The 574,751-nt window shown below is 32.3% G+C and overlaps 25 protein-coding genes, 2 long non-coding RNA genes and 1 other non-coding gene across 46 annotated transcripts in view; 12 read left to right on the top strand and 16 right to left on the bottom strand.

The window, feature by feature from the left end:
- Window positions 1–20,914: 20,914 nt before the first annotated feature.
- Window positions 20,915–66,397, bottom strand: LOC115890200 (ADP-ribosylation factor-like protein 4A). The gene is made up of 5 exons (XM_030910360.1): window positions 66,220–66,397; window positions 30,164–30,370; window positions 29,770–29,916; window positions 25,011–25,271; window positions 20,915–21,397 (listed from the first exon to the last, which is right to left on the bottom strand). Exons 2-5 carry the CDS (start codon window positions 30,219–30,221, stop codon window positions 21,240–21,242), a joined length of 624 nt encoding a protein of 207 aa, XP_030766220.1. The 5' UTR covers window positions 30,222–30,370; window positions 66,220–66,397; the 3' UTR covers window positions 20,915–21,239.
- Window positions 66,398–67,189: 792 nt separating this feature from the next.
- Window positions 67,190–79,131, bottom strand: LOC115890082 (methanethiol oxidase). Of its 2 annotated transcripts, XM_030910214.1 has the most exons (10): window positions 79,017–79,131; window positions 77,415–77,755; window positions 77,057–77,216; window positions 75,697–75,900; window positions 72,642–72,744; window positions 71,598–71,692; window positions 69,738–70,008; window positions 67,564–67,749; window positions 67,421–67,478; window positions 67,190–67,347 (listed from the first exon to the last, which is right to left on the bottom strand). In XM_030910214.1, exons 1-9 carry the CDS (start codon window positions 79,030–79,032, stop codon window positions 67,430–67,432), a joined length of 1,425 nt encoding a protein of 474 aa, XP_030766074.1. In that variant the 5' UTR covers window positions 79,033–79,131; the 3' UTR covers window positions 67,190–67,347; window positions 67,421–67,429. The 2 variants fall into 2 exon arrangements, with proteins under 2 accessions (XP_030766074.1, XP_030766073.1); XM_030910213.1 differs by having other exon boundaries at window positions 67,190–67,478.
- Window positions 79,132–85,416: 6,285 nt separating this feature from the next.
- LOC115890083 (protein yellow-like) lies at window positions 85,417–94,645 on the top strand. Its single transcript, XM_030910215.1, has 4 exons — window positions 85,417–85,777; window positions 91,436–92,094; window positions 93,196–93,375; window positions 94,340–94,645. Exons 1-4 carry the CDS (start codon window positions 85,695–85,697, stop codon window positions 94,627–94,629), a joined length of 1,212 nt encoding a protein of 403 aa, XP_030766075.1. The 5' UTR covers window positions 85,417–85,694; the 3' UTR covers window positions 94,630–94,645.
- A 330-nt stretch (window positions 94,646–94,975) lies between these two features.
- On the top strand, window positions 94,976–105,025 carry LOC115890043 (myosin-11). Its single transcript, XM_030910152.1, has 12 exons — window positions 94,976–95,122; window positions 95,188–95,871; window positions 96,091–96,195; window positions 96,575–96,926; window positions 97,030–97,297; window positions 97,455–97,740; window positions 98,035–98,262; window positions 98,868–99,080; window positions 99,155–99,478; window positions 99,669–99,903; window positions 102,708–103,027; window positions 104,786–105,025. The coding sequence occupies exons 1-12, from the start codon at window positions 95,117–95,119 to the stop codon at window positions 104,894–104,896; spliced, it is 3,132 nt and encodes a 1,043-aa protein (XP_030766012.1). The 5' UTR covers window positions 94,976–95,116; the 3' UTR covers window positions 104,897–105,025.
- On the bottom strand, window positions 105,012–145,459 carry LOC115890044 (calpain-C). The gene is made up of 15 exons (XM_030910154.1): window positions 145,165–145,459; window positions 132,045–132,185; window positions 123,148–123,217; window positions 118,429–118,549; window positions 118,231–118,365; window positions 118,059–118,175; window positions 116,736–116,873; window positions 115,469–115,720; window positions 115,000–115,190; window positions 114,665–114,782; window positions 112,980–113,113; window positions 110,691–110,896; window positions 106,586–106,850; window positions 105,235–105,293; window positions 105,012–105,171 (listed from the first exon to the last, which is right to left on the bottom strand). The coding sequence occupies exons 2-15, from the start codon at window positions 132,180–132,182 to the stop codon at window positions 105,145–105,147; spliced, it is 1,971 nt and encodes a 656-aa protein (XP_030766014.1). The 5' UTR covers window positions 132,183–132,185; window positions 145,165–145,459; the 3' UTR covers window positions 105,012–105,144.
- Window positions 145,460–152,072: 6,613 nt separating this feature from the next.
- Window positions 152,073–154,165, top strand: LOC115890198 (ubiquitin-conjugating enzyme E2 G2). Its single transcript, XM_030910359.1, has 6 exons — window positions 152,073–152,240; window positions 152,296–152,377; window positions 152,437–152,555; window positions 152,609–152,749; window positions 153,170–153,281; window positions 153,337–154,165. The coding sequence occupies exons 1-6, from the start codon at window positions 152,198–152,200 to the stop codon at window positions 153,380–153,382; spliced, it is 543 nt and encodes a 180-aa protein (XP_030766219.1). The 5' UTR covers window positions 152,073–152,197; the 3' UTR covers window positions 153,383–154,165.
- A 3,001-nt stretch (window positions 154,166–157,166) lies between these two features.
- On the bottom strand, window positions 157,167–167,546 carry LOC115890151 (probable serine/threonine-protein kinase DDB_G0278845). The gene is made up of 10 exons (XM_030910311.1): window positions 167,310–167,546; window positions 167,016–167,213; window positions 166,533–166,795; window positions 165,549–166,227; window positions 162,993–163,265; window positions 162,071–162,268; window positions 161,501–161,674; window positions 160,710–160,878; window positions 159,080–159,278; window positions 157,167–157,615 (listed from the first exon to the last, which is right to left on the bottom strand). Exons 3-10 carry the CDS (start codon window positions 166,742–166,744, stop codon window positions 157,336–157,338), a joined length of 2,184 nt encoding a protein of 727 aa, XP_030766171.1. The 5' UTR covers window positions 166,745–166,795; window positions 167,016–167,213; window positions 167,310–167,546; the 3' UTR covers window positions 157,167–157,335.
- A 1,016-nt stretch (window positions 167,547–168,562) lies between these two features.
- Window positions 168,563–339,703, top strand: LOC115890191 (titin-like). The gene is given in 73 exon segments (XM_030910351.1): window positions 168,563–168,838; window positions 170,577–170,709; window positions 183,448–183,561; window positions 184,332–184,515; window positions 188,969–189,149; window positions 191,025–191,142; window positions 191,207–191,395; window positions 193,025–193,116; window positions 193,441–193,519; window positions 193,610–193,752; window positions 193,832–194,014; window positions 195,955–196,152; window positions 196,210–196,481; window positions 199,354–199,489; window positions 199,544–199,870; window positions 200,027–200,472; window positions 201,301–201,455; window positions 201,657–201,763; window positions 201,864–202,129; window positions 202,324–202,554; window positions 202,705–202,915; window positions 202,991–203,130; window positions 203,991–204,199; window positions 204,258–204,498; window positions 205,152–205,505; window positions 205,568–205,768; window positions 208,329–208,491; window positions 208,562–208,660; window positions 208,754–208,875; window positions 209,156–224,257; window positions 224,299–224,844; window positions 224,892–225,035; window positions 225,106–225,849; window positions 225,920–226,351; window positions 226,410–226,823; window positions 226,880–227,059; window positions 227,412–227,630; window positions 227,707–228,293; window positions 228,340–234,165; window positions 234,167–236,562; window positions 236,620–236,775; window positions 236,834–237,059; window positions 237,123–237,395; window positions 237,487–237,774; window positions 238,001–238,179; window positions 240,116–240,385; window positions 241,249–241,498; window positions 241,664–241,796; window positions 243,192–243,442; window positions 243,761–243,930; window positions 246,544–246,827; window positions 249,204–249,403; window positions 249,462–249,594; window positions 278,416–278,584; window positions 278,693–278,732; window positions 278,852–278,987; window positions 279,126–279,282; window positions 280,301–280,506; window positions 280,612–280,797; window positions 280,934–281,154; window positions 281,284–281,774; window positions 285,005–285,180; window positions 300,174–300,635; window positions 323,645–323,807; window positions 326,516–326,812; window positions 332,186–332,376; window positions 333,335–333,438; window positions 333,690–333,890; window positions 334,092–334,232; window positions 334,308–334,460; window positions 334,758–334,878; window positions 335,114–335,945; window positions 338,806–339,703. Coding segments are annotated over 73 exon segments (39,768 nt in total). The 5' UTR covers window positions 168,563–168,819; the 3' UTR covers window positions 339,411–339,703.
- Window positions 339,704–340,677: 974 nt separating this feature from the next.
- LOC115890150 (probable cytochrome P450 4aa1) lies at window positions 340,678–348,875 on the bottom strand. 2 transcript variants are annotated; one of them, XM_030910309.1, is made up of 9 exons: window positions 348,441–348,875; window positions 347,483–347,680; window positions 346,083–346,259; window positions 345,967–346,012; window positions 344,717–344,843; window positions 344,511–344,654; window positions 343,742–343,976; window positions 343,501–343,680; window positions 340,678–341,699 (listed from the first exon to the last, which is right to left on the bottom strand). In XM_030910309.1, the coding sequence occupies exons 1-9, from the start codon at window positions 348,604–348,606 to the stop codon at window positions 341,524–341,526; spliced, it is 1,449 nt and encodes a 482-aa protein (XP_030766169.1). In that variant the 5' UTR covers window positions 348,607–348,875; the 3' UTR covers window positions 340,678–341,523. The 2 variants fall into 2 exon arrangements, 1 of the variants encoding a protein (XP_030766169.1); XR_004051577.1 differs by lacking the exon at window positions 340,678–341,699 and adding an exon at window positions 343,056–343,248 and having other exon boundaries at window positions 343,410–343,680.
- Window positions 348,876–350,178: 1,303 nt separating this feature from the next.
- LOC115890075 (nuclear pore complex protein Nup88) lies at window positions 350,179–357,906 on the bottom strand. The gene is made up of 13 exons (XM_030910201.1): window positions 357,557–357,906; window positions 357,259–357,428; window positions 357,062–357,187; window positions 356,797–357,005; window positions 356,565–356,745; window positions 356,336–356,507; window positions 356,015–356,267; window positions 355,495–355,754; window positions 354,889–355,002; window positions 352,846–353,072; window positions 352,622–352,781; window positions 352,407–352,495; window positions 350,179–351,822 (listed from the first exon to the last, which is right to left on the bottom strand). Exons 1-13 carry the CDS (start codon window positions 357,764–357,766, stop codon window positions 351,759–351,761), a joined length of 2,235 nt encoding a protein of 744 aa, XP_030766061.1. The 5' UTR covers window positions 357,767–357,906; the 3' UTR covers window positions 350,179–351,758.
- A 3,269-nt stretch (window positions 357,907–361,175) lies between these two features.
- Window positions 361,176–419,704, bottom strand: LOC115890221 (protein BTG3-like). Its single transcript, XM_030910395.1, has 5 exons — window positions 419,550–419,704; window positions 418,650–418,872; window positions 378,589–378,777; window positions 363,358–363,745; window positions 361,176–362,583 (listed from the first exon to the last, which is right to left on the bottom strand). Exons 2-5 carry the CDS (start codon window positions 418,769–418,771, stop codon window positions 362,449–362,451), a joined length of 834 nt encoding a protein of 277 aa, XP_030766255.1. The 5' UTR covers window positions 418,772–418,872; window positions 419,550–419,704; the 3' UTR covers window positions 361,176–362,448.
- Window positions 419,705–442,554, top strand: LOC115890220 (serine/threonine-protein kinase SBK1-like). Of its 4 annotated transcripts, XM_030910393.1 has the most exons (7): window positions 419,705–419,826; window positions 419,932–420,016; window positions 433,155–433,243; window positions 433,988–434,249; window positions 436,337–436,619; window positions 440,737–440,991; window positions 441,591–442,554. In XM_030910393.1, the coding sequence occupies exons 3-7, from the start codon at window positions 433,175–433,177 to the stop codon at window positions 442,417–442,419; spliced, it is 1,698 nt and encodes a 565-aa protein (XP_030766253.1). In that variant the 5' UTR covers window positions 419,705–419,826; window positions 419,932–420,016; window positions 433,155–433,174; the 3' UTR covers window positions 442,420–442,554. The 4 variants fall into 4 exon arrangements, with proteins under 4 accessions (XP_030766253.1, XP_030766252.1, XP_030766251.1 ...); XM_030910392.1 differs by having other exon boundaries at window positions 419,820–420,020; XM_030910391.1 differs by lacking the exons at window positions 419,705–419,826; window positions 419,932–420,016 and adding an exon at window positions 423,315–423,493.
- Window positions 420,703–420,820, top strand: LOC115890234. Its single transcript, XR_004051606.1, has one exon. It is a non-coding gene; the product is annotated as a 5S ribosomal RNA (ribosomal RNA).
- LOC115890222 lies at window positions 430,046–430,714 on the bottom strand. The gene has a single exon (XM_030910397.1). The coding sequence runs from the start codon at window positions 430,677–430,679 to the stop codon at window positions 430,125–430,127; it is 555 nt and encodes a 184-aa protein (XP_030766257.1). The 5' UTR covers window positions 430,680–430,714; the 3' UTR covers window positions 430,046–430,124.
- A 2,903-nt stretch (window positions 442,555–445,457) lies between the features above and the next one.
- On the top strand, window positions 445,458–449,396 carry LOC115890205. Its single transcript, XR_004051597.1, has 4 exons — window positions 445,458–445,680; window positions 446,205–446,338; window positions 446,516–448,873; window positions 449,314–449,396. It is a non-coding gene; the product is annotated as an uncharacterized LOC115890205 (long non-coding RNA).
- A 1,359-nt stretch (window positions 449,397–450,755) lies between these two features.
- On the bottom strand, window positions 450,756–462,942 carry LOC115890033 (ectonucleotide pyrophosphatase/phosphodiesterase family member 5-like). 2 transcript variants are annotated; one of them, XM_030910142.1, is made up of 7 exons: window positions 462,423–462,942; window positions 462,224–462,364; window positions 462,010–462,162; window positions 461,782–461,953; window positions 459,676–459,885; window positions 459,043–459,303; window positions 450,756–450,890 (listed from the first exon to the last, which is right to left on the bottom strand). In XM_030910142.1, the coding sequence occupies exons 1-7, from the start codon at window positions 462,780–462,782 to the stop codon at window positions 450,862–450,864; spliced, it is 1,326 nt and encodes a 441-aa protein (XP_030766002.1). In that variant the 5' UTR covers window positions 462,783–462,942; the 3' UTR covers window positions 450,756–450,861. The 2 variants fall into 2 exon arrangements, with proteins under 2 accessions (XP_030766002.1, XP_030766001.1); XM_030910141.1 differs by lacking the exon at window positions 450,756–450,890 and adding an exon at window positions 453,521–456,565 and having other exon boundaries at window positions 462,423–462,941.
- Window positions 462,943–463,919: 977 nt separating this feature from the next.
- LOC115890106 (uridine-cytidine kinase-like 1) lies at window positions 463,920–477,960 on the bottom strand. The gene is made up of 11 exons (XM_030910249.1): window positions 477,767–477,960; window positions 477,430–477,566; window positions 477,281–477,371; window positions 477,130–477,212; window positions 474,360–474,637; window positions 472,204–472,404; window positions 471,519–471,641; window positions 469,917–470,172; window positions 468,508–468,653; window positions 468,308–468,448; window positions 463,920–464,742 (listed from the first exon to the last, which is right to left on the bottom strand). The coding sequence occupies exons 1-11, from the start codon at window positions 477,817–477,819 to the stop codon at window positions 464,572–464,574; spliced, it is 1,680 nt and encodes a 559-aa protein (XP_030766109.1). The 5' UTR covers window positions 477,820–477,960; the 3' UTR covers window positions 463,920–464,571.
- A 71-nt stretch (window positions 477,961–478,031) lies between these two features.
- On the top strand, window positions 478,032–479,658 carry LOC115890107 (gastrula zinc finger protein xFG20-1). The gene has a single exon (XM_030910250.1). The coding sequence runs from the start codon at window positions 478,355–478,357 to the stop codon at window positions 479,600–479,602; it is 1,248 nt and encodes a 415-aa protein (XP_030766110.1). The 5' UTR covers window positions 478,032–478,354; the 3' UTR covers window positions 479,603–479,658.
- Window positions 479,659–479,968: 310 nt separating this feature from the next.
- Window positions 479,969–497,334, top strand: LOC115890108 (ribose-phosphate pyrophosphokinase 1). 3 transcript variants are annotated; one of them, XM_030910252.1, is made up of 8 exons: window positions 479,969–480,405; window positions 486,219–486,435; window positions 486,704–486,887; window positions 487,227–487,289; window positions 493,116–493,243; window positions 493,458–493,610; window positions 494,838–495,114; window positions 496,875–497,334. In XM_030910252.1, the coding sequence occupies exons 1-8, from the start codon at window positions 480,354–480,356 to the stop codon at window positions 496,965–496,967; spliced, it is 1,167 nt and encodes a 388-aa protein (XP_030766112.1). In that variant the 5' UTR covers window positions 479,969–480,353; the 3' UTR covers window positions 496,968–497,334. The 3 variants fall into 3 exon arrangements, with proteins under 3 accessions (XP_030766112.1, XP_030766111.1, XP_030766113.1); XM_030910251.1 differs by lacking the exon at window positions 479,969–480,405 and adding an exon at window positions 485,226–485,378; XM_030910253.1 differs by lacking the exons at window positions 479,969–480,405; window positions 487,227–487,289 and adding an exon at window positions 485,226–485,378.
- LOC115890110 (ubiquitin-conjugating enzyme E2-22 kDa) lies at window positions 482,025–485,998 on the bottom strand. Its single transcript, XM_030910254.1, has 5 exons — window positions 485,463–485,998; window positions 484,819–484,971; window positions 484,680–484,762; window positions 484,456–484,619; window positions 482,025–482,333 (listed from the first exon to the last, which is right to left on the bottom strand). The coding sequence occupies exons 1-5, from the start codon at window positions 485,523–485,525 to the stop codon at window positions 482,197–482,199; spliced, it is 600 nt and encodes a 199-aa protein (XP_030766114.1). The 5' UTR covers window positions 485,526–485,998; the 3' UTR covers window positions 482,025–482,196.
- Window positions 497,074–498,150, bottom strand: LOC115890111 (peptidyl-prolyl cis-trans isomerase-like 1). The gene is made up of 4 exons (XM_030910256.1): window positions 497,971–498,150; window positions 497,761–497,909; window positions 497,505–497,702; window positions 497,074–497,448 (listed from the first exon to the last, which is right to left on the bottom strand). The coding sequence occupies exons 1-4, from the start codon at window positions 498,042–498,044 to the stop codon at window positions 497,348–497,350; spliced, it is 522 nt and encodes a 173-aa protein (XP_030766116.1). The 5' UTR covers window positions 498,045–498,150; the 3' UTR covers window positions 497,074–497,347.
- An 88-nt stretch (window positions 498,151–498,238) lies between these two features.
- On the top strand, window positions 498,239–507,431 carry LOC115890163 (endoplasmic reticulum mannosyl-oligosaccharide 1,2-alpha-mannosidase). Its single transcript, XM_030910325.1, has 10 exons — window positions 498,239–498,472; window positions 498,530–498,839; window positions 498,891–499,076; window positions 499,148–499,296; window positions 499,526–499,714; window positions 503,295–503,482; window positions 503,539–503,705; window positions 504,974–505,098; window positions 505,150–505,290; window positions 506,713–507,431. Exons 1-10 carry the CDS (start codon window positions 498,389–498,391, stop codon window positions 506,935–506,937), a joined length of 1,764 nt encoding a protein of 587 aa, XP_030766185.1. The 5' UTR covers window positions 498,239–498,388; the 3' UTR covers window positions 506,938–507,431.
- A 6,173-nt stretch (window positions 507,432–513,604) lies between these two features.
- On the bottom strand, window positions 513,605–536,060 carry LOC115890145 (probable pre-mRNA-splicing factor ATP-dependent RNA helicase DEAH5). 4 transcript variants are annotated; one of them, XM_030910302.1, is made up of 3 exons: window positions 535,481–536,060; window positions 521,751–522,139; window positions 513,605–515,003 (listed from the first exon to the last, which is right to left on the bottom strand). In XM_030910302.1, exons 1-3 carry the CDS (start codon window positions 535,621–535,623, stop codon window positions 514,834–514,836), a joined length of 702 nt encoding a protein of 233 aa, XP_030766162.1. In that variant the 5' UTR covers window positions 535,624–536,060; the 3' UTR covers window positions 513,605–514,833. The 4 variants fall into 4 exon arrangements, with proteins under 4 accessions (XP_030766162.1, XP_030766164.1, XP_030766163.1 ...); XM_030910304.1 differs by lacking the exon at window positions 535,481–536,060 and adding an exon at window positions 529,789–529,869; XM_030910303.1 differs by lacking the exon at window positions 535,481–536,060 and adding an exon at window positions 524,896–525,064.
- Window positions 536,061–536,613: 553 nt separating this feature from the next.
- On the bottom strand, window positions 536,614–546,388 carry LOC115890164 (locomotion-related protein Hikaru genki). The gene is made up of 10 exons (XM_030910326.1): window positions 545,806–546,388; window positions 545,344–545,550; window positions 544,218–544,309; window positions 543,952–544,114; window positions 543,677–543,850; window positions 543,015–543,149; window positions 542,196–542,339; window positions 541,915–542,136; window positions 540,832–541,023; window positions 536,614–537,309 (listed from the first exon to the last, which is right to left on the bottom strand). Exons 1-10 carry the CDS (start codon window positions 545,888–545,890, stop codon window positions 537,107–537,109), a joined length of 1,617 nt encoding a protein of 538 aa, XP_030766186.1. The 5' UTR covers window positions 545,891–546,388; the 3' UTR covers window positions 536,614–537,106.
- Window positions 546,389–547,344: 956 nt separating this feature from the next.
- On the top strand, window positions 547,345–548,634 carry LOC115890052 (rhythmically expressed gene 2 protein). Its single transcript, XM_030910164.1, has 3 exons — window positions 547,345–547,735; window positions 547,832–548,099; window positions 548,152–548,634. The coding sequence occupies exons 1-3, from the start codon at window positions 547,518–547,520 to the stop codon at window positions 548,452–548,454; spliced, it is 789 nt and encodes a 262-aa protein (XP_030766024.1). The 5' UTR covers window positions 547,345–547,517; the 3' UTR covers window positions 548,455–548,634.
- Window positions 548,635–548,711: 77 nt separating this feature from the next.
- On the top strand, window positions 548,712–558,565 carry LOC115890051 (tetratricopeptide repeat protein 27). Of its 2 annotated transcripts, none has more exons than XM_030910163.1 (9): window positions 548,712–549,108; window positions 549,168–549,341; window positions 549,397–549,568; window positions 549,802–549,999; window positions 550,087–550,435; window positions 553,020–553,167; window positions 553,284–553,476; window positions 556,819–557,005; window positions 557,349–558,565. In XM_030910163.1, the coding sequence occupies exons 1-9, from the start codon at window positions 548,878–548,880 to the stop codon at window positions 558,109–558,111; spliced, it is 2,415 nt and encodes an 804-aa protein (XP_030766023.1). In that variant the 5' UTR covers window positions 548,712–548,877; the 3' UTR covers window positions 558,112–558,565. The 2 variants fall into 2 exon arrangements, with proteins under 2 accessions (XP_030766023.1, XP_030766022.1); XM_030910162.1 differs by having other exon boundaries at window positions 549,397–549,574.
- A 363-nt stretch (window positions 558,566–558,928) lies between these two features.
- LOC115890175 lies at window positions 558,929–561,510 on the bottom strand. 2 transcript variants are annotated; one of them, XR_004051587.1, is made up of 7 exons: window positions 561,455–561,510; window positions 561,129–561,186; window positions 560,874–560,932; window positions 559,701–560,532; window positions 559,361–559,406; window positions 559,147–559,175; window positions 558,929–558,982 (listed from the first exon to the last, which is right to left on the bottom strand). It is a non-coding gene; the product is annotated as an uncharacterized LOC115890175 (long non-coding RNA). The 2 variants fall into 2 exon arrangements; XR_004051586.1 differs by lacking the exon at window positions 558,929–558,982 and having other exon boundaries at window positions 559,004–559,175.
- Window positions 561,511–565,844: 4,334 nt separating this feature from the next.
- The window catches only part of LOC115890121 (cyclic nucleotide-gated cation channel subunit A), a 64,795-nt gene continuing 55,888 nt past the window's right edge, over window positions 565,845–574,751 (bottom strand). For 5 of the 6 annotated variants that reach the window (XM_030910270.1, XM_030910268.1, XM_030910269.1 and 2 more), the window contains 2 exons: window positions 567,077–567,303; window positions 565,845–566,726 (listed from right to left, as the gene is read on the bottom strand). In XM_030910270.1, coding sequence (XP_030766130.1) covers window positions 566,600–566,726; window positions 567,077–567,303 — 354 coding nt within the window. In that variant the 3' untranslated portion in view covers window positions 565,845–566,599. Of the gene's footprint in view, window positions 566,727–567,076; window positions 567,304–574,557; window positions 574,686–574,751 lie in introns of those variants that run through there. The other variant, XM_030910272.1, reaches the window with a different exon arrangement.

Here is a 574,751-nt window from a genome sequence, read left to right as displayed (position 1 = left end):
CATCATCAGCAGATGATTATAAACTAAAGTACAATCTACAAGTTGAGCGTTTATATACTCGCTCAGTGGGTCCCTGTGGGCGTGGCAAAATCTATTATCTATTAGAAATACTAATAATTGCCTGGAATTTGATATCTATAGGAAAAATACCACTACACGCAGATATATTCCTAATGAATCATATCATAGTATTGAACATAAAATGGCTAGTTTAAATTTCTTAGTTCATAGATTACTTAGTGTTCCACTTTCCAACTAAAGATATGAAATAGAAAGAGATTACATTAGGAATGTAGCTGAGTGTAATGGATATTCTCCTTCACTAGTTGATAAAATAATTAGAAGACGTAGGTATAGGTTAATGATTTCTGAAAATTCGACTTTTCAAGTGGAGAAAGATACGTCAAAATATTTTTCAATACCGTTTGATAGACAGTTATCCCGTGGTCTAAAAGGATTTTTTAAGAATGTCAATTATAAACTTGTGTATAGTGCTAATAATAAATTACAACAATTATTAGGTAATCCAAAAGATAAAACACCTCCACTGGAAAGGTCGGGTATTTATGAAATTTCTTGTAAAGATTGTAATCAGAAATATGTTGGGCAAACTAGAAGATCAATATTAACTAGATTTAAAGAACATTTAGCTCAGATAAGATATGGTAGACCGGATAAATCTTGCGTTCAAACACAAGAAACGTTTTTGTTGAATTAAAAAATGTAATCGTTTTTCAATACAATTAACTCGAAGAATAGGTATGTAAGTATGTAAGTATGTATTCTGTGGTCTTGTACTCTTGTACGTCAATCGATATGGGTTCAAAGCTTGAATTAATAGAATCAACTGAAAAAATATTTTACTATTTCATGAAGTACATGATTGTTCTTAAAATAATGGCATTTTTTAGGTCTTTTAGTATTATTTATAGAATTAGTAGAATTGCAACGTGCCGATAACAGTTCACTTGAACTGGACATCTAGTTTTTTTAACTTTGCGAGTATCAGTAAGTATACATACAGGGTGTTTCAAGATTCGAATGTGCCTCCCTCTCGATTCCGATTTGTTTTTTGAGCTACAGGAGTTGAAATCTTCCAAGTACTTTTAGCGATTCGAATGAAATTTTGAGGGTAAAATATATTTTTCTAAATAAAACATGTACGGCACTGACTTTTTTCTCTTGTTAGCAAAATTGTTTATTGTCCTCCTGATGAGATAAACACAATTTTATTATAATTACAATTAAAAAATTAAAATAACAAAAAAGAAAAATCATGAAAAGTAATACAATACTAATGTGATCTCTAAAACTCTTACAAATTCTGACAAATTGAGTATAAAATTAAAACATTTTATTTCTTAATTCTGTTTTAGTTTTTGTTGTATATGCTTCTAGCAATAATATGCTTAAAGAAGTTTCAAGAGTATTTTTTATCTGATGGACAAATTATTTCCAATGCCACACAATGAACCCACAAAAAATGGATACATCCACAGGGTATATTTAAGAATCTATCAAGCCATTAGGGTGTTTTGGATAGTCAACGTTGTGATAGTTCTTATCTATAATTCTGGAGGTATAATATTTATTTATTTCTTGAATTAATAGAAGCTTGTATTGAAACATATAAAACATTATTTCATGACAAAATAAAAACACTAAATCACCACAATACACCAAAACACTTTTACTTTTACACTGGACGCGCTTTTCGCTAACCATGTTAGCATCATCAGCAGATAATTATAACCTAAAGTACAATCTACAAGTTGAGCGTTTATATACTCGCCCAGTGGGCACCGAGTGGGCGTGGCAAAATCTAGCTAACCGAGTCAGAGCCCACTGAGCGTAAAAGTTTGATTTCCGCCACTAGAGTAGTAGGAACAAAGAACTGGAAGGAATTGACAGTTGTCTCTGTTCATACTATCTTTACATTTATTAATTCTGATGCTTTCATATGCATCTAATTGCCTGTAATTTGAGACTTGTTTAATTAATTTTAAATTATTAAGATTTATACAATGTTCTTCATCAACAATATGTTCGGCAACGCAAGATTTATCCGGTCTACCATATCTTATCTAAGCTAAATGTTCTTTAAATCTAGTTAATATTGATCTTCTAGTTTGCCCAACATATTTCTGATTACAATCTTTACAAGAAATTTCATAAATACCTGACCTTTCCAATGGAGGTGTTTTATCCTTTGGATTACCTAATAATTGTTGTAATTTATTATTAGCACTATAAGGATGTTAAGCACAAGGATGTTGTTCGTAGGCTTTCAAGAACTTTATTATTAATTCAGTAGACCACTTTTTTGAAACAAACGACATTTTTACGACTGAGGATGCTCGCTGTATTGTTTACACACAAAACTGGCGCCAAAAAGTACAGGAGCGTTGAACTTTACTGGCACATGAATTAGTAGCGCCACTAAACTTGCGCCAGTCGATTTTACAGGTTTCCACATACAATAAAAGTGGCGCCAGTTGAATGGCGCCAGTAATCCTTGCATGTGGAAACCCCGCTTAAGATAACCATAAATAACTATTAGACTTCAATGCTTCAAAAATGTATCAATGTCAAGGTCAAATTTTCCTTTTTTTTTAATTTTTGCTTTATTTAAAAATCTTAGGTGACTATAGGCTAATACTGGACACTGCTAAGAGAATTCACTACCTGGCTTATTATTTTGTGACACTCTTCGACATCTGTTGGTTTCAGCTCAACGTATTGTTGATCCAGATAATGTGCCAAGTCATTCTGGGTTTGGAAGTCAATCTGGTATTACAAGTATGACATAAATAAAAACTTCAAGCTCAAGGTCTTATGTGCTTTGAGCTTAAGACAATTTAGAACTGAAAATGTTATTTTATTTGCAGCTAAGATGGTTTATCGATAATTTGACTAACAATAAAATTTTGACAGTTGAGGATAATAGAAGAAATATTAATTTAGTTCAAAATGAACTGTATCAAAAAGCTGTCTCGAGAGAATTGAGGAATATCTATATGAACCATTTAAAATTTTTGAAGTAATTATACCAAAGAAGTACAATTATACAGGGTGTCATTGAAATGGTGTAAAAAAAATCAGGGTGTGATAGTACTCCTAAAAATAGTAAAAAAGTTCCTATAAGTATAGGGCGGAAAATAAACCCACGTTGCAAAAAAAAATAACCACAAAAAAGTTATTCGCAAAACAACCCCCTACCCTTTCAAAAACTACCCTTTCCGCTTTTCCAAATAATTTTTCAGTATCACCATTTGATTTAGGGTCAAAATTTATGGCAGAGCATTTTTTTTCGAAATTTTATCTCGTTTTTTAGAGCCTACAATTTCAAAACAACCGTTTTTTAAATTCACCCTTTCAGTGCCCCTAACTCCCTTAATATGTATTTTCCGCCCTATACTTATAGGAACTTTTTTTACTATTTTTAGGACTACTATCACCCACCGAGTTTTTTTTACACCATTTCAATGACACCCTGTATGAGATGGATTATTTTTTCCAAGTAGATTACCGAGATATGAATTTTTCTTTCTAATAATAAAGAAAAAAATAGAAATCTGAAAGGCGGAGGATCTTCCTATTAAAATTAAAAGAGCTCATACTTTACGGTTTAACCTTTTTTTTCAGAGCATAAAGTGAAAAAAAAATCATACATCACTCTCATAATCATCTATATGAAATTACAGTTGAGGGTTGGAACCTTTGGTGTTACACAGCAAAATAAAAACACTAAATCACCACAATACACCAAAACACTTTTACTTTTACACTGGACGCGCGTTTCGCTAACCATGTTAGCATCATCAGCAGATGATTATAAACTAAAGTACAATCTACAAGTTGAGCGTTTATATACTCGCTCAGTGGGTCCCGAGTGGGCGTGGCAAAATCTATTATCTATTAGAAATACTAATAATTGCCTGGAATTTGATATCTATAGGAAAAATACGACCACACGCAGATATATTCCTAATGAATCACATCATAGTGTTGAACATAAAATGGCTAGTTTAAATTTCTTAGTTCATAGATTACTTAGTTTCCCACTTTCCAATGAAAGATATGAAATAGAAAGAGATTACATTAGGAATGTAGCTGAGTATAATGGATATTCTCCTTCACGAGTTGATCAATTAATTAGAAAACGTAGGTATAGGTTAATGATTTCTGAAAATTCGACTTTTCAAGTGGAGAAAGATACGTCTGAATATTTTTCGATACCGTTTGATAGAGAGTTATCCCGTGGTCTAAAAGGAATTTTTAAGAATGTCAATTATAAACTTGTGTATAGTGCTAATAATAAATTACAACAATTATTAGGTAATCCAAAGAATAAAACACCTCCACTGGAAAGGTCGGGTATTTATGAAATTTCTTGTAAAGATTGTAATCAGAAATATGTTGAGGAAACTAGAAGATCAATATTAACTAGATTTAAAGAACATTTAGCTCAGATAAGATATGGTAGACCGGATAAATCTTCCGTTGTCGAACATATTGTTGATAAAGAACATTGTATAGATCTTAATAATTTAAAATTAATTAAACAAGTCTCAAATTACAGACAATTAGATGCATATGAAAGCATCAGAATTAATAAATGTAAAGATAGTATGAACAGAGTTAACGGTCCAATTCCTTCAAGTTCTTTGTTCCTACTACTCTAGTGGCGGAAATCTAACTGTTACGCTCAGTTGGCTCTGACTCGGTTGGCTAGATTTTGCCACGCCCACTCGGGACCCACTGAGCGAGTATATAAACGCTCAACTTGTAGATTGTACTTTAGTTTATAATCATCTGCTGATGATGCTAACATGGTTAGCGAAACGCGCGTCCAGTGTAAAAGTAAAAGTGTTTTGGTGTATTGTGGTGATTTAGTGTTTTTATTTTGCTATATGAAATTGTTTAAACTGTGCGCTACCAAAATTGTTCGCAAATTTTGAAAAAACGGTTGGAGTGAAGTATCAAATAGAAAAATCCTTTTCCGGAACACAGGCCTATCCTTTTAATTTTGTTTAACATTAAATGTTTTAGATATAAGTTAACCTACAGCGAATGCCCATATATTAGAGTCATGGGAACAATTTGTATGTTTAACGGATTGGCCCTACAACCTATAGCAATATCAGCAGTGTATTTATACCCTAGTGTAAGCCAGATATGTACTAGTATGTACAGGGTGGACCGTTTCGGTTGTTTCTATAGGGTATCTAGGAAACCGTGAGAAATATTCAAATTTTGATACTGCAGTCTCGGGTTCTTTTTTTGAAAAAATCACAATGGCGCAAACGGATCGTGGCTATCTTGATCGGTTTTGAACATAAATTTTGTACTTTTTGAAGATGTTCGTTAGTTTGTTTATTTCAGCAACTACGCAAAAATGAATTATACATTCTAAAGGCACTTATCTGTGTAGAATACAGTGGCGTAGTCAGACTTTTTTCGAAAAAAAATATTTTTTTAGATATTAACTATACTTCTGTTTTTTTAAATAAAACCCCCTGTATATTTTTTAATTTCCTGATTCAGCTTGACATGGGCTTCTCGAAAATATATAACACTCTATATTTATTTTTCACTATTAACCTCAACATTTCTCTGGTTTGGTTTGGTTTGTTTTGGTTTAAAGTTAATAGTGGAAATAAATATATAGTGTTATATATTTTCGAGAAGCACATGGCAAACTGAATCAGGAAATTTAAAAATATACAGGGAGTTATATTTAAAAAACATAAGTATAGTTAATATCTAAAAAAATATTTTTTTCGAAAAAAGTCTGACTACACCACTGCATTCTACACAGAAAAGTGCCTTTAGAATGTTTAATTCATTTTTGTGTAGTTGTTGAAATAAACAAACTATCGAACATCTTCAAAAAGTACAACATTTGAGAATCCCCCTGTAGCTTCGAAACTGATCAAGATAGCCACGATCCGTTTGCGCTATTGTGATTTTTTCAAAAAAAGAACCCGAGACTGCAGTATCAAAATTTGAATATTTCTCTCGGTTTCCTAGATACCCTATAGTATAAAAGGGGGAGCCTTAATTTTTATTATATTTTTAATAAAAATGACTTCAAGAAAATGTTTGTATTTTTCTCTAATCTTGTTTATTTTTCTATACATCAACTACTAACAACTAACAACACCATAGCAACAAAACTATCCAATTCTATGCTTCCAGGAAGGAGTTGTCATCCTAGTTTTTGGCGCTATATTTAAATAATTCTTACAATAGAAACAACCAAAATGGTCCACCCTGTACAGTGTGTTCCATTTTCTTGTGTTTCATGAGGTTAATCGTTTATGAGTTGAGATATAAAGATGCGGTTTTCACATGACGATGCTACTTCTCAGATAATTTTGCTTTCAATAAACTGCACTGAAAATGAACATGTGTTGCTTTTAGATAACCTGTCAATCAGAAAAAGAATTTGCAAACAGAAACTAGTGTGGAAGTGAAGTGATGTGAAAACCACATAAATGGGACATTCTGTACATTATTGTACTATAAAAAAAACCATTAACCATATCTATTATATTTTTGTACTACTACAATATACAATATTTTTATTTCTTTATAGATTCAGGGATATCTGGTCTCTATAATACAAATATTTCAAATTTGGGTATACACAGCTGCTTTGTTTAACTCAGGAGAGCTTGTGAAGGGCCAAGTACGTCTGCATTGTAAATAATTATGACGTCTACGCTTGACCGAGCCAAAATTACCATCAATTGTGATTCCCCAGCCGTCTTTGACGTCGTTTTTTTTTCAATCGTATCGTACTTATAAGAAATAATTTTTTAGTTTGATGAAATCGATCATGCTTTAATTAATATGTCTTGGCTTCAATGGAACAAGAAGAACGTAAAAAGCTATCTTTTGATATTGACAAGAACAGGCAAATCGGTACAATCTACCCGCCTGCTGTTGAACAACGTCATAGAACGGCAATCTTTAGTACAAGTAAGTATAAAGATACGCGAATTTCTAATCCAACTTACCTGACAGGGAAAATGCTATGTGTAGACGAGGCTTTAGAGCATAGATAAAAGAAACAAGTTTAGATTGGAATTCTCGGCTTGCCGCCGAGACTTATAATTGTTTTGGAGCGCATACGTTGTAGGGCGCTGCTATAGCGGTTGCTAAGAACAACCGCAAACAAGAACAGAAATAATTTTCTCTTGTCAGAATCTTGGAAAATTATAAAATCTTTCAAAATTTAAACCGCCCTCATTGAAAAAATACCGAAAAGTGTTTAAAGCGTCCATTTTCAAAGTAATTATTGCCATCTTGTGAGTTTAATTTAAATTTTATTTACTGAAACCCGTGATAATTGTGAAAAAGTGGCATTAAAAACTTTGTAAAAGCTGTGTGAACTGCAAAAACCATCGTGGATCGTGACATAACGTCGGTTTCTTAGGTATTTCATACATGTTCATATATAAAATAAAGTTTCTTACATGCAGAGCACTGTATTTTATTTAAAAAATTAAAAGGAAATAATAATAAATTTGAATAAACAATATTTGGCGACATAATTCCGGAAAAAGCCGAACCGCTCCGAAATTATCAAAAGCTTTGGGTCGCGACCGTTGCAAGAATAGCGCAAAATAGTATTTACATCGTCCTTATGGGCACTTTCCAATCTAAACTTGTTTCTTTTATCTATGACTAAGAGAGACGACCGTTTTGAGAAATGCCGTCAATTTTTTAGACGGTCTCCCGTTTTGCCTGGCAAGCAGAACTGACAGGTAAAACGTTGCGTGTAGATGGGGCTTAATAGATATGTTTGTTACAGTTTGGAAAATTTTACTATGCTTTGTTTATGTTTATCTACCACACGAAGTTGCTACAAAAATTTGGGGGAGTCAAACTCGAAAACACTTAAAAAAAGAAGAAGAAATTTAGAATATATACATATATATAGAATATATATATATATATATATATATATATATATATATATATATATATATATATATATATATATATATATATATATATATATATATATATATATATATATATATATATATATATATATATATATATATATATATATATATATATATATATATATATTTATATTCTTTAAACTGTGGTTTTACATTCCCTTCCTTAATTTTTTCATTCAATGGTAGTATTATAAATATTTATTATTGTATGTATAATAATATACCTATGCTTATCGCGTAGTATAACGATTAGAGGTTAAGGTAAATAAAACACACTACTAAAAAACAAACAGGGGTTTAATAATAATAATAGTTATATTACAATATGTACACTGGAGTAAATACAACATGGCGGATGCTATCAGCGTGTATAACAATAAAAATATATAGAAAACTCTAACAATGCGTCATATAATTCACAGGTATATCAAATATGAACTGTTTGCTACAAATATGTGTCAGTAAATAGGAAAAAATATTTGTTCTGAACTGTTTCTTTAAAAAAATCTATTTTTCACGACTTTTTTTCGTAAGAAGAATAATTAAAAATATCGGTTAATCTGATAATGAGCAAACAGTTCAGAAACATAATCCCCCCCAAAGCTGAGAAAATCGTCCCTAGCAATTCTTTCCACTTGAGTCAAAACATTCATGATATACAGTGTGTTAAAAAACATTGGCTACATATAGAAAGTTATTTTTTATAAAGTTTCTGTATTCCAATAAACTGAAAATAAACTAGACAAATTTGTGTATCTTGTTGTTTGTCTACGAGACAGCTTAAAAATATGAAATTCGCTCAGAAACGCATATAATTTTTAATTCGTTCTAACGCATTTAAAAAAATATATAAATTTCATATTTTTAAGCTCCTCGGTATAGATATAGCATAGATATATTTTGGTTGCAATACAGAGACCGTTTAACAGAATAAAAATTCTCAGAAATTCAAATTAACCTTCCGTTCCAATATCCGATCACTTTTTGAACACCCTGTATAATTATAACAAATAAAGTGACTATTAGTCGATAAACAAAATTATTTTGTTTGTTTAGACTACACCCTGTATAATAAATAGTTGCAATATAAGTTTTATCGATAAATATAAATATGTATTGTTCAAAAGGAGTAATAGTAAATATCAGAAGATCTATTTTAGTATACCGGGTGTTTTTCAAAAGTGACTCTCCTCTATAACTTTTTTGTTTTTTCAGATAAAAAAAAAACAAAATTTGGTAAGTTAGTATATGACGTAAATCGAGATTGATTGACGTATTCAATTGTTTTCGGTCAATTCCTGTTTCACCGGAAATGATTACAACTTTTGATGTATAAATGATTCTGAATAAAATGACATATATGTCAACTTTTGACCATTTTCAATTAAAAAAAACATATTAATTTTAATCAAGGAGCTTTGGAAAAATAAATTTGATCGTCTAATGTTTTTCGTGTCTTTTCCATGGTTGGTTAAAAGATGCCCAAAACGTATTTTTAATCATATTTCATTTTTTTGAAATGGAACAAGAGTGGCTCATTAGCATATTTAGAAAAAGCATTTTTTTACGAATAATTTGATGCCACAAACTTGGTATTTTGAGTCAAATTATCGTTATGGACCGCTTGTTACAATTTCAAATAAACCATATGCGAAAATATCAAAAGTTGACATACGATATGGCATTCTATTCAAAGGGTCATTTTCTATCAAATAAAGTAAAAAAATACCGAAAGTTTCAATTAAAAATCAAAAGTTGTAGTCATTTCCGGTGAAACAGGAATAGTTGAATACGTCAATCAATCCTCATTAATGTCATATACTAACATACCAAATCTCGTTTCTTTATCTGAAGAAATAAAAAAGTTATAGCAGTGAGCCCTTTTTAAAAAACACCCGTCATATAGCTTGGTATTTTTGATAACATCTTAGTAAATTTAAAAATCACTAAAATTCAAATTTGGCGCCGTAATGTTCTTTGTGATGTTTCTCGCCAATATAATAGATGGCAGTATAAAATATTGTAAATTTTTTAACCCGCAAGTGCATATACTTACTTCTTCTGATATTTACTATACTATTATAGCAAAAATGACATTTTATTGTTAAATTTACTAAAACTACGTGAATTTCCTAAGTTAATTTTTAAGTGCAGACGACAAGAAAAACAAGAAACAATTTTATTTATTCTTTTACGTCATCTTAGAGTCTTTTACGTCTTCTAGAAAAAAATAAAATAAAACTGACGGAAATTTTTCAAATATTCGATTCATTTCGTTTTGTATGGTTTCGTTTTCCTTGACAGGGACGGATTTCTTTTTTATTGATCGAAAATATGCAAAAAATATAAAATTCGTGTCAAAAGTTAGGAAAAATACATTATTTTTTACTAGAGAACGTAAAAAAGATAAAATTTTAGCTAAATTATGTGCTAAAGTATCTAAAAAGCACCTTTGGTATGGTAAAAGTCTGATATGTCCAAGAAAAAATTGTCGTAAAGTGAAATTTTGAAAATTTATAATAAAAAAATTCGGTCCAATTACTAAATACTTTATTTGATGTTCGTTGCGATGTACAAGGTGAGCAAATCTTGAGATTTTTTAAAGAAATTTGAAGTAATTCCCTCAAAAGATATTATACACACACTCTGTGTATATCTTTTAGGTAAGAACGTAAGGTGACGTAAGCTTGTATTAATTCAAAATAAAGTTGAACGTTGATTGAACGTTGAATTCAAAATAAAGTAGAACGAGGTTGAACGTGTATGAACGTAAGCTTGTATTAATTCAAAATAAAGTTATTATATTCCACTAGATAAAAATATTTTTTTTTACTTTCTCAAATAATTTTGACCACCTAGTACCATGAAATAACGCAATTGGAAAAATATACTATGAAAACTGCTTTTCTTATAGCAACATCAAATCAATATACACTATACAAAAAAACCTCCAACCCTTTCGGTAACTGAAAATATATTTTACATGTTTTTTTTTTAAATTCATATAGTATGTATATAAAAATTTCATTAAAAATAAACTCTTAATAAAAAATTGCACACGATTATCTACCTATTCAAAGACAAAACAGAGTAAATATATTCATTTTATAACATTCCGATATAACATAACCTAAAAATAAAACATTCGATATAATATGGCCATGCAAGACTCATTCTTTCATTTTTCCCTAAAACAATAGTTAAAACCAAGACTTACAAACTAACGTACAGTCAATGAGCTTTAATTTCTTTATACAATATGTCCTAAAAATATGATAAAATCATAAAATTAATTTCAAGAATGTGACAATTCCTAAATTATTATACTCAAGGAAAAAAAGAAAAAATATTAAACCTTACTATACAGGGTGTCTCAAATTCGAGCTAGATTCGTAACTAGAAAATACGAGGCCGGTTATATGAAGGCAAAGTTGAAGAACATTGGATGCCTGATCACAATACCAGCTTATACAGTTTAAAAATTCTGAATACTTTCGAAGATTTTTTGTAGTTTCTTGTAGCACTTGTACTGTTTGACCAGCGGATCTGAAGCTACGGAAGGAATGCGAGAGAAAAAAATCGATATTGCCACGTTTATCTATAAAATTGCAAAATTGCCAGACATGAACTATAAATTTCATATATTTTTATTATACAGGGTTGTTCACCACATACGACACGGAGTATTGTAGCTAAACGATGAGATTTTTACAAATTTTAAGTCTTGGGTTCGATGAAGGACTATTAGAGGTACAATTTAAAAATAATTTTACAAGATACAGAGTGTCCCAAATAAGTAAAAAATATCACAGTTGTATTTTTTTAAATGGAACACCCTGTATATTATTGCATTTTTAGTTTCTACGATTAAAATAAAGGTAAATTTGATTAAGGTTTATTATACTTAAACCTTACCGTTTTTGAAATATTTTCAATTTTGTGAAATTGCAGTAAAAATTTTAAGGCTTCATTCCTCCAAGGGTACCAAAGTTTTTAATACTAAATATTTACTGAAGTTTATTTATTGATTAGTTATTGTGTTGCAATAATAAAAATAATACTACCTTATACAGAGTGTCTAAACATTTATTTTAAATAATTATTAGTTTTAAACGGCAATAACTTGTTTAATTTAAATGTATATTTTATGTATGTATATTTTATGAGAATCAGATGCACAATTTAATTGTCTATCAAATTATATTATACCATTTTTTACCTATCTCTTTAAGTTTGGTAGAAAATGCATTTTCTTGTAATTTAGAATTTATTTATCAATATACCCATGGAATATTGACATTTTAGATTATTTTTAAAGATGTACCAAATTTTTAAAGAGTACAGATACTAATATTGTGGATATAATTCGTTTATTTCATTAAAAAATAAAAAAAAACTGTTTAAATATTTGTTATAGAGGGCCAATTAATATGATTCCAGTATTCAACCTACTTTAACTGACTGCATTGATTAATAATAATTGTTCCAAATACTAAAAAAAACTGAATTTTGTATGGGTATTAGACAGTGTGATAAAAAGTAACACCTTAAAAATGATATTTCATTTTTTAATAAATGCTTATTTATAACAACAGAGACTTTAATTTTGATAACTTATTATTATATTGATTTCTGACTCAATTCCACATTTATTTAGAATAATTTATTAACGAATACAATTAAGTATGTAATTAATTAGTATATGGGCGGAAATAATGGTGCTATATTTAATTAATGGTATACTCTTTTATAAAGATTTAAATAGTTTTCTTTTTGCATACAACATTATTGTTTTTAGTAAAACGATAATGTTACTAGAATGCCAATATATGATGTCAATATTCCATGGGTGTCAATAATAAAATGTCAATATTCCATGGGTATATTGATGAATGAGGTCTAAATTATAAGAAAATGCATTTTCTACGAAAACTTGAAGGGATAGGTAAAAATGGTGTAATACAATTTGATAGACAATTAAATTGTGCATCTGATTCTCCTAAAATATACAGGGCGTTCCATTTAAATTAAACAAGTTATTGGCGTTTAAAGCTATAAATTATTTAAAATAAATTTTTAGACACTCTGTATAAGGTAGTATTATTTTTATTATTGCAACACAATAACTAATCAATAAATAAACTTCAGTAAATATTTAGTATTAAAAACTTTGGTACCCTTGGAGGAATGAAGCTTTAAAATTTTTACTGCAATTTCACAAAATTGAAAATATTTCAAAAACGGTAAGGTTTAAGTATAATAAACCTTAATCAAATATACCTTTATTTTAATCGTAGAAACTAAAAATGTAATAATATACAGGGTGTTTCATTTAAAAAAATGCAACTTTGTTATTTTTTATTTATTTGGGACACTCTGTATATTGTAAAAATATTTTTAAATTGTAGCTCTAAAAGTCCTTCAACGAACCCCAAACTTAAAACTTGTAAAAATCTCATCGTTTAGCTACAATACTCCGTGTCGTATGTGGTGAACAACCCTGTATATTATATTCCGACCGAACAGTACAGCGTAATAGACTTCTAGGCAAGTTTGTACGTGTGGACACCCCATTATTTAGGACATATTGCATATATCGTTTTTATACTTGTATAGAATAATTAATTCTAAAAATTCTATAAAAAAAGAATCAAAGAAGATATTGTACTTTTTACTAGCAGAAAATTTTACGAACTTTTTTAGACACATATCACAGTAAAAACGTACAATATAAAAACACTTTTTTTAAATTGGGTTTCATTCGTTTTTAATATTAATTCTCTTATAAAATAGTTTTTGGTGTATCATTTAACACTAAAAACACTGCCCTTTATTGAAAAATAGCACTTATTGTTTTGTGAAAAATTCCTAGTTTTTTTTGGTGGCAGTTTATACAGAGTTTCTTTATATCGCAGAATACAAACACTGTTTTGAAGTCAACGAAGAAGTTTATACAGGGTGGGTCTTAAATAAATGCAAATATTTTCAGGGGTGGTATATTTCCACTCCAAGAAAAATGCACAGCCTGTATGTTCAGATTTTATGAACACGCTGTATGTATATTCTCTGTAGGTTAGCCTTCTTGATATAAAGAAACTCTAGGGGTTTTATTTAAAAATTACCTGCAGACTCGTATCCTGGTCTGTGTCAATATAATAATATACAGGGTGGTCACTTTTTACTAGCAGGACTTAATAACAGTCAATACAGAAACTTATTTTAATAAGAAAATCTCTTTTGTTGAAGTCCTGATACTATAAAGTGACTCCTGTATTATTAAGATTCTACAGTGTGAAGCAACATTTAAAGCAATACTATACAGGGTGTGTCTTAAATAAATGCAAGTTTTTTAACGAGTGAAGAAAGAAAAACTTTCGAAGAAGATTTAACTTTGAAAATTTAAAAAATAATTTCAGGTTTTCAGGCTTATTTGACGCCCAATGTTGCCACATGGACAAAAAAGTTAAGTAATATAGCGATAAGAAAATCTGAAATAATAATTATTGATAAATGAAATTTATTCTTTCGGTTAAGTTGAAAAAATAACTATAAAAATATGTAGTGTGTGTTAAAAAATACATGCAGTGATATAACTCATATAACTAAAGTTAATTTTCATAACTTATAACTTATCGCATAAGAAATATACAAATACAGGGTTGTTCGCCACATACGACACGGAGTATTGTAGCTAAACGACTAGATTTTTACAAATTGTAAGTTTTGGGTTCGTTGAAGGACTATTAGAGCTACAATTTAAAAATATTTTTACAAGATACAGAGTGTCCCAAATAAATAAAAAATATCAAAGTTGTATTTTTTTAAATGGAACACCCTATATATTATTACATTTTTAGTTTGTACGATTAAAATAAAGGTAAATTTGGTTAAGGTTTATTACACTTAAACCTTACCGTTTTTGAAATATTTTCAATTTTGTGAAATTGCAGTATAAATTTTAAGGCTTCATTTCTCCGAGGGTATCAAATTTTGAATACTAAATATTTACTGAAGTTTATTTATTGATCAGTTATTGTGTTGCAATAATAAAAACTTTACTACCTTATACAGAGTGTCTAAAAATTTATTTTAAATAATTACTAGCTTTAAACGGCAATAACTTGTTTAATTTAAATGGAACACCCTGTATATTTTATAAGAATCAGATGCACAATTTAATTGTCTATCAAACTGTATTATACCATTTTTTACCTATCTCTTCAAGTTTCCGTAGAAAATGCATTTTCTTGTAATTTAGAACTCATTTATCAATATACCCATGGAATACTGACATTTTAGATTATTTTTAAAGATGTATCAAATTTTTAAAGAGTACAGATACTAATATCGTCGATATAGTTCGTTTATTTCATAAAAGAAAATAAAAAAAACTGTTTAAATATTTGTTAAAGAGGACCAATTAATATGATTCCAGTATTCAAACTACATTAATTGACTGTTTGCGTTGATTAATAATAATTGCTCCAAATACTAAAAAACTGAATTATGTATGTGTATTAGACAGTGTGGTAAAAAGTAACACCTTAAAAATGATATTTAATTTTTTGACAAAGGCTTATTTATAACAACAGAGACGTTCATTTTCATAACTTATTATTATATTGATTTCTGATTCAAATCCACATTTATTTAGAATAATTTATTAACGAACACAATTAAGTATGTAGTTAATTAGTATTTGGGCGGAAATACTGGTGGTATATTTAATTAATGGTATACTCTTTTATAAAGATTTAAATAGTTTTCTTTTTGCCCATTTGGGCTACTAACTATTAATATTATCGTTTTACTAAAAACGATAATATTACTAGCCTGTACATTTTGTACATTTGTTGTTTTAAAAACAATCTAAAATGTCAATATTCCATGGATATATTGATAAATGATGTCTAAATTATAAGAAAATGCATTTTCTACGAAAACTTGAAGGAATAGGTAAGAAGTGGTATAATACAACTTGATAGACAATTAAATTGTGCATCTGATTCTCATAAAATATACAGGGTGTTCTATTTAAAAATTAAATATAGTTATTGCTGTTTAAAGCTAGTAATTATTTAAAATAAATTTTTAGACACTCTGTATAAGGTAGTATAATTTTTATTATTGCAACACAATAACTGATCAATAAATAAACTTCAGTAAATATTTAGTATTAAAATCTTTGATATCCTCGGAGAAATGAAGCCTTAAAATTTATACTGCAATTTCGCAAAATTGAAAATATTTCAAAAACGGTAAGGTTTAAGTGTAATAAACCTTAATCAAATTTACCTTTATTTTAATCGTAGAAACTAAAAATGCAATAATATACAGGGTGTTCCATTTAAAAAAATAGAACTTTGATATTTTTTATTTATTTGGGACACTCTGTATCTTGTAAAAATATTTTTAAATTGTAGCTTTAATAGTCCTTCAACGAACCCCAAACTTACAATTTGTAAAAATCTCATCGTTTAGCTACAATACTCCGTGTCGTATGTGGTGAACGACCCTGTATAAAGAAATATACAGAATGTGAGTAACGTAGGTGGTGGCGCCATTGCAAAGCTTCGATACAACGCTGTCAAGAATTGTCAGAAGCTGAAACTGCGGCATTAATATTTTTTTTTACAAAATTTACAGTTAAAATACTTGTAATTATTTAAGGGAACCCTATACAGATTTTGGATTCTTTTTAGTTTTTAGTTAAAAAACATAAGTTTTTGATAATATGTATGGTTTCTCAAAATTTAGGCATTTTTTTTAAATTTTCAAACTAAAATAACTCGGTTATTTTGGACTTATTTGAAATATTGAGAAGAGAAAATATGTTTAATTGTTATGAAAATATTTGTACTTATTTAAGACACATCCTGTATAACAAAAACGTAGTTTTTTCTCTTTAAAGTGAGGTGGTTCAACTAGAACGTCTACATGTTCTCTATGATACAAAAAACAGTCTAAAAAATGGTGAAAAATTGACCATATAACACTATATATTTTGTACCATCATTTTTTACATTCGTGTTTTCCGTTTTGTTATTATATTCTTCAAAATAAACCGTCAACAAAGTCAGACAAAAATTATACACATTTTTTTAATAATCGTTTCTTTAGATGACAGACAATCGGAACAAGATAACCACTTTTCAAGAAACTACTTTAACCTCATTCAGAACCTGGTAATTAGTGGCTTCAATTATACTTTATAGTTAAAAATCACAAACCATCCTCCTCTAGAACTTCATCTGTCATGTTAAGAAAATGAAAGTAAATAAAGCGCCTCTCGTGTTTGTTAGTGTTTGGTGGCGCACTTCATTCGCCTCGGTTGATTATACAAAAACGGAAAGATGTAAAAACAAAATTTTTTGTGGGTATATGTAGAGAGGCAATGTGCATAATTGAAAATTATTTTCAAATATACAGGGTGTGTCAGAACTAAGATCCATACCAAAGTTTATATTTTTTCTTACGGAACACCCGGTATTTTATTTCATTTTTGGATTCTTAGGACATTTATTAAAAGGGTTTAATATGTTTAAATGCTTTGGTTTTTGAGATATTTAAATATGCATGCTATAATAAAAAAGTTTGTCAACACCCTGTACAGGGTGGGTCAAATTCGACGCTTTTATATGGAAATACCCTTTTCTATAGGAGATAGACGAAAACTAATATCCGTGTCTGGAGCTCAATTTTCATCAAAAACATGATGGTGAAAACCGCACATCAATATCTGTTACCGTTTCGGAGTTACGGGGTGTTTTTCAAAAATGTGCATTTTTAACAAATCGCTGTAACTTTTTTGCTATGGAAAATTTTGGATTTCTATAAAAACATTTTCAAAGCACCTTTTTATGTAGAATTTAATGGTTTAAGTATATATTTTTTTAAATTAATAATTCAAGAGTTATCAACAGAAAAATTGATTTTTATTTGGGACACCTTATATATTTTTAATTAACTGAAAAGAATTTAAAATTACCTTTTCAAAAATATAGCACACTTGATAGTTGGTTATAATCCCCTTCGAAATACAGAATTTTTAAAAGTTCGCCACTTTTAACTAGTAGGCTTTGGACCCCTTATTGGTGATATGCCCTTAATGGAACTCGAAAACATATTTTTCCAGCAAGACGATGCACCGCCTTTGAACGCTGAAGTTATTAGCAAATTTTTGCAGCCAATTTCAAGAATAATTGAATAGCTAACCAAGATCCCAGCCGTTGGCCGTCGAGGCCTCCTGACTTAGTGCCCATGGATCTAATCCTATGGATATATTTGCGGAAGAATAAAGTAATAAGTTCCTTATTCTTCCGTATAATCTAGACAAGAATTAGAAATACTTCTACTGAGATGAATTCCGCGAGAAATGTTCAAAAACTGGCCCGTCTGTCCATAACAGAAGATGGTCGATATGTCGAACATCTGTATGTAGCAAAATCTCATGTCTTGGTTTACTATTTATTTTTATTGTTATTACATATAGTTTAAATGTGTTGATGTTGGTTAAATATATTTTAAATTGTTATAAAATTCTGCATCTCTCATAGCAAATATTATTTTCGTTTTAATTGATGATAACAGCTAGAATTTTTTTGCATTACAGCCTGTGCCGTTCAAAGCCTACTTATTTAAAGCGGGCGAATTTTTATATACTCTATATCTCGAAGAGGAATCGAGCAAAATATCAAGCGTGTTATATTTTTGGAAAGGTAATTTTAAATTCTTTCCAGTTAATTAAAAATATAGAGGGTGTCCCAAATAAAAAATCAAATTTTCTGTTGATAACTCTTAAATTATTCATTTTAAAAAAATTATACTTAAACCATTAAATTCTACGTAAAAAGGTCCTTTGGAAATGTTTTCATAGAAATACAAAATTTTCCATAGCAAAAAAGTTACAGCGATTTGTTAAAAATGCACTTTTTTTAAAAACACCCCGTAACTCCGAAACGGTAACAGATATTGATGTGCGGTTTTCACGATCATGTTTTTGATGAAAATTGAGCTCCAGACACCGATATTAGTTTTCGTCTATCTCCTATAGAAAAGGGTGTTTCCATTTAAAAGCGTCGAATTTGACCCACCCTGTACATTACTTTCAGAGTTAATTCTTGTGCTGACTTTGAAGCCAGAGAAACAAACATTGCTAAAAAATTGTATTGCTTCTTTAAATGTATACAGGGGTATCAAAAATTTTATTGAAAAATCGCTTTTTATTCTGAGCCAGATAGGCATAGGAAACCCTAATATAGTTTGAAAGGGAATTTAAATCTGCTTCGACTTATTTAAAAAAATACATAGTGTTGCATTTGAAATAACAAAGTTTTTATGTAAAATAAATATTTAAAATAGACCAACAATTTTTAATACCCGGTGATCGAAATTGGTCTGTTTTAACAGAGAAAACCTATTTCCTGACTAGATTGACCAAAACCGACATAGATGTCATGGGCTCGATTTCTGAGATACGTTTAATGACGTAAACCGCCTGTCGATATTTTCACTGCCAACAGAGATACGGGGTATTTTTGAACTTTTTACCATTTTGAAAATTGTTCAAAACTTTTCTATTTCGCGGAATAATAAAAACGTTCTTAAGGCACTTTTTTAAACACAATCCAGTGGCTTAGTCAGTTTTTTTCTATGCTTGTTCTTTTTGTCACAAATAATGAAAAATATAATTTTTTAAATGGAAATCATAGTTGGCTATGAACTTAAAAAATGCTAGCGTTTAACCCTTTTCAACGATATAAAGTTAGGGGTATCTATTTCTAAGAATGAGAGAAATATTAGGTTTTTTATCTTTATATCGAAGAGGGCCTTGATTTTGTGTTGACCTATGTGCCTAATTATTTTTTATCACAATTTAATATTCAATATTATTATTTATCTGCATAATTAAAGACTTTTGGAAAGGTAAATTAACATTCTATATTAGTATTAGTAATTACAATTGAAATCGATACAATAATCAAAGAATAAGACTAAAAAAGAAGTATTTTTTGTGTGGCGAATATAGTTTCCCAAAAAAAATGAACATCTTTTGCGCACAGAGTTACAACGATTTATTAGGCGAACTCGTGTAATAAGTCCAAAAGCTTGCCTAGTAATCTTCTGCAATTCTTCTCTCGTCCCAATTGTTCCCTTATAGATAAGGTCTTTTAATTTCTCCCATAAAAAAGTTGAAAGGAGTTAAATTACAGGACATAGCAGGCCTAGATATGAGGGCCAAGATATGAGGCTCTTTGTTCCAATCCAATTCTCTCTAAATCCTCCATTTAATAGTGCAGTTGTAATCCTGGCGTTTTAACTATAAATGGTAATACTAATATAGAATGATGATTTACCTTTTCAAAAGTCTTTAATTATGCAGATAAATAATAATATACAATATTAAATTGTGATAAAAAATAATAATTAGGCAACTATAATAGGTCAACACAAAATCAAGGCCCGCTTCGACACAAAGATTAAAAACATAATATTTGTCTCATTTTTAGAAATAAATACACATAACTTTATATCGTTGGAAAGGGTTAAACGCCAGCATTTTTTAAGTTTATAGCCAACTATGATTTACATTTAAAAAATTATATTTTTTATTATTTCTGACAAAAAAAGCAAGTATGGAAAAAAAACTGACCATGCCACTGGATTGTGATTAAAAAAGTGCCTTAAGAACGTTTTTACAGAATTTTATTATTCCGCGAAATACAAAAGTTATGGGCAATTTTCCAAATAGTAAAAAAATAAAAAAGACCCTGTATCTCAGTCAGCAGTGAAAATATCAACAGGCGGTTTACGCCATTAGACGTGCCTCAGAAATCGAGCCCATGACATCTATGTCGGTTTTGCTCTATCTAGTCAGGAAATAGGTTTTCTCTGTTAAAACAGACCAATTTCGACCACACTGTACAAGGTGCTGACAAACTTTTTTTTATTATACCATGCATATTTAAATATGTTAATATCTCAAAAATGTAATATCTCAAAAACCAAAGCTTTAAGGTATATTAAACCGAATATATATGTATCAGAAGAAGCTTTGAGGTTCTGAAAGAAGCTTAAGACAATTTTGATTAATTTTCAATCATTTTCTTTGATTCAAAACGACATCCGATTATCCGCCAATCCAACAATTCGGCTACTACTTAAAACTAAAAAATCACAATTCGAACCCTCGGTAGTTCCGTCCTTCTTCCCCGCTCAGCAGAACATCGCCTTGGTGCAGCCGGCACCGCCCTGGCTGCCCTATCTGCCCTTTTTCTTGCGCTCTTTCGCCAGCTTCCGCCTTTTCAGGATCATCTCGTAGAGGACTTCGAGGCCTTCGTGCAGGCCGTCGCCAGTGATGGCGCAGGCCGGCTGGACGTGCCACAGGTGGCCGCCGGGGGCGCCGCCGTTGCCCAGTTCTGCAACAGAAGAGTTTGGTTAGAAGAGAAATAGCTAATTGTATCGGGCTGCTGCGATTAGCGAATATACAGGGTGGTCCAAATTGTATTCCGGAAACTTCGGCAGGATATTCTGCAAATAAAAATTAGTAAAAACGTTCTGAATAATGTATGTCATAAAATACTTAATTTCGGGGATACAGGGTGTGGAAATTTCATTTTTATTTCGATTTTTTCCAGATAATTTCTGAAACAACGTCAATATTTGACTGAAAATTGGTGTATAAAAGTTGTTTGACATGAGAAATTTGATTTTGATGACTCCTAGTGGTAGAGGGCGCCACCTACATATTTTTAACAGGTTTCAAAAGTAATAATTTTTCGTCCGTACCTGTATAAAACTACCGAATAAAAAAATATACATTTTCGTGATTTTTTACGTAAAAAAAGTCTCTTAGTAAAAATCGCTACATGTTCTCGAGATTTTTGGAATCGGATTTATCAATACCTGTCATCATTGACATACTTTAAACATGTTCACATTATTGACTAAGTAGTTATTAGACAAAAATCATAAATTTGAAATGTTTTTATCAAAAATTCAACAGAAACTGTTTTATCATCATTTTTCCGAAGAAAAATTTATGATTAATTGAAAAAATAAAAAGTTCCCAAAATTTATCATTTCAGTCAAAACTATCTACTCAAGATGTTCATTTTTTTGTCAATAATGACATGTATTGACCATTTCCATTCTAAAAATCTTGAGAACGGTTGTTCGTAGCGATTTTTACCAAGATACATTTTTTACGTAAAAAATACGAAATTGTATATTTTTTCATTCGGTAGTGATATACAAGTACGGACGAAAAGTTATTACTCTTCAAAACAGTTAAAACACATGTAGGTGGCGCCCTCTATAAATAAGAGTCATATTGACAGCAAAATAAAAATTCTCATGTCAAAAAACTCCCAGGCACCAATTTTCATCCAAATATTGACGTTACTTCATAAATTATTTGGAAAAAATCGAAATAAAAATAAAATTTCTACACCCTGTATCTAGGAAAGTAAGCATTTTGGGACACACATTTATACGAACTTTTCTACTTATTTTAATCTGCAGAATATGCTGCCGAAATTTCCGGAATACAGTTCTGTACTATACCACCCTGTATAGGGTGATTCGCGGAAATGGCACGTAGACGTTGTGACAGATTTTTTTTTAAATTTGGATTTTCACATAAGGCTACTGCGCCATCTATCTAAAATATTTTCAGCGTTACAATGTTGCCGCATCATTTGAAAAGTGGCATCTTCCTTATTTTAAATGGAACATCCAGTATATTATTATTTTTTTGGAAACTACTTCCATATCCCATAATTGTTCTATTATACTAACCTATACCTATCTCTAACATTTTTTAAGATAATAAATAAAACATTATGAAAAGTTGACAAAAACATGATCTGGAATAAGCATTGGTAAAATCATGAATTAAACATTTTAAAAGGTTAAATTTGGGTTATAAGTTAACGAAAGTTTCTAGGTATATATTCGATTTATCTAAATCAACTCATTAGATTTTATACAGGGAGAGCCAAAATATTTATTTCCGTTTGTTATAAGATTACTCAAATCTTTGTTATTTTAAATTCAACCCTATTAATATTATTTAAAAAATCAAAAGACTATAACAAAATAGCTTTTCAACGATATATCATGTTTCTATACCTAAGGGTACAAACATAGTGAGGCATCTCGATGCGATGCTCGCCGCGATGCATCTTACGCGCACTTACTCGCCGTTTTAAAACAGTGCTTATAACGTGCGCGTAGGATGCATCGCGGCGAGCATCGCATCGAGATGCCCCACTATGTTTGTACCCTAAATCTTCCGATTTTTAAGCAGGGCTATTTAAATATTAAAAATTTTATTGTTATAGTTACTATTATTAGAGATTGGTACAGGTTAGTATAATAGAAAAATGATTACATATAAAAGTAGTTTCGAAAAATGTAATAATATACCGGGTGTTTCATTTAAAATAACAAAGATGCTACTACTTTTAGTATGAAGCGGCAACACTGTCATGCTGAAAATAATTTAGACAGATGGAGCAGGCAAAAAAACAAATTTAAAAAAATCGTATTACCGTTTCTCCATAAACGTCTAACGCACCATGGTCGTGAATCACTCTGTATATTTACTTTAAATAAATCAAAGTAAATATATCTTTTCAATCCTTCCAGTTCAAAGCTGTATTTAATAAACCGTGACAGTTTTTTCCTTGTCACCAAATTCCTATTTCCGTTTATAACGCATCATCAATTTCAACAGCTGTCCTTTCCACTTGCACAGACACACAAGGTGATTTATAGTTGTCGTTTGTATTTTTATAAAATATACAGAGTGTCAAAATACTTGAACTTAAAACAACAACAGAAATTGGGCAATGGCAACAAAAATCTCTTTTTTCTTGATAATTCAATATACAGGGTGGTCCGAACTGTATTCCTGAAACTTCGTCAGCATATTCTGCAGGTAAAAATAAGTAAAAACGTTCTTATAAATGGATGTCCTAAAATGCTTAGTTTCGGAGATACAGGGTGTAGAAGTTTCATTTTTATTTCGATTTTTTCCAAATAATTTCTGAAGTAACGTCAATATTTGGATGAAAATTGGTATCTGGGAGTTTTTTTTGACACGAGAAATTTGATTTTGATGTCAATATGACTCCTATTTGTAGGGGGCGCCACCTACATATTTTTAACTGGTTTGAAGAGTAATAACTTTTTGTCCGTACTGGTATAAAACTAGCGAGTAAAAAAATATAAATTTACGACGTTTTTTACGCTAAAAAGGTCTCTTGGTAAAAATCGCTACAAGTAATGGTTCTCGAGATATTAGGAATCGAAATTATCAATACCTATCATCATTGACATAAATTAAAAACAAGTTGATTAAATAGTTATTACACTGAAATCATAAATTTGAAATGTTTTTGTGCCAAAAGTTTAACAGAAACTGTTTTATCATAATTTTTACGGAAATGTATATTTTTTTAACTCTGTAGTTTTATACAGGTACGGACGAGAAAAGTTATTACTCTTCAAAACAGTTAAAACACCTGTAGGTGCCGTCCCCTACAAACAGGAGTCATATTGACATCAATCAATCGAAATAAATATGAAATTTCTACACCCTGTATCTCCGCAACGAAGCATTTTAGGACATACCTTTTTACGAACTATTTTACTTATTTTTATGTGCAGAATATGCTGCCGAAGTTTCCGAAATACAGTTCGGACCACCCTGTATAAATACCGTATAATTGAGAAAAAAAAAACGGCGTCAAAAACGGCTGAGAATGGCAATTGATGATATTTTTTATCGAGGTCAATCTCTAAACGTCCTTTACAGCGTGTTTAGATTGTTAGAGCTTTAAGCGCGTTTTCATGTATAACTGATTTCAGTTATTCTAAATAAAAATCGGAAAAAAGAAAATGATGCATTTTCGCAGAATTTTTTTTGTAATTTTGTGCTTGGGGAAGCTTCGAAATACTGGATTTTTTGTCTCTTTTTTTTATAAGAGATTTGAGCTAAAAAAATCACCTATTGATTGTACTCACCAGTCAATCCAAGCAGCTTCTCCAGGTCTTTGGGTTCTTTGGCTCCGGGCAAGTCTTGCTTGTTAGCCAGTACCAAAATGGGAACTTGGGAGTTTTCTGGCGATTTTACCGTCCTGATCAGCTCCATTTTGGCTTCCTCCATTCGTTCCACGTCAACGGAGTCCAGGACGAAGACAATACCATCCGTGCACCTGGTGTAGGACTTCCACAGGGGCCGCAGTTTTTCCTGGCCACCAACGTCCCAAACCAGGAAGTTTACACCTGAAATAGATAGAAATATTCGGTTGAAAATCTATAGTTCAGTCATTGAGGATCAAAAAAGGGGCCTGCTTGGAAAAAAGTCCGGGAGTTTTGAAACTTTGCAGGTTTATAGATTTTGGGGTCCCTAACTAAAATCCATAAAATGCACATTTCCAGACTTGCCGCCGGCGCCGCCATTTTGCCAAGATGGCGCCCAAAATCGGTATTTTGTGAATATCTCGAAAACTATGCGTTTTTCGCGAAAATTTGAGGAGAGCAAAATTAAAGAGAATAAAATTTCATATCACTTCCGTTCGGTCAGTCGTCGTGGCAACATTGAATACTGTCTGATGGTTGGTTGTTCGGGAGTCAATTTTTGTTTCTTGTTTTCTGTTAATATTCTTGTAATCGTTTTGTAAAAGCTTAATATTTTTTGGTATAAAAGTTTTAAAGTGGATTCGTGTCCCATTCAGATACATATTTTTGTGTTTAGTTTCTTCAATTTTGTCATGAAACAGTGGCGTATCATTAATTCGCTCATTAATTTATGAATAATTAATTGTCGTGCTGGACAGCATTCATTGCGAACTTACCACCAGGTTCAGCATTGGTCTGGTTGTACCAAAGATGCCGAAGAATGGGGTTGGAAGAAAACAAAAACAGGCATTACAACGTTGAAAGTCACAACGTTGAAAGATCCAGATCCAAAATCCCTGTTGGCATTTTTATCCTGTAAATGCAAAACCAACAACTATGGTAAAGCCTGCGGATGCAGAAAAGCAGGATTAAAATGATTTGTGCATACTGCAATGGGAAATCCTGTAACAACGTCACTGAAGTGTCACTCGACGAATCCGATGAAGAGGAGTTGGACTTGCCTGTAGATATCCCTCTGGAATGAAGAGTTGAATGAAGAGTTGGACGTATTGAGAGACCACCCTGTTGAGCACAGCACAGCAGACAAGATCGACTTTGACATCAATGAGCCACATCCGTCGGGCTTGTGCAGATAAGTTAAAATTTTTAATTTATCTAGTGGAGTAAGCCTCCGGGGAGACCACGTTAAAATAAACGCGCCATATACTTTACCTCTTGGGTGGTGTGGAAACAAGTACACATTTTCAATAATTAAAATTAATTATTCATAAATTAATGGGCGAATTAATGATACGCCACTGTTTTATGACAAAATTGAAGAAACTAAACTAAAACTAGTTGTAGTGAACCCTAATCGATATTTGATTTCGGGAAATCGACTATAAATAATATATCATATTTTAGCAAAATTATAAAATCTTCAGGAATTTTGTGCCTAAACGGTTGACTTCAGCGAAAATTTTCATAAAACCTTTTTTATAGGAAATTTTATTCTCTTTAATTTTGCTCTCCTCAAATTTTCGTGAAAAACGCATAGTTTTCGAGATATTCACAAAATACCGATTTTGGGTGCCATCTTGGCAAGATGGCGGCGCCGGCGGCAAGTCTGGAAATGTGCATTTTATGGACTTCAGTTAGGGACCCCAAAACCTATAAACCCGCAAAGTTGCAAAACTTCCGGACTTTTTTCCAAGCAAAAATCCCCAATGACTGAACTACTATGTCTTTGAAAATTTCATGACAATATTTATTTAAACAACAATCAAAAAAAGTTTGTATTTTGTTGTATTACTTCCTCCATATTTAACAAAAAGATTAGAAGAAACATCTCAAATAGAAAACCTAATATGGTAATTGCAAAGCAAGCGACGGGGACAGCGCTGCCAGATTGTGATAGATATATGCGATGAATCTTAATTTAAAATTGACAAACAACATACCGTATGATCGAATAAAAACGGCGTCAACGATGGCTATGAAATGAAGATCGCTGTCATTTTATATGTAAAATTATATGGGAAATGTCATCGATCGTCATTTCCAAGCCAACTGGACGCCGTTTTTTTTCGATCATACGGTACTTATTATATCATTTTTTAAAGAATTTTACGTTTTATTTTTAATTTAATAACTGATATTTTAGTGATTAATTGATTTATTTATTTTATAGCTTATTTTGCTTATTACATATTGGCAAAAACTAGTCCATTATGAAGATTATTATAAGCGTTATTATGGGTTATTTGTATATTATTGATGTACATCTTACAACGCCATAAGTGGTATTATACTAACAAGTAAGAGGGTGCTATATTAATGTACAAACTAATAATCACAGAATTTAATAAAAACTAACTTTGAAAGTGGTATAATATGCTTATCAATCAAACTTACTTCTCTGCCTGCAGTCAAGGGTAACAATGGACCTTTATTGTCACGAACTCGTTCAAAATAGTTTTAATAAAAAATAAAGTCAGGGAAACTATAAGCTCTTTGCTTCGACTGTTTAAATGCTTCGGCATATTTTCAACACACAATTTCAAGAAATGCAATACAAAAATTGTTAAAATTTCAAAAACTCTAATAATACCACTTTTTTACCTGCCTAAGAATTTGGAAAGTAAAAAGTGATTTAAGGATTTAAGGTAGACACATTAATGAGCCTAGACCACCAAATATAGTACCAGATAAATCATTATATTTTTCTGTTATTTTGTTGAGTACCGCCAAGTCAAAAAACTGTTTCTTTTCGAATTTAATGGGGATTTGGGTTAGCTTTCTAGCGTGGGTTAATTCCAATTAGTACCATCATTATTATAGAAATGAAAAAAAAAACGTAGGCCTATATAATTATATGGTAAATTAAAGAGTTAATTCTTACTGTCTTGTAAATTGTAAAAAAAGAATTTATGTAATGGGTCTAAATCAGTAGTTCCCAAACTTATTTTTCTCGTGGACCACTTTCAAAATTTTACTGGTTTCGGTGGACCCCCTGCTGCTACATTTCTACCACATTCTTAAAGTCGCCAAAAAATAAAAATTGTGTCACTTCTGAGTTCTGTCCCTATATTCCGATATGTAAAATAAAAACGAAAAATGGTACATTCCCGTTACCCTACGCCACACATCTCGATTTAGAGCGTCATCAGCTTCTAGGTTACGAGCTTCCATTGCTTCCGTAACCGTTCCGTTCCAGGATTTTCTAGGTCTACCTCTCTTTCTTCTACCCTGGGGAGCCCATTGAAAAACTCTTTTTGGCCACCATCTAGCATTTATTGATTTGGAGAAAGCGTACGACTCTATTCCCCGCAGCAAGACATGGGAAGTATTGAATATCTTAGAAGTAGATAGACCTTTGCTTAAGATAATAAAAGAGCTATATAAAGAAAATGAATCGTACGTTAAGATAGGACACAGGCTATCTTAATCAATTAGCACCACAAAAGGGCTTGCGACAAGGATGCAGCTTATTCCATCTTCAACGCTTACGTCGAAGTAGCCCTTAGGGAATGGAAGACGAAATGTCAAGGTAATGGGAATACCCATTGGGGATAACACACTATTTACCCTGAGCTTTGCAGACGATCAGGTCGTGATTGGTAGCAGGACTCATACGATCTAGAGTTCATGACTAAGAGGCTTTATCAAGAATACAACAAATGGGGACTTTAAGGTTAGTCTAAGAAGACCAGAATACTTAGCTGTCAATTCCAACGCTTGTTTTGAAGTCTTCATTAATGATAACGTCCAGATTCAACAAGTAGACAAATTTAAATACCTGGGTGATACTATCAACAACGAGGGTTTGGGCAAAGAAGAAATACAAACCCGAATTCAGAAGAGCAAACAAAGTTATTGGATGTCTTAACAGCCTCTGGTGGGACCGAAACTTATCTGCAACAACTAAAAAGAGACTTGGAAGAACATTGGTGGAGTCAGTTCTTTGCTATGGTTCAGAGCTGTGGACTCTGAGTGCAGACGCGAAGCGCAAAATCCAAGTTGTTGAAATGGACTACCTTAGAAGAAGTGCAGGTATATCTAGGATGGAAAAAGAGACAAACATCGAGGTCAGGCGTATCATGAATGCATCGGAGGAGACAGTACTGGATCGAATCGAAAAATCCAGCTTAAAATGGTTTGGACATGTTCTGCGTATGCCGGAGAACAGGTGGCCAAAAAGAATTTATGTAATGGGTCTAAATCATCTCAATGGAAATAATAACTTAAAATAAACCCAAGATTTGGGTATTTTAAAATAGTTTTTGTATAAATAAATTTGTGGAAGAAGTCTTAAAAGAAATAAAACGTTTTCGATCATATGGTATAATACATACCGAGTAAGGAAGTATCTCAATTATTGTCATGAGATTAACTAAATACAGATGCAGTAATGAAAAGTTTCCTCCAAAGGTTTATGTACTGTTTTACTTACAACCACAACGTTAATAAGAAAAAGTAAGTACTTATTTTATTTTAAAAATGAAAAAAATGTAGTAAAGAAACTAGTAAAACATCTTTTAGTAAAAAATACTAGAAAGAAGTCTAATACTACAATTTTTATATTCTATGATTAATGATTTCTCAAGATAACATTTCTATCGGTGTACAAAGGTATTAGGTATAAATGGAATATCTCTTTTACCTTTAGCTTTGCCTAGGGTTCCTTTGACTTTTTCACAGTTGAACCCAATAGTTGGTACCGTATTGAGGTACTGGTCAAACTTGAGCCTGTATAAAGCTGTGGTTTTGCCGGCGGAGTCCAAACCCAACATGACCACGTGCAAAGTGCCTGAAAAAAAAACAGCAATTATTTAAAAGAACTAAAATTAGAAGAAAATAATTAAGCATGGACGCACAACAGTTTTAGTAAAAACAACAGTTTTTTAGTTTACAACAAATAACTTTTTATGTTTTAGATTCCTTTTCCAAAAAGGCAAAAAAAGGCTTTTTATCCAGTTTTTTCAAGGAACCCTGATTAAGCGTTACAAGTTCACTTTTTTTTCATAACGTTAAAATTAAAAGAGATCAGCAATTACCTTGTCCAGATGGTAGAGCATCTAGAAGTGAGGCGTTCTTGCCCATGTTTGCCCCCATTTCATGGGGTACGTCCTAGAGGTGAACCCAATCGCGATGTTGATTACATTTTGAGTCGGAAATCTCGATACATATCCGCATAAGTCGTCAACATCATCTCGGAGAAGGTAGAGTTTCAATTCTGTCGTATTATACACATGTTCTTGGACCTGTAACAATGAAGTAATTATTGTAAAAAAAAAATAAATTAAGTACAATTACAATCATATTTTAATTACTACAGAATTAAAACTAGATATAAACCTATAATTATGCGACAAAAATAAGCTAGATGAAATCAAATGCTCAATATGCTTCCTTTCCTTTTAACTGGATAAAATGATTGTCTTTTTTCAAAAGGATCTTTTCATTTTAAAAGGCATATGTGAGTTCTACCTCGGAAAGCAGCTACAATAATTTCTCTCATGTTGTTGACAATAGTTGTTCGAGTTTTGTAAACACTGTCTTTAACATATCCCCATAACAAAACCCAGACTAGATAAAATCAGGAGCATTTAAGTATTCTATTAATTGGTGAATACACACTGCATTACCAACTAATAGAATCATATCAATTCTCTCTAATGTAGGATAAGTTTGCATTTTCGGCAAATTTCTGAGAATTTTTTTTTGTTTTAACTGACACAAAATGATAACTAGTTCTTAAAGTTGGACTAATTAGACAGCTATGTTGAAGTAACGTCAGACGTATCACAGCCACCTAGATTTGATCAAATAATAAAGATCTACTCAGATCAAATCATGTAAATGAATCTTCGGAAATCGGAAAATCTTTGTTCGAGGGGTAGGCAACCTTAATAGTATTTTGAAGAGACATGAATTCTCCATTGAATATCGGAATAATATACTGGGTGTTCCATTTAAAATAAATGAGTAACATGCTTTTAAGGGTGAACGATGTTCAATATTAATTTTGTCTCACCCTGTATAATTTTTTGGATCAAGTTTTAATTTGATTTAAAGTACAATAGTTAATTTAACTACATATTAGGCTATGCCGGGTAAATTCCAATTTAGGTAGGTTTTATTTGTAATTTAAAAACTGTTCTTTATTTCTAGAAAATGTTAAATATGTCTCTTATAAAAATCACCTTTATTTTTCTCCCAGAATCCGAAACGCAATTAATATCTAGGGTGTTCAAATTTAGTTATTACCACAGTCACTCTGATATAAAGAGAGGACATGTGGCTATATATATTTCAAAAATTAAATTGTTTGGTTTGGTTTGGTTTGGTTGTGACCACTAGCTGTCATGTAATTGGGCGATTAAAAAATTATGATAATTATTTTTTTTTCAAATAGAAAAACATTTGAAATGGAAGGTTTCAAGTGATGTAAAACAATATATCTAGCCATATTATATCGTGACACTTAGTAGTTCTCTATCTAAACAAAAACAGAAATATCTATAGCTTTATACAGTTCCTTTCATGTATAATAAAATTAGCGGTGTATATGGTTGGGCAAATCTCCTTGTAGTGTGACGTCAGCTGCGAGCAGCGTGATTTGTCTGTTATCTAATTAAATAATCTCGTGACGAAGCCTTCAATTGAGCAACAAAAGAGCTACATTGAAATCGCTGCTTGCTGAAGAAAAGAATCGCGATATAGCATTACCTAACGTTATGTATTATTTTTTTACCTGTTCTGACATATTCATTTTTATAATGGTACATACCGCTAGATGCAACAGCTACAAGGTATAGCTTTAACTACAAATTTAATTTAATTAGACCAAGCAGGGAAGACTTGATAAATGGGGTATAGTGTGGACCAAATTGGACGCTTTTAACGGGAAAACCCTTTTCTATAGGAAATAGACGAAAAGGTGCTTTGGAAATGTTTTCATAAAAATACAAAATTTTCCATAGCAAAAAAGCTACAGTAATTTGTTAAAAATGCACATTTTTGAGTATAACGGAATTAGGGAGTATTTTCAACATACCCAAAATTTGTTTATTTCGAAATATCTATAGAGTAAGTTGGCTTGGAAAAGAACATCGATGACATTCCCTATATAATTTTACATATAAAATGACAGCGATTTTCATTATATTATTTTGTATATTATCCATTTTATTGATTTTATGGAAAGCACTGTTCATTAAAATGTTGTATCCTATGCTATAGGGCTTGTGTCTCTCTACAATTTCCTGTCTCGCAATGTACCGTTTGTGTCCGGGAAAGGTTCATAGTTTCATAGTTGTTGATTTTCGAAAGAAATCAGTACATGTATATTATTTCGTATATTTTTGATTTTATTAATTTTATGGAAAGCACTGTTCGTTAAAATGTTGTATCCTATGTTATAGGGCTTGTTTCTCTCTACAATTTCCTGTCTCACAATGTACCGTTTTTTTGTAGAGAAGCTGAATAAATTAGGCAAAGAAAACAAAGTCCTCCTACTCTGGGTGCCTGCTCACCAAAGGATAGAAGGCAATGAAAAAGCAAATAATCTAGCTAGGAAAGGACCAGAACCGTTCTGCTTTCCAAGTGGTAACCAACTCAAGGCGGAACTCAAGAACTTGGAAGATTCCATCCGCAACCTGGAATGGAAATCTTGCAACGGTCTAAGACACTCGAAGAAGTTTCTGAGGGCTTATGATCAAGAAAAATCACAGATCTTCCTGGGTTCAAGTAAGAACAATCTTCGGATTGTCACGGGGTTTAACAGGACACTGTCTCCTCAATGAACACCTCAGTAGATTGAAACTAAGAAGAAACGGCGAATGCAGATTCTGTGGGGAAGATGGGGAAACACCAGTACACCTCATCACTGAGTGCGCCGAGACGACAACCATTCGTGCCATGAATTTTGGTACGACTGATATTGGAGATGGAGAACTACCCTCTATAAAACCGTCCCAGATACTGGCTTTTGTCAAAGCCCTGGGACTGTATGATGAGTTATGATTCAAGAAAGGGGGACACAATGGATCTGTAAGGTCGAAGTGATTAACCCCCCTCCCACTCATTCAAAATTCTAATTCTAATGTACCGTTTGTGTCCGGGAAAGGTTCATAGTTTCATAGTTGTAGATTTTCGAAAGAAATCAGTACATGTATATTATTTCGTATATTTTTCATTTTATTGATTTTATGGAAAGCACTGTTCATTAAAATGTTGTATCCTATGTTATAGGGCTTGTTTCTCTCTACAATTTCCTATCTTACAATGTACCGTTTGTGTCCGGGAAGGATTCATAGTTTCATAGTTGTCAATTTTCGAAAGAAATCAATCCTAACCATCGCTGACGCCGTTTTTTTATCATATTGAGCAGAGGCCAACAATATTTATTTGGAGTTGCATAGAAACACGATTTCCTCTTTTAGTCCGACATTTAATGGTTTATAGTCAGTAATATTATTTTAACAAAAATACCTTACAGATACTCCCGTTAATAAGTACAGTATAAATAAGTCTTTTCTTGTAAATAACTTTCTTATCGTTTGCATTTTACGCCCATGATGTTTATTTAGGGCTTTCGTTCAAATCTGAATATTGGTGCCCGACTCTCACTATCTCACGATTCTTTTTTACGGCTCATCGTTCAAATCTTATGGATCCGTGCTGCCCACGATTCAACTGAACGAACCATATTGGAAGCAACGAATCAATTATCACGACTCTTTTTTACGGCTCATCGTTTAAATGTTATAGATCCATGCTGGATACGATTAAATTAAACGAACCGTATTCTAAGCAGTGAATCGAATCTTACGATTCATTTTTACGGCTCATCGTTCATATCTGATGGATCCGTGCTGCCCAAGATTCAATTGAACGAACCATATTGGAAGCAATGAATCAATTATCACGACTTTTTTTACGGGCCATCGTTTAAATGTTCTAGATCCATGCTGGATACGATTAAATTAAACGAACCGTATTCTAAGCAGTGAATCGAATCTCACGATTCATTTTTAGGGCTCATCGTTCAAATCTGATGGATCCGTGCTGCCCACGATTCAATTGAACGAACCATATTGGAAGCAATGAATCAATTCTCACGACTCTTCGAACGAACGATCGCATTGTGATCCGATTCAATCCTCACGACTCTTTTTTACGGCTCATCGTTTAAATGTTATAGATCCATGCTGGATACGATTCAATTGAATGAATCGTATTCTAAGCAGTGAATCGAATCTCACGATTCATTTTTAATACTCGTTCAAATGAACGACTTGTTCAATCTATGCCCATCTCTAGCCTTAAGTGCGATCAACTCAGTAGTGACAATCCGAAGATTGTTCTTACTTAAACCAAAGAAAACCTTTGATTTTTCTCGGTCGTAAGTTCTAAAAATGGAGTAACTAGTAACTAGATGTCGGAATTGGTACTTTTAGAACAGTTGTTCCGCTCGGGCGCCATAAAACTATTTTAATCGCCAGGTTCGAGATGAGAAAACGGTTTATTATGACGGACTACTTACCAGCAGATATGTAGATCGTGAAAAGGAATAGTTTATTTTATTTGATCGTTTTATCACCGCATTATAAGAACGCCAAGCGCGTGTCTCATATCCGTTTCACATTTATTACTTATTTTTCATTCAAACAGTCTACTTTTATGAGCTTTTTCATATTAAACCGTTTTAGTCAGGATGATCGTTTAATCCTCTCGCATTACTAGTAGTATGTGTCATTTTTTTTCGAACAAAAATACTAAATCAATCAAAATTACACCTTAAAATATTTTCAAAATTCAATATACAGGGTGGTCCGAACTGTATTCCGGAAACTTCGGCAGCATATTCTGCACATAAAAATAAGTAAAAAAGTTCGTATAAATGTACGTCCGAAAATGCTTAGTTTCGGGGATACAGGGTGTAGGAGTTTCATTTTTATCTCGATTTTTTCCAAATAATTTATGAAGTAACGTCAATATTTGGATGAAAATTGGCGTCTGGAAGTTTTTTGACATAAGAAATTTGATTTTGATGTCAATATGACTCCTACTTGCTGCGGGCGCCATCTATATATTTTTTACCTGGTTTTAAGAGTAATAACTTTTCGTCCGTACCTGTATAAAACTAGTGAGTAAAAAAATATACATTTACGACGTTTTTACGTAAAAAAGGTCTCTTTTCTCTCAAAAAGAAATACAACTATCGATATAGTTGTTGAACTAAAGAAATATACCGTATGATCGAAAAAAGCGGCGTCCAGTTGGCTAAAAAACATCTAAGTATAAATAGCTGATCAAGTAAACAGAAGTCCGCCCCTAGGCTGATAGAGGGCATTGGTTTAATAAGTTGATAAGTTCAGACTCGGACTCATTTCAGTTCATTAATCAAGTACATTAATTTCATCAAGCTCATCAAGTTCATTAATCAAAGTTAATTATCAAGAAACACATGTAGTTTTTTTGCTAAAAGGGTTTTTTATTGAGTTCTATTACTTCTTTTATTTGTTTACTTTATATTTACTCATATATATTAGTGCTCCTCTATGTTTACCCATTTCTCTAAGATACAAAGCAAGGCTAAAAATACAGTACAGTCAGAAAAATTAAACGCAATCTACAGTAATTACATTTCATTTAATTCGGTCACGCTTATCACTAGCAATTTTATCGATTACGATAAAAATTATTAGAACCTCCCATAACAGAGAAAAACAAAAACAAATTACTCATATCTAAATAACGTTTGATAAAATGTTACCAACACACTTTCACAACGAGACATTCGCTCTCACGATCAAATTATATAGTAGAGGTACAATGGTTCCATTATTGCATAGTTTTTACAAAGAACGTTGAAAAAATATGATCGGCTAATATAAGAGATAATTTTCTAGTTAGCAATGAAGAGAGATCGGTTTTGAAATTGGGATAGGTTTCAAAATGTGGAGCGAATGGATTATTTTTTGTTATATTTGTTCTTGTTGATTTCTTGCACCACTAAGCAAATGTATAGGTGGATGTAGATGTAGATTGGGATGCTTTTTATTGTGTTCCCCTATCTTGAGTTATAATTCATCATACAGTCTCAGGATTTTGATAAAAGCCAGTATCAACGATAATTAAACATTACGTTTATGTTCTATTTTCTTTCTCCAAGGTTAAAGTTTTATCGTTTATTTGAACCAGTGTTAGATAAAAGTGGTATATTTTTTTGATAACCTTGTAACCCGACGATGTAGCATGAAATAAGGACTGAAAACAGCACAATCTCTGCGTAACAGTAACGTACAACTGACGTGATTTAAATTGAATTTTGCTTAAGAAACTGTATACAAAAAAATAATGAAAATTCTGAGGTAATCCTACAAAAATACAGGGTCCGGCAATAGTGCGTCGGGCATCTGTAGCTCCTAGAATAACAAACCTAAAGTATGTTCTAGGATGTATTTCAGGAAAATATTTTAACTTCTATAGGGTGGCCCAAAGAAGTGTTAGTGGATCGGAATAATTTTTTTTAATGGAACACCCTGTATTGCATTTTTGGCTTCATTTCAGATCACTGTACATAATCCTAACATATGAGTAAATATATTTCGATAATTTCAGAAATATTAATAAATAAACAAAAATTATATCTTTTTCCCCCAGCCTTTCTTAAAAAAAATATTAATAATACAAGAACTGTCCTGAAATCAAAACTATATTAGGTCTTTACTTACTTTACTATCAATATGAGAATCGTAAATCATACAGGATGTTCAAAATTCTACGCCAAACTTTCTTAAATATAAAATAATTTTTCTTCGTTTTTTTAAATGGAACACCCTGCATATCATTTTTTATTTTTTGTATTTAGAGTATTTAAACATGTTTAACGGTTTCGCAGATATTCGCGGTTTTATATTTCATATGGCATTTTCCACAGTAAATTTTTATCAAAGCCACCGAATGATTTTTCTCTTACCATTGAAAGCGCCATATGAAATAATACTACTTGTATCTGCAAAACTATTTTCACTTTGTCACAACAAGATAAGGAGGCGCATAAAATCTACTTTATGCTCTTAAAAATCTAGTTGGCGAAAATATAGAATTTTATGTTAGTATCATAAATGATCTTTAAAAGCTTCACAAATTTTAAATTACTTAATGTTGAGGTTTATTTTTGATTGATGCCCTCTTTGTCCTATAACATATTTAGCTCACCTTGTGTATAGATGGGTTAAGGTTTGTCTTCAACTTTCATACAAATATTGATAGTGCTATTTCTATGAATTTACTACTCTGAGCAATCACCTGTCTATTAAAAAATAGTCTTCTTAGAAAAAGAATACGTTACGTTTAACGGTTTTAATTGTTTAAACAATGAACGTGCTACGACCAAATCAATTTGTATTCGTCGAACGACAGTTGTAGAACACGAATTTCGTTATGGCAATTGACAACGTTCATTCAGTACGCTCTGGGAATGAAATATTTATTAGGCACCGACTATTGTTATTCTAATTTGTTGATTCCATCTTTAGTAATAACGGTATTTAAATGTACCTGTATGTAAAATAAAATATCTCTTTGGACTAATATTGCTAAACACCGGTTCTCAATAGATCACCTAGATTAGTCTTAGCATTGGAAGATTCCATCCGCAACCTGGAATGGAAATCTTGCAATGGTCTAAGACACTCGAAGAAGTTTCTGAGGGCTTATGATCAAGAAAAATCACAGATCTTCCTGGGTCTGAGTAAGAACAATCTTCGGATTGTCACGGGGTTTTTAACAGGACACTGTCTCCTCAATGAACACCTCGGTAGATTGAAACTAAGAAGAAACGGCGAATGCAGATTCTGTGGGGAAGATGGGGAAACACCAGTACACCTCATCACTGAGTGCGCCGAGACGACAACCATTCGTGCCATGAATTTTGGTACGACTGATATTGGAGATGGAGAACTACCCTCTATAAAACCGTCCCAGATACTGGCTTTTGTCAAAGCCCTAGGACTGTATGATGAGTTATGATTCAAGAAAGGGGGACACAATGGATCTGTAAGGTCGAAGTGATTAACCCCCCTCCCAATCATTCTAAATTCTAAATTCTAAAAATTCTAGTCTTAGCAGTCAAAAAGAGACTTAAACTACTTTTTTATCATTTGCAGTGACAAAGCATCATTTAAAACTGAACTAAATAATATTGAAACGGATTTGCTTCAGATTAATTGTTCTGAAAATTCCCTCGAGAAAATTATGTCAAAATGTAAAACAGATTTTTAACAGAAACGTCATAAAATAAAGTTAAAAGAAAGATAGATCCTAGTAGGTTAACTATTGGTGTCGAATGAAAGTTAATAATACAGAAACTGTAAATACTGAAAGTAAACGATGGAAGTAAATAATTTCTTAAATTAATTAACGAAAAAAAAAGAAGAAAATAAACGATCTAGCTCAAGCCTACACATTGCCGTCGAACGCTTGCACGAAATAAAAATGGCAATTTTTGTAATTAATGTTTTTTAGAAAGCAATAGAAATCTATTTTTCTGAAATGATTCGAAAAATATGAGTTTTTTTCGTTTTTTTTCCTTGAAATTATACCACTTGATGGAGATTTTTAAAACCAGCATTCAAATTTATTGACATCTAATAAAAATTATTTATTTTTTTAATTATTACTAAAATGTTCCAAAAACTTACGGAAGTAAGACATTTTTACCAGAACTAAATTATATTTTGTTTTTCCTATACAAAATTTTACCGTGAATTCTTTCTTCTTAAAAAATACGAAGAGAACAATGTATATTGAAAATGTTTTTACCGATGGATTTTAAATAATATTATTTCTGGTAGATAGCTGTTTAATTTTAAAACGCAATTGCATACATCCTGGTTACACTTGCAATTACTTCCTCAATTATACATGCCTATGTGTATTAAAGTATTAAACGATTATTAAAAATGCATCAATCTTTTTTATTAATCTTTACATGACTGAATCTGGAGGGCAACTTTATTATGATAGTAAGTTGAGGTAGTATATTATTATCATCATCATTTTCAGCTTATTAAACAATTTTCAATTATGGTGTAGCGTCCCTTACATATTTAGATACTCTCTTTGTAGTTTTCGCTATGTCGGAGATAAGTTTCCAGTGCTCTTCGCTTGTCAACATGAGCCTGAGGAGACTATCAGGGGTAATCTTTTCTCCTATTTCCACTTCCGTGGTAGTGCGCAGTTCCTGCCATCGGAAGCATTGAAAAAATGTGTGCTCTGCGTCATCAAAATCCCCACGGTAGAGGCATTCCGGTGTATCTTCCAGCTTAAATCTACAGAAGTAGGCCTGAAAGCAACCATGTCCAGTCAGAAACTGACCGAGGTGGTAGTTAACCTCACCCTGTTTTCTGTTCATCCACAGTATTAGGTTTGATATTAGGCGTTTAGTCCACTGAGCCACTTCACGCATGGCCTCCCACCTATTTTGCCAACTGTTCAGCATCTTTTGTCTGGCCTCAGTTTTTGCGCATTTATCTGCTCCTATTGCCATGATCCTTTCCTCCACCTGAAGTTCAATTAGAGCTATACCTGCAATAACCAGTACAGCCTCAGTAGACACAGTACGGAAAGCACAGCACACCCTGATAGCCATTCTACTCAATACATGTTGACACATGTCTCTATATTTGCGATAGCGCATAGCTCCACCCCACACCGGTGCAGCGTAGAGCAACGTGGAAATAGCAACATTTGCAAGTAGTCTGCGTTTGCCCGATGAAGGTCCTCCTTTGTTCGGCATTAACCAGAACAGTGATGTGACGGTCTTCTCCGCCTTTCTAGTAACATATTCGACATGTTTGGTCATTCTAGCCCCTCGGTCGAAAACAACATCAAGATATTTGATGGTCTCCCTGGTAGTGATTTCCATGTTTAGAATATCAACCCCAACATGTCTAACCGCCCTCCTGCCTGTGCGCAGTATTGCCTCTGTTTTCTCTGGTGCCAGTTCTAACCGTTTCTGCCTGGTCCACTCCGCTATCCTATTGATGGCAATATTAGCCTTGGTTGTCACTATAGTCTCCGTTGCACCTGTAACCACAACCGCAAGGTCATCCGCGAAGGCTAGGAGTCCCACACCCTCTGGCATCTCCAACCTCAGGACATGCACCGTCGAAGTAGATGTTCCACAGTAGCGGCCCGATCACCGATCCTCGCGGAACCCCGCAGGTAACCTCCATGCATTTTCCCTCTCCAATGATCCTATCGGACAAGTAGCTTCGTACTAGTCGTATGATAAAAGGTGCAACCTTTGTTTGGGTGAGCACCTTGTCGATCTGTCTCCAGGCGGCGGAATTGAAGGCATTTTTTTTATATCTAGGGTTACTAGAAGGCAGAATTTCCTGTTGGCATGTGCAAAGGCCTGAGCTGCCCTCGCATTGTCTAGTATTCTAAGCATTGCTGCCACTATAGATCTGCCCTTGCAAAATCCAAACTGGGTGTCGGCGATCCCTCCCCTTGCTTCTATCTCTTGGTTGAGTCTGCTCTTCAATAGATGTTCGAAGACTTTCCCGAAGCAGTTCAGCAGACACAATGGCCGGCATGTAGTGGTCGATTGGTCAGCTTTGCGGGGTTTCTCAAGTAGTACTAGCCGAGCTACTTTACTCTCTTTGTAGTTGGGCCATTGTTTATGCGGGCCCAAGTTATCCCTGCTGATTTCCTAATATCATGGTCCCATCTCAGGTTTGATCTTCTTCTAGGTCTCTTAATTCCTCGTGGGTACCAGCTGTTCTGTGGTGCGTCCTTCTTGCCAGGGTTCCGGACCATTGCCACTTGAGAGATTTGATTCTGCGGATAACATCTATTTCCTCGGTCTTTTGTCGTATATACTCTATTCTTTTACGGTCTTTCTTGGCTATTCCCTGTATATTTCGTTCTGTTGAGCACTGTGCGACCTGCATAGGTCATGACTGGTAGTACACATTGCTCGAATGTTCTCTTCTTTAGATAAAGTGGCATTCTGAATTTGAATATGATTGATGTTTTCCGTAAGTAGTATATACCTCAGTGATTTAGATATTACTTCACACTTGACACCGGTCAGTGATACATGTGACCAAAACGTTGTAAGTCAGTCTAAGAAGATTTATTACTTCAAAATTGTCGAACGCTTTCAAACAAGTAAGATCAGTGAAAAGTAGACTGGCCACAGGAGCAACAGGAAAGAGGCAGAAGCATAGCAAGGCCTTCATCCAAGGAAGAATTCTAAAGCTACAAAGGAACTTCTAATGCTCAACTGGGATAAACTGTGGATTACAACTGCTCTCTTGTCACAACATATGGTTGTCAAGTTATATTCTACCTGAAAAGTACCCAAACCTGTATCGAAGTCTTGGAAGTCCTGCGAGATAAAGATCCTGAAACAGCAGAACACATAATTTGTCACTGCGATGCTCTGGATCGCAGATCCCACTTTCTATTTGGTAAAGCAAGACTAGAACGGGGGAAAACATGCTCCCATCAAGGACCCGCGCAAGTTGGTGTAAGACACAAACATCTCTGCTCACCAAGAGATAAAAGGCATTGAAAAAGCAGATGATCTAGCTAGGAAAGGAACGAACACTCCACTAACTGGACCAGAACCGTTCTGTTTTCCCAACGAGAACCAACTGAAAGCGGAACTGAAGAATCTGGAAGACTCCATCCGTAACTTGGAATGGGTATCCTCCAACGGTCTAAGACACTCGAAAAAGTTCCTCAGAACTTACGACCGAGAAAAATCAAAGGTTTTCCTTGATTTAAGTAAAAACAATCTTCGGATTGTCACGGGGTTTCTAACAGGCCACTGTCTCCGCAACGAACACCTCAGTAGGCTGAAGGCAGATTCTGTGGGGAAAATGGGGAAACACCAGAACACCTTATCACTGGGTGCGACGAGACGACGACCATTCGTGCCATGAACTTTGGTACGGCTGATGTCGAGGATGGAGAGCTGGCCTCTGTGGAGCCGTCTCAGATACTGGCTTTTGTTAAAGCCTTGAGACCGTATGATGAGTTATAACTCGTTATAACTCAAGAAAGGGGAACACACAATAGATATGTAAGGTTGCGGTGATTAACTGCCCTCCTAAACATTCTACATTCTACAAGGCACAAACATAGAAGACTAGCTGCAGACATTGAAAAAGAACAAACACAATATGCCTTATAAGTTGCAGTGTTTCCAACATAGGACGGCTCTTCAATATTGTGAGAAAAAAACAAAGACGATATTTATAATAAATCATTAATTTTTGGATCTATCTGGACTAACTTAAAATGAAAAGAAAATATTCTACTGACGGAGCAAAGAGCAAAGTAATAAATTTAAAAATTCTAAATATATGCGTGCACTTTACTGGACTGGACCCGTGTGTTGGAAATAACTTTCAGTCACAACCAGCTAATAGTTGTAATTTATGCTGTTCTAATGGACGTTTCGTTTGAGAAATCAGGTTCCTAGTCGCCAGTAGTTCTGCAACCTGTTTTATTTTGGTTCGGCGAAAATGGGTCATTGTGTTAGCAGGATTTAAGATTATTTCGACAACTTTCGAAATAATAGTAATTTATTACTAGGGAGGTGTGTAGATATTAAAAAAATATAGCTATATTATACCGTATGATCGAAAAAAAAACGACGTAAAAGATTGGTGTGGAGGAAAAATCGATGATAATTTTTAATTTTTCCTTCCATACTATTGCAGTAATTGGTATTTAGGACCTCTTAAAACATGTGCAAAATATTCTAATTTTTTCCTCTTAAAGGTTTTATGTATTTCTTCTTAATTGTTCTTACGGCGTAACAGCTCGATATGTGTAACTCTGTTAATTTCGGCTGTTTTAAGGGTCCACGTTTCGGCACCGTCAAGTTTATATCTCTATTGCAAAGAAATTTCTTTAGTTTTAAAAAAGAATTTCTGGTTATCTAAATCATGGACACTTTATTTCATGCAATTGTTCGGCAGTTTCATTTATCATTGTGCCCAAGTATTTGTAGTGTTGGACTTTTTCTATTGTCGTGCTGTCTATTGATAATGAAGTATTTACATTTTGGTCTTTTGTAATAATCATGAATTTTGTTTTCTTCAAATTCATATTCAGCCCATATTGTTTGCAGGATACACGTATTCTTTGAAGTAGGTTCTGCAGATCTTCACTATTGTCTGTCATTACTACACTGTTTCGCTACATTACTACTGCAACACTAATTACAGAAATATTAAAAAAGTACAGAACGTTTGCAGACATACAAATCTATTTCCAAAAAAAAAATTCCCAATTTTAAACTATAAAATAAATTACAAAACCTTCATAAGACCAATCGACAGTAAGCAATATTAAAGAATAAAGATGGGTACGAGCCAAGTAAATGACATCTGACTGTCATTCCCCAGCTGTCACTGACACTCTTTTTTCCTCCGTATATTCAATGTGAATTTTACAGATTTTTAATGAAAAATGTATATGGCGAATCGAAGATGGTACGGTTGCCATCGTTTCAAAGCAAAAAAACGGCAATTTGGGTTTGTGTGTCAACCGGAGACGACATATGGTGATGATGAACATCGAAGAATAAAACCATAAAAAGGAGAAAAGAAATAAGGCACTTGTAATGTAAAATGTACCGCTCGTGCCATTAAGCGAAACTGGTTTGGTACTCGCTCGCGTCTCGCCGATAATCCAGCTACTTAAACGGATTTTGTCGGTACCACTGATGCCGACCAAGAGCAAAGTACTTACGCGTGACGTCGGCATACAGTGCGCAAAGTTGCGTCTTGGGATGTTCACCATGATGTGATACCTCATCCATTAGTTTCGTGAGGCAATCGACTTAAATTAATAATATACTTTAAGGCTCATTTATCACATTGTCACAACTAGTAAATGACACGCTTCAAATTTTAACACTCTGTTTAAAAGACATTAAAAAGGAACATTCGGAACAAGCAGTAAATAATATCGTAACATCCATCTATAATTTCCAGTTGAATAAACCTTGTTCAAGACATAAACACACATGCACACCCGTTCAGCACCTGTAAAACATTCTATTTTATTAATAGACTGCAGGATATCATATCCATTCATCCTCAGAGTGGTAAAATAAGTGGTAGACTCAATCATTTGTCGGATTTGTTTTACGTTGTCAATAACTGATTTTAGTGATTACAATTAATTGTTGAAAAATATATTTCTAATAAAAATAGATAAGTTATAGTAATTACTAGCGTGTACCAGCGACTTCGTTCGCGTCGAATTAATCATTTGTAATGTTGATGATAAAGCAAAGCAAGAATTTCCATTAACATACAAACTGGATAAAATTTTCTCACATTTATGTCAGCATGAGAAAAAACAATATGGCGATATTATTATATAACTTGGTAATATTTGAGGGGTAGTTTCATCTCGTTGGAATTTGATTTTCGAAAAATCCGTTTGCCAAAAATAAGCTTTTTACGTCAAGCGGTTTAAGCAGAATCGTGGTTAAGAAATTACCCAACTTTTTCAAAACACCCTGTATGATTTTTTAAAAAATTTCAAAATATGTAAAAAAACCAAATAAATTATGCTTGTCCAAGCGTTTTCCGAAAAGACTAACCGTTTTTAAATAACAAATATATTGGCAATATTTGAGGGGCATTTTCACCCTCTTGGAATTTGAGATTCGAGAAACTCCTCCTTATCGAACCTCTACACCCCACAGTCAATCCGTTTACCAAAAATCAGCTTTAAATGTCAAGCAGTTTAAGCAGAATCGTGATTACTCAATGGTCATATTTTATAGCAAACACCCTGTATAAATTTATAAAAAATCTTAAAATATGTAAAACAACAAAATAAAATATACGTGTTTAAGAGTTTTTCCGAAAAACTCACCGGTTTTAAATAAAAAATATTTTAATATTTGAGGGATAGTTTCACCCCTTAGAATTCGAGTTTCGAAAAATCCCTTCTTATCGAACCGCTACCCTAAAGTCAATCTGTTTTCCAAAATCAGCTTTTTACGTCAAGCGCTTTAAGCAGGATCGTGATTAATCAATGACCAGATTTTTCGAAACACCCTGTATACATTTTTAAAAATCTTAAAATATGTAAAACAACAAAATAAAATATACGTGTTTAAGCGTTTTTTCGGAAACTTGACCGTTTTTTAAATAAAAAATATTGTAATATTTGAGGGGTGGTTTCACCCTCTTGGAACTGGAATTTCGAAAAATCCTTTAAAAATTTATTTAAAAAAAAACGCAACCGTCTCCCAAAAGGTACACACACGATACATTGAGCTGTGGGTGGTGTACTGTTGAAAGTTGCCCCTCCAAGGCTGCGGCTACCAAAATATGTTGCAAAAGTAGCGCTTAGGTGTGAACATGCAGTGGTGGCCAAAAGTATGGAAACTTTTTACTTTTTAAAATATCACAGAAAATATTGCTGTGCTTAAACTCTCAGGAATATAAATGAACAGCTTATCAGCAAATAAAAGTATTCCAAAAATTACACAGCGAAAAAAATCTGTTTAGCAGTTTTTGTAGGAGAACAATAGATTTCTTGTGGCCAAAAGTATGGAAACCATAAATAAGTACATTAAAATTATTTAGGTTAAGCTGATAAACGGTACGACTTGCTTCAGATAAATATAAACATTATGCCCAAATCTAAATATTTCTCTACGGATTTAAAAAATAAAATAGTTGAATTATACAAGAGCGGTTATAAACAAATTCAAGTAAGTAAAAATTTAAACATTTTAAAAGGCACCGTTTCGAAAATAATTCGTAAATTTAATAAAACAGGGAACGTTTCGGCAGCTTTTAAATCAGGAAGGCCAAGAAAGTTGTGCAACAGGACAATGAAAGTAATGAAGAGAATACCAATGGGAGATCCAAGAAAAACATCCACAGACATTTCTCGAGAAATAGGTGAAAGGGGAATATCGGTCCCTGCACGCACGGTGAGAAGAAGGTTGGATGACATGGGACTTTTTGGAAGAGTTGCGGTGAAGAAACCACTAATATCAAAGAAAAATAGGATGGCCCGCTTTAAATTTGCTCAAGATCATCTCACCTGGTCTTATCAGAAATGGAATACTGTACTGTTTAGCGACGAAAGCAAGTTTCAACTGTTTGGTAGTGACAGGAGACGTTATGTCCGAAGACCAAAAGGTACACGGTACAGCCATAAATACCAGATGCCCACAGTAAAACATGGGGGTGGGAGTATAATGGTATGGGAGTGTTTTTCTCGCTCAGGTGTTGGTCCTCTTGTTAAAATTGATGGGATAATGGACCGTTTTTTGTACAAAGACGTATTGGAGAATAATATGCCGCCTCATGCTGATGAAGAAATGCCACTCAGATGGTTGTTCCAGCAAGACAATGATCCCAAGCACAAATCTCGGTTTGTTCAAAATTGGTTAAATGATCATAATGTTCCACTAATGGATTGGCCCTCACAGTCTCCGGATCTTAACCCCATAGAAAATTTATGGGACCATTTGGATAGCAAAATTCAAAGCCATTCTATTTCAAATAAAAATGAATTATGGGAAGTGCTAAAAACTGAATGGGCGGCCATTTCCAGTAAAAGATTGTACGAGATTGATCGATTCGATGCCACGAAGATGTAGAGAAGTAATTAATTTCAAAGGGATATTCCACTAAATATTAGTAATTTTATATTATCTTGAATTTTAATAAACATTCTTCTTAAGTTTCCATACTTTTGACCAAGAAAATATTCATAATTTTTTTATATATTTTTGATAGCTGTAATTTTTTATTTAAATGTATTAGGTTTTGTAGGAAATTATTTGTAGGTCACGATTATATAAGTCGTTTTATTTTATATTTTAATTTCTCAGCATAAATGACAAATTAAACAAATTTCCATACTTTTGGCCACCACTGTATATGAAAAGCATGTAGTGTCGACCTGCAACTTTTTTAGGCAGCTGCTGCATAAAAACTGCGCGTTTTGGGCTACTTTCTGGTGGTGTATGAACACTGTATGCAACTTTTGCAGCGGCTGCAAAAAAATTATGCAACAAAAGTAGCTGTATCTGATACTACCTTTAGTATTTTCTATCGCTCTGATTATATCCATTTGTGGTTACAGTGTGCTGTGTATAATTGACTGGATAATACGCTAAGATAAATACTTTAACAGATCGCTGGTTAGATTAAAAAACAACGAACAAATCGTAAATTCTATTGGAATTTCATAATAGAAGAAAAAATTGAGTCAACGGTTTCTTCAGCCGTGTGTCTCGAGTCGATGGAATGAATGGTCGCTGATCTGCGAGATGAACAACGCAGCTACCTGCACTTGCATTTACATAAGCGTAACCGATAATACAATATTTAAACTGTTACATGAATAAAATATAGACTAACCATATTATACCGGGTGTTGCATCGTCGAGCGGGACATAGGAAATCCCATGTAAATTTTAATGGGGTCAATTATTGGCTTCCCTAATTATTTTAGAGAATAATTCTATTTAGGTTTATTGAAGAGCATTAAAACCCACATTTCAAAAGAATAACTTTAGATATTTTTGATTAGCCCGTTTACGAGTTATCGCCGATTTCTTTTTAAATATTTCTCCTTTCTTATGGCCCTGTATTTACTTATGAGCACCAGTCAAGGTAAAAGATGACTGTCAAATGAAGCTGTCATTTCAGAAATTTATCTATTCAGTGCTTTATTATTATTATTATTATTAAAACTCATACCTACATCGAAAATATTAGCCATGAATTATACTACCGAAGAAAAAAAGTATTGATGATTAAATGGTATTATCAAGGAAATAGTTATCAAAAGGTGTCGGACATGTTTGCTGCTCTGTATCCGAATGGACCGATACCTGGAAAATCTACAATCGCAAGGAAATAGTCCGAGAATTTCCAGAGATTTGAGACCAAAGGTACCCTAATAAATAACTGCAGATGTGAAGCAAGGCAGAAACAAAGAGAAGATGCAAGAAATGATACCGACTTGGAAGTTTTATTGTGCGTGGAAGAGAACGATGGAAAGATCAGCACAAGGAAACTTGAGGATGAAATAGGAATACATCACACTACAGCGTTTCGAATTTTGAAACGACATAAATACTATTCCTTCAAATATGAAAAGCACCAAGGCCTACGAAATGGGGACGATATTATCGGGCCATTATTTCTTACGCGAAATGTAAATGCAGAATATTATTTAGAATTACTCGAAAATCATATTTTACCTGCTTTACATGATGCCGCTAGGGAAAATCAAGAAGTTTGGTACCAAATGAATGGCTGCCCGGCACAAAGTACCCTGGCTGTTCGGGAATATTTAGACAATAGTTTTAACGGAAACGTTATTGGCCTAAATTATACAGTAAATTGGCCAGCAAGGTCTCCTGATATTTTGCCAAATGATTTCTTTCTCTGGGGCCATTTAAAAAACAGGATATACAAGGATAAAAATACCCAAATCTAGACGAGTTAAAAAATGCTATTTCTGCCGAATGCAATAGAATTTCAGTTTACCAACTAGCGAATGTAAGAAGAGAATTTTATGATCGCCTGGGTTATTGTCTAGCAGTCGATGGAGGAATATTTGAACATCTTAAATCCTTAAGTTCTAACAATTTAATAGTACCTAAATTAATAGGTTATTGAATATTGTAATAATACTATAATTAACCTTGTAATTGATTACGTTATTTTACTTTAATTCATATTAATTTGTATTTAAAAATATATCTTTAAGATTTCCGATGTAGGAATGAATTTTCAATAATAATAAAGCACTAAATAGGTAAATTTCTGAAATGACAACTTTATTTGACAGATATTTTTTGCCTTGACTGGTGCTCATAAGTAAATACAGGGCCAGAAGAAAGGAGAAATATTTAAAAAGAAATCGGCGATAACTCCTAAACGGGCTAATCAAAAATATCTAAAGTTATTCTTTTGAATGTGGGTTTTAGCGCTCTTCAATAAACCTAAATAGATTTAATCTCTAAAATAATTAGGGAAGCCAATAATTGACCCCATTAAAATTTACATGGGATTTCCTATGTCCCGTCCGACGATGCAACACCCGGTATAGTTCATACCAAATAAATTTTTAGTCACTTTTACATATTTTCTTTCAATCAAAATATTTTAAGAAACAAAAATAAGTTAATTATAAATATATAAACAGTTATTACTTATACTCTGTTTTTTTCTCAGGTAAGATTTCGACAGACGATGACAGAAGAACAGCAGATGACGTCCCATACCAATCTATTTATTTTACTAAAAAAAGTTTCTAATAATTTTTAAGTTATCTATGGATGGGTTTAAATATAAATCCGTCATGCGTCGTGTCTTGTTGTTTTTAACCAGTTTTATTGGTTTATTTAAAAAATGACAGATCGTATTTCAATTTTATTGGTTTGACGGAACGATGAACGACAAACGGACGCCGATGCGTATGAACTCGCCTTTAGATTTTTGTCATTTTTGACGCTTGTCAAAGTCTTGCCAAATTCTAGGTTATAATTTTGTGTCAACTTTTGTTAAATACCCTGCGTTTTGGAATATGATGCATTTTGATTCGTATTATTACGTGTGTTTTGTGTCTTTTGAAGTCAAGTGGAGGAAAAATCGAGTGAAAATTAACTGTAGACCCAGAGCACAGTTTATGGTTAATACTCGCTGCCAGGGCAGAAAGTCTTATACACCAATGAAGTTGCTATCGATAAAGTTTGTATACCATTTCGTCGTAGATAAGTGCATCTTGTATATGGTAGAAGGATCAAACTAAACACATACTAAAAACTGGAGTAGCTGTAAAATATCGATATCACACGATAGGTAAATAATGGATTTTAGTACTGCAGAAAAATAATGTCAAAAGGTACTGGTTTAAAAAAATTAAGATTAAAGTTAATTAATCAACCTTTAAGGTATAAAATTTGGTAGGTGTTATTATTAATAAAATAGTTTGTTTTATTTACCTATGTTGTTTTATTTATTCCTGTGGAATATTACAAATTTGTATTTGTACATAAGTTATATTGATAAATATAATCATAAATGCGGGTAGTTTCATAAAGCTTGAAAGTAAATAATAGTTCTTTTTTATATTTTTTTTTGGTATGTAGTGTCTTGTTCTTGTTTGTTATGTATTAACACATACCGTTTTTATTAAATAAAATAACTCAATTACATTTTTTCAGTTCTATACAGTTTTTTTCACAATATTTTGAAGTAATCACTTGTCATCTTGTCAATCAAATTTTAAATATATCCTGCTATGCGTTCCAGTTGACCAACTTATTTCTTTGTAAAATAAAATAAACTACTTTGAAATTAAAATGACAGACACATCTATCACTGTCGAGGATCTTCTCGTTGGACAGACTATACATCAACAAAACTCACCTTCTTAATATCACTTGAGGGGACATAAAGGACCATTACTACCGCTTTCTCGTTCAAAATATTTTAATAAAGTTGCGATGAGTTTTTTACGGCTATTAAGCTATCTTTTACACTTCGCAACTAAAAGGGGTTCTAAAAAGAGTATCACAATACTATTTATTTAAACCAAAAACTCTATAGTAATACAAAACTATAAAGTGTTAAAACGAATGGCAATGCCAGGAAATAAATAAATGCGGCACCTTGACATTTTTTACAGCAGAGCTACCACCTGAATCCCCAGCGCGAAATCTAAATTCCAGTTGGTCAGCATGGCGCCGAATATAATATCCATGATTTTAAAAATCGTGCCCTCGATTACGTACCTAACTAAAAGTTTGATTGATGTGAAATATACAAACTGTTCAGTGTAATTAATGAATATTTAAAGAAAGGCAGTAATATATCGACTTGTAGAACCTCACACATAGTAACAGGTGTTTAAACAGGCGAGAATCGGCTGGATCAACAGAATCATCTGCAGAACACGGCGTGCTGACCTGAATGTTTTATGTAATTCCGATTAATAAGCGGTAAAAACTGTTTAAAGGATTTTTTCAAAGTAGCGGAACGCATACTTCTAACAGAATCCTAAATGACATACGGTATAATATCGCAGGTAACTGGACATTGGCAGATCTGTAATCGATTAGAGTTAAAATTAAAAAAAAAAAGATATGTAGGCACACGCTCTTCATTAATATTCATTAAGATGGGTGTAATTTACATTAATAGTACGTAAAGATTGAGAAAGAAATTAATTATATCAATGAGAAAATATTGTAAAAATGAACCCATTAAAAACATAAAATGAAAAAAAATACGTTCTAGGCTAGGAGAAGAAACATTGGGCGCATTATAGTTATTAATAGCTTTTTTCGGGTTCTTGTTATTACCGATTCTGAACCGTCCTAGAACTGTGATGCGTATACGCAGAAGGAAATATGAAGACATTATTTCATTTGCGCATGCGCTGCCGAGTTCTAGGACGGTTCAGAATTGGTAATAACAAGAACCCGAACAAAGCAAACAAGTTCGATACGAACATCATAATGAAACGCGTGTAACGTTAAGCCACGAGGCGTTAGCCGAGATTCGTCGTAGATTAAATTTTAAGCGACACGAGGGACGATCCAAAGAGATTTGATTTAATTTAAAATATCAGAGATATCATCATAAAAATTTAAATTCAAAATTATCAGGTGCCCCTGCCCATATTAGTCAACGCCGTGGTAACCGTGCTTGTTGATTGTTTCCATTTTGACTTTGACAACTCAATTATTGATGTTCAATTTGTGTCATGGCTGGGAAACTTAAATGGAAATGACGGTTCATTAAAAATAGTTTTTCCTCCAAGATGCAGAGGCGCAAAATATTAAAACTGTCAATATTAACAATGTGTTCTTTTTTTATAAATTGGATTAACAATTATAAAAATTAACAATTATCAAAATATTAACAATGCAAATGTCAATATCTGACAATAATAAAATTTGATTTTTAACTGTCACTCAGAGACGCTTTTGTTGTGATTTTACGGTTTGATTTCGTTTTGATTTGTCGAATTATTGTAAAATTAAATTCCTTCGGAGTTTTTGCCAGTATTCTGCTTTAGACAATGTTTTTTAAAAATGGTGGGACAATTTGTGTTTTGTATAGACTCTTAATTATTTTTTATCATGGAATTTAATTGTTATACACCTGGTTTCCGAAAGATACAATGGTAAGTAAATTAAACATATCTACTTACAGTTATAGATTTTTTAAATTAGTACTGCTTATAAATGCTACTTGCTGAGCAGTTATTTAATTTTTTTTACGGTGCATGTAAGGAATTAAGGACGCGCGTTGTGTTATATTAGCATGATCAGCAGATGATTACATCTAATTTAATTTTATTTAATTATTTCAGGTCTCAATACGGAAACAAACAAGAATCAAGACACTACACCAAAATTATATAGCCGAACTATTATTTACTTTCAAGCTTTATGAAAATTATGTTATGCCTGCTATTTGCAATGAAACCGTACAAAGATTAAATTTATAACTATTCAACAGGAATATATAGGTACCATTTCTAAATTTTAATATACTTTTTAATTAATATCCGACATATAAGAACACTTTGTATACCTTGTATGCTTTTAATTAAGTTGATTTATCGTTTATAATATGTTCGACCTAATTAAAAGCACACAAAGTGTTCTTATATGTATGTCTAAATTTATTTTAAATTAACTAAAACAACCCCCCTTCCCCGCACCCCTCTCTTCCATTAGTATTTCTTCCTCCGACTACCAGAGGCGCCCTTGTAAAATAAAATTGAAATGTATTATAAGTTGCCTATCTATTTAATAGTATACTTAAGTCTTTTATCTATGATTTGTGTTAAACGTTCAGTTTTAGCAAAAAGCAAAAAATAATATTAATATGGATGATTCTGATTCTTAAAACTGTTCGGATATTGAAGGCATTGCGCAAAACGTTGTCGATTCCCTACTTCCCTAAAAATCAAGACAAACGTACGAGCAAGCTTATGTAAAACTTGAAGATTGGTGTAAAGGGAAAGGAATCAAGAATAGTAGTAACGAGAAGGTTCTCCTGGCATATTTTGAACATCTTTCAAAACATAGGAAGGCTTCATCACTTTGGGTATATTATTCCATGCTACGTTCAGTTATATCAGGGAAGAAAAATACAGATTGCTTGTTTCTTATTTTAAAATTTGCGTGTTATTATGAATTCATAATAGCACTAGTGCTATTATGAAAGCCATAATGACATCCAAATGACAATGTTAAATGTGTCATAATGACATTGTCGTAGATTAACATTTTTATGTTATTTTTTTAAAAACTTATAGACATAAAACCGAGCCTAAACTTATTTTTTGCTACCTACAAGACTTTTTTAAATTCGCTTAAGAGATTTTTTGTTAATTTTCCTGATTTAAGATAATATTCGGTGGCTAGCTTTTTGGCACACACTGTAAATGAGCGCCACGCGCTGTTATTTATGCTAAACGCATTCGGTGTTGAGTAACAAGCCTACTTTGTTTGTTTAAAGAACGCTTCTAATTAGCAATTCCTTGTTTTTATCGCTGATCAGTGATACCGTTTAAACTGAATCCCAATGAGAAAATTAAATGTACAGGGTGAGTCAACGATAGAGTCCATTATCTCATTTGTTTCGAGGTTTACAAGAAAATGTTAAATATAAAAGTTATAGGGAAGGTTAAGATACACATTTTAAAATTATTTCAGAGTAGACAGGGTGCTTCAAAAAAGTGTGGCGAAAATGCAACATACAACACCCTATTTTTATTTTTTTAGATTCTGCGTTAAATTCCATAACTTTTTTATATATAATGTTATATACCTAAAATTAATAGTTTTTGTAATATTTGAATTTGTTTAAACAAATGTTAAATTGCAGTGTGGTAAAAAATTGTCAGTGGTGTCAGTTGTTTACGATATTCTCCGATGGTGGCAGCACCGGTGCAGAATGCTACTAAGCCAATAGCATCCATAATAATTCACAGTAATAAAAATCTTAAAAAGAACTCTTCAAAAAATAACATTTTGCCCATAGTTTGTTGAGAATTTCACCTGTTGGTCAATTACTCTACGACCTTGTAAGCTTCAGGCTATTTCTGACGGTACAAATAATGAAACGACATTGGCACCAAAAATACCGCTCTTTGTCCGTAACGATGGCCGTTTAATTTTATCTCGAAATGTCCGTAATTCCAGAAATTTCGAAAATACCTGGGCACTGATTCCGAATTTCAAAAATACTGAAGGAATTACTCGTGAGACAACAATAAATACAAGGTTTTCGACTATGTGGAAACTTCTGAGACATTTCTTATTTAAGTAATTTTCATTAAAATCTGTTAGTTCGTAGATTTTATTAAACTTGTTATTAACACTGCGCGCAGTCTCTCTAAGTTGAATTTTTTTTAAAGAGGTAAATGGATTCTTGGGTAGTAATAATACAATGATCAATGATACAGACTCGGTGTGCCCAAACGATGTCTATTCTTCATATTGAGCCACTCCAATTCTTGAAGTTTATGTGAGACATGGTCAATTTTTTTAAATTAAAAAAAAAGATGTTTCTAGTCCAGTAAATAAAGGTTGAAACCACGGCCTAATTCGTCGAAAGGGACTTTTTTAACCTTTTAGGGAGTAGTTTTAGGGGGGGGAATGGTAACACCGTGCTCGGCCAGCTTTGGCCGAAAAAAATGACCTCAAATGGCCGGAAAATCAGTTTTAATACTAAGTTAACAGATGTTTTTAACCGTTTTCCTGGGACTTTACAATGTGGACAATGACCTATGCTTGCACATTTTGGCAGATATCTGCGAAAAACTGAATTTTGGGCCATTTGGGGCAATTTTTTCGGCCAAAGCACGATGTTACAATTTTTCCCCTAAACTAAAAAATCAAGGTCGAAGAATTATGCCAAGACTGTCTTTTCGTATTCTTATTTACTGGACTATTCGATGAAATTCAAACCATTTCAGCTTGAATTCGAGAAAGTATAATTTTGTTTAAAAAATGTATCTAAAAAATATTAAATTAAATTTATAACATGCGTAGATTTATTCAAAAAAGCCTCTGATTGACTTCTTAACTTTACCAAGCCATCCTACTACAACAAAACAAGACTCGTGCTCTCAACATCAATATTTGTCTTGGAAACGCGGGGCCAAATATTTACCTAAACCCGTTGTCTTGGCGCAGATATGGCCCCTTTTAATGCCAGAAAGGTGCTAACAGTTTAGAGAACGTATCTTTGTTAGCCGAAGAAAATGTCAGTGAACCTTCTTTATGAGATTGTTCGAAATAAAACGAGACTCAGGAGGTTCGAATCGCACCAAGATTTAATGGTGATTAAGTCATTTGATATAATCCTATGAAGTGCCGTGATGTCCTTGTTGCTCCAAGTGAAGCTAGTGTCGTCCGCAAAAAGACATATTTTGCCACTGATGTTTATGTTAGCAATGTCGTTAATAAAAAGAAGAAACAATGTATGGCACGAATGTTCTAGTGGTTCCACATTTTTCCCACAGAATCTGCGTTCACCGTTGTTTCTTCAATTTACTGTGGTGTTCATTGATTATCCTATCAAAAATCCCGTTACAATCCGAAGAAATCTTTGATTTTTCTCGGTCGTAAGTCCTGAAAAATGTCTTCGAGCGTCTTAAGGTGCATCCAAACCTGACGATACGAGAGCGAGAGGAGAGACGAGCGCGAGACATTCTAAATTTGCTAAGTGTCACGGAGCCTCGTTGCTATCCGTCCTCTGTCGGTTTTTCCACGACCGATCAAAGAAAGTTCGCGGCACAGTCTGGACGTGTTTTTGGTAGGCTCGCTCGACTGCGAGATATTAGCCCTGATTTAGGAATTTCGACTATTTAAAATGAAATAATCTCAAATTCTTTAAATGGTACACCGTATGTATTATCAGTTTTTCTGATAGAATTTACAATTTTTGCGTTATTCTTTAAACAAATTGAATTATAACAAAATCTATTAATTTTCGATATAATATAATATCATATGCAAAAAAAGTTACCGACTGTACGTAGAATCAGAGGTCATTAGTAGAATCTAATAATAAAATAAAAAATACGGTATATTCCCATTAAAAAATATATCTTATATCCGCAACACTTTTTTGGAGCAATTTGTATACTCTACAGTAATTTTAAAATGTGCATCTTAACCTTCCCTATAACTTTTCTATTTAACATTTTGTTCTAAAAAACGTTAAAAACGTATTTTGTAAGACGTCGTCTCTCGAAACAAATGAAGGGGTAAAGAGGAAAACCCAAAGGAAAAAAAACCGACGATGAATAAAATACGACGAACCAAATACAATGTTAAAGATACAAAAATTTATTACTGTATGCGTTATTATTGATCATCGTTTGTTATATAATATACAATTACAATTTAATATGTCTTTGGGTTCCTTTCGCTATGATCCAATTCGCTTGTCTCGTGGCAGGCTTACCTCAAAAAATGGATAGAAGATGTCCCGCTCCCGTCTCGTCAGGTCTGGACGCACCTTTAGGCCGTTGAAGCATTCCAGGTTACAGATGGAGTCCAAGTTCTTCAGTTCTGTTTCTACTTAGAGGAGTTTTCGCTCCTTTTCTAAATAGATCGTTTGCATTTTTCGTTGCAAAAATTATTAGATATACCTAGTCGTAAAAAAACTAATTTTAAACAACTCTGTATCAATAGATTTCTTTTATCCCTCCGAGCCAGCGACGAAGTCGAAATAAATTAAAACAGGAAGCGGATTAAAAATCCCTATCGATCCGGTGGTTAACCAGCGACATTCAACCCCATCCCCTGCAAGGGCAAGGGATTAAACCCCTAAACCCCACCCCGAAGTCATTTATTAGCGTTCCATGCTGGGGCTTATTTATTTTTCCAGATCGCTTATCAAGTAACTTGTCTATAAAAAGTTAATTAATACTTAGCAAAATATACGGATACAGTATACAGTCAAAGCATATTAATGCAAATGCTGAAACTTATGCTTTTCAAAAAATATTAGATTCTGAAAAATAATATTGGATAATGGATGAGAACCTTCAGAACTAAATGTTTTAGAACTGTGGGGCCCAGCGATCTCGAAACAACGGTTCTCTATCCGATATAAGATCACCGAAGTTAAGCGACGAGATGATGCGAGAGATTGGACCGGGTGTGAAACTCTGACGTGCTGTTGTTCCATAGCAAGTGTAAAATCTAATGACATTCCCGCCAGTTCAAAAACAACTAACAGAATATTGTTTTATTAGGAGTAAAAATTACATTCTATGTACGTTTAACATACAGGCGAGGCACAAAAAGTCATTTTTACTCCGCATAGCTATTTTTTTAAACGCCACAAATATTTTTTAAACAATTTCAAAAGTTCCAAATAATATAAAAATATTTAAAAGGATTACCTTGTAAGTAATTGTAATTATCCTAGGTAATTATATATCGAGAAACTATGGTTACGCTCGTTGAATTTGACACTTTATGACAGTTTCATAATATAGGCGTTAAAATGACTTTTTTATATTGTCAATCACGTCGCAAAAATTAGTACTTTTATGACGTTTGAAAAAAAATATTAAATTAAATTGCACCTTCCCTCCAGCAAAATCGTTCACAGCTCTATGGCGTCAACTGTCATTGCTTGTGGCTCCACCAATCAACAATTCTGAGAACCAAATTTCGTAGAGCTATGAATAATTTACTGCTGGATGTCGCACAAACTTTATGAAATATAAAATGTTTTCTACTAAAATTCACATTTATTTAAAAAAAATGTTATATGTGTGTTAGTTTTGATATTTTTGTATTATTATAGTTGTTCATTTTTGTTAATCACTTAAGATTCTTCAAAATAATTTAGAGAACCTGCAAATTAAGCTCGTATAATTAACGTTTAGTAATTATTTTTTAATTTTGCACCTTCCCACCAGCAAAACTTTGTTCACAGCTCTACAGCCTCATCTGTCACTGTTGTGGCTCCACCAAGGTTCGGAAGTAGTTAATTAAGACGTAATTTACCTGATTAACTACGTGTAGTTTTTCTTCTAAAACTACGTCTTATTCCGTTCATTAACTACATGAAAACTACGTTAATAAACTATATATTGATATTATGAATAATTTTGCTTTGTATGAGAAGTTTAAACAATATGATGTGAATGGCTATATTTAAAGCCATATTTCTTCTGTTTTCTTAAATGCATTATGTGTTTTCTAAAGCTTCAACTTATTATAACCTCACCTCAAACCTTTGATATTTGAAAGTTACATACATATGTTACATAAACTACATTAACTACATGTAATGTAGTTTATGTAGTTTTTAAAAGTAACATGTAGTTTTCCAAACCCTGGGCTCCACCCAATCAACAATCCTGAGAACTAAATTTCGTAGAGTTATGAATAATTTACCAAATGATGTCGCACAAACTTTATGAAATATAAAATATGTTCTACTAAAATTCACTTTTATTTTAAAAAATGTTATATGTGTGTTAGTTTTGATTATTTTGTATTATTATAGACCTTGATAAAAGGTACTATTTTGTTCATTTTCGTTAATCAACTAAGATTCTTCAAAACTATTTAGAAAACCTGCAAATAAAGCTCGTATAATTAACGTTTAGTAATTATTTTTTAATTATAAATCATTAAAATTCTTTGCAATCACTATACTTTCGTTATCGGTTACGCATAACTTAATAATTAATATATTTTTTTATCTGTAATATATTAAAATGTATTATCATGTGTAATAATGTTTGCGCTGCACAGGAAAGCAAGCTTTCTATTGGCTAAACATGGTTAATTTTTGTTGTTTCTATCTTTTCACAACCCTGAAAGATTCTAACCAAACTATTTTCATAAATATTTAATAAAAAAAAACACTTTAAACGTGTTAAAGAAATTATTTGACATTTGAATATATTTTTGTAGTAAGTGAATTCAATAAATATTCATCTATATTTGATATCAATTAAACGCTTACCCCTGCTTTTCCCCTATAAAAAATAATCGAGTTATGCATGCATAATCACGAAACTGTAACGATTACAGCCACTTATAATTACTAAATTACAAAACCAACCATTGCATATTAGTTGTTATTTATAAATTATTTGAATTTAGACATAACAGACCTAGTATTTGCAATAACAAGTGCAAGGATTATCAAGTACAGTTTGATAACTAAAGGAGCAGATGTTTCAAGTGTTGATAAAACACTAATTAGTATATGATTATTTTGAATAATTTAAATTTAAATAACTTAGATAACCAGAAACAGTGTAAAACGGTTCAGTAAAGCTTGTCAAAAATATCTGAGGTTACTTCGGGCAAAAAATAGTGTAAAAATGTGAAAAAATCAGTAATTCAATATTTGAAATTAAACAATCTCAAATAATAGTCTTTACTGGTTTTAATAAAAATAATAAAGCAAATATACTACAGGAAACAGGAAGTGTCGCCACTTTAATATAATCATACGATATATAAGTACATAGGTACATATACATGTATAATAGTTAAATAGCTAGGTCTTATCTAGAGATATCTTCTTAGAGATGCTGTACAATAATTCATTTAGACGTACGTCCTAACTGACAATGATTTAATGCCAACGATCTGAGTGGTTGCATAAACAAAAACGCTATTAACTTAACATTGAACGGGTAATTATGCTTGAGCAACAAGGAATAGAATGCGGAGTAGGGATGTACACATTATATCGATAGAACGAAATATCGACCGCTTATCAAATATCAGCAACGTATACAGGGTGGCGCCTCTCATATGCCGCGGAAGCTCCAAGGAGAACGGTAGTTTATATCGAAATCAAATTTTGGCAGCATATGTAAATTAACTGAAAGCATTTTATAAAAATATATAGAATTTTATAGGGTGTCCCCAAAAAAAGTTACACATCAAAGTTGTGTTTTTTTTAATGTAACACCCTATATATTAATTGATTTTCGGAAACTTTGTGAAAAAATTTGTGAATTTTGTGAAAATGAAGAGTAAATTTTAAATTTCGATAACAGCTACCTAAATTCTCACCTTGTATAGCCTGATATATAATTACAATAACCATTGTATGTTAAACCAAATTGAAATTTGACGTGAAAAGTTATACGGAGTGAGACAAAATTAATATGGAACATTAGTCACTTTTAAAGGCAAGTTACTCCTTTATTTTAAATGGAACACCCAGTATATTTTTCCGGTATTCAATGGGGAATTTATATATCTTCAAAATATCATTAAGGTTGCCTACCCCTCAGACAAATATTTTCCGAGATATTTTAATTTTTATGATTTTGCGTCAGCAAATCTTTTTTATTTGAAGAAATCTAGGGAGTGGCTGTGTGATATACTTGTTAATTTAACAAAAATTAAAGATTGTAGAGTAAAATACTCAACGGTAATAAAAAGATACACGTTTAAAACATATTTTAATTATTACAGAATTAAAACTAGATATATAAACCTATAATTATGTGACAAAAATTAGCTAGATGAAATCAAATGCTCAAAATGCTTCCTTTCCTATCCGTCTTTTAATAAATCTCTTAAAAAATTACAGCATGGTACACACAAGAAATTAAGAGACCTAGGAGAAGACCAAACCTGGGATGGGACTATGATAAGATATTAGCAGGGATAACTTGGGTGCGCATAGTCAACAATAGACAACAATGGGCCCAGCTACAAAAAGAGTATCTAAATATTTGAGAGAGGCTACACCATAATTGGAAATGGTTGAATTACCATCACAATTGTTCGCTATTTTCGTATAAAATCAAGCATATTAAACTATTTTGGAGATCTCCAAATTGATAGAAATAAAAGCTACTACGTGATGCCTATAGTACCATTTTGGACGCAAAATGTAGCAATGGTTTCTACAATTATTGTGTGTGTGGGGTTTGTTACGATAATTTATTACCAAACCAAACCAAATCGATACGAACATCATAATGAAACGCGTGTAACGTTACACAAGATTCATTAAAAAGTTCGTATCGAACGTGTATCATTCAAAATTTAATCTACGACGCGACACAAGGGACGATCCAAAGAGATTTGATTTAATTTAAAATATCAGAGATACCCTCATAAAAATTAAAATTCAAAATTATCAGGTGCCCATATTAGTCGACGCCGCGCCGTGGTAACCGTGCTTGTTAATTGTTTCCATTTTGACTTTGAGAACTCAATTATTGATGTTCAAGTTTGTGTTAAACGTTCAGTTTTAGCAAGAAATAATATTAATATGGGTGATTCTGATTCTGAAAGTGTCCCTTCGGATATTGAGGGCATTGCCCAAAACGTTGTCGATTCCCTACTTCCCGAAAAATCAAGACAAACGTACGAGCAAGCCTATGTAAAACTTGAATTTAGTGTAAAGGGAAAGGAATTAAGAATAGTAGTAACGAAAAGGTTCTCCTGGCATATTTTGAACATCTTTCAAAAAACAGGAAGGTTTCATCACTTTGGGTATATTATTCCATGCTACGTTCGGTTATCAGTGAAGAAAAATACAGATATTAGTAAGTACGTCCATTTAATTGCATTTCTAAAAAGAAAATCGGAAGGATTTCGACCAAAAAAATCGAGAATTTTAAGAAAAGAAGACATAGCTCGTTTTTTGTTGGAAGCTGATGATAAAACTTATTTCCTGACAAAAGTTTCATTGATAGTGAGACTTGCGGGAGCCTGCCGGCGTATCGAGTTGACAAATCTGCAGCTGCAAAATGTTAAAGATGAATGACAATGCATTCATGTCATTATTCCATTTACGAAAACAAAAATATCAGGAGATTTTTTATGATATTTTATTTATTTTAGATTTTAATGAATATGGTGGATACGGTTGGCAGATATATAACTATGCGGTTTGGTTTGGTTATGTATATATTTAATATGCGGGCAAGCAACACAGAGCATACTCGATTTTTTGTGGGGTACAGAAATGGAAAATGTATTAAGCAACCCGTTGGCATTAATACTTTAGGGAAAATGCCGTATAAAATAGCATTGTTCCTAAGTCTTCCAAATCCACAACAATACACTGGACATTGTTTCCGTAGATCGTCTGCGTCATTGCTTGTAGATTCAGGAGTGGATTTATTAACTGTTAAAAGACATGTTGGTTGGCGCTCTAACACAGTGGCAGAGAGCTATATAGAAAATTCCAAAGAAAATAGGAAAAAAGTGTCATGTAATATTTTGGGTAACATTTCTGGCAATGATGGGTCTTCAACAAGTTCATGCACTCATGAAATAAATTTACTTTCTAAAAATTCAACTCACCTGTCATCGTCTGGAATTAATTTAACCAATTGTACTGATATTATAATTAATGTTTACAATAAATAAACGTATTTAGGTACCTTTTTTTGCTTGTTTCTTATTTTAAAACTTGCGTGTTATTATGAATTCATAATAGCACTAGTGTTATTATGAAAGCCATAATGGCATCCAAATGACAATGTTAAATGTGTCATAATGACATTGTCGTAGATTAAAAAAGTATTTGAAGCATTATTCTCTCAAATATCGACCTTTTTTTTTAAATCGACGTCCCTAATGCGTAGTCGATTTGAAAGTTCGATATCTATTTAGAGATGCATTTCGGCTTGCTTTACGTGAACATATTGAAGGGAAAAACTTAATCCCACATGTGCTAGACAGACAGACTGTTCCTTGTTCGAATTGAGAATAATTTAAGGTAGATGCTGCGCCCACATGTTTAATTTTTTTCTCTAATGAAAAATGGTTCCTAGTAGGGACGTCCGCCAGTATCGATAAATCAAAATATCGATATTTAAAGATATGTATCCATTATAAAATATGTATAAAAATATTGTACCAATTTTGTGAAACTTGTAAACGTTTATTCGAATTCCAGCAATTTTTAGCAGTACCTTACACACACGGTGTCATCATCCAAAAAGACCGACAGAAAATACGCTTTCCTGTGATTAAAATGGCAGACAATAACTGTCACTGTCATGTATCCTCTCCTTGAATAGATTTTTTTATAAATTTCGAGATAAATTACATATGTAGCTTGTCTTATAGAAAAGAATTTACTGTAAAAAGTTTAATAAACTCAATATTATACAGGGTGGTCATAAAAATATGATAAAAATTACATCCAGAAAATTATAAAAAATGGACTATTTTAAATGAAAACCACCATTGTTGCTGTTTGTTTTATTTAGCGTAAAATATAAGAGCAATTTTGTAATTTCCAGACTTGACATTAGTGATGTTAATATTTCAGAAATTTTTGATTGTTGCAGGAAATTTCTGAAACTTTCGGAGACTTTCGGAAATTTATGAAATATTAGGAAATTTTACAATTTTACATATTTTTTGTCGATACAATAAAGGAATAAATTAGATAGACATTTGATACCAACATGTAAGTGGAAAAAAAAACAATAAACATAATATTAGTTGTTATATTTTTAATAAACAATACATAACCTATAAAAGTCATTAACATAACCCATAACAAAAATCATTTGGTAACATTTGTATTTTGTGCATAAACCACGAACTATGACTATGAATTTAAAAAAAAACAAAAAAGCACGAAATATAAATTTAAAAAACGTAAAACACAAATAACTGAATTATTCTATTCGGGAATATCAGGGCGCCGAGCTGGTCCCATCTTCATAGGGTATTATAGTAGTAGTAGTACTGTCTTCGTCAGTTTCTATTTCCAAATCAGATATATTTGATGTACCATCTGGTTCTGATTCTGAAGGATAGACCACTACCTCCACGAGTTCTAGTGGTTCTGGAGGAATTTCATGTTGTTGAATATCATGCTCCATATCCATTTTGTTTTTGTAGTAATAATTTATTGTTATAAGCTATATACGAACATTATTTTACCGGCTCTTCGTGCAGTTAAGCGATTCCTTTTTTTAGTATGGATAAAACTGTAAGTACTGAAACTTCTCTCTGTGGCTGCAGATGACGTTGGTAAAGACAGCAGAGCAACAGCTAAATATTTCAACTGAGTATTTTTACACATTGCTTGCCACCAACTTAGACAGTCTACATTTTTCACTGACATCCAAACGTAGTCGAGAGCCCATAAACCCGATTTGGCGCAATAATTTGTTACATCTGTAAAAATGGCTTATTATTGACAAACTGAGGATGATTGTTGGTGATATTGTTGATAAATTCCATAGCGGCTATGCATTCTTCATTGTTAAGGTGCACTCTAAGGAAACAGGGGTCCAAGAAATTCGCGGCAAAATGCATTGGTTCAAGAGCCATAGGTTTTTTTTATTTTGTGAGGCGGAGAAGCATTCTTTTTCTTCTGACTTAAGAATCGGCATACTTGATACACTTTCGTTAATTTTTTTCTCGATATCTTGAATTTTGAAAAGAAATTTCTTGCAAAATTCGGATTTTTCCGAATATTCGCGATTTCGCGAAGTCAATTTTCGCGAAGTCAATAACTCGGAAACGGTTGGTTTGAGGTAAATTATGTGTATTTCGATTTTTTCTTAGAATTGAAGGTAGAATTGAAATATGCAGTAATATACAGGGGGTTCTATTTAAAAAAATGAAACTTTGATGTGCCACGACTTTATGACCAACCCTGTATACTTAAATTTATTACTCGCCAATAGATTTTTAAAAACCCTATAACTTTTGTATTTAACTTTTTGCGGTACCTCCTATATTTTGCCTACTAATCGACCGTTTCCATACATAACAGCAACCCTGTATAGTTGCTAGTCTATGTAGTAGATGTATAATATATACAAAAGAACGAAAAGATTAATTGGCCTAGCCCTCAACAACTCGTCAATTTTTGTTCATTCACTCAAAAGAGTATCTAAATGTGAGGAAGGCTACACCATAAACTGGAAATGGTTAAATAAGCTCAAAATGATGATGATCATGACTCAAAAGAGTTGATTTTTACATGCTCGCTATGTTCTTTAAGTAATTCAAATATTTAGAGATACCTATCTTGCGAAATTTTATCAGACCGACAAATTTTATTTGATGTTTATCTGAGGCAATATTGATCTAATATTTTTCATTCTAAATTATGATGATGTAAATAATTATTATCGTTTTTTCATATTCACCTGTGTTTCCAATATATGTTTATGTGTGAGTACCAAAGTAGCTATGCTTAAAATGTGATAATACTGCATTAGTGCAGTTCTAGATATCATTTATTTTTGTTGTGATTGCCTACACAAAATAGTAAAAGAATAATTTTTATTGTTAAAAATTTATTTTTTGACAGATTAACAACATTTTCTCCTTTTTTATAACAAACTGTCAAAATAATTTAACAAATATCAAGTTAGGAGGTAGTTAGGAGTAAAATGGAGATTAATTTTTCAAATTTATCGAAATGTTGTTTGTGTTGCCATAGAAACACAACAAAATAGAGCCCTATGATTGGGCTATTAAGTATTGATATAAATAAAGATATAAATAGATGTAAATAGATGCTGCTTGTTCAATAAAATTCAGCTATTTTTCTTATTTCTGTCAGAAATCATTACCATCCCAAACAATCCATTACCATAGCAACAACCTTCCTTCATACGAAAATACAAAATAGAAAGTAGCAAAATAAGTACCGAGGTATACATGATAATTAATAAAGATACTCTCAGAGATGAATGATAGTACTTGGAACGCGAGATTTTCTTTTCTGTTGCAGGCTTTCTGGGTTAAGAACCTATTTTCCAGCCATTTTACCTCCGTTTTACACCTGAATCTACCTGAAAAAGCCCTTCAGGTGACCCTGTTGCTCCCAGAAACCCTTTGTAGTCACCCTTATTCCTAGAAGAAGCTTGTTTTTTAAACGTCTACCCTTTATCGATTGCTCTATTCTATTTATATATCGAATTTTTTAATCCCTACTGTTTTATCGATAAAAAACTAATGTTTTTGGGGCAAATTTAAGAGTTTTGTGTCTCGTTATCAGAAACCTCGGAGTGTGCTATATGAAAATATCGATTTTTGAAGACAAAAACAAACCTTGTCTAGGCAAGAGCGGTGTGAATATCGGTTTCCTCCTGATATTGCACTGGTAACATTCACTATAAAATCGAGAATGTTCACAATAATTCACCAAGAACACGCACAAATCTCGAAAAAAGGTAAAGTTTCGATTTCGATCGAGATAAACTCACGAAACCGACAACATCCACCACTAGCAAATGGTCCGGATTTACTGAATTGAAAATTTAATGAAAAATTGAAATCTGGCCGTTTAGTTCACGTACTGTCCGCCCAGATGGCGCAGCTAATGGTGTTGATTCGAGAAGCGCTACATAGATGGCGCAAAAGTACCGAAATATATTTAAATATTGCTAAATAAAAATATATTGGTTTATTTTTCGTATATTTTGCGTTATTACTGGTTTTATTAATATTTATAATTAAATAAGTCATTTATCCAACAAACAAGAAGCATAATCCTTATTTACAAGGTAAAAAACATAATAAATATTTTCTCTGCATATAGACACATTAATATTAATTAATAATTTATTTACCTTATTTTGTTGAGGATTCTTATTGTTATGTTTAGATTTTTAGATTAAAATAAAGGTAATATCATAAATAAAATTTATATTGCAGTGACAAACCTGGAGAAAAATTTTAGATTGCAAAGATATTTTATAATGCACACATTCTTCACGATTCCTCGTATTTATAGTTTTTTATACAAATTAGAAAATTAGGTAATTAAATAAAAATAATTAAATTAGTAATTCAGTATACAGGGTGTGTGTACTCCATATCAGGCTTTCTAGTTGAGATTTCACTGCTATTTATTCAGTAAGGTATACGAACAATTAATTATAGCACACAAAGAATATATATAATTTTAAAAATATTGCTGTAGATATACAGGGTGATTCAAAGAAACTACATTTTACTCAATGGAATGAAGTGAATAATGTTGTTTTCTTTGTTAAATCTGACAAATGAGACAAATAAATAAGGTTATAAGAACTTTATTTTTGTAAACATTTCTTGTAGGTAGGTACCATTCTATTGATTACAGTAGCATATTTTATATAATATAGATATAAAATTATAAATGTCTTATGTAATTATATGCACTATGTTTTTGTTGGTCCTTCTTAATGGTAGGTACTAGAATTAGAGGTAAAAAAATAGAACATACAGGTATTTTTTATTATAATTAAATTCCTTGATTTATTCTTACAAAAAAGTCTTATTCGTTAACCATCCAGATGTCTGATGTACAGTCTCCTCCAGGGTATCTACAAATAAAAAAAAAATAATTTAATTAAAACTAAAAATAATCCTGAAAATATTTTCTGTCATTTTTTGACAGATTTTTTTTACCTCATTTCGTGTGGCAGAATTGGACCATCTTCGCCTCCGGAAAAATCAACCAGAAACGTCTCATCCAACTTCATGCCTCCATTTTCCGTATCAATATCAAATTTAACTATCCTCCCGCCTTCTTTCACTGTTTCTGGATAGAATTCTTTGTCCCAAGGCGAAAAAAAACTTGTACTTACATATAACCTGAAATTACCAAAAAATATTTATTAGAAAAATAAGTTATAGACTGTGTAGAATATCTCATATAAGCATTTCCCATCCAACGCTTTTTAGAAAAAAGCTAAACAAGCCTTTATTTAAAGAAGACTTAGAAATTATTCACACGGATGCACTATGGTTTCTATAAGCTAATTTTTTGGCCAAAATACATATTTTAGACTCACTGTATATGGACTTTTTTTGTAAGTGGAATGCAAGCAGATATACAAATTAAGAAGACCACATGCATATACAGGGTGTTTCAAAACAAATGCGAAAAACTTCAGGGGGTGATTCCTTGTTCAAAATAAAGGGTAGTTTGCTTCATAAACGTTGGGTCAAAAGTCAACCATTAGGGAGATATTGCCGTACAAAGATGGCGGAAAAATAAGGTTTTTATTTTTTATCTTGAAAACGAAAAGAGATAGACTAATAAAATTTTATGGAAGCATTACTGTTATGAAAACACACTTTCTGGTAATTTTTTCACTCTTTTAAAATGAGTGGAAGGGGTTGAAGTAAACTACCCCTATCATTCTTGTTAACGAAATTTAAAGAAAAATCTTATCAAACACATGCAAAAAAATTAATTTGGATAGTTTAGTTTGTTTAGAAACTTTTTTATCTCTTGTATTTTTTTGATAAAACTCACCGATTTGAAATTAAAAAATAAAATGTGAAGCATTACATGTCAGGACAAAAAACATTTTCTGATAAAGAATCTAGTGGGCTGCTGTAATTTTTTCAGGAAAAAATCTAGTCGGCCGCTGTTACTTTTTAGGATGTTCCTAATATTATTTTATTTGACATTACTCTACTGCAATACGTTATTATCTAGATGATTATTATTATCGTTATTATCGCTAGATTATTAATCTAAAAATGTTTTTTGTCCTGACATGTAATGCTTTACATTTTATTTTTAATTTCAATCGGTGAGTTTTATCAAAAAAACACAAGAGGTAAAAAGTTTCTAAACAAACTAAACTATCAAATTAAAGCATTTGCATGTGTTTGATAAGATTTTTCTTTAAATTTCGTTAACAAGAATCATAGAGGTAGTTTATTTCAACCGATTCCACTCATTTTAAAAAGTAAAAAATTACCTGAAAGTGTGTTTTCATAACAGTAATGCTTCCATAAAATTTCATTAGTCTATCTCTTTTCGTTTTCAAGATAAAAAATAAAAACATTATTTTTCCGCCATCTTTGTACCGCGATATCTCCCTAATGGTTGACTTTTGACCCAACGTTTATAAAGCAAACTACCCTTTATTTTGAACAAGGAATCACCCCCTAAAGTTTTTCGCATTTGTTTTGAAACACCCTGTATATTTGTTTAGTTTTCATTTTTATTCCTTATCAGCATTTATATTTAGACGTTCTAGTGAAGTATTTGTGTCTATTCAGTTGTTTGGTTTGGTGCCTTCAATTAATAGACATTTAAGAACAATATCCAGTGCTTTGGAATCCAAGGGATGGATTATACTATAATAAAGTTAAGAAGTTTGATGCTTGGAGGCAGATAGATGAGATCATGGGATGTGCTTCTGGTGAAGCAAAGAAAAAAATTGAAAGTCTTCTGGTAAGTTTCAGAAGGGAGAAGGCGCAAATTATAACGAATATAACAATAAAGCTTGTTTTTTTAATGGAAAGATTTGGCAAATGTCACATGATTTCTAACCTAGCTGTAAAGAAGCAATCACGTGAAAAATGTCAAATTTTTATTAAAAAAAACAGGCTTTACAGCTTGTTTTTTATTTACTGAACCATACAACTGAACGTGGGAATACAGCGAACGCAACAAGCACTCTGAACATCGCGGTCTTTTCCTTATTGAGTTCGTTCGTGCGCGCTCGGCTCGCTTGGTTCGTTCGGACCAAAATGCTCTTAGTGAGTACGCACCTTAATAGACTCTTAAGGTCGCTGTGATTAACAACCGATGAACTCATTCTATATTCTACGTCATTTACCTTTTTCCATCCAATGACAACTGCAACATTTGAGGCGCTCCATAGAATCGTTTTCCTTTAATGATTACAGGATCGGGCTGAGTCGGCATCTCTGGATCATCCAGAACTTTTATCTTGGAATCGGATAACAGCTTGCCACCTAGGTATAACCGACCGATCAGTTTTGGATGCTCTCTGTCAGTTATGTCGTACTGCCTGACGTCACCGTGGAACCAGTTGCTTAAGTACAGAAATCGGTCATCCAGGGAGATGATAATATCGCTGATCAAACCTGAATTAAAGAAAAAAACGTTATGTACAGGGTGGGTCAAATTGGACGCTTTTAAAGGGAAAAAACTAATATCGGTGTCTGGAGCTCAATTTTTATCAAAAACATGATGTTGAAAACAGCACATCGATATCTGTTACCGTTTCGGGGTGTTCTTCAAAAATGTGCATTTTTAACAAATCGCTGTAAGTTTTTTGCTATGGAAAATTTCCTATTTTTATAAACACATTTCCAAAGCACCTTTTTACGTACGTAGAATTTAACGGTTTAAGTATACTTTTTTAAAAATAATAATTAAGAGTTAATAAAGAGTTATCAACAGAAAATTTGATTTTTTTTGGGACGCCCTGTATATTTTTAATTAAATGAAAAGAACTTAAAATTACCTTTCCAAAAATATAGCACACTCGATATTTTGTTATAATCCCTTTCGAAATACAGAATTTTTAAAAGTTCGCCACTTTTAACTAGTAGGCTTTGGACCCCTTATTGATGATCAGCCCCTAATATGGAACTCGAAGACATATTTTTCCAGCAAGACGAGGCACCACCTCAAAACACTGAAGTTACCAGCTAACTTTTACAGTCAATTTCGATAATAATTGATTAGCTAACCAAGATACCAGCCGGTGGCCGTGGAGGCCGCCGGACTTAGTGCCTGGATTCTATCTTTGCGAAAAAATAATGGTTGTTATTTTCAAATTGCCTGTATAATCTAAACAAGAATTAAAAGTACTTAGCTGTTATGCGAGGTTATCTTTCACCCCTATTGAGTTAATAAATTCCGCGAGAAATGTTCAAAAACGGTTTGTTATAATCCCTTTCGAAATACAAAATTTTTAAAAGTTCGCCACTTTTAACTAGTAGGCTTTGGACCCCTTATTGATGATCAGCCCCTAATGGAACTCGAAACCATATTTTTCCAGCAAGACGAGGCACCACCTCAAAACACTGAACTTATCAGCTAACTTTTGCAGCCAATTTCGATAATAATTGATTAGCTAACCAAGATACCAGCCGGTGGCCGTGGAGGCCGCCGGACTTAGTGCCTGGATTCTTATCTTTGCGAAAAAATAATGGTTGTTATTTTCAAATTGCCTGTATAATCTAAACAAGAATTAAAAGTACTTAGCGGTTATGCGAGGTTATCTTTCACCCCTATTGAGTTAATAAATTCCGCGAGAAATGTTCAAAAACGGTCCCGTCTGTCCATAACAGAAGACGGTCGACATATCGAACACCTGTAGCAAAATCTAATGTCTTGGTTTACTATTAATTTTTATTGTTATTAGACATAGTTTAAATGTGTTGATATTGTAGATATCTCTAAAATCATAGTTTTGACAACTTAGTTATTGTAATGTCCTGGACATATCCTGGAAATTTATTTGGGAAATATGTACGTTTCACACTTCAAATATAAAGTGGATGGCATGGCGTCACTTTTAAGTTATCTAGTTGTTGCAATAGAAAAATAATCCAAAATAACAAAGGTTGGTAAGGGTTAACTAAAAACAGCCAATTTTCGAGTTATCTAGTTGTAGTTTTGAGGTGGCGAATATTCATTTCATAAAAGTAAACATTATTCTTACTTGAAATGTATTTTTCTATCCACCCAGTGACTTTTTTCTTTCCAATTTTTATGACATTGTCTGCTGCCCATGTACCATCGGGTTTCTTATAGAATCTGTAATACCAACAGAAAAAGATGTATGTATAAAAATACTTTTTTAACTCATTGAAAGGTAAAAAAGTAAACAAACTAAATAAACCAACTTTCCCAAGTCGTCACCAAGTTTTTCAATTTAGTTAAAAAGAATATTAGAGGTTTAGGGGTAGTCTTTTTCTACACTTCCCATTCTAAAACACACTTATATAGTGTTTTTATACTAGTAATAATCCCATAAAACTGCTATACCCTATATAACTTTTAGATTTTAAAAGAAAAAATTAAATTATAATTTTTCCGCCATCTTTATACCGCATAATGATTAACTTTTGACCGAACGTCTACATTACAAACCACCTTATATTAGTACCAAGGAATCACCCCTTAAAGTTTTTCGTACTTGTATTGACACGCCCTGTATAAAACAGATATTCGTATTTTTCTCTGTAAATGTTAATGGATTTATTCTAAAATTGGGTTTTATTAAAATTCATTCACCATTTTGTCAAAAAAAGCAGTTCCAGATTTAAAGGGCCCTCTATACACTTAACGATTTACCTGTCAGGTATGACGGATTAAAAACTAGACTATACACTGGAATTTTTGCTTCTCGCTTTAACATATCAATAATATACAGCATCATCAAAAAAACGGTATCGAGTTGGCTTAGAAATAACGAACGTTTGCCATTTAATAACAGCCATCTTCATTTCGAAGGCAACTCTGACGCAGTTTTTTTCTGATCGTATTTTATTGTAAATATACTGTATTGTAATCGTATTGCATATCACTCATCATAATATATTATAGAGAGATGAAAATTAGACAAAAAAGTCTACTTATACAGGGTGAGTCTTAAATAAGTGCAAATATTTTTATAGGTAGTATATTTCGACCCTAGAAACACATCTATGAGGTTTTTTTCGCGAAAAATATTTTTGAATATTTTTTAACTTAGTGAACTTACCTAAAGACCGATGATCCTGCAGCACAACCGACATACCCTTGACTTTCTTTGGGATTGTGCAAGAATCTGACTTCTAAAGGAGTTATACCATCTACACCCAAATCTAAAATACTTTTATTATCAGTATCTCAAATACCAATATGAATTTTTCGAATAAATGCATACATCATTGGTTTTGGGATCTTGGAAGATCTTAAAATATTTAATAAAAATCCAGTGCCATATTTAAAAAAAGAAAGTTGATGATAGCAGCTTAAAAGCGAAATGTCGGTCAATCACCATTTTGCAGCATCAAAGTAGTTTAATTTAAAATATCAGAAATATCCTAATAAAAATTAAAATTCAAAATTATCAGGTGCCCATATTAGTCGACGCCGTGGTAACCGTGCTTGTTGATTGTTTCCATTTTGACTTTGACAACTCAATTATTGATGTTCAATTTTGTGTTAAACGTTCAGTTTTAACAAAAAGCAAAAAATAATATTAATATGGGTGATTCTGATTCTGAAAGTGTCCCTTCGGATATTGAAGGCATTGCGCAAAACGTTGTCGATTCCCAATTCCCGAAAAATCAAGACAAACATACGAGCAAGCCTATGTAAAACTTGAAGATTGGTGTAAAGGGAAAGGAATCCAGAATGGTAGTAACGAAAAGATTCTCCTGGCATATTTTGAACATCTTTCAGAACATAGGAAGGCTTCATCACTTTGGGTATATTATTCCATGCTACATTCAGTTATATCAGTGAAGAAAAATACAGATATTAGTAAGTATGTCCATTTAATTGCATTTCTAAAAAGAAAATCGGAAGGATTTCGGTCAAAAAAATCGAGAATTTTAAGAAAAGAAGACATAACTCGTTTTTTGTTGGAAGCCGATGATAAAACTTATTTCCTGACAAGTTTCATTGATAGTGGGACTTGCGGGAGCCTGCCGGCGCACATAGGTCATTTTATGTATTTTAGGAATTAATAAATAAAAAAATTGAATGTCGAAAAAAATATTTTGTTATATTTCATCTTGGAGCTAGGGCCCTATAGATATTATTTCTGCAATATTATATTTTAATATTAACAAAGGTGGCCATGGCGAGAATGACAATATCAAAGTTTGTTTGAATTATTTTGTATTGTAAAATTACTGTCATTAGTTCATAAAGTTTAGAATTTTATTGTTACGAATAGAAAGTGAGTTTAAAAAGAAGTGTTGTGTTATTGTGTACCATAAGGTAAGATTTATTATTAAAAAAAATAATATCCGTGTAAAAAGCTTGTGACTTGGCGAAAAGATACAATGTTTTAATAATAAGAAAAACATAGGTTTTTTATCATAACCTTGTATTTAAAAAGGTTCATAATTCAGGATTTATACAGATTTATTTCAAGAACATTTTTTTCGTATTCACAATCTTTTTATCGATTAATCTATCCTAAATTTAGCTGCCAAGATGTGCCAAGAGAATAAATATATATTGTTTTAGGTACCATGTCAATAGAAAAATCTCTCTTGTTTTCTGCTTGGTGTGAAGGCAATTCTTTGAAGGAAAAAAATGCATCTGTTTTGCGATTTGTTCTGAATACGCTAAATTTAGGGCAACATGATGGCGAGGAACATTATAATGAAATAGTGAAAATTATTAAAAAATTATATTATTATTATTATTACTCTTTGTTTAAATGTGTGGGAGCACGGTCATATAAGGAACCACTCATCAAAGAGGTTCTTAATTTACTTCGAGGGCGTACTTTACAGGCATCAGAGTTAGGACAAAATGATGAAAATATTCAGGATGATGATGATCATTATTGATGATTGAATATTATTGTTACATACATTTCTCTAGTAAAATTGTTTTATTATCATATTTATTTATATTTGTTAAATTTTTTAGGTTCTTTTTTCATTGTTCAAGCTAATTTTTACTTTCAATTACTAATACAGTACATCTTCTGTAAACCTTCTAGATACTAATAAATTCACTTACAAAAAAGTAAGGAACTACAGTTTTTGTTTGAGTTCGATATAACAAAATGAAAAAAAATAATATATTTCGTAAGACACCCTGTACAAGCATAAAATGAAAGAAAATATCATTATTCAACGCATTTATTTATTTTCTTACCAAACAAATTATTTTTGTTTTAAAAAATAATTTAAATTTTATAAGCATTATTTATTACCGCTTAAATTGGCGAAAATGACCTATGTGCGGCGTATCGAGTTGACAAATCTGCAGCTGCAAAATGTTTAAGATGAAGGACAATGCATTCATGTCATTATCCCATTTACAAAAACAAAGATATCACGAGATTTTTTTTATAACGAAAGGGAACGTTGAAGGAATAAATATGGTGGAAATGGTTCGAAGATATATAACTATGAGGCCAAGCACCACAGAGCATACTCGATTTTTTGTGGGGTACAGAAATGGAAAATGTATTAAGCAACCCGTTGGCATTAATACTTTAGGGAAAATGCCGTATAAAATAGCATTGTTCCTAAGTCTTCCAAATCCACAACAATACACTGGACATTGTTTCCGTAGATCGTCTGCGTCGTTGCTTGCAGACTCTGGAGTGGATTTATTAACTGTTAAAAGACATGGTGGTTGGCGTTCTAACACAGTGGCAGAGAGCTATATAGAAAATTCCAAAGAAAATAAGAAAAAAGTATCATGTAATATTTTGGGTAACATTTCTGGCAATGATGGGTCTTCAACAGGTTCAAGCACTCAGGAAATAAATTTACTTTCTAAAAATTCAACTCACCGGTCATCGTCTGGAATTAATTTAACCAATTGTACTGATATTATAATTAATGTTTACAATAAATAAACGTATTAAGGTATCTTTTTTTGCTTGTTTCTTATTTTAAAATTTGCGTGTTATTATGAATTCATAATAGCACTCCATAATGACATCCAAATGACAATGTTAAATGTGTCATAATGACATTGTCGTAGATTAAAAAAATAAATGCAATTGTGAATATTTGGTTCATTTTTAAACTTTTAAGGTAGCATTTTGATCACCCTGTACATTTATATAAGCTTACCAATGGTTTGAATTAATTCTTTTTTGCTCCAAGAATAGAAGTTCAAACTTCTACCATATGCCTCAGGATCGCTGGGGTTATCTGCATTATATCCTTTCTTCCATACCCTTGGCGCACCCCATTCGGAAGATACCATGATATCGTGGTAAGGCTGGTACCAGAAATCATAGTTAAACTTGGCAGCCTTGCCTTTAACCCACGTACCTTTAAAATGTGTAATTGTGAACCCTTAATATTCACATTAAACCTTGCCCCAAAGACGATTCATTTCCCATTTAATTTACATGGGAATTAGCCACTTTTTGCAAATATTTTTTTTTCTCCCGATCTTGTTCTCTCGCAGCCATGACAATTACATATTCTTATACAGAATTGAACGCTCTACAAAAAAGGTTTCTTACAATTTTCCGATAAACCTACTCCTTCAAAAGTTATTCGCGGCTAAAGTTAACCACTCGGTAAATTCCTAAATTTTTTAACTTTTTTGAAAAAATTATAATTATTTTTGAAAAATTTAATCTATTATTTGAAAAAAAGCAATTTTCATGATACCATGATAAACAATTTTGAATTATGGAAAACAACTGAATGCATGCCAGGTTGTTAATTCTAATATTTATTATTTTTGAGCTTGTATTCTTTTGCAGTGCTTAATTAACTAATTTTAAGTAAGTTCGGTAAATTTCTGTTATTTTTCTAACATTTTTTTTTCTGCTGAGTTGAAGATTTGAATTTATTTTTACAACAATTCTTGCCAACATACAAAAAAAAATCAAAATCCAACTAATCCAACTTTTAAAAACCTAACTAAGAATGTTTATTAAAATAAATCAGCTATTATACTAGTTGCTATGTTATGATTTAAAGTTCATTAGACTTGAAGATTTCTTAATTCCCAACCTTAACACCATCAGAATTTTATAGTTTTACAGTAATAGATTAAATTTTTCAAAAAAAATCATAATTTTGTCAAAAAAGTTGAACACTTTAGGAATTTACCGAGTGGTTACGTTTAACCGTGAATAACTTTTGAAGGAGTAGGTTTATCGAAAAATTGTGAAAGACCTTTTTTGTAGGGCGTTCAATTCTGTACAAGAATATGTGATTGTCATGGCTGCGACAGAACAAGATCGAGAGAAAAAAATTATTTGCAAAACGTGGCAAATTCCCATGTAATTTTAATGGAAAATGAATGAATCGTCTTTGGTTTAATGTGAATATTAAGGGTTTAAAATGGTCTGTTATTGTTTTTAGACAATAAACTAAAAATTTAGAGGGCGTCCTGAGAGAAAAATGACCAACTTGGTAAATAACGGACACCCCCCCCCCCTAATCGTGATATTAAGTATCTTTTCCTTACCTTTCACAGTAAATGTTTTACTATCTAGCAAAACAAAGTCACTTTTGGCGTTTCCCTCATTGTCTCCCATACAGGAGATCATTATATCTCCAGATGCCAAACAATGTGTGGTATGGAGAGCAGTACAATCAACCTTGTTGACTTCCTCGGCCTCTATAATCTATAATAATAAATAACAAAATTATAAAAATAATGTATTTAGTAATAGAAGAGTAATTAAAAGTTTGTTTCCGATTTGTTTCTGATATGTCGACAATATTAGGTCGAGAATGTCGACAATGCCATGTCAAGAATGTAAAATAGGTCGACAATATTGGCGAATTAGTGTTTTATTTTGCTGTGTAACTCTATACTCAACCTTATAAAAAGATGGTGCCCTAGGATTGGTTCCAGTATCCACCACGAATATCCGATTGGACAACAAGCTAGGCAGTATCAACTTGTCCCTTTTACAACATGTGCTATTTCCATGGCAACTGGAACAGATGTTCCACCCGCTGTGATGCAGTTCATCGTTGGAAGCGCCTGTTCTCAATCTGTGAATGATCTGGCAGTAGGTGGGTGATTCTGGATCGACGTCCACTGTTGCCAGAACATCCCCTGCCGGTTTCGTTAAGTCCGGTTGGACACAACAGACGTAGAGGATCTGTTCTCTGGGTCCATTGAGAATTGCGTCTTGTGGTGAAGCGTATCCAGGACCTTAAAATGCAAAATGGACAGATATGAGGTTGTTGATTTAAACGAAAATATATACCGGGTGCGTCTCAAAAGTGACTCACCCCCTATAACTTTTTTATTTCTTCAGATAAAAAAACGAGATTTGGCATGTTAATATATGACATAAATTAGAACTGATGGACGTATTCAATTGTTTTTGGTCACTTCCTGGTTCACCGGAAATGATTACAACTTTTGATTTTCAAATGGCACCCTCGGTTTTTTTGCTTTATTCGAAAGAAAATAACATTCGGAATTGAATGACATATCATATGTCAACTTTTGACATTTTCGCATATGGTTTATTTGAAATTATAACTTCCGGTTCGTAACGAAAATTTGACTCGAAATACCAAGTGTGTGGTATCAAATTATTCGTAAAAAAATGCTTTTTCCAAAGATGCTAATGAGCCACCCTTGTTCCATTTGAAAAAAATGAGATACATATAATTAAAAATACGATTTGAGCATTTTCTAACTGGCCACGACAAAAGACAGTAAAAACATTAGACGATCAAATCTATTTTTCCAAGGCTTCTTGAATAAGAATTAGTGTTTTTAACATAACCATGGCACTCTAGATTGAATTTTAAAATACGATTTTTTATTAAGCGAGAATGTCAAAAGTTGACATACGATATGTCATTCTATTCAGAATGTCGTTTTCTATCGAATAAAGTAAAAAAATACCGAGGGTGCCATTTAAAAATCAAAAGTTGTAGTAATTTCCAGTGAAACAGGAAATGACCAAAAACAATTGAATACGTCAATCAATCCTAATTTATGTCATATACTAAAATACAAAATCTCGTTTCTGTATCTCAAAAAATAAAAAAGTTATAGGGGTGAGCCACTTTTGAGACGCACCCGGTATAGCTGACCCCGAATGCAAATTTTAAATAACAAATAATGATTTCTAAATGTTCTTTAAAGATAATATATTTTTCAGGATAAATCTAAACAAGATATTAGCATGCTATTAAAGAAATATTCATTTATTATTTATTTTCTATTTGTATTTTTATCTATTTGATTAGAAAAGTTAAAAACTTTTAAAACACTACAGAAATTTGGAATGGAAGAAGTCATGAAATTGCAGCAAAATAACGTGGAACACCATATACAACATAGTATTTTTATTATTATTTATCACAGATAAGCGAGAATGTGTGTTAGTTATTAATATGATTTTAAAGTTATTTTATATTTAAGTAAATATTATAAAAATAAATATTAAATTTACCGCTATTTGGTGCCATTTATTATCTTGTTTTTATCACTTAATAACAAAATTGACGCGCACTTGGCAACACGACTTGGTTCAGACTAAAAATGTTTAACTGTATGTAAATGAAGTATTCCAGTGATCCGCATAGAGATGTGCTCGAAAGAGAACGTTTTACGATGCGCTGTCGGAGATGAGAAATCAGTACGGATCTCAGAGAAATAAGTATACGAAGAGGAGCTGTAGAATAATTTTTTAATGTATTTTTACTGTATATCGCAGAAATGACATTGTCTAATGAAACGATAATTGATTTAATATAGTTTCAAATTTAATTTCAACATAATGATGTTGCAAATGGCATAAAGCAATGCTATTCATAAAATATCGTTCCTCCATATTTACGTATGTCTCTTACGCAGCTTAGCGTGATTACAAATGATATATAAACCATTAATACAATCTTGTAGTAATATTTTGTAACGTTTTTAGTTCGTTACATGTCTTTTTTATATATATTATATGATGTCTGGGGCCTATCATCACCGGATTCCCTCTCGTTCAAGCCGGATAGTTATTTGGCACGCTTGGCGTAATTTTTACGTTCCCTAGTCGCCAACCCTGCTATCGTTTCACTGTTCTGTGGAGGCGCGCGCTGTCAAGATCCTTGTCATATGTCAAGGCGCCTCTCTGCGTTTTAACCTCACTTTGTTTTTGGCCACGGTTATACATCCTGCTTTAAAAAATGGCAATTTAAATAAAAGAAACAAAATCTGAATACAGCTGCCATTTAAGCGTGCTACAGGAAAGATGAGTTATTATCTTTAAGATTCGATATTATTTCTGAATATTTTTAGGGGTGAGTTTTGATGTCCCCAACTTGGAACTGGAATTTCCCCTGTATTTCCCTGCTTATCGCACGTCTAACGTCCCTTTCTTCAACTTGTCATGCCAGAATTGTTGGCGTTGAGTGGGAAGTTAACAGGATCTTTGTTTATTCATTGAGCCACTTAAGGAAGTTATATATAATAGTATAGATTATTTATTTTGTTTATTAGTACCTTTTATCTATTTCTTATTGTAAACAAGAGTTTCATATTTTAGGTCTCAAGGTACGGACTATTTACAAGGTACGGGCATTATCCATAAGGTCCTAGTAGTTCCAAGGTACGGGTAGTGTCCCCTTATTATTGCCACAGTATGGATGTAGCGTAAGCTCCATGCTGCTCCATCAGTATGGATGTAGCGTAAGCTCCATGCTGCTCCATGCTGTAGTGATTCATGGTGTCCTCTCATATTCTGGCCCCTTTGTTGTTTTGGCCAACCAGGATCGCTTCTCGACAGACAGTACAGAGATGCAAGCCCACCTCACTCTGTTACTGTTTGAAGTAAGATTACATAAAGAATAGCTAAGGTGTAGATTTAGGGTTCTAGTTTTACATTTAACATCTAAATGATTTTCAGTCTTAAACAGTACCGTACATTTTAACATCGTACAGACTATATTTAGTGGTTAGTATTATTAAGAACATTCATGTCGATTTAATATTTAAAATATTATATTATATCTGTAGGTTTCATTACATATGTATTGTAATGGTATTTTATATTCATAGTATATTTAGTACAAATAAATATTAACATTACCACTATTTGTTGACATATAACTTGTTTTAATAATTATTAACAAAATTGTACAATGCTATCTTCGGCATCACAGCCTGGTCTTGAATAAATATAGTCATTAGTTTTAGTATGTATATGAAGCAAAATGAACTATTCCAGTGATCCGCATAGAGATATGCTCGAAAGAGAATGTTGTACGATGCGCTGTTGGAGATGAGAAATCAGTACGGATCTCAGAGAAATAAGTATACGAAGAGGAGCTGTAGAATAATTTTTTAATGTATTTTTACTGTATATCCCAGAAATGACATTGTCTAATGAAAAGATAATTGATTTAATATGGTTTCAAATTTAATTTCAACATAATGATGATGTCTTTCTCTGTACATGCCTGGCGCCCAATATTTGTATTTTTTTGTTTATTGTTATTGATTAGTTTTCTCTCTAGTGAAATACCTTACCCACGACTGCTCTCCGATGAAAAGCTGCCGTTCGCAGTGGTAGTTGTTTAAAAAACGCTACAATTTTATGTTTTTTCTTCTTCAACTTCACTAAACTCAAATTTATTTCATCAGTATCTACCATGGGTGTACAAAATACGAAAATATACAGCTAGGGCCATAAGTATGTTGATATATTTTATAGCAAAACAGTTGAGAGATAACCATCACTATATGGTATGATTTCCTACCATCACCATATATACACACCCCGGAAAAGTCTAGGGATATTACAATTTTATCCAGCCATCGTCAGTAATTTTATTATTTGCATTTCTGATATAATAAAATTAAAATAAACAAATAGTTTACAGGACATATTGGAAATAAAAATGCGAAATTTACCGAATTTTTCAAATTTACCTTGATTTTTATTGAACTCAAAAAAATACACACATTTTTTTTTTATTCTGGGAATTAAAAAAAAAAGATAAAACCATTTTTACTTAATAAAGGGTATGGCCTCCTCTACTGTGCATTACAGCCCTACATCGTTTCTCCATGATCCTGATCAGGTTGTCGATCTCTTCTTGAGGTACAGCCTGCCACGCTGCATTCACGGCCCGAACCAGATCCCTACGAGTTTCACGAGGCATACCCATTCTCAAAATTCTTCTTTGGACCGCGTCCCATACGTGCTCGATGGGGTTGAGGTCAGGAGATTGTGCCGGCCAGGGTAATATGTTTAATTGATGAGCATTGATAAACTCACTTACCACTTTGGCTGTATGAGGCCGTGCATTGTCATGCATGAGAATGAAGTTTCTCCCAAAATCATTGGTATATGGTAACACGACAGGCTCAAGAATTAAATCACGATATGTGATTGCTGTTGGAAACCTTTCAAGAAAAACGAGATCGGTTTTTCGGCCTAACTGGACTCCTCCCCAGACCATAACTGTTCCACCTTGATAAGGGTGCACTTCCTGAACAAGATCCAACCGAATAAGATTTCCCGGTTCTCTCCATACCCTAAGCCTTCTCGAATCCGGATGAATTCAAAGCGTGACTCATCCGTGAAGAGAAACATTGGCCCATTGTTCATTCGACCACTGAACATGATCTTGAGCCCACAAATATCGTACCTCTCGATTTCCTCTCATTAAGGGTTGAGCTCTCCAGGGGCATCTGCTTCTTAAGTTGACCTCTCTTAATCTATTGCGAACAGTGTCAGGACTAACGGTTACATTATGTGTTTCCTGGAAAATTAAACTAAGATTCTGGTGCTGTAAGAGTCGGTCGGCGTCGAGCATTTAATTGTAAAAATGATCTTGCTGAGGGGTAGTAATGCGATGTCGCTTTGTGTGCCTTTAAGCAACATCGCCACTTTCACGGTAGCGTGCACTTAATCGCGATATAACACTTTGCGTTGTATTTAATGCTTTAGCTACGTCGATTTGGCGCATTCCAGCTTCAAGCATACCCATGGCCCTTAGCATTTCGTCTCTGTTAAGATGTCTACGCTCCATAATGTCGTTTAATACTAAACAGAGTTATTTGAATGAATTCTGGCCAGTTATCATAAAAACATAGCCAGTACAGGTTAAATTCGAACAGTTGATGGTAGGTGCTTTTATACATTTGACAAAAAATGCACCAAACACTTCTGCAAATATCCCAAATTTGGAAATAACTAGTGCGACTACTTCGTTTCAATCGAAGTAGAAAGAATCGGCCTACAAATATGGGGTTGTTTATTCAAAACATTTATTTTTAACTTTAATAAAATGATATCCCTAGATTTTTCTGGTTTGTGTATTTTAATAATAATAATAACATAACCTCTTTTGCAAGTTCAACCAGAAGCCAGAAACACCCTGTATATGTGAATTTAAAAGATAAATAGTGCTGGAATAAACATCTTTCCGGTGGGACTTTCACTTTAATCTCATTTTTAGTTTATTGACAGCAATAATATAGGTAGTTTCCTTATAGGTACCTACATGCCATTGACTTCAAAAATAACAGATCACATTCATTTTATTTTATGTTTTCTAAGATATCAGTTACTTTCACTGTGTCGAATCTATTCCATTGAACCTTTTTACTTACAAATGAGTAGTGATGTTGGTAGCGAATATTTCCATTCAAATTTTGCAGGAAGTTTCAGAAATTTCCGAAATATTCGGTCCCAAAATCGCGAATATTCGCAAAAATCCGAATTTTGCAAGAAATTTATTTTCAAAATTCAAGACATTGAGCAAAAATTTAACGAAAGTATGTCTATTCTTAAATCAGAAGAAAAAGAATGCTTCTCCGCCTTACAAAATAGAAAACGTATGGCTCTTCAACCAATGCATGTTGCCGCGAATCTCTTGGACCCCTCTGTTTCCTGGGAGAGTACCTTAACAATGAAGAACGCATAGCCACTATGGAATCTATCAAGAATATCAACAACAAACATCCTCAGTTTGTCAATAATAAAGAAGCCATTTTTACAGATGTAACAAATTATTGCGCCAAATCGGGTTTATAGGCTCTCGACTACGTTTGGATGTCAGTTAAAAATGTAGACTGTCTAAGTTGGTGACAAGCATGTGTAAAAATACTCAGTTGAAATACATATTTAGCTATTGCTCTGCTGTCTTTACCAACGTCATCTGCAGCCACTGAGAGAAGTTTCAGTACTTACAGTTTTATCCATACTAAAAAAAGGAATCGCTTAACATCACAAAGAGCCGGCAAAATAATGTTCGTAGCCCATAACAATAAATTATTACTACAAAAACAAAAAGTGGATATGGAGCATGATATTCAACAACATGAAACTCCTCCAGAACCACTAGAACCCGTAGAGGTAGAGGTCCATCCTTCAGAATCAGAACCAGATGATACATCAAATATATCTGATTTGGAAATAGAAACTGACGAAGACAGTACTACTACTACTATAATACCCTCATGAAGATGGGGACTGAGCCTGGATATGAAGATAGGCCTGGAAAGTATTCTGGAATAGAATAATTCAGTTATTTGTATTTTACGTTTTTTAAATTTATATTTCGTGCTTTTTTGTCTTTTTTTTTAAGTTCATAGTCATAGTTCATGGTTTATGTACAAAGGACAAATGTTACCAAATGATTTTTGTTATGTGTTTTGTTTATGAATTTTATGAGTTATGTATTGTTTATTAAAAATATAACAACTAATATTATGTTTATTGTATCAACAAAAAATATATAAAATTGTAAAATTACCTAAAATTTCATAAATTTCCGAAAGTTTCTGAAAGTTTCGAAAATTTCCTGCAACAATCAAAAATTTCTGAAATATTAACATCACTACAAATGAGTATCTTAGGTACTTATTGCTTTTAAAATATGGAATATGTCATAAGAGCAATGTACAAAATAAAAAGTTAATTTCCTCCCGTTGTGAGACGCAAAAATCACAAAAATAGAAAAGAAAAAACTACATATTTAAAATTTTTAAATTCAGCTATTCAAGAACACTTTATTTTTTAGCAGATATACGTCTATTATAAAACTTTGACGTTCCGTTGATAAACGATATTCATCACATAATTATCAAAATTATTAAGATATATTTTATTAAGTACTAATAACTTGTTCAGTTTTTTTCCATAACTATTACTCTCATTTTACTGGGTGCGTCTCAAAAATGGTTCACCCCTATAACTTTCTAATTTTTTCAGATAAAAAAACGAGATTTGGTATGTTAATATATGACATAAATTAGGATTGATTGACATACTAAATTGTTTTTGGTCACTTCCTGTTTACCGGAAATGACTACAACTTTTGATTTTTAAATGGCACCCTCGGTATTTTTTTACTTTATTCGATAAAAAATAACACACTGAATAGAATGACATATCATATGTCAACTTTTGACATTTCGCATATTATGGTTTATTTGAAATTGTAACATGCGGTTCATAATCAGCCATTTCTTATTCCACACTAGATTGAAATTGCTACGATTTGTTTTTAAGCAAAAATGTCAAAAGTTGACATATGCTATGTAATTCTATTCAGAGTGTCCTTTTCTATCGAATAAAGTAGAAATATACCGAGGGTGCCATTTAAAAATCAAAAGGAAAAAAAAGGTGTTAAGATGTTGACATACATTCACATGAAGTTTATTCTTAGAATGGGCTCAAGGGGAATCGCCTCCTTAAATATTAGCATATCATTAAGGAACACCCTGTATACTCATATACACATAATATATGAATATATTAACAATTTAAAGGCTTGGCAATGATTATGTATATATTTTAGAAACACCTTTAAAATAATTAATTAAATTCTAATTATTGTTTGCGAAAAGTCAAATATGAACTTAAATTGGTTATCAGTAGTAGCAAATAGATATTCTATATTTTACTGTGTACCATATTTACTAAAGTATATGTATGTACTACTAGTAGTTTTATATATCTTAAGAAAAATAAATGTGTTTGCCTTTTGTGAATGGTGGTTTTGATCTAGTCTAAATTAAATTAAGGTTTGAGAGCCAGTAGAGGCTGTAAAGTTACTTTATGTAGCTCTGGTTAAGAGAAAAAAGAACTACACACTTTCATTTTCCTTTAGCTGTTTGTAAGAAGATGCTGTGTGTGCTGCGCGTTGTGTTTTATTTTAATGTGCTGTTTTGTTATTGTTGTCATGGATATTTTAACGAAAACTACGGGTAAGGATTATCTCAATTATCTACAGGGTGGGTCTTAAATAATTGCACATATTTTCCGGGCTGATAGATATGGATAAAAGGAACATTTTTATTATACATTTATTTTCGTTCCCCTAAGTTATATACTACCTATATTGCCATATTATCAAGATATTATGCTTTTTAAATGAAAATTTTAAAAAATTCCAAAAAGTTAAAAAAAAAACATGTTTTCAAGATTTGTTTTTGTGAGTAAAAAAAAATCGACATATTTCTGAAAAAATTGTTTAATAAAATTATTGTTTTCTTTAGAAAAATGTATAATTATTGATATTTTATGAATGAATGATTTCAACTATCGAATGGTTTTATTCGAATAAAATCATTCATTCATTTGTATACTAAAGCATATGTGACAACCTCGCCGTGCGACTAAATGGTTATCGTTAAGCCAATGACTTCAGAATGCTTTTATTAAATGAAATTTATTCGTTTGATTTTTTGTGTGCGTCAGTGCATTATTAGTTCTTCCCAATTTTTATAACTACGACGTATAAATAGTGTGCTATTTTGCGTTTATTAAAATATTTAAAATACTAAATAGTTTTTTTTAATTGACGATTGTGTGTGTGTGGAGGTGGTCAAAATTTCTTTCCGAAAATTTGTGTGATTTTCTGTAGCCCGATCTTTCAATTATTAATTTATATGGTATATGGTCTATTTTTTATTGGGTAATTTTGGAGAAGTAGCAATTTTAAAGAGAGATGAGATAAACTTATTAATTAATTTTAAAAATATATATTTGTATTTTAGATGTTAAATTTAATAATATGAATTAGTTAAACTTAATAATCATATTTATAATGTGGTTAAGTAAATGATTATCGAACTCAAACTATGGGGTGAGAAAATTAAATTGAAAGTTTTACACGTGCCAATTAAAAAGTTAACGATGTTTGTATTTTGTTTTATGCTAATTTTACATGTAGTTTTTTATGAAGAAATATTTCATTTATTTTTTAAAGTAAATGCCAGTAAAAGTAAATATATTATTTTTAAACAGCAATATAAAGCACCTAATATAAATAATTTTGATTTTCTAATTTTTTATTTATATTTTCCTTCCATTACACTGCATGCTTAGAAAAATTACTAAATGTTGATATTTCATGATTTTAAAATTTGTTGTTAATATAACAAATTAGTTCTGTAATTATTATTATTTATAAACCAACGTTACACACAAAAAATTTAGAGATTATATTATTTTTTAAATAGGATCTAATATAAATAATTTTGACATCTAATTTGTTGTTTATATTTTGCTAATACTTAAAAAATGTTTATATTAAATGATTTTAATTATTGTTAATAGGTATAACACAAATTATTACTGTTATTATTATTGATTAAACCAGTCTTTGCTTAAAAAACATTAAAAATCATTTTCCTACATCCAAAATAACAAGTATTATTGCAGTGTAACAACAGAATATTAATAAAAAAGAATGCAAAAATATATAGACACATACTATCCCTAACTAACTAAAGCCAAACAATAATATTCTTTGCTGACATCAACTAATACCAATATATGGCAACAGTGCCCTTCATAATATATTTTCTGTGTAAATACTAGCACCTCAATAAAAAAATAATGTGTCCTTTATTCTTTATCTGACCTACAAAAAATCAAAGATGCCGCCTTCTTTCATAGCATTGCCACTGACTGCTGTCGGGTTTCTCGGAAAGAAACCTACGTCGCTGTAAGGCGACAACTAAAATCCAGTTAATATTTATTATAATCGATCCTGACCAATAAATGAATTTCATAAATGAATGAATTTTATAAATGAATGAATTTTATAAAATGAATGAATTTTATAAATGAATGAATTTTATAAATGAATGGATTTTATAAATGAATGTACTTATAAATGAATGGTTTTGCTGCCGAATTACTACAGAATAAAATATTTCTAGTAAGAAAGATGACGCATCTATTCGATAATTTTATTCGAATAGTTTTCAACGAATGTTTTACTAGTTATCGAATTATTCGAATGAATTGCAACTATCGAACAAGCCTCTGATAGTATTCATTCGATAGTTCCCACTACTATTCTGAAGTCGAAATATACTACCCTTAAAAATATGTGCAATTAGTTATGACTCCTAATGAGTACAGGGTGTAAATTTTTCAGTCCAAATTCCTGATGATACTTTAAAAAAATTGTTTAATAAAAATTATTGTTTTCTTTAGAAAAAAATGTATAATTATTGATATTTTATTTTTATTGTTTTGTGTCTCTATTCCAGTAGATATAACAAAATTAACTTCTTTTTAAATACGGTTCTGTATTTTTTGCGTATTTTAAAAACTTCAGAAATTCCAAATCTAATGATGTATACCGTACTTATTCCAAATATTCATATTAACTGCATTTTCCGTGAGTATTAATTTGTTACATAGAGACAGAGAATATATATGTATTTTTGGTAAAATCTTAGCAGAAAATCAATAATTTGAATTTTTCAAATCAGTGCGCTACATCACTGGTTCAAAAATTACATTTTTTGATATCATTGTATTTAATTTCTAAAATTTTTGTACAGTTATGCATCCGTATTTATTACACTCTCTATTTTAAATCAAACGTTTTGTAAATACAAACCTAGTGTTTTTGTTTCGAATTGTACAGAAATGCAAAATATTGACCAATGAAACTATTTGCTTTGCCTTGAAATGACCTTAATTACATATTTTGCACATTTTAATGTTCCATTCTCCCAAATACTTGAAACAGTCCTGAAGAAAATGTACCACAAAATTTTCCTTCTTCAAAAATATTCAATATCAGATAATTTATATTTTTAAAAGGCTAATATAAGTTCTCAATTTGTATTTTAACTGATATTTAAGTAACTTGCACTAAATTTAACAATATCAATGGCCAGCTATAGTCTGAAATTACATAATGTGAATAGATATAGTATCTATATCTTTGTTTTAAATAACCTTCTTATAACAAGTCTGGCATAAATTGATATATCAAATATTAGCTATTTTTCTACCGAAAAAACTACTTTTTATATGTACCTAATGGTATACTAAACTTGTATTGTGACCTTTAAATCTAAAAGCTATAAGTATTTCATTGACAAAATATATACAGGGTGTCCCAAATACGAGTCTCATCAGTGGTATCTGGGAAACTAGGAAAACTTTTTGAAAAAAAAAACGAATATTTTCACATTAAAAGTACCGTCCCATACAGCACGTCCAAATGAAATTACGTTTCTACAAGGGAGACACATGAGAAACAAAATATGTTAAAGTGAACCTAAGTGTTCATCTAGTTCTAACATATACATATGAGATACACGCAGGTTTATATTGATAGAATTATGTGATACAGTGTTTACTAGTTGTATACCGTATGCACTCAAGATTCTAAAGAGTTTTTTGTAACGTAACAAATAATTATTAAAATGATGAAATCTGACGTCGGTATATGAGACATACAATGTAAAAGTCATATGTATGTGTGATACTTCGTATCATAGTTGTGCCTATAGTACGCACCTTGTAAATATGTGACATATACACATAGTATAAATATCTATAGGTATAGACACTTTGTAATAGTGTACTGTTGTGTCTACATTCTAGCATGAAATGAAGGTGTGCGCACGCGCGGATAGCCTCAGCGTAGACACACTGACCAAGTGTATCTTATGTGTCCTCTCTCCTTTCTCCTTTCTAGGAGTGGTATGTGTTAGCGGCCATTATTGTTTTATCATTCGGAAGCTCTATATAAATGTTCTGTTCGTGTGTAGTTTAAAAGAGATTTTAAGGTAAGCACAAGTTTTTAATTACCTTGTTACACCTTCCTAAGAGTATTATTAATTATAGCAGCGTGACTCTTTCACTTACTCTCGCTGATACCCAATTTACCAAATTTTGACTCAATGAATGAAAACTCCAAATATTCTCGTATAATGATAAAGAGGTTAGCTCTGCAATATAATTTTTAATTTGGAAATAATAAAAATCTAAATGGACCAGAGAAAGAAAAATTTAAACACTTCAAAGAACTTCTTACACTGATATTCGGTAAGTTATTGAGGGATCAATATACACAGATATGTTTAATATTCAATAATCAGTTTCATATAGTATCTATAGTGAGATTGTTAATCTGGAAATAAAATACAACAAAGTCCAACAGAGTGCTCGATGAATGAGTATGCTAACAAACCAACTGCTTGGAGGGAAACAAGGTCCACCAAATCGTGGCGATATACCGGTGTTTACCATTTTAGTATGTTGTTATACTAGGTACTTATATTTTTAATACATTTTTGATACAAATTTGCCTACAGTGTTTTCTTTTTACTTCTGGTTTCTGCAGTGTAAATATAATTATTATTATTGTGTTATTTGCGCTATTGGTGTTCCATGATATAAAGAAATATAAGAATTTTATTTTAACCACTTACTCTGGCGGAAGAAAATGGTACATTTAATACAAAAACAAAAATGGAACAATTTTAAGGCTACTTCTCTCTTGAACTTACGATCGAGATACTTTTGAATATACAGTTTTGCCTTCCTTTCGTTCTAAAAAGATATAATTGTATCAATATCAAATATTTCTTAAAAAACGAAAAGTTAGGGCGTCTAAACTTGCTTGTATTATTTCCTAAATTCGTTCATAAGAAGTAGTTTTATCTAGCACAAGATGTATATACGAAGCAAAATACATACGTATACACGCGGTAGTCACAACTGCAATGTGTAACAGAGTTTAAACGTAATACACAGCACTGTGTATCCTACGGCACACTGTGTTTCCCTTTTACTGTGTGTGGCATGCAAATGCTATACCGTGGCTACATTGTGAGGCGGACGTTTAACCTTTGTACATACGTGTTGAACTACAATGTTTAAACGTAGCAGATTTACATCGGGGGAATTGTGTCACCCTGTGTCTACATCTAATAATGTAAACACATCGTAAATGTGATTTGATGTGCTGTATGGGGTATGATCGAAAAAAAACGGCGTCCAGTTGGCTGGGAAATGACGATCGAAGACATTTCCCATATAAATTTACATATAAAATGACAGCGATCTTCATTTCATAGCCATCGCTGACGCCGTTTTTTCTCGATCATACGGTATTAACATTTTTTGTTCTACAAGATGTTGTTATCAGATTTTGAAACCGATGTTTCACCTCTCAGCTGCCAACAAGCCCAATAAAATAAAAATATAATATACTGGGTGTCCAATTAAAAAAAAACTTAATAAGTATACTTTATAAGTTTGAGTCATATTTCAAAAATGACAACTACTAGAAAAAAATCTAGGTACGCCACTGAATTATACGTGAAAAACTCTACGGGACACAGTTTTTGCCTTTTCCACAATTTATAAGACCAACAAGATACAATATATTATACAAAGGGGGTCGAAAAATACAACACTTTAAAATTCACCCTGTATTTCAAGAACTAAGAAGTAACTAGAACAAATCTGTGTATCGCATCTTTAGTTTCATAAAAAAGTAGCTTAGTAATGTGAAAACCGCATCTTTGTATCTCTACTCATGTAAAACACACGAAAATGCGACATCCTGTACATTACTATAGACATTTTCTTCTTTTTTATAGATTCGGGATAGAATACCAATGGGTCTATTTAAACTACACCTGGCCTTCACCAGCACACTACCAATGGGCAATCTCCACAAAAACCTACATACCGCAAAACAACGCTCCAGTGGGAATCAAAATTTACAGAAACCTTCTTTTTGTTTCAATCCCAAGATTCAGAGAGGGCATACCAGCAACACTCACAGTCCTGGACAGACTTACTGCATCCAGAACCAATCCTTTACTAACACCATACCCCAGCTGGTCAGCAAACGGCATTTCTAACTGTCACGGTCTTCAAAGTATCCAAAGCATGGAGGTGGATACCCGTGGTATCATGTGGATTATCGATGGTGTCCGTATCAACAATTTAACCACTTGTCCTCCAAAATTAGTGCTTTTGGACCTGAATAATGATGGTAGATTGGTTCATAGTTATGTTTTTAAACCGGAAATTAGTTTAGGTCAAGGAGGATTTCTAAATGATTTGGTTGTGGAAGATGTGGATGGGGGTTATGCTTATATCACGGATAATTCTGGCATAGATCCAGGAATAATTGTGTATAGTAGAAGAAAGAATAGGGCTTGGAAATTAAGGGATGGTTCTATGTTTGCTGAAAGAAGGGCAAGTAACTTTGCTGTAGCTGATGTAGCTTTTAATAATTCAGTTCCTGTTGGTAAGTATACTAGTAATATAAACAGATTTGTAATTGAATTAATAATAATTGAAAAGTCATATTTTTAACTACAAATATTCGTAATTTTATTATGTGATTTGCAAAATATAACACTAATTCACCACAATGCACCAAAAACTATTTACTTTTGCACTGGACGCGCGTTTTGCTAACACTATTAGCATCATCAGCAGATAATTCAAACTAAACTAATACCTACAAATCTCTGTTCATACTATCTTTACATTTATTAATTTTGACTCTCTCATATGCATCTAATTGCCTGTAATTTGAGACTTGTTTAATTAATTTTAAATTATTAATATCTATACAATGTTCTTTATCAACAATATGTTGAGCAATTCAAGATATATCCGGTATACCAAATCTTATCTGAGCTGTATAATCTTTATATCTAGTTAATATTGATCTTCTTAGTTTGCCCAACATATTTCTGATTACAATCTTTACATGAAATTTCATAAATACCCGAAATTTCCAATGGAGATGTTTTATCTTGAGGGATTATTTAATAATTGTTATTGTAATTTATTATTAGCACTATACACAAGTTTATAAATGACATTCTTAATTTTTTTAAACCGCGGGATAATTTTCTATCAAACGGTATTGAAAAATATTTTGACGTTCCTTTCTCAACTTGAAAAGTCGAATTTTCAAAAATCGCAAACTTATATCTGCGTTTTCTAATTATTTTATCAACTAATGAAGGAGAAAATCCATTACACTCAGCTACATTCCTAATGTAATTTCTTTTTATTTATCTTTCGTTGATAAGTAGAAAACTAAGTAATCTATGAACTAAGAAATTTAAACTAGCCATCTTATATTCAATACTATGATATGTCTTATTCGGAATATATCTGCATGTAGTGGTATTTTTTCTATAGATATCAAATTCCAAGCAATTATTAGTATTTCTAATAACTAATACATCTAGAAATCTATTATTGTTCTCTTTAGGGTTCTTCATAGGCAAATTTAATGGAAGAAAAACGATTATTTAATTTAGAAATACATTTTTAATTAGGAGTTTTTGTCTGTTGGCAATGCAACACACTGTATATTATACTTTTTCAGATGGAATTGCATTATCACCGAAAACCATAAACGGAGAAAGAATATTATATTACTGTGCTTTGACTTCCTTTACTCTATACTCTATTCTGACAAATGTAATTCGAGATGAAGATAACTTGAATAGTGGAAGCTGGAGAAACTTTGTAACGCCAGTTGGAACACTTACATCTCAAGTGGACGGTAAGAAAATTACTTTTTAGTTTTTCTTTTCGATTTATGAAATTAAAATAATTTATGTTATTAAGAGCCACTTTTGTAGATTCGGGTTAATCTTCAGATAGTAGTTAATCTTGAGATTTTCTATCGAAGTAAGTTTTATGGGTTGCTATAAACTGCAATCTAAAGTATAAACACTATAAACTCCAATTGGTGGATAGGATCAGGTTAAACCACAATCTGAAAATTCGAGCATGTGCAGAAATATTTGTTTATTCTGAAATGGTCATTTTTGGAGTCTTTTTCGATTTTCATGTACCTTTATATCGATTGATTTATTGGTTTGTTGATCTCATTTATTTAATTCTGACTTATTGACATGGAGGGAAGTATTTGAATTATTTTAGCTTTTCACACATTTCATATAGAAGAAACATAAAAACAACACCGTCACGAATTATTTCTGCGCAAATAATAATGTTGCTAAATAAGAAAAAAGGAACATCACAAGAAAATATTGATATATAAGCCTGTTAGCTACCATTATTTAACTGACATTTATAATTTGAATTAAACCAAACAGCATCTAGTAAAGTTTAAACTTTAGATTGATTTTTAATTTCAAGTTTGAATGGAAGGTATATTACTGGACATAAATGATTATTATAACTTATCTATTTTTATTAGAAATATATTTTTAAATAGCCAATACCAATTATAGACAACTTAAAACAAAACCAACAAATAATTGAGTCAATCCTAAATTATATTTTACATGTTTTAAATAAAATTAGAACGGTACTGATGAACTGGAATTTAAGACATCCATAATTCTTCCCCATCGCATTCCACGTAAGTCCGTTGATATGCTCCTTCCTTAATTTTTTTTCCAAAGTAAAAACCTTATATGTTTTTTTCAAATTCAAAACCTGTTGAGGCCTGCATGTAAAAAAAATCTACAGCATGCTAATATTGTACTTATCTTCAGGTATCGCCATCGATAGCCAAGCAAACATGTACTTTACCTTATTGCCTCTGTATGGAGTAGGTCGATGGAACCTTAACGATCCGTTAGAATCGACCCAGATGATCCACCAAGATCCAAGAACCACCATTTGGCCTGATGGATTTGCTTTCGACCAGGAGGGAGTTCTGTACGTGATCAGCAATCAAGTATTTCGATACATTGATCCTAGAAGCACACCACCAATCAACTCCAATGTCAAATTTCGTATTTTGGGAACATTTATTGGCACCAGAAGTTATTTGTATGGATGAAATAGAATAAGTTGAATCAAAATTGTTGCAGTTTTATTTATTTTCTCCAAAATAATATAAAAAAATGGTCAAGTGCGAGTCGGACACGTGCATTGTTTCGCTAGGGCGATTACCATAATCTACCAATTAAAAACACCACATTTTATAGAGAATATTTCAATAACCTCGCTAATTTTTGAGGCCCTAGCGAAGTTATTGAAATATTCCCTATAAAATGTGGTGTGTTTTTAATCGGTATTATTTGCAATCGGATTTAATATGATTTTTTTCCAAAAAAAATACAATGTTTTGTTACCTTTGACATTATGAATTAACCACCATAATCACAGAACAAAACTCGATTGTTCAACATTGACATTTCACTATTTTTCACATCCATTTCCTCAGTGCCTGCAGTCAATCCGTGCTTATTTGTCCAAAAAAGAATAATTTTTTCAACCAAAAAACTCATTGTTCCAGTAGATATCCCTTAAGGTGATTAAATCTAATGAAGGTAAAACTCCGTTTTGACATACGAACTATCCGTCATTGTATTTGACCGTTTCATCGTTTTTTTAGAGCCGACAAAAATTCACAGTATCGAACAGAAACATCCAGGAAGCGGGCAAGGACCCGGACAGGCGCTCTCTGGAGCTCAGAGCTCGAAACAGAGTTTCCAGTAATCCTTTGATCCAGAAAAATATAGGCTTTCTCCAGACCTACAATAATCTTTTCAAGAAACCGGTGAATTTGCTTGGTGACGCTGACAGTTTCTTCAGGAAATCTTTGAGGAACTATTCAGATTCTTTGGATATTATCAGGGAACTGAGACTAGAAAAGAAAATATCAAATCATAAAAAGAACAGTAGCTCCTCGGCAAAGCAGAGGTCTATCTATACAAAACACCACCACCCTTGCGGCGATCATTCAAAATTATATCCCGCTTCGAAGCAGCTTACTGCTCAGGAATCCTTTGAGGCTGGTTTCAGGTCTATAGAACCTTGTGAAGGGTCTGTACAAGAACTGTTCAGTAAGTCTCCGGCAGAAGAGCAGTTTCAGAGTGCTTCAGAAGACGAGGATCGCGATTTCTTCTCTCCGTTAGGAGCGACAAATACTCAGATCAGTCTAACAGACAAATCTGGGTTTGATTTAAAAGAGCAAAAGTTTGAGGATCCGGTGGGCGTTGAGGATATCAAGATGGCGGAAGATATGGATGGAGAGGACCTCAATGAGGATATCAATGAAACTGAAGATGAGGAAGAGGTAGTTTTTATGTTTTAGTATATTTTTACACAAATTTAAGAACAAAAAAATGTCAATTTGGCATCTCACTTACTAGCAATGAATAGCTCGTTGCCTGTAGATCAACGAGTTGAGACACTACCTCGATTTTTCTAAAAACATATTAAGTCATTTAAAATGTAATTTTTTACACACACAGATGCAAAACATTTTGTTCTAAAGGTGTTTTTGTTGCTCTAGGTTGATGATGCAACGTTGAAAGACATAGAGCAGATGATACAGCAAGCGTCCGACGAACTACAGAGCGTTGCAGAAGAAAATAAGCAGATGATGGACACATTAGAAGTAATTTTTAGCAATCTTTTATGATTAGCAAATGCAAAATCAAGACCAAGACCCCGTTAGTGTTGCTTTTGCATTTAATAAGTAGTCTTGGTCGACTTTTCACTTTATCTGCAGGAATATAACTAAAATATTCTTATTATTTAATTTTATTATTATGAATTAGTGTATGAAATATGTTATGATTGTTTACGATCTTAATTGATTAATATGTATAACTGTAGTATTATTGCTTGAACACTATATTGAGCTGATTGGAAAAATGATTGATCTACGGACATTTTTTAAAAGCAATTTTCTGTCGTAAACAATACTTTTGTTAGTACCCAGCATGGTTTGATATAAATCGATACTATTCATTCCAAAAATAAATGTATTTCAGGAAAACGATGAAGAGGAACTTGGCGTTACAGATCCCACCGCGAAACCCGACGATAAAAAGGACGAAGACCAACAGAAAAAGGAGCAAGGAAAGGATCCTGGCGGTGACGGTTCCTATTTTAAGTTCGATCCAGCCATAGACGCTGCAGTTCTAAAAGAACTCGAGGAAGCCGAGAAACAAGCCAAAGCCACCGCCAACGTTATTGCTGACTTGAAGGACCGCGTTGCTGAGCTGTTGAAGAAGGAGAAAATGTCCGAAGCCGAGGGAAAGGAACTGGAACAGAAGAATATGGAGCTCAGGAAGCAGATGATCTTGTTTGAGGAGAAGACCAAGAGAATTCAGGCTTTGTTGGGTAAGTAATGCTATAATTAAAGCAGAATTTTATATGAAAAAAACACCTCAGTAGATTAAAGCTAAGAAACAAGGGCGACTTCTAAATAATTTCTTTTTTATAGGACAAGCTAACTTATTTGAAAAGATGCAAGCTATACAGCCTCCTTTGCAAACTAAACACGCCGAGGATATTCTGCCCAAGATGCTGGTTTGTGGTAGGGACGATTTTATACCGAAAATCGTACTCTGTCACGAGCGTAAAGACAGGCATTGTCGATCAAGGAGTTCGTCTCAACAAAGAACGCCCAGTCCCACGACGTGTAAGCTGAGGGAGAGCTACAATATGCAGGAGAAGCTCGTTGCTGACAATGTCGATCTAGAAGGCACAAGGTATAAACTTACAGCTAGGTATTTAGGTTTACGACAAAATTAACCAAAAACTACTCAAAATTTCAGGTATTTGACACACACATCATTTCCGTCAAACTCACATCGCACAAAAATCAAAATTCACAGTATTTTTCCAATTTTTTTCATTTCTTCTCAGGTACAAGCTCCAAACAGACCTCATCGACAAAGACAGAACGGTCGAATGTCTGCAGAAGCAACTGTGCAGTTTACAGAATGAGCTGCGCATGGCCTATCAAGAACACGGTCCCGTAAACGATCCACAACAACAAGGGATGGCTTGTCCTATCCCGGGTTGTCCCAAAAACAGGTCCAGGTCCAATTCTCCTACCAGATCCGGGGGGCCTTGTGGACCGGGAAAAGGTCCATGTCCTGGCGCGGTTGAATCTAGATTGCAGGAGTATTCCCAAACTACCAGTCAGCTGGTGAGTGGTATTATATTTCAGCTTACCTTATAATTACAATAAACTTATTTTGAAAGCACTGTTCATTAAAATGTTGTATCCTATGTTATAGGGCTTGTTTCTCTTAAAATGTCCTGTCTCACAATGTACCGTTTGTGTCGGGGAAGGGATCATAGTTTCATAGTTGTCAATTTTCGAAAGAAATCAGTACATTTATATTATTTCGTATATTTTTCATTTTATTGATTTTATGCAAAGCACTGTTCATTAAAATGTTGTAGGGCTTGTTTGAATGTTATATTAAACTGATTTCAGGAAAAGCAATTAATCGATGTCGAAGAAGAGGTGAGGGCAATCCAGCAAGAATTGATAGAAGTGCAAAAAGAACGAGAACACCTGGAGCACCACAGAAGAATGCTTGCCGTTTGTCCACCTCCCTGTCCACCTTACCCCTGTAATCCGCCGCCATGTGGACCGCCGCCTCCTTGTGGCTATCCCCCCTGTCCCCGGCCTCCACCGCCATGTTTTCCTGCAGACGGAGCTGTAAGTTAAACTATTATAATTGGGGTAAATTATTTCTAAGTTCTAATTTAGAGCCACTGTAGAATTTTTTTAATTCCATTTTATGCCAAATAAATTGGCACTTAAAGTGTGTAAATTTGCGCTTAGGTCCATTTAAAAAATCATTTGGATCCCTTTTATCCTACAGTTCATATACCAAATAAACTTCTAGTCACGTGATTATGCTGGACAGGATTAAAAATACGATTTGTCTACAAATCTATTTTTCCAACGCTCCTTGATTAAGAATTAGTGTTTTTAACATAGCCATGGCACTCTAGATTGAAATTTAAAATACGATTTTTTATTAAGAGAGAATGTCAAAAATTGACATATGATATGTCATTCTATTCAGAATTTCATATTCTATCGAATAAAGTAAAAAAAATAGCGATGGCGATGAAAAATCAAAAGTTGTAGTCATTTCCGGTAAAACAGGAAGTGACCAAAAATAATTGAATACGTCAATCAATCTTAATTTATGTGATACACTAACATACTTAAAATTATATATATAACATACTTAAATCTCGGGTGAGCCACTTTTGAGACGCACCCGGTATACTTATACTATATTGATTTGATAGGGTGATGATCAGCAATACAAGGAAATGAAGGAGAAATACCAGCGATTGCAAGAAGACTTCAAAGCCAAATTGACCGAAGTGGCTGGTCTGAGAGCGGATAACGAAAAATTAAAAGAAATGGCCGAGAAGGCTGAAGAAACCCGAGCAAAATTGGAGCTAAAAGTCAAAGACCTGGAGAAAAGACTGAAAGAACTGAGAGGAGATGGAGACAAAGTAAGCAACCTTTTTCCCCTTAACCTTAACCGAACATATACTTCGTATTGTGTTAAAATTCTGTTCAACTTTAGGGCAGCTCCAAAGAACAGCTGGTAGACCTCCAACAACAGATCAAAGTTCACAAAGAGCTGTACAGACAAGCACAAGACGAGCTGGAAGAACTGAGAGCTTTAGTTGAAGACCTTCAAGGACAACTGAGCGATTATAGGAACAAGTATTTGCAAGCCATCCAAACCGTCGAAGAGCAGAACCGTCAAATCGATATAATGCGCTTGGAGAGCAACAGAGTCAGTGAGCAAGTCAATCTGGAGATAATCCGAGTCAAAAATCAGTTCCAGGAAAAATTGCAGGAGCTGGCGCCGTTGCCTGACGTTCTCAAAGCCACACAATTGAAGGTAAAATGTTTTTAAGACTCATATAAGTTATACTCCTAAAAGACTATTAAAGACAACATGCAGAATTCTACGAACAGGGGTGGATAAATTAACCTACCAACTATTATAAGTATGTTAAATCTCTACACAAGTCAAAAGTCAAGATAAATTATGAGGGATACAGTTAAACATTTCTTATGTTTTTTGTCAGTTGCAAGAGGCCCAGCAGATGCATCTGTTGGCGGAAAGAAACAATGAGGCTCAGTCCAGGGAGTTGCAGACATACAAGGACAAACTGCAAGCGATCATGGACGATATGGCGCTGGCAAATAGCGATAAACAAAATGGTGCCGGTGAAAAGGAGTCGCTCATGGCTCAAGTGAAGAGGCTGGAGGAAGAATTGCAACAGAGCAAAGACGAAAATGACGAGCTTAAAATCGATTTAGGTTAGTACTTTATTATTACCGAAGTACAGGGTGTCCCATTTAAGTTGAAATCATACGGTATCTCCGTTATTCGTGAAGATAGAAGGGTGCGGTTTGAACAAACCTGTCCCACTTTTTTGTCAAACGGAAGATGCCAGATTCCGTAAACATAAATAAATAAATGCCTTTATTGTGAAAAAAATTTACAATTTGTAGACAAAAGTAAAGTAAACAAAGTAAACAAACAAAGTAAACAAACAAACAAACAAAAGAGACTACAAAACATTATACAAATAACATTGTCAGTCTTATTGTTTAAAATAAACATTTATAAATTTTTACAATGTCAAAGAAGAAACAAAATTTTCATAGCCCTCTTCGTTTCTGAGCTACAGGGTCTTTTTAAAAATTTTGCAATTTGGGACACCCCTTGTATCTCTGTTATTGTTAAAGGTATCGAGACGGTGAAAACTGTTTATTGTAGAACTTTTTACGTAGAATACAGTGGCGTAGTCTGTTATTCTACGAAAATAATATCTTTTAAGATATGAACTAAAGATATGTTTTCTTAAATGGAACACCCTGTATATCTATAAATTATTTGATCTGGCTTGCCATAAGCCTTTATTTTCACTATTTACTGCAATATTTAAAAAAAAATATTAAAAGATCATATTTATTTGTAGGCCATGATTGATAATAAAAGAAACTAAAGAATTATTAAAAGTATACTGCTATCTGTCTCTTCTTTCATTTTGTCTCAGATTTTAATCGGGAAAATTTAATAGACGATAGAATTTGTAAAAATAAAACAAAAAGTTCATATCAACTTGTAAGATTTAAAGCTTCCTTTTCGAGATACAGGGTACCATTAGAATCCCAATTATAATATTAATTACCAATTAGAATTTAATTTTTTTCGCAAGAAGTAAGCAAGATAGACAAAAAAGTCAGGAGACAAAAAAATTATATTTTTAATTACTAAATCCAAAAATAATATTAAACTTCTAAAAAAGCAGTGGCGTGCCTATTTTTCCTTTAAAATAATTTAACAGTGATGCCCCACCGCCGCCCCTGGCCATTAAACTTAAATCTAATTACATCAAATTAAGTCCCATAGTAAGTATTATAAACGGGGCAAGTTATATCAAAATCGATTAAATAGTTTTTCAAATATCTTAATTTTTTTTTTCTTTTTTAAGTAACTTTAACACCCTGTATCTCGACAAGGAAGCTTTAAAACTTTTTGTTTTATTTTTGCAAGTTCTATCGTCTATTAAATTTTCCCGATTAAATCTGAGACACCCTGTATAAATTTAAAATAAAATTTTAATATGTGTATGACTATTTTAGTATAGTATTTTTAATACCTATTTAGAGGTACCAGTCGTTTTAGTAACTTAACGTATGCGGCTTCTTGCACCATCTAAACCCGCATGAAAAAAAAAGTTAGGTTATGACCTTTGTCATGTCAAATGCTTGACATATTTTATTGCATTGGCGGAGTGACTTGAAATTTCATATTATCAGTGGCGGTTTATAATAATAAAAATTAATTTTATAAAATTTAAAGATGTTGACGTAATAAAAAAATATAAAAGAAGCGCACTAATTTTAAAAAATATTGTTTTATTAACTAGATACCGAGTTTTCTTAAAAAATACCTATATTATTTAAGATCTCGATTTAAGGCTTATACCAAAGAATATCTTAACTTATACTTATTAATGTAGTAAACTATATTCAAAACGATTTAGGATCTCGATTTAAGGCAATTCAAAAGCGTCTGATGCACTAAAAGTATAATAAATAATATAACAAGAAGTCGAGCAAGCAGTAATAATATTTATTTAAGGGCTCGTTTAAGTACAAATTCTACAGAAAAACAGGTTTTAAAGAGCTTTTCGCTTTTAACAGCATGGTATTTGTTCAAAAATAATATTCTTTTTATCTGATTCCAGGCATTTCCAATAACTGTTTTCTTCCATCCGGTTTTTTGAAATGAAAACCCATTTTTTTAATTCCCAAATATAACGAACTTTTGGAAATCTTAGTTTCTGGAGACTCTTCGATAAATTGCAGGAAAATAGTTTCTACTGTGATTTTCCTTTCGCGCATACATTTTGTAAATTACTTCCCTCAAACAATGTAGGGTATTCTTAGTAATTCGGATTTTGCTCCGGGAAACGCTTGCAGACATATTTCTTCTAAATTCGAAATCTGTAGCTCTGTTTGGTTTTTCTAGATTATATAATGTGCATTCTGGGACTTTTAGTGCTTCGGATGCTTTTTGAATTGCCTTAAATCGAGATCCTAAATCGTTTTGAAAATAGTTTACTACATTAAGCATAAGTTTTTTGGATTCATCAGAATATCGCATTTTTATATCTTATTTTGCGTTATGACATTAACATGAAATGTAACTTCAAAAACGTGACATCTAACAAATTATTAATAATCGACGTTCATTTTTGTTGGTAATTTTTTGTTTCAACTGATTTATTAATAATAAATAAGGATGGTGTTATTCTAAATGGGTATTAAAAATAGTATAAATACCATTTTGATATTTTGTTATTTATCACGGCCTACAAATAGGAAAATGATATATTTTAAATATTGCAGTAAATAGTGAAAATAAATACGGAGTGATATATATATATATATATTTTTGTGAAGCTCATAGCAAAGCTTATCATATGATTTATAAATATACAGGGTGTTCCATTTGAAAAAACATAGAGTACTTGTAACCAAATGAAACGGATCATCAAACGATAGTTATTATAGTAAAATCTAGCTCTTTTTCCCCTTCGTCTCTCCAGATCGCCAAAAGGAAGTGGCCGACGAGAACGAGCGCCTGGCCAGTTCGCGCCAGCACGAGATCGTCCAGCTGGAGACGCAGCTGGAGACGGTGCGCGAGGAGTCTGCGCGGCAGGTGGCGCGCATCAAGGACCGCTGCGAGATCGTGCGCAAGTCGATGCAGAACCAGATCAGCGACATGGAGCGGCAGCTGGCCAGGGCGGCCGCCATGGCCAAGGCCGCGGAAAGGGATAGGGACGATGTGAGGCAGAAGATGCAGGCTCAGATCAGGAACCTGAACGAGAACTTCGAGGACGCGCAGATGCGTATCAGGAACCTGCAGGTGGGCTATATTATTTGTATATTATTTTAAGTGAGGATGCAGTCAATAATCACCACATAGGCTAATAAAACTACTTTTTCAAATGTGTCAAGTTTTCGAGAATTGTATTCCCATCATCAGGACAGTTTCTAAAATGTATAAATAAAAAATACATTAACATTTTGAAATTGTATAACAGAAGAGTCAATTAGCAAAAACAACATCCTCCGCACAAAAAGGCCTTAAAACTAGCATCATATGACATTGGAATACAAGAAAATTTCCTTGACAAAAAAAAAGTTGGCAAGTTTGAAAAAGTAGTTTTCTTAGCCTGTTTGGTGATTATTGACTGTATCCTCACTTAAATTTTGAGTTTTTTTATTATTTTAAATAGTAGTAACATAAAAATAATAATCTTTATTTGTTGAACGATATACAGGGTGTTTCAAAAAACATGTGCCATCTCTCGTGGGGAGATTTGGGTATTTTTTATCCTTGTATATCCTGTTTTTTAAATGGCCCCAGAGAAAGAAATCATTTGGCGAAATATCAGGAGACCTTGCTGGCCAATTTACTGTATGATTTAAGCCAATACCGTTTCTATTAAAACTATTGTCTAAATATTCCCGAACAGCCAGGGTACTATGTGCCGGGCAGCCATCCATTTGGTACCAAACTTCCTGATTTTCCCTAGTGGCATCATGTAAAGCAGGTAAAATATGATTTTCGAGTAGTTCCAAATAATATTCTGCATTTAAATTTCGCGTAAGAAATAATGGCCCGATAATATTGTGTCCGAATATCCCTGCCCAAACATTTACTTTCTGTGGATATTGCGTCCTTCTTTCGACAAACCGGTGTTGGTTTTCTTTGTTCCAATATCAATAATATTGAAAATTGGGCTCATTATTTAAGGTAAACGTGCATTCGTCAGTGAAACATATGTTTTTTAAAAATTCCCTATCCGTGTTTGCGTTTTCCATCATATCAAAATAAAACGCCGGCCGCCGTATTTCGTCCCCATCTCGTAGCTCTTGGTGCTTTTCATATTTGAAGGAATAGTATTTATGTCGTTTCAAAATTCGAAACGCTGTAGTGTGATCTATTCCTATTTCATCCTCAAGTTTCCTTGTGCTGATCTTTTCATCATTCTCTTCCACGCACAATAAAACTTCCAAGTCGGTATCATTTCTTGCATCTTCTCTTTGTTCCTGCCTTGCCTCACATCTGCAGTTATTTATTAGGGTACCTTTGGTCTCAAATCTCTGGATATTCCTTGCGATTGTAGATTTTCCAGGTATCGGTCTATTCGGATACAAAGCAGCAAACATGTCCGACACATTTTGATAACTATTTCCTTGATAATACCATTTAATCATCAATACTTTTTCTTCGGTAGTGTAATTCATGGCTAGTATTTTCGATGTGGGTATGAGTTTTTAATAATAATAATAAAGCACTAAATAGATAAATTTCTGAAATGGCAACTTCATTTGACAGTTATCTTTTACCTTGACTGGTGCTCATAAGTAAATACAGGGCCATAAGAAAGGAGAAATATTTAAAAAGGAATCGGCGATAACTCGTAAACGGGCTAATCAAAAATATCTAAAGTTATTCTTTTGAATGTGGGTTTTAGTGGTCTTCAATAAACCTGAATAGAATTATTCTCTAAAATAATTAGGGAAGCCAATAATTGACCGCATTAAAATTTACATGGGATTTCCTATGTCCCGCTCGACGATGCAACACCCGGTATATTTTTCTTTAACTTTGTAGGGTCACGTCAACTTTTTGAAGAATTCTTATTGCCCTCCCTGCGAGTCTGCAGTTCTAACTGATAAATCTGCACCCAAAGTAGACCCATGTTGCTGTGCCGGAAACTACTAATCCCGATAAAAAAGTATGAGAAGTTATAACAAAAATACGATGTAGGTATCCTGTAACGATTTCGACCCAATCTAAACTTTTGTTTCTGTAAATTGGAATGAATAAAACACAGTCGTAATGAAACATTAACGTTTATTTTATACAGAATGAGAGAATATTCTTATAAAAATCTTATAAAAATAAAAAAATATATTCAGTATTCACAAGGAAATATGTACAGTATGAGTGTGATGATTTTTCATTTTTCTCTAACAACTTAATGATGATTTCAGCCACTGAAAAAAAGAAAAAGTATATAATTTTTTAAGTCACATTAAAATCTGGTTCTTTTAACTTACCTCCGATAAATTTAGTTTAATACTTCCATTTTGTAATGGATCTTTTGCTTCAAAAATATCTGTAAAAAAGAATAAAGTGTTTGTAAATTATTGAAATAATAAATCGAAATTTTTCAGGTATTTTAAAGATTTATAAATTGTGTTCTAGTGGACCGATTTTGATGATTTTTTAAGCAATTTGTAGCTAAATTATTTGACTTTCTAGTGTCTGTTTCTAAATTAAAAATGAAAGTTTCTATCTGTCAATTATACGAGGTAAAACAAAATGTTGACATTTTGGTGAAAGTTTGAAACACCCTGTGGAGTACGTTAGCAAAGCAAGGAATTTAAAAATCATTTTATCATCCAGTTCTATTTTTTCTTGATAGTTTGTTTTTTTTATTCATCTTAATAGCTTCATTTTTGTTTGAGATATTCGCTTTGAAGAAAACACTAACATTTTTTCGTATTTTTTACAATAAAACCATATGACTTTGCTTTTGGTCCTAGTCAACAGACCTATAAACAGTGTTTATGATATATGTAATGTCACTGTCTTTAAAAAATCATATTATTATTGTCCGTTGGGCAGTTACTCTAGGTTTTAAGTTCAAAAGTTGATCTCTACCATGATCAATTAAAGCAACAATAGCCGATACTTCAGAACTTAAAACCATCTCTACTAGAATAAACGTTTTCAAAGACAGTGACATTAGAAAAAAATAAACACTACTTGATAAGTGTGTTGACGAAGACCCAAAATCAATGCTAAAATTAACTATAAATCGTTACTGTCTTATTCAAAAGTTAATATCTTAAATAAAAATAAAGCTATTGAGATGAACCAAAAAACAAACTATCGAGAAAAGACATACCTAGATGATAAAATTATTTTAAAATTTCCTTGCTTTGTTAACATATTCCACAGGGTGTTTCAAACTTTTACCAAAATATCAACATTTTGTTTTACCTAGTATAATTGACAGATGGAAATTTTCATTTTTAATTTAGATATTATTATATCGCAAAATAAAAACACTAAATCACCACAATACACCAAAACACTTTTACTTTTACACTGGACGCGCGTTTCGCTAACCATGTTAGCATCATCAGCAGATGATTATAAACTACCGATAGTTTATAATCATCTGCTGATGTCGTCTGCTGATGTCTGCTGACATCGCGCGTCCAGTGTAAAAGTAAAAGTGTTTTGGTGTATTGTGGTGATTTAGTGTTTTTATTTTGCTGTGTAACACCAAAGGTTTCAAGCCTCAACTGTAATATTATTATATCATTATATCATTTTAGAATTTTAAGGTACCACGTGTTTAAAATACTAAAAATTATCTTGAATTCCAAAAAAACTTACTAAATGCAACTGTCAGATGCAAAATAGCTGATACGAAGTCTCCAAATCGCAGGGTGCCGTCTTTTCTCATATACCTCAGCACTAGTGTTGTTAGCACGTCACTGCTGAGCTGAAATCCCACTTCTAGCAACGCGTCTCTGAATCGTTCTGCCTTCAGAATCCCCGTTTTTTCTTTGGTGTGATTCTTGAAAGCCGTCTGCCAAAATTTCAGGCTGCACATCAGGTCTTTGAAGTCGTTAAATTTCAGTCTGCCTGTGCCTGAATTCTGAACAAAAAAATATTAAAAAATTCAATATTAAATTAATTTAAAAAAAATTATGTACGGGGTGATTCAAACTTCCCGCCCTTGACTTATAACAGGAAAAGAAAAACTGCGAATACAAATTTCGAAGACAGGATTTGAATGGCAGTGTGTAAGGTATATATTTTCGTATTGTTGCGGACCCGTGTTAACTTGGCCTTAGGCCTGGCCACTCTGCGAAGAACGCGGCTAAAAATTCTCGAGACAAATCTGGATTGTCTGTTTCTCTCCTATATAAGCCGGCGCTTGAAGCCTGAAGAGGACAGAGAAAAACAAACAGACGTTCGACGTGTACAGTTGTCGCGCGCTGAATTCAAAATAAATTTCTTTTAGATAAATAGTTAGATAAATTGTAAATAAGTTGTAAATAGTTTTATCGTTATTGTTTTTGTTAATTAGTGTTAAATAAATTGTGTTTAAATAAATTGTGACTTTCTATCCACAAATATATAACACATAACAGTATTTAAACATTTTTCAAAATGATGGAAATGACGTCAAAAATGTTTTTTCTCGCAAAGTTATAGGTAATTTTTTTTCATATTCTGAAAGAACATATTTTTAACCTAACCTAACACCTTTCATTAAAAAAGTTTTTGAAAAAAAAATGACCGCGAAAAAAATATTTTTTTGACGTCATTTCCACCATTATGAAAAAAGTTGAAAAATGTTTAAATACGAAAAAATATACCTTAGACACTGCCATTCAAATCCTGGCTTTGAAATTTGTATTTGCAGTTTTCCTTTTCCTGTTATAAGCCAAGGGCGGGAAGTTTGAATCACCCTGTACCTACGGTAATCGCAAAACATTTTCCAATGCACGTCATTAATCGTATCGAAATTGATACTAAAGCCTATAAACCTAACTAAATAAAATTTTGCCAAACATGTTTAAATTTGTTGTATAATTTAAGATACTGAGCAGCTCTTCATTTTACTTTATAGAGCAAACGATTGTAACAGATATTTTTTTAGATTAAAGCTACAAAAATCAGTTTAAACCGAATTTTATTATCGCTATGTTGGTCACATTGCGCCATGTTCAGCAATGTGGCCGTTTATTATTTGACGATTTTTTTTATTATTATAATTTTAATTTATTATCATAATATCAGTCATTATTTTGTATAATACCGTGTTGTTGTTGAATCTTTGTGAGTAATTCTCGTTTTTTTGCCTATTTTCATCCTTATTCCTTTTTAAAAATGTCACTTTTAAGCACAAACAGTTCTTTTAAGAACTAAATTTTCGAGTTTTTCTATTGCATTTCGGGAAATTGTGTGTTGAAAATATGTCGAAGAATTTAAACAGTCGAAGCAAAGAGCCTGTAACTTCCCTGATAAACTATTTTGAACGAGAACGTAACAATAAAGGTCCTTTATTACCCTTAACTGCGGTCAGAGAAGTAAGTTTGATTGGTATAAGCACATTATATCACTTTCGAAGTTATTTCTACGTTAGTTTTTAGTAAATTCTAGATGTTTACTAGTTTGTGCATTAATGGTACCCTCTTACTTTTTATTACCACTTGTGGTGTTGTTTATTCATCGCGTAAATCCATCACAATCTGGCAGCGCTGTCGCCATCGCTTGTCACTCGAAGTTGATGACGTGCATCGGAAATTGTTTTGCCATTACCGTATAATAAATTTACAAGAGAACAGTTATTATCATAGACTTAAAATAAAATATAGACTGAGCATCTCATTCATAAATAGCTGGAACATGCGGTCAGACACTGTCTTGTTATTGTTGTGTTATTGTTTTAGGTTATAACGAGTGCGACACGAGCGATAGATAGGTTGTCTCTGTCGTAGCGGTCGTTCCCTGACGACTCTGCCGAGAAACACAACACTGTCTTTCGTTTCTCAAGTACACCTGAACTCTCCGTATCATAGCCGGGTAATTTTTTTATTTTAATGAAGCTATAATTAAATTAAAAATATATCGTATTTAAACTTTTTTATATTTTATTAAGTTTTAGGACAGGTTTTTTAGAGATGCATTACATTTTTAAGATTGTGATATTATTACTTAAAATAAATTAAAAGTTAAATGTTTAAAAGTTAAATTAAAAAACTTACCCAACATTAAAAAAAAAGATACTTATGACAGATCGATGTAACTGCGACAGTTCTCTTTTCGATACACACTTAACTAAATACACTTCATTGTGCTGCTTTACTTGTACGTGCTATTATAAAAACTGCTAAAATAACAGTCCCCATTTTTAACTTAACACATTATTTTCGTATAGGCTTCATCACAATTTGAACCACTGATTTACAAAACACCTTGAAAAGCACACATTACACATTACTTTGAATATCTTTCTGAATGAATAAATGTTGAGAATTATTGTCTCTTACCGCCACTTTACGAACCACTTTCAATCTAAGAAAATACATGTTTCACTCAACAATTTTAAATACGTATTTTGCTTTTTCGCTATTTTTTGTATTTCGACAATTCCGTCAACAGCCCAACCATCCGTCGGCCAAGACAGCCACGCATCACTGGTTGGTAACTGCTCACTGCTTCTTTGTCGCGCCGGCGTGTCGAGCTTGCGTCATGCGAGGTTGCCGTAGTTTCAACAATTTCAAATTCAAGACACTCGAAGCAATCAAATTCTTATTAAATTTTAAAAAATAAAACAGAAAAAAACATGAAAGGGAAACAAACAAAACACAAACGAATTGATAATTGATAAGGTCACAAAAGAGAAATTTCTAAATTGTTTATCGTAATTCAGAATTCAATATATCGAAAACAGCCCGACGAATAATCAATTCATTTTCGTTTTGTCTGTTTCCTTTCATGTTTCTCTGTTTTATTTTTTAAAATTTAATACAAATTTGATTGCTTCGAATCTCTTGAATTTGAAATTGTTGTAACTACGGCAACGTTGCTTAACATCGTCGTCTGACGCAAGCCTGCCACGACGGCGCGGCTCAAAGGACCAGTTCACACGTGGCACTCTTGGCCGACGCGCGACGGTCGGGCTGTCAAAATACATCGAAAAATAGCGAAAAACAAAATACGTATTTAAAATTGTTGAGTGAAACATGTCTTAAATTGAAAGTAGTTCGTAAAGTAGCGATAAGAGACGGTATTCAAAGTAATGTGCGCTTTTCAAGGTGTTTTGTAAATCAGTGGTTCAAATAAACAGAGAAACATGAAAGAAAACAAATATTGAATTCTAAATTACGATAAACATTTTAGGAATTTCTTTTTTGTGACCTGGTTGTGAATAATATGATGAATCATTTTCGTAAACGTCATAAACGTAATGTTTTAGTTAATTTTCGGTGGTTTTTGTTAAGTTTTCATTGAAAGGGTAAGTACTAAAAATAATTAATGTGTTTTTTTTCTATAATAATTATTAATAATGAGCACTGATGAAAATTTAACATTCTTAATTTTTGAGTAGAATTTTTTCTATGAATTTATAAATGTAGAACTATGTAGAATGTGGATAACAAAGGAGGTTACAACACTGCATGGTTTAGATACACCGTAGAGAAATCTCAGGTGAATAAACAAGTGGCACTAAAAAGTTTTTTCAAATTTCCCGGAAAATGTCAAGAAAAATTTTAAATTTTCAACATTTTTTTTTCGCAAAAAAAACCTCATAGGCGTATTTCTGGGGTTGAACTATACTACCAGTTAAAATATCTGCACTTATTTCTGGGACACCCTGTATAACATCTACTGAAGGTATTTTTTATATTCTTTTTGTTAAGCGGATTCAATTTCAGATGGAAGTAACTTGTTTACCCTGTATAATTTCAATTATTACAATTACCTCAAAAGTAAAGACAATTTGCCTACAAACTTCGATCGATGCGCAGCTTTTGATGTAGTCATTTGGTAAGCACGCGTCCAGAAGTTCTTGGAGCTCGAAGGCGTTGACAGTTCTATGTTCGTCGGCCAGTTGCAAAAACACAGCTTCGTACTGACTGAAACTTTTTCCATCTAAAAGTGGAGGGGCTTTGACTATTGCTGATTTAACTAAAAATAATAAAAAATACATGAGATTATTACTATACAAAACGAAGGTATCCAAGATATATGTATAAACAAAAAAATGCATATTGATTTCTCTATCTTTTACACTTTCAATAAAAAGATTAAAAAATACGAGAATCAATCTATCAAAACTAAGTTTGCGAACTCTATCCTTACAGCGTCTCTATAGACTAGATATGCTCCTTCCATAATGTTCTTATTTAAAGTTTATACCTGTCTATAATTATAAATACTGTTGCGGACCCGTGTGAACTTGGCCTAAGCCTGGCCACTCGGCTATGACTCATACGCCCGGCAAAGTTCGAGAACGCAGCTAAGAATTTTCGAGTCAAATCTGAATTGTCTGTTTCTCTCATATATAAGCCGACGCCTGAGGTCTGAAGAGGATAGAGTAAAAAACAACCGGTCGACGCGTACATTTACAATCGCCGCGCTAAATTCAAAATAAATTCCTTTTAGATAAATAGTTAGATAAATTGTAGATAAGTTGTAAATACACACACCGGAAAAATCTAGGGATATCATTTTATTAAAGTTAAAAATAAATGTTTTGAATAAACAACCACATATTTGTAGGCCGATTCTTTCTACTTCGATTGAAACGAAGTAGTCACACTAGTTATTTCTAAATATGGGATATTTGCAGAAGTGTTTGTGCATTTTTTGTCAAATGTATAAAAAGCACCTAGCATCAATTGTTCGAATTTAACATGTACTCGCTATGTTTTTATGATAACTGGCCAGAATTTATTCAAGTAATTTTGTTTAGTATTGAACAACGTTATGGAGCGTAGACATCTTAACAGAGACGAAATGCTAAGGGCCATGGGTATGCTCGAAGCTGGAATGCGCCAAATCGATGTACCTAGAGCATTAAATACAACGCAAAGTGTAATATCGTGATTAAGTGCACGCTACCGTGAAAGTGATGATGTTTCTGAAAGGCACACAGGGCGACATCCATTACTACCCCTCAGCAAGATCATTTTTTACAATTAAATGCTCGACGCCGACCGACTCTTACAGCACCAGAGCTTAGTATAATTCTCCAGGAAACACATAATGTAACCGTTAGTCCTGACACTGTCCGCAATAGATTAAGAGAGGTCAATTTAAGAAGCAGACGTCCCTGGAGAGCTCAACCCTTAACGAGAGGTACGATATTTGTGAGCTCAAGATCATATTCAGTGGTCGAATGAACAATGGGCCAAAGTTCTCTTCACGGATAAGTCAACATTTGGAATTCATCCGGATTCGAGAAGGCTTAGGGTATGGAGAGAACCAGAAAATCTTATTCGGTTGGATCATGTTCAGGAACACCCTTATCAAGGTGGAACAGTTATGGTCTGGGGAGGAGTCCAGTTAGGCCGAAAAACCGATCTCGTTTTCCTTGAAAGGTTTCTAACAGGAATCACATAGCGTGATTTAATTCTTGAGCCTGTCGTGTTACCATATGCCAATGATTTTGGGAGAAACTTCATTCTCATGCATGACAATGCACGGCCTCATACAGTCAGAGTGGTAATAAGTGAGTTTATCAATGCTCATCAATTAAACATCTTACCGTGGCCGGCACAATCCCCTGACCTCAACCCCATCGAGCACGTATGGGACGCGGTACAAAGAAGAATTTTGAGAATGGGTATGCCTCGTGAAACTAGTAGGGATCTGGTTCGGTTATTAAGTAAAAATGGTTTTATCTTTTTTTTTTAATTCACAGTTTAGAATAAAAAAAAATTGTGTATTTTTCTGAGTTCAATAAAAATCAAGGTAAATTTGAAAAATTCGGTAAATTTCGCATTTTTATTTCCAATACGTCCTCTAAACTATTTGTTTATTTTAATTTTATTATATCAGAAATGCAAAAAATAAAATTACTGACGATGGCTGGATAAAATTCTAATATCCCTAGACTTTTCCGGTGTGTGTAGTTCTTTAAGTCTTTTAATCGTTATTGTTTGTTACTTAGTGTAAATAAATTGTGTTTAAATAAATTATGACTTTCTATACACAGGGAACCGACGAAAAACGTAGCAATACTGAAGGAGAATTGATGTAAACATACCTAAACAAGGTACGGTATCGACTAGTTTAAGCTTGAGCGGTTTGCTGGAATAGACTCTGAGAGTGAATCCAGACTCTTGTCCAGGTTCGAATGTGGTGGGAATGATCAGGTATCCACCTTGTTCCAACTGGCATCTGAAAAAACATAAAAAATAAGTGTTTTACTCATATTTGCGGGTATTACAAATCTACTGAAGAATTACATAAAGGAAATGTGTATCAGGCACCAAAAATTATGAAAAAATAAGCACAGTAGAGACTCGATAATCCGGATATCGTGCTAATCCGGATTGACGCCAACTTTAATTCGTTAAAAAAAATAACTCTCTACAAAGGTATTGATGTTATTTATATTCATTGGAATTACGAAAATAAGACAAGAGAAGATGTTTTGTTTTTGATTTAGTTGGCAAATTATTTTATTTTTTATTACACACCTGAATCTCAATCGTAGTCACGTTAAGTAAACGTGAATCGTAGATCAAAAAATTATGAAAAATATAGGTGTATGACGTTAAATTGGAATTATATAAAAGTATACTCTATTTCTAACTTGTTATTATACAGGGTGTTTCAAAACAAATGCGAAAAACTTTAGGGGGTGATTCCTTGTTCAAAATAAAGGGTAGTTTGCTTTATAAACGTTGGGTCAAAAGTCAACCATTAGGGAGATATCGCGGTACAAAGATGGCGGAAAAATATTTTTTTTATTTTTATCTTGAAAACGAAAAGAGATAGACTAATGAAATTTTATGGAGGCATTACTGTTATGAAAACACACTTTCAGGTAATTTTTTACTTTTTAAAATGAGTGGAAGGGGTTGAAATAAACTACCCTATCATTCTTGTTAACGAATTTAAGAAAATCTTATCAAACACATGCAAATGCTTTAATTTGGATAGTTTAGTTTGTTTAGAAACTTTTTACCTTTTGTGTTTTTTTGATAAAACTCACCGATTGGAAATTAAAAAATAAAATGTAAAGCATTACATGTCAGAACAAAAAACATTTTTAGATTAAGAATCTAGTGATACTAACGATAATAATAATCATCTAGATAATAACGTATTGCAGTAGAGTAATGTCAAATAAAATAATATTAGGAACATCCTAAAAGTAACAGCGGCCGACTAGATTTTTTCCTAAAAAATTACAGCAGCCCACTAGATTCTTTATCAGAAAATGTTTTTGTCCTGACATGTGATGCTTTACATTTTATTTTTAATTTCAAATCGGTGAGTTTCATCAAAAAATACAAGAGATAAAAAAAGTTTCTAAACAAACTAAACTATCCAAATTAATTTTTTTGCATGTGTTTGATAAGATTTTTCTTTAAATTTCGTTAACAAGAATGATAGGGGGTAGTTTATTTCAACCCCCTTCCACTCATTTAAAAAAAGAAAAAATTACCAGAAAGTGTGTTTATAACAATAATGCTTCCATAAAATTTTATTAGTCTATCTCTTTTCGTTTTCAAGATAAAAAATAAAAACATTATTTTTCCGCCATCTTTGTACCGCAATATCTCCCTAATGGTTGACTTTTGACGCAACGTTTATGAAGCAAACTACCCTTTATTTTGAACAAGGAATCACCCCCTGAAGTTTTTCGCATTTTTTTTGAAACACCCTGTATATTTGATTGTTTTGTCAAAAAATACACAAAGATAATAAATATATTTTTACCTATGACTGATTTGCCTGCTGTTGGTGTACTGAGAGTTGAACAAAGACTTATTCTTTTTAAAAAATGCTTTGCCTATGGTTTCCGAATTGCTTTTGGGCAGGGAATATGCAGTAAATCCTGGAAAAAATATAACTATATTAAATATCCTACCAAAATATAGTATTCAGGTGGCAGTAAACAGTATTGCAATAGAGAAATTTTGCTTTTAAAATCTCTGCTCACTAGTGCCAACTAGACAGTTCATTACATTTTGTTTTTGTTTTGATTGGTTATTCCTGACCAGATTGTAATACACAGTAACAACAAACATAATAAAACATGAATACTGATATACCTATAACTTTGGGCTCCATTATACTATGCTGATTCAAAGAGACTACCACTTCTTCCATTTCGCTTAGCAATAAGTGTAGTTGGGGGTTAATGTGAAACGTATCTGGGTTATTCCTACAACCACCGGCTGTCACACCTTTCTGCCAATTGCCTTGGTACAGTCTCATCTGCCACGTATTCTTGTTATGAAGACTGTAACAGTAATATTACTGATTTAACAATATGAATTTTAGACACTATAACTGAGCGGTTTTTTGTACTTAGCAATGATATAAGCCACTGACAAAGAGCTATACGGAGTTATTAGTCTACAACGAGGTTTCCAACTTACTAGACTTTTTGAACAGTAGTATAAGACTGGAGAAAGTAACCTAAGGATCAGAAGAGGACCACGATACATCTGAAAACGTCGCAGTGCAACAGGCCGATAGCCACATCACAGAGTGTAATCTAGCGGTGGACCTACTTACCTAGGTTCATCTCTGCTGGTATCGCTATCCAAATGTACCACCTCCAAGTGGGTGAAGGTTCTCAAAAACTCCGAATAGGGCATGAAGAACTCGTCCTCGGTGAACTTCGTTTGAACCCTCTCGAACTCCTGAGGAGGCAGTTGAGACCATTCGGGTGAATCTAGGCCCATGGGACCCAGGTATTCCGTAGCCGAACCCAGCGGGTTCCTGATTTTTATCAGTTGCAGCGTTTCGTTGTCGAAAGTTTCTACCCTATAAAATAATTAAAAGAAAAATATTTATACAGTGTGTCTCTAGATTGTTTTTACAAGAGGAAAAACTTAAAAAAAAATTTCCTCGTTCCAAGATGGATAATCCCGTTTATATTTTTCCAAATATCCATACTAGGTCAGTAAGCGAGAATAACAGTAGGGTATTACCTCCGAATCCTTGACACCCGCACCGACTGACGTGAAATTTTAACAGTGAATAGATATATACAGGGTATCCCAGAAATAAGTGCAAGTATTTTAAGGGGTGGTAGATCTCGATAAAAGAAACATATTTTCTCTTTATCGTTTTTCAAATAAGTCCAAAATAACGGAGTTATTTTACTTTGAAAATTTCCAAAAAAAAAATATTTTTTGCTTAAATTTTGAGAACCACTGGATCCTTTTCTGGATTTTCTTTCTTGTAAATTTAATCTAATACTTATGTTGCAATATTATCAAGAAATTATGTTTTTTAATTAAAAACAAAAAAAAATCCAAAAAAAAATTTCAAAAAATTTCGAACTTTTTTTTTCGCGAAAAAAATCTCATAGGCGTGTTTCTGGGGTTGAACTATACTACCAGTTAAAATACTTGCACTTATTTCTGGTACACCCTGTATATATAAGAAATAAAAGTTACATAGTAGCGATGTGTGCTTTCACCCTGGGGGTGAGTGCTACCCCTTTTCGGGGGTGAAAAATCACTCATTTAAATTACAAAAATCAATAAAGGGATCAATTCTAAGAAAAAATGTTCTTTAACATTTTTTCAGAAAAATGTTGCAGTTTAGTTTTCGAAAAATAAAAACTCACCTTTACAGAGTGATAACTTGGCTATTATTACACCTACGACGGTAATCAACAAAACATGAATCGTTTAGTTATTCCAAAAGCTTCATTTTTGCTTTGTATGAGTTTTGCGATAAAACGCAAGGTTTTCGAGTTATAGTCTTTTCGAGCACTTTAAAACGTCGTATACCTATACTTTAAAAAATTCTAACAGTGCTGTAGGTATACCTGTCCACCGCGTATATCCTATAGTTGACCCCCGTTTGGATCCCATTGTCTAGTTTTTCCGTGAGCGATCTGACTTGGTTGGGGGGCTGCACTGCGCACGTGATTATCGAGGTCATGTCCAACAATTTGTGGAGCAGCCTAAAAGAAAACTTAAAGTTAAAAATGAAATTCAAGGTGAATAAGAAAGGTTAGACAAAGTAATTATTTAAATGCCTTAAATGTTAATTACAAAGCACACGTAACGAATGATAGCAAAAAAGGTTAAAAATCTAGATTAACTACAACTTTCTAATAAAAGAATTTTTTCGTAGAAATGCAGTTTATGGGAGAATTTAAACTATTCAGTGTCATTCAAATTAAAAAAAAAAATGCTGATTCAGAAAAGTCGTTGCGAGAAGGATTTAATGATCAAATTCGATTTTCAAAATATAATTCATTTACGGCGTAGAAAGCCTTGTCTAATAAATAAGAGTTCAATGCTTTGCGAAATGAAAAAAATGATGTTATGGATTTGATTTCAAATGGCAGGTGATTGTGCATTTTTTTCGAGTTGTATAATATTGAACTTTTTACTAACTCTGAGCGTGGGGTAGGTAGATAAAGATCTTGCTCCGCGTTCCTGAGTGGATAAGTGTGAGATGGCCTTTTTTGTGTGTGAGAAGCTCATACATGTTTACGTATTAGGGAAACGCATTCAAATATAAATAAGGAAGGAAGAGTCAATATTTTTAATTCTTTAAAAAAGTCCCGGCAATGAGTTCTGCTGTTTAGTCCCAGTGAACATCGAACAGCTCTCTTCTGGAGCTTGAAAATGCGGTCAAATTGAGTCGCACAACACGGACCCCAGAATGGAAGGGCATACCTGAGGTGCGACTCAAAAAGTGCATAATAAACAGTTCTAACCACTGACAAGTTAAGCTCCTTAGAAACAGACCTTAATGCAAAACAGGCAGAGCTCAATTTTTTCGACAAAGCTTCGATATGTGTCCCATTTCAGAGAATTGTCCACAACAAGCCCTAAGAATTTTACAGATTTTACGACGTCAATGGTGGTGTTGTTAAGTACAAAAGGCTGCAGCGAGTTTTTATACGACAAAGCTTTAGTTTTAGAAATGTTGAGACTCAGGAGGTTCGAATCGCACCAAGATTTAATGGTGATTAAGTCATTTGATATAATCCTATGAAGTGCCGATAATGATTTGTATCAGGAAGATGAAAATGACCTACTTGAGCCATATATTGTTGAACTTACTGAAGAAGAACTCAAAGATTCAGAGTATGAGAATGAAACTGAAGAAAGAAATGAAGATAGTAAATACTCACCTAGCACAGGAAGTGGCATCCTGTCTTATAGCTATACTTTCCGTAATTCCTCCGGTGAGATCAGCCAATCCGTCCAATAAGGAGCCATATTTTAACGCTTCGTACGATCCGTGCAATCTAAAACATTTTGTTAAAAACTGCAGTTTATTAGTAGGAGTTAAATAACACTTACTTTGCGTAGGCCTTCTCCAAGAGACCGGGCCAAAAATAGTCGGAATTTTGCGACTGTAAAAACGCCAAACGACCGTGAACAGTGGGCAGGCGGTCATCAACCAAGACTTCCGTCCATTCGCCGCACCACCATAATCTAAAAACAGAGAAATATCAAAATATACAGGGTGAGTCTTAAATAAGTGCACATATTTTTTACCTAAATCGAAATAGTCCACAGTATTGGTCACCACCAAATGACTGATCAGCCGGTACCACTCGGTAGAACAAGCCTTTGTTTAAATATAAAACGCCTAAACATGACACCAGCCACCTATCACCTAGAACAAAAAGAAATACTTGTGTTACAGGGTGGTCCGAACTGTATTCATGAAACTTCGGCAGCATATTCTGCAGATAAAAATAAGTAAAAAAGTTCGTATAAATTTATGTCCTAAAATGCTTAGTTTTGGAGATACAGGGTGTAGAAGTTTCATTTTTATTTTGATTTTTCCAAATAATTTTTGAAGTAACGTCAATATTTTGATAAAAATTGGTGTCTGGGAGTTTTTTGACATGAGAAATTTGTGTGGGTGCCACCTACAAATGCGAGTCATATTGACATCAAAATCAAATTTCTCATGTCAAAAAACACCGATCCACCAATTTTCATCCAAATATTGACGTTACTTCAGAAATTATTTGGGAAAAATCGAAATAAAAATGAAACTTCTACACCCTGTATCTCCGAAACTAAGCCTTTTTGGACATACATTTATACGAACTTTTTTACTTATTTTTATCAGCAGAATATGCTGTCGAAGTTTCCGGAATACAGTTCAGACCACCCTGTATAGTTTGCACAAATAAAGCAATTTTAAAAAATTGTTTAGATATATATGTTATTATCAAACAATACTATTTTCATAATGAGTATCAATTTGTGAAGATAAAATCCCATATCGAATCAGTTTTATAAAAAAAAATCCAGACATTGTCTAGGCCTACATGTTCCATACACATGCTTAGGCCATTTAGGCCTACTTATTAAACAATCTGCCGTTTTACCTGACACGTAAAACTGACAGGTAAAACGTTACGTGTAGAGGGGGCTTGCTTAGCTATGTGCGAGCCAGAAAACCAGAAAAAATCATATTAAATATTAATTATGATCTAGCGCAGGCAGAAATAACGCACGTCAAGGTTATGTTAATCCTTGGAACGAAAGTTTTCGTTCACTTTCTCCTGGGTCGTTACTGGTTGTTCCCCGACCATTTTGAATTTGAAATAATGCGATTAATAACGTAAATACCTACATATACTTATATACTCGCACGTATCTGGTACGCGCATTAATCAATCAAAGCGGTTCTATAGGCAGTGGCGGCTCGTGAGGAATATTTTAGAGATTTATTTATGGTATTACTCTCTTAAAATCGACGTTTTAGTTTATAAAAAAAGAGTAAATTTGTTTGCGCGCGTCATGAAAGACCCTCTGTAATGATTAGACATTTTTGATGCTTGGTTTGACAGTTATTTTTTTCGTCCATATTGAAGAAAATGAAGTGTGGAGTATTGATTAAATTAAGGTAACTAAGAGCATTACCAGCAAAGCTACAAAGGCTCTCGTAATATGCAGGAGACTGGCGGGAAATAGAGGGGCAGATAGTAAGACCCATGATTACCCATGGAGCAGTTGCTTGGTACACAAAACTAGAGCAACGTACAGCAAGGCAAAACCTGTGCAAAATGCAGAGAATGCATAGATAAATGAAACAAGTTTAGATTGGAAAGTGCCCATAAGGACAATGCAAACACTATTTGGCGCTATTCTTGCAACGGTCGCGACCCAAAGCTTTTGATAATTTCGAATCGGTTCAGCTATTTCCGAAATTATGTCGCCAAATATTGTTTATTCAAATTTATTATTATTTTCTTTTAATTTTATAAATAAAATACAGTGTGTTGCACACAAGAAACTTTATTTTGTATAAGGATATGTATGTGAAATAACTATGAAACATTGGAAACCGACGTTATGCCACGATCCGGGATAGTTTTTGCAGTTCCCAGTTCACAACACAGTTTTTTAGTTTTTAATGCCACTTTTTCACAATTATTACGGGTTTGCGTAAGTAAAATTTAAATTAAACTCACAAGATAGCAATAATTACTTTGAGAATGGGCGCTTTAAACACTTTTCGGTATTTTTTCAAAGATGGCGGTTTAAATTTTGAAAGATTTTATAATTTTTGAAGATTCTAACTTTGACAAGAGAAAATTGTTTCTGTTTTTGTTTGCGGTTGTTCTTAGCAACAGCTATAGCAGCGCCAGATCGCATACAACGGTGGCGACCCAAAACAATTACATACAGGGTGAGTTTCCTACGATGTTCTCTATGGGTATCTCGGAAACTACTGGAGATAGAGACTCGGTTAAATGGGGAAAGAATTGCAGTTTTGTGGGATCATAAATATGCGCCTTTCAGATTTTTGAAAAAGTTCATGGCTTACTAGATATTTCGAAAAAAACAAATTTTGGCTATTTTAAAAATTGTCCCTAATTCCATTATAAGCTATTTTAGACAAAAAGTTCTCAGATAAAATTTGTAGATAATCACATCCTTAATGAGACTGTGTTCTCCGTTTTTTTCTAAAGCCTGTCATTTTTGACATATAACACAAACTTATGTTTTTTTAAATGGAAACCATAGTTGGCCATGACTTCATAAAAAGCGCCGTTTTTCAAGCTTTACAGCAATATAAGCTATAATATGTTTTTTTTTCAAAAAATTACTGAGTTATAGCCAATTCTTATAATTTTTAAACAATTTCACTTAGTTAGCCATGGAAACAAGTTCAATCGCCGTTGCTTTCAGAAATGTGAAGCTGTCACATCCAAACTTTGTAAATTAAAATAAACAAAAATTGTAAATATGAAATTTTCAAGTTAAGAAGAGCATGTAGATACTCGTGCATCAATAGAGTGGTTCCAACATGACTTTCATTATACCTCCCCCCATAATAAAAGAAATGTTAAAAATTATTTATATCATAATAATGCAGGGATAGGAAGAGGTGGACCAATTGCATGGGCCTCCTCGATCACCTGACCTATTGTCAATAATAATCAATATTTTACTAAGTAAAAATATTGATTTTAATAAATAATAATGTCTGAGTTACTTTGTAGAAAAATATGCCTGAGTCACCAGCGCAATTATAATTGAATAAAACAACCCAATTAACATTCTGTTAGTAACTTGCAGCAGGAAATATAGTACTCGCCGACAGGATGCGCTATCCCTGCAGGCGTGAACAAACTGTAAACAAATATTAGCGCATTATATTGTCACATTTTTCTCTAATACAAAAATACATGTGGATAGCAGCACTATACTCCTTATTCCTTAATATTTTTTATTCAGTGTCAAAACATAAAAACTACTAATTTTATTACATTTTTTTATTTTTTCTCACAACAAAAACAAACAGACATAAATTCTCCGAACTCGTGTCTTTTTTCTGTAAAAAATAAATAATTGGTACGCGTGTATGAAAGGGAAAGTACCTATCTAGTTACAGAACAACGCACAACGATTATTTTGCAATTATAATCATAATAATAATAATCGTAAATCACGTGCTCCCAGAGCGTGTCATTTTCTTTTGGAGCATTCAGAAGTGAAAGATAGCGGAAACGTGAGTGAACACTTTTTTCTTCATTATCGTAGCGCGATATACACAAGTTTCATTGTTCTTATCTATTTAAATGGATCATTTATTGTCTATTTACACCAAAAACGCGTTATAATGTCATTTTTACAGCTCGTAAAATCAGAAGACTCAATAAAACGCTGGTAAAAGGAATTTAGAAATCGAGGGAAAGTAGAACTCAAGAACCTGGAAGAAGAATCCATCCCTAACTGGAATGGGAATCCCCCAACGGTCCAAAACACTCGAAGAACTTTCTAAGGACTTACGACCGAAAAAAATCAAATATTTTCCTTGATTTAAGTAGGAACAGTCTTCGGATTATCACGGGGTTTTAACAAGGGGTAAGAAACAACGACAAATGCAGATTCTGTGGGGAAAATGGGGAAACACCGGAACACCTCATCACTAAATGCGCCGAAACAACAACCATTCATGCCATAAACTTTGGTACGACTAATATCGGAGATGGAGAACTAACCTCTGTAAAACCGTCTTAGATACTGGCTTTTGTGAAAACCCTGAGACTGTATGATAAATTATAACTCAGGAAAGAGGGCCTACTCCTATTCAATCTACAATGTGTATACAGAAAAATATATAATTTAGAAATAATCAATGTTAAGAATTTCCGGTCTGTATAACTTAATTGATTCCCACTATAGCGGTCACTTTTACTAGATCCAAGGTCATCCAACTGAACGTTATGATTATTAAATAGCTTCGAAATTATTCTTGCATAGTATTAAAAATTACTGTATAATTTTTAATCCTATATAATTCCCATCTGACATCATCGTCATCATTGCTTTATGGTGATATAATGGATTATACATTGTTCTCAACACTGAATACAGAACACAAGAATATTTTAACGTTATGATGTAACTAAAAAACTTAAATTTTTGATGTAAGCTTTGAAAGATCTAAAAACAAATTGTGAAAGATTTTTAAATTTATCCCCGAGAAGGGATGAAATAAATAAATAAAATAATTTATTTATTTATTTATTTATCGTACGGCTCATATACATGCAAGAAAACCAGACACTTAAACATAGACATAAAATAAACTACAATGTAAATGAAAAAAAAAACAAGTATATTATAAAAAGACAACATAAAAAACGTATTTACGAACACTAAAATCAATACTCATAAATTAATTATTGTTTTGAATGTTGTTAAGTTTTATAATAATCAAATTATGGTTCTATTGAAACTTACCCATTTTTCCAGGACTGATATCGAATGGAGTTGGTCCATCCTGTATAAATCCAGGCCTGGGACATAAATCCTGAAACAAGAATATAGAAAATAATGTCTATAAAATCCCTGATGCTTATACTAATCTACATTAATATGATATAAACACTAAATAGTACTATATTTTTAAAAAAATAAATATACAGGGTGAGTCTTAAATAAGTGCAAATATTTTCAGGGCTGGTAGATCTCGACAAAAGAAACATATTTTCTCTATACATTAAATCAAAATATTACTACATCTATATATCTGACTACTACTACCCAACAATTTATTTTGTGTGGTCTGTGGTCTGTTTTTATTTAAATGTTTTGTTCATTATTCATTATTTATAGTGACTTACAGTAATTTTATATATTGAATATAATTAATAAATAATAATAATAAAATAAATAATTTTATATATTGAATCGGACCATAATCCATTACGTGCCAACATCCTATTGCGTTTTACCAAACCTAAACGAAAAAGCTTGAGAAAGAACTTGGATCCAAAACTTCTCAGAGACCAGCAGACAAGATCAATGTATGAGAACCATATAAATAGAGAATTGGAAAGTATTGTCAGTACAAATGACATTGAGAAACATTGGCTGGGCATTAAGCAAGCTTTCAAGAACACAAATGAAAACCTCCTCACGGCTAATCGAACAACAGCGAAAAACGAGTGGATGACTGAAGATATTTTAAAAATGATGGAACAACGAAGACAATTTAAAATCCAGAATAATCACAACGAATATAAATCTATGCAAAGAAAAATTCGTAATAAAATAAGAACGGCAAAAGAGACATGGTTGAAGGAGAGATGTAGAGAGGCCGAAAATCTCAGTCACCTTGGAGACAGTTTCCATCTTCACAAGAAAGTGAAAGAGATAGCTGGGTTACACTATAATAAATCAATAACCCTAATTAAAACTGATGAAAATAAAATTATAACGGAAACAGAAGAACTATTGCAAACTTGGAAAAATTGAACCATTAATCTTTTCAACGACGAAAGATCAGAAAACCCTGAAACTGAGATTCCCATGCCATCAGGACCAAGCATATTGGAAAGTAAAATTATTCATGCGATTAGATTAATGAAAAACGATAAAACTCCAGGGCCTGATGATATATATTCGGAAACGTTCCACTTAATTAATGAACAAAACTTAAAAACTATAGTACAGCTTTTCAATAACATCTATGACACCGGTCACATCCCTGAAGACTGGCTTCGTTCTACGTTTATCACGCTGCCCAAGTCAAGTAACGCAACTTCGTGTAAGAGTATCGTCTTATTAGTCTAATGAGCCACTTTCTTAAGCTCTTTTTTTACGGGTACTGCATACAAGACTCTACAAAAATGAGAGAAGTAAGTTGAGAAAAGTCAATTTGGATTTAAGAACTGCTTTGGTAATTAGAGAAGCCATATTCAGTCTTCAAACTTTAGTACAGAATTGCCAAGATCAGAGAAAAGATGTCTTCATGTGCTTTATAGACTATGAAAAAGGCGTTCGATAACGTTAAACATAACCTCCTTATATCATACCTCAGAGACTTGGGACTTGATGGAAAAGATATAAGGCTCATCAGTAATTTGTATTGGAACCAAAAAGCTGAAATTCGTATACATAGCGTGGGAGTAACAGAAGATTTTGAAATAAAAAAGGGGGTAAGGCAAGGGTGTATTCTGTCTCCAAAGTTGTTCAATTTAAATGTGGAAAGAGCATTCACTGAGTCAATCTCCGATAGTCCCATTGGTTTGAAAATAAATGGTATTCCAATTAATAATATCCGATATGCGGATGACAAGGATCTTCAAATCAAAGGATCTTCAATGCAAAGGATCTTCAAATCCTTCTAAATAAGGTTAACAGTGAAAGTCAAAGACTGATCGAACAAGCAAGATCTACTTTTCTGAGACTGCGAAGATTTCTCACGGATAGGAATTTGAACTTCGGCCTTAGATACAGAATGGTGAAGTGTCATGGTCCGTTTTGTTATATGGTGTGGAAGCATGGACACTCAAGGTAGCAACAATAAACCGAATTGAAGCCTTCGAAATGTGGACCCTATGACGAATGCTAAGAGTGCCCTGGGTCGACCGTGTGAGGAATGAAGGCATTCTCAGAAGAGCTGGTCTGGAACAACGTGAACTCTTCTGAAATCATCAAGAAGAGAAAATAGCCTATTTGGGACACATACTACGTGGAGAACGCTATCACTTTCAGCGTCTGATTCTCCAGGGTAAAATAGAGGGGCAAAAGGGGATAGGACGAAGGAAGCTATCCTGGCTGAGAAATATTCGTCATTGGACAGGCATACAGGACTTCCAAGCACTCCAAGTCGCGGCAGTTAACAGAACCATCTGATGAGGAAGAAAAAGATGAACGCCTACGCAGGAATCTGCACGGCACCTTAAGAAGAAGAAGACAGTAATTTTATTAAATTGTACGAATATTCTCGTTGTTTATTGGTTTGAAATAAATATAACAGTGTCTTCCAATGAAAAATACTAACTCTAAATTCTAGTTCTGAGCTGGCAATTGAGCTGGCTGCTTTACCTAGACCGTTATTCAGAAGCCACATAAATATGAATGAAAATATGCATGAAAATTTACTTCCTAGCACACAGTCAGAGGATATTAGTACACATCAAGGTTGGTACAGTGTACAGTATCAAGTTTATTATAGTGGTTTTCTTTGGTTTACCCCGTATGGCACAGATCGTTACCCAGTCTTGCCACAATCTTATTTTTCATCGGGGTAGATATAATAATAATAGCTCCCGTATATAAGCGTTTAACGCCTTGGGAGTAGCAAGGTACAGCTTGCCATACTAGAGCCCTTCGGTATAGAAGGAAGGTAATGTGGCTAGCACTACGCTTCAACCGCCTATTATTACCTCAGGATTGTGAGTCCCAAGTACTCATTTAAGGCCGAGTCGACCTAGGTACCCAAACTATTTTTATTTTAATAAAAATAGTCGGCTGATGAAATGCCGGGTGTGGGATTCGAACCCACTACCTTGAGATTGGTAGACGAGAGCCTGTACCTCTACGCCACCGGGCACCTTCATCGGGGTAGAAAACTGTCATATTATGAATTAAAAATTTTAAAAAAAAAATAAAAAAATTCTCAAAAGTTGTCATTTTTTTTTGGCGAAAAAACTTCATACTTAACCGTTTTTTTGGGGTCAAAATATACTACCCTTAAAAATATTTGCTCTTATTTAAGGCTTACCCTGTATAAGTCTGCTCAGGTATCGCACTAAATGTCCCTAAAAATCTTGTACAAGTATACTATTTATTTAGTTAAAAAACAATCCAATTTCTGCTTAAAAATTCGCAATTTCGAAATGTCGAAATATGACTGGTTGCTCCACCTCAAGTCTGACCATTTCTGGTCATCGTCTTCACCTCTAGTGTCAACCAGTGCCTAGTGACGTAGGTGTGTTGCATCTGTGGGATTATAAATTATACGCGATTTCGGATTTTTGCTTAGCTGCTCTGTGGGCGACAGTATTGTACGATTCCGATGGAGCTCAGGGTCTCTGACTTAATCGAAATTTACGTCACCTGCTTGTGTTTTTTTCAGCTCATTTCCATTGAGATTGCGAGACACGAATGCGTTCCTCGAACTGTTCGAGTGGTCAATATCGATTATCGATTAATAACTGATATACCGGGTGTCTATACAGGGTGCTACAAATTCGGGATACGAGCATTGGTATCTCGGAAACCGTATTAGATACGAAGATGGTTAAATTGGGGCAAAGTTGCGCTTTGGGTTGTTCAACAAGATGCCATCAAAAAAGTTTTAAAAATTTCAAGGATTGCTGAGTTTTTTGGAAAAAAACGATTTTTTTGAAAATCAATTTTATTTTTTCCTGTCGTTACCTTTTAGAAAATCAAAAAACCAATTGCACATTCTCATAGCCACTTTATTAGGGCTATCTGACAGTATTTTTAGATTTTCAAATTAGCTGATAATTTGTGAGATACAGAGGCCAACTTATTTTTTTTTAAATACGGACCTCCAGTTTTTATTTCAGTTTTTGAAAGAACTCGGTGTCCCGAGTATAATAATATGTCACACTTTATACTTTTTTTTGTTTTGGATATCTTAACAACTACAAAACTCTTTAATTATTATTTAAAATAATTCTATAGGCTATCCAATCCAATAAATACCACAAAAGGGTTGCGACAAGGATGCAGCTTATCACCTCTAATCTTCAATGCTTACGTTGAAGTAGCCCTTAGGGAATGGAAGAGGAGATGCCAAGGCATGGGAATACCCATTGGGGAAGATACACTGTTTACTCTGAGCTTTGCAGACGATCAGGTCGTGATTGCGCAGGACTCTTTCGATCTGGAGTTCATGACTAGAGGCTTTACCAAGAATATAACAAATGGGGACTTCAGGTTAGTCTAAAAAAAGACAGAATACTTAGCTGTCAATTCCAACGCTTGTTTGAAGTCTTCATAGATGATAACGTCCAGATTCAACAAGTAGACAAATTTAAATACCTGGGTGCTACTATCAACAACGAGGGTTTGGGCAAAGAAAGAGAAATACAAACCCGAATTCAGAAGAAACAGAACAAGTTATTGGTTGTCTTAATAGCCTCTGGTGGGACCGAAACTTGTCTGCAACAACTAAAAAGAGACTTGGACGAACATTGGTGAAGTCAGTTCTTTGCTATGGTTCAGAGCTATGGACTTTGAGTGCAGATACGAAGCGCAAAAAATCAAGTTGTTGAAATGGACTATCTTTAGAAGGAGCGCAGGTATATCTAGGATGGAAAAAAAAAAGACAAACATCGAGGTCAGGCGTATCATGAATGCATCGGAGGAGACAGTGCTAGATCGAATTGGAAAAATCCAGCTTAAAGTGGTTTGGACATGCTCTACGTATGCCGGAGAACAGGTGGCCAAGAAAAGTTTTTCAATGGACTCCCCAGGGTAGAAGAAAGAGAGGCAGACCTAGAAAATCCTGGAACGGAACGGTTAAGGAAGCAATGGATACATAAGGAAGCATAACCTAGAAGCTGATGACGCACTAAATCGAGACGTGTGGCGTAGGGTAACGGGAAAGCAGCAATAGGCTGCAGTTGGAAAAAAGTATCAAATACTTATACCAAATCCCGTTTATATATATTTAAAATAATTGCAAGTCCGACTCTGGTTTTTAAATTATTTAATCTGGTTATATTCATCGCAATAATATTGATCAGCGCTGATTAACATTAAATAAGGAAAATCGAGCCAATTGAAAAATTCAAATAAATAATATCCCACTCAGCAATTTAAGGATATTATTTTAAAATGTTTATTGTGAATTTTAAAGCTCAGTATACGATATAATAATATGCATCATATTAATCGCAGTTATTATAAATAAATCAACTTCTATACAATAGTTTCTAATTAATGCTCTACATGTTCGAAAGGGTTACCACCCTCTCTATTGCACAAATTTATTTTTTGTTCAATTTTTATAGCTCTTTGAACAGATCTTCTTCGTATACTTCCGAATGCATTTTGTACTCTTTATTGTAAATGCTGAAATGTATTGATTTCACTTTTACAACCAGGACCCTCGCTGGCCATTATACTGCTCTACAATTTCCAATTCATCTTCAGAGGAAATGATTTGATTGTTTATATTATATTATGTTTATATTATATTATATTTATATTATTTATTACATATTATTTTTAATTATTTTATTGCATTTGATTTTCCGTATTCAAAGTTTTACTCCACGTCATTGTTAAGTTTGAAAGCCAATCGATATTATCTATACTAATGTGACTGATTCACTGATTAATCACGATCCTGCTAAAACCACTGAACGTAAGAAGCTCAATTTTGGCATACAGGTTGATTCTAGAGGTTCGATAAGAAGGGATTTTTCGAAATTCCAGTTCCAAGGGGGTGAAACCACCCCTCAAATATTACAAAATTTTTTATTTAAAAAACGGTCAAGTTTCCGAAAAAACGCTTAAACACGTATATTTTATTTTGTTATTTTATACATATTTTAAGATTTTTTAAAAATGTATACAGGGTGCTTCGAAAAATCTGGTCATTGATTAATCACGATCCTGCTTAAAGCGCTTGACGTAAAAAGCTGATTTTTGGAAAACGGATTGACTTTAGGGTGTAGAGGTTCGATAAGAAGGGATTTTTCGAAACTCGAATTCTAAGGGGGTGAAACCACCCCCTTAGTATATTTTTAATTTAAAAACCGGCGAGTTTTTCGGAATAACTCTTAAACACGTATATTTTATTTTGTTCTTATACGTATTTTAAGATTTTTTAAAAATTTATATAGGGTATTTCATAAAATATGATCATTGAGTAATCACGATTCTGCTTAAACTGCTTGACGTTTAAAGCTGATTTCTGGCAAACGAATTGACTGTGGGGTGTACAGGTTCGATAAGGAGGGTTTCTCGATTGTTTTTTTCTCATGCTGACATAAATGTGAGAACATTTTATCCAGTTTGTATGTTGATGGAAATTCTTGCTTTGCTTTATCATCACCATTACAAATGATTAATTCGACACGAACGAAGTCGCGGGTACACGCTAGTAAGTAATAATTGTACACAGATATTGTAACTACGAATAGATTAAATATAAAAAAACAGAGCCGGACTTGAAATTATATTAAATAAATTGTGTTCAAATGTCCGAAACAAAAAAAAAATAAGTATGGCCTATCATTGTACTCAGGAGAACGAGTTCTTTCAAAACCTGAAATAAAAAATGCAGGTTTGTATTTAAAAAAATAAGTTGGCCTCTATATCTATGTAATTTAATAGAGGTGTCCAACATACCCCTCTGTAGCGATTAAAGGAAAATTATTCAGTGTAGCCGTTAAGGGCTAACTTAGACCGTTTGATTTTTAAAAACTTGTTTTATTTGAAATAAAAACAGCGCAAGTATCGATAGTATTCGAAAAATTTCATAGACTAGACATAATCGCCGCTTTCAGTTCGCTTCCATAAATTTTATCGTCGAGATAGCCGGTGCATTTTCTACAGAATGTTGCTCCGAACCAGATTTTGCTCGACATTAGTGGTAAAAATCACTCTAAGGCCTAGCGTTCGTCCCTCCGGTTAACTTCAGGTTAAGTCTTTTCGAACTAGGGACGGTCAAAAAGTATCGATATGTAAAAAATATCGATAGTTGTTTTTTTAATAATCGGTATACAGTATGTCCCCGGATTGTCTTTACAAGAGGAAAAACTTTTTTCTTACTGACATTTTGAGAAAAAGGCATTCTTCATAAAGAAATTTTGCTTGTCCTAAAATGATTAATCCCGATATCGAGATAATATCGAGAGGCTTTTCAGACTAGGGACGGTCAAAAAGTATCGACTTAAAAAATATCGATAGTTTTAAAATTACAAAGGTACCGAAATACACGGTGGAAATTAGTATTTACGAAAAAATCGGAAATTTTAATTAATTAATTACGTTTTCATATATAAAACCTGTTGGTTAAGATTATACTACCCAAGTAAGTAAAATGATTTACCTCCTCTGTATGTTTTTTTTTCCAACGATAAAGGGAGCAACATTTTTGGTAGAAACTCTCATCAGTTTAGTTTTTCTTTAATATTGATCTTAAGACCTAGGTAATATAACTTAGACTTAAATATAATTAAATATCAATATTTTTTGTGAAAAATTATCGATATATGTATTGTGGCAACGACGTCTATCGATAATTTTCCTAAATGAACATCCCTAGCTCACACTAGTTGCTCCAGTTAAGTTCATCTTAAGACTTTTCAAAACCAGATGGTATATGCCAAGTTTTTACGTATATTCGAGTGAAATCTAGGGAACGTGAGTTTTTTTTATTGCGTTTTAGAAGCGTTTATGTCTTTTAAAAGAGAAATTTAGTGATATATAGTGACAGAAAGTCATTTAAAAAACAAGCAACAGATTCTGTTGTGAATTTTTATATTCATACATTTGATGAAGAATATCTATTCATGATTTTAAAGTAAACTTTAAAACTTTAGTTCCCAAAGTGATTCAGGTGTTCCATGATTCCACGGCACGACGCGACGGAGTCTTCGCATTTTTTAACGAGTTTTATATTTACAGTATGTGTGTTTGTAGGTACCCTAGATCATAATATGCTTACGTGGATAAGTAAATAATTATGGAAACTGTCGCAAACATGTCAATGCCTTCTATCTATCTTCTTTTTTGTTGGTTTCCATAACAATGTATAATTTGTACTTTCTAAACCGTATGAAATTGTGATTATTTTGGAAATACATGCAACTTTGAATACGCATGCGCAAAGTAAGGTCTTCGGAAAAGACAAACCTATTGAACGTTTTATTAAGTGCAATAAAAAGAAGGTTTGAAAATGGCATGTTGTGATGTCGGAGACATATTTTTTAATGCTAAACTTATAGCGTTGATTTATCCACGTAAGTATATATGATCTAGGGTAGGTATCACTGTGCAGGCAAGAGAGTACACCCATAAACCGTTTTTATATTCTTTCTAAATCACCATCTCAATGGAAAATTATTTCTTTGTCTATGCGACCATTGAAGCGAATCACAGTTAGAGAAGCGTTCAGCTACGCGGCCACTTTAGTTTTGCTGCACTCCATTTGCTTCGTTTTTCATGATACACATTTTTTATTTTTTTCCGGTGCGCATATCTTCAATCCTGATCGCTTTAAGCCGGGTTCACCTTAAGCTATCGATACTAGCTCAGAGAAATAAGTAAACATAGAGGAGTTCTAATTATTAAACGAATTACTTCGTTTTTCATGATTATGTTAACAGTAAGTCTTTTATGGCTTGCTTCGCATTCTGTCTTACCTTTGGTCGTTTCCATGTGAACTGAAATGGCGGCGTCTGGTGGTAGAATACGGAAGCTTGCGTTGCAGGAAAATCGGGATCCTCCCACAGTTCACCCCTTTTAAGGCAAGCCCTCCGTATTCGTTCGTATTCGCTCATTCCCTGAAAATAACAGAAAAAATGTTAATATGTATTGAAGTGAAGATCTGAAATAGAAAACTATATAAGGAATCTGTTTTGAAAACACTTGGTCACCCTGTATATTTCTCTTTGTGTCCGGGGTCATTGAAATCACAACTGATCTGATTCATGTAAAAAATAACTATTTAATCGACAAGTAAATAATTAACAAAGTCAACAATAATTAAACTAGGTATCTATACTAATATATAAAATCCTTAAGTGACTGACATACTGATTAATCACGATCCTGCTCAAACCACTCAACGTAAGAAGCTCAATTTTGGCATACAGCTTGACTCTAGGGTGTAGAGGTTCGATAAGAAGGGATTTTTCGAAATTCCAGTTCCAAGAGGGTGAAACCACCCCTCATATATTACAATATTTTTTATTTAAAAAACGGTCAAGTTTCCGAAAAAACGCTTAAACACGTATATTTTATTTTGTTTTTTTACATATTTTGAGATTTTTTAAAAATGTATACAGGGTGTTTCGAAAAATCTGGTCATTGATTAATCACGATCCTGCTTAAAGCGCTTGACGTAGAAAGCTGATTTTTGGAAAACAGATTGAATTTAGGGTGTAGAGGTTCGATAAGAAGGAATTTTTCGAAACTCGAATTCTAAGGGGGTGAAACTATCCCTCAAATATTAAAATATTTTTTATTTAAAAACCGGTGAGTTTTTCGGAAAAACTCTTAAATACGTATATTTTATTTTGTTGTTTTACATATTTTAAGATTTTTTATAAATTTATACAGGATGTTTCATAAAATACGATCATTCAGTAATCACGATTCTGCTTAAACTGCTTGACGTTTAAAGCTGATTTTTGGCAAACGGATTGACTGTAGGGTGTACTGGTTCGATAAGGAGGGGTTTCTCGAATCTCAAATTCCAAGAGGGTGAAAACGCCTCTCAAATATTACAATATTTGTTATTTAAAAAACGGTTAGTCTTTTGGGAAAACGCTTGGACAAGCATAATTTATTTTGTATTTTTACATAATTTGAATTTTTAAAAAAAATCATACAGGGTGTTCCAAAAAGTTGGGTAATTGATTAACCACGATTCTGCTTAAACGGATTTTTCGAAAGTCAAATTCCAACGAGATGAAACTACCCCTCAAATATTACCAAGTTATATAATAATATCGCCATATTGTTTTTTCTCATGCTGACATAAATGTGAGAAAATTTTATCCAGTTTGTATGTTAATGAAAATTCTTGCTTTGCTTTATCATCATTATTACAAATGATTAATTTGACGCTAACGTAATTACGTAAAAAAGGTTTCTTGGTTAAAATTGCTACGAGTAATAGTTCTCGAGATATTTAGAATCGAAATTATCAATATCTGTCATGATTGACATAAATTATACATGTTGTTTAGTAGACTGAAATCGTAAATTTGAAATGTTTTTGTGCTAAAAGTTCAACAGAAACTATTTTATCATAATTTTTTCGAAGAAAAATTTATGATTAATTTAGAAAAGTAAAAAGTTCGACGTCGAAAAGTATTCGACACCCTGTATACTAATATTTTAATTCAGAATATAAGTTTTACCTATATGATTTAAGACACGGAACACATACAATCAAAATAAAAACAAAGTCTCTGAATATAAACTAATTAAAACAGTTTTAGACGTGCAGTAAATAGAAACTTGCCCATAATTTCTCTTTAGGAATTTGGTGTGACACCCAAGCGTCACGCATATCTTTGGTTTGTTTTTATAACTCGCATGCAGCCAGTGGCGTACGGAATTCATGAATTATTTATTAAATCCCTAATTTGAATATTGTTTATGGTCGATACTTTTGAATAAAAACATTAAGGAAGGAGCTATATAATGCTATCCATGTATTCATACGTTCGAGACGGAATTAATATCATGAACCTCATTTTTGACAGTTCTCTTTGACGTTAAAGTTTTTAACGGTTTCGCAAATATTCGCGGTTTTAATACATATGGCTCTTTCAATGGTAAAATACCGGACTGATTTTGATACAAAGGACAGATTTTGATATAATTTAAATACAAAAAATGTTCCATTTAACAAAGACATTAAAAAAAACAAAGAAAAATTATTTTATATTTTAGAAAGTTTGGCATAGAATTTTGAACACCCTGTATGGTTTAAGATTACTATATTTATAGCAAAGTAAGCACAGACCATTTATTGTAAATACCTAGTATAGTTTTGATTCCAGGACGTTTCTTGTATTAATTTATTAAATATATATGTAGTACATTTATTAATTTTTTTAAAACATGCTGAAAAATATATTTTTTATTTATTTATTAATATTTCAGAAACTATCAAAACATATTTAATAATATCTATCTATGTAAAGTGATCAGGAAGAAAGCCAAAAATGCAGTAATATACAGGGTATTCCATTGAAAAAATAATCCCGATCCACTCACACTTTTTTGAGCCACCCTGTAGAAGTTTAAAATATTTTCCTGAAATACATCCTAATACATACATTATGTTTGCACTTATACATAAGTTTTTTCCTTGCATTAATACAAGCCCGATGCCCGACGCACTATTGGTGGACGCGTATAAGTCGTTCCTACTACTGTTTGAATCGTGGCAACCCCTATTTGCTCGCAGTTTATTAGTAACCTTATAACATCATGCACAGAATAAAAATAGCTTTAATTTGATATATAAATGATGAATCTACATTATTAACGAAATTTTGTTTCGAACATCAATTAATATTAATTTGATTAAACTTTTGAATAATTAAATATATCGTGTTGGCAACTTTTTGATTGGCAATCTGTTAAAAGTGTATTTCCCCACTCATAAATATACGTAAAAATTAGATTTTGATTAACTACATGATGAACGTACTAATCCTGCAGTCGGATCTTAAACTATAATATTTTTATTCAAAGATATCAATACAGATACTTGGAGACATCAACAGTCAAATGAAAAAGAAACCTTAATATAAGTAGGAGCACCGTAGACATGAAGAAGCAAATGGTCACTCTATACAACGACAATTACGTAAATAATACATAATTTTAATGCTTTTTTTAAAGGAATACTAACAGTTTAACACAAAAAATATAACGTTGCAAGAAGTACAACTTTACCGAAGTCAGATCAAAATGTATAAAAGAAAAAAAAACAAAACAAATAAGTATGTAGTACAAACTGAAAATAATAAAAAAATATAAATAATTTAAATAAAAGTGCTATAGTTTTATTAAATTAGTTATTTCTCGAATTCAATTATCATATTCAAGGTCGCTTTTGTTTTTATTTGTAAGATGAGTGATGTCATTGTTTCTAATTAAACTGAGAAAATATTATCGAACTATTTTAACACCCACATTATTATAAAAAACAGAATTAATTCATCAAATAATTTACCATTGACTAATGGATTATCGTACGTTGTTATTATTTATTCATTAATACAGGGTGGTTCACTTTAACAGTCGTCAAAAATGACTCTTTTTAGACAATCAAATCGTCAATCTAAGGCTGTGAATTATAGGATCTTATTTTATTAATAAATTAGAAACTAAAAACCAGTTCTTCTTCTTCTTTGGCCGCCGTCTCCCTTCGGAGATTGGCGATCCAAATGGCTACGATGGTGCGTGAAACCGCACCTCTGAAAATCTCGATCGATGTTCTTCCGAACCAACGATGCAGATCCCCTAGCCAGGAGTTTTGCCTTCTTCCCACTGACCTCCTGCCCTCAATTTTGCCCTCGATGACCAGTCTGAGCACCTCGTATCGTTCACCCGTCATGATGTGACCGACGTACTGTAACTTCCTTTCCTTCACTGTTGATAGGTGCTCTTTATCTTTGCCCAGCCGCCTGAGTACCTCCTTATTTGTCACCCTATCCATCCAGGATACAAGTACATCTCAAAAGCGTTAATGCGGTTTTCCAGTGTCTGATTGAGTGTCCAAGTCTCAGAACCGTAGAGAAATACTGGAAAGATGTAGCAACGCAGCATACGTATGCGCAGTTCGAGGCTTAGATCTCGGCTGGAGAAGAGGGTTTTCATGGAAGCAAAAGTGCGTCTGGCCTGTTCGATCTTCGCTAAAATTTCAGTTTTGGGGTCGCAAGCGTCGTTAACTAGGGCTCCTAGATACTTTATAGACGATACTTGTTCTACCACCTTGTTGTTAATTCTGAGGACAGTCTTTCCCGGTGTTTTGGAAAATACAAGTTTAGTTTTGTTAACATTGATGTGTAATCCGTACTGCATGCTATGTTCAACGATGCGGTCCATCATGTTCTGAAGGTGTAGAATGTTGCCAGCCAGTACGACCGTATCATCTGCGAAGCGAATATTGTTGATCAGGGTACCATTGATTTTGATACCATCCTCAACGCTCTCTAGTGCCTCACGGAGTACCGCCCCGGAGTAGATGTTGAAAAGGAGTGGGGATAATACACACCCCCGCCAGTTCTACTAAAATTTATTGTCTTTCAATATTGCACGCTAATATTATTTTTTTAGTTTGTAAAATCAGAAGGAAAAGAAGTGCACGGATTCGCTTAATATTTGTATTACTTACTGCCATTACTCGCTGACGTGTATTTGGCACGCATCAGAAGATTGTTACGCAGATAATTTCTTTTCGTGAGCTTTTCCATGACTGAAAAGCCCGATACGTGATGTTATCTCTCTTCCGCACTCCGGAGATTCAAAAATCTCATTGCTTTGTTGCGTCTTTATTTTTTGGTTGTCGTTGTTAACTGAATTTACAATTCTTCTCCATTGTGTTCTATTGTACGCTGCTTCCTCACACTGATTCTGCATGAGTATTCCCTTCAAGTTTTCATGGAAAATATTCTTATACCTTTTGAGTTGTCCACCCGGTTTCCCTTACCGTCTACAAGCTCACAGTAAAGAAGAGATTTCGGTAGGCGGTTTTCTGACATTCTGCATAGTTATTAGCAGCTGGCTAGCTTTTTCAAGGACCGATACGTTTGAGACATGGTGATACCATCTGATTCTTAAAAGTTATCTAAGGTGTCTCTGTTGAAACTTGTTTAATGCGTTCGTGTGCCGGCGCACAGTGCTTGATCATTATCTTATATCAGTGAAAAGAATAACATTCATAGTAGTTCTGTATATGGAGTTAAACGGTACGTACTTAATTGAAAGCCACTATGGATATTGTTAAACAAGGTATGTACTTTAAATGTATTTCTAAACAAGTTCGTGATTGTTTAGTTTTTATTTATTTTTTAAGATGATTCTTAAATGGGTATAAAAATTTTACGTTTTCAAACTTCAAAAAGGCATTTAAAAAAACATACCAAAACATATCGTAATTATTGAATATTTTTGTTGTCATATTCATACACTTTTAATTTTTGTATAGTTCACCTGCGTCTGCTTGCGACGAACTTTATTTTATAATACTTTTCAGATGGAGTAAAATTGATAAGTAATGCCGATCTGGTTAATACTTGGCTTGATCATAAGGACAAGAACTCAAAATTATTTGTATTTCAAAAAATGTGTTCTTTATTAGATATTGATGAACCTTCCAGTCAAATAAGACACCACTTGTGCCTGGAAAAGCCCACTATGTTGGAGCGAAACGTCGCATAAGAAAAGTTTCCATCTTTCAATTTATTATAAAACCTCATACCCAAGAAAATGAAAAAATAATATATGGATATGGTCTCTTAAAGAGGTAACTATTAACATCCGAACCCCTCATACCAACAAAAAGAACAGTAACAACGCGAAAAAGTAACATATTAGAAAATGATGTACAGAAACATCTTATATGTGAGGATATTTCATGTGATTTGGATATTATAAATTTAGAAGATTGTGTCAGCAGTGATTCTTCTGAATCAGAGTAGATACAATCTACATTTTGTTGTCCTAAAGTAAATTTATAGTATCTTAAGTTTTTTTTAATTAAATATAGCATTAATGTTTCTTTTTCATTAAAGAAAAACATTTTTATCTTATATTAGGCTTATATTGTAGGAATCATGTTCTAATGTTATTTTATTTCTTTTTTATCACAGGGATTTATTTAATACTTACACCGTTTTCATACTATAAATTATTATTTCCTTAGATGGAACACAGCTCCAACATTTTTATTATTTATAAGATTTTTTTTCATAAACGTGGGACTAAGAATATCACCTTTTAGTACAATGAGAGTACTCATCATTTGTGTCAAATAAACCTAGTTTGAATAAATTGCCTACAATAAAAGAGAAGTTTTGCATTTTTGTCCTCTAGAGCCATATGTTCGAAGCACTGTGACGCGGTACGCCACCCAGGTTTCGCTTCCATATAACATGGTGGGGATTATTACTGCTCGGAACACTGCAAGTTTCGTTTTTGTGCTCAAGTCATGATTGTAAAAAAACCCTGTCGAATACTCTTGCAGCAATTCTAAATCTGTGCTGAACTTCAGAGTGATATTGGCCATTTCCGAGATTAATTATATACAGAAAAGTCCACAGACTTCGAGACATAGGAAAATCAAGTCCATTTAGCGTGTGTCCAAATTTTGACAAGTTTTCAAAAATGACAGTTTTGTTTAGACTGACGTTTAATTTCACCCGACCTCTCGGTGAATGATTTCTTTTTATGGGGGTACATAAAAGCTAAAATTTACGGCCATGAAGAAATTGAAAACTTGGAGCAGTTAAGGCAGAAAATATTCACCCCTGATATGTTATCCAACATGAGGAGGGGATTTTATGATCGTTTGGGTTATTGTTTAATGCAAGAGGGAGACATTTTTGAGCAATTTCTGTAATTTTTTAAATTTCATTATCCTGTTTTTTTACCGTTTACCCATTACCTACCTTGACAAACATGGAAAAACAAAGGTCCTTTTCACACCACAAATATTTTGATTGATAAATTTGTTACTTTTTTTAGTTAAAAAAAACAAAAGTTGTTAATATGAATAATACCAATTTAAAAGTGTTTTAGTAGTTGTAATACACACTATGATATAAAATTTATTATTATTATAATGTACATTATTAATACTATTATTCATTCGAAATGGCATTAAGGCCCAATTGCACCAATGATTTAAATTTTTCTAAAAGATAAGTAGAGCTTAGAATGAGCTGTATTTATATTTACTTTAATATTCACCTTAAATGAGAGAATTTGACTGATACAATTTTTGAATTTGAATTGTTTTTAATGATACTAACAATTTTTAATCAAATTTATTTAATATTAATAGAAATCCAAGAAATCCAAAAAATTAATTACAGGTGCCCTTATTTTCTATGAAAACCACACAGCTTTTTTCGTAGTCGCTGCAGTTGCCATAGCTATAAAAAACTAATTTTTTAAGGTGTGAAAATTGCTACACACGCTAAATGGACTTGATTTTTCCTATGTCTCGAAGCCTGTGGACCTTTTTGTATAACACACTATTAATAGCTAAAATTATAGAATCATTTTGAACAGTTTTTTATCCCGTCCAGAAATGAGAGCTTGGCTGTACGTAATTACCCGGAAAATCATAGTGCCCCCCAAGGGGAGCCCACCGGAAGGGGGACACAGGCCGTAAACAAATCCACTTTCTTTCTGGCGGTTCTCGTTTCGACATTGGGTCTGTAATTGCACCGATTTTACGTAATTCAGGTGAACGGTTCCCGGTTGTATGGCATTTGTATACGAGGTAAATGCGAAAACTATCTTTCTGAACTAAACAGCTTACAGAATGTTTCTTGCACAGCTATTAATTTCATTAAAAATATTTTGGGATCTATTTCAGATCTCAATCTGAGTGTTTTAGATTTAGGTTATTTGGAATGTATTTTTTAAAGTAGCTCTTAATTTGCCTATTTTTTAAATATTACTGATATATGAATGAATTTTCCATTTTCCCATTTATTTATAACTTGTCAGAAATAATTAGGATTTATGTAGGATAATGTCAATTCGACTTAGATATTGCATTAACGTATCTGATATCTTTGTTATTTTTTTTACAGTGTCATACTTTGTACAGAGCGTAGGCTACCTCTCACATGTGAATGAGATTGAAAATATTGTATTAGTTCCCTAGACTAACCTTGTAATTGTTGGTAGCACTGACACTGACCACTAAACGTGGCGATTTCCCGTGGCTTTGCAGTGTGGTCAACCGAGAAGTTTTAAGAAAAAGCAACAAGCAGAAAATTTTCTCGATCGAGTGTAGAATTGTCATCAACCGAACCCACAGACTTCCTGTAGTTCGTGGTTTGATCATTTGATAAAAAAATACAAAAAACATTACCTGCGTGAGAAGTAGACAACATGGCAGGAATAATAAAATATAGAGGATGTTCAAATTATGCACGACCAAATTTTGGGATACACCATCAAAAACTATGGAAAAAGTAAAAAAATATATAATTTTTTAATGTGTCTTTGAAACCGATTCTTTGTCGATCAAACGGTATTTCCTTAATTTTGTGGGCGTTTTCTATGACAATCCTACTTTTTTTCTGACATTTTACTACTATCAAATTATTTAAAAGAAACAACTCCTCCAGTGTACCCATTTTAGTCAAACTGACGTGAAATTTCGTCAACTTCCGTGTGTATCTCATTTACATATAATTTGACTTCCTTCTAGCCACAAATTGTTCTATACAGCCTGTCCTCATTACGTATTGCGTTTACGTTCCATTGTTTAACTGTTCGGCTTGGGTCGGCATAAAAAATAAATTGATAACAGTAAAGTAAATAATCTGGAGCAACGATTGTAGCAAAAAATTTAATTATAATATGTATAATTTGGGGCCAAATAAATTGTAATTTATATACAACGGAGGTAGGTAGTATATATTTAAACGATTTGTCAAGATTCTTAAATACAAAACTATATTTTTAATAAAAATAGATAAGTTATAATAATTAGTTAATAGCACAAATACCAGATACGCTATTGAAACACCTCAAGTCAAATTGACATGCAAAAATGCTAGAAATTATATGTAATTAGTTAATTCGAAGTGAATTTCTCATAATTTTCATTGGTTTACTATCCGTTACGTGTATTATACCGGGTGCGTCTCAAAAGTGGCTCACCCCTATAACTTTTTTATTTTTTCAGATAAAAAAACGAGATTTCGTATGTTAGTATATGACATATATTAGGAATGATTAACGTATTCAATTGTTTTTTGAAATTACTTCCTCTTTCACCGGAAATGACTAAAACTTTTGATATTTAAATGTCACCCCCGGTATTTTTTACTTAAAATATTAATTTTCATTCATATTTCATTCTTTTATTCGATAAAAAATAAAACTCTGAATAGAATGACATATATAAATGAAGAATGACATATGTCAACTTTTGACATTTTTGCATATGGTTTATTTGAAATTGTAACATGCAGTTCATAACGACAATTTGACTCGAAATGCTAAGTGTATGGTACCAAATTATTCGTAAAAAATGCTTTTTTCAAATATGCTAATGATCCACCCTTGTTCTATTTGAAAAAATTGACATATGATTAAAAATACAACTTGGGTATCTTTTAACCGGCCAGAACAAGACACGAAAAGACAGACGATCAAATATATTTTTCCACGGCTCCTTGATTAAAAATGAGTGTTTTTGACACAGTCATGACACTCGGGATTGAAATTTAAACTATGATTTTTTTTAAAGCGAGAATGGCAAAAGTTGACATATGATATGTCATTCTATTCAGAGTGCCATTTTCGAATAAAGTAAAAATATACCGAGAGTACCATTTAAAACTCAAAAGTTGTAGTAAGTTCCGGTGAAACAGGAAGTGACCTATATACAGGGTGTTTCAAAACAAATGCGAAAAACTTTAGGGGGTGATTCCTTGTTCAAAATAAAGGGTAGTTTGCTTTATAGTCAACCATTAGAGAGATATCGCGGTACAAAGATGGCGGAAAAATAATGTTTTTATTTTTTATCTTGAAAACGAAAAGAGATAGACTAATGAAATTTTATGGAAGCATTACTGTTATGAAAACACACTTTCAGGTAATTTTTTTACTTTTTTAAAATGAGTGGAAGAGGTTGAAATAAACTACCCCTATCATTCTTGTTAACGAAATTTAAAGAAAAAACTTATCAAACACATGCAAATGATTTAATTTGGATAGTTTAGTTTGTTTAGAAACTTTTTACCTCTTGTGTTTTTTTGATAAAACTCACCGATTGGAAATTAAAAATAAAATGTAAAGCATTACATGTCAGGAAAAAAACATTTTTAGATTAAGAATCTAGTGATAATAACGATAATAATAATCATCTAGATAATAACGTATTGCAGTAGAGTAATGTCAAATAAAATAATATTAGGAACATCTTAAAAAGTAACAGCGGCCGACTAGATTTTTTCCTAAAAAATTACAGCAGCCCACTAGATTCTTTATAAGAAAATGTTATTTGTCCTGACATGTAATGCTTTACATTTTATTTTTTAATTTCAAATCGGTGAGTTTTATCAAAAAATAGAAGAGATAAAAAAGTTTCTAAACAAACTAAACTATCCAAATTAATTTTTTTGCATGTGTTTGATAAGATTTTTCTTTAAATTTCGTTAACAAGAATGATAGGGGTAGTTTATTTCAACCCCTTCCACTCATTTTAAAAAAGTGAAAAAATTACCAGAAAGAGTGTTTTCATAACAGTAATACTTCCATAAAATTTTATTAGTCTATCTCTTTTCGTTTTCAAGATAAAAAATAAAAACATTATTTTTCCGCCATCTTTGTACCGCAATATCTCCCTAATGGTTGACTTTTGACCCAACGTTTATGAAGCAAACTACCCTTTATTTTGAACAAGGAATCGCCCCCTGAAGTTTTTCGCATTTGTTTTGAAACACCCTGTATACTAACATACCAAATTTCGTTTTTTTGTTTGAAAAAATAAAAAAGTTATAGGTGTGAACCACTTTTGAGACACACACAGTATAGTAACAATTTGTAGTAAATGCAGTAATAAACAAGGTATTTTATTGACAATACTTTGTTGACACTGAAATTAGCATTTTACTACAAACCTTGCAAGGCTAGTTATATAAAGCGCATTGTCTCGACATTGATTTTTCTTAAATGACAAAGTCGTTTAAATTTTTACTCCTTGTCTGTTTTAAGGTCATGTCTTAATGTCGCTGACTTATACTTTTAGCTATGTTAATTACATTAATTACTGCTCTCATTCTAGTACAAGAAAAACTACATTTTTTAAGCAAAAATGTCAAAAGTTGACATATGATATGTCATTCTATTCAGAAAGTAATTTTCTATCGAGTAAAATAAAAATATACCGAGGGTGTCATTTAAAAATCAAAAGTGGTGGTCATTTCCGCTGAAAAAGGAACTGACAAAAAAAATTGAATGCCAATCAATCCTAATTTATGTCGTATACCAAATCTCGTTTTTTAATCTGAAAGAATAAAAAAGTTATAGGGGTGAGCCACTTTTCAGACGCACTCGGTATATATTACATGTTCTCTATATTATATTATACAGGGTGAGTTTCCTACAATGTTCTCTGTGGGTATTTCGGAAACTACTGGAGATAGAGAGTCCGTTAAATGGGGAAAGAATTGCAGTTTTGTGGGGTCATAAATATGCGCCTTTCAGATTTTTGAAAAAGTTCATGGCTTACAAAAAAAAACAAATTTCGGCTATTTTAAAAATTGTCCCTAATTCCATTATAATCTATTTTAGACAAAAAGTTTTCAGATAAAAGTTGTAGATAATCACATCCCTAATGAGTTTGCGTTCTCCGATTTTTTCTAAAGCCTGTCATTTTTGACATATGACATAAACATATGTCTTTTTAAATGGAAACCATAGTTGACCATGGCTTCATAAAAAGCGCCATTTTTTAAGCTTTTCAGCGATATAAGCTATAATACGTTTTTTTCGAAAAATTACTGAGTTACCAATTCTTATAATTCTTGACTAATTTCACTTAGTTGGCGTGGTATTCTTATTCTTCTCTTTATTATTCTTTCTATTTGTTATGATTTATAACTTATAAAAAGACAGAATATTTTATTAAACAGTTCTTTACAATTTACATTACACAATCTAAAACTTAAAAAAAAAGAAATATCACTTTACAGTACGTCTGTCCGTTGTGTAGCTACGGGGTATCCGTGAGAGGGGAAACGATATTCTCTCGATGTTTTTCGTAAAAAATTAGACGACGCGTCCCATCAATAAAAATTCGACAAATTTGCAAGTGGCCAATAAAATGAGTGGGCGGAGCGATTTGCGGTGACGTACTCGTCAAGTCGACGTATAAAATATATTGCTGTTTATTTATTAGCTTATATTATAGCTTATATCGCTGAAAAGCTTAAAAAATGGCGCTTTTTATGTAGTCATGGCCAACTATGGTTTCCATTTAAAAAAACATATGTTTGTGTCATATGTCAAAAATGACAGGCTTTAGAAAAAAACGGAGGACAAATTCTCATTAGCGATTTGATTATCTACAACTTTTATCTGAAAACTTTTTGTCTAAAATAGATTATAATTAGGGACAATTTTTGAAATAGCCAAAATTTTTTTTTTCGAAATATCTAGTAAGCCATGAACTTTTTCAAAAATCTGAAAGGCGCATGTTTATGACCCCACCCCCACAAAGCAGCAATTCTTTCTCCATTTATCCGACTGTCTATCTCCAGTAGTTTCCGAGATATCCATAGAGAACATCATCGTAGGAAACTCACCCTGTATATTACATATTACATTAAAAAAAATTATTTAGTTTTAAAAAATGTATCTGGATAAAAGAGTTATGTCAATATCTAAAACAAATCTTGATGCATCTTATTTCATATAAACAGTCTAAATCCACACTAAACCAGCTTCTTTGGGTTACAAGACATTTCTTTTTATTCACATACAGGTTGTACTCGTTAACTTTCACTCCACAGCTCCAATTAGTTTCGACCAAATACTTACGGCAAATATCCGATGCCGTCTATAACAATTATGTACCAATCAAAGCAGCGCACATTGTCTCGCACGCTCTCAGCAGAGATTAAAATCACTCCTAAATCTTTTGCATCCTTTTCTAGACAAGTATATCACTATAAACAAACTTTTTATACGTATCACATCACTGTATCTAAGAGGAATTCGAAAAAAAATCACCCGTGACTAAATCTGGTCGCGCGGATGGTCAGCGGCGCTCCTTCGACGTGTTCTTGCGTACTGACCGACCGGCTGTACTGGTACTTTGGTACTCTGGTACTCTTTTCTTTTGCCCGCAATCCTGCCACGGCTCGCAGGAGTTTTCTTGGGCGGTGTTGTCAAGTTGCAGGAAAAATTCTTGAACTTGGATTCCGAAACGATTGTATTATTAATTTTATATATTCTTATTTATATACTATATATAAGATTGCCTTATATCTATTTAATTAAATGATACTTTAACAGCGAGGATAGGTTAAAAACTTTATTTCTTCTCGCACGTTTTTTAATTGATTCCATTTTTGAAAATTTTTGTATTCCTTTTCATAAGTTATTCGGGATTTAAATGCTGTTGGTAATTTACATATTTCGTTTTGAGCCATTTCTGGCTCCAATTCAATCAGCAATCGCCACGAAAGAGAATTAAAAAATATTGACTCAAAACTGACGACTAAAAAGACAGCTTTATTTATTTGTCAAATTACATAGAAACCAACGCCAACCCAGCACAATATTTTTTCTGCTCGTAATAAATTCCTTGAAATAATAATTTCTGAATATTTTTTAAAACGTAACTCGCTAAGGAAAAAAATATTGTTTTACACACGACGATAAAATTGCATTATGGTCTCCCGAAATTAATTCACTCGCGATTTCATCGCTCGTGAATGAATCTTTTCGCTCGACGATAAAATACCATTTTATCTTCTTGTACAAAAAATAACTATTTTATATTATTTGGAACGTTTGAAACTGTTTAAAAATTATTTGTGGTGTTTGAAAAAAATTGCATGTTTTGTTCGGAGTAAAAATTACTTTTTGTACCCCGGCTGTATGTCGAGATACATAAACATTACATAAACCTTTGAATAAGAAGACTAAGGAAGGAGCATATCAAAAATCTTAGGTACACCGCGATGGGCCTCAAATATGGCCGACTTAAATTCCGGTTTATCAGTGTCGTTCTAATTTTATTTAAAAAATGTAAAACTATGATGTAGGGTAGATGTGGGGTAGACTCAATAATTTGTTGTTTTATTTTACGTTGTGAATAAATGTTGGTAGTTATTAAAATTGTTATAAAAATATATAATTCTAATAAAAATAGATAAGTTATAATAAGTATTTATTACCACAAACATCCGATACGCTACTGAAGCAGGTAAGTCAAATTAACGTATCTAAATTCTTTGACATCTAATCTTTGACAAGTAATAAATAAAAGCTAAAATGCAAGAAAAATATATAATTTAGTTAATTTAAGTGAATTTCATAAATGATCGGTTTACTCCACGTATGTATATTATATAGTCACTTACTAGCGAAAAGTTGTTCCATTATTTTACTCAATTTTTGCCGAGATCTACCGCACGCTACACAACCAACTATTTTAGAGTCTTTTTCGATAAATCGCGATAGTGTCACTGTTAATTTAAGTTCTACCACAATTTCCATCTAGATTTACTACCTTTATACAACTATCAGTAGTAGAATAAATAATAAATAACATAAAATAAGCTCCGTAAAGACTGACAAATCCACAAAATTTCAAATCAAATTCAAATGTGTCAAATGAATCGCCATACAGAACTGTCAAGGATCCCCACCCTAGAGTGCTTTTATGGCGCTTTTTCCGCCCACCATGCATGAATACATGGATAGCATTATGCTCCTTCCTTAGTCTTCTTATTCAAAGACATAAACAGATATGTTATAATAATTATTTAATAACAAAAATATCAGATACGCTACTGAAACACCTATTTAAATTGACGTATCCTAATTATTTTTGACAAGTTGTAAATAAAAGCAAAAATGAAAGTTAAAATATACAGGGTGTCCCAGAAATAAGTGCGTAAAGGTGTAATATTGTGTAAGGGTAGATCCAGGGTTCGGAAAACTACATGTTACTTTTAAAAACTACATAAACTACATTACAGGTAGTTAATGTAGTTTATGTAGAGGGTGTAGTTTATGTAACCTATGTATGTAACTTTCAAATCTCAAAGGTTTGAGGTGAGGTTATAATAAGTTGAAGCTTTAAAAACACATAATGTATTTAAGAAACCAGAAGAAATATGGCTTTAGATATAATATTTACATAATATTACCTCTATTACACCTCATACAAAGGAAAATTATTCATAATATCAATACATAGTTTATTAACGTAGTTTTCATGTAGTTAATGAACGGGAAAAGAAGTAGTTTTTGAAGAAAAACTACACGTAGTTAATCAGGTAAATTACGCCTTAATTAACTACTTCCGAACCCTGGGTAGATCTCCATGAAAGAAACATATTTTTTCTTTATCGTTTTTCAAATAAGTCCAAAATAACGGAGTTATTTTACTTTGAAAATTTCCCAAAAAAAATGATTTTTTGCTAAAATTTTGAGAACCACTGGATCTTTTCTAGATTTTCTTTCTTGTAAATTTAATCTACTACCTATGTTGCCATATTATCAAGAAATTATTTTTTTTAAATAAAAACTAAAAAAAATTTCAAGGAATTTTTCAAAAACACTTATTTCTGGGACACCCTGTATAATTAGTTAATTCTAAGTAAATTTCATAACTGATTGGTTTACTACACGTAAAGTGTATTATACATATAGTTACCTACCTATAGTGAAAATTATTCTAACCTTACCAGTGCAAATTATTCACCTGCTAAGTAATCTTTATTCAAATCTTTATTTATCTCGATATTTGTACGAGATATACCGCACGCTGCACTACTATTTTACAGTCTTTTTCTGGAATTCGCAATCATTTCACTGTTAATTTAAACTCTGACATTAGATTTACTACCTCTAAATAAAACCAATTGAAGAATAAACGGTAAATAACATAAAAAAGCTCAGAGAAGCACCACTCAAAAAAAATTTAGCAAAATTTGAATAACTGGAAAAAGCCTAAAAGTTAAGTTCACTAATATAAATCAAACATATTAATCACCTATAGTTAACTAATCACACTTAAATTTTTTGAGTATGACGATTAATGATATATTATTTAAGTCTGTTGTGTCCATATAAAATTGTTAATAATTTCACTTCCTGCAAAAAAATTGGAAAAGTACCCCATTATAAATGTAACAACTACGAAAGTATAAGAAATTGTTGTTTTCCGCAAACATTTGTCATTATTTTTACCAAAGAATACAGTAATTTACAATGAACATCTGTTATATATTTTTAATTATATTTATTTGTTCTTAGTGTTATTATTATTACTACTCGCAACCGTAACATTCGTTTCTCTAAAATTGTGTTTCATAACATTAGAATTTCTCATTATAGATTATCATTATTGATTTCTTTCTTTTATTTTGTTATTTTAAGGAAATACTTTGCAGGATTACCAGATGATATTTCTTAAAAACGATAAAAGAAAAAAAATAAACTTATCTTAATAATAAAATCTAAAATAAACAACACCAATAATTCTAAATAACCTATTACACCTCTCTGTGGCGGGTTCATTTGTTTTTCTACAACAGGGGGTTCAATTAAAATGGACCATTTTGACAGAACAGGTAAAACGTTATGTCTAAACCTTTGAATAAGAAGACTAAGGAAGGAGCATATCAAAAATATTAGGTACACCGCGATGGGCCTCAAATATGGCCGACTTAAATTCCGATTTATCAGTGTCGTTCTAATTTTATTTAAAAAATGTAAAACTATGATATAGGGTAGACGTGGGATAGACCCAATAATTTGTTGTTTTATTTTACGTTGTGAATAAATGTTGGTAGGTATTAAAATTGTTATAAAAATATATAATTCTAATAAAAATAGATAAGTTATAATAAGTATTTATTAACACAAACATCCGATACGCTACTGAAGCAGGTAAGTCAAATTAACGTATCTAAATTCTTTGACATCTAATCTTTGACAAGTAATAAATAAAAGCTAAAATGCAAGAGAAATATATAATTTAGTTAATTTAAGTGAATTTCATAAATGATCGGTTTACTACACGTATGTATAGTATATAGTCACTTACTAGCGAAAAGTTGTTCCATTATTTCACTCAATTTTTGCCGAGATCTACCGCACGCTACACAACCAACTATTTTAGAGTCTTTTTCAATAAATCGCGATAGTGTCACTGTTAATTTAAGTTCTGCCACAAAATCCATCTAGATTTACTACCTTTATACAACTATCAGTAGTAGAATAAATAATAAATAACATAAAATCAGCTCCGTAAAGACTGACAAATCCACAAAATTTCAAATCAAATTCAAATGTGTCAAATGAATCGTCAAACAGAACTGTCAAGGACCCCCACCCTAGAGAGCTTTTATGGTGCCTTTTCCGCCCACCATGCATGAATACATGGATAGCATTATGCTCCTTCCTTAGTCTTCTTATTCAAAGGTCTAAACGGAGCCTAATGACATTTATGGAGAATGTGAATAATAATAAATAATTCTTTTGAAAAAATAAAACACAAGATTTGTCCCACTTGTCATTATAAGAACTATATTATGTATAGAATGTTAAGTCATCGTTCAGCGTGACGTCATATATATTCGAACTCTATCAATCACTCGCCAACCAGATGAAAGAGATTGGTGACGTCATAATGGTATTTTGTAAATTACTGTATATCCTTTTAAGTAATTGTCATTGTCGTTGGATTTGGTTGTAATTTTATTGACGGACATCGATCACTGTCAAAATTAAAATTTAATTGTTGCAGTACAACAAAATTCAAGTTTTTTATTGTAAAAATGCCTCAAAGATTTAACCAAAATGAACAAGAGCTCATTGCTAAGCTTATAAATTAATTTTTTCGTGAAAGAGACGCTGGTAGAACACTCTTGTCCGTGGACGCAATATATAAAATAAGTAGAATACAAAAGTGTAATATTCCTATGTAAATTACAAATTTATAGCGTTTTAAAATAATGTAGCGAGTTGCTGATGCTTTAGATATAGGAATATCAACAGTCCAAAGGATTGGAGTTAAAAGGAACGAAGAGTTCAAGATAAAATGAATAAATGCCGAAAAAAAAACGGAACTCGCTCAATCAGTAATATAAGAACGTACTTAAAAGTTTCTAAACAATATGAACTGAGCTCAGACACACCCTAAGACTCATATTTGACAAATAATGATGACGTAGCGGTGAACGATGTCTGAACAGTCTTTACCTATATTAAAATGCAACAAAAATTAAGTTTCATCTAAATAATATCTTAAAAACAGGAATAACTCAATATATAATTATATCACAATACTTGAGTTGAATAAAACCATATTTAGTTGCCACTTTTTGCTATTTTTGCGAACCTTTGTTTTTTTTTCCTTTTTGTAAGTCAAGTTTTTCTTGATAACCATTTAATTCTGAACATTATTCAAGATTCCGCTATTTTGCTCCACGCCGTTTCTGATAGCTATCCATCGATGGTCAGTCGACCTCGTTCGAGCTAATGTATACAGAGTGAAACGGAAATCGGTCACTTTCTTCTTTTTTTCTCGCATAGCGAGATATTTATTCTTGAGAAGCAATGCTTCTCAATGCAAGACCCCCTTGGGCTTAAGGTCAATTACAAAAATGTAAAATGCTATTGTAAAGCTTAGAAAATTAAATATATTTTAAATATCTAAGCAGAAATAAACATCAGCAATATACTGTATTGATTTTATTTCGTTTACTAAAAATAGTCGGATATTTTTATTTGAAACTAATTATTATACCTCTATACTATAGTAATTTCCTATTTTACTCAGCTTAAAACATTTTTCTGCTGCGGGTATTTAAAAAAAACTAAATTACATTCAGCGCCATTTAATCGTAGCGGATAATATCGGAACTAATATATATCAAGCGCCATCTCGTAACAAGTTATAGATTTAAAATAACAGAGTTCTGTTTTTTGCACAGCTGCTGCCATCTATTAGGATATTACCATACGACGAAATATTCTCTTAAAGTAATCTGTAAAACTATCGTCGCGCCATCGTATGGGAGGTAGTGAAACGAAGGCATAGAGAATAAAGATTTCTGTTTTATGTTACTTTGCTGACATCTAACGGAATGTTAGAGAACATTACAGTTTTATTTTAAAGAATTCTGCAATTTTTAGATCCAAAAAGTGTAGTCAGAGCCATCTATACGTGAAAAAATATACTTCAACCCACTCTAAAGCGTGGTCCACACGCAATGATTTATCGTACGGTTTACTAGCGTTGAAAATACGTTTTCGTTCGGTTTTTCGTGTTCTGTCATAGCAACATGGTGGAAAAACTGTTGTGGCTAGTTTTTGCTATTTGTTTAAATAAAATAAAGTTCAATGAACTCACTGAGAAACTCATGTGAACGTTGCCGTAGATCAGACAATTATTATTGCTACGACTTGACTGTGAAAAACGCCGAATCTATACCCTGTAGCCTGTACTAGCTCAAACTTTTAACTCAATTTTCCGAGTTTGTACAGTTCTTAAACTTGTTCATACTTCCTGTCCATTCGCTACGTTTTATCTGCAACGTTTTGTCGATTCAAATAAGTCGTACGATTAGTCGTTCCGTCTTGACCGCGCCTAACATATCTCCAATCACTTATAGAAAAATGTTTATTAGTTTGAAAATCTTTCAGTAATGCACTGATAGATGACACTCTACAAAATATTTCATATTTAGGCAACTCGAAATACTTTAATCAGCTGATTGTCAAATTATTAAATTTATTTCCAAATTTTCAGAATATATTTACATAAATTTACTTATTGTGTTAAAAACATTATCTAGCTGTATTCATTTGGTAACTACAAAGTACAACAATGGCTGGTTCTGCATTACGACGACTGATGGCCGAATATAAACGTAAAATATTAAAATCGTTTAGTAAATTAAAAACAAATATAATACTAATTTTTAGAATTAACATTGAACCCACCTGAAGGTATAATTGCTGGACCCACAAATGAGGAAAACTTCTTCGAATGGGAAGCATTAATAACGTATGTAAATGAATGCATACCTATATTTTTTTATAGAATATACATATTCATTTTTTTAGTGGTCCCGAAGGAACATGTTTCGAAGGCGGCGTTTTTCCAGCAAAACTAACATTTCCCCCGGACTATCCGCTGAGTCCTCCGAAAATGCAATTCACCTGTGATATTTTTCATCCAAACAGTAAGTACACCATCATTTAAGAGAGTCTAAATTGTGTTTAATGGCATTTTTAGTATACTCCGATGGTAGGGTATGTATTTCTATCCTTCATGCACCAGGAGATGACCCTATGGGCTACGAATCAAGTGCAGAAAGATGGTCTCCTGTACAGAGTGTTGAGAAAATACTCTTATCGGTAGTTAGTATGTTAGCAGGTAATAAATTCTCTTATATGTCATGAAATTTTAGTTAGCCCATTAGTGTGAGGAAGTTTTATATAAATTTTGCATCGTTTATAAAGGTGCGTATCCTAAAAGTATTTTCTTGTATACAGGGTGCAACAACTGCATCCCCTATTTTTCTATACATAATTGGATTTAGCATACAATTCTGCATATATGTATTACTCTATTTTTATTTGAAGGACTATGTAGTGTCATGATATTTCTTATTTACTAAAATTTTGGTACAGTATATCCGAAAGTGATAAAAACACGGAGTTAAAAAAACTGGACACTAGGACATGCACCTTTATAATCATGCAACACTTATACAAAACTTTTTTCATATTTTGGTCAACAGCGGCGATATTGGACTTCGTCGCACTAATGGGCAACCCTGTATATCTTTTTTAGAGCCTAATGATGAGAGTGGCGCTAACGTTGATGCAGCAAAAATGTGGCGTGAAGATAGAAGTGAATTTAATAAAATAGCAGAAACTTTAGTTCGTAGGACTTTGGGAATACCGTAAATAAATTATTTTTTATTTTTTTATAATTTTTTTATTTCAATACCTTCTCAGACTCAGACCCTATAGAGCAGTGATGGCCAATCGCGACCAAAGTTAGTGGGTAGGCTATGTGAGCAACATTGCAAGTGGAGGTTTGTTATATAAAAGACACTCTTATATATTCAGTTTATCAGTTTTATTTGAATTTTTAGCTTGATACTGCGTAACAAACATATAAATATTATTGGAAATATTAGAAATCTACATATCTACACAAAATAAAAACGTTATTTAACAATAAAAATTACTCACAACCTACTTTTCGCGTTCCAATAAACATAATCGTTATAAAAAAACGGTTAAAGGTTATAAAACAAGTATTAAAAAAAGCTGGAATAAATTACACATTATATTCTTATTTGTGCGTCATTCGTATAGTTATATGTATTACAATGTACTATTACGATATGGAGGTTATTATTCTTTTATAGGATATAAAAAAAAGTTTTACAAACCTTAGAAAAAAACTAGGGTGTATAGAATTTTTTTAGGCCAACACTAAACACAAAATCAACTAAAATGTCTTCAAGAAATTTGAACTGCCAATAAACTAACCAAAAAAAAGATTTTTTTTACTATATATGTAATGTATCTAACAAAATTTCTTGAGCACCCTGTATAAAGAGATGTTAAAATGTTTTCTTTTTCTTCAATTGGCAATTACGTCAAATGGCAGTTCGGTCAATTAAATGTGAAAAACCAGCCAAGTTCTAACATTTTAATCTCTTTCTTTACACAAGTTTTAAAAAATAATATACAGGGTGTAATTGAATAAGTGCGAAAAAAATTAGATTATTGATTTAAAAAAAATAATGTTGGTTTTTAATTAAAATTTTTATATTCGTTACTTCTTTACTAAGTTATCTAAAAAATGTAAATCCGTAGATCATACACTGGGTGTTTCTCAAAAATTGCTCACCCCTATAACTTTTTTTTTTCAGATAAAAAAAACGAGATTTTGTATGTTTGTATATGAAATAAATTAAGATTGATTGACGTATTCAATTGTTTTCGGTCATTTCCTGTTTCACCGGAAATTACTACAACTTTTGATTTTTAAATGGCACCATCGGTATTTTTTTACTTCATCTGATAGAAAATGACACTCTAAATAGAATAATATATCATATGTCATTCTTTTCCGATTGTGTCTTTGATTATTTAAAAAAAAATCAATCACCCCTCTAATTTTTTTGCACTAATCCATTTACACCCTGTATATCAGACCCAGTGTCAATCAAACGAACCAGCATATCAATAAATTATCTATAAAACTAAAAAAAATCGTCTTAGCTTACATCTATTACCCTAATTCGCAAGTTCACAATCCTATTCCTACTGTTTTTTTTTTCTTTTACTTATTTCTATTCGCTTATTTTAATGATATTAAAAATCTAAAATAAGTTAGATCACATAAAAAAACTTTGGTTTTTTCAATCCTACGTACGGCTACAATCTTAGGGAGACCTAAACGCTACAATATCCTTAAAATTAGGTTATATTATCGAGTCAGAAATTGCACCTTTTTTCATACGTCACCAAGTATAGCACACTACTTATCATGTAATATATTAAATTGGTAGGGCAGTATTGCAACATACAGTATTAAAGAACGGGAGATATAAAAAATATGAGAATTAAAAAAAGTATGACAGTCTTGGGAGAACGAAAAATAAAAAAATATTTTTTTTAAAATAAAATTTCCCACATCGCACTGTATATTTTCACTTAGATATACAGAAGCGACAGTCAGCGCGGCTCCTTTGAAGTATGTAGCTAATATTTTTTGACCTTTGAGTCACTTAAACTAATCGCAAAACATTTTCCGATGCACGTCATCAATCTTATCGAAATTGACACTAAAACCTATAAACTTGATTAAATGAAATTTTGGCAAAAATGTTTAAATTTATTGTATAGTTTAAGATACCGAGCAGTTCCTCATTTTACTTTATAGAGCCAAATGATAACATATATTTTATTTAGATTAAAGCTGCAAAAAATAGTATAAACCGAATTTTATTATCGCTATGTTGGTCACATTGCGCCGTGTTTAGCAACGTTGTCGTTTATTATTTGACAATAATTATCACTCATTATTTTGTATAATATTGTGTTGTCGATGAATCTTTGTAATTCTCGTTTTTTACCGATTTTCTTAGTTTCTTTTTAAAATTGTACTTTTAAGCACAAACAGTTCTTTTAAGAACTAAATTTTCGAGTTTTTGTATTGCATTTCTTGAAATTGTGTCTTGAAAATATGCTGAAGCATTTAAACAGTCGAAGCAAACAGCTTGTAGCTTCCCTGATAAACTATTGTGAACGAGAACATGAGAATAAAGGTCTTTTATTACCCTTGACTGCTGTAAGAGAAGTAGGTTTGAATGGTAAGCACATTTTCCACTTTCAAAGTTATTTCTACGTTAGTTTTTAGTAAATTCTGTGATTATTAGTTTGTGTATTCATGGCATCCTCTTACTTGTTATTACGACTTGTGGTGTTCTAAGATAACAACACCAATAAATAAAAAAATAACTCATAATAACGGTTAGGATAATCTTCATAATAGCTAGTTTTTGCCAATATGTAATAAATAAAATAAGCTATAAAACAAATAAATAAATTAATTATTAAATTAAACATAAAACGTATAAATCTTTAAAAAAATGATATAATAAATATGTTGTTTCCCAATGTTACATTAAGATTCGTTTCATAAATCCATCACAATCTGGCAGCGCTGTCGCCATCGCTTGACGCGCAGAGTTGATCACGTGCATCGGAAATTGTTTTGCGATTACTATACCTGCTTTTTTATTATTGCGATGTTTAATTTTTTAGATAATTTAGCAAAAAAAACTAAAGAAAATATAATTTATAGTAATAAACTATAAACGTGATACCGGTAATTGTATTACATCATGCCTAAACATTATTATTCATAAAGAAGTATCCCTGTAATCCATTTTATTTAAACAAATACCACATTTTTTTTCTGTTAAACTGGCAAGGATAAAAATCGGGCAAAGTCAAGCACTGCGACTCAAAAAATGTATTCAAACCCTAGATCATAAATATATACTTACGTGGATAAATCAACGCCATAAGATTAGCATTAAAAAATATGTCTCCAACATCACGACATGCCATTTTCAAACCTTCTTTATTGCACTTATGAAACGTTCAATAGGTTTGTCCTTCTCGAGGACCTTACTTTGCGCATGCGCATTAAAAGTTGCACGTATTTCCAAAATAATCACAATTTTATACGGTTTAGAAAGTACAAATTATACATTGTTATGGAAACCAACTTTTCATTGTCTTAATATTGTCAATGTATTGTCATAATATTATTTCCATTGTGTAACGACGCTTCTTTTTTGCGTTTCTTATTTTAAAAATTGTATTAATTACTCTTTTACCGACCGCCTTTATATAGCCAAGAAATGTGTTCAGTGAGAAGTTAATTTTAAGTTTGTGCAACTATATTTCTATTTTTTTTTTTCGTTGGACTTTCTAAATACTCGTAAAAATGACTAGAAAGTGTTTAGCTATGGTGTTTAGTGTGTGAAAAGTCTAATATAAAGGTCCCCGAATTATCTTTTCATAGACAAGTAAAGTATTCAGTTGTTCTTTTATTTATATTAAGCCACATGCATACTTTCTGTTTTCCTAAGAATATTGATATTCGTACGGAGTGGCTAAATGTATTTTTTATATAATTTAATTTTTGTGACAGTAAACATTTAATTTATTGTTCAAATATAAGCATTTTACAAATTAAATTTTTCAAATTAATGTTCAAATTTGGCGCGCGGACGATAGGTCCTCGACAAGGATAGACAGAGTAGAAGCACCGCGTGTGCAACAAAAAAAGAAGATAAATGGAAGTCGTTGATATGTTTGCGACAGTTTCCATAGTCATTTACTTATCCACGTAAGTATATATGATCTAGGATTCAAGCTTCGCTCAAACCCTCAAAAACCTCCCTACCTCCGTTTCGTTGCCGTCTAAAAATTAAAGACCATATACTCGTTGGCGTCACCGCGGAGAGGACCCTGATTGGCCGCGGGCGGGTTAGAGGCGGGTCCGCCGCTAGGGATGGGCGGCGCGAAGCCGCTGCGCAGCGTGTTGTCCCCGGAGGAGGGCGCGTTGTCGTCCCCTCCGCTGTCCGCCACGTCCACAAAGTGCTCGGCGTAGTAGTGGGGCGTGTTCAGGTAGTCGATCATGCGCCGTGGGAGCGGCAGCATCGGAATAAGGTCGAGGCGCACGTTTTTGTGGATCACGAACCTGAAAAAAACATAGAAAAGCGCTAGAGACTCAAAAATTCGAATGTCATCATCAAAGACATCTAAATAAATATCTCCCTTTTTTGAAGTATAACTCATTATACAGGGTGTTTCAAAAAAGCATGTGCCATCTCTCGAAGAATTATTAAAAGTATATTGCTATCTGTTCTTTGTTTTATTTTGCAAACCACTAATAAATTCTTTATACAGAGTGTTTCAAAAAACATGTGCCATCTCTCGTGGGGAGATTTCTCACGTAAAAATAAGATTTATTTTTCATATCAACATAGGTCCGATTCTGGTTTGTTTTGTAGCTACAGGATGTTAAAGTCTTAATAATATTTCGATTTATTTTAATTTTCTTCCAAGTAATTTTACTGATTCGAATGAAATTTTGAGAGTAAAAATTACTATAATAAGTGCTACATATTTTAATGCTAAAAATGTGTCGATAAATTCATCAGGGACGTGCATATAGGTTATCATTGGAATCTGTTTAAAAAAACATGTGCGCCACTGAATTTTTTTTGATATCAAAATTGTGTAGGTCATTTAATGCCAATTAAAAGTTACCTCTTGATATTTTTTTTCTTTTTCGGCTTTCGGCCTGCTTGATGAGATAAACGCAATTTTATTAATCACAATTAATAAAATTAAAATTAAAATAATACCTAATTTATTATTAAATATTATTACTATTAGTTATTATTATTATTAGTCCAACTTAGAGCAATTTCAAATAAAAAAATTATGGTATTTAAGATAATTACAAAAAACCTAATTTTAAAAAGTTTTAGCATATGTTACTCTAAAACCATGCATTTCCATACCCATGTTTATAGGAACTTTTTTTCTTATTTTTTGATGCGAAATCGATGAGTACTTATTTAAAACTTTCGCTAGTTAATGATATTAAATTTTTTAAAGGTTGCAATTAGACTTGGATCAAGGGGAATTAATAAAATCCGGTTTATCTCATCAAGGAGGCCAAAATCGAGAAAATATCAAGACACAACTTTTAATCGGCATTAAATTATTTAAAATATTTCGCTAACAAGAAAAAGTCAGTGGCGTACATGCTTTATTTTGAAAAATATTCCAGTGATAACCCACATGCACGTCCCTGATTAATTTATCGACATTTTTTTAGCGTTAAAATATGTAGCACTTATAGTAACTTTTACCCTAAAAATTTCATTGGAATCACTAAAAGTACTTGAAAGAAAATTATAATAAATCGAAAGATTATTAAGACTTTAACACCCTGTAGCTACGAAACAAAGCGGAATCGGACCTATGTTGACATGAAAAATTAATCTTATTTCTACGTGAGGAATCTCCCCACGAGAGATGGCACATTTTTTGAAACACCCTTTATAATCTCAGGGCTTTGATAAAAGCCAGTATCTGAGACGCTTTAATAACATGTTAAAATGATCAAAAACAGATAATATAATATGGTTACCTGCACATATGCTGTAAACTCTGCACTTGCTTAAAGCGCGACACTGGATGGAGTAGCTGCACCCTGATTGGTCCAATCACCGGTCTTCTATGGAGGAAAAACAGGTATCTACCGCTCCTCGAATGCTCTACGGCGTTTTCTATAAATTCTACGATAGTTTGGGACTTGAACTTCGTACAATTACCAAAACTAAAGTTACCTGAATCAAGAGAAAGACAAAATAAACACTACAGCATGAAAATATATCAGGAATGTCTATAGTATCTCCCAATAAACTTTACAAGATTAGTTTATTTAAGTAATGCATCATACTGCAACAAAACCCGCCTTGTCCGAATTATTTTTGTGTTTTTTCTCTTTAAAAATTAAATATTAATTTCTATTTCTAGAAAAACGAGATACAAAACAATAATTTCATGGACATGTTTTTTTCAATTCTATACATTTTTTTCATAATAAAATTGGGGGTAGCACTAGCCAATAACAATAGTAAAGCGCTTGCCCAGAGCGGACATCTTTAGGAAATATCAACCTTTTATAAAAGACAGAATCGGAAGAATCAGAACATGTATATTATTTCATATATTTTTCATTTTATTGATTTTATGGAAAGCACTGTTCATTAAAATGTTGTATCCTATGTTATAGGGATTGTTTCTCTCTACAATTTCCTGTCTCAGAATGTACCGTTTGTGTCCGGGAAGGGTTCATAGATGTCGATTTTCGAAAGAAATCGGTACATTTATTTTATTTCGTATATTTTTCATTTTATTGATTTTATGGAAAGCATTGTTCATTAAAATGTTGTATCCTATGTTATAGGGCTTGTTTCTCTCTACAATTTCCTGTCTCACAATGTACCGTTTGTGTCGGGGAAGGGATCATAGTTTCATAGTTGTCGATTTTCGAAAGAAATCAGTACATTCATATTATTTCGTATATTTTTCTTTTTATTGATTTTATGGAAGGCACTATTCATTAAAATGTTGTATCCTATGTTATAGGGCTTGTTTCTCCCTACAATTTCCTGTCTCACAATGTACCCTTTGTGTCCAGGAAGAGTTCATATTTTCATAGATGTCGATTTTCGAAAGAAATCGGTACATTTATTTTATTTTGTATATTTTTCATTTTATTGATTTTATGGAAAGCACTGTTCATTAAAATGTTGTACCCTATGTTGTAGGGCTTGTTTCTCTCTACAATTTCCTGTCTCACAATGTACCGTTTGTGTCCAGGAAGGGTTCATATTTTCATAGATGTCGATTTTCGAAAGAAATCGGTACATTTATTTTATTTCGTATATTTTTCATTTTATTGATTTTATGGAATGCATTGTTCATTAAAATGTTGTATTCTATGTTATAGGGCATGTTTCTCTCTACAAATTCCTGTCTCACAATGCACCGTTTGTGTCCAGGAAGGGTTCATATTTTCATAGTTGTCGATTTTCGAATATATATTTTTCATTTTATTGATTTTATGGAAAGCACTGTTCATTAAACAAAAAATTCAAAAAAAGTTATACTAACACAATAAAATAAGACCGAAAAAAAGGTGTCAGAGTTGGCATTGAATTTTATTTTCCAAGGTCATTTGCCGCCTTTTTTTTTCGTTCTCTAGACTATACCTTGATCATGGTCTATTCTAACGTGGCGGATGCTGTTATTTAGCTTGAAAGTTAATGAAAAAATGTAGTGATCGTCGCTGCTGTCTCTCACTATAAACGAACCCTCCGGCTCATTTGACAGGAGTTTTTCTGCAGCTTCACCGGAAATTGGACCCCAATACCAACCGTACTAAAAAAAACACACAAACATTAACATTAACAATTTTAGAACACAAACACATAGATAAAAGAAACAAGTTTAGATTGGAAAGTGCCCAAGAGGACAATGTAAATGTTATTTGGCGCTATTCTTACAACGGTCGCTATCCAAAGCTTTTGATAATTTCGGAGCGGTTCGGCTTTTTCCGGAATAATGTCGCCAAATATTGTTTATTCAAATTTATTATTATTTTCTTTTAATTTTTTAAATAAAATACAGTATGTTGCATATAAGAAACTTTATTCTATATAAGAACATGTATAAAATACCTATAAAACATTGAAAACCGATGTTATGCCACGATCCACGATGGTTTTTGCAGTTCACAGTTCACACAGCTTTTAAAGTTTTTAATGAGTGTTAAAACGGTATTTTTTCATTGAGGGCGGTTTAAATTTTGAAAGACTTTATAATTTTTGAAGATTCTCAGTTTGAAGAGAGAAAATTATTTCTGTTCTTGTTTGCGGTTATTCTGAGCAACCGCTATAGCAGCGCCCTATAACGTATGCGCTCCAAAACAATTAGTTCAAGCATTCCTATCTAAACTTGTTTCCTTTATCTATGCACAAACGTTAAGAAATTTTATACTTACATCTTTAACCATTTGAAGGCTTGTAGAAAAATCAGACGGTTGTTCTACCGAATTCTTTTTATCCTTCTTCTTGTATGGCAAAGGCGGTAGAGCTCTACTACTTAATGAATTTTTTGTTTCTTCAACATTACCATTTCCCACATCATAGGAAATTTTCTCCGCCTCACATTTGTCCTATAAAAAATATTAAAAAAAATCCGTCACGGTAACCTTTGAATAGTAGCACAAGCGGGGATTTTAGGATTTATTCAAGCGCAGCAGAATAACGTAAAGGGTTGGGTAACAACAAGGTTGGGTAGGTAGAAAATTTTATATATTCTACCGTATTATGTTTTAAAAAAATACAATGGAAGAAACTTCTAAACTAAAAAAACGCTTTAAATATACAACATTAATTTTGTACCTGTTCTCAGATTTTATACATTTTCTACGCACTTTTCTACATACACGTAGAAAATTAATTTTCTACGTGTATGTAAATCGAACTTTCTACCTACCCAACCCTGACGACCCCCGAGTAAATCCCCTTTTAGCATCTTGGCTCCTTTACTATAATACAGAAGTACTTACTGATTTTTCTTCGACAGAAAAATATTTTTTGAAGCCAAATATACTGCACAGAACTTGCTTAAAATTAAACAGCCTTCTTTTTCTTTCTTCTCTTTTGATCGGCGATATAGTGAGAGTTTTCGCATTTTCGCAACTGTCTTTCACTTTTTTGTTCTTAATATTCTTTAGAAAAGTCGATTTTTTTGGTCTATTAGTAATCTGCAAGGATAAAAATAATGTTATGATGAGACAACTCTAGGTTTTCTTAGTTCTAAAGTGTACAGACGCCTGTCATGATGACAGACAGTGCGTTTTTTTTTCGGTACTGACTAATTTTTGTTCATTGGTGGTGCAGTTAGTTTACAATCAGAAAGCAAGGGATTGTTTTTCAAAGTAAAATTGATAAAAAATTGAAATTTTTAATAAAAATAATATCAAACTATTAAGTAATCAGTCATGAAAAAATTAACATGAACACAAGTATGAACGTCCGTCCGTCTGTCACAAAGGTCTATCTTATGAACCGTTATAGTTAGACAGTTGAAATTTTCACAGATAATGTATCTATGTTGCCGCTATAAGAACAAATACTAAAAACAGAATTAAATAAATGTTTATAAACAAAAAGGTACTTTCACTAAACATTATCTTTTAAGTAAGAATTTTACATAGAATCTTTCAAGTACTTGATGGCCGCGTGATTAAAGCGTTAGGACTTTACGCTGCTATGACATTGGAGCCGCAGTAAGGCAGGTTCGAATCCTAGCCAAGGCGACTTTTTTTAATCGTTTTTTTTTATTTTTACATATTTATTTTTACTTTTTACATATTTATTATTGATTAATACAATTTTTAGTAATGTGTTTCTTCATTTCTTTTTTAAATTACTTATACGCGCATTCAAAATTTCAGAAAGAAACTCAACTTCACTTAAGAAACTCACCTGATTGTTTCCTAAACACCCTATACTTCTAGAGTGGTACTTATTATTGTTGTTGATATTGTTATTATTATTGTTTATAACAAACGCCCCATTGGTGCAATTACTAGTCCTTTTCCTGTAATTGCTCTCTATAGGTTCACTGGAATCTGAACTGCTCGAATACAGAGTTTGCAGGTAATTTCTCACTTCCTGCAGGGACATGTGGATGGGTTCATTTCCCGTTGTAGCCGACGTACCGGCAACACTGTGACGCTTTGTTTCATACCAAATTGTCTGGAAACATGATTACATAGAGAAATCAAAAGAAGTGGGTTCAATATAACTCTAGCACATATACTCTTGCCAAATTATAGGTTATAATTTTGTGTCAAATTATGTCAAATAGAAATGATAAATATTTTGAATTTTCGACTGTGTTATTACGTGTGTTTCGTGTTTTTTAAAATTAAGCGGACGAAAATTCGAGGGAAAATTAAGTATATACATCGTGTCTCAGATTTTAATCGAGAAAATTTAATAGACGATAGAACTTGCAAAAATAAAACAAAACAAAAAGTTCATATCAACTTGTAAGATTTAAAGCTTCCTTTTCGACATACAGGGTGTTAAAGTTACTTAAAAAAGAAAAAAAATTAAGATATTTGAAAAACTATTTAATCGATTTGGATATAACTTGACCCGTTTATAATACTTACTATGGGACTTAATTTTATGTAATTAGATTTAAGTTTAATGGCCAGGGGCGGCGGTGGGGCATCACTGTTAAATTATTTTAAAGGAAAAAATAGGCACGCCACTGCTTTTTTAGAAGTTTAATATTATTTTTGGATTTAGTAATTAAAAATATTATTTTTTTGTCTCATGATTTTTTTACCTATCTTGCTTACTTCTTGCGAAAAAAATTAAATTCTAATTGGTAATTAATATTATAATTTTATTGGTATTCTAATGGTACCCTGTATCTCGAAAAGGAAGCTTTAAATCTTACAAGTTGATATGAACTTTTTGTTTTATTTTTGCAAATTCTATCGTCTATTAAATTTTCCCGATTAAAATCTGTATATAAAACACTGTATATAAAATTGAGTATTAATTTATTTAAGTTGTGTTTTATTTATTCCTTTGCAATATTATTTTTTTTATTTTCACAAAAGTTATATTGATAAATGTAAGAATAAACACAAGAAGTTGCTTGAGCTTGAAACACGGCTTGCTTGTTTTGTATTAGGGCTCGAACTCACTGACGACCAGGTCGCAACGACCTGGCCGTCGGCTGGCCGGATGTATTGCGTTTTTAGCTGCGGCCAGATGAACGACCAGTTTCAACAGAGTTGTCAAATCTAACGATTTTTTACGTTTTACCAATTAGAAAATATTGTTTCAGAAATGTTAAAATATCGGAGTTAACTAAAAAGCGAAGTTGCTATTCACAACAAACAAAAAGCATTGCGTACGCGCGACCCACAAAAAGGGAGATATTCTGTTTCTTTTTTCTACTGATATGGATGTGATATGAACTTCTATTGATGGCTCTTATCGACTTTAGAAGTAATATTAGGGCCATCGTAAAAAAAGATCGTCAGACACTGGTCCTAAATATAAGCAGGTAGAAAGTTTAACTTCCAGTTATTTCAATGTTTACAATATAACGATAAGAATCTACAACAATAATTACTTCTATTTTTATGAATGTTTAAGTTACTTTCTTAATTTTTTTTTCAAAATAATGTACCTAGTAGAAATATAGTCTAATGAACCCTGTTTGAAAAACGTTAAATTAAATATCATATTTAAAATACAGTTGTCCTCCTTGTACATGATTACAATACAACTAAAAAAAACTAATTTAATAAAAAAAAACAAGTGGTTGTAGAAAAATGTATATAAACTGTATATAAAAAATGTATATAAAACAAAGGTATAATAACAGAGGTATCATACCAACCATAAATAGAGTAGGTATGTCATATAAAAATGTTTTGAGAGTAGAATCGACCCTTGATAAAAAAAAGGGATTAGATTTAAGTTTACCTTTGATCCAGTCTGTATACTATTTCTTTGGATTTTCTGCACGTGTGCAAAAACTACACAAAAACACTATATCTTATAGAAAATAAAATATTGTGCCTTGAATTTGAGGGATTTCATCTGAAAAATTATTAATTTGGAAGAAAACCGGCAACAAGCGGCAGAAAATCATAATATTTCCGTGCAGTCTTCTGGTCGCAACGACCAACTGACGGCCAGGACGTTAGTGTGCGCTATATCATTTGATTTAATGGTTTTAGAGGTAGCTGCAGCCTGGCCGGTGCGACCTGGTCGTCAGTGTGTTCGAGCCCTTAACACGTACTGTAATTGTTTTTAATAAAATAACTCGATTAGATTTTTCCAATTTTATACAGTTTTTTTCACAATATTTTGAAGTAATAACTTGTCACTCAAATTTTAAATATATTAATTTTCAGTTATGCATTCCAATGGTACCAACTTATTTCTTTGTAAAATAAAATAAACTACTTACTATAACAAACATCCTGTATATTGAGATTAACATACCTGTTCTGTCCTCCCTACACTACTCCTCCCACTCAACACAGCATTCTTTTGATAACTCCGTCTCTCACACCCATTCACTCTATCCCCCTCCCTATTCAACAACGTCAAATGCTTCCTCCTCTTCTTGTTCCCACCCAGACCCAAACTACTGTAAGCCCCGCCTTTTTTCGGTTTCACCGACGGTTTTTGCACAACGTCAATCGGCACAGTGTACATATCGCTGTCGAAAGGAACATTGTACAAATCGCTGATCTGGTTAGAGGACAGAGTATCGTGAGAAACAGCCTGCGTGATGAACGAAGAATCGTCCACTCTACGCGTATGGGGAACGGTCAGGGAATTGTGGGAGGAGCTTAATCTTGAAGACCCGCCTAACGAGGACCTAGAGGAGGGTCTGGGGGTGTGCGTGACGTACGGGGAGGCGGAGCTAGCGAAATTGGAGGCGGAGTTCGCGAAACTCGAGGTCGGAGAGGGTAAACGACGCCTCTGGGTGGAGTAACACATGCTCTGGCTTCTGTAGGGTGATACGCGTGAAAGATACGATGATGATTTGCTTAGAGTACTACTATAGTTAAAAAAATCAGGTAACGGAGGTGGATTGTAGTTTGTCGTTCGGGATGGCAGTGGCGGAGGTGAAGATGAATGGATTTGTTGAGTTTGTTCTTGTATACAATTATTTCTGGAAAAAAAATAGTAACTTGCTTAGTACAGAGTTTTATGAGGTTTCTCTTTTATGAGTAGAGATACAAAGATGTGGTTGTAAAAAATTGCAACATTTTCAAATTCGCTCTGTATTTCAGGAACTAAGAAGGCTAGGATAAATCTGTGTGTAGCAACATTAGTTTCATAAAAAAGTAGCATAGTAATGTGAAAACCGCATCTTTGTATATCTACTTATAAACAAGAAACATCACAAAACACACAAACATTGGACATCCTGTACAATAATTAGTAGATAACTTTTATTTCTCAAACAAAACTTACTTTTTCTCTATCCAAAAATCGTGTAGATCAGACAAAGCCATTTCCAAAATTTCTTTAGTCAGTCTAGTATAAAACAAGTCAAAATCTGGTGAAGCCGGCCTGTCTTGGAACTCCAGAGGAGGCTCAATAGGACTTGTAGGAGCCTTAAGTTCAGTCCAGTGGGGTCCTTTTTTTAGCGTATTAAAATTCTCACCACAGATCACATCAGACATTCCATCGAAAGAGTCGTCTTGCGACAGTGAACGCTCTTCACAATCACTATCCTGTAGCAATTAAAGGTTATTTGTAAATTTAATGTGTGAATGAGTCAATAATGATGTAACTATGATTTGTGAGTAATGTAAAATTAATTGTTTAATAAGTGCCTGATAAAAATAAAATTTTAATCAACAATTAATAAAAGATAAAATGATTTTCCATTAAATTTAACTTAATATCTTTGTGTCCTGAGCTCTAGGTAATTAAAATAGTATTGCTAAATACCTCAAAATGATAATGCCTCTTGTCACTCTTGCTTTCAAAACTCGAATTGGCACTAGAAGCGGATCCTGTGGTTAACAACAATCCACTATCGTCACTAAGAATGAATACTTGGGACCAGCTAGAGCTAGAAGGGGAGAGTCCATTTCCACAAGCCAGAAACAAACCTACTGCATCCTAATTTCCTGTTTTCTAGAAATACTAAAAAAAAAGTTTTTGGTAGTTCTATGATGTTTTACCAAGCATTTAGCATATTTGCCAAGTTCAAAATAAACTTATGCTTTTGTTAATACATACCTAAAGAAAATAAATCATCTAAATCTATTTAAGATCAGCCTTATGCACAGAACAAGTGTGTTTTTAAAGTTTCTCCTGTTAGTCTTTGTCAAGTACATGCCAATAGTGGCACTGGTTTTATCTTTACACTATCTAAAACTAAGAATTACCGTAATGCGATAATTGGTTTATTTACATTTTCAATTATACACTTCAGATATTAACAAATAAATTTCAACAAACATGAGTCATTTGACATTTACATTTAATAATTTATCGCTGTCGAATGTCAGAATTTTGACGTATGGTATGTGTCAAAAAAGTCATATTAAGTTATTTCCTGTGATTTTAATATGCCTAATCATATTACTTTTAATAGTTTCATAGATCTGAAAATCCTAAAATTCTAGATTGCTTTTAATTAAAACATAAAAGGGTTAAAAATATGCACATCTAGGAAGTGAAATTGTATTTTACAATTAAAAAAGCAGTAATTTAACAAGTAAAATATTTACATGACGTCATTAAAGCCGCTTATCATATATTTAGTAGGAATGAAAGCGATATATCGATGTCGATATCAATTATTTGTTGCTAATATTTTTAAGAATGCAGATAAGTTTGCAGGCTTTTTTCTTTATTTATTGCTTCGGCATAATATGTATTACCAACAAATTTAGAATTTATGCTAAAAAGTAACACCAGAGTATAAAATTAGTGACTTAAAACCTTAAATATTTTCTAAATCGATACAAACCTGGATAAACCCATCCCAATTTTTTTATATGATTTTAATAATATGTGCTGTCATCTATCGATGGGTAGAAAATACTTATAAATTCGTTCTACCGCCATCTATGATTCATTAATTAAACTAGAGCAAATATGCCGCCATCTATTGACAACTAGACAAAATTTACTATGATAAAGTAGATTTCTTTTAAGAATAATCTATTCTAGCGCCATCTATGATATATTTATCGAACTAAAACAGAATTTGGGCTTTTTCTGTTTAAATTTCGAAACAGTTTTTGTTGATTTTACGAAAAACACTGAAAAATCTACGAAATTCTGTAACAACTTCGCCAGAGTTTGTTATATACAGTACAGAATATTGCTAATATTTATAATTAAACTATTAACGGTTAAAAAAAGACAGGTGGGTTTAAATTTAGATGCGGAGCGCGTTACAGAATGCGAAAAATGCGTTTAATTTATATAAAATCGGTGTGTGACGTCCGCGAACGACGTTTTTAGCACACGACGAGCCTCAGTCTCAGACAGGGCGCCCCAGTACACCGTCCCGACGCCTAAACGACGCTTTGAGGTTATTTGAATCGCAATTTTCGAGCAAAAACCGCGAAAAATTCGAATGTTCGCGCGCTTTTCAAAATCGCGCAACTAGTTTTAGTTTAACCCTGACGATGGTATAGACGCCGCCAAAACGTCGGATTTTCTGTTGTTGTGGTTGTTTTTTTTAATATAAAAATACGTGAAATATTTTTGATTTTGTTTAAAGTATCGACAGAAAATGATTAAGTTTGTTAAAGGTAATAAATAAATAGATACTGTCTTACAAAAAATTATAAGAAAAAAAAACAGCGTCATGTAGTGTTTCAAATTACACTCCATATAGTAGGAATACAAATAAATTAAAGCAACAATTTTTAACAAATGATGATTCTTATACAGGGTGTCCCAGGCTGAGCGTGCATTAGAAGTTTCTTTCTTTTACAACGAGATCTATCGATTAAAAATATTTTCAATATGGCGGTACTTCCGGAAATACCGGAAGTTGACAGCAACTTTCTTATTTTAAATGGGTGCCCCCATTTTTTATTACATACTTAAATTCTCTGTAAAATTCTATGAATATTGATGTTAAACACTCTATATCTAACATTAACCGTTTTTGAGAAAAAAATATTTAAAATTGTTGGACGAAAAAAACTACCTGTCAAAAAAAATTTGTATAGTCTAAAATTGGTCAAAGTCAAATTTAGTGATTACCACAGCCACTGTGACATAAAGAGAAGACATGTGGCTATCTATTTCAAAAATTAAATTGTTCAAACGTCGTGAAATAATGGCGGTAGCTGTCATAGAATTAAAAAATTATCATAAATCATTTTTTTCAAACGGAAACCTACTTTTTTTATTTCACTAGTGAAAAGGCTTTTTAATTCGTTACTTTTTAACTATACATGTTCCTATACATACCTAAAATAAATCGTTTTTATGTTATTTAAGATTTAGTTTTAAAGCGTATATTTTTCTTGATTGGACACACTCAAACTTAACAAAAATCAAAAAATTATTGAAAACTCCATCTTGTCAATACAAATAATGATAATTTACGTTAATAAAAAACACTAAATTCGATACCTATTATTAAAAATAAGGGATTTTGAATCTGTGCTTTCATTGAAACGGCAATCGCGTTAGCCTTGATTTGTTTTATGTTTATTGTTTTTGCCATGTGTCACTTTCTTTAAAATTTCTATGTGCATTGTTGTGTGATTAGATTTGAAAAAAACTATACAAATATTCATTATTATGAACAGTGAAGTTTATTTGAATTCAAAAATGTTGTTTGAATATTAAAGGCAAACGTGAAATACAGAGATTGATGTTGGAAATGTATAAAAGTATATATATTGCAAAGTGATCAGAGGCTTGGAGTAATGGTTGCAAGAATCTGGAACCGTATCGTGAAACAGGTGGGCCAAAAAATACAACAAACAGACAAAATATTTGGTTTTTGTTGACCGTTAAGGGCTGTCCACACGCGGCGACTTGCCGTACGACTTGCTTGCGTTAACAAAACGTTGCGGATAAAATGTATAGACCAAGTTGTGTCCATATTACAACGACTTGTCGTTCAGTCTTTTGAATTCTGTCATAATATCATCATGGCGGAAATCCTGTTGTGGTTAGTTTTTGCTCTATTTGTTTAAATAGGATGTAAATAAGGCTTTAGACATTATTTAATAAAATTAGCGTTGCGTATTGACAGGTATATCGTAGTCTCATAGTGTATTCCGTCTTTTCATAAAGATCCTAGGTCACTTCATGAAGCGTCGGTTAGGTTAGGAGTTTAGGTATGTTATTATTAGGTTAGTTTTTTTTTCATTAAGTGACTAGGATCTTCATAAAAAGACGGAATAAATACACTATGAGACTACGACATATATAAATAACAAAGGAATATTTTCGAGGCCATTGCTATAGTCTTTCGCCAAAGGAAAAAATACGTTAATAACTGTTTTTCTTTGTTTTTTTTTTCAGGTGAACCCAATCCAAACAATTATCCCCCCAGATTCCGAGACTATGGCTCACAATGTGTGACCTTTGCCGAAAACACAAACGCTATCCTCAAAGCTGAACTCTACGAGTTGGGCAAAAATACCGAAATTTCCTGGTAAGTCATATCTAGCCCATGGCTAGCGTTTCTGTGAATGTGAATTGTGAATTCTTTTGTCTTTATTTTGTTGATTGGTTTGTGCGCTTTATGAATACAGGGTGGTCCGAACTGTATTCCGGAAACTTCGGCAGCATATTCTGCAGATAAAAATAAGTGAAAAAGTTCGTATAAACGTATGTCCTAAAATGCTTAGTTTCGGAGATACAGGGTGTAGAAATTTCATTTTTATTTCTATTTTTTCTAAATAATTTCTAAAGTAACCTCAATATTTGGATGAAAATTGGTTTCTGGGAGTTTTGTGAGACGAGAAATTTGATTTTGATGTCAAAATGACTCCTATTTGTAGGGGTCGCCACCTACATGTGTTTTAACTGTTTTGAAGAGTAATAACTTTTCGTCCGTACCTGTATAAAACTACTGACTGAAAAAATATAAATTTCTATTAATTTTTACGTAAAAAATGTCTCTTGGTAAAAATGGCTACGAGCAACCGTTCTCAAGATATTTAGAATGGAAATAGTCAATACATGTCATATTATTGAAGCACAAGTTAATAAGTATAGTTATTTGACTGAAATAATAAATTTTTATTTTTTAAATTAATCATAAATTTTTCTGCGAAAAAATATGATTAAACAGTTTCTATGGAACTTTTGGCACAAAAAGATTTCAAATTTATGATTTCAGTCTAATAACTATTTAGTTAACATGTTTAATTTATGTCAATGATGACAGGTATTGATAATTTCGATTCCAAATATCTCGAGAACCATTACTCGTAGCGATTTTTACCAAGAGACCTTTTTTATGTAAAAAAAGTCCTAAATGTATGTTTTTTTTACTCAGTGGTTTTATACAGGTATGAAAGAAAAGTTATTACTCTTCAAACCCTTTGAATAAGAAGACTAAGGAAGGAGCATAATGCTATCCATGTATTCATCCATGGTGGGCGGAAAAGCCACCATAAAAGCTCTCTAGGGTGGGGAGCTTTGACAGTTCTGTTTGACGATTCATTTGACACATTTGAATTTGATTTGAAATTTTGTGGATTTGTCAGTCTTTACGGAGCTTATTTTATGTTATTTATTATTTATTCTACTACTGATAGTTGTATAAAGGTAGTAAATCTAGATGGAAATTGTGGCAGAACTTAAATTAACAGTGACACTATCACGATTTATCGCAAAATACTCTAAAATAGTTGGTTGTGTAGCGTGCGGTAGATCTCGGCAAAAACTGAGTGAAATAATGGAACAACTTTTCGCTAGTAAGTAACTATATAATATACATACGTGTAGTAAACCGATCATTTATGAAATTCACTTAACTTAACTAAATTATATATTTTTCTTGCATTTTAGCTTTTATTTATTACTTGTCAAAGATTAGATGTCAAAGAATTTAGATACGTTAATTTGACTTACCTGCTTCAGTAGCGTATCGGATGTTTGTGTTAATAAATACTTATTATAACTGATCTATTTTTATTAGAATTATATATTTTTATAACAATTTTAATAACTACCAACATTTATTCACAACGTAAAATAAAACAACAAATTGTTGAGTCTACCCCACGTCTACCCTACATCATAGTTTTACATTTTTTAAATAAAATTAGAACGACACTGATAAACCGGAATTTAAGTCGGCCATATTTGAGGCCCATCGCGGTGTACCTAAGATTTTTGATATGCTCCTTCCTTAGTCTTCTTATTCAAAGTTCAAACCAGTTAAAAATATGTAGGTGGCGTCCTCTACAAGTAGGGGTAGTTGACATGAAAATCAAGGGGATCAAGGACGGACGGACAGCGAAGTCTTACTAATAGGGTTCCCGTTTTTACCCTTTGGGTACGGAACCCTAAAAATGACAGATAATACAATTTATCTATGAATCAAAATGACAGACAACTCTCACTGTCTCTCGGTATTCTATCGTTAGACTGTTAGACAAACTTTACTTAAAAAAATCACAATTTATTTTTGAACGAAATAATTAATTAATTATGTTATTACATATATTATAAATTATGACAAAAAATACAATTTTTCAAATGCAACAATCTATAATAATTCTAGATATTTCGCAATAAAATCTGGTTTGAGTCAATGAGTGTATGCGAACGCGAAATCGTTGTCCCCTTGCCAAAACTCGGCACCGGTTAAAAATAAAGCAAAACAAGCAGTGCTAAATTAAAAAAAAAACACGTAAACTGCTGAAAAATAGTTCGCAAAAATATTGCGGAAAATTTAAAAAGGTGAAATTATCCATTATGCAATCTTGTATTTTGAAAAATCTCTTCTTAATTTGGCGGTAAACGGTAGTAGTTCTTTTTAGCAATGGTTTAAAACAATTAAAACTATACTTGTCGTATGTTAAATTTTATATTAATTTAGAATATCGTCAGTGAAACCTGATAACCTGCTAACTCCAATTTTTACATTAATAAGTTTTTTTATACCATTAGAAAAAGAAAAAAATACTCTATAAATAGGGAAAGCAAATACATTTTTTCTCATTAAAGAAAATTTGCTGTTTTAACTCAATAAAATCTGCTAACTCCCAATGATTGGAAATAGCCACCGAAATGCTGCTATGTCCGTAATTTCCATTACAATCACGCTAAAGCAATCACACGGTTTCTTATTCGTAAGTTTCTTTTGTACAGTACGTCGATCCAGGGCCGAACTAGGCCAAAGGGACCCGGGTGGCAATGTAAGGTCCACGCCGTGTGGATTTTTTTGCGTATTTTTTCGCCTTACGTTTTAGTAAATTTTTCCCTATTATATACAGGGTGAGTCTTAAATAAGTGCAAATATTTTTAGGGGTAGTATATTTTGACCCAAGAAACACGATGATGGGGCTTTTTGCGCGATTTTTTTCTTTTTTGAAAATTTGGAATTTAAAAAAAATTTGGAATTTTTTTTAATTTTTAGTTTAAAAACATATTTTGTTTGTAATATGGCAACATAGGTAGCAGATTAAATTTACAAGAAAGAAAATCTAATGATTCTCAAAATTATAGCAAAAATTGGAAATTTTAAAAGAAATAACTCGGTTGTTTTGGATTTATTTGAAAAAACGGTAAAGAGAAAATACTATGTTTCTTTTATCGAGATTTACCAGCCCTAAAAATATTTGCAATTATTTAAGACTCACCCTGTATAGAAATCGAGGAACTACCCTAATGCAAGGTAAACCAATGCAATGCAAATGCCATAATGCAATGCAAAAGCAAATATTGTTAAGAATAAGTAATGAACTATAAAGGTGGCCCACGAAGGCTGGGACCCCCCTAATAGTTATATATATATATATATATATATAATATGGCCAGTCCGACCCTGCGTCGATCCGTTCTGTAAATACAGGGTAACCGTAAAGGGTAAGGGGAAAAACGAAATTCTCTATAGATAGATAGATAATAGTTTATTCATTCCAGTAAAAGAAATTACAAATAATGTTCATATGAACGTGGAACCCGTCTAAACAAAGAAAAACAAAATATAATATGCTATTGACTATGGGCAGAAAAAACTAACATAATTTCCTTAAATCTAGATATATCTTAGAAATATACAAATACATTTTTTTTAATATTTAAATTAAAATCCACTTCTGACGGCTAGAGCCGCCTTTGAGCTATCTAAGAAAAAATCCTGCACTGAGTAAAACGCTTTATTTACTAAATACCCCCTTAAAGCGGACTTTAGTTTGTTTCTTGGCAAGTTTCTAATAGCCATGGGAAAAGAATTGTAAATTTTTATATTTTTTTTATATACGAGCAATTTTTTATATACGAGCAAAGCCTTTTTATATACGAGCAATTCATCGGCGTGCTATAAATAGTTTAAATCACATTATTTTGTTGTACAAGAATTTCCATAATATCTAACCAGTTTTATTTGGTTAGGTTTTTTCATCGTTTTTCCACGTAAATGATACATAATTTTTATAAAAATTAAAAAATAAGGAGAAAAGTAATAAAAATTTAATAAAATCACGCACTGTTTTTCAAGCTCGGTCTACTACCGTTATTCATTAAGTCCAAAATGCTGCTACTTCAGTTCTTTAAAAATTTATTCGTTTTTGGACTTGTATGTTTTGCTTCTAGACCGACGATATTCTAAATATATAGTTATGAATATCATATTTTTTAAATTTAATTCATTATTTCTAAATCTGTTTGGGTAATATTCAATTCCATTTTCAAAATTTCAAACAATAAAGGTTGCTATCTCCAGAAGTATATTTTTATTTCTTATTTCTGCAAGACGAATATCTGCTATCTCCCTATTGTGTCTGAAAAAAATTATGTAGCACGAAATATTGAGTTTTATTGTTCCCCAGCAAATAAAATTCTCATCTCTTTATCATATTGACGCATGAAAATACTTCCTACATGTGTACATATTTTTTTGTACCGTTTTTTTGCTCTCCTGTAAAATTAGAAATAATGGAGTTAGCAGTTTATCACATTTCACCGACGATATTTCTTACTTTCATGTGAAATGTTACTCCTCCAACAAAGATTTTCCTAGATATTTTCATTTACATGATTTGATCTGAATAGATCTTTATTATTTGATAAAATCTAGGTGGCTGTGATATGTCTGGCGTTATTTCAACATAGCTGTCTAATTAGTCCAACTTTAACAACTAGTTTTCATTTGGTGTCAGTTAAAACAAAAAAAAATTCTCAGAAATTTGCAGAAAATGCAAACTTATCCTACATCAGAGAGATGATAATATCTGGGAAAATCTTTGTCTGAGGGATAGGCAACCTTAATAATATTTTGAAGATATATAAATTCCCCATTGACCACCGGAAAAATATACTGGGTGTTCCATTTAAAATAAAGGAGTAACTTGCTATTAAATGTGACTAATGTTCGATATTAATGTTGTCTCACCCTGTATAACTTTTCGTGTCAAATTTTAATTTAGTTTAACACACAATGGTTACTGTAATTAAATATCAGGCTATACAAGATCAACTAAAATTTAGGTAGCTGTTATCGAAATTTAAAATTTACTCTTCATTTTCACAAAATTTGAAATATTTCAAAATCCTTACATTTTAGATAATGCTTCTTTAATAAAACTCACCTTTATTTTTTTTCCTAGAATCCGAAAATCAATGAATATACAGGGTTGTTCACCACATACGACACGGAGTATTGTAGCTAAACGATTAGATTTTTACAAATTGTAAGTTTTGGGTTCGTTGAAGGACTATTAGAGCTACAATTTAAAAATATTTTTACAAGATACAGAGTGTCCCAAATAAATAAAAAATATCAAAGTTGTATTTTTTTAAATGGAACACCCTGTATATTATTGCATTTTTAGTTTCTACAATTAAAATAAAGGTAAATTTGATTAAGGTTTACCGCATTTTAATCTTACCGTTTTTGAAATATTTAAGTTTTTGTCAAAATACAGTAATAATTATCGCGTCGTATGTGGTGAACAACCCTGTATAAGGTGTTCCATTAGAAAAAAACACAACTTTGATGTGTAACTTTTTTTGGGGACACCCTGTATACTTCTATATATATTTATAAAGTGCTTTCAGTTAACGTGCATATGCTGCCAAAATTTTATTTCGATATAAACTACCGCGGTTCTCCTGGGAGCTTCCGCGGCGTATGAGAGGCGCCACCCTGTATTTTTTTTAAGCGAGTATGTCAGAAGTTGATATATGATATGTCATTCTATTCATAGTGTCATTTTCTATCGAATAAAGTAAAAAAAAACCGAGTGTGCCATTTAAAAATCAAAAGTTTTAGTAATTTCCGATGAAACAGAAAGTGACTGAAAATAATTGAATACGTGAATCAATCCTAATTAATGTCATATACTAATATATCAAATCTCGTTTTTTATCTGAAAAAATAAAAAAATTATATACCACTTTTGCGACGCACCCGGTATATCTTTAATGAGAAATTAAATGGATTATTATTAAAAGAAATAATATACACGAAACACGAAAAAAAAATATAGAGGGTGTTCCATTTAAAAAAAGAAATTTGACAGCACATCTGAAGTTTTACTGGTAGCCCTGGAGGGTACAAACGTTAGCCCTACCTAGACACTGTGACGTGTGCAAAAACCTTTGCTTGGCACACTTCGCTCCCAGGGCGCCGTGACGCCACACGTCGCGACGCCGATACTCCGATTTTTACTCAGTCGTCGTGAGACGAGCGCGCTACGCGTAATCCGCTAAACCAGTGACGTGCCGCTTCCGTTTTTCGCCGGGGGTGAATCAAATCGAGTGAGAGTTGAAAATATCAGTGACAGTTCGCGGGAAAAATTCGCGAAATATCCCCCACCAAGCTGTTTCTTTCGCTATACATCAGCGCGCTAAATTCAAAATTCTTTTCAGGAAATCTCTAATTTAATTTTTATGTTCTTGATTTCGATTCGTGTGGTTTATAAATAAAATAAATGTGAAATAGCACGCCTACAAGCCATAGTGTTTCCAGATATTTTTCTAGGTTTCGAATGGATATTTTTAAAAGTCTTTGTTTATACAGGATGTCCACAAAAGTTATCATTATGATTTTTTTTCTGTAGTGAATTAAAAAAAATATTTTTTAAAAAAATATCTATACATCTGTGGAGGATTAATCTCTTCAAAAATGGGTATTTTTCCACTTGTACTGTAAGAAAATCAACAAAATAAAATATTTATTTTTTGTAAACGCTGCTGGTTAATCCAACAAAGACCAGCTTGTCAGTATTGTCTTGTATTAATAAACACATTTTTAATTTTCTCTAAATATAATAGCTCTAAAAGCCTAAAAAAGCTCATGGCTTGATTGGTTATCTTTCTCCATTTGTTTCTGTCTTTCGCCTTTATTCTCCACCCATCTCTTATCCTTCTCAAGTCCTCTTCTACATCCTTTTTCCATCTGATTCTCGGTCTACCCCTCCTTCTCTTTCCACCTATTTTACGTTTCATTATGATACTAGGAATTCTTGCTTCAGCCATTCTTTCAATGTGACCCAGCCATCTCAGTCTTTGTGCTCTTAGCCCGATATAGTTGTTTTAATTCTTCATTTTGTTCTTCTGGTCCATCTTTTGGTTCAACCAAATCTTCCTCCGTATTTTTCTTTCTCAAATCTGTAGCCTCGAACTTTCCGTTGCATTGAACGTCCACGTTTCACATGCATGCAGCACATTGTTGTTTGGTATATTCTGATTTTTAAACATCATGTTAATAATAAAAAAAGTGTTTCCTGTTTTAACGACAATCCGGGGACATACTGTATATTTATATATATGTTATATATTTTTTTCGCTCTTATTCATAATCAACGCTTATACGTACATATATATTTTCTATGAAAATTTACAAATTAGACTGTAAGCAAAATATAATCCTTAAAATTCAAATATATTAAAATAACACACTGGCTTCAAAAAATATTTATTAAACACTAAACAATTCACAAAATTAAGTATTTGTAATTTATAACACGGAGAAAATGGAGAAATTGAAAAAAAAATGCTCTATACGTTCTACACACCCCGTCCAATAATTGTAAGTGTTTGAAATATTTAAATGACTTAAAATTATGCTTCTTCAAAATTTCTTAAGCAGTGGTACAATGTTTTTCAACTATTTCTCAAAGCATTAGTTTTTCGGCAAAAAATTGTGGACATCCTCTATAAATCTTTCCATTGAAAACTTAAAAATAACTTTCGCGTATAAAAGAAATTAAAAAAAATAGTTCAGTCTCGTCTAAGGATACTGAGAAAAAAAAATCTGCGATAGAACTCTGCAAAAAACTTTTTTTTGTATGTATTTTATAAAGCTTGTTCTTAGAGATGGTCACGGTATATCGATTTTTCAAATAACTATCGATAAAAAGACTGTCCTATATTAAGTTTTATGTTTTTTTTAAACTTTTTCGTATTGTTTTGTGTTGATTCATTTAAATTCTTCAATCGCAACCCAATAATATGTTATCGATACCGAGTATTTTTGCCTGAATATGGGGCAAAAAGTCAGCAGTTGCTGTAAATGTTCGTCTGGAAAGGGACGCCATCTTGCTTGTTGCGAAAACACGTCGCAAGGGTAAGTTTAGTAATTTTTTTTGTTGGAAAATCGAAATTATTTTAAAGCCTTATAGCCCCCAAATATGTTTTTGTCATATATTTTTAGTCAGTGATGACATGTATTGATTATTTCGATTCTAAATATCTTGAGAACGGTTGCTCGTAGCGATTTTAACTAAGGGACCATTTTTACTTAAAAAACGGCGGAAATGTATATTTTATATTTTTTACATAGGTACTGTTTTATACAGGTACGGACGAAAAGTTATTATTCTTCAAAACTGTTAAAAAACATGTCAAAATCAAATTTCTCACGTTAAAGAACCCCTAGACACGAATTTTCATCCAAATTTCGTTATTAGTTCAGTATTTTTTTGGAAAAAATCGAAATAAAAATGAAACTTGTACACCCTGTATCTCCGAAACTAAACATTTTAGGACAGAATTTTATACGATTTTTTTACATATTTTTTACCTGCGGGTTATACTGGTGAAGATTCCTGAATACAATTTGGACCACCCTGTATATCAATAGTTAAATATCTATAAATCTGTAAATAATAAATTGTGTAGCGAAAAAATATCTTTATAATTTAGTGAAATACAATAGTCACATTATGCGATCTTTGTTAAACTGGTAGCCTAGAATTGTTCTGTTTACATCTCTTGATTTGTATATCATGAGACGTTTGTTTTTTACAGTAAGGTTTGTCTACGTATACAGGGTGAGTCTTAAATAAGTGCAAATATATTCAGGGCAGGTAGATCTCGATAATAGAAACATACATAGTTTGGTTTGGTTTGGTTTGAAAATTCAAAAAAAGAGTTTTTGTTTAAATTTTGAGAACCACTGGGTGTTTTTTGAGATTTCTTTCTAAAATTTGCATATTATCAAGAAATTATTTTTTTAAACGTGACAAAAGTATTAAATTTTGCGACATGATTGACAATATAGAAAAGTCATTTTCACGCCCAGGCATAAAAGTAAAGCACTTTTACGCCTACGAAAATATATTATTAAACTTACATGAAGTGTCAAATTCAACGAGCTGTAACCATAGTTTCTCGATATATGATTACATACAAGGTATATGACTTAATATAATATATATAATATATATAATATTTTTATATTATTTGGAACGTTTGAAATTATTTAAAAAAAATATTTATTCTATTCGGAGTAAAAATGACTTATTGTGCCTCGCCTGTATGTCGTATAGCCGTTTGTTCGCCATGGAGTTTGTGTATCATTTTTATTCCTAATAAAACAATATACTATTTTTAACTAAAAAATTACCAAAAATATTTTTAAAAAAATCCAAATTTTCAAAAAAGATTTTGCGAAAAAAACCTTATAGACGTGTTTCTGGAGTCGAAATATACTACCCCTAAGAACATTTACACTGTATTACTAGTTTGAATTTCAATCTAATGTTCTGTGTGATATAGTATCGAAAATCCAAACGCAATTCTATTTCTTTATCTTCTGTCTGACCCAAATGAGTTTTCCAAATTGTATTTCTAAACTTATATTAACTTACTAAAACAATATCGGCCGGCTTTTCTATAATTAGATTTTATGTTATGGTTGCTTTGCCCGTTCATAACGCTGTATTTTTAGGATATAGTCTAACTGCACTTTCGGTCCATCTAGCCCGGCGATTTGCGCATTTCAATCAATTTCAGAAATACATTACGATTTATTCGAATTCCAATAACATCCGGCAAAGATAATGGTATCTACAGGGTGTGTTTTTTGCCATTCACTTGTAGATTTTTTTCGATATATTTTAGTTTTATACTAGTGAGCCGATTTTGAATGATTTTTTAAGCAATATGTAGCTAAATTATTTGACTTTTTAGTATCTCTTTCTAAATAAAAAATGAAAGTTCCCATCTTTCAATTATACGGGGGAAAACAAAATGTTGATATTTTGGTGAAAGTTTGGTTTGGTACTCGGTAATAATAATTAAAAACATATTTTTAGTTACGTGCGAAAGTCCTTTGATACCTTCTAGCGGTCGAAATCAAACTCTTCTAAATAAGTTGTGATGCTGTTCTTACTTCTGAATAGGGAATGTAATCCCGCACCAAAATCTCAATCCCGCAAACCCGCGGGATTACAGCAGTCAATCCCGCGGAAATGCAAAATTGCGGGACTGTAAACAATAGTCATACATTTGGTCCTAAATGGTACAAAAGGCATTGTACATTTTGCATAGGCCCACAATATATTGATATAGCGTGTATCTTAAACCAGCTGTACAGAAATTTGGACCGATGTATACAGGGTGTTCAAAAAATATATTTAATATTAAATAAACTTAAATTTTATTATAATTTATCTACTTATTTTATAAATAAAAATATTATTCTGATGTTGAAGTTTTTTTTAACTTGTGTTAGTTATCTGCTTTTAGATACACCCTATATCAATAATTTTTTGGCATATGCAGAATGTACAAAGGTTTTTGTACCATTTAGGGCCATACGTATGACTAAAAATTCATATTTTTCAATAAAACGTCGTAATTTCCTTAAAAAAAATTAAAAAACTTATCAAATTGTTTTTTCTAATTCCAATACAGATTACTCGTACTTGGTAAAAACTTCGATTTTTTAAAAATTGTAAATTCGCGGTAAAAAAGATTCTTAACCAAATTTTCATATTCTTATAAAACTCCCTGTATATGAGAATTCGCTAAATATATTTTCGAATACCATATAGCATCTTAATCACAACAGATGCATCTAAAGCCTGGTCCAAACCGCATCCCAAAATCTTTTTTAGTTCAAGAGATACCTATTCAACTTTAAATTTACCTTAAAATTTTGCTTGTCCCGATAATTACATATGTCCGGCAGTTTATTTGACGAAATTGTCCTCAAGTACTAGTTAAACGCTTTTCTTCACTTACGCACATACGCCAGAAAGAAATCTAACAAGTAACCTGTTTGTTTCACGTATTTTTAATGGCCAAGCCGTAAGGGGAATCCCCCGTGTTCCGACCGTCGACGCATCGGCCCGGAACGAAACGGTTTGATCTTAATCGAGATCGATTCGGTTACCCAATAGTAGTGGGTTGATCCCGCGGATCCGGCACGGTAAATCCCGCAACTTTGATCCCGCGGAATCTCAGAGGAATCCCGCATTTGCAGGATTGCATTCCCTACTTCTGAAGCTATTTTGAAGTTTCTATAATGTTTATTAGCAATTATTGAAGTTTAAATATATTTTATTATTTAGTATAATATTGCTAAATGTATTAGTTATATTTTTTTGTGTTATGTTTTTATAGGCATTTGCATCTTTAATTGAAAATGTTAAGTTTTTTTTTCAAATTTAGTTAAGTTGGTTTCGAGGTTGGTTGATGTTGTTTAACGTAATTTTTAAGTTACTTATGTGTTTTCTTTTTTTTCGCTTGTGTTCATTGTTTGTGTTCATGTTTACTTTCTCATGACTTAATAATTTGATACTATTTTCATTTGAAACTCAATTGTTTATCGGTTTTATTTTTGAGAACCATCCCGTGCTTGCTAATTGACGAACTCCACAATCATTGAACGAAAATATTTTAGTACGGTTCCGGAAACTTTAATTAATACTGCCAATTAGGATTCAGATCTTTTTGGCCATCACAGAACCGGGCCTCGCGTAACAAAAAAATAATTTTTAATTATTGTTACAATTAAAAATTATTTTTTTGTTACGCGAGAAAGTCCTTTGACACTTTCTAGCGGTCGAAATCAAATTCATGTAAATAAGTAGGTAACGATGCTATTTCTTATTGTTCTTTTTTCTTTTGAAATTCCTATAAAATTTATTATGTTATGTTTTAATAGATATATGCATTTTTGATTTACTTTTTTCTTTACTTTGTGTTCATGTTAATTTTTTCATGACTGATTACTTAATAATTTGATATTATTTTCGTTAAAAATATCATTTTTTTATCTATTTCACTTTGAAAAACCATCCCTTGCTTTCTCATTAATGAATTGCACCACCATTGGACAAAAATTAGTCAGTACCGAAAGTACCGAAAAAAATGGGAAATCCCGGTTCCTAAGAGGCGCTTTACCGAAATTCCCTGTTACGTAATACAGCTGCGGTTCCGGAAACCATAATTGGGACATCCTGTATAAACAAATAAAACAAGAATAAAAATATAATCAGCTAGAACGTTCAGGGATATGGGCCAAAAAAGTTGTTCCTGTTAAACCTTATTATTCAATAGGACAAGCTGCTAAAGCATTAGTAATAGACTAATTTTAATTTAAAATATCGGACTAAAGTACAGAACAGTGCATTGTATTGACTGGTATCCAGTTTCGTAGCCTTATACAGTTGATTTTCATTCATTTAATCTAAGATTAGAATTAATTAACAACATTAGTTTATACACTCCAAAAAAATATTGAATTTTGGTTATTTACTATTGTATCTATAGTCTGTCTAAAGAAAGTATGAAGACAGTGACAGCTATAATATGCCATTTTGTGATCTGGTGTTTCTCCATTTTTTTGTTTTTTTTGTTTCTCCATTGTTTCTCCGACTTTCTGTCTTTCTGTCTCCCAAATTAGTTTTTCTTCTGATTGAACAGACTTTACATAGTATAAAATGAATTTTTATATAATATCTTTTTAATTTTATTTCAGGTCCAAAGATGGTGCTCCCATGGTTCCTGACCGTCGAAGAAGACTCCACATCAGTGGCAACACTGTCCAACTGGCCTTGGACAGTGTCCAGAAAAACGATGCTGGAATATATAGGTCAGTAGCACTAATTTTTATAGACGGACAAATTGATAATCTAAAAAATATTTATTCAGAATGCTTTTGGAAAATATCAATCAATGCAATATTGCTGAAATCTGTTGTAAGATTTTTTTTATTTATTGTTTTATTTTTGTTTGGAAATTTTCTGTTCTATTTAAATGTGCAAAGAGAAACACAACTTGCTATTTTATTTTTTTATTAGCGCTCTCTAGCTACCACGAAAATGTCTTGGAAACAAAATTTATACTGGACATTATTAGGAAAGAAGAGCTCTTTCAAACGAGGCCCAGTTTGTTTAAATTGGCTAACCTAAATCGGAGTTATTCTTATTTTAATAAAAGAAAGTTTGACCTTCCCCCATCACTTTATTTTATGAGATAGAGCAAAATATGGTATATCAAAAAATTATACATTTTCCATTAATTACAACACCAATATTTAAGATACCTCTTCACCTGCATATTTTTGAGAAAAAATCTGTTTTCTGATTGGCCATTACAGATGCCCCTAGCGGACATTTTTCGAACTTGAAAATAATTTCCAGAGATTTCTTTTAGTCGATTTACGCATAACAATTTTTTTTCCAAAGCTATACGAAAAGTAGTTTCTGAGATACAACCGGCGTCTATTCATAGTTGGCCACCCGGTACAGTGGTATATTTTTTTAAATTGGTTTTTCTATAGGCTACTAAAATTCTGCAAAAATAACTAGGACATCCTGTTTAACTTAGTCTCTTTATTAAATATTTCATTTTTTTTTCTAGAATAACGGCTACGTCATCGGCAGGAACCGCATCCCGAGACCTCGAGCTGCGCGTTAGCCAGGGATCAGACGTCGACGCAGAAGACGAACCTCCTGCTTTCCTGAGAAGACTGAACGACCTATCGGTGAAAGTTGGCACTAGGACGCGATTTCTAGTGGAGATTCGAAGCAACTCTGAAATAGCGGTGAGTAGTGTAGATGTAGATTTTATAGGAGGGGGAACTTTAATCACCACGACCTTATAGATCCATTGTAATAATAATAATAAATAACGCTTTTTTCTACAAAAAGCCAAAATAGTTTCATCGACAAAACATTTACAAAACAAACAAAAGCCCAAAAAATATACAAATAATAAAAAATATCAAACAATACAAATCATACAATTCAAAAAAATTTACGTCGTTAAAATTACCAATAGAACATAAATACATGGACATTGTAGGACATAAAAAAAGGCGTATCAATAAAATTTTACAATAGGAAAATTGTAAATGGATATAATCATTTCATCAAATTTTAAAATTCAAAATTGTTTATGATTAAACATCAACAAAAAAGTTGTTTACCGCATATAGGGCTCTCTCCTGTAAGTATGATTTCAGAGCTTTGCGAAATGCGAGAAAGAATGAAAGCAACTTGATATTCAAAGGCAGATGATTGTACATTTTTTTGGTCTTGTACAGTATTGAACCTTTAACTAGTTCTGAGGTCGGAGTTGGGAGATAAAGATCGTGCATTCCTAAGTGGATAGTTATGAGATGGCCTTTCGGGAATAGCAGATATGTGCTTGCGGATTAAGCAAACGGATTCAAAAATGAATAAAGAAGGAAGAGTCAGTATTTTGAAATTTTTAAAGAAATTCTGGCAGTGGGTTCTACTGTTCAGTCCCAATAAATATCGAACTGCTCTCTTTTGAAGTTTGAAAATACGATCAAATTTTGTTGCGCAGCAAGTACCCCAGAATGGAAGGGCATAACGAAGATGTGACTCAAAAAGTTCATAACAGGCTTTCTAGAGGTTGATAAGTTAAGTTCTTAGAGGTTGATAAGTTAACCTTTCCTTCCTTAGAAACTGATCTTAGCGCAAAACAGGCAGCGCTTGGTTTCTTTGATAAAGCTTCGATATGCAAGTCCCATTTTAACGAGTTGTCTACAACAAGTCTTAAGAGTCCACGACGTCAATAGTGTCTTGAGTTATAACTCATCATACAGTCTCAGGGCTTTGTCAAAAGCCAGTATTTGAGACGGTTTTACAGAGGGTAGTTCTTCTTTTCCTAATTTCTTCAGCTTCTCTATGCATTCTTTGACCAACTTTGAATTGATGGTTACTCAGTTGATCGCTTCTAAGGCTGTTTGACTGTCGGATAAGATTATTATTTCTAGTTTCTTATAGTTCCTATCTAAGATAAGTTGTACGCATCTTTCGATAACGTAGATTTTTGCCTAAAGCGTAGATTCATGCCTGAAGCGTAGATTTCTGCCTCAACATCCAAAACAAGACCAAACACGTTTTTGAGTAAAACTGTTTTTATGTATTGTGGTGCTTCAATGCAAATTAAATGGGCTAAAGCAGAGATTTAAAACAGGTTTAGGCTCATTAGCTACTCTTTGAAACAAAATTTTACCCGGGACAAAAATGTTTTTGAGGGAATATTTTTATTTGGAAAGCATGAGCAACATATTTTTTTGGTTGATGTAAAGCTATAACTAACTAATAATAACTAACTAATGTAAATAACATCAAACAAAATGCAAATGACCTTCCTGGAGTTGATTATCTTTCTAATAAAATTTTAAAAACAATTTCGTGCTTGGTTTGAATGCCTGCCAAGCGTAGTTGACTTGAAAATAACCAAGAAATGACGCTCTTTGGTTTGTTTTCACTGATTATTATTAAACACACACCATCACTGTCTGTATTATTTTTGGTATATATACTGAGTGATAAAGAAGGCATAGTTTTGATAAGATGGTCGATGCCTCATGCATAAGGACTGCCAACTAAATTCGATAGTATAACTTTGTATACTAAAAGGACCATTTTTGCATTTTATTTTATTTTGGTAGAGATAATCGATTCCTATATGAGTTCGCAAGCTATAGGTATATCATATATACAGATACAGTGATTTTTTCAATGGAAAACGACAGTTTAAACAGTAAATTGCATAGGAGAATGAGATAAAAACAAAACAGGATACTGAATCATGTTAGTAGTTCATGTTACATAAACCGATTTGGCACATTACTCTAACAATGTTTTGTTCCTTGGGTATAAAACAGATGTCAATGATGCGATTTAAATTTAAACACTGACCTGAGCTCATCGATATTAAAATCAGTAGATAGAATAACTATCTATACGTTGACAGAAAATAGTATTCTAGCCTCTGAGCAATAAATATGATATGAATTTAACCAAATATGATCTAAAATATTTGGTTTTGAAGTCGATCTCTTAATTGTCTTAGTTTAGAGTTCCTTAAGTTTAATTTCTATTTTTTTTTTTCGTTTCTCGTAACTAAGACAACTGCAATAAACAGAACAAAATCTACCTACCAAACTTACAAATCGAGTAAATTTAAAACTCTTTTTAACATATTTAGATTGCAAGGCAAAGGAAGTGAATTTTTTGACAAATGGTTCAGATGTCATCATTTAATTCTCGATTTAATTTCACAGTTTCCAGAAAAAAAAATCCAAAATATGTTTTTTAATTTTTTGGTTTTATTACAAACCAAATGGTCGAAAAAAAAACAGTGTCAAAGACGGCTGGGGAATGAAAATCGATGATAATTTTGGCCAGGTCAAGCCCTAGACGTTATTTACTTGACCCGTACTATTCTTTATTTTTTAATGACGCTTACTGTCAGTTGGCCTTAAAAAGGTTGTAATATATTTTTATAATGAGTAATTTTTTTTTCAATAGCAACTGTTCAAATTGCCTTATATCTATCAAAAATAGTAGATAAAATAGTACTTTAACCACAAGGGTAGATTAAATGATACTTTAACAGCGAGGATAGGTTAAAAACTTTATTTCTTCTCGCACGTTTTTTAATTGCTTCGATTTGTGAAATTTTTTGTATCCCTTTTCATAAGTTATTCGGGATTTAAATGGAAGTAGTTTGGATATGGCGTTTGTCGCCTCAACCTGAATATCTGTCGGTAATTTACTTATTTCGTTTTGAGACATTTCTGGCTCCAATTCAATCAGCAATCGACACGAAAGAGAATTAAAAAATATTGACTCAAAACATGCTCAAAACACAAAACATCCCCCTTTAGAACTTTTTCTTTAATGGCCATAAGTGGGAGTAAAAGACCAACCGCCCGAACAAACACTAGAGGCGCCACCGGTCATCAAATGGTGTAAAAATTGCGAAAATTTAATCATCTAATTTTGACACAAGGGGTCGCGCTTAACTTTTTTAATTTTATTTCAATATTTATTGTTTTCAAACTATATTATTAGACTTTATTGTATTTTGTGAGTGTATAAATGTTTTCTTAGTATAAAGTTGCATTATATTAATTTAAATTATATTACATACATATTTAAAATTCAAATATTATGACATATATGTCAGTTGCCGTCTAAAATGTCATCTTGATAACAAAAAGTTAGTTATTGTCAGAAATAGTTAAAAAATCATGTTAAAATATTAAAATTTACAAGTTATAATTAGATATTTTCATAATGGCACAGCGTAATGTTGATATGCAGGTCCAAAACAAAAAGTGCCGTTATATTTTTCAGTTTTCGTTGTCAGCCGCGGAAGTTTCAGTGATTTTAGTGTTATCAGATATGTATGTTATGTATGTCAGATATTTTTTTTTTGTGAAATAGAAATATTGCATTTGGATTGCAAAACTAAAAGTGGAAGTTTTATTGCAATGTAAGTAAACGTTTGTCCATTTTATATTTTACTTTTTCATACCTACGACAAATATACATATATTGAAATTTAACAATTCGTTTTTTTTAAATGTTAGAAAACAAGCCTGTAATCCTGTAATTGACATAATTGTAATGTAATATATTCCATTTAAATGTAATATATTACTTTACAATTAAAAAAATTTAAATTTAAAAAATATATTAAAAATATATACAGGCATTAATTGAAATTTTTAGAGTGCGAACAAACACGAGAGGCGCTTTATTATTTACTTTCATTTCTTAACATGACAGATGAAGTTCTAAAGGGGGATGTTTTGTGGCTCAAAACTGATAACTAAAGAGACAGCTTTATTTATTTGTCATATTACATAGAAACCAGCGCCAACCCAGCACAATATTTTTTCTACTCGTAATAAATTCCTTAAAATAATAATTTCTGAATATTTCTTAAAATGTAACTCGCTATGGAAAAAAATATTGTTTTATACACGACGATAAAATTGCATTATCGTCTTGTATAAAAAATAACTATAAATGGTGTAATTTAAAATAAAAAAAAATAATAATTTTTTGAAAATAGATTTGTGTGTCTGGAAACGTTCTATCCTTATTTAATCTTTCTACAATTAGTGTTAATTTTTGACAAGATTTATGTCAATTTTTAGCAAATGGCGTCTAGAGATTGATCTCGTGAAAATTAGCATATTATTATTATTTGTATTTATTTTCTAGATAAAATGGTTGAAAAACGACGAAACACTAACAGAAAATGAACGATACCGTTTTGTGAACGAGGGTGGATTTTACTGCGTAGATGTCGCGCCTGTCACCACCGACGACTCAGGAAGATGGTCCTGTCATGCCAGAAACGCCGTTGGGACAGTCTCGTCCAACTGCCATCTCAACGTTCTGGGTACGTAAAGATTTAGAGTAGATTAAATTGTTGAGGTGGCTATCGCCTGTTCCACTGTGAACTTTTTCTGATGATTGTGGTCCTTTTCTGATGATTGTGATCTATTGTGGTCCTTTTCTGATCTTTAGGTTACATTCTCCAGTCATATAATTTTCAAAAACTCTAGAAACTTGGAGATTAAACCCTCTATAATAGCCCTTTGTCAATGGCTTACCATTACCTAGTACAAATAATCGCACATTCACCCAGGCTGTCGCACCGACATAAAGTGTGTTCTGTCCTTTCTTCTTCAGATTGACAAAATATGCACATGGCTTTGTACGTCAATAAAATCAGATTTAGATCCATTTTAAGCATATAATTCCCTGTTAGTAAACACTCTACAGCTTTGACCTTCTTTCAGTCTTTGCTTATCAGGTCTTTACTTAGACGTTAGACAATTTCCTGTTTCACAATGTACCGTTTGTGTCGGGGAAGGGATCATAGTTTCATAGTTGTCGATTTTCGAAAGAAATCAGTACATGTATATTATTTCGTATATTTTTCATTTTATTGATTTTATGGAAAGCACTGTTCATTAAAATGTTGTATCCTATGTTATAGGGCCTGTTTCTCTCTACAATTTCCTCTTTCACAATGTACCGTTTGTCGGGAAGGGTTCATAGTTTCATAGTTGTCGATTTTCGAAAGAAATCCAGTACATGTATATTATTTCGTTATATTAGGGATCATAGTTTCATAGTTGTCGATTTTCGAAAGAAATCAGTACATGTATATTATTTCGTATATTTTTCATTTTATTGATTTTATGGAAAGCACTGTTCATTAAAACTGTTGTATCCTATGTTATAGGGCATGTTTCTCTCTACAATTTCCTGTCTCACAATGTACCGTTTGTGTCGGGGAAGGGATCATAGTTTCATAGTTGTCGATTTTCGAAAGAAATCAGTACATGTATATTATTTCGTATATTTTTCATTTTATTGATTTTATGGAAAGCACTGTTCATTAAAATGTTGTATCCTATGTTATAGGGCATGTTTCTCTCTACAATTTCCTGTCTCACAATGTACCGTTTGTATCGGGGAAGGGATCATAGTTTCATAGTTGTCGATTTTCGAAAGAAATCAGTACATGTATATTATTTCGTATATTTTTCATTGTATTGATTTTATGGAAAGCACTGTTCATTAAAACGTTGTATCCTATGTTATAGGGCATGTTTCTCTCTACAATTTCTTGTTTCACAATGTACCGTTTGTGTCGGGGAAGGGTTCATAGTTTCATAGTTGTCGATTTTCGAAAGAAATCAGTACATGTATGTTATTTATATATAATGTTGTATCCTATGTTATGGGGCCTTGATTCTCTTTACAATTTCCTGTCTCACATGTACCTGTTTCGATCAGTACATGTATATTATTTCGCATTAATTTTTGTTTATTTATGTATATAGTATTTCGAAGTAGGTGGGCAAGCAAAGATTGAACGAGTCGTTCATTTGTACGAGTATTAAAAATGAATCGTGAGATTCGATTCATTGCTTACAATACGCTTCGTTCAATTGAATCGTGGCCAGCACGGATCCATGAAATTTGAACGAACGAGTTGTAAAAAAGAGTCGTGAGAATTGCATCGGATCACAATGCGATAAAAAGGATCGTAATGCCCATCACTAGTTCAATAAAATCAGATCGTTTTTAACTGATTTTAATATTTCTAGTTATTCGAGGTAATTTAGGCGTCTGCCTTTTGATTTTCTATGTAGTAATTTAGTTGAATTTACATTAATTGTGTAACTTGTTCATTGTACATGTATTTTGAGGCTATTTGTGAAATTATTAGACGATAAGAACACTTTTTCTGTATTTTTAGTGCCCAAAACCTACAAAGCTCCCGAATTCATCGACGATCTAAAAGCAATCCTAACCGATCAAGGAACAGTAGCATTAGAATGCAAAGTTGTTGGAGTACCCACACCTCTATTACGTTGGTAAGAAAAAAAATCTCTGTGACAAACTTTCCAAACATTTGGCAACACTGTCCCTATTTTCTAGGTTCAAAGATGGCAAAGAGATTCGTCCTGGAGACGTTTTTGCCCTGACAGTGGACCCCAACCAAGACCCTACGTCACTGGGCACGTACGTTTGCGAGGCAACCAACTGCATGGGCACGGCCACGTCATCTTCCAGAGTGCACGTGGTGGACCGAGCAACTGGAGAGGGAAAAACGAGACTATCTGGAAGGTAAATATGTACAGGGTATTCACAGTTTAGGTGTCAATTATGAATTCGGAAACTTTTAGTGATGGAGATATCTCAATTACTTTAGATTTTTTCAACAGAGTCGGACCTCTTGAGGCAGTTAGTTTCTTTTTAATAAGTAGATGAGAAAATCACAGTTTTGCCTATACCGGGTGAGTCTTAAATAAGTGCAAATATTTTTTGGAGTGGTATATTTTGATCCCAGGAACACGTTTATATATAAAAATCTGGTCGCTCTCAATTTTTTTTAAAAATAAATAATTTTTTTTAATTTTCGGATATTTGAAAAACGGCTAAGAGAAAATATATTTATTTTATCGTCCTGGAAATATTAGCACTTGTTTAAGACTCATGTTTGTCGTAAGACTGCATATTTCACTGATTTCACATGGGAAGGGTTCCCCATCTTGGATATTATGTTTTTTTTGCGATTTGTGTGCCACCTTTGCATTTTTTTGACATAAAAGGTTATGACCAAATTTGTAAAGAATTAAATTCTCTACAATTTTTGTGTAAATAATTTTGTAACAAAATATTTACATAAAAATATTGACATAAAGTATGTCTCCATTCTTTATAAACATTTTTGCTTGTTCTAAAATGGTTAATCCCGTTTATACTTTCCCAAATTTCCATAACGTTTTAGAGAAAATTAATAAAACCTGAAAATATGGTTGATTTTTTTCCTAAATACTAAAAATCAAAACGTGTTGGTATGGTAATATAATTTCCTTTAGGAAAAATTATAAAACATAAAACTATATTTTCATGTTTTTTTTTAATTTTCTCTAAAACGGTATGGAAATTTGAAAAAGTATAAACTGGATTGACCATTTTAGAACAAGCAAAATTTTTTTATGAAAAATGCACTTTTTGCAAAATATCAATAATAAAAAAGTTTTTCTTCTTGTAAAGACAATCCGGGGACATACTGTATAATAAACCTCATTGTACATAAATGAAATTAAAGAAGAAATAATAAAAATTCGTTTCTAAAAATGCATTTTTTCTAAATTTTCATGTTGGGAACATCGCCAAAAATTAGTTTTAAACTAAACAAACCTGCGCCTTTCCTGTAAGAGATGTAATATAATTTAGAAACCATTAGGAAGCATTCCAAAATAAAAAATGCGTCGAAAATGACCTGTCACCGGTAGCGTATTATGTTTGTAATATTTATATAATAGTATGATTAAAATGTCAAATTTTAGAGGGTTATTTTGGTATATTTTCGACGCATACGGCTTTAATAAAGACTATAATATCTATTCAAAAACACAGGTACATTTTTAGCACAGTTTTTTCAAATATTTTGGACATTCTGCACAATGTTCTTGGATATACTGTTTTTTTTTATAAAATTAGCCATTATTTAACAATTTATTAAAATTAAAGCCCCGTCTACACCTAACGTCTTACCTGTTAGTCAAAACCTATCATGTAAAACAATGTGTGTAGACAAAAAACGGTCCGTTTTACTTGAACTGAATTAGGACGCAAACCGTCTAGAGAAGTGACGGGATCATTCAGTATTTTTTAGTTTTTTATTTATTTATTTAATTATATTTTTTTTTATTTATTAAATATTGTTTTTTTTTTAAATTGCTGTAGTCCAATTCCCACTGGACCTCCGCCGATATATTCAAGCGATTTAAAAGACGAAGAAATCAAAATAGGAGACCCCTTACTACTAACTTGTCAAGGTATTTACTAGATATGTGTTAAATATATCCATATAAAGTTGGAAATATCAATATCTTTTTTAATTTTATTTATTTTTATTTTTTTAGATAGAAAATCAATCTTATTTTAATGATTTTTTACGACAAAACTTTTCACGGCATTTCTCATAGAGATGTGCAAATATATCGATATATCGAATTATCGATATATTTTTCATATATCAATTTTTTTAGCGAGAAAATCCCTTTTATTTTTAATATTTTTTTAAAACAAAATAAACGGAAAAAACAATTTATTTTGACTCTATTATTTAAAATTTTAAATTACAACAACTATTTTTACAGTGTCTGTACCACCATGGCCAAAATACATAACCTGGTATAATTCTCAAGGAAAAATTGATGATCGGTCACCAAATTCCAGGTATTTGTATAGTAATTATCACAACACCCATTTTTCAATACTAATAAAAATTTGGGTAGTAAAAAGTCTTAATAATTGTAATTTTTAAAGGTACAAATCGATGGCCGACGGATTAGGCGGGTACATGATAGAAGTACGACCAACGGAAGCTGAAGACCAAGGAGAATGGAAGGTGGTAGCAACCAGCCAAGAAGGAGTAATCTCAATCAGTACCTGTGACGTCAAAATGATCAGTAAGTTATTTAGTTTCATCATTTTTTATGATTCCTTATGAAAACGCCAATATGACGCCGTTTTTTTTCAATTTTTTAGTACCAAAACACTTTAAGAAACCCAGGTTCTTGGACACATTAAAAGCAATACTGACTGAAGAAGGCTTGGTGTCATTCGAATGTAAAGTTGTGGGTTCACCCACTCCGTTGCTGAGGTGGTTCAAAGATGGACAAGAATTAAAGCCAGGAGATGTGTATCAATTAACCGGAACCAATTCTTTAGGTTTATAAGCTTTTTTGAAAAGACTAGACCCGGTCAAAGTAGTAGGGATATCTTGCACAAAAAACCGCGAGTAACATTTTTGACTAGATTTAGGAGAACGATTGTGTGTTAATCATCATATTTATATATATGCATTTTAGTATTTTTGCCACATCATTAATGTACTTAAAGCCACGAATTAATGTACTTAAATCGCGAATTAATGCTCAAACACTCGAATTAATACATATAAAATGCGAATTAATCCTTTAAAACCGCGAATTAATATACTCAAATCGTGAATAAAGAACGAATTCAATTTCTATCGCAAATAACGCAACCGAATTCCTTCGTTAACACGAATTAATGCTTAAACCACAAATTTAATATATTTAAACCACGAATTAATATACCCCAGCCCCGAATAAAGGACACAAATAAATTTCTACCTCGAATAATATAACCGTATTTCTTCGTTTTTGAGCTGCGAATTGATATACAGGGTAATGATATACAGGGGACGCGGAAGCTCCAAGGAGAACGGGAGTTTATATCGAAATGAAATTTTGGGAGCATACGTAGGTTAATTGAAACCATATTATAGAAATATTTAGAGTTCTACAGGATGTCCCCAAAAAAAGTTACGCATGAAAGTTGGGTTTTTTATAATGACAGGAAAAAATAAAGGTGAGTTTTATTAAAGAAGCATATGCTTAAATTGTGAGGATTTTGACATTTATGAAAATGTAGAATAAATTTTAATAACAGCCACCTAAATTGTAAGTTACCCTGTATAGTCTGATATTTAATTACAATAACCATTGTATGTTAAATCAAATTAAAATTTATCCCGATAAGTTATACAGGGCGAGACAAAATTAATAGTGATCAAAAACAAGTTACTCCTTTATTTTAAATGGAACACCCAGTATATTATACCGGTATTCAATTGAGAATTCATATATCTTTAAATACTATTAAGGTTGCCTACTCTTCAGACAAAAATTTTCCTAGATATTTTCATTTTTATGATTTTGTCTTAGTAGATCTTTATTATTTGATAAAATCTAGGTGGCTGTGATATACCTTTTGATAATTTAACAAAAATTAAAGGATGTAAAGTAAAAGACTCAACGGTACTAAAAAATATACGTTTAAAACATATTTTAATTATTACTGAATTAAAACTAGATATAAGTGTATAATTATGGCACAAAAATTAGCTAGATGAAATACATTTTTTTTTATTTTAACTGACACAAAATGATAACTAGTTGTTAAAATTGAACTAAATTGCGTCAGACGTGTCACAGCCACCTAGATTTTATCAAATAATAAAAATCTACTGACATTAAATCATAAAAATGAAAATATTTAGAAAAATATTTGTTTTAGCGGTAGGAAACTTTAATAGTATTTTGAAGAGACATGAATTCCTTATTAAATATCGAAATAATATACTGGGTGTTTTATTTAAAATAAAAGAGTAATTTACTTTTAAGCGTGACCCATGTTCAATATTAATTTTGTCTCACTCTGTATCACTTTTTGGGCCAAGTTTTAATTTGATTTAAAGTAAAATCCTTATTTTAACTACATATTGGGCTATTCCGAGTAAATTCGTATTTAGATAGCTTTTATTGAAATTTAAAACTTGTTTTTCATTTTTAGAAAATGTTTATTATGTCAAGAATCTTACATTTTAGTCATATACTTCTCTAATAAAAGTAACCTTTATTTTTCTCGTAGAATCCGTAAATCAATTAATATATAAGGTGTTCCATTACAAAAACCCAACTTTGATGTGTAACTTTTTTTGAGGACACTCTGTAGAACTACAAACTGTCGTTCTCCTTGGAGCCTCCGCGTCGTATGAGAGGCGCCACCCTGTATTTTAATCGCAAAAATATTTTTGTGTGCCTTTAACGACATAATTTACATAAATACATTTTTCTACATAGGTTCCTATTGCTGTATAGCGAAAAACTGTATGGGCGAAGCCCGTAGTTCAGCTGAACTGACAGTGGAAGACATCGAAAGTCAACTAAGTGACGAAGAAAGAGCTCAGCTGATCTCAGCTAGTCAAGCCCCTAAATTCTTACAAGGACTAAAAAGTGGAGAAGCCAAAATTAACGAACCTTACAGGTTTACTGTTAATGGTAATGTTTGTTTTAATCAACTTTTAAGAAGAAAAAACTTCTATTTCAATTTTCTAGTGAGTGCCACTACACCAGTGTCTTCTATAACTTGGTACCGCGACGATCAACCGGTTGATGCCGAGCCCGAAAAGTACTTTGTTAATAGAGAGTACTTGGGTGTATGTCATTTGGAGATTGCCCAGTTGGAATTCAACGATCAGGCTGAATGGAAGTGCGTGGCCACAAATGAGTTTGGTCATTCTGTCACCTCTTGCTTTTTGAGATTGGTCATTCCGAAGCATTTCAAGAAACCAAAGTTTTTGGAATGTCTTCGTGCTGTACTCTCAGAGGTACTTAATTAATTGATAATAATACTAAAGATTTTCGCCTGTTTTTATTTTTTGTTTTATGATTTACTGTAAATAAAGTACAGTAAAATGCACGATCTTTGAATAAAAGTATTAAGGAAGGAGCATATCAAAAATCTTAGGTCGAACGCGACGGGGTCCTAAAATGACCGACTTAAATTCCGGTTTATCAGTGCCGTTCTAATTTTATTCGAAACGTGTAAAAATATGACGTGGGTAGACTCAATAATTTGTTGTTTTTTTGCAAATAAATGTTGGGAGTTATTAAAATTGTTATAAAAATATATAATTCTAATAAAAATAGATAAGTTATAATAATTGTTTATTAACACAAACATCCGATACGCTACTGAAGCAGGTAAGTCAAATTGACGTATCTAAATTCTTTGACATTTAATCTTTGACAAGTAGTAAATAAAAGCAAAAATAAAGCAAGAAAAAATATATAAGTAGTTAATTTTAAGTGAATTTCATAAATGATCGGTTTACTACACGTATGTATATTATATAGTCATTTACTAGCGAAAAGTTTTTCCATTATTTCACTCGATTTTTGCCGAGATCTACCGCACGCTACACAACTAACTATTTTAGAGTCTTTTTCGACAAATCGCGATAGTGTCACTGTTAATTTAAGTTCTGCCACAATTTCCATCTAGATTTACTACCGTAAAATGAGGTGAATCGGGACACTCCGTGGACTTTACAAAGATATTCCTGCTTTACTATTTAATTTACTTTTAGTTTCTGTAAGCCAAAATATCGAACATGTTGTGTACTTTTCATTTCCAAATAGCGCAATTAAAAAAGAAAGAAAAAAGTGCGTTTTAGAAAAAAACCGTCTTGTCCCTATTCTCCTGGAAATGTGGTGATTAGGGACAACATTGTTTTCAGTACGTATTCTTATTTAGACGTAGCCTGGGGAAAAGGGACAACATAATAGAAAAAATATATCATGTTCTATCATAAAAATTATTTATTATTTTTTTTGTATTAAAAAACTTTTAATTGACTGGCTTAAATGACTTTCGGCAGAGGACTATTTTAAGTCTAATTAAAGCCAATATCGTATTATTTTACTTACATTTTCCACTTGTTACAACCAACACTCTCAGATGCACGAAAAAAGCTGATTTTCGACTACCAGAATTTAGATTATGTCAACCGTCAAACTTAAGTTTGACAGCAAATTCAGTTGTGTCACACGTAAAGCATATGTTTTAGACACAACTTGACGAGTGGTTACGGTTTCAACGACTTTTTTTAATAAAGTTAATAAAGAATTAAGAAAAAAAAAGTTTTGTCCCGATTCACCTGTATGTCCCAATTCACCTCGTTTTACGGTACCTTTATACAACTATCAGTAGTAGAATAAATAATAAATAACATAAAATAAGTTCCGTAAAGACTGACAAATCCACGAATTCGACGACAATCGACAATCCAAATGAATTTCAAATCAAATTTAAATAGCTTTGTTTGGGTTTTTCTTATTACCGATTCTGAACCGTCCTAGAACTGTGATACGCCTGCGCAGAAGGAAATATGAAGAAATTATTTTATTTGCGCATGCGCTGCAGAGTTCTAGGACGGTTCAGAATCGGTAATGACAAGAAACCGAACAAAGCTAATGTCTCAAATGAATCGTCAAACAGAACTGTCAAGGATCCCCACCCTAGGGCCCTTTCTCCGTCTGCCATATGCATGAATACATGGATAGCATTAAGGTTGATTCTCACTATACCTTCCATATCAGCTCCCTTCCGTTTCCCTGCTATTTAATATTGTGTCCGAATATCCCTGCCCAAACATTTACTTTCTGTGGATATTGCGTCCTTGTTACGACAAACTTGTGTTGGTTTTCTTTGTTACAATATCGATAATTTTGAACATTGGGTTCATTATTTAAGGTAAACGCGCATTCGTCAGTGAAACATGTTTTTTAAAAATTCTCTATCCGTGTTTGCTCTTTCCATCATATCAAAACAAAACGCCTGCCGCCGTATTTCGTCCCCATCTCGTAGCTCTTGGTGCTTTTCATGTTTGAAGGAATGGTATTTATGTCGTTTCAAAATTCGAAACGCTGTAATGTGATCTATTCCTATTTCATCCTCAAGTTTCCTTGTGCTGATCTTTCCATCGTTCTCTTCCACGCACAATAAAACTTCCAAGTCGGTATCATTTCTTGCATCTTCTCTTTGTTCCTGCCTTGCTTCACATCTGCAGTTATTTATTAGGGTACCTTTGGTCTCAAATCTCTGGATATTCCTTGCGATTGTAGATTTTCCAGATATCGGTCTATTCGGATACAGAGCAGCAAACATGTCCGACACCTTTTGATAACTATTTCCTTGATAATACCATTTAATCATCAATACTTTTTCTTCGGTAGTGTAATTCATGGCTAATATTTTCGATGTAGATATGAGTTTTTTATAATAATAATAAAACACTAACACTAAATAGATAAATTTCTGAAATGATAACTTCATAAGTAAATACAGGGCCATAAGAAAGGAGAAATATTTAAAAAGAAATCGACGATAACTCGTAAACGGGCTAATCAAAAATATCTAAAATTATTCTTTTGAATGTGGATTTTAGTGCTCTTCAATAAACCTAAATAGAATTATTCTCTAAAATAATTAGGGAAGCCAATAATTGACCCCTTTAAAATTTACATGGGATTTCCTATGTTCCGCTCGACGATGCAACACCCGGTATAGGGTCAATACAATAAAAATACGGAACGGATATGAAATGGAAACGGAAGGTATAGTGAGAATCAACCTTTTTATCCCTTTCTTAATATTTTTATTCAAATTGCACGATCTTCAAATGATTGTCTTTTAAGGAGGGAGCTGTCAATTTAGAATGTAAAGTCATCGGTATACCTCAGCCTGTCCTAAAATGGTACAAAGACGGTGTTGAATTGAAACCGGGAGACATTCATAGAATAACATCTGGGGAGGATGGAACATGCTGTCTAGGTAAATGAAAACACACAATAAAAATTATACTTCCATAACATTCTATATTTTCAGGAACATACACTTGTGAAGCTAGAAACTGTATGGGAGTTGTAGCTAGCTCGGCCTCTCTTCTGGGCTACGAAGATCAAAAAACCAGGCAACAACAGAGAATAGAACTGGAAAGGCAATCGTCTCTGTCGACTATACACGAGGAAAGAACCTCGCAGATGTATGACACAGCTGGAGACCAGTCTCTGACCTTGGGAACTGGCGAAGTGTCATTTTCGTTTGACGGCAAAGAAGTGTCAGTGTCTTTGTACGAAACTCCCGATCTTACTGAGGAAGAAGCTCTGCAGATCGTCGAAATGTATGCTGAGCAACTGTCAGAACATGTTTCAGGTACCTACGTAAAATCGTATTCTATAATACTTTAATTTTCTACAATCATATGCATGTCAGTCTCTACATTTTGCATAGGTTTTGTCTTGCTGTACGTTGATCTAGTCTTATGTACCAGGCAACTGCTCCATAGGTAATCATTTTTTCTTCCTCTAGAGCACAGTATTGTCGAGTTACCTCCTCTTCGCTTCGTCAAAGAATCATCTACCTCCGGAAACCTCCTCATGGAAGCAGTCTTAGTCGATGTATCAGATGACTACTTCCTCACAGCTGACGAAGACCTGCGCACAGAAGCAGACGTTGAAGATATCTATTCCCTCACAGACGAAGCAGGACATCCCCTATCTTCAATTACTTCAGAAAAATTGAAGATCGACCTGACCTCTAGCAGTGGCGATGCACCAAGAAGGCCACCGAGGAAGTCTGACTCGCAGAAATCCAATAGTAACAATACATTCTACAGCTTGTCCAAGAATATTTCCTTGGATTCGAATAACGAAAGTTTGGCTGGGGCTGCAGAGTTGGATAGTGAAAGTTATGGAGAGTTTGAAAGTGCTATAAGCTCGGAGAAACAGCAAAAACAAGAGGACAGAGCTTTCCAGGTTAGTAAAATATCTGATGCAACATAATAAAACGACTATCAAGCAGTGGCGTGCATATAATGTAGGCAAAAAGGCGTTGTATACCCCAGACAAGATCATAAAATCATTTTTAATAATAACTAATCAAAATAAATATTCGCAATAAGCATTTTTTATTTTATTCTAGAGATTACTTAATATGTAAATTTTTCATAAATGCATATGATTTAATTTATATTGAAATTTGTCTGTAGAAAAGTTATAATTATATAAAAGTTATAACAAATAAATTATAAAGCCGTAATCATGCCCAAAGAAATTATGAAAAAAATAACAAAACCTATATTGGTTATTAGAAAATTGATAATTTCTTGTACACCCTTTGCAGGCTGTTTCTTTTAGTTTTTGTAGAAAAGAAGTATAATTATAACGTGCAATTGTCTAAACACAACATTTGTTTAAAAATAAATTATGAAGTGACAATCATGCCTAAAGAAATTATGAATAAATTAAAAAATATATTTTTAGGGAATACTAGCTTTTATTTTAAACATTTCTTTACTAGAGTTGTTGTTTTTGTTGTATCAATTGGTAGAATAAAAAAAATGTTACAAAGAAATGTGACATTGTCGAAGAACAACATCCTTTTAAAAATAAATTAAAAAGTGTGTATCACATCCCAAGAAATTAGGAATAACTTGTGAATTTGTCCTCCATTCTAGAGATTTAGTTGTATATCTTAGAGAATACATCTCTGTACAGCTCATTCTTACAACAATAGCTCTAACACTTGAGCTACACCGATATGTTAATACTAAAATTTATAATACAGGGTGTTATTTTATTTAGGTGGCAGCTATTACTGAAACTTCTAGTTTACCAGACGAGGACGATCTCCAAGATGAAGCCAGAAGACCTCTCACACCGAGAACCAGTCACGAGATAGGTTCTGATCTCAGAGTTAATATTAGCGAGAGCCAAGAACTAAAAACTAGAAGAAGAAGGTAAATAAGTCATTAAATTTATCAGTAATTTCAATAAGTCTTTTGTTTGTCCTATAAGTTTTATACTTTAGTTTTTATTTTTATATTATTACTTAATTTTTGAGAAATTTTCGACTTATATTAGGTGTACACTTTGTTTCTCTATACTAGTATATAGATGTGTGACAATTCATTTATCAATAGTACTTTGTGTTGTTGCAGGATGTCTCAAAGTTCTGATGAAATGCCTCGAAGAGGTTCTCTAAGACAGACTGCCAGTGTTGACCTTCCTAGCGTCCAGAGAGACATCCAAGGAGAGGAAGGAGACGGTAATATACAGGGTCTTTCAAAATACGTGGGCACAAACTTGATCAAAATATTAAATTTCTTGAGTAGCGATTTTTTTATACATGCTTTATTTATTCTTAGGTTTGGTAATGAACCAAGAAAAACGGGAAGCAAAGGAAAAAGAACTCAAACAAGAAGAGTCAAGAGTAGTGGTAGAATTAAAGCAGACCTTGAATGAGCTTCAGGAAAAACTTTTGTCAGTTCAAGAAGAAGTTTTAGTGCAATCTGCTCTTAAAGCCACATCAGCTGCAGCAGATAGGAGCTTGGATGTATTAAAAAGCATCTCGCAGCCTATCAAAGACATTCAAACTGTGTTTGAAAGTCTGGAACAAAAAGAAGGCATTGAGGTAAGTGTATCTCTATCTATACTGGGTGAGTCTTAAATAAGTGCAAATATTTTTAGAGGTAGTATATTTCCATAATCAGAAACACAATAATGAGATTTTTTTGCCAAAAAAAAAATAGAAAATTTGGAATTTTTTGAATTTTTTTTTAGAAATTTTAATTAATTATGGAATAAATAAATAAAACATTTTTACAGATTATTGCTCCATCAGAAATTTCTATAGTGGAGTTACTGGCTCCTCCAATTTTTGATCTGCAGAAAAGTTTGGGAATTGTGGAAAAATGCGTTGCCATGAAAGGAAGAGAACACACACTGATCCAGAGAACTTGCAATAATATTGTAGAAAACACTTGTGGCTATTTGAGAAAAACTTTAGACGATGTAGAAAAAATTACTTTATTAGAAAAAGAACTGGACAGAACAAAAGTAAGATTTTTTTCTGCTTTTTACATTATAATATATTTTTTTCTTTTCATTGTTCTCTTTTTTCCTGAGTAGTCTTAAAAGATTACAGAAGTATATATTTATATTTGTTTTTATACTCCAAGGATGAATAAGGATTATTATTATTTTTAGGCTACTGGTAGAGTTACGCCTTCAAAAATTACTCAAGAAGTGTGCATCACAGTTAAAGAAATTAGGAACGAATTGACCAAATCCGAATTAGTTCTCAGAGAAGGCAAATATGGTCAAAAAGAACCGGTTTCGAGTGGTTCGGAACCCTCTTCTGCAGCAAAGGACGCAGATATTTTGACAAAATTCCTTACACCAACTTTACAAATTAAAGGTAAGTAGATAGTTGGAGAAAATGCAATGTTTCAAAAATTTGCTACATATTTTATATTTTAAATATTTTTTTTAGAAAACTTGGAAAGCCTGGAAAGAACAGTTGCTTATGGAGACCCAGACCAGATGTATCCAAACCTTTGCGAAGCTATTTTGGAAAAACTATCCGAACCAATTAAAATGCTTGTGAAGGAAGCAAAGGTGGCAGAGAAACAAGTAAGCTCTAATAAATGCTAGAGAATGTTTTCTTAAAATATTGAGAAACTTAAAAGTAAAAGAATTAGACTAAAACTTTCTTTTTCTTAGATTTTTTAGACTTAGTTCTTTGGACTTAGATTTTTAGACTTTTAGACTTTTAGACTTTTAGACTTTTAGACCTTTAGACCTTTAGACATTTAGACCTGTAGACTTTTAGACCTATAGACTAAGAGAACTAGACTAAAACTTTCTTTTTCTTAGATTTCTTTAGACTTAGATTTTTAGACTTTTAGACTTTTAGACCTTTAGACATTTAGACCTGTAGACTTTTAGACCTATAGACTAAGAGAACTAGACTAAAACTTTCTTTTTCTTAGATTTTTAGACTTTTAGGCTTTTAGATTTTTATACCTTTAGACCTTTAGACATTTAGACCTGTAGACTTTTAGACCTATAGACTAAGAGAACTAGACTGAAACTTTCTTTTTCTTAGATTTTTTTGAGACTTAGATTTTTAGACTTTTAGGCTTTTAGACTTTTAGACCTTTAGACATTTAGACCTGTAGACTTTTAGACCTATAGACTAAGAGAACTAGACTAAAACTTTCTTTTTCTTAGATTTTTTTAGACTTAGATTTTTAGACTTTTAGACTTTTAGGCTTTTAGACTTTTAGACCTTTAGACTTTGAGAACCTTAGACCTTTAGACATTCAGACCTTTAGACCCTTAGACCTTTAAACCCTTAGACCTTTAGACCCTTAGACCTTTACACCTTTAGACCTTTATATCCTTAGGCCTTTAGACCCTTAGACCCTTAGACCTTTAGACCTTTAAGGCTTTTAGGCTGTATGACATATTTTTATGGCTATTTTCCTTAGGCCATACGATACGCTGGTGAAAAATCTGTCGCCCAAGAATTGCGATTGGCCATTTTGGACAAAATAACGCCCTCAGTTACCGAACTATCTCGTGGTCTAAACGTCATAAAAAATCAGGAGCCTGGAGATAGACATTCTGGTATGATCAGTATGAATGTTCTGGAAACTTTTGCTGGATCTATCGACGACATTATGAATTCTCTTACAAGGTACTGCAGTTTTTTTTTAAATGTTAATACAATTTATATAATATAACTTTTTTTCCAGAATTGGAGCAAATGTCGAAGGTGAAGGGCTCAGTAGTCCCGTTTCAGAACCACGCGAGGAAGTTTTTAGAGAAGTGTTCGAGCAAGTTAGTGAAATAGTGTACACTGACACAAATCAGTCTGTCACTGATTTGCTATGTAACATCGAGGCTGCTCAGAGAAATATACCCAACACTATAATATTAGAAGGTTTAAGACAACTCTCTTCTCTACAAAAAGATTTGGCAACTACCGTAACCAAGGTAAACAATAATCAAATTACTGATCTGACCACAGTATTAAAAGCTCAGTAGTTTTAGGAAGTACTTTAGTTTACACTTGATAACGGTCAGTGATCCTCCTGACCGAAACCTTGTGTTAATCAAAATAAATAAAGACGATGGAAGTCAGCAGTGGCGGTTCGTGGTTATTATTTTAGGGAAGTCGATATCTAAAATTATTGCGTCGATTTTTTAAGACGCGATCAAATTTAATTGGTTTCTTACAAGGTACTTGTGCGTTTAGTTAAAGGAAAATAAATCTAAAAATAAATACAAATTATTTTAAAATGAAACCTACCATGACATTTTTAAACAGGTGGTCTAGTGCCGTTTCACTAAAAATCCAGTTAGTGTTCTTTACACAAATTTTCCACGGTAGGATTTAAAAGACACTTAAATTAATAATATATATTTTTTTTTTCTCCTTTCTTGGGTATGAGGTTTTTTTTATTAATTGAAAATGGAAACTTTTTTTTTATTATGCGACGTTTCGCCTCATCGTGGTGGGCTTTCTCAGGCACTTTATTGTTGACCATTTGACCTCATGGTTAACCCGCCACTGGAAGTCAGAAATTCTTTTATTGACGAACCTAAAACCATAACTAAAATATATTCTCTCATTTTTTTTTCTACAGGTAGGAGAAAACAGAAATGAAACCAGTATCTCAGCTTTAGAAAACATAGGTCAAAGCATCAACCTTCTCAATAATTTCGTCATAGATTTGACTCCTTCCAGCATGGGCAGTGTTCTAGAAGAATGCGGTGTTGTCCTAAGTATTCTGGAAGACAGTGTCTTAGCTACTGACTTGTCATCTCAACCCAGTGACATAAAAGACGAATTTTCTAATTTAAAAGACCGAGTCAAAGAAGTCAGATTAAATATTATTGAACTTAGTGAACAAGTTGATGAACCTAGACAAACCAGTGATGATCAAATGGCTGTCGGTGATAATGTAGTGGTAGTTTTGGAAGAAACATCAGTTACAGTAGTAAGAATAATTTTTTTTGAAGAATTTTAGAATAAAAAATATAAAAAATATCCTTATTTTAGGTGCCAGAAGCATTATTGGAGGATACGAAATCTACTTTGGACCAATTACAAGATTTAGCTTCTGTACCAAGTGCAAGAATGGTACTGGAACCTCTTCTGCCTCATGCTGTAGCTTTGTATGAAATCAGCAATGACACGTTACTGAGGAAACAAAAAGACCAGTTGTCAGAGGAAGACAGACAACGCCTGCAAAATTGTGTGGTAAGTACGAAAAATTATATTTAGACAAATAAGATACAAGTTCATACTAAATAAAATTTTAGTCACGTGATTAAGCTTGACCTTTTATATACTTTTTTTAATAAAAATATTTTAGGAAACAAAAATAAATTAATTATAAATATATAAACAGTTATTATTTACATCCACAAAACCATTACCACCGCTTTCCCGTTCAAAATATTTTAATAAATTTGCTATGAATTTTTTACGGCTATTAAACTATCTTGTACATTTCACACTAAAAGAAGTTCTAAAAAGAACAATGTTCGACTGCAAGGTCTGCTAGTAAACATTTTTAAGCTTAAAGTATCAAAACACTATTTATTTAAACCAAAAACTCGGAATACAAAACTAAAGTGTCAAAACGAATGACAATGTCAGGAAATAAATAAATAAATGCGACAACTTGGCATTTTTTACAGCAGAGCTACCACCTGAATCACCAGCGCGAAATTTAAATTCCAGTTAGTCAATATGAAATAGTAACATAGGTAAACAGTAATTGATATGAAATATAAAAAGAATATAAATATGGTAATCGCAAAACAATTTCCGATGCACGTGCTCAACTTTGAGTGACAAGCGATGGCGACAACGCTGCCAGACTGTGATGGATTTATGAGAAGAATCTTAACTTAAAATTGACGAACAATATATGTTATTATATCATTTTTTAAAGAGTTTTACGTTTTAATTTAATTTAATAACTAATATTTTAATAATGAATTGATTTATTTGTTTCATAACTTATTTTACTTATTACATATTGGCAAAAACTAGTCCATTATGAAGATTATTCTAAGCGTTATTATGGGTTATTTATTTATTTATTGATAAAATTATATAAGGATTCTTTCCACTTAACTGCTGATATAGAAATTTAATTCCACGCTGTGTTTGTCATAATGTGGATCAACCTGCTCTCACTACCGGTTTCGGAGCCCTACTCCATCATCAGGTGAGCTTGGGCAGATCCACAAAATGACAACCACAGCGCAGAGATAGTTAATTCCGACATGTCGGAAAGTGTCGGTTAGATATTAAGTCCCGAACGATAGATAGCAGCCTGCGTGCAATGATAGTACTTTCGTACCACCAAGGCAAGAATCTACATATATAAAATGCTAATGTTTATCTGTGTCGTCTCTACTGAAGTAACGAGTTACTCTAAAAAGTTGCTTTTTTTTACTAAAAGATAGGTAATTGGCTCTTCTAAAAACTGTCGTCGCCGGATTTTTTGTTTTTTATTTAATTAAAAAAATTACTAGTCCTTATATAATTTTATTATATACCTATACTGCAAAAAATTTGTTTTCTACTTTATAATTTGGCTTGCCTGAAAAAAAGTATTTTACCATCTTTTTACTATTGATAGTTTCGCCTCGGTGGTACGAAAGTACTACAATTGCACGCAGGCCGCTATCTACCGTTCGGGACTTAATATCTATCCGACACTTTCTGACAAGTCGGAATTAACTATCTCTGCGCTGGTGGTTGTCATTTTGTGGATCTGCCCAAGCTCACCTGATGATGGAGTAGGGCTCCGAAACCGGTAGTGAGAGCAGGTTGATCCACATTATGACAAACACAGCGTGGAATTAAATTTCTATATCAGCAGTTAAGTGGCAAGAATCCTTATATAATTTTATTATATACCTATACTGCAAGAAATTTGTTTTCTATTTTATTTATTGGTGTACATCTTACAACGCCATAAGTGGTAATAACAAGTAAGAGACTGCTATTAATGCATAAACTAATAATCACAGAATTTAATAAAAACTAACTAAAAGTGGTATAAATGAGCTTATAAAGCAAACTTACTTCTCTGACTGCAGTCAAGGGTAATAACGGACCTTTATTGTCACGTACTCGTTCAAATTGTTTATCAGGGAAGCTACAAGCTCTTTGCTTCGACTGTTTAAATGCCTCCGCATATTTTCAACACACAATTTTAAGAAATGAATACAAAAACTCGAAAATTTAGTTCTCAAAAGAACTGTTTGAGCCTAAAAGTGTAATTAAAAAAAACATTACGAAAATAGGCAAAAAACGAGATTTGCTACAAAGATTCAACAACAACATGATATTATACAAAATAATGACTGACATTAGGATAATTGTCAAATAATAAAGGACAACATTGCTGAGCACGGCACAATGTGACCAACATAGCGATAATAAAAGTCGGTTTATACTATTTTTTGCAGCTTTAATCTAAATAAAATCTGTTACAATCATTTGCTCTATAAAGTAAAATGAAGAGCTTCTCGGTATCTTAAATTATACAACAAATTTAAACAGTTTTGCCAACATTTCATTTAGTCAGGTTTATAGACTTTAATGTCAATGTTTTGCGATTACAATAAACAAGCTTTGCTGTACTAAACCAAGGTAGGAAAATGCTACGTTGCCACTTATTTATTCAGAAAGTTTATTAATGAAGATCGTATATGATTATTTGTATTATTATAGTATTTCATTAAATTATAAATATTTTTTGTTATACCTTTCTTACTTACATCGATACAATTTTTAGGTGCCTTTAGAATTGATAGAAGATCGAATTATTGAAGCTCTTGACTTTGTCATGTTAACTCCGGGAACTCCACAAAGAAGTGAACTGAAGAATCTTTTAGAACATTTGCAATACAACGTTGCCGTAATGCATCAACAGGTTTTGGACGAAACCCATTTGGCAGGTTAGAAATACGCAATGAAAAAAATTATGACCGTTTTTTTAAATAAATTTCTTTTTTTTTTCTTTTATAGAAAGAAGAGATTCAGTACCTATTATCGAGGAAATCAAAAAATCTGTCATTGTTCTTCAAAATCTCCCAATTATGTCTGAAATTTCTGGAGACGAAGCAGGTAATTTAAAGATATATTCAATATACTACCAATTAAAATATTTACACTGATTTAAAAAATACTTTGTATATAAACCAAACCATATACTTTCAGTATCACCAGAAATTGTTAAAGAAATCGTCGAATGCGTTTCTGCCCTTGAACACAACCTGGCAACACTGTACGAAGTTGTTATGGTCGAAGGAATGGACCAGATGCCTCCAAACTTACTACAGGTAAGCAAATAGTCCTATGATTAAAACGATTTGTCTTTTGAGTAAGCCCTTAAAACACTACTTGATTTAAGTAGTTTAACTTAAAAGTTTAACATAACCTGTCAATAATTCGTATCTGTTTTTTTTTTGGTCGATTGAATAATAAAAAATAAAAATCGAAGCCATATAAGCTTTTAAACAGTGAGAATTGCATCAAAATCGCTAGTTTTTTATTCAATGTTTTGATCACACGGTATATTTTTATTGAAGCGGTTATTGACAAGCTCCAATGCTTATACAGGTCGCTTCTGAAGTCACTCAGAGCATAGAACAATTCAAAACCAGCAGCGGGCTTTTCGAACAACGAGATCAACCGGTTTACACTTTAGAAGACATCGTCAACGTTCGTAAACTCGCCGAACCTCTGAGCAAACTCAGCACTACAATAGACAGCGTACAAGAAGCTGACGAACTCAGAAGGGAAGCTTTTGTTTCTGTGCTTGAGCCTCTGATCCAAATAGCCGAAATCTTAGAGCACATTTCTGAAGATTTGAAGATCAAACTCTTTACCTTACATTCGCCTTTGCAAAGTGCCATAGAGATAATAACTTTAGAACAACATAACTTTGATATAGAGCAAGAAGACTTGGTTCAACTGAAGAATATAGGCAACGCCATGAAGTGTTTGGTTCAATGTATCTTGAACAAAAACGTCAGTAACTTTGAGCCGATAGCTCTTGAACTAGCCGAGAAAAACACTTCTTTGATTGAAATTTTGGACACAATTGATTCACCAAGCTTAAGATTGATCGTATTTTCCCTTCGAGAATTTGCTGACTCTGTAAGCCAAGTCAGCACTCAATTTGAACAAACCACAAGAGCTGATGAAGAAGACAAACCCAGAAGCGTACTACACCAAGAGGATGTAATAACGGAAGAAGAGCATTGCTTCAAAAGCGCAGAACTTCTCAAAGATACGGTTTTCAGATTACAAGAAGCCAAAGACTTGCCTGATCAAGAGATCCTACTAATCGACATAATAGAAATATTGAAAGCATTAGAGCGTCTTGATTCTGAGCTTCAGGAAGATCAAATTCAGTTAATAGATGCTACACTCGATACTTTAAACAATGCTGCTCAAGCAGTTATTGAAAATAACCGTCCCGATGGTCAAGGAGTGTCAAATCAAGATTTTGAACGTATATTTTGCAGTTTGGACGATATAATAGCTTCAAAACTTGTCCAGAGACTTATAGTACCCGTTCAGAGAGCTACTGCTACTTTATCCAAAATTGTTTCGGAGCTTCTGATGCGAAAAGATGTCACTGAACAAATTCAGAATCTAATTGAAACTTTAAAAATTAATATAAATGAAAAAGAAGGTTCTAATAAAGTTATTAAAGATGCAGTATTTAATTTCCTGGATAAGTTCAGTAAAACTGACTTTGAAAGGCTTTCTTTAGATTATTCAAGAATTTATCTGAACATTCTCGAAGCAGTTTTGGATCTTCTTAATAATGAAACGTTAGAAGAAAAAGAAATATGTATGGAGAAACTAAGATGTGTAATAAGGTCTCTTCCTATTAATTTAAGAGAACCACTTGAAGAGTCAGTTGAAGAATTAGGAAGGTTCGTACGTAAACAGTTCTCTACTGTTCCAAGTATCCCAATAGTACACCAGATATTAGAGGATATTGTAAAGTTAGAATCTTCCACATCAAATCCCTTGGTGACGAGCATACATAACCTAGTTCAAAGTATTGAAGAAACTACCCTAGAAAGCTCTGATGTAGTTAAAATTAATGAAATTCTCGATACAGTTTTTAAAGTGACTCAATCTCTTACTGAAGAAATTGTTGGTGATTCTGAAATAAAAGAAACTCTGGAAAATACTAAAATAATTTTGGAAAAAACTTCATTTTCTCCAGAAATACACCCCCAAGTATTAGTGAATGTACAGGCGTTATCTTCAGCTGTTTTAGATGCTTTAGAACCTAAAAAAACTGTTACCGTGTCTAGAGATAACTTAGAAAAATCTATTGAGTTACTTAAAAATACCGACGTTCAAAATCCCTTATTCGAAGAGTTAGAAAATTTAAATCAATGGTTAGGTGCACGAAGATTCAGTCAAGTCGAGGAAAAAACTATAATTGAGAATTTTTTGAGCAGCTTACAAGGTGCATTAGAATCAACACTTGATGAAACTAATTTAAGTAGAGTGGAACCGTTAATTTCCTTTTTAGAAATACATAAAATGTCTTTAGGACAAATACCTGAAATTCTACCGATTATTGAAGCCCTTTGGCCAGTACTAATAGACTATTGCGAAGGGCATGTTAAAAGAAACTCTCTTCAAAAGTTAGAAACATCACTGGAAGAATTTTACATGCCTTCTAATAGAGAAAATTTAAAGAAAAATAAAGAGGTTTTGGTTGAAAACGTTGGTGTTTCAGTTTTAAAAGTTAAGGAAGTTATTAAAAATATTTCTGTGAAAGATTTAAAGAAAGATGAATGTTCCTTTGTACTAAATGCTCAAAAAGTATTTGTAGAATTAAAAGACTATATTGAAAATGATGCAAAGAGTACGCAGTCTGTATTGGAGCACGTTGAAGAGTTTGTAATACTTAATAAAGGTGAACATGAAACAGACGTCACAAATCAAGTGAACTTACTCATAAATGAAGTTTATAAAAATATTACAGATATCAGACAGCTTGAACGCGAACAATACGAGTTGAAATTAAACAATATACAAGAAGTTTCTAATTCTTTGCAAAATATTGCTAGAAACCTTGCATCTATCAGATATAAAAACGTAGATAAAGCACACGTCATGATACTACAAAAATCTCTCTACCCTTTGCAAACATCTGTTAATGATTTGATAGAAGCTGACCTTACTAGCGATGATCTGAAGTTACTCGAGAACATCAGTAATATTTTTGAAAAAATAAACAACTCTATTAAAACTAAAGTAGATGTCAAAGAGTCTAGTGGACCTCAAAAGGAAGAAGTTATTAATTTAATAGAAGAATTAAATGGTGTTGTTAAAAATATTAACGAAAATTCTTCTATTAAAAATATAACAAGTCTGCTGAGTACCCTAATTGAAGAATTGCCTTTATTGGTTGAAGAACTTGATACAGGATATGGAGAAGAATTAAAAACCGAAATAGCAAGTGGTAGCTTAAATGAATCAATTAATTTAGCTAAAAGTATTTTGGAGTCGCCAGTAGAAAATGAAGAAACTGATAATCTTATAATTACTTCTATTGAAAAAGTTAAAGCAGATGTTGTTACATACGAAAAAGACTGTGAAAAATACTTAATTAATGAAGAAAAAGAAATTTTACAGGATTCTAAAAGCTTACTAGAAAATGTTTCTGAAGGTTGTGCTAGTAAAGAAAACCTTACTGCCTTAACACAACCAAAAATAGTTATTTTAGAAGAAAAACTTGAAGGCAAACAAAATGCTGTTGTGAGCGTTTCAAGAAATATTCTAGAGATTTGTAGAAGGGTTGCGAAATATTTTGACAAAAATAAACAGCAAGGAAAAGTTAAAAAATCAAAGGAATCAGAGAAATTAGATATAGAATCTACTGCAGTTGTAGATTCTGTTAAAGATAAAAAAGAAAGTGAAGAGGAGAGACTAAAATCTGAAAAATTCTCTACTGAGTTACTTGAGGATATTGAAAAACCAGCTGATGTAAGTATTTCTGAAGCATCAGTATTAGCTGAAGCTGTTGAAAAGGATGTAAGATTACATGAAATTTCCCAGACTGAACAGATTATTGAAGAAAAATCAACAGTTCAGGAATTACAGGGCACAGCATCTGATACTACAGCGCTGAAAGAGGAAGAAATAGATTTACATGATACCGAAAAGCCAATACCAATAACTAAAGAAGTGGTACAAGAAGAAAAAGATACAGAAATTGCTGTTGTACAACCAGAAGTAAAATTAGAATCATCTGAATATGTTGTAAAACAAGAATTGCAAAAGACTGAAGAACTTCCTATAGATCTAACCGAACCAGACACTATTCCAGCTGAAATAATATCCAAGGAAGAAATATCACCTTCAGATGAAAGAATTGATTTAAAAGAGCCTGCAAAAACCAAAAATGAATTAGTAGAAATTACAGCATCTACTTCAGCAGATGACACGACCTTTAAAGAATTTGATAGTGAATTGATAATTCAAATTGAGAAAGATCAGAATATTGAAGCTGAAAAAATAGAGCCTGAAGTTATAAAACCAGAAGAACCTGTTTTAGATATTGAACGTGATGTAATAAAGACTGAAGAATCTAAAATAGAATTAATAGAAGATATTGCAACTACTTCAGGAGAAGATAAAAAGCCTGAACATGATGTGGATGTTAAACCTGAGGTTATAAAAGAAGATAAAGCTGTATTATTAACTTTAGAGAACTTAAAGTCTGCGATAGTTCTCATGGAAAATCAGCCAATGTCAGAAGAAAAGCGATCAGCAGTACAGGAATTACAAAAATCCATATCTGCAAATACTGAAGACTTAAATAAATACTTGAAAACAATTAATGTAGATAACTTAACACCCCAGGAACAAAGTGCCTTGGTAGTTACCGAGGAAACGCTCACTGAAATCAACAATTTAATTGTTGAAGAAAAGGGTGCTTCAACAAACGTAGAAGATCAACCACACGCCTCGATTGAAAGTGCAAAGAAAATGATCGAAGACCTTAGACTTGCAGTTGTGGCAACTCCGAAAGATTCTCCAATAAAGGAATCGCTAGAACCTTTAGAACAAACCCTAAAAAATGTCGTCAATCTTATGGAAACTCTAGATACGGAAAAAGATTTTCAACAAAAGCTTGGTTCATCTATTAACACAATTAAAGAAAACGTTAGTAAATTGAAATCTGTAAAACTATCAAAATCTAAACTAGATATTCTAAATACTATTGACAATGTTTGCAGTAAGTTTTCTGAGTCTCTTGCTAATCTTAAAGTGGAGGTCGATATAGAACAAACCTCGATCAATATAGCCAACGAATGTTTGGTTATTACGAACGAATACTTGGAAATATTTTCTCAAAGACCAGCAAGTAGAAGCCCGTCAAAAAGTATCTCTGAAAGCACGCAAGAATTTAAAATTGCCATTCAAAGCGTTCCTAAAGACTCTAACGTAACAATTCTAAGAGAATTTATAGAAACTTTAGCAGAGAGTGTTTTGAATTTGCTCAAACCTGAAGCTTCATCTCCTGTACCTCCTTGTAAACCACTTCAATTTTTGAGAAACTCTTTGCAAAACCTTCAAGAGTCTCTCTCAGTTTTTGATCCAGTTGCTGAAAATAAAAATAGGAAAATACTCACCAGCGAGATGCAGAGACCTGTAACAACGTTACAGTTTATTGCTAGCACTATTTTAGAAGACAAAAAAGACAAACTAGGACCTGACGATATAAATATCTTGAAAAATACTAACGAGGTTGTTCATAAGTTGTTGCAAATAGCTGAAGAGCTTGAGTACAAACCAACCAGTGAGCAGATACTTATATTGGATGACACGAGAGACAGTTTAAAAAATATTCTGGCTTGTATTAACCAAGAATCTCAGATAAAAGACTTTTTGGATCCACTTCAAGACATTTTTAAAAGCATAGAAAAGGCTTTAGAAAGAACGTTGTATACTGATCAAGAAGAAAGAGCTAAAAAAGAACATGCATTAACTGAATTAAGCAAATCTTTACAGATGTTGGGAAGTAAGATTTGTGATGTTGCCACTTACGATCAAGAACTACAAAAAATAGTGACTAAAGATATGGAAAAACCTTTGAAAGCTATTGTCGAATCTATTTCAGCTGCTGCAACTGAGTCAGTTACTAACCAAGAAATTGAACCTTTACAAAAGTTGACTGAATCAATTAAGAATGTTACTGAAAATCTTAATGATAATTTAAGTGAAAATCTTCAAGCTTTACAAGAAAACATAGCAGATATAATTTCATTTAATGAACAAGCTCGAGACCTTAAAGCCCCAGACGTTCAACCAACTTTTGTTGAATCCATCAACGATTTGCTTGATGAGTTACAACAGTCAGTTGACTTAACGCATTTGGTTGTTGAAGAATCTACCTCTTCTGTAGAAGATATCCCTTGTTTAAAGAGCTTTAAAGAACGCCTGAACAATTTTTTGAAATTTGTAGTAGCTGCCAAACATGTATCTGAGGGAAACATGAATTTGCTTGAAAGATTTATAAGTCCTTTGGAAGATTTACAAATTTCTCTGAACAGTTGTACTGGCATTGAAATGCGTGAAGAAGAGATTGCGTTATTGGATGATATTAGAAAGTGTTTAGAACGAATTAGCGAGCATAAAAAAACTGCAGAAAATTTACAAAACTTGGATATAAAGGATTTCTCTGAAGAAATTGACTTACTTCAAAATAAACTGATTACTGTATGTATGAAGGCTGTTTATGTTCCAAATAAGGAGAAATCCGTCATGCAGAAGTTGTTAGGTCCTTTAGAAAATATTTCGAAGGCTATTATAGTCATGCAAAGAGAACTAACACAGCGCACTGTTTTAAAGAATGCTTTAGATCGATTTGGAAGATTAGGAACAGTACTACAGCAGAAAGTCGACATTAATAAAGAAGCAGAATATAAAGTTCTTGCTGGTAACATCAAGGAACCCTTGAAAAACTTATCAAAGGCATTTTCTAGTCAAAGAAATCCCGAAAATGTACCACAAGTTATAGAAAAGTCAAGACTAGAATTAGAAGGTCTCCTGAATGCTGTAAAACGATCAAATACAGAGATTGAAAATTATAGAAATGAAAGTTTAGTTTCGTTAAAGAATGTAGAAACATCTTTGGAAAATTTACTAAACTTACCATTAGAAGATGTTAATATGAATAATTTAAATAAAATTTTGAATGCGATTGATGAGTTGAACAAGAAAATTACATCGGAAGAAGTAATAACACCAAAAAAACAACCTAGCGCTATAAAAGAGTCAATTGATATAGCTAAGGTTAATTTAAAATCACTCGAAACTGCTATTGTTGAAGTACAACCCGAAGCAACTAAAGCAGCAATATCAGTTCTAGAATTACGAGAACCTATCAAAGAGTTAGAACAAGAAATCACCGAAATTATAGAAGAAAAAACTCCAGAAAGCGAAGTTATAACTCCCGAACTTGTAGAACTGATGCAATCATCTTTAGAAAAATTATCCAAAGTAATTTTATCAGTAGAAACCACTTTACACAAACCAATAATCAGCGAAGTTGACAAAGGACAATTGAAGCAAGCTATTCAAGGATTTAAGGAGATCATCAAAATTGTTGAGTGTAAAGAGAACTTGCCAACATCCCTCAAGATATTAGAACCTGTAAAGAAACTTACAGCTAAAATTGAGGAGATGCAAAAAGAGCTAGATGGTGAAGAGCGTCAAGAAATTGTTTCTAAGAAGCCAGAAGAGGTAACTGTAACAAGTTCAGATGAGGTAGTGAAAGATTTAACTGTTATAAAAGACAGTCAAATTGAGACATCTAAACTTTGTGGATTAATTAAAGAAGTATGTCCTCCAGGAACTAGTTTAGAGCCTTACTTGGAGCTTCTGGAGCCACTGGATTATTTACAAGACTGCGAACAAAATTTGTCAAATTTGTTATCAAACAATATGGTTGAAGAACTTCAAGACAGTGATAAAGATATTTTGAGAAAAACTACAGACGAAATTAAAGTTATATTTCAAATATTTGACGCTCTTGAAGATATAAATGAAGCCTCTTCAAAGGAAATACTAAGTAGTGAATTAACAAAATTTAAGAATATTTCAGAAAATATAATTTCATCAAAAAGTTCAGCATTAGAATACATCCAAGAACCTCTAAAATTGCTTGTTTTGAAAATTGATTATATTAACAAGCAGTTTATGCCTAAAGAATCATTTGTAATCGAGTCTGTAGGGAAATTATCTGAAGAATTAAAAACTCTTTATGGAAAAATTGAGGAGATTTTACACGAAGTTAAACAAGGACAGCTTTCTTTCACTGAATTTAATGCTGCAACTGAAGAATTAACTCAAATTTTAACTCAACCAAAGGTTCTTGAAGATTTAGCTAATTACGAAACTGGAATTGTTAAAGTAGTTCAAGAATTACAGAAATTAAATTCAATATTTGTTTCATCGAGCACAGAACCTGATAAACCAAAGGTTCAAAAATTGACACAACCTGAACTCCAGCAAGCTCTAGCTGCAGTAAAAGAGACTCTTATGGTCCTAGAACAGACCAGTCCAAAGTTAGAGCATTTCGATGTCATTGAACAACCAATAAAGGTATTAGTATCCTTATTAGAACAGCCTAGTTTAGAGGAAGTTCCTTCAGATTCAGTTAGTCTATTAGCAGAACCAGTCGTAACGTTGTCCAGCGAAGTGCAAGCTTTAAAACAGAGCATCCAAGATATAAAATTACCACCTGAATCTGGTATTCTCTCGGTCTTGGAAATAGCTGATGCAGTTAATAATCTGCAAGAATCATTAGAACAAGCAAGTGCTATCACGGAGACTTCTAGTGAAGCTTTAGAGGTTGTATCACAATTGAAAACGCCTTTAGAGAAGGTATCACTGGAATTAAAGGAAGTAATACATCAGATAAATACATCTAAAATAGTAGATATTAAACAACCTGAGCTACAGCAAGCTATTGTAAGCTTAAAACAAGCAGTTGATAATGTTTCAAGCGGTCCTTTTGAATCTAAGACTCTGAAAATTATTGATATACCTTTGAATGTTTTGAAAGCAACCTTGTCTAATATTGAAACTGTGATGGAAAGTAAAGAAACAACTACAGAAGGTAGAGCTGAAATCGTAGATATTTCTAAAGCAGATGAAGAAAGTTTACCAATAGAGGAAGCTGTTCAAGAAATTCCAAAAGAACAAGAAGAACTAGTAAAGAAAGAAGAAAAAATAGGAGAAAGTGAACCTGAAGATGTACTGGAAGCGGAGAAAGGCACAAAAACTGCTAAATCCATTATATTTGAGACGCAAGAAGAAACTCAAAACTTAGAAGAAGAATCTGTTAATGTGCAAATCGCAGCCAAGCAAAAAGAGTCTGACAAATCAAATGAAGAAAAAGTTAAGAAAGAAGAGTTACAAGAAACAACTACTGAAAAGAAAGTTCAAAAGAGCAAACAGATATTAGGAATTGTAGCTGAATTAAGCAAGAAATTAAATATTGAAGCTATTATTCTAGGTCAACCTTCCACCAAAGAGTCTTCTGAAGAAAATGTAAAGATAGCCAAAGAAATCAGTGACAGTATTACGGTTTTGAACACTGCTGTAAATGACGTTATTGAAAGTTCCGAGATATCTGAAATAGAAGAAGTGGAGCTTGATAAGATTGCGACTCTGGTGGAACCCTTAGAAAAACTGTCTTTAGTATTAACGCAAAGCTATGAAGAAGTTTCTAAACCTGAAGTATTAGAACTTAAAATACCTGAAGCTCAACAAGCTCTAGAATCATTGATAGAGACTGTCGATACAGTAGGTTCAGTTCAGTACAAGTCTAATATTCTTAATAATTTTAAAGACAGCCTCAAAATATTTTCTTCCACACTTACCAATACTAGAGATCATTTATCTAGAGCTGCAACTATTTCACAACAAAGTGACATATCTGTACCACCTCAAGTCCTACCTGAACCAGTAGAACAATTATGCAAAGAAATACAGTTACTAAAAGATACTGTTACAGATATTCCTGCTCAACAGGCTCTGAGTCGATTAAAGGAACCCATTGAAACATTCCAAACTGCTTTGCAAGAAGAAGGTTCACAGTTTGAGAGTCTTGAACAAATTGAGAATATTGGAACTCTCGTTACACCTTTACAAAAATTATGTGCTATTACAGTAGAAAATAAAGAGCAGCTTTCCAAGTGTAAAACTGAAAAAGTACCAAACAGAGAACTATTGCAAGGTATTTTAGCTTTCAAGACAGTTATAGATAAAATTGAATACATTCCAGAAGCAGGCGGTTTTGCAAAAACTATTCCAGCTTTACAAGCCTTGTCGGGAACTCTTGGTGAAATAATATCTGACATTGAAAATAAAATAGTTGCCGAGAAACGTTCTCTTAAGATGATACAACAGGAAGTAAATATATTAAAGCAGGTGTTCCATGAGTTTCAACATACTCCAGAAAAAGGTGAGAAGGGATTAACAGAAGTAGAAGCTTCAGTGAATGCTCTAAATGTTACTTTCGAAAAATTACTAAATTCGGAAACAACAAAAGAAGAGGAAGAATCTATTGCTAATTTAATCGATCCACTTCAGAAATTATCCGCTGTTATAGTTACTCAAATGGCAGAGACTGTAACATCTAAGCCAGTTGAACTTGATACAGCAGAAGTAAAAGAATCAGTTATAGCTTTGAAACAGGCTTTAGATAACGTTGTAGAAAGTCATCCGAAATCAAAAATTATAACTGAGGTTACCAATCCTTTACAGGCTTTATGTGCGACACTATCATTAACTGATAAAGAGAAGGAAATGAAAGAAGAATCTATAAAATTAATGTTTAACGAATTATCTGCCTTAAAACAAACTATTCAGGAGTTAAACTCTGCTCCATGCAAAGGAGTTATATCACTGTCTCCAATAGAAAGTTCAATTGATACTCTGCAAACAAATTTTGGGGAAATTTCAGAATTGATAGAAAATTTATCTCAAGAGAACCTAGAAACTGTCACACGAATCACAAATCCTCTACAAAAATTATCTTCCATTTTAATATCTTATAAAGAAGAAAGCTTGAAACCAGAAATATCAGAAACTTATAAAACTGACATGAAACAAGCTATAAGTTCGGTAAAGGAAGAAATACAGGTATGCGTTCAAGACATTAGAGAAAACACATCACTCGTTACTATCTCAGAACCGCTAAAGGAACTGCTCGCTTCTCTTTCACAAGCTGAAGAACAGGTTACAGAAGAAATAGGTCAAATTAAGAGTCAACTATCTGGAGGTGAAGAGGTTAATAAAAAGATAACTGAAGTTTCAGAACAAGTAGAAGTTTTAGAAGAGAAATCTGCAGAGGTTGATGAAAAGCCTCAAATAGAAGAAGAATTATTAGAAACTGCCAAGCCTACAGAAGAAGTAAAAGCTGAATCAAAAGAAGAAAATGTGCCCTTAAAATCTAAAGAGACTCTAATACAATCTGAAATTGAAGATGCAGCTCTTATTAAGCCTACAGAAGAAGTAAAAGCTGAACCGAAAGAACAAAGTGTGCCCTTGAAATCTGAAGAGACTGTAATACAACCTGAAATTGAAGAAGCAGCTCTTATTAAGCCTAGAGAAGAAGTAAAAGCTGAACCCAAAGAAGAAAGTGTGCCCTTAAAATCTGAAGAGACTGTAATACAACCTGAAATTGAAGAAGTAGCACTTATCAAGCCTACAGAAGTAGTAAAAGCTGAACCCAAAGAAGAAAGTGTGCCCTTAAAATCTGAAGGGACTGTAATACAACCTGAAATTGAAGAAGCAGCACTTGTCAAGCCTACAGAAGAAGTAAAAGTTGAACACAAAGAAGAAAGTGTGCCCTTAAAATCTGAAGAGACTGTAATACAACCTGAAATTGAAGAAGCAGCACTTGTCAAGCCTACAGAAGAAGTAAAAGCTGAACCCAAAGAAGAAAGTGTTCCCTTAAAATCTGAAGACACTGCAGTACAACCTGAAATTGAAGAAGCAGCACTTGTCAAACCTAGAGAAGAAGTAAAAGCTCAACCTAAAGAAGAAAGCGTTCCCTTAAAATCTGAAGAGAGTGTAATACCACCTGTAATTGAAGAAGCAGCTCTTATCAAGCCTACAGAAAAAGTAAAAGCTGAACCCAAAGAAGAAGGTGTTCCCTTAAAATCTGAAGAGACTGTAATACAACCTGAAATTGAAGAAGCAGCACTTATTAAGCCTACTGAAGAAGTAAAAGCTGAACCAAAAGAAGAAAGTGTACCCTTAAAATCTGAAGAGACTGTAATACGATCTAAAATTGAAGAAGCAGCGCTTATTAAGCCTACAGAAGAAGTAAAAGCAGAATCCAAAGAAGAATTTGTACCCTTAAAATCTGAAGAGACTGTAATACAATCTGAAATTGAAGAAGCAGCAATTATTAAGCCTACAGAAGAAGTAAAAGCTGAACCCAAAGAAGAAAGTGTGTCCTTAAAATCTGAAGAGACTGTAATACAATCTGAAATTGAAGATGCAGCTCTTATTAAGCTTAGAGAAGAAGTAAAAGCTAAACCCAAAGAAGAAAGTGTGCCCTTAAAATCTGAGGAGACTGTAATACAACCTGAAATTGAAGAAACGCCGCTTGTCAAGTCTACAGAAGAAGTAAAAACTGAACCCAAAGAAGAAAGCGTTCCCTTAAAACCTGAAGAAACTGTGGTACAATCTGAAATTGAAGAAGCACCGCTTGTCAAGCCTACTGAAGAAGTAAAACCTGAAGCTCAGGAAGAAAAACCTAAGTCACCTAAGGCTAAAAAAAGTAAAAAAGAAAAATCAAAAAAGTCAAGTAAAGGCAAACAGATTCTGGGTATCGTTGCTGAATTAAGCAAAAAACTGAACATCGAAGCTATAATTCTAAACCAAAAACCAAACGAAAACCTAAATGAAGAAGAATTACTACTGGCAAATGAAATTCAAGAGTCGGCAAATTTGCTCAGTTCGACATTGGAAGAGTTAGTGAACGATAAGGAACCATTAGAGACAACTAAAGAGGAAATTGAAACACTATCCAGCCTCGTAGAACCATTAGAGCAACTATGTATCGTTGTTAGTCAGATTCATGATGAATCGACACCAAAATTAGAAAGTATTGAACAACCTACAGTTCAACAAGCTATATCTACATTAAACGAAGCTATAAGTAAGGTAATTTCAATGCCACCAAGGACTGGGATTTATGAAAGGATTCAAGTGCCTTTAAAGACATTTTCTGTAAACTTTGGAAATATAGAAAAGCTATTTATAGCTAAACCAACAAAGGGAAGTTATATAGATGAAACAGTTTTAGGTTGTACAACTCCTAGCAGTTTATCACAGAGAAGAGATAAAGATGCAGCTAGAACGATATCTTCACCTTTAACACAACTTGTACAAAATCTAGATGATTTGAAAGCCAAACAGGAAATATTACAAACTGCTTCTCCCTTATCGAAGTTTTCTTTAACTGAAACAGGTAAAATTATAAAAGAACTACAAATTGCTGTAGAAGAAGTTATAAATTTACCAGAAACAACAAAAGATATTTCAAGAGATGAAGCAGAGAGCATTGTAAAAATTGGAGAACCGCTAGAAAAATTAGCAATCGTTGTTGTACACGTAAAAGAAGCTTTATTAAAATCCGATATATCAGAAAAAGAAATTCATGAATTAAAACAAGCTACCCTTTGTTTAAAAGAAACGGTTCAAAATGTGGTATTTTCTACATCCCAATCCGAAAGTGCCAGTATTCTAGAAGCTCCGATAAAACGCCTTACAGCAACATTAAGTTTAATAGAAGAACCACCAGTGGAAGAAGTTCCATTAGAAAAGAAACCAGAAAGAAAGGATAAAAAGGCTGCAAAATTATTAGCAGAACCTATTGAACAGCTGGTACAAAAAATAAATATTTTCAAATTGCAACAACAAGAAGTACAAGGTTCATCTCAAGTAGCAGTGCTCTCTGTGATTGAATCTGAAGAAACACTGAATGAAATAAAGAAAGCTCTTGAAGAAGTTGTTAATTTGTCTGAAAATACCCAAGATATTTCTGAGAAGGAGGCAGAGCAACTTGCTAATATTAAGGAACCTTTGGAGAAGTTAGCTGCTGTTCTTGTCAGCTCCAAAGATGCAGCTCAGAAACCAGACATATCTAAAATAGAAACAAGTGAATTAAAACAGGCTATTGCTTCGTTGAAGGAATCAGTCCAAAATGTAACATTATCGTCACCTGAAGCTCAAACTGTAAATATCCTTGATGCACCTTTAAAGAAGCTTACTGCAACATTAAGTTTAACAGAAGAACCGCCAGTAGAAGAAGTTCCATTGGAGAAGGAACCAGAAAGAAAGGATAAAAAGGCTGCCAAATTATTAGCAGAACCTATTGAACAGCTGGTACAAGAAATAAATATTTTGAAATTGCAACAACAAGAAGTACAAGGTTCACCTCAAGTAGCAGTGCTCTCTGTGATTGAATCTGAAGAAACACTGAATGAAATAAAGAAAGCTCTTGAAGAAGTTGTTAATTTGTCTGAAAATACCCAAGATATTTCTGAGAAGGAGGCAAAGCAACTTGCTAATATTAAGGAACCTTTGGAGAAGTTAGCTGCTGTTCTTGTCAGCTCCAAAGATGCAGCTCAGAAACCAGACATATCTAAAATAGAAACAAGTGAATTAAAACAGGCTATTGCTTCGTTGAAGGAATCAGTCCAAAATGTAACATTATCGTCACCTGAAGCTCAAACTGTAAATATCCTTGATGCACCTTTAAAGAAGCTTACTGCAAAATTAAGTTTGACAGAAGAACCACCAGTGGAAGAAGTTCAATTAGAAAAGGAACCAGAAAGAAAGGATAAAAAGGCTGCAAAATTATTAGCAGAACCTATTGAACAGCTGGTACAAGAAATAAATATTTTGAAATTGCAACAACAAGAAGTACAAGGTTCACCTCAAGTAGCAGTGCTCTCTGTGATTGAATCTGAAGAAACATTGAATGACATAAAGAAAGCTCTTGAAGAAGTAGTTAGTTTACCTGAAAACACACAAGATATTTCTGAACAGGAAGCAGAACAGCTCGCTAAAATTAAAGAACCTTTGGAGAAGTTAACTGCTGTACTTGTCAGCTCCAAAGATGCAGCTCAGAAACCAGACATATCTAAAATAGAAGCAAGTGAATTAAGGCAGGCTATTGCTTTGTTGAAAGAGTCAGTCCAAAATGTAACATTATCGTCACCTGAAGCTCAAACTGTAAATATCCTTGATGCACCTTTAAAGAAACTTATTGCAACATTAAGTGTAATAGAAGTACCACCAGTGGAAGAAGTTCCATTAGAAAAGGAACCAGAAAGAAAGGATAAAATGGCTGCAAAATTATTGGCAGAACCTATTGAACAGCTGGTACAAGAAATAAATATTTTGAAATTGCAACAACAAGAAGTACAAGGTTCACCTCAAGTAGCAGTGCTCTCTGTGATTAAATCTGAAGAAACATTGAATGACATAAAGAAAGCTCTTGAAGAAGTAGTTAGTTTACCTGAAAACACACAAGATATTTCTGAACAGGAAGCAGAACAGCTCGCTAAAATTAAAGAACCTTTAGAAAAGTTAACTGTTGTACTTGTCAGCTCAAAGATGCAGCTCAGAAACCAGACATATCTAAAATAGAAGCAAGTGAATTAAAACAGGCTATTGCTTCGTTGAAGGAATCAGTCCAAAATGTAACATTATCGTCACTTGAAGCTCAAACTGTAAAAATTCTTGATGCACCATTAAAGAAGCTTACTGCAACATTAAGTTTAACAGAAGAACCACCAGTGGAAGAAGTTTCATTAGAAAAGGAACCAGAAAGAAAGGATAAAATGGCTGCAATATTATTAGCAGAACCTATTGAACAGCTGGTACAAGAAATAAATATTTTGAAATTGCAACAACAAGAAGTACAAGGTTCACCTCAAGTAGCAGTGCTCTCTGTGATTGAATCTGAAGAAACATTGAATCACATAAAGAAAGCTCTTGAAGAAGTAGTTAGTTTACCTGAAAACACACAAGATATTTCTGAACAGGAAGCAGAACAGCTCGCTAAAATTAAAGAACCTTTAGAAAAGTTAACTGCTGTACTTGTCAGCTCCAAAGATGCAGCTCAGAAACCAGACATATCTAAAATAGAAGCAAGTGAATTAAAACAGGCTATTGCTTCGTTGAAGGAATCAGTCCAAAATGTAACATTATCGTCACCTGAAGCTCAAACTGTAAAAATCCTTGATGCACCTTTAAAGAAGCTTACTGCAACATTAAGTTTAACAGAAGAACCACCAGTGGAAGAAGTTCCATTGGAGAAGGAACCAGAAAGAAAAAGATAAAAAAGGCTGCAAAATTATTGGCAGAACCTATTGAACAGCTGGTACAAGAAATAAATATTTTGAAATTGCAACAGCAAGAAGTACAAAGGTTCACCTCAAGTAGCAGTGCTCTCTGTGATTAAATCTGAAGAAACATTGAATGACATAAAGAAAGCTCTTGAAGAAGTAGTTAGTTTACCTGAAAACACACAAGATATTTCTGAACAGGAAGCAGAACAGCTCGCTAAAATTAAAGAACCTTTAGAAAAGTTAACTGCTGTACTTGTCAGCTCCAAAGATGCAGCTCAGAAACCAGACATATCTAAAATAGAAGCAAGTGAATTAAAACAGGCTATTGCTTCGTTGAAGGAATCAGTCCAAAATGTAACATTATCGTCACCTGAAGCTCAAACTCTAAAAATCCTTGATGCACCTTTAAAGAAGCTTACTGCAACATTAAGTTTAACAGAAGAACCACCAGTGGAAGAAGTTCCATTGGAGAAGGAACCAGAAAGAAAGGATAAAATGGCTGCAAAATTATTAGCAGAACCTATTGAACAGCTGGTACAAGAAATAAATATTTTGAAATTGCAACAACAAGAAGTACAAGGTTCACCTCAAGTAGCAGTGCTCTCTGTGATTGAATCTGAAGAAACATTGAATGACATAAAGAAAGCTCTTGAAGAAGTAGTTAGTTTACCTGAAAACACACAAGATATTTCTGAACAGGAAGCAGAACAACTTGCTAAAATTAAAGAACCTTTGGAGAAGTTAACTGCTGTACTTGTCAGCTCCAAAGATGCAGCTCAGAAACCAGACATATCTAAAATAGAAGCAAGTGAATTAAGGCAGGCTATTGCTTCGTTAAAGGAATCAGTCCAAAATGTAACATTATCGTCACCTGAAGCTCAAACTGTAAATATCCTTGCTGCACCTTTAAAGAAGCTTACTGCAACATTAAGTTTAACAGAAGAACCGCCAGTAGAAGAAGTTCCATTGGAGAAGGAACCAGAAAGAAAGGATAAAAAAGGCTGCAAAATTATTAGCAGAACCTATTGAACAGCTGGTACAAGAAATAAATATTTTGAAATTGCAACAACAAGAAGTACAAGGTTCACCTCAAGTAGCAGTGCTCTCTGTGATTGAATCTGAAGAAACATTGAATGACATACAGAAAGCTCTTGAAGAAGTAGTTAGTTTACCTGAAAACACACAAGATATTTCTGAACAGGAAGCAGAACAGCTCGCTAAAATTAAAGAACCTTTGGAGAAGTTAACTGCTGTACTTGTCAGCTCCAAAGATGCAGCTCAGAAACCAGACATATCTAAAATAGAAGCAAGTGAATTAAAACAGGCTATTGCTTCGTTGAAGGAATCAGTCCAAAATGTAACATTATCGTCACCTGAAGCTCAAACTGTAAAAATTCTTGATGCACCATTAAAGAAGCTTACTGCAACATTAAGTTTAACAGAAGAACCAATTAGTGGAAGAAGTTCCATTAGAAAAGGAACCAGAAAGAAAGGATAAAATGGCTGCAAAATTATTAGCAGAACCTATTGAACAGCTGGTACAAGAAATAAATATTTTGAAATTGCAACAACAAGAAGTACAAGGTTCACCTCAAGTAGCAGTGCTCTCTGTGATTGAATCTGAAGGAACATTGAATGACATAAAGAAAGCTCTTGAAAAAGTAGTTAGTTTACCTGAAAACACACAAGATATTTCTGAACAGGAAGCAGAACAACTCGCTAAAATTAAAGAACCTTTGGAGAAGTTAACTGCTGTACTTGTCAGCTCCAAAGATGCAGCTCAGAAACCAGACATATCTAAAATAGAAGCAAGTGAATTAAAACAGGCTATTGCTTCGTTGAAGGAATCAGTCCAAAATGTAACATTATCGTCACCTGAAGCTCAAACTGTAAAAATTTTGATGCACCATTAAAGAAGCTTACTGCAACATTAAGTTTAACAGAAGAACCACCAGTGGAAGAAGTTCCATTAGAAAAGGAACCAGAAAGAAAGGATAAAATGGCTGCAAAATTATTAGCAGAACCTATTGAACAGCTGGTACAAGAAATAAATATTTTGAAATTGCAACAACAAGAAGTACAAGGTTCACCTCAAGTAGCAGTGCTCTCTGTGATTGAATCTGAAGGAACATTGAATGACATAAAGAAAGCTCTTTGAAGAAGTAGTTAGTTTACCTGAAAACACACAAGATATTTCTGAACAGGAAGCAGAACAACTCAGCTAAAATTAAAGAACCTTTGGAGAAGTTAACTGTTGTACTTGTCAGCTCCAAAGATGCAGCTCAGAAACCAGACATATCTAAAATAGAAGCAAGTGAATTAACAGGCTATTGCTTCGTTGAAGGAATCAGTCCAAAATGTAACATTATCGTCACCTGAAGCTCAAACTGTAAAAATCCTTGATGCACCATTAAAGAAGCTTACTGCAACATTAAGTTTAACAGAAGAACCAATTAGTAGAAGAAGTTCCATTGGAGAAGGAACCAGAAAGAAAAGATAAAATGGCTGCAAAATTATTGGCAGAACCTATTGAACAGCTGGTACAAGAAATACATATTTTGAAATTGCAACAGCAAGAAGTACAAGGTTCACCTCAAGTAGCAGTGCTCTCTGTGATTGAATCTGAAGAAACATTGAATCACATAAAGAAAGCTCTTGAAGAAGTAGTTAGTTTACCTGAAAACACACAAGATATTTCTGAACAGGAAGCAGAACAGCTCGCTAAAATTAAAGAACCTTTAGGAGAAGTTAACTGCTGTACTTGTCAGCTCCAAAGATGCAGCTCAGAAACCAGACATATCTAAAATAGAAGCAAGTGAATTAAAACAGGCTATTGCTTCGTTGAAGGAATCAGTCCAAAATGTAACATTATCGTCACCTGAAGCTCAAACTGTAAAAATTCTTGATGCACCATTAAAGAAGCTTACTGCAACATTAAGTTTAACAGAAGAACCACCAGTGGAAGAAGTTCCATTAGAAAAGGAACCAGAAAGAAAGGATAAAATGGCTGCAAAATTATTAGCAGAACCTATTGAACAGCTGGTACAAGAAATAAATATTTTGAAATTGCAACAACAAGAAGTACAAGGTTCACCTCAAGTAGCAGTGCTCTCTGTGATTGAATCTGAAGAAACATTGAATGACATAAAGAAAGCTCTTGAAGTAGTTAGTTTACCTGAAAACACACAAGATATTTCTGAACAGGAAGCAGAACAGCTCGCTAAAATTAAAGAACCTTTAGAAAAGTTAACTGCTGTACTTGTCAGCTCCAAAGATGCAGCTCAGAAACCAGACATATCTAAAATAGAAGCAAGTGAATTAAAAGGCAGGCGTTGAAGGAATCAGTCCAAAATGTAACATTATCGTCACCTGAAGCTCAAACTGTAAAAATTTTGATGCACCATTAAAGAAGCTTACTGCAACATTAAGTTTAACAGAAGAACCACCAGTGGAAGAAGTTCCATTAGAAAAGGAACCAGAAAGAAAGGATAAAATGGCTGCAAAATTATTAGCAGAACCTATTGAACAGCTGGTACAAGAAATAAATATTTTGAAATTGCAACAACAAGAAGTACAAGGTTCACCTCAAGTAGCAGTGCTCTCTGTGATTGAATCTGAAGGAACATTGAATGACATAAAGAAAGCTCTTGAAAAAGTAGTTAGTTTACCTGAAAACACACAAGATATTTCTGAACAGGAAGCAGAACAGCTCGCTAAAATTAAAGAACCTTTAGAAAAGTTAACTGCTGTACTTGTCAGCTCCAAAGATGCAGCTCAGAAACCAGACATATCTAAAATAGAAGCAAGTGAATTAAAACAGGCTATTGCTTCGTTGAAGGAATCAGTCCAAAATGTAACATTATCGTCACCTGAAGCTCAAACTGTAAAAATTCTTGATGCACCATTAAAGAAGCTTACTGCAACATTAAGTTTAACAGAAGAACCAATAGTGGAAGAAGTTCCATTAGAAAAGGAACCAGAAAGAAAGGATAAAATGGCTGCAAAATTATTAGCAGAACCTATTGAACAGCTGGTACAAGAAATAAATATTTTGAAATTGCAACAACAAGAAGTACAAGGTTCACCTCAAGTAGCAGTGCTCTCTGTGATTGAATCTGAAGGAACATTGAATGACATAAAGAAAGCTCTTGAAAAAGTAGTTAGTTTACCTGAAAACACACAAGATATTTCTGAAAAGGAAGCAGAACAACTCGCTAAAATTAAAGAACCTTTGGAGAAGTTAACTGCTGTACTTGTCAGCTCCAAAGATGCAGCTCAGAAACCAGACATATCTAAAATAGAAGCAAGTGAATTAAGGCAGGCTATTGCTTTGTTGAAAGAGTCAGTCCAAAATGTAACATTATCGTCACCTGAAGCTCAAACTGTAAATATCCTTGATGCACCTTTAAAGAAGCTTACTGCGACATTAAGTTTAACAGAAGAACCGCCAGTAGAAGAAGTTCCATTGGAGAAGGAACCAGAAAGAAAGGATAAAAAGGCTGCCAAATTATTAGCAGAACCTATTGAACAGCTGGTACAAGAAATAAATATTTTGAAATTGCAACAACAAGAAGTACAAGGTTCACCTCAAGTAGCAGTGCTCTCTGTGATTGAGTCTGAAGAGACATTGCATAACATAAAGAAAGCTCTTGAAGAAGTAGTTAGTTTACCTGAAAACACACAAGATATTTCTGAACAGGAAGCAGAACGACTTGCTAAAATTAAAGAACCTTTGGAGAAGCTAACTGCTGTACTTGTCAGCTCCAAAGATGCAGCTCAGAAACCAGACATATCTAAAATAGAAACAAGTGAATTAAAACAGGCTATTACTTTGTTGAAAGAATCAGTCCAAAATGTAACATTATCGTCACCTGAAGCTCAAACTGTAAATATTCTTGATGAACCATTAAAGAAACTTAGTGCAACATTGAGCATATTAGAAAAATCACCAAAGACACCTCATGAATTGTCTAGTACTGATAAAAAATATTTAGAACTCATACGTAGTTTACAGCTACCTGTTTCTCAGCTGATCGAAGAAATGAAAATTTTGAAATCCAAAGAAGAATTGCTACCAAAACATCTGAATATTTTATTAAAATCAAAAGATTGTTTGAGTCAAGTAAACGAAGCTTTAGGTTCTATTGAAACTACATTTGAAGTTGGATGCGGTGACAAAGTTCCACAAGAAATTCATGATATACTGAATATTCTGATTGCACCTTTAGAAAATCTTCTGATTGAGAACGTAAAAATTAACTCGTTACTAGAGAAATCTATGGATAAAATTGATATTAGTAATCTTCAGAGAGCATTTGCATCGGTTAGCAATAATATAGAACCAGTCCTTTTAATGCCAGTACTATCCAGTTCTTTGGAAACACTATCTATATCTCTGAAAGATCTTAATCAAATTATGAAAGAAATCTCGAATGATTTATTAGAGTTTATTAGAACAGAGAAGGAACAGAAGGTTCAATCATGGTTACAACCTTTATCATCAGTACTAGAGGAAATCCGTACTTTAAACAAAGAAATCCAGGAGGCTAAAACAAAACCATCCAAGGCTTTGCAAAGCTTGAATATTATAGAAAATAGTCTTTCAAATACTATTAACGATCTAAAGACTATTGGACTTAAAGGAAGTAAAAACCTTGAAGAGATTTTAAAACATTTTTGTGAAGCAAGCAAACATCCATTTGAAAATATGCAACAAGCAATTTTAGCAGTGAAAGAGTCATTAAATGCTCCTGAAATTTTGACAATGGAAAGATCTTCTGTATGTCATGGATTAAAATCTGCAGTTGAATTCATTGACAAAGTATACTCAGAGGGAAAATATGCAGATTTAAACCCACAAATCACATTATCTAACTTAAAAGAGGCAATCACGGAAGTGATACAAAACCTTAATAAAGAAAGAAATGACTTCAAAGCTGTGTTTAATTTAAAAAATTCCTTGGAAGGGTTAAGAACTACTGTTCAGCAAATCAATGACAATAAATCTGTGTTTGAGAACATTCAAGAGGAAAGTATATTGAAATTTATAACTTTAGGAGAACCGTTGAAAATGATGTTGGAGAATTTAAGTGTAGTAGATGCTATAGGTGACAACACAAGTGATTTTAATACCGACTATGCCGCAAAAGTTAACTCTTTAACTGACCAGCTTACAGGTCTGTCGCTATTCTTAGGTGATATTTTGAACGATCCTCAATCTCTGACCTATGTCGAAAACAGGGGACTAGATATTATTCATATTCTTAACGATACTATAAAAAATACCAACGAAATAACAGAAAGTATGTCATTAAACGAAAAAATGGAAATACTCAATCAGTCTCTAGGTATATTTGGTACTAATTTGAAGGACTTGAAAAAACAACTTGTAATAATAGCTGCAAAGAAAAGAAATGATTATAAATTTGCTAAAGATCTTGAAAACGAGGCTAAAGAAGTAATAAACAGTATCTACAGAGACACGTTGATTTATAGTGGTGTCCAACCTTTGACTTTGTTACTAGACACTATAAAGAATAACTGTAACGAGTTATTGTTAGTTACAGATGACCTACCAGATGATATAGATGCAAACCTAGTTGAGAACTTAAAGTTATCAAACGAATTTAAAGCATTTAGAAGTATTGTAAAATCTGTTAGGAGTGAGGATGATATTATCAGCAAGAAAAAAGAATTAAAACGCATTTTGAGAAAGCTAGATGGTGAACTAAAAAGTGGAATTAATTTGACAAAGAATTCCAAAGTTTTCAGTAATGTTTCTGATGTGTTAAAAGTAGTAAAAAAGGTATTCAAAGATATCTCCTCTGATATTGATAAGCTGGAAAAAGCAGAAAATCAAATTTTAGTTCAAGAAGAACAAGGCGAAGATCAATCTGATAAAGAAAGAGCTAAAATAGACGAAAATGAAAAGGAAGTTGAAGAAATTATTGATAATGAAAGTCAAGCCGTAGAATCTGAAATAGTCGATGATAAAAAAACTGAATTAGGGAAAGAAATAACTGAAAAAGAACAGGAAGTTATTGACGAAGAATATAAACGGTTAGAAGAAGAACAAAAGGCTGCTAAAGAAGCAGAAGAAACTGCTAAAAGACTAAAAGAAGAATTGGAGGTAAAAGAAAAAGCTGAAGAACAAGCTAGATTGGAAAAAGAACAGCACGAAAAACAGCAGCAAGAAGCGGAGAAAAAAGCTAAATTAGATAAGAAGTTAGCTGAAGAAAAAGAGGCTGAAATTGCTGCTCAAAAAGCTAAAGAAGAACAAGAACTTGAAGAAAAAAGAATTGCAGAAGAAAAAGCAAAGGCAGAAGCTAAAGCTAAAAAAGACAAAGAAAAGAAAGAAAAACTAGAATTACAAACAAAGGAGGAACAAAAACGCTTAGAAGAAGAAAGGGCTGCTAAAGAAGCAGAAGAAACTGCTAGAAGAGAAAAAGAAGAGTTGGAAGCAAAAGAAAAGGCCGAGGCATTAGCTAAAAAACAGCAAGAAGACGCTGAAGAAAAGGCTAAATTAGAAAAGAAGTTAGCTGAAGAAAAAGAAGCAGAAATTGCTGCTCAAAAAGCTAAAGAAGAACAAGAGCTCGAAGAAAAAAGAATTGCAGAAGAAAAAGCAAAGGCAGAAGCTAAAGCTAAAAAAGACAAAGAAACGAAAGAAAAACTAGAATTACAAGCAAAGGAGGAACAAAAACGCTTAGAAGAAGAAAGGGCTGCTGAAGAAGCAGAAGAAACTGCTAGAAAACAAAAAGAAGAGTTAGAAGCGAAAGAAAAGGCGGAAGCATTAGCTAAAAAACAACAACTGGAAGCAGAAGAAAAGGCTAAATTAGAAAAGAAGTTTGCTGAAGAAAAAGAAGCAGAAATTGCTGTTCAAAAAGCTAAAGAAGAACAAGAACTTGAAGAAAGAAGAATTGCAGAAGAAAAAGCAAAGGCAGAAGCTAAAGCTAAAAAGGCTAAAGAAAAGAAAGAAAAATTAGAATTACAAGCAAAGGAGGAACATAAACGCTTAGAAGAGGAAAGGGTTGCTAAAGAAGCAGAAGAAACTGCTAGAAAACAAAAAGAAGAGTTAGAAGCGAAAGAAAAGGCGGAAGCATTAGCTAAAAAACAACAACAGGAAGCAGAAGAAAAGGCTAAATTAGAAAAGAAGTTAGCTGAAGAAAAAGAGACAGAAATTGCTGCTCAAAAGGCTAAAGAAGCCCAAGAGCTTGAAGAAAAACGAATTGCAGAAGAAAAAGCAACGGCAGAAGCTAAAGCTAAAAAAGCCAAAGAAAAGAAAGAAAAACTGGAATTAAAAGCTAAAGAAGAACAAAAACGCCTCGAAGAAGAAAAGGCTGTTAAAGAAGCAGAAGAAACTGCTAGAAGACAAAAAGAAGAGTTCGAAGCAAAAGAAAAGGCCGAGGCATTAGCTAAAAAACATCAAGAAGAAGCAGAAGAAAAAGTTAAATTAGAAAAAAAGTTAGCTGAAGAAAAAGAGGCAGAAATTGCTGCTCAAAAAGCTAAAGAAGAACAGGAGCTTGAAGACAAAAGGATTGCAGAAGAAAAAGCAAAAGCAGAAGCTAAAGCTAAAAAGGCTAAAGAAAAGAAAGAAAAACTAGAATTACAAGCAAAGGAGGAACAAAAACGCTTAGAAGAAGAAAGGGCTGCTAAAGAAGCAGAAGAAACTGCTAGAAAACTAAAAGAAGAGTTGGAAGCAAAGGAAAAGGCTGAGGCATTAGCTAAAAAACAGCAAGAAGAAGCAGAAGAAAAAGCTAAATTAGAAAAGAAGTTAGCTGAAGAAAAAGAGGCAGAAATTGCTGCTCAAAAAGCTAAAGAAGAACAAGAGCTTGAAGAAAAACGAATTGCAGAAGAAAAAGCAAAGGCAGAAGCTAAAGCTAAAAAAGCCAAAGAAAAGAAGGAAAAACTAGAATTACAAGCAAAGGAGGAACAAAAACGCTTAGAAGAAGAAAGGGCTGCTAAAGAAGCAGAAGAAACTGCTAGAAAACTAAAAGAAGAGTTGGAAGCAAAGGAAAAGGCTGAGGCATTAGCTAAAAAACAGCAAGAAGAAGCTGAAGAAAAGGCTAAATTAGAAAAGAAGTTAGCTGAAGAAAAAGAGGCAGAAATTGCTGCTCAAAAGGCTAAAGAAGAACAAGAGCTTGAAGAAAAACGAATTGCAGAAGAAAAAGCAAAGGCAGAAGCTAAAGCTAAAAAGAAAAGAAAAGAAAGAAAAACTAGAATTACAAGCAAAGGAGGAACAAAAACGCTTAGAAGAAGAAAGGGTTGCTAAAGAAGCAGAAGAAACTGCTAGAAAACAAAAAGAAGAGTTCGAAGCAAAAGAAAAGGCCGAGGCATTAGCTAAAAAACATCAAGAAGGAGCAGAAGAAAAAGCTAAATTAGAAAAGAAGTTAGCTGAAGAAAAAGAGGCAGAAATTGCTGCTCAAAAAGCTAAAGAAGAACAAGAGCTTGAGGAAAAAAAGATTGCAGAAGAAAAAGCAAAGGCAGAAGCTAAAGCTAAAAAAGTCAAAGAAAAGAAGGAAAAACTCGAATTAAAAGCTAAAGAAGAACAAAAACGTTTAGAACAAGAAAAGGCTGCTAAAGAGGCAGAAGAAACTGCCAGAAGACAAAAAGAAGAGTTGGAAGCAAAAGAAAAAGCGGAAGCATTAGCTAAAAAACAGCAAGAAGAAGCTGAAGAAAAGGCTAAATTAGAAAAGAAGTTAGCTGAAGAAAAAGAGGCAGAAATTGCTGCTCAAAAGGCTAAAGAAGAACAAGAGCTTGAAGAAAAAAGGATTGCAGAAGAAAAAGCAAAGGCAGAAGCTAAAGCTAAAAAAGCCAAAGAAAAGAAGGAAAAACTAGAATTACAAGCAAAGGAGGAACAAAAACGCTTAGAAGAAGAAAGGGCTGCTAAAGAAGCAGAAGAAACTGCTAAAAAACAAAAAGAAGAGTTGGAAGCAAAAGAAAAAGCGGAAGCATTAGCTAAAAAACAGCAAGAAGAAGCTGAAGAAAAGGCTAAATTAGAAAAGAAGTTAGCTGAAGAAAAAGAGGCAGAAATTGCTGCTCAAAAGGTTAAAGAAGTACAAGAGCTTGAGGAAAAAAAGATTGCAGAAGAAAAAGCAAAGGCAGAAGCTAAAGCTAAAGCTAAAAAAGTCAAAGAAAAGAAGGAAAAACTCGAATTAAAAGCTAAAGAAGAACAAAAACGTTTAGAACAAGAAAAGGCTGCTAAAGAGGCAGAAGAAACTGCCAGAAGACAAAAAGAAGAGTTGGAAGCAAAAGAAAAGGCAGAAGTATTAGCTAAAAAACAACAAGAGGAAGCAGACGAAAAGGCTAAATTAGAAAAGAAGTTAGCTGAAGAAAAAGAGGCAGAAATTGCTGCTCAAAAGGCTAAAGAAGAACAAGAGCTTGAAGAAAAAAGGATTGCAGAAGAAAAAGCAAAAGCAGAAGCTAAAGCTAAAAAGGCTAAAGAAAAGAAAGAAAAACTAGAATTACAAGCAAAGGAGGAACAAAAACGCTTAGAAGAACAAAGGGCTGCTAAAGAAGCAGAAGAAACTGCTAGAAAACAAAAAGAAGAGTTAGAAGCAAAGGAAAAGGCTGAGACATTAGCTAAAAAACAGCAAGAAGAAGCAGAAGAAAAGGCTAAATTAGAAAAGAAGTTAGCTGAAGAAAAAGAGGCAGAAATTGCTGCTCAAAAAGCTAAAGAAGAACAAGAGCTTGAAGAAAAACGAATTGCAGAAGAAAAAGCAAAGGCAGAAGCTAAAGTTAAAAAAGCCAAAGAAAAGAAGGAAAAACTAGAATTACGAGAAAAGGAGGAACAAAAACGCTTAGAAGAAGAAAGGGCTGCTAAAGAAGCAGAAGAAACTGCTAGAAAACAAAAAGAAGAGTTGGAAGCAAAAGAAAAGGCAGAAGCATTAGCTAAAAAACAGCAAGAAAAAGCAGAAGAAAAGGCTAAATTTGAAAAGAAGTTAGCTGAAGAAAAAGAGGCAGAAATTGCTGCTCAAAAAGCTAAAGAGCAACAAGAACTTGAAGATAAAAAGAAAAAGGAAGAAGCAAAAGAAGCTAAAGCGAAAAAAGCCAAAGAGAAGAAAGAAAAACTGGAATTAAAGGATAAAGAGGAACAAAAGCAGTTAGAACAAGAACAGAAAGCTAAGGAGATAGAAGAAAAGGTTAGAAGAGAAAAAGAAGCGTTGGAGATAAAAGAAGAAGCTGATGCAAAGGCTAGATTACAAAAAGATGAAAACGACAAGCTAGAAAAACAAAAACAAGAAATAACTAAATTAGAAAATAAATCTGTTGAAGATCAAGACGTAGAAGTTGTCACCGGAAAAAACAAGGATCAAGATGGGGTTAAAAAGAAGAGAAGGGATTCCGATACCAAAACAACTGCAGAAACCAAGATTAGGAAAACAAAACCTAAAGAAGACAAAAAAGATATTACCAATTTGGAAAATGGTATAATAGAAGACGGAGAGATTCCTAAATATAAAACTGATGTTAAGCTTGAAGAAAAAGTCTATGAGAAGACCCATGATGAAAAAGAGGTAGGAACCTTTACTGGAAAAGACAGTTTTATTTCAGACGAAGATCTTTATAAACCCACAACATATCATGGACCAAGACATTTAGGTAAAACTGTAATATAATCAAATTTAACTAACAAAAATGATACTATTCCATATTTAGGAAAGAAACCTCTGTTTACAACATCTTTAACTGACAGGGCCTGTACTGTTAATACCAGGATTAAAATGACTTGTAGTGTAATCAGTGAAAGTCCAATGGTTCTCTCTTGGTTCAAGGATGGAGAGAATATTGATGAAAAATCAAACTATTATCAAGGTTTGTTACAATCTTATTTTATTATACATTAAAAAGCAAGTTTTCTTTGTATTTCTAGCTTTCGAAAATAATGTTGCAACTTTGGAAATACTGAATGCTTCACTATCAGACAGTGGTGAATACTCTTGCGTGGCTAAAAACGAACATGGAGCAAGTTCAACTTCTGCACTTTTACATGTTAAGGAAAGTTTTGATGTAAGACCTGTTAAACCAAGTTTCACCAGAGGTATTAGGGAGCAATATAAAGTGACCAGTGACGAAGCTACGTTGGAATGTAGAATAAGGTTTGAAATTTTAATACAACAGTGTGAATTAATACCTAAACTATATTATTATGATTTTTTTAGATGTCAGCCTGCTCCAAAACTAAAATGGTTCAAAGATAATGAAGAAATAGACATGTCAAATAGTAAATATATTCAAAGTTATCTAGCTGATGGTATTGCCAAGCTTACCATGAAGAATCCAGTCAAGACAGATAGTGGAATATATACTTGCAAAGCTGAAGTTGGTGACTGGTTTGACCAAGTGTCTTATGAGTACAACTTCACCTCCAAAGAAGAGTATATTAAGAAGAAGGTTAAGGAACGAGTTACATCAAGAGATACTAGTGCTTCCAGGTAATAATTTATATACAGGGTGCTACAAATTCGGTGTACCTAGCTATATTCCTCTTCTTTAGCCATCTGTATACTAGATTAATTATTTCAGGTACTACACTCCAATAACTGTGCCTCTGACATTCGGTGACAGTTTACCACCACCAAGAACAAGAAGACCATATTTTTCGGGTGTTCTTACCGATGCTTATGTTCCTCGTGGGGGTGTTATGGCTTTGCAAGTCGAAGTTAGAGGCTCACCGGCTGAAGTCAGCTGGTTTAAAGGGTCCCAAAAGTTGTCCAGGTCATCGGCCAGGCATAGGACATTCCTTGATAAGGATGTGCATACGTTAATGATTCCTAATATCAACGAACTAGAAAGTGGAAAGTATACATGCAGGTACGTTTTCGAAACTTATGATTACACTAAGCTTCTTATTCTCTTGAAAATTGTCTGTATTCTAAATGCTTATATTGAAATTAGAGGAACAAGCTTCTACGTAATCCAAGTCTACAAAACAGCTGATTTATTATGAAGTAACATTACAAAAGGATTTAAGCTTATTTTTTTATTTTTTTTGCTTTTTTATTTCTAATTATACTATTTTTTATTAATGTATTTTTAGGGCTGCTAATGCTGAAGGTAAAATTGAGACATCAGCATTCGTCCACGTAGTGCACCCGTCAAAAATTCGAGATGGAAAACCGGCCATGTTCCTGTCAAGGCCTGACAAAATACTTAATATCACTTCAGGGGAAGATATAAATGTATCTTTCAGAGTTACTGGAGATCCCAAACCGAAAAGTAAGTAAGACCTACTAATTTTTCTTAAATTTAAATATTTAATAGGTGCAGAACTTATGTTCATATTGTCTTTAATTCATATTATATTCCTAAACTCGTCCGTTCATACTGTCATTGAGGTTGCATATATCATATTGCGTTATGTTTTCCCATTCTTCTTTAAGGACCAAACCAAATTCATTTAATGAAACTGGTACCGCTTCGCGACCTCTAACCCTCCTGCCAAGCATTTCCCAAACGTCGAACATGATGGAGAGTTCATAGTAGTATATAGTTCACAATAATCACCAAAACCGCCTTGTCATGTTGAAAAATAACTTCAAAAAGACATGATAATTGAAAAAATTGCAAATTGTTGGTGGAAAGTTGATTTCGTTCTTAAACATTAACTAGAAGACAAAAAGAAGAGTTGGAAGCAAAAGAAAAGGCTGAAGCATTAGCAAAAAAACAAGAGGAAGCAGAAGACAAGGCTAAATTAGAAAAGAAGTTAGCTGAAGAAAAAGAGGCAGAAATTCTGTGCCTCTGGAATTCTCCAACTGCTCAGAAAGCTAAAGAAGAACAAGATCTTGAGGAAAAAAGGATTGCAGAAGAAAAAGCAAAAGCAGAACCTAAAGCTAAAAAAAGCTAAAGAAAAGAAAGAAAAACTGGAATTAAAACCTAAAGAGGAACAAAAACGTCTCGAAGAAGAGAAGGCTGCTAAAGAAGCAGAAGAAACAGCTAGACGGAAAAAATAAGAGCAAAGGAGAAGCAAAAACGCTTAGAAGAAGAAAGAGCTAAATTAGAAAAGAAGTTAGCTGAAGAAAAAGAGGCTGAAATTGCTGCTCAAAAATCTAAAGAACAAGAGCTTGAGGAAAGAAGGGTTGCAGAAGAAAAAGCAAAGGCAGAAGCTAAATCTAAAAAGGCTAAAGAAAAGAAAGAAAAACTAGAATTACAAGCAAAAGAGGAGCAAAAATGCTTAGAAGAAGAAAGAGCTGCTAAAGAAGCAGAAGAAACTGCTAGAAAACAAAATGAAGAGTTGGAGGCGAAAGAAATGGCTGAAGCATTAGCTAAAAAAACCAAGAGGAAGCAGATGAAAAGGCTAAATTAGAAAAGAAGTTAGCTGCAGAAAAAGAGGCAGAACTTGCTGCTCAAAAAGCTAAAGAAGAGCAAGAGCTTGAAGAAAAAAGGATTGCAGAAGAAAAAGCAAAAGCAGAAGCTAAAGCTAAAAAGGCTAAAGAAAAGAAAGAGAAACTAGAATTAAAAGCTAAAGAGGAACAAAAACGCCTCGAGGAAGAGAAGGCTGTTAAAGAAGCAGAAGAAACAGCTAGACGGAAAAAATAAAAGTTGGAAGCAAAAGAAAAAGCGGGGAAGAATTGACTAAAAAACAGCAAGCAGAAGCTGAAGAAAAAGCTAAATTAGAAAAGAAGTTAGCTGAAGATAAAGAGGCAGAAATTGCTGCCCAAAAAGCTAAAGAAGAGCAAGAGCTTGAAGGAAAAAGGATTGCAGAAGAAAAAGCAAAGGCTAATAGCTAAAAAGGCTACAGAAAAGAAAGAAAAACTGGAATTAAAAGCTAAAGAGGAACAAAAACGCCTCGAAGAAAAAATTGCAAATTGTTGGTGGCAAGTTCATTTCGTTCTTAAAAATTAACCAAGGCATGTATTGACATGATTCAAAAAACAAAATGCTCAGAAGACATGGTTCTGACCGTAAAATTATATCTCCGTTGCGTTTTTTTTGCTTCTGAGTGTATAGAAATTTTTAATATGGCAAGAAAATAATATTTATCTCTTTTTAATTATTTCCTGTTCTAGAAATGTTTTACTACAACTACAACTTTTGTTACAGCAGCACTATCTCTATGATTTTTTTTTCCCTCTTTGATGGCCACTTTTCAATACTCCTTACCTTTCCCTTCATAGCTTAAACGTATCTAAACCATATATTTTTATATTTTCAGTAACATGGATGAAGGGTCTGACGGACATAATTGACAGTTTGAGGTCGATGAAATGGACCTCTGATGACTACGTTCGTCTCACACTGAAACGTGCAGCTTTTGACGATGCAGGAACCTACTGCATCATGGCAAAGAACAGAATTGGATGTGACAGAGCCTTCTTCACTGTCAGATTGAGAGAAAGAGCACGATCTTTAACGCCGACCAGAGAACCAGTGGAGAATATTTTGGACGATATACCATCATACAGAGAACGTTTATACAGGAAAGGTAAAGTTAGTAATGAGTGACTCTGGTCTTCTAGATTGTGGATTGCAGCTTCGACCTAAAATTCTTATTATTATTATTACTATACAGGGTGGTCCGAACTGTATTCCGGAAACTTCGGCAGCATATTCTGCAAATAAAAATACGTAAAAAAGTTCGTATAAATGTGTGTCCTAAAATGCTTAGTTTCGGAGATACGGGGTGTAGAAGTTTCATTTTTATTTCAATTCTTTCCAAATAATTTCTGAAATAACGTGAATATTTGGGTAAAATCTGTCTCTGGTAGTTTTTTAACCTGAGAAATTTAATTTTGATGTCAATATGACCCCTATTTGTAGAGGGCGCCACCTACATATTTTTTGACTGGTTTGAAGAGTAATAACTTTTCGTCCGTACCTGTATAAAACTACTGAGTAAAAAATATGCATTAACGACATTTTTTACGTAAAAAAGTCTCTTGGTAAAAATCGCTACGAGTAATGGTTCTCGAGATATCTGGAATTGAAATTATCAATACCTGTCATCACTGACATAAATTGAACATGTTATGACTAAGTTATTAGACTGAAATAATAAATTTGACAATTTGAAACAGAAACTGTTTTATCATCATTTTTTCAAAGAAAAATTTTCTTTGAATTTTCTTTCTTTATTTGGAAAAAATCGAAATAAAAATGAAACTTCTACACCCTGTATCTCCGAAACTAAACATTTTAGGACATACATTTATACGAACTTTTTTACTTATTTTCATCTTCAGAATATGCTGCCAAATTTTTCGGAATACAATTCAGACCACCCTGTATATTATTCCAATGTAATCTTGGAAACATTTTATCTAAATGCAATTTTAATACAAATTCTAGATGTACCTGGACCAATTCCATCCGAACCCTTCATCAAAGACTCTGGAAGGGATTGGGTATCGTTGGGCTGGCCTAAAGCCCTTCAAACCGGAATAGCGCCGGTTCTCGCTTACAGGGTGGACGTCTGGCATAAAGGTAGCGAAGGAGGAGCCACTTGGACAACCCTGGGCATGAGCCCTTTGACAAGTTTCGACGCGTTCAAGTTAAAACCTGGCGAAGAGTATCAGTTTAGGATAACGCCAAGAAACAGGTAGAAAAAAATCAGTGCTTGAAATATACAGGGTGATTCAGGGTCATGGTAGGTTAAAGGTTTATAGGGAACAAGTCATATGATTTTTTTGAAAATCTTGAAGAATCACCCTGTATATATAGATATGTTGTAATTAATATGTTGTTAATTATTTATTTATTGTAGGTATGGATGGGGTGAGAGCATATCCACAACTCCGTTTGTTGTAGGAAAACCTGTAGAAATGCCAGAATTTACTAAAATCTTGCCAGGTCAAATGAAGGTGCTTGTAGGTTCTGAAGTCACTTTGGAGTGTGAAGTAAGTAAAAATGGTATATGATTGAAAAAAAAAACGGCGTCGAAGACGGCTGGGAAAAGACAATCGATGATAATTTTGGCTAGGCATTTGTTTCAGTGAATACCGATTTTTAGTATCGAATGTGCTTAATAAAATAAAATGATTAAACAAAGTTCTGTTCGTTCGTGATACAAAATACTGGATACAATTAATAATAACATTGAGTTTTGACTCACTCTGTATATATCAAACAACAATTGCACATTTTAGTAGGCTGAATTTAAAAGAAGACAGTATTAAGACCGTACTTCCGATTAAAAAGTATCAATAATTTTGAGAGTGCGGCAAATAAAGTTTAAAAATGTGTTTTTTTTTAATTGGATAGATTTCTGTTCGAAAAAATCAACAGAAGTCCTTTGTTTGAAATTTATCGACGTTTCGCAAAATTTATTTGCATCTTCAGGACAATTTAAATCTGGACTTTCTTAGTCATATCCATTAATACACGGATGGTATAGAGGGGAGTGGTATATGTTGCTCTCTGTATACGGTCAACGTGGTATATCTGCACTGCTTGTCTTTGAAAAGAAAAAAATTTCGTGATATTTCTCTATACCTAATATCGATGTTATGTTTTTTTTTAATGTAAGTGTAAATTGTCCTGAAGATGCAAATAAATTTTGCGAAACGTCGATAAATTTAAAACAAAGGACTTCTGTTGATTTTTTTCGATCCTAATCCAATTAAAAAAAACACACATTATATATTATTGGATCGACAACAATAAAAATTAGATAGAATATTACACTTTGTTTTTTTTTGAACGGGAATTTAATGAGCTAGAAAAATATATAGCATTTTGTTTAAATATACCTACACATTTTTAGTCAAAAAATATGTTTGAGTCACCCTGTAGATTGACAAAAATACTTTTAAAATATGAGCAACTATTACCCGCATCTTTTATTCCAAATTTTTTAAGCGCTGAGCCACTCTGTATAATTGAAAATATACATTTATATTAGATTAATAATTTTTAATAATCTTAATATTGGTAATTCATAAATAAATTTTACTCGGTTCGTTATGATTAAAAAAATACATTAATTTAGTTATTTTTATTAGAAATAAGTACTTTTTTCAATCATTTTTTATTGAACCCATTATTTTAGTCTTTTCTATTCAAAAAATCAATGATTTATGATAAAGCAGGCCTTGACTTTGACAGTCCAACATATTCAAAACAATTTTCCATATAAATTGTTTATGTCACCATAAAAAGTCACAGAATTTACTAAGATGTCCAATAATAAAGGTTTTCGATCATGTTTTATTTCTTTATAACAATCTAGTATCTTTGATGAAGAAATTTTGTTATTCTCTATGATTTTATAAGAAATATTGTTTCTTTTTTAGGTAAAAGGTGAACCGTTTCCTAATATTCGCTGGTTAAAAGACAGCGTGGAATTGTATCCCGAAGAAAATGACAGATATGTTATAGAAACGAAAAATGGAGTGTGTGCTTTGACTATACAGAACGTCCAAGACTTCGATACCGGCAGGTTTATGTGTGAAGCAGTAAACAAGGCTGGGAGAGTTTCTACATTTGCCAGGCTTTGTGCAGTTAGTGATTCCAAGATATTGTTGGCAGATAAAAATCTAAAAGAGTAAGTACCTAGTCTAAGTTCTAGTCTCTATCTAGGTTCTAGGTACTACCTAGATAGAGAAATAAATAAAAGTGGGCGTATGAAAGACATCGAAACTATTACCAAATTATTTATTAAAAAAAAATAAAGAATAATACAGGCCAAGTAAATTACGTCTACTGCTTGACCTCCGTCTTTGATGCCGTTTTTTTTTCGAACATATGGTATAAAAAAATACTTTTAACACATTATGTTGTTCTGAGATAACTTTCAAGATGTCAATATATTTCTTCGATTTTCTTCCATTTTTCTTCACTAGAGTGTATATTTTTTTTGTAGTTTCTTAAAAGATTTCGACAACACCAAAGATCTACCTCCTCACTTCAGTATGAGACTCAGAGACCGAAGAGTGCAAATGACGTATTCTGTACGACTCACCTGTCAAGTGGTTGCCTATCCTCAAGCGGAGATTTCTTGGTTCAAAGATGGAGTTCAACTAAAATCTAATGGTAAGAATAACAAGCTCTTTAATTATATTTATATACAGCGTGTCCCAATATTCCGTGGATACGGAACTACTACGTTTTTTTTTATCATCGTAATTTCCGATGCACGTGATCAACTGTGAGTGATTTTGATTGACCAGATTGTGATAGATTTATGAGATGAATGTTAATGTAAAATTGAGAAACAATATATTTATTATATCATTTTTTAAAGATTTTTACGCTTTATTTTTAATATAATAACTAATAATTTTAGTAATTAATTAATTAATTAACAGTAGTCGCTAACTCACAGTAGCAATATTTAAATTTAAGGAAGCAGCTGCTCGCTACAAATCGAAATAAGAAATATCTGAGAAAGTGATATAATTTGCTTACCAATCATACTTACTTCTCTGACTGCAGTCAAGGTTAATAAGCGACCTTTATTTTCACGTTCTCGTTCAAAATAGTTTATCAGGAAAGCTACAAAAGCTCTTTGCTTCGACTGTTTAAATGCTTCGGCATATTTTCGACACACAATTTCAAGAAATGCAATACAAAAACTCGAAAACTTCTTCTTCTTCTTCTTCCTTCTTCATACTAGGCGAATCGCCTGTTTGGTATCGTCGTCTCTACCGGTCAGACTGACAAGTTGTCGCTCCATCGTTTTCGTGGACGTCCTAAGCTTCTGCGACCTAGCGGTGATTTGATTTGTCGCGTGCAACTCTCACTATCCTTCTGTTGTCCATTCTGCTGATATGATCGTTCCATTCTTCCTTTCTGCTGAGTACCCACTCATTTACATTTTCCACCTTGCACGCTCTTCTTATGCTTTCATTTCTCTCCCTGTCCAGAAGCGTCTTTCGAGCTATTCTGCGTAGTACTCTCATTTCGGTTGTTTCTAATAGTTGTTTAGTTTTCGCTGTATCAGGTCGAGTTTCTGCAGTGTATGTCATTATTGGTCGTACCGTTGCCTTGTAAATTCTCGCTTTAGTCTCCACCTCAATGTTTTTATTTCGCCATATTGTATCATTCAGGCATCCTGCTATTCTGGTTGCCTTCGTTGTCCGTTCTCGCACCTCCGCTTCTACATCACCATATCCTGAGATTTCTAAGCCTAGATACTTAAACTTCATCTCTTGCTGAATAACATTACCCTCGACTTCCACTTTGCATCTTAGTGGTACTTTTGATGTCGTCATGCATTTAGTTTTCTGGGTCGATATTATCATATTAAGTGATTTGGCAGTGCAATTAAATCGATGTAATAAGCGCTGTAGATCGTTCTCATTTTCAGCTACCAATACGGCGTCATCGCCATAGCATAGAATAGTAATTTCCTGGTCGCCCATACTGTATCCCTTCAGTAAACGTACATTTCCTATTATTTCGTCCATAATGATGTTGAAAAGAAGAGGGCTCAGGGAGTCACCTTGTCGGATACCACAGCCTACATTTATTGGTTCGGTCAGGACCCCGTTAATTTTAGCTTGAATTTGGTTCGCTTCATATATGTTTTGTATGGTTTTAACGAGGTTGTGTGGGATTTGCCTATTGTAAAGAAGGTGTACAACGTCTCTTAGCTGCACACGGTCGAACGCTTTTTCTAAATCAAAACACATATACGCTGGTTTGTTATATTCGATTGATTTTTCTGTTATCTGTCTTATGACAAAAACCGCGTCTGTGCATGATCTGCCCGATCTGAAACCTTGTTGTTCATCTGCTAAGCATGTTAAGTCGTTAATTTTGATTGTTATCACTTTTGTCGTAAGTTTTAGTGTGGTGCTTAGAAGATTTATGCCTCTATAGTTTGAGGGCAGCTTCTTATCTCCTCTTTTAAACATCAAGATAGTGGTGCTGGTTCGCCATTCATCGGGTATCCTGCTGTATGAGACTTTGGCCGCCATATTTAAGTAATTCGTTTGGGATATCATCTTGCCCTGGGCTCTTCCTATTCTTTAGCTTTCGAAGGGATGTAATTATATCGGCTGCCTCAATCTGTACGTTGTCGTTGGTCATTATTTCGGGTGTATTTAGTTCAACCTCTATTTCTTCTGATTTGTATAGTTCTGACAAGTAATCAATCTAGGATTCCCTTACTATGTGAAACTTAGTCCTTGAAAAAACTGTTTGTGCTTAAAAGTACAATTTTTAAAAAAAGACTATGAAAATTGGCAAAAAAAACAAGAATTACTCCCAAAACAACAACACGATATTATACAAAATAATGACTGACATTATGATAATTATTGTCAAATAATAAACGACAACGTTGCTGATCGCGGCGCAATGTGACCAAATGTGACCAATGTGGCGATAATAAAAATCGCTTTAAACTAATTTTTGCAGTTTTAATCTAAATAAAATATCTGTTATATTCGTTTGATCTATGAAGTAAAATGAAAAGCTGCACGGTATCTTAAGTTATACAACAAATTTAAACATTTTTGCCAAAATTTAATTTAGTCAGGCTTTATATGTTTTAGTGTCAATTTCGATATAATTGACGACGTGCATCGGAAAATGTTTTGCAATTACCGTACTATGTTTGCACTCAAAAAAAATCTGAAGGTTTTTATTTTAGGAACTACTAGGAAACTCTGTATAACAATAAAACTGATATTTCTTTAGATCGTCTGAGTTTTTCATCAGAGGACGACTTCCACACCCTGGAAATGGACAAGGCGGCTCTGGAAGATGCCGGAACCTACTCCGTGTCCGCTCGGAACAAGTTCGGATCCGTATCGTGCAAGTGCTACTTGATGGTGGACAAAGGCATTAAGGCCTACATCGCTCCCAACTTCAGTACCGAACTAGAACCAGTCCAGTGTGAAGTTAGAGAGGGTGAAGAATTGAGGCTCTCTGCTAGGGTTGAGGCCTATCCAAGCGTCGGTGTTATGTGGTACAAAGATGGGGTAAGTGTTCCATTCTGTAGAGGATGTGTCTTTTTTTTTCTTAATTATTAAGGGACTGGACTAAGACCAAGACTAAAAATAGTAAAGATTTTTTAGTAAAAGAGGAGTTTATCAAGATCTGGTAGTAAAAAATTTTAAGCTTAAAATATATTATTATACAGGGTGAGTCTTAAATAAGTGCAAGTATTTTCAGGGCTGGTAGATCTCGATAAAAGAAACATATTTTCTCTTTGTCATTTTTCATATAAGTCCAAAATAACCGAGTTATTTAAGTTTGAAATTTAAAAAAAAATTGCTTTTTCTGAAAAAAATTTTAGAGCCACCGGATTTTTTCTGTATTTGCATCAGGGTTGTTAAGTAGTTTATGAAGCAAAAAACTACGCCAAAAACTACCCGTAGTTTTTTGTATTAACTACGTTTTAAATTTTTAAAAACTACCTTCAAAAACTACATAAAATCTACAATTAAAACTATCTACAAAAATATAGTAAAACATAAACAATTTAGATTTTAAACAAAAATCAAGCCAAATTCTTATCATGGAAGTATGAAGTTATACCACAGATTATACAGATTATAATCTTTGTTTTTTCTTTATTGTTTTTCGTGGTTCCAATTTTTGGAATCGGGCACTAGTTAGGTGACTAGTTTGCGCACATAGCACGCCCACTTATGGCCTCTAAAATTGTGCACAGCGCCTGACCGGCACAGTTATTAGAAAGATATCGGAAAACCGAATAGCGTCATCCAGTATTTACGCGTACCTTATCATGGTTACGATATGCGCGAGTCAATTTTTAACGCCTGACGTAATTTGCGGATCAATTACACCAAGCGTATATGGATTCCACCTCTTCCAATACTAAAGAACCTATAAAGAGTCTTAGGTTTACAGCAGATGACGACTTAGCCCTTCTAAGAGAATTTGTTGCTTGTTGCCCTAAATCCATTGGCAGACGTTGAACAATAAAGCACTGGAAATAAAGCTCTTTAGCCCTTTTGTTTTAAAATACCTAGTATTATTGCTTTAGTTTTATTAGGTAATTTGATATTTAAGTAGCTGGGATTAGTTTTAATTAAATAAATATGGCCCAAAATATGGATTCCACCTCTTCCAATACTAAAGAACCTATAAAGAGTCTTAGGTTTACAGCAGATGACGACTTAGCCCTTCTAAGAGAATTTGTTGCTTGTTGCCCTAAACCCATTTGCAGACGTTGAACAATAAAGCACTGGAAATAAGCACTTTAGCCCTTTAGTTTTAAAATACCCAGTAAACAAAACAATTTCAAAGTTTTAAATTCAAAGTTAGGTTAAGTTTAAATAGCGGACGCGACGCGAACAGAATTCTTTCCGATCCGATAACTATAAATGAAGAGAGTTAATACCACCTCACGTAAAGGAAATAACACCTGGCCTTATTAACGTCCATGCACGCTATTCGGTTTAGCGATATCTCTCTATTACGCTGTTTATTGTTATTTTACGCGAGTTTATTTTTGCGCACAGGAAATTTGACTCGTTTGCACATCGTCATAAAAAACAATTTTCCTACCACGAATTAAGGACAATATTTTTATCTGTATACTTATAGGATACCTAATCTGTGGTTATACCGTATGATCGAATAAAAACGGCGTCAACGATGGCTATGAAATGAAGATCGCTATCATTTTATATGTAAAATTATATGGGAAATGTCATCGATCGTCATTTCCAAGTCAACTGGACGCCGTTTTTTTTTCGATCATACGGTATTATATTTGTATAATACCGTATGTAGGACCGTTTTCTATGAAATACAAAGTAATATTAAACACAAAATAAACTATAAATTCTAATTTTTAACTACTAAGTATCAAAAATATCACATAATAAGGAACAAATTCACAAAATATAGATTTTTTATTTCTTAAATTGATCAACAAACAAAGTTTTTAGGTTATGTTTTCACTGTTATTTTAATAAACTACATTAGTTACATAAACTACACATTTACTACTCGACATTTAAAAACTACTTGTGACATGTAGTAAATGTAGTTTATTAACTACTACGTGTAGTTTAACAACTCTGATTTGCATCCCTTTTAGTGCCGTAACCATAGAGTAAAGCCGTAACTATGGTAATATCAGAGATTAAGAAATTATACCGTGGGAAAATTTGCGGTGAACAGGCAGTTCTAAAGTTTTCGAAAAATATACAGGGAAATTTAAAAGGAAATGCACGATTTTCAACATCTTTTTTTTGCAAAAAAAACTCGTAGACCTGTTCCTGGGGTCGAAATATTTGCACTTATTTAAGACTCACCCTGTATAATAATTTATATTATAAATAATAAAATATATTATTATAATAATATTATTGATATTATAGGTACGTTTAAGACCATCAAGACACTCTGTCATGACTCTATCCCACGACGGCAGAGTAGAACTCACCATAGGACCAATCTCTACCAAAGACAAAGGCGTCTATACCTGCGTAGCTACCAACGTGGTGGGTAGAGCTGAAACTAGCTCTACGGTAGACATTGTAGAAGGAGTTAAACCAAGTAAAGCAGCAACATCAGTGCCGTGAGTACTTCATATTACAGATGTGAAGTTTTGTATTAATGTTTCTTGAAAATTGCAGGTACTCTAGGGAGCCAAAGTTCCTGAAAAAGCCGCTGAATATTGAGGCTTACGAAGGCGATCACGTGGCTATTGATTGCGAGATCATTGGTGATCCCAAACCGGAAGTTGTATGGCTGCGTGATTTCTTAAAGGTAGGTTATGTGTAAATGTTAGGTACAGTCTTTGAATAAGAAGACTAAGGAAGGAGCATAATGCTATCCATGTATTCATGCATGGTGGGTGGAAAAAGCACTCTAGGGTGGGGATCCTTGACAGTTCTGTTTGACGATTCATTTGACACATTTGAATTTGATTTGAAATTTTGGGGATTTGTCAGTCTTTAAGGAGCTTATTTTATGTTATTTATTATTTATTCTACTACTGATAGTTGTATAAAGGTAGTAAATCTAGATGGAAATTGTGGCAGAACTTAAATTAACAGTGACACTATCGCGATTTATCGAAAAAGACTCGAAAATAGTTGGTTGTGTAGTGTGCGGTAGATCTCGGCAAAAATCGAGTGAAATAATGGAACAACTTTTCGCTAGTAAGTGACTATATAATATACATACGTGTAGTAAACCGATCATTTATAAAATTCACTTAAATTAACTAAATTATATATTTTCTTGCATTTTAAAAACTTTATTTACTACTTGTCAAAGATCAGATGTCAAAGAATTTTGATACGTTAATTTGACTTACCTGCTTCAGTAGCGTATCGGATGTTTGTGATAATAAATACTTATTATAACTTATCTATTTTTATTAGAATTATATATTTTTATAACAATTTTAATAACTACCAACATTTAATCACAACGTAAAATAAAAGAACAAATTATTGAGTCTACCCCACGTCTACCCTACATCATTTTTTTACATTTTTTAAATAAAATTAGAACGGCACTGATAAACCGGAATTTAAGTCGGCCATATTTGGGGCCCATCGCGGTGGACCTAAGATTTTTGATATGCTCCTTCCTTAGTCTTCTTATTCAAAGGGTACAGTCTATAATAACATGTGATCGAAAAAAAAACGACGTCAAAGACGGCTATAGATGACAATTTTTTCGAGGTCCAGCTCTAGACGTTTTTTAAATAGCGTAGTTTAAAATTCGATAAAATATTTTTTCTGGAAATATATTTGTGTGCCTGGAAACGTTCTATCCTTTTTTAATCTTTCTATAATTAGTGTTAATTTTTGACAAGTTTTACGTGAATTTATAGTGACGCCTTTTAGAGATTGACCTCGCCAAAATTATCATCGAATGACATTCCCCAGCCGTCTGTGACGCCGTTTTTTTTCGATCACGCGGTATAAGGTAAAAAATAAAATGCAGTTTCGTAGCAACGCGTAACACAAATCACGATGCATTTCACCGACGAGACTCCCTACAGGGCGTTAGTTTTTTCGACCGAGCGCGTATTAAGAGATTGAATAAATTTCTCCGTTCGGAATAGTGGGTGCAAAAACTTAATAACGACGTATTCGACCCCGTTCGGAACATTTTTTGGTAATTTGGAGACGACCAGGGTTGGGTAAAGCCAAAAACATTTAACTAAAGGGGAGGTATAACATTCCCTTCATAAAACACAGTTTGTTTACAATCGTACATAGTTTAACACTTTTATACAGGGTTGTTCACCACATACGACACGGAGTATTGTAGCTAAACGATGAGATTTTTACAAATTGTAAGTTTTGGGTTCGATGAAGGACTATTAGAGGTACAATTTAAAAATAATTTTACAAGATACAGAGTGTCCCAAATAAGTAAAAAATATCAAAGTTGTATTTTTTTAAATGGAACACCCTGTATATTATTACATTTTAGTTTCTACGATTAAAATAAAGGTAAATTTGATTAAGGTTTATTGTACTTAAACCTTACCGTTTTTGAAATATTTTCAAATTTGTGAAATTGCAGTAAAAATTTTAAGGCTTCATTTCTCCAAGGGTATCAAAGTTTTTAATACTAAATATTTACTGAAGTTTATTTACTGATCAGTTATTGTGTTGCAATAATAAATATAATACTACCTTATATAGAGTGTCTAAAAATTTATTTTAAATAATTATTAGCTTCAAACGGCAATAACTTGTTTAATTTAAACGGAACACCCTGTATATTTTACGAGAATCAGATGCACAATTTAATTGTCTATCAAACTACATTATACCATTTTTTACCTATCTCTTTAAGTTTCCGTAGAAAATGCATTTTCTTGTAATTTAGAACTTATTTATCAATATACCCATGGACTATTGACATTTTAGATTATTTTAAAGATGTACCAAATTTTTAAAAAGTACAGATACTAATATTGTGGATATAATTTGTTTATTTCATTAAAAAATAAAAAACTGTTTAAATATTTGTTAAAGAGGACCAATTAATATGATCCAGTATTCAAACTACATTAACTGACTGCATTGATTAATAATAATTGTTACAAAAACTAAAAAAAATGAATTTTGTATGGGTATTAGACAGTGTGATAAAAAGTAACACCTTAAAAATGATATTTCATTTTTTAATAAATGCTTATTTATAACAACAGAGACTTTAATTTTGATAACTTATTATTATATTGATTTCTGACTCAATTCCACATTTATTTAGAATAATTTATTAACGAACACAATCAAGTATGTCATTAATTAGTATATGGGCGGAAATAATGGTGTTATATTTAATTAATGGTATACTCTTTTTATAAAGATTTAAATAGTTTTCTTTTTGCATACAAATGGGCTAATAATTTTATCGTTTTGCTAAAAACGATAATATTACTAGTCTGTACATTTTGTTGTTTTAAAAACAATCTAAAATGTCAATATTCCATGGATATATTGATAAATGAGGTCTAAATTATAAGAAAATGCATTTTCTAGTTGAAGGGATAGGTAAAAATGGTATAATACAATTTGATAGACAATTTAATTGTGCATCTGATTCTCCTAAAATATACAGGGCATTCCATTTAAATTAAAGAAGTTATTGCCGTTTGAAGCTAATAATTATTTAAAATAAATTTTTAGACACTCTGTATAAGGTAGTATTATTTTATTATTGCAACACAATAACTGATCAATAAATAAACTTCATTAAATATTTAGTATTAAAAACATTGATACCCTTGGAGAAATGAAGCTTTAAAATTTTACTGCAATTTCACAAAATTGAAAATATTTCAAAAACGGTAAGGTTTAAGTATAATAAACCTTAATCAAATTTACCTTTATTTTAATCGTAGAAACTAAAAATGTAATAATATACAGGGTGTTCCATTTAAAAAAATACAACTTTGATATTTTTTATTTATTTGGGACACTCTGTATCTTGTAAAAATATTTTTAAATTGTAGCTCTAATAGTCCTTCAACGAACCCCAAACTTACAATATGTGGTGAACAACCCTGTATATTTTTAATAAATTTTATAAATTAAATAAGAATTTCCAATATTTGCTTGATTTCTCTCACATAAATGACATTGATTGACACATGATTGACAAACAAAACCAGAAAAACCAGCCTTCTCGCGGTTAGTTTGGTGACATTTATAACCGAATCTTTCAGGAACCGTGTTCCTTAGTAAAAAAAACTTTCGGGAAACCGATAGAAACGGAACATAAAACCATAACCAAGGTAAGCAACGGAATACACCCAATTTTTGTTATCAAGATGACATTTTAGACGTCAACTGACATATATGTCATAATATTTTAAATTTAAATATGTATGTAATATAATTTAAATTAATATTTTGCAACTTTATACTAAGGAAACGTTTATACATTTACAAAATACAACAAAATATAATAATATGGTTTGAAAACAATGAAAATTGAATTAAAATTAAAAAAAGTTAAGCGCGATCCCTTGTGTCAAAATTAGATGATTACATTTTTGCAATTTTTAAACCATTTTATGACCGGTGGCGCCTCTAGTGTTTGTTCGTTCACCTGTATGAGTAACAAATTATAGAATCGCAGCGATATGCACATCCCTGGACAACGGTCAAGAACAATATCCGTTTTTTCGTATCAGAAGCATCAGCGAAAATTCCTTATCGTAAATTGGCGACTGCCCGCTGCCTCGGACACGACAGAAATTAGCTTCCATACCGACCGAAAACGATCTTTTTTCGACGCAAGCCCCAGACTGCAGCCTGTTGTTCCCAAATATTACCGCAAGTTATTCTCGTTAAATGGAAACAAAACGGCCGCCGAAGAATTCGCGGCCTTTAAAAAACCTTTACAGATTTCTACCAGATTCGTGCGGATGTTAAATCGATGCCGAATTAAAATTTAATCGACTTAAAAGTGGGGTTTTTAGTAGATTGTACCGTTGCCGTCAGAAGGAAAACAGGCCCGAAAGTTGACGCGTAACGTAATCAAAGTAGGCGAAGTACCAAACCTTTTTGACACATTTAACATTGCCATTCGGATGTCATTATGGCTTTCATAATAGCACTAGTGCTATTATGAATTCATAATTACACACAAATTTTAAAATAAGAAACAAGCAAAAGAAGGTACCTACCTAAATACGTTTATTTATTGTAAACATTTATTATAATATCAGGTGACAGGTGAGTTGAATTTTTAGAAAGTAAATTTATTTCCTGAGTGCTTGAACTTGTTGAAGACCCATCATTGCCAGAAATGTTACCCAAAATATTACATGACACTTTTTTCTTATTTTCTTTGGAATTTTCTATAGGTATAGCTCTCTGCCACTGTGTTAGAGCGTCAACCACCATGTCTTTTAACAGTTAATAAATCTACTCCTGAATCTGCAAGCAATGACGCAGACGATCTACGGCAACAATGTCCAGTGTATTGTTGTGGATTTGAAAGACTCAGGAACAATGCTATTTTATACGGCATTTTCCCTAAAGTATTAATGCCAAATGGTTGCTTAATACATTTTCCATTTCTGTACCCCACAAAAAATCGAGTATGCTCTGTGTTGCTTGGCCGCATAGCTATATAACTTCGAACCATTTCCACCATATTTATTCCTTCAACATTCCCTTTCGTTATAAAAAAAATCTCGTGATATCTTTGTTTTTGTACATGGAATAATGACATGAATGCATTGTCATTCATCTTTAACATTTTGCAGCTGCAGATTTGTCAACTCGATACGCCGGCAGGCTCCCGCAAGTCTCACTATCAATGAAACTTTTGTCAGGAAATATGTTTTATCATCGGCTTCCAACAAAAAACGAATTATGTCTTCTTTTCTTAAAATTTTCGATTTTTTTGACCGAAATCCTTCCGATTTTCTTTTTAGAAATGCAATTAAATGGACGTACTTACTAATATCTGTATTTTTCTTCACTGATAGAACTGAACGTAGCATGGAATAATATACCCAAAGCGATGAAGCCTTCCTATGTTTTGAAAGATGTTCAAAATATGCCAGGAGAACCTTTTCGTTACTACTATTCTTGATTCCTTTCCCTTTACACCAATCTTCGGTAGGCTTCCTCGTACGTTTGTCTTGATTTTTCGAGAATTGGGAATCGACAACGTTTTGCGCAATGCCTTCAATATCCGAAGGGACAATTTCAGAATCAAAATCACCCATATTAATCTTATTTTTTGCTTTTTGCGAAAACTGAACGTTTAACACAAAATTGAACATCAATAATTGAGTTGTCAAAGTCAAAATGGAAACAATCAACAAGCACGGTTACCACGGCGTCGACTAATATGGGCACCTGATAATTTTGAATTTTAATTTTTATGAGGATGTCTCTGATATTTTAAATTAAATCAAATCTCTTTGGATCGTCCCTCGTGTCGCGTCGTAGATTAAATTTTGAATGATACACGTTCGATACGAACTTTTTAATGAAACGCGTGTAACGTTAAGTTACACAAGAACTTGTATCATTAATAACTATAATGTTATCACTGTTATTTTAGATTAAAATAGAGGGCTCCTGTGCCCTTTAGGACCAGCCGCCACTGAATAAAAGCACTTATATATATAAGCGGGTAGAACAGCTCGGCTTTTAAAATACAAACAATAAATTATTTGATTAGTACGCAAAACCTCGATTGGCACCGTTTTCGGTACCACAATCCGCCATTACTTTCGGCAATTACACTCTCATTTTGAAAATCGAAGTATTCCCGCAATTCCGGGCGACGTACCATAAATTTCCCGAAGGCATTTCGCACTACACAGCGGCACCGGGTACCGCAGTCAGGTGAAATAGTACCGAAGCCTTATAAGGCGCGCTATAATCGCATTATGACTTCTCTCGCGAAACAAGAACCTCTTTAATTGTTCGCCTGCATGGTCTCGCTGCATTGACCAGGATGTGCAAAAGAAAGAAAAGTATCTTAAGTTAACGTCTCCTTTTTCCCGCTAAGGATAATATGGACGGGGTGTACTTTGTTTACGCGGAAACCGAACCGCGGTCCTCAGCAAGATTGTCCCAACAGCAAGACAGAGTTCCCAACGTTGCTTAACTTGGGTGATTCGACGTAGCTGAGTCATTATTGTCATTATATATATATTTATATATTATTGTTATATTATTGTCATTATTGTGACGACTTTTCTGTCGTTACCCGAATAGAATGAAAAAAGAATCCGTTGCTCAGGGTTAGAGGAAAGCTGGGTTCGTAGGTAATGCTTCTGACTCACAGTGACTTTCTAATGTTGTTAAATATTAAAATAAAAAAATGATAATATATATATATAGGCTGCAGAGATTTTAATATTGATGTTAAGAATTCAAATAGGTATGATCAAAGACAGTGAAAAGGGCGCCACTTACTTTGTTTATGAGAGTGGTAAAGTAAGAAACCAAAAAGAAAAATACGATATCATAACATAGCTAAAATAAAGTAATCAACAGCATTAAGGGTCTATTATGTTTATCAGGAATAAAAGTCAGAAATAACTATCCTACATTAAACATTTATTGAAAACGAACACAAGTATCATCAATTAGTCACAGTGATCCCAATAAAACCGCAAGTTAAGCTACTTAATAAAAACAGGTGAAATTTATGTATGTCTCAATACGATGATGTTTCGAAACATGTCGTGTACAAAAACCTTTAAAATGAATACGTGTTAATAATTTTCATATAAAATATCATAGCTAAGTAAGAGTGTACTGTACGAATCAAATTATAACTTATAACGTTAAATAAAAAATAATTTTGACTACAATATGTGGGATAAATAGTGATAATTTACCAGGTTATTAAATCTCAAAAATTATAAAATAAAAGTGTACCTTGTGTATCAAACTTAAGAGAGAGAGAGAGACTTATCTGTATATAGTTTCTTATGATGTAAACAGGTAGTTAGGTATTCTCCAGACTAACAGAAGTCGATGCAGATTACTATGGCACGAGAAGTCTTCAATATCAGCCAAAAGAACGATTGTAATGTCAGGAACACTGTCTTAAGGTCTGCATAGGTCCATACAAAATGAAAGTGGGTGAAACATACAATAATTACTGCATTATTACTGCATACCATGTGGTAATTACTGAGTACCATGTGGTAGTTACTCTATAAATAAAAAATAGTTCTCAGGACAGATACTCAATAAAAAAACAACTTACGGTCTGAAAATCAGCTTTACATAAATATATTCAAACCATATGCCGATCCAAACCAGTAATTAAATACTCAAATAAACGAAATAGAAAACGGAAATAACTGAAATAGAATTTAGTTAGATAGGGCTATATAAAATGGCGGATAAACTTACGGTGATCATTCCAAGAAGAAACCAAACAAATACGATCTATACTCTGGATTGCATACTTTACAAGGTTTTCAAATTTCCAAATCGGATACCCATGCAATGGAAATCGAAAAGTGGATTCAGAGTGCTTTTCACTGGAAAATTTGTCGGACGCCGAAACACGCGTCTTCTTCAGATCCAAATTCCCAGAAAGAAAGACCTTCTTCTCAGTTTCAGAACCCGAAACCAAAAAAAACCCTTTTCACCACAGACAAAATGAGAGAGAAAAAAGTGATATCATATGATTGAAATCATTAGAACAGAAAATCGCAATCCACAGCGAAGTGAGATTGGGACAAGTGAAATGCAATTAAGGAAGTTTGGCATATAGCGAATAGATGGCGCTAATAAACAAGACAAGTGAACTGTAAAAAATGAAGTTTGACATCTAGCGAATAGATGCGCTAATAAAAATTAAATATCGAGACAAGTGAGCTGTAACAAATGGAGTCTGGTATCTTTGGCATCTAGCAAATAGATGGCGCCAATACTAAGAAATTTAAATAAAAATAGATTTTTAAATTCAATTTTATTAAAGGGAATAAAAAATGCTACAGTAGAATGTAGAATCCGGCGCGGAATATGTCCATGGTTGGCAACAATGGATTTAAAAATCGCGCCCTCGATTACGTAACTAAAAGTTTAATTGATATCAAATATATCTATCTATTAAGTTTAATATTGATGGTACAGCCTTGGCAAATAACTTCAAGCAGTACTATTTATGAATGATCGAGGATCAAGCTACAAGAGCATTATGCCTTAACAACTTGTAATAGACGGTAGTAAATATAACGAGACACTGACTTATCTACATATGACATGGTTTTCGTAATGTCTTAAGACATATAGATTAAAAAAACGTTTTGTTAGCATGGTACTGATGGGTGTTACAGAATCTCAACACCCACTGATACATAAAATAATTTTTATCTTTATTATTTATTTTGTTTGTCCTTCTATTAATAGTGTTTAGTTATTTTATTAAGAATTTGGATTCTTTTTATTGCAGATTTAATTTAAAACAAATAATTGGATCTAAATGTTACCATCTGTCCGTGAAATAAGTACCATATGTTGTGTTTGTCTTTTTTTATCTAGATAATGATTGGTTTCTGTAAAAAGCATTTTATTGCTTTGATCTATCGAACAACAGAATCTTGCAGTTGATTATCGTACAATACGTCTGTATAAGTTACTTCTTCATGTCTTAAAATGTCTTTTTAATTCAACAATTTTTTTGCTTTGTTTTTTTTAAAAGTGTCTTTTTCTTTGTTATTTGTGAATTTTTATTGTGTTCAAACAAAGAAGGTTAGTATATTTTGATATTTTTATATTTCAATAACAACTAAAATTAATAAAATAATAGTATATTGAAGCACAAAGCACAAAAAGTCATTTTTCCTCCGAATAGAATATGCTTTTTTTTCAAACGCCACAAATAATTTTTAAACAATTTCAAACGTTTCAAATAATATAAAAGATTTAAAAGACACACCTTGTAAGGAATTATATATCGAGAAACTATGGTTACGCTCGTTGAATTTGACACTTTATGTCAGTTTAATAATATATCTTCGTACTTTTATGCTTGGGCGTAAAAGTGCTTTACTTTTATGCCTAGACGTTAAAATGACTTTTTTATATTGTCAATCACGTTGCAAAATTTAATACTTTTGTGCCGCCCCACAGTGGGCAAAAATCCAGAAGTATGTTGCAAAAATTCTTTTTTTGTACGATTTTATTCAAATTTGGTAAAAACATACTATGCCAGTAGGCCGTGAACCCTGTTAGTTTTGGCTAACTTGAGAGTGGTTGGGGGTGGTGGAGGGGATTCATAAAATGGAAAAATCATCTTTTGACTAATACAGCTACCAAAATGCGGTAAGAATATTTTACATTTCACTAAATTTTACGATTTTTGGCAGAGACAAGATGAAACAGAGAAATATTGAGCAATTATTACTCCTCTGCCATATACAGGGTTTGTTTTATATATTGACATCCTCTGTATCTTTTTTATTCGACGTTTTCGAAAAAAGGGTCTTGAATAAAAGTTTAACGGTCTCGAATACATTTTTCAAAACAGTCTTCTTTGCATATACAGGGTGCCTTAGAAATCCTGTGTGTGGCCCAACTTTCTTATTTCAAATTAGTACCAATTTTTTTATTTGATTTTTGTTTTCTCCTAAAAATCCTAACTACTTTTTTGTAGCATAGCCTATACCTAATTTGAAATAAGATAGTTGAACCACGCCCAGACTTTTTGAAGCACTTTGTATATGCGAAATAGACTTTTTTGGCAAATTTGTTCAAAACCACTTTCATTTGAGACAGTTTTCGGAAACGTCAAATTGGGGGGTGTCAATGTATAAAATAAAATCCTAGTATACTAATCCAATCGAACTTTTATTCAAGATTGATTGCCATTTGAATAAGTTGGGTCTCTAATAATACCAGGCAATATGTGAACAATATTTTATTATTATAGTTTAAATAAGTAATAATATTCTGAGAATTAAACAATGACAATTTAGAAAATAATAGAACTTATACCTATTAAAAGTATCTAAATTTTATTTTGCCACCTACTATTTACTGATATTTTGTTTTATAACAGCTGGAAGCAATGGTCACGAAGTGCACATTTTTAAATCTGAAAGAAAAATCCATTTCATTTAATTTAAAAAATTAGGTACTGGCAAAATTTGTCAATTTGTCAAAAAATGTCATTTGACATTTATGACATACCTCTTCGGATATCTTGAGAAAAGTTACGTAAATTTATATTTCAAGTTCTTCTCTAGCTCTAGCTACTATAACAATTAATTTATGAGAATTATCCACATAAAGGATGTTACTATACACATACGCATGGAGGCTTACGCTTCCAATAAATTTCATGTTGCGATTTTTTGCGATTTTTTTGACTTGGCTTTTCTAAGATAGAATATATGCCACTATCAAAAAAACGTTAAATGATTATGTTCTACTTTGACCTTTACCTAGTTTTTATCCAAAAAATCAAAATAAAAGATACTTTTTTACTTACCTTCACATTAAATTTACCCTAACCGGGAATCTACGCAAAACACGTTATGACAATTTTACAATAATTTTTGACAGTAAGCTAAAGTCGTCCGATTCAATTGTTATAATACTGTGTCACTTGAATGCAACGCCTACTATTTAAGAAATTGTAGAAAAAAGGCAGTTATTGGACACAAATTAACTGAAAATGTAGGTTTTGCGCAAAGTTCGTTTTACAGCCCCTCGAAAGAGACTCCGAATATGTTTTTTTGTTAGTTTTATGTGGTTTCCTCTTAACTAATATGTTTCCAATCTAATTTTATTGCCATAAATGCTAACTGTGGATGTTATTTTTTGCAACTTGGTTTGGACATATTGCCTACTGTGCGCCCATACTAAAATATGTTAATAAAAAGTTGGTAGGCAGTTCTTTTAGTTTCAATTATCTCAAAAACTGCGACTTTGACTGATTTTGATGTTATTACAAATTTTGTTGCAAATATTATTCCTAATTTTAAATTGAAAACCGCGTTTCGCTAGCTACTGTAATTTTGGAGTTACGATTTTTTAAAATTTTTAACCCCTCCGATACCCATTTAACAACCCCCACCCCACCAAAACCTAATCGCCAGATTCTCGGCTGCCACAGTATTTTTGTTCCAAATTTGGTTAAAATCGGTTTAGCGGTTTTTGAGTTATCGTGTTACAGACAGACGGACAGACAGACAGACAGACACCATGAAAATATTTTGTATTTAGGTCATTTATGACCCAAATAACTAATTTTGAGTAAAATTAAAAAATCATTTTTTTGCCGATCTTAATAGCCTATCATACCTGTTGGTATGGTAAATATAATTAAATTTGTACCTAATATAATAAATACTTTAAAAGTTTAATATATTTAATCTAGTTGGCCGATTTTGATGATTTTTTAAGCAATTTTTGTTAAATTATTTGACTTCTTAAGTTGTGAAATTAATTTCAGCTACTTTTGAATTGAAAATTAAAGTCTCCATTTGTATTTTATTATACGAGGGGAAACAAAATATTGTTATTTTGGCGAAAAAAACTCAATAGCTTTTTTAATTGGAGATTTTCTGTCATTGTGTGGATGTCTCTTGGCGATATTCTTCCCTGCCTTGACATATTTAATAATCAACTTTTATTAGTAGAATGTAGAATGTAGAACGTTTAGGAGGGGGAGTTAATCACCACGACCTTATAGATCTATTGTGTGTTCCCTTTCTTGAGTTATAACGAGTTATAACTCATCATACAGTCTCAGTGCTTTAACAAAAGCCAGTATCTGAGACGGCTCCACAGAGGCCAGCTCTCCTTCCTCGACATCAGACGTACCAAAGTTCAGGCACGAATGGTCGTCGTCTCGGCGCACTCAGTGATAAGGTGTTCTGGTGTTTCCCCATTTTCCCCAAAAATCTGCATTCGCCGTTGTTTCTCAGCTTCAGCCTACTGAGGTGTTTGTTGAGGAGACAGTGTCCTGTTAGAAACCCCGTGACAATCCGAAGACGGTTCTGGTCCAGTTACTGGAGTGTTCGCTCCTTTTCTAGCTAGATCATTTGCTTTTCATTGCCTTCTATCCTTTGGTGAGCAGGCACCCAGAGTAGGAGGACTTTATTTTCTTTGCCTAATTTGTTGAGCTTCTCTAGGCATTCTTTGACCAACTTCGAATTGATGGTTACTGAGTTGATCGCGTTAAGTGCTGCTTGACTATCGAATAGGATGGCAATTTCCTGTTTTCGATAGTTACTATCTAAGATAAATTGTACGCATCTTTCGATAGCGTACATTTTGTCTGAAGGATACTGGGGTAGGTGCCCATTGGTTCAGAGTATTTAGTTTTCGGCCCAAATACTCCTATCCCTGTCCCTGCTTTGGTTTTGGAAGCATCAGTATACCACGTGATGGTATGGTCTTTTATATGCTGAGTAAGCGTTTCTTTTCTTCGAATCCTTTTATTACTCAATACTACAGTGAGGTGTTTCTCAAAGTTGTAAATTCTTGTATTTCTTTTTTATTAGTAAAATTGCACTTTATATACAGATATGTATCGCTGTAGCATCAAGGTGGCCATCCTGTCAACCATTTCTTACTATTCGACAAAAAGTTACGTTGTTCTCCGAACGGTCTCTGACCATCGTTAAAGAATTAGACAAAAAATGTCGACGGAACCATTTAATAACCTGGCTTCTTCTCGAGAGAAGCCTTCCCTCATGTTCCATTCATGGTTCGGGCGCTAAAAACACGGAAAACGATGATGGGTGACTGACGTTTCGGGCTGACAGCAGCGGTCCCATCTTCAGGTTTTTGTCGCGCGATTTTTGACGGTTTTGAGTGATGTGTGTTTTGCTCGGCGACGTGATGTAGATTTTATCATGGGAAATAATTAGTGAAAGTTTAAATTATCGACCATTTAATTTCGATTCTTTTTTTATTTGTTAAAAATAATATCTATACTAATATATAAAATACTGATTAATCACGATCCTGCTCAAACCACTCAACGTAAGAAGCTCAATTTTGACATACAGGGTGATTCTAGGGTGTAGAGGTTCGATAAGAAGGGATTTTCGAAACTCGAATTCTAAGGGGGTGAAACTTTCCCTCAAATATTACAATATTTTTATTTAAAAACGGTCAAGTTTCCGAAAAACGCTTAAACTCGTATATTTTATTTTGTTTTTTACATAATTTAAGATTTTTAAAATGTATACAGGATGTTTCGAAAAATCTGGTCATTGATTAATCCCGATCCTGCTTAAAGCGCTTGACGTAAAAAGGTGATTTTTGGAAAACGGATTGACTTTAGGGTGTAGAGGTTCGATAAGAAGGGATTTTTCGAAACTCGAATTCTAAGGGGGTGAAACTTTCCCTCAAATATTACAATATTTTTTATTTAAAAACCGGTGAGTTTTTCGGAAAAACTCTTCCAAAAGTCACATATTTTAAGATTTTTTATAAATTTATTCAGGGTGTTTCATAAAATATGACCATTGAGTAATCACGATTCTGCTTAAACTGCTTGACGTTTAAAGCTGATTTTTGGCAAACGGATTGACTGTGGAGTGTAGAGGTTCGATAAGGAGGGATTTCTCGAATCTCAAATTCCAAGAGGGTGAAAACGCCCCTCAAATATTACAATATTTGTTATTTATAAAACGGTTAGTCTTTCGGGAAAACGCTTGGACAAGCATAATTTATTTGTTTTTTTTTTACATATTTTGAAATTTTTTAAAAAATCATAGAGGTTGTCCAAAAAGTTGGGTAATTTCTTAACCACGATTCTGCTTAAACTGCTTGACGTAAAAAGCTTATTTTTGGCAAACGGATTTTTCGAAAGTCAAATTCCAACGAGATGAAACTACCCCTCAAATATTACCAAATGTGAGAAAATTTTATCCAGTTTGTATGTTAATGGAAATTCTTGCTTTGCTTTATCATCACCATTACAAGTGATTAATTCGACGCGAACGAAGTCGCTGGTACACGCTAGTATTCTATAATTTTTTAGTGTATGTATTCATACGTAATTAACCCAAAAATATACCCTATTAAATTAAATGAATTATTCGCTCACTAATAATCTTATTCTCGGCACAGTTCTCTCTTAATTAATGCCATAATTCTAGAGCGAAGGTGTTTTGATAGACATTAATCATACAAAACGCCAAATTAGTACTATTAGACGGTACTTACGAGTAAGATTAAGTTTACTAAAATGGTAGCAGGCCTATGGGCATGTTGTTAGTGACGCAGGAAATTTTTGATCGATGGCAAAGATAACTAACAACCGGCGAGATATTTCATTTATTTTCAGTAGAATTTTAATTAAGAAAATCGAACGTTTAATGGTAAATTACGGTATTCGGTACATTTAGTACCGAATACAGTTTTAGAAATATGCGTAAAACAATTTGAAAAACGCATAAGTATCGAAATAAAAATTTTTGAAAAGTACCGAAGATATTTTGCAATAAATTAATGACTGTTACGTAAAACAGTAGTGAGTCGTTTTTAAATTTAATCAGGTACTTCTTGCAAAATGTAATCCATAGCCATATACCCTGTAGCCAACTGGGAGTTTTGTAGATGTAATAGGTGTAGATTGTAAGGAAGGGGGAAGTTAATTACCGCAACCTTACAGATCTATTGTGTCCTCCTTTCTTGAATTATAACTCATCATACAGTCTCAGGGCTTTGACAAAAGTCAGTATCTGAGACGGTTTTGTAGAGGTTAGTTCTCCATCTCCGATATCAGTCGTACTAAAATTTAGTAGTGGGAACTATCGAATGAATACTATCGAAACATTCGATAGTTGCAATTCATTCGAATAATTCGATAGCTAGTAAGAAAACATTCGTTGAAAACTATTCGAATAAAAATTATCGAATAGATGCGTCATCTGCCTTGAAATATTGTATTCTAGTAATTCGGCACCAAAAACCATTCATTTATAAAATTCATTCATTTATGAAATTCATTTATTCGTCAGGATCGATTATAATAAAATATTAACTGGATTTTAGTTGTCGCCCGGCGACGTAGGTTTCTTTCCGAGAAACCCGACGGCGGTCGGTGGCAATGCTATGAAAGAAGCCGGCATCTTTGATTTTTTGCGGAGTCATATAAAGATAAGGACACATTTTTTTTTATTGAGGTGCTAGTATTTACACAGAAAATACATTATGAGGGCGCTGTTGCCATATATTGCTATTAGTTGATATTAGCAAAGAATATTACTGTTTGGCTTTAGTTAGTTAGGGATAGTATATCTATAAATTTTGCATTTTTTTTATTAATATTATGTTGTTACACTGCATTAATACTTGTTATTTTGGATGTAGGAAAATGATTTTTAATGTTATTAAGCAAAGACTGGTTTAATAAAAAATAATAACAGTAATGATTTGTTATACCTATTAACAACAAAATTTAAAATAATTTAATATAATTTTTTTACGTAGTAGCAAAATATAAACAACAAATTAGATGTCAAAATTATTTATATTAGAGCCTATTTAAAAAATAATATAGTCTTTAAATTTTTGGCAATGTTGGTTTATTAAATAATAATAATTACAGAACTAATTTGTTATATTAACAACAAACTTTAAAATCATGAAATATAAACATTTATTAATTTTCTAAGCATGCAGTGTAATGGAAGGAAAATATAAATAAAAATTAGAAATCAAAATTATTTACATTAGGTACTTTATATTACTATTTAAAAATAATATTTACTTTTACTGGCATTTACTTTAAAAATAAATGAAATATTTCTTCCCAAAAACTACATGTAAGAGAATTAGCATAAACAAAATACCAACATCGTTAACTTTTTTTTAAATTGGCACGTGTAAAACTTTCAATTTAATTTTCTCATCCCATAGTTTGAGTTCGATAACATTTACTTAACCACATTACTTAAATATGATTATTAAGTTCAACTAATTCATATTATTAAAACATCTAAAATACAAATATGTATTTTTAAAATTAATTCTAAGTTCATCTCATCTCTCTTAAAAATTGCTTCTTCTCAAAATTTCCCATTAAAAAATAGACCATATACCATATAAAATAAAATAATTGAAAGATCGGGCTACGGAAAATCACACAAATTTTCCGAAAAATTTTGACCACCTGCACACGCAGACAATCGTCAATTAAAAAAAACTACTATTTTAGTATTTTAAATATTTTAATAAACGCAAAAATAGCACAGTATTTATAAGGCGCAGTTATAAAAATTTGGAAGAACTAATAATGCACTCACGCACACAAAAATCAAACGAATACTAAATTTCATTTATCAAAAGCATTCGATAGTCGTGACTCAACGATAACCATTTAGTCGCACGGCGAGGTTGTCACATATGCTTTAGTATACAAATGAATGAATGATTTTATTCGAATAAATCCATTCGATAGTTGAAATCATTCATTCAGTAACCATTCGATAGTCTAATTCATTCGATAGTTCCCATCGCTACTAAAATTTATGGCACGAATGGTTGTCGTCTCGGCGCACTCAGTAATTAATTACCCTATCTATGTAAATTATTTGTCCTAGCTTATGCCCGGGGAAACCTGAATAATAATCATAAATCATAATATCATAAAATATTTCTACTTCATACTTAAACTCAATCTGTATTGTTGAGTAAAAATGTTTTCAACCGTTTGTTTTAACGGCGTTTACTGCTTGCTGCTTTCTACAGTGACTCACTGAATTTGTCTTGTCCTTGTCAAGGTCTCCTGCAGCTTGTTTCGTATAGGGATGTCCATTTTAAGGAAAAAATATCGATAAATAAAATAAAGTCAGCTAAGTTACTCTATTTATAACACAAGAACGGCTGAACTGCTTTTAATGATCTCGGATTTGTTGGATTTGTCTCCACTCCGAATAGCAGAATAAAAAAAGACATACAGAAAAAAATAAAAAAAGAAAGATATTAAACAAAAAAAAATCGCAATTGACAGTTCATGTCACGCACGCTTATAACTTATTTGTAATAAATCATCTCCATTGCAAATCAGTGAAATACTATACGTTATTGAATTGAAATTTAAAGGAAAATAGTGGGAAAATAGCAAGATATTGAAATATATAGAAAATATATGACAACGACTGTCAAACTGATCGATACCAATCATTCATTCGATCAATCAGTCATCCGTACCAGAAGATTTTCATATCCTATATCGACATGTTCGAAATAAAACTATCGATATTTTTTAAATATCGATATATTTGGACGTCTCTAGCTTCGTTCCAACGGATCTTGGGCAATCTGTTTAGTACCATATACAGCGTTATTTTTTTAATTAAATCTATTACTTAACATAAATATTATTTCGACAATTAAAACAAAATTGGTGCGCAATATATTTGAAAGATTTTAAGTGAACTGTTTAGCGTCAATTTTTTTAATGCACACACTTAAAATTGTTTAGGTATATTTTTATGGTAAGCTTGTGTTTCATCTTAGACAATAATAAATGCTACAAAAGCTATAGTATTTGAATTTTTTTAAACGTTGATATTTATTTAAAGCGCAGTCTACACATACCGATTTACCTGTCAGTTTTGCTTGTTAGGTAAAACGGAAGAGCATCTAGAAAACTGACGCCAGTTCTCAAGACGATCGTCTGTCCTGCGCAGTGATGCCAAATCTCATAAAGTTTCCCTAAATTTAGAGTAGATTGTAGATTGTACGGGGGGAGTAAGTTAATCACCGCGACTTTATAGATGTATTGTGTCCCACTTTCTTGAGTTATAACTCGTCATACTGTCTCAGGGCTTTGACAAAAGCCAGAATCTGAGACGGTTAGTTCTAATAGTTCTCCATCTCCGATGTCAGCCGTACTAAAGTTTATGGCACTCGTCTCGTCGCACGTGAGCCTTGAGAAATTTCTTCGAGTGCATTAAAAATGGTCATAAAAAAGGGAAAACTTAAGATGGCGCTGCTGTAGCAAAAACCTAAAATTTAAAATATGCGCCGAAAATTTTTAGAACAAGAAATGATTCAAAAGAGATAAATATTTGACGTGAAATACAAATTTTTATTATTATCGGTTTTTATTCACCAACAATAGACTGGGGCTCTAATAGATAAAAAAAATTGACGCCGGGAGGCACGTATAGCCGCCCATACTAAAATATGTTAATAAAAAGTTGGTAGGCAGTTCTTAACTGCGACTTTGACTGATTTTGATGTTATTACAAATTTGTTGCAAATATTATTCCTAATCTTAAATTTAAAACAGCGTTTCGCTAGCTACTGTAATTTTGGAGTTACGATTTTTTAAAATTTTTAACCCCCTCCCATACCCCCTTACCAACCCCCCACCCCCACCAAAAACTAATTGCCAGATTCCCGGGTGCCACAGTATTTTTGTGCCAAATTTGGTTAAAATCGGTTTAGCAGTTTTTGAGTTATCGTGTTACAGAAAGACAGACAGACACCATAAAAATATTTTGTATTTAAGTCATTTATGACGAACCTAACCAAATAACTCATTTTGAGTGAAATTAAAAATTTTTGCCGATCTTATCTAATAGCACAGATTAGGTATACTATATGTATACAGATAAAAATCTTATCCTTAATTCGTGGTACGAAAATTGTTTTTTATGACGATGTGCAAACGAGTAAAATTTCCTGTGCGCAAAAATAAACTCGCGTAAAATAACAATAAACAGCGTAATAGAGAGATATCGCTAAACCGAATAGCGTGCATGGACGTTAATAAGGCCAGGTGTTATTTCCTTTACGTGAGGTGGTATTAACTCTCTTCATTTTTATAGTTACCGGATCGGAAAGAATTCTGTTCGCGTCGCGTCCGCTATTTAAACTTAACCTAACTTTGAATTCAAAACTTTGAAATTGTTTTGTTTACTAGGTATTTTAAAACTAAAGGGCTAAAGTGCTTATTTCCGGTGCTTTATTGTTCAACGTCTGCCAGTGGGTATAGGGCAACAAGCAACAAATTCTCTTAGAAGGGCTAAGTCGTCATCTGCTGTAAACCTAAGCCTCTTTATAGGTTCTTTAATATTGGAAGAGGTGGAATCCATATTTTAGGCCATATTTATTTAATTAAAACTAATCCCAGCTACTTAAATATCAAATTACCTAATAAAACTAAAGTAATAATTCAAAACAATTCAAACATAACCTAAAATAAAAGATCTCGCCGGCCGGCCCCGGTTGTCAAATACGCACACATGCCCATTTTAAGCAATTTTTAAACGTTATTTAGAAATAGCGCTTGGTGTAATTGATCCGCAAATTACGTCAGGCGGTAAGGTTATTAGCGGGTGTTGCGTTAAAAATTGACTCGCGCATATCGCAACCATGATAAGGTACGCGTAAATACTGTATGACGCTATTCGGTTTTCCGATATCTCTCTAATAACTGTGCCGGTCAGGCGCTGTGCACAATCTTAGAGGCTATAAGTGGGCGTGCTTTGTGCGCAAACTAGTAACCTAACTAGTGCCCGATTCCGAAAATTGGAACCCCGAAAAACAATAAAGAAAAAACAAAGTTTATAATCTGTATGATCTGTGTTAATAGACTGTCATACCTGTTGGTATGGTCGGTTAATAATTGTTTTAGATGTATGCGTCATTAGCGCCACTGTGGTTATTTGGTGAACCTTTATTCTTCCCATTTTTGCGACCATTTTTTCAAATAAATTCCCATAGGAGATATTTCTATTTCTCATCTCTACCCTCCATAAATTACACTGATGCACGCCACTGCTAAGTTTTTAGTTTTAGTTACGAAATACGCAGATATTCTCCTGTAATGAACCCGCTATACAAAGGTATAGGTACATTACTTACAGGTTTTACAGTACCATTAAAAAAAGGTACCAACTAAAATGAAATTTATGGCGAGATATATGCACGCCGCGCACAAGCTGTAAGTTTCAAAAACATCCGTGTCAGACGGTCTGTGACAATTTATTTAGCTCTTGCTTGTTTTCCTTATTTATAAACGGATCTGGTGAAGAAGATGTCCGCCTGATTATCTCGATGGCTTATCTGGATGTCAGGTGTCAGCGGCACGAAATTTATTTGGCTTGTTAGCGGACACGCGATGCTCGCCAAATTTTCCAAAAACGCTTGATTTAAATCGTTTTTATTTCATTCTAAACGTTGTTCTTTCTTTTTGAAATTAAGCTTTGAATAAAAAGTTAAAATATTTTAAATGCATGACAATTTGCGATTTTTGTCAAGTTATTTTGTTAAAAAAGCTGTTATTTACTAATTAAAAGTGGTAGAATAAGAAAATATTGGCCATTCTAGTTTTACTAATGGATATAGGAGACCTTTTAACATCTTCAAAAATAACTCAAAAACAAGGGTTCAAAAAATATTTTTTCTCACAAAACCAAGGTATCTGAGGCTTTAAAGATGAATATATTCTGAATCTACATAAAAGTTCCCACAAATTTTGAAATTTTCATATTTTTATAACCGTTTTTACTACTCTTCTAAGGCCTTTGAAAATGTGCATTTTTTTCAATTTTTTTCTGTGCATATAGTCATGAAAATCGGCGAGTTTTGTCATGTAGCCAATTTCGCTAAAAATGCAGCTATTTACTAATTATAAGACTTAGAATAAGAAAATATTGGCCAGTGTAGTTTTACAAGAACAGTAATGCATTTTTTTTAGAATTTAGAATGAGTGGGAGGGGGGTTAATCACTTCGACCTTACAGATCCATTGTGTCCGCCTTTCTTGAATCATAACTCATCATACAGTCCCAGGGCTTTGACAAAAGCCAGTATCTGGGACGGTTTTACAGAGGGTAGTTCTCCATCTCCAATATCAGTCGTACCAGAATTCATGGCACGAATGGTTGTCGTCTCGGCGCACTCAGTGATGAGGTGTTCTGGTGTTTCTCCATTTTCCCCACAGAATCTGCATTCGCTGTTTCTTCTTAGTTTCAATCTACTGAGGTGTTCATTGACGAGACAGTGTTCTGTTAAAAACCCCGTGACAATCCAAAGGCTGTTCTTACTTAACTCCTGGAAGATCTTTGATTTTTCTTGATCATAAGCCCTCAGAAACTTCTTCAAGTGTCTTAGACCATTGCAAGATTTCCATTCCAGGTTGCGGATGGAATCTTCCAAGTTCTTGAGTTCCGTCTTGAGTTGGTTACCACTTGGAAAGCAGAACGGTTCTGGTCCAGTTAGTGGAGTGTTCGCTCCTTTCCTAGCTAGATTATTTGCTTTTTCATTGCCTTCTATCCCTTGGTGAGCAGGCACCCAGTGTAGGAGGACTTTGTTTTCTTTGCCTAATTTATTCAGCTTCTCTATGCATTCTTTGACCAATTTCGAATTGATTGATACTGAGTTGATCGCCTTTAACGCTGCTTGACTATCAGATAAGATGGCTATTTCTTGTTTCCGATAGTTCCTATCTAAGATAAGTTGTACGCATCTCTCGATAGCGTAGATTTCTGCCTGTAGGATACTAGGGTAAGTGCCCATTGGTTCGGAGTAATTAGCTCTCGGCCCAAACACTCCGATCCCTGTTCCCGTATTGGTTTTGGAAGCATCAGTATACCAAGTTATGGTATGGTTACAGTAATGCATGTAGGAGACGTTTTAACCATCAAAAATAACTCAAAAACAAGGTCCAAAAAAATTATGTTCTCTCAAAACCAAAGCCTTCAAGGTTGTATACATTCTGAATCTACATAAAATTTCTCACAGATTCTGAAATTTTCATAAAATTTTACGACTATGATTACTATTCTTATAAGGCTTTTGAAAATGTGCAAAAATAAGCCAAAAAATTGGCATTTTTTCAACTTTTTTCCACGCGTATAGTCATAAGAATTGGCGATTTTCGTCATGTCATTGATTTTGTTAAAAAGTCTGTTATTTGCTAATTAAAAGTAGAATTAAATGTAGAATAAGAAAATATTGGTCATTGTAGTCTTACAAGAACAGTCATTAATGTAGGGGACGTTTTAACCATCATCAAAAATCGTTCAAAAACATGGGTCGAAAAAATAAATTTTCTCATAAAACCAAGGTATTTAAGCCTTCACAGGTGTACAGGGTGGGTCAAATTCGACGCTTTTGAAAAGAATTTAAAATTACCTTTCCAAAATTATAAAACACTTGATATTTTGCTCGATTCCTCTTCGAGATATAGAGTATATAAAAATTCGCCCGCTTTAAATAAGTAGGCTTTGAACGGCACCGGCTATAATGCAAAAAAATTCTAGCTGTGAGCATCAAATAAAATGAAAATAATATTCGCTATGAGAGATGCAGAATTTTATTTTTTATAACAATTTAAAATATATTTGACCAACATCAACACATTTAAACTATATCTAATAATAATAAAAATAAATAACAAACCAAGACATGAGATTTTGCTACAGGTATTCGACATATCCCCTCTTCTGTTATGGACAGACGGGGCAGTTTTTCAACATTTCTCGCGGAATTCATTAACTCAGTAGGGTTGAAAGATACCCCCTCATAACTGCTAAGTATTTCTAATTCTTGTCTAGAGTATAAGTAAGAATAAGGAACCTTTATTCTTCCGCAAATATATTCATAGGATTAGATCCATTGGCACTAAGTCAGGCGGCCTCGACGGCCAACGGCTGGGATCTTGGTTAGCTATTCAATTATTCTTGAAATTGGCTGCAAAAATTTGCTGATAACTTCAGCGTTCAGAGGCGGTACGTCGTAAACATGTTTTCGAGTTCCGTTAAGGGCATATCATCAACAAGGGGTCCAAAGCCTACTAGTTAAAAGTGACCAACTTTTAAAAATTCTGTATTTCGAAGGGGATTATAACAAAATATCAAGTGTGCTGTATTTTTGGAAAGGTAATTTTAAATTCTTTTCAGTTAATTAAAAATATAGAGGGTGTCCTAAATAAAAAAAACAATTTTTCTGTTGATAACCCTTAAATTATTAATTTTAAAAAAATTATACTTAAACCATTAAATTCTACGTAAAAAGGTGCTTTGGAAATGTTTTCATAGAAATACAAAATTTTCCATAGCAAAAAAGTTACAGCGATTTGTTAAAAATGCACTTTTTTCAAAAACACCCCGTAACTCCGAAACGATAACAGATATTGATGTGCGGTTTTTACCGTCATGTTTTTGATGAAAATTGAGCTCCAGACACCGATATTAGTTTTCGTCTATCTCCTATAGAAAAGGGTGTTTCCATTTAAAAGCGTCGAATTTGACCCACCCTGTACATATTCTGAATCTACATAAAATTTTCAACAAATGTTGGAATTTTCATAATTTCATGACTATATTTACTGTACTTTTAATGCCCTTGAAAATGTGTAAAAATAAGCCAAAAAAAAATAACTTTTAAGTTCTTTCTGTCATGAAAATTGGCGATTTTCGTCAGGCCACAGATTTTCTTAAAAATCCTGTTGCTAATTAAAAGGCGTAGAATAACAACTTAATTCCAATAGTATTCATGCAATAATATTTTTCATAGTAAATAAAAAAAAATATTTTTAGTAGTCGTTTTCAGTAAACAATGCGTATGCAATATGTGCCGTAGGTAGCACAGACTCCTTTTTTAAATTCCTTCATAACGACATAATAAGGCCTTTTGAACTGGTACTAATTAAGCGTACTGCTTGATTCGTTGCTAATTGTGCCGGAATGACGGTACGTTCGCTCGGTAAGCCGAAGAATGATTTATAAGTTGTATCAAATTAATAATTGACTTGTACGGATTATAAATGAGCCGTTTAATATTCGAACGTTGTCCTCTGGCTTTATATCGAGATATTTGAGAACATTCTACCACCCAATTAAACCCCAAGTAATATTTACGTACCACTGTAAAGCTCCGTCTACACATAACGTCTTACCTGTCAGTCGTACATGTTCAGTCAAAGCGTATCAAGAAATAATCTTAATACGATAATTATCTCTCCAGATGATTTTATGCAAAAATTATATTAGACTTTTTTGAAGGGGCTTTAAAGCTGTACAGGGTGGCGCCTCTCATACGCCGCGGAAGCTCCAGGGAGAACGGTAGTTTAGATCGAAATGAAATTTTGGCAGCACATGTAGGTTAACTGAAAGCGTTTTATAAAAATATATAGAATTATACAGGGTGTTCCCCAAAAAAGTTACACATCAAAGTTGTGTTTTTTCTAATGGAACACCCTGTATATTAATTGATTTTCGGATTCTAGGAAAAAAATAAAGGTGAGTTTTATTAAAGAAGCATATACCCAAAATCTAAGATTTTTGACATATTTCACATTTTGTGAAAATGAAGAGTAAATTTTAAATTTCGATAACTTCTTCTTCTTCTTCTTTCTCAGCCTGGTTCCATCCAGTGTTGGATATAGGCCTCTTCTAGGTTTTTCCATGCTTCGCGATCTCTAGCCAATCTTATCCATTGTCTTCCCGCTACTGCCCTGACGTCATCGACCCATCTCTTTTTTGATCGGCCCACACTTCTTGTTGTTCCCCTAGGTCTCCATAGGATTACTTTTTGGGGCCATCGGTCTGGATCCTGTCTTGCCACATGTCCTATCCATTGCCACTTCAAACTTGCCACTCTTTTAACGACATCTATTAATTTTGTTTTTTGACGTATGTGGGTATTCCGTATTTTTTCCCTAATGGTGTCTCCCAACATGATTCTTTCCATGGCTCTTTGTGCTACTCGTAGTTGTTCTGCTGTTTTTCGGGTAATTGCCATAGTCTCTAAGCCATACGTAAGCACAGGTAGAATGCAGCTGTCGTAAGCCTTTTTCTTTAGGTTCATGGGCACCTTTTTATCCTTGAAAATATTGCTCATATTTCCAAATGCTACCCATGCCAAATGGATCCTGCGTTTGATCTCCGTATTTTGGTTTTCCTTGCCCAGCTTGATTTGATTTCGATAACAGCTACCTAAATTTTAGTTGACCTTGTATAGCCTGATATTTAATTACAGTAACCATTGTATGTTAAACCAGATTCAAATTTGACCCGAAAAGTTGTACAGGGTGAGACAAAATGAATATGGAACATTAATCACTTTTAAAAGCAAGTTACTCCTTTATTTTAAATTGAATTGAATTGTTTTTGTTTTAACTAATTAACGTTAATTTTAATAAAATGTTCTTTGAAAGTAACATTGGTAACATTATTACTGAAATCCCGGGATCCCGAGATTCGAGGTTAAGAATCCCGGGATACCGACAACATAAAATTGTCCGGGATTGAATCCCCTACTCACAATGTACCGTTTGTGTCCAGGAAGGGTTCATATTTTCATAGATGTCGATTTTTGAATGAAATCGGTACATTTATTTTATTTCGTATATTTTTCATTTTATTGATTTTATGGAAAGCACTGTTCATTAAAATGTTGTATCCTATGTTATAGGGCTTGTTTCTCTCTACAATTTCCTGTCTCACAATGTACCGTTTGTGTCCAGGAAGGGTTCATATTTTCATAGATGTCGATTTTTGAAAGAAATCGGTACATTTATTTTATTTCGTATATTTTTCATTTTATTGATTTTATGGAAAGCACTGTTCATTAAAATGTTGTATCCTATGTTATAGGGCTTGTTTCTCTCTACAATTTCCTGTCTCACAATGTACCGTTTGTGTCCAGGAAGGGTTCATATTTTCATAGATGTCGATTTTTGAAAGAAATCGGTACATTTATTTTATTTCGTATATTTTTCATTTTATTGATTTTATGGAAAGCACTGTTCATTAAAATGTTATATCCTATGTTATAGGGCTTGTCTCTCTACAATTTCCTGTCTCACAATGTACCGTTTGTGTCCAGGAAGGGTTCATATTTTCATAGATGTCGATTTTTGAAAGAAATCGGTACATGTATTTTATTTCGTATATTTTTCATTTTATTGATTTTATGGAAAGCACTGTTTATTAAAATGTTGTATCCTATGTTATAGGGCTTGTTTCTCTCTACAATTTCCTGTCTCACAATGTACCGTTTGTCTCCAGGAATTTTAATAAAATGTTCTTTGAAAGTAACATTGGTAGCATTATTACTGAAATCCCGGGATCCCGAGATTCGGGGTTAAGAATCCCGGGATCCCGACAACATAAAATTGTCCGGGATTGAATCCCCTATTGCCTACCTCTTAAATAAAGATTTTCTTAGATATTTTAATTTTTATGATTTTGCGTCAGTAGATCTTTATTATTTGAAAAAATCTAGGGTGGCTGTGATACACCTTTTGTTAATTTAACAAAAATTAAAGATTGTAGAGTAAAATACTCAACGGTAATAAAAAGATACACGTTTAAAACATATTTTAATTATTACAGAATTAAAACTGGATATAAACCTATAATTATGTGACAAAAATTATCTAGATGAAATCAAATGCTCAAAATGCTTCCTTTCCTGTTAACTGCATAAAATGATTGTCTTTTCAAAAGGATCTTTTCATTTTAAAAGGCATCTACCTCGAAAAGCAGCTACAATAATTTCTTTCATGTTGTCGACAATAGTTGGTCTAGTTTTGTAAACACTTTCTTTAACATATCCCCATAAAAAAACCCAGACTAGATAAAATCAAGAGCATTTAAGTATTCTGTTAATTGGTGAATGCCTACTGCGTTCACCAACTAATAGAATCATGAATCATATCAGTTCTTTCTGATGTAGGAGAAGTTTACATTTTCGACAAATTTCTGAGAAATTTTTTGTTTTAACTGACACAAAATGATAACTAGTTAAAGTTGGACTAATTAGACAACTATGTTGAAGTAACGTCAGACATATCACAGCCACCCTAGACATTATGAAATAATAAAGATCTACTCAGATCAAATGATGTAAATGAAAATATCTAGGAAAATCTTTGTTTGAAGGGTAGGCAACCTTAATAGTATTTTGAAGAGATATGAATTCTCCTATGGAATTCTCCATTGAATATCGGAATAATATACTGGGTGTTCTATTTAAAATAAACGAGTAAAACACTTTTGAAAGTGACCAATGTTCAATATTAATTTTGTCTCACCCTGTATAACTTTTTGGATCAAGTTTTAATTTGATTTAAAGTACAATAGTTAATTTAACTACGTATTAGGTTATACCGGGTAAATTCCAATTTAGGTAGCTTTTATTGTAATATAAAAATTTTTCTTTATTTCTAGAAAATGTTAAATATTATGTCAAAAACCTTACATTTTAGTCATATACTTCTCTTATAAAACTCACCTTTATTTTTCTTCCAGACGACCTTTTACTCCCTCAAAAAACAAACGTTCTCAAAATTGAATATCTCGGGAACTGTTTTAAAGTTCCCGAAAAAAAAAACGATTTAAAAGAATTTAAAAGCTTTTTAAAAAATGAATCGTGGCATCTTTCCAAGAGCTCTTTTATCTCAACGACCATAAAAATATTAAAAAATAACTAAAACGAAGTTCTATAGGTACGAAAGGAGATGCTTTATTCTGATATTAAAAAGCATTTCGTTTTTTGATGCGATCCCGTGATAAATCGATACAATCCCGAGCGCCGTTAAGAAGATGAAGAAAAGATTCAGATTTCAATTCAGCATGGCAAAGAGAAAGTATGGGAATTGATAAAATAATCTGCAAGGATAATTTATTGGCGCGATTATTATTAAGAATTTAATTTAATTCCTTTAAGCCGTCTTTAATTACTTTATCCAAGTTTAAAGCAAATGTTTTTGTTATTCTGTTATTGGCCAATTCGGTAAAAAGTTACTCAATAAGGCTCTATACACATACAAACTCGAATTCTAAGGGGGTGAAACCACCCCTCAAATATTAGGATAGATTCAGATACTAGGATCATGGAAAACTAAAATTCTTAGATCCCAAGATCCTGGGATCTTAAGATCAAAAGGTCTTAAGATTCTAAGATCCTAGAATCATACGCTTCTGGGACCTAAGATTATAATATTCTAATATTAATAGGACCTTAATATTCTAGAATCCTAAGATTATAATATTCTAGGATCTTAAGATTCTAGGACCCTTAGATTCTTGAGATTCTAAGATTTAAAAACCGGTGAGTTTTTCGGAAAAACTCTTAAACACGTATATTTTATTTTGTTGTTTTACATATTTTAAGATTTTTTTAAAAATTTATACAAGGTGTTTCATAATAATATGATCATAGAGTAATCACGATTCTGCTTAAACTGCTTGATGTTTAAAGCTGATTTTTGGCAAACGGATTGACTGTGGGGTGTAGAGGTTCGATAAGGAGGGGTTTCTCGAATCTCAAATTCCAAGAGGGTGAAAACGCCCCTCAAATATTACAACATTTGTTATTTAAAAAACGGTTAGTCTTTCGGGAAAACGCTTGGACACGCATAATTTATTTTGTTTTTTTAAATATTTTGAAATTTTTTAAAAATCCATACAGGGTGTTCCAAAAAGTTGGGTAATTGATTAACCACGATTCTGCTCCAGTTTGTAAGTTAATGGAAATTTTTGCTTTGCTTTATCATCACCAATACAAATGATTAATTCGACGCGAACGACGTCGCGGGTACACGCTAGTTTTTTTTTGTAAAATTACTTATATTTTTTTCAGTGTGCATGTAAAAGCATAGATTTAATGTTTCTATTTTGTTGCAGACTGATTATTACAAAGATGCTCCTCTATTTCATCGAATAGGCGATGGACCACAATACCGCCTCCAAATAACCAACGTCAAGCTGGACTTTACTGGTACTTATACAGTGTACGCCAAAAATATCCACGGAGACGCTAAAGCCATCGTATCTTTACAAATAAAAGCCACAGGTTCAGTATTATACCAACAATATAATGTTTAAAAAGGCATCAATATGAATTTTTAGATTCACTGATACAATTTTATTGATTTATTTAGCTATATCTGTTTTTTTTTAGATCCCACTGTACCAAGAAAAACCAATCAGTTCAAAATTGGGTAAGTTTTTAATTCATCATCACCATCAATCATCATGACTTTTGTAACATAAGTGTAAATTTTGTTTAAATAAATGTATTTGGTTAAATTATATTTAAGTCAATATTTATTATTTACAGGGACGTTCAAAAAATGCCTAGGATCACCGAAGATTTGCTAGACATCCGATGCTGTGATGGGGATTCTGTAACTTTTGAATGTTCCTTCGAGTCTAACAAACCTCCATTGAACATCAGATGGGAAAAAGATGGAAAAGTAAGTAATATAAACAGTTAGCTATAATTTTTTTAACATAGACTGTAATTTTTAAATAATATCTGCAAGTGACTGTCAATTTTAACAATATTCTTCAACTTGACACCCCAAACTAAGGTTGATTTCTTGTTTTTTCAGCTTGTAAGACTTGGTAAGGACTTTGTGGATGAGTTCGATGGAGAAACGGCCAAACTTATAATAAAAGAAGTATATCCTGAGGATGAAGGGGAGTACACTTGCGTAGGGTACAACGACCTTGGTACGGCAGCTACGTCAGCTTGTCTTATTGTTGACCGTAAGTATATTACTTAAGACAATCTATTTAAAATCATTTCCAAGAATAATCTTTCACATCTGTTATTTTAAATTAATTTTTCAGACATTTTGCTTAGTTTTTAGAGTTACCAGTACTAAATTTTTAAAAAGTATTCAAAATAATCTGCAACACCTCATTCATTGAAAACCGTATTGAAAATGCTCGGATTCTAAAATCCTGAGCCTCTAGAATCCTCAGATTCTAAGATCCCAAGATCTTAAGTTTCTGAGATCAAAAGGTCTTAAGATTCTAAGATCCTAAGATCCTAGGAGCATACGCTTTTGGGACCTAAGATTATAATATTTTAATATTAATAAGACCTTAATAGTCCAGAATCCTAAGATCATAATATTCTAGGATCTTAAGATTCTAAGACCCTAAGATTCTTGAGACTCTAAGATTCTAGAATCCTAAGACCCCAAGATCTTAGTGATCCTAGGATCATGGAAAACTAAGATTCTTAGATCCTAAGATCATAGGATCCTGAGATCAAAAGGTCTTAAGATTCTAAGATCATATGAAGATTTTAATATTATAGGATCCTAATATTCTAGAATCCTAAGATCATATCACCCTAGGATCTTAAGATTCCAGGACCCTAAGATTCTAATATTCTAAAATTCTTGAGATTCTAAGATCTTACGATCCTAAGATCCCCAGATCCTAGGATCCTGAGATCAAAAGGTCTTAATATTCTAATATCCTAAGATCCTAGGATCTTAGGCTTCTGGGGTTCTAAGATTATAATATACTAATATTATAGGATCTTAATATTCTACAATCCTAAGATCATAAGATCTTAGGATCTCAAGATTCTAAGGCTCTAAAATTCTTAAGATTCTAGAATCCTACGAGATCTTACGATCCTAAGATCCCCAGATCCTAGGGTCATGGAAAACTAAGATTCTTGGATCCTAGGATCCTAAAATCTTAAGACCTTGAGACCTTAAAATTTTTAGATTGTAAGATTCTCTCAATCATAAATATTGTATTTCAGTACCAGAAGAAAAGGAGAGTTTGCTCAACGCTCAGTTGATCCGTCCACCAAGTCTTTTTGCTGGAGGTTCTACTCCAATTTCCACTCCAAGAACTACTCCAAATAGAAGTGCATCACCTAGAATACGTGAAGTAACTCCACAGCCACCCAGAAGAAGGCTTACTAGAGCGTTAGCTCCCAAATTCTATGCTTATCCTCACAACAGGGTGAGTATAAAAAAAGTCACTTAAAAAATACTTATTGTTTAACTTATCCATTAAAAATATTTAGTTTAATAGGTGAATTAAAGTAAATATATTTTTTATCCACAGGTAGCTGAAGAAGGAGAAACAGTAAGGTTCCAGTGTGCTATTGCTGGTCATCCTGACCCGTGGGTCAAATGGTACAAGGATAACGAAGAAATTATACCATCAAGCAAGTTAACCATTACAGAAAGGGAAGACCTAAGAACTTTGGAGATCAAGGATGTCACTACCAAGGATTCTGGACTATATAAGGTACGTATACAGGGTAGCTCTTAAATAAGTGTTTTAAGGGATGGTAGATAAATTGCAAATGACCAAGTTAACTTCATATTGTAATTTGCTCATGAATCGTTATTCTAAATATGGTTATAATTATTTTTCTATACAGGTTGTCCTAGAAAATGACGTAGGCAGAGTCGAAGCTACAGCTCGCTTAGACGTGATAGCTCACAGAACTCACAGCACCTCAGGAATAAGAGCCAGAAGCCTATCACCAAGAACCCATAATGGTTACACGCCTGGTAACTATTTGGGAGCTTCAGCTAAATATGGAAGCAGAGCAAGACTGTTCTGTGATATAAAAGCTGTACCAACACCATCTCTTAAATGGTGAGTGCAAATATAATTGTTGCTGAAATATCTGTCACATTTTTGATATAATATTCATTATTGAATAAATATTCTCTTCATACTCTAATAGTATTACATTTTCTTCATTATATGATATTTCTGTTCAAGGTACAAAGATGGGATTCCTCTAGAACAATGTTCCAAGTATTCTTTTCACTACGATGGCACTACCGCATCACTGGAGATAGAAAACGTAACATTTGAAGAGCAAGGACTCTATACATGCGTGGCAGAGAACATAAATGGAACAGGTTCTACCTCTATGCTGCTCCAAGTGACTCCAAATGAAAAAACCGATCAATACACACCTCCAAAGATCACTAAACCTCTTCCGAACAATTTGCGGTGTGCTAAAGGGCAACCTTTTGTTCTAGAGGTTAGGTATTCGGGTTGTTCGCCACTGGATATTGTTTGGATGAAAGATGGATGTATCATATCAAATAATGATGATGATGAAGGTTTTAGACAGGAAGATAGTGATGATGGTGTGGCAAGATTGACAGTTAGTGATCCGGATGTTGAGGATTCTGGACGGTATTCTTGTGAAGTTTACAATGTGTATGGGGAGGATAGGACTACATGTCATGTTACAGTTTTTGGTAAGTAAACTTTATGTTTTTTTTTTATTAAATTAAAATAATTATTTAAAAATAAAACAATATATATTTCATGTCAATTAAACTTTTAGTTACGTAAACGAGGGCACGATTTTTAAATAATTCATTGTTGCCAACCATGAACATATTTGGCGCCGTGCTGACTAACTGAAATTTAAATTTCGTGCTGGACATTCAAGTGGTAGCTCTGCTGTAAAAAATGTCAAGTTACCGCATTTATTTATTTATTTTCTGACACTGATATTTGTTTTGACATTTTAGTTTTGTATTACGAGTTTTTGTGATACTTTCAGCTTGAAAATCTTTACTAGCAGACCTTGCAGTCGAACATTGTTCTTCTTAGAACCTCTTTTAGTGCACAGTGTAGAAGATAGCTTAATAGCCGTAAAAATTCATCTCAACTTTATTAGAATATTTTGAACGGGAAAGCGGCAATAATGGCCCTTTGTGTCCCTTAAGTGCTGTCAAGAATGTGAGTTTTGTTGATGTAAATAATAACTGTTTACATATTTATAATTAATTTATTTTTGTTTCCTAAAATATTTTGATTAAAAGAAAATCTGTAAAAGTGGGCAACGCTGTGCTGGTCAAGCTTAATAACGCGACAAAAAATTTAATTATGAACTATAATTATTTGACTCTATTTCTTTAACTTTTGTTTTATTTTCTGACCTTTTTTTTCAGAAAGATTAATAAGATTTTTCATAAAAAAGTCTTTCTTAATCACTATTTTTTTTTTGATCACCTGTATTAAGTAAAGTTCTTGCAAATATAGAATTCAGTCAATGGGCTTGCAGACGTATAGCCGAAGATGTTTCTTTTATCGGTCTTCGAAAGAAGAAGAATCAACGAATATAGACAACGATAAAAACGAACTTTCGAAGGATGTCGAAACGCGAATACCGATCGGTGGAATGCCGACTGGCGACGGCGGGCGGTTTTAATAAGAAACGTCGACCAAATTCGCATACTTATTTAATTATCCGCTTGTAACAGATTTGGAGCATCTCTCGTGCCGCCGCGGCCGGTGAGACCACTGACACGTCCAATTTTGTATACAGAAAAGAAGTTATAGGGTTTAATTTAGGGTTGCCAACTTTCATAATAAAAAATAGAGGACGAGAGGGTAAAAAAGAGGCACAGGCGAAACATTTTTTGAAACCCCGCCCGAAGGTCTAGAATTTACCAAAAAGTTTTATCAATTGCGATTAATGGTCTTTCTTACTTTCTTAAAAATATTTGTACACAAAACTTGTTAAAATAAAACAAACCTTTTTCAACAAAACTTTTTTTTTCAAAACATAAGCTAACTTACAACATTATCGCTTCCACAAATATTTCTTGTACATAAATATTTCTTCATTTGTTTTCGTGTACAGGGTGGGTCAAATTCGACGCTTTTAAATGGAAACACCCTTTTTTATAGGAGATAGACGAAAACTAATATCGGTGTCTGGAGCTCAATTTTCATTAAAAACATGATGGTGAAAACCGCACATCAATATCTGTTACCGTTTCGGAGTTACGGGGTGTTTTTCAAAAATATGCTTTTTTAACAAATCGCTGTAACTTTTTTGCTATGGAAAATTTTGTATTTTTATGAAAACATTTCCAAAGCACTTTTTTACGTAGAATTTAATGGTTTAAGTATAATTTTTTTTAAATTAATAATTTAAGAATTATCAACAGAAAATTTGATTTTTTATATGGGACATCCTGTATATTTTTAATTGGTTGAAAAGAATTTAAAATTACCTTTCCAAAAATATAACACACTTGATATTTTGGTCGATTCCTCTTCGAGATATAGAGTATATAAAAATTCGCCCGCTTTAAGTAAGTAGGCTTTGAACGGCACCGGCTGTAATGCAAAAAAAATTGTAGCTGTGAGCATCAATTAAAACGAAAATAATATTTGCTATGAGAGATGCAGAATTTTATAACAATTTAAAATACATTTAACCAACATCAACACATTTAAACTATATCTAATAACAATAAAAATAAATAGCAAACCAATACATGAGATTTTGCTACAGGTATTCGATATATCGTCTGTTGTTATGTTCTGTTATTGACAGACGGGGCAGTTTTTGAACATTTCTCACGGAATTCATTAACTCGGTAGGGGTGAAAGATACCCTCTCATAACTGCTAAGTATTTCTAATTCTTGTCTAGATTATACGGAAGAATAAGGAACCTTTATTCTTCCGCAAATATATCCATAGGATTAGATCCATGGGCACTAAGTCAGGCTTGTAACTTCAGCGTTCAGAGGCGGTGCGTCGTCTTGTTGGAACAATATGTTTTCGAGTTCGATTAAGGGCATATCATCAATAAGGGGTCCAAAGCCTACTAGTTAAAAGTGGTGAACTTTTAAAAATTATGTATTTCGAAGGGGATTATAACAAAATATCAAGTATGCTGTATTTTTGGAAAGGTAATTTTAAATTCTTTTCAGTTAATCAAACATATAGAGAGTGTCCCAAATAAAAAATCAATTTTTCTGTTGATAACTCTTAAATTATTAATTTAAAAAAAATATACTTGAACCATTAAATTCTATGTAAAAAGGTGCTTTGGAAATATTTTCATAGAAATACAAAATTTTCCATAGTAAAAAAGTTACAGCGATTTGCTAAAAATGCACGTTTTTGAAAAACACCCCGTAACTCCGAAACGGTAACAGATATAGATGAGAGGTTTTCACCATCATGTTTTTGATAAAAATTGAGCTCCAGACACCGATACTAGTTTTCGTCTATCTCCTATAGAAAAGGGTGTTTCCATTTAAACGCGTCGAATTTGACCCACCCTGTACAAACGAGTAGCGAAAGACAGAAATTAACAATTTTTTAAAGCATTGTGGCGATAGATGAATATTTTTTAGATTTTGAGTTTGGTATGTAAAATAGAGAACTTTTTCAATACGTGAGAGAAAAGAGGAACTGTCCTCTGGAATAGAGGACAGTTGGCAGTGAAATCAAACAAATAAAAAAACGTAACTAAAAGTTTAATTGGTTCTTATATTTATTTTATATTCGTACACAAGGCTTTGAATAAACAAATATAAAATAGGAGTATAATCACAGATAACATAGTAAAAAAAAAACATAAAAAATAATTGAACAATTTTACATTAAAAAAAAAGAAAATTGTAAAATCATAATAGTCTTATATGTTAATTGGGAAAATCCTTATTTTTTTCCAGAAAATCAATATACCTTTCCAGTGATCGAATTCACCAAACACCCCACCTCTGTGATCGTGTTCACTGGTGGAATCGCCTCTTTTTGTGCCAAAATCAAGCACCGCATCGACAGATGTGATTTCAACATATTTTGGGAAATCGACGGAAGAAAAATCGAACCATCTGATAAAATTAAGGTAGGTTTTTCACCGTAGATCGAAAAAAAACGGCATCAAAGACGGCTGGGAAATAACAAAAAAATAAAAATTATCATTGATTGTCGTTCTATAACCATCTCTGTCGCCGTTTTTTTTTTTTGATCATACGGTATTTCTGACATTTATTAATAAATTCTAAATCTCCAAATGCATAAATTAGAAAAGCCTGAAATTATATACCATCAATCTCGTTCATTTCTGAAATAAGTTTATAAGTGATTCAGTCTAGTAAGTATTGTATATTATTTTATTAATAAGTATTAATAAATGTTACGATCTATTTAAAACATACACATTGCGCACCAATTTTCTAAATTACTGGTAAATGTGATAAATTATATAATGAGCGTTATATGCATAGAACAGTGCCCTTGGCTTTTGCATAGTAAATTACCAACAATTACAAATAATGCTTTTAAGAACTACATTAATATCGATTTATATATGTTTTGTAGTTCATTAATAAAAGCGAATTTGTGCTCTATATATATTTTTTTTCTATTCTAAAATACTGTAAAACGTTATAGTCATTTGCTACCTTAAACCATATACCGGGTGCGTCTCAAAAGTGGCTCACCACTATAACTTTTTTAATTTTTCAGATAAAAACGAGATTTGGTATGTTAAAATATGACATAAACTAGGATTGATTGACGTATTCAATTGTTTTTGGTCACTTCCTGTTTTACCGGAAATTACTACAACTTTTGAATCTTAAATGAAACCCTCGGTATATTTCTATTTTATTCGATAGAAAATGACACTCTGAATAGAATGACATATCATATGTCAACTTTTGACATTTTCGCATATGGTTTATTTGAAATTGCAACATACGGTTCATAACGACAATTTGGCTCAAAATACCAAGTGTATGGTATCAAATTATTCGTAAGAAAATGTTTTTTTTTCAAATATACTAATAAGCCACCCTTGTTCCATTTAAAAAATTCAGATATGATTAAAAATACGATTGGGGCATCTTTTGACCGGCCAGAACAAGATACGAAAAACATTAGATAATCAAATCTATTATTCCAAGGCTCCTTGATTAAAAATTAGTGTCAATCAATCCAGATTTATGTCATATTCTAACATACTGCCAAATCTCGTTTTTTTATCTGAAAAAATAAAAAAGTTATAGGGGGTGAGCCACTTTTGAGACACACCCGGTATACAGGGTGTTTCTGGCTGAAGTTGTATAAGTGATTGGCACAAACGCTGTATCTTAAAGGGAAGTCACATCATAGTAGAATTAACTTTTTTTGAACTGAAACTTCTTTACGCGCGCTGGGAGTAAAAATTCAAGGCCGTGACACACGAGCTAGCGTCACGACACACGTCAAGTGGTAACGACCGGAAAAGTGGTAAGCCAATGAGGAAGTTGAGATGGGTTATGGGAAATTTTATGAAAGTGTATCAAATTATATAGGTATTTATTAATTTTTAATTTATTACTTTTTCAACATTTCAAACTACACTTTTTCAAACATGTTCTTCAAATTCTTCAATTTAATAGCTGCAATAATAATAATAATAATAATAATAAATAACGCTTTATTGTGCAAAAAGCCGAAATAGCTTCATCGACAAAGCATTTACAAAAGAAACAAAAGCACAAAAAATATACAAATTTAAAAAAGGCATCCATTTTTCTCAAAGAGACCTGGTTCAAATTAAAAGAGGTAGAAAAAAGACTCAAAGTCTCGGTCTCAACGTTTATACAATGTTAAACTGTTACACGTGTTTCGCTCATATACGAGCATCATCAGACCTAACAAGAAAGAACCTAAATAAATAACAAATAATAAAAAGGTCGTCATAACTTACAAATACAATTAAAATGAATCCAAATACACGTTCGCATTTTACAATTAAAACAACACTGGCTGACGAGGCTGAAATGACCGGCAAATATTTGTCAATAAAAAACAAACAGGAACAAAAAATCAAACAAAATCAAAAATAAAATAAAAAATAGAATAACCCAGCGGGATATGAACTCTAGTCTCCCGGGTGGGAACAGGTGGGAACCAGAGAGCAAAGCCACCAAGCTACCATACTACTGAAGTAAAGATTCAGAACTCAACAATAATACACGGCCGAATTAATCTTTCAGATTATTGAAAATTAATGTTGGTTCGAAATTAAAAATGTCATTCACGCACACAAGGACGCGAACCGGACTTTTTTTAGCTCTAGTTATTTCCATTTTCTCCAATAAATCAAGTTTTTTACTTTTTTGGCATTCGTGCAGAACACTAACGTTTTCTGAGATGGAAAAATCGTGACCAGTGGCTAATAAGTGGTTCGCAAAAGCCGTAGTCTCAGTTATATCCGAATTTCTGTATTTATTGACAAGGCTCAGATGTTCCTGTACTCGGGTGGAAATCTTTCTACCTGATTGCCCCACATAGACCGCTGGACAGTCGCCACAATTCAAAGAATAAACTCCCGATTTAGAGAGCCTCTCCGTTTTGTCTTTATTTCTAACCAAATTTGCTTTTAATGTATTAATAGTTTTAAAGGAAATAGATAAATTAAGATTTTTAAAATATTTTGCCAATTGGAGTGAAATATTACCAAAAAATGTTAAAACTTTATACGGGCCTCTCTGTAAATTTTTCGAATGTATGACATTATAAGACATCTTGTACCTATTTACAAACTTATAGTAAATCTTGTTAATAGTTCCTAGCGGAAACCCGTTGTTAAAGGCAATTTGTCTTATAATGTTGAGCTCTTAATTAAACGCTTCTCTGGATAGTGGCAAGTTACATAATCTATACAACAAAGAATTAAACGCTGCGAATCTATGGGAATATGAGAAATATGCTGAATAATGTTATCTGTGGAGGAGGGTTTTCTAAAAATTCCAAACTCTATTTTATTATTATTTCTCATAAGTAATAAATCCAAGAACGGTAATTTGCCTTCATTTTCTTTTTCCAAAGTGAAAGAAATTCTATTATGTAAGGTATTGACATAAGAAAGGAAATCCACCAGATGTCGTTCACTGCCACCCCACACAATGCAAACATCATCTACATATCTTCTATAAGCTATTAAATACTGTGAAAAACTACTCTCCATTATCTGTATTTCCAAGCTGTTCATGAAAACCTCACTCAAAAATGGGGACAAACAGGAGCCCATTGCTAAACCGGTTTTTTGGCTGAAAAACTCGTTATTAAATTTAAAAAAGTTTTGACCTAAAACAATTGAAAGGAGTGAAATGAGGTTATCACAAACCAACCTTGGAAGGGAAGTGCTGAACAACAAATCTCTAATGAGGTCAATGCATTCCTCTGGCAGTATACTAGGAAATAAATTCTTAACATCCAGTGACACCAACATTGCTCCGTGTGGGATCTCAATATTTTTTAGGTAGTTCATCAGGTTTTAGGATCTCAATATTTTTTAGGTTTTTTTAAAAATATACAATACAAATCACACAATTCAAAAAGTAAATGTCATTAAAATTATAAAAATGTAGAACATACTTGGATAATTATTGCACAACACAAAAAAAGGCGTATCAATAAAATTTTCCAATAGGAAAATTGTAAATGGATATAATTTTATAAAATATTAAATACTCGACTTTTGACCAGTGTGTGAGATGATCAAAATTTTAAAATTCAAAATTGTTCATGATTAAACATCGACAAAAAAGTCGTTTACCGCATATAGGGCTCTCTCCAGTAAGTATAATTACAAAGCTTTGCGAAATGCGGGAAAGAATGAAAGCGACTTGATATTCAAAGGCAAATGATTGTACATTTTTTTGGCATTGTACATTACTGAGCCTTTAACTAAATAGTTCTGAGCTCGAGATTGACAGATAAAGATCGTGCTCCGCATTTCTAAGTGGATAGTTGTGAGAAGGCCTTTCGGGAATAGCAGATATGTGCTTGCGGATTAAGCAAACGGATTCAAAAATGAATAAAGAAGGAAGAGTCAGTATTTTAAAATTTTTAAAGAAATTCTGCCAGTGAGTTCTACTGTTCAGTCCCGATAAATATCGAACTGCCCTCTTTTAAAACAAATAAAACAATGAATTATCATTAAATCACCTTGCTCACCTGGAATTTTTATGAAGTTTTGCATAGCAAGATAAAAATTACATTTAACAGCGGCCATTTACTTTTGGCCCACGGCTGCACTGTACGCCGTTGTGCAACGTTTCGGACTTTAAAATGACCCCTAATAAAATTCTTGATCTCTCCGTATCCAAATTTCACTCCTTTATTGTTGAATTATTGTTAAGACGGATTTTTATAGCGCCCAGCACGCGGACCAAAGTCAAAATTTCATCGAAGAAATTCCAAGCAATAATGTTTATGGTCTCGTCAGCTGTTACGGAGGATTATACAGGGCGATTCTGTTTTATTTCTAACCTAGATCTACAGTATGTCCCCGGATTTTCTTGACAAGGGGACAATTTTTTTTTATTATTAATTTTTTAAGGTACTGTTCCCTTAAATTTAAAACACCCTGTGTAATAATTTCGTTATTAAATTTTCATGAAACATTATTTTTCAGAACTATGTCTTCTGAAAATTTTGTCATATATAATTGAATATTTTCATGTTTTTTTTTAATTTTCTCTAAAACAATGTGGAAATTTGGAAAGTATAAACGGGATTAACCATTTTAGAACAAGCAAAATTTTTTACGAAGAATGCATTTTTCTCAAAATTTCCGGGCGCAAATCCGGGGACAAACTGTATAGTAAAATTTATTTTTTAACACAGTTTTAGTTATATGAAAATTCAATAAATGTTGTTATAAGATCCCTACAACATTTATTGAATAAATTGCAGCGATCATCTGCATTATTTAACATATTATTTAGTAGTAATTTGACCCCAAAAGAGGTTATAATCACAGTAATTATTAAATTAGAGTGTTAAATGATAACGCTTTTTTCTGTAATAAATTTATCATCAAATAATAAATTGCACTATCACTAACTGCAAAATTTTAGATTTATGATTATTACGATTGTTTACAAACATCAGCACTAATGGCTGTAACGATAATTAATATAAATTAAACTCAAAAATAAAGTATTATTATTAATTTGTCTGGAGAAACTAGTTAAAGTGTAAAAACATGTTTACTGTGTATTGAGAAGAGAAGTAAAATAAAAATTCTGTATCTATAATCAAACGTCAAGTTTTGTTAAAAATTATATTTGTGGCTATCTATTTCAAAATTTAAATTGGTTGAATGTCGTATAATATTGACAGTAGCTGTGATGGAATTGAGCAATTAATAAATTATCATAAATCATTTCAAATATTCAACTGGAAACCCACTTTTTTTATTTCACTAGTGAAAAGGTTTTTCAATTCGTTACGGTTTTGGTTATACATGTTCCTATACCTAAAATAAATCGTTTTTAAATTATTTAAGATTTAGTTTTAAAGCGTATTTTTTTCTTGATTTTATCTAGCTTCTTTTGACATTAAGTGTCAAATCATCTGACAATTTATTTCCTTCTGTCAAAAAACTAATTATTTCAATTTCATATATTATAAATACTGCTGGAAAAACTTTATAAAGTTTATTTATAAAAATATATCTCGTATTTTGGTGATAGCTAATGGCAATATTACATGGCCAAATATAGTTTAACATCGCGTGACGTTTAAAGTCGTAAGCTACTGGTTAAAAAACAAAAAAATATACCCCTTTAAAACCAAATCTTAAATAACTTAAAAACGAGTTATTTTAGGTATAGGAACATGTATTATCAAAAAGTAACGAATTAAAAAACCTTTTCAATAGTGAATAAAAAAAGTGGGTTTCCATTTGAAAAAAATGATTTATGATAATTTATTAATCGCTCAATTTCATGACAGCTACGGCCAATGTTATATGACATTCGAACAATTTAATTTTTTAAATAGATAGCCACAGGTCTTCTCTTTATGCCACAGTAGCGGTGAAAATCACTAAATTTGTTGTTTAGGCTATAAAACATTTTTTGACAGGCAGTTTTATTTCCTCCAAAAATTTTAAACATGTTTTTTCTCAAAAACGGTTAATGTTAGGTATAGAGTGTTTGATATCAAAATTCATAAAAGTTTACCAAGAATTTAAGTTTGTAATAAAAAATGGGGGTATCTATTTAAGATAAGAAAGTGGCTGTCAACTTCCGGTATTTCTGGAAGTGCCGCCATGAAAATATTTTTAATCGATAGATCTCGTTCTGAAACAGTAATGTGCAAAAAATCTCCGATCTAGATATTGTAGTTCTCTAGAAACTTCTAATGCACGCTCAGCCTGGGACACCCTGTATGTAGGATCAAACTAATACACAGCTCGGGATCTCTACTACCAAAACAGTTAGACCTAAATAAGCATGAAGTACTTATGGAAGAAACTCAATCATATTCAAATCTAGAATGTCACTTTATCTAAAGAAGAAAACCTTTGACTAATGTGTACTACATGTCATGACTTATGCATGCGAAACCTTGACACTTAACGGACATTATAAAGGTATGTATTCATTATCCGAACGAACGAACGAACGAATGAAAGTGCGGTATATTTAGACGGGGACCGAACGCATGCGGCCGTTCGTTCGTTCGTGCGCTCGACCATCCGCTTCGAGTCGGTACATCAAAGGCGTTCGCCAACAAATGCGTCCGGTCTATGGTCCGGTCTTCTCGTGCGGTTCTATCGTACGGTCCCCGTCCATACCACCAGCGAACATTCGTTCGTTCGTTCGTGCGGATAATGAATACGCACTTTAAGGTGCGTATTCATTATCCGAACGAACGAATGAAACTGCGGTATATTTAGACGGGGACCGAACGCATGCGGCCGTTCGTTCGTTCGTGCGCTCGACCATCCGCTTCGAGTCGGTACATCAAAGGCGTTTAGACGTCATGGTACAAAGAATACAAGGTATGATCGATAGCGGCTCCAATTTCGTTCAGTTCGCGCATACCCACCTGTGACGTCACTAGGAAAATAATGAATAAATAAAAAATAAAGAAAGTTGACAGGAGATCTGCATTTTTGAGGTTATGGTTAAGAATTGTTTATTTTTAAGACTTTTTAGTTCGTTTAATTTAATAATTACTAAAACCAGCAGTTCCAAAAATATATTTAAAAATAATAATTATCTATTAACATGGATTTGGACGATAATAGGTAAAAATACTAAATTTATTTCTATATCGGTATAAAATTGTTTATTAGGTTTTTAGTTTGCGATGTTTATGGTAAATAATTTTCATTTTCATTGCCTCTGAATTCACATGAGGACAGAGTTGAGGATATCTATGGAAAAGTAACCACAAGAGGAATTGTTACATCATTTAAAAAATGTTGGGAAGTTTATTGTTTCCCATCGAAAAGTAGAAAATGCCAATGCAGATGAACGTATTGTAATTGTGATAGAAGTAATTCTAAGGGTGAAGTTTATTATAATTAGTGGAAGTAATACCAAGGGTGAAGTTTATTATAATTAGTGACCTGTGCTTCTTTTTATATGTAGATGTTTCTGGTTTTGAGAATAAATCGGTTGAACGACACCCAAAATTTAAAGGAAGTATTTGCATACCCAGAATATGCCCATCAAGGATTATATAGCTCAAATTTCCTTTAATGGTAGGCAATTATTCAATGCAAATTAACTTTTTAAGTGACTGAAATATTAAATAGTTTACAATATGGTATATCACTAAAAATATATTACTTTTAGGTACAATTAGGGCCCGATACATTTCAAAAAGTAGAATATTATTTTATATTAAATGAGGTATTGTACTAACAATCAATTTATATTAATAACGGAGATTAAAAAATAACAGAATAAATAGTTCTTTTTCTTATACTACAAAAATAAACTATAGAATACAACAGTATTTAATTCGACAAGAAATGCGTGCGGTCTTCTCGTGCGGTTCTATCGTGCGGTCCCCGTCCATACCACTAGCGAACATTCGTTCGTTCGTCCGTTCGTTCGTGCGGATAATGAATACGCACCTTTATGGAAATTGCAGGTCGCACAATGCTCAGTGGAACAAAATATGCAGGGAATGGCCAAAAAATATCGTAAAAGAATAGTGTGGATACGACAAAATACCCAGGTAAGAGAAGTAATTCAGAGAATCAAATATCTGGCAAGGAGGACGGACAACAGATAGACCACAAAAATTACAGCATGGTACCCATGAGGAGTTTACAGACCTAGAAAGAGACCAACCCTGAGATGGCACCATGCCATTAGGAAATTAGCTGGGATAACTTGGGCTCGCATAGCCAACAATAGACAACAATGGCACTACAAGGAGAACATCTAAAAATGTGAGGGAGGCTACACCATAATTCGAAATGGTTGAATAAGCTGAAAACGATGATGATGATGTACAAATATCCGTCACAGATGATGACAGAGTGAGACCGAGACGGTACGGCAACTGGGACGTGAGCTACATGTGTGATTAGGCCTTAACGATCATTCTCCTCCGACTAGCCGCGCCGTTCTGTTGTTTAGCCGTAATAAATCTTGGCATCGGGATAATAAACGTCCAAACGTATATATAAAAGTCCGCGTTCGTCTCGTCTATTGCAAGCGACGTTTCGCAACCATATATACCCGTCATCGGTCTGCCCCGTTTCGGCATCGCGCGCCTTCAACATATCCCGCCGTCAGAAAAACAAGTAGATGTAGAGGCGCCCTCATCTTAAATCGGATATATCGAAAAGATACGGAAAGGCTGGTTTAAATTGACTGTCAAATATGCATAGAAAACCCTTAGGAAAATAATATAAAATAGATAAACGGTGCTGTTTTATACCTTCAAAAGGAAAATTCAACTTTTCCAAATTCCATGTGTCCGTGGATGACATACCAAGAAGGCACTACTTTGAGAAACGCCTCACTGTAGTATTGAGCAATAAATAGGATTGGAAGAGAGAAACGTTTGCTCAGCTCAGTTAAAATCCATACCAAAACGTGGTATACTGATGCTTTCAAAACCAAAACAGGTACAATTTGTTTTGGCACTTTAGTTTTGTGTTAAGTTTTTGATTTAAGTGAATTGTGTTGTGATATTTTAAGCTTAAAATTTATTACTGGCAGACCCTGCTGTCGAAAATAGTTCTTTTTTGAAGCGCATTTACTGCAAAATATACAGGAATATGATTTTAAGTGCCTCACTCAATTTATATTTTTTCTGTTTGGTATTTAAAGATAATGGAAATATTTTTTAATGTAATTTTTTTCGAGGATGCAAATTTTCTACCTCAACATTTTTTAAAACGTCAATTTTGGCGCTATCTTGATTTTTTTAATAGAAACCTCCACATATTTTAGCATATTCCGGTAGACATATTTTGTCTATAAAAATGTCTACCGGAAGATGTGCTAAAAAATGTGGGGATTTCCATTTAAAACAAATTAAGATGGCATCGTATCTGTCAAAATTGACGTGATAAATCGGCATTCTTGCGAAAAATTACATTAAAATATCATTTTACTATCTTAAAATAGAAAACAGGAAAATTTTAAATTGGGTGAAACACTTAAAATGATTGTGGAACATTTCATTTAAATGCGCTGTATATCGAAAACGGTAAGCGCAAAGTATACTAAACTATAAATTTTTGAAATTAGCTAAAATATGTCTACCGGAAGATGCTAAAGTATGTGAGGCTTTTCATTTAAAAAAATCAAGATAGTTGAGATAGAAAATTGGCATCCTCGAAAAAAATTACATTAAAAATTATTTTGTCTATCTTTAAATCGGAATCAGGAAAATTGTAAATTGGGTGAGACACTTAAAATTATGTCTCTGTACAGGGTGGGTCAAATTCGACGCTTTTAAATGGAAACACCCTTTTCTATAGGAGATAGACGAAAACTAGTATCGGTGTCTGGAGCTCAATTTTTGTCAAAAATATGATGGTGAAACCCGCATATCGATATCTGTTACCGTTTCGGAGTTACGGGATGTTTTTAAAAATATGCATTTTTAACAAATCAGTTTTTGAACATTTCTCGCGGAATTCATTAATTCAGTTGGGGAAAAAGATACCCTCTCATAACTGCTAAGTAGTTATAATTCTTGTCTAGATTATACGGAAGAATAAGGAACCTTTATTCTTCCGCAAATATATCTATAGGATTAGATCCATGGGCATTAAGTCAGGCGGCTTCGACGGCCAACATCTTGGGATCTTGGTTAGCTTTCAATTATTCTTGAAATTGGCTGCAAAAAATTTGCTGATAACTTCAGCGTTCGGAGGCGGTGCGTCATCTTGCTGGAAAATATGTTTTTCGAGTTCCATTAAGGGCATACCATCAATAAGTGGTCCAAAGCCTACTAGTTAAAACTAGAGAACTTTTAAAAATTCTGTATTTCGAAGGGAATTAAAGCAAAATATCAAGTGTGCTATATTTTTGAAAAGGTAATTTTAAATTCTTTTCAGTTAATTAAAAATATAGAGGGTGTCCCAAATAAAAAACCAATTTTTCTGTTGATAACTCTTAAATTATTAGTTTAAAAAAAATTATACTTAAACCATTAAATTCTAGGTAATAAAGTGCTTTGGAAATGTATAATAGAAATACAAAATTTTCCATAGCAAAAAAGTTACACAGCGATTTGTTAAAATGCACATTTTTGAAAAACACCCCGTAACTCCGAGACGGTAACAGATATTGATGTGCGGTTTTCACCAGCATGTTTTTGATGAAAATTCAGCTCCAGACAACGATATTAGTTTTCGTCTAACTCCTATAGAAAAGGGTGTTTCCATTTAAAAGCGTCGAATTTGACCCACCCTGTACAAGATGCCGAAGCAGCTTAACGGCCGTTGCAAAAGACTCATGGCAATCTTATTAGAATATTTTGAACAGAAAAGCGGTAGCAATAGCCCTTAAGTGCTGTTAAGGAGGTCAGTTTTGTTGATGTAAATAATAACTGTTTATATATTTATAATTAATTTATTTTTGTTTTCTAAAATATTTTGATTAAAAGAAAATATGTAAAAGACGACAACGCTGTGTTTTTCTCCGTTCGTAATCTTTTTATTCAAAAGTCGAAATCTTCCATGGCCCGTTGTACAAACATAAGTCCGGCATATTTCAGGTGACCTCTATGTGTACTTATTTCTCTGAGCCCCCGACAATAGTACTTAAAGATGGATTATTATCCGGCAATGCTATCCGCTACCATATTCGGTCAGAAAAGAGAAATTCTACATGCGGCAATTTTTAATTTAATTTTGTGCCGTTGGCTGTATAGTACTGTTTGTTGCCGATGTACTGATAACGCTTCGGGCATATCAAAGTACTCTCGGTACTGATAAAATGTATAAATAATTAACGGCGTCATGATAGGCGCAGAAATCGATTATAATTTTGTACGATTCGACCATGATGATGAAAAATTGCCTTGCTCTAAAATGGTTCATCCCGTTAATACTTTTCCAAATTTTCATTAACTATTCTAGAACAAGCAAAAATTTTTATGAAGAATGCATTTTTTTCAAAATGTATACAGGGTGGCGCCCCTCATTCGCCTCGGTTGATTATACAAAAACGGGAAGATGTAGAAACAAAATATTTTATGGGTATATGTGGGAAGACAATGTGCATAATTTAAAATAATTTTCAAATGTACAGGATGTGTCAGAACTAGGATCTATACCAAAATTATTTCTTATGGAACACCCTGTATGTTATTTCATTTTTGGATTCTTGGACATAAAATAAGGCATTTATTATAAAGGTTTAATATGTTTAAGACCTTTAGTTTTTGAGATACAGATAGGTATAGGAAACACTAATATAGTTTGAAAGAGCATTTAAATCTGCTTCGACTTATTTTAAAATATACATAGTGTTGCATTTGAAATAACGAAATTTTTACGTAAAATAAATATTTAAAATAGACGAGCAATTTTTGATATCCCTGTATACATTTTGGGAAGCAATCAAATTTTTTAGTAAAGTTTATTCCTCTGGCTTAAAAGTTAGTATAAGAATTAATTCTGAAAAGTAATGTACAGGGTGTTGACAAACTTTTTATTATAGCATGCATATTTAAACAACTCTAAATATCTCAAAAACCATAGCTTTTAAACATATTAAACCCTTATAATAAATGCCTTATTTTATGTCCAAGAATCCAAAAATGAAATAAAATGCCGGATGTTTCGTAAGAAAAAATATAACTTTGGTATGGATCTTAGTTCTGACACACCCTGTACATTTGAAAATAATTTTAAATTATGCACATTGCCTTCCCACATATACCCATAAAATATGTTGTTTCTACACCTTTCTGTTTTCGTATAATCAACCGAAGTGAATGAGGTGCGTCACCCTGTATATTGTGTCAGAACTTAAGCGTACCTATTCAAACAAATTAACATAAAAAATACCTTAATATACACTTTCGTACTCCGAAACAAGTAATCGAAATACCCGGCGCACAGTGGGGTATTTGACACTGATAGTTGATCCAAATTTTTTTATGTAGACCTTATATAAATTATTGCTATTTTCAGTTAAAGAGGAAATAATATGAACAAAATAAAGGATAATTCGTCGATTCTAAAAAAAGAAAGAAAAATCACTGTTCCAGTGTTTCCACGGTCAGTGCCAGTAGTAATATCGCAACTACTACTACTAATGCTACGACTGATCCGCGAGCAATGCCCATACCACTAAAGCCGCTACTAATGCCAAATTGTGCTATACTGCTAATGGCACTAATGCGATCGCTTTGTACACAACAATGCCATCGCGGTTTACACCTCGCATTAGTATATCACTGATTGGCAAATTGGAGGAAACCAAGAATGTTTTTCTCATTTTATCAGCAAAATCGCAAAAAGTCGCAGTATTTTATTTTACTGTATGAAAGCCCAATGTTTACTAAGTAAAACGTATATAGACAATATGCTGAATTCTTCGAAATGCGCAACTAAATCTCTAAGTATAATAAAAATGTCACAAATTTAATCAAATTTTCTGAACGCCTAACTTTTAGTTGCAAAAAAATCGTTAGTATAGAGAATATCAAAATAAATAATACGTTTTTGTAGAATACATACCTGCCGCTTGCTGAGCCATTTTCAATCAAAACGATAATATAAACGTAAAAAGAGCACAAGAACAACAACAATTTATAATTTTAAAAATAAAATTTAGCCATTTACCTCTTATCTGTGACAAATAACAACTTTGACGTTTCGTTGAAACACATGAATGCAACTAAACACACCTATAGCAACGCCATTCATGGCAGAGATGATTTAACTTATCATTTATCTTTTTTTGGGAAATCTTAAACACATTTGCTTTTTCGAATTTCGATCACGTTTTTCATGCTAATACCCCACCGTGCGGCGCAAGTAAATCACGCATTCCGGTACTACCGGTATACGTACCATCTTCCCCCGAACCGTCGCACACTGGTTCGCTCTTATGGTCGTACGTGGCCAAAACCTGTATATTATTATATCGGGGAAAATTAATGTATCAGTTAATATTTTTTAGTAAATATATAAATATTTAGGCGTTTGGAGTTGCCAAACATATAAAAAAAGTTCTTTATCGTTAGACGTTTTCAATTATACAGGTAAAGTAACGATGATTCATTAGAATTTAAAAGCGCAATTTATTTACCAATATTAATAAGTATTACTTTATAAAGTTATTTAGCAAAAATTAAAAAACAACAAACAGAATGAACAATGGTTAGAAGATATGCGGTAAATCGTTGATAAGCTAATAAAGATACAGGGTGGCCCATAAGTGTGAGAAAGTTCAATATTGTCGTTGCGTAGACGAAAATATGAAAAAAGTATTATATAAATATTTGCATGTTTTATTAAGGTGCATATACTAAAAATATTTTGTTGTATAAAGGGTGTCCCAAAGTAATGATAAAATCCTGGGCTTTTTTAAATCATAACTCCCTTTTTTCTGTACATAATTTGATTCAGCATAAAATTGTGCATATAGGACACTATTTTTATTTGAAAAACTATGCGGTGTTACCATGCTATTTCTTAAAATTTTCATTAATAATAGTAGGTATATCCGAAAATTGGTTAAAATCTGAGGTTAATTTATATTTGTTAATATCTAATGCTATACTATGTTAATACCCTGTACTTTACCAATATTTTCTTAACGCCAAAGAAAATAGAATAAATTTGTGAAGAAAAACTCACATTATCTTATACCGGTCATTTTTTATGGCGTGGCTAACAATGAAATATTTAAAATGCTCTATTTCAATTTTTTAAATGCACATTCATAAACCATGCAACATTTATATAAGACGTTTGTTTACAAGACAATTTATGCTGAATAGCAGATATTAGCAGCTAGTTTGACATGGTTCTCAAAAAAGACATTATGAAGTTTCATTTAAGTTAAAAACAATCACTTAGTTCAGCTGCGATATCCTTGATTTAGTTATATATATAAAATATATTTCACAGGTACAATATAATTTTGATATTTTCAAATGGTTAGTACTATTTTTTTTCATTTTATCTGTCAAAAACTGATATTATATGAGGAAAGTATACGTGCAGTATGGTCTAATCATAAAATGCACTATTTAATATTATTTTGAAAACACTAAGTGAGTAATTTATTCATTGTCGATACAAAAACAGTTATATATGCTTTTTTAGACTATTGCATATAAAATGTTATCACATAAGTGCTCTAAAGTGCATGAATTTCCAAAATATATTTTTATAACAAATCTTTCATGTTTTTAAATATATATTATAAAATATTTGATCATATATGATCAAAATATTTTTTTTCGATATATTGAGTTTTGGCCAAATTTTTATAAGGGAGGGAACTACTGTGCGTCGGTCCATTAAAAGCAAAAAGAACAAAACAACCCGGAATACCTTATCTCGTCCTCATTAACTCCAAACCTACACACGTCTTTATCCGCTTCCAGGTAGAGGAAGAAGTACCGGTACCATCGGACCAGGAGGACACCACAACCACCACCTTGCACATTTCGGAGCCCTGCAAATCCGCTGCAGTACGCTGTTGCGTGGTACTGCTGAAACATCAGTCGTCCCAAGCCGGTCGTACCAGTACCAGCAGTAACATCGCTCGTCTGTTCCTCGCCGATAGTCGCAGTACCGCTTGCTCGTATTTAGATGGTGTTATACCTGGTGATTTTGAGTTCATTTATCACCCAAATAGAGGATATTATGAGAATGAAGTTATGATGATGGACTCTGTAGTGGAAAAGGATGGTTCCGGTAAACGAGTTGTCGTGGAAGACCGAGTGGATGAAGCTGCGAGGTTGGTGCGGGGACCTCAGGATACCACGGCTTTGGTTGGAGATAGGGTACTGCTGAAAGCTACCTACGTGGGGTGGCCTGAGCCTACAGTACGATGGACCAGGGCGGTAAGTTTTGTTTTATTTCATACTAGCGTGTACCCGCGACTTCGTTCGCGTCGGATTAATCATTTGTAATGGTGATGATAAAGCAAAGCAAAAATTTCCATTAACATACAAACTGGGTAAAATTTTCTCACATTTATGTCAGCATGAGAAAAAACAATATGGCGATATTATTATATAACTTGGTAATATTTGAGGGGTAGTTTCACCTCGTTGGAATTTGACTTTGGACAAATCCGTTTGCCAAAAATAAGCTTCTTACGTCAAGAAGAATCGTGGTTAATCAATTACCCAACTTTTTGGAACACCCTGTATGATTTTTTTAAAAATTTCAAAATATGCAAACAAAAAACAAAATAAATTATGCGTGTCCAAGCGTTTTCCCGAGAGACTAACCGTTTTTTAAATAACAAGTATTGTAATATTTGAGGGGCGTTTTCACCCTCTTGGAATTTGAGATTCGAGAAACCCCTCCTTATCGAACCTCTACATCCCACAGTCAATCCGTTTGCCAAAAATCAGCTTTAAACGTCAAGCAGTTTAAGCAGAATCGTGATTACTCAATGGTCATATTTTATGAAACACCTTGTATAAATTTTTAAAAAATCTTAAAATATGTAAAACTAAAAAATTAAATATACGCGTTTAAGAGTTTTTCCGAAAAACTCACCGGTTTTTAAATAAAAAAAAATTCTAATGTTTGAGGGGTGGTTTCACCCCCTTAGAGTTCGAGTTTCGAAAAATTCCTTCTTATCGAACATCTGCACCCTAAAGTCAATCAGCTTTTTAGGTCAAGCGCTTTAAGCAGAATCGTGATTAATCAATCACCAGATTTTTCGAAACACCCTGTATACATTTTTAAAAAATCTTAAAATATGTAAAAAATCAAAATAAAATATACGTGATTAAGCGTTTTTTCGGAAACTTGACCGTTTTTTAAATAAAAAATATTGTAATATTTGGGGGGTGGTTTCACCCTCTTGGAACTGGAATTTCGAAAAATCCCTTCTTATCGAACCTCTATACACGTAATCGTAATTAATCAATGACCGGCTTTTTCGAAACATCCTGTATACATTTTTAAAAATCTTAAATTATGTAAAAAAATAAAATATACGTGTTTAAGCGTTTTTTCGGAAACTCGGCTGTTTTTTAAATAAAAAGTATTGTAATATTTGAGGGGTGGTTTCACCCCCTTGGAACTGGAATTTCGAAAAATCCCTTCTTATCGAACCTCTACACCCAGAATCAACCTATATGCCAAAATTGAGCTTCTTACGTTGAGTGGTTTGAACAGGATCGTGAAATCAGTGAGATATACATGGTGTAAAAAATTACCGGTACTTCAGTGAGTGTTACTACGGATAGAAATAAAAGAAAAAGTGTCTATGAACAATGTTATGCTCTAATATGCTTCCTGAAAATGTTACAGCCCTTACAACGTAGATAATAATATATTTTCTTTATTTTTAAGAACATTGGTAAACCTTTTTCCTTGAAAATCAGTAACAGTTCTGAAAGGGAACTTTTCATTAAGGTAGTTTCTCACAAATAGTATGTTGTTTTATTATGAGTAAAAATGACACTTCTTGTGGCGAGCACGACGTGTAGCGAGCTGTACCACAGTTTAAAGAACATAAAATATATATATATATATATATATATATATATATATATAATATATATATATATATATATATATATATATATATATATATATATATATATATATATATATATATATATATATATATATATATATATATATATATATATTTTATATTCTTTAAACTGTGGCTGTACGTTTGACACATATGCAAGCCACAAAAAGTCATTTTTACTCCAAATAGAACATGCTATTTTTTCCAAAAGCCACAAATAAGTTTTTAAATAATTTTAAAAAATTTAAAAGTAATACCTTGTATGTAATTATACAGGGTGTCCCAGGCTGAGCGTGCATTAGAAGTTTCTAGGGAACTACAATATCTAGTTCGAAGATTTTTGCACATCATTGTTTTACAACGAGATCTTCTTCTTAAAGTGCCTATCCTCTTTGGATGTTGGTTATCACATTGATCCATATTACTTTGTTCCCTGTCGTTCTGAACAAAGCTGTTGGCGTCAATCCGGTCCATGTTCGTAGATTTCGCAGCCACGATATTCGTCTGCGTCCCTAACGAGATCTATCAATTAAAAATATTTTGAATACGTCGGCACTTCCCGCGGAAGTACCGGAAGTTGACTAACTAATTTTATTTGAATTTTTAAAAAAAAAAAAATATTTTTTTTTCTCACAAACGGTTAATGTTAGGTATAGAGTGTTTAATATCAAAATTCATAAAATTTTACAGGGAATTTAATTATGTAATAAAAAACGCGGGCACCCATTTAAAATAAGTTGCTGTCAACTTCCGGTAATTCCGGAAGTGCCACCATATTGAAAATATTTTTAATCCATAGATCATGTTGTAAAACAACGATGTTCAAAAAATCGTTGACCTAGATATTGTAGTTATCTATATAGAAACTTCTAATGCACGCTCAGCCTGGGACACCCTGTATATCGAGAAACTATGCTTACGCTCGTTGTATTTGACACTATATGTCAGTTTAATAATATATCTTCGTACTTTTGTGCTTAGGCGTTAAAATTATTTTTTATATTCTCAATCATGTCGCAAAAATTAATACTTTTGTGATGTTTCTATTACGCTGTACTGTTCAGGTTGCACTCAGGGGTCGGGTAAAGCGGGTGTGTCGCCGAAGGAAATATATATTATTAATGAGAAATCTGCCAAGGCTTAGACCGATCCTGTCATGTTAAGCCATACCTCTACATACCTCTTACATGTTAAGAAATACCACTTCTGCAACTCCCAGTGGACGATATGCCAAGAACGTACAACTTTGACAAACATGTCAATGTAGTATTGAGCAATAAGAAGGATAGGAAGAGCGAAACGCTTGCCCAGCAGTTAAAAGACCATACCATAACTTGGTATACTGATGCTTCCAAAACCAATACGGGAACAGGGATCGGAGTGTTTGGGCCGAGAGCTAAATACTCCGAACCAATGGGCACTTACCCTAGTATCCTACAGGCTATAATCTACGCTATCGAAAGATGCGTACAACTTATCTTTGATAGGAACTATCGGAAACAAGAAATAGCCATCTTGTCTGATAGTCAAGCAGCGTTAAAAGCGATCAACTCAGTATCAATCAATTCGAAATTGGTCAAACAATGCATAGAGAAGCTGAATAAATTAGGCAAAAAAACAAAGTCCTCCTACACTGGGTGCCTGCTCACCAAGGGATAGAAGGCAATGAAAAAGCAAATAATCTAGCTAGGAAAGGAGCGAACACTCCACTAACTGGACCAGAACCGTTCTGCTTTCCAAGTGGTAACCAACTCAAGGCGGAACTCAAGGACTTGGAAGATTCCATCCGCTACCTGGAATGGAAATCTTGCAATGGTCTAAGACACTCGAAGAAGTTTCTGAGGGCTTATGATCAAGAAAAATCACAGATCTTCCTGGGTCTGAGTAAGAACAATCTTCGGATTGTCACGGGGTTTTAACAGGACACTGTCTCCTCAATGAACACCTCAGTAGATTGAAACTAAGAAGAAACGGCGAATGCAGATTCTGTGGGGAAGATGGTGAAACACCAGTACACCTCATCACTGAGTGCGCCGAGACGACAACCATTCGTGCCATGAATTTTGGTACGACTGATATTGGAGATGGAGAACTACCCTCTATAAAACCGTCCCAGATACTGGCTTTTGTCAAAGCCCTGGGACTGTATGATGAGTTATGATTCAAGAAAGGAGGACACAATGGATCTGTAAGGTCGAAGTTATTAACCCCTCTCCCACTCATTCTAAATTCTAAAAAAAAAATCTAAGCCATACCTCAGCCATACCAAAATTACAAACACACGTGCTTTGATTAAGGTTTGCAGAGCTTCAGCATTTGCCATGAAATAGCGAGCAATTTGTTACAAAACCATATAAATTATATATCACTGTATTCACAAAACTTCAATCTATTTCCGTGTTGTAACGGAATTTTAAATTATGTCTTTATTTTCGAGAAAATTTAGTCCAAACATAAGGAATATTTTGTTGATGTTTGACCATCAAAATCTTAAAAATAAAGAAGTTGTCTAAAAATATACTACAATACGGATATAATATAATCCTTTATCTTTATTTCCTTCTTCATTTGTATAAAAATACCTAGCCAGTTTTACAAAAAACGTTAAATGCCGAACGCTTATTTTGCCAGATTTTCGGACTAGTGAAATAGGTATCATAGCATAGGTCATGAATAACATTATACCCCTTCCTTAATACTTTTTATTCATGAAAATCGGTTAATGTAATAATATATACAGAGCGTTCGCGAGCATAATAATTATAATTCTCGGAAAAAAACTAAATAAATCACGCGCCTCACGTGATAAAGCCGCCCGTGGACGTATTAGCACGATATAAATCACGACGGCGAATAAAAATATAAACGTCCATGCCGAGATTTATTATAATATCCAAAAAAAACTGGGCCCCGCGGCGTGCACCCAACGCAGCATGACGGGTACGACCCGTTGGCCGGCCGGTCCACCAATTTCCATTTAATGCGTTCACGCAAATCGATCTTTAATTAATATGGAGGATCCGTCACTGAGAGTGGCCCAAGTGAGTCGCCTTTATTTTATATCGGTCCACTTTGGGCACGACAGCTACATTAGCACGTCGTCTCGGCGAACCTAAAAAAGAAACCCCAATGGGCTTGAATGTGAGTGTTTTTTTGTTTAATAATAATTGTTCTTGTAATTGTATGCGTTGGCATACAATGAAAAAGATATTGATTTGAAATGAAAAAAACAGAAATCAAAAAAACAAAAGTTATTTTTTGTAACGAAAAAAAAATGTAAATTGAAATACAGGGTGGCGGAGGTTCCAATGAGGACGTTACTTTATATCGAAATTAAATTTTGGGAGCATATATGTAGGTTAATTCAAGGCATTTTACAAAAATATATAGAGTTCTACAGGGTTTCCTCAAAAAAAGTTAGGCATGTAAGTTGGGTTTTTCGTAATGGAACACCCTATATATTAATTGATTTTCGCATTCTAGAGAAAATATAAAGGTGAGTTTTATTAAAGAAGCATATGCCTAAATTATAAGGATTTTGACATATATGACATTTTTTGAAAATGAACAATTAAATTTATATTTCAATAACATCTACCTAAATTGTAATTTACCCTGTATAGCCTGATGTTTAATTACAATAACCATTGTATGTTAAAACAAATTAAAATTCACTTTTAATAGCAAGTTACTCCTTTATTTTAAATAGAACACCCAGTATACTATACTGGTATTCAATGGAGAATTTATATATCTTTAAAATACTACTAAGATTGCCTACCCCTAAGACAAAGATTTTCCTAGATATTTTGATTTTGATGATTTAGCCCCAGTAGTAAAGTGAAAATATCTAGGAAAATCTTTGTTTGAGGGGTAGGCAACCTTAATAGTATTTCGATGACACATGAATTCCCCACTGAATATCGAAATAATATACTGGGTGTTTCATTTAAAATAAAAGAATAATTTGCTTTTAAAGGTGACCAATGTTCAATATTAATTTTGTCTCACCCTGTATAAATTGTTGGGCCAAGTTTTAATTTGATTTAAAGTACAATCGTTATTTTAACTACATATTGGGCTATACCGAGTATTATTACTTATTAGTAATTTTAATTTATGCAACTTTTATTGAAATTTAAAAATTGTTCTGAAAATATTAAATATGTCAAAAATCTTACATTTTAGTCATATACTTCTCTAATGAAACTCACCTTTATTTTTTTCCTAGAATCAGAAAATCGATTAATATATTGGGTGTTCCATTACAAAAAACATAACTTTGATATGTAACTTTTTCTGGGGACACCCCGTAGAACTGTCTATATTATGTTTAAAAAATGCTCTAAATTAACCTACATATGCTCACAACATTTCATTTCAATACAAACTGTCGTTCTCCTTGGAGGCTCCGCGTCGTATGAGAGACGCCACCCTGTATGTCAGTCAAACGTATAGCCTCGCCAGAAAAAGTGTCATTTTTACTCCTAATAAAACAATATACAGGGTCGCTTTTATGTATGGAAACGGTCGATTATTAGGTAAAATATAGGAGGTACCGCAAAAAGTTAAATACAAAAGTTATAAGATTTTTAAATATCTATTAGCGAGTAATAAATTTAAGTATACAAGGTCGTTCATAAAGTAGTGGCACATCAAAGTTTCATTTTTTTAAATGGAACCCCCTGTATATTATTGCATATTTCGGTTCTTCCTTGAATTCTAAGCAAAAATCGAAATACACACAATCTACCTCAAACAAACCAACAGTTTCCTAGTTATAGACTTTTGAAAATATCACTTAAACCATTCGATTTAATTAATTTCGGTGTGTTTGGTTTGATTTAATGATGCCATTCTGCCGAAACTGTGATACTGTTGTTATAGATTTTTAAATTCCTATTAGCTACTAATAAATTTAAGTATACAGGGTCGGTCATAAAGTTGTGTCACATCAAACCCAGCTTTATTTTTTTTAAATGAAACCTCCTGTATACTATTGCATATTGTCAATTCTTCCTTCAATTTTAAACAATAATGGTAATGCACAATGTACAGGGTGGGTCAAATTCGACGTTTTTAAATGGAAACACCCTTTTCTATTGGAGATAGACGAAAACTAATATCGGTGTCTGGAGCTCAATTTTCAACACAAAAACATGATGGTGAAAACCGCTCATCAATATCTGTTACCGTTTCGAAGTTCCGGGGTGTTTTTCAAAAATGTGCATTTTTAACAAATCGCTGTAACTTTTTTACTATGGAAAATTTTGTATTTCTATGAAAACATTTCCAAAGCACCTTTTAACGTAGAATTTAATGGTTTAAGTAGAATTTTTTTAAAATTAATAATTTAAGAGTTATCAACAGAAAAATTGATTTTTTATTTGGGACACCCTCTATATTTTTAATTAACTGAAAAGAATTTAAAATTATCTTTCCAAAAATATAGCACACTTGATATTTTGTTATAATCCCCTTCGAAATACAGAATTTTTAGAAGTTCGCCACTTTTAACTAGTAGGCTTTGGACCCCTTATTGATGATATGCCCTTAATGGAACTCGAAAACATATTTTTCCAGCAAGACGGTGCACGACCTCTGATCGCTGAAGTTATCAGCAAATTTTTGCAGCCAATTTCAAGAATAATTGAATAGCTAACCAAGATCCCATTGGCGGTCGAGGCCGCCTGACTTAGTGCCCATGGATCTAATCCTATGGATATATTTGCGGAACAATAAAGGTTCCTTATTCTTCCGTATAGTCGAGAAAAGAATTAGAAATACTTAGCAGTTATGAGAGGGTATTTTTCACCCCCACTGAGCTAATGAATCCCGCGAGAAATGTTCAAAAACTGCCCCGTCTGTCCATAACAGAAGACGGTTGATATGTCGAACACCTGTAGCAAAATCTCATGTCTTGGTTTGCTATTTATTTTTATTGTTATTAGATATAGTTTAAATGTGTTGATGTTGGTTAAATATATTTTAAATTGTTATAAAATTCTGCATCTCTCATAGCAAAATATTATTTTCATTTTAATTGATGCTCACAGATAGAATTTTTTTGCATTAAGGACGGTCCACACTTGCTATATAACACTGCTATATAGCAAAGTTATATAACATGTTACATATTTTTTAGTTATATTTAGCAAATTTCGATGCTATATAACTTGCTAGATGTTATCCATTTGTAGTCGGTAAAGATCAAAAGATGTTGTGCAACATTGCTATTATAACATGAAACAACGCGTCCACACTTGCTAAATTTCTAGTTTAGCCGCTCATATTTTCAGGGACGTGCGCGACAGAATCTTAGTGTGGTGAGCTGATATTGGTTTGTTTATTTACTGGTCAATAATACCGTATGATCGAAAAAAAAAACTGTCCCGTCGGCCTCCCGTCCAGTTGGCTTGGACATGACGATCGATGACATTCCCCATATAATTTTCCATATAAAATGACAGCGATTTTCATTTCATAGTATGTATTTGGAAACAGAAAAAGTTGAGAAATAATGCGTAATCTAATAGGCCAGTTCCAGCGGGAACAAAAGAAATGCAAATCAGGAACTGCATGGTTTAGATGAAGTGGATAATTCAAAATGGTTTGCTTTTGCTTTTACAGTACGTTTGTCCGTTCTGTAGCTACGGGGTATCCGTGAGAAGGGAAACGATATTCTCTCGATGTTTTTCGTAAAAATAGACGACGCGTCCCATCAATAAAATTCGACAAATTTGCAAGTAGCCAATAAAATGAGTGGGCGGAGCGATTTGCGGTGACGCACTCGTCAAATCGACGTATAGAATATATTGCTGTTTATTTAAATGTTTTTTGTCCGCATTCCTTTCATAGACACAGATCCAGGAGACGAGACGTACTGTAAATTATTAATGTTTTTAAAAGACAGACGACACCACGAGAAACAGCCGAGGCAAGTATTGAAAAGATAAGCTAATTGAGTTCAACTGTATCTAGATCTTGCTGGTAGGCTATGGCGGACTCAAAACCGCTTTTTTTCTCGACTTTCTTTCCCTTAGTTCAAAAATAATACACACAACGCTGCTGCGTGAGCTGAACCTTTTTCTCGCCAAAACGATTCATGACTACGAAAACTATAATGTGGACGGCTCCCGGTTTTTTAACATGTTACATGTTACTTGTTAAATAGCAATGTTATATAACATGTTACTAAATGTGGACCCTCCTTTACAGCCGATGCCGTTCAAAGCCTACTTATTTAAAGCGGGCGAATTTCTATATACTCTATATCTCGAAGAGGAATCGTGCAAAATATCAAGTGTGTTATATTTTTGGAAAGGTAATTTTAAATTCCTTTCAATAAATTAAAAATATACAGGGTGTCCCATATAAAAAATCAAATTTTCTGTTGATAATTCTTAAATTATTAATTTAAAAAAAATTATTCTTAAACCATTAAATTCTACGTAAAAAGGTGCTTTGGAAATGTTTTCATAAAAATATAAAATTTTCCATAGCAAAAAAGTTACAGCGATTTGTTAAAAATGCATATTTTTGAAAAATACCCTGTAACTCCGAAACGGTAACAGATATCGATATGAGGTTTTCACCATCATGTTTTTGACAAAAATTGAGCTCCAGATACCGATATTAGTTTTTGTCTATCTCCTATAGAAAAGGGTGTTTCCATTTAAAAGCGTCGAATTTGACCCACCCTGTACATAAATTGAAGAATTGAAATGTTAAACGAAAATTTTGTAATTTCCAGACTTGATACAGATACTCTCATTTCATACATACATCTATAAGTGCTAACTTGAGAACTAATGTCAAATATATTTAGTTCACAGTTTCGACAGAATGGCATCGTTAAATGAAACTGAACATATCGAAATTAATTAAATCATATTGTTTAAGTGATATTTTCAAAAGTCAATAACTCGGAAACGGTTGGTTTGAGGTACATTGTGTGCATTTCGATTTTTGCTTAGAATTCAAGGAAGAACCGAAATATGCAATAATATACAGGGAGTTCTATTTAAAAAAAACGAAACTTTGATGTGCCACGACTTTATGACCGACCCCGTATACTTAATTTAACTTTTTGCGGTACCTCCTATATTTTACCTAATAATCGACCGTTTCCATACACAAAAGCGACCCTGTATAATATTATTAGCAGAGATCGGATAGGATTTAATGTCATGAAACAACTTACTGTCACTGGCAGGTATTCTCGCGCTGGACAAACTTTACTCGTTATACGATAAATAATTATGATTTAAAAAAAAATCATAACAAATTGCTTGTTATATTTTCGCGTCCGTAATAACTTAATCTTCTTGAAATTAAGTCACTCTCTCGGACATAAAAACGAATATGACAAGTTTAAAATGACTATAATTTATTTCGTGCCCGGTTTTTTTCCCGACCGAGCATCGGTGGAAAAAACGGCGGTCTGTGCGCTGCGACGACGAGATATACAAATTTCCATTTAAACGCTCTAAAGCAAATCGATCTTTAATTAATACGAAAGCTTCGGCCGATGAAAATCCGTAATTTATGTAACGGCCCGATTCGGTCCGTAAGTGCATTGTAACGGGAACCGTAAAAATTAGTCGTATTTTTGCATTTTTTACCATATATTTTAACCCAGAGATCTTTTTTATTGATGTAGATATAGATTTTCTGAGGTGGCTATTATAAACACACCGGAAAAGTCTAGGGATATTACAATTTTATCCAGCCATCGTCAGTAATTTTATTTTTTGCATTTCTGATATAATAAAATTAAAATAAACAAATGGTTTACAGGACGTATTGGAAATAAAAATGCGAAATTTACCAAATTTTTAAAATTTACCTTGATTTTTATTGAACTCAAAAAAATACACACATTTTTTTTATTCTAAACTGTGAATTAAAAAAAAGATAAATCCATTTTTACTTAATAAAGGGTATGGCCTCCTCTACTGTTCATTACAGCCCTACATCGTCTCTCCATGCTCCTGATCAGGTTGTTGATCTCTTCTTGAGGTACAGCCTGCCACGCTGAATTCACGGTCTGAACCAGATCCCTACGAGTTTCACGAGGCATACCCATTCTCAAAATTCTTCTTTGGACCGCGTCCCATACGTGCTCGATGGGGTTGAGGTCAGGAGATTGTGCCGGCCAGGGTAAGATGTTTAATTGATGAGCATTGATAAACTCACTTACCACTCTGGTTGTATGAGGCCGTGCATTGTCATGCATGAGAATGAAGTTTCTCCCAAAATCATTGGCATATGATAACACGACAGGCTCAAAAATTAAATCACGATATGTGATTTCTGTTAGAAACCTTTCAAGAAAAACGAGATCGGTTTTTCGGCCTAACTGGACTCCTCCCCAGACCATAACTGTTCCACCTTGATAAGGGTGCACTTCCTGAACATGATCCAACCGAATAAGATTTCCTGGTTCTCTCCATACCCTAAGCCTTCTCGAATCCGTATGAATTCCAAAGCGTGACTCATCCGTAAAGAGAACATTGACCCATTGTTCATTCGACCACTGAACATGATCTTGAGCCCACAAATATCGTACCTCTCGATTTCCTCTCGTTAAGGGTTGAGCTCTCCAGGGGCGTCTGCTTCTTAAGTTGACCTCCCTTAATCTATTGCGAACAGTGTCAGGAGTAACGATTACATTATGTGTTTCCTAGAGAATTAAACGAAGCACTGGTGCTGTAAGAGTCGGTCGGCGTCGAACATTTAATTGTAAAAAATGATCTTGCTGAGGGGTAGTAATGCGATGTCGCCCTGTGTGCCTTTCAGCAACATCACCACTTTCACGGTAGCGTGCACTTAATCGCGATATTACACTTTGCGTTGTATTTAATGCTCTACCTACGTCGATTTGACGCATTCCAGCTTCGAGCATACCCATGGCCTTTATTTCGTCTCTGTTAAGGTGTCTACGCTCCATAATGTTGTTTAATACTAAACAAAGTTATTTGAATGAATTCTGGCCAGTTATCATAAAAACATAGCCAGTATAGGTTAAATTCGAACAATTGATGCCAGGTGCTTTTTATACATTTGACAAAAAATGCACAAACACTTCTGCAAATATCCCAAATTTAGAAATAACTAGTGTGACTACTTCGTTTCAATCGAAGTAGAAAGAATCGGCCTACAAATATGTGGTTGCTTATTCATAACATTTATTTTTAACTTTAATAAAATTATATCCCTAGATTTTTCCGGTGTGTGTATTATCTACTACAACCTTAAAGGTGGGTTTCGAGTCAAGTTAATTGATCAAGTCACTTGAATTCATTTCGCATGAATGTAAATACTGTCTGGACATCTCGGTTATACTGGGTGCGTCTCAAAAGTGGCACTCACTATAACTTTTCTATTTTTTCAGAGAAAGAAAAACAGATAACTTACATACTAACTTGAGATAAATCGAGGTTTTTTTATGGATTTTAACCCCTAAAGAAATTATTGTTTTTGATTTTCTTCTTTGAAAAGTATACCGGGTGCATCTCAAAAGTGGCTCACCCCTATAACTTTTTTATTTTTTTAGTTAAAAAACGACATTTGGTATGTTAGTATATGACATAAATTAGGATTGATTGACGTATTCAATTGTTTTCTGTCACTTCTGGTTTTACCGGAAATGACTACAACTTTTGATTTTTAAATGACACCCCCAGTATTTTTTGACATTTTCGCATATGGTTTATTTGAAATTATAACTTGCGGTTCGTAACGAAAATTTGACTCGAAATACCAAGTGTGTGGTATCAAATTATTCGTAAAGAAATGCTTTTTCCAAATATGCTAATGAGCCACCCTTGTTCCATTTGAAAAAATTGAGATATGATTAAAAATACGATTTGAGCATTTTGTAACTGGCCAGGACAAAACACTAAAAACATTAGACGATTAAATATATTTTTCCTATGCTCCTTGATTAACAGTTTTAACAGTGTTTTAACATAGCCATGGCACTCTAGATTGAAATTTAAAATACTATTTTTTATTAAGCGAGGATGTCAAAAGTTGACATATGATATGTCAGTGTATTCAGAATGTCATTTTCTATCGAATAAAGTAAAAAAATACCGAGGGTGCCATTTAAAAATCAAAACTTGTAGTCATTTCCGGTGAAAGCGGAAGTGACAGAAAACAATTGAATACGTCAATCAATCCTAATTTTTGTCGTATACTAACATACCAAATTTTATTTTTTTTATCTAAAAAAATAAAAAAATTACAGGGGTGAGCCACTTTCGAGACGCACCCGGTATATCGACATATAACGAAACTGTATTTTTTAATATCGATTTTTTGAATTATCGATATATTCAAACCAGTTCAAACGTCTCTAATAGCTTGCAATAGTTCTATATATATATCTAATAATAAGAAAACAGTTTCGCTTGCGTGATTTTTCGTGGTGTTTTGTTATTATAATAGGCCGAAAACTGGAGTTCTAGGATACAAAATAACCTTGCATGTTAAAAATGTACCGCTTGTATGGTTTTGTTGTTTATATACATACGTCGATTCTAGGATTTTTTTTAGAAATTACAATAAATTATTTATAACACGCACTCGACAGTACACGGTCTGAAAAACGTCTTAACACAATATAAACCACAATGATGGGTATATAAAATAAATAAACCTAATTTATTTAAAATTTGTTTTAAACTTAGCCTGGAATTATTATAGGATACTGTTAAAATAATCGAGTTTTACACCCTGTATTTCTCAAATGATCTATTTTTGACCTTATATTAATATATTCTTTTTCAAAAACTTCGGCGACATATTCTGCAGATAAAAATTAGTAAAATTGTTTGTATAAATGTATATCCTAAAATGCTTAGTTTCCATATAGTAACGTAATATTGCAATGAAAATTGGTATCTGGGAGGTCTTTGACATGAGAAATTTTATTTTGATGTCAATATTACTCCTAATAGTAGGGGGCGCCACCTACATGTGTTTTAACTGTTTTAGAGAGTAATAATTTTTGTTAGTATCTCTATAAACCTACAGAGTTTTTTTAAATTAATTAAATTGGACAATGTTAAATAAATTGAAAAAAACTGATAAAACAGATTTACATTCTTCTTAGTCTTTTAGAAAATACTTGGATTAAAATGTAAACCAATATACAAAATGACAACAACTGTCCGAACTGTCACATCGATTGGGCTCAATCAAAAAAACTTTCACTTCACTATTAATAAAATCTTTAAAAAATGTTCTGCCACTAAAAGGTGGACCACCCTGTATAAGTTTAACAGTAACTATGCCCTATAGCAAACCATTCTAGTCCATGGACCACTTACTCATTGAAATCTAACAATGAAACCAGTTTTAGAGAAATGCTTTGTTGTTCAACGCGAAAAAAAACCTATTATAAATAATATTAATATATTAATGATTTATAGGTATAATTTACAATATTAGTCATTACATTTTTTCTAGCCAATTTACGTATTGTAGCTATTGGGTATATCCTATGGGTATATCCTTAGAGTAAATAACTAGTCTGAGAAAAAATTCAGCGAAAAAAATTATACAGAAAATTAATTTTAAAATTAATTAATTAGGTTTGGAATTAGGAATTGTCAGCTCAGAATACTAAATAAGCTCAAAATGCAAAGAAAAATATAAAAAACCCACTAGCGTGTACCCGCGACTTCGTTCGCGTCGAATTAATCATTTGTAATTGTGATTATAAAGTAAAGCAAGAATTTCCATTAACATACAAACTGGATAAATTTTTCTCACATTTATGTCAGCATGAGAAAAAACAATATGGCGATATTATTATATAACTTGGTAATATTTGAGGGGTAGTTTCATCTCGTTGGAATTTGACTTTCCAAAAACCGTTTGCCAAAAATAAGCTTTTTACGTCAAGCAGTTTAAGCAGAATCGTGGTTAATCAATTACCCAAATTTTTGTATGATCCAACATCCTGTATGATTTTTAAAAAAAAATCAAAATATGTAAAAACAAAATAAGTTTCCCGAAAGACTCACCGTTTTTTAAATAACAAATATTGTAATGTTTGAGGGGCGTTTTCACCCTCTTGGAATTTGAGATTCGAGAAACCCCTCTTTATCGAACCTCTACAGTCAATCCGTTTACCAAAAATCAGCTTTAAACATCAAGCAGTTTAAGCAGAATCGTGATTACTCAATGGTCATATTTTATGAAACTCCCTGTATAAATTTTTAAAAAATCTTAAAATATGTAAAACAACAAAATAAAATATACCTACGTGTTTAAGAGTTATTCCGAAAAACTCACCGGTTATTAAATAAAAAATATTCTAATATTTGAGGGGTGGTTTCACCCCCTTAGAATTCGAGTTTCGAAAAATCCCTTCTTATCGAACCTCTACACCCTAAAGTCAATCCGTTTTCCAAGAATCAGCTATTTACGTCAAGCGCTTTAAGCAAGATCGTAATTAATCAATGACCAGATTTTTCGAAACACCCTGTATACATTTTTAAAAAATCTTAAAATATGTAAAAAAACAAAATAAAATATACGTGTTTAAGCGTTTTTTCGGAAACTTGACCGTTTTTTAAATAAAAAATATTGTAATATTTGAGGGGTGGTTTCACCCCCTTGGAACTGGAATTTCGAAAAATCCCTTCTTATCGAACCTCTACACCCTAGAATCACCTGTATGCCAAAAGTGAGCTTCTTACGTTGAGTGGATTGAGCAGGATCGTGATTAATCAGTATGTCAGTCACTTAAGGATTTTATATATTAGTATAGATTAGTATAGATATGACAACTGTTCAATCTCATTCACAACTGTTCTCAATAATTCCAGATCATTCAGGCAATCAAAATTAACAAAAAAGCTCTCACTTCAGTTCACTGTTAGTATGATATAAAATTCTAAAATCAGTGATTCACTGTAAGTGAATATACATTAACATTAAATGAATCATTCTTTCAGGCAAATAAACTTTTGTGGTGAAAAATAGATGAATTTCCATGTCATGTATTTTGTTTGCGTCAATCGAAGTGTAATTAATACAAACATGCTATAATTATATTTGAGTAACTTAAAAATGACCTAGTTTAGCCCAAATTCTATGTTAGTATTAGGGATGTATAAAATATATTGGATGGAAGCAAAGTATCGATTTATAAAAAATTTGATACATTCAGTAATGATATATACCGACATTAAATACATAATTGTAATATGTATTCGATACAAATTGAACTTTTAGTTATTCGGCACGCATCAGACAAAAGTAAAGAAACTTTTTAAAACTCATCGGATTTCAAAAACCTCCAATATTTAATTTTAAACGTATTTCCTTTTAGCAATACCATCATTTTTCGCCACATTCCAAATTTATCTTATCAGGTGTTTATTTATAATATGGACACAAATATTTTTGAAGGGACATAAATAAAGAAACCAACATAAAAATTGACCATACTTAGTAGTTATTTGCTTAAGGTGAAAACTGTTGATATTCTGATCTACATTTTTACTAAATATGCCACGCGGAAAATATTTGTCTGAGGATCTTGGCGAAAAAATAATCAACGCTCATCGGAATGGTGTACGGCAAATGGACATAAGCACAATGTTTAATTTGCATAAGTCTGTCATTAGCAAAACGATTTCCAATTTGAACACTCGCAATTCCTTAAAGACTATTAAAAAAAGTGGTCGGCCAAGGAAAACAACGAAATAACTAATCCGCATAAATCGGCAAATCAAATTTCGAGTGAATTACCTGGTATAAGCTCTAAGACCATTCAAAGAAGGATAAGGGAAGCATCAGGATTATTTAGCAGAAGAGCAGCCAAAAAACCTCTCATCAGTGAGAAGAACCAGAATACCCGACTTACCTTTGCAAAAAATATTTGCACTGGTCGACGAATGACTGGAAAAAGATCCTGTTTTCAGATGAAAGCAAATTCAATATATTTGGATCCGATGGCATATCGTGGATACATAGCCCAGAAGGGAAAATATTTGATCCAAAGTATGCCAAGGCCACTGTAAAGCATGGTGGTGGATCTTGCATGGTGTGGAGATGCTTCTCGGGCTATGTCATGGGACCACTGCATGTAATAGAAGGAACAATGGATCGATTTATGTATTTGGACATCTTAAAGAAAGTGATGATTCCGTTTGCTGATGATAATTTGCCTTTAACATGGATATTTCAGCAAGATAATGATCCAAAGCATAAATCGAAAGTCTTATAAGAATGTGGTTTTATCTGAACAAATTAGGGTTATCTTCTTCTTCTTCTTCTTGTTTCACGATGACCACGCGCCTTTCGACGGCCAGTCAGAGTCTAAAATTAGGGTTATGGACTTTCCTGCCCAAAGTCCAGACCTTAACCCCATTGAAAACATGTGGGAGGAACTAGATCGCCGGGTAAGACGAAGTCACATTAGCAATAAGAAAGATTTGATATGAATTTTGAAAGAGGCCTGGAATTCCATTGAACCAGATACCATAAGAAAACTAGTATTGGACTCCATGTCAAAGCGATGTCGTGAAGTTATAGCTAGTCACGATTACTCTACCCATTATTATTTTTTTTAGGTTAGCAACAACTATGTACTTGCAATTTTTATATTAATTTTTAGTTTCTCTATTTATATCCCTATAGATTTTTATTTAACTGAATAAAATCTTAAGTTTCCGTGAGACATGTGGTTATTTCATTTAAATAAGAACTATTTAAGTATCTTTAATTTTAACAATGCATAAAATGGCCTCAGTCCCTGCGTTATCAAAAAAAAAACACAATTTTAAAAAGTTTCTCTACTTTTGTCCGATAGTGTATATCGATTTTTTTCTATATGACCATCTCTAGTTGGGATATCCCAACTAATTAAAGTGAAAGATACACTCACTTAATGGAACCTATTTTCGACCATATATATATCGAGGTGTTCTGTCTTAAATGCAAATCAATTAATTTGAAAGGCGAAAAGAAACAAACATTACGTAACAACAAAAAATCATCAAAATAAAGTGTTGGCAATTTTTAATGTGACACATTTAATTTGAAATCGGTGGTCTCGATGTTATTGACTTACAGGTAAATAAATTTTAAAGTTCACAAATAAGCTTTAGATAAATGTTATTTAACATTCTAGTACTACACTCCCATCATTTTTTATACAAGGTATTTCGAATAGTATTCAAAACAATTATTCAGGCTAGTAGAATCCTATTGAGATATCTTTTCTAAAATCATATTGAAACCTCTTATACCATAACAAGAACTAAACACACTCATATTTTCTGAAGCATTTTAAATCAATCAATGTCTTTGTTGATTTCGTATTCGTACAGCTTAATTGTTTTTAGCCTAATAAGTTGGTTTTAAACTTTCCATTTCGGGTATGAATTGAATTATTAATTTAAACATTAAGTCTACAGTAGTGCTGTCAGTTTGTATTTAAATATAATGGGCAATCTGTTATTGATATTCGTTTTGCAATGTTTTTATTATAGGTCGGTTTTAATAATAAATGATATTAATGGTATTAAGATATTCTTTTAGTAAATTTATAAGTCTACGTCTATTATAAACCGTTGACGTTCTGTTAAAGGAATACCATACAATCGATAAAAAAAACGGCGTCAAAGACGGCTGGGAAATGACAATCGATGGTAATTTTGGCGAGGTCAAGCTCTTAGCCTGTACTTTTTCTATATTTTTAATGGCGCTTACTGCTAGTTGGCCTTAAAAAGGTTGTGATTTATTTTTATATTGATTAACAATGATTTTTAAATAGTGGATAGTTTAAAATTCGAGAAATTTTTTTTTCGAAATAGATTTGTGTGTCTGGAAATGTTCTATCCTTTTTTCATCTTTCTATAATAGTTTTAATTTTTGACAAGTTAGTTAACAGTAAATAACATCTAGCGAGAGATTGCTACGTATTTTTACTTGATTATCTTTCATGGCTTGATCATTTTGGAAAACACTATAATATGTGGTTTTTGAAAGCGCTACAAAACCCAACGCATTGCAAAGAAGTAGCAAATTATTACTATATATCTCTGACGTCAAAAACTAACAGATTTTTATGGAAGTAACCTCTAACTAACAGTGTGGAAGGTCTCTTAATCCTTATACAGAGCGAAACTTCGACATTTAAACCGAAAGATTGCCTGCGTATACGACTATTAAAATATGGTATTAACAGTTCGAGATTCGTAAAGAAATAAATATAGAGAGACGAATGATGGATGTTTAAAAGCAACAAATGAAACGCTTTGTGCTTTACTTTTAGTCATAACACATGGCCAACTGTAATTTTCGCGTTTAACCCATTTTATCCCATTGGTGCATGAATGCACCAGCAACTTATGAAAATCAAATTTCGATTAAAATATTGTTTTGGAGCCTAGATTTTTCTACCCATTCGTTGATAATAGATTTTTGTTAATAAAAATACTTATTGAGGCTTTTCTTCTCCTCGGGTAATAAAAAATACAAACGTATAAAATGTGACAAAATAAATCTGCAAAAACTATATAATGGAATTTTGAAAAATTTCCACATTTTAATAATTATTTCCATTTTTTTATTACTACTACTAATCTGTCATGATCTTCCGTTTTTATGATAAAAAGGATGATTTACCACAGTCTCTATAAAAACCTTAATTTTTCTCCAAAATATTAGTGGTGCATTCGCGCACCGCTGGTAATAAAAATAAACTAGAAGCCGAATTTTGCCGGTCTTGACAAGTTTTGACGAACGTGTGCACAGTCATAATAATCGAATAAATGCGTTATTATTAGTTTGTGTTTCGTGTTATATGCATGTAAGTTAGCTAAGATGCCTTATAAACGATTTTTGACGCAAAGACAATTAGAAGAGGAATTGGAAAGTGTTGTTTTTGAGCTGGAAAATGATAATAATGGTAAGAAATCACTTACTTACATCTATAGTTTATAATTCAATAAAAATTTTGTTTTTTATTATTAGTTGTACTGGATGCAGTTTATATACCTCCAGACACCGATGCTTTGACAGATGAAGAAGATATAGATGATGAGAATATATTGGCGGAAACGGCAAAGCCAAACGATATTGTCGGTACTTTCGAACTTCACATCCCTAGCTCTTCCAATTCTGTAGATGTCGATCAAAATGTACGAAAACAATACGATTGGGACTCTTCTGATGAAGAAACTTTAGAAACCAAAAAACGAAAAATTACTGCTTCAGTTTCCCGTAATACTGTTCTTGCACCGCAGTGGCTCAAAGGAGAAATAGAATATACACACTCTCCAATATCAACTGAACATCAAGACAAAGAAAACGTAGCTGTAGCTGTAGGTGGTAAGACACCTTTAGAAGTGTTCTTTTTATTTTTTGACGAAGAAGTGACAGACTTAGTTTTGAGATATTCACATAAATATGCTGCAGATAATAATAGACATGACTTCATAGTCTCTAAGGAAGAATTGTTAAATTTTATAGGAATAATGTATCTTTCCGGATATCACACTTTACCACAAACTTCAATGTACTGGTCCACTGAGGAAGACAAAGGTGTGGGCATAGTGAAAAATTGCATGAGTAGAAACAGGTTTTATAGTATAAAACGAAATTTGCATCTGTCTGACAATGAACAATTAGACAAAAATGATAAGTTCTCCAAAATAAGGCCTTTTGTGGACATAATCAATAGAAAAAACTTGCAATGGGGAATTTTCAATTTTCATTTATCAATTGATGAACAAATGGTGCCATATTTTGGAAGGCATTCTTGTAAAATGTTCATCAAAGGCAAGCCGGTACGTTTTGGCTTCAAGCTTTGGTGCCTATGTTCTTCTGACGGGTATTTATTTTATACAATGCCATATGCTGGGAATCAAAAAAAAATATATTCTGAGCTTGGACTAAGCGGTGACGTTGTAATGAGTTTGTTGTCTGTTATCCAAAAGCCCAGCAACCATGAAATTTTTTTCGACAATTTTTTCTCATCTTTTCGATTATTTTCTCACCTGAAAAACACTGGTTACTTTGCTACTGGAACTATCAGAGAAAATAGGACGAATAATTGCCCTCTAGAAAATAGTAAAAGTTTTTCGAAAAAAGAACGCGGCGCTTTTGATATGGCATATGATAAAGATTCGAAAGTTTCAGTTGTACGTTGGAATGATAACTCTTGCGTAACGCTTTGTAGTAACGTACATAATGTGCAACCTATAAATAAAGTCAAACGTTATAATAGAAAAGAAAAAAAAGATGTTTTTGTTCCACAGCCTAATGTAATCACACAATATAATAAATATATGGGAGGTGTGGATTTGCACGATAACGGAATAGCCAATTACAGAACCAGAATTTTGGGGAAAAAATGGTGGTGGCCTTTATTCTGTAATACTTTGGACAGTATTATGGTGAATGCTTGGAAGCTTTATAATGTTGCTAACAATAGTAAAATATCTCAAATCGATTTCAAATCATATGTTGCACTACGTCTAATGAAATCTACAAGAGTTGCTGCAGTTATTAGAAACATTCCACAATCTATTGACGAAATTCGCTTTGATAATCAAGGCCACACCATTGTTTTCCACGAAACTAAGGCTCGAAGGAGATGTAGAGTTTGCCATAATCATAGTATGTATATATGTCAAAAATGTAAGGTACATTTGCATGTTCCGTGCTTTGCTACGTATCACCAAAAGTAATAATCTTTGTTACCAGTGGTTCATACATGCACCAAATAAAAGTTGATAAATTAGTTGTTTTTGAGCGTTTTAGTGTTTTATTTTATACTTCTAAGTAGAATGTAAGATAATTCCGATGTGTTAAGTGTACTTTAGTAGGGTTTTTATCAGTTAGGAATATTTTTGAAAAGTTTTATTTAGTTTTTTATACCAGTGGTTCGCCAACGCACCACTATTATTTTTTTTAAAAAATGAATTGGGAATTTTCCAAAACATGAAATTTGTCTTTTTATATGTATAATAATAAAAGTATTTAAAAAAAAATGTTTTTTTTTATATATTTCTATCCCCGGGAATAAATGGGTTAAGGTATTATATTTATTATTGTTTTGACGCACTGTACATTAGATGACGCTTTTGGAATCGCTCCTTATACGAACAGTGTTTATACTTAAAAAATAATGAGAGCGGTTTATATACAGGGTGTCCCACTTAAGATGGATACAAGCCAATATCTTGGTTGTTTGTTGAGCGATCTTTTTCATTTTTGGCAGGAGGCTGTATGGCTATAAGACGTACATTTTGCCCAGGGTAAGAAATGCGATACCTCATAGACGTACGTTTTAATGGGGTTTGATATTGTTCGAGTCAAGAGTAAACTACCCTTAGGACAGTATTTATTTCAAATCTGATAAAATATATTGAATCCTCCTTACCTAAGATACTTAAGTTCTAATTTTGATAAATATTGATACAGGTTGTGTCATTAAAATAAGACGTTTTTATTTTTATTATTTTTTTTAAGCACTTACGACGCCACTGGATAAACAACATGTTTATTATCAATAACCAATTATAACCAATTATCAATTAATAATCAATTTAAGTTTTCAAATAGCTTCCATAATAATTAAGATACTATAGAAAAAAACTAAATATTTTCAATTTATTTTGTTTACTTTAAAAAATTGTTTTTCAATGGAATCTGAAATATGAATTTTATTCGTTTTATTGAGGAATATTTAAAAAATTCAAATAGTTAGATATTTAAAACAATCCCTATTAACTTTGAAAAATATGCTCTAAACAAAGATTTATAAAACTATAACGAACTAAAAGTCAACATCTTCGACCAAACCATCATAAAAAAAACGATTATTAATTGATAATTGGTTATAATTGGTTGTTGATAATAACCCAGTTGTTTATCCAGTGGCGTCGTAAGTACTTAAAAAAATAATAATAAAAATAAAAATGTCTTATTTTAATGACACACCCTGTTTCAATATTTATCGAAATTAGAACTTAAGTATCTTAGGTAAGGAGGATTCAATATAATTTATCAGATTTGAAATAAATACTGTCCTAAGGGTAGTTTACTCTTCACTCGAAAAATATCAAACCCCATTAAAACGTACGTCTATGAGGTATCGCATTTCTTACCCTGGGCAAAATTTACGTCTTATAGCCGTACAACCTCCTGCCAAAAATGAAAAAGATCGCTCAACAAACAACCGAGATTTTGGCTTGTATCCATCTTAAGTGGGACACCCTGTATATGTATATGGGAAAAAGCTATTGTTACATTGTAATCTGAAGATAAATCTTTATTACTTTTGAAAACATACCAAATCTCTTTTTCTATTTTCAGGGTAAGGCGCTGAAAAACGATGAACGTACGAGCATCACATCGGGAGATGGAGTTTCTTGTTTGCTCCTTCAAAACATCACTACAGACGACAGCGGCAAGTATGATGTCAGTGTTGAAAACGACTTTGGTAGTGACTGTCACTATGCTTCAGTATCTGTGGAAGGTGAGTTATTACAGCTCTTGGCTAAAGCCATAGAATATTAGGATAGGGAAATCACTATCTTCAAAATTCTCTAATTTTGATTGGCAGTTGCCCTGGTTCGTGGTATTTTCTTTTAGATCAAATTCATATTCAGTGAAACAGACATTTTATTGTTTCAGAAGTTTTAATGTTGTATTTTTTGGCTATTCGCCTAATCTTTTCTGGCGTTTCTTTTACGTATGAAGAGTCCAGGGGAAAAACATGAGCTGCGCCCATGTGCTTCTTAGTTATTTTTAAAAACCAACCTGAAAAAAAGGATCTCTTAGTCGAAATGAATATGACTTTGACCCAAAAGATTGGCGCTTTTCAATAGGGCCAAGAACGACGTTTCTTTGCCCAAAGCATTAACTATCTTTTCATAAGCTTTAAAAAATTACTTTAGAGAATAGAAGAATCTATCTGTCCAAAGTATTTCATTCTTGACCCAAAATGAATATGCAAAGAAGTTCTTGCTACAAGAACAATAGTCTCTTTGATTCATGCAAAAATTCTTGATTGAAAAGGGACATTTCTTGATTAAAGAGACACTTTTCTTAAACCAATAGCGAATACTATTGACTCAATTAAAATTTATTTTGATCTGAGAGAAGTCTATACATCATATTATACAGGCATATTACGAGGTATATTATTTTCTGATAAATTTAGGTTTTCCTGGTCTGGAGTAAGTCAAGTGATATTATTTTCCTCGATAGTAGTTATTTCTGCTTCTTCACTTCTTGGTATTTTTTGGGGTGGTTCATTACTCTACAAATTACAAAAAATGTTACATCACGATTAATCAAATTTAATACGACGACTTGAAATTCTAAAATTATTCTTATTCTATATATAGTGACGCATGCATTATCTAAACAGGTGCATTAGGTAAATGTCTCTTACTTTCAAATATAGCAAATAAATGCTCTAATTTCCATTTTTTCAGAAACTCCTTTAAAGAATCCATATATCCTAAAATTTGTCCATAAAAAATGACAAATGCATGTTAATAACGATCACTAATTTGTTATACGGATATGCGTTTAAAAAGCAAATTATGCAAAATTCCAAGCAACAAAACCCGTGCGTACTATGATGTGCGACCTATGAAATGCGACATATGACTGATCGGACTGCCGACTGATTGTATATACCGTCCTTCGTCATCGTCTTTGCGTGTCGTTATTATTTTTCATCAAAAGAGTATTTTAGCTATTGGAAAAATGGCCGAATGAAATACTTCCTAGCGTATTTTTCTTATTATCTTAAAACAAAGTAACTTGCACTTGGTTGAATGAAAATAGATTCAAGAGAACCAGTTTTCTTGAGTTAAGAGAGTTTTTCTTTAGGCAAAATATTTTCTTTTACGCTAAAATAAATTCTCTTGCCACTAAATTTTTTTTTTTCAAGAACGATGACGACTTTTGTTCCAGTCTATCTTTTTTATCAGTGCATTGAATCAGTATTCTAAAATCGATTGTAATGTATCACTAAATAATTTATAGGTACAATATAGATAATATTTATTCAACAAGAAGATGATATATTCAGAAAAATTCAATGAATGTGCAGTCACGAGCTATTCAATTTTCATGCGGTTCTCTAGATCATCGAAAAAAACTGAATAATATCGCAACAAATTAATGGCTTGTCTAGAAAATATGCGAATCGGAGAGTTAATAGCCCAAGGTGTCAAGATTGGAACGTTTTTTGTCGAATATCGAAAAGGAAATCTATCAAACGGGTTCTAGGCCTATAGCAGAAATATGGAGAAATGCTGTAAACAGTATAAATGATTGAAAAAAAGCGAGCTTTTGGTTCTAATTAGCAACATCTGTTTCAAACTGTAACAATATTGTCTTTAACAAAATTAATTGTTAATAGAATCAAAGATTTTGTATATTATACAGGGTGGTCCGTTCGGTATTCCGGAAACTTCGACAGCATATTCTGTCCTGTATATATTTACATGTCCTAAAATGCTAAGTTTCGGAGATACAGGGTGTAGAAGTTTCATTTTATTTCGATTTTTTCCAAATAATTTCTGAAGTAACGTCAGTATTTGGATGAAAATTGGTTCCCGGGAGTTTTTTGACATGAGATTTTGATATCAATATGACCCCTACTTGTAGAGGGCGCCACCTACATATTTTTTAACCGCTTTGAAGAATAATAACTTTTCGTTCGTATAAAATTACTAAGTAAAAAACTATACATTTACGACGTTTTTTATGTAAAAAAGGTCTCTCGGTAAAAATCGCTACGAGTACTGGTTCTCGAGATCGTTCTTGGAATCGAAATTATCAATATCTGTCATCGTTGACACAAATTAAACATGTTGACTAAATAGTAGACTCAAATCATAAATTTGAAATGTTTTTATGCCAAAAGTTCACCAGAAATTGTTTTTTCATCATTTTCTCCAAGAAAAATTTATGATTAATTTAAAAAAATAAAAAGAATATTTGTAAGATGTAAAAATTTTTCAAAGAGTATAGATACCTACTAATATTTTAAAAAATAAAAAAAAACTATTTAAATATTTGTAACAGAAGACCAATTAATATGATCCCAGTATTCGAATTACATTGATTGACTGTATGCGTTGATTGATAGTTATTGCTCCAAATACTAAAAATCTGAATTTTGTATGTGCCTTCAGTTCTAATATATTTTCCTTTAACTTCTAGGTCCTCCAGACCCTCCAAGTGGTACCCCCACCATCAGTGCCTTTACGGACACCGTCATAGTAGCTTGGAGTAGTTCCCCATATGACGGTGGTAAAAAAGTTACCGGATACATAGTGGAGTACTCCCTCGTGGGCAGTGACATTTGGAGTACTGTGGTAGACGACTGTACTTACCTGAGTTACCCGGTGGGAGGTCTCCAACCTGGAGGTCGGTACGTGTTCAGGATACGAGCCGTGAACGTCCACGGTACTAGCAAACCCAGCTTGGATAGTGATATAGTCCAGTTGGAAGAACACAGTAAGTATTAATGTGATTACTAAAATAATAATGATAATAATCCTACTCTAAATTTTAAATAAATACGTAGATACAGAGAAAGTCTAATATACAAGATGTCTAGTTCTCTATATAATCAATATTAAAATAAAAAAAGTATTCAATACAGCTCCAAAAGAATAAAATTTCAATAAACAATTCTCATAAATTCCTATATTAGATTAGGTTCTTCGAGGTGGCTGTTGGCCTGTTCCACTGCGACTTTTTCAGATGTATTGTGATCCTCTCTTGATCCTTAAGTAACATTCTCCAATCATATCCTTTTCAAAAATCAATTTTCAATTTTCAAAAAATTACGTTTTTTAGAGAAGGGTTTTCAAGACATGTTAGAAAAGTTACATTTAGTTATAGCCAATTCTGATCTTTCTTGATTAATTTCAATTGGATTGCATGGTATTCTTATTCTATTATAATTTATAAAACTTATAAAAAGTTAGAATATATTACTAAACGGTTCCTTACAATTTACATTACACAGTGGCGTAGTGTGGGTTAGGGGCGCCCGGGGCCACAAACTAAAACTTAAAAAATAATATCACTGCATACACTTTAAGTTATTTTAGAAAATGTTCAAAAAAACCGCCATTGTTTTGAGTTGCATCTTTTTAAAACTGAATTACTACCTATTCTCACAGAAGGACCGGTCGACTTAATTAAACTTCTCTCGTACCACCACTTCGAGTGCCTCTCTTAATTCACAAGTTCTTTTGTAAGCCCTATTGTTAAACCTTACCGCATAAAAAAAATCTAAAATGGAGAGGTCAGGTGATCGAGGAGGCCCATGCAATTGGTCCACCTCTTTCTATCCCTGAGTTTGCATAATTTTGATATAAATAATTTTTAACATTTCTTTCATTATGAGGGGGGGGGGTCGTAATAAAAGTCATGTTGGAACCACTCTATTGATGGGGGAGTATCTACACGCTTTTCTTCATTTGAAAAATTTATATTTACAATTACAATATCACAAATACCGAAGTCTACAGCAGAATAGGCGGAGAAAGAGAATTGCTCAATATAATAAAAATAAGAAAAACATCATACTTAGGGCATATATTGAGAAATGAAAAATACCACGTCTTACAATTGACAGTTAAGGGTAAGATTGAAGGAAAGAGATGTCTCAGCAGGAAGAAACTATCTTGGTTGAGAAACATCAGAAACTGGACTCACCTAACTTTTGAAGAACTTATAAGGAAAGCCGAGAATCGTGAAGATTTTGCCAATGTGATCGCCAACCTCCACGAAAGAGACGGCACGTAAAGAAAAAGAATAATAATATATCATTATAGAAACAGTTTTTTGATATGGCTATTAGTTGAGTACTTATGTAGGCCCCTAAGTAGTTTCAGCCCAGGGCCCCACAAATTCACGATCCGCCCCTGAGTTTCCGAGATGCCCATAGAGAACATCGCAGGAAACTCGCCCTGTATCGTTTTCTTTTAATTCCAATATATTTCTTAATAAAATTATAAATAGATTTTTATAACTAATTTTTATTATTCATATTTAAACAATAAAAAAAAGGAAAACATTGTACTGTAGAGCAGCCTTGAACCCAGAACGTGGTTTTTATTTAACACACCTTATCTTAACACCTATTTTAGTTTAAAACCCAAAAATGTTTATTTTAGTCTGGTACAGGTTGCCTTGCCATGAACAATATGTGTTAAAATAGTTATTATTAAAGAAAAATGGACGGTAAGTTTCATTCAGTTGTAAATCTCTATATGTTAAAAGTATAAAATAAATACATTAAAGAAAATCTATCAAATATACTTTGTTGCTTTTGCAACTTTAAAATTTGGGTTTTAGTTAATTTTATTATTCTTAACATAGTCGTGGACAGAGATCTAGAGATTGAGTTTGGGAAGGGTAGTGGCAATATTGGTTATAAAATGCACTAACAATGCTGGAAATTTTATTGGAAAAATGATTATAACGTGTTTATAACAAAAAATGTTACAGACCTTATTGGAAATAAAATTAAATATTGCATATTCTCTCAAATCAAAATTCACACGTTTGTCGGCGATTGCCGACGCCGTATATATTCGTCTAAATTGACATGGGAAAGTAACAAGCAACTTATTACACAGCAAGGTTGGTGACTTATCAAAGAAAATCTATAACTAACCTATAGCAATAAAGTGTCGATGTCTTTATTGCTGTTTTTTTAGGTCGTGACTCACAAAATCAATTCTGTGTCTCCAGATTATTTTTATATTTGTTTGAATTAGAAAATAATTACTTAGTTACATGTAAAATACGATCGAAAAAAAAAACGGCGTCAAAAACGGCTGGGGAATGACAATCGATAGTAATTTTGCCGAGGTCAAGCCCTAGACGTCATTTACTTCTATTTGGCGTTAAGAAGGTGGATCTATTTTATTTTTATACTGAATAAACATGATTTTTAAATGGTGTGGTTGAAAATTCGTTAAAAATAGTTTTGTGTGTATAGAAACGTTTTTTTGATTGAAATTTTTGATTAGTATTAAGTGGCTGTTTTTGACACACATTCAAACACCATAGATAATTTTATTTCTAAGTTAAATAATCGTTTTCCTTCCATTAAATTTACGCATGAAATTGAGAACAACGACAGATTACCATTTCTAGATGTATTAGTTATTAGAAATACTAATAATTGCCTGGAATTTGATATCTATAGGAAAAATACGACCACACGCAGATACATTCCTAATGAATCACATCATAGTGTTGAACATAAAATGGCTAGTTTAAATTTCTTAGTTCATAGATTACTTAGTTTCCCACTTTCCAACGAAAGATATGAAATAGAAAGAGATTACATTAGGAATGTAGCTGAGTGTAATGGATATTCTCCTTCACTAGTTGATAAATTAATTAGAAAACGTAGGTATAGGTTAATGATTTCTGAAAATTCGACTTTTCAAGTGAAGAAAGATACGTCTAAATATTTTTCGATACCGTTTGATAGAGAGTTATCCCATGGTCTAAAAGGAATTTTTAAGAATGTCAATTATAAACTTGTGTATAGTGCTAATAATAAATTACAACAATTATTAGGTAATCCAAAAGATAAAACACCTCCACTGGAAAGGTCGGGTATTTATGAAATTTCTTGTAAAGATTGTAATCAGAAATATGTTAGGTAAACTAGAAGATCAATATTAACTAGATTTAAAGAACATTTAGCTCAGATAAGATATGGTAGACCGGATAAATCTTGCCTTGCTGAACATATTGTTGATAATGAACATTGTATAGATCTTAATAATTTAAAATTAATTAAGCAAGTCTCAAATTACAGGCAACTAGATGCATATGAAAGCATCAGAATTAATAAATGTAAAGATAGTATGAACAGAGTCAACGGTCCAATTCCTTCAAGTTCTTTGTTCCTACTACTCTAGTGGCGGAAATCTAACTGTTACGCTCAGTTGGCTCCGACTCGGTTGGCTAGATTTTGCCACGCCCACTCGGTGCCCACTGAGCGAGTATATAAACGCTCAACTTGTAGATTGTACTTTAGTTTATAATCATCTGCTGATGATGCTAACATGGTTAGCGAAACGCGCGTCCAGTGTAAAAGTAAAAGTGTTTTGGTGTATTGTGGTGATTTAGTGTTTTTATTTTGTTAGTATTAAGTTTTATGTCCGTTTTTATTAAATGACGTCAAGAAATTGATCTCACCAAAATTTTAACTAAGATTTAATTACAAAAAAATAAGCGTAGATGACCAGCTAGCCCTGAATAGGCACTGTTATTGAATCTATACCAATTTTTTTCTTGGATGTGTATAGGGTGGGTCAAATTCGACGCTTTTAAATGGAAACACCCTTTTCTATAGGAGATAGACAAAAACTAATATCGGTGTCTGGAGCTGAATTTTTGTCAAAAACATGATAGTGAAAACCGCATATCGATATCTATTACCGTTTCGGAGTTACGGGGTGTTTTTCAAAAATATGCATTTTTAACAAATCGCTGTAACTTTTTTGCTATGGAAAATTTTGTATTTTTATGAAAACATTTCCAAAGCACCTTTTTACGTAGAATTTAATGGTTTAAGTATATTTTTTTTAAATTAATAATTTAAGAATTATCAACAGAAAATTTAATTTTTTATATGGGACACCCTGTATATTTTTAATTTATTGAAAAGAATTTAAAATTACCTTTCCAAAAATATAACACACTTGAAATTTTGCTCGAGAGATTCCTCTTCGAGATATAGAGTATATAAAAATTCGCCCGCTTTAAATAAGTAGGCTTTGAACTTTGAACGGCACCGGCTGTAATGCAAAAAAAATCTAGCTGTGAGCATCAGTTAAAACGAAAATAATATTTGCTATGAGAGATGCAGAATTTTATAACAATTTAAAATATATTTAACCAACATCAACACATTTAAACTATATCTAATAACAATAAAAATAAACAGCAAACCAAGACATGAGATTTTGCTACAGGTGTTCGACATATCAACCGTCTTCTGTTATGGACAGACGGGGCAGTTTTTGAACATTTCTCGCGGAATTCATTAACTCAGTAGGGGTGAAATATACCCTCTCATAACTGCTAAGTATTTCTAATTCTTGTCTATATTATAAATAAGGAACCTTTATTCTTCCGCAAATATATCCATAGGATTAGATCCATGGGCACTAAGTCAGGCGGCCTCGACGGCCAACGGCTGGGATCTTGGTTAGCTATTCAATTATTCTTGAAATTGGCTGCAAAAATTTGCTGATAACTTCAGCGTTCAGAGGCGGTGCGTCGTCTTGCTGGAAAAATATGTTTTCGAGTTCCATTACGGGCATATCATCAATAAGGGGTCCAAAGCCTACTAGTTAAAAGTGGCGAACTTTTAAAAATTCTGTATTTCGAAGAGGATTATAATAAAATATCAAGTGTGCTATATTTTTGGATAGGTAATTTTAAATTCTTTTCAGTTAATTAAAAATATAGGTGTCCCAAATAAAAATCAATTTTTCTGTTGATAACTCTTAAATTATTAATTTTAAAGAAATTATACTTAAACCATTAAATTCTACGTAAAAGGTGCTTTGGAAATGTTTTCATAGAAATACAAAATTTTCCATAGCAAAAAGTTACAAGCGATTTGTTAAAATGCACATTTTTGAAAAACACCCCGTAACTCCGAAACGGTAACAGATATTGATGTGCGGTTTTCACCATCATGTTTTTGATGAAAATTGAGCTACAGACACCGATATTAGTTTTCGTCTATCTTCTATAGAAAAGGGTGTTTCCATTTAAAAGCGTCGAATTTGACACACCCTGTACAATAAACGTTTTTTTAATAAAAAAATATTGTTCTAGACGAATCGTCTTCGTTTGAGCATCGCTTGGTAGCCATGGAACCAGGATCTAACTTCAAATCAAGGTACGATGTCCAGGAGGAACTGGGTAAAGGCAGATTCGGAGTGGTCCACAAAGTTGTGGATAAGTCCACCAACCAAAAATTAGCAGCCAAGTTCATACGATGCCGCACACAGAAAGACAAAGATAAGGTAACGTCTTAAGGAGGAGATTGACGTCAAAAGATTTGACGTCTGAACTGATCTGAACTGGAAAAATATCTTTTTAAGATATTTTTCCTACTTTAGCATACAAGAAATTATTAAATTTTGCGATATTTCTTTTTCATTTTATCCCAAATAAATGTTTTTTGAAGCTTATTCAGACATTTTAATGTCAAAATTACATAATACCTACGTCAGTAGCAAGAACGGTAAACTAATAGGATTGCTCATCCTCATAAGACGTACGTTCGCCTCTTCCCGCGCTTCAGCTGACAGTTCTGACATCATTGTAGTCCTTGTCAAGTCCTTGTGTGTATTTTTAGTTGCCTATGGTAAACTTATAAAAATAACAGCTGAGAAATTTTGAGTTAATTATTTTGTCAATTTTAAATGTGAAAAAGGTGTCTTTAAAATTTTTAGAGCTATAGAGTGTATAAATACGTTCATTTTGTGTTGTGGATTGTGACAAAGTGCTTACTAAGTGCCTACGATATTGTTTATTAATTATTTTAAAGCAAAATATGGAAGTATTCTAAAAAGAATGCTTGCAAAAGGTGATGCTGGGAACTGTTGTTCTTAAAAATGCATTATCCGAGTATTTAATACGATTTATACAGTTAATTTTCTGTACTGCATACATATAAGGTGTTTAAATAAATAAACTAAATAATGAACGTTTTGCATTCGGCAACTAATAATGCACGTGTGTGTATTATTGGTTGCCGGATAAGGACTAATAACCATGACAAGGACTACAATGACGTCACAAAGCGAGTGGTTTTCGCATGCACCTGGCGGACACTTTTGGCTTAATGAGCAGTCCTATTAGGTTAACTGTTCTTGCGTCAGTAGTATACTTAATAAATGTGCTATTTTTATTACGACTGTTATGGTTCTATTTTATTGTATTTTTATATTTAATTTTATTTTACAATTTGTTTTTCAGGTACAAGAAGAAATTAATATAATGAATCTGTTAAGGCATCAGAAACTTCTACAATTAGCAGCTGCATTCGAGCATCCCAAAGAAATGATTATGGTTATGGAATAGTAAGTAAAAACAGAAAAAAATACACAGCTCGTATATTTTTGCATTACATCAACTGAATTTTGTATTACATCAATTATTTTTTGTATTACATCAACTGAACTTTGCATTACATCAATTGTTTTTATGACATCAACTGAAGTTTACATTACATCATCTGGATGTTACATTACATCAACCGAATTAAACATTACATCAACTGAATTTTGCGTTACATTATCAGTTTTTCTAAACATAATATTTTTCCTTGTAGTATATCCGGCGGTGAACTTTTTGAAAGAGTAGTTGCTGACGATTTTACTCTGACGGAAAAAGACTGTATTTTATTCATGAGACAGATTTGCGAAGGTGTTGCCTATATGCATTCGCAGAGCATCGTACACTTGGACCTGAAACCGGAAAATATCATGTGTCACACCAGGACATCGCACGAAATTAAGATTATTGATTTTGGGTAAGTAGATTCAAATTACTATGATCAATTATGTCATAAAAATTTTGTGAAAAGCTCAGTTCTGTCATAAAACATCTTAAAAATGCCAAACAGAGCTGTCAAAAATGGGAGTTAGTGATGGCGATTATCTAGTGCATGAATAGATGATAGCATTATAGTACCTACTTCTTCAAAAGTTAATTTTTATAATTCTTTATACAGGTTGGCTCAAAAACTGAACCCTGACGTACCCGTGAGAGTTTTATTTGGTACACCAGAATTTATACCTCCAGAAATCATTAACTACGAACCTATTGGAGTTGAATCGGACATGTGGTCTTTAGGTGTCATTTGCTATGTACTGTAAGTAGTGTATCTTATCAATTAAGTTTCTCCATTTTTTTTTGGACAGCCTGTATATCACACTGACACTTTCAGACTGTCTGGATTATCACCGTTTATGGGTGATACTGATTCAGAAACTTTCGCCAACATCACCAGGGCCGACTACGATTTCGACGATGAAGCGTTCAACACGGTGTCCCAAGATGCTAGAGATTTTATTGGAGCCCTTCTTGTAAAAAGAAAAGAGTAAGTAGTAACATTTAGTCGCGTGATTAAGCTTGACCGGCACAGCGTTGCCGACTTTTACGTATTTTCTTTTAATCGAGATATTTTAGGAAACACAAATGAATTAATTATAAATATATAAACAGTTATTATTTACATCAGCAAAACTCACCTCCGGGACATAAAGGGCCATTATTACCGCTTTCCAGTTCAAAATATTGTTTTTATTGAAGTATTACAACACAAATCACTTAAACCAAAAACTTAGTTAAATTATTAACTAAAAATATCTAACCCAGCTGTATCTTCCTATTTTAGTGACAGAATATCAGCAGATCAATGTTTGAGACATGTCTGGCTTGATCCGGAGAATCACCAAGAGACAGTGGTTCTTTCCACTGACAAACTGAAGAAATTCATCATCAGAAGAAAGTGGCAGGTAGGAAGAACTTGTTTTTTGCATAATTTTGATTTTTTTGCCGTATGAACTTAGCATTACATTTTTTACTTTTTTATTATTTTTGTTATTAAAATTAACAACACTTTATTTTGAAAATATTCTTAAGGAATATCTACTAAATAATTCTACCTTCTTACAAAAATTTGAACAATACTAACCCTGTTTTTATTTTGCATGATTTTTTTGTTTTTTTGTTTGTTGTTGCTTAACATAGAAAACTGGCAACGCCATACGAGCTCTGGGCAGAATGGCAACTCTGTCTGCCAGCAGACGCAACTCTGCCAACTCCAATCCGACCACCCCTCGTACCTCGATCTCTGGAGGGCTGGTACCGCGCATGTCCAGCCTGGAGGAGGAACGCTTACTGAAAAAGATCGAAAATCACAATTTCGAAAGCATTATTAAGGATTCTTTTGACGAGAATGACGAAAGCAGTCATAGAGAGACTGTAGATGAAATTAGTGAAGATAATCAGAGTTCTGAAGGGTCAAAAAATGTTGAAGAAGCTAATGGTGACATCAGTTTAGTAGGAAAAGAAGATGTTTTAATAGAAGATGAAAAAAGAATGGAAGTTATTGAAGAAACGAGTTCTCCTAAAGATAATTCGTACTCAGACGGTAATAAATTGATTACAAAACTAAATAAAATGAAACTTGAAGAATCTGAAGACTTTTACCGTACAAAAAAAGAAGTCAAAGCTCGAGCTTGTAGCGAACGAAGCGACAGTGGTATCAGCGACTGTTCTGTACACTTAACCAGCAGCAGTAGTACTTCTACACCTCTTCTAGGCAAAAAATTCCCAATAAACGAAGAAGGAGAACTCAGGGATAGTTTTGAAGAGGATATTGATAATGGAAGCAAGTATGTTTCTTCTGTTTCGATCAGTTTGAAGAATGGAGCTGGTAAAAAAGTAAATGGAATACTTTTGGATGGTTTGGAGAAGAAGGAAGGCTTAAAAATACAGGATGGAACGAATGGAGACAGTGTTAAGTCTTCTGGGAAGTTAGGTAATAAATTTGAGAGTTTCAATGGTGCAGTTGGTAAAGGTAAGATTTTTTTAGTTTGCTTTGTTGTTGTTTGATGTTAGTTATTTATATATCTTTATTTCAAGTTTACTATTATTTATTATTACAACTTTTATTTTACAAGAAATAAAAATAGGGTGTTTTTATACCGGGTAATCCAAAATATTCGGAACAATTTAGGCTAAACCCTGACTCTATTTGAAAAAGTATGACAAGCTGATGTTATTAGATTTACAATCTGACGTTTCAATTTTAATTCACCAACTTTATTCTTTTAAATACCAACCTGAATGTTCTATTTCATTTTTCACGAAGGGCTTATGGCATTCCAATTAAGGTCGATTTATAAACTGAAAACGGTGCGGTTCGACGTTGCGGTTGCGATTATTTCTATTGGCTATTACTAACGTTTCAAGGTCAACGTTCCTGTCGAAGTTAAAAATTGGTTAATTTTTGACGTAAAACGTCAACCGCAACAACAACCGAAAAATTTATAATCAACAAAACATCTTGCGTATAAACAAACTTTTTACCGACCGTAACGTCGGGCGTCGAACCGCAACGTTTTCAGTTTATAAATTGACCTTTACAATTAATAATATAGGAAAAAAAATGTTTGTAATATAATGGGTGTAAAAAACAAGCAGCATTTTTTGAGTAAATGTGATGTGTGATACATCATTGCATTGGGAAGGTCATATCAGGAATCAAAAATCAGGTCCGTATTCACAAAAAATAAAGTTGATGATGTTCCTAAGAAACAAAACGCCAGAGAAAGATAAGAAACGAAATCGAAAAAATTGTTTTTTCTCAAATAATATTTTTCTCTAATTTAATCATTTTTGTATCTCTCCAGTTTGACAAGACCCCTGTAGTGTGCCTTCTTATATAAGACACCTTGCATACAGAGACTTTCAAAAAAATATCAGTTTTTCGAAGAATATACAGGGTTGTTCACCACATACGACACGGAGTATTGTAGCTAAACGATGAGATTTTTACAAATTGTAAGTTTGGGGTTCGTTGAAGGACTATTAGACCTACAATTTAAAAATATTTTTACAAGATACAGAGTGTCCTAAATATGTAAAAAATATCAAAGTTGTATTTTTTTAAATGGAACACCCTGTATATTATTACATTTTTAGTTTCTACGATTAAAATAAAGGTAAATTTGATTAAGGTTTATTATACTTAAACCTTACCGTTTTTGAAATATTTTCAATTTTGTGAAATTGCAGTAAAAATTTTAAAGCTTCATTTCTCCAAGGGTATCAATGTTTTTAATACTAAATATTTAATGAAGTTTATTTAATGATCAGTTATTGTGTTGCAATAATAAAATAATACTACCTTATACAGAGTGTCTAAAAATTTATTTTAAATAATTATTAGCTTCAAACGGCAATAACTTCTTTAATTTAAATGGAATGCCCTGTATATTTTAGGAGAGTCAGATGCACATTTAAATTGTCTATCAAATTGTATTATACCATTTTTTACCTATCCCTTCAAGTTTTCGTAGAAAATGCATTTTCTTATAATTTAGACCTCATTTATCAATATATCCATGGAATATTGACATTTTAGATTGTTTTAAAGCAACAAATGTACAAAATGTACAGACTAGTAATATTATCGTTTTAGCAAAACGATAATATTACTAACCCATTTATATACAAAAAGAAAACTATTTAAATCTTTATAAAAGAGTATACCATTAATTAAATATAACACCATTATTTCCGCCCATATACTAATTAATGACATACTTAAATGTGTTCGATAATAAATTATTATAAATAAATGTGGATTTTTGAGTCAGAAATCAATATAATAATAAGTTATTAAATTAAAGTCTTTGTTGTTATAAATAAGCATTTATTAAAAAATGAAATATCATTTTTAAGGTGTTACTTTTTATCACACTGTCTAATGCCCATACAAAATTCAGTTTTTTAGTATTTGGAGCAATCATTATTAATCAACACAAACAGTCAGTTAATGTAGTTTGAATACTGGAATCATATTAATTGGTCCTCTTTACCAAATATTTAAACAGTTTTTTTTTATTTTTTAATGAAATAAACGAATTATATCGGCAATATTAGTATCTGTACTCTTTAAAAATTTGGTACATCTTTAAAAATAATCTAAAATGTCAATAGTCCATGGGTATAAATAAGTTCTAAATTACAAGAAAATGCATTTTCTACGGAAACTTAAAGAGATAGGTAAAAAATGGTATAATATAATTTGATAGACAATTAAATTGTGCATCTGATTCTCGTAAAATATACAGGGTGTTTCATTTAAATTAAACAAGTTATTGCCGTTTGAAGCTAATAATTATTTAAAATAAATTTTTAGACACTCTGTATAAGGTAGTATTATTTTTATTATTGCAACACTATAACTGATCAGTAAATAAACTTCAGTAAATATTTAGTATTAAAAACTTTGATACCCTTGGAGAAATGAAGCCTTAAAATTTTTACTGCAATTTCACAAAATTGAAAATATTTCAAAAACGGTAAGGTTTAAGTATAATAAATCTTAATCAAATTTACCTTTATTTTAATCGTAGAAACTAAAAATGTAATAATATACAGGGTGTTCCATTTAAAAAAATACAACTTTGATATTTTTTACTTATTTGGGACACTCTGTATCTTGTAAAATTATTTTTAAATTGTACCTCTAATAGTCCTTCATCGAACCCAAAACTTACAATTTGTCGTCTCAAAATCGTCTCAAAAATCTCATCGTTTAGCTACAATACTCCGTGTCGTATGTGGTGAACAACCCTGTATTTATTTATTTACTTTTTATATAACTTTCAGGAACATCAATATAATAATAAGTATTATTATTTTGACAGGTAAACCCCAGCCTGCGTCAGAGAGCTTAAAAAGACTACCAATCTACACCTCCCGCACTGTAGCCAACACCATCAAGAAATTCGACCACCAAATCACCAAAACTTCACCACCACCTGAAGAATCATCTTCTCCAATTATTCTAGTAACCCATTCACCACAATTGTACAGAAAAAGCTCTAATATCAAAACCTTACCCCCTAAATCCCCTGTTCTAAGCAGGATCGGCCAGGATCCTGCTAGAACCCCCAGAACTACCTCCAGACCACCAAAAATAACTATCAACGAAGAACCAACGAAGACTCGCCAATCGAAGATAGACCGCTTAGTGCAGAAATTGGAGAATAAGACTCAAATTGATGATGGTGGTGAGTTGTTCAAAACAGGAAAACCCACTGTGAGGTATCGCAGCCCTTCTCCAAGCCTGCTAAGAAAAACTCAGGCTGTGATCAATAAGGAACAAGCCAATGAACTTTACAGGAACAAACATCAGTTAGAGACGCCAAAAAATGGTAGTCCTGACAGTCCAAAGTCTCCCAAATTGAACAGGAGTAGGAACGACAGTTTTAGAAGAGCCGCAGCTTTTTGGAACAATCCCAAAACCTAACCTAACAAAGTTACCTCTCGGAAATCTGTACTGATCTGTGACGTCACCCCGGCCTTTTTATGCTGACGTCGCTGACTCGATGACAGCGCCCTCTGTCGAGTGGTGTAAAGATAAAGTGACTTAACTTAGTTTGTAGCCTATATTTATTATTGAGTATAGAGATATATTTTATTTTTGTGTTGACCTCTGCTAGTGATCCTAGTGGTAATCAGTTGTTATGTCTCGAGAACTATATATTTTTATTGAGAGATTATATGTGCGAGTTACGAAATAAAAAATCTATTTTAAATAAATCGTTTTTGATTTCTAACCTAACAAGACTTTTGATTTATATATTTTTTTTAATATATCAAATCATTTCTGTTACAGGAAAGTAACATTTGTTATAATCTTTGAATAAGAAGACTAAGGAAGGAGCATAATGCTATCCATGTATTCAAGCATGGTGGGCGGAAAAAGCGCCATAAAAGCACTCTAGGGTGGGGATCCTTGACAGTTCTGTTTAACGATTCATTTGACACATTTGAATTTGATTTGAAATTTTGTGGATTTGTCAGTCTTTAAGGAGCTTATTTTATGTTATTTATTATTTATTCTACTACTGATAGTTATATAAAGGTAGTAAATCTAGAGGGAAATTGTGGCAGCACTTAAATTAACAGTGACACTATCGCGATTTATCGAAAAAGACTCTAAAATAGTTGGTTGTGTAGCGTGCGGTAGATCTCGGCAAAAATTGAGTGAAATAATGGAACAACTTTTCGCTAGTAAGTGACTATATAATATACATACGTGTAGTAAACCGATCATTTATGAAATTCACTTAAATTAACTAAATTATATATTTTTCTTGCATTTTAGCTTTTATTTATTACTTGTCAAAGATTAGATGTCAAAGAATTTAGATACGTTAATTTGACTTACCTGCTTCAGTAGCGTATCGGATGTTTGTGGTAATAAATACTTATTATAACTTATCTATTTTTATTAGAATTATATTTTTTTATAACAATTTTAATAACCACCAACATTTATTCACAACGTAAAATAAAACAACAAATTATTGAGTCTACCCCACGTCTACCCTACATCATAGTTTTACATTTTTTAAATAAAATTAGAACGACACTGATAAACCGGAATTTAAGTCGGCCATATTTGAGGCCCATTGCGGTGCAAGAATTCAAAAATTAAATAAAATACCGGATGTTCCATAAGAAAAAATATAACTTTGGTATGGATATTAGTTCTGACACGCCCCGTACATTTGAAAATAATTTTAAATTACGCACATTGCTCCTCTACATATACCCACAAAAAAATTTGTTTCTACATATTTCCGTTTTCGTATAATCAACCGAGACGAATGAGGTGCGCCACCCTGTAAATAGAAGAAGTTACTGATTTTTCCGATTTTGACGTTTTTTACGTCAGTTACGAATGAAGGTAAGACATTTTATCTAAACTCTGTCCAACGAGTGAAGGGATATTTCGACAGATGACATTACCAAAAATTGATAAGAAATACCTACAATTTACTTCTGAATTCAAATGCCGGGTATAACTGTTCCTGTCATGTATTTTCTTCTTGGACAGACTTTAGGCACCAGATACAATTTTTTAATAAAAATATGGTTCTTCTCACAATAATTTTCCTTGTTTTCACAATTGTCAAAACAATATTCAAAATTTAAGTAAGTAATAAAATAAGGGAAAAGTTTCGTGAAAAGAACTATCTATATTTTGTGATGGACTATAATGGCTATAGTCTATCTAGTTAAAAACAAAAGAAACAATTTATTTTTTAATTAAGATGACATAATATATCAAATGACACTGTCATATTTTCTTTTGCTAGATAAACTATAGTTTGAAATGAAGATTCTTAAATAAAAAATACATTTATTTTATCAATTTTATTTAAATCTTATTTATATTTAATTTAATAATATTATAATAATATTGCACGATTACTGAGTATTATTCTTTTAGGATTTTTGCGGTGGAAGTTTTAGGTTATATACAGGGCGTAAAGAAATAAGTGTGAAAACATTTATTCATACATATACATTATGCATACCTCCTATAATCCTGATAAAAAAAGTTATGCATATTAATCTACATATATTTTACTTCTAGGTACTATCTCCAAGAATATTCCCGCTTTAGCCCTTAGGGTTACCCTGTATTTAAATGAAAGATTTTCTTTTCCAGGGATCAGTTTAAAACGATAGTTTTTGATCAGTGTTGCAAGAATGGTCTTCATCTGCAGGTAGGCAAATTTGTATCCTAAAATACATAATAAATTATTAATTAGCATCACAAATGATATTTGACAGCATAGACAGTAAGCTCTAGCGGACAAACGAAGCACTTGTGTAACTGAGTCAAATTAACTTATTTTCATTCCAAAAGTACATAGTAGTTCTATGTCCACGGAATATTGGGACAGCCTGTATATAGGCCATATTCTGTACGTATTAAGACTTACTTATATTTAGACTTAATATATTTTATATTTTCACAGATATACAAAGTGATTCAAATAGATTCTTATAGTCTGTAAAACGAATAACTTTGAATTTGACAGTTCCCGCGGGCTTTTCTAGTGTTAATTTTATTAGGTTAGCAACTTGCGGCCATGCTGACGCAATGCCGTCTCTAATAGAACAGCCTCAGAGCGAGATTTATGACGTCACGCTAGTTAGATACTACGGATTAATAAATATGTTGTAGAATACATGGAAAACATAATTATTTCTCGTATTTTTGGTTTGTATTTTAAAAATGATATAGTTTACATGAAATATACATAATATACAGTTAATAAATACAATATATATACCTATTTATAGTAATAAATACTTTGGCAGATAAACTATAAACCATACAAATGCAGCAAATGTTTTTACAATATGGCTGAAATCGTACTCCATAGTCAATGTAGATAGTTTTTGTATTAAGAATAATAATTTAAAAAAATATGTGGTCATCTTTTGACAAGTTTATATTAGTTTATTAATTGCAGTAAACATTATAATATAATAATAAATTTTGTGATTGCAAATAATAATACATCACTATTAGTAGATATTGAATGTTTTTTGTTAAAACCCCAAAATTTAAAATATATTTTACATTTTACCCATTATCTTATGTACCACCTATTCATTATTTGTATATTGTAAAACATTTGCTGCATTTGTATGGTTCATAGTTTATTTGCCAAAGTATTTATTACTATAAATAGGTATATATTATATTGTATTTATTAACTGTATATTATGTATATTTCATTTAAACTATATCATTTTTAAAATACAAACCAAAAATACGAGGAATAATTATGTTTTCCATGTATTCTACAACATATTTATTAATCCGTAGTATCTAACTAGCGTGACGTCATAAATCTCGCTCCGAGGCTGTTCTACTAGAGACGGCATTGGTCTGATATTTAGAAATATGAAAAGCTGATGACATTTTACTTTTGACAATTATGACATTTCGTGTTGATTTTTGCAAGAAGAGGAAGAACTGTCACTTGTTTTATTATTTTCCTTTTCTACTTCACGAAAGTAAAAAGAGTTACCTATCTGATTCGTTCAGGCACTCAATTTAAAGAATAGCAGTAACTTTTTTGACAGAGGGATTTTATATTTGCCATGTTGGTAAAAAATAACGGTCAAAATTCAAAGTTATTCATTTTATAGACTATACACTAAATTTGTAGTTTTTTGAATAGAGTGCTATATTTTATTGCTCGTCTGAACTGTATCATAACAGTGAGATACCTTGTATCAAATTTTTAGTTAAATTATTGTTTAGTGCTACAATAGCTTTTTTCGTTTTCCTGTTATTACCGATTCTGAACCGTCCTAAAATTGTGATGCGCATGCGCAGAAGGAAATATGAAGACATTATTTTGTTTGCGCATGCGCTGGAGAGTTCTAGGACGATTCAGAATCGATAATAACAGGAAAACGAATAGACCTAACATCAGTTGATGATTATATAGTATAGGTTCTTTATTTAATGAATTAGAGATATTATACAAGGTTTCTAAAGGATAATAAACTAAAGAACTCACCTATGCAGTTTCTAGGGCCTGCACTATAAGGTATAAACCCATGTGAAGGTATTTTCTTCAAATTTTCAGAAGAAAATCGCTCAGGATCATAGTTTAGGGGATTTTTGAAAATGTGAGGCAATCTGTGCGTAATGAAGGGTGATATAAATACATTCAAACCAGCTGGTAATGTGTAGTTATCTAAAAAAATGTAAAAATAAAAAATTACGTCACAGTAAGCGTCGAAATTACATTAACGCACCTAAAACAATATCACTGGTCAGAACTCTGGATATTATTGGTACGCTCGGAGCCAGTCTCATAGTTTCTTTGATACATTGCTCCAAATATGTCATTCTGTTGATTTGATCCAAGCTATAAGGAACATTCTCAGGAGAGACATCAGTAATCTCTTTCAGGAGTTTTTCTTGGATGTCTTGGTGTTTAGCCAGATAGTAAAGAGTGAAAGCAATGGTAGCTCCTACAGAATCTTGTCCCTAAATAAATATTTTATAAGATATAGAAAATCTATCTTATTATCTTATTGAGAAAATTAAAAAAAAATTACAAGAAGTAAAAATATATTCAATATACTTAGGAAGGAAACCTTCCTTGAAATACAATATATCTTCTTGGAGTGATATTGTATGTCGAAATTTTGAAGTTTTACACAATGTTTCGAATGTACAGGGTGTCTCAAATTCGAGAGTCGCCAGTAGAAGGGCTAAGGGAACCACCGAAATTCAAGATCGCCGCTGTCTTGAGTTTTGGTGGTTCATGTCAACTGTCGTTCTTGTTGAGGTGGATAAAAAAAGACACAGACCCGGTTTGAAACACACTCTCAAAGAATGACAATCGACATGAACCGCCGCCATTTTATAAAAGGCCTCCATCTTGAATTTTAGTGACCCAGAAAGCCCCTGCGTAATGTCAGTCCAAAAAGGTATTTTACTTCATTTAGATTTTAGTGTATTTTTATGGTGCAAATTCTAGAATAATTGCTATGATATGTAGTGTAGTTTTAATCTTACTGCTAACATGAACGTTACACTCTCATTAACAACATCCTTCTCAGAAAATCGTGTGGTCTCCATCAATTCAATGAAATAGTCCAAGAGTGACGGAGAAGTAACTATTTTTTTCTTCTTCCTTTCGCAAAGTCTCTCATTTAAAACCTATAAAAAATTTCTAGCTTAATATACCATGTGATCTAAAACCTAAAAAAAATAAATCGTACCTTCTTTACATACTGGTGAAGCGTAATATTTTGTCTCCTCTCTCTTTTTGACATATCTGAATGTTTGAAAACGGTTTCCAACAATAACCAGGGTTTTAGAATTCTCTTGAGTATAAGAAGTTCACCTCTAAATACATTATAACTTTAAAGCAAGATCTCAGCTCAAATTGATTCCCTATTTGCCACTTTAACACAATTAATATATAGGGTGATTACAAAAATACTTTAATATATAGGGTGTCTTTAAATATGTTCAAGTATTATCACAGAAACAGGCCCATAAGTTTTTTTGCAAAAGAATTGTTAAAAATTTTCCAATTTTTTATATTTTTGGGAAATAAAAAAAAATTTAGTACCTCAGAAACCTTGCAGTGTTGCCACTACCTACGTTACCTACGTAAGTTTCAAGTTTTATTTTTTAAGATTCTTATTGACTATGCCGGGTGCGTCTCAAAAGTGGCTTACCCCTATAACTTTTTTATTTTTTCAGTTAGAAAAACGAGATTTGGTATGTTAGTATATGACATAAATTAGGATTTATTGACGTCGTCAATTGTTTTCGGTCACTTCTTGTTTCACCGGAAATTACTACAACTTTTGATTTTTAAATGACACCCTAGGAATTTATTTACTTTATTCGATAGAAAATGACATTCTGAATAGAGTGACATATGTCAACTTTTGTCAACATATATCAACTTTTGACATTTTCGAATATGGTTTATTTGAAATTGTCACAAGTGGTTCATAACGACAATTTGAGTCGAAATAGCAAGTGTGTGATATCAAATTATTCGTAAAAAAATGCTTTTTCCAAAAATGTTAATGAACTACCCTCGTTCCATTTGAAAAAATCGAGATATGAATAAAAATACGATTTGGGTATCTTTTAACCGGCCAGGACAAGACACTAAAAACATTAGACAATCAAATCTATTTTTCCAAGGCTCCTTGATTACAAATTAGTGTTTTTAACATAGCCATGGCTCTCTAGATTGAAATTTAAAATACAATTTTTTATTTAGCGAGAATGTCAAAAATTGACATTCTATTCAGGATGTAATTTTCTATCAAATAAAGTAAATAAATTCCTAGCCACTTTTGAGAGGCACGCGGTAGAGACCCGCCTGTAGAGCGCCAAATAATTCTAAAATGTGGTTAATTTGTAGTTTCCTTTGAAAAATCTTTGTCGTTTGAGATAAGCACCCTGTATATTTTAATTTTAATTGCATTGGAATGTAAATATTTACCTTCTAAACGGATTGTCATCTGTCGATGAAATTCCTAGCACTGCTTCTGTAAAGATACACAATGAAATATAAACAAATAAAACAATGACTTGCATATTAAAAGTTTGAAAACTTACTGTGCAGAATATTAAGTACAAGGGAATTAACGAATTCCGTTATTTTTACGCACTTTTTAGTCGATAAATTTGCCGTAAATTCTTGGGAGATATTTGCAAAAATATCAAAGTAATTTTCAATGTAATGTATTTGGAAATAATGTTGTACGAGGCGTCTGTTTTGTTTCCATTTTCCACCTGAAATATTTATCAAGACGATAAACTAAAACATATATCACTCAATTATACTGGATGATCGAAAAAAAACGGCGTCAAAGATGGCTGGGGAATGACAATAGATGATAATTTTAGCGAGGTCAATCTCTAGACATCATTTACTAAAAATTATCAAAAATTACCTAAAACTTGCCAAAATTCAACACTAATTATAGGAAAATTAAAAAGGATTGGACGTTTTCTCACACACCAATATATTTCCAAAAAATCATTTTTACTCTATATTAACTCACTCCCCAGCCATTTTTTTTTCGATGGTATGGTATTATTGCAATCAAAAATTCCAGTTAAGAAACTTTATATAGAGCTTCTTTGGAACACTGTATATCGGGTGCGTCTCAAAAGTGGCTCACCCCCTATAACTTTTTTATTTATTCAGATAAAAAACGAGATTTGATATGTTAGTACCTAAGGTTATGACATAAACTAGGATTGATTGACGTATTCAATTGTTTTCTGTCACTTCCTGTTTCACCGGAAATGACTACAACTTTTGATTGTTAAATTGGTATTTTTTTACTTTATTCGATAGAAAACGACATTCTAAATAGAATGACATATCATATGTCAACTTTTGATATTCTCGTTTAATAAAAAACGTATTTTAAAATTCAATCTAGAGTGCCATGGGTATGTTAAAAACACTAAATCTTAATCAAGGAGCCTTGGAAAAATAGATTTGATCGTCTAATGTTTTGAGTGTCTGTCCTGGCTAGTTAGAAAATGCTTAAATCGTATTTTTAATCGTATCTCGATTTTTTCAAATGCAACGAGGGTGGCTCATTAGCAAATTTGGAAAAAGCATTTTTTTACGAATAATTTGATACCACACACTTGGTATTTCGAATCAAATTTTCGTTACGAACCGCAAGTTATAATTTCAAATAAACCATATACGAAAATGTCTAAAGTTGACATAATATGATATGTCATTATATTCAGAGTGTTACTTTCTATCGAATAAAGCAAAAAAATACCTAGGGGCTATTTAAAAATTAAAAGTTGTAGTCATTTCCGGTGAAACAGGAAGTGACCGAAAACGTCAATCAATTTTAATTTATGTCATATACTAACATACCAAATCTCGTTTTTTTTTAACTGAAAAAATAAAAAAGTTATAGGGGTGAGCCACCTTTTGAGACGCACCCGGTGTATTTTTTAGTTCATAAAATTCTAAAATTTACCGTTATTTGTTATCAATCCATCCCCAATGAAAGTATGCATGATACAATACAAGAAATTTTTTTCAGAAGCTTTTGAATTCGACAAAATGATCTTCAAGTCATCCGGTTCATAGACGAATACGAAAGGCAGGAAGAGTACCCAAGCTCTGAATATTCGACCAAAGTACTGAGAAGCATTGGTTCCTAAATCTACTAAACCTAAAACAGAATTTTTTTTCGGTAGGTACCTATGTATTTTAGAATTTAAAAATAAAAAAAAATAAAATAAAAAAAATTTTGACTTTAACATTTGAAAAAAAACAGCGTCAGAGTAGCCTTGGAAATGACAATCGATGACGTTTACTATTTAATTTAACATACAGGCTAGTTTTGAACTACGAGTTTTCTCTCTCTCTCTCTCTTTAAATAGTTATAATGACTTTATACAGGGCGTTTCAAAAAAATATGCGCCATCTCTCGTGAGGAGATTCCACACGTAAAAATAAGATTGATTTTTATATCAGTATTGGTCCGACGCTGCTTTTTCTCGTAGCTACAGGGGGTTAAAGTCTATTTTTTAGCGATTCGAATGAAGTTTTGAGAGTAAAAGTTGCTCTTAGTGCTACATATTTTAATGGTAAAAATGTGTCCATAAATTCACCAGGGACGTGCATAGGGGTTATCACAATCTGTCTACACTTTTTTAGCATTAAAATTGTAGCACTTATAATAACATTTACCCTCAAAATGTCATTCGAATCACTAAAAACACTTGGAAGAAAATTATAATAAATCGAAAAAAATATAAGACCTTAACCCCCTGTAGATACGAAACAAAGCAGAATCGGACCTATGTTGATACAAAAAATAGAAAATAAATCTTATTTTTACGTGAGGTTAACGTGCACATGTTAACTTCCTAAAACACCCTGTATATTAAAAACATATTTTTTGAAAAAATAGTATATAAAAAACTTACGGTCACTATTTTTTAAAGTCAAGATATTCCCTAAAAAAGGTAATCCTTCAGGACCTGGTAGGAATGCACTAAACATAACACATCTGATATAATTTTTAAGTACTTTTATATACTTCCAAACTAATAATAATAGAAAAAATATCCATATTAGAATATTTCTACCCATTTCGATATATCCAACTTAAAAAACACTACTAAAAATTCAAATCTTAGGACACGACTTGAAAATCAAGAACAAAGATCCGCAAAAGACTAAAAAACATGATCCCAGACGCTAAAAAATAAAAATAGTTTTTTACATCTTTTTATGCAGATCTTGTTTTCCTGAGACGTGCCAAAAATGCATAAATAAGTGTTATGCTAAACGTTTTTTATTGCTATTATTGAAAGAATATGTAAACTATGATAAATTATACCTTATAAGAATTTAAAAAATAATTTTAAATCTCTGTGATTTAATGTATTCTTTTTTGGTGATTTACAGATACACGAATTTTGTTCAAGCAGAAGAAGCTTGGATTCTTCATATGCCATCATCAAGGGAGCTGATCAATTTTGTACATGTTAATATCATAGTTCTCAAGGTTTTTAAGTTTTCATACTGTAATACCTTTTTTAGAAGTCGAAATAAATATATACAATAACAACACACTGTTTAATTTTACCCTGTATAACATATAAATATAAGTTTCAAACAGAATTACTGAGATAGGAAAAATTCAAAATATATTCTATTAAATTTTATTCCTTATGAAATTACTGGTTGCCTGAATTCAAATAGATAATCTTAAATAATTGAAATAAGTAACTGCTAATAACGCTTTTATACATCAAAAATTATTAAAACAGAATTATAGTTTGTCTATGTTAAGAAAATTTTAAATAAACACGTACAAAATTGTTCGAAATATTTTATACTTTCTTGACAAAATGGTGAAGGAAAAATATTAATAAAAATTTTATTCCTAAAATAAATTAATTTTTAAAACGAGACCAACGAGTTAGAAGTGTTAGATTTTTTTATAAAAACGCTAATTACTCTGAAACTAATTAAGATATTGCGTAACTAATTACGTCATTCGATAGAGAATTAAATTCTCTATCTGTATGCAAAATTAGAGCCCTTTTGGACGTACTTTATATTTTGGGGCAAAAATTTTCTAAGGCTATAGCCTTAGAAAATTTTTGACCACTTTTTTAAAGTGCTGCCAAAAAAACTCCAATTTTGCCAGGGGGTAGAGGGTGAAATTCCCTATCGAAAACCCTAATGGCACCCTCCTGTATCTCTTATAGTTTAGGAGATATGCCCTTTTGAAGTTTGAAAACGAGGTCGAAGTGCTAGAGTCAGCAAATGTAGGTATATTTTGCATTGAAATTCAAGGGAATTAAAATGAGCGTTATTTTGGCGGGATTGCATAGAAGTTGAATAAATATTTTCACTTTATAGTCCATAATTTTTATATGATATATAGATATTTAACCAACTTTAAATATTTATATAAAAATTCGTATTAAAATGTGTTCTGGTAACCAGTAATACACATGTATTTTTAAGTGTCAATTATTTTTGATACATAAATTTTATTTTTAATCACTTCTTTGACTATTTCATAGATAAAATAAAACAAGTATTTTTTAAATATCAATTTATTTTCAAAAATGGTTACATCTGATATAATTAATTCTAAGCCTTAACTAAAAACAACTATACATAATTTTATAAAAATAAAGACATAACTATTACAAAACTGATTTGCTCTTTATTCTGTAATAATAAAAATCAGAAAAATGTATTTAACAAACAAGAAAATGTTGAGTTTAACTCAAAGTACTTTAACTCCTAAAAAGATTGTATTTAATATAGTGTGATAAAAAACAGCGTCACGGCAGGCTTGGAATAAACATTATTTATTAAAAAAGAATATAGAAAAAAAGTATATTTATGTAGATTTTGTTATAAATGCCGTATGATAAAAAAACGGCATCCAGTTGGCTTGGAAATAAACATCGATGTCATATCCCATATAATTTTATATATAAAATGACAGCGATCTTCATTTCATAGCCATTGCTGACACCGTTTTTTTTTCGATCATATCCTTTCTTGCTTTCTCCTTTTTTCTATATTCAATATTAATTTTTTATGTCTATATTTAATCAGTGGTGTCAAGTAGAGGTTGATTCAACAAAAATTAACATCGATGGTAATTTCAAAGCTTATTATGACGTTTCTTTACGGTCATATGGTACTTTGTTTCTCTAAAAATAAAAAGCATTACAGCAGGCTTGCAAATTAATATTACCTGGTTTCCAAGCCTACTATGACGCTGTTTTATTTATCGATTTTGGTATTTTGTTCTGTAAGGATTAACAGAATCAGAGAAGGCTTCGTAATGACTATTTATGATATTTATTTTCGAATCGATCCCTATTATGCCGCCATTTCTTTTCCGTGGTTTCCAAGCCTACTATGACGCTGTTTTATTTATCGATTTTGGTATTTTGTTCTATAAGGATTAACAGCATCAGAGAAGGCTTTGTAATGACTATTTATGATAATTTTTTTCGAGTCGATCCCTTATTACGACGCCATTTCTTTTCCGTGGTTTCCAAGCTTACTATGACGCTGTTTTATTTTTCCATTTTGGTATTTTGTTCTATAAGGATTAACAGCATTAGAGAAGGCTTTGAAATGACTATTTATGATAATTTTTGTGGAATCGACCCCTACTGACTATAACGTCATTTTTTTGCCGTTGTTTCCAAGCCTACTATGACGCTGTTTTATTTTTCAATTTTGGTATTTTGTTCTGTAAAGATTAACGGCATCAGAGAAGGCTTTGAAATAACTATTTATGGTAATTTTTGTCGAATCGATCCCTACTATGACGCCATTTTTTTCCAGGGTTTCCATGCCTACTACGACGTTGTTTTATTTTTCGATTATATGGTAGTTTGTTTCAGTAAAAATAAACGGCATCAGAGCAGGCTATGAAAATATTATTCATGATAATTTTTGTACAATTGACGGCTACTATGACGCAATTTATTTTCGGTGGATTAGTATTTAGTTTATTACAAAAAACCTAACAATAACTGATTTTAAGAAAGAAAAAATATGTATACTGAATTTCTGCATATTCCATACGATCGAGAAAAAAACGGTCAGAGGTGGCGTATAAATGTCATCGACCGTCATTTCCAAGCCAACTTGACGCCGATTTTTTTCGATCCTATGATTTATTATAACCATATATGCCATATTTTTTATTTACAAAAAGAAAGACACTTCAGCTTCACATAATGTACTTCTTCCTCTTATTTTTCAAACTTTTTCTTAAACTGCCGCACTTCTTTGATCATTTCCTGAATTTTTTGTGACCTGAAATTGAAAAAAAAATGAATTAGCCAAAAGAAAATTAAGCATAAAATTGTAATATGAAAAATATTAATCTACAGTGTGATTCATTATTCCAAAATAGTAATTATTATTATTGAGATTTTCAAGCCAATCATTTTCACAAAATATACCAGTAAAAATAGCGCATATATTATTATTTTTTTTCATACATATACAGAGTGATTAAATAAAATAATATATATTTTTGGCTCAGTTGGTTTCCCATAAAATTCCTTTTCCAAAATACCGTATTTCAAAAAGCATTAGGCACAAATTTTGACATTACAGTATTTTTTTAATCGTAATTTTATGACAAATCCACTAAGCAAAAAAACGTACATTATTCGCTTAAAAACCTACAATTATTTTAGTGTAAAAATATACTTGGACCGCCCTGTATAATCTATAAAAATATTTTAAAACTCGCACTACCATTATCAGCCTATTTTATAAAAAAAAGGTCTTATTGAAAACCTGAACTGGAAATTTGTTTAGAACAATGAGTCACTCTGTATATTGAAAAATATACGGGATGTTTGAATAAACTCTCGTTTTTTATTACTTACGATTCTTGTAAAGCGTTTTTGATTGTAGCAGCTTGAATTTCACTGATGTTTGTAACTTTCTTGGCCTCATCTGACTTCCATTTTTCAATCTGTAAAAAAAACAAAAAAAATGCTTAAAAATACTCGTCAAAAAATATTTAAAAAATTCATAGAAGAAAAATTGAAATTAAAAAAAAGGAAGTTCAAAAAAAATGCAATTTTATGAAAATACTTACTTGTAGTTGTTGATATTGCCATTTTTTCTCCAAATTTTTAACAGTCTTGTCATAAACGACAGAATTACGGCCGAAACTCTGTAGATCAGCCATAAAATTCTTTTCTGCATCTGAGGCTTCCAGTTTTTTTCGAGACACCATCATTAACAATTGTTCACACCTGAAAAAATATCAAAATAATATTATTTCAATAATATTTAGTAATTTAAAACAATATACAATACCTTGTCAAAAGTTCATCTTGTTTGTCTTTGAGATCCTCGTATTTTTCTGCCAAATTTCCTGCCTGTATTCTGAGTTCCGTTTTGGCTACGCTCATCTTTTCCAGTTCTTCTTTCTGGCTTTGTTTTAACAATTTTAACGTGTGGGTTCTTTTTTCCAGCTCATCACGTACTTTATTAAATTGAGGAAAGTATTTTTCTCTGAACATCTGACTAGCTGTTTGTAATAACTGAAAAATAAACATTTATTGCATAACACCCGAGTGAATAATGGCTATAAATTGCGAGTTGAATACTATACTTTGTCCACGTTCATTATAATAATTATGAGGAGTGTTTGAATTTGTATTTTTGATGTTAATCTTACTATTAATTATTGTATTCATGTTTTAGGGAAAAATGTCAGTACCTACTTAAAATTTGGCAATTTCAAACGTCAAAATTAACTAAAAGATAATAAAAACGTCAATATCATCAGTTGCTATGCATCGAGAGTCGCAGTCATCTCGAACTATTCTATTTTCAAATATTTGGGAAGTTTATTATTAGATGTGTTTTACGACATACCTGTATATTAGTACTTTTTTCTACCACCTTTAGTAAAATAAATTTGTTGAAAAATGATAGATCGTACCACCAGCAGCTGACTTTTTGTTGTTTTGTGTAACTAAAGTTGGTAATTTGTGTTTTATTTATCGTTATATATATATTTGAATTTTATTGATGCTGCTTCAAGTTTTTGCAATAAAACATACTTCTACCAACTTTAGTTGAGTACAGTTGTTGGAGAACGATATATTGGAGTACCAGCATCTGACTTTTTGTTGTTTTGTGTAACTAAAGTTGGTAATTTGTGTTTTATTTATCGTTATATATGTATTTGAATTTCATTGATGCTGCTTCAAGTTTTTGCAATAAAACATACTTCTACCAACTTTAGTTGAGTACAGTTGTTGGAGAACGATAAATTGGAGTACCAGCATCTGACTTTTTGTTGTTTTGTGTAACTAAAGTTGGTAATTTGTGTTTTATTTATCGTTATATATATATTTGAATTTTATTGATGCTGCTTCAAGTTTTTGCAATAAAACATACTTCTACCAACTTTAGTTGAGTACAGTTGTTGGAGAACGATAAATTGGAGTACCAGCATCTGACTTTTTGTTGTTTTGTGTAACTAAAGTTGGTAATTTGTGTTTTATTTATCGTTATATATATATTTGAATTTTATTGATGCTGCTTCAAGTTTTTGCAATAAAACATACTTCTACCAACTTTAGTTGAGTACAGTTGTTGGAGAACGATAAATTGGAGTACCAGCATCTGACTTTTTGTTGTTTTGTGTAACTAAAGTTGGTAATTTGTGTTTTATTTAAAGTTATATATGTATTTGAATTTCATTGATATTATTTCAAGTTCTTTGCATGAAAATATCGTATCAACATTCTTTAGTCAATCAGAAGATTGATTTTTGTTCCGTTACAATGGCAACTAAATATACTAATAAGACGGATTCGGAAAACGAATTTATGTATAAATATTTTATATATAATAATAATATATTATATAAATTTTGCTTGTTGGGAAGTTTCATTTCAGTGCGGAAAAATTCCATAATACACTCTTATTTAGCATTATGTTAGTGTTAAACAAAGTCTTTATTTTTTATTTTTATTAATGATTTAGTACAGTATGATCGAAAAAAAAACGGTGTCAAAGACGGCTGGGTGATGACAATCGATCATAATTTTGACGAGGTCAATCTCTACACGTTATTTACTAAAAATTGACATAAAACTTGTCAAAAATTAACAGTCGTTACGTTTCCAGACACGCAAATCTATTTCCAAAAAATTATTTTTTCTCGAATTTTAAACTAAGCCATTATTTAAAAATCATTTTACTCAATATAAAAAAAGGCCAAAATAACCATCGATTGTCATTCTCCAGCCCAATATGACGGCGTTTTTTTTTCGATAGTATGGTATTATAAAATTTATTTTTCAGGTAAGTATATAATATAGGAAATGTGATATTTATACTTACATCGTAACATTCTTCAGGGCTATTATTCGAGGCTGAAGACAATTTCAAAATTGGTTGACTTGATGCCTTCTTCAAAATTTTTTGAATATATGCATCAAAAGAATCAGTCAACATCTAAAAGAAAAAAAATTATAAATAAAAAGTATGTTGCAGATTTTTTTTTCTTTAAAGCTATTGCATAAGTTGAAACCATAGAGGGAGATGAAGAGAGTTAATGTCAATACCACCTCAACGTAAAGGAAATAACACCTGGCCTTATTAACGTCCATGCACGCTATTCGGTTTAGCGATATCTCTCTAATTACGCTGTTTATTGTTATTTTACGCGAGTTTATTTTTGCGCACAGGAAATTTTACTCGTTTGCGCATCACCTTAGAAAACAATTTTCGTACCACAAATTAGATAAGATTTTTATCTGTATACATATAATATACCTCGAATCTGTGCTTCTATCTTCTATACATTTAAACACTCTATAACTTTTTGCAGTACCTTGTATATTTTACCTAATAATCGACCGTTCCCATACGTATCAGCGACCCTGTATAATCTCTGTATGGTTAGAAAATTTTGTGATAATACAATAAGCACCATTAGTTTCTTACCTTTTTTAATGGCGATTGAACATCCAAATTGTCAGTAACCTCTTTAGTGAACTTATCATCGCTTTTACGTATGACAGGACTAGAAAGAATACCGAGTGTTATAACGCTACTGTCACTTAAGAGAACTATAACAGAAGTGGGATGGTAGTACAGTGAGAACCCTATGACAGTATTGGTTTTATTGCTATTGGCTGTTTTTGTACAAACTAAATATTCTGCAGTGCTGGGATGGATAAATATGTCTGAAGTTGGAGAACTATCTGAAAATAATGAATGTATTATTTTAAAATGGCTATCGCTTCTTTGATTTTAATGAACATAAGTAAAACATTAAAAACAAATAAAAAATAATCATATACAGAAAGTTTGACGCTTGGTTTTACCCTTGTTTTACCCTTTGAATATTTTTTTTTATTTATTCATCGCCAGTGGCCAAATACCCATAAGACTTTTTTGAAGAGATGAATCAGCCACAGAAGTATAAACATTTTTTATACTATTTCATATTATTAATTTTCACCTTCAGGTCCGAAAATATAGTTTTGTAACTCCTCAACGCAGCTGATGTTGACAGAATGGACACCGCCATTGTGCACGGCAAAAAACTGAGAAACTTTCGATTCATCTTTATGAAGAAACACAAAGTTTTTACATTTAACAACGGACTCGTTCAGATCCTGTTGCAAACTCAGCCATAGTTCCAGCTCTATTCTTTCAAAAACAAAAAGTTCTTTTGTAGGAACAGATTTTAGTATGCTTGGCCTATTGTCGTCCTGTAAAAATAATTAAAAAATAGTTATTTCATGTCTAAAGTAAAAAAAAATTGTGATAATTTATTTACCTCACTAGATTTGTTATCAAGGAGAAGCAAGTTTGTAATGGTTCCAATTGATGTAGCTACAGAGAATATCTCTGGTACAGTTTTGAGGCATATTATTGTACAAGCTTCTTCGCTGTCTATAAAATTTGGTTGACCGTATATTTTGTAGGGACCTCGCAAAGCTGAATTAGCCCTAAAAACATTTATTATTAATAACAAAGCAAGTTGCAGCAAGCTGCAGTAAACTTACCCTTTCTTTAAATTAATATTTATGGAATAGATTTCACAGTTTCCTCTCAAAATATACACTGGCCATATAAGTTCTTCGTTTTTGTTGTTTTTCGACTCAATACCATCACTTTCATCAAAAATTTTGGGTGTTATCTTCACTCCAGATCTTGATTTATTATTAAAACTCATTAATTCCCTGTCTAAAATTCATATTATTAATAAAAATACATTTTTAAAACATTATACCATACCTGGAGTCCTAACACTAGGAACTAAGGATTGTATTTGAGACACTGACGTTTCCTTAACTATTTCAGGAAAACCAAAATCAAAATCAACTGCTATTTCTCCATATATGTCTAGAAATGCTGTGTTGCTCCCTGGGAACATACCTCTAGGTTTTTCACCCACAGAAAAGACTGCTAAATTTATTGCTTCTCTATTTTCTATCTGATATAATCTAAATTAAATAAAAAAAAAGAATATTAAATAGTAGGGGCTTTTTCAAGATAGTACCTTAACATATTGTCCGAAGTAAGGGCTAAAATATGAGAATCATCTACGCTTCCAGGATGAAATTTTACTTGATTAACTTTAATTATATCGCTGCATGAAAGGAGGCGTTCATCCAAGCTGAAACTCCTAAAAGTCCAAAAAAAAATCACTAATACGGTTAATACGGTAAGTATTTATAATTATAGTATAAAATATACCTGGAGTAAATAACTTCTTTGTTATCATCACGTCTATCATAGGGCGAGTTTTTATGAGGGAGTTCCAGGACTAAAATACCATTGGATCCAACGACTGCCAACAGAGTTTTTGATTCATTACAAACCAGAGATGTTGGCGAGAATAATGGAGGGTGTAATGGAAGTAGTTTCTGTAAAACAAGTAGAAAAACTCAAAAGATATATCTAGTATCCTAGATTATTATTCGAATGACTAAAATAGATATTTAATAAACTAAAACGTTTAATATGAGGTTAGGTAGGTTTCATCAACACTCACCTGGTGAATATTTTCGACATTCTTATTCCTTGCTCCTTTAATTTGTATGGAAAATACGCAATTATTTTGAAAATCCCAAGTAAAAAGCGTGGAGTCTCGAACGGTAACTAAATTTAAGGGAATCGTTGAATCTTTCGGCATAGAATCGCATACTTCTCTAAAAATATTATGGTCGCAAAGACCCAAGCTGTCTCTAATATGCGTCTTCATATTCAAACCGGTAGATTTACATTCACAAACACAATACAATTATCTAATTTTAAAAGGAAACTTAAAATATATATAAAAAAAGAATAAAAACTTTTTATTTATAAACAAAACATATGACAATTTGACAGTTCACCACAGACAAAAGGTGTACTTAATTACCATAGAAAATAAAAATTGTTTATTACATTGTTTTACTGGTTGCCTATAGACAAAATCAGGGATGGGTATAAAAATTAACTTTTTATACGTAAAAAACTTTCTTTACACATATTCATTAACTAATATAATTTTATGGAGTAATATCTAAGGAAATGCAAGTAAAACAACTGATTTAAAATGCTCTGCTTAATAGTATATTTAAATATGACTTTACATCTCTATACATGTACTTTCTACATTAAATTGTGCACAGGCTTTTTAAGATTTATGTACAGTTTTTCTTCTTATCGAGAATTATTAATTATAGACCTAAGTTATTTTTGAACTATTTTTGCTTCTCTCTATTTACAAAAATATCACAATAGTTTTTTTTTTGAGAATAATCTTGTTAATTGCACTTTTTTGATTCTGAACTATATTATTAATTCTGCGCTTCTTCGATTGTACTTATTAGAAACTTATATATTCTTTAGAAGTGTACATATAATCCTAAAGAACCTGTTTTCATTATATTTACCAAGACATTTGTTAAAAAAACACCCTGTTAGCAACAATATCCAAAATAAATTTTACTACAAACGTAAAAAACCATACCTTAAGAATAAGTTATAATGCATTGTACAGAATTGTTACTCAGATATAAAAAAAATACAAAAATTTAGTCATGCAATACAAAAAAAAACGAAATAATTTTTGATAAATCAGAGTTAAAAATAATTAAAGGGTTGTATCGATACACGAATTATTATTGGGCTTAAGAGTTATATAAAAAATTTAACAATTCTGTAGCCAATACATTTGTTACTTGCTATTTTAAAAAACAAAAGCTTAAAATGCGTGTCTCCGTTAAAGTACCAGATAGGTTTTAACCCGAAATGGAAATACTACATTACGAGACCAAGTCTTTGCGACTCTAATCAACGAAATGAACGAGAAAAAAAAATGATTGCATTAAAATCAGATTTCGACAAACCAGCAAAAAATAAAATAATATTTTTATAATCGATTAAAAAAGATTAAGACTTCGAAAGTAACTTAACTAAAAATACAATATAAAAAATTGTGATTGAACAAAAAAAAGAAACGATTTTTAAAAGGATTACAATCGTAGATCATTGGCAAAAAAGGCTGGATACCCTGCTTTGTTTCGACCATTAGAGAAGGAAAAATTAAAGCTATATTTTCTACATAATAATAATAATTATATACAGGCATTTCATATATATATAGTACAAAAAAAGTTAAGTGGGACTCGAAAAAAAGCAGAGTACTAACCTCAAAATAATAATACGACAAATAAAATCGTTACAAAATATCAGCTCCCATAAAAAGACCTGATATTTTGGAAACAAATAAATATTTCATCGATAAAAATCGCAGGTACAGTTCTTTCTCACGAAAACAAAGGGTACATTGTCTATCACATACGAAAAAAGGTTGAAATTTCGCAAAAAAGAACCCCACCAACTAAAATGCTTCATAGATTTATAATAATTAAAATTTGTACCAATAGGAGGCACGCTTCGGGTCCGCATAGGAAGAATTCAGTCGAAAATTAACATAACCTACAAAACCCGAACGACATAACCTCAAATTCCGGGGGCAACTAACGTTCACCGACACCATCGACGCGAAATTTCCTCAAACCTATCATAATTGTCGAGTCTTTTACTTGGACTTGCCAGAGTTTCATATTATATACAGGGGGGGAAGGAAAAATATACAGGATTCTTCGAACTAAAGATATAATAATTTGATATGTCGATTTAAATTCATTTTATGATAACACAGATTTGGTATTCTGTATAAACGTGGTTTGTACTCTATGTAAATGCGAATTTTTTCGCAAAAATCATTATGTAAAGTCCATAGATTAAGAAAGTATAAAAACCCTTCCTATAAGAATTCTCTGGTAGTGAAAAAAGTCTATTTTGAAAATTATCTGGTAGTTTTAAGAAATGTGAGGTTATACCCAAAGACATCTTAATAATGGAGAGACAAAAACAATTCATTCATAAAACTCTATGCTTAACAGTTTTATGTGAGTTAAAGAGAAATAGGTACATAAATATGGCAACGCTGTTGAGTTTCGTGTGCATTTTTGCATTTTCGGTCTACCAGTGGCGTGCTGTTTTTTTATCGACAATCGCAAAAAGTAATTGTAGTTTAAATTTTGATTTATAACTTATATAATGTAATGTAATATAATAATTATTTCTCGTATAGGTATAATTTTATTTTCAATAATTCTTTTTGTAATAACCTACTTAAAACTTAAATTAGGTACAGCAATGTTAAACCTAAAAGATAAGTAACGTCACCTACCGCCGAAAAATCAATTTAGTACTTAAACAGTCCATTTTTGGTAAACTAAGGACTGGCAAACCATTTTAGATATTTAAAAATATTTTAAACAGTTCTATTGCAAAGAAAAACCTTTTACTATTCATCGTAAAAACTATAGAAACCAAACAGTCTTCCCGAAGCAGCGTTGTCACAGTTACTTCCCCAATAAATTTTAATTTAATTTTTAATTAGAAAAATAAAAATTTCACAGGTATAATCTATGTATTTAATTAAAATGATGTACCTACACATATATATATAGATACTCCAAATAACATTAATAACATACCGTATGATCGAAAAAAACGGCGTCCAGTTGGCTTGGAAATGAACATCGTTGACATTCTCCATATAATTTTACATATAAAATTACAGCGATCTTCATTTCATAGCCATCGCTGACGCCATTTTTATTCGATCATACGGTACTTTGTTTTCAAACACAAGTCGAAGGCAATCAAGAATTTTGGCATCAACGCTTTTTGTTGTCTTGAAAACGATGTTTGATCGCGTTTTTGTCTCCCTTTATATAGATGTTTTTGGTTATACCCGTTGTTATATCACAGAATTAAATGTATAACCTATATTGTGAATAATATAAATATGCTTTACTCAAGTGCAGCATTTAGTGCTTTGTATGGAAAGGTTTTTAAACTAAGACCACTAACGTGACGTCACACATTAAGGCAGTCTGTTGCAATATTCCATAATATCTAGGGACTTAAAACCAGGGTTCGGAAAACTACATGTTCCTTATAAAAACTACATAAACTACATTTACATGTAGTTAATTGACGTAGATTATGTAGTTTATGTAACTTTCTAATTTCAAAGGTTTGAGGTTATTATAGGTTATTTTCCCTCTAAATTTTCTTTTCATCTCTGCATGATTTCTGCTTAAAGAAAGATATGAGGAGGGACTAGGATTATATCGGTTGGGCGAACTTGTTTTTGTCATGTGACGCAAATATATATGATTAAATATCACAGATAACATTTTTTTTATACAAAAATAATTATTTATGAACAGAAAAAAAGTACGCTTAAAACCGTCGACGGTTCTCTGTAGTTGCCCCCTTTTATAAAATGGATTTGATCGGCCGCTAACACGCGACATATAACAGATTTTAACGAATAAAACAATACAATATCACCGTGCTTTCTCGTTTGTATTAAACTATACACTGTTCAGTCTTGGTAGTATACATATACAGAAACAAAAAACTAAAATATATTATGCACAACGTCGCGTGTTATCGGCCAAAATGCATCTTAATAAACCTTTTTCTAAAATGTCGAGAAAACAATTATACTCTCCTAACTAAATCACATTCATTTTTTCCTGGCTGATGACTACCAGCCAGATCATACGAATTTTACCATAAACATCACATTTAATGACTCATATATATCAATTTTTCGTTTAAATATCTACAGTTACATCGAACATACACAACAATCATAGACCGATCAGACAGTCTCACAGGTAAAGCCTGCATCATATAAAACTTTTTATTTATTAACTATAGCGATACTTTTTGCTTTGATTTAGATTAAAATTGATATAAGAAAATTTAGCCTGCTGTCCTCAGGTATCTGTCAAATTTGACGTTTAAACTAATAATTGAAATATTAAAAAATATAAATTAAAAAAAGTTTCTTATGATACGGACTTTATCTGTAACCCTGTAGATTCCTGTACGCTGTACTCGCGTCACAGACAATAAAAAGAACCTTACGTAGAAAAAATGGCTTCCGAGCAGACATGTTCCCTCCCACTTCGGCCTGCACCAGGTCCTGTATCCATCCTTTTCTACCAACCATCTATACATCTATCAGTAATCCTTTGTTTCAAGTGTTGTACCGTGTCGGCGGTGCATAGGGCGTGGAATAACCCCGGAGGAGGGACTTACGAGAACAGGAACGCTATTAGAGGGCGTGGCGTGTTAAACCACGCCCCTTTCAGGAACTAAAACGCGTTTCTAACGGAGGAAAATCGAAGAAACTTAAAAATAACTGTTTTTAAACGGGTTATATAGAAAATAGAGTGGAGTTTTTCCTGTTATCGTAAGACTGCCACCTCCGGGGCAGGATGTCTTGACCTCGCCAAAGGAGGAGCAAACGTAAACCTAGGCTGAGAGTAGAGGTCCCCGCGAGGGAGGATTCAGGGGTTGTTCCTATACCCTCAGGACGTTCTTGTAGTTCCTGTTGTAGTTCATGTTCCTGTAGAAGGGGGGCGCCATTGCGTAGGGGGGTCCGTCGCAACGGGGGTACATCGGCCGTTGGTGGGGGTTGAAAGAGTTAAAGTTCATCTGGAAAATAAATACCTTTGTTAAAAAATATGTTAAAAACGGCCGTACCAATCCATATTTTTCACTAAAAAAGTTTCTAATTGTTAACTATGGATGTCTATGTACCGTATGATCGAATAAAAATGGTGTCAGCGATGGCTATGAAATGAAGATCGCTGTCATTTTATATGTAAATTTATATGGGAAATGTCATCGATCGTCATTTCCCAGCCAACTGGACGCCGTTTTTTTTTCGATCATACGGTATATGTTATAGTAAATATCGGAAATCAGTAATTGTTAACAATTACTAGTAAAAGCTCACATTCACTGATTTGCTAGGACTACACCAGTAAAAGTTCAACAGCTATTTTTGAAATCCACTTTTACTAACCTTGTACCAATAAGCAATCTTATATTTAAGAATGTTTTTTTTTAATTGTTTTGAACGCTTTAAAATGTTTACTATGTTTCCCTTGTAATACCGTATGATCGAATAAAAACGGCGTCAGCGATGGCCATGAAATGACGATCGATGACCTTTCCCATATAATTTTACATATAAAATGACAGCGATTTTCATTTCATATCCATCGCTGACGCCGTTTTTATTCGATCATACAGCATTTAGAAGGTTATGTCGTTATTTTCTATAATTTTTAATAAATATATTAAAGGAGTAAATTATAATTAAAAGGTCGACAGATTTCTTTAAAATACCATATTTACTGGTCCAGATCATTTTCTCGTTGAACAGACTATAAATAAAGAAAAAATAAATACTCCTCCGCTTACCTCTCTGGGCGACTGCCTGTTCTGCCTGCCGCCCGCGTTGCCGACGTGGAACCCTCCCTGGTTATTCCTGAAGGCCTTCCCCGAGGGCGTGGCGTAGTCGTAACCGTTCCCAGGGTACGTCCCCGCGCCCGCTTGCCGCTGCGTCATCGAGGCGCCGTTGGGCGCGCGGTGGGCGTGGCCGTGGCGCCGATTGGTCGTCGGCGCGGCCGGCCTATCGTAAAATGCGGCGGCGGGCGAGTGTGGCGGCGTGGGCGAGTTGGACTGGCTGCGAGGCGAGGAAGGTGGTGGCGTGGACGCGGCGGAGGGCGGGTCGGAGGAGGTCGTGGAGGAGGCGTCCGAGTGGGGGAAAGATGCTAGGGTACAGTACGAACCTTCAGATTCGCCGAGTCTGCAAAGAAAAAAAATCAGATATATGAGTTTGAGGATGGTGGGTAATAATTTATTTGAAAGAACGCATTTTTTTAATATTAATATTTATTTAATTATTAACTGCACATTTGCCAAAACTCTTATCCTGTTTTAACTTCAGTTCAACTTTAATATCGTCACTGATATACAGGGGGATGAATAATTCCCATAGTTCGAACACGAAAATCCAAGCGATTGAAAATTTGAGGATATAAAACCTTGCAGAGATTAATTTACTGCCCAGCTATTTAAAATATACCACAATTACTTTTAGGCTAATACTTTCCAAGGTACAGCCAAGAGCTATTCTTGATGGAACACCCTGTGCTGGAAATTTCATTAGACACTAAAAAACTATACAAAGGTGAAATCTATATTGGTTGAGGATTATTTAATTCACTGCCCAACCATTCACAAAATATACTGTTGTGAACATACATTTAATATGGTTATATGTATATGTATATTCGACAAATTGTATAAAATATTATTTTTACCCTTATTCTACGGCTATGCCTAAAGAATTTAAGGTACGAAAAATACCATCAACATTATTATTCTTCTCAGAAAGATGGGTGATGCAAATAAACAGAACCATTATTTGGTGGCAGCGGCTACAAGATTGGTGACGACGGTGGTCCAATCCAGGATCACGACAATACCATAATTACTTTTAGGCTAATACTTTCCAAGATACAGCCGAGAGCTATTCTTGATGGAACACCCTGTGCTGGGAATTTCATTAGACACTAAAAAACTATACAAAGGTAAAAGCTATATTGGTTGAGGATTATTTAATTCACTGCCCAACCATTCAAAATATACCATAATTACTTTTAGGCTAATACTTTCCAAGATACAGCCGAGAGATATTCTTTATGGAACACCCTGTGCTGGAAATTTCATTAGACACTAAAAAAACTATACAAAGGTGAAATCTATATTGGTTGAGGATTATTTAATTCACTGCCCAACCATTCAAAATATACCATAATTAATTTTAGGCTAATACTTTCCAAGATACAGCCGAGAGATATTCTTTATGGAACACCCTGTGCTGGAAATTTCATTAGACACTAAAAAAACTATACAAAGGTGAAATCTATATTGGTTGAGGATTATTTAAGTCACTGCCCAACCATTCACAATATATACCATAATTACTTTTAGGCTAATACTTTCCAAGATACAGCCGAGAGCTATTCTTGATGGAACACCCTGTGCTGGGAATTTCATTAGACACTAAAAAACTATACAAAGGTAAAAGCTATATTGGTTGAAAATTGTATGTATTTTTTTAAAGAAAAAAACATTCTGTGGCAACAAAATTATTATGTTCTATTTTCTCTATTGCCACACATAGACAACTTTATGTAAAAACACTTCTTATCTAAAAATTACGAAAGTTTGACGTGAGAGAAGTCGAGTTGGTAAACAAACTTCCTAAAATATCGACCGGCTATTTTCGGACTTTTCCGCGTTTCCTAGAAAACATAAACCTAAAAATATACCAAAATTGGTTACGAAATGTTGTTTTTACTTATTTATTTTTTTGTAATCCTGGAATAGAGATTGGGTTCTAATCAACACACTTTAGTAAAACTCTAGGCCATTTTACAGTATAACAGTTATTTACGTTTTTGTTTTGATGGTTTTACAAAATAGCAGTCACCTATATAATATATACCTTAATTAAACACCGTTAAAGTAAAAAATAGATGTAGAAAATAGTTATTTATTATACAAGACGATAAAATGGTATTTCATCGTCGACCGAAAAGATTAATTCAGGAGCTATGAAATCGCGAGTGAATTAATTTCGGGAGACCATAATGCAATTTTATCGTCGTGTATAAAACAATATTTTTATATTTTTAATAACTTAAAATTTTCAAAAATGGAAGCAATTAAAAAACGCGCGAGAAGTAATAAAGTTTTTAACCTATCCTCGCTGTTAAAGTATCATTTAATCTACCCTTGCGGTTAATGTACTATTTTATCTACTATTTTTGATAGATATAAGGTAAAATATGTAAGATCGCGGTGATTAAACCCCCTCTCGTACAGTCTACATCATCAGGCACCGGCAATTCTGAATGAGACCGACTGAATCCAGCCCCTAATTACCATCCTTTCGGTCGGTCGTTGTGCAAATCGAGGCCTCGCTTGTTTCGACACGCTGTATATCGCGACTTTCTACAATGTCGCGCCGATTGTTGCGGCATCGCTCGGCTGATTCGCGCGCGGATAACCCCCAATCCCGATCTGCCGGCGACCTCGTTTTCGATCTGTGGCAACGGCGTCGCTACAGTTTCATTTCGATATTCATTAATTCTCGCTCTTGTGTCTTGGCAGAATGAACCACAAACTTAAAAAAAACTGTGGACGCAACATATAAACCTTATAACGATAGATAGGACGATAGGGATATGGACGCAACCGACGCAACATACCGGGTGTTGCATCGTCGAGCGGGACATAGGAAATCCCATGTAAATTTTAATAGGGTCAATTATTGGCTTCCCTAATTATTTTAGAAAATAATTTTTAGGTTTATTGAAGAGCACTAAAACTCACATTCAAAAGAATAACTTTAGATATTTTTGATTAGCCGGTTTACGAGTTATCGCCGATTTCTTTTTAAATATTTCTCATTTCTTATGGCCCTGTATTTACTTATGAGCACCAGTCAAGGTAAAAGATAACTGTCAAATGAAGTTGTCATTTCAGAAATTTATCTATTTAGTCCTTTATTATTATTATTAAAAACTCATACCTACATCGAAAATATTAGCCATGAATTACACTACCGAAGAAAAAGTATTGATGATTAAATAGTATTATCAAGGAAATAGTTATCAAAAGGTGTCGGACATGTTTGCTGCTCTGTATCCGAATAGACCGATACCTGGAAAATCTACAATCGCAAGGAATATCCAGAGATTTGAGACAAAAAAGGTACCCTAATAAATAACTGCAGATGTGAAGCAAGGCAGGAACAAAGAGGAGATGCAAGAAATGATACCGACTTGGAAGTTTTATTGTGCGTGGAAGAGAACGATGGAAAGATCAGCACAAGGAAATTTGAGGATGAAATAGGAATGGATCACACTGCAGCGTTTCGAATTTTGAAACGACATAAATACTATTCCTTCAAATATAAAAAGCATCAAGAGCTACGAGATGGGGACGAAATACGGCGGCAGGCGTTTTGTTCTGATGTTTCACTGACGAATACACGTTTACCTTAAATAATGAACCCAATGTTCAAAATTATCGATATTGGAACAGGTTTGTCGAAACAAGGACGCAATATCCACAGAAAGTAAATGTTTGGGCAGGGATATTCGGACACAATATTATCGAGCCATTATTTCTTAAGCGAAATTTAAATGCACAATATTATTTGGAACAACTCGAAAATCATATTCTACCTGCTTTACATGATGCCGCTAGTGAAAATCAGGAAGTTTGGTACCAAATGGATGGCTGCCCGACACATAGTACCCTGGCTGTGTGGGAATATTTAGACAATAGTTTTAACGGAAACGTTATTGGCCTAAATGATACAGTAAATTAGCCAGCAAGGTATCCTGATATTTCGCCAAATGATTTCTTTCTCTGGGGCCATTTAAAAACAGGATATACAAGGATAAAAAATACCCAAATCTAGACGAGTTAAAAATGCTATTTCTGCCGAAATGCAATAGAATTTCAGTTTACCAACTAGCGAATGTAAGAAGTGAATTTTATGATCGCCTGGGTTATTGTCTAGCAGTCGATGGAGGAATATTTGAACATCTTCTTAAATCCTAAAGTTCTAACAATTTAATAGTACCTAAATTAATAAGTTATTGAATATTGTAATAATACTATAATTAACCTTGTAATTGACTTCTTTATTTTACTTTAATTCATATTAATTTGTATTTATAAATACATCTTTAAGATTTCCGATGTAGGAATGAGTTTTCAATAATAATAAAGCACTAAATATGTAAATTTCTGAAATGACAACTTCATTTGACAGTTATCTTTTACCTTGACTGGTGCTCATAAGTAAATACAGGGCCATAAGAAAGGAGAAATATTTAAAAAGAAATCGGCGATAACTCGTAAACGGGCTAATCAAAAATATCTAAAGTTATTCTTTTGAATGTGGCTTTTAGTGCTCTTCAATAAACCTAAATAGAATTATTCTCTAAAATAATTAGAGAAGTCAATAATTGACCCCATTAAAATTTACATGGGATTTCCTATGTCCCGTCCGACGATGCAACACCCGGTATAAACCTTGTAACGTTAGAAGCTAAAGACATGTGAGGAGTGCACATGATTTTAGTCATAAACGAGAAACCCTGTAAAAAACATGAATTTGGGACACACTGTAAAGCAAAATTGTTCTATTTGCTTTATTTCTCTGAGAATTTTCATCACATTGCAACCATTTCACGTTCAATGAAATAATGTAGAAGTTAACCTAAAACCACAGTGTTATTTATACGCGGCGACGGATCCTCTATGCTTACTTATTTCTCTGAGGTCGTATTTAATTAAACCAGTCAATTGGATACGAAATAATTCACTAGCTTAAATTAGCGCACATTTACCAGTTTTAACATGTATGAATATTAATATTTCTAAGCCGATAAAGCATGCGAAAGGTTAAAGTAGTATTGGTTACAATATTCATGTCAATTTAAACAACATTACATATACCTATTTATTTTTTTATTTATTTTCACAATATTTAAATAAAACCGAAAAACGTAGCTGCCATAATGGTTTAACGGGTTGTGTAATTTAATGTGGTGTAAATTAATTTTTAATTAAGTATTATGTTTGTGTTTTGTTGTTTTTTTCTTCTGTTTATTACACGATAACAGAAATGGACTGTTGGGTATAATGTCAATACAATTTAGTAAAAAAATTCCATATTATTTCTAAATTATACAATCAAAATAAGAATACAATTATTCACCTCTGTACAGGGCATCCCATTTTCGTGTTTTATGAGGTTTCTCGTTTATGCGTATTCATTATCCAGAACGAACGAACGAACGAATGAAAGTGCGGTTATATTTGGACCGAACAGATGTCAGCCGTTCCCCCGTTCGTTCGCTCGACCATCCGTTTCGAGTCGGTACATCAAAAGGCGTTCGCCAGCAAATGCCTCCGGTCTTCTCGTGCGGTCCTATCGTGCGGTCCCCGTCCGCTACCACTAGCGTACATTCGTTCGTTCGTTCGTACGAATGGTTATTTCGTCTCGGCGCACTCAGTGATGAGGTGTACTGGTGTTTCACCATCTTCCCCACAGAATCTGCATTCGCCGTTTCTTCTTAGTTTCCAATCTACTGAAATTTGTTCATTGAGGAGACGAGTGTCCTGTTTAAAAACCCGTGACAATCCGAAGATTGTTCTTACTCAGACAGGAGGAAGATCTGTGATTTTTCTTGATCATAAGCCGTCAGAAACTTCTTCGAGTGTCTTAGACCATTCCAAGATTTCCATTCCAGGTTGCGGATAAGGTCTTCCAAGTTCTTGAGTTCCGCCTTGAGTTGGTTTACAAGCTTGGAAAGCAAGAACGGTTCGTTCGTGCGGATAATGAATACGCACCTTTACATACCTATTTATTTATTTATTTATTTTCACAATATTTAAATAAAACCGAAAGTGTAGCTGCCATAATGGTTTAACGGGTTGTGTAATTTAATGTGGTGTAAATTAATTTTTGATTAATTACTATGTTTGTGTTTTGTTGTTGTTTTTCTTCTGTTTATTACATTTAACGCTGCTTTCACTTATCCAGATAAGATGGCTATTTCTTTGTTTCCGATAGTTCCCTATCTGGCGATAAGTTGTAATGCATGTCTCGATGGCGTAGATTTCTGCCTGTAGGATACTATTAGGTAAGTGCCCATTGGTTCCGGGTAATTGTTAGCTCTCGGCCAGCTGCTCCGATCCCTGTTCCGTATTGGTTTTGAAAGCATCAGTATACCAAAGTTATGGTATGGTCATGCTTTTAACTGCCCCTAGGCAAGCGTTTCGCTCTTCCAATCCTTCTTATTGCTCAATACTACATTGACATGTTTGTCAAAGTTGTACGTTCTTGGCATATCGTCCACTGGGAGTTGCAGGAGTGGTATTTCCTTTTTGAGGGTGTTCCAAGCCCCTGTTGAGTATAATGTCAATACAATTTAGTAAAAAAATTCCATATTATTTCTAAATTATACAATCAAAATGAGAAAACAATTATTCACCTCTAGAGGGACATCCATTTTCTGTGTTGTATGGGGTTTCTCGTTTATGAGTAGATATACAAAAATGCATATCACTATACTATGTTTTTATGGTAGATATACAAAATGCATATCACTATGCTACGTTTTTATGAAACTAAAGATGCTACACAGAGATTTGTCGGAGCCCTCTTAGTTCTGGAAATAGAAGAAGGCGAATTTGGAATTAAAAAGGTGAGTCCCATAGTTGTTATACACGTAGAATTCAGTGGCGTAACTAAATTTTCCCTGGGAGCTGTCATCCTTTAATATGACCCAAACTTGTTATGAGCTTCCTAAAAATACAATATGCTCTATACTTATTTTTATAAATAAGGTAAAAAATGGATTATTTATACTTAAACTTTAACATAAATCAAGCTAATTGAAAAGAGTATTACTTTATTTAATTTAATTTAACCATAATTTATAAACTTAATTTAACCATAAAAAATAAACTGCACAGAAAATGGAATTACCCTGTATCTTCATATTAAATTATTATATTTTAGTATTTCCTATGAGTACCCAAAGATTTTCTTTAAAAATTGGGTTAGCCTATATTCGTGTGAATAAGCGAACTAAATGAATAAAGAATATTCATTTAATTTAACGGTATTGAGACGTGAAACGCGTAGTACTCGTATCGCTCCAATGGTACTTTCAAAGAGAAATTGAATGTCACTCCTACAAGATTTAATCTGTAAAATGTTGGTCGATTTGTTGTTTATTTTTTTTCACTCCGGCTCTCTCCACTGTTCGTTCCATTTACCCTCCTTTTAGGTTAGGTTAGTGTATATTGTATGTATTATCCTTGTTTATATATTCTTAAAGTTGTTCAACCGACTAGACAAAATGTGCTGCCAACTGGAGGACAAATCGTGAACCTTTCGGGGCGGAGTCAAAAATATCGATTATTTTCGTTATTTTCCTCAGAGTAATGTAATAATATAGCCCCGGGTTTCTGCGAACTTTAATAGTGATCAGCTGATTAAGAAATTTAAACAAAACTTTTATTTTATCGTAAATTGTGGATTATTTTTGCCTGTTATTTTAAGAATTCTAAACCGTATTAACAAAGAAATTATTATTTCGATATGTTGGTACATTATTTATAATAATTTATGATAATGCTAATTGCTATTAATTAATATTTAAAAAAAGTTACATACCTATTTTAATTTGATTTAATGCAGGTTTATAAAAGAATCATTTCATTCTTAGATTATTTTATTCTAAATTGAGTGCTTTACGAATTTTACGATATTTTTTTTGAAAACATAAAACTTTTTACATTTTTGATGCCAACTAATTGGCATGGTATTATTGGTATGGGAATTAGCCAAGAAAGAAAAGAATTGGCTATAACTTCTAATTTTTCGAAAAAAAAAACATATTATACCTATATCGCTGAAAAGCTTAAAGAATGGCGCTTTTTATGAAGTCATGGCCAACTAAGATTTCCATTTAAAAAAAACATAATGTTTGTGTCATATGTCAAAAATGACAGGCTTTAGAAAAAAAAACAGAAAACACAAACTCATTAGGTATGTGATTATCTACAACTTTTATCTGAAAACTTTTTGTCTAAAATACCATATGATCGAATAAAAACGGCGTATGAAATGACGATCGATGATATTTCCCATACAAGATGACGCAGATTTTTTTTTTCGTATATTCTACTACCAGAAAACCAAAATTATTATTATGATAACGCACTTTTCAACGAAGTTGAAGGAATATATAGCGTATCTATCACAATACTTAATAGAATTACTACAATTAGAAGAAAAACAAAAAGAAAAAATACCCAAATACCTTCACCTACTACTCATCTACAAAATAAACGAATATAATCTCTTATAAAAACACTACACAACTACTTCTTGTATTTTACACTGAAAAAATTATAAACCTACTAATTAACCAAACAAAACGAAAAAATAACCAAATTATCCCTTCACCTACTACTTAACTACAAAATAAATAAACTATAAAAACACTACTAAACTATTTCTGGTATTCTACACTAAACATTATAATTAAACTTAATAAAATTAATCTAATTTTACACTACAACCACTACAACTATAAAGAAATAAGAACATTTTTTAGAACTAGAAGAAACAGAACTTCGATACGTGCGACCAGTATAATAGATCAAGCGGACAAAGAATATAAAATACTTTAAAAATGTGCATTCAGAAAGAAAAATGTCTCGAAAAGGATCTAAATAAACATTTTTTTCTTATCAGTGAAAAGCATAGGCCTTGTCGGCCTTGCGGAATTTGTCGGGTATTTACAATGGTCGAATTGTATAATTACCAGGTTTTATAGCATATCTAATAGATACAAAGTATCTGGTCGATTAGTAACCAATTGGCACGGTCCGAAAATTATGGATTTTTATTTTTCTGTTTTTGTTGGTAGCTTCAAAATTCAGAGCAACAAAAATATTTTTCTGTAGGGAAACCGGTCCTGCCATCTAGTAGTCTTAGTCCATAAACGGTCGTTCCCTGACGACTCTGCCAGAAACACAACACTGTCTTTGGTTTCTCAAGTACACCTGAACTCTCCGTCCCATAGCCGGGTAATTTTTATTTTAATGAAGCTATAATTAAATTAAAAATATATCGTATTTAAACTTTTTTATATTTTATTAAGATTTAGGACAGGTTTTTTAAATAAAAGTTTAGAAAAAACGTCTTAGAGTCCAAAAAGGATAAAAATAGTAAAATACACATTCTAGAAGAAATTGTATAATCGAAATTACGTAATTTTTGAAATTAATAATAAATTATTAATTTAGTCAAACATTTACAACCCCTAATATTAATGAAAACAGGATCTATTCCACAGATATAATAGAATCGGCGACAGAGAGAGAAAAAAAAATATGATTGTTGTAATTTTTTTTCTGGTTAAGTGATGTCTTATTATGTAAAATAGAGAAAACATAAATCTGTTCCATTAAAGCAAGGAAGGTGATAGGAAGGGGATAAAATGAAAACTACATTTATTTAACTCGGTACTGTCTTTATTATACCGGGTGCGTCCCAAAAGTGGCTCAACCCCATAATTTTTTTATATTTTCAAATAAAAAAACAAGATTTAGTATGTTAGTATATGACATAAATTAGGATTGATTGACGCATTCAATTGTTTTTGGTCACTTTCTGTTTCACCGGAAATGACTATAACTTTTAATTTTTAAACGGCACCCTCGGTATATTTCTACTTTATTTGATAGAAAATGACACTCTGAATAGAATGACATATCATATGTCAACTTTTGACACTTTCGCATATGGTTTAATTGTAATTGTAACACGTGGTTCATAACGACAATTTGACTCGAAATACCAAGTGTGTGGTATCAATATATTCATAAAAAAATGCTTTTTCCAAATATGCTAACGAGTCACCCTTGTTCCATTTGAAAAAATTGACATATGTATGATTAAAAATATGATTTGTACATCTTTTAATCGGCCTAGACAAGACACGAAACCCATTAGACGATCAAAACTATTTTTCCAAGGCTCCTTGATTAAAACTTAGTGTTTTTAACAACACCATGGCACCCTGGATTGAAATTTATAATACGATTTGTTTTTAAGCGACAATGTCAAAAGTTGACATATGATATGTCATTCTATTCAGAATTCTATTATCATTTTCTATCGAATAAAGTAGAAATATACCGAGGGTGCCTTTAAAAATCAAAAGATGTAATCATTTCGGTGAAACAGAAAGAGACCAAAAACAATTGAATACGTCAATAAATCCTAATTTATGTCATATACCTACTAACATACAAATCTGTTTTTTTATCTGAAAAAATAAAAAAGTTATAGCGGTGAACCACTTTTGAGACGACCCGGTATATTAAAAAATATTGTCTCATAATGTAATATCATATTAAAATTCTTGTATGTTATTTTAGATTCTGAAGATAATTTTAGAATAAACCGGAATATATTTTTAATAAAAACATTATTAATTATTAACAGGGTTATAATTATGATTTTGTTACAATGTAAGTAAGTAAATAATGTAATATAAGAGAAAAAATTCAGATTTTACATTTTACTAAAATATTATCTAAATAAGCGCCTTTCTACAACAACGCCACTGACTCCCAATGGGTAAATTGAGAGTTGCCTACCGGTCAAAAAGTCGTTTCAAGACTTAAATGGATTATTTAAGTCAAATTTCTTACAAAATTTGGCACTGGCGAACCATATTTTATAGTTTTTGAACAGAAAAGTCAGTAAAATAAACACTTAAGGACTACAAGCTAAGAAAATGCGTTAATACAGCCGGGGAGATAGCGGCAACAAAGCTTTACCGCACACGTGCGACACGTACTACAAGGTAATAAATGAATGAATAGGCTCCCTCGCCTCTAATCGGTGTTGTCATATTGTAAAGAACTTATCCTTATTAAACAGTATCCGACTTATAATTTAGTAGTATAAGGAGTATTTAATACATCTATGGAATATTAAAACCTACTTTATTAAACTGTAGTATTAATATCTCAATATATGTGTATAACAAGAAAAAAAATATTGATAATATTAAAGACGTGACAACATAGGCTGGATGAGGAAGGTTCGGTCGACTGTACCCAGAAGTAAACATGTCCTGCCATCTAGTAGTCTTAGTCCATAAACGTCTTAGGTTGATCTACTTTAAAAATATATATATACAAGGGTATTATTAACGTAAAGTATACGGGGCGCTCCTTAAATAAGTGCCGAGCTTTGAAGATCCAAAAAAAAAATGTCTATATGCGAACTTATTTTATACAAATAATTTCGTTATTCCTCTCCAAAGCAGATAAACATATTTTACGCCATTGCATTTCCTACGCAAGTCTTATTTTTTTTTTGTCTTAAAATGATAACGCTGTCACGAGTAAACTTTTATTATTCAGAAATCGTAATCTGCACAAATTTGTTATATCTATAAAGTGGCGGTATTTTTATGCAACTCAGCTTTTGATTCGTTTATCGAAATTCGATTTTTATTGTGTGTAATACAAAATCTTTTATTTTAACGTGGGAAGCATATATTTCGATAATCAAGTCTTAGCTGGCAGTTTTTATTTATTAACAATTATTGACGTAGTGCATAATAATTGTTTATAGCTTATAACCATTTCTATCAAGGCTAGTACATTATAAAATCAAAGGATGATACTATAGATTTTACTATAAACTAAATGATTAATATTCCTTATAAAATTTACATATTTATGAGATTAGATTATATTTTTAAGGTGGCTTTGGGTGGCTCTTTTAATCTTTATGTTAGATTCACCAGTGTTATTCTTTTCAAAAAGTCTAGCAACTTTGAGACTGCACCCTCCATATAGCTATTTATCAATGGCCTATCATTGTCTTTGTACAGGGTATCCCACTAAGAATAGCTCTCGGCTGTATCTCGGAAAGTATTAGCCGTAGGGGCTGCGGAAAAAAATATTTATAACTAAAGAGGCTTTGGGAAATGGTGGAAATTATTTTCAAGTTTGTAGAACGACCGCTAGGGGGCGCAACTACAACAAAAAATAAGAAAATGGAGTTTTTACACAATTTTGTCTAGATAAGGTATACATTCATAATCTTCAGTAAATTTTGAATATTTTTTGTTAGAGCCATTTTACCATATCTACCAAAATAAAGTGGTGGGGGAAGGTTAGATCTGTTTTTATTTGAATATTAATAACTCTGGACTGGATGATCGGAATCCAACAAGCGAAGACTCGTTTAAAAGAGAGTTTCTTACTCTATATTGTACCATATAAACAATAATAATAAGCTTTTGAACGTAGACTCTAGGGGGCGTTGTCTTACAATTTAACAAACATTGCGCGTTTTCTCCAAAAAATTAAATGCAATAGTATATGTAATTTTAGCTGATAGTAAAGAGTAGTAAAAGCTTAAAAAGTCAGCGAAAACCGCATCTTGATATCTTCTGTCAAACCGAAGATATTAGCAAAATTATAATAAATACCAAAAAATAAGCCCTTTTTAAATGGGACACACTAAATATTTTTTTTTTATTTTAATTGCCTTGTTACGAAATTTCTAAAAATATATTCTACAGGGTTATTCACCTCATTCGACACGGAGTATTGTAGTTCTTTTTAAATGTCCGCAAAATATTGGGACACCCTCTACACTCAAAATTACTTTTGATAAGAAAAAAAATTTAAGTAATTAATTTTTGTTATTAAAAAAACGGCATAAAAGCAAATACGAGACGTCTGTGTAATCTAAACGTCAAAAATGCGTTCAAATATTTATTTTGGACACATATCTAAAGCACGTGATATCCAATCCTATCGTATCAAAAACTTAATAACCTATTGCAGATAAAGTAGATCCCTCGTTGTAACCGAGATGAGCCGTTTCCTGCAAAACAACTTGAGAAAATAACAAAAAAACCAAAAAAAAACTAACTGAACATCTGGATTTTACGTTCTATGTATTTATCTGTATTATTTCTGATTTTCCCTCGGATTTTTCATTATATGGGTTATTCATCAAAAAAATACCATAAGTAGACAAAGATTACTGTATACACAAAACCAAGGTATCCAAAATATACCAATCAGATGTAAACAGAAAAATGTTAGATGCTAGGTACTTATTTATTAAAAAAATATACAGGGTGTCCCAGAAATAAATGCACGTATTTTAGCTAGTAGTATAGTTCGTTTTAACTGATAGTATAGTCCCCCAGAAACACGCCCATGCGGTTTTTTTGTTTAGTGAAAGTACCTTTTTATTTATAAACATTTATTTAATTCTGTTTTTAGTATTTGTTCTTATAGCGGCAACATAGTTACATTATCTGTAAAAATTTCAACTGTCTAGCTATAACGGTTCATAAGATAGACCTTTGTGACAGACGGACGGATGGACGGACGGATAGCGAAGGCTTAGTAATAGGGTTCCCGTTTTTACCTTTTGGGTAAGGAACGCTAAAAAAGAGCAAATAATACAGGACACAAAATCTCACAGTTACTACAGAATCTCCCATGTATCAAAGTTGAAAATTAGCGCTAAAACAGTACGAGTGCGGCTCTGTAAACTCGTAAAGCTGTTATCGACGCATTGTTTGGAAATTAATTGTCGTGTTTTTGCACTTAATCTAACTGCGTAGTTCTGTACGTCGATATTCCCATCGTTATGTTTGCAATAACCTACTAAATATAGTAGGAATGTTATCTTAAACATTACGCATAGTCCAACAGCAAAGTAAACGGAATTATTATTATTATTATTAATAATAAAGTGTCTATATTGTCTCTATTCTCCAAGCCGTACAATATTAAACGTGCCTTTCATAAAAACTACTTGTATTAATATTATAAAAAAAAACTAGTCTTAAGAATTTTACTAAAAAATTGTATTTATTGTTTAAATTTCCATTTAGCTCATCAATATATTCTCAGACATTCCGGCGGCACTTCATAACTTCATAATTTTTGATGAGTAATCAATGAGTACTTATTTAACACTTTGAACAGTTAAAGATATTATTTTTTTAAGGTTTTTCGTAGACTTGGATTAAGGCAAATTAAAAAAAATGCGTTTATCTCCTCAAAGAGATCGAAATCGAAAAAAAAATAAAGAGTCAACTTTTAATCGGCTTTAAACAGTCTACACACTTTTACTAACACGAAGAAAAAAGTCAGTGGTGTCCATGTATTTTTTAAGAAAAATATTCCAGTGATAACCCATATGCACGTCCCTGGTGAATGTCGACATTTTTTAGCTTTAAAATTTGTCGCATTTATAGTAACTTTCACCCTCAAAAGTTCATTCGAAACGCTAAAAGTACTTGGAAGAAGATTATAATGAATCGAAAAAATATTAACATTTAACACCCAGTAGCTATGAAACAAAGCAGAATCGGACCTATGTTGATATGAAAAATAAATATTATTTTTACGTGAGGAATCTCACGAGAGATGGCACATGTTTCTTGAAACACCCTGTATAGTTAAAACAAAACGTAACAATACAGGGTAAGTCTTAAATAAGTGCAAATATTTTTTGGGGTAATATATTTCGACCCCAGAAACACGGTTATGAGTTTTTTTCGTGAAAAAAAAATTGAAAATTTAGAATTTTTTTGGAAATATTTTTAGTTAAAACATATAATTTCTTGATAATATGACAACATAGGTTTGTAGATTAAATTTACAAAATAGAAAACCCAGGAAAGATCCAGCGGTTCTCAAAATTTAAGCAAATTTTTTTTTGGAAGTTTTCAAAGTAAAATTACTCGGTTATTTTGGCCTAATTTGAAAAACGGTAAAGAGAAAATATGTTTCTTTTATCGATATCTACCAGCCCTGAAAATATTTGCACTTATTTAAGATTCACCCTCCTGTATAGAAGAAAAACAATAATCTCTCTCCACGGGTGGGGTAATCGCATTTAAACAAAATCCTCACAGCCTGCCTGGACTCGCTTCAAGAAAAACTTAAGTGTGTTCTACATTTTGGTTTATGTTTACTGACCTATAGCATACTTCGTTGGGGTCCACCCAGACGGTCAGTTCCGTGGGCAACTTGAGGTCGTGGTAGCGGAGGCCGCATTTGCTGGCCGCCAGCTTCAGGGTGAGATCGACGGGGTTGAGCCCGTTCACGCGGATGCAGCGGTAACCCTGGCCCTTGCTGGGCAAGTCGGGGAACCAGTGCTTCTCGAACCTGCAACAACAAAGACAAACATTAAAATTTATTAAATTGTATATAAATAAATTCATTTTTTCCATAGCAACTGTTCAAATTGCCTTATATCTGTCAAAAATAGTAGATAAAATAGTAGTTTAACCGCAAGGGTAGATTAAATGATACTTTAACAGCGATGATAGGTTAAAAACTTTATATCTTCTCGCACGTTTTTTAATTGCTTCCATTTTTGAAAATTTTTGTATTCCTTTTCATAAGTTATTCGGGATTAGTTTGGAAATGGCGATTGTCGCCTCAGCCTAAATATCTGTTGGTAACTTACTTATTTCGTTTTGAGCCATTTCTGGTTCCAATTCAATCAGCAATCGACACGAAAGAGAATTAAAAAATATTGACTCAAAACTGACAACTAAAGAGACAGCTTTGTTTATTTGTCAAATTACATAGAAAACAACGCCAATCCAGCACAATATTTTTTCTACTCGTAATAAATTCCTTGAAATAATAATTTCTGAATATTTTTTAAAACGTAACTCGCTATGGAAAAAAATATTGTTTTGTACACGACAATAAAATTGCATTATCGTCTCCCGAAATTAATTCACTCGCGATTTCATCGCTCGTGAATTAATATTTTCGGTCGTTTTTTCTTTTCGTTAAAATGGTATTTTATCTTGTATAAATTCACGATTTTCGAAAGATGGACACTTATGAATGGCTTTCTTATATTCTTTTCTTAACATAGATACATCCACGCACCCGAAATGAAACAGTAATAAGTGGCTCCAAAGAAACCAAAAACTGGTTTTCCAGTTTTTTTAAAAAGGCAGGTTTATTCTACTAAGTTTTATATCACTAATTTTTAATCAAGAAGCCTTGGAAAAATAGATTTGATCGTCTAATGTTTTTCGTGTCTTGTCCTGGCCGGTTAAAAGATGCCTAAATCGTATTTTTAATCATATCACAATGTTTTCAAATGGAACGAGGATACTTCACTTCTCTTCTCTTCTCTTCCCTTCCCGACCACTCCCTTCCCTTCCTTTCCCTTCCCGAACGAGGATACTTCTCTTTGATGAAAGTTTAAATATTAAGTCAATCTTTTAAATGGAATTTTGTGGAATGTAATCATTCAATAAAATTATCCGTTTTTATAATATTTTTTTAGATCATTCATATACAGGGTGGTCCGAACTGTATTCCGGAAACTTCGGCAGCATGTTCTGCAATTAAAAATAAGCAAAAAAGTTCGTATAAATGTATGTCCTTAAATGCTTAGTTTCGGAGATACAGGGTGTAGAAGTTTCATTTTTATTTCGATTTTTTCGAAATAATTTCTGAAGTAAGGTTAATATTTGGATGAAAATTGGTGGATGGGTGTTTTTTGACACGAGAAATTTTATTTCGATGTCAATATGACTCCCATTTGTAGGTGGCGCCACCTACATGTGTTTTAACTGTTTTGAAGATTAATAATTTTTCGTCGGTACCTGTATAAAAGTACTGAGCAAAAAAATATACATTTACGACATTTTTTACATAAAAAAGGTCTCTTGGTAAAAATCGCTACGAATAATGGTTGTCGAGATATTTGGAATCGAAATTATCAATACCTGTCATCATTGACATAAATTAAACGTGTTGACTAAATAGTTATTAGACTGAAATCATAAATTTGAAATTTTTTTGTGTCAAAAGTTCAACAGAAACTGTTTAATCATTATTTTTTCGCAGAAAAACTTATGATTGATTTAAAAAAATTAAAATTTATTATATCAGTCAAATAACTATACTCAACACGTGTACTTATTTTTGTCAATAATGAGATTTATCGACTATTTCCATTCTAAATATCTTGAGAACGGTTGCTCGTAGCGATTTTTACCAAGAGATATTTTTTACATAAAAAGTCATGGAAATGTATATTTTTTAGTCAGTGCTTTTATACAGGTACGGACGAAAAGATATTACTCTTCTAAATAGTTAAAACACATGTAGGTGCCGCCCCCTAAAAATAGGAGTAATTTTGACATCAAAATCAAATTTCTCGTGTCACAAAACTCCCAAACACCAATTTTCATACAAATATTGACGTTACTTCAGAAATTATTTGGAAAAAATCGAAATAAAAATGGAACTTCTACACCCTGTATCTCCGAAACTAAGCATTTTTGGGCATACATTTATACGAACTTTTTTTACTTATTTTTATCTGTAGAATATGCTGCCGAAGTTTCCAGAATACAGTTCGGACCACCCTGTATATCAGATGCTGCACATTGTTTAATTGTTGAACAAATAATGTTTGTGTCGTAATAAGTAGAGATAAGGGAGTATTTTTTTGACATGGCTAATTATAAATACAATTTTTAATCTTTGGATCGGTTTATTGATACAAGTAATCAGTTAAAGTATAAATATTGGTATTTTTATACTATTTTTCTGAGTTAAAAAAATCCTTCGATTCCATAGTTTCTTTTTTTTTCTGTATACAAAGCTTCATATTGTTTTGTATTCATATAGCATTAAGTGCATGCGTATGTAGAAATATACAGAGAGAGTTCACTTACCCGTCGCAAGGTGAAAAATTTCTGTTTGCTTAGACAGAAAGCCGCGACTTCTTGGATATTGTTTTGTAATTAAACAATGGAAACGACGAGATTTCTATACCCGATACATACGATTGTCGTTGTATTTGTGTAATAATAAAGAATTTCCAAGAAATAGCAAGCGGATTGGTGTTAAATATTGACGGATAACATACATAGTAACTTGAGATAAACCGAGTTTTTTTTATGGATTTTAATCCCTAAAGAAATTATTTTTTTTTGTTTCTTTTTTTTTGATAAGTATACCGGGTGTTTCTCAAAAGTGGCTCACCCCTAAGTATAACTTTTTTAATTTTTCAGATAAAAAAACGAGATACGTTAGTATATGAGAATATAATATACATGTACTGATTTCTTTCGAAAATCGACAACTATGAAACTATGAACCCTTCCTGGACACAAACGGTACATTGTGAGACAGGAAATTGTGGAGAGAAACAAGCCCTATAACATAGGATACAACATTTTAATGTACAGTGCTTTCCATAAAATCAATAAAATGAAAAGTATACGAAATAATATACATGTACTGATTTCTTTCGAAAATCGACAACTATGAAACTATGATACGTTAGTATATGACATAAATCAAAGATTAATTGACGTATTCCATTGTTATTAGTCCCTTCCTGTTTCACCGAAAATGACTACAACTTTTGATGTTTTTCTCTTTTTCAATCGTAAATCTGTTAAAAAGATACATTAATTTTTCAATTATACCACCTGACCATTGAGTCGTTTTATGGTATTAAAAGATTCTTCTAAGGCTGAGTAATCAATGTGAATGTGTAATAGAAAAATACCGAACAGAAACGGCCTTATAAGGAACAATCCACTGGCAATTCATCGGACACACTGCATCTATAATCGAGGTAAATGACTGACGGCCACCGCAAAGGAATTCAAAGTGTCTCTGACGTCCATAAAAAGCCATAAATAAAACATTCGGTATGTTAAAATTCTAAAATTGTATTTAATACACAGCCCCATACGTAAAAAAATACATAAAATATCTGCTATGAAGTTATAAGCTTACCTATACTAATTCAGTAAGAAATAAAAACTATAAAATTCAATAAAAAAATTATAGTTACAGTATATCTTATATATAACTTTTTGGGCTACCCTGTATATAGAATAAAATTGCCGGCGTACTTGATTTCGAGATAATAACTAAAAATAATTGTTTTAAGCGTTTCAAAGCATACACTGAAAGGATCTAGTCTAATCTACATTTTAATAGAATAAATAACCTTTGTTGTTTTTCTGATTCCACCTCATTAAATTTTATTATATTATCTAAAATTAAATTTAACCGTAGAGAAATTGACTAAATTAAATTAATTACTTTAAATACGGCACGCAGTAAACAAGTAACTTAAGTCAAGGTAAAATTATTATTATTATTATTAGTACTACAGTTAATAGCCACCAGGTAGCTAACAGTGGTATACTCTTGATCAAAAAAAGATATTTTTTAATCTCTGTGTAATGATGTCAAATAACTCTGTGATACAATTATTGTCACATTTTTTTGTAACTTGACATTATGGTAACTCTTTTAGTCAATCAACTTTCAAGGATTGAACAATGCTGGCATTTAGCTGTATTCCTATCTTAACAATTTGAGTAATTATATTGCAACAGCGCTTTTTTTCTAATTGCAAAACAGTTAACCGTATACTGACTCATCAGGAAGAAAGAAATTATAAACATAAACGCCTTTATTAACCAGAACTTCATTAATTACGTATCAAGCCTTCTACATTTTCATTTTTCTTGCTGTTTCTAGCATCATTGGTACTGTTGGCGGTGTTATACATAAGGAAACGACAGTTCCTATTTATACCCAAGGATTTTAAGCCTTCCTGTTCTATAGAAATACACAGCAATAAATATAGGGAAATCAATATTGTTTCGTGTTGAAGTTTTTTTCTGATATCACGACTTGATATTTATCGACATGTGGTATATGACTGACATGCTTTATTTTTATTTGTGTCGGTTATATACTAATAATTCTGTTTGTATAGTACTATTCTTTTAAAAGTTCCTCAGTATGGCCGACCTAGTTACAAAAATTGGTAATTTTTTTTTAATGAAAAATAAGTTGGCGTTAGCGAATTCAGAAATTGATTTACTCTTTTGTTAACAATAATATTTTTCAGGATTGTCAAGTTGACGTTAAAGTTAGGTTATTAGGTGGTTGTCATAAATAAAAACATAGATTATTGAAATTATTTAATAAGAATAAAGGTATTTTACCGCAGATCCGAAGAGATTTTACTTAAAGGTATTTTATAAACTTTCTCAGTGAGAATATTAACAGTAAGAGACATCGCCAATGGTGTACATGTTATTAAATCCGTTCAAAACAATACCAATTCAATAATTAAATTAAATATTGTAGTCACAGATTAACTTACAGATGTGGCACTTATTTCATCTTGCTGATAAACGCCGCACGGTGGGGTATTAGCATGAAAAAGGTGATCGAAATTCGAAAAACCAAATGTGTTTAAGATTTTCCAAAAAAAGATAAATGATAAGTTAAATCATCTCTGCCATGAATGGCGTTGCTATGGGTGTGTTTAGTTGCATTCATTTGTTTCAACGAAACATCAAAGTTGTTACTCCTCAGAGATACGAGGTAAATGGCAAAATTTTATGTTTAAAATTATAAATTGTTGTTGTTCTTGTGCTCTTTTTACGTTTATATTATTTTTTGATTGAAAATGGCTCAGCAAGCTGCAGGTATGTATTCTACAAAAGCGTATTATTTATTTTGATATTCTCTATACTAACGATTTTTTGCAACTAAAAGTTAGGCTTTCAGAAAATTTGATTAAATTTGTGACATTTTTATTATACTTAGAGATTTAGTTGCGCATTTCGAAGAATCCAGCATATTGTCTGTATACGTTTTACTTAGTAAACATTGGGCTTTCATACAGTAAAATAAAATACTGCGACTTTTTGCGACTTTGCTGATAAAATGAGAAAAACATTCTTGGTTTCCTCTAATTTGCCAATCAGTGATATACTAATGCGAGGTGTAAACCGCGGTGACATTGTTGTGTACAAAGCGATCGCTTTAGTGCCATTAGCAGTATAGCACAATTTGGCATTAGTAGCGACTTTAGTGGTATGGGCATTGCTCGCGGATCAGTCGTAGCATTAGTAGTATTAGTAGCGATATTACTACTGGCATTAGTGGCATTGACCGTGGAAACACTGGAACAGTGATTTTTCTTTCTTTTTTTAGAATCGACGAATTATCCTTTATTTTGTTCATATTATTTCCTCTTTAATTGAAATAGCAATAATTTATATAAGGTCTACATAAAAAAATTTCGATCAACTATCTGTGTCAAATACCCCACTGTGCGCCGCTGTGTCTTCGGACCTTTCACAGGGCTATGGCGTTGTCAAACTTCGTTTTTTTTCTCGAATGTGTTGTTGCCTTTTGCAAAAAATGTATTCCCAATTGAATTACCTAATCTGTGTCAGCTTTTTGTAGCGATCAACGGTAGAGATTCATCATACGCATGCGCTCTGTATTCATGCATCAATGCATCCTTATTTTTTTTTAGTTTTTTCGTCATACCGATAAATCTGTGTTAATATGTGTTTTTTTGGCTTCATTGATATGTAGCCTTGTCTTTTCAGTGACATGCGGACGGTTTCTGGACACATTTTTGATTTTCGCTGACTTCCAAATCTGTTAGCCAATTTGCGAAACCCTAGGCGCGGACTCTGTCGTCCTAATGCCACTAAGCGTTTAAATTGTTTTCGCGAATCTTACGCGGTCTTCCTGAAACTGGTCCATGCTTCATATCTGTGCCATTTTTTATCCTCTTTATTGTCTCATATACTGCACTTTTTCCAAGTTCAGTCAATTTTTTAACGTTTCGCAACCTTTTCTATACAAATATTCCACCATTTCTCTTTTTTTTTACTTGCGACATTATTTCTCAAATCTTAAGCCGGTTTACTACATAAACTACATTAACTACATGTAATGTAGTTTATGTAGTTTTTAAAAGTAACATGTAGTTTTCCGAACCCTGACTACAAGGTAATAAATGAATGAATAGGCTCCCTCGCCTCTAATCGGTGTTGTCATATTGTAAAGAACTTATCCTTATTAAACAGTATCCGACTTATAATTTAGTAGTATAAGGACTATTTAATACATCTATGGAATATTAAAACCTACTTTATTAAACTGTAGTATTAATATCTTTTTTTAATATCTTAAATTTGTATTAAAAAATTTAGACCATTTCATTTCATTTTAAGTATTGTTTTGTTTAGATTATATTTCTTGTAATATTAAACGATTGGTGACAAACAGTTTCCTTCTTTTTATATAGGTTGGTGGTTTTACAAGTTATATTTATTTGTATTCTTAATAACAGAGAAAAAATCCGTGGCAAACCGCATGTACGTAGTTAGATAAATAAATAATGTATTAGGAATGACGATACTGAGCTAATATTGTTCTTTGTTAAACTTGTTCAAATTGAAAAACAATTAGTTGAGCCCAAAATGGCAAATGGAGATTTTCTCGAACGTAGTGGGCAGTGATGCCAGCTCGTGGAAAATTTCCCGATTCCTGAGAAATTTCGAGATCGAAATGGAAAAGTGGGAAAGCCTAAATTTAAATGTATTATCCCAGGAATACGCCTATGAGTTTTTTTTGCGCCAAAAAAATTGAAGAGTATATTTCGTTTGTTTCTCTTTCTAGTGTTTTTCCCTTTAAAAATTAAATATTAATTTTTATTTCTATGAAAAACAAGATTCCACTCAATGGACACAAAATTAACGCTTCAGACATACGCTAAAACAGTTTATTTTATGCATATTACCCCGAAACAACATTTTTGTGATAAAACAAGATTTTCAACTTGACGCCTCATATACAAGGTGACTTTAAATTTGGCAAAGACGCAAAATAATTAATATAACCTCTAAAATTTGTTGAGTAAAAACTAAAAACGACAGTATACTAATCGATTGACTAATGTCGCTAATAAAAAAGAACGAACAACGGAGCAAGTGTATGGAAATATTAAAACGGTTACCCAATATCTTGGCTACGGATTCCCTTGAAGGCTCAAGGTCTCCCTGTGCGCGATGGTCGACGTTTGCGAAAGAAGATCCATGTGGTAAACGCGTTTTTTTTTTCAATGAAACGCAATAGTACTCGTGGAACCGTAAAGCCGGTCTTGTACCATCTACATACGTTACAAGATTATTCTTTTTTTTTTGTTCTGTACAAGGTGTCCCATTTTCGTGTGTTTTACAGGGTTTCTCGTTTATGAATAGAGGTACAAAGATGCGGTTTTCGCGTTACTATGATACTTTTTTATGAATCTAAAGGTGCTACATACAGATTTGGTCTCCTTTGGTTTCTGAAATACATTTCAATGTAATACTCTGTATATTATTTTTTTATTTGTCTTGTTATATACTGGATGCGTCTCAAAAGTGGCTCATCCCTATAACTTTTTAATTTTTTCAGTTAAAAAAAACCAGATTTGGAATGTTAATATATTATGACATAAATTAAGATTGGTTGACGTATATATTCAATTGTTTTGATCACTTCCTGTTTCACCGGAAATTACTACAACTTTTAATTTTTAAGTAGCAACCTCGATTTTTTTTTACTTTATTCGATAGAAAATGATATTCTGAATAGAATGACATATCATATGTCAACTTTTGACATTTGCGACATGGTTTATTTGAAATTATAACATGCGGTTCATAACGAAAAGTTGACTCAAACACCAAATGTGTGGTATCAAATTATTCGTAAAAAAATACAATGAGCCACCCTCGTTCTATTTGAAAAAATTCAGATATGATTAAAAATACGATTTGGGTATCTTTTAACCGGTCAGGACATGACACTAAAAACATTAGACTATCAGATCTATTTTTCTAAGACTCCTTGATTAAAAATTAGTGCTTTTAACATAGCCGTGGCACTCTAGATTGAAATTTAAAATTGAATAAGAAAATTGATTTTTTATTAAGCTAAAATGTCAAAAGTTGACATATGATATGTCATTCTATTCAGAATGTCATTTTCTACCGAATAAAGTAAAATAATACCGAGGGTACCAATCAATCCTAATTTATGTCATATACTAACATACCAAATCTCGTTTTTTAAACAAAAAAATAAAAGTTATAGGGGTGAGCCACTTTTGAGACACACCCGGTATAAGCTTTCTAAAAATATACTAAACTTTATACTTGTTTTCATAAATAAGGTAAAAAATGCACTATTTAACTTTTAAACATAAATGGCCTCGTTAACTTAGGAAATCAAAACAATCAAACAATTTATTCGACATCAAATTTTGCAGTGCATCAAAAATATCAGTAATTCTGGTTGATGGGGTGTTAGCTAAAAGCTGCACAAGTTCATTTTCAATGCAGTTTGTTAAGATAACACGATGGAAAGAAAAATTTATTTGGTTAAATTAAATTAAATAAAAGAATGCTTTTTCAAACTAGGTTGATTTATGTTAAAAAATTTAGTAATGCATTTTTTACTTTATTTATGAAAAAAAGCATTAGAGTACCTATAAGTATTATATTTTGAGAAGGCAAAAAACAATAAAATAAAAATAATAATACACAGGTTATCACATTTAAAAAAATGTTTGGGTTATATTTCGAGAATAACAACTCCCAGCGAAAAACTAGCCTATGTGAAAAACTCTACAGGACACAGTTGATACAAATATAACCTAGATACAAAGAAGGTCTAAACATGCAACATTTCCAAATTCCCCTGTATTGCAGAAACATAAGGGGGCTAGAACAAATCTGTATGTAACATATTTAGTTTCATTAAAAAGTAGCACAGTGATGTGAAAAAAGCATCTAAAACACCATAAAACAAACGAAAATGGGACACCCTGTACTTTGAATCGACAATTCCAACATTTTTTTCAAGTTTTATATGTTAAATTTCAATTGAAAATAAAATTTATAGTAATCATAAAACGTAACATTCATAATCGATATTTTTGATGATTATTACTTTCAAATCATGTGAAAGTTGCTTAGAAAACGGATTGAAGTCAAGATTGATATTAGTAATTATTATTTATTTTATAATTTATTATTTACGATTTAACTAAAAATATTTTTCTTTAAGTATACTTTTTCAATACTACATATTTCTAAATAATTTAAATAATTAGCCGGAAAAAAGTTTTTAAATGTCGTTTTCTAATTTGTTTTCTATTCCAATTAACACAAATAATTACTAACTTGCAAAACGATTGACGTCACTTATTTATAATTTCGCAGTATTTATTAACATAAAAGTTTAACATATTTTTAGGAACACACAAATAATGACACATTTCAATGTAAACATTCAACAGTTTATACAAAATATTTCGAATTTTTCTTCATGCACTATAAAACCCCATCATCAATGGCGAAAAAATCGCCCGATTTAAATGAAATTTGGTATGTCGATAGATTGGACCGAGACCAACTTGACCGTGTACGACACATGTGACTGTGACAGTTAGTTTTGACGTAAGAAACGTCAAAAGTTAATGTCGTCCAATTGCGACCAAGGCTTTGTTTAAATAAGGTACCTATTAATTTTACGCTACACGATGGAAAATATTAACACCAACATAAAGACCTTTAGTGTACGCCACTGTGTTAACTTAAATATGTACTTATATACATCATTTTGTAGGTATTTTTACTGGATTCCATTTTATTATGTAGTATTTTTTCTTAAATCAACCATTTTTGTAATGCATAACGAAAACTTTAAAAAATGTACAAAAAAAATGGACTTTGTCGACTTTAAACGTTTGCTGTACGCCACTGTGTAAATTAAAATATAGACTTATATACATCAATTTGTAGATAATTTTATTGGCTTTAATTTTAATGTCTAGTCTTTTATTGAAAAAATCAACCATATTTGAGATAATGGACGAAAACTAAAAAATTGTACCTTTGGGGTGGTTTGCACCCTCGCAGGGGTGGGGACTTTTTGTATGTTAATCGGGGCGACCAAAGCTAGATATTGACCAAAAATCAGCTTCATGTGATTTTGTTCCACGAGCGACCTTAAATGCATTGGGGTGCAGTAAGGCAGGTTCGAATCCTAGTCAAGGCGACTTTTTTTAATCGTTTTTTTTTTACATATTTTTACATATCTATATTCACTTTTTAGGAGTTTATTATTGATTAATACAATTTTTGGTAATGTGTTTCTTCATTTTTTTTAAATTACTTATACGCGCATTCAAAATTTCAGCTAAATCGGAAAAAAAGTTTATAATAATTTAGTGTCTAATGTTGTATAGATAATGAATGGTACGAAACCCTTCGTGCGCGAGTCCGACTCGCATTTGACCATTTTTTTTATTTTATGTAACATGGACATATTACTTTTATTCAAAGTGTAGGTATATAAAACTATAATCAAAGGATAAACAAACTAAACAAAAAGTAACAGAATATAATATTTTTGTACGAGAAATAAACTTGAGGTGCTAAAATAGTAATGAAACGTTTACACATCGTTCTTGAAACAGCACAGCATAAAGCAGTCAAACGTGGTGCAACTGTAAATCTGTGGCTACGTGTTATTATTATCATTCGAAGAATATGAAAGAGATTTTGGGTACGGCTCACGTAGGCAGCGCTCAAATTAAATTTAACCTTTTGGACTGAGTACTATGGCTTATTAGGAAGAAACGAATACTAAAAGATATTTTTTGGTGTGTTTTTTTAACTTAAAATTGACGTCATTAAGACATGACGTAAGATTTATTTTACCTTTGTTTATTTTTTTATTAGTAATGTTAATATAGAACCATGATTTCCTTATCACAAGATTTATTAAAACACTCTATACCGGGTGTTGCATCGTCGGACGGGACATAGGAAATCCCATGTAAATTTTAATGGGGTCAATTATTGACTTCCCTAATTATTTTAGAGAATAATTCTATTTAGGTTTATTGAAGAGCACTAAGACCCACATTCAAAAGAACAACTTTAGATATTTTTTTAAATATTTCTCCTTTCTTATGGCCCTGTATTTAATTATGAGCACCAGTCAAGGTAAAAGATAACTGTCAAATGAAGTTGTCATTTCAGAAATCTACCTATTTAGTGCTTTATTATTATTGAAAACTCATTCCTACATCGTAAATCTTAAAGATGTATTTATAAATACAAATTAATATGAATTAAAGTAAAATAAAGTAATCAATTACAAAGTTAATTATAGTATTATTACAATATTTAATAACTTATTAATTTAGGTACTATTAAATTTTTAGAACTTTAGGATTTAAGAAGATGTTCAAATATTCTTCCATCGACAGCTAGACAATAACCCTGGCGATCATAAAATTCCCTTCTTACATTCGCTAGTTGGTAAACTGAAATTCTATTGCATTCGGCAGAAATAGCATTTTTTAACTCGTCTAGATTTGGGTATTTTTTATCCTTGTATATCCTGTTTTTTAAATGGCCCCAGAGAAAGAAATCATTTGGCGAAATATCAGGAGATTTAATTTACTGTATGATTTAGGCCAATAACGTTTCCGTTAAAACTATTGTCTAAATATTCCCGAACAGCCAGGGTACGATGTGCCAGGCAGCCATCCATTTGGTACCAAACTTCCTGATTTTCCCTAGCGGCATCAAGTAAAGCAGGTAAATAGCAGGAATATGATTTTCGAGTAGTTCCAAATAATACTCTGCATTTAAATTTCGCGTAAGAAATAATGGCCCGATAATATTGTGTCCGAATATCCCTGCCCAAACATTTACTTTCTGTGGATATTGCGTCCTTGTTTCGACAAACCTGTGTTGGTTTTCTTTGTTCCAATATCGATAATTTTGAACATTGGGTTCATTATTTAAGGTAAACGTGCATTCGTCAGTGAAACATATGTTTTTTAAAAATTCCCTATCCGTGTTTGCTCTTTCCATCATATCAAAACAAAACGCCTGCCGCCGTATTTCGTCCCCATCTCGTAGCTCTTGGTGCTTTTCATATTTGAAGGAATAGTATTTATGTCGTTTCAAAATTCGAAACGCTGTAGTGTGATCTATTCCTATTTCATCCTCAAGTTTCCTTGTGCTGATCTTTCCATCGTTCTCTTCCACGCACAATAAAACTTCCAAGTCGGTATCATTTCTTGCATCTTCTCTTTGTTCCTGCCTTGCTTCACATCTGCAGTTATTTATTAGGGTACCTTTGGTCTCAAATCTCTGGATATTCCTTGCGATTGTAGATTTTCCAGGTATCGGTCTATTCGGATACAGAGCAGCAAACATGTCCGACACCTTTTGATAACTATTTCCTTGATAATACCATTTAATCATCAATACTTTTTCTTCGGTAGTGTAATTCATGGCTAATATTTTCGATGTAGGTATGAGTTTTTAATAATAATAATAAAGCACTAAATAGATAAATTTCTGAAATGACAACTTCATTTGACAGTTATCTTTTACCTTGACTGGTGCTCATAAGTAAATACAGGGCCATAAGAAAGGAGAAATATTTAAAAAGAAATCGGCGATAACTCGTAAACGGGCTAATCAAAAATATCTAAAGTTATTCTTTTGAATGTGGGTTTTAGTGCTCTTCAATAAACCGAAATAGAATTATTCTCTAAAATAATTACGGAAGCCAATAATTGACCCCATTAAAATTTACATGGGATTTCCTATGTCCCGCTTGACGATGCAACACCCGGTCGAATACCTAGAGTGAAAAATAAAATAACTATAGGAGCAAAATAAATAAATAATAGTTCAACTATGTGATGTTCCGATACTAATTTTGTACCTTTTGTTAACATTTTAATACGTTTTTTTATGTAATTAATTAGTATGATACCAATTAAGTAATCAGCATGCACCATAGGCGTAGTCAAAACTCAAAACATTTATCATAAATGTAAATATCTCTTCAAGCAGCTAAGTTAAGAAAAATATGAGGTACGGCACTGGTCCTTGTATTCTTTGGTCACCGATTTAAACGAAATAAACTACCGACATTTCGGTCACTCTGTACGTAGTATGTAATGCGAAATATGAAAAAGAAAAAGCAACAGGCGTGTTCCTGTCGAGGCGTATTGTTTTCCGTAGATATGTCACTTTATATAACTCCAATTACCTACGAGTTTCTCTTTTTTAACCTGAATAATATCAGAGAACCAGCCGATGATTGCAGCGCGTTAGCCTTGGGGGCGTATAAAACTGTTTTAACTGTTTTATACAGACAACAATACGAACCGTTTTACCAGGAAATCGACTATCATTAGAACACGCAGTGTAAGACAAAATGTAACTATAATCTTCTTTAAATCACGCCACAATAACTCACACTTCATAAAACTTCTTTCCCAACAGAGCATTTTTTTTTTAAGAAATAGTCTCGGAAATAGTGTATATTTTTGTAAAAAATACTTATACATTTCAGGACAAATTATTGGTTACTGAGTTGATCGCTTTTAATGCTGCTTAGCTATCCGATGATAAGATGGTTATTTGTTTCCGATAGTTACTGTCTAATGCCGGGTCCAGACCAAGCAGACAAAACATCGATAAGACAGAAATATTCATGTTTTACGACAAAATTGCGACAAATCCAATACATTTTTGCGACATTTTTGTCTCATTTTTGCAAGGGGCAAACCGCTGCCAAAAATGGTGTACAATAAATACCAATTTTGGGAAAAAAGTACCAAAAATACCAAATTATTTCCAAAAAATACCAAATTAGAACCAAAAATACCAAATTAGTACCAAAGTCTGTCTTAAGCAACATGTTTAAAAATTTGTTTGCTGGCATTGATTCTGGCCTCGATTCTGGCTTATTCTCATCAGGTTCATTTTCGGGTTCATTTAGACAAACCATCATCGTTTTCTTAATAGCTTTCGATATTTCTCCATTTTCCTCAAAAGAGTAGAATTTATTTTCTCTAATATCGAAATAAAGTTGGTTATAAGAGGTTGATTATACTGAAACTTTTCAATATTTCTTTTATTCCTTTGCGAGCGGCTGTATTTTGTAAACTTCCAAATTGAATTAATGCTTGTTGAGGGTAAGGTTGAAGCGGCAGCTGATAATGGTAGTAAAGGGGTAACATCGGGGCATAGCATCGGGGATATAATTATTATTGCTTGTGGATGGTATGGCCATAGTTTGGCCATATGGAGCTTCACATATTAGATTAGGAGGTACAATTTTGCTACATGAGAGTTTCCATGCCTCTGTAATTTCCTCGGTATTTTCCATAGAAGGCTCGGTAGAAGGCTTTTTTAGAAATGAAGTTACTTTTGGTTGTGCCTCAGAGGTATTTGAAGAATTATTGCTTACCTCTGATTTAACACTGCGATTATTACTAATTTTTGGTATAAATAATTTATTTGTTATATCAAAATGCTTTATCAAATGTGTTCGAAAATCTGAGCTTACCCAGCGTGCCTTTGTAACTCTCGTTTATGTGGTTTTTGTAGAAGGATGATATTTTATTTGTAAAGTTAGTTGCTTTTTACAAAAGCAGGTTATTTGTTATTTTGCATATTAAAGTCGATCCCGAACTCGAGTTTGCCTCGAAGTTTGAAGTAGAATTTGGAAGGAAAATTGAAGTGCTAAAAATAATGTTATTAAACAGACTATTGGCTGTGTCCGACTGTCCCATTGGCTGTGTCCGATTTGTCGAAGTATTTTCACTCTATTGGACTATCTCTCAATATACCCAAGACACAGTGTATGTTATTTAGCAATCGATACTCAATTCCCTTTATCCTCCAGCACGAGCAACAGGAAATATGTTCAGTAAATAGCGTTTCATTTTTTGGTTTAACGATCGATAGATGTTTGGATTGGCTTCACCATATTGAAGTACTGGCATCTAAAACTTCTCAGTTCTGCTATGCGCTGAGAGTAATATCGGGGTCCGTGGGGATCGATGCTGCTATGTCAGCTTACTATGCTTTTATCTATTCCAGATTTAAGTATGGTATTATTTTTTGGAGCAACTCCACGGGGGTGGAAGGAATATTGCGAATACAGAAAAAATGCTTACGTAATATCTTCGGATTGAGTCAGCAAGAAAGCTGCAGGGAGATTTTTGTTGAACCTAACGTTCTTACAGTTGTTTCCATGTATATTTTGGAGGCTGTGGTGTTTGTCCTGGAAAACTGGAATTTATTTGGACACCGTAGGCTCGAACATGAATATGATACTAGACACAGATTACAGCTGGTTTCGGATAAATATAATTTCAGCTATCTTCAAAAAAATATAGTTAACTCTCTAATAAAAATATTCAATTCCCTTCCGGAAAAGTTTACCTTGTCTATGCCTAAAAACAAAGTTAAAAAATGCTTAAACATCTTTTTGTGCAGAGGAGCTTTTTATTCCCTCGCGGAATTTCTAAACAGTGATAAGAGCGTCTTGTGTCATATTTAACATCGATTGCATATTGTTGTAAAAACAACCACACCCGTATGTTTTTACTTTTGTTTTGTATCATTTGATCTAAATTTGTTATTTATGTAAGTATAATTTTATGTTGTCTGTCTATACATACATAGATTTAATTCATTATTAGTATTATTTTCATAAAATATTTAATTTTAATATTACTATTTATTTTTGTTCATATAGTTCATTTTTTGTTGAAATATGCAGTTATTTTCTTTTAAATTTTTTTACTGACATTGTTTCCATGCCCTTTTTTGGGTTTCTTTTTGTATTATACAATAAGGAAATAAATAAAGCATTATCTATCTATCTATTGCAGTTTAGAGTGCTCCAGAGTTCATCACCGATTTTTGACTTTAACCATTGCGTTAATATTTTAGAAACTATATTATTTTCTTCGGTATAATCAGTTTCCAAAACATGTAGAGTGGTATCTTCTGAAAGACTTCCAGACCTAAACGATTTTGACAAAGCGCCTTTAGATTCCAGATATTTTTCAGTATTAGCTTTAGATGTACTTGGGGCTAGAAATATAGATATTTTTCAGTATTATCTTTAGATGCAAATGGGCTAGAAATTATGCAATCGGCTTCCCGGCCGTCGTCGTCGCCACGTGCGTCTAATCCGGCGTTGCCAGATGTCCAACAAAATACCTGTTTAATACCAATCATCTTTCGAGTAGCTTAAGGGTTATGTGGCTATCTTTACATATTTCTCCCATATCGAAATTTATTAACATTGCCATAAAGACTGAAATAGGTCCAAAAAAAAGGTGTTTCGTTTGCCTTTAATCATAATTGTAAACAAACGACTCGTAACACTCGAACGGCAGTCCAAACAAACAACATAATTAAAAATTTCGATGACGGCGTCCTCGAAACTCGAAAATAACGCGTGTTTTGTGTAACGTATATCTTGGGCGGTTCCTTTCACTCTACTGGTGTATATCTGTCTCTTTTTTACTCATTAAAACTCTTTTATGTACGTACAAAGCTCCGCCTATAGGAGTCATGGAATAATAAAAAGTAAGTCAACGACCATCCAAGTTGTTTTTTCGACGATAATAGCTAAGTGCGCAGCAAGCGAATATGGTAATGGGTTCCTAATTTTTATGGTAACTTGGACGAATTCCTCCTACATGTGAAGGGTACCACTGTGGATGATTCAGTTATATTTTGAAAATAACGATATTCAGACACTTGAAACTAAAACATCTGTTCCGCAGCACTGAAAAACACAAAACGTTTCGAACAAATAAATACCAAAATGTAGTTTAAGAAATTCTCATACAGGAAGTATAAACTTTTTGGTTTTAGCTCTTTAAGTAATAGTTGTTATCAGGTATAGTCTATAAAATGAATAACTTTGAATTTTGACCGTTATTTTTTACCAACATGGCAAATATAAAATCCCTCTGTCAAAAAAGTTACTGATATTCTTTAAATTGAGTGCCTGAACGAATCAGATAGGTAACTCTTTTTACTTTCGTGAAATAGAAAAGGAAAATAATAAAACAAGTGACAGTTCTTCCTCTTCTTGCAAAAAATCAACACGAAATGTCATAATTGTCAAAAGTAAAATGTTATCAGCTTTGACATTTCTAAATATCAGACAATGCCGTCTCTAATAGAACAGCCTAGGAGCGAGATTGATGACGCCACACTAGTTAGATACTACGGATTAACAAATATGTTGTAGAATACATAGAAAATATAATTATTCCTCTTATTTTTGGTTTGTATTTTAACAATGATATAGTTTTACATGAAATATACGTAATATACAGTTAATAAATACTACATATATACCTAATTATAGTAATAAATACTTTGACAAATAAACTATGAACCATACAAATACAGCAAATGTTTTACAAAATACAAATAATGAATAGGTACATAAGATAATGGGTAAAATGTAAAATATATTTTAAATTTTGGGGTTTGAAAATCGATCTCATTTAACAAAAACATTCAATATCTACTAATAGTGATGTATTATTATTTGCATTCACAAAATTTATATGTATATTTTGCAAATATCAATGTTCGAAAAATTATATTTGCAAATAATACAATACCATAGAAAAAAAGGCGTCAGCGATGGCTATGAAATAAAGATCGCTGTCATTTTATATGTAAAATTATTCTAAAATTTTCTGATTAAGTTTCATTATTTTTATTTGGTTTAAAAAAACGTTTCGGCTAACACATTATAGCCTTCTTCAGTGTTGTGTCATATGAATAAAATAGTGTCGAATATAATCTAAAAAATTACATACGTTTATACAATATATTGTATTTATTAACTGTATATTACTTATGTACATTTCATGTAAACTCTATATCTTTGTTAAAATACAAACCAAAAATACGTGGAATAATTATGTTTTCCATGTATTCTACAACAAATTTATTAATCCGTAGTATCTAACTAGCGTGACGGCATAAATATCGCTTCGAGGCTGTTCTATTAGAGACGGCATTGCGTTAGCATGGCCGCAAGTTGCTAACCTAATAAAATTAACACTAGAAAAGCCCGCGGGACATGTCAAATTCAAAGTTATTCGTTTCACAGACTATAGCAATTATTATTAATTTGAAGTTACTCTACGTCGCGGTGTTATTTGTCAGAGTTACACACACCTTTAATAAAATAGAAACTATGATTATATATTTTTTTATTTATTGTTTTGGCTATATAAAACAATAATTATTCAAATTTTCACTCATAGTTTAATAACAACCTATTACAACGATTGTTCTTAGCGCTGCGTTGCTGCGACTTGAATTTCCACTTGAACCGCAGCAGCTGTACTTTCTACACTTTCTATTTAATTACAAAAATGGACTGCCCATCAATTAACTTAAACGCTAGTTAAATTTATCCTTGCTTTTACAATATTAAAAACGTCAAATTATAGTTATTATACAGGGTATCACAGAAACAAGTGCAAGTATTTTAACCGGTAGTATAGTTCAACCCCAGAAACACGCCTGTGAGGTTTTTTTCGCGAAAAAAAAATTTGAAAATTCGAAATATTTCGAAAAATTTTTTGGAATTTAATTAAAAAATATAATTTCTTGATAATATGACAACATAGGTATTAGATGAAATTTACAAGAAAGAAAATCCAGAAAAGTTCCAGTGGTTCTCAAAATTTTAGCAAAAAATCATTTTTTTTTGGAAATTTTCAAAGTAAAATTCCTCCGTTATTTTGAACTTATTTGAAAAACGATAAAGAGAAAATATGTTTCTTGTATCGAGATCTGCAAGACCTTAAAATACTTGCACTTATTTCTGGGACAGCCTGTATAGTTCAAGCTTGTGGTTAATAGTTTAAATTCGTGACATTTTTGTTATTACTACAATATAATTGTAGAATATACAGGGTATCCAAGAAACAAGGACAACTATTTTAACTGGTACATAGTATAGTTCGACCTCAAAAACACGGCGTTGTTTGGCGAAAAAAAAAATGTTAAAAATGTTAGATTTTTCGGATATTTTCAGAAAAATATTGAAAACTTTTGAGTACCACTTGTTCAGTATCTGGAAATTTGTTCATAGTGCTTCGAGACAATGCAATGTTGCCACCTACTACGTTATCCATATTTTCTGAATGTTTAAAACTTATAAGTTCACATTTTTAAATTTCTACAAAAAAAAATTCTCAAATTTATTTTATTCACTATAGATTTTTTAATCATTATGTAGATTACTATTAACTATAGTGCAACGTCTACTATATTTTAGATACCTTTTTTACAATTTTGTAAACTGAAATTATAAAACTAAATAATGAACAATTATAGCGGCTTTTCAACAGTTCAGAACAGCTGATTGAATTTTTAGGTTATCCAATTTACTCAAAACAGTAAACCTCTGACAAAAAAAAATAGGCAAATGTAAGGTAAGCCTGTAAAAATACTTTTATTACTCAAATAAAAATATCAGTTCTTTTGGTGTTTATTCCTAAAAACAAGAGTGTGAGAGAAAAATAGACGAGTTTAAATTCTCAAATAATAATCCTATATAGTTCAGATGGCATATGAATGTATTTTGTGCCAAATACACGTGTACGTGTAGTTTTGTCAAGAATCGCAGTGGAATGAACTGTTGCTAAGTGTAGAGATGCGGATTTAGTTTTAGTTCTTGTTGTTAGATAATTTTTTTACTTTTAATCTGAATTTTCCAAGTCGTTTTTAAATCTTTCTAGTCGATATGTCAACAGTGGACGTCGAACAAGCTGAGATTCTAGTAATTGCTTGGTATTTGCGACATATTATCGATTTCTGCCGGCGGCTCTCAAAATGTCGCCGTTATTTTTTTAAATTTTCAAAGTTGAATAACTCGGTTATTATAAATTTATTTTAAAAGTAGTAAAGAGAAAATATGTTTCTTTTGGCCAGAAAATTTCGAACCAAATTCAAATGTCAATTCAAACGTCAAACAGAACTGTCAAAAATGGGGGTTCAAGAAGTCGATTTCGTCTCTAAAATGCATGGATAGTATAATACTCCTTCCCTTAATTTTTATTCAAAGGAATAAATCAATAAAAATACTTATTCAAATTAATCTACTAAAATTTTATTTTAAGCCGGATTTTCAATTTAAAAGTACTGTATGCAAAAGAGATTTAAAACAACTTAAAATAAAATTAAAAGGTTAAAAGCTACACAAATACTTTAAAAGCCCAATTTAGGACTACTTTGCATTTACTAAATTTTATTGAAACGTATTTTACGTTGAGAACGCATTTAATCTTGTACTTTCTATTCTCGATTTACTCGCTAAATTGGGATTGTCTGGCTTATAAACCACGTAAATATCAACCACCGCTTTCTTAACCTTAAACTTTTCAATTTATTCTTTACCTAACAAGTAAAGTATTTTACACACCTTAAGCGCTTGGTTTGTATAACAGCAAGCTATAGAATGGTTTTCAATGATAAAACATCAACAGGGTTTGTTGCTGGAAACTATACAATTTATATAACGAATCCGGTATAGGTATATTTTTTTAATGTTTCAGTTAATAATTATTATTTTTTTCTAAGACATTCGACTGTGTAAATCATAAGATCCTAATTAATATACTGCAGCACTATGGGTTCAGGGGAACATCTCTCGAATGGTTTAAGTCGTATCTGAACAGAAGTCAACTTGTGAGGGTGGATACCACGTTGTCTTTTAGCAAGCCAATAGAATATGGAGGACCTCAAAGCTCAATACTAGGCCCTATTTTGTTTCTTCTTTTTATTAACGACATTGCTAACATAAACATCAGTGGTAAAATATGTCTTTTTGCGGACGACACTAGCTCCACTTGGAGCAACAAGGACGTCACGGCACTTCATATGATTATATCAAATGACTTAATTACCATTAAATCTTGGTGTGATTCGAACCCCCCGAGTCTCAACATTTCTAAAACTAAAGCTTTGTCGTATAAAAACTCGCTGCAGCTTTTTGTACTTAACAACACCACCATTGACGTTGTAAAATCTGTAAAATTCTTGAGGCTTGTTGTAGACAATTCTCTAAAATAGGACATGCATATCGACGTTTTGTCGAAAAAATTGAGCTCTGCCTGTTTTGCATTAAGATCTGTTTCTAAGGAGCTTAACTTGGCTAGAACTATTTATTATGCACTTTTTGAATCGCACCTCAGATATGTTCCACTCTGGGGTACGTGTTGTGCGACTCAATTTGACCGCATTTTCAAGCTCCAGAAGAGAGCTGTTCAATATTCACTGGGACTAAACAGCAGAACACTTTGTTTAAATTTTCAAAGTAAAATAACTTGGTTATTTGAAAAATGGTAAAAAGAAAAAGTGTTTCTTTTGACCAGATCTACCACCCCTTAAAATAATTGCACTTTTTTCCGGGACACCCTGTATAAGGTTTAAAATAACTCTAATGTAGTTAAATTCAATCAAACACGAACATATTATGGAGGCAAACTCTATAGTGGTATTTCCGTTACTGTTTCAAACCAAAATTAGTCCAATTCACCCTTCATAAACCCTAGACTATGAAAACAAATAGAGACTGAATGAGTCCAACAAAAATTCAGTCAAAAATACATTTCTAATAACCTTCCTTTCCAGTCCTATCCTTTCCAAGAAGTCTTACTTCCTTACTTACTTACTGCCATTACTCGCTGACGAGTATTTGACACGCATCAGGATCAGGTTGTTCACCAAATACGACACGGAGTATTGTAGCTAAACGACTAGATTTTTACAAATTGTAAGTTTTGGGTTCGTTGAAGGACTATTAGAGCTACAATTTAAAAATATTTTTACAAGATACAGAGTGTCCCAAATAAATAAAAAATATCAAAGTTGTATTTTTTTAAATTGAACACCCTATATATTATTACATTTTTAGTTTCTACGATTAAAATAAAGGTAAATTTGATTAAGGTTTATTACACTTAAACTTTACCGTTTCTGAAATATTTTCAATTTTGTGAAATCGCAGTATAAATTTTAAGGCTTCATTTCTCCGAGGGTATCAAAGTTTTTAATACTAAATATTTACTGAAGTTTATTTATTGTGTTGCAATAATAAAAACTTCACTACCTTATACAGAGTGTCTAAAAATTTATTTTAAATAATTACTAGCTTTAAATGGCAATAACTTGTTTAATTTAAATAGAACACCCTGTATATTTTATGAGAATCAGATGCACAATTTAATTGTCTATCAAATTGTATTATACCATTTTTCACCTATCTCTTCAAGTTTCCGTAGAAAATGCATTTTCTTGTAATTTAGAACTCATTTATCAATATACCCATGGAATACTGACATTTTAGATTATTTTTAAAGATATACCAAATTTTTAAAGAGTACATATACTAATATTGTCGATATAGTTCGTTAATTTCATTAAAAAATAAAAAAACTGTTTAAATATTTGTTAAAAAGGACCAATTAATATGATTCCAGTATTCAAACTACATTAATTGACTGTTTGCGTTGATTAATAATAATTGCTCCAAATACTAAAAAGCTGAATTATGTATGTGTATTAGACAGTGTGGTAAAAAGTAACACCTTAAAAATGATATTTAATTTTTCGACAAATGCCTATTTATAACAACAGAGACGTTCATTTTCATAACTTATTATTATATTGATTTCTGATTCAAATCCACATTTATTTAGAATAATTTATTAACGAACACAATTAAGTATGTAGTTAATTAGTATTTGGGCGGAAATACTGTGGTATATTTAATTAATGGTATACTCTTTTATAAAGATTTAAATAGTTTTCTTTTTGCATAATGGGTTAGTAATATTATCGTTTTACTAAAAACGATAATATTACTAGCCTGTACATTTTGTACATTTGTTGTTTTAAAAACAATCTAAAATGTCAATATTCCATGGGTATATTGATAAATGAGGTCTAAATTATAAGAAAATGCATTTTCTACGAAAACTTGAAGGAATAGGTAAGAAGTGGTATAATATAATTTGATAGACAATTAATTTGTGCAACTGATTCTTATAAAATATACAGGGTGTTCTATTTAAAGTAAATAAGTTATTGCCATTTAAAGCTAGCAATTATTTAAAATAAATTTTTAGACATTCTGTATAAGGTAGTATAATTTTTATTATTGCAACACAATAACTGATCAATAAATAAGCTTCAGTAAATATTTAGTATTAAAAAGTTTGATATCCTCGGAGAAATGAAGCCTGAAAATTTATACTGCAATTTCGCAAAATTGAAAATATTTCAAAAACGGTAAGTTTTAAGTGTAATAAACCTTAATCAAATTTACCTTTATTTTAATCGTAGAAACTAAAAATGCAATAATATACAGGGTGTTCCGTTTATAAAAATACAACTTTGATATTTTTTATTTATTAGGGACACTCTGTATCTTGTAAAAATATTTTTAAATTGTAGCTCTAATAGTCCTTCAACGAACCCAAAACTTACAATTTGTAAAAATCTAATCGTTTAGCTACAATACTCCGTGTCGTATGTGGTGAACAACCCTGTATATCTAAAAATATTAGATATAAAAATAATAACAATAACAAGAAGTGACTTCTTAAGATCGAAAAGCATGGCTCCTCTATACTATTTGATGCTCTATTCTCCCCAGCGCAGCGTATCACTGCCCTTACACAAAGCCCGTCAAGGTCACAGGCTGTTGAGTTTCAAAACAAGCCAGCTAGGGCCCCTATGTCTGACGCCATGTGGGGGATTTAAAAGTCTATCAGCTGTTTGAGACAGGATATACAGGCAAAAACGTATTTCTAACGATTAGATACACCCGTAGAATTCTCTTATGATTTCGAGACATTTTTTAAATCTTATTTTTATAATAAGGCTTCAAAAAAAACTTCATGTCTTAAACGTCTTAACTTTTCAGATACAGGGTGCTAACATTTTCAAAAAAAAATCTTTTTAAGAACTCTGATAATAGATTTTTTTAAGAAATTTGATACACGTCTAATAAAAATTATTTTTTTTATGTTTTTGTTGTAGGTAACTTAACATTTTGTTGTAACTCTTAATTTCTATCCAGCTGATACAGATATAGAGAGAGTGACATATCCCACAGACTAACGATTTCCACAAAAGTTACCCTATCAGAGTTTGAAGGGAAGTCAGTGGCATACAATTTTTTCCTCAAAAATATTGAATGTAAAACCCATGGGGCCGCCACTGGCTGAAATAAATAAATTGTTTGTACACCAAAAAAGACATTTTGATGCATAGAACACCTGTATCAAGTTTCATAAATATATCTATAATGACATCATAGTTATTATGAAATATTTTCTTTTTAATTTTCATTTTTACATTCATATGATTTTTTTTCTTAGAACAAATTCAACAATCAACCTCTTAAATATTACCATGTCAATAAGGAACCACCTTTATTCATACTAAATACATATTGAGTAGAATTCCTTGCTAAATCTATACTGATATATAAAATCCTTAAGTGACTGACATACTGATTAATCACGATCCTGTTCAAACCACTCAACGTAAGAAGCTCAATTTTGGCATACAGGTTGATTCTAGGGTGTAGAGGTTCGATAAGAATGGATTTTTCGAAACTCGAATTCTAAGGGGGTGAAACTATCCTTCAAATATTAAAATATTTTTTATTTAAAAACCGGTGAGCTTTTCGGAAAAACTCTTAAACACGTATATTTTATTTTGTTGTTTTACATATTTTAAGATTTTTTTATAAATTTGTACAGGGTGTTTCATAAAATATGACCATTGAGTAATCACGATTCTGCTTAAACTGCTCGACGTTTAAAGCTGATTTTTGGCAAACGGATTGACTGTGGGGTGTAGAGGTTCGATAAGGAGGGGTTTCTCGATTTTTTTTCTTGCTTTGCTTTATCATCACCATTACAAATGATTAATTCGACGCAAACGAAGTCGCTGGTATACGCTAGTAGGTATATAAATTGACAGAAAATATGTTCAATCGTATTAAACTCGTTTAAGTTCGTAACGAGGTCTAGTCCTGTAAGAAAAACATAGGCTCCCCTCTGTAAACCCCACTCCCCTCAAAATCACAGATAAGAGAGAGAGAGAGAACCTTAAATAATAATAATAATCATAGACGTAGTTAAGCAACAACTGAACTGTTCTAATACCAACAATTATTGCGTCATCGCAATGTCTTACATAGACACACACGTTTTTTTTTCTTCTAATAATTAATAGCTAATTATATTTACATATTTTACCATTTACAATTAAAAACATTACCCGCCAAAAATACCAAAACTATTAAAACCAATAATAAAAATTTGGGGAGAACAATCTTTAATATAATATTTTATTTATGTATCTTATAACCATGCTATAGGTGTTTGATGAATAGATATCGGCCCAACCCAATGAATCGTCGAGTCTTTTAACCTTTTATATAAACGAAATATCAGGTTTCAAAACTAACAATTAACAATAATGGCGTGGGCGACTTGATTATTAACGTTATTATTATTACAAGTAGAAATTGACCGATATTTTTACCGATATACCTGTTTGGCATTTACAGCTTTCGTTCTTTAAGAATATTAAACAATATAAGTTGGTATATTAACAAGAAATTCTTGCTCGAGTTTCAACTCTCTAATGACATAACAATATTATTGGCTAAAAATTTCTTTTACCCCTCAGAAAAGCATTTTAAAGCAAATCTCGAACCTCTTAAAATACAAATAAAATCGATTCACCACGAGTCGAGAATATGGTTTACTTTGCTCTACTAACACCATTTTTTAAGGTTCTCTTCTTATCAACAACCCGATAAGCTATTTCGCGGCTACATATTCTTTGATAATAAATTCAGACAGCTTTCTTTAGTGCCGCCATTGGAAAAGGTACTACCACAGACGAATTTAGCAACTTTCACTACCATATATTTTACAGCCGTTCCTATATATTTTCTGTAAAGTACTTATTTTGCTATGAGGATACTCAGAGCTATTCTTTAACTATCCATAGAGAAATCTACAGGTTGACTCTAGGGTGTCGAGGTTCGATAAGAAGGGATTTTTCGAAATTCCAGTTCCAAGGGGGCGAAACCACCCCTCAAATATTACAATATTTTTTTATTTAAAAAACGGTCAAGTTTCCGAAAAAACGCTTAAACACGTATATTTTATTTTGTTTTTTTTACATATTTTAAGATTTTTTAAAAATGTATACCTACAGGATGTTTCGAAAAATCTGGTCATTGATTAATCACGATCCTGCTTAAAGCGCTTGACGTAAAAAGCTGATTTTTGGAAAACGGATTGACTTTAGGGTGTAGAGGTTCGATAAGAATGGATTTTTCGAAACTCGAATTCTAAGGGGGTGAAACCACCCTTCAAGTATTAGAATACTTTTTTTATTTAAAAACCAGTGAGTTTTTCGGAAAAACTTTTAAACACGTATATTTTATTTTGTTGTTTTACATATTTTAAAAATTTTTAAAGATTTATACAGGGTGTTTCATAAATATGACCATTGAGTAATCACGATGCTGCTTAAAATGCTTGACGTTTAAAGCTGATTTTTGGCAAACGGATTGACTGTGGGGTGTAGAGGTTCGATAAGGAGGGGTTTCTCGAATCTCAAATTCCAAGAGGGTGAAAACGCCCCTCAAATATTACAATATGTTATTTAAAAAACGGTTAGTCTTTCGGGAAAACGCTTGGACACGCATAATTTGTTTTTTTACATATTTTGAAATTTTTTAAAATATCATACAGGGTGTTCCAAAAAGTTGGGTAATTGATTAACTGCTTGACGTAAAAAGCTTATTTTTGGCAAACGGATTTTTCGAAAGTTAAATTTCAACGAGATGAAACTACCAAGTTATATAATAATATCGCCATATTGCTTTTTCTCATGGTGACATAAATGTTATCCATTTTGTTATCCATGTTATTACAAGTGTTAACCAATATTATCCATGTTATTACAAATGATTAATTCGACGCGAACGAAGTCGCGGGTACACGCTAGTATGCTAATAAGATTGCGATGAGTTTTTTGCAACGGCTATTAAGCTATCTTGTAATCTTGTACGCTTCTTGACAGACAGACAGACAGACGGACAAAGTGATCCTATAAGGGTTCCGGTTTTTCATTTTGAAGTACGGAACCCCAAAAAAAATGATTCTTTATTAATGTTTTCTGTTTCACAGGCAAGTTACATACATTCTATAATCAACACCTAGCCAAATGGAAAGTAGCTGATATATTTATTCATTCGGTGGCGTTTCCTTGTTACTTAACAGCTTTTTGAGGCCGAAAAAATATATATATCGTTGGCTTTCAGTAATGACGTAAACCGAATCGATTCATCTATTTATGACACCGTGGCAGCTAACGCATTTTAAAATGTCGCTCGTCGATAAACGGGCCACATCGAATTTTAAATTGGGTCGATACGGATTTAAATTGCAAATCTGGCCGATTTTGAAAAATTGAATTTCCGATAGCAGTGAATTTCGTTAAATCGCGGCTGGTCAACATTTTTCGCATTTCGCAATTTCAATTTAAAATAACCTGGATGGCCAGATTATTGAAATATTTTTTGGTTTAATTAAAATATGGAGCTATGTTTAAACCATTGCATATCATGCTCTTTGTGGCTATTTTAAATGAACATTTTGCAGTACTATGCTAATTTTCAAACGTACCCGATAATGTCATAACAGTATTATTTTGCACATGTTGAAAACAAACACGGTAAAGTACTTTAAAACGGTATGTACCAATCACGTGTCGAGTGATTCTAATGTAAATTATTAGTATACACAGGCAATACAAGTGATACAATGAAATTTAAAATTCTATAGTAAAATATAATATAAATAAAAAAATTGCCGCCGGGAGGCACGTAGATATAGCAGCCCGTACTAAAATATGTTAATAAAAAGTTGGTAGGCAGTTCTTTTAGTTTCAAAGTAAAGGATTTTTTCCAATTTTAGTCCGCGGTTATTTCCCCTATCCGCCACCTGGGGTCGCGTCCGATGGGAGTTTGGAGTTCTCCACACGGATTTTCTCAAAAACGAACTAAGGAAACACGGAATATTTCAAAAACTACGACTTTGACTGATTTTGATGTTATTATAAATTTTGTTGCAAATATTATTCCTAATCTTAAATTGAAAACCGCGTTTCGCTAGCTACTGTACTTTTGGAGTTACGATTTTTTTTAATTTTTAACCCCCTCCCATACCCCCTTACCAACCCCCCACCACCACCAAAAACTAATGGCCATATTCTCGGGCGTCACAGTATTTTTCTGCCAAATTTGGTTAAAATCGGTTCAGCGGTTTTTGAGTTATCGTGTTACAGACGGACAGACAGACGACAGACATCATGAAAATATTTTGTATTTAGGTCATGTATGACCCAAATAATTCATTTTGAGTGAAATTAAAAAATCTTTTTTTTGCCGATCTTAATAATAGCCTACCATACCTATTGGTATGGTCGGCTAAAAATATTTTTTTACGCGTAAAAAAGAGTTTTATACACGTAACAAAATAGTAGTACCTAGCATTTTTCTGTTTATGTCTGGTTTGTAATCTTTGGTACCTTTGTTATGTCCAGTAAGGTTCTGTCTATTTATGTTATTTGACTGAGGTGTTAAAAACGACGTCATAGTAGGCGTAGAAATAACGATCAGTTCAAACTCATTACACTCATTTAGTGATGTTGGTAGCGAATATTTCCATTCGAATTTTGCAGGAAATTGCAGAAATTTCCGAAATATTCGGTCCCAAAATCGCGAATATTCGCAAAAATCCGAATTTTGCAGGAAATTTCTTTTCAAAATTCAAGACATTGATTAAAAATTTAACGGAAGTGTATCAAGTATGCCTATTCTTAAATCAGAAGAAAAAGAATGCTTCTCCGCCTTACAAAATAGAAAACGTATGGCTCTTCAACCAATGCATTTTGCCGCGAATCTCTTGGACCCCTCTGTTTCCTGGGAGAGCAACTTAACAATGAAGAACACATAGCCGCTATGGAATTTATCAACAATACCACCAACAAACATCCTCAGTTTGTCAATAATAAAGAAGCCATTTTTACAGATGTAACAAATTATTGCGCCAAATCGGGTTTATGGGTTCTCGACTACGTTTGGATGTCAGTTAAAAATGTAGACTGTCTAAGTTGGCGGCAAGCAATGTGTAAAAATACTCAGTTGAAATATTTAATTGTTACCCTGCTGTCTTTACCAACGTCATCTGCAGCCACTGAGAGAAGTTTCAGTACTTACAGTTTTATCCATACTAAAAAAAGGAATCGCTTAACATCACAAAGAGCCGGCAAAATAATGTTCGTAGCTCATAACAATAAATTATTACTACAAAAACAAAAAATGGATATGGAGCATGATATTCAACAACATGAAACTCCTCCAGAACCACTAGAACCCGTAGAGGTAGAGGTCCATCCTTCAGAATCAGAACCAGATGATACATCAAATATATCTGTTTGGAAATAGAAACTGACGAAGACAGTACTACTACTACTATAATACCCTATGAAGATGGGACCAGCTCGGCGCCTGAAAGTATTCCGGAATAGAATAATTCAGTTATTTTTGTTTTACGTTTTTTAAATTTATATGTCGTGCTTTTTTGTTTTTTTTTAAGTTCAGTCATAGTTCATTGGTTTATGTACAAAGTACACATGTTACCAAATGATTTTTGTTATGTGTTATGTTTATGACTTTTATGAGTTATGTAGGTATTGTTTATTAGAAATATAACAACTAATATTATGTTTGTTGTTTTTTTTTCACTTACATGTTGGTATCAAATGTCTATATAATTTATTCCTTTATTGTATCAACAAAAAATATGTGAAATTGTAAAATTTCCTAAAATTCATAAATTTCCGAAAATTTCGAAAATTTCGGAAATTTCCTTCAACAATCAAAAATTTCTGAAATATTAACATCACTACGACTCATTACAGGGAAACAATTAATTGTAATAAACCACACAATTATACAGGGTTGTTCACCACATATGACACGAAGTATTGTAGCTAAACGATTAGATTTTTAGAATTTGTAAGTTTTGGGTTCGTTGAAGGACTATAAGAGCTACAACTTAAAAATATTTTTACAAGATACAGAGTGTCACAAATAAGTAAAAAATATTATAGTTGTATTTTAAATGGAACACCCTGTATATTATTCTATTTTTGGATTCTACGATTGAAATAAAGGTAAATTTGATTATGGTTTATCACACTTAAACCTTACCGTTTTTGAAATATTTTCAATTTTATGAAATTGCAGTAAAAATTTTAAAGCTTTATTTCTCCCAGGGTATTAAAGTTTTTAATACTAAATATTTACTGAAGCTTATTTATTGATCAGATATTGTGTTGCAATAATAAAAATTTTACTACCGTATACAGAGTGTCCAAAAATTTATATTAAATAATTACTAGCTTTAAACGGCAATAACTTGTTTAATTTAAATGGAACACCCTATATATTTTACGTGAATCAGATGCACAATGTAATTGTCTATCAAATTGTATTGTACCATTTTTTACCCATCTCTTTAAGTTTTCACAGAAAATGCATTTTCTTATAATTTATACCTCATTTATCACTATACCCATGGAATATTGACATTTTAGCTTATTTTTAAAGATGTAACAAGGATACAGATACTAATATTGTCGATATAGTTCGCTTATTTAATTAAAAAATTAAAAAAAACTGTTTATATAGTTTTTGTTAAAGAGGACCAATTAATATGATCCCAGTATTCAAACTACATTAATTGACTGTTTACGTTGTAGTAATAATTGCTCCAAATACTAAAAAACTGAATTTTGTGTGTGTATTAGACAGTGTGGTAAAAAGTAACACCTTATAAATTTTATTTCATTTATTGACGAATGCTTATTTATAAAAACAGAGACATTCATTTTCATAACTTATTATTATATTGATTTCTGAGCCAAATCCACATTTATTTAGAATAATTTATTAATTACAACAATTTAAAAGTATGTAATTAACTAATTTTTGGTGTTTTTGGTTGGAAATAATGGTGGTATATTTAATTGGTATACTCTTTGACAAAGATTTAAATAGTTTTTTTGTATGCCAATGGGCATGCAATATTTACCACCTGTACATTTTGTACATATTATGGTACTATAAAAAAATCTGAAATGTCAATATTCCATGGGTATAGTGATAAATAAAGTCTAAATTATAAGAAAATGCATTTTCTACGCAAACTTAAAAAGATGGGTAGAAAATGGTCTAATACAATTTGACAGACAATTACATTGTGCATCTGATTCACGTAAAATATATAGGGTGTTCCATTTAAATTAAACAAGTTATTGCCGTTTAAAGCTAGTAATTATTTAATATAAATTTTTGGACACTCTGTATACGGTAGTAAAATTTTTATTATTGCAACACAATATCTGATCAATAAATAATCTTCAGTAAATATTTAGTATTAAAAACTTTAATACCCTGGGAGAAATAAAGCCTTAAAATTTTTACTGCAATTTCATAAAATTGAAAATATTTCAAAAACGGTAAGGTTTAACTGTGATAAACCTTAATCAAATTTACCTTTATTTCAATCGTAGAATCCAAAAATAGAGTAATATACAGGGTGTTCCATTTAAAAAAATACAACTATAATATTTTTTACTTATTTGGGACACTCTGTATCTTGTAAACATATTTTTAAATTGTAGCTCTAATAGGCCTTCAACGAACCCAAAACTTACAATCTGTAAAAATCTAATTGTTTAGCTACAATACTCCGTGTCGTATGTGGTGAACAACCCTGTAGAAAACACTGCTGTATTTTGCGACTAAAATGGTTCTAGGCATCACATTGTAGCTTTTATTTCTATCAATTTGTAGATCTCCGAAATAGTGAAATACCTATGCTTGATTTTATACGAAAATAGCAAACAAGTGTGGTGGTAATTCTCGCAATATGTATCAGAGAACTAGCACTTTGCTAGCACATATTGTTTCTTTCTCCTTCCAAACGCGTGAACCTTGGATAACAAAACGTACCAGACCCCAATTATTCAGCTCGATCTCGACGAATCCAAAACCGTTTTTTACGATTGTCGTTGTTGCTTGTCATCGCCGGACGGTGTATTAATGTTATTGTCGGAAAATTAGGTCGTCCCGGTGCAGATTCTCAATGAAAAGTCCTTAAAGAGCGTTTTTTTTCAGTCCTTGTCGATATTTATAATCGGCCAGACTGCTTGCAGAAGGCTAGCGGAAAAGCAGTTTTTTAACCTTTCTGACGATAAAGCGCCAAGTCAAGTGTATAATTTTATCCGAACAGAAGAGGAACTACAATATTTCTTCGATAAATACAGACTTTGTTACTTTTAATAAAACATTTTAAGTACCGTCTAACGATAACCTGTTACTTTTCGTCTGGTAGTACTTATTGGTAGATATACAGGGTTTGGTCCGAATTGTATTCCGCAAACTTCGGCAGCATATTCTGCAGATAAAAATAAGTAAAAAAGTTCATGTAAATGTATGTCCTAAAATACTTAGTTTCGAAAATACAGGGTGTGGAAGTTTCGTTTTTATTTCAATTTTTTCTAAATAATTTTTGAAGTAACGTCAATATTTGGATGAAAATTGGGGTCTGGGAATTTTCTGACAAGAGAAATTTGATTTTGATGTCAATATGACCCCTACTAGTAGAGGGCGCCACCTACATGTGTTTTAACTGTTTTGAAGCGTAATAACTTTTTGGCCGTACCTGTATTAAACTACCGAGCGAAAAAATATACATCTCTGTTACTTTTTACGTAAAAAATATCTCTTTGTAAAAATCGCTACGAGCAACGGTTCTTAAGATATTTAGAATGGAAATAGTCAATACATGACATTATTGAGGAAAAATATACTCTGTTTTTTTTCTCAGGTAAGATTTCGACAGACGATGACAGAAGAAAAGCAGATGACGTCCCATACCAATCTATTTATTTTACTACAAAAAGTTTCTAATAATTTTTAAGTTATCTATGGATAGGTTTAAATATAAATCCGTCATGCGTCGTGTCTTGTTTTTTTAACCAGTTTTATTGGTTTATTTAAAAAATGACAGATCGTATTTCAATTTTATTGGTTTGACGGAACGATGAACGACAAACGGACGCCGATGCGTATGAACTCGCCTTTAGATTTTTGTTATTTTTGACGCTTGTCAAAGTCTTGCCAAATTATATAAAAAGAATAATTTTGTGTCAACTTTTGTTAAACTTCCCGCATTTATGATTATATTTGATTCAATATAACTTATGTACAAATACAATTTTGTAATCAAGTGGAGGAATAAATAAAAAATTAACTAAAGACCCAGAGCACATTTTATGGTTACTAACGCTGCCCAAATCTTATACACCAATGAGGTTGATTAATTAACTTTAATACCATTTTTTCGTAGATAAGTACATCTTTGATATTATAGAAGGATCAAACTAAAATCATATTAAAAACTGATCGTGTGATGTCGATATCGACATCACACGATAGGTAAATGTGTTTATTATGGTCCTTCAGACCATAATCTACGACGAGTATACGAACTTTATTGATAGTAACTTTATTGGTGTATCTGTATAAGACTTTCTGCCTGGGCAGCGAGTATTAACCATAAACTGTGTTCTGGGTTCTACAGTTAATTTTCACTCGATTTTTTCCTCCACTTGACTTCAAAAACAAAACACACGTAATAACACGAATCAAAATGCATCATCTTACAAAACGCAGGTTATTTTACATAAGTTATATTGATAAATATAATCATAAATGCGGGTAGTTTCATAAAGCTTGAAAGTAAATAATAGTTCCTTTTTATATTTTTTGGTATGTAGTGGTCTTGTTCCTGTTTGTTTTGTATTAACACATACCGTTTTTATTAAATAAAATAACTCGATTACATTTTTTCAGTTTTATACAGTTTCTTTCACAATATTTTGAAGTAATCACTTGTCATCTTGTCAATCAAATTTTAAATATATCCTGCTATGCGTTCCAGTTGTACCAACTTATTTCTTTGTAAAATAAAATAAACTACTTTGAAATTAAAATGACAGACACATATATCACTGTCAAGGATCTTCTCGTTGGACAGACTATAAACACGTTGAATAGATAGTTATTTCACTGAAATAATAAATTTGAGAAATTTTTATTTTTTTTAAATTAATCATAAATTTTTCTGCAAAAAATGATGATAAAACAGTTACTGTTGAACTTTTGGCACAAAAATATTTCAAATTTATGATTTCAGTCTGATAACTATTTAGTCAACACGTTTAATTAATGTCAACGATGACAGGTATTGATAATTTCGATTCCAAATATCTCGAAAACCATTACTCGGAGCGATTTTTACCAAGAGACCTTTTTTACGTAAAAAACGTCGTAAATGCATATTTTTTTACTCAGTAGTTAAATACAGGTACGGACAAAAAGTTATTACTCTTCAAACCGGTTAAAAAATATGTAGGTGGCGCCCCCTACTAGTAGTAGCCATATTGACATCAAAATCAAATTTCTCATGTCAAAAAACTCTCAGACACCAATTTTCATTCAAATATTGACTTTACTTCAAAAATTATTTAGAAAAATCGAAATAAAGATGAAATTTCTACACCCTGTATTTCCGAAACTAAGCATTTTAGGATATACATTTATACGAACTTTTTTACTTATTTTTATGTGCAGAATATGCTGCCGAAGTTTCCGGAATACAGTTCGGACCACCCTGTATAGTATGCCAATGGCAACAATGATTAGAATGGTCATTGACAGGGTTGGGTAGGTAGAAAATTTTATATTTTCTATATATCTATTTTCTAATAGATCTACATACTACTATACGAAAGTAGTTTATTAACCGACCATACCAATAGGTATGGTAGGCTATTAAGATCGGCAAAAAAAAGTTTTTTTTAATTTCACTAAAAATGAATTATTTGGGTCATAAATGACCTAAATACAAAATATTTTCATGGTGTCTGTCTGTCTGTCCGTCTGTAAGACGATAACTCAAAAACCGCTAAACCGGTTTTAACCAAATTTGGCACAAAAATACTGTGGCACCCGAGAATCTGACCATTAGTTTTTGGTGGTGGTGGGGGGTTGGTAAGGGGGTATGGGAAGAGGTTAAAAATTTTAAAAAATCGTAACTCCAAAATTACAGTAGCTAGCGAAACGCAGTTTTCAATTTAAGATTAGGAATAATATTTGCAACAAAATTTGTAATAACATCAAAATCAGTCAAAGTCGCAGTTTTTGAGATAAAAAAAATTGGAAAAATTCCTTTACTTTGCCTACCAACTTTTTAACATATTTTAGTATGGGCGGCTATACGTGCCCCTTATACGATAATAAAAAAAAGTTTTTAATTTTTAATAAAAATGAAAAAAGTTATCGATTACAAAACTACTTATTATTCAGTCGCGATAAATATTAAACGTGTCGTTAAAAGAAAAACCAAACGCGAACATTAAATAAATTAATTGCACAATTTCACCGTCATCATCACTGTCAGTCGATCCCTGACCAGCGTTTCTTTTTTTTTAGAAACGACTGGAAGTGTGTCATCATCAGGAAAAAAACCGTAAAATCTAATTCGCCACGAAAAATTCAATTGTTTATTGTTTTCCTTTTTTAATATGCGTTCTTGTTGTTGTTTTCTCTCTCTTTAATTTGGTATTGTCCGAATTGTAACGATCTTTTGTTTTTATGGTTGATGGTATGGATTAAATCTAGATCACGACATGGAAAATTTATTATTAAACTTTCAAAACAAATTTTATAACAGAATATACCATACGATTGAAAAAAAAAGGCGTCAAAGACGGCTAAGGCATGATAATCGATATTTTGTCGAGGTCTTGACGCAGGGTTGGGTAGGTAGAAAATTTTATATTTTCTACACGTAGAAAATTAATTTTCTATACCAACTAATTTTCTACATTTTTTACATGACCAGACGTAGAGAATTAGTTCTGTGTATTGTGAGCCTTTTTTGAGTTTATATTTATTTCAAATACTTCAATCACAACAATTAGTACAAGAATTAAACTAATAACGATATCTCTAATTGTTATTTATTATTTAACAAATGGATAGTAGATAGTGTATCAAAAAAAGCTTAACTCTTAGCTAGAAAATTAATTTTCTACGCGTCGTTACCCAACCCTGCCTAGACGTCATTTTCTAAGCCCGTGCTCTTCATTATTTTTTAATGACAATTACTGCCAGTTGGCCGTAAGATTTTTTTACATTTTATGACTTTGATGGTATAGACATTATCGTAATAATCGTGTGTTTTTCTCAGAGGAATTGAATTATGAATTGCAGAAATTCTTCGCCTACTGTGACAGCGCTTTCGTTGAACCATACTGACTCACACAAACCGTTTCTTGTACGGAAAGACCGCTTACATTCAACAGGTTAATCGTGCAGCATTACGTAAAGCCACGAAAACGATTTAAAAGTAATTTTTTTCGAAAGGAATCGAGTCCATTCGGTAACGGTCACTATTCAAACCGCTATTAAACCGAAAATCGTTATCGTTTATAAATAAAAGTTGCATAAAAGCAGTCGATTGCGTATGTGTGCTCCCATTTATGTCTTTCCTCATTTCTTGTTTAAACAGACAGCTGAAAAGTAGTCTTATTTCGCTCGCAAGGTCACAGATTGAGTCCAATTTGTCACCAAATCACCAAAAAAATGGCCAGGAAAAATGTGTTTGTCGTTAAATTATTTATAAAAATTATTAGGGAGCCTCCATACATACATCAGGCATTTATGAGGATTTTTTAATCATTTTTCTTTTAAAAAAATTGTTCGTTCCCATTAGAATTCGAGAACAAAACCGACTTTTCAATTTAGAATCGATAAGATGATTTACAAGAACGGTAACCTCCGTGAACAACCTCATAGCACGTTCTATATGTTCCATGATTCAAAGAAGGAATGTTTAAGAATATCGATAACTCAAAATTATCGATAGTACATATCGATCTTCAAAAAATATCGATATATGTATACCTCCCTATATTTAATTATAAATCCTAACAAATCAAATCTTTCAATCTAATTAAGAATCCTCTATGTTTAGATATTTCTCTGAGAGATAATTATTCGTTTCTATTAAAACTATTTATTGTTACTTTTATTGGATTTAATATATTATTTTACATAACAATGTTGACCTATTACAAAAAAACGAGTCTTTTGAACTTCAAACTAAGTATCTCTACATGGAAAAATACAAAAAAGTTCAGAGATTTTCAAGTTTAATATTAAATTTCTTTAAAGTATACCTACAGGGTGTCTAATTTTCGTTTGTTTTAGGTACAGTGTTTCTGGTTTATGAGTAGAGATACAAAGATGCGGTTTTCACATTACTATGCTACTTTTTTATAAAACTAAAAATGCTATACACAAATTATTTGTCCTAGCCCTCTTAGTTCCTGAAATACAGGGCGAATTTGAAATTTTGGCATTTTTCGGTTAACTTATAACTTATCGAAAAAAGGTGAAAACTGATTCCCACAGAGTTCTGCACGTAGAATTCAGTGGCGTAACTAGTTTTTTGCTGTGAGCTGTCATTCTCGAAATAAGACCCAAACTTATGTTGTTTTTTTTTAAATGGGATACTGTATGTTATTTTTTGTATCTTATTTGCCTTGTTATGAGCTTTCTAAAAATATACTCTATACTTATTTTCATAAACAAAGTAAAAAACGCATTATTTAAAATATATAATAAACATAATAATTAAAGCATGAAGATATTTAAAATATGTACATATAATTAAAAAAACATCATAAATATGACTTTTTCTAAAAAAAAACATATTTAAATTAAGGTCTACTTTGCTGTGGTAAGTAAAAATAAATGGTTTATTTTTAAACCCTTCGTTCAGAATGTTCACGTGAAGTGCCAAGGCCACTATTTAGATTCAAAATTCCTTAGAAATGTTTAACAAAAATTATCGAAATTCTTCATTATTTATAACAATATGAAAAATGTTATTGCAAATAATATGGATGTAAGTAAAATTCCCATTTTTTATCTCGGTTTTTCCAGTTAGGTATACAATGTCATCATCTATAAGTCCTCATCAAAATGTATTTTTTTTTCTACATATGATTTATTCAACTTGATATTATGACAGATCCTGCTTCATAAAATTTATTCCCAAAAAATTTGTAATAGATATTTTTAAGTTATTGTGAAATAAAAATCAAAAAACCCTAGTAAAAATAATCAGACAACTTGGTCTTAAAAATACTAAAACACATTATTTTGGGGAAAATAGATTTTATCTTTTACTATTTTTTTTTAACGTCAATCACTATTAAAAAAATACAAAATTTCCAAAAAACTATGAATCTCTGACGCCTTTAAATTCATTAATTTTCTAAAATTACAATTTTACAAAAGCCACTCTGTAATTTTTATCAAAAAACCATCCTAAACTAGATGGAAAACAACCTTTTTAACAAAACTAGTAAAATTCCAGTCAAAATAAGGATATCTTAAAGTTGTATAATTACTTATATTGCCATATTTTTTAAACCACTCTCCAGAACCAAAAAATATATTTTTTTTTGTGTTTCTGAACAATTATAGATATATTTTATATACAAAAAAATCTAAAAATTAATATTTCTTGTCGATCAAAAAATGTTTTTTTATAAATTTTACCAATAAAACCTTTAGCATACATGTGTTGAAAATAAGTACAAAAATATATTAAAATACAAACCAAATATACGTGTTATGATATGAATACTTGATTATATTTTTATTATTAGTTTACCTTGAGTAATTTATATTTGGCAATGTGAAAAATGTTGAAATAAAACACGTCTTTCTGGTAAATATTAAATTATGTACATTTTAATTTATTTACGTTTATCAAAAACGTGATTTTTTAATAGTAACCAGTTTTTATTTAATTCCTACTGGATTTAGTAGACCAAGAAACAACAACTGTACAAAATAACCGTTAAAATATCAAGAAATTATTAGAAAACGTATTGCTCCTGTATATTTTTTAGCTAAATACTGTTGTTTGAAGGTTTTTCAATTCCCTATCTGAAGGATGGTGAAAAATTTTGGATTTTTTCGTTTTTTTAGGGGTGTTTCTCAATTCTAGGCTTAAAAGACTAAATTACCTTTCTATGAGAAGATCCGTGAGGTGTTTCTCAAAGTTACAGAGCTGCTCCCGTGGTACCTTTTCACTTTTTTCCAAAAAACAAGCGAAAAACTTGACCGCTGCGCATACTTCTTCCCTCATATTTTCCAATGTCCTTTTTTACATCGGTATCCAAAAAAACGATTCGAAAATGGCAGGCTCGCGTCGTAAACAATTCGAACTCGAGAAAAAGCGAAATTATCCTGAAAAAAAGACACAAATTGTAACGAAAATGTCTCCCTAATAACCGTACTTTCACGCCATTCACACACACGCGACAGCTGAGGGAAATATGTTGGCGTAATCGTTTTTGAAAGCGTCTCTTACGTTTTCTCTTGCTCGAAAACAAAAAAAGATATTAATAAGTAACGAGACTTTCCAAGAAATGATCGTTCAAAGCACTGGGGCGGTTAATTTTCAATTGAAAAACAGTACAAAAGAAGTAATTACACGTGCCAATTATTAAGGTAAACAAGAGGCTCTTTTGTTTAATTCTCTTCATATAAACATCTATCCAACCACCCTTGAGATAATTAAAACATACGTAACAAACTTCTAGTCCGAAAACAGCGATTTCTCTGATGTTCTAGATTACTTTTTACAAAGCCTGGTAAATGAACTCATAACAAAGAGAATATGGTTACGTGCCCAGCGTAACGTATGTTCCAATACAACAAGGCCCTTTTCCATAATATACGCAAATATAACTTTATAATAACGTCTATACAAAGAATTAACGACGTTTTCGAACAATGGACCAAGGTAAAAACAGACACGTAGAGACATGAATGTCGCAACATGACTTGAAAGTGTCCCATATTTACACGCGATTTTGCTCGAAAACGACGGTACGATTGAAAATTTCTAGTTTAGAGCTTACCTTAAAGCGTTAGGAATCCGGGTGTATCCTTAAATAATAAAAAAAGCTGCGAAAATAGAAAGAAAAAAGTCAAAAAGAAACACGAGGAACACACTAACACACTGAAGAAAATAATAATGGCGCACACACGCTGACTAATCGGAAGTGAATCACAAACTGAAAATCATCTGGATCTGGCCGCGATCTGTCAACATGGAAAGGCTGGTGGGGAGCGTCATGCGCAATGCGAATATTCTATTATTTTCTCTTCCAGAAAGGGTCTTTTGGTGACGCATAGGTAAAATATATTTTAAAAACAATTATTTGAGACAAAACAATATGGAATACGACGGGGATAACAAGATTAAGAACTATATTTAATAAAATATAGTTATTTGTTTAGTGAGGTCTTGCGCATTCGTCAAAAAAAGAAAATGCAGTAACGTACTGAGCCAAAAAGAAGAATGAATCCCACAGAAATAGATGTGGTAAGTAGTTTATTACTTTTTTTATTACACTACCAAACTAAATTCTTTATTTATTATGTAATGTGTAATTTTTTACTTAAAAATATATAGTATTGAAATCTTTGAAATATATTAATAACTTAAAAGAGATAAGAATTATTGTAATAGTGATCTATGATGTAAATATTTATAATGGCATGTAATACGTTACATTAGTTTATAACAAATGTATGGACAAAAGAGTTGAAACTCTTCCCTTTAACAAACTCTAGATTAAGAAGTTTTTCTGGGTATATTTAATACTATTTTATTTACTTATTTTGTCTACATGTAAAATATATAAATCTATAATTGAGCTAAGGATTGAGCTTAAATTAGCTCACGTCGTCAGACTTAATTTCTAGATCTGCCACTGTTTATTTCAGATAAAATTTCCAAAAAAAAAGTTTTTTAAAATTAATTCCTTGTAGCCCGGTTCTGTTTACAGTTTACAGTATATGTTTTGAGTTTATGCAACCAGTAAAACATTGTGCAAAATTTTATTATCTGGTAATTTTATTCTTCTCTATGAAAAATGCTGGTAATAATAGGTTTATAGGAATCTGAGAACATTTATTAATGCTTCTAAATACTCATAATTACTAAATTTGATGGTTAAAAACTTACGATAAAGGGTATATAAAGCTGGAGAGCACTGATTTTTAACATGTAACGACCATACCACGTTGGTGCACCAGTTCCCGTTCGATCACTGAAGTTAAGCAACGTCGGGCGCGGTTAGTACTTGGATGGGTGACCGCTTGGGAACCCCGCGTGTCGTTACTTTTTTTTAATTTTTTTGTTTAAATTAAATTTACTTTAAATTTTTGAAAACTAAAACTATATGTATTTTGTACTGAACTTATTTATTTATTTATTAAAATTGTTATAATTACGTATGTAAATCTTAGAAAAATATTTTTATTAAAAAATACTTTAACAATGAATAGTCAAAATCTATTTTTAAGGTTCCAAATTGTCTTTGACTTTGACTATAAGACCTTTAAAAATTGATCTATACAGATAGTTCAATTGCCTGTACGATTACGCCTGTAGAGACCTTAACAATAGGAATGTTATTAGTGTATGCAAGGCCTGGACATTATAACAAGCGTCTGTAGCCACCATTACACCGTTTTGGAACAATTCGACAACGCCAATGTCTAAAAATACGAGAATCTCCCCCCTACGTCTGTATAACACTAGAAACAGTGGCGTATAGCATAAGGCTTGGCGCATTTCAATTATTGATTTCAACAAATTCCGACCGCAGCGCTTCAGCGGCAAAAATCTGAAATTATCAGTATGTATTTCACGCCGCAGCGCCGTCATGTTGATCGCATTAAAATAATATTGAAATCGTGGTTTTGTCATAATATTTAAGTATTCTGTTTTTTTGCTAGTACAGTTGTGGATACTATAAAACACTCAGGGGTTGATAGAGATACTATAAAACACTCACACTGTTTCGGGTAGTAAAAAACAAATAAAAAATACGAACTAGGCGTCGCGCGTGGTGTTGTGTTGTGACAATATCAAATATTAATAAAATTGCCGAAAAAATGTTAACGCCTAAAGGAGAGCGTAATTAGGGCGTTGTTGGGTGCAATAACATTCAATAACTCAACTTTCCCGGATATTCAACTCTCCCGAAACAATATTTTATAGCTTCACAGTTTCTCCCACCGATTTGATCAAAAGAGAATAGTGATTAAATGTTTTATGAAACTAAGCAAAAACTCTAGCAAAACCGGTGATTAAAACTATGCTCGCTACCGTAGTTGAACTCATCTAAAAAGGGTTTTTAATTGGAATAATAAATTATAATACAAGTTAGACCTTCTGGAGATATCAAAATATTTACTTTCTTATTTTTCTTTCTAGAATTTTCACAAATTATACTTTCTAACACTTTTAGAATAATTAAATAACAAATTTGCCGTATTCTCGCGATTTAAACCCGTGTATTTGTAAGTACTAGTTGTTTACGATATTCTCCGATGGTGGCAGCACCGACTTTGACCATCAAAATGTTAAAAATAAAGCAGTTTTCTGAAAATGTGCTACAATACGGTTATAGTATAATCACAGATCATACAGATTATAAACTTTGTTTTTTCTTTATAGTTTTTTGTGGTTCCAATTTTCGGAATCGGGCACTAATTAGGTTACTAGTTTGCGCACATAGCACGCCCACTTATGGCCTCTAAAATTGTGCACAGCGCCTGACCGGCACGGTTATTAGAGAGATATCGGAAAACCGAATAGCGTCATGCAGTATTTACGCGTACCTTATCATGGTTACGATATGCGCGAGTCAATTTTTAACGCAACACCCGCTAATAACGTTACCGCCTGACGTAAATTTCTGATCAATTACACCAAGCGCTATTTCTAAATAACGTTTAAAAATTGCTTAAATGGGCATGTGCGGGTACATTTGACAACCGGGGCCGGCCGGCGAGCGGCGAGATTTTTTATTTTAGGTTATGTTCGAATTGTTTTGGATTATTATTTTAGTTTTATTAGGTAATTTGATATTTAAGTAGCTGGGATTAGTTTTAATTAAATAAATATGGCCCAAAATATGGATTCCATCTCTTCCAATATTAAAGAACCTATAAAGAGGCTTAGGTTTACAGCAGATGACGACTAAACCCACTGGCAGACGTTGAACAATGAAGCACTGGAAATAAGCACTTTAGCCCTTTAGTTCTAAAATACCTAGTAAACAAAACAATTTCAAAGTTTTAAATTCAAAGTTAGGTTAAGTTTAAATAGCGGACGCGACGCGAACAGAATTCTTTCCGATCCGATAACTATAAATGAAGAGAGTTAATACCACCTCCCGTAAAAGAAATAACACCTGACCTTATCAACGTCCATGCACGCTATTCGGTTTAGCGATATCTCTCTAATTACGCTGTTTATTGTTATTTTACGCGAGTTTATTTTTGCGCACAGGAAATTTTATTCGTTTGCACATCGTCATAAAAAACAATTTTCGTACCACGAATTAGGGATAAGATTTTTATCTGTATACATAGTATACCTATAATCTGTGGTATAATCCTTATTTATCTTCAATTTCCTTCTTCATTAGTGTAAAAATACCTAGCCAGTTTTACATAAAACGTTAAATGCCGAACGCTTTCTTTGCTACTTTTTTGGACTAGTGAAATGGAGTCTTAGTGATTGTGAATTGGTCTAGCCCGTGACGTTGATACGCCCCTGTCTAGCGGCATTTCTTGGCAATATTTATTTTGTCGGAGCGATAGATTTTTAGTCTAGCACAGTTAGCCGATTTTCCTGTCGGATAAATTTAGCACAAGCCCGATGCTCTTCCGGCATTGTCTTGGAAAAATTAGATTTCCCTGAGTTTTTCCGCGCAAAATAACGTGTTCGTGGAAGTTATGGTGAAGTTTGGTGCTCTTACACCTGGATAAATACAAAGAACAAGTACGTTCACTCAAGTTTTATTTACTGTAAATAATATTAGATACACTCCTCGACAATAAAATCTAGGCAAACATAATTTTGTAGATGTCACCGCGACCTCGTAGATCTATTGTGACCCTCTTTTTTGAGTTATAACCAGTTATAACTCATCATACAGTCTCAGGGCTCATAGTTTCATAGTTGTCGATTTTCGAAAGAAATCAGTACATGTATATTATTTCGTATATTTTTCATTTTATTGTTCTTATGGAAAGCACTGTTCATTAAAATGTTGTATCCTATGTTATAGGGCTTGTTTCTCTCTACAATTTCCTGTTTCACAATGTACCGTTTGTGTCCGGGAAGGGTTCATAGTTTCATAGTTGTCGATTTTCGAAAGAAATCAGTACATGTATATTATTTCGTATATTTTTCATTTTATTGATTTTGTGGAAAGCACTGTCCATTAAAATATTGTATGTTGTATCCTATGTCATAAGGCTTGTTTCTCTCTACAATTTCATGTCTCACAATGTACCGTTTGTGTCGGGGAAGGGTTTATAGTTTCATAGATGTCGATTTTCGAAAGAAATCCGAAAATTTTTTTATCAAGGAAAATCTTTGATAGAGATCCTAAGTTCTGAGAAATTTAATTTTTTGATAGAGATCCTAAGTTCTGAGAAATTTAATTTTTTTAATTAAATGCTTAATTTTATTGGTAAATGTAAATATCATATATTAAAATACTGATGGCATGATTTTTATTCAGAATGAAGCGAAAGATACTTTTTTTAACTTCGTAAAACTGTGCGCAAAAATGTAGGTTTATTAGTTTTTTTTTAAGTTCAAGTGAATTTTCTTTGCTTCATACAATATTTTTTGATTCATGGAAATATCTGTTTTTTAAGAGAAGATACGGAGCAACCAACAATTCTTGAAATAGTTGGAGATACTATGCTAGAGAATTTTATTATTGGTGATTAGTACTGATGAGCAAATTATTTAAATTCATTGACGTCGATTTTTTTGGCTATTTATCTTGTTGAAACTTTTACAAGTTTTGACCATATTTGTGAAATCGACATACTTTTCAAGGTAAAAAGTTACTATTTTTCAATAAAACTATACAGGGTGAGTCTTAAATAAGTGCAAATATTTTAGGGGTAGTATATTTCGACACCTAAACACGTCTGTGAGGGTTTTTTCGCGAAAAAAAAAAATTCACAGATTTGGAATTTTTTGAAAAAATTTTTCGATTTTTTTTAAATTTTTAGTTAAAAAACACAATATCTTCATAATATGGCAACATATGTACAGGGTGTCCCATTTTGGTTGAAATCATAGGGTGTCTCCGTTATTAGTGAAGTTAGAAGGGTGCGGTTTGCACAAACCTGTCCCACTTTTTTGTCAAACGGAAGATGCCGTAAACAGAATTTTCATAGCGCTCTTAGTTTCTGAGCTACAGGGTCTTTTTGAAAATTTTGCAATTTGGGACAGCCCGCGTATCTTCGTTGTTGTGGATGGTATCGAGAAGGTAAAAACTGATTCTTGTAGAACTTTTTACGTAGAATACAGTGGCGTAGTCTGTTTTTCTACGGAAAAAAATATTGTTGAAATTATGAGCTCTAATTATCAATCCCAAATAAAATTTTAATGTGTGTATGACTATTTTAGTAATTACCATTTTGATTTTTATGTTATTTATCACGGCCTACTAATAAAAAACGATATATTTTAAATATTGACGTAAAGAGTGAAAATACATATAGAATGATATAGATTTTTGAGAAGCTCATAGCAACCCAAATCATATAATTTATAAATATACAGGGTGTTCCATTTAAAAAAAAACATAACTTTAGTTCATATCTTCGAAAATATTATTTTCGTAGAATAACAGACTACGCTACTGTATTCTACGTAAAAAGTGCTACAATAAACAGTTTTTACCTTCTTGATACCTTTCGCAATAACAGAGATACAGGGCGTGTCCCAAATTGCAAAATTTTTAAAAAGACCATGTAGCTCAGAAACAAAGAGAGCTATAAAAATTTTGTTTACAGCATCTTTCGTTTGACAAAAAAGTGGAACAGGTTTGTGCAAACCGCATCCTTCTATCTTCACTAATAACGGAGATACGATTATGATTATATGTATATGAATTCAACCAAAATGGGACACACTGTACAGTAGATTAAATTTACAGTACGAGGTACATTGTGTGTATTTCGATTTTTGCTTAGAATTGAAGGAAGAACCGAAATATGCGATAATATATAGGAGGTTCCATTTAAAAAATGAAACTTTGATGTGCCACGGCTTTATGATCGACCCTGTATACTTAAATTTAGTACCCGATAATAGATATTTATAAACCCTATAACTGTTATACTTAACTTTTTGCGGTACCTCCTATAATTTACCTAATAATCGACCGTTTCCATACATAAAAGCGACCCTGTATATCAGAAAAGTGTATGTTATTTCAAAATAGTATTAACCAGGAATTAAGAAAATATGAAAGATAGGAACAGATAGGAACAATATGATACACACAGTAAATAGATATATTTTTCTATGAATTTTTGATTTTGTAAGTTTTAAAATATTAATAAGATCTCTCTACGATTTTTTAGAAGCAATTTTGATTTTTTGGCAATTTTTCATAGTCCGTATTTTTTTCTGAATCGTTCTGTTAATGTTCTATCACGTTTCATTCACACCGGACTCCCAATACGTCATTTGACATTAACCTGGATACTTGTCAACTCTAATAAATCATTGCGGAATTTTCTCCATACATTTTGCGTGTTATAATGATTACTTGGCTTTGCGTTTTCAGCATAAAAAATCAAAATAATAATATTTTACAGTTAAATAACTGCGATTTTATAGAGTAATTTTCAAAAAATCTAACATTTTTGCATAGTTTTTTAGAGATGTTTAATAAATATTACTAAACGATTCTATTTTCACAATTTGCATTGCTTGTTTACACTAAATACAATGCATATAGATAAAGGAAACAAGTTTAGATTTGAATGCACGGCTTGCCGCCAAAAGTAATAATTGTTTTGGAGCGCATACCGTTGTAGGGCGCTGGTATGGCGGTTGCTAAGAACAACCGCAAACAAGAACAGAAATAATTTTCTCTTGTCAAAGTCAGAATCTTCAAAAATTATAAAATTTTTTAAAATTTAAACCGCCCTCATTGAGAAAATACCAAAAACTGTTTAAAGCGTCCATTTTCAAAGTACACACACCGGAAAAATCTAGGGATATAATTTTATTAAAGTTAAAAATAAATGTTTTGAATAAACAACCACATATTTGTAGGCCGATTCCATGGCTGAGAAACTTAAATGGAAATGACGGTTCATTAAAAATAGTTTTTCCTCCAAGATGCAGAGGCGCAAAATATTAAAACTGTCAATATTAACAATGCAAATGTCAATATCTGACAAGAATAAAATTTGATTTTTAACTGTCACTCAGAGACGCTTTTGTTGTGATTTTACGGTTTGATTTCGTTTTGATTTGTCGAATTATTGTAAAATTAAATTCCTTCAGATTTTTTGCCAGTATTCTGTTTTAGACAATGTTTTTTAAAAATGGTGGGACAATTTGTGTTTTGTAATAACTTTTAATTATTTTTTATCATGGAGTTTAATTGTTGTACTCCTGGTTTCCGAAGGATACAATGGTAAGTAAATTAAACATATCTACTTACAGTTATAGATTTTTTAAATTAGTACTGCTAATAAATGCTACTTGCAGAGCAGTTATTTAAATTTTTTTACGGTGCATGTAAGGAATTAAGGACGCGCGTTTTATATTAGCATGATCAGCAGATGATTACATCTGATTTAATTTGTTTTTATTATTTCAGGTCCCAAACGGAAACAAACTGGGAATCTTGCCTACACCAAAATTATATACCTAGCCGTTTCCAATTCACTTCAAAGGGAGGAAAATTATGTAAAACTGCCTGCTATTTGCTGAAAACCGCCAAAGATTAAATTATAACTGTAACAACTTAATATATACTATTTCTAGTCTTTTTAATATATTTTTTAATTAATATCCGACATATAAGAACACTTTGTATGCTTTTAATTCACTTGATTTATCGTTTATAATATGTTCGACCTAATTAAAAGCACACAAAGTGTTCTTACATGTATGTCTAAATTTATTTAAAATTAACTAAAACAACCCCCCTTCCCCGCACCCCTCTACTCCATTAGTATTTCTTCCTCCATCTACCAGAGGCGCCCTTGTATAATAAAATTGAAATGTATTATAAGTTGCCTATCTATTTAATAGTATAAGTCTTTTATCTATGGCCGATTCTTTCTACTTCGATTGAAACGAAGTAGTCACACTAGTTATTTCTAAATTTGGGATATTTGCAAAAGTGTCTGTGCATTTTTTGTCAAATGTATAAAAAGCACCTAGCATCAATTGTTCGAATTTAACCTGTACTGGCTATGTTTTTATGATAACTGGCCAGAATTCATTCAAATAACTCTGTTTAGTATTAAACGACATTATGGAGCGTAGACATATCTTAACAGAGACGAAATGCTAAGGGCTATGGGTATGCTCGAAGCTGGAATGCGCCATATCGACGTAGCTAGAGCATTAAATACAACGCAAAGTGTAATATCGCGATTAAGTGCACGCTACCGTGAGAGTGGTGATGTTGCTGAAAGGCACACAGGGCGACATCGCATTACTACCCCTCAGCAAGATCATTTTTTACAATTAAATGCTCGATGCCGACCGACTCTTACAGCACCAGAGCTTAGTTTAATTCTCCAGGAAACACATAATGTAACCGTTAGTCCTGACACTGTTCGCAATAGATTAAGAGAGGTGAACTTAAGAAGCAGACGCCCCTGGAGAGCTCAACCCTTAACGAGAGGAAATCGAGAGGTACGATATTTGTGGGCTCAAGATCATGTTCAGTGGTCGAATGAACAATGGGCCAATGTCCTCTTCACGGATGAGTGACGCTTTGGAATTCATCCGGATTCGAGAAGGCTTAGGGTATGGAGAGAATCGGAAAATCTTATTCGGTTGGATCATGTAATTGCCTCCATTTTTGAAAATTTTTGTATTTCGTTTCATAAGTTATTCGGGATTTAAATGGAAGTAGTTTGGATATGGCGTTTGTCGCCTCAGCCTGAGTATCTGTTGATAATTTACTTATTTCGTTTTGCGTCATTTCTGGCTCCAATTCAATCCAATCCAATTCAATCAGCAATCGACACGAAAGAAAATTAAGAAATATTGACTCAAAACTGACAACTAAAAGCTTTTTTCGTTTTCCTGTTATTACCGATTCTGAACCGTCCTAGAACTGTGATGCGTATGCGCAGAAGGAAATATGAAGACATTATTTCATTTGCGCATGCGCTGCAGAGTTCTAGGACGGTTCAGAATCGGTAATAACCTTTGAATAAGAAGACTAAGGAAGGAGCATAATGCTATCCATGTATTCATGCATGGTGGGCGGAAAAGCCACCATAAAAGCTCTCTAGGGTGGGGATCCTTGACAGTTCTGTTTGACGATTCATTTGACACATTTGAATTTGATTTGAAATTTTGTGGATTTATCAGTCTTTACGGAGCTTATTTTATGTTACTTATTATTTATTCTACTACTGATAGTTGTATAAAGGTAGTAAATGTAGATGGAAATTGTGGCAGAACTTAAATTAACAGTGACATTATCGCGATTTATCGAAAAAAACTCTAAAATAGTTGGTTGTGTAGCGTGCGGTAGATCTCGGAAAAAATTGAGTGAAATAATGGAACAACTTTTCGCTAGTAAGTGACTATATAATATACATACATGTAGTAAACCGATCATTTATGAAATTCACTTAAATTAACTAAATTATATATTTTCTTGCATTTTTAGCTTTTATTTATTGCTTGTCAAAGATTAGATGTCAAAGAATTTAGATACGTTAATTTGACTTACATGCTTCAGTAGCGTATCGGATGTTTGTGTTAATAAATACTTATTATAACTTATCTATTTTTATTAGAATTATATATTTTATAACAATTTTAATAACTACCAACATTTATTCACAACGTAAAATAAAACAACAAATTATTGAGTCTACCCCACGTCTACCCTACATCATAGTTTTACATTTTTTAAATAAAATTAGAACGACACTGATAAACCGGAATTTAAGTCGGCCATATTTGAGGCCCATCGCGGTGTACCTAAGATTTTTGATATGCTCCTTCCTTAGTCTTCTTATTCAAAGGTAATAACAGAAAAACGAAAAAAGCTACTGAGAGAGCTTTATTTATTTGTCAAATTATATAGAAACCAACGCCAACCCAGCACAATATTTTTTCTACTCGTTATAAATTCCTTGAAATAATAATTTCTGAATATTTTTTAAAATGTAACTCGCTATGGAAAAAAATATTGTTTTATACACGACGATAAAATTGCATTATTTAAAAAATTAATTCACTCGACTATCTTTTCGGTCGACGATAAAATACCATTTTATCGTCTTGTCTAAAAAAATAACTAAATCGTTATACAAAACATTATTTATTTTTTATTCGCCAAGAAAATCATTTATCAATACAAACTAGACACAATATTCCATCTAATCTACTTCTTCCAGCAATCGTTCTCGTAATCCCACTTCGAAGAAATACCGAGGATTGGATTCACTCTCAGATCCAGTATCCTCCTAAACTGCGCTTCCCTGTGTTCCTTGTCGTAAGTTATTGGATGGGGCACGTTATAGATCGTCATCTTGCACCAAAAAAACATCCAAATACCGATCGTGAAGCACCAAAGGATAAGGGAAAGCACGGCCTTCCATTCACCTTGGTCCATCACATCGATTTCGGAAAAAGTCTGGCAAAACGAGGCTCTGTAAAGGGCTTTTTTCTCCTCGCAGGTCAAATTGTTCCAGTCGCCCTTTTCTTTCTCCCTTAGGGCCAGGATTTCACAGGTGGGCTCTTTCCAGCGTATGGCGGGGAAGGGAAAAAGAAACCTGTCCGAGTAGACCGGTTGTCCGTTCCATCCATAGCCCACAATCTCGCGTTTACCTATCATGTTCCTTTCGTGGTCGGAAATGAGTGCTTTCTGGATTATATTTCTCCAAACTGGCGGTTTTAGGAGGGTTTTGAAGGCTTTCGGGAATAAATGTCCAGCCATTTTCGACTAATCAATGTGACAAGTATAATTATTTAGGGAAATGTCAAATTTGACGGGTTATGGTATTGTTGAGGTAACAATAAGCGACTTATACGACCCGTATTTTAGCTAAACGATTAGATTTTTACAAATTATAAGTTTTGGGTTCGTTGAAGGACTATTAGAGCTTTAAAAATAATTCTACAAGATACAGAGTGTCCGAAATAAGTAAAAAAATATTATAGTTGTATTTTTTTAAATGGAACACCCTGTATATTATTCTATTTTTAGATTCTACGATTGAAATAAAGATAAATTTGATTAAGGTTTATCACACCTAAACATTACCGTTTTTGAAATATTTTCAATTTTGTGCAATTGCAGTAAAAAATTTAAGGCTTTATTTCTCCAAGGGTATCAAAGGTTTTAATACTAAATATTTACTGAAGTTTATTTATTGATTGTGCAATTATTAGTTTTTTGATTTTCTGAAAAGTAACGACAATGAAAAATAAAAATGATTTTCAAAAAAAATCAGTTTTTTCCAAAAAAATTCAGCTATCCTTGAAATTTTTAAAACTTTTTTGATGGCATCTTGGTGAACATCTCAAAGCGCAACTTTTCCCTGAATTTGTAGCACCGTGTATATTTATTATTTATACCCTGCCTTTTTGATTTCCTTGTCAACCTCTTAAAGACTAAGGAAGGAGCTTTGAATAAGAAGACTAAGGAAGGAGCATATCAAAAATCTTAGGTACACCGCGATGGGCCTCAAATATGGCCGACTTAAATTCCGGTTTATCAGTGTCGTTCTAATTTTATTTAAAAAATGTAAAACTATGATGTAGGGTAGACGTGGGGCAGACTCAATAATTTGTTGTTTAATTTTACGTTGTGGATAAATGGTAGTTATTAAAATTGTTATAAAAACATATAATTCTAATAAAAATAGATAAGTTATAATAAGTATTTATTAACACAAACATCCGATACGCTTACTGAATATAGGTAAGTCAAATTAACGTATCTAAATTCTTTGACATCTAATCTTTGACAAGTAATAAATAAAAGCTAAAATGCAAGAAAAATATATAATTTAGTTAATTTAAGTGAATTTCATAAACGATCGGTTTACTACACGTAATGTATATTATATAGTCGCTTACTAAGTTGTTCCATTATTTCATTCAATTTTGCCGAGATCTACCGCACGCTACACAACCACTATTTTAGAATCTTTTCGATAAATCGCGATAGTGTCACTGTTAATTTAAGTTCTGCCAATTATTTCCATCTAGATTTACTACCTTTATACAACTATCAGTAGTACAATAAATAATAAATAACATAAAATAAGCTCCGTAAAGACTGACAAATCCACAAAATTTCAAATCAAATTCAAATGTGTCAAATGAATCGTCAAACAGAACTGTCAAGGATCCCCACCCTAGAGTGCTTTTATGCCGGTTTTTCCGCCCACCATGCATGAATACATGGATAGCATTATGCTCCTTCCTTAGTCTTCTTATTCAAAGGGAAGGAGCATAATGCTATCCATGTATTCATGCATGGTGGGCGGAAAAAGGACTCTAGGGTGGGGATCCTTGACAGTTCTGTTTGATGATTCATTTGACACATTTGAATTTGATTTGAAATTTTGTGGATTTGTCAGTCTTTGCGGAGCTTATTTTATGTTATTTATTATTTATTCTACTACTGATAGTTGTGTAAAGGTAGTAAATCTAGCTGGAAATCGTGGCAAAACTTAAATTAACAGTGAGACTATCGCGATTTATCGAAAAAGACTCTAAAATAGTTGGTTGTGTAGCGTGCGGTAGATCTCGGCAAAAATCGAGTGAAATAATGGAACAACTTTTCGCTAGTAAGTGACTATATAATATACATACGTGTAGTAAACCGATCATTTATGAAATTCACTTAAATTAACTAATTATGTATTTTTTCTTGCATTTTTACTTTTATTTACTACTTGTCAAAGATTAGATGTCAAAGAATTTAGATACGTCAATTTGACTTACCTGCTGCAGTAGCGTATCGGATGTTTGTGTTAATAATTAATTATTAAAACTTATCTATTTTTATTATAATAATATGTTTTTATAACAATTTTAATAACTACCAACATTTATTCACAACGTAAAATAAAAAAAATATTGAGTCTACCCTACATCATAGTTTTACATTTTTTAAATAAAATTAGAACGGCACTGATAAACCGGAATTTAAGTCGGCCATATTTGAGTCCCATCGCGGTGGACCTAAGATTTTTGATACGCTCCTTCCTTAGTCTTCTTATTCAAAGCCCTCTTGTCATGGTACCCAGGCTAACGTAAATTCGAGGATAACTATAAGGGATACGAAGATTCAATTATATTTTTTTCGGTATTTTTTTCAGTAACTATTCTTAAAAATTCAGAACTCATCTAAAATTCTGAATTCTGCAAAAGTGATTAATTTTGTATATATTCATTTCAGGTGATGATTCTACTTAAATTATGGGAAGTCACTTGAAACAGACTCTAACTGCAAATATCCATAGAATAAGAGAATTTGAACTAGAAAAGGTGAGTAATAAGTATACCGGGTGCGTCTCAAAAGTGGCTCACCCCCTATAATTTTTTTATTTTTTCAGATAAAAAAACGAGATTTGGTATGTTAGTATATAACATAAATTAGGATTGATTGGTGTATTCAATTGTTTTTGGTCACTTCCTGGTTCACCGGAAATGACTACAACTTTTGATTTTTAAATGGCACCCTCGGTATTTTTTATTTTATTCGATAGAAAATGACATTCTGAATAGAATGTCATATCATATGTCAACTTTTGACATTCTTGCTTAATAAAAAATTGTATTTTAAAATTCAATCTAGAGTGCCGTGTATATGTTAAAAACACCAATTCTTCATCAAGGAGCCTTGGAAAAATAGATTTGATCGTCTAACGTTTTTAGTGTATTGTCCTAGTCAGCTAGAAAATGCTGAAATCGTATTTTTAATCATATCTCATTTTTTTAAAAGGAACAAGGGTGGCGCATTAGCATATTTGGAAAACCCATTTTTTACGAATAATTTGATACCACACACTTGGTATTTCAAGACAAATTTTCGTTGCGAACCACAAGTTATAATTTCAAATAAACGATATGCGAAAATGTCTAAAGTTGACATATATAATATGTCATTCTCTTCAGAGTGACATTTTCTATCCAATAAAGTAAAAAAATACCGGGGGTGCCATTTAAAAAAAGTCTTTCCTCTTGTAAAGACAATCCGGGGACATACTGTATAGAGGCGTTTTTTTTCAGGTAAATCTGATAGATGAATTCGACATCTTGCAAATAGTAGGTGAAGGATGGTTCGGAAAAATTCTTCTGGTTGAACACAAGGCCACAGATACGGAAACGGTTTTGAAGGCCTTGCCGAAACCCTACACCGCTCTGAAGGACTTCTACAGGGAGTTCCATTACGGCCTCCATTTGGGCGTCCACAAGAACATCATCACTGCGTACGATGTGGCGTTTGAGACTGCAGGATTCTACGTATTTTCTCAGGAATATGCTCCACTAGGTTTGTTTAAATATTATATTTAATAATGTATATACCTTTGTGGTGGGTTCATTTCATGAAAAGAATTCTGTGATGAGTATGCTGAAGACACTTAATACTGTTTATTTTATTCCCTTGGGTTTACATCGAATGGGCTTTCTGAAATATGATGTTTCCACAAATTGATATACTGAAACCCAAGATGGCCTACGTTTAAGTCTTGACAATACAGGGTGGCGCTTCTCATTCGCCGCGGAAGCTACAAGGAACGGTAGTTTATATCGAAATGAAATTTTGGCAGCATATGTAGGTTAACTGAAAGCATTTTATAAAAATATATAGAATTATACAGGGTGTCCCCCAAAAAAGTTACACATCAAAGTTGTGTTTTTTCTAATGGAACACCCTATATATTAATTGATTTTCGGATTCTAGGAAAAAAATAAAGGTGAGTTTTATTAAAGAAGTATATACCAAAAATCTAAGGATTTTGACATATTTCACATTTTGTAAAAATTAAGAGTAAATTTTAAATTTCGATAACAGCTACCTAAATTTTAGTTGACCTTGTATAGCCTGATATCTAATTACAGTAACCATTGTATGTTAAACCAAACTGAAATTTGACCCGAAAAGTTATATAGGGTGAGACAAAATTAATAAGGAACATTAGTCACTTTCAAAAGCAAGTTTCTCCTTTATTTTAAATGGAACACCCAGTATATTATTACGGTGTTCAATGGGGAATTTATATATCTTCAAAATATTATTAAGGTTGCCTACCCCTCAGGCAAAGATTTTCCTAGATATTTTAATTTTTATGATTTTGCGTCAGTAGATCTTTATTATTTGAAAAAATCTGGGGTGGCTGTGATATACCTTTTGTTAATTTTACAAAAATTAACGATTGTAGAGTAAACACTCAACGGTAATAAAAAGATACACGTTTAAAACATATTTTAATTATTACAGAATTAAAACTAGGTATAAACCTATAATTATGTGACAAAAATTAACTAGATGAAATCGAATGCTCAAAATGCTTCCTTTCCTGTTAACTGCATAAAATATGATTGTCTTTTCAAAAGGATCTTTTCATTTTAAAACGCATATGTGGAGTTCTACCTCGAAAAGCAGCTACAATAATTTCTCTCATGTTGTCGACAAAAGTTTGTCGAGTTTTGTAAACACTGTCTTTAACATATCCCCATAAAAAAACAGACTAGATAAAATCAGGGGCATTTAAATATTCTAATAATTGATAAATGCACATTGCATTCGCCCACTAATATAATCATATCAGTTCTCTCTGATGTAGGATAAGTTTGCATTTTCGGCAAATTTCTGAGATTTTTTTTGTTTTAATACACACAAAAAGATAACTACTTGTTAATGTTGGACTAATTAGACAGCTATGTTGAAGTAACATCAGACATATCACAGCCACCTAGATTTTATCAAATAACAAAGATCTACTCAGATCAAATAATGTAAATGAAAATATCTAAGAAAATCTTTGTTTGTGGGGTAGGCAACCTTAATAGTATTTTGAAGAGACATGAATTCTACATTGAATATCGGAATAATATACTGGGTGTTTCATTTAAAATAAAAGAGTAACATGCTTTTAAAGGTGGCCAATGTTCAATATTAATTTTGTTTCACCCGGTATAATTTTTTGGATCAAGTTTTAATTTGATTTAAAGTACAATAGTTAATTTAACTACATATACCGGGTAAATTCCAATTTAGGTAGCTTTTATTGTAATTTAAAAATTGTTCTTTATTTCTAGAAAATGATAAATATGTCAAAAACCTTACATTTTAGTGAACTCTTATAAAACTCACCTTTATTTTTCTCCCAGAATCCGAAAATCAATTAATATATAGGGTGTTCCATTATAAAAAACACGACTTTGATACGTAACTTTTTTTGAGGACACCCTGTAGAACTCTATATATTTTTTAAAAAAATTCTGAATTAACCTACATATGCCAACAAAATTTCTTTTCAATAGAAACTGTGGTTTTCTTTGGAGCCTTCGCAGCGTATGAGAGGCGCCACCCTGTATTTTATTTCATAGTCTTTATCGGCTCTTCCTTTTCAGGTGATCTAACATCAAACGTCTCAGAAATCGGTATAGGGGAGTTGCACACCAAAAGGGTAGCTAAGCAGCTGGCCGCGGCCCTGGACCACATGCACAGCAGGGACCTGGTACACCGGGATGTGAAATTAGACAATATTCTAGTGTTTAAGTCGGACTTTTCCAGGATAAAGTTGTGCGATTTCGGCGAGACGCGCAGGGTGGGCTCGGTGGTGCTCAGGAGGAACGAGTGGCTGCCCTATGCCGCTCCGGAGATCCTGGAAATTGCCACAGACGGCAACTATAGGTAAGTTTCTTTGTTTAAAGGGGGTCACGGACGGTCGTTCATTTTTGGCAGTTTTGCCTGACAGGAAAAAATGGTCATTGTGTGACCAAAAATCTGTTCTTTTTGCTATATATGACTTTTCTTCGAGTTTCCTCTAACACACTTATACTGTGTGGTGCATCGGAACGCGATACATAGGAAATCCCATGTTAATTTTGAAAAAGTCAAATGATTTTATGCAAATATTGTATTAGACTTTTTGAAGCGGCGTTAAAGTTGTACTTTTGTGTAGAATTTCGTTTCATTTGGAATAGTCATTTAAAAGTTATTTGCAAAAATCTACCTTTAAATTAGTAAAATTTGTAATACGTCCCAGAGAAAGCTACAATTAAAATACCAGCAAAAATGTGATTGTGTCATTGTCAAATTCAATGTCAAATTTTGTTTACAAAAATTACAAAAGGTACCAAACAGAGTAATTTTGTATAAAATAATTATGAATTTCGCAATTTCTTAAAAAGTTACGATGGTTAAACGGCATTTTGCTGGAAATAGTATTCCAGCTGTGTTTAGATATGTCCGCAGCTCAGTCTCCGGAAAGCCTATACCGAATAGTCTGAATAGTCAACATAGTCTAAGATCCGGCTGCAGCATTATTACGCTCATCGCGTAGTTTTTTTTCTATTAATAGGGTGCCAATCAAAAATTTACCGCCAAAATGTTTACCTAAAATAATTATTAATTGATTTTCGGAGATGAAATTACGTTTATAATATACAGGGTGGCCCAATAAGAATAACTCTCGGCTGTATCTCGGAAAATATTAGCCGGCTGCGGAAAAAAATATTTATAACTAAAGAGGCTATGGAAAATTGCAGGAAATTATTTTCAAGTTTGTAGAATGATCGCTAGGGGGCGCAACTGCAACAAAAAATAAGAAAATGGAGTTTTTACAAGATAAGGTGTACTATAAGTAACAGCTTCATAATCTTCAGTAAATTTTGAATATTTTTTGTTGGAGCCATTTTCCCTTATCTACCAAAATAAGGTAGTGGGGGAAGGTTAGATCTGTTTTTATTTGAATATTAATAACTCTGGACTGGATGATCGCAATCCAACAAGCGAGGGCTGGTTTAAAAGAGCGTTTCTTACTCTATATTGTACCATATAAACAATAATAATAAACTTTTGAACGTAGACGCTAGTGGGCGTTGTCTTACAATTTAACAAACATTGCGCGTTTTTTCAAAAAAATTAAATGCAATAGTATATGTAATTTTAGCTGATAGTAAAGAGTAGTGAAAGCTTAAAAAGTCAGCGAAAACCGCATCTTGATATCTTCTTTCAAACGGAAGATATTAGCAAAATTATAATAAATACCAAAAAATATGCCTTTAATTACCTTACTTTTACAACACGGTATCAGTAGCCCTCTTGATTATGCCCATTCTAACCTAAAAATAAGATAGAAACAGTTAGTTTATTTTAAAATCGACGATATACCAGAATATCATAATATCAGATGTATTAATCTGCTATAAATAAATAATAAATGCTATCATCATTTATACAGGGTGGTCCGAACTGTATTCCGAAAATTTCGGCAGCGTATTCTGCAGATAAAGAAGATAAAAAAGTTCCTAGAAATGTATGTCCTAAAATGCTTAGTTTCGGAGATACAATACAATGTGTAGAAGTTTCACTTTTAGTTCAGTTTTTTACAAACAATTTCTAAACTATAGTCGATATCTGTATAAAAATTGGAATCTGGGAGTTTTTTGATATGGGAAATTTTGAATTTGATGTCAAAATGACTCCTACTTGTAGAGGGCGCCACCTACGTACTTTTTGACTGGTTTGAAGAGTAATAACTTTTATTCCGTACCTGTATAAAATTACTGAGTAAAAAATATTCATTTCCGACGTTTTTTACATAAAAAAGGTCTCTTGGTAAAAATCGCTTCGAGTAATTGTTCTCGAGATATTTTGAATATAAATTATTAATACCTGTCATCATTGATATAAATTAAACATGTTGACTAAATAATTATTAAACTGAAATCATAAATTTGAAATGTTTTGTGCCAAAAGTTCAACAGAAACTGTTTTCTCATCATTTTTTCGAAGAAAAATTTATGATTAATTCAGAAAAATAAAAAGTTCCATAATTTCGTTTCAGTCAAATAACTATCTACTCAACATGATTAGAAATGTCCTGAAATCAAAATTATATAGTCTGTGAAACGAATAACTTTGAATTTGACAGTTCCCACGGGCTTTTCTAGTGTTAATTTTATTAGGTTAGCACTTGGTTAGCAACTTGCGGCCATGCTGACGCAATGCCGTCTCTAATAGAACAGCCTCGGAGCGAGATTTATGACGTCACACTAGTTAGATACTACAGATTAATAACTATGTTGTAGAATACATGGGAAATAATTATTCCTCGATTTGTTGGTTTGTATTTTAAAAATGATATAGTTTACATGAAATATACATAATATACAGTTAATAAATACAATATATATATACCTATTTATATTAATAAATATTTTGGCAGATAAACTATGAACCATACAAATGCAGCAAATGTTTTACAATATGACTGAAATCGTACTCCATAGTCAATGTAGATAGTTTTTGTGTTAAGAATAATAATTTAAAAAAATATGTGGTCATCTTTTGACAAGTTTATATTAGTTTATTAATTGCAGTAAACATTATAATATATAAATAAATTTTGTGAATGCAAATAATAATACATCACTATTAGTAGATATTGAATGTTTTTTGTTAAATTAGATCGATTTTCGAACCACAAAATTTAAAATATATTTTACATTTTACCCATTATCTTATGTACCACCTATTCATTATTTGTATATTGTAAAACATTTGCTGCATTTGTATGGTTCGTGTTTATTAGCCAAAGTATTTATTACAATAAATAGGTATATATTATATTGTATTTATTAACTGTATATTATGTATATTTCATGTAAACTATATTATTTTTAAAATACAAACCAAAAATACGAGGAATAATTATGTTTCCATGTATTCTCCAATATATTTATTAATCCGTATTATCTAACTAGCGTGACGTCATAAATCTCGCTCAGTGGCTGTTCTAATAGAGACGGCATTGGTCTATAATATTTAGAAATGTCAAAAGCTGATGACATTTTACTTTTGTCAATTATGACATTGCATGTTGATTTTTGCAAGAAGAGGAAGAATTGTCACTTGTTTTATTATTTTCCTTTTCTATTTCACGAAAGTAAAAAGAGTTACCTATCTGATTCGTTCAGGCTAGTTCAGGCACTCAATTTAAAGAACATCAGTAACTTTTTTGACAGAGGGATTTTATATTTGCCATGTTGGTAAAAAATAACGGTCAAAATTCAAAGTTATTCATTTTATAGACTATACTAGGTATTTACCATATAGTTCGTCTGTACTTACAGCTTTGCTATAAATGTCGTAATTTTATACTATATAGGGTGTTCAAAATTCTAAGCCAAACTTTCTAAAATTTAAAATAATTTTTCTTGGTTTTTTTTCAACACCCTGTATATTATTGCTTTGTTAGATGGAGAATTAAAAAATGAACATTTTTGAATGCATTCGTAAAAACAAATAAAGCATTTTTTTATTGAATTTCAAATATCCAGGCAAAATTTTAAATTATTACTAAAAATATTCTATTTTGATAGATTTTCTTGCAGGAAAAATAAATAATATTGGGCGATAAAAAAATAAACACCGGGCTATTTTGAAACATACTGAAATCAACGTGTATTTGACGCGTATGTCTACAACTTCATATAATTAATGAGTGTAAAATTATGATTTACACTTAAAAAAAAATAAGTTTAGCAAAAATTTATAATATGAGCTATAAGATCAAAGGAACGGTATTGATATAACATAGTTATTTTAATAATTCATATTTTTAGATTTTTAAAAAATTTTAAAATCATATTAAAATCTTACGTTTTCGTAGCTTGATATCACAGAATATACGCAAGCTATACCGGGTGTTTCTCAAAAGTATCTCACCTCTATAAGTTTTTTGTTTTTTCAGATAAAAAACGATATTTTGGTTTGTTAGTAACATTTTAAATTGTTGTTCCAGTTGTAACACTTCCCACGATGTCTGGCAGTTCGGTATTGTGATCTTCGTGTGTCTCACCGGTTGCTTGCCGTGGCAGAAGGCAGCTTTTGACGACCCCCGGTATGTCAAGTACATATCGTGGCAGAACAGCACCTTGCCAATCAAGAGACAGCCGAAACTCTTCAAGTTGGTCTCCTCCAAGGCACAGAGATTCTTCAAGAGGTACTTGGAGCCCAGAGTTGAGAGAAGACCAACGAATTTGTCAGATGTATCAAGGTTTGTATTAGGATTCTTAGAGGTATTGTCTATTTGTCTGTGGCGGCTCGTGGGTATAAAATTAGGTGAAGAGTCAATTTCTTAAATTGCGCCGCAAGCGAAATTTTTTTTGGCGCATTCACCATTTTGTCAACATTTTTTATAATATTCTTTGAAAAATCTTTTGGTTTTGTTTTAGTTAAAACAACAGGCAGGTAAAAACATTCTATCACACTGTTTGGCTATTTGTCTGATATTTTTTCTGAGGTTCATGTATATTTAATTTATTAGAGTGGTTTAAAAAAATCGACAATTTTTTTTCACTTAGGTCACTTTCGTCACAAGACGAGATATTTTTTCCAAATAGTAGATACCGAGACATGAATTTTTATTTTTAATAATACGGAAAAAATAGAAAACTGAAAGATGAAGAACCTTCCTATTAAAATTAAGAGCTCACACTTGGAGAGAATTTTTTGAGGTGTCTACCAACCTTTTTTTTAGAATATAAAGTGAAAAAAAATAGTCTAAATAATTTTTTAACCCACCCTAATATTTATATTCCTTTTATTAACTTTTTTTATTATTCAAACTGTATAATGTTACGATTTAATTTGCAGGTATTTAGAGGACAGATGGATGTCAAAAGGAATGGAAAAAACCAACGAAACCCTAAAGGAAGAAGAAGGACTATGCCCGTCCATGTACAGTTTCCACAGTTCCCCCGACGAGAAAAACAAACTACTTTTTTCCCTCACCCAGTATGGTCTGGAAACCACCGTGGATCGGAACGCGAAAAAAGACAGGATACGCCAATGGATCCAGAGCAGCGTCATAGAAGAGGAAGGTGAAGAGGACAACGAAGCAATCAGCGATGAAGAAAACATCAAAATTCGTGATAACCAAAACGGACCTATGGGTGAACGAATGCAACATAGAGGACCAATTGCTGAAAACCGAGTTACTGAGAAAGGTAGACAGAATTCACTGACCAGGAGAGAAGAACGGAGAGAACGAAGAATGTCGTTGCTGAAACAGCAACAAGTTAAAGAATACAAACCACCTGTCGATCCAAGAATCCCACTCACAGTTCAGAAAAATCCTCCTCCTGTATCAAAACCTGATGAAAATAGAGTAACATTTAATCCATCTTCTTTGAACGGGAATGCCAACAAAACAATACAATCTTCAGTCAAAAAGACGAGTAATGGACACGTTTCAAGCAACGTTATAAACTCAGAAAGAAAAACTGTCGAACGGAGAGCCATAGTGAGTGCTCTGCCCTTTAAAAATGTTAAAATTCTAACGGGTAGTCCTACAAATTCTTCGGAAAGTACGCGGAGTAGTGATAGTTCCACGATAAGGAACAAAATCAACGTTCAGTACCCGCAGAGTAAGGTTATAGCTGAAAGTAACGGTAGGGAAGTACGGAGAAGATTGCAGAATTAGAGTTTCGTAAGATTTTATCAATATATTATGTAGTTTAATTTAAATATACAGGGTCTGGCAATAGTGCGTCGGGCATCTGTAGAGTAAAAAACTTGTGAATTTGCCTTAAAAAAGTGCGAGTGGATCGGGATGATTTTTTTTAATGGTACGCCCTGTATATTATTGCACTTTTTCTTTTCTTTCAGATCACTTTACATAATCCTAAAATATGAGTAAATATATTTCGATAGTTTCAGAGATATTAATAAATAAATAAAAAATATAAATATATTTTTCGGTCTTTCCTAAAAAAATTATTAAAAATACAAGAACTGTCCTGAATTCAAAACTATATTAGGTTGTTTTGTTTTTACTTTAGATGGCCTGTACTTATTATACTGTAAATATGGTAATCGTAAATCATACAGGATGTTCAAAATTCTACGCCAAATATTCTAAAACATAATTTTTTTTTTCGTTTTTTTTTTAATGGAACACCCTGTATATTATTTTTTTAAGAGAAGAATTAAAAATGAAAATTTTTTGTGTCTAGAGTATTTTAAAATTTTAAATATCGCATTTTCCACAGTAATTTTTTACCAAAGCCACCCAACGATTTTTCTTTCGTATTTTACCGTTGAAAGAGCCATATGAAATAATACTGCGTGTATCTGCGAAACCATTAAAAATGTTGAAATACTTTAAATACAAAAAATGTTTATTTTTTAACTCTCCATCTAATAAAAAGATAATATCATTTGAAAAAAACAAAGAAAAATGATTTTATATTTTAGAAAGTTTGGCGTAGAATTTTGTACACCCTGTATGATTTAAGATTACGATATTTATAGCAAAGTAAATATAGACCATCTAAAGTAAATACCTAATAGAGTTTTGATTTCAGGACAATTCTTGTATTTGTAATAATTTTTTTGAGGAAGATTGAAAAATATATTTTTTTATTAATTTATTAATATCTCTAAAATTATGGAAATATATTTCCTCGTATCTTAGGATTATTTGAAGTGATCTGAAAGGAAGCCAAAAAAGCAATAGTAATAAAATTCTCAAGTTTTTTTATTCTGACGCCCTATTGCCGGACCCTGTATATTAATTGTTACTACAGGTCACAGGACAGCGTGTAATACAATTTACACGTTTTATTTGTGGCAAATGACCCCATACTATAATTCCATACATTAAGAAGAAGGCATTAGATATTTTTCTTAAAAATCTCCCATCCAAATCAATAAATATTACACGAAACAATTTATGAATTCATACAAAGTCTTTCAGCGGTAGTTGGTAGAATATCGATATATAAATTCTCTGGGTTCTTTTAGAGTATATACTAAATTAAGATATTCTTTTTCCTATTCATAAATTTCTACATTTTTATTTTACTTTAGTTATGTACCATTTCTATAAGTTCTCTTTGTCGTAAAACATAATTTCCTGATAGTTATTTAAGAATTCCTTTACCTTATTAATGGTTTATCAAATCTCCAACAGAAATGTTATTATGAATAAATAAATGTCAAGCATACACACTGTACTGATTTTATTTCGCTTGAAATTAATTTTATGCCGCCAGTAATTTAAAAAAATATATTACATTCAGCGCCATTTAATCATAGCGGATAATACCAGAACTAACATATACCCAGCGCCATCTTGTAACAAATTGGAGATTTAATGATACAGAGTTCTGTTTTAAGTACTAGTGCTGCCATCTATCGAGATATTGATACACAATGAAATATTTCTTTAAAGAAATCTGTAAAAACTACGGTCTCGCCATCTTATGAGTGGTAGTAAAACGAAGTCATAGAGAAAGTAGATTCCTGTTTCAGATGATTGTGCTGGCATCTAACGGAATGTTAGGGGACATTGGAATTTTATATTAAAGGATTCTGTAATTTATAGCTCCAAAAAGTGTTAAGTCAGAGCCATCTATATGTGAAAAAATATACTTCATGGTTTTCTAACCCTATAATTTTTAAAACAATAATATTTTCAGAGTTATTTTCATTTTAGTTTTGGAAAAGTTTATAAAAGATATTCGTGTGTGTTATTTTAGCAGAGAAGAATAATTTCTTTTTACTGAACTTTCAGCTGTACGACTTTACTGTGAGCAAGTAAGATTGTAGAATGAACCAGAAAAAATATCAATCTCACCTCACATAAAATCTTTGATTAGGACCATATTAGGACTATTAGGACACTCTGATAAAAAGTACTGCTTTTCCTGTAATGAACCCACTCCAAAAGTGTAAACTTATTTTAGAAGATCATAGAAATCTTGTATTTTACCCCACAAATTGAAAACATGAAATTATCGAGTAAACTATAGAGAATCGAACTTTCTTGGTGTTCCTTTATAAAATAAATGTTATTATTTAATTCTAGACAAGCCAATTAAAAGGTATGTATCAACAAAATTATTTTAAACCTTTCATAGCTTCATTAAAAGGAAATACACCAAAGTGCTGTGTAGAAAAATACGAAAAATACCTGCCATAACTGTTAAACTTGGTAAGATTTTAATATAAATATTTTTTACTTAGCTTAAATTTCATAAATATGTAATATTTATTCACGCATTTTCAATAACAACAGCATATAATCTAGCATATTCATTTTAATGTAGTTTTGTATTTTTAACTTTGATTTAAATATTCATAAATAAAATGTAAATTTGTTTATTGTGGCGTGCAACCAGTAATACAAAAATATTAAAGGCTTGGCTTCTGAAGGAAACTCATGTTTCTCTGTTTTATACATAACAAATCGTAGATACACTTTATTTATAAAAATATTTCTATCGCTTTATATTTTTTTATTTCAAAAAATTAAATATTTCTTTAAATCCGCAGGATCAAGTAAGATGGATTGTGATTGGTCAGTTTAGAAGCGTCATTTGATTTTTTACGCCCTTGTTGCCAAGTTCTGAAACTAATCTAAATCTAAATCAAGTTCTGTAAGTAACGAATTGAACCGATATAAAATCATGATAAATCTAATAAACATACAAATAAACAAGGTTTCAGTAGAATAAATATTTTATTTCTTTAGACACAGCATTATTTATACAGCAAAAAATGACATTTTATTTTTCGTGCTCAATCTGGCAACATTGACCGTGCGACCATTTTCCGTTGTTAGCAGCTCGGCGTTATGTCGGCTCTTACAATTTTTCTGTTTTTTAATAGAAAAAGTGATTTTTCTGCACAGTACTTGAGTGTATTCTGTTCCTTAAGGCTTGTTTAACCTCCTGAAAATGTAAGTACAGAATATTTTCTCTCCTTTCTATAGTTCTTTTGACTTTCAAATATTTCAATTACATCATCGTTGAAAGCTGGTATATTTTTCCGATTTTCGTAATTTTCGTTTTCAAAATCGAGTATATGGGAAAATAAATACATCCCTTGATGTCCCTGTTGTACATTAAAAACATAGTAACTTAGAATATTGCTGTATATTTGGAGATAATCTCTGGTATTTTTTTAACCACTTTTTTTTGGTAGATTTCAAAGATGTTTTGTATTCCTAAATTTTTTTAGCTGTTTATTGGAACAGGCAAACAAGTATTTTCTACGTCTTTTAGAATAAGTCAGTGTTAAGTATACCTAAAGGGGCCTTCTATTCTTAACAATTACATAATATTTTCAGATAAAAAAAATACTTTTACACATGTTTAATACTATAAACTGTGGTCATATTTTAGTTGTCAATTTTGCATCTTTGTTATATAATGCTTATATGTAATGATGTAAATTATATGCAATTATAATTTTCTTTTCTAGGAGCGTTATTAATAATATACACACCAGCACATAAAGACCACCAAAAAGAAGACACCGGAATCAATCCGTATATAATCCTGATGTTTGGCCATTATTCTGGTTTACCAGATTAGTCTTCCATTATCTGATTAAAAGTAAGTTTAATTTATTATTCAAGAACAAATTTAATAACTTTATTAAATGTTTATTAACAGACTAACCATGTTTTTTAAGATATAGTTAATATTAATATGAAACAAAAAAAAATAAACACAATATATTATTATACCATAATAAATAAAATGTAATATTATTTATTTCTTTCTTTACAGATTTTGTACAACAAATCGATGGATGTATACAGTTCCAGGGCAGTACATTTATCCTTTTCACGAATATTACCAACAATCGCATCAGGACTAATAAGTATAAAGAAAATTTTATTTCTTTTGGGTAAATATATTTATACAGGTTTTTAATGTTCATCAGTGGATTTCATGATTTCTAAATTTAATTAAGTACGAAAAAAATCCAACCAGTCTCTGATTTACATTTTTATGGTTCCTTATTATCATTGACAAATTCAGACCATTTATTCTTAATTTGAGCCAATTTTTGGCTTTTGGCTACTTCTTATTTTCTTCTGGCAGAATACCATCTACTTAAAAATTCAATTCATGTTGTTTTTGGTTTACTTTCATTTCCCTATAATACCTTGACTGCCATATTTTCTTGATTGCGGAAATAATATCACCACTTATCCATTCTATAAAATATTCAATTGACTGTATAAGTTTTACTTTCATTTCTCTATTAAAGCTTGCCTCGCATATCTTGATTGTGGGAAAATATAATTTGCCAATTCTAGACAATATTCCGTTGACTGTATTTCTATAGGTTTTATTTGTTTGGTAAAATATACCATCTACTTAGAATTTTACTTCATTTTGTTTATGGTTAACGATCATTTTTCTATAATAGCTTGACTCCCATATTTTCTTCATTATGGAAATAATATCATAATTCATTGATTCTATAAAATATTTCATTGATTGTATTTCTATAAGTCTTCTTTTACTTGGTTTATTTTTCTTATGTTATTTAATAATCAATTCCTGGCGCATTCGCCATTTATTCAAAAAAACTGGCATCCACAAGACGTCACATCACTTTCCTAGCATTTTTTCATTTTTTACTCTATAATTTTTTCCAATTCATTTTCCCGAGTAACTTCGACTCCAGAGCATCATAACTAGCCTCCCCTAAGAGGAGGAGACCTGGGTCACCCCCTAACCCTGATGTTCGGGCATCGATGACCTGTGTAGCATGCAGAGGTACCCAAGGGAGTCACCACCCTCTGGTTTACGAGCTAGGTGTTCTAACGCTAGAGGCTTCGGCCGGATACGACCTGGCACCCAAGCTACGAGACTTCTTCGTGCACGTATCCCGTGACGTCTCGACAGTAGAGGGGGCGGGATATCGGACACATTGAAGATGAGGAGGGGGGTCCGCCTGTAGGGGGTCCCGGTGGATGTCCGCTCGATGGGTGACGAGGGTGACCCGAGACGAGGCTGCTTAGCTGGGATGGGAACTGACTGGCGAGGCTTAATCGTCGGGCAAGGGTTAAATCTGATGAAGGGAGGCGAACTTATATGCTCTGGAGGATTTTTTCTTTATGTGATTGAGTCGTATGTTGACTAGATATTCGTTAGAGGTGGCTAAGTATAATTTTTTGTCAATTTTCCTGTTCTTATTGACCACATACTTCTTTATTTTTAATATCATCTAATATATTTTGCTTTATCTTGCTTTTGGCCTACCTCGCTATATTTCTGTCTGCCATATTTTCTTTATTTTTGGAATATCGTTCATCGATTCTATATATTATACTCTTCCAATGACTGTCTTATATATTTGTATATTTTCAATGTTCACTAATTTATCCCCCATTTTCATGCCATTTTTCAATAATATCTTTCATCCTTCTCAGAATTTTCTAATACATAATATTTCAACATTTCTATTGCCTGTATTGTATTTTTTATTTCTTTTGATGCCATTTTTTTCAATGTACCATAGCTCTATTTTACTATGTCTCCTATATTTATTTCATTGCAGGAATGCCGTCATACATATCAATTCTATAAACTATTTTATTGATTGTATTTCTTCTAAGTCTTCTTATATTTCTATAATTTTATATTTTTTTGTGTCATTCTTCTTTGACTTTTCTAAGTTCATCACACATTTTCATGCAATTTTTTTTATTCCACACCTCTATTTCTTTATTTGTCTCTCATATTATCTTCATTCTGTGAAATATTCTATTAATTTACATCATTTTTCATCACACCATACAGGGTAGTGGTTCTTAAATATCTTCTTTTATTTGTATTATTGTTTATATTACTGCTATTCTCTTCTGACTTCTTAAATTTAATTTCTATTGATGCCTACGTAGAGGTATTCATTTATATTTTTGGACTCACTGTCTAATTAATTTTATTTTTATTTCATTTCTAATCCGTTTTAAAATTGAGTGGGATATTGTACTGCTTTGGAACAAGGATATTTCGGAACAGCTGCACTTCAATTCAACCACCCGCTTCAAGATGTCATTAGGTTGATCAACATTCAACAGTTGATTGAGAATGAAATTCATCATTGAAAAGAAAGCTAAATAATTTTAGGTAAATTATACTAAAAGATGTTTTTTTTTTTTAAATGAAATATGTTTAATGAATATCTGTATTTTGGAAAATTTGATTAATTTCAAATAAAGTAGTTTGGCGCACAATTTACTTAGGGTAGGCAACTAAACATACATTAAAAATTACATTATTGATATTATTAGGCAACTGCAAATACATTTTATGTGTATTTAGAGTTGCCTATATATCGAGTTATGTTTTTTTAATATAATTTTTAATTATTATAATTAAAATATTTCCCAATTACAGATACAGCTAACTTAATTATATTTAGTTTTCTGTGTTACGAAGATTTCTATATATCTTTTATTTTATGTACCTCATCAATTCACTGATTATTTAAAACTATAGAACTAATAGTTATTAATCAAGCTTGTTAATGAACAATTCATTAATGATTTTTTATATTTTTCTTGCAGAACCAAGTCTTTCCAGGGTCCAAGGGTAGCCAGAAGATTTATTTACCTCAGCAGAGACATCAGTATGTCCATCAGCACCTTGGATTTTAATATACTTTTTATATTACTATAGTTATTAAAAAATAATATGTTAATAAACTATAATTAATATTAAATGAGTTTTATTCAGCCAAAATATATTAGAAATACTGTCTAATCATGGACAAATAGAAAGCCATTTAATTATCACAAAAATAATGTATTCTATTACTAAAAAAACAAAAGTTGTTCAGGAATAGACAGTATTTTTAACGAAAATAATACCTACCTTTTACTCTTCGCTCTTATGCACTCCTGATACAAATCCGAGAAAATTCAGTTTTTAACAAAAATCGAACGAAAATTTTTAATCCTAGTCCAAAATCACTGATTTCTATCAGGAGCACATAAGTGTAAAGAGGTAAGGAGCAAATTGAGTACCAATATTTACCTCCTCGCTCTTATGTACTCCTGATACAAATCCGAGAAAGTTCAATTTTTGTCAAAGACTGCACGAAAATTTTTAAACCTGGTCAAAAATTGCCGATTTCTATCAGGAATGCATAAACGTGAAGAGGTAACGAGCAAATTTAGTACCACACGTAAATAATAACATTATCAACGATATTTCTGCTATCTCTAGCACTTCGAACTCGTTTCCAAAATTCAACCCCTAATATTTCGGAAACTATAAGGGACAGAGGGGAACAGAACACGGCATTCGATAGGCATTTCAACCCTCTATAAGGGCGCAAAACAAGGGCGCGATCGGAGACCAAAAAATTTTTTGGCGAAAAATGAGGTAAGGGGTTAACCTTCCTTCACTTTTGCCGAAATTTTTTTTTTGTCTCCGATCGCGCCCTAATTATGCACCCTTATAGAGGGTTGAAAGGCGAATTGAATGCCGAGTTCCGTTCCTCGATATCTCTTATAGTTTAGAAGTTATGGCCGTTTTTCGAAAAAATCTAACTCGTTCGAACTCGTTGGTCGGGTACTCCATTATTTGCCAGGTTGAAATTATTTTGGGCAGCTTTTGTTAAAAGTGAGATGTCTTGAATTTATATCAGAAACATATGAGTGCGAGGAGATATATACTTTTATGATTTTTCAAGCTCTTATGTGTTCCTGATACAAATCCCTAATTGTTCAACATTTAACAAAAATTGAACGAAAGTTTTTAAATCTTATCCAAAATTACCTAATTTCTCTCAGGAGCACATAAGAATAAAGAGGTAAGGAGTAAATTTATTACATTTTCAGGGATTACTTGACTGTGACAGTTGTGCCTGTCAGTTTAATTCATAGGTAAGCTGTATTTTATGTCATTTTTAGATGCCGCTGTCAAAATCATCCCTGGCTCGTCGAACAGACTATAGTTTTATGACACAAATAAAACACAATGTTTTAAACTAAATATATTGATTTATTAAAATATACACAAGGAATACATCTTCAATATTAAAATATATATACGATAATGCATAACGTTTCTTGAGCATATTTGTAGTAGGGTTGTACGTTGTACGCTGGCTAGTCTGAGGCTTCAAATCCGCCGAGTTCTGTAAATAAATAAAAAAAAATAGTATTAATATTGGTATTATTAAGTAAATTGTTAATATTATCTCTTTAAGTTAATAAAGCACATCAAATTTACTTAGCAAAAATCAGGCAGAAAATTATACGAAGCTAACTAAAGCACCGTCTACACATAACGTTTGCCTGTCAGTTAAAACGGAAGAACGTCTAGAAATCTGAGGGCAGTTCTTCCATTTTAATTCAGTCACAAACTAGCTTTTAAATGCGATTGAGTTCAAGTAAAACAACCCTTTTTTCGTTTTACACAAAATGTATTACTTTTACGTAAAAAACAGTTCAAACGCAACGACTTTTCTGTGCAAACCGCCAAAATCTATGCCCAAGAGCTGAAATTTTTAACTCAGTCTCCCGAGTTTGTGCAGTTCTAAAATTCGTTCAATCCTGCTGTCCACACACGACTACATTTTATCTGCAACGTTTTGACGACGGAAGCAAGTCGCTGCGTCTATACCGCGCTTAAGGTCAAACGTGTTATGTGTAGACGGTGCTTAAACACATTTTTGAACTCTGTACAGGGTGATCACGTATATTTTAGATATAAATATTAATTTCATTCTGAAAGTTTTAGTTTTTTTTGTAATTATCACATTCTAACGTTCGATATAGCTTATATTGGCTAAAATATGCATAAACACCGTATATATACATTTAACTTACAATGCTGGTATCAGCAGCAGATGACTAAAATTGTTAATTTTATTTTTTTAGTAAAATAAACGTCATGAGTTAAAAATAAAGCGTTCACTCTATTCAAATATTAAAGCTTCTAACTTAAGTGTAAAAATGCAGCACCAAAGCAACTAATTAATGCTAACTATAGCTACTAAAGTTCAAATATGTTGTAAATTGTATGATATTAATTATCTATATCCCTCTAAATTTAAATGTCTATTCTATACTACCATAACACTTATATTAGGTCAATAATGACTTACTTTTGATGTTGGGTAAATTTTCAGTAGGTGGAAAATATCATTATGGGAACCCTTAATTCTTAAAAATTAATATTAGGTACCTACTATGAGATAATAAATTGTTAAAAACTATATATATTATATAATACTGACATACTATCTCAATTATTAAATAATAACAATATCTATACAGGGTGGTCCGAACTGTATTCCGGAAACTTCGGCAGCATATTCTGCAGATAAAAATAAGTAAAAAAGTTTGAATAAATGTACGTACTAAAATGCTTAGTTTCAGAAATACAGGGTGTAGAAGTTTCATTTTTATGTTGATTTTTTCCAAATAATTTCTGAAGTAACGTCAATATTTGGATGAAAATTGGTGTCTGGGAGTTTTTTGATATGAGAAATTTGATTTTGATGTCAATATGAGTCCTACTTGTAGAGGGCACCACCTACACATTTTTTAACTGGTTTGAAGAGTAATAACTTTTAGTCCGTATCTACTACAAATTAAAAACCAAATTTCTCATGTCAAAAAACTCCCTGACAGCAACTTTCATCCAAATATTGACATTACTTCAGAAATTATTTGGAAAAAATCGAAATAAAAAAAATTAAACTTCTACACCCTGTATTTCCGAAACTAAGCATTTTAGGACATACATTTATATGATTTTTTTTACTTTACTGACTTACTATCTCAATTATTAAATAATAACAATATCTATTACATATATTACATCATCTCCCTTTTAAAATGATATACAAATAGGAATAGAAGAAATACAATATGATCGAAAAGAAAAAAACGGCGTCAGCGATGGCTACGAAATGAAGATCGCTGTCATTTTATATGTAAAATTATAGGCGTTACAACGATGTTAATTTCCAAGCCAACTGGACGCCGTTTTTTCGATCATACGGTAGTATATAGGAAATATAGTCTGTCAAACGGGAGCATCACTGACAGTGACAGTTGTGTCTGTCGTCTATCGAAATCTTCCCCGAATCGTTGGACAGACTATAGTAATACATCAAACGGATAAAAAATGTAGTATAGTAAATAAAAATGTATTAAAGATTATTTTTAACAAAAATTTCGTAAAATTTAATAACATTTGCTGTTTATTTACATTCCATATTAAATTAAATAGTTTAATATTTCGTTTTATAAATTATATTATTTATAAAATTAGCAAAATAAAACTCTAATTCGCCACATTACACCAAAACACTTTTGCTCTGGACAAAAGCTTTAATCATCTGCTGATGATGCTAACATGGTTAGCGAAACGCGCGGCCAGTGTAAAAGTAAAGTGTATTGGTGTATTGTAGTGAATTAGTGTTTTATTTTGCTGTTGTAACACCAAAGGTTCCAACCCTCAACTGTAATTTATAAAAGTAGCATTAAAAATTAAATCTGATAACTATTTCTGGCTAAATAAATATTTCCAAATACAAAATCAGTAAATTACAAACATAAAATGTATCAAAAATAAATAAAAGTCTAGTTTATGTGACACACCTTTATTTAATTTTTGATAACAATGACATAATTGAATAGAGAGTACACTTTTTGTCAACAAAATCTATTTCTAATATCACCCATATGTGCAATTCAATCTAAAATTCAACAACATAAAACTTCATAATTTTTTTTTAATTTTTAAATTTCTTTGTTTTGGCATTTCTACTATCACCGGCTACATTTTATATAGCTTTTCTCTTACAATGTCTTTTTTTGTGAAATATTCAATAATCAAATTAGAATATTTATAACATATATGCTTTAAGGTTGTCAATATATCGTTCAGCTATCGTTCACCGTTACGTCATCATTACTTGTCAATAAAATTATAACCCCAAATCAAATGACAATGACAATTACTAAAAAGAATATGCCGTAATGACGTCACCAATCTATTTCATTTAGTTAGCAAATGACTGAGAGTGACTGAGTTTGACAATATATTATGACGTGATGTTGAACGATGACTGAACATTCTATATATATTTTTAGATATATAAGATAAAATATAATGTATACAAAAAATACCTGAATATAAAAAAACTCTGGATTATGTGGCATAATATATCAGCAAAACTTAGCATAAAAAGGTTATATACAGGGCGTTTTTTAACAAGGGCAAGTATCAAATTTTCTAAAAAAATACTATCATAAATACGGATAACTTTTGTGCATATTATGAGTATAATGATAAAAAATAATTCTTGGCCTTGAAAATTAATCTCTCATTAACACATATTTTTAAATCCAATTTAAAGTTATAAATAACAATTCTAACTTCTTAGAAAAATTGCGATTATATTTGATAAACATACAAACGGCGCGGCGTGAGCTTTGTAGGTATATTTATATTTAATTCAATATAAAATTGAGCTATTCATATTTATATTTTATGCAATTTTCTGAACGACAAGGGATTTCCGTTAAATTATTTTAAATAAAGGAAAATTTTACATTTTAAATTGCCCCATTGATATTAAATTATCATATTTTCATTTTTATAGATCTGTCCTTGCATGTCGATCAGTTAAGTACGTGACTTATTTCCAGGAATTATATCTATTAACAATTTACAAATAAATAGTTGCTATTCAAAGGTTTGTGCATGTTTAAAACATTTTAAAACTATTAATAACCCTATTCGATAATCAATTTATATGAAAAACCTTACTAAGGTAAGCAAAATTTGTTTTTTTTATGCAATAGTAAAATCTAACTACGTATAAACACTAAATATACAGGGTGTCCTGAATTGTATAGTAGTTCAAAACAACTTTCTGGTTATCATACACAGTAGCTGCCAAAATGGATGGAATAATATGAGGTTATGTCAAAGAAATGATACTGTATTAGGAATTCTTCTTGTTGAATTTACTTTATTTTATGCGATTCTAACAATAAAGTTAACGGCAATTCAAGACACCCTGTACAGGGTGTCCCAAATTAGAGAATCGTCATTGTGTGTCCACGTCTTTATCAAAAATATTGATATTACATGTAAGAAACTATTTTTTACGCATATAAAACTATTTGTTACGCGTAAAAAACTATTTGTTACACGCAAAAAACTATTTTTTAAGTGTAAAAAAATTAAAATGCAAATATTCGTTTTTTTTTCAAAAATCTTCAGAAGTACTCAGAATTTTTAAACTTTTAAGATGGCATTTTTATCACCATCACACTGCGCAACTTTTCCTCAATGTAACCGACCTAATATCTTCTAGTTTCCGAAATTCCAATGATGAGGCAAATATCTGGGACACCCTGTACAATACAAGAAAGATGACTAGAAATTCAGACAGTTTACATTATTACAATATCATCAAAAGTTTCATATTTAAGCCAATAATTTTTATTGTCCATTTAACTCACCACCAAAAACTTATGTTTAAAACATTTGAAATAATTCAAATCGTACTTTTTATTGGACGTACCTTTCAAATCACATCCTTTTTTAAATGCTTCGTTTAGCATTTTTTGAGCTACATATCTTTAAAATCGTCGTTAAAAAATTACTGTCAAATAACTTTTTAAAATATAAATTTAAAAAAAAATTTTTGGAACTAAGTCAGACAAAATAAAAAATCCTCAGACCAATAAAAAAATAATAATATACATCATACTCTTCTTTTTTTGTTAGTCTGAGGATTGAAATTATAATAATCCTATAGATAATAGTTTACAAAATTTTACTTAGAATACCTAGTTTTTTTTATCTAAAGGATTTTATTTAATATTTCTGTTAATAGATAGGAAATATTTATATCAAATTCCATTAAAAAAAATATTAGCATTAAAGATCGTGAAGAAAACTACAGCTTATTTACAAGTTTTTCTTTTGAGTTTTCATATTGAGAAAATAGCCTTATGTGTATTGTTATGCTTAATAATATTTTTATAGAGTTTACTATCAAAATATAGAGATTGTCAGTAAAAGATTGTTGTGATTGAAATTTACTCATAAAAACTAAAAAAAATACAGATATAGAATATGTTCTGTAATTTTATCAAATTCAAGCATCGTCTTTACTACCTTATGAAACCGTAAAACATATCATATCGTACGATTAAAAAAAACAGCGTCATAGTAACCTTTGAAATGGCAATCGATAATGATTTCTGTCAGGTCGATGTCTAGATAATATTTAATTTAGAAAAAAGTAATAAAATTCAAAGTTTTTTACTTTTTTCATTGAAATATTAAGTTTTTTGACAGTTTTTGATAAATAAATGACATAAACTGTCATGGATTATTGTTTAAAAGACCTCACTGACGCTGTTTATTTTTTCGATTGTATGGTAAATATTTTTTTATTAAAGTTCATTCTTCTACGCTTGGTTTGAGCCAAAATCTACGTTAAATTATTCAACTTTAAATCTTATTACGAAAAATCCTACAGGACTGCGCTACTTGGGCTTAAAATATAAATAGTAATCTCATACGCTTTTTCAAAAATTTTAACGATGACATCTATATTGAGTTAAAAAAATCCGTAATCATCCGACATGTCATTATTGACATATCAAGCCTCCTCTGGCTCTAACAAATGCTGTGCCTCGATGTAGTTCTGAAACGTTTGCGGGAACCTCTTGTTCAGAGCTGCGGCGGTAGTGATGTTCTGCTGTCTTTTTATCGCCATCAGGGTGAACACTACCGCCAAGCTGACAAGAAGTAGAGCGACTAAAACGCCACCTACTGCAAAAGAAACCAAGCTTAACACTCACCAATGAGAAGTCAACATAATAGATGTTAATAATTCTACAGGGTTGTTCACCACATACGACACGGAGTATGATAGCTAAACGATTAGATTTTTACAAATTTTAAGTTTTGGGTTCATTGAAGGACTATTAGAGCTACAATTTAGAAATAATTTTACAAGATACAGAGTGTCCCAAATAAGTAAAAAATGCTATAGTTGTATTTTTTTAAATGGAACACCCTGTATATTATTACATTTTTAGATTCTACGATTAAAATAAAGGTAAATTTTATTAAAGTTTATCACACTTAAACCTTACCGTTTTTGAAATATTTTCAATTTTGTGAAATTGCAGTAAAAATTTTAAGGCTTCATTTCTCCAAGGGTATTAAAGTTTTTAATACTAAATATTTACTGAAGTTTATTTATTGACCAGTTATTGTGTTGCAATAATAAAAATTATACTACCTTATACAGAGTGTCTAAAATTTTATTTTAAATAATTACTAACTTTAAACGGCAATAACTTGTTTAATTTAAATAGAACGCCCTGTATATTTTAGGAGAATCAGATGCATAATTTAATTGTCTATCAAATTGTATTATACCACTTTTTACCTATCCCTTCAAGTTTTCGTAGAAAATGCATTTTCTTATAATTTAGACCTCATTTATCAATATACCCATGGAATATTGACATTTTAGATTGTTTTTAAAGCAACAAATGTACAAAATGTACAGGCATTACTAGCCTTATTATTGTTTTTAACAAAATGATAATATTACTAGCCCATTTGTATGCAAAAAGAAAACTATTTAAATCTTCATAAAAGAGTATACCATTAATTAAATATACCACCATTATTTCCGCCCAAATACTAATTAATTACATACTTAATTATGTTCGTGAATTAATTATTCAAAATAAATGTGGATTTGAATCAGAAATCAATATAATAATAAGTTATAAAAATGAATGTCTCTGTTGTTACAACTAAGCATTTGTCAAAAAATGAAATATCATTTTTAAGGTGTTACTTTTTATCACACTGTCTAATACACATAAAAATTCAGTTTTTTAGTTTTTGGAGCAATTATTATTAATCAACGCAAACAGTCAATTAATGTAGTTTGAATACTGGAATCATTTTAATTGGTCCTTTTTAACAAATATTTAAACAGTTTTTTTTATTTTTTAATGAAATAAACAAAGTATATCGAGAATATTAGTATCTGTACTCTTTAAAAATTTGGTACATCTTTAAAAATAATCTAAAATGTCAGTCTTCCATGGATATATTGATAAATGAATTTAAAATTACAAGAAAATGCATTTTCTACGGAAACTTGAAGCTATAGGTAAAAAATGGTATAATACAATTTGATAGACAATTAAATTGTGCATCTGATTCTCATAAAATATACAGGGTGTTCCATTTAAATTAAACAAGTTATTGCCGTTTAAAGCTAGTAATTATTTAAAATAAAATTTTAGACACTCTGTATAAGGTAGTATAATTTTTTATTATTGCAACACAATAACTGGTCAATAAATAAACTTCAGTAAATATTTAGTATTAAAAACTTTGATACCCTTGGAGAAATGAACCCTTAAAATTTTGACTACAATTTCACAAAATTGAAAATATTTCAAAAACGGTAAGGTTTAAGTGTAATAAACCTTTATCAAATTTACCTTTATTTTAATCGTAGAAACTAAAAATGTAATAATATACAAGGTGTTCCATTTAAAAAAAAATACAAGTTTGATATTTTTTATTTATTTGGGACACTCTGTATCTTGTAAAAATATTTTTAAATTGTAGCTCTAATAGTCCTTCAACGAACCCAAAACTTACAATTTGTAAAAATCTAATCGTTTAGCTACAATACTCCGTGTCGTATGTGGTGAACAACCCTGTATATACAGAACGATGATAGGTTGAATGTTTATGGAAATCTGCTGAAAGCATTTTTTTGAAAATTTGGATTTTTACATGAAGGCGATTGCACCATCTGTCGAAAATATTGTCAGCGTTACAGTGTTGCCGGATCTTATACAGGGTGGCGCACCTCATTCGCCTCGGTTGATTCTCATATTTCAAAACTACTTTCATATCTTAAAATTTGTCTATTATACTAACCTATACATACCTATATCTAATAGTGTTTAAGGTAAAAGTAAAAATAGTTTTGAAAAATGTAATAACATACCAGGCCGTTCTATTTAAAATAACAAAGATGCTACCACTTTTAGTACGAAGCGGCAGCACTGTTCATTAAAATGTTGTGACAGTTTTATCATCGGTTCCCATAAACGTGTAACCTATTATCCCCGTGAATCGCCCTGTATAACATCATAATTTCCAATTTTTATCCTAATTTTGTCAAATTATTAAAAAAAATTAAGTAAAACAAGTTCTACGTCAGTTATTTTAGGAGAGACAGCCTGTATAGCACATCTACTTACTTGACATCATCAGTATCGTTCCCACACTGTACTTTCCCGGACCAGCAGCGGCTAAAACATGACTAGCAGGCGTACTACTACCGTTATTTTTGGTGGGACTTATCTCTAAAATGGCACAAAACAAATTGAACAAGTCCACAGTATTGAACGGATCCACTTTGGTTTCTTTCTTGATTTTCGGCCCGATAGCCATAAAATACGGATGCATATCCTTCACAGTGTAATCGTAACCGTGAACTCCGAATTCTGACTGATTCGTCACTGAAAAAAATCACCCTGTATATCGAGAATTTGAAAAAAAAACAGTAGACAATTTAAGCACGGCCAAAGACGTATAGATAAATCAATAAAAGTTGGTATGTACGTCATTAAAGATGTACAAACTATTACCAAATTAAATTATTGTTCCATTTAAAAAAAATTAACTTTGATATGCCGTAAACTTTATGACCGATCCTGTATACTTAAATTTATTACCCGCTAATAGATATTTATAAACCCTATAACTTTTGTATTTAACTTTTTGTGGTACCTCATATATTTTACCTAATAATCGACCGTTCCCATACATATCAGGGACCCTGTATAAATTTTGTGCCGTGCTTTAACTGTCTAACTTAACGTGTAACTTACGAGTAAAGTTATATTTTTTGGCATACTGGGGTGCGCTAATAATCAAGTCATCCAATGCATAACCTTCGTCAGCCATGACTAAAATCGGGGGAGACCTAGGGTTGTTTTTGTAGTGCCATCTGTCCAAATACTCCGATTTTTTGTACACTTTAAAGTGACCATTCTCTTTAGATCCTTTTTTTAAAGCACTGTATATAATATCTTCGTGACCTCAAATATAATTCATATTTTGTTATGAACATTGAACATTATTTATTTTAATTTTAATCATAATCTGGTGTTTACTAATATATTTAAGTTTACTGACTTTTATCTTTGAATAAAAATATTAGGGGAGGAGTATAATGACTAAAGAATACAAGGACCAATAACACCAAAAACCAAACTGATTCCAGTTGAAACCAAACAGTGCCGTGCCAGAGGGTTAATATGATCCGCGCTGTTCGTCTGCGTGTTTTTTCAAGTTGGCCGTCGAACTCATATCACAGATTATACAGATTATAAACTTTGTTTTTTCTTTATTGTTTTTCGTGGTTCCAATTTTCGGAATCGGACACTAGTTAGGTTACTAGTTTGCGCACATAGCACGCCCACTTATAGCCTGTAAAATTGTGCACAGCGCCTGACCGGCACAGTTATTAGAGAGATATCGGAAAACCCAATAGCGTCATGCAGTATTTACGCGTACCTTATCATGGTTACGATATGCGCGAGTCAATTTTTAACGCAACACCCGCTAATAACGTTACCGCCTGACGTAATTTGCGGATCAATTACACACCAAGCGCTATTTCTGAATAACGTTTAAAAATTGCTTAAATGCGCATGTGTGGGTATTTGACAACCGGGGCCGGCCGGCAAGATCTTTTATTTTAGGTTATGTTTGAATTGTTTTGAATTATTACTTTAGTTTTATTAGGTAATTTGATATTTAAGTAGCTGGGATTAGTTTTAATTAAATAAATATGGCCCAAAATATGGATTCCACCTCTTCCAATATTAAAGAACCTACAAAGAGGCTTAAGTTTACAGCAGATGACGACTTAGCCCTTCTAAGAGAATTTGTTGCTTGTTGCCCTAAACCCACTGGCAAACGTTAAACAATAAAGTACTGGAAATAAGCACTTTAGCCCTTTACTTTTAAAATACCTAGTTAACAAAACAATTTCAAAGTTTTAAATTCAAAGTTAGGTTAAGTTTAAATAGCGGACGCGACGCGAACAGAATTCTTTCCGATCCGATAACTATAAATGAAGAGAGTTAATACCACTTCACGTAAAGGAAATAACACCTGGCCTTATTAACGTCTATGCACGCTATTCGGTTTAGCGATATCTCTCTATTACGCTGTTTATTGTTATTTTACGCGAGTTTATTTTTGCGCACAGGAAATTTTACTCGTTTGTACATCGTCATAAAAAAACAATTTTCGTACCACGAATTAGGGACAAGATTTTTATCTGTATACTTATAGGATACCTAATCTCTGCTCATATAAACTCATGGTACTTGCTCAAAGTCGCGGATGATCCGCTCCATCTGAAAGCGCTGTTATTGAATTTTTAGGCACATTAACTTGGTTTATGAATAATATTTATTTATTTATATTTTTGATAAATGTTTCGCCTACGCCTATGGTGGATGCTGCTTTTCTAGGTGGTGTTATGTCAATTATGTAAAGAAAAAAGTATTAAAACATTCACAAAAGGTACAAAACCAGTATGGACTATTGTTTTTAATTAATAAATATATTAATTCAATAAATAAAGTGCAGAAAATTATTGTTTGTTTATGTATTTAGAAACATAATTCCTGGCCTCCTTCTTTCTTCTAGCTGCGGGTTTTACACTTTAAAGCTGAACAAATCACTATGGTAATAAAGTTTATACAAAGTTTACTACACACAACAAATAATTAAAAATTGCTAAACTTGTCTCTAGTGTAACTTCCTCTGTTTGGCACCAAAAAAATGGCGTCCTATAATTTTAATTGAAGAGTTTACGCGTCCTTGTAGGTATTCTTTAGTTATTAAAAATGTTAGATTTTGATTTATGAAAATTAATAATTCATAAACCATTAGATGGATTAATACAAAAAAAATCATACCTTCATGAGGAATAATTTGTATAGCTGGGCTAGCACCGGCCCATTCGTATGTCCCATTGGTGATATACTGTGTAATATTAATAAAAAAAGGAGGACTCACTGCCGTCATTCCATGATCACTTAATTGAACTACATTTACTTTATCTGACAAATTATGATGTTCTAATTGTGCCTAAAATTATTATAAAAAAGTAAATAAAACACCTACTGTCTTAAATATAAGCTTACATGTAAATATCCTGTGATATTATCAAGTTTCTCTAGTAAATCTTTGATAATTACAGAGTTTGGACCGAAAGCATGTCCATGCGTGTCCGGTTCCTCAAAATAAAGCATCACCAAATTAGCTGGTTTGTCTGGATCCAATATCCATTTTATTACCTAGAAAAATATAGACAAATATGTTTAAATCACCTTGTATTAATAAAAGTAGATTGCTTACTTGGTCAACTCGTTTTTTCCAATCATATCCCGCTTGAAAACCAACCGAATAAGTTATATTCTTTCCTTGATAAGAATAGTCACCCCCAGGCCACATAAACGTACCAGAATACCTGCCATTCCCTTGATCTTCGTTCCATCTCTATAACAGTTAAATTTTACCAAACCAAATCAAAAACTAAATAAAACCAAACTTATACCCATATCGGTTTAACCCTATCATTATAATTGTACATCCCCGGGCCCATTTTCATAACTTTCTTTATTTCTGGATCGTAATACGAGTTTCCTATCACCCCATGGACCTCAGGGAACACCCCGGTGGCAATAGAATGGTGATTTGGGAAAGTTTTCGTTGGAAACACGTTATATAAGTACTCTGCATGCGTACCTTTCGTTTTTATCAGCTGCATGTACGGTAAGTTTTCAGTTTCAAAGAAATTATATCGGAAAGCATCAAAGGACACCACTATAAGCACTGGATGTTTCGAAATACATGTTACTGACGAAATTAGAACTAAGAAATAAAGGAATTTTAAACTTATCGGCTGGCTGAACATCGTAGTTTGATACTTCTTGATGGAGATTGGTAAATAATCTAGATATTACAGCTGATAGCTAATGCATTTAAGCATTGCTTGAGTATTTTTGTTCCATTTGAAAATGAAATTGAATGAACTCGAAAATTGCAACAGCTGATTTTGAAGGATGTCTACAATGTTGCCAGCTTTGCTTATTTTTCATGAAACGTAAAGAATTTGTAAATAGTATGGAAAAATAAAACATAATAATAAAATTTTTATTTACAAATAATGCGTTTTATGGTATACCCGTTTTATATATAATAAACACTAAATAATTCAGATATATCGCTAAGGCATATTTCTAACGTCATTTAATTTTGTACTCTTCTTCAACTTTCGCTATATACTTGTCCATATCTTCTAAAGGTTTATAGTACAAATGAACGATTTGAGAACCAGCAAACATGCTTAACAAAGCACTAGCAGTGAATTTAAGGTACTGGCCCCAAGAAACACCGGCCGGCATTGTACTAAAAACTATAAAACTTCTTCCTTCGATTGAAAATAAACTATCAGTTATTTGAATCTTTTCCCAGTCTTTCTTGTACGATATTTAAAGCTTGTCGCTTTTTATAAGTGTTATCTATAATAAAAAGACCTGTATAAGTAAAATAAAGTCTTTTAAAGGCAATACTTACAAAAATTCACGTCTCCTACTGACCAGTTGATCATGGAAAATTCAAGAGCAGCTCCCAATACGAAAAAGGCCGGTAAAAACCTATACATACCAAAAGTTCGCTTTCCCGGCCATTTATCTAGGAAACTTTTTAATCGTCTACTATAAAAAATCATTGGAAATTTAGCTTTCTTTTATTAAAATAAGGCATTAAGTAGCCATTTGAGGTTATCTATGTTTGCGTAACAATTGTTTCTGTCTTTTTCTAGCACGTTGTTAAAGAGTTGTCGAAAATGGCATGTGCGGAAGTAAGTTTTGATAGTTAGAGGTCGCGTGCATTTGTCCATATAAATATACGAGGGTAATTTCGTTAGTTCTGATTTCAAAGTTTTTTTAATTAACGTGATAATAATAATTAAATTTAATGAATAAAAATTATTAGCGATAAGAAAAAAATAAACATACTTTACTTTCAAATATTTATTTAAATATCTTACTAAAAATAAGTACTATATTGTTTGACTTGCATTAATACAGGGCGGTGTTCGATATTTCACAGGATTTTCAAGTATTTTCATGACAAAAATTTCATAAAAATATTTGATCTAAAATGCTCCGTTTTTGAGATACAGGGTAATCAATTTTTAAGAAAAAAATCGTTTTTACCTATCTTTGGAGCCACTCCAGGATATTTTTATGAAATTTGATAAATCTGTCGATTTTTTTAGCATTAAAATATCCCTCAAAATTTCATTTGAATTGCTAAAAGCACTTGCAAGAAAATTATAATAAATAAAAAAATGACTTTAACCCATTGTAGTTCAGAAACAAAGCAGAAAAAAAAAATTACGTGAGGAATCTTCCCACGAGGGATGGCACATGTACCTCCAACCAAACCAAACCAAACACCCTGTATAAACTTTTTATCTTAAAAATACTTGAAAATCACCCTGTAAAAAAGCGGAAATAAAAAAACTTATTAACAAACACTCAGTATTTCACGAAATTAATCTAGTAACACAAATAAAATCAAAGTCGCAAAAGCGACAAAATAGGATACTAGTGAACAATTAATTGATATCTAAAAATTGTAAACTAAAAAAAAACAATAAATAAAATCGCAGTTCGCAAATAATACAAGAAAATAAGTTATTCATCTCCTGGCTCTGTACCAAAATACCTGTCTCCGAAATTCCCAATACCAGGCAAAACATAAAATCTGTCGTTTATCTCTGGATCTATAGCTGTGGTAACAATCTGGATTTTAGGAAACGCGTAGGCTATAGAGTGCACTCCAGATTCAGCCATCAACAACGAAACCTAAAACGCCCATCTCTAATACTTAGGAATCAGGAAACAAATCTAATATTTTACAACGTTGCCAACACGTGCTAATATTCAGAAATTTAATTCTATAATCTCTCCAGTATACAGGGTCGCTTTTATGTATGGAAACGGTCGATTATTAGGTAAAATATAGGAGGTACCGCAAAAAGTTAAATACAAAAGTTATATGATTTTTAAATATCTATTAGCGAGTAATAAATTTAAGTATACAGGGTCGTCATTCAAATTCAAATTCAAATTTCTTTATTAGACCCCATTAAGTTTTACAGAATAATATTAGTATTAATAAATGTGTGTCTAAAGGGATCGCACTGCGATTAAAAAACCGATACAATGGCACAAAGTGCCAGAGTGGTGCGACCCCAAATACAAAATAGAAATAAATTAAATTATAGAAATAAACAAAATTAAAAAAAAGTAAAATTATATAAAAAAAAGTGAAAATATAATTTTATCAGGGATGAGCGGAGATAAGCAGAGAGGCATAATGAAACAGTGTAAAAACCGGAACAGCAACCAATGACGGGCATATCAGAAGAACAAGATCTCACAAATCAGTCGAAGAAATTATAATATTTACGAATTTAGTAAATGATTTTTAATTTGTTTTTTATAATCTGTAAAGGATTGAAATTTAAAGTTATTAGAAATATTATTCCACAAATGTGGCGCCATGAAACTGAAAGATTTTTGGAAGTTAGCTGTTCGGTGTTGAGGAATTTTAAAATAATGCACTTGTCTAGTCGAATGATCATGGTCAACGTAGTGAAACAATGAGAACAAATAGGGAGGCTGCTCTGTAGTTAAAATTCGATAAATGATGTCATTAAATGAAATTGTCGTCTGTTAGTCATGGATAAAATAGATAAATTTTTAAGATGTGGCGTTATATGATCTCTAAAAGGAATGTTAAAAGAAAACCGTAGACACGAGCTTTGAAGTATTTGGATTTTTCTAGAGAATCTAGCGTTTATGGATGTACCATAAACAACATCGCCATAATCAAATAAAGATAAAATAAGTGTGTCACATAATTGATACTTAGTCTTTGATGGTATATATTTCTTAAGAGACGAACAATTCTTCAACCCTATATAAGCAGCCTTTAATTTAGTAGTTATATGTGCCTGAAAAGAAAGCTTCGCATGAAAATAGACTCCAAGATTTTTAGTCTCTGTAACAATGGGTATCGCTACATTATCTATATGGATATTCATGTTATCAGCCGTATTTGTAATTTTGTTTATATCACTACCAAATACTATAACACAAGATTTACCGGCATTTAATTTCAAATTATGATCCAGAGCATATTTATTAATTTTATTAAGATCGTCGTTAAAATTTAACTGAAATTGTGCCAAATTATTAGTATCTATTCTGCAATAAATTTGAGAATCATCTGCATATTGCTGCAATTCAGAAAACTGTAATTCCTTATTCATATCAGCTACATATAACGAAAATAAAAGTGGTCCCAGAATAGATCCCTGAGGAACCCCAGAAATCATAGGAATATAACTAGATTTTTGTTTTAAACTTCCCCTTTCATGACAACACAATGTGATCTATCTTTTAAAAGGTTTTTTTATCAATTCTAAAGAGCCGTCTGAAAATCCAAAATACTGTAATTTTACTAGGAGCAATGAATAGCAAGAAATTAGTCTAGAGTATCAAATGCTTTGCTAAAGTCTAAAGTCTAGTAAGCTAAGACACGTCATATTTTTATTTTCTTGATTTGTTCTAATATCATTAACCAGCTTCAGTAAACAAGCGGTAGTGCTGTAGTTCTTACGAAAACCAGATTGGGCATTCAGGTATTAGTTTATTTGAATCTACAAATGAAACGATTTGATTATGTAGATGTTTTTCTATAATTTTAGAAATTGCTGGCAAAATACTCACGGGTCTCAGATCGTTGTTATTTAAAGGTTTGGAAATTTTACAGAGAGGTGTTATAATAGCTTTTTTCCATATTTCGGGATAGACATTGTCTAAAATAGAAGTATTAATTATATTTATTACCGCTTTACCACAGTAAGGCATGCACAGCTTTAGTGCTTTAATTGATAAATCATCTTCACCGACAGCATTAGACCGAATAGAATTCGACGAATAATATTTGATGTAACGATACCTCATCTATTAGTTTGAAATTTAGAACATTATCCCCTATTTTTTCATGCTTATTTTGTCTATAAAAATCTATTTTTTTATTTGATGTACTATTAATGCAATTCTGACAGTTCGAAAAAAAAATATTAAGCTTATCTACATCCGCTAAGTTTTCAGGAACTTCTGGACTTGATTTAAATGTTAACTTAAGTCGTTTAGCATCTTTCCAGAAGTCTTTACCAGTCTTTTCCGATAAACCCTTAAAATAACTAATTTTTTCTCTAACTATAGCATGTTTTGTAAAATTCCTGAGTTGACGATAATAATTATAATATGTAATATTATTACATATTTCAATTCTTCTTTCAATTCTAAGCAAAAATCGAAATAACCACAATGTACCTCAAAGCAACCGTTTCCGAATTATTGACTTTTGAAAATGTCACTTAAACAATTCGATATAATTAATTTTGATGTGTTTGGTTTGATTTAATGATGCCATTCTGCCGAAACTGCGATACTGTTGTAACGGGTTTTAAATTCCTATTAGCTACTAATAAATTTAAGTATACAAGGTCGGTCATAAAGTTATGTCACATCAAACTTTTTTTTTTTTTAAATGGAACCCCCTGTATATTATTGCATATTTCAATTCTTCCTTCAATTTTAAACAATAATCGTAATACACAATGTACGTAAATTGAAGAATTGAAACGTTAAACAAAAATGTTGTAATTTCCAGACTTGCTATACTCTCACTTTATACATCTATAAATGCTAACTTGAGAACTAATGTCAAATATTATTAAGTATCACAGTTTCAGCAAAATGGCATCTTTAAATGGAACTAAACATATCGAAATTAATTAAATCAAATTGTTTAAGTGATATTTTCAAAAGTCAATAACTCGGAAACGGTTGGTATGAGAGACATTGTGTGTATTACGATTTTTGCTTAGAATTGAAGGAAGAACCGAAATATGCAATAATATACAGCGGGTTCCATTTAAAAAAATGAAACTTTGATGTGCCACGATTTTATGATCGACCCTGTATACTTAAATTTATTACTCGCTAATAGATATTTATAAACCCTCTAACTTTTATATTTAACTTTTTGCGGTACCTCGTATATTTTATCTAATAGTCGACCGTTTCCATACATAAAAGCGACCCTGTATAATATTCTACTTATTTTACAGGGTATTAAAAAATGCACGACCAAATTTCAGGGGCGGCTGATCCTTCATAAAAAATATGAAATGTTTATAAATACTTTAAAAATACTGGATACTAAGATTTTATCTTTAAAACTACCCATTTCCCAATCCATCTCCTGAAATTTGTGTTTTTTTTCGATCACCGTGTATTTTTAAATCACCCTGTATATAAGTTTTTTTTTAATTAATTTTAAGGCACTCACCAGTAAAATATTACTCTCGGCAACGTCGTGGTCCAATAATACTCTGATAGCCATCATGGCGGCTGCGCCAGTGGCTACAGTGGCGTCCATAAGGATCACCTTGTAATCTTTAATATCTTTGGGCAATCTTAGGTAATACAACTAGGAAAAAAAATCAATTCAAGTATAAAAATACAGTTGAAAAATAGGTTATGCAACACCTCAGGTTCTCCAGTTTGTAGATTAGTTTGAATCAGAATTTTCCCGATCCTTATGTCTTTACAAACGTCACAAACGGCCTGTTCCATGGTTTCTCCAGCCCTTAAAATGGAAACTCCACAAATGTTGTTCGTAGACATTGTTTTTCCTGTTTAAAAATTGAAATTAACCAAAAAAAATGACTAGGAAACGAAAAATCAGAGATATAGAGGTATGGAGCTAACTATCACAAATTAAATTACTGTAATTGCAAAACATTTTCCGGTGCACGTCATCAATCATATCGACATTGACATTAAAGTCTATAAACCTGACTAAATTAAATTTTGGCAAAAATGTTTAAATTTTTTATATATTTTAAGATACCGAGCAGCTCTTCATTTTACTTTATAGAGCAAACGATTGTAACAGATATTTTATTTAGATTAAAGCTGCAAGAATTAGTTTAAAGCGAATTTTATTATCGCTATGTTGGTCACATTGCGCCGTATTCAGCAACGTTGTCGTTTATTATTTGACAATTATCCTAATGTCAGTCATTATTTTGTATAATATCGTATTGTTGTTAAATTTTTTGTGAGTAATTCTCGTTTTCTTGCCTGTTTTCATAGTATTTTTTTAAAAATTGTACTTTTAAGCACAAACAGTTCTTTTAAGAACTAAATTTTCCAGTTTTTGTATTGCATTTCTTGAAATTGTGTGTTGAAAATATGCCGAAGCATTTAAACAGTCGAAGCAAAGAGCTTGTAGCTTGCCTGATAAACTATTTTGAACGAGAACGTGACTGCAGTCAGAGAACTAAGTTTGATTGATAAGCACAGTATACCACTTTCAAAGTTATTTCTACGTTAGTTTTTATTAAATTCTGTGATTATTAGTTTGTGCATTAATAGCACCCTTTTACTTGTTATTACCACTTATGGCGTTTTAAGATGTACCCATAATAACGCTTAAAATAATGTTCATATTGAACTAGTTTTTGCCAATATGTAGTAAGTAAAACAATCTATAAAACAAATAAATCAATTAATTACTAAAATATTAGTTATTAAATTAAAAATAAAACGTAAAAATCTCTAAAATATCATGTAATGAATATATTGTTTGTCAATTTTAAATTAAGATTCATCTCATAAATCCATCGCAATCTGGCAGCGCTGTCACTATCGCTTGTCACTCAAAGTTGATCACGTGCATTGGCTAGCTAAACTAGGTATACAAAATAGAAAATGCCATTTTCTACTGAAATAATTGAAAGTGATAAAGTATTATTATTATTTAATGATCTCCCATGTAGACCTAAAGCTCAAAACATGGTGACCACAATATAAGATTTTCGGATACGCACTCGTCGAGCAGTTGGCATTCTCCTTACCTCTATATCCCTGACAAAACTAAATAAGGTATATACCTTGATAAGGTACGCCCTGAGGGGTTTCGACGATTTTATCGTTGAAAATCATAAGGCTCAGGGTGTATTCTATCACCAATCGTATCAGTCTTTTGCTGTAAAATATAAATTCATCCCTGGGAGTGTCCTTGTTGCGGATAAACGTGTGAAGTCCCTTTATCTGAGGCGTTGTGGGTAATAATTTGACAGTTGGTGGTCTAGGACCGCTATTCATAGCGTAGGCATGAGCAAGTTCTTCTCGCAATTTGAAACCACGCTAAAAGTGGTATATTTTGACGTTTCTTACGACAGAAAAGTAAAAAAGTGATTTAATTGTCTATATTAGGTTTGTTCCAACAGAAATTTATCCACATACTCAATATCACTATCCTTCGTCACTCACAGAGCTGCAACAAGTCAGTTTTAATTTTAAAAAGACTGAAATCTTAAGTCATTTCTAAAATCAAAATGATTAAAGTCTTAATAAGTCTTTTAGTTCTAGTCAAGTCCTTTCTGTAAAGACTTAAATCAATATAACGTTATTTAAGTCGTTTGTATGACTTAAGTCTATATTTTTCACTTAAATCATGATGATCTGCAAGCAGGGTTCGGAAGTAGTTAATTAAGACGTAATTTACCTGATTAACTGCGTGTAGTTTTTCTTCAAAAACTACGTCTTTTCCCGTTCAATAACTACATGAAAACTACGTTAATAAACTATGAATTGATATTATGAATAATTTTGCTTTGTGCCAAGTGCTAGAGGGGATTCCCCCAGTACCTGACCAGGAGCTTCCCCACCAACGACAAGGTCTTGCATCTCCAAGGGGGTTTCCCCACATTTTCGACGACACTACAGTCAGGGACAAGACGATGAGTGAGATGCTTCTTAGACCAAGCCAAGTGCTAGAGGGGATTCCCCCCAGCACTTGACCAGGAGCTTCCCCACCAACGACAAGGTCTTGCATCTCCTAGTGGAAGATTTTCTTACTAAGTATCATATTATTAATTTTTTGTAGATACAGATGAGACTAAAACCACATAAAATAAAACGGTTAATTTTCAGAACAACTACAAACACAAAAATGTGTTTTTTTTTATAAAATTTAACCGATTTTGTAGTACTTTATATGCATCTATTACAGATAGATGTCATTAAATGTCTATTAAAAAGTGGTGATGTGTTTTGATCACTATGTTATATATCGATGGAATAAGCTAAGGGTTGGAGGATTTTAAGGTACTCTTTAATATATTCGGGATAAATTTTTTTTGTTCGACTTTCGGGCTACATAACGGAGTCGGGGATTCACTTGAAAGACAACAGACCCACTAGCCTGCGTAACACGACAAATAATCAAAACCAGTTCCGAAAAACTAACATTTTATTTACTAGTGGTATTGAGCATAGTTTTTTTTATTCTGCTGCTTGGCTGCCGCCTAACAGTTCTGACTTCAGCCTTTTATAAAAAGACTTCTTTTTAATGACATAAGTCTTTTGTAAAAAGACTTAATCTTATCGTTCGCTAAACGTTCTGAGTAAAAGAACGGTTCTCTGATGTGTTGGAACGAACCTGATATATCCACGTAAGTATATATGATCTAGGATTATTGATTATTTACCAGCTGAAGTTGAGTGTGAACATGCTGAACAATCAACTGAATGGCAACCTCATTTTCACCGCCTCTAGGAACTATAATATCGGCATGGCTCATCAATGGCGCAATATAATGATTAAAAGAAGGCTTAAAATAAAAATAAAAATCTGTTAATTTTACATCTACAGGGTGAGTCTTAAATAAGTGCAAATATTTTGCTGGAAGATCTCGATAAAAGAAACATATTTTCTCTTTACCGTGTTTCAAATAAGAGATTTTACTTTTAAAATTAAAAAAAAAAGATTTATTGATTAAATTTTGCGAGAACTACTGGATTTTTTCTGTTTTTTTTGTTGCCATATTATCAAGAAATTATGTTTTTTAGCTAAAAACTAAAAAACTTTCCAAAAAATGCGAAAAAAACTCATAGACGTGTTTCTGGGATCGAAATATACCACCCCTAAAAATACTTGCACTTATTTAAGACTCATCCTGTATATTAAACAAATAAAATAAATATTCTAAATAACTTAAAAACTATTAAAACTAAAAAAAATGGTGTCACAGTAGCCTTAGAAATAACAACTATTGATAAATTTCTTCAAATCACGAACCCTATAATTCTCATATTTATTTAAAACAAATTCTGTTAAAAAGACTTTTTAATATTCTCTTAAAACTTTTTTATACCAAAAAAAAAAGCTCTTACCTGAACCATGCTAGTATACTGTTTCAAAACACCCTCCAAATCTCTACCCCTCTGGCTTATATCCCTTCTAAGTCTCCTGGCTAGTCTTACATCAGCGTCTACATCGACAAAAATCTTCATGTCGAGCATTTCGACCACTTTCGGATTGTGAAAAGTCAGAATACCTTCAAATATAATAACATTCGCTCCATACATCGTTTTCTAAAACATATTTCTTTTTGTATTTTTTTTTGGGCGTCGCGTCGTGTAATAAAATTACGCGTACGCCTCTGAGGTTAAAAGTAGTTCAAATGACCGACCGATATCATGCGATGTTGCCAATAGTATAATTAAATCTTTGAGTAAATGATTAAGGAAGGAGCACCGAACAAAAATTTTAAAGGAGTATAATAGGGTGGGGATCCTTGACAGTTCTGTTTGACGATTCACTTGACACATTTGAATTTGATTTGAAATTTTGCGGATTTGTCAGTCTTTACTGAGCTTATTTTATGTTATTTATTATTTATTCTACTACTGATAGTTGTTTGGAGGTAGTAAATCTAGAAGGAAATTGTGCCAGAACTTAAATTAACAGTGTCACTATTGCGATTGTTCGAAAAAGACTGTAAAATAGTTAGTAAGTGACTATATAATATACATACTTGTAGTAAACCGATCATTTATGAAATTCACTTAAAATTAACTAATTATATATATTTTTTTTCTTCCATTTTTGATTTTATTTTCCTACCTGTCAAAAATTAGATGTCAAAGATTAGATGTCAAAGAATTTAGATACGTCAATTTGACTTACCTGCTTCAGGAGCGTATCGAATGTTTGTGTTAATAAATAATTATTATAACTTAGCTATTTTTATTGGAAATATGTAGATTAAATAACTGTATAATACACGTGTAGTATACCAATAAATTATAAAATTCACTTTGAATTAACCAATTATGTACCTTTTCTTACTTCTCTCACTGTCAAAAATAATTAGGATACTTAAATTTGAATTATAGATGTTTCAGTAGCGTACCTCCAAATTTTTGTTATTAAATAATTATTATAACTCATCTATTTTTATCAGAAATATATTTTTTTTAATAATTGCTCCACCCAAGTTTGTTAATGTGCTCCTTCCTTAATCTTTTTAATCAAAGATTTCAATAAAAAATATTAATATATATACCGGGTGCGTCTCAAAAGTGGCTCACCTCTATAACTTTATATTTGGTATGTTAGTATATGACATAAATTAGAATTGATTGACGTATTCAATTCTTTTCGGTCACCTCCTGTTACACCAGAAATGACTACAACTTTTGATTTTTTAATAGCACCCTCGGTATTTTTTTTACTTTATTCGAAAGAAAATGACACTCTGAATAGAATGACATATCATATGTCAACATTTGACATTTTCGCATATGGTGTATTTGAAATTATAACTTGCGGTTCGTAACGAAAATTTGACTCGAAATACCAAGTGTGTGCTATCAAATTATTCGTAAAAAAATGCTTTTTCCAAATATGCTAATGAGTCACCCTCGTTCCATTTGAAAAAATTGAGATATGATTAAAAATACGATTTGAGCATTTTCTAACTGGCCAGGACAAGACATTAATAATATTAGACGATCAAATCTATTTTTTCAAGGCTCCTTGATTAAGAATTAGTGTTTTTAACATAGCCATGGCACTCTAGATTGAATTTTAAAATACGATTTTTGATTTTTATTAAGCGAGAATGTCAAAAGTTGACATGCGATACGTCATTCTATTCAGAATGTCATTTTCTATCGAATAAAGTAAAAAAAATTCGAGGGTGTCATTATTTAAAAAACAAAAGGTATAGTCATTTCCGGTGAAACAGGAAGTGACCAAAAACAATTGAATACGTCAATCAATACTAATTTATGTCATATACTAACGTACCAGATCTCGTATTTTTATCTGAAGAAATAAAAGTTATACGGGTGAGCCACTTTTGAGACGCACCCGGTATATAGATGGGCTAGGAAAACATATATTCGATATTTATCGATATCGATTTTGCGGAGATAATACATTTTTAACATTTTTTTACATTTTTTTTACTGTAATACGACATTATAACGACAAAAAAAAAGGAATAATCATACAAATACCCATCCCTCTGACAAAAACTTACCGTTCTATTTTCCCTAGAATGCGTCAAAAAATTATAAATGGGCACCTCAACTTTACGTCCTTCTTTTAAACGTTCCAGCGTAATTATCAGCAGTTCCCAATCGAAAGCGTCAGGATGGTCGAAGTTATACTCGTTTTTCTCGGCTATTTCGTGCTGTTTCTCGTTCAGAATCTTATAGAACGAATCCATGCTCAAAAGAGTGACCCAAGGCACTCCTAAGGACTCTATTATTTTTTCTGTTACGGTTGTTTTTCCTGATGCGCTTCCACCGCATATTCCTTTAAAATTATAAGAAACTTCTTACTAACAGCTTCTAAATAGGGGGATTTGAAGGAGATGTTTGAAAAAGTGTAGTTTCAAATGTTGAAAGTAAAAAATTAAAAAAAATTATATTTTTACGCAAATACAATAATTTTTTTAAAAACAGTTGTTTTTTACATGTAATAAATAGTTTATTACACATAAAAATAGTTTTTTCCTTGCAACAAATAATTTTTTACGTGTAAAAAAATATTTTTTAAGCGTCAAAATAGTTTTTTACGCGTAAAAAAGAGCTCTTTACGTGTAACAAATAGTTTTATACGAGTAAAAAATTGTTTTATACGTGTGTAAATAGTTTTTCATGCGTGAAAGAGCTTTTTACGTGTGAAAAATAGTTTTTTTACGTGTAACAAATAGTTTAATACGCTTAAAATAAAAAACTACTAAATAATTTTACTCCAATTTTTAAAATTAGTTTTTTCCTTGCAACAAATATTTTTTTACGTGTAAAAAAATATTTTTTAAGCGTCAAAATAGTTTTTTACGCGTAAAAAAGAGCTCTTTACGTGTAACAAATAGTTTTATACGCGTAAAAAATTGTTTTATACGTGTGTAAATAGTTTTTCATGCGTGAAAGAGCTTTTTACGCGTGAAAAATAGTTTTTTTACGTGTAACAAATAGTTTAATACGCGTAAAATAAAAAACTACTAAATAATTTTACTCCAATTTTTAAAAATAGTTTTTTCCTTGCAACAAATATTTTTTTACGTGTAAAAAAATATTTTTTAAGCGTCAAAATAGTTTTTTACGCGTAAAAAAGAGCTCTTTACGTGTAACAAATAGTTTTATACGCGTAAAAAATTGTTTTATACCTGTGTAAATAGTTTTTCATGCGTGAAAGAGCTTTTTACGCGTGAAAAATAGTTTTTTTAAGTGTAACAAATAGTTTAATACGCGTAAAATAAAAAACTACTAAATAATTTTACTCCAATTTTTACATTAATTTGAAGAATTTGAAGGATATGTTTGAAAAAGTGTAGTTTCAAATGTTGAAAAAGTGAAAAATTAAAAAAAAATTATATTTTTAGGCAAATACAATAATTTTTTTTTAAAACAGTTGTTTTTTACATGTAATAAATAGTTTATTACACATAAAAATAGTTTTTTCCTTGCAACAAATAATTTTTTACGTGTAAAAAAATATTTTTAAGCGTCAAAATAGTTTTTACGCGTAAAAAGAGCTCTTTACGTGTAACAAATAGTTTTATACGCGTAAAAATTGTTTTATACCTGTGTAAATAGTTTTCATGCGTGAAAGAGCTTTTTACGCGTGAAAAATAGTTTTTTACGTGTAACAAATAGTTTAATACGCGTAAAATAAAAACTACTAAATAATTTTACTCCAATTTTTACATTAATTTGAAGAATTTGAAGGATATGCAACAAATAAGTGTAGTTTCAAATGTTGAAAAAGTGAAAAATTAAAAAAAAATTATATTTTTAGGCAAATACAATAATTTTTTTTTAAAACAGTTGTTTTTTACATGTAATAAATAGTTTATTACACATAAAAATAGTTTTTTCCTTGCAACAAATAATTTTTTACGTGAAAAAATATTTTTTAAGCGTCAAAATAGTTTTTACGCGTAAATAAGAGCTCTTTACGCGTAACAAATAGTTTTATACGCGTAAAAATTGTTTTGTAACGTGTGTAAATAGTTTTTCATGCGTGAAAGAGCTTTTTACGCGTGAAAAATAGTTTTTTTACGTGTAACAAATAGTTTAATACGCGTAAAATAAAAAACTACTAAATAATTTTACTCCAATTTTTAAAAATAGTTTTTTCCTTGCAACAAATATTTCTTTACGTGTAAAAAAATATTTTTTAAGCGTCAAAATAGTTTTTTACGCGTAAAAAAGAACTCTTTACGTGTAACAAATAGTTTTATACGAGTAAAAAATAGTTTTATACGTGTGTAAATAGTTTTTCATGCGTGAAAGAGCTTTTTACGCGTGAAAAATAGTTTTTTTACATGTAACAAATAGTTTAATACGCGTAAAATAAAAAACTACTAAATAATTTTACTCCAATGTTTACATTAAATTGAAGAATTTGAAGGATATGTTTGAAAAAGTGTAGTTTGAAATGTGATAAATTTAAAAAAATATTTTTTACGCGAAATTTTTTTTACGTTTAATAATTAATTTTTTATATGTAACAAATAGGTTTTTACATGTAACAAATAGTTTTTCAGACGTAACAAATAGTTTTTTTACACGTAAAAACAGTTTTTTACGCGTAAAAAATATTTTAGGGTCCCATTTTCGTTTTAGAAGGGTCACTTTTTTATGAAACTAAAAACGACTTTTAGTTCCTAAAATACAGAACAAATTTGTTTACGAAACAACTGAATCTTGGAGAAACCCTGTACATAATTTAAGTAGTTTAGTAAACATTTAGAGAATCAACAGATATTACCCTTAATATTATCTAACATTTTTATTTACCTATAACAAAAGGTTCAACTTTCTGTCCTTCACTGTTGTACCAAGGTGGTCTACCAGCAGTATATATAGTTCTTTGGGCCGTTCTACAACAAGCAAAATCACCATAGAGAATACCTGTATCATTTAGAACTCTCATATATTATTTCCATACCTTATCATAACATCAGTCTTTGATTGGGTGGTGGTACTATGGTTCAAAGATGTAGTTCTTTGTCTCCTAGCTCTTGGAGACTTTTGAGAACCTACAAAATACACACAGAAATTAGAAAACTGATAAAAACGTTTAAAAAATAATTTTACCGGTTGAAGGTGGTCTAGGACAGTACGGTACTGTTATGGGTGAAGCTGGGGTATTGTAAAAATCACCACTTCTTTCTTCATGCTCTTCAACATCGTTAAATACTACATCGGAGTAATCTTGCTGCTCAATTATATCACTAAAACAAATAATAACACGTGTCTATTAAGATCAATGATAAACGCATTTTTCTCCATCTAAAACCAATTAATATTAATTATTACTAGATAAATATTCATTAAACTAACTGGGAACCCCACAGTGTGTTTATTTTATAGCACTCGCTATATTGTCAGGTTATTTTTTTTTAATTAAATAAAAAAATACCTAAGTATTTACCTGTCTGAACTAGCCGATGAAGGAGGATCCAGCACTGTTATTTTTGCAGCCATTCTCCAATAAATCTGTGTTAAAATACTTAATTATCACGTTGTTAGCAGCATGCAATCACACGAAATCTCGCTAAAAAAATCTATTTGCAAAAATAAAAATATCTCGCGGAAGAAAGTTTGATCATCTAGTTCACGTTCGTTCGTTAAAATTGCCCTTAAAATCGTGCATTTGTCCATATGTCAAGTATTTTCAACTTGGCAACATTGTTCGGGAATGTTTTTATCGCTGAAAAAATCCATCGTTTTTAATTATCACCTGTGATGTAAATTAAAGTGATAACGAATAATAAATTATAAAAGGTAATTGATAATACTGTGTTGAAACACCTGTGTAGTTCACAGGATAGTGGTTTATTGCTAAGGAATATTTTGACGTGACTCATAAACATTGAGGAAATAAGACAGTCTGACAGCAATTTGATAAGTTTAAAAGATATTTTCTTTAAATAACTTTTACCAGTTTGTTTAAATAACTCGTATTATGTAAAATCAGGCACTTTTTCACAAGAAATCAGTAAAATAATCAACATAACCTATGACTAGTCCGGTGAAGTTCTATCCAACGGTAGAAGAATGCCAAAGGAATAACAAAGTAACGTGCCCCATCGAAGCCTGTGGTGGGATATTCAAATCACAGTCAAATCTGCACCTCCACATCCAACAGACGCATAAGAAAACAGGCTTGAAACCTTCGGATGTAGAAAAACAGTATTTTTGCCCTGAAAAATCTTGCCGTTGGAGTAACTCAAAGTATTTTAAAAATATGAAAAGCTTAAGGCAGCACTACTTTAAGGTACATATTAAGAAAACTTATAGCTGTTCTAATTGTGAGAAATCCTTTACTACTGACGTATTATTAGAGAGGCACGGTGAGTTTTGTAATGTTGAGTTTAACTGTCTCGATTGTAAATCATCCTACGATTGTTATAACACATTGAGAACACACTGTAGAAGAAAGAGGCATAGAATCTTAGAGAAAAATAAATACAAGAAGTGTAATAAGACAGAGGTACAGCCTTTTATTGTTTTGAGGTTAAACCAGAGAATTTTACTCCCGAAAGAACTACCTAAAGACCAGAATAGTCAGACTATTTTAGAAAAACCGGTACTAGAAAGCAAAATGACTCAAGTCTCGGGATTAGAGAGGATAATATCTCAGGCAAGTCAACAAACTCAGACAAATTCAAGGAATTGTCTTTCCACAGTTGAAACCCAAACTCCAACAAATTTTTCCAAACCTAAAGAGGTATTTGAAGAAAATTTCAAGCATGTTAACACTCAAACTGATATAGTTGAATCAAAGGAGTGTTCTTGCAATACCTCGTTTACTTTAGACGAGCTTGAATCAACTTTTAACAGTTACACAGAGAAAAATACTTCCAGCACACAAACTTATTCAAAAAATCAAGATATTTTTAGTATTTCTACAGCAACTCACGATTCCATCTATACAGACACCTCAGACTTGCTAACAGACAGTTTGGGAGCATTTGACAGTAACTTCTTCAACTGTAATATGGAAACTCAAACTGATGTGATGTTTGATAGTGATATATTCAACACAGACTACTATACCAACATGTGTACGCAGACTTGTAATGATTTTTTTAGTGGATTCAATGATAATGAAACACAGACAGTGTTTGATGAGACACTTAGGTCAGTTCAGAGTCAAACATTGATGTCTACTCTGGATAATTCGAATGTAGTAAGGGATACAGCTCACTCAGAGACTCAGACTGATACAGAATTTAGACATATGTTAGAAATAATCAATTCCTGACTGTAAGAGATATTTTTTGTTTATTTATGACTGTGTTAATAAAGTAATAATAAAAAGAAGTTAAATTTGTTTAATTACCAAACTTAAGATGGCGTAACACTACTAATATGACGTCACATAGAAGGAATAGTTACATCAGAGATATAGAGAGTTATGGTGGCCACCCAGTTTGCGTCAGGTCTTGGGTCAGTAAAGGCAGGTAAAGGGTCAGGTCATAGAGAAATAGGGTCAGGTCTATAAACAGGGGTTGGGGTTTACATACTTGTGTATCTTTTAAATGAAACGAAATTTCTTTTTACAAATGTTTATTTACCAAATTATATTTATAACTATATGTTTCTTTTATACAAAATCAATAATTTAAAATCTGATATCAAGCCAAGAAAAAAAAAGAGATAAATATTAGATTTAAATTCAGGTTACACCGGATGTTCTCAATAATATGAGCACTTTAAATAGTTTATTTTTTGTAAGAAACACCCAGTTTAGTCGAGCCTAAAAAAATCCTTAAATAAATCTACAAAAAAAAGGAAAATACGTATATTTAACTAGGATAGAATAACCAACTATCTGAGCTCTGTTCTATAAACATTTTTTGTTCTCCGACTAAAAAAATAAGTAAGAAAAAAAAAGAGAAAAAACTTAACAAAAAAACAATATTTCAAAGCTTGGCAACAATTTAAAATTACAGAATAGATAGATTTTGTGTCCATTTGCTTGCTGGTAGTAGTGCTGTGTTGTAATAACATAAATGTCAAAGATAGTTTTTGCTAAACTTGGGAAAAAACAGGACATATTTACATGTGAGGAGTATTTATAACTTTCTTTAGAGTGTACTGAGTTCTATTTCTTTGAATGATGTTTGCCAAAGCATAAAAATAATTTTTAAAATGATATACAGTGTCACACAAAAAGTTCTCCTAATTTTTAAAATTCTCCTAACTTAGAAAAATTAATTTATATTTTCAAGTGTATATTACTATAAATTGTTTTATTTTTATACTATACCCATAAAATATTTCAATATTTTATCGGTATATGTGGGAAGGCAATGTGAATAATTTAAAATTATTTTGAAATATACAGGGTGTGTCAGAACTAAGATCCGTACCAAAGTTATATTTTTTCTTATGGAACACCCGGTATTTTATTTCATGTTTTGGATACTTCGACCTAAGAAAAAGCATTTGTTATAAGGGTTTAATATGTTTAACAGCTTTGCTTTTTGAGGTACTTAAATATGCATGCTGTAATAAAAGTATGTCAACACCCTGTACTTTACTTTTCAGAATTAATTCTTGTGCCGAAAAATTTTATTGCTTCCTTAAATTTATACAGGGGTGCCAAAAATTGCTGATCTATTTTAAATATTTATTTTACATAAGAACTAATTTAATTAATTGCGATTTGAGAGAAAATAGCTATTAACGGTCAATAGAAACTTGCCATGACGATACCAGCCCTCTTGGTTGCCATTTTATTGGAAAATTGCTCTTTATTTAAAATCGGAGCTAGATAGGTATAGGAAACCCTAATATAGTTTGAAAGAGCATTTAAAACTGCTTAGACTTATTTTTAAAAATACAGATCATTGCATTTGAAACAACGAAGTTTTTATGCAAAATAAATATTTAAAATAGACCAGCATTTTTTGATGCCCCTGTATACATTAAACGAAGCAATCAAATTGTGCAGTAAAGCTTATTTCTCCGACTTAAAAATCAGCACAAGAATTAATTCTGAAAAGTAATGTACAGGGTGTTGACAATCTTTTTTATTATAACACACATATTTAAATATTTTTAAATATCTCAAAAAACAAAGCTTATAAACATATTTAACCTTTATAATAAACGCCTTGTTTTGGTCCAACGATCCAAAAATGAAATAAAATACCGGGTGTTCCATAAGAAAAAATATGTCTTTGGTGTGAATCTTAGTTCTGACACACGCTGTACATTTCAAAATAATTTTAAATTGTGCACGTTGCCTTCCCACGCATACCCATAAAGTATTTTGTTTCTAATCTTTCTACCCTATATGTATATAAAAAAAATTTGACACCCTGTATCTCGAAAACGAAGCATTTTAGAACAAATGTTTATAAGACCTTTTTACCTTAAAAATACTCGACAAATTTCCCTGTATAAAATAGAAAGCACTTATGTCAGGAATTTCATGAAATAAACACTGTAAAAATATTATAGCATGCAATTTGAGTATTTTTTTGTTGTTTAATACTCAATAGCATACTATCAATGACGTAGATAGCCAACTATAATATGTTCCAGCTGTTAATAACACAGCCCAACTCGAAAAACAGATAACATTTATCAAAGAAACAGAACCCAAACACAACTAATCAAATCACTAATTGTTTTTTTACAATCACTAAAAACCATGGCTGCTTCGCTCCAATACAAATAGCTAAATTACTTTTATTTGTTTTTTATCAAATATCAACAGTATAGTAGAATTAATATTCTGTACAATATTTAGCAGATGAAAAAATTGCCAAAAACAAAAAATATGAACGAATTAAACTATCAAACTGTATCATCGAAATACCATCTCCGTAAAGCTGTCAAATTTTACTAACTAAATAACTGTTCGGTGGCCCGTTCTAAGTCCCAGTTATACGAGGATAGAGCTACTCGCGCTTGGTGTTCTTCTATACCCATATCGACCAGACGCTTGATCTTATCGTCGCATTCCGAATTGACACTCGGACCTTGAAAGCATATTTTATGAATTAACATGGTTATAAACTTAAACCATAGCATAAGGAAACTAGTAAAGATTAAGATTACAATTAAGGAATGCAATCCCGCAAATGCGGGATCCATCTATGATTCCGCGGGATTTACCGTGAGGGATCGACACCAGGGGATTCCCCTTACGGCTTAGCCATTAAAAATAAGTGAAACAAAGAGGTTAGTTATTAGATTTCTTTCTGGCGTGCGTAAGTGAAGAAAAGCGTTTAACTAGTACTTGTGGACAATTTCGTCAAATAAACTGCCGGACATAATTATCGGGACAAGCAAAATTTTAGGGTAAATTTAAAGTTGAATATCTCTTGAACTAAAAAAGATTTTGGGATGCGGTTTGGACCAGATTTTAGATGCATCTATTGTGATTAAGATACTATGTGATTTTCGAAAATATATTTAGCGAATTCTCGTATACAGGGTGTTTTATAAGAGTGTGAAACTTTGGTTAAGAATCTTTTTTACCGCAAATTTACAGTTTTTAAAAAATCGAAATTTTTACCAAGTACGACTAATCTGTATTGAAATTAGAAAAAACAATTTGATCGGTTTTTTAATTTTTTTTTTGTTTTAAGAAAAATACGACGTTTTTCGTAAAATATGCATTTTTAGTCATACGTATGGCCCTAAATGGCACAAAAAGCTTTGTACATTCTGCATATACCAAAAAATTATTGACATAGAGTGTATCTAAAAGCAGATAACTAACACAAGTTAAAAAAGAACTTCAACATTAGAATAATATTTTTATTCATAAAATAAGTAGATAAATTATAATAAAATTTAAGTTTATTTAATATTAAATATATTTTTTGAACACCCTGTATACATCGTTCCAAATTTCTGTACAGCTAGTTTAAGATACACGCTATATCAATATATTGTGGCCCTATGCAAAATTTACAATGCCTTTTGTACCATTTAGGACCAAATGTATGACTATTGTTTACAGTCCCGCAATTTTGCGGATCCGCGGGATTGATTGCTTTAATCCCGCGGGTTTGCGGGATTAAAGCAAAGCTTCGTTAAGGTTTATGTCGTTGGGTCAAAAATTGTATAAACTGTCAAATGTCAAAATTATTGACATAACTTATTTTTTTTTAAATGGTACATCCTATATATCATTAAATATTTAAAAATACTTTTTTTTCTGATTACGAAAATATGCCACACTGTTATAATCCCGTCCTCATTTTAATCAAATTTATAATATTAGTTTAGGAATGTCCCATCTCTAATAAAAACCTTCATACCTTTGGGGTCATAAACGACCCTACAATATAATTCTAATTGATAAGTTTTACTATTACCTTTGCGAATTTTGATCATAAATTTATATAGCTTTCGCAGACGTCTGTCTACCTAAACAATGTAAATTTAGGGCAGTGTCGTCCACTGCTCTGAATATTAGATTTAAGCAAAGGATTTAAGGATATATAAATTGTACTGTACGCCTCTGGCATTTCTGTAGCTTAAATACTATCCTTACAAGGATACTATTTAAGCAACTGCAAGACAGGCCCTCACACTTCTTTTGCTCAACACTCTTTTGTTTTTGCTCTTCAACTCTCTTTTTACTCTTCAACACATTATTATTTTTCACAGTTTCCCTCAGGGTAACTATTGTAATTAGTTAATCATAATTAAAGTTAAGTTATATTAAAAAACAACAGTGTACATTAATTCCACACCTGAAAAGACCCTCAACAAGTTGGCCCTACTGAAGAGGACCACAACAATATTTCAAAAAAGGTAAGATTAAAGTGCGGTAAACCTTAATTAAATTTACCTTTATTTTAAACGTAGAAACTAAAAATGTAAAATATACAGGGTGTTCCATTTAAAAAAATACAACTTTAATATTTTTTCACTCTGTACCTGTTGAAAATAATTTTAAATTGTAGCTCTAATAGTCCTACAACGAACCCATAACTTATAATTTGTAAAAATCTAATCAATTTCAAGCATGCTCCCAACAGTCTGCCGAATTTTGTCGGCCCGCAGAAAATATTTGGGCGAGTGGAACTACTAATATCCTTATACTATGCTTAAACTAGGTAGAAAGTACTAATTACTGATTATTACCTCCAGCATACGCATTTGTCCAATGTCTAGCTGTTAATTTAAACATATCTAAATTTTCTTTGTACTGTCTAGCAACTACAGCGTCTTGGGGATCATCTGGCTCCGCCGCTGACAACAGGGCTTGTAGCGACAACAGAACCGTTCTCAAGGTCATTGCGGCAGCCCTAATTTGTTTTGTATCACATATACAAGAATTCTTTATCAATTTTCTTATTCAAACTTACCATTGATCTTTTAAAATATCTAAACATATAGCCCCTGTGACTGACGATATATTCGGATGCCATATTTTCGTTATAAACCGTACCTGAGACAGATTAAACTTAAAATCTACATGTTAGAATTAAGTATAGAAGTGTTTACCTTGGGTGGATTAAAAGGGTACGTTTCAGGTACTTTAATTTCTAAAACAAAGTTACCCCCTTCGTAGGGTGTGTCCGGAGGCCCAGCTATTTCACCTTTGAGTTCCGTATAATTGTTATCTACGAGTTCTAGTTTAATAGCGCATTTTGCTACCTAAAAAAATGGTTATCAAGTAGGAAACTAATTATAGATTACATTAAAACTGTAAATTAATCCAACTAGATTGATTAAAGGATTGAACGACTATCTAGTTTACACAATTATTTCTTTTAGTATTCAGTATGCGCGTGCGAATATGTTGTTAAAGTTGTTATTCGTGTTAATATTTGCTTATGAAAACAAGTTGTTCTATTTGTCAATGAAAGACGTCACATATATCGATAAATACCGATAAAAATACAAAATTGATTGTGAAATGGGGCATCGATAACTCCCCGCAAAGATCTGCATTCAAAATTATAAACAATAAACTCGAATATGGAAAATTTGAAATAAAAACAAGAGTAGTATGAAGACATCAGATACAATGGACACCAAACCAGAAAACACCGAAAAACCAGGTACCATTTTTAATTCGAACTTTAAGAATCATTCTCTGATTACTTAGAAACCTAATTAAACTAATTTGAACAAGGAAAACTTACCTCTTCGCTCTTAATAACCTCTTTAAATTCGCGTTTGATCCTTTGAGCCGCTATGTTAGCCATAATCTCTGATTTTATTTAGCTTTTAAAACTAGTCCTAGTGCATTACAGACGAATTCTGGAAATTTAAATATTAAATGGGGAATTGTGCGTGATTTTCCGGAATCTTTTGCTTTCACTGGCGAATTTTCTGCGAAGAATATCCAAAAAAATAGACAAATTGAAATGATTTTGTGAAAAGAACGAGGGAACTGTCAAAATTGTTTTCGGGATTTTTTCGTTCGAACGTTGGCGACACTGAACTTTTTGTATTTTTTTATTTAGCAAAAAGAACAATTTAAAATGGCAATTATAATCTTTGAATTGTTTTAAAAATACCGTAATTGTAGATAATAACGTTCAATTAGTTGTCTGATAGAGATTATTTATTATTTTACAAACAAAAAACATAAGTAATGTAAAACACCTAGACGCGCAATCGTAACGTTGCCCAGTCACCAACATCAATAAAACGTAAATTAAAATTATTTCTGGCATAAACATCAATACACCTTATGCAAGACGTTTAGATTTATCATCATACGTGCCAAATTCCCCCGAAAACTATCCAAATATCAACCGTGACGACCGGAATTCGTAATCTATTTACTTTCATGCACTGAAAACATCTCTTGTGACTTGTGACCCCATATGACGTCTGTCACCTCGTCTTGCGCTGATCCCTGATTGGCCGGAGATTAACCAACGAATTTATAGTGATGCCTGGCGCCTCTCAATCCTGTCGAGCCAAAAGTGTCTTGCTAGGAAAGTCTCAAGAACGCCAAAGCTGTTTATCGAATTTAACAGGCAGGATGCCGAATATAAAAGTGTTTTCGGGCAGCAGCCATCCAGACTTGACCCAGAGAATCGTGGATCGGCTGGGGATTGATATTGGCAAAGTGGTCACCAAGAAATTCTCCAATTTGGAAACATGGTAAGTGCATTACATATACCGAAAAAAAACGTGTTTGGGTACGGAAGGAACTCGAAAAATAAGGAAATTATTGTTTAAACTTGATTTGTAATGTATTTATAACGTTCTGAAATCGATTTTTGTAGTTTATTACCGGCCATGCTCCGAAACAAAGTTTAAATGGCTGCCCTTGCCCTTCAACATAACCAATTTGTTTTGTTATTAAATAGCCTTTTTGCTTCAAACTCGGTACAAAATGTTTATTTTAATTTAAAATTCAACATTTTAGTGTGGAGATTGGAGAGTCTGTAAGGGGAGAGGATGTTTACATCATACAATCCGGATCAGGAGAAGTAAACGACAACCTGATGGAGCTTCTTATTATGATCAATGCTTGCAAAATAGCCTCTGCTAGTCGCGTTACGGCTGTTATACCCTGTTTTCCTTACGCCAGGCAGGACAAAAAAGACAAGGTAAGTCTTAAAAATATTTGATTTTACTGTAGTATTGTTTAAAGCTTCTAAACAGTTCGGTTTGTTCAAATATTTGACAGTGCATTAAATGTTTAGCGACATACGCAAATGAACAATGAATATTTTATTCTAAATTTTTAAATATAAGTTATCATTAGTGGCCACAGAGTTTCTCTGATGTTAAAATGATATGTTTTTATTTAACACTGCCCTATATCTTGTTTTTTTATTCTTTTTATTATTGTTATAGTGAGTTTTAGTGATTTTTGACATAGTGTATGTTAAAATCTTATGACATTAATTGACAGAGACCTAAAAACGATTGTCAATGTTTTTTAGAATATGGAAAGCGACAAGGAGAAGCACATTGAAAAATGGAAGTCGATTGAATGGAAATTTAGGGTAAAATATTTATTCTATGGCTGTTTGTCGCAGTCTTGGGGCTTCTATCGGTTATTACTAATTGGGCAATAACCAATTAAATTGTTTGAAAGAAAAATAGATTCATTTTATCTCATAATTTTTTTTTGAAAGCGTTAACATGAGTCTATTTTGATTTTTTTATGTTATATATTGGGAAATATAAAACCTTGGGCTTGCATGTGATGTCAGACGATACTTAAGCATGTTTTTGCATATTTTTCTCCACAGGATTAGAAAAAGGAAGTCAGATAAACATATTTTGAAGTCTTAAAGTGCTTCAGATAAGTTTGTAGGTACAATAACGTTAATATATTTGTCCGCTACTTGACAAAGCAGATAATAACACAGAGGTTTGCAAAAATATTTATATACAGGGTGGTCCGGAATAGTCGGTAAACTTCGGAAACATAATTTGCAAATAAAAATAAGTAAAAATGTTTGTTGTCCAAAAGTGCCTTATTTTGGATATACAGGGTGTAGAAGTTTCATTTTTATTTAGGTTTTTTCCTAATAATTTCTGAACTAACTGTCTGGGTGTTTTTTTTTGCATGAGGAATTCGATTTTCATGTTAGTAAGACTGCTACTTGTAGGGGGTACCACCTACAGGTATTTTAACTGTTTTGAGGAGTACATACATACTAGCCCTCGTCACTACATCGACTCAGTGGTCTGTATTTTAATGCATAGAACATAGAACAGAGATAAATATATGTAACCAGTTGACAGACACAGAGACAAAATAAAAGGCGGCATACAGTGTTGCCGGTTCGTATGAGAAATAAAATAATCAACGAAGATAATATATCTAAGCTATTCAATAATGCTCATTTCTGTTAGATAGTTGTTTAAGAATCTATTACAGCTGTAGCCAAATGAGTAACTATGAAATGTGAAATTGTGAAAAAGAAAGTTCCAACCCGAGATGCAACATTTTTCGTAAACGCCTACTTGTGCGGTTTGAAATTTTGATGGAAAATCCGGCAATACCGCATAGAAGAACATTTGATTTTTCATTTAAGCTGTGTACAGGGTGGGTCAAATTCGACGCTTTTAAATGGAAACACCCTTTTCTATAGGAGATAGACAAAAACTAATATCGGTGTCTGGAGCTCAATTTTTGCCAAAAACATGATGGTGAAAACTGCACATCGATATCTGTTACCGTTTCGGAGTTACGGGGTGTTTTTTAAAAGTGTGCATTTTTAACAAATCGCTGTAACTTTTTTGCTATGGAAAATTTTGTATTTCTATGAAAACATTTCCAAAGCATCTTTTTACGTGGAATTTAATGGTTTAAGTATAATTTTTTTAAAATTAATTTAAGAATTATCAACAGAAAATTTGATTTTTTATATGGGACACCCTGTATATTTTTAGTTTATTGAAAAGAATTTAAAATTACCTCTTCAAAAATATAACACACGTTGATATTTTGCTCGATTCCTCTTCGTGATATAGAGTATATAAAAATTCGCCCGCTTTAAATAAGTAGGCTTTGAACGGCACCGGCTGTAATGCAAAAAAATTCTAGCTGTGAGCATCAATTAAAACGAAAATAATATTTGCTATGAGAGATGCAGAATTTTATAACATTAAAATATATGTAACCAACATCAACACATTTAAACTATATCTAATAACAATAAAAATAAATAGCAAACCAAGACATGAGATTTTGCTACATACAGATGTTCAACATATCGACCATCTTCTGTAATGTCAGACGGGGCAGTTTTTGAACATTTCTCGCGGAATTCATCTCAGTAGGGGTGAAAGATACCTTCTCATAACTGCTAAGTATTTCTAATTCTTGTCTAGATTATACGGAAGAATAAGGAACCTTTATTCTTCCGCAAATATATCCATAGGATTAGATTCATGGGCACTAAGTCAGGCGGCCTCGACGGCCAACGGCTGGGATCTTGATTAGCTATTCAATTATTCTTGAAATTGGCTGCAAAAATTTGCTGATAACTTCAGCGTTCAGAGGCGGTGCGTCGTCTTGCTGAAAAATATGTTTTCGAGTTCCATTAAGGGCATATCATCAATAAGGGGTCCAAAGCCTACTAGTTAAAAGTGGCGAACTTATAAAAATTCTGTATTTCGAAGGGGATTATAACAAAATATCAAGTGTGCTATATTTTTGGAAAGGTAATTTTAAATTCTTTTCAGTTAATTAAAAATATAGAGGGTGTCCCAAATAAAAAATCAATTTTTCTGTTGATTACTCTTAAATTATTAATTTTAAAAAAATTATACTTAAACCATTAAATTCTACGTAAAAGGGTGCTTTGGAAATGTTTTCATAGAAATACAAAATTTTCCATAGCAAAAAAGTTACAGCGATTTGTTAAAAATGCACATTTTTGAAAAACACCCCGTAACTCCGAAACGGTAACAGATATTGATGTGCGGTTTTCACCATCATGTTTTTAATGAAAATTGAGCTCCAGACACCGATATTACTTTTAGTCTATTTCCTATAGAAAAGGATGTTTCCATTTAAAAGCGTCGAATTTGACCCACCCTGTACATCACTGCCTTACACGTTAAAATCCAAACCACGCAGTTGCGATAATCAGATTAGTATACTAGGTATATAAGGTCTAATAATATACAGGGTAATACTCTGGTAACAAGCAACTGTTCTTAAAATATTTTGAAGAATCAAAATAGTCAATACGGGTCATCAACAGAAGGGTTGCTCGTAGCGATTTTTACCAAGAGTCATCTTTACCTAAAAAACAGCGGAAATGTTTTTTTTTTCTCTGGGTAGTGTAATACAGGTACAGACGAAAATTTATTACTCTTCACAACAGTTAAAAACATGGTAGAAGTCATACTGACATAAAAATCGAATTTCTCATGGCAAAAAACACCCAGATACAAATTTTTATGCAAATATTGATGTTAGTTCAGAAATTATTTGAAGAAAAAAATAAACTTCTACACCCTGTATCTCCAAATAGAATAATTTTAGGACAACACAAACTTTTTTACTTTTTTTTCTCTGCAGAATATGTTGCCAAATCCCGAATACAATTTAGATCACCCTGTATAGTTAATTAAAATTGAGTCATATTTTAAATGGGCAACAACTACAAGAAGAGATTTTCGTAGTAAACAAATGTTTTAAAATATTTAAAATTTGAAGTAAACACGTTGATTAAGTGCATTAATGGAACAATCAGTTTTACCGTAAAACTTTGAAATAACATGGCTATTTTCGAATGGTTATGTGATGAAATGAATAACAATAAACATAAAAATTCCCACTGCAGGGGGTCTTCTCGTGTAACCTTTCAACCTGTAGCGTGTCGAAATATTTAAACAATTATTATTAGAAAATATGTAAACATACATAATTATCTTGTTTATATTGCATTATAGTTTATAGATTTCGGTATTTTTCAAGACCTAAATAACACTATTAAAAGATAAAATCCATTATGGACAGCCACTTGATAATAATTGGATATTTCAAAAAATTAATTTAATAATGTTTGGAATTATAGTTCAATACTTTTTAAGATCTACAATAATTATTAAGATACCACATAATTACTTATTTTAAAAAATCTATTTAATCATATTTCAAATAAATTCCATATAGGGAATGCAATCCCGCAAATGCTGGATCCCGCAAATGCGGGATCCCTCTGAGATTCCGCGGGATCGAAGTTACGGGATTTATCGTGCTGGATCCGCGGGATTGACACATTACTACTGGGTAACCGAATCGATCTCGATCAAGGTCAAACCCCTTCGTTCCGGGCCGATGAGTCGACGCTCGGAAGCCGGGAGACCCGTTACTGGTGGACAATTTCGTCAAATAAACTGGCGGACATAATTATCGGGACAAGCAAAATTTTAGGGTAAATTTAAAGTTGAATATCTCTTGAACTAAAAAAGATTTTGGGATGCGGTTTGGACCAGGTTTTAGATGCATCTATTGTGATTAAGATGCTATGTGGTTTTCGAAAATATATTTAGCGAATTCTCGTATACAGGGTGTTTTATAAGAGAGTGAAAATTTGGTCAAGAATCTTTTTTACCGCAAATTTACGAGTTTTAAAAAATCGAAATTTTTATCAAGTACGACTAATCTGTATTAAAATTAGAAAAAACAATTTGATCGGTTTTTAATTTTTTTTTGTTTTAAGGAAAATACGACGTATTTTCGAAAAATATACATTTTTAGTCATACGATGGTCCTAAATGGTATAAAAAGCTTTGTACATTCTGCATACCTATGCCAAAAAATTATTGATATAGAGTCTATCTTATGATATAGAGTGTATATTTTTGAAAACCCTGTATAAATCGGTCCAAATTTCTGTACAGCTAGTTTATGATACACGCTATATCAATATATTCTGGGTCTATGCAAAATGTACAATGCCTTTTGTACCATTTAGGACCAAATAATGTATGACTATAAATGCATATTTTTTCTTAACAAAAAATTTAAACAAACCCACCAAATTGTTTTTTTCTAATTTTAATACAGATTAGTCGTACATAGTAAATTTTTGGTAAAAAAGATTCTTGACCAAATTTTTTATAATAGTATAACTATAGTATCTTTATAATAGTCACACCCTGTATACGAGAATTCGCTAAATATATTTTCGAAAACCACATAGCATCTTAATCACAATAGATGCGTCTAAAACCTGGTCCAAACCGCATCCCAAAATCGGAGAGAGAAAAAAGGAGAATTTATTGTTTACAGTCCCGCAATCTTGCGGATCCTCGGGATTGATTGCTTTAATCCCGCGGGTTTGCGGGATTGAGATTTTGGTGCGGGATTGTATTCCCTAATTCCATATTTTTATCATTAAACAGAATATTGTAATTTTTAAATATACTTCACGTTCCAGAGAAATAAGTAAATATAGAGATGTTGAATACAGTTCTTTTTGATACAGTCTCAGTGTGTATTGTTTTGTTTCTCGTTATTTATTTATATAATATAGTTTCTCGTTATTATTATATATAAATTATACCGGGCGAGTCTTAAATAACTGCAAATATTTTTCTGTGAGGTTTTTTTTCGTGAAAAAGTATTGAAAATTTTATATTTTCGTATAAGTTTTTAAATTTATCATAAATTTTTCTTCGAAAAAATGATGAAATACAGTTTCTGTTGAACTTTTGGCACAGAAACATTTCAAATTTATGATTTCGGTCTAATAACTATCTAGTTAACATGTTTAATTTGTGCCAATGATGACTGGTATTGATAATTTAGATTCCAAATGTCTCGAGAACCATTACTCAGCGATTTTTACCAAGAGACCTTTTTTACGTAAAAAAACGCCGTAAATGTGGACGAAAAGCCTTATTATACGATTATTAGCCTTCAGACTAGTTAAAATATATGTAGGTGGCGCTCCGTATAATTAAAAAGTCCCAGATACTAATTTTCATCCAAATATTGACGATACTTTAGAAATTATGTGGAAAAAATTGAAATAAAAATGAAACTTCTACACCCTGTATCTGCGAAACTAAGCATTTTAGGACATATATTTATACAAACTTTTTTTACTTATTTTTATCTGTAGAATATGCTGGCGAAGTTTTCGGAATACAGTTCAGACCACCCTGTATAAGTAAACCGCGTAAAATAAGTCTGACTAATGAATTAAGAGGCACACTCCTGTACTGCTTTCTGTCTGTTAAATTTAAATTCAAATATGTGTTATAGAGGTTTTATTAATTAAAAAATAATACCTTGTTGCATTTGTTTTACTGATAATAAATATTGTACTAACACAATTTTGGATTTGCCTCAACAGAGTAGGGCACCAATCTCTGCAAAATTGGTTGCCAACATGCTGTCAGTAGCTGGGGCAGATCACATCATCACGATGGACCTTCACGCCTCCCAAATTCAGGGATTTTTCGACATACCTGTCGATAATTTGTAAGTATTCAATTTATTTTGACTTAATAAAACACAGTGTTTCAAAATTTCTCCATAATCATCAGACAATAGAACTGCTTTTAAAACTGAAATAATTGTAAACAATTTGAAATATTTCTGACAGCAACAGCTATACCTTTCTTGCACGTTTTATAGTAGTTCTGGTCTTTTTACAATGTCCCTTTTATATTAATTCTTATTCTACTTTGTAAAGATATGCAGAACCAGCAGTTTTAAAATGGATAAAAGAAAATATCGCAGAATGGAGAAACAGTATAATCGTGTCTCCCGACGCTGGTGGTGCCAAAAGAGTGACATCTATCGCTGACAGATTGAACGTCGAATTCGCCTTGATTCACAAGGAAAGGTAAGAACATCCGAATTTATGGAGCGAAACGTCACACAAAACTGGCTATAGTCTGTCTAACGGCAAGATTCTTGACAGTGATAGATGTGTCTGTCATTTTAATTTCAACGTAGTTTATTTTATTTTACAAAGAAATAAGTTGGTACAACTGGAACGAATAGCAGGGAATTAATATAATATTTAAAATTTGACTGAGAAGTGATTACTTCAAAATATTGTGAAAAAAAAACTGTATAAAACTGAAAAAATGTAATCGAGTTATTTTATTTAAAAAAAAACGGTATGTGTTAATACAAAACAAACAAGAACAAAACGCCACATACCAAAAAAATATAAAAAAGAACTATTTCTTACTTTCAAGCTTCATATGGAACCATTATATTTATCAATATAACTTATGTACAAATACAAATTCGTAATATTCCACAGGAATATATAAAACAAACTATTTTTTTAATAATAACACTTACCAAATTGTATACCTTAAAGGTTGATTAATTAACTTTAATCTTAATTTTTTTAAACCAGTACCTTTTGAGTTTATTTTTCTGCAGTACTAAAATCTATTATTTACCTATCGTGTGATGTCGATATTTTACAGCTACTCCAGTTTTTAGTATATGTTTAGTACGATCCTTGTACCATATACGAGATGCACTTATCTACGACGAGATGGTATACAAACTTTATTGATGGTAACTTTATTGGTGTATAAGACTTTCTGCCTGGGCAGCGAGTATTAACGATAAACTGTGCTCTGGGTCTACAGTTAATTTTCCCTCGATTTTTCCTCCACTTGACTTCAAAAGACACAAAACACACGTAATAACACGAATCAAAATGCATCATCTCCCAAAACGCAGATATTTGACATAAGTTGACACAAAATTATAACCTATAATTTGACAAGACTTTGACAAGCCTCAAAAATCTAAAGGCGAGTTCATACGCATCGGTTCCGTTTGTCGTTCATCGTTTCGTCAAACCAATAAAATTGAAATATCTGTCATTTTTGAAATAAACCAGTAAAACTGGTTAAAAACAACAGGAGACGGCGCATGACGGATTTATATTTAAACCCATCCAAAGTTAACTTAAAGAATACTACAAACTTTTTTTAGTAAAATAAATAGATTGGTATGTGACGTCATTTGCTGTTCTTCTGTCATCGTCTGTCGAAATCTTAACTGAGAAAAAAAAACAGAGTATATTCGTTAACGTTTATAGGAAAAAGGCTAACGAGGTGGCTTCGATGGTGCTGGTGGGTGACGTGAAGGACCGGGTAGCCATTTTGGTGGACGATATGGCCGACACGTGCGGTACGATATGCCACGCGGCGGAAAAATTGATGGAAGCCGGTGCCACGAAAGTCTACGCCATTTTGACGCACGGCATTTTTTCCGGACCGGCCATCAGCAGGATAAACAACGCCTGTTTCGAAGCTGTGGTCGTAACCAATACCATTCCTCAAGACGAGCACATGAAACAGTGCTCAAAAGTTCAAGTAAGTAGTACATACTAGCAGCCTTTTTTTTGTTTTGTTAAGATATTTAAAAAAACACACAACACAAATTGCACTCAAAGAATAAGATCAGAAAAATAAGTAAATGTAGAGTTTTTTTTTAAATATATTAAGTCTTCTCTAGGTTTACCTATTTCTCTGAGATGTTATATTGGTTTTTTTTCGCCTATCGTTTTGCTAAATTGTTTGAAAAAAACACACATAACACAAATTGCACTCAAAGAATAAGATCAGTAAATTAAGTAAATATAGAGCGGTTTTTTTAAATATGGTCTTCTCTAGGTTTACCTATTTCTCTGAGATGCTATATTGGCCTTTTTTCGTCTATCGTTTTGTTAAACTATTTGAAAAAAACAACAAATTACAATCAAAGAATAAGTTCAGAAAAATAAGTAAATATAGAGCGGTTTTTTTTAAATATATTAGGTTGCCTCTACGTTTACCTATTTCTCTGTGATGCCATATTAGCATTGTTTTGTTAAATTATTTGAAAAAACAACACAACACAAATTACACTCAAACATTAGGATCAGAAAAATAAGTTAATATAGAGGGGGTTTTACATATGTTAATTCGCCTCTGTTTAGTTATTTCGCTGAGGTGTTATACTATGAGGTGTTTTTTTTTGAAAAAAAAATAACGCACTAAACTCGTGGATTAAGATCAGAGAAATGAGTAAGTGTAGAGAAGTTTTTAATAAGTTAGGGTACTTAATTCTCTGATGTGCTATACTTTTTTTTTCGTTTTAATTAATTATTTATAAAAAAACTCATGGATTAAGGCCAGAGAAATATGAAAATCTAGACGACTTTTAAAAATGTTTTTTGAGCACCTCTATATTTACTTATTTTTCTAGAGGTTATATGTTTTTTCTTCTATCGTTTTGATAAATTATTTAAAAAAAAAAACAGTAAACTCATAAATTAAAATAAAAAAAATAAGTAAATCTAGAGAGATTTTTAAATATGTTAGGTTGCCTCTATGTTTACTTATTTTTCTGGGGTGCTAACTAGGCTTTTTTTTCTTCTGTTTTTTCTAAATCGTTTGAAAAAAGAATCTCGACTAAACAATGGATTAAGATCAGAGAAATAAAAAATCTAGAAGGGTTTTAAATGCGTTTAGGTCACCTCTATGTTTACTTATTTCTCCGTTATGCTATACTAGCCTTTATTTTTATCGTCTTGTTAAATCAGTTGAAAAATAAAAACAGACTAAACTCATGGAGTAAGGTCAGAGAAATAAGTTAACCCAGAGTTTTTTTTTAAATATGTTAGGTCACCTCTATGTTTTCTTATTTTTCTGGGGTGCTATATTAACACATATTTTATGAATTTTGAAATTATATATTTATACCGTTTGATCGAAAAAAAAACGGCGTCGAGTTGGCTTGGAAATGACGAATCGATGCAATTTCCCATATAATTTTACATAGAAAATGACAGCGATCTTCATTTCATAGCCATCGCTAACGCCGTTTTTTTTTTCGATCATATTGTTACATTCCTAAAACTAGTATTTTTTGTAGTATTTCAATTTGTTTAAAAGCATATTAAATTTCGGTGCATTTTGTGTTTTTTTAAGATACTTGAGTGAGATGCTACAGGGTGTTCAAAATAAATTTATGAGTTTCAAGTAACACATACAAAGTAATTCTGAAAACAAACGAGATAGCTTTATTATTGAGTCACCCTGTACAGGGTATGATTAATAAATTTATCTAATGTTAATTTTTTTTCTTTTAGTGTATAGATGTGTCAATGATGTTTGCCGAGGCTGTGAGACGTACACACAATGGAGAAAGTGTGTCATACCTGTTTTCGAATGTTCCATATTAGTTTCTTTGTTGTTAAACCTATTTTAGATCCATAAGACATTAAAAATAGTTGTTTTTTTTACTATATACATAGTATACACTTTTTTGCAATTTGTTATACCATAGGCTATTCATCTTTACTAAACCATTTATATTTCGGTAGAAAATCATCTTTGTTTTGACTTATTTTATATCTTGTTCAGATTTAATCAAAAAGATATTAAGATTATATATTTTTATATTGGCGTTTATAATTTTTTTTTTCATAGTTTTTGAATGATATGATTTCTTAATAAGGAATATAATAATTACTTTATGAAAGTCCATTTATATCTTAAGGTCTATATTATGATCGTGAAAGAATATAAAATAAAATCAGTTTTTGTAACTTGTTTTTTTAACTTAGCTTTTAAGAACCCTGCCTCTAACTATTTTTATATCATCTACTGGTCTGTCATTTTTGTCAGTCTCTACGAGTCCTATCCTTTTTATAACTTGCATACCTACAAAAAATATTTTTTTGATGTTTCTAAAACAACGTATCTTTCATTAATATTACCTGAGTGTATCCTGCCAAATATTGCATGTTTTCCATCTAACCATTGCGTCGGGGCTAGCGTTATAAAAAATTGACTACCGTTACTATCAGGACCCGAATTTGCCATCGACAAAATCCCTGCTCCGCTATGTTTTAACTCTGGATGAATTTCATCTCTAAATGTTTGTCCGTATATCGACATTCCTCCCTTTCCTGTACCTGTATATTTTAAAAGAAATGTTTATTTTATATTGCACGCCAATCTGTTATTATTCACCTGTAGGATCTCCCCCTTGTATCATAAAATCTCTGATAATTCGGTGAAAAATTATGTTGTTATAGTATCCACGCCTGGTAAGCTCTGCAAAGTTTCTACATGTTTGGGGGGCGTGTTTCCAGTACAGTTCCACAACAAATTCTCCCATTCTAGAAATAAACAGTAAATTATGTACCGACGAGTACTGTATTTTTAAAAAAAGTGTCTTACGTTGTATCAAACTGTATAAAAGGCGGTTGCCACATTTTGTCGGGAATTCCCGATATTCCTTGAACTGCAATCATTTTTTAATATAATTATAATAAGATTTAAAAAGATTAAAAAACTATTTAAAAACCGAAAAACTTGCAAGTATAAAATTGTGAGGTTAAGAAATTGTTTGCACTGAAGTTAGCAAAATATGCAATTAATTATAATCTATGGCCAAACTTCACCACAGAATGAAATGTTCCACTCTCAAATGTCAATAAAAATCAAACACAAAACATATGATTTCTCTCAAACGTGTATGCAGAATTTTGTCCGATTGTTTTATTTTTTGAACAATGCTAAATAAAAGTAGGAAAACTGTGTCATAAGCCGAATTGTTCATAATGATAAAAGCAAATGAACAATAGTCGTTGTGAATATGTTCGGGCGAGGAGATCATGTCTCTCTCAACCTCTCCCAAGACTATTTATTCGACCGTAAACGGCCTTTTAACTTAAAAAGGGTGAGTACCCCATTTTTTTACCGAAATATTTCCTTTACAGTTACGATTACTTTGTAGCAATGGAACCAGCTTTCGAAATGCCAAAAAAGCACCGCTTACATGGCCGCACTAGTATTCATAATCACCATATTTTACGTTATTTCGATCGACACCAAGGGTGCGATTATATCAAGACAAAAAACTGAGAAAACTAGCGAGAAATCAACTTTAACTCACATCGGTAACAATCCAAGGGAAGTAATCGAAAATGGAGCGGAGAACAACAATGAAAACCAAGTATTAGAGGAGCCAGATGGAGCTCAAGTTAACAGTAAGGTTGATAGTAATCAGGTGGTGGAACCACCGAAAGATATCATAACATTTCCAGGTATTTATTAAAAAAAAACCAGGGATGTTTGATTTATAACTATTCTTTTAGAAGCAAACACTTCACGTCAGAAATCGATTAAAAAAGCCTTCCAACATGCGTGGAAGGGTTACAAACAGTTTGCCTGGGGACACGATCATCTCAAACCGATTTCAGAAGGATACCATGACTGGTTTGGACTAGGCTTAACCATTGTTGATTCGTTGGATACCATGTACATGATGGGATTAAAAGAAGGTTTGAAACTCTAATTTTTGTGTATTCAGATGAGATAAAAAAAATTAATCAATATTTTTATTGTGTTTTAGAGTATACAGAAGCTAGGAATTGGGTGGATAAGCATTTAAATTTTGACATTAATAGGGATGTGAATTTGTTTGAGGTTACAATAAGGGTTTTAGGCGGATTACTCAGTATTTACCACTTTACTAAAGACGATATGTTTCTGAAAAAAGCGGTAAGTATATTGAATATACAGGGTGTGTCAGAAATAAGTGCAAATATTTTGAAGTGAGTATATTTGGACCCTGTTTTTTAATTTATTTTAAAAATGGTAAAAAGAAAATATGTTTCTTTTGACCAGATCTACTTTGACTAGATGTTTTAAGGAGTGAAAACATCTGCATTTATTTCTGGGACACAAAACATGACTTAAAATTGTGTATATAATGTTTATCTTGTTCTAGACTGATTTAGCTGATAGATTGCTTCCATGTTTTGACACTGAGTCTGGTATTCCTCTGTCAGATGTCAATTTATTCACAAGGAAAGCTCACGCACCTAAATGGTCTCCTGATAGTAGTACTTCCGAAGTAACAACTATACAATTGGAGTTTAGATACTTAAGTTGGATAACTAACAATCCTAAATATGAGGTAATCACTTATGTATATACTGTTCTCCATTCACGCAGTTGTGCAGCTCTGAACTGTTCAAGCACGCGATACTCTCACTCCATTCAATTGAGTCATAAGAGAAAAAAGCAAGAATTGACAACTTGGAGTAATTTTAATATTAATTGGTGACTGAACACTGCATTCACCAAATAATAGAATCATATCAATTCTCTCTGATGTAGAATAAGTTTGCAGTTTCGGCAAATTTCTGTTTTTTTTTTGTTTTACCTCAAACAAAATGATTACTAGTTGTTAAAGTTGGAATAATTAGACAGCTATGTTAAAGTAACGTCAGACATATCACAGCCACCTAGATTTTATTAAATAATAAGATCTACTCAGATCAATCATGTAAATGAAAATATCTAGGAAAATCTTTGTTTGAGGGTTAGGCAACCTTAATAGTATTTTGAGGAGACATGAATTCTGCATTGAATATTGGAATAATATACTGGGTGTTTCATGTAAAATAAAAGAGTAACATGCTTTTAAAGGTGACCAATGTTCAATATTAATTTTGTCTCACCCTGTATAAGTTTTTGGAACAAGTTTTAATTTGATTTAAAGTACAATAGTTAATTTAACTAGATATTAGGCTATACCGGGTAAATTCCAATTTAGGTAGCTTTTATTGTAATTTAAAAATTGTTCTTTTTTTCTAGAAAATGCTAAATATGTCAAAAACCTTACATTTTAGTCATATACTTCTCTAATGAAACTCACCTTTATTTTTCTCCCAGACTCCGAAAATCAATTAATATATAGGGTGTTCCATTACAAAAAACACAATTTTGATATGTAACTTATTTTGGAGACACCCTGTAGAACTCTCTATACAGGGTGGTCCATCGAAAACGTTCCGCAAGGCATAACGGCTAGGGTATTCTTTTTTTGAAAAAATCCCAAAACACTTCAATTTTGTTTGTGAGGGGGACAACTTTTGCCCCAAAAATGATTGCGAAATCTTCACAAAATTGCAAGCGACGATCAAAATCGTCTTTGTTGCGTTCTTGTACCAACTGAATTTTGTACGGGTGGAACTTTTTAATAGCGTTTTTTTTTAATATCTTTTGGACACTTGTACGATTCAGGCCGGTCTCATTGGCTAATTTTCTTATACTCAGCGTACTATCCATGGCAACTTGGATTTTCCCTCTGCCTCTTTTTATTCATAACGGAACCAGTTTCGCGAAAGTTTGCTACTAACTCGCGAACAATTTTGCCATAAAGGTGGTTGTCAGGATGGCGTTCATTGAATATCTGGCCAACCCGATTGCCACATTCATTATTTTTAAAATCAAGTTCGATTATACTCTGTTTTTTTTTCTCAGGTAAGATTTCGACAGACGATGACAGAAGAAAAGCAGATGACGTCCCATACCAATCTACTTATTTTACTAAAAAAAGTTTCTAATAATTTTTAAGTTATCTATGGATGGATTTAAATATAAATCCGTCATGCGTCGTGTCTTGTTTTTAACCAGTTTTATTGGTTTATACTGCAGATTTTTAGAGCAATAAACACTACTATTTAATAACAAATTTTATTGAACAATAACACAAGTAAGGATAAAAATACATAATGTCTTATACTAAAATTCATTTTTCATGATAATGAACATGGAAATTAAAAGTGCACTTGTTGTTCTTAGAAATCTGTAATCCTTCCCAGGGATTTACAGATTTTATAGAAGAAGATGATGCTACTGAAGAATGGCAAATATTTGTATCCACTAAAGACACATTATTTTTTGGAGCTATCATGATTTGTTATTTTCATTCTTTTGGAAACTGATTTTTCTATGTAAGTTTCTGCCACTGTTGAAGACTCCCATCCTCCTAGCTCCTTTAGCGATAGTAAATCACCACCATTTTCGGCGAGCATGGTTGCTGATGATCTACGAAATGAATGCCCTGTATAACGTTCTGGATTCTCCAAGTTCAAAATTTTGCAATTTTCTGCGGTACGCTCCCGATGGTATGTATACCGACGATTTGCTTAACACACTTGCCTTTCTTGTAACCAATGAAAAAATTGGGATTGTCAAAGTTACGAGGACGCAGGTTGATGTATTTTTGTATAAACCATAGGCATCAAACGGAAGGCCCGTTTTGGAATAAGAAATTTCTATCTTTCTTATTTTTAGTATTTCTTAATGAGACAAGAATATTTTTCTCCGAATCTTCGAAATCATCAACTGTGAGTGACCAAAGCTCGCTGCGCCTACAAGCTCCAAGAATACCAAGCACCAATACAATTTTTTGAGTAACCAGGTGTAATCATCGGCATCCAGTAGAAAATTATTTATGTCATTCTCCGACAGAACTTTGGCTTTTTTGGTGAATAACCTTCGTTTTGCGCCTCAGAAACATGAACAGTTTACCAAATCTATGAACAAATATAATTTAGATGAGTATGATTAAATATCGAAGAATATAATGGCTTTTACCTTGATATGTCGATGTTTTCATATACTCTCAGTTTTATAAAGCTTCAAACATGGATATCTTTGTCCACATGATGTAGGAGAATACATTTCAGACATTCTTTTAGCATAAGCCAGCAATACCGCTTCATTTACGCTGTTTATACTTCTATCCTGCCGCCACTTCAAAAAATTGTCATATTCCTGCTGATATCTCTCTCTGGTTATAGTCGGAAGTATAATTTTGAGTAGCCGCAGCCGCTTCCTCCTGTATTTCCAACGGAATTTCTCGCGACATCTCGCTATGGTCTATTTTCCCAATTTTTGAAAAGTCCAACTGACAATAAATAGTCATTGTTGCAGGTGACACACGTTACGATTACCTTAGAAACTTAACGGCCGCCGGCCGTTATGATAACGTCCGGCGGACGTTATATGCATCTTTTCCATTCTGATTTTGCTTATGTTATAATAATATAACAATATAGTATGACGAAAAAAAATTTAACGATATTGAGAAGAACTTCAACGCATAATTCACAGAACAGCTATCTAGCAACTACCGCACCTGATCGTTCAACCTTGTGGCAAGTGAAAAAACGCGTAAACATCTAGAAATAATAAGAAAAAACAGCAAATTGGTCGAAGGAATTTATCCTTATCATTTACTCTGATAAATGTTTAAATAAACTTTTCAAATTTCAATCCTTCATATTTTTTTAATGACTCGACCGATCTTCAAAAACGAAGCCGGAAAGTATAGAGAATAGAAAGCCCTTTTCATTGCGGTACCACTGGACCCCCCTTTCCATTTGAAAAAAATTGGGGGATGACACCCCCGCTTAGAGGGTTAAAGATTTTGCAATCATTTTTGGGGCAAAAGTTGTCTCCCTCACAAACAAAATTGACGTGTTTTTGAATTTTCTGAAAAATAAATTACCCTGGCCGTTATGCCTTGCGGAACGTTTTCGATGGGCCACCCTGTATTTTTAAAAAGTGCTCTGAATTAACCTACATATGCTCACAAAATTTCATTTCAATACAAACTGTCGTTCTCCTTGGAGCCTTCGCGGCGTATGAGAGGCGCCACACTCAACACTGTATGTTGTAAATAACTGACTTCTATTTCTTAGAACGTGGTCTCCAGAGTGTCCGAAATAGTTCACAAACTAGAAAAAACCGATGGTTTAGTTCCTATTTTCATCAATGCAAACACTGGCCAGTTTAGGGCATACGCCACCATCACACTGGGCGCTAGAGGCGATAGTTACTACGAATATTTACTCAAACAATGGCTGCAAACGGAAAAATCAGTAGAATAGTAAGCCCAGTGATATATTTAAATTAATAACTATCTTTTTAATGGTAAATTTTTAGTTTAAAAAATGACTATGTAGAGGCTATTGAGGGTGTCTCGAAACATTTGGTGAAACGCACAGTTCCTAACGGGTTCCTATTCGTAGGGGAGCTCCTGGGGGGCTCCAAAGACTTGAAACCAAAGATGGACCATTTGACTTGCTATCTTCCAGGAACTTTAGCTTTAGGTGGGTATATTTTGAGTTATTCTTTTACTACCCTGTATGAGGAAGGATTTGAAATGCGTTATGAGACCCTTTCTACGGGATGTCCCAAAGGATAGTTCGATTCCTATCTTCCTGCACTGTCAGTTTTTTTACGTCATCTGGGGACCGAGTTGAAGTTGGCGCTAGAGATTTTAGACAGTGACAGTTATTTTTGCATTTGATGGACGAGCGCACAGTGCGCTGGAAGATAAATTTAGCGGGACAAAAGCGTTTGGTTAGAAATAAGCCAAAAAATGTGTACTGTAAAAATAAATAGTAGACATTCCAATTGATATAAAAATGCATGAATATTCTTGGTATTTCGATACATTTTTATCAACCAAATTTGGTGGTTTTCTGCTCAGCAAGGCAGAGATCATACGAAAACAAAATATTTACAAATGCTTATACATTTTATTCCAAAGCCAAATTATGTTGAAGATTGCCAAAGGTATGTACTTTTCTACTGTACATATATTATTTGTTAAAATCCTTCATGCCTTTGTTCTGCAGATATCAAACTTTCACTTTTTTTCAAATATCGATATATTGAATGATGTAGATCTTTTGAGTTACCAATAGTTACCAACACAGGTAGTCACAGTCACAAGGAGTTCAAGCTTAACAGGTGAATGCCCAAAAAGATTCATTTCAATCGGATAGTATAAAAACAAAACAACTCCATCAAAAGACACTGAGTTTAAAAAATTGTCTTAGATACTTACTATATTATGAATTTACAATTACGAGTGTTAAAATTAAAATTAAAATATCTATCTTATTTATTATTTTCAAAATAAAATATATTTTTTTAAAATAAATTATAGAGGGTGTCACAAGATTACAAATTAATTAAAAAAAAACTGCTAAAGAGTTTTTTGATATCATAATTTTATGTATTTGGCAATAGTTTACAATACGGTTTTTGTGTGTCATGTACGAATAATATCATAGTTTTATTATCTTGTATTTATTTATTAATAAATTAAGTTGTTAATAAATAAATAAATTTAACCATATAGTTGCTATATATTAGACCATTTGCTACGTTCTTAGATATTAAGTCCCAAACATTGCTCTTGAGATTTTGTCCCGCTAGAATAACCATCCGCCGCACTGTGGAGCGCTGGTCAGCGCGTGACGTAGCATTCCACGGCGACTACGACAGCGGCGATTTGACGCGATCGAACAGTCCTTTAGAATATATACAGTCCTTGGGGATGTCCTACAAAAAAATTCTTTTTTTCTAGGTGTGCACAATGGCTTGTCAAACTCTCACATGAAGCTAGCCGAAGAACTAATGACCACTTGCTACCAAACCTATGCTCAGCAACCTACCTTCCTAGCTCCAGAAATTACCTATTTCAATATACAGGTTAATTACATTTTTTTAGAATTTTATTTTTTTAAATATGGTGGTTTCTAGGGTGAAAATTCCAATGACATGTACGTGAAAGCCAACGATGCTCATAATTTACTGAGGCCAGAGTTTTTGGAGAGTTTGTGGTACATGTACCAGTTTACTGGCAATGTAACATATCAGGAATGGGGTTGGCAGATATTCCAGGTATGGTAAATCCTCTAATTCTAAGGATGTATTCCGTTGCAAAACCAGGCGAACCAGACCGGTAAACTACGGTAAAGAGCGGTTCCTGAAAAACATCGGTTTGCTTTGAATAAGAAGACTAAGGAAGGAACATATCAAAAATCTTAGGTACACCGCGATGGGCCTCAAATATGGCCGACTTAAATTCCGGTTTATCAGTGTCGTTCTAATTTTATTTAAAAAATGTAAAACTATGATGTAGGGTAGACGTGGGGTAGACTCAATAATTTGTTGTTTTATTTTACGTTGTGAATAAATGTTGGTAGTTATTAAAATTGTTATAAAAATATATAATTCTAATAAAAATAGATAAGTTATAATAAGTATTTATTAACACAAACATCCGATACGCTACTGAAGCAGGTAAGTCAAATTAACGTATCTAAATTCTTTGACATCTAATCTTTGACAAGTAATAAATAAAAGCTAAAATGCAAGAAAAATATATAATTTAGTTAATTTAAGTGAATTTCATAAATGATCGGTTTACTACACGTATGTATATTATATAGTCACTTACTAGCGAAAAGGTGTTCCATTATTTCACTCAATTTTTGCCGAGATCTACCGCACGCTACACAACCAACTATTTTAGAGTCTTTTCGATAAATCGCGATAGTGTCACTGTTAATTTAAGTTCTGCCACAATTTCCATCTAGATTTACTACCTTTATACAACTATCAGTAGTAGAATAAATAATAAATAACATAAAATATGCTCCGTAAAGACTGACAAATCCACAAAATTTCAAATCAAATTCAAATGTGTCAAATGAATCGTCAAACAGAACTGTCAAGGATCCCCACCCTAGAGAGCTTTTATGGTGGCTTTTCCGCCCACCATGCATGAATACATGGATAGCATTATGCTCCTTCCTTAGTCTTCTTATTCAAAGTGTGAAACGAATAACTTTGAATTTGACAGTTCCCGCGGGCTTTTCTAGTGTTAATTTTATTAGGTTAGCAACTTACGGGCCATGCTGCTGCAATGCCGTCTCTAATAGAACAGCCTCGGAGCGAGATTTCTGACGTCACGCTAGTTAGATACTCCGAATTAATAAATATTTTGTAGAATACATGGAAAACATAATTATTCCTCGTATTTTTGGTTTGTATTTTAAAAATGATATAGTTTACATGAATCAACCATACTTTGCAAATAAACTATGAACCATACTGAAAGCGAAATTTAAATTCCAGTTAGTCAGCCTGGCGCCGAATATGTCCATGGCTGGCAACAATTAATTTAATAATCGCGCCCTTGATGATGTAACTAACAGTTTATTTGGTATCGAATATAGTTACTTACCTAGTTAAGATTACCTGGTTACCTAGCCTACTACGCCACTGATTTTATTCAATTCCATTTGATTTTCTTTTCAGGGATTCGAGAATTACACGAAAGTAATCAACGGCTACACATCGATAGGCAACGTGAAGAACACGGGCAACGTCAGGCCCAAGGACATGATGGAGTCGTTTTTCCTGAGCGAAACTTTGAAGTATTTGTACTTGCTGTTCAGTGAGGATCCAAAGATGCTGGATTTAGATAGATACGTGGTAAATACAGAGGCACACCCTTTTCCCATAGGCAAAGCCAATATCTAAGTGTTTTTTATTTTTTAATTAAAATATAGAAAAATTTCGTCCATATATATGATCGCGAACTAGAAAAAAATATAAAATAAATTTTTATTTTGCGATAAATATATTAGTCACGTGACATAATATTATTAGATTGAAGTTACTTTAAAAATACGGTATGATCGAGAAAAAAAACGGCGTCAAAGACGGCTGGGGAATGGCAATTGGCAATCGATGATAATTTTGTCGAGGTCAATCTTTAAATTGACATAAAACTTGTCAAAAATTAACGCACCATTAAAAAGTAAACAAGATTACAGGTCTAGGACTTGACCTCGCCAAAATTATCATCGATCGTCATTCTCCAGCCGTCTTTGACGCCGTTTTTTTTTCGATTTTCGAAAATTCTGTATGACCAAAAAAATATTCGAAGGTAAGTGCTGATATATGACTTTTATTTATATACCGGGTGCTTCTAAAAAGTGACTCACCCCTATAACTTTTTTATTTTTTTCAGTTAAAAAAACGAGATTTGGTATGTTAGTATATGACATAAATTAGGATTGATTGACGTATTCAATTGTCTTTCAACTTTCGATTTTTAAATGGCACCCTCGGTATTTTTTTACTTTATTCAATAGAAAATAACACTCTGGATAGAAAGACATGGCATATGTCAACTTTTAAAAAAAAAGATGAAAGAAAATTTGACTCGAAATACCAAGTGTGTGGTATCAAATTATTCGTAAAAAAATGCTTTTTCCCAATATGCTAATGAGCCACCCTCGTTCCATTTGAAAAAATTGAGATATGATTAAAAATACGATTTGAGCAATTTCTAACTGACCAGGACAACACACTAAAAATATTAGACGATCAAATCTATTTTTCCAAGGCTACTTGATTAAGAATTAGTGTTTTTAACATAGCCATGGCACTCTAGATTGAATTTTAAATACAATTTTTTATTAAGCGAGAATGTCAAAAGTTGACATATGATATGTCATTCTATTCAGAATGTCATTTTCTATCGGATAAAGTAAAAAAATACCGACGGTAGTCATTTCCGGTGAAACAGGAAGTGACCATAACAATTGAATACGTCAATCAATCCTAATTTATGTCATCTACTAACATACCAAATCTCGTTTTTTTATCTGAAAAAAATAAAAAAGTTATAGGGGTGAGCCACTTTTAAGATGCACCCCGTATATTATTTATATTTTTATTTATTATAAAAACAAACAACAGAGTTGTTTGGTTCAAACTCTTTTGTCTCTATTGTTGATATCCTGGACTATGACAACTAATATTTTAATTTCTTCTTTTTTTTTCGAAAAAAAAACGGTGTCATAGTAGCCTTCGAAATATCAATCGGTTATATTTTTGTTTTTAATAAATGTAAACAGTTTCGAAGTATTCTTTACTAGACAGATCTGAATATCATTTGAAGGGCTACTGTGGCGCCGTTTTTTTTCTTTTGGAAGTTATTTTTTATATTTAGTAGTTTTAATGTTTGACAAGGCCGTGACATAACTTCGTCTATATCATTGTCAGGTTATTTCTAAGCCTAACACGACGTCTTTTTATTTCTTGTTATACTATAGTAAAACAGTATTATGTATTCTGATTTAACCATTGTTTACGTAAGCTTAAATTTAAAAGTTATTTTAGCACAAACCAATATCTTTTTGGTCATAGTATATTTTTATTGGTATACATAAAAACATTTTTTTTTTCGAAAAATTATACAATTTTTTAATTCATTTTGATATTTTTTATTTACGTTAGATCTTATTATTATTAGCCAAGGGAAAATCTGTGATATGATATAAATATACAGAGTGTACCGAGATTTATATAAGATAATGATTGGGTCCATCAGATTTTTAAAGTAACTTTAATGTAATCTTATTGAATTGTATGGTAATCGTAGGGTTGTTCTAAGGTTTTAGTGGTGTTAGATCTAGTCAAAATATGAGACTTTTTAGAATTACCATTGATGGAGTATTTTTTTTTGCTTACTACATACATTACTATACACGTAGAGCAAATATTATGGCGTAAAATATTCAGTGTATGTACATGGTTTGTTATTATGGGATTTTTAGATCGAATTTATCAAAAAGAGTGATTATAGTGGAATATTTTCATAACAGATTATTTTTGAGTCACTCAGTAAATTATACGTTGATTCTCATTTAGGAAATATAGAGTCTCGATAGTAAAGTAACGTAATCATACTCAAAAATACGTTTTTTAATCATAGAATATGTCAAAAAATACTCATTGGAAATACACATTGAAATTAAAGATAGTTTTAATTACATTTATTATTTTTTTTACTGTTTTTTTTTTCGAATACAAATCTATACCGGGCGAGTCAAAGATAAAGTTCATTATCTCGTTTGTTTTGAGAGTTACGAAAAAATGTTAAATATAGAAAAGTTTTAGGGAATGTTAAGATACACAATTCAAAATTAGCTTTCAGTATACAGGGTGCTTCAAAGAAGTGTGGTAGATATAAAATGTTTGTTTTAAAAATAGTGTTATTATTAGTGTTCTTCTACACTTTCCAGTTTTGTGTTATTAGAATGTCTTTTTTGTCTACTACTTCGTTTGTACATTACTTTAGTCTTTGCTAAATTCATTTTAAGACCTACTTGAAACCCCTACATGAAAAACATATTTGAGTTAGGCGATACAGGGTGTTCAAAATAAATTTATCAATTTAGCCTGTAAATTAATAAATAAATCATGAAAATCAAAAGTGAAAACGAACATGAGCTTTCTTAGAATCTCTTTGACTCACCCTGTATAAATAAATGCGCAATGAGACTCTTAAAAACTCGAATTTAACTAATCTGTCCCATCATGTTTTATTTTTAATGCATTTCAATACTCATTTTTATCTCACATTTGTATTTTTTTTATTTTTAGCATATTAACATGTAGGTAGGTGTTAACAACTAGTAAATTTTTGTAATAATATTAAGGAAATTTTACGTTAATCAGCTATAATGAAAGATGTAAATATGTCTCTTATATTAAGGGGAAATATAAAGAAATTATATTGTTGGTTTTTCGTATTATTATGCTCGTAAATTATACGGTAATTTTGTAATTATCTAAATTTAACAAATATCCGGCATCATCGTTTCATATTAACTTTTTTATTTCATTTTTAAGTATTATTTTTTACATACACTCATTTTTTAATCTTTTTTAAACCATATATTTATAAACCAGGTGATGAAATTATACATGTATAGTTTTAAACTAATATAAAATACAATATGATCGAAAAAAAAACGGCGTCAGCGATAGCTATGAAATAAAGGTCGCTGTCATTTTATATGTAAAATTATATGGGGAATGTCATCGATCGTCATTTCTAAACCAACTGGAAGAGTTTTTTTTTCGATTATACCGTACATAGATAAGATTCTTTTGGAGTTAATGTTATTTGTTTATGTTGTTTTATCTTTGGTAGCGAATAAAAATTTATAAAAATTTGAACTGGTTTTTATTTATTACCTGTTTTACTAAACCAAGACGTCTTTAAAACTAATTTACTGATATACTGAGTGACAAAAAAGGGAGAACACCTCTATATATATTTATAAGATTTTAATATTTTTTTGGTGTACAGGGTGGTCGAAATTGGTCTGTTTTAACAGGGAAAACCTATTTCCTGACCAGATAGAGCAAAACCGACATAGATGTCATGGACTCGATTTCTGAGAAACGTTTAATGGCGTAAACTGCCTGTTGATATTTTCACTGCCAACTGAGATACGGGGTCTTTTTGAATTTTTTACCATTTTGAAAATTGCCCATAACTTTTTTATTTTGCGGAATAAAAAAATTCTATAAAAACGTTATCAAGGCACTTTTTTAGGCACAATCCAGTGGCGTAGTTTTTTGTCAGAAATAATAAAAAATATAATTTTTTAAATGGAAATCGTAGTTGGGTGTGAACTTAAAAAAATGCTGGCGTTTTACCCTTTCCAATGATCTAAAGTTATGGACATCTATTTCTAAGAATGAGAGAAATATTAGGTTTTTGATCTTTATATCGAAGCGGTCCTTGATTTTATGGTGACCTATTTGCCTAATTATTTTTTATCACAATTTAATATTCTATATTATTATTTATCTGCATAATTAAAGACTTTTGAAAAGGTAAATTAACATTCTATATTAGTATTAGTAATTACAATTGAAATCGATACAATAAACAAAGAATAAAACTAAAAATAAAGTATTTTTTGGGTGACTAATATAGCAAAATAAAAACACTAAATCACCACAACACACCAAAACACTTTTACTTTTACACTGGACGCGCGTTTCGCTAACCATGTTGTTAGCATCATCAGCAGATGATTATAAACTGTTGAGTTTATAATCATCTGCTGATGATGCTAACATGGTTAGCGAAACGCGCGTCCAGTGTAAAAGTAAAAGTGTTTTGGTGTATTGTGGTGATTTAGTGTTTTTATTTTGCTGTTTAACACCAAAGGTTCCAACCCTCAACTGTAATTGACTAATATAGTTTTCTATATTAGAATTTTCTATATTATAAAAAATCATCAAAGATGTTCAAACTGAGCACCCCCTTGTTGAATACACAATAAACATCTTTTGCGCACAGAGTTAGAACAATTTATTAGGCGAATTGGTGTAATAAGTCCAAAAGCTTGCCTAGTAGCCTTCTGTAATTCTACGCTCGTCCCAATGGTTCTTCCCCTATACAGGGTGTTTCAAAACAAATGCGAAAAACTTCAGGGGGCGATTCCTTGTTCAAAATAAATGGTAGTTTGCTTCATAAACGTTGGGTCAAAAGTCAACCATTAGGGAGATATCGCGGTACAAAGATGGCGGAAAAATAATGTTTTTATTTTTTATCTTGAAAACGAAAAGAGATAGTCTAATGAAATTTTATGGGAGCATTACTATTACGAAAACACACTTTCTGGTAATTTTTTCGCTTTTTTAAAATGAGTGGAAGGGGTTGAAATAAACTACCCTTATCATTCTTGTTAACGAAATTTAAAGAAAAATCTTATCAAACACATGCAAAAAAATTAATTTGGGTAGCTTGGTTTATTTAGAAACTTTTTTATCTCTTGTGTTTCTTTGATAAAACTCGCCGATTTGAAATTAAAAAATAACATGTAAAGCACTACATGTCAGGATCAAAAACATTTTTAGATAAAGAATCTAGTGATAATAACGATAATAATAAGAATCTAGATAATAACGTATTGCAGTAGAGTAATGTCAATAAAATAATATTAGAAACATCCTAAAAAGTGACAGCGGCCGACTAGATTTTTTCCTAAAAAAATTAGAGCAGCCCACTAGATTCTTTATCTAAAAATGTAATGCTTTACATTTTATTTTTTAATTTCAAATCGGTGAGTTCTATCAAAAAAACACAAGAGATAAAAAAGTTTCTAAACAAACTAAACTATCCAAATTAATTTTTTTGCATGTGTTTGATAAGCTTTTTTTTTAATTTCGTTAACGAGAATGATAGGGGTAGTTTATTTCAACACCTTCCACTCATTTTAAAAAAGTGAGAAAATTACCAGAAAGTATGTTTTCATAACAGTAATGCTTCCATAAAATTTCATTAGTCTATCGTTTTTCGTTTTCAAGATAAAGAATAAAAACATTATTTTTCCGCCATCTTTGTACCGCTATATCTCCCTAATGGTTGACTTTTGACCCAACGTTTATAAAGCAAACTACCCTTTATTTTGAACAAGGAATCACCCCCTGAAGTTTTTCGCATTTGTTTTGAAACACCCTGTATATAAGGCCCTTTAATTTCCCCCATAAAAAAAGTCGAAAGGAGTTATACATCACAGGACCTAGCAGGCCTAGATATGGGATCCCTTGTTCCAATCCAATTCTCTCGAAATTGTCCATTTAATAATGCAGTTGTTACCCTGGCTTTTTAATTGTAAATGGTAATACTAATATAGAATGTCGATTTACCTTTTTAAAAGTCTTTAATTATGCAGATAAATAATGATATAGAATATTAAATTGTGATAAAAAATAATTAGGCAACTATAAGAAGGTATAACTATATAAAGAAGATCCTATTTTTTTTAATTTAGTCTTATAAATTCTAGTATTGAATATAAATCGAACATGTCTCCATAGCGCAGTGCGTAGAGTTTCCGACTACGAACCGATGATTCAGAGTTCGAATCCGGGTCAGGGCAAAAACTTTTTTATTGTATTCTCGATAGTAAAGTATTAAATATTTTTTTTTTTTTGAATCGCCAGAATTATTTAATACTTTACTCTCAGAATATAAACGAAAATAAAATAAAAAAAGTCTTTGCCCTGACCCGGATTCGAACTCTGAATCATCGGTTCGTAGTCGGAAACTCTACGCACTGCGCTATGGAGACATGTTCGATTTATATTCAATACTAGAATTTATAGGACTAAATTAAAAAAAATAGGATCTTCTTCCGATGCGCAGTAGTGAACGCAACGGGTATCGGCAGCCAAACGGGCCGCATGCTGTTCCAGAGAGCATAGTAAAAGATATATCAAAGAGCCAGACGTCTTAAAATACTTTCTCGAAAACGTTTCTAGTTCTTAGACTATAAGATTTGTAAAGGGACATTTTGATTGTTTTTTTTTTCAATTAAAACACAATATATATATTTAAATCAGTTTACTTTAAATAATACTGTAAGTAATATTAAGTAAAATACAGTATATTTTTTTCTAACCACAACAGCAAAGGCACTTTGTAAACCTTCCCCGTATTCAATTACACACTAAAAATTAATTTGATTCTATACATCAAAAAAAAAGAAATAATTTACTAAAACCTACAAAAAAATCAGATTTTTCTCCATAGTATTCAAAATACAACGTATACAAACACGATACATTTTTGTATATTAAAATTACTCTATAAGTTTTAGGAAAAAAATAGGTAAAAAAGCGAGATTCAAGTTGATATGAATAATGTCTTATATCATGTACAGGATTTCGCTAAAGAAGACTTCTAATACGCCCTGTATACAGAGGGTAAACATTTGAGATGCATTTTATTGCAACATGATAGATATTTTTCTTCTATACTCAACACTGCTTAACGGTATTACATTAAAATAGCCAATAATGTATCTACAGGGTGTCTCACTCATAAGACATATTTTAATAATAAATCAGGGTATAGTATCCTGAAGTGCACGAGTAACAGTTGAAATATATTAAGCGTCGACACCCTGTATATAAAACAAAAAAAGATAAAATTTATAAAAAAATCATATACAGGGCTACCCAGTGTTCTGAAAAAAAAAACAAAGTTTCAATCTATTTTACTAAAAAAAGCGGGCTATAAAATAAAAGCACATTTAAAAATATTTTCAAAAATATATAGGGTGACGCAAATATATTTTTAAACTTAACTTATAGTTTTTTATTTGTTTAATTTAAAATGTGCTCTAGTACTGCCTGCATATGGAGCTTTTTTGTAACACTGTATCGCCCTGTATAATAAATACGTCGAATAGAACGTTTAAAGGCTGTTTTTCTAATCTATAATAAACCACAAGATAAAATAAATAAAAAAATCAATATATTTCTATTTTACCTTGAAAATCTAAATCATTTTAGGAATATTATACAGGACAAGCTTTCAAATATAATATCCTTTTTTATGAGTAATTTTAGAGCAAGCACACCCCAAATAAAAATAAAACAAAAAAAAATTGTAAAAAATATACATCATATAAAAGACTTACGTTTATAAAAGATGTCTTATATTTATACATAGAAATATAAAAATACCTATTTCTATATTTTATCTGGAAAATTTTGGCGAAATTCTGAAACTCACTGTACTACAAGGAATGAAACGTTTAGGGAGGATCTAGATCACATTATGGAGCATTCACAACACGTCATGGTGACGTAGAGGCACTTCACGATACAGTTGTCGTCTTCGGATTCGTTCTGAGGCTTCTTGTCCTTGGGTATCCACACGCCATCCAGCTTGTCGATGTTGCCGTTTTTCCGAAACTTGTCGTCTTTTCTTCTGTCTTTTCCTGTGTATAAAAATAAGAACAGTAACAATAAACTCATTTGTTACATCCTTAATGATTATTGTAGCGAAATTAGGAGATTAATTTATTTAAAATTTCTTTACATTTTATCATTTCACTATAACAAGGTGGCGCCTCTCAATCGCCGCGGAGGCTTCAACGAGAACGACTGTTTGTATTGAAATGAAATTTTGTGAGCATATGTAGGTTAGTTCAGAGCACTTTTTAAAAATATAGAGAGTTTTACAGGGTGTCCCCAAAAAAAATTACATATCAAAGTTGTGTTTTTTGTAACGGAACACCCTATATATTAATTGATTTTCGGATTCTGGAAGAAAAATAAAGGTGAGTTTTATAAGAGAAGTATATGACTAAAATGTAAGGGTTTTGACATATTTAATATTTTCTAGAAATAAAGAACAATTTTTAAATTAGAATAAAAACTGCCTAAATTGGGATTTACCCGGTATAGCCTAATATGTAGTTAAATTACCTATTGTACTTTAAATCAAATTAAAACTTGTTCCAAAAAATTATACAGGGTGAGACAAAATTAATATTGAACATTGGTTACCTTTAAAAGCATGTTACTCTTTTATCTTAAATGGAACACCCAGTATATTATTCCGATATTCAATGGGGAATTCATGTCTCTTCAAAATACTATTAAGGTTGCCTACCCCTCAAACAAAAATTTTCCTAGATCCTTTCATTTACATGATTTGATCTGAGTAGATCTTTATTATTTGATAAAATCTAGGTGGCTGTGATATGTCTGACGTTACTTCAACTTAGCTGTCTAATTAGTCCAACCTTAACAACTAGTTATCATTTTGTGTCAGTTAAAATAAAAAAAATTCTCAAAAATTTGCCGAAAATGCAAACTTATCCTTTAGTTTAATGCACACTGCATTCACCAATTAATAGAATACTTATTTAAATGCTCCTGATTTTATGTAGTTTGTTTTTTTAAACGGTTTTATTTAGCTCGACCTTTGAATAAGAAGACTAAGGAAGGAGCATAATGCTATCCATGTATTCATGCATGGTGGGCGGAAAAGCCACCATAAAAGCTCTCTAGGGTGGGGATCTTGACAGTTCTGTTTGACGATTCATTTGACACATTTGAATTTGATTTGAAATTTTGTGGATTTGTCAGTCTTTACGGAGCTTATTTTATGTTATTTATTATTTATTCTACTACTGATAGTTGTATAAAGGTAGTAAATCTAGATGGAAATTGTGGCAGAACTTAAATTAACAGTGACACTATCGCGATTTATCGAAAAATACTTTAAAATAGTTGGTTGTGTAGCGTGCGGTAGATATCGGCAAAAATTGAGTGAAATAATGGAACAACTTTTCGCTAGTAAGTGACTATATAATATACATACGTGTAGTAAACCGATCATTTATGAAATTCACTTAAATTAACTAAATTTTATATTTTTCTTGCATTTTAGCTTTTATTTATTACTTGTCAAAGATTAGATGTCAAAGAATTTAGATACGTTAATTTGACTTACCTGCTTCAGTAGCGTATCGGATGTTTGTATTAATAAATACTTATTATAACTTATCTATTTTTATTAGAATTATATATTTTTATAACAATTTTAATAACTACCAACATTTATTCACAACGTAAAATAAAACAACAAATTATTGAGTCTACCCCACGTCTACCCTACATCATAGTTTTAGATTTTTTAAATAAAATTAGAACGACACTGATAAACCGGAATTTAAGTCGGCCATATTTGAGGCCTATCGCGGTGTACCTAAGATTTTTGATATGCTCCTTCCTTAGTCTTCTTATTCAAAGAGCTCGACCCATACGGTATTTATTTATTTGTTTGTTTATTTGGGTCAAAATTAAAAATTGAAATTTAAGTACCTTCCTGTTGTCAGATTGATCTGAAATTTGGTACACACCTTTAGTTCCGATGACAATACAATATAGTAATATCAATAACATTGTAAATCTAAGATGGCCGCCGGTACAAATGGCGGATTTCATATTTTTCCACAACCCCTCAATATGGGTATCAAATGAAAGGGCTACACTAGTAGAATACTGTGATTATGACAAAATTTAAAATCCAAGATGGACGTCGTTACAAAATGGCGTATTAGGTGAGGGCATGAGTAGTCGTGTCCAGAACAGTTGTGTCCAAGATTGTGTGACGTTAGAAGGACAGATAAAAAAAATAGGTGATTAGATGTACCTACGTAGTTAGCGGTAGCTTTACCACCCAAGTTAAGACTGTATGGCATTAGGGTGGCTAAAAATGTAATGTCGCAAGCGTTTTCCCCTCAAGATTGGGCGCCTCTTGTTGTATATTATAGCCTTGCCCCTCTACTGGACCTCTGGGGGGGTCGACCGTTAAAATGTCCATTACTCGTGGGAACTTCAAAACCCAAGTGATGAGTTTGCAACAGACAAAGCGTTAAGGGTATACCCCACTAATCAGCAAGTAAACAATCACAACGCTGCTGTTTTAAATCTGTTCCGGAATAAGGGATCTCTCGAATTATACCATTAAAGCACAGGACCAACTAATTGACGCCACACGAAATACAGATAATTTAAATTTAGCAAATATAATACCAACAGATATAAATAAGACTGGAGGCTTACCATCAATACTTGAAATATTTGTAGGAGCAAAAGTAATGTTGCGGTCCAACATTGACGTTACAAAAGGATTGGTAAATGGTGCTATAGGCCACATTACAGAAATTGTTTGGCCTCAGTTCCGTCGAACCCAAATGTACGAAACAGATGTACCATCAGTTTGGATTGACTTTGGCAGAGACGGCATACACGTTATACACCCGAAAGCCATACAGTTTCCAGCAAAATTCAATTATGGTACGGCTGAAAGAAGGATGTTACCCTTAATTTTGTCATGGGCATCCACCGTCCATAAAATGCAGGGCAGCACAGTCGACCATGCAGTAGTGTATTTGGGCTCAAAATTGTTTGAGGAAGGGCAAGCATACGTGGCTCTAAGTCGAGTCAAGTCTCTGGAAGGGCCATGTATTGAGGAATTAGATTGTAATAAATTATCAGGTAAAAACCATGTAATAATGATGCACTAAATGAATTAAATAGAATGAGGGAATATTCGGTAGGCATTTCCGTTAAATACTAAAACTAGAAAATAAAAAATCGGTAAGAAAACTTTTATAAGTTAAACGGTTTTATCTTATGTGCACTGAAAACTAGAAAATAATAATAACAATTAGGTATTTTTGAACTTCTAGTTCAGAAATATTTTAGTACTAGGCAGAATAGCTTTTAGGCATATTAGACTAAAATAAAAACGTGGGGCCCATTAACTATTGCTGTAATACTTTCTTCTATACTAAGTGTGGATTGCATCGACTTACTATAATCGTAACTGGAGATTTTGACAATCAATAACCAGCCGTGGCGGCTTCACCAGCGAACGCCGAGCTCATGATCTACCAAAGTATAAAGATATGCTTTGCCATAGGTAGGATTTCAGAGGGGCCCCACGTTTTTATTTTAGTCTAATATGCCTAAAAGCTATTCTGCCTAGTACTAATATATTTCTGAACTAGAAGTTCAAAATACCTAATTGTTATTATTATTTTCTAGTTTTCAGTGCACATAAGATAAAACCGTTTAACTTAAAAGTTTTTTTACCGATTTTTTACTTATGGTGATATGTTAAAGACAGTGTTTAAAAAACTCGACCAACTATTGTCGACAACATGAGAGAAATTGTAGCTGCTTTTCGAGATAGAACCACATATGCCTTTTAAAATAAAAATATCTTCTTGAAAAGACAATCATTTTATGCAGTTAACAGGTTCCTTTCCTGTATTTTGAGCATTTGATTTCATTTAGCTAATTTTTGCCACAATTATAGATTTATATCTAGTTTTAATTCTGTAAAAATATGTTTTAAACGTGTATCTTTTTATTACCGTTGAGTATTTTACCTTACAATCTTTAATTTCTGTTAAACTAACAAAAGGTATATATCACACAGACACCCCTAGATTTTTTCAAAAAATAAAGATCTACTGACGCAAAATCATAAAAATTAAAATATCTAGGAAAATCTTTATCTGAGGGGTAGGCAACCTAAAAAATATACTGGGTGTTCCATTGAAAGTAAAGGAGGAACTTGCTTTCAAAAATGACTAATGTTCCATATTAATTTTGTCTCACCCTGTATAACTTTTCGAGTCAAATTTCAATTTGGATTAACATACAATGGTTACCGTAATTAAATATCAGGCTATACAGGTTCAACTAAAATTTAGGTAGCTGTTATCGAAATTTAAAATTTACTCTTCATTTTCACAAAATGTGAAATATGTCAAAATCCTAAGATTTTAGGTATATGCTTCTTTAATAAAACTCTCCTTTATTTTTTTCCTCGAATCCGAAAATCAATTAATATATAGGGCGTCCATTAGAAAAAAACACAGCTTTGATGTGTAACTTTTTTTGGGAACACCCTGTATAATTCTATATATTTTTATAAAATGCCTTCAGTTAACCTACATATGCTGCCAAAATTTCATTTCGATATAAACTACCGTTCTCCTTGGAGCTTCCGCGGCTTATGAGAGGCGCCACCCTGTATATTATATGCAGAATATCACTGTGTGGGAATATTTGGGGGAATGTTAAAACAGGTTTGTCAAGCTAATAAAAGAATATATGCGATATAAAACCATAAATTCTGTTAAAAATGACACATGAAATCAGCAGGAAATGTTCGACCTTCGCTAAATTTTATATATTATCTGAAATTTCATTAAAATTCTTGAACCGAGACCTATGGAAGGCCAGTATATTTTTTATATTAAATTAGAATTAATAAACAACAATAATAATATTAATATAAATAAAATATCTGAAATTTCGAGGTAACCAAAACCAAAATTGCGATATGATATCAAAAAAAGCTAATACTAATCTTTTCATTTAGTTTGAAAAAAAGATATGTCATAGTAACCATTTTAAAACATCAGTTTTGTAAGGTTTTTAGTGAGTTCGTTATTCATTTTCTACTATTTCTTGTTTATTTCTTATTTTAGAGTTAGTTATGCAAAGTATATAAACCCGGCAAAACATGGTGTCAATGCTTGAATTACGTTGAGGTTATTGTGAATCTAGACTACTAATAGTAGTCTACTAATACACAGACTAAATACGTAAAAAATACCGAAATAACTTTAAACTACTAAACAATTATATAATGTATGTTACGAATAGTTAATTAACCAGTAAATTAAGAAATTCCTTTAGAGTTCACTAATTATGTTTTTTATTCACGCATTTACTAACTTATCAAGAATAATTACCATAGTATGTAAATTTTGTGAATAATTTTACTTAGTTGTTCCAGTGGCGTACCTACAGTTCATACCAAATAAAATTTTAGTCACGTGATTAAGCTTGACCGGCACAGCATTGCCCACTTTTATACCGTATGATCGAAAAAAAACGGCGTCCAGTTGGCTGGGAAATGACGATCAATGACATTTCCCATATAAATTTACATATAAAATGACAGCGATCTTCATTTCATAGCCATCGTTGACGCCGTTTTTTCTCGATCATACGGTATATATTCTTTTAATCAAAATATTTTAAAATTAATAAATTAAAACATAAAGTAAAATAATAAATTAAGAGTCTATTACCACAGATTATACAGATTATAAACTTTGTTTTTTCTTTATTGTTTTTCGCGGTTCCAATTTTCGGAATCGGGTACTAGTTAGGTTACTAGTTTGCGCATATAGCACGCCCACTTATGGCCTCTAAAATTGCGCACAGCGCCTGACCGGCCCAGTTATTAGAGAGATATCGGAAAACCGAATAGCGTCATGCAGTATTTACGCGTACCTTATTTTGACAGTTACGATATGCGCGAGTCAATTTTTAACGCAACTTGGATCAATTAACCAAGCGCTATTTCTAAATAACGTTTAAAAATTGATTAAATGGACGTGTGCGGGTATTTGACAACCGGGGCCGGTCGGCGAGATCTTTTATTTTAGGTTATGTTTGAATTGTTTTGAATTATTACTTTAGTTTTATTAGATAATTTGATATTTAAGTAGCTGGGATTAGTTTTAATTAAATAAATATGGCCCAAAATATGGATTCCACCTCTTCCAATATTAAAGAACCTATAAAGAGGCTTAGGTTTACAGCAGATGACGAATTAGCCCTTCTAAGAGAATTTGTTGCTTGTTGCCCTAAACCCACTGACAGACGTTGAACAATAAAGCACTGGAAATAAGCACTTTAGCCCTTTAGTTTTAAAATACCTAGTAAACAAAACAATTTCAAAGTTTTAAATTCAAAGTTAGGTTAAGTTTAAATAGCGGACGCGACGCGAACAGAATTCTTTCCGATCCGATAACTATAAATGAAGAGAGATAATACCACCTCAAGTAAAGGAAATAACACCTGGCCTTATTAACGTCCATGCACGTTATTCGGTTTAGCGATATCTCTCTATTACGCTGTTTATTGTCATTTTACGCCAGTTTATTTTTGCGCACAGCAAATTTTACTCGTTTGCACATCGTCATAAAAAACAATTTTCGAACCACGAATTAGGTATAAGATTTTTATCTGTATACATATAGTATACCTAATCTGTGATATAGACAAGTCTGTGATTATGTCATCTACATGTCAAATTCCGACTTTCTAATTTTTTTGCCTTGGTCTACACTATAACTCACCTCCATAACCACCGTCTCCATTATCCCTCAACCTCCTCTCGTCGTCCTTATCCCTATTCCTATCCTCCTCCTCGTTGTTCAGCGTCGGCGACCCGAAAAACTTCTCCTCTCCCTCCTCTTCTTTATCTTTGTCACGCCCTCCGCCAGGCTCGACCAATACGGACGCTTGCACCTCCCCCTTGGCCTTATCCTCGCCCTTCCCACTCTGCACGGCCACGTCCCGGCTGGTCGTGGCCACCGGCGAACCCCGCCCCCCTCCCGCCTCCTGTGGGAGTGACTTAGCTTCCAGCAGATACGGTTTGGGCGGATCTATACGGTCTGGATTGAAATCGAACGCTTCCACTGTTCGATTGTGGTGAGCGGGACTGTCGCCCGAGGACATTATCGACCTGGAACAGAAAAAAGTGAGGTTAGGTATCGGAAAAAGTCGTTTTTTTGGAGTTTTATGAGAGTTAAGTGTTTAAATTACCTATCGATATATTCGAAATCGTTGTATCCATCCATGATTGTGAATGGAAGGAGTGTGATCACAGTAAGAGAGATGAGCGGGTTCTTGGCGACAAAGAGGTGTCAAACACCTCTCGGAAAACAAAAGAAGAACGTCGTGTGGTCGGAGAAAGACGGCTCAGCGCTTGCCCGAGGCGACCATTTTGGTGCTACTGTGCGACGTGCTGCATTTCCGAGCGAGAGCAGGTTATTCAACGGTACTCGTGGTGGTACTGATGGCGACGGTAGACGAAGAACGCGGTGAGCCAGAAGTAAAGCGCGGACGAGTACTGGCGATTGGCACACGGGAACGTCTATTTTTAGTACCTCGTGAACGTCTGGTACGCGTAGGTAGGACGACGGTAGTACCAGCGAGTACAGTCGCGGACAAAATCATGGTTCCAACATGAATTTCTATAAATCATGGACACTGATGAAATGACTACAATTTTTTAGGGTTCCGTACCCAAAGGGTAAAAACTGGAACACTGTTACTAAGAGTAACTGTTTGAAATTGTAAACTATTCGCAAAAAAAACACTTTTTCCAAATATGCTAATGAGCCACTCTTGTTCCATTTGAAAAAATCGAGATATGATTAAAAATACGATTTGGGCATCTTTTAACCGGCCAGGAAAACGTCAAAAGTTGACATATGATATGTCACTCTATTCAGAATAAAATTTTCTATCAAATAAAGTAAAAATATACCGAGGGTGCCGTTTAAAAATCAAAAGTTGTAGTCATTTCCGGTGAACCAGGAAGTGACCAAAAACAATTGAATACGTCAGTAAATCCTAATTTGTGTCATACACTGACATACCAAATCTCGTTTTTTTATCTGAAAAAATAAAAAAGTAATAGGGGGTGAGCCACTTTTGAGGCGCACCCGGTATGCATATTATTTTTTCTAAATTAACTTATATTTCTTTCAGTGTAGGCAAAACGACAGTATTGTTGAAAAACTGAATGATACGTTTTGACTGACGGGTAAAACGTTATGTGTAGAACTGGCTTATAGCATATAGTTTAAATAATAAATTTCGTGAGCAATTGGCTAGCCACGCACGCTCATCGGTTAACGCTCAATAACCGAAGTGAAGCGACAATAAACGAGGTGAGGGTTTGGACGGGTGGTCGTCTCAAAACTCGTTTGAATTTTACTGTTTGTTCACGCCGTCGTATATCTCGTAAGAGTCGATTTAGACACTCGCAAGTAGTAGGCTATTATGTCTGAGGGCCGCGGTTCAAAATCCATGTATGCAAATTAGCCTAATCAACATGATTCGGTTAATAAATCCACTAATTTTTAGGTTAGAAATGAGAAACAAAATATATTCATCCAAATACAGGTAGAAAATAAGAGATATTTTACTTACTCTATCAAAACGGACATCACACTTAAGAGGAACTATATTATTATACTATCAATTGTTTTGTTATTAAATATATTTACATACTTATGACCCTAGCTGTATATTTACTTATTTTGGACCACCATGGTAAATTCTGCATAAAAATCTGTTTTGAGGGTAGATAACCAGGAATATACGTTTATCCCTTATGTTATGCAACTCTTAATACACAAGTGGCGGAAAATTTATTAAATTATAATAAAATACAGATTTATAATTATTTAGAATATTCTTAACTTGAAAATAAAACAATAACAATAAATATTATGATGATATATTTATTTTAACCAAAAAAACAACAACAGATAAAGATATATTTTTTGATTTTCATTGTTTTCAAGTCAATCGTCAAACTCGGTTTGCCTTGTTAATTTTTAATAAAATAAATAATATATCTATGTTATTTCTTATTATTATGAGTAATAGGAGTTAAATTTCAAGATATTATTAGTATTTTAAAGTGTTCTGGGTGTAGGACAAATGAGCTTAAAGACATTTTTTATTTATAATTACAAAATACCCTTCGCCATTTTGTCAAGATATAATTTAAAAGTTTTTTATATAATTTAAATAAATATAAAAAAAACTGTAATATAGCTTTTATTTATCGTTAAACTCTATAAAATAACCGAAAGATACTACTTTTAAAATTGACGCTTAATTTTTCATAAATTAAGTTTAAAGGAATTAAAAATATATAAATAACGTCTAGAGGGTAATAATTAGTATTTTTAAACGCTTTTGGACATGCAGCATGAAAAATTCTTCAATATCTACTTACAGAACTCTGAAGAACACTGAAAACACTAATAATTCAAGCCACTGCACAGCAAAACACATTAGATAATATTTTTATACTTTTATAGAGATTTTTTTTAATAATCTATAGTTTTACTTGCAAATTACACGGGATTTTGTTAAATAATTGCAAACCGCATGATAAGTTGCTGGACCAGATGCTGGTAAACCCAAATAAACACTGTCTATGCACACTTAACATTGAATTAAACATTAACAAATTAATCTTTAAAGGTCAATCTAATAACTGAGCGTACCTATTTTTCGCAGTAGTTCTGACATAGTGTAATAAGTTAATTCATAAAGAAAAATAGGCACAATCAACAACAAAGCGTATACAGGGTGCAAAATTTGGTATACGTTTGGTTTGGTAACAATCGTTTTAATCTAAATTGGGGGTATATTTTAAAAATTGTAATGTATTAAAAAAATTATTAAAAGACATACCAAATGGAATCTGCCAGATTAATGTATGGTAATCGCTTCAAGCTGAGAAAATTGTAGAATCGACAGTGATCAGGAGGTTCTATCGGTGTGTATGGCATTTTTTCGGTAAATTTTGAATCATCGATCAAAAAGGGGAACGTTTTTTTTTAATATCTGTCAACTTGACAGCAACCGTTGAGCACAGAATATAGAAGGTGTTCCTTAATGACATGCTAACATTTTAGGGGTGATTCTTGGATCTATCATAAGATTCTAAGAGAAAAACTTCAGAGATACAGGGTGGTAAAGTTACCTAAAAAAACTCTTTTTCCCAATAACTCTGATTTTATTATAGATATCTTTATGAAACTTGATACACGTCTTTTATGCATCAAAATACCTTTTTTGGTGTACAAAGAATTTTATTTATTTCAGCCAGTGCCGTTCATACGGGTTTTACATTGAATATTTTTGGAGAAAAACTGGTATACGACTTCTTTTAAAATAAAAATTATTTTGAAAATTTTCATTCATTTCTAAACATTTTTTATCTCCTGATTTTTTTCGTCCGATACATAGTTTTAGCTTAAAAAAATTAGAGTCAGTTTCCTTCAGGGTCAAATCGCTGAAAATATGATGCGGTGACAATTTTTTTTGGTATATCAAAATAAGCATTTTGATGAATGGAAGACGTGTATCATATATAGAATTTAGAATAAGTGGGAGGGGGGTTAATCTCTGCGACCTTAGAGATCTATTATGTCCCCCTTTCTTGAGTTATAACTCATCATACAGTCCCAGGACTTCCTACGGAGAACCGTGTCCTTCACAGTCGAGGAGCTACGACCCAGGCCGGGTAGACGAAACGGTCGCCTGTTGGGTTTAGAGGTAGGAGGTAGGCTCCCGACCCTTGGAGGAGGTGGTAGCTTGTATGCCACTTGCGGAGAATGGTCTCACGCAAGTGTCAGCCACCTCTCCTGTAGTTCTCTTTGGGTTTGGCCCCTTGGAACTTTCATTGTACTGTTCCCAGTGTTGCTAGAGGGTTTCCCCACAGCTTCACCGGTGATGTTTTTATTACTATTATTACCAGATCTCATAGTGTTCCCATGAGTCGCTAGGGCCGGTCGGTCCACTTCTACAGAGCCCCGCATGTAGAAGTAAGGGGTAAAATACAATGGGGTGCCCCCCGATGCCCCAAGGTTGAGGCTGTCCGTAGCCCCGCCCGGTATCGTTATATGTCTTGGTGCAATTCCCTGGCCACGACACTACAGTCAGGGACAAGACGATGAGTGAGATGCTTCTTAGACCAAGCCAAGTGCTAGGGGGGATTCCCCCCAGCACCTGACCAGGAGCTTCCCCACCATCGACAAGGTCTTGCATCTCCTAGGGGAAGGTATCAAATATAACATCAGAGATACTTTGAAAAAAAATAGAAAATTTTACCACCCTCTATCTGAAAAGTTAAGATGTTTAAGACATATATTCATATGAAGTTTTTTCCTTAGAATAGCTCCAAAAATCACCTCCTTAAATATTACCATGTCATTAAGGAACACCCTGTATAGCTACGCGTATCTATAGTATAGTGAAAGTAACATTTCGTCCCATTGCTGCCAAAAGTGTATATTATGTATCATTGCGATAAAAAAAAAGTAGTACAAGAATTAGTAGTCCCAGATAGGAACTCCTGGTCTATAAGGATACCGCGAAGTGGATATATCGTCGTCACTATGAAAACAATACAATTAAAGGCTGATTCATGGTACACCGTGACGGGCCGGGGCCGTGCGACGGTGAAGGCACGGCCAAACATTGTCAAATGGTATTTATACCTATGCATTCATGCTAAGCCGAGCACGGGCCGAGCTTCTACTAACGTGTCTACTTTACGGAACGTGCCCGGCTCGGGTACGGCCCGGTGTACCATGAATCAGCCTTAAGGCTGATTCATGGTACACCGTGACGGGCCGGGGCCGTGCGACTGTGAAGGCACGGCCAAACATTGTCAAATGTTATTTATACCTATTTATACCTATGCATTCATGCTAAGCCGAGCACGGGCCGAGCTTCGCCGGAACCCGTCCGTGCCCCGTCCGAGAAATGTCGGTGTACATTTTTCCTCGGATCCGCTACGGTCCGGCCCCGTTGCGGCAAACATAAATGAGTCGCCCGGGCTAAATACTTCGTTCATCTACGGGCCTATAGCGGCTGTTTTCTAGCAGTGTTGCCGCACCCAACTTTTAGCGCGTACCACATTATAAACTAAAAATGTACCACTTTGGTACAATTTTTTAAAGCACAACAAAATACATCTGCATATGACTTTAACCGGTTTGGTCGCTGTGAATTTCTTCATAAATTTCTACATAAAAAAACTTCCTGGAGAAAGACACAAATCGAGACGAAAAACATGAAATAGAAATTCAGAAAACCCAATTATAAGTATGTATAGGTTGAAGAAATCTAAGTAATTCTAATACTACACACAATACTTGGAAAACTTAAATTTTATTAAAAAAAAACGCAATTATAGAAGCATGTTAGAAACAGTAAATTTTCAAGTTTTTTCTTCGGGTTATTTAATATAGGCAACGCTATAGACATTATAACGTTTATAATACGTCGTTAATTAATGCGAATTGTCTCCGAATGGTATCGGTAAGCGCGTTTAATGCAATATCAACGACAATAATTATTAAATATCTATTCATTTTCGGTGCGCGTGGGAAATCATTATTGTACCAAATCATCCTGGATTTGAAAATGTAGTACCACTGTACCAAATAGAATTAAAAGTATCAAATTTGGTACAAATGTACCACTGCGGCAACACTGTTTTCTAGAATATAATCGGCACGGACATGATCCCCGTTGTCCACTCGGTGTGGCATATATTGAAGGCCCCGACGTGGCCGGGTTTCTACTGCACGGAACGTGCCCGGCTCGGGTACGGCCCGGTGTACCATGAATCAGCCTTTATGCCACCTAACTTTTTAGGTGGCGAAATAAAAGTATAAAAAATTTACCTACCTTTTAAAAATGGGCAATTTTTAATATTTTATTATAGACCAGCAGATTAAATCATATTTTGTTGTACTACTTTTTTTTTTGATCGCAATGGTACTTTCAGTCAATTCTAAGTGTGGGTTTACATGCATTCGCAATGCGGCGTCTGTCTTGATCTCAAGTAAGTCCAAAAACCCCGTATAGGCCATAGGCTTAAAATATATTTTATTTTAAGTCTATCGTATAGGCTCTCCTATTATAACTAAAACCTTGATCTGTTTATCACACAAGGATTTTATGAGATATTCTGTAAAATTCTTGCAAAAATCAGTCAGTCAATATCTACTACGTAGGTAATCAATACTTACATGGTAAAATGATCATGTCAAAAATCAGCCACCAATAAAATTAAAATGTTTATTTTTCTTATTGTTATGTTAAACAGATGTAATTTGTTATAATTACCTGTTTGTTTAAATTTTTATCACATGTATCACGTTAAAATGTGAATTTTAGCACATTTAAAAATAAATATTCAAAAAGTAAACAAAAGTATTGACAATATTATTATTATATACAGGATGTAAATAAATACGTGCAAAAAAATTAAGGAGGTGTTTTAAAAATGATGTAGGTGTTTTATGTAAAAGAAAATATTTGTTTTTATAAAGTATACAGTGTGAATTAAAATTACACTATACTTGAGCTCCGTCTACACGTAACGTTTTACCTGTCAGGTAAGTGTGTCAACTAACGTATACACTGGAAGTTTTAACTGCGGTTTTATTAATTATAACATTGATTTTAATGAAGTTCAAAGGAAAAAACATGAAATGTTACTTCAAAATTGTATATTTGTTGTTTAAATTTCATTTGTAAATACGCAAAGCTGTGAATGTAAAAATTGTATCGTTAATTTTCTAAAATTACATTATTTTGTAAAACTATGCAAAATATTAGATTTTTAAAAGTAGCTTATTAAAAATGCTGTAATGTATTCATATTGTTTTATATAAATATTTACATATATTTTTTTCAGTGTAGGCAAAACGACAGTTTTGTTGTAAAACTCAATGATCTTATCAGTTTCTCTAGACGGTCTTCTGTTTTAATTCAATTCAAGTAAAATGGACCGTTTTTTTGTTTATAGACACTAGTCTAGGTTTCGCTTGATACGTTTTGACTGAACAAACAAGACTGGCAGGTAAAGCGTTATGTGTAGAGGGGGCTTTAAGCAGTTTTCTTATTGAAGGTCATTGAAACAACTGTTTTTACAATAATATAGAAAAAAAACTAATACCTACTGCAGTTTATGGAAAATGTTTACTTTACTGAGAAATTCCTATACAACAAAGCGCATTTTATGTCATATTGTATCATAAATTAACAATAACGTGATTTAAATCAGATTTACTTGGTTTTTGATAGATAGATTATTGTACTAAGCATTTATGAATAATTAAGAAATAAAGGCAATGGGAGATTCAAATTTTATTCAAGTTAAAAAAAAAGTATGGTCAAAAATTAGTTTAATTAAGTGAGTTATAAAAAAAGTCTGTGTATTCTCTTTTATTAGCTATTTATAAATGTTCTCAAAGATATACAGGGTGAAACAATATTTCCTGGACATAGACACGTTTTTTTGGAATCAAAATAAGTTAATTTTCCAAAATTTACGTCTATACAAAAAAAAATGTTGCCGGTGGTCATGAGATTTCTTTGATTTTATGATTTTTTTCTAATTTTCAATTGTATTTTGAGTATTCTTTGATAAATTTGGAATTAAATCTGCGTTTTGTTTAGTTAAAACTGTGGTTTTAAAGTAAAAACTGTGTAATCAAAATGCGACAAAACACGACTACGCAGTAGGTACTTTTTATATTATAACTTCAAAAAATATGTACTTACGAGACTTTGAATCGACAGGTAGCATTTTTTGTTAACAAATTGACAGCGCACATCACGACCTCGTATCACAATGCACTACAGTACTTAATATAGAACATTCTTAAGACCATTAGTTCAAATCGAGAAATAACCGCTTTAAATGGCATTTAATTTTTAAATCGTCGCAGAGTTTAAGTGGTACTACACTGGTACGAAGATATGCAGCAGTACGTTAATTAAAAACCAATTTAAAATTTAGTTTTTAAATTCTGACATTTTTTCTCTACCTAATTTTTGTTTTTGTTTCTTTTAATAAGTTTTATTAAATAATACTGATGGAATTTTCTTTAAAATAATTTCCAATATACAGAGTGTTCCAATATTCCGTGGACATAGAACTACTAACGTATATTTTGATTCAAAAAAAAAAAAAATTTCATTATTCTTTGTATTTTTTTTGCTTCCGACGACGAAAAGAGATAAACTTTCCGAAACGTTAAGGATGTTTTTTTTTCGTTAGGCAAATTTGTATATCTGTAAACCTAACTTTTGACAAGTAGTTTCCGTTTGGGATTAACGCAGAAGTGTTTACAAAAAATAACTATTTTATTTTGTAGATTTTCTTGCAATGGCAAAATACTCATATAGGATTTTTTGGAAATATGTAGTTGCGTTCTATGTCCATGAACTATTGGAACTCCCTGTATTTTTTGTAAGTCGGCTTTGGAAAAATAAATTCTCCAAAAATGTTTTCCCAAAAACTGTTTAACAAGAGACAAAAATGTAGTAAATACTATCACAGATTATACAGATTATAAACTTTGTTTTTTCTTTATTGTTTTTCGTGGTTCCAATTTTCGGAATCGGGCACTAGTTAGAATACTAGTTTGCGCACATAGCACGCCCACTTATAGCCTCTAAAATTGTGCACAGCGCCTGACCGACACAGTTATTAGAGAGATATCGGAAAACCGAATAGCGTCATGTAGTATTTATGCGTACCTTATCATGGTTATGATCTTGTTACGATTTACGATATGCGCGAGTCAATTTTTAACGCAACACCCGCTAACAACGTTACCGCCTGACGTAATTTGCGGATCAATTACACCTTTAATTATACCAAGCGCTATTTCTAAATAACGTTTAAAAATTGCTTAAATGGGCATGTGCGGGTATTTGACAACCGGGGCCGGCCGGTAGAGATGGGCGGTTATTGGTAAAAAACCGGTTATAGGTTAACCGGAATTATCTTTAAAAAATAATAACTTGACAAAATTAACCGACACAAATTAACCGGTTATTCAAATAACCTAACCTAGCAAAACTAAATATTTAGTTTTCCTATAGGTTTACTTACCTCTACACTCCATAGGTCTACTTCAAATTTAGATAATAAACTTAGTTAAATCGCATGAATAAATAGAGATTGTAGCAATGTAAGTATGTATATGTACAAAATGAATTTAAATAAAAATGCTAACCTCACTTTTTTGAGTAGACATGGATATGATATAAAATATTAGTAATTACTTAACGTTCAAATAAACCACACAACTCACAAGTTCTACAATCTACAACCAAGTTATTTTAATCAAATACCAAAGAAAAATAAGGCGACTGAATGAATAGATAATGAAAGATTATCTTCATTCATTACTTGAACTTCAATTTTGTATTCTTTAGTCTAAGCTTCAAGAGAGACTTCAAACTACAAATAAAATATATTTACGGTGAAACGTGGGTGAAACTGGGCGAAACCATGGAAAACTTTTGAAGAACCGTTGAAAATCCGTTAAAGTCGGTTAAAATTTAAATATAGAATTTAGAGAATCTATTTGAAGTTAGGTTCGTATCACTTGGCTAGCTGGTGGCTAGTAGTAGTCTATGCCATTAGTACTTTGTTTTACGGCCTGACCTGTCAGGGCCATTCGGCCGTTGTTTTGATTATTATCATCAGGGTTCGCCTGATGCCTGATTTAATTTTGACATTTGATGTTTGATGTCATATATTTTCGTTTTGGGAGCGGGAGCGGGATCTCCCGTTATCGTCGTAATATCTGGAAGATCCGTGCCGTTCGCTTCTTCGAATAACCGGCTATAGGTTATTGAACGTAATGCAAGGTTATTAGGTTAACTGGTGAAAAAAAACTACCTTTAAATAACCGGTTATTTTAGAGGAAAATACCGGTTATTCAAAAAACCGGTTACTTTTGCCCATCTCTACCGGCCGGCGAGATCTTTTATTTTAGGTTATGTTTGAATTGTTTTGAATTATTACTTTAGTTTTATTAGGTAATTGGATATTAAAGTAGCTGGGATTAGTTTTAATTAAATAAATACGGCCCAAAATATGGATTCCATCTCTTCCAATATTAAAGAACCTGTAAAGAGGCTTAGGTTTACAGCACATGACGACTTAGCGCTTCTAAGAGAATTTGTTGCTTGTTGCCCTAAACCCACTGGCAGACGTTGAACAATAAAGCACTGGAAATAAGCACTTTAGCCCTTTAGTTTTAAAGGTTAAGTTTAAATCGCGGACGCGACGCGAACAGAATCCTTTCCGATCCGATAACTATAAATGAAGAGAGTTAATACCACCTCACGTAAAGGAAATAACACCTGGCCTTATTAACGTCCATGCACGCTATTCGGTTTAGCGATATCTCTCTATTACGCTGTTTATTGTTATTTTACGCGAGTTTATTTTTGCGCACAGGAAATTTTACTCGTTTGCACATCGTCATAAAAAACAATTTTTGTACCACGAATTAGGGATAAGATTTTTATCTGTAGGATACCTAATCTGTGATACTATAAAGACCATTTTACAAAAAAAAATGGTTTGTCGGTTGAGTTGGGAAATATTTATATTAAAATTTATGTAAGGGTGGGGGTAGTTTTTACCCTTCCCGTACTTTTTCCTGATTTTTGTAAAAACCAAATGTAAAAGCACTTAGCAAAATCTCATTCAAATCGGAATAATGGTGGGTTCATACAGCCAAATAAAATAAAATAAGAATAAAATAAAATAAGAAATAAGGAATTCTTATTTGTGTGCGTTCATACAGTCAAATAAAATAAAATAAGAAATATATATTTGCTCATGCGCAGTACGATGAGGCTGGATAAAAGTTAACTTTTACGATTGTTTATAGTAATTTTACCATTTATAGTATATTTATTTGTTCGTTGCCTACTATATTATATATTTTACTTATGTGAAATTATAAAATAAATTAAATCCAAACTGAAAATATTTGTAGGTTAGAATTAAGCGTCCGCAAAGCCGTTTAAAATAAAATAACACATAAAATAAAACAAGAAGTTAAAAGATAAAGACTTCTTATTTTATTTGTTATTTTATTTGGCTGTATGAACGCATGTACGGTATCCCATATAACCAACTTTCTTATTTTATTTTATTTTATTCTTATTTTATTTTATTTGGCTGTATGAACCCACCATAACAGTTCTTAAAATATTTGAAAAAATATGTTTATTTTATTAAAGTTTGATGCCCTCTGGCGGACAAACGAAGCACTTTTGTATAGAGGTATATAAAATGTGTCTAATAAACTTATTTTGATATCAAAAATACGTAGCAGTTTTATGTCCACCACGTAATATTGGAACGTCCTATATAAGTTGTTCCTTTAATGTTAATATACAGGGTTGTTCACCACAGACGACACGAAGTATTGTAGCTAAATGATTAGATTTTTACGAATTGTAAGTTTTGGGTTCGTTGAAGTACTATTAGAGCTACAATTTAAAAATATTTTTACAAGATACAGAGTGTCCCAAATAAATAAAGAATATCAAAGTTGTATTTTTTTAAATCGAACACCCTGTATATTATTACATTTTTAGTTTCTACGATTAAAATAAAGGTTAATTTGATTAAGGTTTATTACACTTAAACATTACCGTTTTTGAAATATTTTCAATTTTGTGAAATTGCAGTAAAAATTTTAAGGCTTTATTTCTCCGAGGATATCAAAGTGTTTAATACTAAATATTTACTGAAGTCTATTTATTATCTGTTATTGTGTTGCAATAACAAAATAATACTACCTCATACAGAGTGTCTAAAAATTTATTTTAAATTATTTTTAGCTTTAAACGGCAATAACTTGTTTAATTTAAATGGAACGCCCTGTATATTTTAGGAGAATCAGATGCAAAATTTAATTGTCTATCAAATTGTATTATACCACTTTTTACCTATCCCTTCAAGTTTTCGTAGAAAATGCATTTTCTTATAATTTAGACCTCATTTATCAATAGAGAACAACGGCATACGGTCGAGTCGGCCGCTGCTGGTACGTAGACGTAGACGTAAAGAATCTTTTACGTGTATAAAAAATAAAAATATAAGAAATGCGCATGCGTACGTAAACGTTTACGTGTTTGTAGGCCGACTCGACCGTATGCCGTTGTTCTCTAATATATACCCATGGAATATTGACATTTTAGATTGTTTTTAAAGCAACAAATTTAAAAAATGTACAGACTAGTAATATTATCGTCTTTAGCAAAATGATAATATTACTAGCCCATTTGTATACAAAAAGAAAACTATTTAAATCTTTATAAAAGAGTATACCATTAATTAAATATACCACCATTATTTCCGCCCAAATACTAATTAATTACATACTTAATTATGTTCGTTAATAAATTATTCTAAGTAAATGTGGATTTGGATCAGAAATCATTATAATAATATGTTATGAAAATGAATTCTATTGTTATAAATAAGCATTTGTCAAAAAATGAAATATCATGAAATGAAATACACATACAAAATTCAGTTTTTTAGTATTTGGAGCAATTATTATTAACCAACGCAAACAGTCAATTAATGTAGTTTGAATACTGGAATCATATTAATTGGTACTCTTTAACAAATATTAAAACAGTTTTTTTATTTTTTAATGAAATAAACAAACTATATCGACAATATTAGTATCTGTACTCTTTAAATATATGGTACATCTTTAAAAATAATCAAAAATGTCAGTATTCTATGGGCATATTGATAAATGAGTTTTAAATTACAAGAAAATGCATTTTCTACGGAAACTTGAAGAGGTAGGTAAAAAATGGTGTAATACAATTTGATAGACATTTAAATTGTGCATCTGATTTTTATAAAATATACAGGGTGTTCCATTTAAATTAAACAAGTTATTGCCGTTTATAGCTAGTAATTATTTAAAATAAAATTTTAGACACTCTGTATAAGGTAGTATAATTTTTATTATTGCAACACAATCACTGATCAATAAATAAACTTCAGTAAATATTTAGTATTAAAAACTTTAACACCCTTGGAGAAATGAAGCCTTAAAATTTTGACTGCAATTTCACAAAATTGAACATATTTCAAAAACGGTAAGGTTTAAGTATAATAAACCTTTATCAAATTTACCTTTATTTTAATAGTAGAAACTAAAAATGTAATAATATACAGGGTGTTCCATTTAAAAGAATACAACTTTGATATTTTTTATTTATTTGAGACACTCTGTATCTTGTAAAAATATTTTTAAATAGTAGCTCTAATAGTCCTTCAACGAACCCAAAACTTACAATTTGTAAAAATGTAATCATTTAGCTACAATACTCCGTGTCGTATGTGGTGAACAACCCTGTGTATTATTGATCTGAAGTATAAATTATTACCAAAAAAACCTTTTATACTCACCCTGTACGAGATCTGTCGTCATGACTGACGTAGTACTTGTTCTTCTTGTGCTTGTGCTTCTGCCCATGTGCCCGAGGAAAGAAGAACACTTTAAGTCCCCTTTTCTGCCTGTCGTGTTTCTTTTTTTTATCACTCTCACTCATTGTCAATTTTTAAAGAATCAGAACAGAACTAAATACACAGTGCACCTTACGACATAACAACTACAAGCTATTGTATTATGTTTTAGAAAAAGCGTGAAAAACTGTTGGCATTGTTGACGTATACCAATTGATATTGTTTTGTTTTTAAGTAACGCGATTTTAAAATTTTCTGTTTATCTCAGCATTACATCACAATTTTTAAGCGCACTATAACTGTTTCTACATCACTACACGAATACAGAAGCACAACTATCAGTTTTTATTTGTGAATCTTTAATCAAAGCATATTAAACTTGATTAAGGAATTTATGTTCATTGAAATGACGTCGAATTTAACGAATATTGGGCGTTTTTTGGTATTTGTGTCACATATAAGGACTCGATGATGGTAGAGTCACGAGCGAAGATTAAATACCAAGAATTCGAAAGCTGGTAGACTAGAGGAGATGTGGTATCTACTGAAGAGAGAACTCGTTATGGACTGAGTTTAAATAATAAAGTATAAAATAAAGAGAATGCCTGATAGTTTGTAATAAGTCTGTTTATGGTCGTGGTATTAAACGCTGTTATACAGGGTGTTCTAAAAAATATGTGCTATCTCTCGTGTGGAGATTCATCATGTAAAAATAAAATGTATATTTTATATTAACATAGGTCCAATTCTGCTTTGTTTCGTAGCTCCAGGGAGTTAAAGTCTTCATTTTTTTTATTTATTATAAATAATTTTTCTCAAAATGTCAGTAATAAAAAAGTTTTTCCTCTTATACAATCCGGGGACATACTGTATATCAGAAATAAAACAAATACTTTAAAAGAACATTTTATTTTGATTTTAACTGTTTTTTTTTACAAATATTCTTCGTTATATACATTTTACAAACGCCATCTAGAAATTTGATGATGTAATAAATCGTTGTAGCTGTGTAAAAATATCAAAATCGTCCAAAAATTGTAGTTTTTTAATGTAGTATTTTTTGATTATTATTTTTTTTTTGTTTCGGATGACTTTATATTTGATACAAAATGAATATTTTTATGGAAGTTCTTTAAGATTAGTAGGTAGGTAATATAATTTTAATTTTAAACTTTATTATAATTACGAGTTTCTATAATAAATTAATGGTAGAGTATTTTAAGCTCAGACTACACTTAGTGTTTTATTTGATACGTTTTGACCGAACCGGTATGACTGACAGGCAAAACATTATGTGTAGACGAGGCTTTAAACGGTGGGGGGAATATAGGCCCAATATTTATTTAATTCTTTGAAATATTAAAATTACGCCGGCTAAATTTTACCATTATCAAAAAAATATCTACAGGTTTTTCTGGACAGTTTATTGTCCAAAAAAAGTTTCCATATTGTGCTTATACTCTGTTAAAAAAACATTCTTATTAAATACATATAATTTCCTAGTATTTTTTCTTTTACTTTATTTGAAATGGTAGGTAACTTTTTAGATATTTCTTTAAAGGATAATCATTAAATTTGTTCGTAACTCGTGCAATTTGGCAAAGTACCACTCCATTCGCCATCAGGAAGACACTTTAATCTTTGCTCTTCAAGTCTGGATTCGAATCCCGGATTACAAGTCACTTGGAGCTCATCGTCTGGATCATAGGCGAACTTTGTTGGATCCACTGACCCGTTCTCTGGTTCGCCCAAGTACGGACATCTTGGTTTACCTGTAAAAATTAAAGGACTAAAATTAATTAAACCAACTTAACAGTTCATGTCAGTAGTCCGAAAAAGTAGCAAAATAAGCGTTCGGAATTTAACGTTTTATTTAAAACTGGCTAGGTATTTTTACACAAATGAAGAAGGAAATTAAAGATAAAAGATTATACTATATCCGTATTGTAGCACATTTTTAGACAACTTCTTTATTTTTAAGATTTTGATGGTCAAACATCAACAAAATATTCCTAATGTTTGGGCTAAATTTTCTCGAAAATAAAGATATTATTTAAAATTCCGTTACAATACGGAAATAGATTGAAGTTTTGTGATTATAGTGATATATAATTTATATGGTTTTGTAACAAATTGCTCGCTATTTTATGGCAAATGCTGAAGCTTTGAGCTGGGAAAGCTGGGAAAGAAACTGCACAAGAATTAATACATATATAGGAGGTAGTAGAAGTACCGAAAGCTGGAGAATATTAAGGTCCCTTCGAAAAGAGAAGACTAAAGATATCATCTCACCAATTACATTACCAAAATGGGACGAATACTTTGCTAAACTGTTGACCGAAGAAAGGGCCGAATATCAACAAACATTTCAGCCACAATCCGACATTCAAATAAGAACCGCAGCTTCTCCACTGAGGATCAATACGAAAGAAGTAAAACAAATTTGCCAAACCCTGAAAAATAGAAAATCGCCTAGTCCAGGTGAAATACCTCCAGAATTACTCAAGTACGGCATGGATAAATTATATAAGCAGCTCGCTAGTCTTTTCCAAAAGTGCCTTAATAGTGAAAATATACCGAAAGAATGGAATACATCATATATAAGAACAATACACAAGAAAGGAAGTAAAGACGATTGCGATAACTATTGAGGAATCTCCGTGCTGAGCTCTGTTTCAAGGGTCTATGGAAAATTGGTCAAAAAGAGAATTGAGGAAGAATACCGGGATATGGAGGCTGAAGAACAAGCGGGATTTAGAGCTGGTAGATCCACGGTCGACCATTTATTTAAACTGACACAGATAATTGAGAAAAAGATGGCAAGAAATCAAGAAATACATCTCCTCTACGTAGACCTCAAGAAAGCATATGATAGTGTACCCCAGTTAAATTGTGGGAAGTCCTCGAGAAAACTAATATCAGCATAACATTAATTAAGGCTGTCCAAGAACTTTATAAGAACAACACTAGCCAAGTAAAGAAAGGACAAACAGTATCAAAGGATTCAGCATAAACAAAGGTCTTAAACAGGGCTGCTGTCTATCGCCCACACTGTTTAAAATCTATTTGGAACAAGCTCTGAAAACGTGGAAAAAAGAAGTGTGAACAGATGGGGATACCATTAAACGACTCGATACTTTACACTCTTTGTTTCGCTGATGATCAAATAATACTAGCTCAAGACTACGAGGATCTGGAATATATGACCCGCAAACTAATTGAAGAGTATAACAAGTGGGGGCTGGAGGTAAACCTTAAGAAGACGGAATATATGTGTATCGGCGGCGAACAACAGAACATAATCCTAGAACAGCAACAGCAAGAAATAAAACACTGCCAAAGATGGTAGCCTTGATGAAGAAATTAAGTGCAGAAACAACCAGGGAAGACAAGCAATTAGACAACTCAACAGTATTTTATGGGATAAGGCCGTATCAAAAGAAAACAATCACAAAATTTATAACAGTTAAAAAAAAAGTTAGTTAAAAGTATCATTAGTTATGGTAGTGAAGTATGGCCTTTGAAAGAAAGAAACCTTAAGTTACTCGAAGCTACAGAAATGGACTTTTGGAGGCGCGCGGCCGGAAAATCGAAACTGGATAGAGTTAGAAATGAAAGAATTCAGAACATCATGGGCGTTAAACACCGAATATCAGAAGACATCAAAATTAACCAACTCAGGTGGTACGGGCACGTACAAAGAATGGAAGAGAACAGAATCCCGAAAAAAATACTCAGTTGGACACCACAAGGCAAACGCAAGAGAGGGAGACCTAGACGGAGTTGGAGAGAAGGAATAGACGGCAGATTTCTGAAATATATTATATATATTTCCTTCGGCCACACACCCGCTTTACCCGACCCTGAGAGCGACCCGAACAGTAGAGCGTAATAGAGTCTTAAAGCAGAACTCAAAAATCTGGAAGACTCCATCTGTAACTTGGAATGGGAATCCTCCAACGATCTAAGACACTCGAAGAAATTTCTCAGGACTTAAGACCGAGAAAAATCAAAGATTTTGCTTGATTTAAGTTTGGAAAAAATGGAGGAACACCAGAACACCTGAGTGCACTCCTCACTGAGTGCGCGAGGACATGAGTTATAACTCAAGAAAGGGGGATAAATAAATAAAAGCCTTCATTGTCAAAAATTTTACAATTTGTAGACAAAGGTAAAGTAAACAAACAAAAGAGAATACAAAACAAGTATACAAATTACATTGTCATCAGTCTTATTGTTTAAAATATACATTTATAAATGTTTACAATGTCAAAGAATAAAAAAATAAAAATAAGAGTCAAAAATATTTAGTAAGTTTATACTAAATATAGTAATAGCAAACATAAGACTAGTGTTTACAAGATCAAATTCGATTATCAAAATATAAGTCATTTACGGCGTAGAAAGCCTTGTCTAGTAAATAAGATTTCAATGCTTTGCGAAATGAAGAAAAAGATGTTATGGATTTGGTTTCAAATGGTAGGTGATTGTGCATTTTTTTCGAGTTGTATAATATTGACCTTTTAACTAACTCTGAGCGTGGGGTAGGTAGATAAAGATCTTGCTCCGCGCTCCTGAGTGGATAAGTGTGAGATGGCCTTTCTTGAGAAGCTGATACATGCTTACGTATTAGGTAAACGGATTCAAATATAAATAAGGAAGGAAGAGTTAATATTTTTAATTTTTTTAAAAAGTCCTGGCAATGAGTTCTGCTGTTTAGTCCTAGTGAATATCGAACAGCTCTCTTCTGGAGCTTGAAAATGCGGTCAAATTGAGTCGCACAACACGTACCCCAGAATGGAAGGGCATATCTGACGTGCGACTAAAAAAGTGCCTAATAAACAGTTCTAGCCACTGAGAAGTTAAGCTCCTTAGAAACAGATCTTAATGCAAAACAGGCAGAGCTTAATTTTTTCGACGATATGCATGTCCCATTTTAGAGAATTGTCTACAACAAGCCCTAAGAATTTTACAGATTTTACGACGTCAATGGTGGTGTTGTTAAGCACAAAAGGCTGCAGCGAGTTTTTATACGACGAAGCTTTAGTTTTAGAAATGTTGAGACTCAGGAGGTTCGAATCGCACCAAGATTTAATGGTGATTAAGTCATTTGATATAATCTTATGAAGTGCCGTGACGTCCTTGTTGCTCCAAGTGAAGCTAGGGTCGTCCGCAAAAAGACATATTTTACCACTGATGTTTATGTTAGCAATGTCGTTAATAAAAAGAAGAAACAAAATACACAATAGAATAGACATACATTCTACATTCTAAATAAAGTAATATTGACTTACAAAATGGTGGTGGATGACTCCAAAATCCCGTTTCGGTGCATATGATGCTGGCTTCACCCTCAAGCAAATGGGCTCCTTTACAAGCAAATTGAACCAAACTGCCAACAGCATATCGTCCACCGTCCATTCCAGGCATTTCCGATTGGATCAAGTGACCATGCAGGGGTAGTACAGGTGGAGGACATTGAACAGCTAAAACAAAGAACATTTTCTAATAATTGTAAATTGAAAAACTGGAACCCCCTTATATTATTTTTCTTTTAGACGCAGTATTAAAAAATAGCTATTTTTTATACAAGACGATAATGCAATTTTATCGTCGTGTATAAAACAATATTTGTTTCCATAGCCAGTTACGTTTTAAAAAATATTCAGAAATTATTATTTCAAGGAATTTATTACGAGTAGAAAAAATATTGTGCTGGGTTGGCGTTGGTTTCTATGTAATTTGACAAATAAATAAAGCTGTCTTTTTAGTTGTCAGTTTTGAGTCAATATTTTTAATTCTCTTTTATGTCGATTGCTGATTGAATTGGAGCCAGAAATGGCTCAAAACGAAATAAGTAAATTACCAACAGATTCAGGCTGAGGCGACATACGCCATATCCGAACTAATTCCATTTAAATCCCGAATAACCTATGAAAAGGAATACAAAAATTTTCAAAAATGGAAGCAATTAAAAAACGTCGAGAAGAAACAGCAGGTGAAAACATACTTTTAGCATATTTTTCTGAAAAATCAAAGAAAATGCAGCCGTCCAGTTTATGGTCGTACTATTCAATTTTAAAAAGTACAATACTGGTCAATGAAAACATTGATATTTCAAGGTTAAGGATAAGCTATACCGTGGAAATTTCCGTAGTAGTATAATAACATCTAAACTTTGTAGATATAGCAAGCTCATGTAGCGGTTACAAACCGAAAAAGTTAAAGTACTATTTTATCTACTATTTTTGATAGTTTTAACATTTTTTCCATTTGATATTTCTAACAATTCCTCAGATATTTGGAGTATTACTGCAGAAGGTTCTTTTGTCATGTTATTGGGCTACTGGGAATACCTATTATTATTGGACACTTACGAACACATCTGGGTAATCTACCACTCCAATTCCCATTTATTTCACACTCCAATCCGGGGATACCGACCAATTTGTACCCCCAGGCACAATTGAAGACTGCTCTACCCCCAAAACTGTTGTTGTGCTCTTCTAACTGCAAATGGGGCTCAGTAAGACCACCTGGGGCACTAAACGATGGACAGCGGACAGGTTCACACTTTGGTACCGGTGCCGACCATTTGCCTAGATAAAAAAATATTCAAACCATTTTTCTAAGTTCTTATTTTAAGTTAGTAATTTACCTGAAGCTTGGCATGTAAGGTTTGGAGCTCCACTGACCATGTAGCCTGTGGGGCAGTAGAAGTAGGCACTGTGTCCTAAGCGTGTGCCTTCGACTCGAACTGTAAGGTGCATCCCGCTTACCGATATAGGTTCACATGTTACAGCTAGAAAAAAAACTCATTACAATATAAAACGTGACAATAAAAAAGTGTGTGTGCACTATGTGCGCATATTTGAACTGAAACTTTATTGTTATTTTTACACGTAAAAAATAGCAAAATAAAACACTTAATCACCACAATACACCAAAACACTTTTACTTTTACACTGGACGCGCGTTTCGCTAACCATGTTAGCATCATCAGCAGAGATGATTATAAACTTCAACAATTATAAACACAGTTTATAATCATCTGCTGATGATGCTAACATGGTTAGCGAAACGCGCGTCCAGTGTAAAAGTAAAAGTGTTTTGGTGTATTGTGGTGATTTAGTGTTTTATTTTGCTGTAAAAAAAGTTTTTACCTGTAACAAATAGTGTAAAATAAAAAATTAATAAATAACTTGTTTCACAAATTTTGTATTAAAATATCAATATTTTTGATAAACACGTGGACTGCTCAAAAATGCTCTGCTGTCTTGGTTCTCACTCTGCTGTCTTGATCTTGGGTAAGTCTTGCATTCGGTCTTGATCTTGGTCTGGCAGATTTAATGCTAGACTTGGTCTTGATCTTGTTCCTGCTTTTTTGCAAGACCAAGGCCATCAGTCTCATTCATCTCTAAGATACACCTGCCGCTGAATCGCGGCGATCACGTATATTAGCGAACAATAAACTTACCAATGACGTGAAGAGTGATACTGTTTGTGATTCCTCTCGGTGTAGCACAGGTAAAAGTACCCGAATCTTGTGATTTGGCATAATAAATGGATAATCGGTATTTCCAGTCTCTTTCTTCGGAAGCTATAGCCCAACCTTAAAACAAAAAATTCAAAGAAAATTTAATATACCTAGTACTCTAGTCATTATCATTGATGTTGGTACACTCAAACACAAAAATGACAGTTGTTTCATTAAGATCCCAAGAAACTATACACAAAATTATAATAAAAAGCACCAATTGTATTTTTTTTGGAAAAAAAAACTAGATTGGGATCTAGACAATCTTAAATTCTAGTATTTACTGGTCCTAATAAAAATAATACAGCAAATTGGTACCGTACAATCGAAAAAAAACGGCTTCCAGTTGGCTGGGAAATGATGATCGATGACATTTCCCATATAATTTTACATTTAAAAGACAGCGATCTTCATTTCATAGCCATCATTTTGACGCCGTTTTTAATACGGTATTTTTCAAATAAATCTAACGCATTTATACTCAAAACATAAATTTTGAAAGATCTCTAGAAATGCAACGTTATCACAAAAGATAAAAATTTGTCCAAATTTATTGTGGGTGAGTGTATAAAAATTAAAAAACTATTCTTTTAAATATATACCTGTCAGGTACTGTCCAAGTGGTGTTGTCCAAGTCCAGTCAGGTGACCCTACTCTTCTGGGATATAAACATTCGAAATGAAGGGTAGAGCCTGGAAAGACCGCTAGATCACCTCCGGGTTCTACACTAGCTGATCCAGATGGGATTTTAATCAGGATTGTAGGCGGAGAATCTTCTACAATAAAAAATGTTGTTATAAACAAAAAGTTATTTGAATAAGTTGATATAATAGATTATCTGCATATTTTTTGAAAAAAAAACTCTGAATGTACGTGCCTGTATAATTTGTAAGAAGTGTCGTTGATACACAACTGGGCAACCTTGTAGACCATTCACCGTTATGGCACCTAGGATTGGCAGTACCCAACAGCTTATACAGTCCCAATTCTCTGCATCTGATTTGTAGTTGTGACCCATGAGGAAATACCAATCCTGGATTCTTAAAATTCCATTATTAAAAGAAATTGTTTTTCTAAATGTTTTTGTGTGTCTGACTTTCTTAAAACTTTGTGATTGTTTTTTATTTTACAAGGGCTACTTACATGTATTGTTATATTCTTAAATGTCACTACAAGATGTGGATTGATGTATTCCAGCTTGCAGTTTTTAAATAACGGCTGAAATCTACCATTATCTACAAATAGAGTATTATCTGTACCATATGATAATAAAAAATGTAATTATAAGTACAATAATAACACAGAATACACAGTAGTTTGTAATTAACCCTGTATTCTGTGCTTAAGAAACTCTCCAAAATTGTACAGGGCCTCTCTTGAATAAGTGCAAGTACAGGGTGTCGCCTCTCTAACGAATCTCCAAAGAGTACGACAGTTTGTATTGAAGTGAAATTTTAAGAGCTTATGTAAGTTAATTTAAAGCATTTTTTAAAATTATAGTGTTTTACAGCCTGGAGTATCAGCTTCTTCAGAGAATTACGTATTTAAGCGACTCTAAATTGCGGAAATTACCTCTACAAGTCTAAAACAAGCTTTAATAAACATCTTTTCAAAGAACAGTAACTTAAAACACGAATTTACCATTTTTTTCGTATACTACAAACAATAAAATTAGAGGTAATTATCAATAAAAGTCACTTTTAACGAAAAACAACGTGTGCTCCTTGATAATTAACATTCTATAAACAAATTAGAATAAAAATGCCCCGAAGAAAACTAATAGAAACGAGTTTACAAGACCTGGATTTTATAAAGTGTCTCAAAAAAAGGTACACATCAACAAAGTTGTATTTTTTGTAATTGAACACCCTATATATTAATTGATTTTCGGATTCTAGAAAAAAATAAAGGTGAGTTTCATTGAAGAATGATATGATTAAAATGTAAGGTTTTTGACATATTTAACATTTTCTAAAAGCGAATAAAAAATTTAAACATCGCTAAAATCTATCTAAATTGTAATTTACCCGATATAGCCTAATATTTAGTTAAAATATCCATTGTACTTTAAATCAAATTAAAACTGGACCCGAAAAGATATACAGGGTGAGACAAAATTAATATTGAACTTTGGTCACTTTTAAAGGCAAGTTAGTCTTTTTATTTTATATTGAACACCCAGTATAATATTCTGGTATTTATTGGAGAATTCAAAATACTATTAAGGTTGTCTACCATATTATTTTGAAGTAAATCATTCTCTACATACCTTGCTGGTCTACGCACAGTGGTCCAACCCACTGCCCACCTATGCATTTTATCTTGCACAATCTTTTCTCACCCAGTGGTCCGATGGACCCAGAAAACTTAACCTCCTTCACATGGGAATAGTCCTTCTTTATTCTTAATTCCCCTTTCTCTGTTTGTGTACCGTTAAGAGCTAGTAGCGGAGGTGAACATGAATCAGAAGTCAAATCTAGGAGGACAAAAAAAAATACAATAAAAAGATTGTTACAAAAAATACCTAAATTTGGAGGATATTTTATATTATTGGCAACGCTGTATATCTTTTGGTTCGTTCTCTATGAGATCTCTGTAGTTTTTTTTCTTATATGGGATACTGTGTATAGTATACCGGGTGTTGCATCGTTGTTTACGATAACTTAATAATTTACGATTCAAAATTTACGATACACGACCCTGTCTAAATAAAATATAGAACGTATCATACCTTCTTGAAGAACCTTGCTAGAAAAAACAGCACCAATCTCAAAATAAACTATGAAAAATCGTAGGGCAATATCACTCAGAATCATATTGTTCTTAAGTTGAAATCCAGGTTGTTATTTGGGTCACCGTATATATTCTTGGGAAATTTCACCACCATGGCTAGATTTCATAACGATGATATGCCACAAAAATGTATCTTTTAAAATTTATGGTTTCTTTTTTATTTTTCACATTCTGTTTTGGTTTGGTTTACAATATTTTTATGTCGCACTCTTTTTCCATCATATTTTCTTTAATCCAGGAGCTTTTTGTGTCTTTTGTGTGTTTATTAATATTTTATATGATATAGAACTCTTGAAAAAGACTTAATTTTGCTTTAAATCGTTCTTTTTGTTAACAATGTTTATTTAGAGTAATGTAGCGAGAAAAATCTTGAAAAACTGACATTGCTAGTGCGTGAAAATCATTGGAAAACAGCTGGAAAATTAGGCTTGCGCAGATTATTTTATGTCAGATTTTCTCGATAGGGTGGAAATGGAAATAAACTAAATTTTATCAGCATGATTATATACGAATCATGGTCTATTTAAGCTTATTATTATTATAGTTTTAAAAGAATAAATAAATTATAGCATTTTTTTCAATAAAATAGTATAAAAAATAATATTACACAAAATTAAGTATTTCAAATTTTTCTTTTCTAGAAAAATATGTATAGGTAAGTAAAAAAAATGAAGCTTATATATACAGGGTCTGGCAATAGTGCGTCGGGCATCTCTGTAGCTCCTATAATAAAAATACTTAAGAATTTTGTTTAAGTGTAAACCTAAAGTATTCAGGAAAATATTTTAACTCCTACAGGGTGGCTCAAAAAAGTATGAGTGGATTGGAATTCTTTTTTAAATGTTTTTTAAAACACCCTGTATATTATTGCATTTTTGGCTTCCTTTCTGATCACTTTACATAATCCTAAGATATTATTAAATTTGTTTTGATATTTTCAGAGATTTAAATAAGTAAACAAAATATGTTTTTCCAGCCTTTTAAAAAAAAATATTAAAAATACAAGAAATGTCCTGAAATCAAAACTGTACTAGGTATTTATTATAGTTGGTCTGTATTTACTGTGCAATATATTATATCGTAATCTTAAACCCTACAGGGCGTTCAAAAGTCTATGCCAAACTTTCTAAAATATAAAGTAATTTTTCTTGTTTTTTTTTAATGGAACACCTTGTATATTATTTTTTTGTTAGATGTAGAATTAAAAAGTGAACATTGTGTGAGTTTATCCTACAGTATAATTAAACACGTTTTCAATTAATAATTTAATACTGCCAAAATAGAGAACTTTTTGAGTCAATTCTAAGAAAATGCAGTTATTTTTTTAATTATTTCATAACAAACAATATAATTTAATTTATTGATTGATTAATTAACTCAAAATATTGTACAAACTTCCTCAAACTCCCCGGTAGTGTTTAACTTGTGACAACCAATTCACACACCCCCGTAGCTCAAGACAACCTTTGATCCTCGCACCGCATCAATATTTTCTTCCATGACCGATTCCGTAAACAAGACTTTTCACAGCACGCTGTGAAAAATCCCCATCCACAACATGAGTCGTGACAACACCGCAAACATCTTGTTTACCTAATCGTTTTCAGTTTTTTCAGTATTTCGCGCTGTTTCTAGGGTTTCCGGCAGACAATGAATCTCTCCAAGCTAAAATTAGTGACTTTTGACGTTACAGGAACCTTATTACGCTTAAGAACCGTCCCTGGGCAACAATATGGAGAAATAGGAGCTATGTACGGCGTTGTGGCTGATAATAACGCGTTAAATAAAAGTTTCAAAGAACAATTTATCAGGATGAGCAACGAACACCCCAATTTCGGGCTTGCGACAGGCTTGGGGTGGGAAAACTGGTAAGTTTTACGTATATTTCGTTCAGTTTGACAACACTGTACCTACCCTAATTTTACGAGGGACTTTCAGAAAGTAAAATACCTTTTATATTCCAGGTGGACGACCGTAGCTAAAGAAACGTTTAAATCATCCAAACTGCCTTTTGATGACGATAAACTTGACAAGGTAGCATCGCACCTCCTTGAAATGTATAAAACGTCAGCTTGCTGGCAACATTGCTACGGAATTCCCGCACTTTTGTCTTATATTCAAAGTAAAAACATTCCGATGGGTGTAGTGAGTAATTTTGATCCAAGAATTCACACTATTTTAACCAATATGAAGCTCAAAGATTACTTTAAGTTTGTCATAAGTTCCTATGAAGTAAAAAACAATTTTTTCTGTAACAGTTTTATACAAAAAAAATGATTTTTAGGTAGGTGTACTTAAGCCTAACAAGGAAATCTTCGATTTGGCTCTCGAAAAGTCTGAAGAAAATCAAATAAAGCCTGAAGAATGCTTACATATCGGTGATAAAGCATCCTTGGACTATCAGGGTGCCAAACAATGGGGTTGGAACGCTTATTTGATCAGTGATAAGAATCTCACAAGTTTGCAGGCGAAATATGACTTTATTGACCCGAATCATGTGTTTGGAAGCGCTTATCAGCTACATATAGGTTTAATGAAGAATTCTGGAGATAGTTTACCCACTCCGGAACAAGAAATACCCACATAACTCAATTTACTCAAACTCATTTTATTTATTAATCTCTTTGTATTTTTTAAACCGCCCCTGTATTAATAGGAGCGAAGTTAGCCTCAAATCCATATGAATTATTTTTTTATTGTTTTTAATTAAGAAACTCTTGTAAATGTAAGAATTAGTTTGTAATTGAATTATACATTTTATCTTAAATATATTTTATTTATTTGAGAAATATAAACGGTGTTTTTTTTCTAAAATAAAGCGAAATCTTTCGAAAAGCCGCTAAAAGAGTAGAAGAAGTGACATTGACAGCGATGACAGCCATTTTTTTCACCCAGTTTAATTTTTTGGATGAGCCATGTGGGAATTTTGGGCATTTTTTCCATAATTAAATTGTAAAATATTGTTTTTAAGTGATTGTCTCGTAGTGTTAAGTCTATGTAACGTTTTACAATGGCCGATTTAGTGGATTTGCTTCAGGAGTACCTGTTAATACCGAGAAAAGTTGAGGAAAATGAGAGGGAATCGTGCAGGGAAGATATTCAAAAAACGTTTAAAGATCTAGAAAGCTATTTGCTGGATGAGGAAACGTGGAATATCTTTTTGGAAGTTCAGTACGATGTTACTAATCTAAAAGTTAAGTTAAACTCAAAGACTGATCAAGAAAGAGCAGAAATATTTAAGGTAATAGGTTACTCAATTTTGTGAAACAAACTGTTATGTTTATTCTTTAATTTTGTTAGTTTGGAATTGCTTGCTTGGTTGCCTTTACACAAGTGAATTTCACCAAACCAGACCCAAGCGACAAAGTTAGGGCATTTCTTAAAGGGGACGCATTTCAATTGATAAATTTCCCCAAGATGTTAAGCTACAACAACGAAGAAATTAACTGTTTAACGGAGTTTCCTCAATTACTGGTGAGTTAAAAATAAGCCTGAGCTTTATTAGAATACAGGGTGTTTGTTATTATAGGTTACAGCAAAAATAATCTTCGAATGGTGCATTGTGAACAGTGTTGTGAATATTTGGTGGTATTGGAGAGCTTTGTACTTGCATCAACAGTGTCTCGAGGAACTTTGTCCATCACTTTTGTCTGATGCAGACAGACTATATAAACTGCTTCAAATAAACCCTACGTTGAAAGGTATAGGTAATATATAGAGAAATCATTAAAAATTTGCGTGCATGTCATCAAAGATATCCAAACTATTACCAAATTAAATGAAACATAGTGTGCACTTTCGGTTTGGTTTATTTACCAGTAAAAATGTAGCTCTGGCAACACTGCGACGTGCAGTCGCCATATATTTTTATGACATGCAGGCTAATTTTATTATAGATATTATACCTAGTATATTAAAGTAAGTTTTTTTATAGATAATATTAAAATAGCTTTGGATATTGAGGTGGCACAATTGTACCTGCTCTTCAGACACGTTTCGAAGGCCAAGGAGCACATCAATTCCGCCACAGATCTATTAAATTTGAAGTATGATTATATAGGAGTGCTTGGAAAAAGGACTAAATATCAGGAAAAAGAAATATCCCAGTTGGCGTTAAAAGTAAACATAAATGGTAAGTGTTTTTTCAATTTTTTTTTATTGGAAATATTATTTAGTATTGCTATTTAGTATTAATCATTGATAAAATTGTATATTTTAGAAGAAAAAACTCAAAACACTAATTCAAACGAACGAACCAACGGTAATATAGAGAGCACTACCCAACATTACGACTTTGATATTGCCCTAAACACTGACGATTCAGTTTTACCTAAAAATTTACCTCTGAATGACGATGTGAGACTAGATAATGTAGCCTACACGAACAGTATAAACGGGGAGATAGTTCTGTCGAATTCAGCACAAAAATTATTCTTAACCATCGTGCAGGAGATGTTAATAGCTAAACCTCCTGATGAACTACAAACTGAGGAATTACTGCCTTTTATAGAGCTGGTTTTGTCACATAAAAATACGTTTTGTGTTAGGGTAGTTGCGTTACTTTTAAGGTAAGTTTTTTTAACTTTTAAGGTAAGATTATATCAAATGACTTAATCACCATTAAATCTTGGTGAGATTCGAACCTCCTGAGTCTTAAAATTTCTAAAACCAAAGCTTTGTCATATAAAAACTCGCTGCAGCCTTTTGTACTTAACAACACCACCATTGACGTCGTAAAATCTGTAAAATTCTTAGGGCTTGTTGTAGACAATTCTCTGAAATGGGACATGCATATCGACGCAATGTCGAAACAATTAAGCTCTGCCTGTTTTGCATTAAGATCTGTTTCTAAGGAGCTTAACTTGTCAGTAACTATAGAACTGTTGATTACGCACTTTTTGAGTCGCACCTCAGATATGCCCTTCCATTCGGGGGTACGTGTTGTACGACTCAATTTTACCACATTTTCAAGCTCCAGAAGAGAGCTGTTTGATATTCACTGGGACTAAACAGCAGAACCAGAGAAGAACAAACGTAGAGAAGCGACAAAACGAATCCCGCCTAAAAATTTGGAGTGGGAGGTAAACATGCTAACTGTCATCTCAACGTGTTTTTGGAATACGGCCAGCGTTGCCATTGTTAATGATAAGTCCTGAAATCTTACTATTTGTTTATTTGTGTAAATAATCTTTTTTGAATTAATTAATCTATATTTTATCCTTACCTTATAATAGTACTTAAAGAAAGAATCTAACTTTCAGGACTAAATATTATTAAAACTTAAAATAAATGCAGGTTTTTAGCGTTCAATTATTAAAAACTGCCTTTTGCAAAATTAATAAATTGCCCCCTTGTGCAAAGGGGGTATAAATTAAAAGCCTTGTTATATAAATGAATAAATGAATTAGAAAAAATATTTACTTAATTCTAATTTTGAGAATATTAGTACTGGGCCATCAATTTCACAAAAACTGTATAGTCTAATGAACAAAGAACATTTGGAACACCCATGTCCTCAATTTCCAAAAGACTATAAATGCTATAAAACTTTTTATCAGGCTGAAAATATTCTATACTATAAAATATACGAATGGAGACTTCAAAATAAAACAAAAAGATAAGAAAATTAAATATTTTATCGCATATATAGCGGCGCTAATTTGAGTTGTGTTATCTTTAAATGTAATATGGTTTTTTAGGTAAAATATGATTTTTTAATATATAGAGTGAGTCTTAAATAAGTGCAAATATTTTCAGGGCTGTTAGACCTCGATAAATGAAGCATATTTTCTCTTTACCGTTTTTACCGTTACAAATCCAGAATAACCGAGATACTTTGAAAATTAAACATTTTTAGAACAGCTAAATCTTTTCTGGGTTTTCTTTCTTGTAAATTTAATCTACCATCTCTGTTCTCATATTATAAAGATATTATGTTTTTTAATCATCTGCTGATGCACTGATGTAAAGTGTTTTAGTGTATTGTGGTGAATTAGTGTTTTATTTTGCTATTTTAATACCCCAGTTCCAACCCTCAACTGTAATCATGCTATTTACTTTTTAGTTCTATTTACTTTTTAGTTTGCTTGTGATAACAGCTGATAAATATTCGAATTTTTCTTAAAATTGTTTTACTTAAAAACCAACTTTCAAATATTAATTTCGAAACAAACAATATTATCAGATACGATTTGAAAATGTCTCTCTAAAAGGAATATGTTAGAAAATGGTTAGAACGCGGTAAATCCACAAATCGCGGAAAACCGTTAAATCTTAAAAAATAGTTACTATTCAATATGATTCCTAAATATTTCTAATATATTTTTTACTGAACACACACGTTTTTTCAGTGTACAACTTTTCTTATTTCTTTTGCCTTCATTGAATTTCTCTCAGTGTAGCTATAAACATAAACTACTATAAACATGCTATCTGTCACGTACGCCAATTTGAAGGTCACAAAACTTGGTCCCCCCTACTTCAATAGTGCCGACGGTTTTTGTCCCTTCTCTACGTTTGTTCTTCTCTGGCAGAACTCATTGCCAGGACTTTTTTTAAAAATTGAAAATATTAACTCTTCCTTATTTATATTTGAATCTGTTTGCCTAATACGTAAGAGTGTATCAGCTTTTCAAGAAAGGCCATCTTACACTTATTCACTCAGGAACGCGGAGCAAGATCTTTATCTACCTAGCCCACGCTCAGAGTTAGTTAAAAGTTCAATATTATACAACTCGAAAAAAATGCACAATCACCTACCGTTTGAAATCAAATCCATAACATCATTTTCTTCATTTCGCAAAGCATTGAAATCTTATTTACTAGACAAGGCTTACTACGCCGTAAATGACTTTTGATAATCGAATTTGATCTTGTAACACTGGTCTAATATTTGCTATTACCATATTTACTATAAACTTATATAAACTAAATATTTTTGAATCTTATTTTTATTTTTTTATTCTTTGACATTGTAAACATTTATAAATGTTTATTTTAAACAATAAGACTGAAAATGTAATTTGTATACTTATTTTGTATTCTCTTTTGTTTGTTTACTTTATCTTTGTCTACAAATTGTAAAATATTTTGACAATAAAGGCATTTATTTATTTATTTATTAATATTGTATCGGTTATAATTTTTTTCCAGGTGTAAATCAGAGTCCAAAAATAGAAGAACTATCGAAAGAGCCTTAAGGCAATGTGAAGAGGTTATAAATAGTTTTAGGAACGAACAGTTACAGTTATGTGATAGGTTTAACGATGTTTTTAGTACAGGATTGCCACCACTATGGAAGGTAAAGTTTGGTTTGCGTCAAATTAGAGTCAATTAGCAAAAAGTAAAAGTGTTTTGGTGTATTGTAGTGAATTAGTGTTTTATTTTGCAGTTATATTGATATAAAAATTCTTGTAGGTTACAACTCAATATGCCGATTTGTTGTTAAACGTTGGTCTACCCAAGAACGCCCTCGATGTATATTTGAAGTTGGAATTATGGGAGGAAGTGATAGTGTGTTACACGATCCTAAAATTAAGGCACAAGGCTGCGGAAATAATCAAAAAACAGCTGGACAAGAAGCCAACGGTCAAATTGTGGTGTTTGTTAGGTGAGAATTAATCTTACTCTATTTTCGATATACCAATATGGTCATCATAAAAGCGTCCTCTGGATTCTAATGTGTAAGACAGTGATGTAAACAGCTTAATGGAAAATCAAATGTATTAAAAAGAGATAAAAGTTGGGATTTTGCATCAAAATGTCAAACCGCACAAGTAGGCGTTTATGTAAAACGTTGCCTCTAGGGTTGGAACTTTGTTTTTCATAATTAGTTACTCATTTTACTACAGCTGCAATAGATTATATTTATCTTAGATATATTATATTCATACCAGTAGTACACACGAAAGTTTTTAAAATAGTAAATTTTTTTCTACACACGTAAAAACCGGCAACACTGTGTGCCGCTTTTTATTTTGTCTCTCTGTCTATCAACCAGTCATTTATATTTATCTCTGTTGCATGCATTAAAATAGAGATCACGCAGATAAAGTGTCCAGGATGGTATAAAAGAATATACTACGGCCTTACTATACCGCGTTGGCAAGTCTTGTTCTTGGGTCGGTATTTACATGTGCGGAAGTAAAACGCGCGCTGTTGCAGCGTTGCCACATTTATCGGAGATACAGGTGCGTCTTAGCCTGTCTAGTGGAGTAAAATCACTGTCGAAAGGCGTTTATTTCTACAATTTTTTTTTGAAGTACAACTAGATAAAACCATTAACTATGTTTCTGGGCATTTGGAATCGACTTACATATAAAGCCGCGTCCAAGCTACTCGAACAAAATGTTCGCGAACATAATATAATTAAACAGATACTAAGTGAAAATTGTGAGATAGGTAGATTTATAAATAATAAAGCCAACAAGTACAGGAGAGAACAATTAAGGAGCGCGGAGCGCCGAACGGCTAGCTTGTACGCCAGACCGTGCGTCTGCCTATGCTAGAGCGCGCGCGTTCTTTTTCCGACGGGTGTCGGTAAATCAAAAGGAGCGAACGGCGTGCATTTCGGCGGACATTGTACCGGACACTTGGAAGGGTCTCATTTAATTTCGGGCGTCCATCTGTGATTTTTATTTTTTATCGAGTATTCGACAATGGGAGACGCAGTTATTGACTGGAATTGTGAAAAAAATTTACAACTAATTTGTTTACACAAAGAAAAGATTTTATAATTTTAATTTTATTGTGGGTTGAGTGTGAATAGCTATGTAGCTAGACTTCGTCCATATAAGTTAATTTTTGTTAATAAAGACTTTTATGATTATTTTTATTAAAAACCGTTATTATTAAAATTATTATGGGATTCTGAAATTAAAAAGTACTACTTAATAGTAAGTTTGACACCGGAAATGAAATTTTACCATTACATTTTTAGAAATAAATATACCGGGTGTTTCTGAAAAGTGGTTCACTTCTATAACTTTTTTAATTTTTTAGATAAAAAACGAGATTTGGTATGTTAGTATAGGACATAAATCAGGATTGATCGACGTTTTCATTTATTTTCGGTCACTACCTATTTGTCTTGGCACTCTAGATTGAAGTTTAAAATGCTATTTTTATTTAATTGGAAATGTCTAAAATTGACGTATGGTATGTCATTCTATTCAGAATGTCATTTTCTATCAAATAAAGTAAAAAAGTACTTAGGATACAATCTAAAAATACAAAGTTGTAGTCATTTCCGGTGAAACAGGAAGCGACCGAAGGTAATTGAATACGTCAATCAATCCCATTTTTTATCATTTTATTTTTATTTTTATGTCATATACTAACAAATCAAATTTCGTTGTATTATCTGAAAAAATAAAAAAGTAAAAAAGTGAGCCCCTTTTGAGAAACACCTGGTAGAATCGGCTGAAAATGAATACAGGTCTTAAAAATACACTATAACGAATAATCTACCAAAAGACCCCTGTGACCCTCCGCCTGCTAAATATTGATGCTTCAACGATAAAAGTTCTTAAACTGTTTACCGGTTAATATATTTAATAAAATGCTTGCACTCGAAATCCGCGCACTCGAAAAAACAGCGACTACCTAAACGCATCCTAGATCTATAGAGCAAACTGGTTCTCGCATTCTTCCCCGCTCCCCAGTCCTCGGGATCGATGCGATGGGCTGTGCCGTCGTTTACGACCTGCTGCTACGAGTATATAGTGGGAATTATATATGTTCGCGAACGTTTTGTTCGAGTAGCTTGGACGCGGCTTAAGAATATCGTTAAGGTGTCCATTTTTTTGGAATGAAAAAAAAAGGTAAATTGAAGAAAATTCAACTTTTTAATACATAACACGCGATAATTCGAGAACCACTTTAGATATTAGATTTAGATTAAATGAGAAAAATTTGATAGGCTTGTTTTTTTTTCATTCAAAAAATTTAAAAAAACACGTTCGTCAACTTTTATTACATGGTTATTTTTAGATATCGTGTAACTTTTTTGTTTGTAAATATTTTCACATACTGTCAACGTAGAAAATATAGCAGAAATTTTTTAAAAAATGCGTGTGCACTATGTGCGTAAATTTGAAGTAAAACTTCTTACTAACAGCTACTAAATTGAATGACTTGAATGTTGAAAAGTTTGAAGAAAAAAAAATGTTGAAGTTTGAAAAAGTAATAATTTAAAAAAAATACTTTTTACGCGTAAAAAACAGTTTTTTACGCGCTGAACGCATGATGTACACCCTTTGCTAGGATGCTAAGTACTGGATTTTAATTTTATTATTGACGAAGCTGTCATATCCCCTTCCACGTCTCTTAGCAATGTACATGCTATAAACCAAGAAACTCATTACTGTGTAATGAGTTTCTTGGTTTATTTGATACGTTTGGCAACGTTTTTACTCTTCTATCTTTGTTCAGTACATTATAAATGCATTGTACTCTTCTATCATACGGAAATCGGGACCCAAAGCCATGCCAGTGGGGTATTCTTTTATATATAGCGTGTTCCAGAAATAAGTGCAAGCATTTTAAGGAGTGGTAGATCTCGATAAAAGAAACATATTTTCTCTTTATCGTTTTCGAAATAAGTCCAAAATAACGGAGTTATTTTACTTTGAAAATTAAAAAAAAATTATATTTTGCTTTTGAGAACCACTGGATCTTTTCTGGATTTTCTTTCGTGTAAATTTACCTATGTTGTCATATTATCAAGAAATTATGTTTTTTAACTAAATACTAAAACAATTCTAAAAAAATTTTCAAAAAATTTCGAATTTTCAAAATTTTTTTTTCGCGAAGAAGACCCTCATAGGCGTGTTTCTAGGGTTGAACTATACTACCAGTTAAAATACTTGCACTTATTTCTTGGACACCCTGTATATATGGTTTTCTGGATACTGTAAATTATTTTTTATCATCATTTTATCATCATGTTTAGGTGACGCTACCGATGATATTACTTGTTATGAGACTGCTTGGGACTTATCCAAGAGAAGGAGCCATAGAGCTCAAAGGCATTGGGGTAATTACCTGTTCAATAGGAAGAGATACGAGAATTGTATTCCGCATTTCGAGAAAAGCGTGTCCATTAATCCTTTGCAAGCCAACGTATGGTTCAGACTAGGGTAAGTTTTTTTAATATCAGAAATTTTAAAGAATACTATGTTAGAGAATTTAAATTCTGAAATATAGAAAATACCATTCTGTCGAAAAAAAAACGGCGTCAAAGACGGCTGGGGAATGACAATCGATGATAATTTTGGCGAGGTCACGTCCTAGACGTCATTTCAGTTTTTCTATAATTAGTGTTAATTTTTGATGATTAAGTTTTATGTGTCAATTTTTAGAGGTTTATCTTGTCAAAATTATCGTCGATTGTTATTCCTTAGCCGTCTTTGACGCCGTTTTTTTTTTATCATACCTCAAATGAAAAAAATAATAATAAAAGTGTTACTATTTTACACACAGTTACGCAGCCCACCAGACCCAAAACTGGCAAGTCGCAGCCACCGCGTACAAACGATACACCACCCTGGAACCGGATGGTTTCGAAGCTTGGAACAACTTGGCGCAAGCTTACCTCAAAATAGGCAACAAACGAAGTGCCCACCAGGCTCTCCTCGAAGCCCTCAAATGTAACTACGAAAATTGGAAAGTCTGGGAGAATTTCCTTCTGGTCAGTTCTGACATTTCTATGTACAGCGACGTCATCAGGTCGTACCACCGATTGTTGGACTTGAAAGAGAAGTTCTTGAACACCCACGTCCTGGCTGAGTTGGTTTGTGACGTTATTGATGATACAATTGACAGTGAGGGACTTCCAGCCGCGAGATTCTTGCAGAAAACTAGGGAGTTACTGGGTAGGGTGGTAACACTGTTTCCTGGAGAGCCTCCTTTGTGGGAGCTGTACGCTAAGTTAGCTCCAAGTACTATTCTGAAGGCACAGAGGTTCCAGCGAGCTTACAAGGCTTACGTCAAGGATAACCAGTGGGCTAACCACTTATCGACTTGTCACCAAGTCCTGTACGTTTGCTTTGAACTCAGCGACATTGCTTTATTGTCGGAAGTTGATCCTAAAAACGCTCTGTTGAACTCGGTCAAGTTGAACATAGGTAGCGCTATTGCGGCGATTCGCAAACAGAACTTCGAGGAGACCAAGGAGTCTTTGGAGAAGTTGACAGCGAGGCTGGAGCTGATAGTGGAGAAAATCAAGAGCGGGGATGTCAAATAGCCTTGGACCGGAGGGGCGGAGTTTGTCAGATGTTTGAACATCGTTGGGTATTCAGAGTTTTGACAGGTCGGCTTAGATTTGAGCTGAATCGTTTCTAATAAGCGATTATTTATATGTACCAGTAGTAAAGTGTGTTATGTCAGGGGTTTCCTCTATAATAGTAGCATTCTTTCATTTAATAAACTCAGATTTTTTTATAAATGACATACCAATTTTTTGAACTTCTTGAAAAATTGTTTATTTGAATTGTTTTTAAATAGATATTCGAAAGTCTGTTTTTTAATTTCTACTGTTTTGCTACTGATAGATGTAAATAATACATTTGCAAATATTTTCTGTAAGAGGGGTATTTCTTTTTTTTACGTACATTTAAGAGACAGTGATGTTATAATAGAAACAAAATATTTATAGAGATATACAAGGCAAAACTAGTTAAAATAAATTGTTTATTTAATGTATTTTGCAGTTTTTCTTAATCAAATCTTGTCGCATTGTTTTTTGATACCTATTTACTTAATAAAACTTATTAATTCAAAAAAATTGTAGGAAACTTTCAAATTAAAATTATATTTCAAATACATTCCCTATTATATTTACATATAAAATGACAGTGATCATTTAACAGCCATCGCTGACGGCATTTTTTTTTGATCATATTGTATTTCTATGTATAGTATTTCCGAAGTCATTGGGAGTAGTGACGACAATCTATTTGAATCTATTCCAACTGACTTCAGAAAAACTATACCTATCAACTTTATTTAAAAAAAAACAACTCTGAAAATTTATCTAAAAATAAAACAAAATGTATAATAAAAAATTATTTTATTAAAATTCTTCATTAAAGTACAAACATCCATATGCTGTATATCTGTAAGAAAAATAAAACTTATACACATACAATCCTAACAAAATAAACAAAATATTCCAAAAATTATATCAGTTTATATATTGACATCAAAGTTTTATTCATAGCGTATATTAAGAACATCATACAAAACGTGTTAGATAAAATAAGAATTTTGTTGATCATACCTTGTTCAAAGCTCCAGCCATTGAAAAATCTGCAAAAGAAAAAAAATAGATTAATTAACTATGAAAACATATTTAAAATGTAAAATTTCTTAATTTTTTATCAGTGAGGGCAAGTGGTTTTCATGGAGTTTACTCAAAATAGCGTATACGTTTAAAATTTCATCATTACAATTTTATTTATTATAGAGAGAGTTTTAAACAAAACGGTACTCACCAATTCAGTACCATGAAAACAGCAAACTTCTTTAAATTTCAAAGACCTGAAAAAGAAATAAAACATTAGAAATTTGAATAATCCATATAAAAAAAGGTTTTTGAAGTTGATAGAACAATCAGAAACCATGTTATCATCAATTTTTTTTTATATTATGACAGGGATAACTATAAACATCATTTTAAAACTCTTTATTATACATTTATAACTAAGAAAGTAGGTATAGTAGCTGAATAGTTTCCAAATTCACCATTACTCTGGATGTAGCGACATTCACGGAATATAGTTTGGAAACTTTTCAAAGTACCCTCGTATATATCACATTGAAGAACAAACTTACCAAATAATAATCTTCCTCTCGGATATGAGACCTTGCTGTTGGTGGGGAAGCTCCCAGTCAGGTGTGACAGGCGGAGTCCCCTCTCGTATTTTAGCTGGATTTAAGGAGCATCTTATTTTCTTGTCCCCAGCTGTATTGTCGTGGCCAGGGAATTGCACCAAGACGTATAACGATGTCGGATGGCACTACCTAGTCCGTCCATTCTTGGTTGAACTGCCTGGACTGCGAAGATCCAAGAGACCCATTTCAAAGGGAACTACAGGAAAGACAGCTGACATTTGCGCGAGACCAGTCTGCTCAAGTGGACACACAAGCTACCACCTCCTCTAATAAGAGATCGGGAGTCTACCTCTAGACCCAACAGACTACACAAGCTTCCGTTTCCGCTAGGCCAACCAGGCGGACTAGACGATCCGCTGAAATTAGGGAAGGGGAGAAGTTCCAGAGGAAGTAAAAGCAAAAACACTCCTTGAAAAAGAGATGTAAAGGAACCAAGAAACAGCCTGGGGCATCTGTACCTCTAACCTATGTCCCAGCAAGGAGAGGAAAAAAACCAGGGTTGAAAGCCGTCCACCACTTAGAAGCAAACAGGGACGTATCAAAAGCTTTGCCAGAATTCCAATGTAAGGACAGCTAGTTGGTGAGTCTTCAATTTGAGGGAGGAGGACCATGGTCAGGTCCTCACAATAGAGAAAGGTCATATCCTCTATTATAGATTCAGGACAATACTGGTATCAGGTCTAAAGAGAGACCAAGTTAGGTGGAGACAGATCATTCTACAAAATGCTGAATTTCTTGAAGTTCTAGTGCAGATTTGAACTAAAAGATTGACCTGAAATTAAGAAAAAATAATTAAAAATGTATATTCAGACATCTTTTTGAGTATTTAACTAAAATTAAATTATTCAGCAATAAAAATGCAGCCAAAAGTTAAAATCATTAAACCTTCAGACGGTAATTTTTATCATCATTAATAATTTGAATGATTTTTTTTAAATTATGTTATATCTCTTATATTTTAATGATACTCATGTTTCCGCAAATGCATTTATATTACAGAAGCAAAATTTCTTTCTTTTAAGATTCATTTAAATATTCAGAATTTAATTCATTAACAAAAAGACCATATTGGCTAGGGCTAGATTTAAATCCAAATAACTAGGTCATGCTTACCTTATTTAAGGGTCTTTCATGGTTTCTCAGGTTGTTTCATCAAGAAATATGTTCATAATCTGAAAAAAAATAGTACTTAATAATAAGTTACTTATCGAAAGCACTTTGAAAAACTTGCAGTAATTATGTTTGTAAAACTCAGAAAAAAATTATCAACACGGCATATTCAGTCATATGCTTGTCTAAATAAAAATCATCATGAAATACAACTAATTTTGATTAAAATAAACCAAGAATATGATAACAGGCACTCACCATTCAAGATCTATGACACGCGGTAAATATCATCCAAATCCATGATTTTGTAAGCTGGCTGAAACACAAAAAACATTTCAGTAACAAAGGAACATTAGTTAAAAAGAAAATACATCAACAAACAGATCAGAATATTCCGATTAGTTGAAATCATTCATAATCATACGAACGAGACAAGTTATCTCATCATAAAAGGGCCAAAATTCAGGAAAATCAGTAAAATATGTAGTTCTCGTTAATATCAATACTTTAAGTTTGATAAGGAATGTTGTATAATGTTAAAAAGTTTAATGATTAAGAAGATAAATTTAAAAAAAAATGTTTACCTTCTATCCTTCTTCTATCACGTGATCACTCACGTCCATCTTCGCCGGCTGCTTGACAGAAAATGTGAATTTATTTTTGACAATCGCTGTCATAATTTGCGACAGAAAATGCTACTGCCACCTCTTGAAGTTTATCCTAACTTGCTGCTATAAAGAGATCTTTAATTAAAAAAAAATATATATATCTTGAAACTCCTGACTTCTGGACTTAATCTTTGACAAAAATTTAGAATATCATTGACAAATTTGAAGAAAGTCGGCTATAAAGTTTTCAAATATATGCAAAAAACAATTATTCCTCAAATTATTGTTAAATAGTACAATTTTCAAATTATAGAGGGCTCTGTATAAACATAGTTTTTGCGTCTAAAAATTACAGATTTCTTTAAAATAAAATTAAGCTCTTTGGCAATTGTCCCATAGATGACAGCATCTGTAAACAAAATACAGTATTCTTTAATATTGAAATTAAACTAGCGTCCATCAGATGTCAGCACATATCAAATTTTTGCAGATTTCGATACTAGGAGAGTTTTACAATTGTCTAATAGATGTCAATACATGCAATTAAATAGAAAACTATACTTCTTTAGTTGAACTATTGAACAGAAGATGGTGCTTTAGAAATTTTTAGTTTAGGAACTCGCCACAAAAATTTTATGGCGCTGAAAACAATTTCTGGCGGTTTAAAAGAAATTCAAACTGAAAATACTATTTTATTATCTTAAAATATAGAATATTTGGACACTATTGAATGGAAAGTACAGATTATAACTCTATAGTTACTCTTTAAATTACTCTAAATTATTAGACAAAAACAAATGGGGTATATTTGATAAATATATATTTTCCTTTTATACAGATTACTTTTAAAAAATACAAAGTATACACTTCTCCGTCCGAAATAAAAACAAATTCCTTATAACATAGTAAATATTGAACATATGCTTATAATATACTGAGAACAATCTAATAAAAGAAAATCCTAACTATAATGTCTTTTAATTGTTTTTTTTTTGCATTCTCAAAGGAATGTTTTTTAACTTTATCGTCTAAGTACAACAAATGAACCTATTTATCACAATAATTTTAAGGCTTTTTCCAATTCTAAAATGTCCATTTATATTTTTCGGGTTTTTGTTTTTATTATAATTATTGTAAATTCATACCCCGCCATTTTATGGCGCTAGGACGTTGGCGTGTTACCAGTTGCCTAAATACAATTATCAACCATTTTATAAACTAGAAATATATTTAAATATACCAAAAATATAGATATGTTTGATTTCGTTTTTTCAACTGCGATTTTCGAAGTCTGTAAATTCACATAAATTAACATTTATACATGGTGTTTTTATTCTAATATAGTATAACAGTGTTTTTTTAAAGCTTATGCGTTGTTTTTAGGTCTACCCGTTATCTGTAAATAAAATTATATCTTTACGCAAAATAACATTTAAAAAATATTTTTTTATTGGAAGACATTGTCTAAAAAATAATTCTGAATCTATTTGTATATATACATACATAAAAAAATATTAAAAAAGCTCGCACATTTAATTTAATGACTGTATATACAGGGTGGTCCGCTAATTAAAATGGACCATCTTGTATAATCAGTTGTATAGTCAAAGAGGTGGTTTTGTGTTCAATTTTAATATTAAAAAAATTATAAAACCTTTATAATGTTTTTTTGGCTACACCTCTGAATATAATTATTTTTTAAAATTGACTAGTACATCATTTGACCAGAAGGTATCTTTTTTGTCTTTTTTATTCTTTTGGTCCACTTTACAATAAAACTGTCAATGTATAAGAGAGTCAAATTTTACGTATCAACCAGAATGATTATGAGTAAAAAAACACGTCACAGTTACCTATGAAATGACAATTGACGATAATTTTTGTGAGGGTGATTTCTGTATACCATTTGAAGATTTTTTTTTAGAAATATATTTTTTCTTTTCAGGTTGGTACGCTAATTTCAACTACAAGGGTTGGCACAATTGCTATGACCTATTAAAATATTTTAATAAATACGAGGGTTGAAGAATAAGTTTCAGTTTTGAACGAATAAGTTAAAAAAACTGTTGTGTCTTTCCATTTGTTCAAAAAAAAGGCGTAAGCGATAGTTATGAAATGAAGATCGCTGTCATTTTATATATAAAATTATATGGGAAATGTCATCTAGTGATGTAAAAATTCTAAGTAATCGTTACAAAGTAACAGTTACTTTATGAGGACTCGAAGTAACGCTTACTATTTGAATTTAGGACTCGTTACTCGTTACAAGCTAATTCGTTACTTTTGCGAGGGCAGTAATCCTAATCCCTGGAAATGCACGAACCGAGGACTCGAAACTCGATACTGAAATATTCCTTACTTCGACGTAGGTCTAGTTGTTATCAATATATTTATGTTTAAAGTGTTGACTTGACGCCGGCCGGTGTTTTGGATGGCAAATGTGTGATATTTTTATTACAATTATTATGATTGGCTCATGCCGACCCGGAGGCGGTCTGTCCTTTTGCCGTTTGTTGTCGCTTTTCATTTATAGAATAGAATTGTTTATTTAGATTAACATGTCTTAGATATTAATTAAAAATGGATTCACGTTAGTCACAAAAAATGTTAACATCTGAAAAAGCAGAGCAAATATTTTTCTTCTTCAAAAGAGAATAGATATTTCTCCACTTACACTGTAAGAAAATCTACAAAATAAAAATAGTAATTTTTAGTAAACACTGCTGCGTTAATCCAAAAGAATTTTTTTGAAGAGATGAATCCGCCACAGAGGAATATACATTTTTTTAATATTTTTACATTTTAACAAAAATATATACATTTTTTTTATTTTTACCCTTTAATACCCTTTAATGTTTGCCTATTTATTAATGTAATACAAAGAGAGAAAGAGAGAGAGAGAGAGATAATATAAAAAATACTTTATATTTATTATGCACATATTTTCTTTGTTTGATTTGTTTTCTTTTATTTCTAATTTTATTAATAGTACATAGTTTTATTTAACATATCATTATAAAAATATTATAAATATTATTAAAAACATATTATTCAGTACTTTAATACTGAGTATTGAAATTATCCTATTAAGCCCTTACACTAGAAGAAAGTAGAAACCCCTTATAGGTTAAACCGAGCATGCAACGAAGATCGCCGCGCACAATAAGTAACGAAGTTCCACGTCAAGCCCAAGTCTTCCAACCTGTACACAAAACAACGATTATAAAGTAACGATACTAAGTACCAAAGTAACGAGTAACTAAAGTAACTAAAGTAACGAGTCCAAAAGTAACGAGTCCTATTACCAAAAGTAACTAGTAGTTACGAGTCCATAAAAGTAACTAAAACTAAAGTTTACATCACTAATGTCATCGATCGTCATTTCCATGCCAACTAGACGCTTTTTGTTCGATTATACGTTAGTTATTTATTATCATGATAAGATACAGTTGCAAATATTTTTTAAAAACCACGAAAAATGCAAGAAGATGATGCGCCTGCTATCTGCTATGTCTAGAGAACAGAATTTCAGTATTTCACTGGCGAAATAAAGTTACTTTAACCCACTAGTGGAAATAGCGCTTTAAACGCTTCATCTAAATGGACGAAACTTATTTATTACATGATTGCGGATTGGTAGCTAAACATAACAGTAGAGATACTTATTGTTCTACCCTTGTATATCCCCACATAATTAAAATATTACACTTCTTTTTTCTTTCATAACTTACTAGATACAATCTAGTTGTTATAGGATAAATTGTTTTATATTTTCTGTTTTTTGTAGGGCTGCCAGTTGTAAAAAGTAAACAAAATATGACCAAACAATCCGAAAAGATCATAATTCTTTTAGAAGAGCCAATTATTGTTTAATAGTTATTTTTTATACAAGACGATAAAATGGTATTTTATTGTCGATCGAAAAGATTAATTCACAATCGATGAAATCGCGAGTGAATTAATTTCGGGAGGCAATAATGCAATTTTATCGTCGTGTATAAACAATATTTTTTTTCATAGCGAGTTACGTTTAAAAAAGATATTCAGAAATTATTATTTCAAGGAATTTATTACGAGTAGAAAAAATATTGTGCCGGGTTGGCGTCGATTTCTATGTAATTTGACAAATAAATAAAGCTGTCTTTTTAATTGTCAGTTTTGAGTCAATATTTTTTAATTCTCTTTCGTGTCGATTGCTGATTGAATTGGAGCCAGAAATGGCTCAAAACGAAATACGTAAATTACCAACAGATATTCAGGGTGAGGAGACAAACGCCATATCCAAATACTTCCATTTAAATCCCGAATAACTTATGAAAAGGAATATAAAAATTTTCAAAAACGGAAGCAATTAAAAAACGTGCGAGAAGAAATAAAATTTCTAGCCTATCCTCGCTGTTAAAGTATCATTTAATCTACCCGTGTGGTTAAAGTACTATTTTTGAAAAAATACAATTTTTAAATCAAACTTGCTTTAAACATCAAAGTCAAATACATGGTACAAATAAGTAGAATAGGAAAATATCCTAAAATGTCCAAATGTTTGTTTGTTATTTACCCACTCAAAGACCCACTCAAATACCCTTAGGCAAATCTGTCTTCAAAATATCCTCTTTATACGAGGGTATTTTGACAAGTTACCCACCCCTCAATGTCAGAAAAACAGATTTAGCTTTTACTAAAAAAAATATTTGCATTGAGTAGTGAAAATTGGAATCTTTAGATATTAAATGGTTATTACCTCAGAGAACTCGAGAAACTATTTTAACAATCCGGACATCTGGCAACCCTGTTCACACTCTTATTTTAAGGCCCAAACTACATTTCGAGTAGGTAACATTTGATTTTGTTCGTTAAATTATACCTAAATTCAATCCTATATCCTATACACTAAATCGTTGTAGAATTCATGCTTTCTTAACTATAAAACAAAGTTCTCATTTATACAGGGTGTGCCAAACAGTTCGTAACAAATTTGTTAATTTTTTTCGATGATTCGATAATGTTTTTTGTCAGTTATCGTCCATAATCTTTTTGGTACACGCTGTAGGTCGCTGTTGGATGTCTCTTATGTTGTATTATTTTTTTGGTCTACCTATATCATTCTAAAATCGTCGAATTCTACATGGTTTTGTGTCTGGAACCGGAACTGAAGTCTCCCTTTTTCAATTCGTACGACCGAAGCCTTTTTCTCACAGTGGGTACTGCTAGATTTTCTGATATGTTGTCCTCTTTGTCTCTTCCATTTCTAGAGAAAAGAATATTTATTTAAATCACAAAATACTGCCAATAATTCTCACAGTTTTCGTAGAAAATCATAAATATTTTAAACTAAATTTTATGGCAAACGCTGAAGCTCTGCAAACCTTAGGCAGATTTCTGAAATATATATAATATCCGCTTTAGCCGACTCCTGAGAGCGACCCGAAAGTACAGCGTAATATACTCTTAAGGTCTTTCTGGTCTTTACTAGATTTTTAGGAGTATTATGACAACAGCATAAATTAAATGCCAAGATTATCATAAACGGTAAAATTTAAATTCTTAGGATATTTTCAGAGAGCAAAAAAAAAAATAATTGTATAGATTCAAACATACCTGCTTTCGACTCTGCTAATTCTCTGTTTGAGTTTGGCTTGACTGGCTGAATATTCAGCCAACAATCTGGCTAAGCGAGTCTGGAGGTTCTCCACAGTCCCTTCCAGCTTTTTGATCGAGTCTTCCATGGAATGTTGGGTTTCTTTCGCACGTTTGAACATGTCCTCGTCCAGAAGACCGTCTTTTCGCAACAGCTGGCAACCCCGCTCTATCAATGTGGCCTTTGCCTGTAAAAATTTGAAGAAAAAATAATGTATCGCTCAAAAATTAGTTGCAACCAATCCCCCCAAACATATTCTGTAGACAAAAATCCGGACAACCCTGTATATACTCTGCACATTTTAATTCTGCTATTTAATATGAATATTACAATTCTTTTACACTAAATACTAGCGTGTACCCGCTACTTTGTTTGCGTCGAGTTAATCATTTGTAATGGTGATGATAAAGCAAAGCAAGAATTTCCATTAACATACAAACTGGATAAAAATTTCTCACATTTATCTCAGCATGAGAAAAACAATATGGCGATATTATTATATAACTTGGTAATATTTGAGGGGTAGTTTTATCCATAGGTTTTATCTCGTTGGAATTTGACTTTCGAAAAGTCTGTTTGCCAAAAATAAGCTTTTTACGTCAAGCAGTTTAAGCAGAATCGTGGTTAAGAAATTACCCAACTTTTTGGATCACCCTGTATGATTTTTTAAAAAATTTCAAAATATGTAAAAAAAACCAAAAAAATTATGTTTGTCCAAGCGTTTTCCTGAAAGACTAACCGTTTTTTAAATAAAAAATATTGTAATATTTGAGAGGTGGTTTCACCCTCTTGGAAATGGAATTTCGAAAAATCCTAGATTCCTATCGAACCTCTACACCCTAGAATCAACCTGTATGCCAAAATTGAGCTTCTTACGTTGAGTGGTTTGAGCAGGATCGTGATTAATCAGTATGTCAGTCACTTAAGGATTTTATATATTAGTATAGATTATAATTTTAAGTTTATAATACATTTCTTAACAATAAATAAATTAAGAAATGTAAAACAAAATAGTTTATCACAAGTTCGGAGAATTAGAGATTATTTTCTAAATCCTGAATTGATACTGATACGAAAACTGAACATTTGGGCGAGAAACTTTGATTATCTCTAAGCTTGCAGTAACCGCCAAGTGAATTTCGTGGTTAAAGGTTGTTAGACATAGTTCGCTGAGCATTACCTTCCTGTATTAATCGTGTTCTTATCCTTAGGCTATATTAGGGTTTCTCAAACTATCTTCCACGTGTCCTTATTCCAATTTATAGGCGACAATAAATCTTTTTTCAAAATTCCAGCAACAGAAAATATAAAATATGGACCATTATTTAAATAAAACCTAACACAAACATGTCTAGAAAGTAGATAATATGAACAGTAATAAAAATATTTCGTCACATACAGTTTTATAAACTCTGATTTGAGTTTCTTTTTTATTTTTTTTTATCTGCAATAAAACTTACCTATATGTTTTTAACATACACAATTACACGTCTCGTTATATCTCCATACATTATAAAAATTGTACAGATCATACTGTGAATAGTTCTGACTGACAACGAAACGCATTAGCAAGCAAGGGGGATGTCAATGTTAGTCGGGAATTATTGTGAACTAAAAACCTAGTTCAAGGAACTATTCCTCTGGAGGAACTAGAACTAAGGAACTAGTTCCTCCCAAGGAAAATTGAAGAGTATTAAAATACTCCAAATAAAAAAATTTTGGTTTTGAAATGAGCACTTTGTTTACTCACTTGTTTCGTCGAACCGCTTGAATCAATTTTTGATTTTGACCAGATCGTTGTGAGAAAATGTGAAGCTATAAAATGTTGTTTCGGGAGAGTTGAATATCCAGGACAATTATATATACTATAATACTATAATAAAATATGTATAGTTAATCAATGTTTAGCCTTTAAACAAAGTTTATACAAACGGTGCAAGTGGGCATGAATGTTACTGCACTCAACAACGCCTTAATTACGCTCTCCTTTAAGTGTTAACATTTTTTCAGCATATTTTATTAACATTTAGTTACCATTATTAACCTAGTTCGGGTTCTTTTTCACTTATTTTTTACTATCCGAAACAGCGTTACATCACACAAACCTCGTACCTGATTGTTTTATAGTTTCAATAACTACACTAGTAAAAAATCAAATAATTAAATATTATGACAAAGAAACGATCTTAATATTATTTCAATGCAACTGCGTGAAATACTTTATATACCCGGCACTTCTAATTTTTGCCGTTGGAGCGCTGCGGTCGGAATTTTTAAAATAAACTGAAATGCACCAAGCCTATAAGCTAAACAAACGGTCTAGTCATTTTGATATGAACCTATTAGTAACTATAATATTAACTAGATTTAAAAAACATTTAGCTCAGATAAGATATGGTAGACCGGATAAATCTTACGTTGCCGAACATATTGTTGATAAAGAACATTGTATAGATCTTAATAATTTAAAATTAAACAAGTCTCAAATTACAGGCAATTAGATGCATATGAAAGCATCAGAATTAATAAATGTAAAGATAGTATGAACAGAGACAACGGTCCAATTCCTTCAAGTTCTTTGTTCCTACTACTCTAGTGGCGAAAATCTAACTGTTACGCTCAGTTGGCTCTGACTCGGTTGGCTAGATTTTGCCACGCCCACCCGGTGCCCACTGGGCGAGTACATAAACGCTCAACTTGTAGATTGTACTTTAGTTTATAATCATCTGCTGATGATGTTAACAAGGTTAGCGAAACGCGCATCCAGTGTAAAAGTGTTTTGGTGTATTGTGGTGATTTAGTGTTTTTATTTTGCTGTGTAACACCAAAGGTTCCAACCTTTAACTGTAATCTTGATTATATGGCAACATAGGTAGTAGATTTTGCAAGAAAAAAAATCCAGTAAATATACAGTTGTTCTCAAATTTTAGCAAAAAATCATTTTTTTTGGAAATTTTCAAAGTAAAGTAACTCCGAAAAAATATGTTTCTTTTATCGAGATCTACCACCACTTAAAATACTTGCACTTATTTCTGGGACACCCTGTATAAACTTGTGTTTACATAATGTCACATTATATGAGAGGTCGTTCTTTATTCAACTTCATTTTAATTGCCATCGCTGTGTAGTCAATGTCAAACCAATTTTTAATAGCAACACTTGACAACAGTAGACAGAAAAACTTATTTAAGAAAAAAGTATACATATATCAACAACGGGTCAAAAATGGTTTGTTTTAAAAATACAGCTACACTATTTCCAGTTATGTCCCCTTATACCAAGAAATAAAACTTCTAAAAGCTCGTTTCAGCTGATGCCATTAGTAAAACTTTTTAAACGGTGCTTTTTTCTGGTCAAAACACGACCTTGCACGAACTGACCAGCGAACCGTAAGATTAATCAACGTCACTGATTGATATTAATGGGACATCTCCAGGATTTTAGTGGTCTAGTTTCCTTTGTTTAGCGCTCCGTCGGTCCGTCTTAAGGGATGATTTAAATGAAAATGCACTCCGGGAGTCAATATATAAAGGAGAATGTTTTCCCGAATTCCGGAAAAAAACTTTATATTTAAAAAGCTTTAATAAAAAAAACTCAGCTAAAACAAATCTTGGACAGTTTATTTGTTCATGTAGATGGTGTTAGAAATTAAGCCTATAGAAAAAAACAATAATAGTTGTCGTAAACGTTTTCAAAGTATTTTGTTAAAGCAACTTTATGGGCAATTTCATGGCACTAAACATGTATTGTCCAAGATGTAACTAGCGTTTCCGTCAGTCTGTCCGAGACCTAGTTTAGCTCTGCGCCACTGCGCGCTGATTTGGTCGTTTACAGCGCAGCGGATAAAGAATACTGTACCGTAGTTCTAGTTTCAGTCGACAGAGTGAGTGGTTGCCGGAGATAGTGTTGCCAGAACTACTGATTAATTCGTAGATTTACGGATTTTGTGTACAGTATGTTAATTATTCGGATTTTTTTTATCATTAAATAATTTAATATAATATTATATGATTAAACAAAGAACGGCGTCAGAGTTGGTTTGGAAATGAAGATCGCTGTTATTTTATATGTAAAATATTATGGTAAATATCAATAATCGTGATTTCGAAGCCAACTAAACGACTTTTTTCGATCATACGACATATTCAGTACCAGTAAAAGAATTTTTATTTTTGTTGTTTATTCTATGTTTAACACGAATAAATTTTCAATACATGGTGGATCACAAACGTGGATTTTTCATCCAAAGATATTTTCGTCAAACGTATTACAGATGTTACACATTGTAATATGGCAACACTGTTGCTTTCAGATCCAAACCGTCTTCGATGCGCCTTCGCTGGCCGAATTAGGAAAAATAAGTGTTTTATGCGTTGGCCGCATAACGATTGGTGTCTCCACCGTACAGCACTTGAGACGTAAGAGGAAATCAAATCAGCCTTGTCAACGCGTTAACAAAGTTATTCGACGTCTTTGATGACGTGCACACCAATTTATATTGATTTCTCTATACAAAACAGTGTTATAGGAAATGAAATTTGCACTGAATAAACTATTATTGTTATGCGAACGAAACACTTATGAAGAGCTTCTTTTCAGCCATTTTTAAGATTGGTTTGTTCTGTTTACCGCTTCTTTCGTTTTCGATGAAAAACAAACAAACAAATTTGTGCTTTTTATCAATACTTTTTTATCCTGACTTTTCGTTTGAATAAAGTTCGTGTTGTAACCATCAATATTAAAAGTAATAGAATGCCTTAATTGTATAGGTAAGTATACCGGGTGTTGCATCGTCGGACGGGACATAGGAAATCCCATATAAATTTTAATGGGGTCAATTATTGGCTTCCCTAATTATTTTAGAGAATAATTCTATCTAGGTTTATTGAAGAGCACTAAAACCCAGATTCAAAAGAATAATTTTAGATATTTTTGATTAGCTCGTTTACGAGTTATCGCCGATTTCTTTTTAAATATTTCTCCTTTCTTATGGCCCTGTATTTACTTATGAGCACCAGTCATAGGCACCAGTCAAGGTAAAAGATAACTGTCAAATGAAGTTGTCATTTCAGAAATTTACCTATTTGGTGCTTTATTATTATTGAAAACTTATTCCTACATTGGAAATCTTAAAGATGTATTTATAAATACAAATTAATATGAATTAAAGCGAAATAAAGTAGTCAATTACAAGGTTAATTATAGTATTATTACAATATTCAATAACTTATTAATTTAGGTACTATTAAATTGTTAGAACTTTAGGATTTAAGAAGATGTTCAAGTATTCCTCCATCGACTGCTAGACCATAACTCAGGCGATCATAAAATTCTCTTCTTACATTCGCTAGTTGGTAAACTGAAATTCTATTGTTAAATTTGGGTATTTTTTATCCTTGTATATCCTGTTTTTTAAATGGCCCCAGAGAAAGAAATCATTTGGCGAAATACCATGAGACCTTGCTGGCCAATTTACTGTATGATTTAGGCCAATAACGTTTTCGTTAAAACTATTATCTAAATATTCCCGAACAGCCAGGGTACTATGTGCCGGGCAGCCACCCATTTGGTACCAAACTTCTTGATTTTCCCTAGCGTGGATATTGCGTCCTTTTTTCGACAAACCTGTGTTGGTTTTCTTTGTTCCAATATCGATAATTTTGAACATTGGGTTCATTATTTAAGGTAAACGTGCATTCGTCAGTAAAACATATGTTTTTTGAAAATTCCCTATCCGAGTTTGCTCTTTCCATCATATCAAAACAAAACGCCTGCCGCCGTATTTCGTCCACATCTCGTAGCTCTTGGTGCTTTTCATATTTGAAGGAATAGTATTTATGTCATCCAAAATTCGAAACGCTGTAGTGTGATCTATTCCTATTTCATCCTCAAGTTTCTCTTACACGCACAATAAAACTTCTAAGTCGGTATCATTTCTTGCATCTTCTCTTTGTTCCTGCCTTGCTTCACATCTGCAGTTATTTATTAGAGTACCTTTGGTCTCAAATCTCTGGATATTCCTTGCGATTGTAGATTTTCCAGGTATCGTTCTATTCGGATACAGAGCAGCAAACATGTCCGACACCTTTTGATAACTATTTCCTTGATAATACCATTTAATCATCAATACTTTTTCTTCGGTATTGTAATTCATGGCTAATATTTTCGATGTAGGTATGAGTTTTTAATAATAATAATAAAGCACTAAATAGATAAATTTCCGAAATGACAACTTCATTTGACAGTTATCTTTTACCTTGACTGGTGCTCATAAGTAAATACAGGGCCATAAGGAGAAATATTTAAAAAGAAATCGGCGATAATTCGTAAATCAAAAATATCTAAAGTTATTCTTTTGAATGTGGGTTTTAGTGCTCTTCAATTAACCTAAATAGAATTATTCTCTAAAATAATTAGGGAAGCCAATAATTGACCCCATTAAAATTTACATGGGATTTCCTATGTCCCGCTCAACGATGCAACACCCGGTATGAGTGATCTATAGGTTTTAATGTTCGTGGTTCTTTGTTGTCACATCCCGAAAATTCCCGGTTGCCGGAAAAATGCATAGATAACAAACCAGGCCATCTTGATTCACGAAGCGGGAAATGAGAGAGGATGAATTTCATAGTTAGCTTATGCGAAAATATGAAAGCTTAAGCCTCGACGGGTACGGTTATGTTTTTATTAAGTTTATGCTAATTTTACACGAGAAAAAAACTAATAGCGGGGGAGTTTAGAACGTTCTTTTTGGTTAAAAATGGCATTAGTCTGTTTTTTATTAATTTTCATGACGTGCACGATACTCATACTGGGTAAAAAATACAAAGAGAAAGATATCAAATACTTACTGTGGTGATACATTCTTAAAATTTACATTGACTTTCCTATATACAGAATGAGCCTTAAATAAGTGCAAATAATTTTAGGGGTGGTATATTTCGGCCCCAGAAACACCAGCCATCTTTAAAAAATAAAGAGCCAATAGTTAGCCATCTTTAGTTAAAAAACATAATATCTTCATAATATAGGTAGTAGATTATATTTACAAGAAAGAAAACCCAAAAAAAGTCAAGTTGTTCTCAAAATTTAAGCGAAAAATCAATTTTTCTTTAAATTTTCAAAGTAAAATATCTCCGTTATCTTAGACTTATTTGATAAACGGTAATGAGAAAATATGTTCCTTTTATAAAGATCTACCAGCCCTGAAAATATTTGGACTTATTTAAGACTCACCCTGTATAAATATACTTTGCTTTACACAATTCTATATTATATGAGACTCCATTCTTTATTCTACTAGTTTTTTATTTCTTTTTATTTACGGCACATCATTAACAATAATAAACAAATATTTTTATCCAGAAATACATACAAAACCATCTCCAGATGACACTAGAAGGGCTAAAATTAAACACATCCCTTGTTTTTCTCGTTGTCACTTTTCTCTTAAGATCATTTAAACAATAGACCAGCAATTTTTGATACCCCTGTATACATTTAAGGAGGTAATTAAAATTTCCAGTAAAGCATATTTCTCTGGCTTCAAATTCTGCACAAGAATTAATTCTGAAAAGTAATGTACAGGGTGTTGACAATCTATTTTTATTATAACATGCATATTTAAATATCTAT

Source organism: Sitophilus oryzae, unplaced genomic scaffold (assembly GCF_002938485.1).
Source record: "Sitophilus oryzae breed Bouriz unplaced genomic scaffold, Soryzae_2.0 scaffold_85_pilon_pilon, whole genome shotgun sequence".
Classification (NCBI taxonomy): Eukaryota; Metazoa; Arthropoda; class Insecta; order Coleoptera; family Curculionidae; genus Sitophilus; species Sitophilus oryzae.
This window is presented reverse-complemented; position numbering and strand designations above follow the sequence as displayed.

Coding starts and splice junctions, on each gene's coding strand:
- LOC115890200 (XM_030910360.1), bottom strand. CDS start 30,221: ATGGGGGCAAACATGGGCAAGAACGCCTCACTTCTAGATGCTCTACCA. Junction 29,917..30,163: donor TGCTCTACCATCTGGACAAG/GTAATTGCTGAT, acceptor TTTTTTTTTCAG/GCACTTTGCACGTGGTCATG. Junction 21,398..25,010: donor GAAGCTGCTTGGATTGACTG/GTGAGTACAATC, acceptor CTTCTGTTGCAG/AACTGGGCAACGGCGGCGCC.
- LOC115890082 (XM_030910213.1), bottom strand. Junction 77,217..77,414: donor GGGCACCATCTTTTTATAAG/GTTGAGTATAGA, acceptor TTATTATTATAG/ATTATAGAGGCCGAGGAAGT. Junction 71,693..72,641: donor GCAGGATCATCGGTCTTTAG/GTAAGTTCACTA, acceptor TTGGTATTACAG/ATTCTATAAGAAACCCGATG.
- LOC115890083 (XM_030910215.1), top strand. CDS start 85,695: ATGCTGTGTGTGCTGCGCGTTGTGTTTTATTTTAATGTGCTGTTTTGT. Junction 85,778..91,435: donor TATTTTAACGAAAACTACGG/GTAAGGATTATC, acceptor TCTTTTTTATAG/ATTCGGGATAGAATACCAAT. Junction 93,376..94,339: donor ACTTACATCTCAAGTGGACG/GTAAGAAAATTA, acceptor ACTTATCTTCAG/GTATCGCCATCGATAGCCAA.
- LOC115890043 (XM_030910152.1), top strand. Junction 96,927..97,029: donor GAGAATTCAGGCTTTGTTGG/GTAAGTAATGCT, acceptor TCTTTTTTATAG/GACAAGCTAACTTATTTGAA. Junction 97,298..97,454: donor GTCGATCTAGAAGGCACAAG/GTATAAACTTAC, acceptor ATTTCTTCTCAG/GTACAAGCTCCAAACAGACC.
- LOC115890044 (XM_030910154.1), bottom strand. CDS start 132,182: ATGAGCGAATACGAACGAATACGGAGGGCTTGCCTTAAAAGGGGTGAA. Junction 118,550..123,147: donor TATCAGTCCTGGAAAAATGG/GTAAGTTTCAAT, acceptor TTTTTGTTCTAG/GTGATAGGTGGCTGGTGTCA. Junction 106,851..110,690: donor AAATTGTCTTTACTTTTGAG/GTAATTGTAATA, acceptor TTTTTTGTTCAG/AATTCAGGCACAGGCAGACT.
- LOC115890198 (XM_030910359.1), top strand. CDS start 152,198: ATGGCTGGTTCTGCATTACGACGACTGATGGCCGAATATAAAC. Junction 152,750..153,169: donor GGTAGTTAGTATGTTAGCAG/GTAATAAATTCT, acceptor TATCTTTTTTAG/AGCCTAATGATGAGAGTGGC. Junction 153,282..153,336: donor CGTAGGACTTTGGGAATACC/GTAAATAAATTA, acceptor ATACCTTCTCAG/ACTCAGACCCTATAGAGCAG.
- LOC115890151 (XM_030910311.1), bottom strand. CDS start 166,744: ATGTCTGATGTGATCTGTGGTGAGAATTTTAATACGCTAAAAAAAGGA. Junction 159,279..160,709: donor TAGAATAGACCATGATCAAG/GTATAGTCTAGA, acceptor CTCTTGATTCAG/GTAACTTTAGTTTTGGTAAT. Junction 157,616..159,079: donor AGTTTACAGCATATGTGCAG/GTAACCATATTA, acceptor TGTTTTTTTCAG/GTTCGTGATCCACAAAAACG.
- LOC115890150 (XM_030910309.1), bottom strand. CDS start 348,606: ATGGGTAGAAATATTCTAATATGGATATTTTTTCTATTATTATTAGTT. Junction 344,655..344,716: donor TTCACCAGTATGTAAAGAAG/GTACGATTTATT, acceptor AATTTTTTATAG/GTTTTAAATGAGAGACTTTG. Junction 343,977..344,510: donor GTGTAACGTTCATGTTAGCA/GTAAGATTAAAA, acceptor ATATTTATTTAG/GGACAAGATTCTGTAGGAGC.
- LOC115890075 (XM_030910201.1), bottom strand. CDS start 357,766: ATGAAGACGCATATTAGAGACAGCTTGGGTCTTTGCGACCATAATATT. Junction 355,755..356,014: donor CTATATTTTCGGACCTGAAG/GTGAAAATTAAT, acceptor CATTATTTTCAG/ATAGTTCTCCAACTTCAGAC. Junction 351,823..352,406: donor AAAAACGCTTTACAAGAATC/GTAAGTAATAAA, acceptor TTTCAATTTCAG/GTCACAAAAAATTCAGGAAA.
- LOC115890221 (XM_030910395.1), bottom strand. CDS start 418,771: ATGAGGGAAGAAGTATGCGCAGCGGTCAAGTTTTTCGCTTGTTTTTTG. Junction 378,778..418,649: donor ACGGATCTTCTCATAGAAAG/GTAATTTAGTCT, acceptor TTGTTGTTGCAG/GTTCGAGAAGCACTGGTTCC. Junction 362,584..363,357: donor ACAGGCAGTCGCCCAGAGAG/GTAAGCGGAGGA, acceptor TTTATTTTCCAG/ATGAACTTTAACTCTTTCAA.
- LOC115890222 (XM_030910397.1), bottom strand. CDS start 430,679: ATGGCTGGACATTTATTCCCGAAAGCCTTCAAAACCCTCCTAAAACCG.
- LOC115890220 (XM_030910393.1), top strand. CDS start 433,175: ATGGGAAGTCACTTGAAACAGACTCTAACTGCAAATATCCATAGAATA. Junction 433,244..433,987: donor GAGAATTTGAACTAGAAAAG/GTGAGTAATAAG, acceptor GTTTTTTTTCAG/GTAAATCTGATAGATGAATT. Junction 434,250..436,336: donor TCAGGAATATGCTCCACTAG/GTTTGTTTAAAT, acceptor CTTCCTTTTCAG/GTGATCTAACATCAAACGTC.
- LOC115890033 (XM_030910141.1), bottom strand. CDS start 462,782: ATGTTCAGCCAGCCGATAAGTTTAAAATTCCTTTATTTCTTAGTTCTA. Junction 462,365..462,422: donor ATAGGGTTAAACCGATATGG/GTATAAGTTTGG, acceptor TAACTGTTATAG/AGATGGAACGAAGATCAAGG. Junction 461,954..462,009: donor ATATCACAGGATATTTACAT/GTAAGCTTATAT, acceptor TAATAATTTTAG/GCACAATTAGAACATCATAA.
- LOC115890106 (XM_030910249.1), bottom strand. CDS start 477,819: ATGGCTGCAAAAATAACAGTGCTGGATCCTCCTTCATCGGCTAGTTCA. Junction 477,567..477,766: donor TCATCGGCTAGTTCAGACAG/GTAAATACTTAG, acceptor TATTTGTTTTAG/TGATATAATTGAGCAGCAAG. Junction 468,654..469,916: donor TCAGGGCGTACCTTATCAAG/GTATATACCTTA, acceptor ATTTTTAAACAG/GAAAAACAATGTCTACGAAC.
- LOC115890107 (XM_030910250.1), top strand. CDS start 478,355: ATGACTAGTCCGGTGAAGTTCTATCCAACGGTAGAAGAATGCCAAAGG.
- LOC115890108 (XM_030910252.1), top strand. CDS start 480,354: ATGTCAAAGATAGTTTTTGCTAAACTTGGGAAAAAACAGGACATATTT. Junction 493,244..493,457: donor GACATACCTGTCGATAATTT/GTAAGTATTCAA, acceptor TACTTTGTAAAG/ATATGCAGAACCAGCAGTTT. Junction 493,611..494,837: donor GCCTTGATTCACAAGGAAAG/GTAAGAACATCC, acceptor TAACGTTTATAG/GAAAAAGGCTAACGAGGTGG.
- LOC115890110 (XM_030910254.1), bottom strand. CDS start 485,525: ATGGCTAACATAGCGGCTCAAAGGATCAAACGCGAATTTAAAGAGGTT. Junction 484,972..485,462: donor AGGTTATTAAGAGCGAAGAG/GTAAGTTTTCCT, acceptor CCATTTTTTTAG/GTAGCAAAATGCGCTATTAA. Junction 484,620..484,679: donor GATATTTTAAAAGATCAATG/GTAAGTTTGAAT, acceptor AAAACAAATTAG/GGCTGCCGCAATGACCTTGA.
- LOC115890111 (XM_030910256.1), bottom strand. CDS start 498,044: ATGATTGCAGTTCAAGGAATATCGGGAATTCCCGACAAAATGTGGCAA. Junction 497,703..497,760: donor ACAAGGGGGAGATCCTACAG/GTGAATAATAAC, acceptor TAAAATATACAG/GTACAGGAAAGGGAGGAATG. Junction 497,449..497,504: donor ATTTGGCAGGATACACTCAG/GTAATATTAATG, acceptor TATTTTTTGTAG/GTATGCAAGTTATAAAAAGG.
- LOC115890163 (XM_030910325.1), top strand. CDS start 498,389: ATGTTCGGGCGAGGAGATCATGTCTCTCTCAACCTCTCCCAAGACTAT. Junction 498,473..498,529: donor GGCCTTTTAACTTAAAAAGG/GTGAGTACCCCA, acceptor ATTACTTTGTAG/CAATGGAACCAGCTTTCGAA. Junction 499,715..503,294: donor CTAACAATCCTAAATATGAG/GTAATCACTTAT, acceptor TCTATTTCTTAG/AACGTGGTCTCCAGAGTGTC.
- LOC115890145 (XM_030910302.1), bottom strand. CDS start 535,623: ATGAGTGAGAGTGATAAAAAAAAGAAACACGACAGGCAGAAAAGGGGA. Junction 522,140..535,480: donor GACGACAGATCTCGTACAGG/GTGAGTATAAAA, acceptor TTTCTGTTCCAG/GTCGATAATGTCCTCGGGCG. Junction 515,004..521,750: donor TGGAGACGGTGGTTATGGAG/GTGAGTTATAGT, acceptor TTTTATACACAG/GAAAAGACAGAAGAAAAGAC.
- LOC115890164 (XM_030910326.1), bottom strand. CDS start 545,890: ATGATTCTGAGTGATATTGCCCTACGATTTTTCATAGTTTATTTTGAG. Junction 544,115..544,217: donor TTAAGAATATAACAATACAT/GTAAGTAGCCCT, acceptor TGGAATTTTAAG/AATCCAGGATTGGTATTTCC. Junction 542,137..542,195: donor CCTTACATGCCAAGCTTCAG/GTAAATTACTAA, acceptor TTTTTTATCTAG/GCAAATGGTCGGCACCGGTA.
- LOC115890052 (XM_030910164.1), top strand. CDS start 547,518: ATGAATCTCTCCAAGCTAAAATTAGTGACTTTTGACGTTACAGGAACC. Junction 547,736..547,831: donor GGCTTGGGGTGGGAAAACTG/GTAAGTTTTACG, acceptor TTTATATTCCAG/GTGGACGACCGTAGCTAAAG. Junction 548,100..548,151: donor TTGTCATAAGTTCCTATGAA/GTAAAAAACAAT, acceptor AATGATTTTTAG/GTAGGTGTACTTAAGCCTAA.
- LOC115890051 (XM_030910162.1), top strand. CDS start 548,878: ATGGCCGATTTAGTGGATTTGCTTCAGGAGTACCTGTTAATACCGAGA. Junction 550,436..553,019: donor GTAGTTGCGTTACTTTTAAG/GTAAGTTTTTTT, acceptor ATTTTTTTCCAG/GTGTAAATCAGAGTCCAAAA. Junction 553,168..553,283: donor GATTGCCACCACTATGGAAG/GTAAAGTTTGGT, acceptor AAATTCTTGTAG/GTTACAACTCAATATGCCGA.